General features: G+C 38.9%; 6 protein-coding genes and 2 long non-coding RNA genes across 9 annotated transcripts in view; 5 read left to right on the top strand and 3 right to left on the bottom strand.

Annotated features, from left to right (window-relative positions):
* Positions 1-160,902, top strand: part of LOC131683631 (cardioacceleratory peptide receptor-like) — a 200,631-nt gene extending 39,729 nt beyond the window's left edge. The window contains exons 2-9 of the mRNA XM_058965765.1: positions 53,091-53,734; positions 53,805-53,936; positions 136,742-136,877; positions 157,476-157,673; positions 157,778-157,873; positions 157,963-158,127; positions 158,207-158,498; positions 159,492-160,902. Coding sequence (XP_058821748.1) covers positions 53,174-53,734; positions 53,805-53,936; positions 136,742-136,877; positions 157,476-157,673; positions 157,778-157,873; positions 157,963-158,127; positions 158,207-158,498; positions 159,492-159,741 — 1,830 coding nt within the window. The 5' untranslated portion in view covers positions 53,091-53,173 and the 3' untranslated portion in view covers positions 159,742-160,902. The remainder of the gene's footprint in view (positions 1-53,090; positions 53,735-53,804; positions 53,937-136,741; positions 136,878-157,475; positions 157,674-157,777; positions 157,874-157,962; positions 158,128-158,206; positions 158,499-159,491) is intronic.
* On the bottom strand, positions 58,706-60,124 carry LOC131683633 (uncharacterized). Its single transcript, XR_009304542.1, has 3 exons — positions 59,888-60,124; positions 59,754-59,820; positions 58,706-59,696 (listed from the first exon to the last, which is right to left on the bottom strand). It is a non-coding gene; the product is annotated as an uncharacterized LOC131683633 (long non-coding RNA).
* LOC131683632 (uncharacterized) lies at positions 65,304-66,656 on the bottom strand. Its single transcript, XR_009304540.1, has 3 exons — positions 66,420-66,656; positions 66,286-66,352; positions 65,304-66,228 (listed from the first exon to the last, which is right to left on the bottom strand). It is a non-coding gene; the product is annotated as an uncharacterized LOC131683632 (long non-coding RNA).
* Positions 160,903-189,804: 28,902 nt separating the features above from the next.
* Positions 189,805-497,154, bottom strand: LOC131683627 (cardioacceleratory peptide receptor-like). 2 transcript variants are annotated; one of them, XM_058965761.1, is made up of 10 exons: positions 496,137-497,154; positions 442,983-443,009; positions 352,089-352,863; positions 338,338-338,424; positions 209,353-209,488; positions 199,290-199,487; positions 199,053-199,148; positions 198,777-198,950; positions 190,703-190,994; positions 189,805-190,618 (listed from the first exon to the last, which is right to left on the bottom strand). In XM_058965761.1, exons 3-10 carry the CDS (start codon positions 352,224-352,226, stop codon positions 190,405-190,407), a joined length of 1,335 nt encoding a protein of 444 aa, XP_058821744.1. In that variant the 5' UTR covers positions 352,227-352,863; positions 442,983-443,009; positions 496,137-497,154; the 3' UTR covers positions 189,805-190,404. The 2 variants fall into 2 exon arrangements, with proteins under 2 accessions (XP_058821744.1, XP_058821745.1); XM_058965762.1 differs by lacking the exon at positions 442,983-443,009.
* Positions 232,058-232,984, top strand: LOC131683630 (leucine-rich repeat-containing protein 15-like). Its single transcript, XM_058965764.1, has 2 exons — positions 232,058-232,135; positions 232,221-232,984. Exons 1-2 carry the CDS (start codon positions 232,113-232,115, stop codon positions 232,957-232,959), a joined length of 762 nt encoding a protein of 253 aa, XP_058821747.1. The 5' UTR covers positions 232,058-232,112; the 3' UTR covers positions 232,960-232,984.
* Positions 233,360-234,379, top strand: LOC131683628 (uncharacterized). Its single transcript, XM_058965763.1, has 2 exons — positions 233,360-234,230; positions 234,286-234,379. Exon 1 carries the CDS (start codon positions 233,399-233,401, stop codon positions 234,176-234,178), a length of 780 nt encoding a protein of 259 aa, XP_058821746.1. The 5' UTR covers positions 233,360-233,398; the 3' UTR covers positions 234,179-234,230; positions 234,286-234,379.
* LOC131683626 (leucine-rich repeat-containing protein let-4-like) lies at positions 261,216-263,722 on the top strand. The gene is made up of 2 exons (XM_058965760.1): positions 261,216-261,331; positions 261,396-263,722. Exons 1-2 carry the CDS (start codon positions 261,309-261,311, stop codon positions 263,464-263,466), a joined length of 2,094 nt encoding a protein of 697 aa, XP_058821743.1. The 5' UTR covers positions 261,216-261,308; the 3' UTR covers positions 263,467-263,722.
* A 40,861-nt stretch (positions 497,155-538,015) lies between the features above and the next one.
* Positions 538,016-538,582, top strand: LOC131680539 (uncharacterized). Its single transcript, XM_058961254.1, has one exon. The coding sequence runs from the start codon at positions 538,016-538,018 to the stop codon at positions 538,580-538,582; it is 567 nt and encodes a 188-aa protein (XP_058817237.1).
* Positions 538,583-576,716: the final 38,134 nt, after the last annotated feature.

Here is a 576,716-nt window from a genome sequence, read left to right as displayed (position 1 = left end):
GACTCGATGGCGAAATGGCAGCAAGATTGGTACTCGTTGGAAAAAAGGAAGGTTGATTTATAGACTCATACCGTTTCTATCAACCTGGGTAAATATAAGGCATAATGAAGTAAACTTCTATCCGATGCAGTTCCTGTCTGATCAGGGTTGTTTCAAACAGTACCTACATTGGTTCGGATAAGCGGTGTTACCCTTTTTGTATGGAGTGCATAAACGTCGAGGAAACACCGAAACATGTGATCTTTGAATGTCCGAGGTTCGAAGCGACTCGCAGCTAGATACTTTAATTAAGAGGACCGGATATTAACCCTAATAATGTCGTCTTCAGAATGACAACCAACGTAAACATGTGGAACGCGGCCAACAAAGTGGTAACGCAGATCATGACCACCTTACAGTGGAAATGGCGCGATGAACAGCAAGCAACTGTTTCGGGAGAGCAATCAACACCGGGAAGTTCTTCGCCGGAGAAGGCAAAATCCACCACCAGGGACTAATCGTGTAGAATGCAAAAGAGCACCGAGTGTGAGTTAACGGGGCCCCGGAAACCGGACGCCATACTTCACCCGGAATCGCCGAACCGACTACGGTACCCTACCGGTTGGCCCGAGAGGAACATAGCGAAAACCAAAGAAGAACCGATATCTGGAGAACTTCTTTTGCTGAGGAACTCTCCGTCGGCGTAAGCTAGATTCAACGCCGAGGACTAGACTGAGTAGACCGCGACGAGATACCACCACTCGTGAGCTGGTTGTCGGGCACCAGCGAACCGGACGCCCTGCTCTACCTCGGCAGCTGGCTGGTTGGCTCGTTCGCTGGAGAACTTCTCTCGCCTAGCTTACTCTCCGTCGAAGTAAGCTAGATCCATCGTCGGAGACTAAACTGAGTAGTTCGCGAACAAGACAAGAGCTCAACGAGAAAGTGATTTTAAATGGAACAATAAGGGAGCCAAAGAGCCTAAAGGAGTTTCGGTGTTGAATGACACTGGATAGAGAGTTAAAGGACTGAAAAAGTTGCAATGCTGAATGGCACATGGGAACAGAGTCGTAGTGTTGAATGTCACAAGGGAGCCGAGGGGTTCCGTAAATTAAACACTCTGGAGTTTGCCGCCCAGATTTTCCTCGCAGAGTACTATTTCTCAACTCACAGTTAGCTTACCTTCGGCCATACAGAAATTGTTACGTTGTGTGGATGGTCGAAAACTGATAGTTTGCCAAGGAGGGGTGCGGTAACCCCACTGAAGCAACTAATGATTAAGTAGTGGGATTAACGTGTGTGTTATGCACATAAAAACCGCTCCCTGAAGTAATGACGTCAGGAAGTGCCGAGGAGGATTCCTCGGTTTGGTGCAAAAGTAGTTTTTTAGTGGGTCACTGCCCGAATCCGTTCCCTGAATTGTTGGTTTATGTACATTTTTTTCTGCTCAGGGTGGAAACTTCTGCGTGTTTTATCTGAAAAATACCTTTCCAATTACTCCATTACGGGTAAGGAGAAAGCTCTAGCTAAAGTTTATTTTTCTCGTCAAAGGGCATTCGAAAAAGTTTAGTGTAGCAGTAGAGATTAAGGAAGGTGGCTACATTCTATTATCTTAAAAGTGTCGACGAAACCCTGTTTCAAGAGGGTAGACATAGAAGGTATTATTCGGGTGATGACCATGTCCAATCGTTATACGTTGGATCCTAGTATATTGAGCTTGTGCAGAACGATCTTTTAGCGAGTCGCGACGGATCATCACGGCATCGAACATGTTGTCTAGTCATGATACGATTAATTTGGAGCCAGGTCTCAACTAAAGGATTTATTTTGGGTTCTGGGTGTGCTGCCTATACATATCCAAATCTAGTTATTTCTTTTCTTTTTCCTATCATTATTTGATCTATGCTACGAGACTATCAGAAAATTTAATGCTGCGCAAATGAAAACCGAATACTGATAACGGCCTGGAAGTCTGTACCCTGATAAAAAAGGCCAGTCGAGTGATTTGCCGTGTTCCACAATGGTGCAAGTTTGTTCGTTCTTCTCTTCGTCATCAATGTCCGCTAACTCTTCTCTAATATGCTCTCCACTAATAGTGCTCCCTTGTGGGTGTCACTCTTTCGAATGCCTTTATTATGCATGACTCCGCTGTGAATGTATTTCCAAAGAATTGATTTTTTGCACGCTTGAAAAAGGCAAAAAAATGTCTTTTCGATTTAATAGTTAAATCAAAGAACATTTCTTGTTTTAAGTGTTAGAATATATTTCGTATCTTTTTTTGAAATACAAATAGTTTTATGAATAAAAGGTATATTATTAATATTTTCAGGAACTTGATCACGATTTTCGTAATTATTTCAGTTCACGAAATCGTGATTTTTACATTTCTTATAAAAGAAATGTATAGAATTCGCTCAAACTTTCAAGATTTTTTCCGAGGCCCGGAGGGCCGAGTCTTATATACCAATCGACTCAGCTCGACGATTTGGGACAATGTCTGTGTGTGTGTGTCTGTGTGTGTGTGTATGTAACGGACAAATTCTCATTCGTGTTTCTCAGAAATGGCTGAACCGATCTTATCCAAACCAATTTTAAATGAAAGAACTAAAAAACAGTATGAACGCTATTAATTTGTTTCTGATTCTGATGTTTAGTTTTCAAGATATGAATGTTTGAATGCGTAAAAATGGCGTTTTTTGCAGTTTTTTTGAATTATCTGCCGAAATTGACAATACAGATTAACAATTTATATGTTTTTAGACAGCTTTAATGAATACCTTCCGAACAAGCTATAGATTGTTCTAGTGTTTACATTCTTGTTTGTCTTCACATTCTCGTTTAAGTTTTTTTTCGTGGTTTAAAATTATCTGGTGTTGGTGGGCCTTCTTAATTAGTCGTCATGGAACTGGAATGTTAAATTTGTTTTGGAGTCCAAAGATGTCTTTTTGCTCACGGATTTCTGAAAAAAAGGTTGTTGGTAAAGAATAGAATTTTCAAGTCTATTATTTTCACGCGTGATTGGAAATAGTAAACTGAGGTAAGGTCAAATGTGCTTTCAAGACCCTTAAACGGAGAGCGATAAAGAGAATGCGATTCATGTAGGGGGGGGGGCATGACGACACTTGGCCAGGTTTTCAGTTAAACCTACGTAAATCTCTAAAAAAGTTTTCAAAACTCACTGAAATGTAATATACCAAGAGCCATTATTTCTTCGTTTACGAACCGTTTTCGGATAATTAAACGTACGTGAGTCAGTGGCAATACGCAAAAACAGCTAAATATGGCAATTGCAACAATATACGAAGGTGTGCTTGACGATAACACGGTAACTAGCTTAATTCCTTGAGAAAGGCGTAATACATGTAGCCGAAACGTCGGATGATAAGTAAATATTCCGTTTGTTAAATATTTCAAAGACTGGAAGCCGAACATAACCCCTATAAAAAGAACTCCACCAACAGTCGTTAGTTTTCTCGTAATATACAAAAGTATTGTGCATATTTATGTTTTTTGTAGTATTGTTAATTTACTTTTTCAAAAATTATGAAAGTTTTTCTGTGATATTTTTTTCTGGCCAAGTCTCCCCATAGCGGGAGACTTGACCAAGGCAAGACTTGAACCAAATATCAGAAAAAATAATGGCATAAAACATGCTGTAATCATTTTTCCCATATTGTCGAAGACCTTAGATACCAGTAGAAAATATAAAAGGGTTGTATTTCATAAATATTGATTTTTAAAATGTATTTCCATTTTGGGATTCGCTGTACTGATTGCATTTTTACACGTCACGAAATTAGCCACATACATAACTGCTAACGTTTTTAAATTTCTTATAAAAGAAATGTATAGAATTCGCTCAAACTTTCAAGATTTTTTCCGAGGCCCGGAGGGCCGAGTCTTATATACCAATCGACTCAGCTCGACGATTTGGGACAATGTCTGTGTGTGTGTGTGTGTGTGTGTATGTAACGGACAAATTCTCATTCGTGTTTCTCAGCAATGGCTGAACCGATCTTATCCAAACCAATTTTAAATGAAAGAACTAAAAAACAGTATGAACGCTATTAATTTGTTTTTGATTCTGATGTTTAGTTTTCAAGATATGAATGTTTGAATGCGTAAAAATGGCGTTTTTTGCAGTTTTTTTGAATTATCTGCCGAAATTGACAATACAGATTAACAATTTATATGTTTTTAGACAGCTTTAATGAATACCTTCCGAACAAGCTATAGATTGTTGAAATCGGACTATTATCAAAAGAGATATTTATAATTAAATGCGGACGAAAGATTTTTATCATTTCCCATTGCCAGAAATATGACCAAAAACATGTAATCTATTATTAACGCCAAAACGGCTTATTTTAGGTCAATAGTATCTTCGGAGAAATTAATGGAGGTAATATGCCCTTTCTTTTGGTATTGTGCTTTTGGTGATTAATCCCCCTATGAGTGAGATATTTTCACAAATTTTCTTGGAAGTTATTATATCGAAATGACGTTTTCAGCAAATTTGTAGCTCTTACTTTTGCGAATAACTTTACTGAAGACTTTAAATATCTATTTTGAATACTTTAAAAGTTATGGATTGTTGTTTGTGGATTACCTTTTGTCGCCTATTTATTGTTCAATATAGTAATAATCCATTGAAATAAGCCAAACATTATTACGATAAAACGAATTTTGTATTTCATTTTTCTATCTACAACCGCTAGAAATAATCACCGAACACTTCCAAGTTGTCTGGAAGGAACTTGATAACTTATCAGTGCAAAAATGTTCATTTGTGCGAACCTTCTGACTGCAATTTTTCTAACTTATGACCATCGGATCGATCTGAAACATATCAGAAAATGAAAAGCGAAATAAATAACTACAAGCAACGGCGTAGCCAAGAGAAGGTTTTGGGGTTTAACACCATACAAACCCCCCCCCCCCTCCACCACACCCAAAAAAAATATTGGATTGAAGTTGAAAATTTATTGATGCAGACTGATTTAATTCAATTTTACAATAACAATTATCTGATCCGTAGATTGATAACCTGTTGTTGTAAACATCAAGAGGACTTTTGATAAATTGTCGGAATGGGGTCCTGATATGTAACTGATCTATTGGTCTTGATTTCACAGTTGTCTAATAGCATCAATATCAAATTCCTGCCTGAAAACATTCCAATAGAAAATTCCAGAGTTCTGTAATCAATCATAATCCTCAGATTTATTTTCAAATTGAGTTCGTTTTTGTAGAGATGGTCTGTAATAAGGGTCTTTATTTAATAGGAAGCGAAGTTAAAATTGATTTAACGTCTATGAAACATAGAGCTGCTCACCAAAAAGATGCATAACTTTCAACATTTGCTAAAAATGTTTTTGCCTTTCTCATTCACTCTAAAATTCGCCAATCTAATCCCGTTCCGGAGGGCCGAGTGTCATATGCCAATCGACTGAGTTCGTCGAGATCGGAAAATGTCTGTGTGTGTATGTATGTGTGTATGTGGAAAAAATGTGACCTCTGTTTCTCAGAGATGGCTGGACCGATTTGCACAAAGTTAGTCTCAAATGAAAGCTACAACCTTCCCATCGGCAGCTATTGATGTTTTAATTGATGGGACTTCCGGTTCCGGAGTTACGAGTTGAAGAGTGCAATCACACAGCAAATTCCCATATAAACTGAAATGAAAAATTTTCAAAATCAAATTTGTATTTTTGATGCCAAATGACTTTAAAATGCATGAAACATTGAGCTGTTTGACAAAAATTGATTTTTTGGACTTTGGTACATTTTTGCCTTTCTCATATAGAAAGGTTATGCAATCACTCTAAAAATCGTCAATCATACCGGCCCGGAGGGAGTATGTAGTGAGGGGTTGCTACTTTAAAATTAAAACTAGTTTAGAATTTCTTAACAAGTTGAAAATTTTCGGCAGGATCTGGACCTCCCGGATCTTTCTCCATGATCCCCCGCTGGTTTTAAGCGATGTTTCAATATCACATAGTATCTCAAGATCGTGGCTGTTGATGCATTGTGTGTATGTGCAAATCGTACTGAACATGTAATATTCATTTCCACCATTGTATTGAACATAACCAGCCATGGAATCGTAGTCTGGACAAATGAGACAAGCACAATTGCACCACTAGGTGGATTAAAACAGGTTTTTATTTTGGGAATGCGTCGAGTTGAGACGAAAACGTAATATGATTAAAAACGAGGATAACACTTTCCGAATGTAGATAGAAATTTATGAAAAATGACGATTTCCATTCGACTCTAGCAGGTTCTGATCGATTTTGATGAGCATTTGATTTTTGTTGTATGACCAATTATATGTATAGGTCAAATGTTCAAAAACAGTAATTTAAGGTCAAGATAGCATCATTTTGAAACCGCCTAAACCTCCGAAGGTTTAGTATCTTCGATGAGTTTTACAAACATTAAACAGCGCATCATTTGATAAAATAATTTTGACGGTATATCGTCCAAGAAGTATTTATGGTGAATTTTCTCAGGTTAATATTCATGACTACAATAAAGTCTCAACAAATTCGCTAAAGGCACGAACTCTGTTACTATTGTCTGAAAAATTAATTCTGCATAATTTTCGGAATTATGCCGTTTGGACAGTAAGATCGATTTTCACCAAAGCCCACCAATTGTAAAGAAAAAGTGTTGATTTCTTAGTTCTCAGTCACGTTGGAAATTTGAGTAAAGTATAAACTTCAAGTCGATTGAAAAAAAATTCGATTTTTTTGGCTCAGTACAATATATAACCCCTTTAGGAAAATTCAGTTTTCCCACTACAATGCATTGATTGAAGAATTTAGATATTTTATTAACAGAGCATTAGCAATAATTCGTTTGTATGTCTAGTTTATGGGCCATTTTTTCGCTTTCCCATTGATTTGGTTTGAGATCTATCCCATGTAGTATGTGTTATCAAAAACCTTCGCGAAGCATCAAGTTCTAAATGTTCTCAAACGATGTAATATCCGAAGAGAGTGATAAGAGTTATAAGAAATGTCTCATCACACTGTTAGGTGGATTAAAAGCGTTTTTAATGAAGTGAACGGATTTTTTTCCGTGCACCAAATAGCTTTTGACGTGACTTGGCATCTGTGATTGTAGATGAGCTACAGAAAATCTTAATGTGTCGGTATTAACTAAATTAGATAATACACTTCACTAATAGAATTAGACCCCGAAGCTGGGTCTGAACTACCGACACTTTCCAAACAAATAAGTTGATTGAATCTTTATCATTTTAAAGCAAGTACTAGTCAGACAGCGCTCCATGCGATTATTTCAAAAAAATTGCAGCTGCAAACGGAAATTCAATTGCTTCATTCATCTGCGGCAGAGTCGCTGCAAAAGCAATGATGTTATTACGCGAAAACGTCGGGATCGCATCATCGCCGACGAAAATATGGCGACTTTCACAAATCCTCTTTAATAAAGCCTTTTAAAATTAATTAAAATTCATCATAAATTGTCATTAGCGCTTATCGGGCCCTTTTCCGTCGTGCAGTTCGGTATCGACGAGTTTCTCACAAGTCAATGAAATCTTCTGACCCTGTCCTGTGAACGGATTGCCATCGCCATCGTCTGTTGTGGAAATCAGCTTATCGTAATCGTCAGATTTACACATCCAAATGAAATCATTGTAATAAATAAAAACTTTAATTTCAATTAGCGTCACGATCGATCCGGTTGGGCTGTAGTACCCACACATATGGGTGCGTGAACTGAACAGTAGGGTAACTGATAGTTGATTTTTTCAGTAAATTGATCGTCACGTTTGAAGCTAGTCTGATAACTTTAGAAAAAAAATTGTGATTATTATCGACATTGTGCTATAATAACAACGTTATAATTTTTACGTTTAATTCAATTAAATTTTGAACCACCCTAACTATAAATGCTAAACAAACGAAAAAACGGTTAACCCAGAATTCACACTATCGACTAAAATGAAGGGGTCACATTTCACTCTTCATGGACAATCATGACAAAAACTTTGCCAAGGCCGTAAAGAGGACTCGGACTAAAGAATGCGATTAATCTTTACAGCTAACCGCGTGTCCAGATATTGTTTGTACAATTATATGTATAGTGAAAGCATGGCTTTAGAAGTGAAGGCGTGGAGATTGGAGTGGCCAAATATGCTGTCTTGCTTGTTTCCTACTCGACAGTCGACAGTACATTAGTGATGTCTGATTTTTGCAAATAATCGACTGTCCGTTAATCGAGTAATTTTCGAGAGCTTGAGCTTGGATTGAATCCCACAAATTCGACAACTAGCACGTGTAACGTAATTTCAGAATAATTATGTTGTGAAACCCAAGTTCTCTTTGCAGTAAGTTACGTAAGATCACAAGATGAAACCAGTAAGAAAATAATTTAATTACAAAATACCCTCTCTCTTTCCCACACGCATCCAATTTAATGGGCCGCATTGCTGAGTTAGCTAGAACAACATCAGTGCAGTGCAGTGTAGTAAAAATGCTAAATCGTCCACAGTCTTTCGGGTTGCTTCCGTTTCTAGTGTTTATGGATCTTGTAGATGCTGCAGGAACTGTTCACGCACGATTTGGTGTCTAATCACATATGTTATAGAGATTTGAACCGCATTTAGCTTTTACTGAGTCGGCAAACAAGTACCTCGATTGAGAATGGGAAAATTAATTCCATAAATCCCATATAAACAATGATGTTGGGTAATCTATGTTACTTAATATAGATTTGTACAAATTGCTATACTCCGGTGGTGAACATTTTAATTTTGCAGCTGATAAATGGTTAAAGGATCAAAATTTGGTTGACTTAAACTTGAGATTTATTTTAATTTTGTAATTAAAATATCTATACACCTTTTGATTGGGGTGGGCGTAGCGTAGTTCGTAAATCGATTGCCTTGTACGCAGCGCACCTGGGTTCGAGTCCCGACCCTGCACATAGGGTTAGAAGTTTTTCATAAGAGATTTTTCTAACCCGAAGAGGCCAATGACCTTTAGGTTAAAACCTCTATAATCGAAATAAAAAAAACCTTTTGATTTTCACATTTGCTCCGCTATTCAAATGACGTTCCAATAATACATTCCAAATATAGAGCATGATTGAAGACTGGCGAATAAGGTTTTTAGAGCCGACGCCGGCGAATATGATGATGAGTTATGTTCTCAATGACCATGCGGTAGACTTGGGTGCACGGCCAACTTCTACTTAGCAGAAAGTGTAACCCGTCAGGGTAACAACACTGAGAACTGACATACAAGTAAAGTTTTCAACTTGTGTAAGAAATTAAACTGTCGCTTTGAAATGACAACAGCAAGTAGGAACTTGCCACTGGTCGGCGCTTCGATCGGCAGCAATTGCTATACGGGACTTGTATGAAAACTTGGATACAATGCTGACTCATGCGAGCCTGTATGCGATGGTGATTTTCAACGTTTTTTTCATTTAAATTTTTACACAATTTTTTCGGGTAACTTATATGTCTGTTCTCTGTGGTAACAATTTAGCACTGGGTAGAAATATACCATTTATTGGGTATTCACTCCGTAGAGTGTATTTGTTTGCATATAAAATTATGCTCACCGCTTTTCGGTACCGTTCACTTTTTCTTGTAAATTTTGTTCATTTTCGCGTTTGTGAACGGTTTTGTTTCGTGCAGATAGGTTAGATAATTTTTGTTTTATGTTTGTGAATAAGTAACAAAGGGATTAAATAGACCATCGCTCTTCTCTTACTGGAAAATGTGTGCTGGTAATGGTGCGCATCGGCTATGACAGAAGTGATTAGGCTGGTATTGGTGGAGTGCAGAAGGTGGCCATCGTAAACTTTTTAATGAGTGACGAACCACGGCGATAAAGGGACGTCCGCCAGATTCCGTGTTTGGTTTTCGGGACAGTTTTCCACCACGATAGCTACCCTTACCCGTCGAGATTGCTGGCCCGTGGCTGTTTGGGTCGCCAAAACGGGACGTAAACGTAAAAGAGCCACTTGCTTCCCCGGTCAAACACAAAGGACCCAGTGATACCACACTGACCTCACTGTGGAGGATCAGCCGAACGAGCATAGCTCTCCTCCACAGTTAATCGCATAAGAAGACGAAACAGGTAGGACAACGGATCCACCTGAGGTAGTTTACTGCGGTATCTACTTGGGCCATTCACAGGGAGTGAGTGGACTCGGCGATTAGTCGCCCCGTCACTAGGGAGGTTCCAACAAAAGGGCCTTGCTCACCTCCCAGGCTAATTGAAAAGGACCGCTGCGATAGCAGCCAACGGTACCAGCAGGAGAACACGGCCGTCGGAGTCCCGGTTCGTCGGAAAAACTTTCGCCTTCCTGCCACCGTCAGAAGCAGCTGATCAGTTCCATCAGCAGAGTGCAGCAAGGAAAGGAGAGGGGAATAAAAGTCGGTAAATGGTAATTTATTTTGTTTGCTTTCCTTTTGTTTGTACACGAAAATCCGAAATTCTGGTAAAGGCACCTAGGCCGCCCTGATAAGGAGGATCCTCCGGGCAATCAGAACCCAAGTAGTGGGCAAACCGCTACTTACAAACGCAGAATTCTTCACATTTCCATGTCCATATGAGTCTGCCTAGTCCTAATTTTCCGTTCAAAGTTTATAACTGATTCGCTCTAGAATACCTATCCGTCTTTCCATTTCATTGCTTTCGTTTCTCTTAGTCTTAAATTTGCCGAAAAAGCTAATAAAATCGATACAGCAGAACCTTGCGGCAATTTAAACATAGTAACATAATGCATAATCAATTAGATTTTTAAATAGTGTACCATTGAAATACATCAACAAGATTGCCGTAAAACATAATTTTAGTTAATCCCGAATTGTTTGGTGGTAAAAAGGCGTGAATCCATTAATAAATAATTGATACAGTAGCGTCAAAACAGTGACGCACGTGACATCGTTTGATTTTAGATTTTAGAATGACGCGCAGCCCTAAATACATGCAGTAAGACATTTTCAAAGTCGAAAGTGGTCGTTTTTTAAAACAATACTATTCGTTTACTGTATAAAACTGTATAAATTGTATAAAACGATTTTAACAGATATTTGCGGCTTTCTTAGTACTTTGGGGCCGTTCATAAACCACGTAGACTCATAGGGGGGACGGGGGGGGGGGGTCTGGTAAAAGTCTACGTTTGTCTACGAGGGGGGAGGGGGGTCTTTGAAAAAGTTTACGTAGACTTTTATTTTTTGTTATTCTCGTATTACTAATTATGAATGGGATTTAAAGAGAGTTGTATTCAAAATATCGGTCTATTAAGTATTTATGCAGAAACTTCAAAGCTAGTACTATTGAGGTAACTACTCGTTAAGCGTCCACTCAACCCAGAACCCACGATTTTTTTTTGGAAAACCTCACACGTTGTTGTTTCTTGCGTATATTTGACAGTTCTAAAGACGATCGCCCAAAATTCCTCTCGACGGAAGATTTTGACTGTGAAATCATCTGAGACACGTCTAGTTAGCAGACATGCATGGACCTTCCGGCAGTCGCGCTAGTGCACTGAGTGCACGCTGCTCTGAAAATCTAGCGAAATCGTTTCAGGACACCAGCAGCTGCTCGTTCAATGGCCATAAGCGCGACTTCCGGAGGGTTAAATGCATGAACCATAAAAAGTTAAAAAATAGTCAAAGTTAAGCATTGTAACAACAAAACACCCGATTTTTAACAATAAGTAGATTAATTTTTTTTTATTTATTAATTTCGGTGGTTAAAGCAGTAGTGTAGTTAAACTTCTACAACAAAGTGTATACTCAAGTCAATCAGTTTCTCTTGCAATCATTTACACTGATTTCAAAATCTTTAAACACCCGTTAAATTTTACACCTTGACCCTATGCAACTCCGTGCAAACCGGCTCTACCATATTTATCGTCGAAAATATTCGGAGTTAAGCTTTGACACTTTTTTTTTTTTTTTTAATTCGTTTATTTGACACGGCTCATAGCGGTAGCTTTACGGAGCCGTGGATCTTTTATACGTTTACAATAAATGTAAAAATAAAAATAAACAATAAATTAATTAATTGGATCTCGTGCGCGCAACTTTTTATTGCGAGCGGAGACCTTTTTTCGCGAGGTCTGTTGGCAAACAGCGTCAGGGGGGTCATTTAATTCTCTCTTGTTTTTCACGTCCCGGTCGAAGCTGGCTTGGTGTCCGGGATCAGATGTTCTCCCTTGCTTCTTGCACTTATTGTTGATCAGTGTAAATCCGTCGTCATTGTTACTGCATTCGTTGCCGAAGTTGCTTACAGTTGCTTTTGGGGTGCTGGATGATTCTTTTGCGGTTGTCATTATGGTCTGTGCAACTGCTGCCACAAATTTGGCCACCGTTTGTGGTTCAGGCATTGGTATTGAAAACTCTGTTTTGGGTTGGTTTGCCGTAGATGAGTTGGCAATCGGCTGAGATGCGTCTTCCTCTGCATCTTCCGCGCAAGGTTGTCCATGATGAGCTGTCTGATTACAATACTTGCACGTAGGAGTTTGCCCCTCATGGGTGCATAGCGTAGTTTGCATAATTGTAGTTCCATGAGTATGGAGTTTTATTGCCAAGTAGGAGGGTATAGGCCTTTCAACCCGCATCCTCACTACAAAAACGCCGTTAGGAGTACCCGGGAAGAAGTTTCTCCAAGTATCAGGTGTAACGGATTCTACTTCTCCGTATTGCGACATGCATTTTGCAATTGGCTCAGGAGGGGTACGAGGTGATAGGTCATATAACCTTACATCTATATAATCATTCTCAATGTATACGGGAATCTTAATTCCAACGTTGTCACTTTCAACCACGTGTTTTAAGTTGTTCTTCAAAACGAAACGCTCGGCTTGTGCTAACGTGTTGAATGATATTAACACTACATTGCGAAGATGATGATACTGAAGGTACAAGACTTCCGCAAGTCTAAGTTGCATTTTTACCTTCAGAAGGTATTCCACTTCACTAAAACTCGGTCGTTTTAAACAAAATTTAAAGTCAGCGACCGCTGCGTTGGGTCGAAGTAGAGCTTTTTCGTCAACTTTACTCATGATGGCAAGAATAATCCGATATTTCCTTTGTTCTCGAGACAATGCACACTAGATCGAGAGGCCTGTTGTTCACTTGGCTCGATTGTACGTCTGACTGCGGCAGAAGTAGAAAGTAGACTTAAGCTTTGACACTTTGCGATAATACTCTAAGGTGATACGGCTATTAATTACATAAGAAATATAAATATTTTTGGGAAGATTTCAATAGCTTCGTTCCCCTAATCAAATAAGGCAATTTAGATTATCTTATTATCTTAGAAATATTGAAATTTGTTCATGAAAAGTGAAATTTGTGTGCATGTTTGGTTTATTATTTTAGTCTAGATGATAGTACACATTGACAGTATCAATTTGTAATTGTTTCTTATAATTTAACAATTTTGAATGCACCAGTAAGGCTCTAAAAGTGTTTAGCAATTCTGCATTGTTGGTGTAGGTCCAACTTCGGCCAAAATTTAAGCCTTTCCCTTTCTTTAATATTCAAAAAGCTTGAAATAAATCTGAACGCTAATTTTTAATTGAACATTATGATGTGCTTCTTGCTAAATTCACACTTCCTGCGAATAAAAAAAATTAAAAGTCTACGTAGACTTTTGACGTGGGGGGGGGGGGGTTGGTAAAAGTGTACTAGGGGGGAGGGAGGGTTAAAAATTCTCAAATTTCGGTCTACGTGGTTTATGAACGTTCCCTTTAGAGTAAACGATTTTTTTTAAATTGCCAGCAGTAGAACGGCTCGCGTCCAAAAGGGGCTAACCCCACATTGAGTCTAATGGAAATTAAAATTTTCTCGTTCGTTTCCCGAGGTTTTCAGAAAAAGTAGTCAATCGATTCGCAATAACAGTAAATTTTATTTGCATAACATATCATATATTCTAACACATCACATATCGTTGAACTCGATATAATACTGTTTTTAGTTCGATTGCATTGTAAGTTGACGTTTCGACCCAAACAGTCCTTCCTGAAGGTAAGGGCCGCTCACACACTTGCTATTTATGGCTATTTTCAATCTAATATATATTTCTTGCACACATGTATATTATTGAGCATATTTTTTCGAAAATTCCAGTGAAGGTAACATATCTCTACATTGAAAGTTCACTAAGCAATAAGGGATTAGGAGAAAAACGGTACATTGTGGTCAGAAAGTTAAAGAACGTTGAATCAATTATAATCTTTCTTTATAGAGTTATGGTGTCTTCGGAAAAGTTACTGTATGGCACTTAGCGCATTATTTGGTTGAATCAGACTAGTCTAGGAAAATTCAGTCGCTAGGGTGGCGCTGTTATCAACTTTTTAAAAAAGCTAGATAGAAATGTGGTGTCTTCGAGAAAGTTGTAGGTCCTATCATTTTAATCCTAGAACGTTGCAAATGTACCTCACGCCTTCTTTGGAACCATCTAGAGACGAGAATTCGGCATTTTCCGACCTGCGACCTTAACCATAATTCAATTTAGAGTTCCTAGTAAGAGTAGGAAAAGGTGGTATAGCCAGTTTGCCTAAGGCTTTCGTAGAAGCAGGTGTCAAAGTTGGTGTGGGGTACATTTGTACCCCAGTGTACGGTTGCCGTTAGTGTTTCGTCAGGTTTCGTACTCTCAGTGGAAATGTGATTCGCGACAATTCCAGTTTAAATACTGATTGTTTTACTACATAAGTAGCAATTAGTATTATATAATCGTTTATTCAAATAATTTAAATTAATTTTGAAGCGAAAAAAAATCGTTCTCATTTTTGCTGATTTTAATTTTAGCCCATTGTGGACGCTTGGTACCCCCGTGGTTAGCTCCCGTAATCGGGGGCCCAATTACGAAAATGCTCGTGAATTGAAAAGTAGTACATGCAATGATCTTATTTTTTCTAGACAACATGGGTCAATGAACTACTAATAAAATAATGTATTTTTACAATAACAACAACGTGAATTTGGAAATGCGGAAGTTTTTTTCCCTTTCCTGTAAAAAATGCAAAATGTGGGTTAGCCCCTTTTGGACGCCAACCATTCAGTTTTGGACCCCTAGAAAGGGTCATAAAACAACTGAAACGGAAAATTTAAAAAAAAACATTGGAATTGGAATGGTTAACAACCGGATGGTTAACAATAGAAATGCATGGTTTATGTATGATCTCTAAAATAAAGAATGAAATGAAAGCATTCAAAAAAAGATCATGATCTTGCATGTATTTTTTTATAATGGAGAATACATGTACGTAATAGCCCAGTACACGTGCTATTAGTAGATGCCAAGCTACCACACGGGGTGTACTGGGGGTGTTTTTTTACAATGGAGAAGACCTTTACATCCTAGCCCAGTACACGTGCTATTGGTAGGGTCCAATCTACCACACGGGGTGCACTGGGGGCGTGTCGGGCTCGAATGGTGACCAGCCATTAATACCGACTAAACTCCATTGGGCTCCGCCATCATTTCTCCCAGGAACTACCTCTCGGTATTACTTCTGGGGGGATGGCTGTACTAAATGTACTCATTCACTCTCACTCACGCGTTCATACGTCCTGTATGAGGCTTACTTGGGTGCTCTCTCAATCGCACTTTGATTCACTCTCAAACACTCCCACATGAGGCTGACTTTTGTGCTCACCTTTTTCGTTCCTTGCGAGGCTGACTTGTGTGCTCACCTTACTCATTCCTTGCTAGGCTTACTTTTGTGCTCGCCCCACCCATACCATGTGAGGCTGACTTGGGTGCTCACCCTATCACCTGATTCACTCTCAATCGTGCCACTCTATTGTACCTTTGTCACTCCCCCAGGCATCCCATGTGGGACATATTTCTTAGGCCCCACTTCTGACATACCATGCGAGGCTGACTTGTGTGCTCACCTTTTTCATTCCTTGCTAGGCTGACTTTTGTGCTAGCCTCTACCAGACCATGTGAGGCTGACTTTTGTGCTCACCCTTAACATGCCGTGTGAGACTGACTTGGATGCTCACCCTTTCACTCCTCTGCCACGCCATGAGGCATCGATAGCTAAGTCCCAACATACTACGCTACGACCCTCCCATCTTGGCATGAGGCAGTCCACTTATACGCCTATACACTCACTCTTCTGTCTTGCTTCGGGGTGGCTGGGTTTACCCCTTACGCGGTTGCCAGTCGCTGCACCAAACTTGGCATGAACAGACCATTCACTCCCTTTTTTGCGCTTGGCCTTTTTCGCTCCAGCTAACCAATCACTACACACCAAAAAAATCTGAGTTTTATCGTTGACGTAATTGCAAACGTGACACAATTCAACAAACCGTAATTTACGATATGACGGAACATTGCCGTGTTCCGTTTAATTTTACATGAAACGTATACTTTACATGCGCAATAACATAAAATTACACTTCCTACTATTCAGAACAAACGCTGCATGTGGAGTAAAATTACACGATTTACGAAATTAAACGTCATGTAAAATAAAAATCAAACGTAAAACTAAGTCATTTTTGATGCTCGTATATGTCAGGCTCAAGAGACGTAAATTTACACTATTTTTTCTAGGTGTGTAGTTAGCCGTGCCCGTCGTCTGTTGCTCGGTTCGCCAGATTACCTGTAGCCTACTGGCAATCTGGATGGTAGCAGACGAGACTGCGTTCCACTTCTCCACCGATTGACACATCCGCTCCGAATCCGAATAAGGGTATCAGGGGTTGTGTCCCAGCCACAGACGTTAAGCATTGCTCTTCTTTCGACGTCGAACCGAGGACATACGAACAGTATGTGTTCGGCAGTTTCGTCTACATCTGGGCAGTCAGGGCAGGCTGGGACCTCCGCGTGCCCGAACCTGTGGAGGTAATGTCGGAAACAGCCATGGCCTGACAGGAATTGTGTCAGGTGGAAGTGAACTTCCCCATGGGGTCTTCCCACCCAGCTCGATATGCTAGGTATCAGCCGGTGGGTCCACCTACCTTTCGAGGAGTTGTCCCACTCACGCTGCCATCTGGCGACCGAGGTCACCCTGGTGCGCTCGCGGGCTCCCCTATTTCCACGTAGCTCAAAGCACTCCTCATCTTCCCGAATGACCAGCCCGACTGGCATCATGCTCGCTATCACGCAGGATGCATCGTGTGATACCGTGCGGTAGGCAGATATCACTCTGAGGCACATCACGCGGTAGGTGCTCTCCAGTTTCTGTAGGTAACTGGTTACCCTCAGTGCTCTTGACCATGACGGGCCGCCGTACCTGAGGATAGATACGGCAACGCCTGCCAGTAACCTACGTCTACTGGCGCACACCTTTGAGCTGTTGGACATCATTCTCGATAGTGCCGCAACAGCAGTCGACGCTCTCTTGCACGTATAGTCGACATGGCTGCCGAAGGTCAGCTTGTCGTCTATAATGACTCCGAGAGACTTCAGACTTCGCTGTGAAGTGATCGTGACTTCTCCCACATGGATAACTGCATGTTGTGCCGACTTGCGGTTGTTGACGATAACTACCTCCGTCTTGTGATGAGCGAGTTCCAGGCCTCTCGCGCTCATCCATTCGTCCACCGTGTTGATCGCGTGTTCTGCGGTTAGTTCTACCTCAGGGATTGACTCCCCGTAGACCTCCAAAGTTACGTCGTCAGCAAAGCCGACGATCTTGACCCCAGGAGGGAACTTCAGTCTCAGAACCCCGTCATACATGAGGTTCCATAGCACCGGGGCTAGGATCGAGCCCTGTGGGACTCCGGTGGTAATCGGAACCCTTTTCTGACCGGCATCGGTCTCGTATAGCAGTACGCGGTTCTGGAAGTAACTTTCCAGGATCCGGTACAGACCCACCGGTAGGCTAAGCCGGTGTAACGAGAGTGCGATGGCATCCCAGCTTGCGCTGTTGAATGCGTTCTTCACGTCAAGTGTCACTAACGCACAGTATCGAATGCCTCGCCTTTTTCGTTGGATCGCTATCTCGGCATTATTTATCACTGAGTTGAGAGCGTCCACTGTGGACTTACCCTTCCGAAAGCCAAACTGGTTGCTTGACAGACCGTCCGTACCTTCCGCGTACGGGGTTAGCCTGTTGAGGATGATCCTCTCAAGCAGTTTGCCAGTCGTGTCGATCAGACAGATTGGTCTGTACGCCGATGGGTCGCCTGGCGGCTTTCCGGGCTTCGGCAACAGCACCAATTTCTGCCTTTTCCATCTATCGGGGAAACGGCACTCGTCAAGGCATCTCTGCATAGCTAGCCTGAACATGTTCGGGTTCGCTATGATCGCTGCCTTGAGAGCGTTGTTTGGAACTCCATCCGGCCCTGGAGCTTTGTTCATTGCTAGGAATTTAGCCACTGCGAGTAGTTCTTCATTCGTCACTGGAGCCACCATTTCGGCCGTGCCCGCACTGTCTCTTAGTGCAGGTGGCCAGGGGCTTGTGACGGGAAGAGTACTTCGATAATCGACGGGAAGAGTACTTCGAGAATCGTCGATAATCGTAGTATGGGTAGGAAAAATTGTTTTCAGCTTTGCCACCAGATTATCCATTTAAACCTTTCCAAAACTCTGTAAGAAGCTTAATATCAGCCGATTTATTAGATCACAACGATTCAAATTATACAAAATAGCTGCTGGAAAAACTATCGGTTTCGCTAAATGGTGCTTTTGAAAAAGTGGCTGTGATTTTTTGTCACACTACCACATCGTGCTGGGGTACGCAACACAACTGCGCAATGAAAAAATCACAGCCACTTTTTCAAAAGCACCATTCAGCTAAGCCGATGGTTTTTCCAGCAGGTATTTTGCATGAATTGAATCATAGCTGCAAGACGGTTAAGGCATACTTATATTTGTATCAAGGAAATCGCTCCAAACGCTGAATTTACAAGCAGCGTTCAGAAAAAGAAATCCACCGGTGCATAATAATGCAAAACTTCATGAAATCAAAAAATACCATGCGTCTCCATGAAAAAACTAATTTTACAAATGTCCAAATATCAACCTTCGGCGCAAAACGGCGCAAGATGACACTATGATTTTTGAAAACTAGATAAAATTCTACGTCAGTTGTACTAGATGAGATCCTTCAACACGCTTTTATCGTTAAAGAGATGACACTATGAATGTAAATAAGTCCGCGTTAAATAACATAGTTATATTGATTTTATTGGTAACTTTTTAAACACTCTTTGTTTCTCAAATCGAAATACACCATTGAATTCCTGAGATGATTTTCTATTAGAAATGCCTATATGCGTTGTTAAATTATTATTGTAGTACCTATTAAAGCGAGATGAATTAGAATGAACAAAAACTTTTTGTCACTCAAATTCTTGCAGATTTTCAAGACCTTGTACGGTTCAAAAAATATAGCACTTATATTTTTCAATCGATTGACTCAAAAATTTGGCAAATACAGCTTTAATGTACATTTAGAAAAAAAAATCGACAATAAATTTTGGAGGTTTTAACCGGACCGGCCCCACTGGCTAGGAGGATTTTGTTTATGGAAAAGGATATCAATAACATTTATCAAAAAACCTCTGATAGATCGTAGCGGTAGAACCTATTCCTGCCTTCCGATATTCAATCAGCACAATCGAACGAAACACAAATTGGCGAAACAAAAGACGGACTGTGATACGAAAGTCTCGACAAACATATGATTACGGCCTAAAAGCCAACTGTCAAAATCTACTTTGAATGGAAATTCCGGACAAACCGTTACTAGTCGAACACAGTTGACAACAGTTTATGAAAGAGAAAACTTTTCTCTTTCATTTACTACCAACATCTGTGATTAGCGTGTAACGGTTTGTCCGGAATTTCCATTCAAAGTGGATTTTGACAGTTGGCTTTTAGGCCGTAATCATATGTTTGTCGAGAAGTATAAAATAATACACAGTGCTGGACGATAATCAACCGACCGCCGCTGGCGGTGGCTGAACGGGACTGGGCTTTATTTCATTTGGCCCCCTTTATCACAGATAATATTTCGGCGGAGGCATGTGCACAGATTGCGCTCTGCCGCAACAACCTCTTTTTCACCGCAAGCTTCAGTAGTGTTTTAAAAGACTTCACCTTAATATGACCGCTTCAGATGCTCAGTGTTTTAAATGGTTCGAATCTTGCCCTTGTGAACCTTTTATTTTGTGTTGGACATTGCTGAAACACTTGCCAGGAAAATAATATGGAAACTTTGATAGGTGCCAAAAATTGCAATAAATTCTGAACGATAAAATGAATGGTAAATGTTGGTAAACAAACGGATTTCAAGAATTTTTTTTCTTTAATTATTAAAAATAATCTAAATAATCTTTGCTAAAGCCGATTAAGGTTACCAGAAATAATAATATCTTCTTTGTAATTTTTTTTATAATGCTTATATTTGGCATTTTTCCCATATACCCTTTTGCACAAAAATGCTGAATCTGCTTTAATTCTCGAATGTGCTTAGTGCGTGTGTGTGCTCGGCACATCAACAAATCATAGAAACAGTTCGCCAGTGGAGCGTTTAATCTTAAGGGACAAATCTTGTTCTTTCGAATGGATTTCCACTTCTTGTGTGTAGCTTCGTACCTACCATATCTGCAATCAAGGCGTAAACCACAATCGGAGATGGAACGCGACAGACACACAAAAGCAGAAGCTAAAGTGTTTCCGTAATTTATGGCATTTTGTCTGATTTCCACCGTTCTGAGGCAAGTGCGATTGCTTTTTTTTGCGCTAGATCAAGACTGTCCCCTAAGGGGTAAAATACTAACCGAATCGTACGTCAACATACCCGAGCAAAGTCAAGCGATAAAATTACAGCTGATTGAAATCGTTTTATACCAGACCAGCATCAAATGGAAGTCTTAATTCGATTTCAATTTATGACCATCAAATATAATATTAAATTTTAGTGTCCATTTATTTGAGGCTACATACTTTGGGTTTCATAGAAAATTTTTTGGCTTTAAACATAAAAGTAAATATTTATTTTGTTGTGGTCAAGACATTTTCACATCTGTTAATTTATCAATTTGCCCCCACTAAAAGTAAGTATAGTTTTCAGTTCGATGCGATCGAACCTTTTTCAATTAAATTTTTATTTAAATCCTATATCTAACAGGTATTATCTATGCGATGAGACTTCCGGAAATCATCAAAACAACTACAACCTATATAATTACTATCTGCTAATATATCAACAAATTAAGTTTTTAACTTTAAGTTGTTTGACGACTGTTGTTAATTATTCTGAGGATGTTATCGGCTGAATCAGTCAAAATAAAACGGCAAAAACGAAGTATTGCTTCTTAATCCATTAAGATTAAGAAGATTAATTAAGATATTAATTAATAAATTAATTAATAGATTAAGAAGCAATACTTCGTTTTTGCCGTTTTATTTTGACTGCTTCAGCCGATAACATCCTCAGAATAAGTTTTTAACGTAATACCCAACTCTCCTCGGGTAATCAGTCATCTCAGCAAATAGAATGAACCAGTAAAAAATGCAAGGAACACTGTTTTACGTCACGCGATGATAGAAATGGCATTGATCGAACATCGAACATTTCAGGATCCGAAAATCTACACAAATCGCAAACAGCGTTTCGCAAGAACGAAGAAGCTAACGGTCACAAATTAATATATTCTATAATCAATGCATTCGTTTCGCTTGGGAATTGTGAAAGCAAGCGGTTGAACCGTATCTACTCTCGATGGAAGACGCGTTTAACTCGAAGGCAGTTCCATATCACGACGGTGGTCGCGCCATCGCATCGCCTAACAGCGAACTCGTGCCTTACTAATAATTCCACGGAACGGCCTACCATCGTCGCTGACTGAGACGTTCACCAAAACGGGTAGGAGAAGAATGCGAAAGGAATGTAATTAAATAATGATCCGTAAAGTGCTAAAAGATGTGTGGTACCTTCGGCATTTCATAATTATGAGATTACACGTTCGTTATTGTCTACACGTAGACATTTGAAGGATTGGAGTTTAAAATCTGACAGTTGCGTGTCGCATCTCCGTGTAATTCATTGTATGGCAGGAGGAACGGATGGGTTTAGAAGTTGAGACGTTTTTATTCTTGATTTAAAGTAAATCTAAATCCGGTCAAAAAGCATTTGTTCCATGTTCGCACCCACGATCGTAGGGATACACAAATTTCGATCCACCCCACCTAACTGAGAGAAAATCCCACCCGAGTCCAAGAACATGATTCGGAAAACATGACTCAAGTCTGTCAGCGCCGGACACTTAATGATTCTCCGCTTCGATTTTACATAATATTAACATGGTGGAACGGTTTGATGTGAAATGGTACCTGTCCAAGTCCATCTACGTCTCCTTATTCGCACTTGCTTGTCATCTACAAGTCCACCCATCCACACGAATGAGTGATCCGAGGTTGAAGCGAGTTGCGGCATCAAATGACTCGTACCGTTGGTTGCGTTGCAGGGACCTGTCCCTAGAGCCCCTGGCGTATGTAGACTTGTTGAAGTTGGAGTACGGTTGCCTGGTGTTTGTAAGATTTATGGCGCACACGATGCCCAATGGGAGCTGTTTCAGCTTTGACTTTCCGTTACATCGTTACAGCACACCTCACACGACTGATCAGTCCGGGTTTGAGGGCTATGAATCTTTCCGCACCGAGCGGGACTTGTTGATAGAAAGTGTGCATCACACATTTACGGCGGAAAACCATGTATATTTGTTTGCTCTTCCAGTATTCATATCTAATTATAATAGTTTCATTGCGGCAATAATTTTTCTTCATTGACATTAATTTTTCACGATCGAAGGAGGTAACGAGGGCATGTTTTATTATACTTGCCGGAGCTAAATTAGATGCTTAACGAGATACTAGAACATTTATGTTTAACTATAAACTTAATTTATGATTTAAGATAATAAATAACCATTCCTTCTTTCGAATGGGATACTTTTGGCAATGCAACGATAGTTAACATGTTTTATGAGTCTGAAACTTGTTCAACTGCTACCGATTTACTTAACTGGCATTCTAATGAAAGTTTGAAAATTTCAAATGCAGTCTTTCGTAGTTTCAAAATGGTTAATAACATAATTATAAAAAATGTACCAAAGTCATATGAGAGCGCAGTTATAACAAAATCATACCTGTTTTAATTCACCTACCCCATATGTATATGAAACCACCATTATCTCGAATTAGTTATCATGCTGTTCAAATCTTGAGCTTCTATGTGACTGCACTCATCAACTCCTACCTCAGGAGCTGGGTGCCTGATCTGAAAGAATTTCCATAGCCCCCGTTAGAAATACTAAAAATACTTTCATTCATGCAAATCGATCAAACCACCTCTGGGAAACCAAATAAAATATGAGACCCTCCGTACATCAGTTGAAAATATTTACTGTGTCATTTGCAATATTTTGATACAAGAGCAATTTTTCAAAAGGGTGTAGGCGTTTCAACGTGCATTGATTTCATTTTTTTTTGGTCGATTACTCTATTTTATACAGCAAAACTCTCTGAGAACGAATTACAGGGAATGCATACTTTTGTACGAAAAAAAAAGTCACGACATTTTGGACTATGCCAAATTTTTTGTGCATAAGGACACAATACCTTACATAAAGTATGGTTTTTGTTTTAGTGTTTCGAATTCTCCTCGTCAGTAACTAGCACCAACTGGGTGTCTAGTTAGACGATGTATCTAAACTAGTACCCAAATTAGCACTAGTTAGACACTAAAATCCAAAATCGAGACATCACTCGGTATAAGCCAGTTGTTTAGTGTTCACGCAAGACGTGTGACTTTTTGGATTTTAGTGTCTGACGAGGAGAATCCGAAACACTAAAACAAAAACCATACTTTATGTAAGGTATTGTGTCCTTATAAACAAAAAATTGGCATAGTCCAAAATTTTCCCGTTTGGGAATTTGCATAACTTCATACATTTTTTTTTAAATTCATACTAATTGACACATAAAACTGTAATTTTTTTTTAGTATATAATTCTAAATATCATTTCAAATCGAAATGCATTTTACAAAAATCTTCCAATATGTGATAGTTCTCGAGATATTTGGAATTTTGCTCCAACTAAAACAATTATTTTGTGTAATTATGCCCTTTCAACAAGTTATTTCCGTTACATATCCCATCACATAATGTCAACAATTTAATATTTATCATTTTAAAGACGTAAAAGAAAGTTTTTCGGTGTATTTGGATCATATAAAAGCTTTCAATAAAAAGTTTTTTAACAACAATTTTTCTTTTGAATATGATTCCAAACGCCATTTTTAATCCAAATTTTTATGACAATACATTTCTGAAATTTAGTATTTTTCGAGATATGTAAAATTTTATTTTATCAGCACAATTATTTTGTTTTATTATAACCTTTTCATAAGTTATTCGCGTTTCTTCATCAACAACAACAGGTTTTTCAAAAGGCCCATAGCATTTCCTGTAGCTTTCCCTTTGACATCAAGGCGAGATTGTAAACCATTCGAAAGCTACACGAAAACAACCCCTCTTTGAACATTATTCAGTTCCTGTTTCTATGAACTCAGGAACTGTCGTGGCCAATGCCAAAGCGACTTTGGTTTGCCATTAGTGATCTGGACTGTCAAATCCAAGTAATTTTGCACCCTTTTCCAATAATTTTGCATCATTTTGATATCAAGGTGGTACCAGTTTATATGGAAAATTTCTGTGTGGCAGCACTCGTAAACCCGTTACTCTGAAACCGGAATTCAGATCGACACAAAATTCAATAGCATTTGATAGAAAGGTTGTACCTTTCATTTGAGAATTGGGCAAATCGGTTCAGCCATACCTCAGAAAAACTAGTGACATTTTTGACACATATACGCATACATACACACACATGCACACATACTCACAGTATGGACAAGAAGGACAGGTGTCTAGGGGCTTAACGAACCCCCCGCCCCTGGCCCAACTGCGAGTTTGGGAATCTTGGTAGTATATGGTGGGGTTCGGATGGGGCTCTGCTAAACCTTTAAAAAAATCATAACTCCGAAAGCAGCACCGACGAAGCGAGTCTGTGTCGCTTCTGATAAGATCCTAAGATTCCAGTAATCTAAGATCTTAGTAATAAAAGCCCAACTGGAGTACCGACCGGCACATCAGGATCGACGCCAGTAACATCCAGATTAAGACACACTGGTCATGGCGAACGTCAATGAACAGGAGATGGATCACGAACTAGGCGACGACTTTGGGCTGACAGGCGTGCTGTTCTACTCGTTGAGTAAGGAAAGATGATACCGGCATAAAATGGCGAATGGACTAACAGCACGGCTGTCTCTGTCTCAACAAAATCCTGGCAGGTCTCAGGGGAGGAATTCCACGAAGATCCGTCCGAAAATCATTAAAATCGTGACCGACCATCTTAGATTCCGATGAAACTTTGCACGTTTCACCGTCATGGAAGACTAAATATTTTCCACAGGTAATAAGATTATTTTGACTCATGAGCAACTTTTCAAAATGGCGTAAACGTTTCTACTTGTATGAATTTCAATTTTTTTTGTTCGATTACTATATTTTATACAGCAAAACTATCTAAGAACGAGTTACAGGGAATGAATTTTTTGACATTAAAAATGTCTTACTCCACTATCTGGGGCTAGGTGTCATTCTAAAATCTAAACTATCTCCCATGTAACGAAACTATGTAAGGTTTGCACGCTTATAACTCCAATATTACTAGATGGATTTTAATCATTCATACACCAACCGATTCAGAAACACCTAACTTAAATATTGGTAATAATTTAATATCTCCCCAATAAAAGTAGAATTTTGGAAATTGGTAAAATTAAAAAGTTCACAAAAAACGGGAAAAATACCATTCGTGAGGCAGATTTCTCAGACACAGCCGTCAAAAGAGGGCAGCTTAGTTGCTCAATGAAACACGAAAAGTCATAAATAGAAGCAACGCATGTCCGTTTAAATCAGTTGTTGCTCTTATCCCACACGAGCAACGTCGTCTCCGGGCGATGCAATAAGCGCTATCGATTTTCGGTAACGTTGGCATTTGCACACACTCGCACCTAAGTGACTAAACCATATACGGTTAGTTTATAAATAGAGGTGACGCGTACCCGTTTGAATCAGTTTTTGTTCTTATGTCGAACGGGTAAGATCATGGCTGCAGCGTCTTGGCACTACAATAAGCGGTAGACGCTATGCATTTTCGGCAGCGGTGGCCGTGTGCGGATTTGTCGGGTACTAGCATGGTGTCACAGAATGATTTGCAAAGTGGGTGGGCGGGGTGGTTTGGATTTAATTCAATACGGTGTGTGCTGCTTAATGTGGTTTTCGTTTGAAGCGAAACTGAGTCAGTTCCTAACCCCAACTGCTGTCAAAATGTATGAACTGACAGCAGTTGGGGTTAGAACCTGACTCAGTTTCAGGTTCAAGCGAAATCGCCATAAGAGTGTTGCGTTTGAAAAAAATATATTTATTTTTATGCATGCGTGTGCGTTGTAACTTGTTAATCCATGTTTACGGCGCTTTGTAGCTGCGTAGGGTAAAGAGCCAATTGGTTTTCATGTTTCATATTTCGGTTATATGTTTTTTATCAGTAATGCATCTGACAACGTGCTTCTGTAGTTATTGCACTGTTCAGCAGCGTTGTATTTTATATAGGAGAGTACACTCAGGTTTTTTACGCGGATTTTGAAATTTACGCGGTTTTCATTAACGCGTTTTTTTTAAATTTACGCGGTTTTCATTTACACGGCCTGTATCTCCTGCGTGAAAAATCTGAGTGTAATTGCATCGGAAACAATCACATTCCCAGCAGAACTTTTTGTTTTCTAATTTCAAACACTTTTGTTTCGTACTGCACACAACGGAAAATTTTAAAACAGAACTTACCGTCCCAGCAGCAGTTGAAGCGGGTGTTCTTTTTCGATTCAAATTCAAGCCATGTCTTAAGCGTTACTGGACTTAAAATTGTTTTCCCAGTTTAAGGTTCAAGTTACCGTTTTTAAGCATGTGTTAGAATTGAACGCTTGGTAGTGTGCGTAGGAAAATTTGTGTTCAGCTTTGCCACCGGATTATCCATATAAACCTTTTTAAAAACTCTAAAAGAAGAATATCAGTCGATTTATTAGATCATCACGATTCAATTCATGCAAAATACCTGTTGGAAAAACCATCGGCTTAGCTGGATGGTGCTTTTGAAAAAGTGGCTGTGGTTTTTTCATTGCGCAGTTGTGTTGCGTACCCCAGCACGATGTGGTAGTGTGACAAAAAATCACAGCCACTTTTTCAAAAGCACCATCCAGCTAAGCCGATGGTTTTTCCAGCAAGTATTTTGCATGAATTGAATCCTGATGATCTAATAAATCGACTGATATTCTTCTTTTAGAGTTTTGAAAAGGTTTAAATGGATAATCTGGTGGCAAAGCTGAACACAATTTTTCTTACGCATACTACCAAGCCTTGAGGTAACTTGAGCCTTAACCAGTCAGAATATCTGTCCTACCCTATGTATTTAAAACACAGTTCTAATTGCGTTTTAAGGTATACAACAAATACGGTTGGGTATACTAATTTAAATTTTAAAATAAATCTGTTTTAAATTATGAAACAAACCGCTGTACTGAAGATATAATTATGTCAGTCCTATTACCACATAAAACACCTATATAACATAAAACGCTGCAGAATTGGTTTAATAATACAATGTTTACACTACAGAGTTATAACACGTTTTAATAATGAGCAACAAGAAAAATGTCACCAAGATAGCATAAAAACCCGTTTTAACTGGTAGTGCGAACGTTGCATAACAATGTAATTTATCAAATAATTTCATTTTTCCACCACTAATCGATCAAGAAATACTTACACTTAAGATTGTTTATTTAAGTTCATTAGTACATTATTGAAAATTTAAATGGAAAATGAAATTTCATATTTTATGGAGAATCTGTATATTTCCGTTGGCGGGCGTGGGTTTCCTCATCACAGCTCTCAATATGGAACTTTTCTTTTGAATATATTTTCTGGACAGACCAGCCTATTTTTACTAGATGGATCAGCCAAATAATGCCAATCACCTAGTGAGATACTTGATTAATTAATAGATTACCGTTAAAAGACCTTCAATAAATTATGTTTTAATGGGGAGGGTATATAGCAAATTGTAACATATGAAAACAGGCGAGTGAACAAGAACGTGTGTCGATATGTGTGATAGATAAAAAAGCTATATTTTTAATGTCACCGTGGTCGTGTCCTGTACACAACCCTTTAATTTTTTTTTCTGACAATAACTTCGTACATGTTTTTAAATTTCATACTAATTGACACATAAAATTGTAATTTTATTACAGAATATAATTTTAAGCACCATATAAAATCAAAATGCATTTAGTAAAAATCTTCCAAAATGCGATAGATTTCGAGATATTTGAAATTTTGCTCCTTCAAAAACAATTAATTCGTGTAATTATGCTCTTTTTAAAAGTTATTCGCGTTATCCCATCATAAAATGTCAAAAATTTAATGTTTCTCGTTTTAAAGACGTAAAAGTAACTTTTTTAGTATCATACTATGTTGCGTTTCGGCTTCGCCTCATCATAAACCGACACTAACACATTGTCGGAATAGATTAGCGCCGGCTTGATGCAAATCCCTTAAAATTAAAACACACTATGTGTTTCAATCAAACGACTGATCAAACGTGATGTCCCGTTCGAGCAGAAGTTCTGTTTATGCCGATGAGACAAGTGAAGCCGAAACTTGTCTTGGCTTAGCAGGCCTATGCGAAAGCACTATGCTATATTTCACCCTAAGGAGGAAAATTTGGTAAAAACCAAAATTTCTCACTAGGGTGAAAATTTGTTGGTAAAAACCAGTCTCTATACTATATACAACTATATAGTTTAATCATCAGACCCTATGGTTGAAATATATTTTGGTTGCTTTCATGTAACTTTCAAATGTTGCACAATATCGCCTAGATGTCAAAGAGAAAGTTGCAGGAAAGTTTACGGACCTTTTGAAAAACCTATTATTGTTGATGGAGAAACGTGACTAACTTATGACAAGGTCGTAATAAAACAAAATAATTGTGTTGTTAAAACAAAAGTTAAAATATCTCGAGAACTACTACATTTTAGAAAATTTTTGTTAAGAGTATTTCGATTTAAAATGGCGTTTAGAATCATATTCAAAAAGAAAATTGTATTTGTGACTGCAAATACTAAGAATTATATAAATATGTCAAAAGTTGTTGTTAGGAAAACTTTCTTATTGAAAGCTTCTCCATGATCCAAATACACTAAAAAAGTTGCTTTTACGTCTTTAAAACGATTAACATTAAATTTTTCACATTTTATGATGGGTAACGCGAATAACTTTTAAAAAGAGCATAATTACACGAACTAATTGTTTTGAAGGAGCAAAATTTCAAATATCTCGAAAACTATCGCAATTTGGAAGATTTTTGTTAAATGCATTTTGATTTTAAATGGTGCTTAGAATTATATTCTGCAATAAAATTACAATTTTGTATGTCAATTAGTATGGAATTTAAAAACATGTAGGAAGCTATCGTTAGAAAAAAAATTTTTACCGATTTTTTCTCCATCATACAATCACATTCAAAATGTTTCTTTTCTCTTTAGGTTTTTGGTAACAAAACATAAAAAATTTAAAAAATGGGTTTTTTCGCCATTTAAATTTTTATCATAAATTTTTGTTTTTTTGAAAAATAACACATTTTTTTCAGTGTATATTTTTGACAGACAGAAGTATTCATTCCCTGTAACTTGTTCTCAGAGAGTTTTGCTGTATAAAATACAGTAATCGAACAAAAAAATTTGAAATTCATACACGTAGAAACGTTTACGCCCTTTTGAAAAATTGCTCTTGTATCAAAATATTCCAATTGCCAGAGAATATCATGGAGATTCATACAGTGAACACACTTGCAAAGTTTCGTTCGAATCGACGATTTTGCGGTCGGCCGGTTTCTCATGGAATCCCTCAGGGTACGTTCAAAACTCATCACCATTTAGTTGGTGCTACTAGGATCAGGAGGAGCATTCCCGATTTTACGCCGATCTAACTCTGAATACTACTCCCCGTGAAGATAGTCATGTACAACGAGTCGAGATAGCGGCCGGAGTTGGGACCCAATAAAATTGAGCAAAACAACGTATACGGAGTAGGTGCGGTGAATCCGTTCGCCAGAGGTGGGTTGGTTAGGTCACCACCACCAGTAGCAGCTGAAGTCATTCAGCATGAGCAGGAGGAGGGGAAGCAGCAGCAACAGCAACAGCAGCAACAACAGCCAGAGCAGAGCGGGATGAGTTAAACCCCTCAGAAGCCAAAAGTAGTGGCAGCGAAGTGCTTGTTGGAGGAGCTCCACAAATTGTGGACGCGAGAAATAGTATCCATAAGGCCACTAAGGAGATGGTCATCAGAATCCGAAGGGTGCTACCGTCTTCCGTAAAGGAATGTGATACGGCAACGCGAAGGGTGGATGTAACTGAGCAAGCATCGGCGTCGGCTATCTTCTTAGCCCCTCCGAAACATGGTAAAAAGAAGCAGATTGGAGTGGAGAACGCGCCAGTTGACTCCAAAAAGGACAGGATCCTCGCCAGAGGACGAAAGACCAGGCTGGCCAAAGAGGCAGACACTCGAGGACACTGTTGTTACCGAAGGAAAGGACGCCGCCCAATAGGCAGAGTACCGTTGTAGGTTGGAGAAAGAAACACAGGAAACAGCAAAAACAGGAGAAAGAGCGAAAAGGGGACCAGACGTGGAAAGGAAAACTGTCGGCTCTTCAGAAGGCGCCAAAGGGAGAAGCCGTGCTCGTCAAAACAAATGAAGCGATGACGTACACAGCGCTGCTCGCGGTAGTCATACGTGGTGACTTCAACGCCTGAGTGGGGCAGTAGAGTAACCAACACAAGAGTGTGTATCCTGCAGGAAGCTCTAGCGAAGTTAGACGTACGATTGTGCAATGAAGGTTCTGTTAGCACATTTCAGAGAGACGGTAGGAAGTCCATCATCGACGTCATATTCTGTAGTCTATCATTGACGGCGGACATGGATTGAAGACTATGTGAAACGTATTCGCATAGTGACCACCAGGCAATTCGCTACCGTATCGGTCAACGGAACTCTGCTGCAGTACGGAGAAGGATGACCGACGAGCGAAAATGGAATACGAAAGCCTTCAACAAAGACCTTTTCATTGAGGCACTTCAGCCGAACGGCGGGATCGAGAACATGGATGCGTTTGATCTAACATCTGTGACGTGGCAATGCCGCGAAAACTGGAACCACGTAATAATCGGGGTCCAGCTTACTGGTGGAACGGGACGCTTAGTACGCCACGCGCTGCTTGTCTCAGAGCCAGAAGGCGGGCTCACGGATCAATATCGGAGCGAGATAGAGAAGAGCGCAAGACACAGTTTCGGGAAGCTAGGGCCGTTTTTGAACGGGAGTTCAGACTTAGCAAGTCCGATTACTACAAGGAGCTGGGCCAAGAAGTAGACGCCAATCCCTGAGGTGACGCGTACCGAGTCGTGATGGTGAAAACGAAGGACTCGACGTAGCCAGCCGAAATGTACTTGAGTAAGCTGAAGATAATCTTTTGGAATATTCTCCCGAAGCACGATCCAACTATCTGGCCATCAACACCGTACGGCGAAGAAGAAGAAGAAGAAGGAAGTAGGAAAACCCCCGGTCCGAATGGAGTACTAAATATGGTGCTGAAAGCTGCGATCCTGGCATATCCAGACATGTTCAGGATGTTGTTGCAGAAGTGTCTAAATGAAGGCAACTTCCCCAAAATGTGAAAGGTCCAGAAGCTGGTGTTGCTGCCGAAGCCAGAGAAGCCACCGGGCGTACAGGCCCATATGTCTGCTAGATACACTCGAAAAACTCCTGGAAAGGATCATCCTTAACAGGTTGACGAAATTCATGGAAGGTAAGCGTGAACTGCCCAAGATGCAGTTCGGGTTCCGCAAAGGAGTATCGACAGTCGATGCAATTTGAACAGTGCATGAGAGTACTGAGAAGGCATTTGGTGGTTACGATAGACATGAAGAATGCATTCAACAGCTGGTAAGCCGTCGCTGCAGCGCTGCACAGAATGAGGGTTTCCGAATATCTATGCCAGATCCTGAAAAGCTATTTCTAGAGCAGAGTGTTGCTATACGAGACGAGCGAAGGGCAGAAGTCAATGCAAATCACAACGGGCGTTCCCCAGGGCTATATTCTAGATCCAGCAATTTGGAACGGGATGTACGATGGGGTCTTAACACTGCGGCTGCCTAGGAAAGTGAAAATCGTGGTTTTCGCGGACGATGTGTCAGTAACGGTGATGGATGAGACACTTTGAGTGGAGGTCCCTGTGAAGGAGACAATATACGCGATTGAGAGCTGGATGAACGGGGTCAAGCTGCAGATAGCTCACCCTAAAATGGAAGTGTTGTTGTTGACTACGCCTGCGAAAAGTCGGCGAAGGCAACAAACACTACAGCGAGAATCATGCCAAACGTCGGCGATCCAAGAAGCAGCACGAGACGTCTGCTATCTACTGTTTCATCATCTACACTCTGATATGGAGTTTCTGGCTGGAGTGCTGCGTTGAAAACCAAGCGGAACCGTGAAAAGCTGACCAGGATATTACGACTGATGGCAGTATGAGTCGCGAGTGCTTATTTAACAATATTGTCGTAGGCAGTATTTATCGCCGGGATGCTATCAGCGGAGAAATGCACGTAATGCAAGGAGACTGATCCGAGCGGACTCATCCAAAATGTGTCAGCATGGAGAAGTGAATTTCCATTTGACGCAGTTTTTTGTCCGGGAACAGATGCTTCCGGAAGTACTTGCATCAGTTCGTCACCCCTTTTCCCGGAGTGTGTGAAAATACAAGAGACACTGGAATACGTGGTCTTTGAATGCCCTAGGTTCGAAGAAGTTCGTAGGAATATGCCTGGTGTGAAAGTAGACATTGTCGTTGAAGAAATGTGCCACGACGATCATACCTGAGACGCAGAGCGGTTACGACTATACTCTCCGAGCTCCAGAGGAAGTGGTGAAGAGACCAACAACGTAGCGCTATTGGCTATAAATTCGCCGTGAAACCACAAATCGGAATTCGAGAGAAATTCCGCCGCCGGAGAACTCTCCGTCGGGGTAGACTAAGCCCACCGCTATGAATCAGTTGATTAGTACGCGTTGTAGCACCGGGTTCGGCTAGTCGGAGCGCCAGTTAACCGGACGACAGGCTTCACTGGAATCGCCAGACCGACCCCCACACCCTACCGGGTAGCGCGTGAGTAGGCTAGATCCACCACCGGGGAGCTAAGTGGTATCGGGAGGAATCTACCACTCGGTTTCGGGAGAACCTCTCTCGCTAGATCCATCGTTGGGGACTGGACCGAGTAGTTCGCGAATAGTATTTTAGTAAAGTCGGGTGCTGAATGGTTCATTGGGCAAGTGAAGCGAAATGGAACGAGAGGGGAACCAAAGGGCCTAAAGAGTTGCGGTGCTAAATGGCACCGGACAGGGATCCAAAGGACTCAAGAAGTTGTGATGATAAAACCAAAGAAGAATCGGTATCGGGAGAACTTCCGTCAACGGGGAACTCTCCGTCGGCGTAAGCTAGATTCACCGCCGGAGACTAGACTGAGTAGACTGCGACTAGACACCACCACTCGCGTGTCGTCGGAGCACCAGTGAACCGGTCGCCCTGCTCCGCCGGAATCGCCGAACTGACCTCGACACCTGTCTGGTTGGCTCGATTTCGGACAAATTTTTTTTTAAAAAAAGATCCGAAGTAAACAGTATCCAAATTGATTGTCTAATTTTACGGGATTGTTGAGTGTACATATGTAAATATTCGTCACGTAGAACCACATAACAAGTAAGGCTAAAAATTATATCCTTCCATTAGAGCACTCACAGTTTTTAGTATTAGCTATAGAACAGCAGTTATGCAATTGGTCTGATTGGATTCCGATGAAGCAGTGCTGTCAGGGACAGATTATGATGACGATGAAAAACAAAATGTTTATATATTTTCTTTATTTTGCAATATTATTGAGACCTGATAAAACCTATCAATTTAAACTGTCTTCCACTACATTTTTCAGGCAATTGGACTATCGTAAATATTCTAAATTGTATTGAGATTGGAAGGTAAAAATTGAGCAGCTTCTAGCACTGCGAGGGAAGCGCCTATCTTTATGGAATGAGGTTTTTCGTGTTTTTTTCCTACGATTTTCACGCGAAAATTGTTTTGGAACCCTATATGCACTAAAAAAATTGTTGGGCTTGAAATAGTCAATATTGTTTAGACGAAGTGTCAAATTAGCGTTGCTTTTTAAAGCTCGTGTTAACTATAAATTGCAATTTAGTAGAGATACGAATAAGTAAAATTTTCGAATTTTCTTTGGGCTTCGTTAAATTTAGTATCATCATTCAATTTCAAAATTTTAGTATAATTATTTAAAATTCCAGTGAACATTATGAGTCAGCAAAGATGCACTTTTAATAAGTTTCTCCTTGTATTCCCTTTTACTGCTTTTCACAATTTCTTCGCAATGTATAAATGATGATTAATCAATTAGCTGGTACTTGTTGACGGTGATAAACTATAAAAAAGTAATAAACTTTTTTTTCTCTTCGTTTGCTTCTCTCTATTCTTTACACCCGGTCAGTAACTCGCAATCGTCATCACATAAACCCAAGATCGGTCATCTGTTTCCAGAAGTTCACCCATTCATTCGCACTGTCTCTCCCCAACCCCCAAATGATGCGATTAATCAAAGCACGTTCATTTTCTCAGAAAAAAATAATCCCACCTTGTGCGCTCAAATCGTCTCTCGCCCATTCGTACGAAGTTGGTTCAGACAGCACTGCACGTCTCGCGCGCCAGCCTGGCCGTTTGCATGATTGATTTCGATAAACTCGAAATGGAACGGGAGCGGACCGTGCGACAGCAGTCTCTGTTTTGGGTCTGCTGCCGGCTGCCGAAGGATTAAATTTAATTTACAAGCTCAGTCACAGAGATGACTCAGGATGCGGATTGCATCATTGAAGAGACTATTCAAGTATGTTTCAAATCACACGACAACAGACTCCACAAACGATTAATGAAACGGGCGGTGTTTTTAAAAAATATTAGAGGACAAATTGGACTTTTAACTGGCATAGTCTGTTAGAGGCAGAGAATGTGTAAATTGTGCCTCATGCGTACTACTAATGGCTGTTCCGAGATCATAAAATCTTACCTAATTTGTAGAAATGTTTAATAAAATGAAATGAAATAATCTTGTGATCTTAAGTCTAATGGTTGGGGATCATGTCCACTATATGAACAAAACGTGTAGTGCTCTGGGTATCTATTCTGTAGGTTTGGTGTCTTTGACGAAGTATATTGGATAGAATTGTGTATTATTTTGATAACTTCAGTTTTTATCTTTACAAGTAGCACCTGATTTACATCATTTCCATCTTTTGGTTCACTAGTTCTAGCAACACAAAAATCTTTTTTCTGAGAAGTTGTTTGTTTTGATATTTTTGATATATTATTTTATAACCTGTATAGATGACAATATATGAAATTTTGAACACAATGCTCCCAAAATGGTATTTGACCATGTTTTCATGATCATAATAACTTTGGGAAATAATATTTTGTACTCAAATCTTTAAGATCAAACAATAACAAAGCTAGTCGCAAAAATTACTCAAAATATAAGAACCCTTTGTGATACATTTCAAGAAAATATATCGAAAACATTATGTTCTTATGGACTTATAGCTTATGGAGTAACGGTGGCAGTTGCAATAATGTTTGTAGTTATGACACTGATCACTGACATACAAGTAAAGTTTTCAATGTGTTTAAGAAATAAAACTGTCGTTTTGAAAAATCACCAGCTAGTAGCATTTTGCCACTACGATCGGCCAGCTATCGATATACGGGCCTTGCGTGCAAACTTGGATACAATGGTGATTCATGCTTGCGAGTCTGTATGCGATGGTGATTTTAAACGTATTTTCATTAAATGTTTACACAGGTTTTACAGGAAAGTTTGTTCTAGCTTATATGTCTGTTCTCTGTGGTTATGATTATGGCCTTTCTAAACACGAAGAAAGAGAAGTAGGAGAAGGGTGTATTGATGTTTGAAATAAATGAAATTCATGTCTTTTTACGTGAAATGTCATATTTCAACTAAATGATAATATGTGTTTCTCTTTGTTACTAGTTGATGATTTTGACATGGAAAAGTTCCATTCCTTCAAATTATTTTCGTGAAATATCAGTATATCGCCATACGTTTTGGACTATAAGTGTCTTTTTAGCATATGTAAAAATATGTAAAAAAATACTCACTAAAAAGCTTCTGTCGAACTATAGAAATCAAATCAGTTTGAGCTTAATTAGATGAAAATCGTAGCAATCAAAATAAAGCTCATTTTAATCCAAGACACTGCTGAAAACACTGCAATGATACATATTCATAGCATAAGAGACTTTCTTTGTTGAAAGTAGCTTCCTTTTCCAATGAGCACCATCTACACAGGTTACGAAATATAGATAATTCCACAGAATAACTAAAAAGTGCTATGACAAAGTATATTGTTGGCGAAAACGATAGAGTTATTATTTTTTACTGATTTATTAATGTTAAAATCATCAATATTTATTTTGCAACCTTTTTCAAATGTTCATATGCAGCGCAATTAACATACATTTTAGAATATAAGTGTCCTCAAAACATATATTTAAAATAGCAAACTGAATAGACTGAAAAAGTTTTTTCAGTGGTCAAAATATGGCTTAATTTAGCCCGACATATTTTACCGAAAACTATAAACTACCACATTGCATACTCAGAGAGGATCTGAGCTTGAGAGATGTGCGACCACCCCTGGCTGCTTGTCTGCTATCGATCGGGATTAGCTGAAGTTGCACAGGGAATCTGTAGATAATTATGCTTGGGAGTAGCGAAACATCCTTTCAATGTGCAACTCCTGGTAATCCTAAAGTGTTTTTTTTTATCAATACCGGCGCCGGCCAGGCCCGAACGTAGATCGCGGAAGGAAATGGAAGGAATGTTTAGTCCGATACTAGCTTTTGCTAGAGGCCGTATATACTACTGCGCACTCCACAAGTATCACGGGAGGAGGATATTTTTGTTAGTAAGAGTATAGAAGTTGGATCTACTTCTTCTTTACCGACATCAGCGAAGTGATTCCACTACCTGTATATCAATCCACCAATTTCATGGAACGGGGACCAACGGCTTTACTTCCCTTCCGAAGGAAGACGTGACCACAGATTTTTTCACCTCAGAAAAATCTCAACCGACCTCGGCTGGAGGCCAACTGGAACGAGTGGCGGTCACGCTTACCACTCAACCACCGGCGCCGTCAATAAACTGCCAGATTGCTTACTCAGAGAGGTTCTGATCGTCGAAAGTGACTTTCTGACTAGCTGTGTGACGGCAGCAGCGAAACAAAGAACGTGTATAATTTTCAATAACCATAAAACATGGACAATGAGCAAACGGAAATTTATTGTTTGTTTTGCTGTTTTTTTCATTTGCACATGACTTTCGAACTGACAAGATTGTTAACTATTTATAGACGTGTGCTCATCATTTTCACGTGAAAAAAGCGGATAGACAAAAAGCGTGGAAAGTAATGAGTGTATATTGTTTCGAAATTCGGCATCAAAATGTAATTAGCTTGGTGAATGGCAGACACAGAAATATAAAACAGTAGAGCAGTTTAGTAAAATGAGCAAATAAAGAATATCTAGGACTTTTTCGATAAATACTTTTATCACGTATTTCGATAAATAGTTGTTTCCGCGAAGAACAGTGATGATGACATTTTTTTGACATTCTTTTATCTTGATGAACAAACTAGAAAAGTATATGAGTTTCGTCTCTATGGGCGCCAGTTGGACAGCCATGGAAGTGATTGCGACTTTATCGACGTATCCAGCTGCGTTGCTAATGTGCCGTTTGGACGTTTCAATTTCCGTTTAAAGAAACTGTAATTTTCAATCCACGTGTAAAATTATAATAAAATTCGTTGAAGAAAGCACGACAAGTCATGTATATTTGTGGTGGAACTTGATTTTACATTCATATTCGTGCTCCAAATATGTGCATGAAAATAAACTTAAAATTACAAAATATTTTTATCTGTGTACTCTTATTTTGGGATTTGATTCTAATTCAAAGCAGATTTTTATTAGCGTACTAGTTTGACTGTTTTGAACAATAACAGTAATCGATAATTTGCAAGTTGAGTAATGTAGTTGCAATGGAGGCAAACATATAAAAACGCCATCTTTGCTAGAAGTATTTAAACTATGTGTATTGAAGCAATTTGTCGTGGAATGACAGAATAAGCAGCGGGAAATAGTTCTGCAGTGTAGGCGAATGAACTTATGCTTAAAACCTTACTAAACAAAAAGGTCATCAATATATTGGAAATTAATATCTCATTAAACATGGATGAACTGACCTGACTATTAAATATAACAGTACCATTCGCATTTCTGTTGGAAAAACCTTTGCATTCCGGAATAAAACTACTTTTAGAAAAATACTAAAACTATAACGATTGAAATGTACCGTCATCGGGGGTTACTTGACGCCAAAAATAGAACGTTTTGTACATTACACTCAAGAACTACGATCACGTTACTTCAAATTTGAAAATGTTTGATGTTTTCCATACACAGCAAAAAAATATGAAAATTAACTTAAGCGTATTTCATGATATCGCAGAAAAACTATTCGTGTAATTATGTTTCACGAATAAATTTACACTATATATCATGTACATAAAATGACCCCTGAAAATCGTGCAAATCTGTATGTTCCAATGTAAATTTACATTATTCTACTCAAGATCTGCGCGCTATTCATTCAACTTGCATGTAAAATATCTTATTTTTACACGATTTTGTACGAAACGGTGTTGAGCAGAGAGAAAAACTAACTGCGTCATACACATTCATGCACGAGCCGCAACTCAATGCGCTTGGATCGTTCATGCTCAAGCGAAGCTTATGTACGCCACTTTGCAGTCACGTTGTTATGTGTCGCTTTAGCCTAGTGCATAAGGGGTGGCTCTGGTGAGTCAATGGTTTGTCGGTTCAAGTCTTGGTAGTGTTATTGAACGGATTTTTTTATGTCGGTATCGTCACCAATACATACGTAAGCTATTTATAGTACGATTTGTGGCCAATGTAAAATTAATCACTCGCATAATTTTACACTATTAGTCGCGTTCCCTTTATGTGCAGTATATTTAGCATAATTTTACATGATTTTTTTTATCTCTGTGTGATGCAGTCAAACGATAACCATACAGACGGCTGGGATCCCCTAGGAGATTAATAACAGTTTATTATTATCTTTCTCCGTAACAAAATCAGCCAAGAGGCTGTGTGGCATCCGGCTGGTTGAAGTTTCTCAACCAAGAATTGATCCATTGGGTTTCTGCTACCATGTCGTATGAGGTGGCTTAAAACAAAAGTCCGGAAGCCAAGGTGTTTCTCCATGCCGAGGACTAAAATATGCCAGTCGCGCACGGAGTGTCGTGGGTCTTATCCTTACTGTCTTAAGCGAATCTCTGACACAGCGGACGTTATTTTTTTTTTAATCTTAAGATTTATTTGAAACGGCGCAATACGTTAGTACAACTGAGCCGTGGGTCTTTTAATTTTTTTCAATAAGTAAAAAAATACTAAGAATGTTAGTCTTCCAGATCTTGTTGACGCAGTTTGCTGCTGCGTGTTGAGATCCTTTCCTTGGCGGTGAAGCCGCTTGGGGGTCATTCAGTCTGCCTTCTCTCGCGTTATCGTTGCCGTCCATGTCATCATCGGTACTGCTTTCTTGCTGTTCACGATTTGATCGAAAATTACGTTAAAATCAATGCACTCAATTGGAGCATCAAAAAGCATACAATTTTACACTTTCATTCGTGTAATATTACATGTCATTCATTTTACAGCAATATTCGAGTAAAAATTCATTGAAGTGCATTGGTTTTCCGTTTAAAGAAACTGTAATTCTCAATCCACGTGTAAAATTGCAATAAAATTCGTTGAAGAAAGCACCACATGTCGTATTTGTTGTGGAACTTAATTTTACATCTATATTCATGCTCCAAATATGTGCATGAAAATAAACTTAAAATCACAAAATATTTTTTTCTGTGTAGCTGGCAGAGAAACGGTGTTAGATGCTCTGCTCTGACAGTATTTGGCATGGGTTTGCAAACTGGCTCGTATCGAACGAGCTCGAGCCGTCGTTATCTGATCATAAGTACCTCATCTTTGATCATTTAAACGTCTCGCTAGATATCTGGGATCTCTCCGATGAAAGCTTGGCAACTAGGTTTCAGGGTTTACTTCCGACGATTGAATCTCCACGTGCCTTGGATGAGGTCGTTGATAAAACAAACTCACTCATAATTGCAGCATACCAAGAGTCTTGTTCGCTTCGAGTTATGCGTGCTGCTAGAGGAAAACCTTTGCGGAGTACAGAACTTGATCGACTCAAAAGATTATGTAGAAGATCTTGGAATCACAGACGCAGGGACGGGTCGGAGGCATTTGAGTTGGCTCGCAAAGCATACAGAAATGCCTTTCGATCCTCTAAGCGAAGTTGTTGGAAAAACCTCTGCACAAATGTCTCAAGTCTCAACGAAACTAGCAGATTAAATAAGTTACTTTCGAAATCGAAAGACTTTCATGTCAGTTCGATTAGAACTGCTAATGGTGACTACTCGTCTTACGAAGATAGAGTACTCAACTGTCTTTTTCACGCACACTTTCCAGGCTGTACGGAGCGAACACTAACGACACCCCATTCTTTTCGTATAGTTCTGATTCTTGGGCATGTGCTTGTAGAATTGTGACAACCGATTCGATCAAATGGGCGATTGAAAGTATTACTATCTATAAGTCTCCAGGAAAAGATGGAATCATTCGAATTCTACTACAAAGAAGATAGGTGCACTTCAAGCATATTTTGAAGAAGGTTTTTACTTGTAGTCTTGCAACAGAATACATTCGATTAGCGTGGCGTGAAATAACTGTAAAATTCATTCCCAAAGGTTGCCGCGTCACTTATGAGGAGGCAAAAAGCTTTACACCGATCAGTCTGACCTCCTTCCTTCTCAAATTAGTGGAACGTTTAATCGACCACTACATTCGGGATGTTAGCTTGAGAGTGAACCTGCTGCATGGAATGCAACACGCATATCAGCGGGGAAAGTCTACTGTCACCCTTTAACACAATGTTGTCTACAATATTGAAAAAGCTTTTTCACAAAAGCAATCAAGTTTAGGAGTTTTTCTCGACATTGAAGGTGCTTTTGACAACATGTTTTTTGAATCCATCTTGGAAGCAGTACGAGGTCATGGAGTACCTTCATATATCACGAACTGAATACACGCAATGCTTAGCAACCGACATTTGTGCTCATCTTTAAGACAAGTAAAGATAAGGAAACTGAATGTCTGCGGATATCCCCAAGGTCGTCTGCTGTCACCAATTCTATGGAACCTTTTCGCCGTGTCGTTGAATTTGTCACGTGTTAGAGGAAGGAGGGGTAAAGAAATATGTGACAATTTGTTGCATTAAATGAGAATGGAATCAATTTTGCGTTATTTTTGCGTTAGGTTATTTATGAATGGTCCCTTTTCAGTATCACATGATGACGCCTTTAAAGTAATTTTCTTAGTTGTCATTTTCGTCGCTACTATCGTCACTGCTGCTATCGCGGAAATTGTTGAATGCATTGATTTATTTGTTTAGATAGTGTTTTATCTTCTCATTATCTTCATGAGACAGACTAAAGATTGAGGATATGGTTCAACAAAAAGTGTACTTTGTGGATGTGAAACATTTATTACTGGATTAATGTTTCAATAACTGAATTTATCATCAGAGAATATGTATACGAGATAATTAATAAAAGAGAAGTCGGTTGTCTTTATTGGATTAATTAGCAGTTCCGGAATTGAGGCGAGCATATCGCAGTTGGTAAGTCGATTTATTTGTACACAGCTCACTTGGTTTCGATTTCCAACCCTACACATAGGGTTAGAGAGTATTCGAACCCGAGCAAGAGACAAAAGACTCTTAGGTTAAAACATCTATAATCGAAACAAAAAAGTTATTGGGCTATCTTTCGGGGTTGTAAGATTATTTGAGATATTTCTGACAAATACGATGGATTTCACCCCCTCCCCCGATACACCAAATTTCTGGCTACGCCACTGGGATGGTTTATCATATAATTCGTGAATTTGTTTTATACTAAATGTGACTTTCACTTTTAATTTGAACAGACGGGCTTAAAATATGTACAAATGGTATTTCAAAAATCGCCCTTCTTTAAACTAGACTTCCAAGAAGTGATGCGCAGACAAGCAGTTCGCTTAGCATACCATTTCGCCTTTCCGTGGCATAAAACATTCCATCATCCATCTACTCACAGTCACGCAAATTAGTACCGATCGTAAATTCGCTGCCGACGTTTATGACACCCGGCTGACAAATTCAGAATATGTCAAGTGCTTAATCTTGGTTTCATTTACAAACTGCCTACTTACGACGCGTCGACGACGACGACGACTGCGACGCCACAACCGCCACCGTCGCCCATCGTCCGATTGACGCTATTTAGCGAATCGCGAAACAACACAACCGGCAAAACGCAAGTCATATCTGTCAGATGCGCGTTGATGATCGCGGGTTTCGGTTCGGGCCGGTGCGGTCGGTGCGCGGCCACACCAGAAAAACACACCGTGATTTACATTTTTCCATTACATTTCAATTAAAGCGGCACGCAAAATTCGCATTTTTCACTTTGAAGATTTTCTAATTGAACGACTCCGTACCGAACGCCTGTTTGACCAGCTTAAGCGTCTGGAGAGATACGAATCTGGATTAGTAACGCTGTATTCACGGGTCGGCCGAACGAAAGACGCATTTAGTATAGATCAAAAATGAAGATTGGATTTGGCACGATCATAAGTAATTGAGGATTATTTTCGTTGTAATGTCTGACGAAATGCAACATTACTCGGGGTGTGCTGGATGCTGTTATGATCTGATCCCGATGTCGTTACTTGAATAACACTTGTTCGTTGAGTGTAAGCATGTGATTTCTCACTCAACTTCCCTTTACCGGTCGGAGTTGTACTCCGTGAAATTAGATTTTTCTGAAAAGTTTATGCTAACCACGTTTGATATTCTGACGGTTTGAAATACGTTTGTTGTGTGCATCAAGACCAATGAAACCTCTTTTTAGGACGGTGTTGCATATTATAAGAGATAAATTTAGTCGCATTTGTTTACTGTTTGCTTCGTTTGTATACGCCGATGAAGTTTCCTAAATCAGCTTTTTCTGATTGAAAGCTAGGATTATTTAGTTAACCACCAGAAGCGATGTCAATAAACGGACTTTGATCTTAGAAATGTGACATTGAACACTACCGTTTCATTTTCATGCCAGCTTGTGTTTGATCCGAGAAACTATTACAATGTTGGTCATTTGTCAGCAGTCGGCCCGGTTGATGATAGCACAATAATTAATTAATTCCTTGAAACCACAGGACAATAGTGCACGCGACCGAGAGGCACTTATCACCAAAGGGCGTCGCTGTCCCCAATTTCTGGTCCATTTCCCTGTTCGTAATGAATACCCACCTTTCGCTACACTTGATGATAGCATCTGACAGTGATATTACTCTTCCCGCAGTGCGTCAACATTGGGCAAGTTTGCGGTTAGAGGCAAGGCACAATATGAACATTCCGCCACATTGTGTTGTTTTGGCGCAGTTGAAATCGCAGCTTGGGGGTTTGTGTCTAGATGTCAGCTTATATTTTGTTGTTGTAAATTTTTGCACTTCCTTTCGTTCATTCCGGGCCAAATGAGATTCATACGGCGAACATTTTGGATGCCAGCACAGTCGTAGCGCGAGAGGCAAACGTCGTCGAGATACAACTGCATATATGCGAAATATTTAGGTGACTTTCAACATCCAACACCTTGAGCCAGCTGTATTGTATTTCGCCAAGTCCACGACAACTCTTCACATGGCATGGTAACGCTGCAGAGGAATCGGTTAATGTCACAAAAAAGTGTCGCCATGGCATATTCGTCATACTTTTCATGTCGGTAGGGTCAGATAGTAGGTTACTTTTTGATTCTGTTGATAGTGGTGAAGATTTACGTGATAGTTATTTAGATATATTTTTAAAGATTTTTCAGTTATTTTTTATTAAATTTAATTTGCCACTCAATGAGGGGATCACTGTACGTTTTGGCTACACAATTAGGTTTTACACCAACCGACATAACCCCACAAAATGAGCCGGATGAACTTCGTTTGACAATTATAACCAAACATGCCAAATGGTCCTAAGTGCAAATGACAGTTTCTCTTTGTTTACTTTCTCTTTCGCTAATAACTCGGCAGTTTATACGCTTGTTACTCAACTCTTAGCAGACTAAGCTAGTCGAAATCAGAAATTTTTCGATATATCCTGAAACAATACTGAAAATTTTTAAGATTACGCCGTAATAATCGAAAGAGAAAGTAAACAAAGAGAGGCTCTTATTTGCACTTAGGACCATTTGACATGTTTGTCGAGAATTCTCTGAGGTTTGTTCACATGGAAGTGACGTGAGTTCGAATGTAACAAATGAACATCCGTTGCACTCGAACTCACGCAACTGACACAGTAAACAAACCAACGAGACTTGTCAAACATGAAATTCATTGATCATGAGCTCATTCGTGTCGTCACCTTGTAGAACTCAATAAAAAAATCCTTGAAGATCAAAATAGATTAACTTGCATTGATAAACTCTCAAAAAAAATTTATCAATTTTTTGCAATTTCTACAGTGCACCGTGGTCTAAATGTGCAGATTCATACCTTTAAATATTTTGCGGTTAAACTGTTTTGAATTTTGGTGACTTCAGACAAATTTTTGGAGTTGTAAGGACGGATTTTCAGAAGTGTAAAAGCATTTCTGAAATATTGCTTTTTACTGGAAGCAGATAGACCGTTTGAGTCTTCAGCGTAGATGTAGAGAATGTCATTTTAAGCAATTTAACTGAAGATACTAACTCTCTAACTACTGCTGTTTCGTTGTTATGAGCTGTTTTCGTAAGCACCCTATAAAAACCATTTTTTAGAATAACATAACTTTTGTCGTATTCATTTTTCTACAACAAAACAATCTGCAATGTTTTAGATATTAGAAAAACCTACAATTTTGTTGAACATTTTAAGTTCTTCTTCACACAGCTCTCAATGGAACTACGAGCGCTTTTTGTTTAATTATTTTATTACTTTAACAATAACTCATTAACCTATTTTTATAACTAAAATAACTTTTTGGATTCTAAACATATAAAATGGATGAATATAATTTGCATATGTAATTCCAAATCAGTTTCCTTTTTCTTGAAATCTTTTGTTTACTTATGTAACAGATAAAACTCGGGTCAGCAGAATGTTGCTTAACCCTTTCATGCCCAACTTTTTTCTAGTGTTTGCAGGATTACAAATTTGTTTTTCATTGAAAACGGTGGGATCAAGAAACACGAAAAGCCTTTTTTCATAAAGATAGGTGCTTCCTTCGCAGTGCTAGAAGCTGCTCAATTTTTATCTTCCAATGCTCAATACAATTCTCCTAGAATATTTACAATAGTCCAATTGCGTGGAAAATGTAGCTAAAACAGTCTAAATTGATAAGTTTTATCAATTTTCAATAATATTACAACATAACGAAGATATATGAAAAATTCATTTTCCGTCGTCAACGTAAACTGTTCCTGGCAGCACTGATCCGTCGGAATTCAATCAGACTAATTGCAATAATTTCAGTTGTAGTGCTGGTCCTTGAAACTATTAATACTCAAATGAAAGGTAATTGTCACATTTATTAGCCTTACTTATTTTTGTGAGCAAATTTTGCCTTAATCAAAAGTTATAGCTGTATAACAACGTTTTTGTTCACAAACAACATGGGCATGAATGGATAAACAAAAGAAACAAGCCACATTGAGCCGCAGAAAAAACTCCTCTCGCACTTTCATTCTTTCATAACATTCTTGGATACTAACGTATATAAACGATTCCTTCAGAATTTTGAGGTAGATTGTTAGTACTTCCGAGATAACACTATTTCATTATCAACTTTTCTAGAAAACCGGCCAAGAAATGAGACATTTTTAAGCGAAGAAACAGTTCTACCTTTTCTATGGACATTAGAGTGGCTCGACATAACATTTTTCAGAACAGCACTTTTTGAGTTCATTTTCTAGTCCCAAATGCATGTGAAAAATTTAGGAGCGGTCGGTTGCTTCCCGGGTTTTCGCATTGTGTTTAAAGTTTGTATGGGAATTTAGACGGGGAAATAAATTATTTTGCATTTACGGTAATAAAGATCACTATTTCACTCAATATGAAAATCCAGTTTTATAAAACTATAGTTCAAACCTTGTTTAACAACTTTGTCGAAGACGGTAACAAGCTACGAGTTTTCAAAAAATAGTTAAAACGATTTTAAAACTTATGGTTCAATCTAAATGCAAAAATTCATTTTTTCTTCCAGTACACCACCGACACTGATGCTTTAAACCTAAATAAATGAGAATAGTTTCATCGCAGGAACTTAGTACCTTTGAATGAAATGTTCAGAATGAACTGCTGAATAACATAGACGTAGTCAGAAAATGAAAAGACGAGGGTGGGAGAGTCTTGCGTAATCCCCAGTCCCCTTTTTCGATAGTTTAGTGAAATGCCGCGCCAAATTCCGTGCGAATTTAACGCCGCATATCCCGCGAAATTTCGAGCGAAAATTCACAAGGAATGTCGCCTGGTATTCCACACGGAATTTCGCCCAGAATTTTGCACCGAAATTCCACGTGAAAACCCACGTGAAATTCCACGCGAAATTCCGCTCGATATTTCGGGTGAAATTCCGCTCGAAATTCCTCCCAAAACTCCGTGCGAAATTATGTGGAAAATTCCACGTGAATTCGAACATGAAATTCCTCGCAAAATTCCGCCCAAAATTTATTTGCGAATTCCATTTTAAATTTCGCTCGAAATTCCGGACGAAATTCTGGACGAAATTCCGTGCGAAATTTCACGTGAAATCCCGTGCGAAAATCTGTGCGAAATTTTAAGTGATTTCCCGCTCGAAATTACGCACGAAATTCCGCGCGAAATTCCGAAAAAAAAATCGGCGCTAAACGCCGTGTGAAATTCGGCACGACATTTAGCACGGAATTTCGAGCGGAAATTCACACGAAATTTCAAGTGGAATTTCAAGTGGAAATTCTATCTGAAGTTCTCTGTGAAATGCCGCGTGAAATTCCGCGCGTAATTTCGAGCGAAATGCCGCGCAAAGTTTTGGGCGAAATTCCACGTTAAATTCCGCTCGAAATTCCACGTGAAATTCCGTTCGAAATTTCACTTCTGCTCGGAATTTCAAACAGAATTTCGCTCGAAATTCCGCGTGGAATTCTTTGCAAATTTCATGCGAGATTCCACATGGAATTTTGCACGTAACTTCTCTCGGATTTTCACAAGAAATTTAGCGCGAAGGTCGGCGCGAAATTTCGGTCAAAATTTTGAGCGAAATTCTGTGTTAAAATGCTCACGAAATTTCGTGCAAAATTCCATGTGAAATGTCGGATGAAATTCTCTCGGAATTTCACGCAGTATATCACACGGAATTTGGAATTTCATGTGGCATTTCGCCCGAAATTTCGCTCGGAATTTCACATGGCATTTCAAGCGGAATTTTGAATAGAAATTTCAAGTGGAGCTTTAAATGGAATATCGCGCGGAATTGCACGTAGAATTTCGCACGGAATTTCGCGCGGAATTTCAATTTGGAAATTTCATCTGAAGCTCCCCGTGAAATACCGTGTGAAAATCCAGGCGAAATTTCAGGCGAAGTTTCACACGAAATTCCTTGCGAAATGCCACCCGAAATTTTGGACAAAATTTCACGTGAGATTCCCCGTGAAATGCTGTGTGAAATTCCACACGAAATTTCGGTCGAAATTCCACTTCAAATTACACTTCTTATGCCACTTGAAATTTCGCGTGATATCCGCGCGAAATTTCACGCAGAATTTCGCTTGGAATTTCGCACGGCATTTCGCGCGGAATTTAACAAGGAATTTTACATGGAATTTCACGAGGAATTTAGCGCGGAATATCACGAGAAATTTCGCGTAGAATTTCACAAGGAATGTTCGTTTGCACGGAATTTCGCAAGGAATTTTACATGGAGTTTCAAATCGAATTCTGCGCGAAATCACACCCAAACTTCGTGCAGAATTTCGAACGAAATTTCGCGCAGAATGTCGCGCGGAATTTCGCACGGAATTTTGTTCTAAATTTCGCATTTCGTCACTTCATACGTGTTTAAAATTATAAAATTAAAGTTATCGCAAAGATCGTGAAGTAAAGAAGACCGGTTATCATCACAGAGGCAACCCCATGCCTGAAACTAGTCGCGGTGCAGATAGGGATTCTATGATGTCATGCATTCGTCGATGCCCAAAAGCGGCGTTGAAGGGAATGGAAGCTATGCAAAGGTGAGGTACCGTAAACCGGGTGACATTGATCACTTTTCGAAGTAATCATTACATATTTTTAGATACAACCACGACACGCGAGAATAGTCTTATCCGATGCCCATTTTTTCCCAGATAAGATGAGTCGCAATATTCTCCGTCTCCACAAATAGCGTGAGAATAAATTTTCCGGATAAAATTTATTTGATTTTTTCCTTCTCACCGGAGAAGGTGACAATATTTTAATTTCGTTGAAATCAATGAAAGCGTCAAAATATGAACTTAATTTCAAAGGAAAGCGGCAAAGAAGTACGACCAGGGTTGCCAATATTTTTCAAAGAATATCTGGCAGAAAAACTAAAAATGTCTGGTAAAATCTGTCACTTAACAGCGACCTCAAAGGCATCAAAATTTATCAATATATTTTTAATAAATTTGGGAAAATATGTCCAAATTTCCAAAATGTGAGTGCAAACACTTCTATAATTCAAAAATCTGGCAGAATGAGAGGTTTGTCTTTTTGTCTAGAAGCTGCAAAAAACTCTGGCTGTGCCAGATAAATCGTTTTTTCGTGTTTTGGAATTGCGACAGTAAGCCAGCGAGCACCAAAAGGATACCATGATAAACTCATTCGCTCATTCTCCGGCGGTTTTTTTATTCGGAGAAATAACACATCGTATTTATCCGGAGAAGTTGTGTGAGTGTCAATAACTTTTCGTGTGAAAATGTGAGTTTTTATTGTCGCAGTAGAAAATTATCCGGACTCGTTTACTCATATGAGCAATAAATGCAATGCCTGGACACAACACATTTTTTCAAGTTTAATATTTTTAAACCATGTACTTATGTATGGAAAACAAGATTGGATGGTTTTACCTAAAACTGCCCGCTTACAGTTATTTTTCCAAAAATGATTTCAAGTTGAAGTCTGTTTTCGTATTCCGGGGTGACTTTGATAACCTACATGTTCACCCACATTAAGTAATTGATGTCAATGTTTTTCATTCAAATGTTTGTTTAAACTAATTCTGGGAAGATACCCATTGTTAAATAGATGTTTATTGGTATTATACAAGTTATTGCAATGTACTGTAAAATTCGAGTAACCAAAATTCGTAAAATTTGTGTCCAATTAAAATAAAAGATTCTGAAAACCTTTCAAACTGCTAAAATTGTTGCATTTCAGCGCTTTATCAATGTACAAAAAGTTTCATCCATTTTAACACGTTGGAATATTGAACAATAATTTTTTTTTGCGAATTTTAGCTTAAAATAATTTAAAATAATTGCCAAATAGTTTCACAAAAAATTGTATTTAAAATAAATATACTCTTAAAAATAAATTTGGCACATCCCACTCTAAAGAAAAGTAAAAACTTGCTTGTAATTTATTACTCTTGCTCAAATCTGAGATTTATTTATTTTATAAAAAATAGACACTTTACGAAGCTTCTTGAAAGTAAGGTAAAGTCAAATTTCGGCGTTTGTAGTTTTTGTACCCAAAAACCGAACAATATAGTCAAAAAGTATAACAAATCAGTATTTTTTACATTTTAACGACATTCAATTAGCTAGAGATTACTGGGTAGGGAAAGTTATGAAAATTAGAGCCATAGTACTCAATTGAGGATGTGATGTCAACAGATCGGAGAACTAGAATTTGCAGGGTCATTAGAACAGGCTTAATATCGTACGGGCTTAATCTTTGCCTTCTGCTAATGAGGGTCGAGCTTAGGCAGCATAACCACAGACTAACAGACATAACACTATGAGGGAATTCCCTCAAAAAACATCGATCCGTCAATTTTCCCAGAACACTAGCTCCACCTTTTATTCACAGTCCCAAACACTCATTTACTGCTGGGTTACCCCTCAGGTTTAGGAACAATTTTTCACTAGTGGTCTATCCTCCATATGCTTGTTTATATGTCAGTGGCGCCATAATTTCAAATGTGGCCACAGTCCCAACTACAAATATATTTAAAATGACCGCTAAAGCGGACGAAGCTTTGTTTTTGAGTGTTATGTCTGTTAGTCTGTGGCATAACTACGAATCACCCGAGTTCATTAGCGTGTGTCCTGGTATAGATAGACGTGTTCATCTTTACCGTGACAACCGGCAAGTCTCGCGAAATTTTACGTTGAATTTCGGGCGCAAAATCGCTTGGAACATCGAAAGGGATCTCACTTGGATCACGCGAAATTCCGCGCGAAAAAATCCCTTTCGATATTCCGTGCTATTCGATATTCGTCTGAAATTTTGCACGGAATTCCGCGCGAAATTCCACGTGAAATCCCGCACGATATTTCGCACGGAATTTTGCTCGGAATTTGACAGGAATTTCGTACAGGGTTTCACGTTGAATTCTTCCGAATGGTACGCAGAGTTTCACGCGGCATTTCAAGCTGAATTTCACGTACGTGTCATCACGTGTGTACTTCTTAGAGAAGGTGGACTGAAATGGCACAGCAAAAACTCTTCCGCCGCAATACAGGAAATAACTATCATCAAGACTAGCTGAATTAGAACGTGCCCACGAGAGCAAGCATAGAGAATTACAATGACGAAAATGGGTTGAAATCGGGAATTTATATACGGTATTTAACAAACTATACTGAATTGACACCGTTTACGAAATTACCTGCAAAATTCCGTGCGAAATATCGTGCGGGATTTCACGTGGAATTTCGCGCGGAACTCCGTGCAAAATTTCGGACGAGTATCGAATAGCACGGAATATCGAAAGGGATTTTTTCGCGCGGAAATACCAGTGAAAACTTGTGCGGAATTTCACGCGGAAATTAGCGCGGGAGTTTTCCGAGCTGAATTGCGCGCGGGATTTGACATGGAAATTCTCACGGAATTACGGCAGGAATTTTGCGTGAAATTTCGCGTGGTTTTTCGCGTGTTCCAAGTAAGATCCCATTCGATGCTCCAAGCGAAATTTCGCGCGAAATTCAACGTGAAATCTCGCGAGAAATTTCGCGTGAAATTTCACGTGGTTTTTCGCGCGGAATTTCGCACGGAATTCGAGCGGAATTTCGCGCGAAATTCAACGTGAATTTTCATGAGGAATTTCAAGTGGAATTTCGCGCGGGATTTCACACGGCATTTCATGCAGAATTTCACGTTGAACTTCCCGCGAAATTTCACATGAAATCCACTGCGAAATTCCATTCGAAATTCAACTCTCATCATTGACCACGCCTTCCGTCTCTACCATTACCGCTGGAATATATACATTATAATCCCACTTAAAGTGCACACCGTAAGCAAAACAGTTTGCCTGCTTTAATTTGGCTAGTAAAACCTCTTATCTTGTCCAAGCGAACTTTCGAAAGCAATAAATGTGTTAAGAAAGATAAAAACCATTTATCTTTAAACTGGTTTCCAGTGGCGAACCGTTCCAACTTATACAGCTGGCTATTGTTTAATCCTCACGCGGCAACTGACTGAGAAATGTGGCCATGAGAAGAAGACACCAAGCTACACCAAGACAGAGTGTCGAATAGCACACCGCAAAACACACACGAACTGTCTGAGAGTTACGGTACGAACGAAATTAAACCACATCTTGAAGAGTGAGTGGCATAGCATGATTGACAAAAAATGCTTCTACAGGAAAAACGCGAGGCACTTTATATTAGTGAACTTAACAAATCTGTTGATCCCGATAGGCATAAAATTTTTAAATGAAAGCGATGTTATTTTGGCCCATGTTTCGAAGCATATATTTTACAATAAACGAATATTGGCACATTCTATGATAAACTTTTTATTGGATTCTCTATTACATTTTCAATTAGAACATTCTAGCCATGATCGCATATTTCTCCCATTTTATATGGAATTTCCTATCTTTGTGGGGCTGACTTGCGATAATAGGCAGTATATTTGTTATAATTTGGCCACAAAATTGATTCCTTTTTAGGCAGTTTTGAGGTCACAAACTTAAGCATATAATTTCAAAATATTTCATGAATATTTTTAGTAAAGGTTGCGCTCTTCCACTACAATTTTTTTTAAATCATCTCCCTACTATTATCTTATAGATGTTTATTTTTGAATGAACAAATGACCTTGTGCAAATTGTTATATTTTTGGTTTAAAGATATACTAAAAAATAATTTATAATATTGTAATTGGCCCTTCAAATTAAAGCTCTGAAATACCTTCATTATTTGTTCAGTTTTTTTGCAGTGCAATAAGCATTTAAAAACACATCATAACGAAAACGATTTACCCACTAAGGATACCAATAAAACGTTTACAGACGAAGGGTTACTATTAATTATACATTAACACTTGAGTAGCTGAAAGGTATCAAAAATTGGACAGCCTTTCGAGTGACTCTAAAAATAATTAAATGCCTATAAGCATAAATCATTCAGCTTCCGTGAGGCTGCCAAGCTAATTATATCAACACTAACCCGTCTACCACAATAACAACTTTCCTATTTCGATTTATTTCCAGATCATCAACTGTTCAGAAGCCGCCTCCGTTTGTCAACCCACGTCGCTCAGTGATGCAATGCCGGTGAGTGCTGTTATGGAACAATGTTGCCACTTCTCACCTGGGCATATTTACGCCAGTACGCCGCGTATCACCATCATCCGGAGCTGGAGCAGCTTACAAATCTGTCACAGCAACACGACCTCCTGGGGAATGTCAAGCAGGAATACGGCTTCCAATATGCTACCTCCGAACGAGACCACCAAAGCCATCAATGTCGAAATAATGACGCCCCCGATATTCGGAGAGTGAGACCTAGCGGATCGTCTCAATCCTGGGTTCTGGGTGTTGGGCAAGGTGCCAGACGACCCCTCGACAGGGGCGGGACTGAGATCGTAAATCTAAATCACTTCTACGCGAACGATAGTAGCACTTTTATTATGCGATTTAGTGATAACAGTAGCAGTTTGTTGATAACCGAGCAAAGTGCTATCATTGAGGTGAGTGGAAGTGACGTCAGCACTTCCTGTGGCCACGTGCCAATAGTAGTCGGTGGTGAATCCGGGGCTGGGTTGAACGGTAGCGTGGCGGGTGTTGTGCGACCTTCTGGTTCCGGTGGGGCAGGGGATGCGTTGAGTATGAACATCACTCCGGCACTTTCACAGGTAAGCAGCAGCAGCAGCTCACCGATCGCCACGATAGCTTCATTTTTTATTGGGTCGTAAAATTTTACAGGTCTTATTAGCGCCCACATCGGCGAGTGGCACCGGAGCTGTCATCTCGGCTGCTGTAGCCGCGGTCACCAAGGTCGGATCGGCAAACGACAACGTGACGAGCGAAGAGATAAATTCTTTTTATTTTTATGAGGTAAGTTTTGCTTTATTTTCAGAGATTTTCAACAGGAGAAATTGCTGCCTGTTTGCCAACAATGCCGTCGTTCTTCAGTCCGCTCATGTTCCACATATGAGGGTATAGTTTCGTAGCAGATCCTTCTTGAAGTAAAGTAAAATAAACTTGCTTTTATCTGCTTGAAGTATCTCATTAAATCGTTATTAAATGTGTAATCAATTTATGATGGCTGTTTCTTTGGAGTGCATTTCTCAACGAGCGTCTTGTGTTCAGATGATATAGGTCGTCTGACCGAGGTGGAGTAATTGAAATCATTTTGACGCGTATTTAGAAAGTAAAAATCGCTTTAAGTTATTATAAGGTACTCGCCAAATTTATAAGCTAAGAAGCTAAAAGAACCAATTTGTCTAGACTAATTTCTGCACCCCGCCGGTATCTAAATTACTTCCCTAAACGGCTCTCGAAAATCCAAAGGTTCGCAATGCACAACTATATACTAAATGGAACGGGAGTGGGTGTGATTCATGGGAAACGGCATTTATCGAAAAGTACAGTGGGAATATGAACATCACAAAAATGCGCAACCGAACAAACAAAGCAGCAAAAACAATGGACACTTTTCCGCTTTGCAGTATTACAATGAACAGAGAAACAAAGATAAACGAGAGACCGCTTCCATGAGTTTTCAATGCTTTCCTTTCCCGCATATGTAGACTGTGACAGTTCTACAGATCACTTTCGATTGAGCACACGAGATATGTGGAAAGTTTCCTCTACTTGTGCTGGTGAACTGGAGGTAAACTAATCTTTTCTTTTCATTCCTTATTCTTACTTGTTGGTAAACATTCACGAACTTTTATTGATAGTCGGTTCAAATTTGGAGTAGGTGTTGGTCGGAGACCGGAATTTCCTTTCGAAGAGTGTTGGACCCTGTTGTGTTGGTTTCTTAGGTCTGGCGATTTCCAGGTTCGTCATGCGACGGGTCGGCAAGCAAAAGTCAATTGAACGAATCTAAATAGCGGCTACCAGAGATTGCCGGAATAATTGAACGAAATGATCAGGTGCACAAGGATCCGGAAAATCAATTCAAATAAGTCGGGGAATCCGCACTACTATACTTTATTGAAATAATTCTAGCTCGAATAACTGGTTATATTTCAACTAAACGGTCCGTTCACGATGGCGATATATTTCAAACTAAAAACTTCCCTTTCAGTACAGCATTTGTTGGCTACCGTCTTATTAGTTTGTATGCATGTATGCGAAATTTCCCCTTTGAGGGTTCGGCACCCATGCTATAAAATAAACGAACTCAAACATCCACCCCACCTTGAAATACAATATTTCAAAATTATTTCTACAGGCTACCTTATTCTATAAGTGAACTATGCACAGATTGCTATAATAATAATTTCCCTTTTGCTATGATTGCTACCACCGCACTATCACTAACACTATGATTTACAATTCAATGACAGTTCATATAAAAAATCATTCTAAAACTACAAAGTTGTGTTCACATCATTCCACGTGCTACAATAAAATTATCTTCTGAGGTTGGTTCCTCCATGGCTCTTGCTGTCTCCTCTTCTTCGATGGACTGGTTGTGGGTTGACTGTCCTTCCTCCGTCGACTGCTCGGCATTTTCGACTGGAAGCAGGCATATTTTTGTTATTGGACGCCTGACGATACCTCTGCTGGTTCTGAGCGACACAACACGGCTGAGGGAATCTTCTCCTGGATGCAACGCGACGATTCTTGCAAGCGGGCACTTAACTGGAATTTGATGTTCGTCGACAATTACAACCATCTTCCCGGGTAGAAAATCGGTGTTCGGGTTACACATTTTCGTGGTGCTCTGTAGTTCTTGTAAGTATTCCGTTCTCCAATGATGTCTGTTGATTCAATTGTTGCAGATGCTGGTAGTGATCTAATCTCCTTAGAGCTATATGCCGTATATCGGGCTCTGGTAGAACTTGAAGACTTGCTCCTATTAGGAAATGCGCTGGCGTTAAGCATGATAGATCGCTTGGATCTTCCGTCATAGGGACCAGCGGACGTGAATTCATGCTGGCTTCAATTTGTGAAAGTAACGTCGTCATATCTTCGAAATTGAGTCGAGTATTTCCCAGTTGTCGATACATCTGCTTCTTGGCCACCTTTACCGCCGCCTCCCACAGACCACCGAAGTGGGGAGCTTTTGGTGGATTCATGTGCCAGGTAATGAATTCCCTCGTACAGGTTTGTTCGATTACACTTCGCTTGTCCCAAAGCATTCGTCGTATCTCATCGAGTTCATTTTTTGCTTCTTCAAAGTTTTTACCGTTGTCGGAGTATATGTCACTTGGCCGACCGCGACGGGCGATGATCCGACGAAGTGCACAAAGAAACATTTGAGTCGATAGATCGCTGACCAGCTCGATATGGACGGCCTTTGTACAAAAAAATTGAAGGGTTGTGTACAGGACGCGACCACGGTGACATTAAAAATATAGCTTTTTTATCTATCACACATATCGACACACGTTCTTGTTCACTCGCCTGTTTTCATATGTTACAATTTGCTATATACCCTCCCCATTAAAACATAATTTATTGAAGGTCTTTTAACGGTAATCTATTAATTAATCAAGTATCTCACTAGGTGATTGGCATTATTTGGCTAATCCATCTAGTAAAAATAGGCTGGTCTGTCCAGAAAATATATTCAAAAGAAAAGTTCCATATTGAGAGCTGTGATGAGGAAACCCACGCCCGCCAACGGAAATATACAGATTCTCCATAAAATATGAAATTTCATTTTCCATTTAAATTTTCAATAATGTACTAATGAACTTAAGTAAACAATCTTAAGTGTAAGTATTTCTTGATCGATTAGTGGTGGAAAAATGAAATTATTTGATAAATTACATTGTTGTGCAACGTTCGCACTTCCAGTTAAAACGGGTTTTTATGCTATCTTGGTGACATTTTTCTTGTTGCTAATTATTAAAACGTGTTATAACTCTGTAGTGTAAACATTGTATTATTAAACCAACTCTGCAGCGTTTTATGTTATATAGGTGTTTTATGTGGTAATAGGACTGACATAATTATATCTTCAGTACAGCGGTTTGTTTCATAATTTAAAACAGATTTATTTTAAAATTTAAATTAGTATACCCAACCGTATTTGTTGTATACCTTAAAACGCAATTAGAACTGTGTTTTAAATACATAGGGTAGGACAGATATTTTGACTGGTTAAACTGGGAAAACAATTTTAAGTCCAGTAACGCTTAAGACATGGCTTGAATTTGAATCGAAAAAGAACACCCGCTTCAACTGCTGCTGGGACGGTAAGTTCTGTTTTAAAATTTTCCGTTGTGTGCAGTACGAAACAAAAGTGTTTGAAATTAGAAAACAAAAAGTTCTGCTGGGAATGTGATTGTTTCCGATGCAATTACACTCAGATTTTTCACGCAGGGGATACAGGCCGTGTAAATGAAAACCGCGTAAATTTAAAAAAAAACGCGTTAATGAAAACCGCGTAAATTTCAAAATCCGCGTAAAAAACCTGAGTGTACTCTCCTATATAAAATACAACGCTGCTGAACAGTGCAATAACTACAGAAGCACGTTGTCAGATGCCTTACTGATAAAAAACATATAACCGAAATATGAAACATGAAAACCAATTGGCTCTTTACCCTACGCAGCTACAAAGCGCCGTAAACATGGATTAACAAGTTACAACGCACACGCATGCATAAAAATAAATATATTTTTTTCAAACGCAAAACTCTTAAGCAGCACACACCGTATTGAATTAAATCCAAACCACCCCGCCCACCCACTTTGCAAATCATTCTGTGACACCATGCTGGTACCCGACAAATCCGCACACGGCCACCGCTGCCGAAAATGCATAGCGTCTACCGCTTATTGTAGTGCCCAGACGCTGCAGCCATGATCTTCCCCGTTCGACATAAGAACAAAAACTGATTCAAACGGGTACGCAGGGTTGCCACTATTTTTCAAAGAAAATCTGGCAGTTCCAATAAAAAAATCTTGAAAAATCTGTTACTTGACAGCTAGCTCAAAGTCGTCAAAATTTGGCATACATTTTGGTCTTCATAGAACATTAAACGATTTTTGTTTTGGAAAATATGACCCAGATTTCCAAAAATTGTGTGTAACAATCTCGATAATTTATAAACCTGGTAGAATGAGAGGTTTACCTTTCTGCTAAAGGCTTAAAAAAACTCTAGCTGTGCCAGATAAATCTGCCATAATGGCATTCCTTCTGGGGTTTAACGTAGAATTCAGAATATCTGGAAAAATCTGGCAAAATTTAAAAAATCTGGAAAAATGTCTGGCTTGAACAAATGTCTGTTCAGTTAGGAAAAATCTGGAAGATTCCAGATAAATCTTGAATATTGGCAACGCTGCGGGTACGCGTCACCTCTATTTATAAACTAACCGTATATGGTTTAGTCACTTAGGTGCGAGTGTGCGCAAATGCCAACGTTACCGAAAATCGATAGCGCTTATTGCATCGCCCGGAGACGACGTTGCTCGTGTGGAATAAGAGCAACAACTGATTTAAACGGACATGCGTTGCTTCTATTTATGACTTTTCGTGTTTCATTGAGCAACTAAGCTGCCCTCTTTTGACGGCTGTGTCTGAGAAATCTGCCTCACTGTAGCGCTCTCCAAACGTACCTACCTAACTGTCTGCTATAGCGATTACCCCGGATCTCAGAACAAGTGATTTAAGCGCCACCTCTTACGAGGACCACTTGTCATGTTCTAGGTTGCCCGACAAGACACCCAACCCCAGGGCGGGTTAGTTTACTAAAATTTGGGGGAAAACGAAACGGCAGACGCAAAAGCCGAAGGGTACTCCGCCTCGCAGGACGATACCAACCAATAACCAAAGAGTTCGCAACTAATTTACCGAAAATTTACACCAACTCGTGGTTCTCATCACTGGCAGAATCCCTAATAAACTACCAAATAACAAGCCAGCTTCAGAAACCAGAGTGGGGACTGTTTTCCCGAGCAGTCCTACCCAGAGTACAAACGAAAAACTACCAGAAACGAACGCGAAACATGAGACCCTTTAATTCGACAAACCTACAAAAAATATCACTTCAAACACTAAAACATCTTGTAGGAAACGCAAACTAACTTTCAACATTTATTTTACAAACTAACATCCTACTCTTAATTTACTTATTCTACATTTCTAATGCCGGTTCAGGGCCCTAACAAGTGCGGGTGGGAAACTGTGTAAACACGCTATAATATTCTCGAGCTTTTGTCACCCTGCGCAGGGAATTTAGGCGTTTACTCACTCTACTTATTCGCTGACCATCTCCCACTGCTTTCGATGCGTACTCACACCATCAACGGCGACGACTGCTGGTGACCCGCTGCTTGTACCAAATTCGACGATGACGACTCAGCGACGGAACGGCTGTTTTGCGCTTTCTAGCGCCAAGGCTGTTGTTGAGGTCCTAGCACAGGTTTAAGTTAACTGCTGGTAGTGTCCGACCTCCGGACAGCGTACCAGCATCAAAATACGGATGTTAGGGATCCGGTTGACGGCGTTTAGTAATGCCGCATTACGCACGTGGCGGCGCTTTTTTGTCCGAGTTTTTGCTGCAACTGACGCAATTCCTCGATTGGAAACTTGAATCCAGAGTGTGGTGGCAGGAGGTGGGATGATCTTTGCTGGCGGTGCGGTGGTAGCTTCGCCAGGCGCAAAATCTGGAATTAAAAGCCGTCGCACGGCTAGCCGACGGTTCGAGCTTATTGTTTTCAACACCCAATGATTTAGCATTTTTTTACCTCTCTGTTTCCTCGCACTTGCCCGCAAAGTCTCCACACATTCACTGATCTCCTAATTGCGCTAACCCTATGAGAATGAAGCAGTACTTTTACAACTTTGAAGAATTAATTGAATCTCATGTACAGAGACAAACCTCAACGAAATCACGACACTACCAAGCACACTCTAACTTCTTCCACTGAGTAACTTGAAATGGTTGAACAGGGAGACTGTGAATCCTCAGATTAACGAGTTTTGGGTTTTTGAAACCGGAAATTACATTACGAACTCATTTGGTACCGATCGGGATCGAACCACATCTCGTTTCCCCTTTGGTATTTTGCATCTAACCATTTCATCCACCCAATTTTTAGTGATCTTCGGATCCAATAGTTGGGGAAACAAGAACATGACAAATAAGTCGGCACCTCGTATCGCCTGTAAGTTCAACGTCCGCGCTATAGCAAAGAGAAAACGACATGGAGAGAAACGTCGTTTGGCTTGCACGCAAGCAGAACATTTGTTCTAGCCGCCCGGTATTCATTCTTCATCATAGGAGATGGAAGAAGTGAACAACCTATCTTTACAGCAGGGCACGGGAGTTACTGAATAGGAAGCTATTTTAAAATCTGATACACGTGATCGCTACATAACACCCCAGCTTATTTTACGAAAATTTGGTTGAAGGAGTAAAACCAAATTTTCGTAACGGTAAACTGTACAGAAAAACAAGAAAAAGAAATTGAAGACTTACACATTACAAGCAATCACCTTATAGCAACTTAAGATTACTATATACAAATATTTACAAAATATTCGGTTCCGGTGGTACGAATTTACTGAATGAGTTTGATATTCCTTTCGTTTCCTTGTTGGCGGTTCAAACATCAAACGCTCAATCACATAGACATTCCCATAATAGCATTGCATCTAAAATTTCTCAATTCTAGATCAAGCTTATCCCCATACAACACAAACACTAAATCTCAATAACACACACAGGTTCATTCAACTTCGGGACTACTCCAATCTAATGGAAAGGTATCCCTACATTGAAATCACCGCACTGTTTCGCTTTTTGAGAGAACCCCAATATACTTATCGGTCAACACTCTCAATTGGACAAAACGCAAGTAATTCATAATGAATCGATTAACAACAAGAACAGGCTCATTAGACTTCAGGACTACTCCAATTCAATGGAAAGGTATCCTTCCATCTAATTTACCGCACAGTTTTGTCTTCCGAGAAACCCCCAATATACTTATCGGTCACAAATCTCCGAAAGACAAAACGCATTAACCCCATATCCGTACCCCTAGCAGTAACTCTAACGCCGAAATGCATCGGCCAGTGAGAAATCTGCCATAATATTTCCCAAAAACTTAATCAATTATTTCAGCTGCGTATGCAACGCCGGAACTTGTCCGACCATATGAATACACACACGCACACTGAAATAACATAAACATTACCCTACTCCCACTTTACATTATGTTTCTCACGCCGAAATATTTCGGCCACACAAAACTTAACGAAAGTGTAGGTAAAAAGTTGGCAACCCTATGAAAGCTCCAAAAAAAAAATTCACTCATATCACGCACACATTGAACCACCAACACGATCACGATGAGAAACGTCAAAACAAAAAAGTAAATAGTGGAACGAGATGGTGCAGTTTAGATTTCGTGTTCGTGTTTTTTTTTAATAGGTAAATTAACAAATTATTGGGCACTGCCACCCAACAAACGGTGGACGACGGAAAATGGTAAGCTAACATAAAGTTTATTTATATTTTCTAGGTAGCTGCTCTCGAGGATGGACGGGTGTCGACGATGTACCCACCCACAGGAATACTCCTACGATGCAACTGGTTTTGAAGAAACCAGCGGAAACCAAGAAGGGAAGTTGGATTCCGATTGAAGGTAAGTGTTTTGAACAGATTCTAATGTTGGAATGTTTTTTTTTAGGAGCAACCGAACTGGCCCCGGACCAGTTGTGAATGAAGGAGGTGACGTTATACGGTGTCATACACCCCTAAATGTTCCTCAATAACATAAAGAAACAAATAAAAACATGAAAATAATAAAGCACAATAAATAAATAAATAACACATAAATACTATTTAGGAAATCAATAAATATTACCTACATGCATAAATAAATAAATAATTTAACATTTAATAAACAAAAAAATGTAAATAAATAAATAAGATTACCATGCACGGAAATAACTAAACGATGCATCAATAAATAACTAACTATATACAAAAAAAAACAACTAACCCTTGTAGTTGTAAGTAGCAGGCAATTTCTTTAATAAATGCTAGGGTTAGGTATTAACATAACTTTAAGACTCGATGTAGTTGCAAAAAAACTAACATCATTTCATCCGAAAGGGAAAATTTTTCAAAAAAAAAAATATATTTTGGGGGAGGGTGGGTGATTGTGATCAGCACAACACCCTATTCGTCTTCTTCTATCGTTCTGGTCCTGAGAAAAGGTCCACGACTTCTCTCTCGACAGGTACGCCCACCTGTTCGAATGAAGTTTCCCTCAGGGAATTCTTTGAAAATTAAGAAACTTTCCTCCTTAGTTATTGCTATGCCAGCTCGATTGACTTTGGTTTGCTCTTCATCGACCTTGCAGGTGAAGGACATCCGAGTCTTATTGTGCGGTCATCGTCCAAGAATCCCGGATCTTGGACTCGCGCTAGGTTTCCCATTACTGGTACTCCTCTTCAACGCCACATTGGCTCGGAGTTTCTGGTTATGGAGATCATTGTTCTAGCTTGCGCCATGAACTCTCTCTGACTTCTGGTCGAGGGGATGGCTATACATGCACTAGCAACTACTACGGGAGAAACGCTTCTTATTTCCCGAATTCAAATTAACTTTCCAACCAGATTTGTAAGGTCTCAAAGAGCCCCCAGTAAATTCAAGTTATTGTGGGGGCGGCAGCTGTTCCAAGAACAGTGCGGAGCCTTACAAACGGTTGAACAGTATTTTCCGCTACCAGAGCTTTCGCATCATGGTGCAATTGTCTCTACTCAACAAATGAGAGATACATAGCTCGAATTTTTTTTTTAATTCTTTTAAGTGGGAGATAGGGACGAATTGGGTTAGTTGAGTTTTCTGCGGTATTTAAAGTTCAATATCGTAGGCCCACTCAAATCCCCAATGTCGTAGCAATGTGCTCCCTTAACCCACTTTGCATTTGTCAGCACGGATTTAAGTGCTAACGCAGAAACATACAATTTTCCCTTGCCCGATTGCTCCAAATTGTTCGCAGGAATCCCTTCTTTCACAGAGTAGGTATTATAGTTAACATAGCCAGATTTTTTGTAGAACCTTTTCTGGTTTCTCGACTGAACATCCTCAGTGACGAGTGAATCTCGAAGGCGGCAATATGCACGACCATCTGAAACCAAAACCCTTCGTCGTCGTATTGGACACGACTCGCTCTTGACTGACGACGGAATTCTGCCCTGTTTCTCAACATCTCGATCGATCTTCGCATTCTCCAGTAATGTGTTTTGCGATTCGGCAGTTTCACACTTCGAGGGTACAGACAACCCTTCGCCAGATTCTTTGCCGCTTTTCCCCGAATTTTTGCCGACGATCCCGCAAAAACCGTTTTCCTCTACTTTCGATCCTGAAGTAAGGATTAAGTGAGCAATACGGTTACTACCCTCACTTGGAACCGGACTAATTCCTAACACCATACCGTCCCATGTCTCCTTGATGTCTAAACTATCACTGAGCATAGGGTCTATCACGGGAATAGCTACATTGTTTAATATCTTATCGATACACGAGTAGATTTCCCGTCCTCCAAACTTCGTAGAACCACCAGTTAAACCAGTCTCCCATAGTTCATCAGTGGCACTATGCTCATCCGTACTGCCTGCTTCATTCGGCACTGTATCCAATCGAATCGGCTCGGTTATGTTCGTATTCAAAGGCTTATACGACTCCAAATCATCTTCGTACTGATTCCGAGTGCGATCTAATTCGTCGGTATCAAAATACGACGATCCCGAATATCCCACTTCATGATTCGTCTCTCTCGAGCGCTCGTAGAACGAACGAGAGGGACAATCTTGGTCATCGCCGACTTCTTCTGAACTCGATGAATAGCCAGACTGCAAACTATCATGTAAACAATCTCCTTCACTACGTTGAAACTTACGCTCTACTCTACCGCTTCGCCCTTGCCTGTTCTCCCTATCATTATGCCCAAACTCTTCAGGAAAGCGATACAATTGCTGCCTTCCCCTCGCAATCTCGTCCGCCCGGCAATCCCTACTATGATCTTCAACCCAACTATTCGTCAAACCATCCCGTACACAAGATTCGTGCCAATCGCTGTGCAGATAGTTCGACTCAATCATTCCGTGTCCTGAGTAGAAGGGCTGATCGAATCTGGTGTTGTCGGTATCATTCTCGATAGGAGCGTTCAATTTCCGCTGATTCGCCCTGTTCACCTTCGCGATTTCATGCTCTAATTCCGCTATTCGGGCTAGCAATTCATCACTTCGATTAATTTGTTGTGGACACTCTTCTACCGACCTGGGAAGCGATTGAGGATACAAAAGTTCTGACTGCGACTCCATAGCCTCCCAATCCTGGCTTTCTGGCCTGTCAAAATCAACCGCGTATGCATTGTGCACCGGTAGTTCGTGTTTTTCGGAGGCTAACTTTCTACTCTGTTTAACGGGACCCCCCTTTTCGTTAGACCTGATCAAAAGAGTGTGAATTTTATCTACAAGATCCCTTCGCATTATTTCTGAGAAAGGATCAGGAGTTTTGCACCTCGTCACCCTTAGCAGATAGTGCTTAAGGCGAGAAATTAGCCGGTCGTCGGGTCTATCCAACTTCCTCCCGAAAAAGTCCACTTTCGCCAATATATGGTTGTATTCCTGATAAATTGTATATTGTGAACGGTATTCACGATTCCTTCGGGCATCTGTTCGAAACAGTTTCCCGAGAAATTGACATTTGGCCTCCAGATCCCATCTCGTCTCCTCTAGTCTACCCCGAATTATCAATTCGTAATCCACCTCATCGTTTGTCAGATGATATGCGTTGGGAAATCTGTTCTCCATAATGAACGTTCGATCTTCCAATAAAGATAAAACACAAATATTCGAAACACTAAACACAAACTACAATTAAGACATTCACAACACTCCAGTATCCGATCTGTACCATAGATTAAGAAACTAGCTTTAAAAAACCTATGAAGAATAAACTATAATGTAGCCAGCAATATAGTCTATTATTTGAATTAGGACCAAAAGAAAAATCCGGAACCATATGATCAACCTCAGAGAAACCTACTCAAGAAAATACGATTAGCTTCCTAAGATTACCCAATAACGTGGCCCCACGTTGGGCGCCAAAATGTAGCGCGCACGACGTTGCTACGTAATCAGTCTGCCCAATCGTCCCACCTTTCCGAACAAATGGCTTAAGCGCCCCCTCTTACGAGGACCACTTGTCATGTTCTAGGTTGCCCGACAAGAAACCCAACCCCAGGGCGGGTTAGTTTACTAAAATTTGGGGGAAAACGAAACGGCAGACGCAAAAGCCGAAGGGTACTCCGCCTCGCAGGACGATACCAACCAATAACCAAAGAGTTCGCAACTAATTTACCGAAAATTTACACCAACTCGTGGTTCTCATCACTGGCAGAATCCCTAATAAACTACCAAATAACAAGCCAGCTTCAGAAACCAGAGTGGGGACTGTTTTCCCGAGCAGTCCTACCCAGAGTACAAACGAAAAACTACCAGAAACGAACGCGAAACATGAGACCCTTTAATTCGACAAACCTACAAAAAATATCACTTCAAACACTAAAACATCTTGTAGGAAACGCAAACTAACTTTCAACATTTATTTTACAAACTAACATCCTACTCTTAATTTACTTATTCTACATTTCTAATGCCGGTTCAGGGCCCTAACAAGTGCGGGTGGGAAACTGTGTAAACACGCTATAATATTCTCGAGCTTTTGTCACCCTGCGCAGGGAATTTAGGCGTTTACTCACTCTACTTATTCGCTGACCATCTCCCACTGCTTTCGATGCGTACTCACACCATCAACGGCGACGACTGCTGGTGACCCGCTGCTTGTACCAAATTCGACGATGACGACTCAGCGACGGAACGGCTGTTTTGCGCTTTCTAGCGCCAAGGCTGTTGTTGAGGTCCTAGCACAGGTTTAAGTTAACTGCTGGTAGTGTCCGACCTCCGGACAGCGTACCAGCATCAAAATACGGATGTTAGGGATCCGGTTGACGGCGTTTAGTAATGCCGCATTACGCACGTGGCGGCGCTTTTTTGTCCGAGTTTTTGCTGCAACTGACGCAATTCCTCGATTGGAAACTTGAATCCAGAGTGTGGTGGCAGGAGGTGGGATGATCTTTGCTGGCGGTGCGGTGGTAGCTTCGCCAGGCGCAAAATCTGGAATTAAAAGCCGTCGCACGGCTAGCCGACGGTTCGAGCTTATTGTTTTCAACACCCAATGATTTAGCATTTTTTTACCTCTCTGTTTCCTCGCACTTGCCCGCAAAGTCTCCACACATTCACTGATCTCCTAATTGCGCTAACCCTATGAGAATGAAGCAGTACTTTTACAACTTTGAAGAATTAATTGAATCTCATGTACAGAGACAAACCTCAACGAAATCACGACACTACCAAGCACACTCTAACTTCTTCCACTGAGTAACTTGAAATGGTTGAACAGGGAGACTGTGAATCCTCAGATTAACGAGTTTTGGGTTTTTGAAACCGGAAATTACATTACGAACTCATTTGGTACCGATCGGGATCGAACCACATCTCGTTTCCCCTTTGGTATTTTGCATCTAACCATTTCATCCACCCAATTTTTAGTGATCTTCGGATCCAATAGTTGGGGAAACAAGAACATGACAAATAAGTCGGCACCTCGTATCGCCTGTAAGTTCAACGTCCGCGCTATAGCAAAGAGAAAACGACATGGAGAGAAACGTCGTTTGGCTTGCACGCAAGCAGAACATTTGTTCTAGCCGCCCGGTATTCATTCTTCATCATAGGAGATGGAAGAAGTGAACAACCTATCTTTACAGCAGGGCACGGGAGTTACTGAATAGGAAGCTATTTTAAAATCTGATACACGTGATCGCTACATCACGAATGGTATTTTTCCCGTTTTTTGTGAACTTTTTAATTTTACCAATTTCCAAAAGTCTACTTTTATTGGGGAGATATTAAATTATTACCAATATGTAAGTTAGGTGTTTCTGAATCGGTTGGTGTATGAATGATTAAAATCCATCTAGTAATATCGGAGTTATAAGCGTGCAAACCTTACATAGTTTCGTTACATGGGAGATAGTTTAGATTTTAGAATGACACCTAGCCCCAGATAGTGGAGTAAGACATTTTTAATGTCAAAACAAATAAATATGCAGATGTACGTCTTAATCGCGGCTGCACGTTTGTGTGGAGGTTTCAGGTACACTGGACCCGCAAAGTCGACGCCGGTAATGGTAAATGGTCTGCTAGTGGTGACGCGATGAGCTGGCCCATCTGTTGAGCTGCTGGAACAGGACTGGCTCGAGTACAAAGTAAGCAGTTTCGCAGCACACTCCGGACTAATCTCCTTCCGTTGACGGGCCAGTAGGTTTGCCTTATCATAGCAAGCGTGGCCCGACCCCCACCGTGAATTAACATTAGGTGATAGGCCTTGGCAATCATGAGAGCATAGGTATGGAAGTTCGGTAGGAGGGTATGGATGCTTGGAAATGTATGGCTGTTCCGATAAACGTAGCCTCCCTCCCACTCGGATGGTACCTTCTGAGTCTAGAAATGGGCATAGTGAGCGTATGTTTGAATGTTTGGGAAGGGGTTTGCCGGATTTTAAATCGCGAATCTCTTCTTTAAAGGCATCTGCCTGGGCCAGTCGTACGAGGAGAGCATTTGCAGCTGCTGTTTGCTTTACGGTAAGTATGTGGCTGGGTGGGAGACTGACTATGGGACCTGGTTGAGTGCGTGCTTTAGATCTGACATTGTGCACGAACCTGAGGCAATATGCGATAATGTTAACCAAACAACTGTAGCTGGAACACAGTTCAAAAAAGAGATGGTGTGCTGGGTGTGACCTGACAACTGCTACCATATGATGCCTTCTGCGCTCGGATCCATGTTCGGGATAATCTGGAATTTGAGACTTTGGCCATCGATCCTCTGGTACAGATAGCCAATCTGATCCGTGTTTCCACAGTATACTGGTTATGAACTCTCTCACATCCATTCCCCTCGAAATCAAATCTGCAGGATCTTCTTTGCCAGCTACGTGGTTCCATTGTGCTCCCTGCGTCGTTGTCTGTATTTCCAAAACTCGATTAGCGACGAAAGTTTTCCATGTGTTTGGCGGTGCTCTAAGCCACTGAAGGGTAACCATGGAATCGGACCAGAAGTATGTTCCAAACACTTCGATGTTGAGGGCTTGACGTACACAACTGTAAAGCTTGGCATCTAAATCTGCTGCGCATAACTCAAGGCGAGGAAGCGTCACCCTTTTCATAGGGGCAACGCGGGATTTTGAGGCGAGTGGCTCCACACGAATGTTGCCAGTTGCATTGATGGACCGTGCGTAAATACAGCAACCGTAGGCCTTCTCTGAGGCATCGGAAAATATATGCAACTGTATACTGGCACCTGGTAGTAAGGCATAGCGGTCTACGCGAAACTGAAACAACTCTTGGAGCTGCTAAAAAATTTCATCCAATTTTTCTCTACAGTTTCAGGAATTTTATCATCCCATCCGCAAGGAAGTGACCATAACAGGTGAAACTAAGCCGAGTGGATCAAACAATCGAGAAATGGTGGAAAGTATCGACCGTTTTGTCTTGCTTTGGGCCAATTGCATTTCAGTATCAAAGCGCAGCGTATCCTTTTCTGGTTCCCAACATACTCCTAAAGTTTTCACTGTTTCGTCAACAACAAAACGATGTGAATCTCGCACGGCAGTCTGATCGGTGGCTAAATCTTTTAGTACTTGTAGCTTATTTGATGACCATTTTCGCAGGGGGAATCCTCCTTTCGCCAGTAACTCAATGAGCTCGTCTCGCATGTGTATCGCTTCTTGTATGGTTGATGCGCCTCCAATAAAATCATCAACATAAAAACCTTTACGCAATGCCGGCCCGCCCCTGGAGTAAGCGTTACCTTCATCACTGGCAAGCTGTTGAAGCGTACGTGTGGCTAAAAATGAAGAGGGGGCCATTCCGTACGTAACGGTTAATAGCTCATAAATCTGCACAGGCTGATCAGAACTGAAACGCCAAAGAATTCGTTGCGTAGGGGTATCCTCGGGGTGCATCATAACCTGGCGGTAAATTTTCTCTATATCCACGACGAGGGCGACAGGGTAGGTTCGAAAGCGCAATACAATCGAGAAAAGGTCATCTTGTACGACAGGGCCTACAAGCAGTGCATCATTTAGGCTAAACCCCGAGTTTGTCTTCACTGATGCATCAAACACAACGCGGACCTTGGTGGTTGTACTCGAGTCCTTGACGACAGGGTGATGTGGGAGGTAACATGCTATTGGAGCAGAATCTTTGTTTTGAACAGGTCGCATATGGCCCAAAGCAAGATATTCCGACATAAAACGATGGTATTCGCCCTTTAGCTCCGGAGATTTTTCTAGTCGTCTTTCCAGCAGTTCGAATCGTCTTCCAGAAATCGCTTCTGTCTCGCCTATCATAGTCTCAAAGTTTGTGTGACGTGGAAGGCGGACTATGTATCATCCATCGGGCATTCTCGAAACAGTTTTGAAATAAAACTCCTCACATTGTTTTCTCATGGGGCGATCGATCCGATCTGATAGGTAACTCTTCTATTTTTCAGAATTTTTCCAGGTTTTCGTGAAGCGAATTCAATGAGACCGACGTAATATTGCATGAGATGGCATTGCTCACTGCTGGCTCGACGTTTAGGGCACCGGACACGAGCCATCCAAAAACACTGTCAACAAGAAATGGTAATGATTTAGATAACTCAATTCTGGTGGAGGATGTGAAAAATGTGAAGAAGTGCTCATTGCTGATCAGCAAATCAACCTCACTGCTACGGTTGAATTCAGGGTCAGCCAAAAGGACGTCGTCGGGAATCTTCCAATTTTCAATGGAAAAGGTCTGCGCCGGCAGTTTCGGGGTAATTTTCTCGAGAATAATAAAGTCAATGTTGGTTGCGAATTGTTTCCTTCTGGAACGGATCTTTGTTTTGACAGACTCTGTTGCCAGTTTTGGATGTCCCCCAACTCCATTCACGAGCAGGTTTACTTTGCTACGTTTTAACCTGAGTAGTTGAGCCAGCCTTTCCGTCATCAGATTAGCCTGTGATGCGCTGTCCAAAATTGCGCGTGCAGAGTGTTCCTTTCCATAACAATCGACCACCGATACCACTGCGGTAGGCATACATACGTTCTTCTCTCTCGCTCTTAAATACATACAGCATAATGCATCGGGTTGACTGATAGCGGTCGTAGCGGATATAACAGTTTCAGCCTGGTCTTCTTCATACTGGGTTACGTTCGCAGAAGCATGTGTAGATGTTCTGGCTGATCTTGAATCAGTGTACGTTGACTCTCATCAAAACCAGGATGAATCATAGTGTGGTGGCGTTTACCACATACTCTGCAGCTGTCTTGGGACGGACAATCACGGATGAAATGGGTTGCACGAAAGCAGTTCAAGCATAAACGTTCGAGTTGATAACGTTCAACCGGTCGACAGGGGACATTTTAGAAAACTTGAAACATTTCAACAGCGGGTGTCGCTGCTCGCAGGCATGACATTTCAGAACACTGCTTGAAGCGTAGCTTGCCTCAGAATAGATGCGTGTACACAGCAAATGTTTCAAAATGGTGCTCCATTGATCAGTTGGCTCCCCCATTTGATTCAGCTGTTTCACATGCCTTTCGAAAACGTCGACGATCTTGTGGAGCGAAGTTGCGGTTTCTCATTCCATGCAAGGAATATCGAATAACGCTTGTAAACGTCTTTTTTTCATTAGATATTCGTTTGAATATCGGTTTACTAGCATATCCCAAGTGGATGCATAGTCTGTAGCACTAATATCAACCGACTCGATTAGCTGAGCTGCTTCACCCTTCACGGATGCCCTCAGATAGTAAAACTTTTGAATGTCGGGAAGGTCAGGGTTTGTGTGAATGAGCGCATGGAATGTGTCAAAAAACACACGCCAGTCCTGGTAGTCTCCTGAGAATTCTGGCAGAGAAATCGACGGCAATTTTAGACTCCTAATAGCAGAAAGACCCCGAGGAAGCATAGGTTGAGGTATCTGATCGTTAGAAATAACAGGAACAGGTAATTTGGAAATAAGACCAGCCTTTGTTCTATAGAAATGCATCTCGAACGAGGACCTGTGCTCTTGATTCGTGCCCATACCTTCTTCGCTAGTTTCCAGTTCCTCCAGCGTAGATTGAACTTCCTCAAGTGCACGTCGTATTTCAGTCAGATCCTCCAAACGCAGGGCTACCTCAAATTTATCTCGCTCCTCGTTGTATTCATCCAGAAACTCCAATGCTCGATCCAAGGATGTTAACAGTATATTACGGCGTACCGTAGCACGATGCGTCCTCGCATTGGCATCCATCGTAGTCTGCAGTGCGGACGAAACTCGATGGAATCAGAAAGTGTCTGAAAATTAAGACCCAGTAGATCCGGTGGATAGAAAAAATTATCTTGGTAAAAAATATCTTTGACGGTTGTGTGTAAATCGGTCAACCTCTTTGCCTTTCTCACATAAAGAAAGCCATGCAATCACTCTAATAATCTGAGACCCAGAGGGCCGAGTGTGTTATATACCATTCGATTCGTCGATATTGGATATTGAATCACGTTACTTTCTGTAAAAAATCGATTTTAACCACAAGTACCCGAGACTACGATCACGTACAAAGAAATTACGAAAATCTCGGCTAACTTCCTCGAATCATTAAATTCTCGGCTGTTTGACTTCGAAATTGTTAAATTATTGTCTGCGTCAGTCGATATATTCTATTTAAATTATTGAATCTCAAAATTATTATATGAATAAAATGAAACATGTTCAGGAAAGCTCACGAAACTTGAAACCTTCCTAAATATTGAGCCCATTTCTTGATGCATAATTAATTAATAATTAGTAATTAATTAATAAATAGTGATTAAAGTAATGCACGGAAAGCAATGATAACCATTAGTTCCTAATTATCCCAAAGTTTGATTGTACCGCTATATATTTGTTAGCGTGAACTAGTTTTGTAGAGACACAAATTGAATGACAAAACTATTGAGAGTGATAGATGATAGATGTAATATGACAACACTCGATATTATGCCTATTTAGTACATCACAGAAATAACCTAAAAGGCGTTAAAACGGCTGTCACATAGGACAACCGCCTTAAGATTCCTATGGATTGTGAAATATCTAGCATCTGAATTAGCCTAATCGTTTGATGTCATGCAATAATTGCTACCGCTAATATCAATATCAATAAGCACTAGGCAGTCACGCGACGCGCGGTCTCAAGCTTTAATATAATGGTTCCATTCAAGAAAAATGTTAAACCTATCCGGCACGCTATGGATCCAAACTAGCTTCACGAATCGTCCATTGAATATTGCCGGGTAAACGTCGCGGCTGTAGGTAGTCGCATGTTCCCTTCGTAACCGGTGGGTTTATTGGTTTTGATATTTCATACTCATTGAATTGAATCGCTGTCTGGCAGCCATCGGCATAAATTACGCTCATCTCGGAGCAACCTGCCGTGGCCTGATGGGTTATGCTTCTGCATGCAATAGTTCAGTAACATACCCTTGCACGAGGGAAACTGGTTGGCAGGCCACCTTACGATGCGATTCTGTCGCCTCTATGGCCTCATGGCTAGGACTTATTTTGCTTTGCACTTGCTCCTTCGCAATGCGGTAATTGTAGCTACGTTACGTTTTGCATATACTGTCCAACCGTAACCGAAGAGGTTTAATCAGGTTGGACAACGACGCGCGGTGTGAAAAGTTGGTCATGTGCAAACGGTGTGTAATATCTGATGCTCCCGGGAATTGACAGGAAAATCCGCCAAATTTGTCACATACTGATGAACAAACAATAGCGTCAGCTACATCGAAATAGAATTTAATAGAATGTTAACCCTCGATTTTCATATGTATAAGCATGGGGTCATATTGGACAATAATTTTATATACATACAACTGATATGACAAGGAAAGCTCTTGTTATAAATATATGATGTGCTTATCCCAACTTGAAAGAACTTATAAATATAATCGTCTGGTGTTGAACCTGTTGCTCGCAGAATAAATCATGTTCACATCTTCATCTTTATTCAGAAATCACAGCTGACATTGATGCTACTCAGTAAAATTTATGATTCTGCACTGTCCATTCTCACATATTCGTATCATATACATTTTCTTCCCTTTGAGTTTCATTTTCATCCTTTTTGAGTTCCGCGAAAAGACTTTCATAGTTTGCTTGTAGCTTAAGAACATTATTACCTTGGTGTTAAAAGATTAGTTCGAGGAAATTTTATTTTGGAAAATCTATTATGTTTAATGGAAAAGTGCGTATAATATATGAAAATATCGTGATTTCACGCCTTTTGTTGACTCAAATTTCGAAAATTTTGTTTATAAGTTTGATTTGAAATTTGGAATCATATTTTAATACAAAATAGAAATTTGTTTCTACAAACAGGTTTAATTTTGAAGCATATTGCTTTTAGAAAAAAAAAACTTGATTCGATTGCAGTAGTCCTACGAGTTGGATGTGAAAATTTTCAGCTCCTGTCAAAACTATGCGTACTAGTGTCGATTTCGAAAAATTCCCAATATATTTTTGCGTAGAAAAATTACAGCATGTTATTGAAATGATACACTATAATGTACAAAAGTTTTGATAAATTTGCTTCACGCAAAGTTTTAAAAAAACTCGCAGAAAAGTGTATTTTTTTCACACTGAACCCCCTCCCTTTAAGGAATGATATGAATAAAATGCACGAAAAAGAGTACACAGATCAGTGTGAATCAAAAGAATGAAACAAATAAAATAGATAAAATGATCCCAAATGAATAAAATGAATGCTGAATGAAATAAATAATTAAAATGCAGTGATCATATATTTGAAATTAGTCAAATATTTAAAATGAATAAAATAAAATGAAATGAAAAAAAAACTGAAAAATTACTATTTAGAAGGAAATTAAAAATCATTTTTGAATAAATCAAATTAATAAACCGGATGTACGAATTTGAGTACTGATGTATCAGAAAGCTATGAAGTGTTTTTGAAAAGCCAATTATCTGAAAAATTTGAAATAGTAAAATGAGACATGGTCACATGTGCTTTCAAGTACCTTAAACAGAGAGCGACAGAGGGAGAATGCGATTCTAGAATGTGACAGGTAGATATTTCAAAGTTTTCATTTGCGTTGAAATAAATAGTGTGAAGTTAAATATTTTTCTGAAATGGCTATAAATTTTCTTAATTATAGTGTGCATAAAAGCTCTGAATAGAACTGAATTAAATTGAAGTTAATGTAATTTTCGATTTTTGTTCACCTGCCTACCCATAGTGCAACGTTTCGAATGGATACTTCTTTCATTTTGAGGGTGTTAACATTTGAAAATAGTTATAGTTTTCTCATAATACAAACATTTTGCAATTTTTTTCAGAACTACGAATATTTTATTTGCAAAGTAGAATGTAACCGTAAGCTTATTTTCACGAGTAGCTCTCTTCTCCACTGGAATACAAAGAAATATTTACAGGGTAACGGCAGACAAAAATAGTTTTTCTTTTCAAACTTCCCCAATTACATCGCAAACATGATTGGACATAAAGAAATATTTCAGATTAGCTCAAGATCTTGTCACACAAATTATAAATGGGTAGAGAAAAAGTAATGAAAGATGTAAGCAGTACCGTCTTTACGCATGGACACACTGGGCCAGGGCCAGGGGCCCCGGGATTTTAGGGGCCCCCAACTTAGGATGAATATAGAATCTTTCTGAAGGTCATGTTCCAAAAAATTGTAGCACCAAATTGTTTATAACTCTTGAGCGTGTAGGTAACAATAGATTAGTAGCAGCTAGGAATCGCTTAATGCACCTTATCCTATGTGACATTTGAATAGCATCAAACAATCAAGCGGAGTGATGGTAGCAGTAGCAACCAAGAAGGTAAAAAAATTGCAAGGAAGTTGTACACAAAGTGGAAGAAGATGTTGAAATTCGGTACAAAAACCTTGTTTGGCAAGCGATCCACGGATATTGCAAATTTTCATCTCTTCATCAAATCAGGGATCTTAAACAAACACATATTCATGAAATTCTCCAAAAATGACGTCGTATTCTGGTACGGAACAAATTATGTTATTTTTGTACGACATTTCGCCTTATCAAAAATATCTTAGGCCGTCATGAAGGTTCATAAAATCCCAAAAACACCCCTGCCGTTGTGATAGCGTGATTGAAAGTGTCTACACAAATCTACCCTACTTTTACCCTAAATTTGATTTAAGGAGTTTAGGCAAATGTGCGTGCCCTTGAAGATATTTGAAGAATCTTGGGCATTCGGTGACTTACACTGTGTGTATACTTTTTTTCGATTGATCTTAATATTTTTTGCCACGATGCATGTTTTTATTAATATTCTTGAAATGTTGTCTTAAAATATGGTTAACACAAGCAGAAAATTCTTGTACTGCAGTTTTGCTTTGCTAATTTCAAAATCTCAGATTATGCTCAAATGGAAAATTATGCGTCACGGCGAAGTGCACGAATCAGAATCAGGAATCAAAATATACTGGCAAAAACGGAACGGATCTCGTAGGAATTCAAGGATTTGTGCCTCAAGGCAGCGTGCATTCCTATTCTGCCTGTTTTACATGACTGGCATTGAAATGGATTGTGCTACTCATATCAATAGGTTCGAGTAATTTCGATGTTTCGCTATGTTTATTTGTATACGAAATAATGAAGGTATTGAAACATTTGTACTTTCGAAAGGTGAAAGGGCTAATTATTGTTATTATTTATTTTTTTGCCTTCGGTCTCTTTCTGCACTGAATGTCTAGCACCGATACCAGGCGACTCTACGATCTAAACACACAGCCCCAATACCTACCAGTGGACCCATCTACCATAATGCCTCTTATAAGGCAATCGTTACCGCCCCTTCTCAGGCAGAACTCAATCGTTATCTATTTTTAGCTCCAGTAGATCAGGTTCACAGTTCCTCGATGGTGGAGTGGTTAACGCATCCAACTAGAGACTTGGAGATCGCAGGTTCGATGCCTGCTCGAGGACATATTTTTCTTAGTGTGTTCAATAAAAGTTGAATTGTCATCGTTTCGGTCATTCTTTCTGTCTAAAATTTAAATTGTACTTGTTCGCTATCGTCTCCTCTCCGAACCGTTACCATAAGGGACCATCCATGACGTAGCATTATATGGGGGAGGGGGAAGTTTTGTATTTTGTGATGATGTGTGACGACAGGGGGCAGTGGGTAATGTAGCTTTTTAAAGGGGAATAACTAACATCGTTTTTCATTAAAAAAAATATGGGAACAAGGGGGGAAGAGTTACCGTCAAGCTACGTAATTACCAGGGGGGGGTATTTAGAGGTTTGTGACGAAATACTGCGATAGGGGAGGGGGGTGTCAAAAATCATTCAAAAATGCAACGTCATTTATGGATGGTTCCCAAACGAAAGCACAAAACTTGTGGTGTATACTTCTAGAAAAAGGACCTTAATTAGCACCAGAGCCAAAAGACGAGTAATGAAATTTATTGAAAATACAAACGAAAAACAGTAGTCAGCTACGTGTCGATTAAAAGTGGTATTTCAGTAATAGTCTTCTAAAATAGCAATGTTGCATCTAAGCTGCCGATATAAAATGGCCTCATTCAGCATGACTATGAGCATGAGAATGATGACCGTAAAATTCGTAGTTGCTACTCCGTGATTGACCAGAACAAGCGAAATTGCACAAAGAATCAACGAAAGGGGCCTGGGAGTAGCTATCCATTCTCCATGTTCACGTTTCGAGAGTTCTTTACTTTGCAATGTCAATAACGGCGCCGGCCACGTCCTTACAGTCATCGGGGAGGAAAGGAATGTTATGTAGGTTTTCATTGAAAAACACCGGAGCAGTGGATTACACTAGTTTTGAACTTTCTGGCAGGAGTAGAAATGAAACGCATCTAGCGGCTTGCTCTTCTGCTAGAAAATGCAACACCAGTGCACTGGGGTTTTTCAATGAAAAACTTCATTAGTGTAACAAACGTTGTTATGGAGACCGTATATACCTCTGCATCTCCACGTTTACCACGGGAAGGACTTTTTGTTAGAAGGATGGGGTAAAGAGTCACACAAGTCTGGATTCAGCTTGATAAGAGATACAATCTATGCAACTCTCAGAAGTGTTATCATGTGTTTATTGCTCTGGGAAGCCGGCTGCCGAGAATTTATGATAGATTTATCTTTTGTTGAATTAATTTGGAAATGATCGGTTTGTAAAAAAGCAACGACAGTCGAGAGTGTTGCTCATGTTTAATTGAATCTAACAGTATGTTCACGATTTCATTATTCCTTGTTTATTATTATTCCAGCGTATCTGTCATTCTAAAAATAATACAATACCATGAAAAGCGATTACCTTTAGTGGTCGATATAGATATGGCAATACTTATGTAATTGAAGATTCAATAATACAAGTATTATTTATCGTGTATAAACTTTGATATTTATATAGGAAATAAAATGAGAATTATATATTGGTTGCTTTCTCCACGAACAATTGAATAAGCTGGCGATTTTTATGTTATCATTATTCGCGCGCGTTGTTAATCTAACTGAAGCGCATTTTAAACGGTATAAAATAATCACTACCGAAATACCTAAAACGACTAGCGTTGTATGTCGAATATACAACCGATGACGCTAATTTTTACACTAATTACTAGAACACGATTGGAGACAATAAGAACGAAAAGAAAGTAACCTGTCACCTTTTACGTGATAATCAAGCTAGAATATTTTTATACTCATGAAGAAATATAGGGTACCTGACAAGTTGAAAGCATTCGATACAATGAGAACAATTAATTAATTTGATTTCATCAAATTAATTAATGAGACTAAAAGTAAGTCAATGAATATTACAATAAAACATATGGTCTGTATTAAGTCAGACCAGACTAAGTGACATTGTATTGATTTCGAGAAAAACGAGTTAAAAGCTTGAATTGCAGCAATATTTACATTATAATTTGAAATTAATTTTAGCTATAATTCTTGCTTATTGTAGCATATTGCAAATCAGCTAAAAATCGAATATAGCTGAAGAAATTCTTTATCCAGTGCTGTGATTATCTCATTTGCTAAGGTTTTGTGACTTAGTTCGGTCTGACCCAACACCGACCATATATTTTTCGTGCTGATATAAATGCTGCAAATTGATAATTAGCTACTGATTCTTCTCACGAACTGTCAACTCTCAACCCCTAATATAAGAATTAAGAGTCATCATTTCACTCAGGCAAGACCATGCGTATTCCCCACGCACATTAAATGCCCTGTGGATTAGTTTCCCAGTTGGTCAAATAAACACTAAACAAACAAAGAAATTAGTATGATCAGTCCAAAGAAATGTTAGCTCGATGTTAATCAACCGGCGGATATGTGTTCCCTTACAATGCCATCAAATTAAGGAACATTTAAAATTACATACGAAAAATATGTGAAATTCTGAATATAATAAAAAACCCTCTTAATTATTTGCAATATAATAAGATCAGGGAAATTAGTAGCATAACAGTTGTGCCCAGGGGCCCCGAGTGTTCTTAAGACGGCCCTGGATGTGAGTCGTGAAAGTAGCCAAGAACACGAAGAAAGAAATAGACAGAGAGAAAGTGAGAGAGTGAGTGGGAAAGAGAGGGGAAGGGCGTTCGAGAAATGGCATATGATGGTTAGTGCCGTCACCTTATATTTCTAGGTATATTATGCGATATATATATATATATATATATATATATATATATATATATATATATATATATATATATATATATATATATATATATATATATATATATATATATATATATATATATATATATATATATATATATATATATATATATATATATATATATATATATATATATATATATATATATATATATATATATATATATATATATATATATATATATATATATATATATATATATATACCTTTACTGTAAATAACGCAACTATTAATTTTTTTTTTTGTGTGCCATGACTAGTATAACCTAAATCTTGCAAAAGATGCCAAATTTTCGCTAGAATTTTGGGATTAAAAACACAGTTGCTCTCGGTGATGCTTCGAATATAATTAAATGAGAAATCTTTAATCTCACTACTAGGTGGATTACTTGATGATCTGTGAATTAGTATACCCTCCAACATCTACCTCACGGTTGAACGCAACGCCTAATCCACAGATTAAATACCTGAACTCAAGAAAAATTTTACTCTCAAGTCAAATCACACATTATTTTGTCTTTGAAAAAAACTTGCATATAATTTTTTGAGAAATTTTTTATTTATTATAAAGGTAATTCACGAAATGTTTTCAGAATCGAATTCCTTGAATCACGTAGATGTGTTTTCATACCCCGACATACAAAATCGGTTTAGTTTAAGTCCTAAAACACCAGTAAAGCAATACTTTGTATGTAACGGTCTCTTTTTTAGTTAGTTGGAATTGGTAAGCGAAGAATAAAAATCCAAAATGTTCAATACCTCCGGGGCAGAATTTATTAAAATCGACATTTTCTGCGTGATCGTGCTCATCACCTTGTAATTCCGGAACCGGAAGTCGGATCCATTAGAAATTCAATAGCATTCTATTGGAACGTTGTACCTTTCATTTGAGACTAAGTTTGTCAAAATCGGTTCCGCCATCTCTGAGAAAAATGAGTGGCATTTGTGGTGACATACACACACAGACGCACATAAATACACACACATGCATACACACGCACAGACATTTGCCGAACTCGACGAACTGAATCGAATGGTATATGTCACTCGGCCCTCCGTTAAAAAGTCGGTTTTCAGAGTAAATGCAATACTATTGAGAAAGGCAAAACAAAAATAATAGTCTAAATTGTCCTGTTGGGCCTTTCATATGAAACTTCAAAAAAATCGGTTCAGCCATTGCTGAGATAATCACATGCCATTATTGTAAATACATACACACACATACATACAGACATTGTCCCAATTTGTCAAGCTGAGTCGATTGGTATATGAGAATCGGTCCTCCGTGCATCGGAATAAGTTTAATTCTATACATTTCTTTTGAAAGAAATATGAGAAATTTTTTTGTTGTAAAAAACCTTGGAACTGTCACATGATTGGACGACTTTTGGCCTACGCTAGCTTCTTGTTATTCAACTAGCTACATCCAAAAAAGGCAAACGAGATTTCAGCGTCACTGCTAATTATACAACTTGTCCAATACAACAAGCACCGTGGGATCGGGAATTTACACAGCATCGTTAAAATTTTCAAGAAAACAAACCTCAACCAATCCCCGTAACATAAAGCGAAACATTACTGTACTCCTCATCCATCCTAATAAATCCGCTCGAGACATCAATTAGTCACTGCTATTCGCGACAACATTTTTCTCACCAGCGAAACTCTCCTTGCTTAAGCTCACGTTTTCTTTTAAATTAATATACTCACTGATTCTGATTAACTCACGCACAATTAACGTTTTCCGGGAAATTTTCACACCATTTCCCATAGCTTTAATGGTCTGTACTGTTCTGCATTCACAGTCACGTTTCCCGGCTGCTGTAAGCTGATACCAGGTAATTAGCGATAGCAATCATTTGTACCCGTGGATTCCGCGAAAATATGCCGTCGAATCTGCTCAAATCGATAAGACTTCGTTCGGCAAAGAAAAGCTAAATATCTTCATTGCTGCCACAAATCGTACAAATATCGCGCATAGCTACCGAACGGTACGTGATTTCTACCAGGAATACTAATTAACACGTTTCACCGGTCCGTAGATGGACACTAAAGCTCATCTTTCAGAAATCCCCTGTACCAGTGTCACCGGTATCATTCCCGAGGTCCAGAGAGCAACAGTTTTTGCCATCTTCAGTCGAGTTCGCCATAAATGGTTTTAACCTGTTGCATCTATTCTGGTGCAATGATACGACGAAAGAATGCACTCAGTTACCTCTCCCGTATGCTGTGGCGCGAATGTCAGTTGCATTTTATTTTCCACATTCTCGATTTTTTCTGCCTCAATCAACGGCTGCTTCAGGTATGCTTCAGATGCTACCGGATCCTAGCCCAAAGCAGACGGCTTCCGCCGATGCGAGGATGGTTTCTAGGAGCACGAACACAGAACTTCGCCTGATCACTGCAGCAATGTTTATTTATTTTTCTTTTCACACCAAATCGTCAGCTACTCGTCATAGTTTGGTTTTTATGCTAGACTTGTGTCGATATAGGGTGAATGGCTGAAAAGCTGTTTGTTTATATGTTATGTTACGTGATGGTGGCGAAGCAGGTTAAAAATATCATATTTAGCCGGTAAAAGGAACATCTACACGCGGGAAAATATTGGATCGGTATCTTCAGGAACTTGTGTTTTTCTTACTTGGTCGTAATGAAGTGTTTCAGAGATTAGTTAATTATATCTGCGGATGATTAAATTTGTCGGTACGTGCGAGGCAGCAGCAGAAACTACAGAAAAACTGGTGCCGCAGGAATCAGTTTGCTCAGATATCGAAGATGGTAACAGTCCAGACCTGCTGCAGGGGAACGCGTTTGAGTCATTCAACTGTAGAACAGCATCAATCTCTCGGCTGGATATCTGATTGAATCTTCCCTGATTGGGTCCACATCCTGTATGGGCAGAAACAGAACCGAACAATTACCAATATGTACATTGATATGCAGTTAGAAAAAAAATGTATCCTCTAGTCCCACAGTGACATCTTCGACTAGTTGATATCGCGCCTAATCAGAAATGCTGATTCCTACCGGTATGTTGAAGCTACACAAAAATATTCAGATAACATCTCAATCTGCATACTGTGCCTTTGGTTAGTATTATCTAGCGAAAAAAAAAACAAAAGAAGAAAACAAGCCAATCATTTGCCGTATTTGGACGAGAAACCAAACATGCAACTTATGTTCCATTGCAGGGAAATTGCTGCGGTGTACCTTGTTTTCTTACACTTGGAACACATTCTGCGAAGCAAGGAGAACCTAACGTATCTACCCAACTAGCAAGATCAGTCGCAAGTTTCATGTTCATGTCACCAATAAGGTAAAGTTAGTTGCGCTCAGTGTTCAGCCGTTTGATGATAATGATGATAAATAGCGCTCCCGTCGAATCACTAGAGCTCACTGAAGACGTATGGACTTGGCCGAACAGCGCCTACAAAAACATTAGTATTGTCGGGTGGTTTGGTTAGGCAGCATAAATACATATTCAAAGAGTGACAAAAAATAAACATTCTTCGAAATCAATCTACAGTTTGCATACCAACGTCGCTGTTAGTGAGTAGATCTATCTACCGGGAGGTTCCGAGATAATACAATGGAAATTGAGACATGTGTTGATCGCCGTATTTGGAAAGTTCCTATCTGATCTTCGTTCATATTGTGCTTTGCGAACTCATGTTCTATATTAAAGCCCATATTCTTTTCTGTAGTGCCACAGGCAACCTAGAGACGCATGTTCTATAGCCTTTATCGTAATAATGGGTGTTGGAACAGCTATGGTTTTTGGACTTCCGTTTTGCACAACTCGAGTTTTCTTTTGAGCAAGAGTCAGCTTTTAAGCTGTAAATATTTTTAACCCATTCATGAACATGTTGTTTGTGGACAACAACATTTTTAAATAGCTATAACTTCTGATTGAGGCAAGATTTGCTCACAAAAACAAGTAAGGCTAATAAATGTGACTATTGCCTTTCATTTGGGTATTAACAGTTACAAAGATCAGCTATAGAACTGAAGTTAATGCAATTAGTCTGACTGGATTCCGACGGAGCAGTGCTGCCAGGGATGACGGAAAATAAATTTTTCATATATTTTTGTTATGTTGCAATGTTATTGAAAACTGATAAATTTTATCAATTTAGACTGTTTTCCGCTACGTTTTCCATAGTCTAATTATTGTAAATATTCTTGAAGAATTGTATTGAACATTGGAAATTGAGCAGCTTCTAACACTGCTAGGGAAGCAACTATCTTCATGAAAAAAGGCTTTTCGTGTTTCTTGACCTCACCGTTTTAAAGGTAAAATAGCTTTGAAACCCTACCTGAACTAGAAAAATCACCTCCTAATCCACCTAGCGGTGCAATTGTGCCTTTCTCAATCATGAACACGAAACGTTATTTATATTCATTAAAAGTTTTCAAATGCATATATTACATTTTATTATTATACATGACATGACAAATATACAGAAAAAGAAATCATTATTCGAGTTCTAAAATTTTGTAAAAGAAAAAAGAGCCACGGTAATATTGGACTGAAAAAAGATGCGAAATCGGCAGTCTCAAAAAGTCGATTTTTATAAAAAAAAATTTTTCGTGATAACATAAATTCTCAACGTTTCATGCATTTTAAGGATGTTTGGCATCAAAAATACGAATTCGATTTCTGAAATTTCATGGGGTCCCCCCTTTGAAAAAAAATTGAGTTGGGGCTTATATGGTAATTTCATATGTGACCGGACGGTTCAGTCTATATTTCCGGAACCATATAAGCGATCCGTGAGAAATTTTACAGACATCTGTGTGGATAATATAGCTATCATTTGGGACTAAGTTTGTGAAAATCGGCCTAACCATTTCCGAGAAACCGATATGAGTTTGCTAGTTTTGAAAGATGGCCGCTTTTCCCGGGTACTTCCGGAACCGTCTATGGTGGTCAATGTAGTAAACGAAAGTTTGGTTGGCCGTTGGTGACCTAGAAATGCAAATTTAAGTTGTTTGAGAGACATTTTAGCGAAATTTTTACCTTTTTTCCTTTCATCGGAGTATCGGTTTGAATCACATTTTGCTATGTGATCGCACGCCACAACCCGTAACTCCGGAACCGGAAGTCGGTTCGGGATAAAATTTAATAGCCATTTACGGGGGCGCAATACCTTTCATTTGAGACTAAGTTTGGTTGATTCGGTCTAGCCATCTCCGAGAAACCGATGTGACTGTTATTCTGAATTTGGATACTTCCGCCGGGGCTTCCGGAACCGATGATGGTGGCCAATGTGACCAAAAAGACTTTAAATGGCTGTTAGTGACCTAGTACTACAAATCGAAGCAGTTGTGGTCATATTTTGGAAAAATTTTCACCTTTATACATTCATTGCAGAATTGATTAAAATCGACATTTTCTACGTGATCGTACTCATCACCCTGTAATTCCGGAACCGGAACTCGGATCCATTAGAAATTCAATAGCTGCCTATGGAACGTTGCACCTTTCATTTGGGACTAAGTTTGTGAAAATCGGTTTAGCCATCTCTGAGAAAAGTGAGTAAGATTGTGTTCGCGTACACACACAGACGCACATACACACACCCGCATCTCGACCTGGGTAAATAGGAGGCATGGCGAAGTGACCTTCTATCTGACGCAGTTCCTGTCTGGTCATGGTTGTTTTAAACAGTACCTACATCAGTTCGAACACGCTGTGTCACCCTTTAATCCGGAGTGCATAAACGTCGAGGAAATACCGGAGCATGTGATCCTCGTTTGTTCTAGATTTGAAGCAGCGCAAAGGGAGATGTAGAGATGCTTAATGTAGAAAATATTGTAGCAGAGATGTGTCGAGATGAGGGCACATGGAATGCCGTCAGCAGTGTAGTGACACTAATACTGTCGGAACTCCAGAGAAAGTGGCGAATAGAAGTGGTCGTAAAGGGACGCGAGCCAGGTCTTATGGTTCCTCCAGATCGGTTTACGCCCCGACGGGTTCCAGCGCAGTGAAAAGGGAAGTGAATGGATGAAGTGATGCGAGTCCCGTTTCGGCATCTCCGGATCGGTTCACGTCTCGACGGGTTCCAACGTTGGTGATCGGTTACGCAGCGAGAGTTGGATAGCATGCTGACTCAACGTACGCAGGGGAGCCAACGGGCTCAATGACAGCTAAGAGCTAATGACAGTAGCATTAATTCTGTCGGAGCTCTAGCGCAGCGGAGATACGAGCTTTAAGTTGACAACACCAACAAGCAGTTTAACGTCGGTTAGAAAAGAAAAAAAATCCTCCAAGGGTGGGGGTGAAGGGATGCGAGTTACGTTTTAGGTATCCCTGGATCGGTTCACGTTTCGACGGGTTCCGATGTCGGCGACAACAATCGCCGGTGGACCGGTAACATTGCACGCTGTAAGCGGGTGCAAAAAAAGAAAAAAAAATTAAAAAAATAAAATAAAAATAAAAAAATTTAAAAAAAATAAAATAAATAAAATAAAAAAAATATATAAAAATTAAAACAAAAAAAACAATAAAGAAAAAAAATTTAAAAAAATGTAAAATAAAAAACACCCACACAGCGAACAGACGCTGTCGAGGAGCCAAGGGGCTCTAAAAAGGAAGGTTGCAAGAGCACAATCCCCTCCCGAAGTAATACTCTACGGTGGTCCCGGGAGGAAAAGGATACGGAGATACAGGAGGTTAAGGTTTAGTCGGTAGGCTTGCTGAAGAAAGAGCTGCAGCAAGAATCCGACAGTACCACGGTCAAGTCGGTAGGGGTCTCTTTTGAAGATTCTCCCTCGATAAAAAAAAACACACACACAGACATTTACCGAACTCGATGAGCTGAATCGAATGGTATATGTCACTCAGCCCTCCGGGCCTCCGTTAAAAAGTCGCTTTTCAGAGCAATTGCAATAACTTTCTATTGAGAAAGGCAAAAGTTGGGCATGAAAGGGTTAATCCATTAGGTGTTAGTTCAATTTATAATAATTCGATAAATCTTACATTTCTTACATTACATTGCACTTACATTACATTTCTTCCAAATTTTCTGTTTCCGAAAAGCCCATAATACACCCATGGACATGGTTCAATTTCACCCTCACTGCATGGTGTTTTTATAGTGTTTTAAATGGGGTCAACCTATGAAAACACCATCATTATGGTCCGGTAAATCCCATATAAAAACCATATTTTGGTGTATTTAGGGGTTATTGAGACCACTTGATGGTGTTTTGGTGGTTGTGAAACTTGGCATGGACCATATTCATAGTCTTTCAAGGGGTTGTATAGTGTCTGAACCCACGGGAATTCGCTCGGGTATCCAGTACTTCACCACTGGCCGTCGCAACTTCTGCACTATGCACTTGGTCTTCACGTCCCGGGAACACTCGCAGAACTCGTCTTCGTAACCAGCCATACCGAATTCGATCTTCCACCACCACTACCAGATCTCCAACTTGAATTGGTTTACTGTTAACAAACCACTTAGTGTGATTGGTGATCGTCGAGAGGTATTCCTTAATCCAGCGGCTCCGGAATTGATTCACCAACTGCTGACGCAGGAGGAAGGAGAAGGAGGAGAGGAACACGGGAAACAGTAAAAACAGGAAGAGCAATGAAAAGGGGAGCAGAAGAGGAATGGAAAACCCTCGGCTCGGCGGAAGACGCCAAAAAGAGAAGCCGTTCTCGTCAAAGCGTCAAACCTAGAGAAGGTGACTGTGTGCAAGGACCTTGATGAAATCACGACGGAATACGAGCTGAGAAGTGCACTGAAGCAGCAGTGTAACCTGGGAGAGGTGCACATGATGATCAGGTTAAAGAAGGGATACAAATCAGTCTACTTTCTACTTCAGCCGCAGCCAGACGTACAATCGAGCCAAGTGAACAACAGGCTTCTCGATCTAGTGTGCATTGTCTCGAGAACAAAGGAAACATCGGATTATTCTTGTCATCATGAGTAAAGTTGACGAAAAAGCTCTACTCCGACCCAACGCTGCGGTCGTTGACTTTAAATTTAGTGTAAAACGACCGAGTTTTAGTGAAGTGGAATACCTTCTGAAGGTAAAAATGCAACTTAGACTTACGGAAGTGTTGTACCTTCAGTATCATCATCTTCGCAGTGCAGTGTTAATATCATTCAACACGTTAGCACAAGCCGAGCGTTTCGTTTTCAAGAACAACTTAAAACACGTGGTTGAAAGTGACAACGTTGGAATTAAGATTCCCGTATATATTGAGAATGATTACATAGATGTAAGGTTATATGACCTATCACCTCGTACCCCTCCTGAGCCAATTGCAAAATGCATGTCGCAATACGGAGAAGTAGAATCCGTTACACCTGACACTTGGAGAAACTTCTTCCCGGGTACTCCTAACGGCGTTTTTGTAGTGAGGATGCGGGTTGAAAGGCCTATACCCTCCTACTTGACAATAAAACTCAAAACTCACGGAACCACAATTATGCAAACTACGCTATGCACCCATGAGGGGCAAATTCCTACGTGCAAGTATTGTAATCAGATAGCTCATCATGGACAACCTTGCGCGGAAGATGCAGAGGAAGACGCATCTCAACCGATTGCCAACTCATCTACGGCAAACCAACCCAAAACAGAGTTTTCAATACCAATGCCTGAACCACAAACGGTGGCCAAATATGTGGCAGCAGTTGCACAGACCATAATGACAACCACAAAAGAAGCATCCAGTACCGCAAAATCAACTGTAAGCAACATTGGCAAGGATAACAATAACAGTGATGGATTTACGCTGGTCCACAATAAGTGCAAGAAACAGGGAAAAACATCTGATCGCGAACACCAAGCCGGCTTCGACCTGGACGTAAAAAACAAAAAAGAATTAAACGACCCCCCAGATGCAGATTGCCAGCAAGCCCCGCGAAAGAAGGTCTCCGCTCGCAATAAAAAGTTGCGCGCACTAGATCCAATAGTATAATATTTGTTTATATTTTTATTTTTACATTTGTAAACATATAAAAGATCCACGGCTCCGTTAAGCTACCGCTATGAGCCGTGTCAAATAAACGAATTATAAAAAAAAAGGATACAAAGGAACTCAGACTGCGATGACTCGTTTACCGGCGAAATACTTCAAGTGCTTGAACATTTGGCAGGGGTATTTATAGGCACGTTTAGATTCGAGATGTGCTGCAAATGCGGGGTGACGAGCCATCTTGCAAGAGACTGCACGCAGAGGCCGAAGTGCGTGCTTTATACTCCAGCGGATGGAAACGAGACGAGTGACTTTAAATGCCCTGCCTACAAGATGGCGACTGCAGGTCAACTGTAATGGAGATAACCCAGATAGATCACTGTGACACCGCACAGCAACTGTTGTGGTAGTCTACGACAGAAACTATGTGTGATGTCGCTTTGAATGCAGAGCCTTATCAAGCCCCCCCCCCCCCTGATAACGGTAACTGGGTGGCGGATAGATAGGGAACGGCGGTGATACAAGTTATTGACAATAGATTCCTCATTCAAGAAGTAGTAGAATGCTCATATGAGACGTGTGCAGCTGTTACGCTTCTCCAAGGTTGACAGTGGAGCAGTTCAACCCAATGATGGAGCAGTTAACAGGATTGGTCGTAAGCCGGTAGTCATTGTTAGTGACGTCAGCGCCTGAACTGTGGAGTGGGACAGTAGAGTAACCATCCTATATATCCTAAAGGAAGCTCTAGAGTATATCCTAAAGGAAGCTCTAGCGAAGTTAGACGTGCGATTGAGCAATGATAATTCTGTTAGCACATTTCGGAGAGACGGGAGGGAGTCTATCATCGACGTCACATTCTGTAGTACTTCATTGACGGCGAACATGGATTGGAGAGCATGCGAAACATATACGCATAGCGACCACCAGGAGATTCGCTGCCGTATCGGTCAACGGAAGTGGAAGACGAAGACGAAAGCCTTCAACAAAAACTTCTTCGTTGACGGCTTGTGACGCTACACTGCCCCGAAAACTGGAACCGCGCAATAGATGACGTCCTGCTTAGTGGTGGAACGAGACGCCTGCTTGCCTCAGAGCCAGAAGGCGGGCTTAGAGAGCAATATCTGAGCTAGATGGAGAATAGCGCAAGGTAGCGTTTCGGGAAGGTAGGCCCGCTTTTTAATCAATCTTAGCAAATCATATTGCCACAAGGAGCTATGCCGAGAAGTAGCCCTGAGGCGACGCGTACCGAATCGTGATGGCGAAATTGAAGGGCTCGACGACGCCAACCGAAATGTGGGGGGTAAGCTGAAGATAATCTTTTAGGGCCTCTTCCCGAAGCACGATCCAATTATCTGGCCACGTATGACGTAGAAGAAGGAGAAAACACGGACGATCGGCAAGTGAATAACGATGAGGTTGTAGAAGCGTAGAAGTGCCTGAAATCAAAGAAAGCCCCCGCTCCGGTTGGAATACCCCACGTGGTGCTGAAAGCTGCGATCCTAGTATAACCGGACATGTTCAGGATGGTGCTGCAGAAGTTTTTAAATGAAGGCAACTTCCCAGGAATGTTGAAGGTACAGAAGTTGGTGTTGCTGCCGAAACCAGTGAAGCCACTGGGTGATTCGGCTTCGTATGGGCCCATAAGTCTGCTGGATACACTCGAAAAACTCCAGGAAAGAATCATCCTTAACAGCTTGACGAAATGCACGGAAGGTGAGCGCGGACTGTCCAAGATATAGTTCGGATTCCGCAAAGGAGCATCGACAGCGGATGCAATTCGAACAGTGCTCGAGAGTGCTGAGAAGGCATTTAAACAGAAGCGAAAAAAAGATCAATATTGCGCTGTGGTCACGATGGATCTGAAGAATGCATGTAACAGTGCCAGCTGGGAAGCCATCACAGCAGCACTGCACAGAATGAGGGTTCCCGAGTATCTATGCCAGATCCTGAAGAGCAGCAGAGCGCTGCTGTACGAGACGAGCGAAGGGCAGAAATCAATGCGAATCACAGCGGGCGTTCATCATTTTCGGTCCAACTCTTTGAAACGGGATGTACGATGGGCTCCTAACACTGCGGCTGCCCAGGAAAGTTACAGTCGTGGGTTTCGCGGGCGACGTGTCACTAACAGTAATGGGTGAGACACTTGAAGAAGTGGAGATGTCGGTGCCGGATACAATAGATGTAATCGCAGGCTGTGTGAACGGGTTCAATCTGTAAATAGCTCACCACAAGCAGGAAGTGATGTGAGTTAGCAGCTGCAAAGCAGAGGATGCTGATCAACGTCGGAGCGCAAGTGATTGCATCGAACCATACACTGAAGCAATTGGAAGTGGTAAACGACGACCGGTTGAGCTTCAACAACCACGTCGACTACGCCTGTGAAAAGTTGGCGAAGACAATGAACGCAATAGCAAGAATCATGCCAAACCTCGGCAGTCCAAGAAGCAGCACGAGATGTCTGCTATCTACTGTTTCGTCATGGATACTCCGACATGGGGTGCCGGGCGCGGCGCTGAAAATCAAGCGGAATCGTGAAATGCTAAAAAGGCATTCCGGCCGATGGCCGTGCGAGTAGCGGTGCGTACAGAACAATATCGTCGGAGGCAGCATGCGTTATCGCCGGGATGATCCCCATCTGCATCACTCTGGCTGAGGACGTGGAATGCTAGCAGCGAATAAATTCACGTAATGCAAGATGACTGGTCCGAGCGAACTCGTTGGCTTAGTGGCAGAAGGAGCTGGACAACGCGAAGAAAGTAAGGTGGACCCACCAACTCATCCCAAATTTGTCGGCTTGGTTACAAAGGAAGCATGGAAAGGTGAACTTCATTTAACGCAGTTTTTTTTCCAGGCACGGATGTTTCCGGAAATATTGTTTTGGACTTGCTTTGTCACACCTTTACCTGGAGTGTGTGAAATTGCAACAGACACCGGAATACGTGGTCTTCGAATGCCCTAGGTGCGAAAGAGTTCGATGTGATATGCCTGGTGTGACAGTCTAAGGGACGAGCACACCTGGGATGCTATCAAAAGAGTGGTTACGAATATGCTCTCCAAGTTCCAGAGGAATTGGCGAAGGGACCAACAATATAAGGCTCTTGGACAGCAAATCGTCGTAAAACCACAACTCGGGTATCGAGAGAAATTCCGCCGCCGGGGAACTCTCCGTCAGTGTAGATAAGGTCCACCGGAACCAGTTGAGTAGAACGCGATGGATGTTCGGGTTGTTGAGGCGCCAGCAAACCGGACGTCAGGCTTCACCGGAATCGCCGGATCGAACTTGATAGCCTACGGGGCTACTCGTGAGTAGGCTAGACCAAGGGTTAGACCGAGTAGACGCGTCGAATAAATGACGAACACGAAATTATTGCGACACCGAAAATGTCATGCCAATTTTCTTATAATGTTTAAAATCAAACCAAAATTTTAGGGTAGTTTTATACATATATTTACTTCAAAAATCAAAAGAAAAGTTAATCGATGGAGCCTTGAGTGTAAAATTGAACGCATTTTCGCTTGATGCCCTCCATCAAAGTCTTTACAGTGTCATCCGGTACCAGTTTCTCAGTTTTTTTCCATTTTCTTAACATGTCCTTCTCGTCTTTGACTGTCTTCTTGCTCTTCCGAAGTTCCCGCTTCATCATTGCCCAGTACTGCTCCACCAGGCGCAGCTCCGGACAGTTTGGCGGATTCATGTCCTTTGGAACAAAATGGACTGAATTGGCCTCATACCACTCCAGGACACTTTTAGAATAGTGGCATGATGCCAAATCAGGCCAAAATAGCGGAGCTTCGTCGTGCTGTTGCAAGAACGGCAAAAGGCGCTTCTCGAGGCACTCAGATTTGTAGATCTCGCCATTTACTGCGCCCTTTGTCACGAAAGGCTCACTCCTCAGTCCGCAAGAGCAGATGGCCTGCCAAATGAGATATTTGGAGGCGAACTTCGACATTTTCTTCTTCTTAAATTTGTCGTCCACATAGAACTTGCTCTTGCCGGTGAAAAACTCCAACCCCGGAATTTGCTGAAAATCGGCTTTTATATACGTTTCGTCGTCCATCACACAGCAGCCATATTTTGTCAGCATCTTCTCGTAGAGCTTCCGTGCCCGAGTTTTAGCCGTCGATTGTTGCCGCTCATCGCGGTTTGGGAAGTTCTGTACCTGCGACATGCCGATCTTTTTAGCCAAATCACGGCTTGAGACGTTGGGTCCGTGGTCCAGCGTCAACCGCTCCTGGAACCGCTTCAACACTCTGGAGACGGTTGAATGGTGAATGTTCAACATTTTTCCCAATTGCCGGTGCGACAGGTCAGGAATTCCAGGTGTTTGGAAAGAATTTGTTCTGTCGACTCGCGTTGGTTCACCTCCATTTTTGTTGAATCGAAAAACACGATTTCGAGTTTGACAGCACGTAAACAATACACATCAATGAGAAAGTGTGCAAAATTTGGTTGATATTTACCCAATGGTAAAAAAGTTATGCCCTGTTGAATATGTCGCAATAATTTCGTGTTCGCCCTTTAGCTAGCAGTGAATCGTTGGGGCCAGGCCCGATGAGAGGGGGGGTCAGGGGGGGCAACTACCCTGGGGCCCGGGTCTGTTTTGGGGGCCCGCATTTTAAACTGAATTGAATTTATTTTAATTTAATTGTTGAAGTTTGTTTCTGTTGATTCTGCAAATATATTACAATCAACTACGTTCCAATCGTTCCAATGGCTTTCTGAAGTACGTGAACGTAACCCAATTAGATTCATTTAACGGTGCAATTGAGCCATTCTGGTTTCATTTATCGCAAGTGTTTTTTAAAGAATTTAGTATGAAGTGGTATACAATTTATCATATTCTTAGCTAACTGTTACTAATAAAAGTTGGATATTTTCGGAATGGGGTTGACGAGTAGATGACGAAAATCAATGTATGAAGCCATTTTGAAAACCAAGATGGCGAATTCCAGTTAAGACATCATTATAACCTAAAATATTCACGTTTTCAAAATAAGATAATCATAGAATAGATATAGGTAGGGTAAGGTTGGGCAAATCCGACCTAGTAAATGGTTTTGGCTGTAAATTGCTCATTTTACATCGGATCAAGTCGTTTTATATACCAAATAAAAGGATAGATTCCTGGGCAACTTTCTGTATATAGCATTTTATTTGGATCTTCATGATATCTTGAGATACAAACGTTTTACAAAAATGCTCATTTTTGCTGGTTTTAAAAATGGTGGGGTAAACCCGACCCCCTATGTTTTTGGTTGATTTAGTGCAGATATTACTCAAATTTTATGGTTTTTCAATGATAAATCAATGAATGTGGTGTTATTGAATTGAAACATGAAGAAAATGGAGCTCAATATCAATCTTGGAATGCTAAAATCACGAGCACGTAATGATATTCCCATTTGCATTGGAGCAATTGCTCGACGAATACTATAATCATCACGTTTTTGTGTCTTTCGTTTGTAATTATGAACCCTTTTGCATAAAAATAATAAAGAATAACAATAAAAATATATTTCAATTTGATAAATGCAAATTTTCTTAGCAAAAAAGCGGTCGGATTTACCCCAATATTTAGATGTCGGATTTGCCCCACCGCGTCATTTTTCATTACGATGCAATTAAAAAATATATGAAAAAGGTTGAACTAAATTCATCTATGCACTTTGTAGGACTTAAATCAAAGAATTTAAATCCACTTACATTTATTATGCAATAACTTTAACAATCAGAAACATCCTGTAGTCAATAATGCACAAAAGTCAAATCAAAAGTTGTAAAAACACACTTTTTGTCGTATGAGCATCTCAATGTAGTCTAATAAAATGCTGTCATACCACCAGTATGATTATTTTCGATGCTCTACACGAAAACATTGATATTAGTTCGCGTAGTGCTTCTGATTTTTGGTAACTGAGGGGGGCAATATTGGCCTGCATCGCTCATCTACTCGTCAAACCCGCTTAAAAATACCCTCATAGTTTATACAGATATTGTTCGAAATAGCTCCAAGCTACCATTTTTTTATCATCTACTCGTCAAGCCCGTTTCAAAAATTCCCAAATTGTTAGGGTTATCGAGATTATTGTTCAATCGGAAGTCTCCATCCTGGATTTCAGAAAGGAACCAAATATCCATTTTCATCATGTACTTGTCAAGCCCGTTCCGGAAATATCCATTTTGTTAGGGTTATCGATAATGTTGCTCAACCAACGAATTTTAATAAGAATGTGAAGCGAACTTTTTTTACGATCTGAATCGCAAAAAACGAACTACGGCTTGGTTCGTAAATGGAGGTTGCAGTGTACACATTTGATGCAGAAAAATATGGGAATTTAACTAGATACTTATTCTACCCATTAGTTTCCACCACAAATTGAAACTCTTTCTCTCAGACTTCGCTGTTGCATTCCAGTCATCGCATTCGGAATGTTTTCTCTCTGAATGTCAGCGCAAATGTAACAATTGATTCCAAAACCGATTTTAGCATGTTCAGAAACCGATTAAGAAAATTCGTTCAGGTCGTAGTGACAACTGCAATAGCTGCATCCAGCACCTCAAAATCAACAACATGTACCAACAACAAGAAACAAGGCAGTATCAGTGGTGCGAGATTTTACATTCAGTTGCCTATTTCTGATTAATTTGCTGAAACCAATATTCAGTTTCAATGCTTCCCTCATTCATTCACTTTCAAACTGACTGAAATTTTATGCAGAATCGAATGGTTGAGTGCAGAGGAAATATAAATTCATTCACCAACCAAAACATTCATTTGTTATTATGTGGACAGTTTGAAGGCAGAAGTTCTTTTACATTTTCGAGCATAACTGACTTGCATAATCTATACCCGAGCAGAGTCTGACAACAAATTGAAAACTAAACTTGATGTTCGGCAAATGATTACTCAGATTGTTGCCGTTTTGGTCGTTTTAACGGTTAAAAGATCAAAATGGAGAGCAACAAAATTGTCCTATGACATCAAACGGAAAACCAATTCTGCTATTAGTGAGAGTAAATTGAAAGCTTATTGAGATGTTGAAAATGTTTTTGATAACAAAATATGCATTCACTTTGATGTTTCACCAAAGAAATATAAACATAGAAAATTCTCCTAAGAAACAAAGATAGCAAAAGGGGATCAAAATTTGATATCATATTTAAAAAATCTAAAACTGATAGCAAAACAAGATTTCAATTTGATGCTACTATCAAAATATGATTTCTACTTGTTGTAATTTTGATGTTCGACTTTGCTCGGGTATCTGGTGCACTTTTACTTGATAATCCCTCACAGAGCTAGCATAGAAACAAGATTCAGTTTGCTTCTGAAATCGAACATATGCGAACATGAATGCGTTGTACCAAAAAAGTGAAGGACGAGGGAAACAAACCAAACATTCGACTCATCGTGGTGGGCATAAATTGAATTTTGTTTCTCCTTCAAGCTCAAGAAGGGATGTCAATTTTTCTAAGCTCTGATTCTGGGCATCATTAACGATGGTAGCATTAACGTGCGTCAAGAGAGCATGAACGATGGCGATATAGACTGTATGGCAACGCCGCAAAAAGGGTTTCCTATTGCAATGGCAAGTCGGGCGCAAGTCATTCTAATGGTCAGCCACAAATATTCCTTTATTAATTTTTATTTTTTACATCTATTAAATGTTTAAAATACTGATGGCTCTGTTAAGCTAACGCATTGAATCGTGTCAAAAAAACAATTTTCATAAAAAAATAGTTTAATTGAAACGGTTGCATCCGTATAGTTTCTCTAATCGATATTGAAATAAGAAGTCATATATGGTAGGGCCCGTCAGTACTTCAAACCCCGGGGCCCGGCGCGGCTCTCGACGGCCCTGGTTGGGGCGCCAGTGCACCGGAAGTTACGCTCCATCCGGAACCGCTGGATAGACCACAGCACCTACTGGCTGGCCCGTTGAGTAGGCTAGGTTCACCGCCGGGGACTAGATCGAGTAGATCGGGACGAAGTGAGGAGCTAAATGGCTCACGGAAACGAATATCGGTTTGCAGGACAAATCTAGGGCCGGGGAATTCACAGTAGGGTAGATTCATCGCCGTGGACTATCCGACAATAATGTGACAAATAGAGAGCTAATTAACTGCCGGAACTTTCAGTAAGGTAAGTTAGGTTAGTTCACCGTATCATACCCGAGTAGATCACGATAAAGCTGGGAGCTAAATGGCTAAAGGAAGTGGGTATCGTTGTCAGGAGAACGGTTTGGTAGGGTGACTTCATCGTCGGCGACTATCCGAGTCGATCGTCATTAGACCGGAAGTTGAATGACTCATGGAAGCAGGAGCTAAATGGCTCATGGAATCAACGCACCCAACCAGAGACTGAGAGATCGCAGGTTCGATTCCTGCTTGAGAACATATCTGTTATGAGTGTGTCCAATAAAAGGTGAATTGTCACTGTTCCTGTCACATTTTCTCTATTTCCCATTGGACACGTTCCTAAAAACCTTGAAAAAAGGAAAAAAAAACACATGACGCGCGTCCAAACAAGGAATTTATGTCATGGAATCAGCCTCTGCACGGCTCACTGGGACGAGAGCTAAGAAGAGTAGAAAGTTAAATCAAAGCTCAAATGTCGAGCCCTTTCACGATCCAAGTGAGGCTCCGAGATATAACAGAAGAAAGAATTGCGACTAAATCACAACGAGCTGGTTTATCCATTTCTTCTTTTGGAAAAAATGTTGCAGAATCAATCATTTTGTTTCCGACAGCCTACATAACATATTCAAAAGAATCCTAAAAGACGCGAAAATTTTCCCCGCACCGTTTTTGTGACTTATTTTCCGACTATCCTCGTTGTCCTTAATGACTTGCTGGACTTATTCAAATGTTTCAATGTATGTTTCCGTATTCAGTAGAATAATTGCATATTCAATCGGAGTATTATGAAAAGACATCCAATGTAAATGATCAATTCATCTCCATGGTGGCGGAAGGGCCAACGTCGATGACCGGTGACTTGAAGCGGCAATTGAGTTCTACAAGATGACGACACGAATGAACTCATGATGAATGAAATTCATGTTTGACAATTCTCGGTGGTTTGTTTACTTTGTCAGTTGCGTGAGTTCGAGTGCAACGGGTGCTCATCTGTTGAATTTGCACTCACGTGACTCCCATGTAAACAAACCACCGAGAATTGTCAAACGAAGTTCATCCGGCTCATTTTGTTGGGTTATGTCGGTTGGTGTAAAACATAATAGCACGAGAACGGTGGTTGCGTGTAGAACGATGCTGGGGTGGTTAGAGGTGACGTAACTTTGTCACGACAGCCAGTGCAGTTACACAGAATTTATGTATTGTGGAAAAAGCTTGCAAACAGAGCACACATAAGTGATGACCGGCTCTGTCATTCTCCGATTCCACATGAGACTTCTAGCCAGTGGTCTTTCCAATGCAATGATGATGATTATTACCGGAGCAGACGCATTATAAATCGTCGTATGCGCTTCTGATGCAATGAGGGGAAGCCGGTTGACAAAGACAGCGTTTGGTTGTTGCTCTGCCATACGTCCGTGCTGGTCATAATTATGGATGTCAAATGACATCGTAGAAGATGTGCGTAGTTTATCACGTTGATAGATGAAAGTGGATGTGGTTAGTATGTTGAGGTTATGCTTTTCGTTGGCTCTGTTTGGCGAGCTATTGTCGAGCAAATTAAAATAAGCTTTTGTGAGACCAAATTAGCGGAGAGTCGCTTAAATTCGCCCAGAGGAGAAATTACCTTCATTTTTCTTTCTCGGACCTGTTCAGTTTATGCAAGAATATGGTGAGTTTATGGAAATATGAATTATTAATAAAGCTAGTTAATTATAGTCGCCAAATTATATTCATCACTACACATGTTTATTTTCTGATCTGAGGAAGGAATACTGAGCTTTTTTTCATTTCATGCCGCGGGTCGCTTACACTGCTGGATCTGTTCCAACTAATTAAAATCGGTTTCGCACTATTTCTACCACCAATCTATCAGTTGGGCGCCCCCGTTATGTGGTGATTATTCTTTTTATTCTTCTTATAACAAAGATACACGATCAATGAAAAAAGTAATGTTGCTTGGTCCACAGTCGAGCGTTTCGACAAACAAGATGATATGTCGACACAATTTAGGGACCATCCAGAAATGACGAAGCATTATATGAGGGAGGAGGGAGTTTTGTATTTTGTGTTGATGTGTGATGACAGGGGGTAGGGGGTCATGTCGTGCTACGTAGCTTATTTAAAGGGGAATAACTAACATCTTTTTCTATTTAAAAAAAAATACGTGGTCAAGGGGGCGGAGAGTTACCGTCAAGCTACGTATTTACCAGTATTTAGAGGTTTGTGACGAAATGCTACGATGGGGAGGGGGTGTTAAAAATAACTCAAAAAATGCTGCGTCATTTATGGATGATCCCTTAGGTTAGTGGTCGAATTGAACATTGGAAAGCACAATTTGTTTATTGTTAATTACAAATGAGAAACGGTGATAGAAAATGACTACAACCAACAACTTCGACGAAATCGCCACTCCAGGTGGTCGCATGAATTTATTAGTCAAAGCAAAACAAAATCATGATTTAAGGCCGTACTCAATCAACATGGAAAGAAAATTACTCCGGTAATGAATAATTGTTGCCGACGTGAAAAATGGCCATTTCTTAGAATGAACTACAGCCGGCGGCACGGAGTGCTCTCTTTAGTACAGCCGCACACGAGAAAAGCCAGAACTAGTCAATCTAATGTCTATTGCATCCCGTGTGCCATGATGCTGCTGTGGATTTATACGAATTACGACATGCAAATGTTTTCTCATTTAATTTAATTCTGTTGAAAAAAGCTAACGAGCTAGTAATGTCTTTTCTTCTCCATGGATGAAAACCTCTAAGAGTTTTGTTATATAGAGTAGAGTTGGGTCAAGTCGATGTTTTTAAAATCTGGGGGTATGATAGGTCAGTATATTCGAGGTTAAATAAAACAATGTACACACCTAGAAAATTAGCGACACAACTTTTATTTCAACAGTATGAATACTGCAGATTATTTTAAAATTAATAGCACAAATAATAAATGCAATCCATTGACGTCAATTCAGGTATGAAAACGAGGAAGTGGCAAATGATGTGAAAAATAATGAAAGCGCAGAAGGAAATGTTGACAAAACATGTTTTATCAGCAGCTGTGTCTGGGTCTATACTTGCGAATGACTCTTCGGTATTCTCGTCGTTGCCAGAGTGTAGAATTGAAGTTGTGCATTTCGGTTCACGTGGTTGCTTAGCTGCGCGACGCGCACGTTTGCGCTTCGCGGCATTTTTTGGAATGCTTTTCTGAAATATCTAACGCGCTTTCATTGATGACAAGCACTTTCCTTTCACACGAGCCCGTAATATATCGAATGGAACCTTGAACTATTTAGAGGCTAATCGAATACTGGCGCCATCTTAAATGGATGCAATTGCGTTCCTTATGTCCTTTTTACTTCGTTTTGGCGTTTTTCGCACGAAATTACGCACAATTTTACTGTGAAAATAATTCAAATTTTACATTATGGTAGTGGCCTATAGAGCCCTCTATCGTGCCCCAAAGCGTATGTTTTATTTTGATGTCCGTTCTATTAGGTAGTCAAAAAAGTTTTGAGGGTTTTTCTCATACAAGATGAACATAGATTTTTCAATGCTCTGAAAAACTTTATTCCACAAAGTATTCACCGTTTTGTTCGATAACTTTTTGCCATCTTTTTGGTAAGGAAAATATGCCACTACTGTAAAACTTACGGACTTTTGAGCAAAATATAAATTTAAGTGCTTTTTGCAGTCGTCTATTGACAGCAATTTTTTCCATTAAAATAGTTTTGTAATGAACGAAACAAATGGTAATCTGATGCTGCTAGATCCGGGCTATATGGAGGATGCATCAGTACTTCCCAACCAAAGTCCTTCAATTTCTTGCGAGTAGCCATTGACGTATGCGGACGAGCATTGTCGTGATGGAACACTACACCTTTCCTGTTGATGAATTCAGGATGTTTCTGTTCAAGTGCCTGCTTCAATCTCAATAGTTGCGAACAGTACACTTTAGAATCAATAGTTTTTCCTTGTGGCAACAGCTCATAGTACACTATTCCTTTCCAATCCCACCAAATGCACAGCAATATTTTTCGAGGGTGCAATCCTGGTTTTGCAATGGTCTGCGTCGGTGTCCCTTGTTGATACCATGACTTTTTCTGCACGACATTATCGTATGTTATCCATTTCTCATCGACAGTTATTATTCTCTTCAAAAATGGATCGATTTCATTTCCCTTTAGTAACATATCACAAATGGAAACACGATCCAACAAATTCTTTGGGGATAAAGAGTGAGGTACCCACACGTCAAGTTTTTTCTTGTATCCATTCTTTCTTAAATGATTCAATATTGTCTGATGAGTCATGTTTAGTTCTCGGGCAATGTCATAACAGCTTGCGTGTCGATTATTCTCTACAATTTGAAGTATTGAGTCCACTTTTTCCGTGATAGCACGACCGGAACGTGGTGCATCTTTGATGTCGAAATTCCCAGATCTAAAGCGACGAAACCAATACTCAGCTGTTTTAACAGAGATGACATCCTTCCCATATACACCACAAATCTTCTTCTGGGCGGCAGCCGCGCTCTTCTCCTTTTCAAAATAAAACAACAAAATGTATCGGATTTTTTCTTTTGGATGATCCATTTTCAAATATTTTTCCAAACTTTAAACTAGCACAAAACTTAGTTAGCACCAATCCTAAACAGCGCGCAGATATTCTTCTTTCAAGCGATACCAAAAGATGTCATGAAGTAAAAGCGCGCGCTGTCAAAACTGAGTTGGATGCACGCAACCGAAAAAAAATCCCTTAAAACTTTTTTGACTACCTAATATTTTTCTAGGCTTAAATGATATTTTCAAAACTACAAATTCACATTTGTTTAAATATCACCAACACCTTTAAAATTTATCTATGAATATATTAGCCTTTTGTATTTTCGACTATTTGTACCTTTTTGTATTTTCGACCATTTGTTTTTGAACCTTTTGTCTCTTCGATCTTTTGACTTTCGACCTTTTGTTATGGATTTATATCAACCAAGGAGGCTCCAAAAATTGGATTGACTATAAATTCTGACAAGGCAAAGTACACGGTAGCTAGTAAAGAGCAAGATAATCCGAACGGTGCTGATTCCGAGGTGGACATCGATGGGGTGCGGTGTGAGGTTGTCGAGATATCATATCTTTTGGAACACTACTGATGATGTTGGCCGTTAGGTAAAAAGGTGTGCTTCGAACAGGACTACATACGAACACAAAACTTTCTCTTTTCAAATCACTGATACACTTTGTTGCACTATCTAGTCATGAGGCATGTGTATTAAAGATGTGCTCGGTGTGTTTGAGAATAGAATTCTACGTTCAATACTTGGCGGCGCAGTAGAAAACGAAGTTTGGCGCAGACACATGAACTACGAGCAGTACCAAATATGTTTGTTCTGACATCGGAAGGCTGATAGAACACGGCAAACGATAGTGGGCAAGATATGTCGCACGAATGCCGAGAGAGAGAGAGAGAGAGAGAGAGAGAGAGAGTCCAGCTAAAGTTATGCTAAGCAGAGAATTTGGAAGAAATCGTCTATTTCGGGTCAGAGCCAGAAGTCGTGGTTTTCTAGACTTTATATCTTCGTTAAATTTCTAACAAAAGCCGCATAACGATTTATTTTTAAGAGGCAATGGGCGACTCCCCGGGGGAATTATTTTGCGGAAGTCAATTTTCCCATTCAAAATCCGATGTAAACTTTAAACAGTGGGCGCAAAAATATAGTTTCAGGGATCGTGCTAAAAATTTACAGTTTTTCTAGGACCCAAATGGTACCTAAAAAAATTCTCGGAGCACCACTCAGCATCACTTACTTAATTCAGCACCATTCAGCACCACTTACTCGTTGGGCTCCTGACTTCTTCGCGAACTACTCGGTCTAGTCACCGACGATGGACCTGGCCTACTAAAACAGTAAGTTCTTCCGCTACCGAGCCAATCAACCAGGTGTCGAGGTCAGTTCGATGATTCCGGTGGAGCAGGGCGTTCACTGGTGCTCCGACGATCCGCGACTGGTAGTGTTCTGTCGCGATCTATTAAGTTTAGTACCCGGCGGTGAATCTAGCTTACACCGACGGAGAGTTTCTCGGCGAAAAAAGTTCTCCCGACCCGATTCTTCTTGGCTTTCGCTATATTTCTCGAGGGTCTTCCGGTAGAGTGCCGTGGTCGCTCCGGTGAATCCCGGTGGAGCGTGGCGTCCGCTTCACTGGCGTCCCTGCGACCCGGTGCTTTATCGTGGTCTACTCGACTCTATCTTACTCTGGCGAAGAGATTCCCAGTGGTGATTGCTCTTCCGAAACCATAACTCTCTGTTCATCACGCCATTTCCGCTGTAAGGCAGTCATGATCTGCACCACCACTCTGTTGACAGCGTTCCACTTATTTACGTCGCTTGTCTGTAGACGACATTATTCGGGTTGATGTCCGGCCCTTCCGTTCCGTGCATCTCTTTGTGTGTCACTTCGAGCCTCGGACATTCAAAGACCACATGATCCGGTGTCTGCTCGACGTTCTTGCACTTTGGGCACAACGGCGACGTTGCATGCCCGAACCGATGAAGATACTTTCTGATGCAGCCGTGGCCCAACAGGAGTTATGTCGGCTGGAAGTTCACCCCTCCGTGCTATCGTGAACCGGTAGCCCCACTTTCCTTTTTCTGAATTGTCCCATTCCTGCTGCGTGCCACCTCGACATCGAATCGATTCTTACTATCTTTCACACGTTGTGGGCATCTGTCGCACTCGATATCCTCCGCCTGGGTGATGCAGATAAGGATCGCACCGGCGATAACGCATGCTGCCTCCTTTTCAGCGCCACACTTCAGGCAGTAATCCCATATCGCAGTATCGCTGACGAAACAGTCGATAGCAGACGACTCCTGCTTTGCAGTAGCTGACCAAAAACACCTCCGTTTTGTGGTGAGCTATTTGCAGCTTGACCCCGTTCATCCAGCTCTCGATCGCGTCTATTGTCTCCGTCACCCACACCTCCACTTCGTCAAGTGTCTCACCCCTAATCGTTAGTGACAGGTCGTCCGCCAAAGCTACGATTTTCCTGGACAGCCGCAGTGTCAAGACGACATCGTACATCCCGTTCCAAAGAGTTGAACCGGGAATGGAGCCCTGAGTCACGCCCACTGTTACTCGCAATGCCTTCTGCGTTTCGTTCGTTCGTACAGCAACACTCTGCTCTGGAAGTAGCTCTTCAGGATCTGGCATAGATTGTCGAGAACCATTCTGGGCAGCGCTGCTGCGATGGCTCCTTAGCTGGCACTGCTCAATTCACACCTATCGTGACCACAGCGCAGCATCGTTCTCCTCTTCGCATCTGTTTGGATTCCTTCTGAACTCTTTGATGCTCTTTTGCGAAATCCGTACTGCATCTTGGACAGTCCGCACTCACATATTAGCCTATTCAAAGACGGGACGTCCGGTAGGTTCTCTGGCTTCGGCAGTAACACCAATTTCTGTACGACCCACATTTCGGGGAAGTTACTTTCATTTAAACACTTCTGCAGCACCATCCTGAATATGTCCGGATATGCCAGGATCGCAGCTTTCAGCACCACGTTTTGAATTCCATTCGGACCATGGTATTTCTTTGATTTCAGGTGCTTCGATACTTCTGCGAGCTTATCGTTAGTCACTTGCCCATAGTTCGTGTGTGCTTCTTCTTCTTCGCCGTACGATGTTAGTGGACAGGTAGCTGGATCGTGCTTCGGAAGAGACCCTTATCGATTATCGTATTATATTATCGATGCATGTGTGTGTGGCAAAAAATGTCACCTCTGTTTATCCGAGATCCCCATGTAAACTGTTACCACCATGATGTCCAAATGATGCAATACATATAATGGTGTGCGCAACATTACTTGGATTTATGGGTCAAGATCACTAATGACCAATCGAAGTAGCTTTGCCCACATTGGCCACCTATGGCGGTTCTTGATGCCCCCGGGGGACTTGCAACTCGCATGTTAATGTCTCCCATATTACTCAGCGAATTCTTGACTGATTTTTACAAACTTGATTTCAAGTGAAACATACAGTAATCCCATTGACTGTTATTGAATTTTATTCGGTTCTGATTTTTTGTTTCGGAGTTACAGGTTGGTTGGTAAGGTCGCACTGGAATTTCCCATATAAACCGTTATAATCGTAATACATCAGAGGCAAAAAATCTATTGAAGTGGTCACCAAATTACTTCGAGTTCGTTGATCTTTCAATATATTGTCCACTATCGATCATTCCGGATCATTCCGCACATGCCATAATTAAACTCACATCGCACAGAGGAGTATTTGACCGAAAAAGCTGGCCGAAAGTCATATTTTCAAATACCATTATCAAGGACATTATATTATATCATGATATTCCCTAGTAATTTCTGTATTAGATGGCAACCACGTTGCGTGTTTTTACCAACGTTTGGCAACGCTATTCACTATCCAAGGTAGCGGTTTTTAGTACTCTAGGCTGATTTAAATCTGTGCGTGGAAACAAAATTTTTCAAGCATTAGTGATTCGAATTGTTTCGACTAAAATATCCTATATTTTTTAAAAACCAAGGTCAGAGTAATATTTTGGTGTAGATGGATCCATATACTCGAAAAAATATTAGTCTTATTAAACTTAAATACAAAGACAAAAAATTCGCCACTTTCTCACTTTTCAAAATTGAAAAAGTTCATGTTCCCAATCCGTCCCAGTGAAAACTCTTGTGCCCTGATTAAGTTTAACCCAAATACTACTAGATCGGTGAAAAAAAACTTGCACATAATTGCTCTTTTTTGAATGTGAGCTATTTGAAAAATTAGATATTTTTGACATTTTCCTCGTTTTATTACATTGTCCGTGCTAAGTTCAAATTTTTACAAGGATATTTCTTTTCGAAATAATGTGTAATTCTTGGCAAGATTTAGGTTTAGTTAGCTGGGAAACAAAATGATGGTTTTATTGAACCAGAGCGCTTCAAAGTGCTTCGAATCTATTTGTTTTCGTGCAGAATTGAACTACATATGTTGCTTGAACTGTGTTTCGAAATGTATCAGCTGGTGCCGAAGCACTTTGATGCGCTCTGATTCAATAAAACCATCATTTCGTTTCCCAGATAACCAAACCTACATCTTGCTAAGAATTACACATTATTTCGAAAAGAAATATCCTTGTAAATGTTTGAACTGCGCACGGACAATGTAATACAACGAGGAAAAATGTCAAAAATGTCAAATTTTTCAAATATCTCGCAAGTTTAAAAAGCAATTATGTGCAAGTTTTTTCACCGATCTAGTAGTATTTGGGTTAAACTTAATCAGGGAACAAGAGTTTTCACTGGGACGGATTGGGAACATGAACTTTTTCAATTTGAAAAGTAAGAAAATGGGAAATTTTTTTCTTTGTATTTAAGTCTAATAAGACTAATTTTTTTTTCGAGTCTAGGGATCCATCTACACCAAAATATGACCCTGACCTTGGTTTATTCAAAACATAGGATATTTGAGTGGAAACAGTTCGAATAAATATTATTTGGAAGATTTTGTTTCCACGCGCAACTTTAAATCAGCCTGGGGTAGTAAAAACCCCTACCTTTGACAGTTAACAGCGTTGCCAAACCTTAGTAAATACACGCAACGTGGTTGCCATCTAATGCAGAAATTACTAGGGAAAATCATTATATAATATAATGTCCTTGATGACGGTTTTTGAAAATTCGACTTTCGGCCAGCTTTTTCGGTCAAATACACCACTGCGCATCGGTTCTTCGATGATAACCGATTTTCTCAAACCAAATCTTTAATGGAAGATACGATATGCAGTTTGGTGTTGTACCACCCTCCCCTTCACTCGTACACCTCTCATGTTCATTGTTCATCAAACCATACCACTCCCGTGAACTACAATTACACCTGCACACATCTCAACCCCCCTGCAAATAACATAATGGATTTCTGACGTATCCTATACACTCACTCTACTAACACCCCACCCCTCCCCATCCAAATCCATTCACCCAGTATTTAAAATTATGCTCACATGAAGATAACATTGAACTCATGCTGATTAACCTTCTTTAGGTGTTGGGACCCCAAATGAACTTTCAAAATGCTATAACTTTTTATGTTTTGCACCTAGATGTTTGGAATTTCTTGACTTTTTCTCTTTCATGGAGAGTAACGATTTTCAGTAGAGTTCAAAATTTTCGGACATTCCTGAAAGGCTGTATAAAATTTTTTTCGAATAAGGTGTTATCGGATCATATTGACCCGGATTTCTAACTCAGGTTTAAGACACATATTCAGCCAATTCCATAATAAACTCAGTTTTAAGATACATATTCAGCCAAATCTATAATGAACTTGTACCCAAATGTTTTGTTACAGTTTCCATTTTTGGTTTCTGGTAAAAATTACCGTTTCTGACCAGGTTGGTCAGTGGGAATCGGTGCCGAATGGGGTCATGTTTGGTAGACTAAGATGTATGCATAACCGTCATCATAAATCACAGGTTTATTCAGAGCTTAAAATTCTCATACCTATTCAATGAACGATGAAATTCAGAGAATTCATCTTCGTCCATTCCCTGCCTCTTTCGTCGCTAAATGCATGAAAAAATAAAACAATAAAGGCGATGTCCCCTCCTCTCTCGATTCTACGAAAACGAGTAGCAGCAGCAGCGACTTTCATTTTTCCATGACAATCCGAAGTTGCAATTTCGTTTTGATGCATGTTCAGTAATTTGCGATTCTCATTCATTAAATGAAATTAATGCAATGTGCATCTAATAATGCAACTAGAGCATAGTTAAAATGAGAAATATGCACACCGATCAGGCTTCCGTCTTACAGTACCATCATTAGCTCGAAAATCTACAGAATCGACAAATAAATATCATTGCTAGTGTATTTTCGTTTCCCCAGCAGTAAGTTCAATATCGAAGTTACCAATATCATTCTGAATCTCAAAGCGAAAACGAGCATGCGGAGAGAATAATGATAACGCTCTGCTACATGCTTGATTTATACTAGCCCGCTGTCTCATTTTCGATTTCGCAAAGTGCTAGTGGTTCGTCAGTTTCGCCTGATTTTGGCAAATAAAAAAGACATTTTCCGATTCTGGGTTTAATGACAGAAAACCAATAATAAACGCAAATAAAACAAAAATAAGAATGTGTATATTCAAATTTGTATATGATACGTTGATATTTCAAAAGTTCATTTTAGATAATGGTCTTACATTCACTCGCCGGGCACAACAGCGGAAGTCCATAATGTTTGTAACTAGATGTTGTGAAACAGAATCGTTTCCGTTCGTGTTGCCCAAACCTTATTTGGAATCTAAACTCACAACGGTTAATTATGTTTTTCTCCTTTTAATGCAAGTGTGACGCATTTTACTCAGAATAATCTTGATTCGACCAAGAACATTTTCAATGCTTCCCATTACAACATACTTCACACGTTCATCGAGCCAAGTTCATGTCCACAATCAATTAAAAAGGAAGAGACAAGAAGCTGACCAGAATAACAAACCCGTGCCGGATAGGTTCATTATTCGCGAGTCCCTAGAAGAACCATCGCTGAGTGGCGAGGAACAAACGCGTGTAAAGTAGGAGCTCGGTGTACGTCTGGTATGCATAGTGTAAACACTTCCAGATTGGTATCGCTCATGCCAAGACAAGAACGATCATTGTAACATAGCTGTGCATTATACGCGAGTAGAATTCTAATCGCCGTTTGATATCTACAATCACCATACAAAGAACCGGCCCTATCGTATGCAATGATAAACATTTATTTTTGGTATTACTGTCATTCCCTGTTCAGTAGAGAAGTGCTATGATACAACTGGTGTCGAATGATAGTATTATTAAGTATCCCTTCAGCTTATTAGATTTTAAACACTCATCGATGGAAGCTAATCACAAGAAAGTTCGTGACACAAAAAATCAATTTCAAATGTCAATTTTCATGCAAGTTTATTCCATTCACCTCAAAACAAAATATTTTCAGTCACCGATCAACACGCACTCATTATTATACACGAGCAGATCGGCTACAGAAGTTTGGTATGTTTCACATTTCCGGCAACAAGAGAACTGTGCAATTTACATTCAATGAATTTTTACACAAACCCTCAACTCGAAAGCTAGCGTGAAGGATTCGATTTGTAATCGAAATTGAACGTTATTGTAACACGATAAAAACAGCTGTACAATAATTCTGAACACAGTAGGGTATAAATTGAGCCTGTTTCTCTTCCATGCTTATCCAAAGCTGTCAACATCTCGAAAGCTCGATGATGAAATGCGCTTGCATACATATGAATTAAATGCTGGTGACGCTAGAACAATGTTACCGTGCAGCCGCATTGAAATTAGTTCTCTGATGAGTTGAGGATTTTCGTTGTGTATGGGTTCTTATGGGCTTTATTTTCTATGGGCTGCAGATATTGAAATATGTAAAAATCCGAAATACGACATACACAAATCCAAGCGCGTAACCAGAAGGAGCATCCAAAGAGCACTCACTGGCGCCTTATGCACTGATAGAATATATTCGTAAATCGCTAGGAATTAGTATCGTACAGACAATTTTCATAAAATATACGAATTTTTCGTACATATTCTGAATCGTTCGTAGTTCTATTGAAACACTTTCATTTTAATTACGAGTTTTTCGTGAAAACAACGAAACGACTTACGTTGGCTTTTGACGAAACAGTTTCATTAGGCAAACGAATTGTGCGCTGCTATATACGAATATCTTTATAATATTTGCGAGTACCATTCGTCAAACCGTTAACGTCAAAAGAGCTTCAATAGAGGTAGAATATTGAGTCATTATTGCTATACGTCAGATAATTGTAGATCATCACGACGGTCTCGATCTAACTATTTAGTAACCGTATCCGGGTCAGCCGGTTTCAGGATTATTTCCTGAACCTCTTTCGCTTCAAGTTGATCCATTATCCGGAGCAGTACGGATTCTGTTGAGCCATCGCGAACTGCTCGTTGGTTTTGTATGAATAAGTTAGAGTTTTTCTCTGCCGGAGCAATGTTACAATAATATGCTATTAAATACGAAAACTTCTCTTAGATGCAAGAAATGAATTCGTGCAACCAACGAAGTCGTTCGTAATATACACAAACATTTATTGAAATAAACGAATCATTTCGCTTCATTCGCGAAAAATATTGTCGTTATCAACGATAACATTCGTGCCATGTACACAAGATAAGTAAAATTTACTAAAAGTTTTGTTCATCAAGTGTCCGTTTCTTCACACCACCATCTTTCTAGTCAATAGAGGTGAGCAGGTTGAAATAAAATCGATTTTGCCAGATCGATACTTTTAGTTAGTTAAAAAAATCGTTGTTGTCAAACATCGATCCTGAAATATCTATTGAAAAAATAATATTCTAATGAATGAGGGATTCCATGAGAAACCGGCCGACCGCAAAATATGACCATCGTCGATTCGAAAGAAACTTTGCAGGTATGTTCGGTGTATGAATCTCCATGATATTCTCTGGTAATTGGAATATTTTGATACAAGAACAATTTTTCAAAAGGGCGTAAACGTTTCTACGGGTATGAATTTCAAATTTTTTTGTTCGATTACTGTATTTTATACAGCAAAACTACCTGAGAACGAGTTACAGGGAATAGACACTTCTATCCGAAAAAAATATACACTGAAAAAACTGTTGTGTCATTTTTCAAAAACACAAAAATTTATGTTAAAAATTTAAATTGCGAAAAAACCCATTTTTTTTAAATTTTTTATATTTTATCAGTAAAAACCTAAAAAGAAAAGAAACATTTTGAATGTGATTGCATGATGGAGAACTTACCGGTACAAAAGTTTTTCTAACAATAACTTCATACATGTTTTTAAATTTCCTACTAATTGACATACAAAACTGTAATTTTATTACAGAATATTATTCTAAGCATCAATTAAAATAAAAATGCATTAAACAAAAATCTTCCAAAATGTGATAGTTTTCGAGATATTTGGAATTTTGCTCCATCAAAAACAATTAATCCATGTAATTACGCTCTTTTTAAAAGTTATTCGCATTACCCCATCATAAAATGTCATAAATCTAATGTTTATCGTTTTAAAGACGTAAAAGCAACTTTTTAGTATATTTGGAGCATGGAGAAGGTATCAATAAAAAAGTTTTCTTAACAACAACTTTTGACATATTTTTATAATTCATATTATTTGCAGTCAAAAATACAATTTTCTTTTTGAATATGATTCTAAACACCATTTTAAATCGAAATGGTCGTAACAAAAAATTTCTGAAATGTAATAGTTCTCGAGATATTTTAACTTTTGTTTTAACAACACAATTATTTTGTTTTATTACGACCTTTTCATAAGTTATTCGTGTTTCTCCATGAACAATAATAGGTTTTTCAAAAGGTCCATAAACTTTCCTGCAACTTTCTCTTTGACATCAAGGCGATATTGTAAACCATTTGAAAGTTACATGAAAGCAACCAAAATATTATTCAACCATAGGGTCTGATGATTAAACTATATAGTTGAATCATAATTTGGATGCTTTCATGTAACTTTCAAATGATTTACAATATCGCCTTGATGTTAAAGGAAAAGTTGCAGGAACGTTTATGGGACTTTTGAAAAGCCTACTATTGTTGATGGAGAAACACGAATAACTTATGAAAATGTCGCAATAAAACAAAATAATTGTATTGTTAAAACAAAAGTTAAAATATCTCGAGAGCTACTACATTTCAGAAAATTTGTGTTATGACCATTTCGATTTAAAATAGCGTATAGAACCAAATTCAAAAAGAAAATTGTATTTTTGACTGCAAATAGTATGAATTATAAAAATATGTCAAAAGTTGTTGTTAAGAAAACTTTTTTATTGAAAGCCTCTCCATGGTCCAAATACACTAAAAAAGTTGCTTTTACGTCTTTAAAACGATAAACATTAGATTTTTGACATTTTGTGATGGGGTAACGCGAATAACTTTTAAAAAGAGCATAATTACACGAATTAATTGATTTTGATGGAGCAAAATTCCAAATATCTCGAAAACTATCACATTTTTGTTAAGATTTTTGTTAAATGCATTTTTATTTTAAATGATGCTTAGAATTATATTCTGTAATAAAATTACAGTTTTGTATGTCAATTAGTATGAAATTTAAAAACGTGTATGAAGTTATCGTTAGAAAAACTTTTTTACCGATAAGTTCTCCATCATGCAATCACATTCAAAATGTTTCTTTCCTCTTTAGGTTTTTGGTAACAAAATATAATTTTTTTTAAAAAATGGGTTTTTTCGCAATTTAATTTTTTAACATTAATTTTTATTTTGTTGAAAAATGACACAACATTTTTTTCAGTGTATATTTTTTTCGGACAGAAGTATTCATTCCCTGTAACTCGTTCTCAGATAGTTTTGTTGTATAAAATACAGTAATCGAACAAAATAAAATTGAAATTCACACACGTGGAAACGTTTACGCCCATTTGAAAAGTTGCTCTTGAGTCAAAATAATCTTATTACCTGTTGAAAATATTTAGTCTTCCATGCCGGTGAAATGTGTAAAGTTTCATCGGAATCTAAGATGGTCGGTCACGATTTTAAAGATTTTCGGACGGATCTTCGTGGAATTCCTCGAATACGAAAACTTTCCTAAGATGAACGAATTAAATTCGTGTGAACAATGAAATCTTTTGTAATATACATTAACGTTTATTAAAATAAACGGAACATTTCGTTTCATTCACGAAAAATTATGTCGTTATCAACAATAACATTCGTGCAGTCTACTTTAAATATGTAAATTTAACCAAAGCTTTCGTTCACCAAGCGGCCATTCTTGATCATGAAATGAACGAAACCTACTATTTACAATGCACGAAAGTACTTCGTTGCAGACAACGACGAATGAATTCGTGCATTGTATGATCGATTTCATTATATTTACGAATTTATATTATCAGTGTGTCCTATATGCAGGACCGTGCGCAAGGGGTTTCATAACTATCTGTTCCAGAAAAAAATATTTATATATATATATATATATATATATATATATATATATATATATATATATATATATATATATATATATATATATATATATATATATATATATATATATATATATATATATATATATATATATATGTATATATATATATATATATATATATATATATATATATATATATATATATATATATATATATATATATATATATACTGCGAACCGGTTTGACACACAATGACATTTGAGTTGGTTCATTCTAGAAACAAGTCTTTGAAGAAACCCCGCGATGGGGGCTAGAAAAGAATGTAAGTCAAGTTGGTCAGCATCGCTGGTTCGGTTCCCGTCTCGACCTGTTTCGATATTAACAATAGTTGTGAGTAGATCAGTTACACAGCACAAGCCGGTCAGCGCGCTAGCCTCAGCAACTAAAGAGGAAAAATAACGTACGAACAACACGAATTCCGGGGAAAATCGGGCTATCATTGTCTAGAGAAATTTCACCGTAGGGGATCGCTGCGTCAAAGTGGCTGAGAACTAAATATCTGACGAAAACGGGCATCGGTATCGGGAGAAATTCCGCCGCAGGGAAACTCTCAGCCCGAGTAGATAATTAGGAACTAGTATTGTCAATAAGGATGAGAGAATGAGATGTAAACCGTAATTTTCAGCTTCTCTGAATCGGTTCGCCTCTCGGCAGGTGACGTTATTTGCAGCTGACTTGAGCAGGTAAGTTATACACCAAAGGTTGCCCAGCAAGTGAGAAACAGAATAAATGAAAAAAAACATGAACGTTTAATGCAAAATAAAATTAGCAAGAGCACAATACCTCCTGAAGTGATACCGGTGGCCGAGGCAGGATGAGGATTGGGAGGAACATGGGGTTTAGGTTTAGTCAGCACACGAAAAAAACCGTTCATAAATTCATGAATAAAAATCATGATTTCGTGAACTGAGCGATTACGAAAATCGTGACCAAGTTTTTGAAATTATGAATAATAATCCTAGTATTCATGAAACTATGTGTATTTTTAAAAAACTAGTTCACGCAAAAATGTACATGGCGTTACATTGCAATTTTTGGTTGGGTCGTTGGGTTTTTGTTATGATTCCTGTTCACACTTCAGGGATACATTGGTTTGCAGTATATCAACTAAAACGACGGTCATGCTTTCAGGAGCTTAGTCGTGATTTTCGTAATTTTTCTTCACATTACTGTGATATTTTATTTATGAGTTTAATATCGGATTTTTCTGGCAGAGTAGCAAATTTATAATCATGATTGCAGGGTTTAGTCACAATATTCGTAATTTATAATCACGTTTTCGTCATATTTTATTTACGAGTTTCGTGTTGAACTCTTCTGGCAGAGTAGTGCGACTTATGTTTATGATTTCAGGATTTCACTAACGATTTCCGTAACTTCTATTCACGTTATAGTGAGATTTTAGTCGCACGTAGAGTGATTTGTGTTCATGATTACAGGATCATCGTCACGATTTTTGAGGTTTTAATCACGAGTAGTGTAATTTATGTTTGTGATTTCAAGATCTTAATCACGTTTTTCGTAATTTATATCATGATATTTTATTCTTGAGCTCACGTTCGATTTGACACGTGCAGTAATGTGACTACTGTGCATGTTTAATTACTGTCGGATTTTTTACTCGGAGTAACGTGACAATATGATTTGGTTCATGAAACCGTAAATAGTTCGCCGCATCATGTTTTGTGAACTACATTACGAACAAGATTCGTGGCTCTATAATATAATTTTGATACTCAGTGCAGTATTCATTTTCTGTCCAGACATCACATTGAACCTTATCGAATGAATAATAATGTTCGAAGTCCTAATAGTTTTCTTATATCTGCTGCTTGCACCTATTACTAGTCGCTATAGGCTGTACATAAATATATGACATTTCACTACAAAAGCCAATTTTTGTGAAATAGTTCTCGTGAAAATTTCAAGACCATGTGCAGAGTTGTATGAAATAGAAAATGATTACGGATGTCTACAGATAGATCGTGAATCATGTACTACGAGTCATGAACTAGTTCACAAATCCATGAATAAAATTTTATGAATTTTGTGAACTATTTCACGAGCACGAATGGTCAGTCGTGAAAATCATACTAGAAAATATGAACTAGTTCACGTACACATGAACGATATTTTTGATTTTGTTAACTGTTTCACGGCCACACATGGTGAGGTGTGACTATTATATTAGGAATCACGAATCAGTTTACGTTTCTATGAATAATAATTCATGATTTTGTGAACTATTTCAAGAACACGAATGGTCAGTCGCTAGGAATCATAAATCAGTTCACGTATTTATGAATAATATTTTTCGATTTTGTGAATTATTGCTCGAGTTCGAATGGTAAATCGTGACTATTATACAAGGAATCGTGAACTAGTTCAAGAATATATAGAAAAATTCATGGCTTTGTGAACTAATTCATGAGCATGAATGGTGCGTTGTGACTAATTTACTTGAAATCGGGAATCCGTTCACGATGATATATGATAACATTGTGTGATTTTGTGAACTATTTTGGGAGCACGAATATTCAATCGTGACTATTATATTTGAAATCATGAACTAGTTCGCGATGATTGAATGGGTTCATGAATAATATTCCGGGTTTCGTGAAATAGTTCACGCGTAAATATGTTTTCCAAAATCTATGAATAAAATCACGATTCTACTTTTGGTTTTATGAATAATGTTCATAAAGTTGTGAACTAGTTCATATACAGAAAACCGATTTAGTAATGGTATGATGAAAACCGTCACTGAATTACACAAAACAAAAACAAATATCTTCACAAATAAAAGCGTTATGTAGGCGTTACTGACTGCGAATGGAACATAATTATAAAACACACGACTTTTGTTCATGGTCCTGATTTCGTAACGTAAAAACGTGATTGTTCCTGAATTCGCGTTTTTGGGAACATTTTTTTCCGTGTAGGCAGTAAGAATCCGACACTACCATGAGCCAGTAAGCGCTGGTGTTTGATAAAGATTCCTTCTTGATAACAGGCATTGTCCCAACTTGTTGAACCAAGTCGACAAAGAACTCAGTACTCCGGGACTATTGGATTTTACTGCCTATATGTTCCACTCAAGAATGTATACGCAAGCCGTCTGAAATATTGCTCCACGATGATGACCTGAAAATATTTGTTCCTTTACGTAGCATCTCGAATATGATGTGCTTCCACATGACATCATCAATATTCGTCCTTTAGTTTTATATTTCTTCTAAAACAAATGCCTACGATTCAATCAAACTTAAGAAACTTTTTTAAATGACATAGACGAGTAACATCGAAAAATATAAAACGATTTAGGACTACGTCTTTGTTTTCGATGTGACGGAACACTTTGTAAATTGAGCAAAATCTTAATGACTCTTTTGAACGCTTATGATTCATCCACATCAGGATTAATTTTTATGCTTCCGGTAGATAAAACTATTAAAGATTGAAAATAGCTGGCCCACGGAAACGAACATCAGAATAGGACGAAATTTAGCGTCGGAGAATTCACCGTAGGATAGATTCACCGCCGCCGTGGACTATCCGACTATATCGTGACAAAAATGTGATCTAATTAGCTCGTGAAACAGACATCGGTACCGAGAGGAATTAGGCTGCCGTGGAACTCTCAGTCGAAGTGGAGTGAGTTCACCGCCGGGGACTATCCGAGTATGTCGGGATAATGCTGGCAGCTGAATGAGTCACGGAAACAGGAGCTAAATGGCTCATGATACCAGCACAGACTAACAGCATAACACTCGAAAACAATGCTTCGCCCGCTTTAACGGTCATTTTAAATATATTTGTAGTTGGGACTGCGACCACATTTGAAATTATGGCGCCACTGACATATGAACAAGCATATGGGGGATAGATCACTAGTGAAAAATTGTTCCCAAACCTAAGGCGTAACCCATCAGCAAATGAGTGTTTGGGACTGTGAATAAAAGGTGGATCTTCTGAGAAAATTGCCGGATCGATGTTTTTGTAGGAATTCCCTCATAGTGTTATGTCTGTTAGTCTGTGGTATCAGCAGATAAACGGCTCACTGAAATGAGACCTAAATGGTGACGTAATATATGGAAACGAAAAGCAACAGAAGATGCGAGAGATGGTTGGCTCAAAATTCGAGCCATTTCATGGATCAAGTGTGGTTTCGAGATAGCTGGGGAAAACTCGTGAGCAAAAGAAAGGGATGCGACGAAAGGACAATGACCCTTCCCCCACGAAGTATTATATATTGATGTAGTTCCATGGAGAAGAAGGGTTAAAAAGAGTATGAACCCTCTAAGGACGGTTGGTTTCAAAATCGTCCAATGAAGGACGTTCGTTGGACCAATTTGGACAACGTCCAAATAACCGTTCAACGAACGTTCATCGTTGGACCCATGTTGAAGGATTTTGAAACAATTTTTTGGACGTCTCAGTGGGAAGTGTTTTTAGCAGGCATTGTAAGTCTCTCTCACTCACGCGAGAAGAAGCTTATCCAAGGTCCAACTTTTCCGAGATAAGATGAGTCGCAAAATTCTCCGTCTCCACAAATAGCGTGAGAATGATTTTCCGGATAAAATTTATTTGACTTTTTCCTTCTCACCGAAGAAGGTGATAAAATTTTAATTTCGTGGAAATCAATAAAAACTTTAAAAAATGCACTTAATTACAAAGAAAAGCGGCAAGAAAATATGATAGACTTGTTTTTTCGTGTTGTGGGTTAACGACAGGAGAGCAGCGAGCGAAAAAAGGATATCGTGATAAACTCATTCTCCGGCTGTTTTATTTATCCGGAGAAATAACACGTTGTATTTATCCGGAGAAGTGTGAGTGCCAATAACTTTTCGTGTGAATATGTGAGTTTTTATTGTCGCAGTAGCAAACTATCCGGGTGCATTTACTCATATGAGCGATAAATGCAATGCCTGGTTTTTAGTGGTTACCCGATCAGAAACACATAACAAAAAGATTTCTAAACTATATCTCGCTATGTAACTTGTTATAATTTTCTGTTAATTTAACTATTAATGAGACCAAATTTATAACACATTCTGTTCTGCAAAATGCATTCTGTTGTAATCTTGTTATTACAATCTGATCGGGTAGGCACGAAAGTGAGTCGTGAGTCCCAGACAGTGCCAATCACTACAGGTCGGGGTTTTGAACCATATTAAACCTTACTATAAAAAGTAGGGAATGATATTTTGATTTACTTAGTACCATTTAGTATTCTTCGTACTTGCTACTACATACTTGTGCATGTTGAATAATATTATAATATTTTAGCAATATTAGTTATACCGCTTTTAAATTGAAAAGTGTTGCAAGTTTGCCCGTTTGATGCTCTAGTTTGGTACTTCAGCAATGCCCCGAATATATTGATTAATTCACAGGTATTTAACGGCTTTCTCAGTCTTAATACTCTAGGCAAACGATTTGATTTTAGATTGCCCGACGTTTCGGCCGTTTTTGGTGGCCTTTTTCAAGGGAAAACTGTATTTTAGACATAGAGAGGTGAAAGTTACAATGGGATACAAAAACATGGACTTTTAACATTAATATACACATAAACGTTTAACTCACTCTAGTCTTGTCGTTTTTGTCGGAGTCGTTTATTGCCAACGGTGGGAGGTTCGGTGGTTTTGCGTGGTTCCATGTACTGGATATTGTGGGGATTTTTCGCGATAAACATTCGTTAGCACTTTTGGTCACGGAGCTCGAGGTTGTCATCAACCGGTTTTGCAACATCTGGTATAAAGATTGTAACCCGATGGTATCTATCCATCGTGACCCAAAAGTGTGCCATCACTTGTATCTGATGTGGTTGTATTATTGCGGTGAGTGTAGGTTGTTTTGAGTGAGTGCAAAATTCCTACGTAGGTTGCGTTGAGTCCATCCACATCGGTGCGATGATTTACGGTGTTAGCTTTGTTCGTGATATGGCACATTTCCAATATTGGAAGTGCCATCGACCGATAGGTTCTGTCAATGATTTCTACTTTGCTGAGATCGAACGTATGATTGTGTTGTACCACGTGCTCGATGAGAGCAGTTTTCTCTCTGAGACTCATCATCTGTTCATCGTTGTTGTTTACTCCATCTGCTTTAAATTTTTAGTATTGGTTTATGTTGGTTTTGTGACCATATAGTCGGGTTTTGAGCTGGTTGCGTGTCATGTCCAAATATTTCATTCTACAGTCCTCACATGTTAGGCTGTAAAATATGTTGGACTGTAGCAGCGGATCCACTGGATCTTTGATGTTGTTTAGTAGGTTGGCTGTTGTATTGATTGGCTTGGGTGTTATTTTTATGTTGGGGTAGTGTGTCTTAAGTATATTTGTTATGGATGTGCTGAGTATCGGCACATGAGGCAGAGACCTATATACCTGTTCGAGCAGTGAAGTTGCTGTGCTGCGATTGTTGGATGACGTATTTTCACTGTAGGTATTTATCGGGGATGGGTCTAATGTGGAAACAACAGTGTGCGAGGTTTTGGAACGTTGAATTAGCCTGTTTATAAGTGTTGCGGGGTAATTGTTTCTGCGAAGATGTTGGAAAATTGTTTGCTGTACATTTTTAGTTTTATCCGTAGTGAGACGAGACACCCTTTTTATAAAGTTTTCGGCTACGTTCATTTTCATCGAAAGTGGGTGGAATGAATGGTACACGGAAAACCGATTCATCACAATTTCAACTAAAAAATTAGTTGAGTTTTTGGTTTCGTCTAGTTAATATTTGGGCGAACTAAATTTTTGTTGAAAACAATAATCCAACGTTGTTGGTTTGATGCTGTCAGTTTCAGTCTAGACACGAACGTTTCATCCTAGCATAAAACTTAAAAAGCTAAAGCACAAAACTTGAAAAGCTACATGAGCTAAAGCTTGAAACGCTTGTCTCAGCTTCTAACGCTTGTTTTAGTCCAGACACAATTGCATATGCCGTTACACTACCTTTTCAGCCAAGACACAAACGACTAGAATTCAACTAATCTCATTGTTGAATTAAACTGCTTCATCGTAAAATACAACATAGGATATTTCAAACGTTTTGTTTCACCGACCGACGGATGAAAGGTATGGAATTAAATTGTTGAAAAATTCCGTATGTCAGTAATTCACACGTAAATATAATACAGAGTTATGTTTCTCATAATGTTATCTTTTTATAAACTGCAATCTTAAATGAGACGAAATAGCCAAAGGTATTTAAGGATTGTTGGAAATTGATTGATTTGAATTTTAGAATAAAGGTATATTTTTTTTCTATTTAGTCACAAACACTATCCAGCACTACAAAAAAAAACTTCATACTTATTCCACATCTAGTTTGGAATCTCAAACGATGAAAAATAATTATCATATTGCATATTACATTGGTTAATAATTGAAATGTTACTATATAATCGACTAAATCCGAAATAAAATGATTTTGACAATTTTCGACAATACTTTCAATTTTCAGTGCACATGTATTGAAAAAAATGTCAATAAAAATCATCCCTTTATTGAAATGTTTTTAAAGAAAAACTAGGTAAAACCAAAATGAGGTCAGTTGAATTTCTGTTTTTTTTTTGTACTGGTTCAGGTAGTTGCGTCCAGGATAAAACAAGCTTTCCAAGCTGAGACAACTACCTACGTGCTTAACCGTTATGCCCAGCGTGTATGAACATAATTGCTGTCGCTACCTTGATGTATTTCAGTAAGGTGTGCATCTTAGCTACTTGCTGTCATTTCGTATGATGTGCGTCTTGAATCAAAATCAATAATAATTTTCAATAACTATTATTTGAGAATCTCTCAAAATTAAGAGAAAATTTAGTTACGTTATTCATTTTTCTGTTGAAATCAACTAATTAGGAAAACAAAAATTTGTTTTGTTATTTTCTTCATCGAATGGCTTTCAGTGTAGTTTAGAAGCCTGCCTGATGCTATTGGTTTTGCGTACCATTGAGTAGAGAGTGTTTGGTCCGAATTGCGAATTACCATTGTATCCAGGAACGGTAGTTTGTTATCTGTTTCTTCTTCTTTTGTAAACTGTAGGTGTGGGTTGTATGCGTTGAAAATGTCGAGGGTTAGTCCTATTTTGTCTTTAGGAAGAGCCATGAATAGGTCATCCACGTATTTACGGATAACGGGGAACGGGAATGGTAGCAATTTGACAGATGTTTGTAATAAATTCTCAATGACGATATCAGCTATGACTCAATTTTTTGAGTCATGTAGTTATAAAACGAAAATTTTCTTTTCAACGAATTCAATATTTTTATTGAAACACGTCAATGAAGAATATTGGGCCCTGGTCACCCGTACGACGCTCACAAGAGCACTGGACGTGCACTGACGTCTATCTTCGCTCAGAGTATCGGAGGGCATTTTTGTATGCTTTGCAACCCAACTTAAATGCCTCCGACCCGTCCCTGCGTCTACGATTCCAAGCTCTTCTACATAACTTTTTGAGTCGAACTAGTTCGGTATTCCACCAAGGTGCATAAGTCTAAATTCAAGAAGCACGCATAACTCGAACCGGCATACCTTTTGGTAAGCTGCTGTTATGAGTGAGATTATTTTATCCACAGCCTCATTCAAGATACTTGGAGATTCAATCGTCGGAAGATACCCACGAAGCCTAGTCACTAAGCCCTCTTCGTAGAAGTCCCAGTCCGTAAGTTTTGGATTACTATATGTGATAATATCTAGCGAGACGTTTAAGTGATTAAAGACGATGTACTTATGGACAGATAACGACGGTTAGTGGTCGCTTGGTATGAGCCAGTTTGCCAACTCATGCGTAATACCGTCAGAGCAGTGAATTACATTAAACCACTCTTCTCTGACAGCTCGTGTAAATGTTGGGCCACAGTATGATACAACCCTTTTGAAATCATCAGAAGGTGATGGTTCATTACGTGCAAATATGCCGAACAATAGACTTATTTCTTGTTTATGTTGTCAACAGTCATATTGACTATGACAGCACCAATATCGCGAATTGGGAGCTTGGATATAAGACATGCGTCAATAGCGGTTCTTGAAACAAAGCTGTTGAAGCTTTTCCTTCCTGCACAAGACGGGATAAATTCATAGTTGCTGTACGTTCATGCTGAAAATTAATTTGTGCTACTCTAACCATACTCGATCACAGCACTACACATTTCATCGTCAGCACTTGTTGTGCAGCAGCTAGAAGATACCAAACACGTCGGAAAGGAATATTAGGGATATAACCTTTACTTGAACCCCACTATTTACGAAGAAAAAGAACGTCTACTGTGACAAAGATTCGCGATCAACGACACTCCGAACGCAACTGGCATAATTTAGTCCTGCAAGCCATTTAGTCACCAGCACGGAGAAACATCTTAACTTGAGGACTCCTGTTTTCAGTCACCTCTTAGGCCGCTTACAGAGTGGCCGCGAGAAGCTGAACTGGGGCTGAAACTGACATAAGGATGCGAGATGCGAGAAACCTGCTTGCTTCAAACCAAAGGGATGATGTCAGAGTGAAAGCCGAGCGGATCTGCACCAACTGCCTGCGTTTACTCTGACATGCTCCATTTGATATGCTGTAAGCAGGTTTCTCGCATCTCGCACTCTAATGTCAGTACCTGCCCCAACTCAGCTTCTCGCGGCCACTCTGTAAGCACCCTTACATGGGAGCAGGATCAATTATTGGTTGAGATACTTCAAACCGCTGGATGCCATTTATTTCACGGAGGTTTGGTAAATGATTGACCAATGCGTAATATAGACCCGGTGGTTCGCCACAGTGGTCCTTAGCCTCTTGTCCAGTAACTCCTATTCCTACCTCCCCGTGGTACCAGCTGGGGTACGAGTAGCCATAGGAAAGATCGGGTAACCAACTCCGGTGGGACCATGGCCATATGCTGACAGGGAAGGGGGGCTCCTCTTTTCGGAATTCATCCGAGCGTCTGTTCCCCATGTTAGGGGCGGCTCAAAACAGCGTCTGTTCTCCATGTTAGGGGCGGCTGATGTATCGTCCACGTGTCAGCGTGGGACTCTAAACAGAACTAACACGATGGACAGGGGGTCGGGGAAGGCTCAACAAGCCGCCCTGGAAAACTAACCGTTACGAACAATGAAGAAGGACAAAATTCGCCGCCGCACGAAGTGGATTATCTACAAGATGCTGATTAGACCGGTGGTCCTCTACGGCCACGAGACCTGGACTATGCTCGTGGAGGAGCAACGCGCCCTAGGAGTTTTCGAACAAAAAGTATTGTGTACCATCTATGAGGACGTGCAGATAGAAGACGGAACGTGGCGCAGGCGAATGAACCATGACTTGCATCAGCTGCTGGAAGAACCATCCATCGCACATACCGCAAAAATACGACGTTTTCGGTGAGCTGGACACGTCGTAAGAATGTCACACTACGACCCGGTGAAGATGGTTCTTGAGGGCGACCCTATAGGAACAAGAAGACGGAGCGCACAGCGAGCACGATGGATCGACCAAATAGAGGACAACCTGCGGACCCTTCGAAGACTGCGAGGCTGGCGACAAGAAGCAATGGAACGAGTTGAGGGGAGACGGCTTCTGCATGCAGTAAGAGACAACAAGGCTCTAGTCCGAACGCTAATACTACTTTTTTGTTCCCTTCCAAACAAATTGTTATAGTTAGGGGCCATTCATATACCACGTGAACAATTTAAGGGAGACTAGGGGGTACGAAAAAGTTCACGCTTGTCCATGGGTGGGCGTATAGAAATAGTCCTCTTCTATATGGTTTTTAACAACTATTTTTGAATTTTAAATCATGCTGTTGAATTTACATGAGCCAATTGAAGTTCATAGTTTACCTAAATTTTTGTGTTGTTATGATAAGTGCAAAAAAGAACACAAGTACAGGAATACAATTTTTATTGTTATTAATTTTCACAAATGTCTAAGAAACCTATTAAGTTTGAATTATGTTTTTATTCGATTCTTCAGGTTACAGCCAGTATCAAAACAGTCAAACACAATACATATACATGAAATTAGAAACCCTCTTTTTGATCTTACATGACAAAAACTTCGGGAAAAGTCCACGTGGACATTATGTGGAGAGGGGTAGGGGTACATGAATTGTCCAGGGATGTCCATGTAGGGCGAGGAGGGGGTCAAAAACGAAGATTTTTTGGTCCACGGGGTATATGAATTGCCGCTTACATCCTTTGTTATGTGGAGGAATCTCTTTTTTAACGAGTTTGAATCCCATGTCGTCATCCTCGGACTCGAATTCCTCCTATTTCTCCTCGGCCGGAAAAACAGCACCAGGACCAGCGGCGGCACCACCAGCAGCAGGAGCAGCTCCACCAGCTGGCATAGAGGACAGTTTCTCACGGCCGGAAACCATCAGTTCCTCAAGCTATTCACCCTTCAGCTCGCTAACCACCTTGGTGACGCGTCCGAATCCGCTTTGATACCGAGCGAGGTTTTCGCTGGGGAGGCATTTCATATATCTCAATGGTCCAAATACATTGAGCATTCATGTTACGGGTGCATTTGTTTCTTAATCCTCCGGAAGTCGCATTAATGGCCTAAACGAGCATCCGCTCAAGTTTGTGAGACGATGTCTGCAGTTTCTGGACGTGGCGCATTCAGTGTCCTAGATAAACTGTCGAAACAGGGGCACAACGATAGTGTGGTTGGGTGGCACTTCCATTGTTTGGACGTTAGAAGAAAATAATGACAGTGCATGACATATCCTGGGCTCTAGCAGCTGTATAATTTAAATTCACAACCGAAGTGAATTCGATTTTGTAAGTCAAATACTCTACGATGGAACCTCCTACCGGCGAGACGAACACAGTTCGTACAGTAGTTACGCTGACTCAATAAATAAAATCGAATCACCAAACAAGCCAGGAATAGCAATCATATGAAATTTCACATTATAATTACCTTTCATTTTACAAACAGAAAACGCCCCTTGGTTCAACTATGCTACGCTATACATATATCTTAACACGATCAGCAATTTGCACGATCACTTCTCATCCTGTTACTTCTGTCGCAGTCTTCCTGTTCCAGCAAAACCAGCCAGCCGATCGGGAAGGCCGCGAAGCTGAAAACGTGCAATGTATCACTCGTAACCTAGAATTATTCGCCGGTTATACATGTACTTTCATCGAGCATCGAATTTTTCCCCTCGGAGCGGCCGGAGATGACACTCGACGCCATCCCCGGGAGGAAAAATTGCTGCAATTGATCACGAGAACCTACTATTAAATCGCTCATAATTATACAGCAGATTGCCGTGGCAGACAAAATTAAATTACGACTTTGTAACGACCCTTTCCCGGTAATGAGGGATACTCCCAGTCAGTGTGTTACCGTTTAGCACAACAAGACGGATTGGAATGGAATGTAAACCAATGTAAAAATTTGGTTATGTACATACCATCAATCCAATCCTGCTAATAGAGAACTTTAGATTCATTAACTTTTTGGAGTTTATCCATGAATTAAACTTCATACACCAGTCGACACAGTTCACTTAATCGATAATCCAAATCTAGACTGTTATGTCTATATGATAACGCGTTGTCGCTGCGTTGTCATTAGTAGGTTCATTGAACCCGTCGCTATTGAATTTCATTTACATCAGCCCGAAATCAAGCGGTTCAGTGGACTTGTATCCATTAACCAGTTAGGCAAACCGGCCGGCACCCGCGACTAGACCAAATGGAAGCGACACGAATACCCCGATAGCGATATCACATTCCGGCCTCCGGCACACACAATAAAAGCCGTCGCCGCGTAGACGTCCTCGGATAAAAAGCAGTCATAAATCGTCGCAGCAAATGAAAACCGGAAGAAAAACTCTCCGCCCTTCAGTGTGCGAATTGGGCAGCTATTTGTATGGATGATGGTGTTCCGTTGCCAGCAGTAACAAAAGCCTCATCTGGCTGTGTGTCAAGCTAGCTAGCTAACCCAGCAGGAAGTGAAATATTTGCAAAGATTTTGTGGGTGTTCGGAAGGATGTTTCCCACGCGACTGGGTTAGCTTGACATCTGCGAGTCACTGAAGCTGTGCGGATTTTGTTCGTGGAACGAGAAAACTATCGAGTAACTGAACCAGATATTACAACCACTCTAAGGCGGAGAATCAAATCCTTTGTTTAGGTTCGCATTGACATCGAAATTGGCGAGGGCAGTTTCCGTGGGTGTCTCGCGGTCACTTGCATGGGTGTTGTTGCGAAGAGCTTTCGTGTATAATGAAAACACTCTCCAGATCGTATTTACCCAGTTAAGAGGTTTATGGTGAATAAAAACTGCTGGCCCAAATCGCTTTTATTTGATACGAGCCACACTTACGATGCCAGCTTGTGTTGTATGTGCATTACGGCCAGATTGAGCGGATTTGTGTAACCTTGAAAGGGTTTGTGTAAGACTACGTGATGATTTTATAATGATTCCATCAAATCACATACCGTTTTAATGGACCACTTTACTGCCGTTATAAGCTTAATTGTCCCATGTTCTATGGGATTCCCTATATACATGGGACAAGTATGCTTAGAACGACAGTTTATTCAGAGCAATAAAAAATTCGATCTTTTTTAAATCAGAGTATTATTACGAAGTTCTACAATTGAACTCCGAATGGAAGACAGGGAAAGAAGAATCGGTTTGCGCCGGGCTATGTTGGGCGAATTCGTAGAATTTCTGAAAAATAACATTTTTTAAATCCATGCGATGAATTACAAGTGAAGCATCCAATCTATCAACTTAAGTAACTTTGACAATTTATATAAGGTATGTCGTCATGGTTGGGTCACGGCCACTTCTCGTGCGGCTTTCTGAGCATCAGCGTGAAATTATTATTGTCAATGACAGAAAACTTTTCAGAGCATTGCTTGTTACGGAAGTTATCTGTAAAGAGCTCCCAAACTTTCGTTTTGTTTTAGGTAGTCCAAAAGTTTAGAAATAACCGTTTAAAACGACTCAAAACATGGACTAAAACGATGTCACCGTCAAAATAAAGATATATTTCTATTGTGGGGTTAATCATTAACAAGTTCCGAAAGGGAAAATTTTATTCTCTAACCTGTTCATAGGGTTCCTAGTACCGACCCGTCTTGGCGAGAATGATGTACTGAAGTCGTCAGTACTGGTAATGCTGATAAAATTCCAGTACTCGAACTTTGTTCTTCAAAAACACTACAGAGTGAAATAAAACAGTCGAGGTCATCAATTATGATCGTTCAAATTAACAAACTTAACAAGTATTCAGATCAACAAAACATGAAGGATTCATTCTTCTGCCGCCACTCGAGCACAATTCAACACTATTCTCTACACAGCGGCTTAAAGAAACACTATGGTATGATTGCTTGTTCGTTCTTTTATAGATAAAGAGTAACATAAACGCGACTACGTGGAACTAATCTGAGTTTCTCTTCCCAAAAATCATGTTTTTCGTTATTTTCTGCTCATCATAAATACTTTGAAAGTTAACACGAAATATTTGTATTTATTTTCGACAAAATAGAAATAATCTTTTCTGTTGAATGGAAGCCATTTACGTGTAAATTAAAATACTACCTTGCTAATCGATATTTTGAAATTGGCTCCTATATTAAGTAGAGTAAATTATACTATTATGTTAGTTTCTAGTCCGTTAAAACTCATACAGTGTCCCTAAGGCTACGCATTTATTACATTTTCCGTATGTGCGTTTTTTTATCGTTTCAAATTAGCGTTTTAAATAACAACGAACTTCACTGTCGCAACTTGTGTTATTTATAATACGTTACTCTACTAATAAGTCTGTCGTTTGACTCCATATATTATAGGATATACTGGACCTTATATTTTTTATTCATTTCGTTTATTTGATAGGCACAAATGCGTTAGCTTGGCGGTGCCAAATTCTTTTGTTTTTACATTTTGAATATCTTAAAACTAGGAGGTTACAATGTTGAAATATTTTTTTTATAAAAGAGAAAAATTTTACATCTATCTTAAGACTAGAAAAAAGATTCTATATACAAGAGAGATTTTTTTATGAAAAATTTTAAAACAAGGAAATCAATAGTAATAGTTTTTTAGGAAATATTTACAGTTATCTTTAAACTAACAATATAGTTTAGTACACAAAAGGGGGAACAAATATTTATGAAAAATTTCACAGGTGTTTCAAAACTAGGTATACAATTCTATTTACAAGATGGGGGACAATAGTTTTAACAAAGAGTAGAAATTACAACTATCTTAAAACTAGGAATACGGAATACAAATTTGTTTTTTTTATCGGAGACTTATGCTTGGTCATTTCCAAAATCGGTATAGAAGTAGTTGTATCAAGGACAGGGGAGAGAAGGCGTAGATGGTGACCGGGAGAGAAGAGCAAAACTTGCAACTTTCAGGCAAACGAGAGATTAGCGAAACAAACTAGCGCCTCAGTCTAGTAGGTCGGATTGGCGGATAGTATTCTTCGGACCTCGAGTCGCTCTCGCTTCAGTTTCCTTCAATGCAGGCGTAGTGGTAAGGGCGACGGCGGTTACATAGTGGCACTCTGGAGTTGATCGGTTCCACAAGGCAGGAGGAAATTTCTAAAAACGAGAAATAAAAGAGAGGGGCTAAATTGGGATATTTATCGTTTTTATGAAAGTATAAATAAGGGACATATAGGAGAAATCACGATTTGCCAGCATATCTCGGACTAGGACATTGGGTGGTCTACCTCGGGCCCGAAGGGAATCCTTTAACTGAGACCTGGCGTCCAAATACCCGGCGCATACCCAGACAACGTGCTCGATGTCGTGATAGCCCTCGTCACAAGCGCACATACCACTCTCCGCAAGCCCAATACGCCGCAAATGCGCATCTAAGGTGTAGTGGTTGGACATAAGTCGGGACATTACACGAATAAAATCCCGACCCACATCCATCCCCCTGAACCAAGGCTTCGTTGATACCTTTGGGATAATCGAATATAGCCATCGTCCAAGTTCACCATTGCTCCACGAGGTTTGCCAACTGTTGAGTGTCCTCTGACGACAAATACTAAAAAATTCGTTGAAGCAGATTGGTCTTTCATATATGTCACCATTTAATGCGCCCACCTTTGCTAATTAGTCGGCCTTTTCATTGCCCGGGATAGAGCAATGAGAGGGGACCCAAACAAAGGTTATCTGGTAAGATTTTTCAGATAACGTACACAAGGACTCCCGTATCTTCCCCAGGAAATATGGAAATTGCTTTTTGGGCGTCATCGAACGAAAAGCCTCGATAGAGCTGAGGCTGTCCGAAATGATGAAGTAGTGATCTGTGGGCAGAGTGACGATGATCCCAAGGGTGTACTGAATTGCAGCTAACTCTGCGACGTAAACTGAAGCGGGATCATTGAGCTTGAATGAAGCGGTGATAGAATTGTTGAAGATACCGAAGCCAGTGGACCCATCGAGATTTGATCCGTCCGTGTAAAACATTTTGTCACAGTCGACTTCTCGGAATTTATTATAAAATATATTGGGGATCACTTGCGGGCGTATATAGTCCGGGATTCCACGAATCTCTTCCTTCATGGATGTGTCAAAGAATACAGTAGAATCAGAAGTATCTAGGAAACGAACACGGTTGGGAGTATATGAAGAAGGATTAATGCTCTGTGCCATGTAGTCGAAGTACAAGGACATAAATCGGGTTTGAGAATTAAGCTCGACGAGCCTCTCGAAGTTTTCAATCACCAACGGGTTCAGAATGTCGCATCGGATGAGCAATCGATATGAGAGTTCCCAAAATCGATTTTTTAGCGGAAGAACGCCCGCCAGCACTTTGAGACTCATCGTATGGTTCGAGTGCATGCAACCCAAGGCAATGCACAAGCAACGGTACTGGGTTCTCTCCAGTTTGATGAAGTGTATGTTCGCAGCAGAGCGGAAACAGAAACACCCGTACTCCATCAGCGACAATATCGTTGTTTGGTACAACCTGATCAGGTCTCCTGGGTGGGCACCCCACCATGTTCCAGTTTTTGTCAGGAGAAAATTGATCCTTTGTTGGCATTTCTGTTTCAGATACCTAATGTGACATCCCCAGGTACCTTTAGAGTCGAACCAGACCCCGAGATATTTAAATGTGAAAACCTGATTGATTGTTGCACCCATTAATAGAAGCTGGAGTTGCGCTGGCTCACGCTTCCTAGAAAAAAACAACCAACTCAGTTTTCTCCGTGGAGAACTCAATACCCAGCTGAAGAGCCCAAGCAGACAAATTGTCCAAGGTATTTTGTAATGGTCCTGGCAAGTCGGCAGCTTTTGGCCCTGTAACAGAGACCACCCCGTCGTCTGCGAGTTGCCTTAGCGTACAAGAATTGGCAAGACAATCGTCAATTTCATTCACGTAAAAATTGTAGAGTAGGGGATTTAGACATGAGCCCTGGGGAAGACATTGTTAAATCGCCATGCGAAAAGTGCATGTGCTTTTCAGACAACAGGTTTAGCAAAAAGTTATTTAAAATTGGCGAAAGACCATGCTAATGCAGCTTCTTTGACAGAATGTTGATAGAAACTGAGTCAAAAGCCCCCTTAATATCCAAGAAGGCTGATGCCATCTGCTCTTTGTTAGCATAGGCCATTTGGATATCTGTAGAAATCAATCGTTCGTCCCTTTGCCTTTGCGGAAACCAAATTGTATATCTGAGAGTAAGCCATTTGCTTCAACCCAATTGTCGAGGCGAAAAAAGATCATTTTCTCGAACAACTTCCGAATACATGACAGCATTGCAATCGGCCGATACGAGTTGTAGTCAGAGGCTGGTTTTCCTGGTTTTTTGATGGCGATGACCTTCACTTGCCTCCAGTCATGAGGGACAATGTTACCCTCAAGACACTTGTTAAATAAATTCAACAAGCGCCTTTTTGCAGTGTCAGGCAGATTCTTCAGCAAGTTGAATTCGATTCTGTCTAACCCTGGGGCGTTATTGTTGCATGACAAGAGAGCAAGTGAGAACTCCACCATCGAAAACGGTGTTTCGTTCACGGTATCGGGAGGAGACGCGGCGCGGTACGTTTTCTGTACCGGGACAGAGTCCGGACCGATCTTCTTGGCGAAAGTGAATATCCAACGGTTTGAATATTCCACGTTCTCGTTGGTACTGTTTTGGTTACGCATACGTCGATCCGTACCCCAATGAGTGCTCATCGCTGTTTCTCTCGTTAACCCGTCGACGAACCGGCGCCAATAACTGCGTTTTTTGGCTTTCATTAGACTCTTCATTCGCTTTTCTAACGACGCGTACTGTTGATAGCTAGCGGGCAACCCGTCTTCCCGGAAGGCCTTATATGCAGTGGACTTTTCCGCGTACAGCTCTGAGCACTCTTTATCACACCACAGGGTGGGAGACCTTCCATGGGTATTCGCGCTGGGTACTAATTTAGTCTGAGCTTGATTCGCACTTTCGAGAATCAATCCAGCCAAATACCTGTACTCTTCTTCCGGAGGAAATTCTTGAGTGGATTCGATTTTAATGGATATTGCAATCGCGTAACTCTTCCAATCAATGTTCCGTGTGAGGTCATACGAGGCATTGATTGTTTCCGATGGTCTTGAACCGTTAGCAATTGAAATCACGATAGGCAAATTATCGCTACCGTGGGGATCAGGGATCACCTTCCACCAGCAATCTAACTGTAGCGATGTCGATGTCCCGTGTTTAAGAAGGTCATGTTGAAATTGTCGCAAAGATCTTGGATTAACGTTGATCTATTATCATCATGAAGCCAGCCCCATACCGTACCGTGCGAGTTAAAGTCTCTCAGAACTAGCCACGGTGCCGGTAAGGATTCCGTGATATTACAAAGCGTTCGGTACCCTACCGAGGCTCTAGGAGGAATGTAGATGGAAGCAATGCAAAGGTCTTTATCTTTGATTATAACTTGATAAGCGACAATTTCAATGCCTGGTGTCGAAGGGAGGTTTATTCGGTTGAAAGAATAGCACTTTTTAATCCCAAAAAAGTACTCCTCCATAGGGGTTTTCTCGATCCAGACGAATTATATTAAAGTCGTGGAAGTTGAGATTTATATCGGAAGTTAACCAAGTTTCACATAATGCGAAAGCATCACATTTTGAACTATTTAGTAAAAATTTAAACGAATCGATTTTCGGGAGGATACTTCTGCTGTTCTACTGTAGAACAGTGATCGAATCGGTGACCTCGTTCGATGACTTAGCCATCGAAGGATACGATCGCTGCAAGGAGGGGCCATTTAGCAGTCAACTGCTTTAAAAATGTTCGTACTATAGGGAGAAAACGTATCAGAAGGCTTTTAAGAGGATCAGTAACATTGAAAGCTGTGAAAATTAAGTCCACTATGTTAGAAAATTTCATTAGTTCATTACTGGATTGAGTGTCTGTTTGAAAAAAGGGGACACTTGGGGTTTTTGGTGTCCCTGGAAGTGGTGGATACTCCTTGTTAGAATTAAAATTTCCAAGTCCTGGAGCAACTTGCTTCGGCTTTTGGGCACCACTTCCATTGGATTTATTAAAGGTAGTTGGCACACTCTCTGAGGAGGACACCTTGGCACCCTTACGAGGCAGTCTAGGGGAGGCTAGCTTTCTCCTCTTTCTAGATTCCCCCGGGTTAACAAAAGATGTTCCCTCTTGTGGATCGTCAGATTCTTGCTCACCACGAGCCAAAAGAGCAAAGGAATTTTCGGAAGGGACAGATGGCGAAGCATTCTTTAGCATTTCCGCATAAGAGTGCCTCGAGCGATCCTTAAGGGAGCGCCTAATTTTATCCCCGCGCTGCTTGTACGCCGGGCTTGACTTAAGAGCATGCGGAGGGCCCCCGCAGTAAATACACTTTTCACCTTCTCCACCGCAAGCGTCGTCCTCGTGCTCTCCCTCGCATTCGCGGAACCGTTTTTTATTGCCACAATAAGTGGCTGTGTGGCCCAGTTGCTTGCAATTGCTGCAGTTCATCACCCGCGGTACAAACAGGCGAACAGGTAGGTGAACCTTATCCAGGAGGACATAGTTGGGAAGAGAAGACCCGGAGAAAGTCACCGGAATCGAGTACGACGGACAATAAGTTGTTTTATCATCTTCAGTTTTTGCAGAATACAATTGCTTGCATTCCAGAATCTTCACCTGTTGAAGTGAAGAGCCCTTAAAGCAGCCAACCCCGTACTTCAACAGGTCTTCGCACTTCAGACCCGGTTCGGCGACGACCCCATCGATCTCCACTGCCCTACAAAGCACATACACTCTGAATTGCTTCGTAAAACGTTCGCTGCGAGCAATCTGGTTTGCCTGGTCGAGGTCATTTACTATAACGCGTATCTTATTAGCTCGAACACGTGTTATCTGAGCTACGGACGGGTAGTTAGCAGTCAGCTCCCTTGAGATCTCTAGAATATTAGGCGATTTCGTGTTGGGCCTGAAATACACCACCCAGGGTCCATTTGAATTGGCTGGGTATGTTTTAATACGGGGAGGACTGGGGGAATCAGGGGAGGGAGTAATTTCGGGTTTATCCGGTAAATTCATGGGAATATCATTCCCATCCAATGTTCCTTCGCTCTCGGCCATTTAGGCACGAGGATAGCACGTGGTGTAAACGAGAGATGAAATTTTTATTCAGGGGAAAGGGAAAAAGTAGAGACCGATCGGGGAAAGGGAAATGAAAGAAAGAAAAAAAAAACTTAGCTTATATAGCGGCGTGTCCGACTATTCTGGTATTCACTTCACCAGCCTGGGCACCGGCGTACAAAGACTGCCTCAAACAATGGTTGACCTTCACTGAAATTTATATTCTTATTCACTTTATGCACAGCACCAGAAAACGAACTGCTTCGATCGAGAGCTCGAAGAGTTATTATTGACCTTATTTTTATTGCATACCGGTATTTCGGTACTAAAAATGGAATGGTAATCCTGTGATTGTCAGTACCGGTACTACCGGCATCACAATCCTACCTGCTCGCTTGTCGTCAAAGTGACTCGTGTAGTCAGGACAGTGGCGTAGTCAGAAATTTGATTTGGGTGGAAGGGTTGATGAAAATCGTTGATTTTTCGAAAATTAACGTAAGTTTAATAAATTAGTGAAAGTTCAAAAACGAGATTAATCTAACAGGTGCCTTTTATAAGTTCTTTTATAATATGCCAATGAAGTCATAGAATGCAAATACAAAGTTAACTTTTAAAGTGGAATAAATGTTCAAAAGCTTTTCTAACGGTCAAGATCATAAAATTTCGAAACCATCAACATTGAAGGTTTAACAACCTCGAAGAAGCTTTCCCATATAAAAGGTGTTTCATTTGATAAAATAATGTTGGTGATAAAATCTCCTAAAAGTAGTTATGGGGATAATAATTCTTTAAGGGACTTGGTGTCTTCAGAAAAGTTGTTATTAATGTCATTTTATACAACTTTGTTCCAAATACACAAATACAATATATCGAGATAAAAAACTATATTTAAGAAATTTTCTTAAACCAATTCTTTTTAAATAAATTTTTTTTGTAAGCTTCAGAGATTACCTTGAATTTTGATTTTAGAAGACTAAGGATTCCTAGAGTTTTTCGTTTCTTTTTTCAGATTAGAAAAAGGGGTTTTGGGAATCGAACCCAGGTGAGCTGCGTACACCCTGTCGACGTACCAATACGCGTTTCCCGTTTCCTTTAACATAGTTTTTTGAAATCGTATTTATGAATACTGCTGAAACCACTAAATCTCGACCTAAATTTGTTGAAGTATAAATACTTTATAAATTACTTCTAGGAGGTTTAACCATTAAAATTATTTCATTAGAAGTGGTGCAGCTTTACGTTGTAATATTCTTCAAAGATACTAAACGACAGTTTCAAAATAATGTGATAGTGACCAAAAAAAATGTTTTCGCGCATTATTTTACTTTTCTTCGCTATGAAAGCTCACAGCTCCAGAATAAGTCCTGTTATACAAAATATTATAACACCATTCAATTCATAATTCATAATTCAAATATACATCATCAATAGCCACTAACTTGATATATTTTGAAATCTTGATTATTTTCAATATTCTGCCTAGAGATTATTTATACACGCAGAAAAAAAATCAGTAAGCATAATCAAATTTTGGTTTTAATTAGCAACAAATTCATTTGTTGGCTTTTGAATAGTTTAAAAACATGTTTCGTTTAATTTCATAAGTTTAATAGAGCAAACAAGTTCGAAGAAACAAAAAAAACCTTAGGTGTTAACCAAAGGTGAGAACAACTCAAATCTAGTTGAAATCAAACAAAGATTCTGTTGGTTTTTAACAAAGGGATCAGTTCGATCTAGTAAATTTTATTTTATTTCAACAATGTTTCTATTTAAAATACAAGCAGAAGTATTTGTTGAACTAAAAACGCCCATTTCAGTTTGAAATACTCATTCGTCAAGTTTGAAATTGATCTAAACGTTTTGTTGTTTCAAAAAGGGTTGATTCTTCTTGCGTGTATAATTAATAATACAAAAAAATTATGATCAAGTGCTCAAAAAACCCATCCTTACCTGCCAGAGACAATTGGAAAACGTCATTTTTCATGATTTTCTGCTTTCCAAAATATTATTGTCGTTGTTAATAACATGGAGTTATTGTCTTAAATTTACGCATTCTCACAACAAAAAAAAACATTTTAGCAAATATTGAAATATATGCAATTTTTCGATGAGCAAGTTTATGTTTATGCTACATGCTACAATCAACTTAATTAATCTTCGCATTCCACTGTAGTCAGATTCATTTTTTCCAGTAAGCAAAATGAAATCTTGAGCCAGTTTTTAACACCGAAAAGCATTAAAATAATTCACTGCAACAATGAAAGTAATGTGTTTTCCATAAAATCAATCAATCAAATGCTGAACTTTGCGTCACAATACTTGTTTTCCACACTGCAGTCATCGCCAGCAACCCTTGGATGTCTTGGTTGATGATTCCTACTATAACTCCCAATGTAGTACGTGGTAGAAAATCCATGCCGGTAAAATTTCGGAAATTAGAAATATTTCAAGACTTTTTCGATCCACGTTGGACTAGGCGCTTTCACCTTGAAACGTGAATGCTAGACTTTTTGCCACTGGAATTTTCCCATACAATCCCGATATTCCAATCCAGCGGTTTTCACCCGTTTTCGTGCTACGGGCCTCTTGGAAATCACCCTGATTTGCAGCGGACCCCAAGGATAAACATCGATTTTGTATGCTATTAATATCTTGTTTGTTAGAAATTGTTACTAGGCCCACGTCGAACTTCGTCACAAAATCCGTATACCATTCCTCGCCCTTAAATGCTGCCATTTATGTATTACTCCAATCGTCATGTTGTAGGCAACATTCAATCGTTGAGAGGAAGAAATTACTACAACAGAGGATAAAGTAGTATAAAAAATTCCGCGCAAAATGCCGCCAAACCACTGCTGTGCACGCTGATGCGTAAACTTGCATCACGCCCGGAGTTTCGAAAAATTCCGCGTTAACGGTTCACGACGGGGTAGGAAGTGATGCATTACACGCAATAGCTCGGAGCAAACAACACTGTGAAACATTCAAGGGCAGTCGCAGGGAAATAATGCGAATTGCAAAGAATGAATATTAATTTTGGTTCACTTCCCCCTCCACTGCAATTGTTGTTGGTTGAAAGATAAACTGTTCGCTTGTGTATTTTGGATACACAATAATCTAAGCATCTCCGGTGTAAACGAAGAGCTTCAGTTAGTGGCGGATGCAGTCGGAGGATCCGGACCCATCCCGAAATTTTTCAACTTATTAAGAAATTTTCAATTAGTTTCAATTTTATACTAATTTCAAACTCAATACCATTGCAAGCCAATTTTGACCATCAAAACTAATTTTAATCAAATAAGACTATTGTTACGAATTGTTCAATGTTCATTTCAAAATCGAAATTTCAGATCCACCTGAATTTTTTTCTGGTTCCGCCTCTGACTTAACTGTTTAGATGTCTTATGACATACGCAATTTTGAAATAAACTGAGTTAGGGACCGTTCATATAGCATCTGGACAAAAATCTTCATTTTGGACCATCTCCTCTCCCCGTGTGAACTAATGTCGACCCTCTTTCAAAGATAACCAGATGAGCTAGACGATTTTTGTCGAATAATTTCCAATGTGCTAGACTACCATTATTCAGAAGAACTTAATCAAAATCGTTCAAACTTTGACCTTCGCACATGAACATGACCACAGTACATCATAAGTTTCGCTAGTATTTATTGAAACTTAGATCGGCATCGGTTTCGAGAGAAATTCCCTTTTCAACCTCACTATAAACATAACACCTACACATTATCTCAAATCTTCGAGCTGCGTCGAAAGATACACAATACTTAAACTTCCAAGCATCGGAAAATATCTTGAAAGATTTAGCTTATTGTATACATTTCATTGCAATTGTGTGAAATTTTGTGAATACCGGTAAAATGCTTGTTTCCGTTTGGAAGTATTTAAAAAGTATCAACAATAAATTACGAAAGCATTGTATTTGCGTAATATACGTATTGTCCTGAAGCACCATTCGAATAAATAGAAGACGGCACGCGAATAAATTATGATTTAATTCATAAATAGTATGGAAATGAATGAGTTAATCTCTCGAATTCCCCAGAAGGAACACAAAGCGGGTCGTAATAGAAAAATCATTAGCACTAATTACCGCTAACGTGTTTCACCCTCATTACTTTCACCTTTTTTTTTCTTTTTTTTTTCTCTCTCTCTATTTACAGACTGAACAATTTGCAGTATTATGGGCACTTTTTACTGTCATTGTCCTGGGAAACTCGGCCGTGCTGGTAACGATGCTGCTGAACAAGAACCGCAAGTCCCGAATGAACTTTTTCATCAAGCAGCTCGCAATAGCAGGTAGGTGGGTGGCGAATAGCAATACACAGTCTAGTGCTAAGTTCACATTGCACGATTGGATAGGGAAATTTGCAATTTGACCGTAATTACGATGGAAATTTTTTCATTACTGTATAAGTGAGTCTGTTTTCATATTGATTTGGCAGGTAATATAAATTGGCGTGCGATTAATAATTTAGTCAATGAAATTGATACTGTTTTTATCGGAGTTCTAATGCATTTAAAAATGTACGGTTATTCCGTAATTGACGCACTATCAAATTATGACTTTTGCCCTATTATTTTCTCTTGAATTTTTGGATATTAGTTAAATGTGTATAGTTTTTTTCACTAGAAATTGTCAACCGTTGCGAAAATGGAGTCTGAAGAACATTAGCGGTGTAAAAAAAATTTCTCACTCGTTTCTAGAAAATCCGGATCTCTCTTACCATGTCATTTGCAACAAGCTGGAAATGATCCAATCTATGGTAAGTTGTGTTGTCAGAGATGTGGCGACAAACCTAAACTTGAACAAAACTTTTATTTATAATTATTTATTTATAATTTATTTATTTATAATTAATTAATATCAACAGACACAGTATGGTCCTAATGATAATTTCTTAATCTATTTAAAAAGTCAACATGTAATCTGCTACGTGGAATGTGAAGATCGAACTCGGATGACACTCTGTTGAAGGTCCGCTGCAAACCAATGATGGCACCGTTTACTCCATAGTTAGTCCGGCGAAGAGGTAATCGGAGGAATAAATTATTGCGAAGGGCGCGAGGGCGAACGTTCAAATTTATCGCACTGAGAAGCTCGGGGCAGTCAATTCGATCTTGCAAAATATCCGAAATCGTCATAGCACGGAATAGATCCCGTCGCACTTGCAATGTATCGAGTCCAATAAGCAAACCCCGGCTTTCATAACTTGGCAGCTGGTGAGGGTTGCTCCAAGGCAATCGACGAAGGGCAAACCGAACAAATCTGCGCTGTAGTGTCTCAATTCGATGGACACCGTTGAGATAATGAGGGTTCCACACAACTGAACAATATTCCAGAGTTGATCGAACGAGTGAGCAGTAGAGAGATTTCAAGCAGTAAATATCTGAAAAGTGCTTAGATATTCTCATTATGAACCCCAAACAGCGTGACGCCTTTGCGACAATATAGCTGATATGCTGTTTAAACGTCAGTTGTTCATCGAGAAAAACTCCAAGATCTTTGACGCAATTCGCTCTGTCAATTGTGGATTCAGCTAGACAGTAATTGAATCGAATTGGCGTTTTTTTCCTCGAGAACGTAATGACCGTACATTTCTTGGGGTTTAGGGTCATTCGGTTGATCTCGCACCATTCCGCAAACGTTTCCAGTTGGCGTTGAAGGAAAGCTGCATCATCAGTATTCCGTATTCTATGGTATAACTTGAGGTCGTCGGCGAAAGACAACCGTGGTCCTTCTAAACAAAAGTTAACGTCGTTGAAATACAGAAGAAAAATCAATGGACCGAGATGGCTGCCTTGCGGAATACCAGATGAAGCAAAGAACTCTTCGGATACACAATCACCTATCTTGACTGCTAGACGACGATCACTGAGATACGATTGCATCCAACGGAGAATATTAGTACCAAAGCCAAGTCTATCCAATTTTGCCACTGCAATAGCGTGATTTATCTTGTCAAAAGCAGCGGAAAGATCCGTGTAGATAACGTCAGTTTGAAGGCCGTCCGACATAGCATCTGTAACATATGTTGTGAACGACAGAAGATTCGTAGATGTTGAACGTTTCGGCATAAATCCATGCTGAGTCTCGGAGATATACTGTTTGCAGTGGCTGGAGATGGGTTCCAACACAGCCATTTCAAACAGCTTAGGAACTGCGCTTAGCGTTGTAATACCACGGTAGTTGTCAACTACCTTTTTATCACCTTTTTTGTGAACTGGAAACATGAAGGAGGATTTCCAGAGTTCGGGAAATACTCCGGTTGTTAGCGACAATTGAAACAGATGACAAAGAGGTTCAATTAGACCGGCAGAGCATTTTTTTTAGAATAATAGTTGGTATACCATCTGGGCCTGCCGAGGTTGAAGCCTTCATTTTCCTAATCGCCAGTTGTACCATATTATTGTCGATATTGATAGAGTTCAAAGACTGGTATGATTGAGGTACATTGAGAGCCGCGCGTGAAGCCTGGGTCGATGTCAGTTTCTCGTTGGAGAAAACACTCGCGAACTTTTCAGAGAATAGTTGGCAGATCTCCTGTAAACTAGAGCTCATACGTCCTCCATAGCTCATCGTTGAAGGCAACCCGGATTCCTTTCTTTGCTCGTTTACATGCTTCCAGAATGTTTTAGGTTCGGACTTCAACTTACGTTGCACGTTTCGCAAGTAATCGGCATGGCAACGCTTCGATGTCTTTTTATAGACTTGGTTAACATGAACGTAGTGTTGTCGCAGCACGTAGCCCCCAAACTTGGAGTACTTCTTCAGAGCGGCTCTTTTAGTCGCTTTTAACCGTCTCAGCTCGGCAGTCTGCCACGCTGGGTGCTTAGATTGAAGGCCACTTCTTTTGGGTACATAGCGATCGATAGCATAGCTCATAACATTGGAGAAGGTCTGCACTGCAACGTTGACATCATCATTGTCGAGAATTTCAGTCCAGTGGATATTCGACAGGAAGTCAATAATGCTATTATAGTTGGCTTTTCTAAAATTATAGCTGACGGTGTCAGAAGCATAGCAGTCATGCTTCACTCGAATCGCTTCAAGCAATATATGCAGGGGAGGGTGATGTCTAACAGTCTTTACCAGGGGGAACGGTGCTGCGGTAACTTTTGGCGCGTAGTCAGATTTGCTCGAAAAACAGAGATCAAGGATTCTGTTGTTCTCGTTCACCACATTATTCGTTTGGCGCAGCAGATTTAGACTGTAGCAGTCAAGCAAACTGGTGATACCAGCATGAAAAGATGACAATTCGGGATCAGCGAACATAAATCCGTCAGAAGCAGAGCGCCATTTTAATCCGGAGAAATTGAAATCACCAACAATCAGGATCTCATCAACCGGGCTTGCTTGAGCGGAAATCCGTTCCAGTGACTCAGTATGTGAATCAATCAATGTCGAATCGCGAGTGCGGTCCGGTGGAAGATAAACCACGCAAAGAAAAAGTGCGTAGCCAGCCAGTTTGATTCGCACCCACACCTGCTCGACACAGACCCCCAAAGTATCGTCAATCAGTTGCGCTTTCAATCGACGATGGATAGCCACAAGTACCCCGCCGCCGGTAGCCTTGAGACTGTTACGTGAGCTGCGATCAGTTCGGAAAACATCGTAGTTGGCACCAAATGCTTGCACTGACAGAGTGCTATCGCTAAGCCACGTCTCTGTGAGGGCGATTATGTCGAAGCATTCATCCGAACTTGCTACCAAATAATCTTCGATTACTGAATTCATACCACCGGCATTCTGGTAATATATTTGTAGGTTTGAATGCCGCGATTGATTGCCGTTGGTATCGATTTGGAAGACCCCTTCACCACTCCTGCACACAGGACCGGGACGACTGGTGAACGCTGGCTGCAATGGCTCGACTATGGCAGGGGGATCTAGGGCTTCCATAGTGCTAGCTGCAGTGCGTCCCAGGGTGCGATGAGTCATACCAGCATAGCATAGAGTGCTTAGTCCTTCTGTGATCGTTGTAGAGCCGAATGTGCTATGAAGAGACGTGCTCGTTACGATGGGATCCAAATTTTGTTTTTGACATTGAAGATTCACAGCGGCGGTAGAGTTGTGTTCATCAGCAGACTGTAAGTGAAATTTACATTGAGGGCGTGCAGCATCTTGTATTGCTTCGGAAGGACATATACCCTTCTTGGCTTTACCTGACACAGAAGAAGTCGCCGATTCGCCAGGTAAACCTAAATCGCTCGCCGGGATACAAGAAGTTGGACAGATGAGTTTATCCGGAACAGCTTGGCGCTACTGTCCACCACCAGATGGATTCTTCTCCGCCGCAATCCTGATGATAGGTCGTTGGATTTTTGAATTGGTCACAAATTCACGAAAGTAGATGTTCTCCGGCCAAGAGTCTTTGGACAGAGCCTTATCCCTGTATGATTTGCTAACGCCAACTTTGAAAGTAATGAAGCTCAAAGTTGAGAGATCCTTGTCCTTAGGAACTAGACGAACTATTCTCGGTTGCAGATTCTCCCCCAGACAATCTTTCACAAGGGTAGAAACTTCATCATCCGTCGTGCTGGGATCGAATGCTGACAAGTAAACCCATAACAGCTCCTCAGGTGGTGAAATTGTTTTTATTGTTTCAAACGCAGCTTTGGATCCACGAATATTTGGAATTTTTGTTTTGAGCGAATCATCTTCCCGTTTGCGCTTAGGCGTGTTTGAAACTGGATTATATTCAGCAATTCGATTCCAAGGCGTTATAGTTGGGGATAGCGGTTTTGAGTCAACTTTAACCGAGAGAGCTTTGACGACATCTTTCAAATCAGCTATGTCGTTCTTTATAGATTTCAGAGAATTGTTGTCAGGCACTATGTCGCAACAACGCGAAGCCATTCTACGGAAATTATCATTCGAGAATAAGTCAGCACAGCCGTCGCACATCCAGAATAGATTCCGTGGGTGGGTTCCCAGGACGTCACGAACATCATAATCCATCTTGACGCATATCATGTGGAACGAATTTCCGCAGTATCCACGACATGTGATTCGATCAGAATCATTAACCACTTTCGAGCAGTTCTTACAAGCCATGCTGTTGATGTAGAAATAACGCCTAGCGGGTATGCAATATGCGCAGGAAAACGCTAACGGGTAACGTGCGTCAATGGAAGCGAACTTGCACGCAACGTGCGACAACTCAACTACCCACCAGCAGATGTCGCTTTTGGCGAAAAAATTGAGCGTAACGTCTGTGCAGTGATAATGTCAAGTGAAAACAAAAATCACAACCAAAAACAATCACTTTCACGAATCACACCGGTAGATATAATCGTGCTTGAAGTCACGAAATTTCAATGCACACGTACTACCGAATAAAACGATATACAGACAAAACGAGAATAAAAATAATCGCGAGTGTAAAACACTAAAAAATCAAAAAAAAAAAAACTATCAGCTCTACTGACGACCGGAATATAGCAAACAGTGATGCCAATTTTGGGCAAGATGCAAAACAACATGAAGAACTATACACGTACAAAGCCCAAGAGGGGCCGAATCGTGATGAACGACAGTAAGCAATGGGGAAATCACGTGCGCGGATGCTTTATACTCAGCTCTTGACGAAACCTTATTGTCTCATCAAAAATGACGAGACTTGTGTGAAAGCAGACTTCCGACAGCTTCCTGAGCTGCTTTTCTTCACGGCTCGCCATGCGTATAACGATCCTGAAGAAGTTGGAAAACAGAAGATGTGCAAGTTTGTTAAAAATACTTGATTTGGCAAGCAATTTGTTGGTTGGGAAGCGGAGTACTCCATTCGTAACAACTGCAACAGTCAATAGACAGGTGTACTTGAAATATCACCTGCAGGCATTGCATTAATCGCTCATATGAGTAAATGCGCCCGGATAGTTTGCTACTGCGACAATGAAAACTCACATTTTCACACGAAAAGTTATTGGCACTCACACAACTTCTCCGGATAGATACAACGTGTTATTTCTCCGGATAAATAAAACAATCGGAGAATGAGTGAATGAGTTTATCACGGTATCCTTTTTTCGCTCGCTGCTTTCCTGTCGTTATTCCAAAACACGAAAAAACAAATCTATCATATTTCTATGCCGTCAAATAAATTTTATCCGGAAAATCATTCTCACGCTATTTGTGGAGACGGAGAATTTTGCGACTCATCTTATCTCGGAAAAGTTGTACATCGGATAAGCTTCTTCTCGCGTGAGTGAGAGAGAATTACAATGCCTGATCACCTGGATTGCTGCCAATTGTGAAATACTGGGCCATCATCAAACACTCCTGAAGCATCCCAAGGAAGTGAAGTAGGAAACAGTAATGAGCAAAAATGGCTTTCACCATCAGTGGCGGCGCTAAGGGGGGGGGCGAAGGGGGCAACCGCCCCGAGCTGCAAAATCAGGGGGCGGCATTTCCTACTAAACAAATTTCTATTTCATTTTTTTTAATAATTCAAGTTTCAATAATCACGATCAAAATCAAGTGTGGGTAAAACGCTTGAATTTATATTATTTTGGCGATTGACTATTAAAAAGTAGGGGATCAAGACGACGGATGCAATCGAACAAAATTATATACATATTGCTCAGTCCAAAAAGATTCAACTGAGATTAGTTTCCGAACGAACGTACTTAAAGTAGTGGGAGTATGCAGACTAATTTGCTGGGATTAAACCAGGAAACTCTATCATATACAGAGTGTTTGGTTCATGGTTAAGAATCTTTCGAGCGGTGATAGAGAGTTGTATTTGGGGAAAAAAACGTTCTACACAAACTATCAAAACTCAACTACAAAGCTATTGAACTTTTTTTATAAACAACTTGTTTGTTTTGAAATGTCTATAACTCAAAAAGTATACTTTGTATTTACAATCTTTTAATTCCATTGGAAAGGTGTTTCCGTTCCTGTTAAAAATCAGGTGCGTTGGTCAGGTGCGAGAGCTTAACAACGATAAGGCCGCTGGGAAGGGCGGAATCCCGGATGAATTTCTAAAAGTCTAAGAGACCTGTGAGAAGCAATCCACTCCGTTATCGGGATGAACTGCGTGGAAGAAAAAATGCCGTTGGATTGGTTGAATGGTCTCATATGTCCTATCTTCAATAAGTGCTACAAACTCGAACATAATATCTTCTTAGGCATAACTCAATGCCGCCTACAAGGTAGTCTCTCGTGTTCTATTGATGACCCTGCGCCTGTTGGCTGAATGCTTTGTCGGTCGATCAATGATCAACGACGGACCATATGTTTACCCAGCGACAAATTCTGAATATATTCCGGGAATACAACTTGCGTACTCACCATCTGATTGAGCATGGTTTCCCGACAAAACTGATTAAACTGATTCGTATGACGCTGGGTAAGATAAAATCAAGCGATACAAAGATCTGGTGTGCAAAAGGAACATGACATCGACATCATTGGCGTTAATCGCAGAGCAGTGGAGGAGGCATTGTTGCCTTTCATAAGTAAAGCTGCAAGAATCGAACTGACTATAAACTCTCACAATACAAAGTACATGGTAGCTGGTAGAGAACGTAACAGCACGACGTTGGGTTCGAGGTGGAAATCGATAGGGTACGGTACGGTACAAACAAATTCATATATGTTAGAACACTACTGTCATATGATAACGATGTTAGCCGCGAAGGAACAATGCATGTAGCTTCTGCGAATGTGGTTTACGTAGTCAGCTAAAGCCCCACAGCCTAAAAATAGCACAGTCGCATGAACCCCTAACGGTGCCAAGTATACAACCATGGCCAGCATGGTTGGAAGGCTAATAAAACACGGCACACTACAGTGAGCTGAGCTTGTATGACAAGAGAGAACCAGCTAACGTTATGATCAGCAGAGAACCTGGAAGAGGTCGTGGACTGCGCGGTATACCCCGCTATCGCTGGCGGTGCATTGAGGAAGATGCGCTTGCTGTGGGCGTCCATGGAGGTTGAAAACCGGCGATTCAAGATCAAGTAACCTGGAACTCTAAAATACATTCAATTATAATTCGGTTATCCGGATTGTTCGGTCACTAGGTTACTAAGATAATGATGACGATTATTAATTTGTTTACGCAAATTTGGAATTATGGTAGAAGCTTTTTGGGCGCCCTTTCATCTGGGGTCGTTTGGGAGCATATATATAGGACTCAAATTGTGACAAACAATTACTTACAAAGCTGAGGCACGAGGTAGAAGCTGGCGAGCACATGGAAGTATACATAATTCGACGACCTTGTTATTAGTATACAAATACTACAAATACTACAAATATTACAAATACTACAAATACTATAAAAAAATTGTCGACTCTTGTACCATAATGAATAATTACAAGGGGGTGACAAAATAAAAAGAATGTACTTTTCAAGTGATTTAGTAAAGGTTAGGTTAGGTCAAATACAATACAAAGCCACATTTGATCAAATTAATATACCCTCAAAATCTTGATTTATGGCAAAAAAAAACTATTTTTCGAGTCTAAAATATTAGTTTCGCAGTCATTTTTCAACCGGATTTAATTTTTTTGAGAATTCTGTAACGAGGAAGAAATGGCCCTATCAACGGTATGCTATGATATATTATTTTGTTAAAAGTGTTATGCGGTATTTTCAATCACAATTGGTTGAAAAATGACAGCGTTTCCAAATTAGAAACTTGCTCGCATGATCTTTCAAGGGGTCCCCATAAAAAAAATTCGATTTTTTTGCTCGATTGCGTATACATTTGGAAGCATGTGTATAAACTTTAAAGTGAAAGTTTTAAGATTGTAGCCGAATTTGGAGATAAACAGGTCGTTAGATGCAGAATTAAATCTCTAAATTTTTTATAAAATTGTTGAGTAATTTTCCTAATTTTCATGAAAAAATCTCAAAATATTCGTTGTTTACGAGTTGCTGTCCTAAACCCCCAGAGTATTTTAAACAAAAGAACATAACATAGCATACCGTTGCGTTGGAGAGGTCTTTTCGTCTTCTTTGCAGAACACAGAAATTGAAAATCAGTTAAAAAATGACCGCTTAGACCGCTTCAGCGGCGAAGGTCCCGAAAAATACGAAAACTTTTGGCTATAAATCAAGATTTTGAGGGTATACAGCATTTCTCATACATTATTTTATGTTGCATTTGCATTTGATGAAATCCATAACCCAGGTCACTTGAAAAGTACAGAAGCACTATGGCACCGTGTTATTTGTAGTACTCCAAAGGCATTAAAAAAGTGAACATTGCGATACTTTAATATTAAAAGTTAATATTTAAAAAACATACATTAGCCCATTCATGTTCTACTTTTTCGCTGGTGCATATAGGGCTCCAAAACAATTTTTCATCAAAACTGTCGCGATCAAGAAGCATAAAAACCTGTTTTAATTAAGATAGGTTCTTCTTTCGCCGTGCTAAAAGCTGCTCAAAATTTAACATCCGATGCTCAATACAATACAATTGATTACTATAATCAAATAGTATGGAAAAGGTAGTCAAAGACGGTCTTAATTGAGTCTATCAGTTTTCAATAATAATTTGAGCCATCATAAAGATATCAAAAATTTATGTTATGCCCACTGTCCTTGGCAGCACTGTTTCACCGGGATCTATTCAGACAAATTGCAATTACATCAGTTCTATGAATATTACTTATATGTGCTAGTGCTCAAATGAAATTTAATAGTCTCAATAATTAGTTTTGTGAGCTAGTCTTTCCTTAGCAAAAAAATGATAAACGTTATTGTTTATAAATAAAATGGGTTTGATAGGGGTTAAAAGAAAATTATGTTTCTCTAAACGTTTAGCTAGAGAATTTTAAAAAAGGTTGATCGCCAGTATCTCACAAAAATAATATTTTAAAATGATTTGTCCAATTCCTTGATCAGTTTTTTTAATATGTAATATTTTATAGAAGGTGTACCAGTAGTCATAAACCAAATGAAGAATGCCCTCTCTTTGCTCAAACAAGGAAATTTTAGGCACCAATTATTGCCATAATTAAAGGACATGAGCGCGGAGCGAACATGTGAACGGAGTCGTAGCCACACCTTTCGCGAGGAAATTTATGCGCAACACTACCGCCAGGACAAAATATTGACAATAAAATGTGAAAAAGTTCATTTTTGTGTAGACACTTTCTAATACCTTTATCATATTCGTTTCATGTGAAAAGGTGGGACATAGTTGAACTTTTTTGAAAATTCGTTGTAAAAGGGGCGGTAAATTTAATGTTTGGCCCCGAGCGACAAAACACCTCGCGCCGCCACTGTTCACCATAACAATAAGTTGGCCCAAACGATGTACAAGACGCAGTGTTAAGGAGAAGTTATGTTCATTTGGATATAATTGTAAAGTTGAATAAAAGCAAGACGGAAAAAGTTATATGATGTTTTATTTTATTCTTTAAAAGTTTGAAAACAATCAGTTGAATGGATGATATTTGACAAACCTTTTCTTGTGATGCAATCTGATTCCATACATACACCCTTTATACTTGATACCTACCTTTACCTACCCTGAAATCCAGTAACCAAGCCAGGAGCGGATTCAGGAAAAAAAATTCGGGAGGGGTCTGAAATTTCGGGTTTTAAAATTTTTTGTACAGTTTGTTATAGGGTAAGGTGGGGCAAATCCGACCTAGTAAATGGTTTTGGCTGCAAAATGCCCATTTTACATCGGATCAAGTCGTTTAATATACCAAATTATAGGTTAGTCTTCTGAGCAACTTTCTAAGTATAGCATTTCATTCATATCTTGGGAAAATTTTGAGATTCAAGCGTTGTACGAAAACGTTCATTTTTGCTGTTTTCAAAAATGGCGGGGTAAACCCGACCGCCTATGTTTTTAGTTGATTTAGTACAGGTATTACCCAAATTTTATGGTTTTCCAATGATAAATCAATGAATGTTACGTTATTGAATGGAAAATGGAATTCAATGACAATCTTGGAATGTCAAAATCACGAGCAGTAGCACATAAAGATGTTCCCATTTGCTTCGGAGAAATTGCTCGACGAACACTATATTCATCACGTTTTTGTGTCTTTCGTTTGTAATTATGAACCATTGCGCAAAAAAAAATACTAAATAATAACAATAAAAATATATTTCAATTTGATAATTAAACATTTGCTTAGCAAAAAAAGCGGTCGGATTTTCCCCACTATTTAGAGGTCGGATTTGCCCCACCGCGTCATTTTTCATTACGATGCAATTTAAAAAAAAAATAAATATGAAAAAAGTTGGACTAAATTCATCTATGCACTTCGTAGGACCTTAATCAAAGAATTTCAATCTACTTACATTTTTATGCTATCACTTTAACAATTAGAAATTTCCTGTAGTCAATGATGCACAAAAATCAAATCAAAAGTTGTAAAAACACACTTATTGTCGTTTGAGCATCTCAATGTAGACTAATAAAATGCTACATACCACAATTATGATTATTTTCGTTGCTTTTCACGACACCATTGATATTAGTTCGCGTAGTGCTTCTGATTTTCGATAACAGAGGGAGGTCGGGTTTACCCAACGGTCGGATTTGCCCCACCTTACCCTACGTAATAACCATATTTAAAGAATATAAGTTTTGTTTGTAAAATTTGATTTGGGACTATTTTGAGTTTAAAACTAATATAAACTAGAAAACTAATTTAAAATTTCTCAACAAGTAAAAACATTTCGGAGGGGGTCCGCACCCCCAAGACCCTCCCCTTGGATCCGCCACTGAACCAAGCCGATATAATGCATTGAAGCTCTCATCTGATTTTTCCTCTTTAAGAAAATCACTCTTCACTATCAGAGCGCCATACCACGGCCAATAGAAACCAATATAGGTCAAACAGGGTTGATTGAAAAAGTTTATCATATTCTACCCATTCCATGTTTCTGTTTTTGTCAGATCAGTCTGAAAACAATAAAGGCCAACCCTCTGTATAGGCACGGACAATGCATACAAATGATCTCTCTAATGATTTTTCCTCCCCTTTTGCCGGGCCACTATCTCACAAAGCTGTGTAGCCGAAAATAATGGTCCAGTGTTTACTAGATGGAAAAAAATAGATAACAGGAGCGAGCCATTCCTGTAAAAGACGCATGTAGTAACTGGTAGCAGACTACTCCGGATGGATAGCATGATATACAAGTACACTCACTTCGCTAAATTTTCGTTTCGCGGAATTTTAACCCCGCGACAAATTTTTTATGCTACTACTTCCGAAAATGTATTTTGAACACACAACCATTTTAAATTGTCATATTAATTCAGTTGATTCTGGACGAAGAATTTTACTTTGACGGTACGATCTGATAGAATATATGTAATCCATTTATGAAAAAAGTGTATCCTGCTGCGATCCTGTTGTGGTTCCTAGGAATGCTATTATTTATTTTCGTTTAGCCTTTTCCATTTTGTAATGAATGCCTGAGAAGCCAACAATAGAACGAAAATAGTGAAAATTGTGAAGCCATCACACGTTTGTGTGTGTGTGTGTGTGCGCATCGAACCGTTTTCTCGACACAATGCATTGTGGTTCTCAGCACTGACCTGAAATGGAAGCAGAAAGGTGTGTTGGAAAACGTGCTTTTTTTACTGTCAATTGACTCGATTCTGATGAAACACAAGTTTCAACATACCTGGAAATAAAATGTGCACCGGAGGATTCAATTAATTTAACAACGTTTGCAAAGAAAATCTATGCGAAACAAATTGCAAAATTTAAGTACCATAAAATAATAATCGAATAAATCACAAGTTTTTGAACTGCATCGATAGAAAAATAAAGCATAATGAAGGCTTATTATTTTTTTGCCTTTGACTTATTGGATGCTCTCGTTATACGCATAATTGCACTTTGTCGAACAAGTTTTCCTATATGGGACAATTATGTGTGAAACAGCTGTGTATATCGATAAAATTGCAATGGAATCCCGTGGTAATTCGCTGATGCGACCAATTAAAAAACTTAAATGATTCCATCAGTCAATCATAAAACAATCGATTTTTTTCTTAGCTTCCACCGATAGAATTATTTTCTGAAAATATTCATCCAAAATTTCAGAGTGCAGCAGATTAAAATCTCTTAGTCTATCCTGTGCAGAAAAGCCATCCAAATAATTAAGTACCGTCATGCGGGGCTACTTTGGATATGTGGAGCTACTTTGCACACTTTAGTTTTTCAATATTTACTTACGCTTTTATTAGTTTTATTATGCCTTTGACACTTGTAGAGCCATGTCTTTTAACCATGTTGCATATGCCTTTTGTCATTTTTCTTAACACTGTTTACCGAAACAAAACACTTCAAGGGTCGATAAAAGTGATTAGAGGCTCTAGTACGCCAGGATCCGTTTTATGAGCATTTGAAGGTCTTTGTGTGAGGCAAAATGGCGTTTTTCGTTTGTTTCTAGTATATAATGGTCGGTTTTTATGAGCATTTGAAGATTTTTGTGTCTTTAAAAAAGTTTATAATTTCTTACAATATTCAAAACTTTTTGAGCGACTTAGTGGAATGTCACAATTAAACTTGTTGTGACAGATATCTTTCGTTTAATTCCATTATCGATGAAAAACTGTTGCTTTTCACTATAAATCAGATACTAGTATTTCAACTATTACTTATAGTCTTCTTCAGTGTTCAATATCAGTCTAAAGAAAATTGCTATTGCTACAACCTTTTATACAGAACAACAGGTAGAAAGGGGTGTAGGTAACTAGATGCGCGCTGTTTTTTTGTGTATGGATAGTAGTTTGAAAAGCCATGAAAATACGTTACCTTGATCTCGATTAAGTAAGGACGAAGGGGACTGTTTGAAAATTTCCAAGCTCTCAGCTACATCTAATTTCCAGGGATTGGAAATTTTTCGTTGAATTTTTATATCTTCGGTAGTTGGGTCGTGCTTTTTGAAAAACGGCGTGTTCCGCTACCTTAGATTTGAAGTGAAATGGTACATCTTTGTCCGATTCCCTAGAAGCTTTAATAATTTCTGCGATGTGATCCTTAAACCGGATTTCTAATGATCTCTTAGTTTGCCCAATATAAACATTATCACAATCTGAACATGATATTTTGTATATCCCAGATATGCTTAGAGTGTTTATTGGATCTTTTGTGGAGCCTAGTATTGATTTTTGTTGGTAATTTCTACTAATGAAAACAAGATCCATACCAAACTTTTTTAATTTTGTTCTGAGTGGATATGCCATATTTTTGCTGAAATCTACAGCTATCCTTTTTAAACTTTCAGTTGTTGGAGTTAAGGTTGTGAGAACTTGTTTGTTAAACATCTTGTTTTTTTGTGAATTATTGATTGGTTGGTTTGCTCTGGATACCCATTGAGCCTACATATTTAGAAAATAAATTTTGTTTCTTTAATTTTTGCTTTTCCCCAAAGGTAAACTAAGCATTCTACGAACCATATGATGAAAAGCGGCCATTTTATGCTGGTAAGAAAGGTTTGAAGTATTTGGTATAATTTTTTCAGTATTCGTAGGTTTCCTATATATTTCGAAAGTCAAGGACTCTCCCACTCTTTTCACCAGGACATCCAGAAAGGCCAATTTGTTATCTTCCTCTTCCTCGTGTGTAAATTTAATATTTTTATGGATTTTGTTAATGACTTCCAACATTTGGGGTAAATTTTTTCGTTTGATGATGCAGAAGATATCATCAACGTATCTCAACCAGCGTTCTGGTAACATACCTTTTTCTTTCAGACATTCCTCAAGATTTGCCATGAATAGTTCACAAAGAAAAGGAGAGAGCGGGTTACCCATTGGAGCACCCTTAGTTTGTTTATAGAAGACACCCCAGAATTTGAAATAATTTTCTTCCATGCAAAGGCGTGTAAGTTTCATACAAGCTTTTACTTTGCTTTTCCACAGATTATTACCGTTTTGTTGAAGGAACCAATCCTCGAGAAGGCTAATTGAATCTTTTACAGGGACACTTGGGAATAAGGCAGTTACATCAAAAGAAACCATTATTTCGTCCTCTTCGATTTTATAAGAATTCTGAAGTTGAAAAGCGAATTCTTGTGTACACTTGACAGATCGGCTGGGGATTTTTTGGGCATACTTTGAAATTCATCTACGCCATTTTGCAAGTTATTGGTTTGGAGCACCTACTGCTGAAATAATTTCCCTGATCTCATTACCAGGTTAATGAATTTTTGGAAGTCCTTTTATCCTGGGTAAGGAGGGGATTGAAATTTTAAGTCGAGTTAGATTAACTCCCAGAATTGGTCTTTCAGGGATTTGTATACTCTTTTGATCATTCCTGGATGAGGATTTTTTCTCTGTGCTCTATATGGGCCAGAGGTAATTTTTGTCTCATGTCAGCGTCATATTGTTCTCTGTCCATGATTACTACTTTGTTTCCCTTGTCAGCCTTTATATAAAAAACTGGCTTTTCCCTCAATTCTTTAATTGTTTTTTTTTGTGTATGTTGTTTGTCAGGTATATTTTCTTTGATAACTTGATAAAAAAGTTGTTTTTAATATCATTATCAACAACTTTACCGAATGTACCAAGCCTCCAAATAATGTTTTGAGTTTATTTTCCGTAATTATGTCCAGGGAATTAATTACCAAAATTGTTTTTTTTTCAAGAGATGCTCTGTATTATGTTGCATAATTTCTTTGAAGATATTGAATCTCCAAAGTTGGTGGTTGCGAAATAATGTGATCTTGGCCGTGAAAAAACTGGTTTCGAACCTTTATTTCAGAATTCTTGATATAAAAAGTGGATGACTTGAGAACGTTGCCTTGTGTACTAATTACACCAACAATTTTGCACTCAAATATACGTCATAAATAGCCCCTTATTCTTTTTTTTTATTTCGATTATAGAGGTTTTAACCTTAAGGTCATTCGCCTCTTCGGGTTAGAAAAATCTTTTATGAAAAATTTCTAACCCTATGTGCGGGGTCGGGACTCGAACCCAGGTGCGCTGCGTACAAGGCAATCGATTTACCAATACGCTACGCCCACCCCTAGCCCCCTATTTTTTTTTTTTTATTTTGTGAAATTTTGAATCCCGCCGCATAGCTATTTTTATAATCGATAATACAAAAAAATCTTTAAATGCTCTTAAAAACCTATTCTGACATACTAGCAATAAACTGATATTGCCATTTTTCATCATTTTCTTTTTTTCTCTCTACGAAAAAACAATATGCAGTCTCAACCCACTCAAGTTTTAAAAAAAATGCGATAAATGCGTGATGCTTTACTGTTGAAAAAGCCTCTTATATCAGTATAAATTAATGATATTTCAATGAAAGTAAATAAAGCTGGTTAATTTTATTTTATATAGAATTCAGCAATACATTGTATTTTGTGATGATGTGTGACGACAGGTGGGTAGGGAGTCATGTCATGCTACGTAGCTTTTTTAAACGGGAATAACTAACATCGTTCCATTTATAACATTCAATTGGCTTAACACCTTCATGCCCATGTTGTTTGTAGACAACAAAGTTTTTAAACGGATATAATTTTTGATTGAGGCAAGATTTGCTTACTAAAACAAGTAAGCCTAATAAATGTGACTATTGCGTTTCATTTGCGCATTGATAGTTACCTGAATCAACTCTAGAACTGAAGTTATTGCAATTAGTCTGGTTGGATTCCGATGGGGCAGTGCTGCCAGGGACAGTTTATATTGACGACGGAAAATGATTTTTTCATATACCTTCGTTATGGTGCAACGTTATTTAAAACTGCTAAAACTTATCAATTTAGATTGTGTTTGGCTACGTTTTCCAAGCAATTTGAGTATTATAAATATTCTAGGCGAATTGTATTGAGCATTAAAAATAAAAATTAAGCAGCTTCTAAAACTGCAAGGGAAGCACTTATTTTTATGAAAAAAGGCTTTTCGTGTTTGTTGATCCCACCGTTTTCAAGGAAAAATAATTTTGAAACCCTAGATGCACCAGAACAAAGTTGAATATGAAAAGGTTGGCTCTATTAGGGAGGGCACCATACTATTTTAAACAGCTAAAACTTTTTATTGAGGCGAGATTTGCTCACAAAAACAAGTAAGGCTCATTAATGTGATTATTGCCTTGAATTTGAGTATTAACAGTTACAAGTATCAGCTCTAGAACTGAAGTTGTTGCAATTAGTCTGATTGGATTCCGATGGAGCAGTGCTGCCAAGGACAGCTTACGTTGAATATTGTTGAAAACTGATAAAACTTATCAATTTAGGCTGTCGTTGGCTACGTTTTCCACATAATGGGACTATTGTAATTATTCTAGGAGAATTGTATTGAGCATTAGAAGGTAAAAATTGACCAGCTTCTAGCACTGCCATGGAAGCACCTATCTTTATGAAAATAGGCTTTTCGTGTTTCTTGATCCCACCGTTTTCAAGGAAAAATATTTTTGAAACCCTGCATGCACTAGAAAAAAGTTGGCCATGAAAGGGTTAATTTTATTAGTTCAGCGTATTTGCTTTGTTCCTAATAATCAATATAATATCTAAATTGGCTTGAGACTGCTGAAATTCTTCTGCTTGTGCGCAGCGATAATTGTAATCGAGAGCCCCAATTATCGCACTACTATTTGAGCTAATGCGTTGAGCAAAGATGGCAGACAAATGGGTAGTGTGACAATGGAAACAGGGCAAAAATAGGCTCATTACTCTATATACTTATTTAAATATATTTTCAAAGACGAATCAAGTGTGGTCAAATTATAGTTCGAGTCTCCACTAATTAAACAACTTCCCACCGTCCCGTAATCATTGACGGCCTCACTAGCTATTTCATCAACCTCCGTAACACCCCTCGCAAACGGTACCAACGTATTGTCTACCTTCTCTAAGAAAGCGATTCTAACCGTATGACCAAAATCATCCAAGCCGGATTGGTGGACCTTAAAAACAATGATTTCTCAAACAAAATCCGCACGCTCTCAGATTATGACAAACTATTCTGGAAGCTAACGAAATTTTTTAAAACCGCGCTATGGCCAATTCCGCCGCTGCTTCCCTTTGGTAACAATGATTCTATACATCGACTGATAATTCCTGGTGAGAAGGCTTCCGAGTAAGATCAGTACTTCGTCAGCTAACATAATCCGTGACAAAACAGAACTAGTCCGCCTTATGCTCAAGTTACGCACACCTGTATTAGCTGGATATGTTCCGGAATTCATAGCTGACGAACTGTCGTCAAAACCTCAAAGAACATGAATGTTCCCGGTTTCGTTAACTTTTTTCAGCTTAAAACATTTCAAACATTTTAGTACCAAGTTTTTAATAATTTTGGTTTAATCTTCAATCATTGCCTCCAACTTAACTACTTCCCCTCGTCCCATTAGGAAACCTGGGAAGACTAAAAATGTCGTCCCATCAGCCTCCTCTTAGGGTCTTCTAAACTACTCGAAAAAGCTATTTGCGACTCTCTTCTCGCATTTTGCGAGAAAAATTGCTTATGGAGCAGTTTGGCTTTCGAAGCAGTTGATCTATCATCCACCAACATACCTGAATTACCAATATCTCTTTCCAAAACCTCTGTCTTATCTTTGCTCGACGTTGAAAAGTTACTTTCGATAACATATGACACGATGGCCTTAAAATGGAAGTTCATCACTGTTCGCCGTTGATACCGCAATCATCTACAATGGTAAGGTCATTAGATCGCCTACGTCCAAGCTTTAACGAAGCGCGGATGTCCTGAGAGATTATTTCAACAGTTGGAGGATTGGTATCAACACAGCAAAGACCCAGGTCATCCTTATTCCTCATTCAAAAACTCCCAGACTTGTTTTGACAGAGGATTGCAGAATAAAACTGAACGGTGCAACGTGTCTAATCTGCCTGATTACTTTGAATTGGCCATAGAGGGTAAGATAATCTTCCGGGAACAGATTAACAAAACGGCTACACCGAGGGTCCGGATTCAGACACTTGTCAGAATCTAAGCGCCAAGTCTGGGCCAGATTCAGGTTCGGACCTGTAGGGAAAAAAGGATGAGCCAGATCCGGGGACTAGTCCGGATCGGGGAACTGGTCCAGATCCGGGATTTAGTCAGGATGCGGGAACTGGTCCGGATCTGGGAACTGGTCCGGTTCTGGAAACTGGTCCGGATCGGGAACTTGTAGGTAGCAATTGTCCACTACTCGGGTTCATGTTTCCCTGGCGTGTTACAAACTGGACCTGATCCGGGAACTGGTTCGGATCCGAAATCTGCCTAAAACTTTTATTACACCATACCATATACCCAGTAAAAAATCCGCGATCCGGGCTGATTTTTGACAATATTGGGGAAGATTTCAGTCTGAATTCCGGCAGAAATCCGCCAGCATTCCGGTTGCTTTGACTCGATACTATTACTATCGTAGAAAACGACAGAATTATCCTACACGCGAACAGAGCCGAGGTTGACACATACTGAAAAAGTGTTTGGTTATGTGATGCACATTCTTGTACAGTGGATTGCCCAAAAAAATATTTTTTTTCCTTTTTTATTAACGACTTATAGTGAGTCAATCTTTTTCCTTTTTTATATTGTAACGACATATAATTAGCAAGGGACTGGAAGGTGAAGTATTTTTCAAATATTAAGAGCCATAGTACTCAAGGGAGAGCAAGGATTGGAAGTAAGAAAGTTTAGAAAAGCGTGGAGTAGGGTCAATGAACAAGCTTAGAGTTTCCCGGTTACTTAGCTTTTTGTCTTCTGCAGCGCAGGAGTCAGGATCTTTTGGCATTAAATGCGAATCACCTGAGTCTGCGCTACTCCACGCTTTTCTAAACTTTCTTACTTCCAATTTTAGCTCTCCCTTGAGTACTATGGCTCTTAATATTTGAAAAATACTTCACCTTCCAGTCCCTTGCTAATTATATGTCAAAAAAATAATTAAATTTTGAAAACTCGAGGACTGATACACATCCTTGCACTGCTAGGCCCCATGCAAAACTGACTCAAACATCACGGCGTTAAAAGTATAAAAACTTCTTTCAACAAAGCCGGATTGACTAGCAGTATTTGACAAAATCCTACAAAATTAAATTATCCTTCTTATTTTCACTTACAGTGATAATATGATGCAAACAGTACCACCTAGCGGTGAAAATGCGAGCTATTAGGTTTTCTCCATGTAAATTGTCGAAAAATTCCATACAAACTCCAGGCAGCTTGGTCTGGTAGCTAGACTTGTCCGATTTGCTTCAAAGTTGGAGCAAGTACTCCTGGTGGAACTAGGAATCGACTCAGAGGTGGGCCGATAGGGGTCAGTTTTTTCTTGTCACTCTATTGTACAAGTACCGAAATTCATCATTCCACCGTTTATTACCTTTGCGGTAAGATGGGTTTAATACCGCAATGTGTGGTCTTTTCACCAAAAAGACAACAGAATCTTACCCAAAAGTAATAGAAACATACTCGTCGGGTTTTAAGTGTACCGAATTCAACAACTTAGTGGAATTTCTGGTTTGATTTCTCGCATTCCAATGTCAGTATCAGCTCCAACTTAATCGCCACTAATGAAAAATATGTATGCCAAATGAATTTTTTTGCGTTAACTTGTTATTGTTTCGGTTTAGGTTTTTCAATTATTTTTTCTTTGTGAAATCTACATGAATCTAATTAGAAATCTACAATAAATGAGTATTCTGCATCTGGTCTATATTTACGTCTGTATTGACCACTTTCACATGGAATGACTCAGTTGTTTCATTTCAAATTGACTGCAATATGGCGAATTTGCGATATTTGATTTAAAATCAATAAGAAATGGTGGGTAATGAGATCGACTCTCTCCTACATAGAGATGTAATACTGATAGTAATTAATGTAAGATTTTGTACGTTGCTTTAACACTCTTTTCTGGGAAACTCCATGAAAATAACACAACGGATTTAAAAAACAACACTCATCCGGCCATTTGTCGTTGTTTTCTGCTTTCAGATCTCTGCGTGGGGCTGCTAAGTGTGCTGACGGACATTATTTGGCGGATGACGGTCTCGTGGAGAGCCGGAAATGTAGCGTGCAAAGCGATTCGATTCGTCCAAGCTAGCGTGACCTACGCCTCCACCTACGTCCTGGTGGCCCTCAGCATTGACCGATACGATGCAATCACACATCCAATGAATTTTTCCGGATGCTGTAAGTTTTTTTGTTTGCCACCGCCTTTGATAGAGTCACCGAGCCAATAGTTCATTTTTAATTTACGATTTAATTGAACTGTATGCTTGAACGGTTATTTACAGGGAACCGGGCCCGCCGGTTAGTAGCTGCAGCGTGGAGTTTGAGTGCTCTTTTCTCGCTTCCAATATTCTATCTCTACGAGGAACGGTCAATACAGGGTAAGTTCATTCCGGGCTTCACTGAGCGGAAGCAATTGTGAATCTCTGCACACCATTTGCCTCCACCTACGCTGATTTACTTTTTACAGGACGCAAGCAGTGCTGGATCGACTTGGTAGAACCATGGCGGTGGCAGGTCTACATGTGCTGGGTGGCCAGTTCACTCTTTGTCCTGCCAGCGCTGATCATTTCAGCATGTTATGCAATCATCGTCAAGACGATTTGGGCCAAGGGAGCCATTATGGGACCAACCGGTACGAGGGGATTTCTGCTTCAAGTGCAATTACCACCAGATTGAGTGCTAATTTTGCTCTTCGTTCAATCTCGTTGCAGATCGAGTCCGAAATGGGATGGCAGATTTGGCGAGCAGAAGAGCCAGCTCCCGGGGCATTATTCCAAAGGCAAAAGTAAAAACTGTCAAGATGACCATTGTGATAGTGATAGTATTCGTGCTCTGCTGGTCGCCTTACATTGTTTTCGACCTGTTGCAAGTGTTCGGTCAGATCCCAGAGACGCAGACCAACATCGCGATAGCTACCTTCATCCAAAGCTTGGCGCCGCTCAATTCGGCCGCCAACCCACTGATTTACTGTCTGTTTTCGACGCAGGTCTGTCGAATGATAAAGTGAGTAGTGGGAACACAATAGAAGAAGCGGATAGAAACAAGGAAGAAGAACAAAAAACAGAAGAACAGAAGAACAGAAGAACGGAAGAACAGAAGAACAGAAGAACAGAAGAACAGAAGAACAGAAGAACAGAAGAACAGAAGAACAGAAGAACAGAAGAACAGAAGAACAGAAGAACAGAAGAACAGAAGAACAGAAGAACAGAAGAACAGAAGAACAGAAGAACAGAAGAACAGAAGAACAGAAGAACAGAAGAACAGAAGAACAGAAGAACAGAAGAACAGAAGAACAGAAGAACAGAAGAACAGAAGAACAGAAGAACAGAAGAACAGAAGAACAGAAGAACAGAAGAACAGAAGAACAGAAGAACAGAAGAACAGAAGAACAGAAGAACAGAAGAACAGAAGAACAGAAGAACAGAAGAACAGAAGAACAGAAGAACAGAAGAACAGAAGAACAGAAGAACAGAAGAACAGAAGAACAGAAGAACAGAAGAACAGAAGAACAGAAGAACAGAAGAACAGAAGAACAGAAGAACAGAAGAACAGAAGAACAGAAGAACAGAAGAACAGAAGAACAGAAGAACAGAAGAACAGAAGAACAGAAGAACAGAAGAACAGAAGAACAGAAGAACAGAAGAACAGAAGAACAGAAGAACAGAAGAACAGAAGAACAGAAGAACAGAAGAACAGAAGAACAGAAGAACAGAAGAACAGAAGAACAGAAGAACAGAAGAACAGAAGAACAGAAGAACAGAAGAACAGAAGAACAGAAGAACAGAAGAACAGAAGAACAGAAGAACAGAAGAACAGAAGAACAGAAGAACAGAAGAACAGAAGAACAGAAGAACAGAAGAACAGAAGAACAGAAGAAGAAAGGAACAAAGGAAAAGAATTAAAGAGCAAAAGGACAATACAACTAATGAACATCAAAGTAGTAGAACGAAAACTAATCTGAAAACGATTCTAATCCCATGCCTTATCTCGTTCCAGACGACTACCTCCGTTCCGTTGGTTGCTCGCTTCCAAATGGTGCTGTAGAGGGGCGGATGGTGGCGCACGGGGACAAATGCGTAACGGAATCATACTTAACGGTGGTCCGAGACTGCAAAATCACAACAGCAGCGACTCGATGAGAACGTTGACCACATCACTGACAATATCTCAACGTTCCTGCATTCGACCGTCACGGGTTGTCATCGTGGAGCGGCCAAAAGTAGTTGTGGCCATGTCCGAAGTTTAAGCTTATTTAATCTAGCATTTAAGAATATACTGATATTTCTGTTGAATGTCGGAACTGTCTGATAGGATATAAGTATTTATTGGCTTGTAAATAGATATGGTTGGCATAGGTGTAACCCAAGATAAAAATACAGGAACAACTGTTGTGTGTGTACAAGAGACTATTAAGTATAATTTATTCAACGAAAATAAATCAAATAAACGTGCTGTGACTAATACGAAATGGTTTCGTAAAATTAGCAGACAATGAGTTGGGAAGGAGTGTAACTCTCATAGAAGTGTACATTTGACTCGATTACAATGATAAATTATGTGAGCAGATAGATGGTATCATGAGTAGGAATCTCCTTTTCAGTAGAGAGGAAGTGCTGGGAAGTAAGCGTTGGCAAAAACCAACACTTGATGGAAGAAAAATACTACGAAAGGAGAAAAGAAACAATTATGTTTAATGTGCTCAAGCTTTGACCTGTTTTCAAGCAAAGCGGTACGAATTATGTATGTTGACATGACACGGAAAGCATCAATCTAGTATTTTATTTAGTTACATTTGCAAAAATCAAATTAAGATATGACTGAATAGATTTTTGTACATCTAAGGTTCTTAGCTGGGGTAAAATGGCTCACTAATTACATAGCATATGTAGCATTATGGTTAGTTTTCGATTTTACTGCATTACTATGGTCCTGGTCTAGTAAAACCGAGATTAAGCACTCATGAGACAGGTGTCGTAAGTTAGGTAAGTGGGATCCTGGAATGTCACCATATATTAAGCATCGGTTTCCAGCTGAGTTAATCGAAACATGTATTGCATTTCCGTCTAAAGAAATTGATTCAAACGAACATTCCTTGCATTCAAACAAATTCAGACTTTCCGTGTCGACAAGATATACGACGATGCGAGAGGACAGGTCAACAAGCGCAAGAAACAACAGCACTTAGCGAAGCTAAATGGAGGAGTACAAATTGTCGGCAACATGTTTTTACACACAATCCGGTGCATAATTGATGTTGGAGAGTCCCATGCCACAGAGCGTCAAACATATGTGTGTCTGAGTGTAAATACGTTCCGTTCGAGTTCCATTTGTAAACATGGAAACTCGATTGGAACTTCAAACTATGCAAAACCTGAAAACAGTGTACAATAAATATGCATTCTTTTAAGCTGTATTTTATTTCACGCATCTCTAACCATTAAAAGAATTAAATACTAGAAAGAAAACATTCAAGCTTTCCATTTTATTCGAATCGTACAAAGCCTCCCAATTATGTAACCTGTCCTTTTATACTGTCACAAAAATTTACATTTTTAGTACACCGCCCAACTGAATGGTAAACTGGCAAACTTTATGCCAAACAAACTCAGTCGGTTGCCTCGGGTTTACTCACATTAATTTTATGTTTATATGCGAAAATAAATGCAGAAACAAGCGAACCATAAATTCAGTACCAAAGCGAAGAGTAACCCAAAATCCTTAGAAATAATGAAAGTACAAATAGAAAACTTCTGTTTTCTTCACTGTTTACAGATGCTGTCACTGTAATCAGGAATCAGGTGTCAGACTATATTGGCTCAAATGGCACGTTCCCCGTATATATTCGAGGATTTATGCCTTGCCATGTCTTCTCATCGTTCCCTTGGTCGTAAGAAAAGGAAAATTAAGAGGGAGGAAGTTGAATTGGAAAGGTGAGAAAAATGACAGCACAGGTAAATTAAACTAAGAAGTAGATCAAATCACCTACGAGACAGTTTAAAGCTCTTTATCATAGTAGATTAAAAGTATTAGTATGTTTGTTACTAAGTTTCAATCGCCCATACACAGTTTCGTCTATGTAAGGACAGCCGAAAACTCGAAATCGCAATTGTGCTACTGCTCGGCAGTTGCATATCAGATGATATGAGGTCCGTAGTCGGATTCACAATGGTCCATTTGTGACCACGCTCCTGTATGATTGGTAGTGAGATCAATATGGTTACTGTTCCAAAGACCATTCGTATGGCAGTAGGGGAGACTTGATCCCCTTTTTTATTTTTCAATCCTACTCCGTGGAATGATAAAAAAAACCATGTATCTTTTGTAGTTTTATATTGTTTCTGGGGTTGACTGATAATCATAAAAAAATTACATGGAAATATTATACTGGACATGAGCTATGAGCATTTTTGGAAAACAACAAAAAAAATGGAAATGATTAGTGGAGACTCGATCCCTAATTTGGGGGCACTTGATAATTTTTTGAAAATGTGTTTAAAAGAGCATGTATGGTAATAATCCTATTTTTACCCTGTTTCTATTATCATCCTACCCATCTGAAGCCTTTGGTTAGAGCAGCGTCTGCCATCTTTGCTCAACGCATTGGCTCAAATGTTGTTGTGATAATTGGGTTACTCGATTAGAGTTTTTGCTGCACTCAAACAGAAGATTTTCACCATTCTCAAGACAATTTTGTTATTATATTGGCTTTTAATAAGAGGCGAATGACCTTAAGGCTAAAACCTATAAAATCGAAATAAAAAATGGCTTCTAATAAAAAAGCAAAGAAGCTGAAATAATAAAATTTATAATGAAATAATGTGGTACCTTCCCTAATAGGGCAAAAATAGGTACCTAACCTCATTCAATATGTATTGTGGTATTTATTAAATTGTTGTGATTAGATATTACTATTACATTTCTTATAAAAGAAATGTATAGAATTCGCTCAAACTTTCAAGATTTTTTCCGAGGCCCGGAGGGCCGAGTCTTATATTTTTGTTGCTACATATTACGCATCTCTCGCCTAATTTTTTTGCGAATTCCCCAATTCTCTGTGCAATTATTTGAAAGCTGTCGTTATTATGGTTGAGGAACGTTAAATGTGGGATGCATGGTTGCTACGTATACTGTAGTAAATAATTACAGTTAAGTTTTTGTACGATGAAGCGTTCATTTTTGACAGTTTTTTTGTTATTTTATGGCAACAATGACTTCAATTGTTCTGGTGTGAATTTGGTTATTTTCAGTGGTGTGTATGAAACACTGCGAAGGAGATCAAATCTCCACGAAATTGAAGGGATCAAGTGAACCCATAGCATCTATTTCAGCAAACTTTAGTACAAATATAGTTGAACAAAAAAAATCAGCTTAATAATAACGTATTCATATAATTGACATTCTCCTGTAATTCTGTATGCAAAAGTATAGTATGTAGTGGGTGACTTTATCAATTGTATAAAAGTTTGAAAATTTAGAAAATAAATCTTCTTCAGTTCATCTGAAATTTTTTTCTTTAAATCTGTTAAAAACCGGTAACACATGTCCAATTTATTTTTTTGTGTTAAAGAAATTTATGTTTAGATAAAACTACGCAACTTTCTAGTATATTCGATTAATGTATTCTGATCCGCCTTTGAGTTACAATGATGGGATCAAGTCTCCCCGGGGATCAAGTGTCCTCAGTCTCCCCTATTGGACGTACAATTGTCGTGTAAATCCAGTAGATGTATTTGGGTTTGACAACAGGTCATTCCAAAAGTTCGGCAGCACTGCCCGAGGACCATGCACACTTTCTTGACTCTGAACTCAATGTGAGCAGACCAATTCAGTTTGGAATCCAATATAACTCCAACGTATTTGACTTGATCTACACACAGTAGCTCAGAATCAAAGACCTACAAGGAACGGATACTGGTTATTATTCGCTTCTTCGTAAAAAGAACCATTGAAATTTTGTTTGGGTTAACTGATGATTTAACTTGTCGACACCACTGTTCGACAGCTCTTTATGTTCGTTGCATTAAGTCAAAGATTGTTCCGATGCAAAGTTCAGTAATTAGTATTTGGTAATCGTTAGCAAACCCGTAGGTTAAAAATCCAAGCTTATTGAGATTCCTCAACAAACCGTCGATACCATAGCAAAGGTGGCAGAACGTCACCCTGTAATCAGGAATCAGTAGTGTCTAGCTCAAATGGCACGTTCCTCATGTTGATCGGAGATTTGTGCCTTGCCAAGAATCGTCTTTTCATCATTTTCTGATGGAAGGATTGGGGAAGTGGTATGGTTAGGGGTAAGGAAATTAAAGACACAGAACAATTATTCATTTATTTTATTTTATTTCGATTATAGAGGTTTTAACCTTAAGGTCATTCGCCTCTTCGGGTTAGCCTATCTAAGTCTATGTGCGGGGTCGAGACTCGAACCCAGGTGCGCTGCGTACAAGGCAATCGATTTACCAACTACGCTACGCCCACCCCCTACAGAACAATTAAAACAGAGCATCCTGCACCCCCGGAGGGATGATGAACGATCTACAGGTGCTACAATAGCAATAATAAAATTTACAGCCCCCGGAGGGTTTTAGAATTTATATTTAAGCAGTGAGCGGATATATCAACACCCCCGATGGGATATTGAGATAACAGAACGATAACACCCCCGAAGAGATATTGTCATTCAAATACAGCTAAGCTCTTTACCACACTAGGTTAGGAACAATAGCATATCCTTCAGTTTCAGCTCTCTGTACATAGGCTCAACTATGTATGGAGAACCAAAAACTCGGATTCGTAATTGCATTACTACAGGGTAGTTGCATATCAAATGATATGATGTTCCGTAATCGGATTCACAAAGATCACATAAATAATACTCAGCGCGCTGAATAGTAGCCATGTGATAACTGAGTTTGCAGTGCCCTGACTAGAATATTGCAGTTGTACTTGGATAAATGCAACAAATCCTTTGACATTTTCGGGCTCACATCCAGCAGAAAAGTCTTTGTTTGAACGCGAGTTTGCAAGCCACGCCAATTGGTTGGTATGTTTGGATGCAGTCCAAGAGCGAATCTTGTGCTTTATCCAACTTATCGACAGTGGTAGAACTGGTTCTGGACCAACGAAGTCAGTCGCAGCGCCAGCTCTAGCCAATTCGTCCGCCTATTCATTTCCATTAATACCGGAATGACTGGGTACCCATAGAAAAAAGATAGAATTTGACATGCTAAGTTCTTCGATTTATAGCTCTACAAGCGATTACTAAGTGCTTTCAGGGCAGCATGACTGTCAGAGCAAAAATAAATGCTTTTACCGTAAATTCCCCGTTAAAGTGCCGATTGGACGCCACACAGAATCGCAAAGATTTCTGCTTGGAATGCGGTACAGTAACTACCAAGCGACAAATATTGGTTTAATCTCATTTCATGACAGTAGACACCAGCACCGGCTCGGCCCTTCAACAAAGAAACGTCATTATAACAAACTACGTATTCTTCAAGTTGTCGCTCCATCTAGCCAGACAGCCATTCCTCGCGAAGAAGAATTCCCACATTGAAAGTTTTAAAAGGCCTTTTAAAACTTTCAATGTGAGAATTCTTCTTCTTCTGAGTGTAAGATCACTATGAGCAAGTGTATACTCATCCCAAGTAACCATTTGGGGCCACAGTCTTGTGCGATCTATTGGGTTACTGTTCCTGAGCCCTGTAACCTTAAGACGGCTTGCACAAGAAAGTGTTTCTTGTTTCAGAAGTACATGTATTGGTTTCATGTTCAAGAGTGCCTCTAGAGCAAGTGTTGTCGATAACATGGATTGCCATGACTTCTTCCTTCTGCCACCAAACAAGGCACCCGTATGCCAGTATTGGTCTAACAATTGTTGTGTAGATCCACTGAATGTACTTGGGTTTGAGTCCCCAAGATTTGCCGAAAACCCGTCTACATTGGCCGAAGGCCATGCAAGCTTTCTTTATCCTGAAGTCGATGTGAGCTGTCTAATTAAGTTTTGAGTCAAGAATTACCCCAACGTACTTAACTTGATCTGCGATAATAATTTCAGAGTCAAAGAAATGCAATGGACGAGCTCCGGTTGTAATGCTTCGTTGCGTGAAAAGCACTATTGATGTTTTATTAGGATTAACTGATAGCCCAACATGAAGACACCATTGCTCACAACACATAAGGCTTGTTGCATCAAATCAAAAAGTGTGTTAATGCAAATACCGGTGATCATTATATGATAATCATCGGCGAAGCCATACGTCGGAAAAGCAAGCACATTAAGTTTCCTCAACAAGCCATCGGCGGGAAGTGGTGTAAGCACACCACCTTGAGGACCTTCGCAGACACTCAGTTTCCTTACCTCTACTTGTCTTAACGATGAGCACAGATGTCGGTTGCTAAGCATTGCGTGTATCCAGTTCGTGATATGTGAAAGTACTCCATGACCTCATGCTGCTTCCAAAGTGAATTCGAAAGACACGTTGTCGAAGGCACCTTCAATATCGAGAAAAACACCCAAATTTGATTGCTTTTGTGAAAAAGCTTTTTCAATGTTGTAGACAACATTGTGTAACAGTTGACTTCCCCCGCTGATATGAATGTTGCTTTGCATGCAGCGGGTGCTCGCTCAACCTAACATCCCGAATGTAGTGGCCGTTAAACGTTCCACTGATTTAAGAAGAAGAAATAAGAAGGTCAGACTGATCGGTCTAAAGCTCTTTGCCTCCTCATAAGCGACGCGGCCACCTTTGGGAATTAATTTGACAGTTATTTCCTGCCACGCTAATGGAATGTATCCTGTTGCAAGACTACAAGTAAGAACCTTTTCCAAATTATGCTTGAAGTGCTCATATCATTTTTGTAGTAGAACTGGAATAATTTCGTCCTTTCCCGGAGACTTATACGGAGCAAAACTTTCAATCGCCCATTTGATCGATTCGGTTGTCACAATTCTACGAGCAAATGCCGAAGAATCAGAACTATCTGAAAAGAACTCAGGGCCAGTTGTCAGTGAAGTCTCCGTAGAGTCTGGAAATAGTGTGGCAAATAGACAGTTGAGTACTACATCCTCGTCAGACGAGTATTTACCATTAGCAGTTCTAATGGAACTGACATAGAAGTCTTTCGATTTCCACCAAGGTGTTCCTCTAGAAGAACGCATAACTCGAATCGGACAAGCCTCTTGGTATGCTGCTACTATGAGAGAGCTTGTTTTATCCATGACCTCATCCAAGTAACTTGGAGATTCAATCGTCGGAAGATACCCATGAAACCTAGTCGCCAAGCCCACTTCGTAGAGGTCCCAGTTCGTAGATTTGGGATTACGATAGGGGACGATATCTAGCGAGACGTTTAAATGGTCAAAGACGATGATCTACTTATGATCTGATAACGACGGTTCGACCTCGTTTGGTACTAGCCAGTTTGCCAACTCATGCGCAATACTGTCAGAGCAGAGAGTTACATCTAACACCTCTTCTCTGTCAGCTTGTGCAAATGTTGGGCGGTTTCCTGCTTTAAGAATATGCAGATTTGCACTATTTAAGTATTCCATTAACTCGGTGCCTCTCAAATTGATATCTGAGCTGCCCCAAATTATGTGGTAGGCATTTGCATCACTGCCGATTATGAGAGGAAACCCATTTCTGCCACATTATGATACAACCCTTTTGAAATCATCAGATAGACGTATTTTTTGTTTATGTTGTCAACAGTCATATTTACCGTGACAGCACAAATATTGCGAGTTGTGAGGTCGGATATAAGACAAGCGTTAATAGCACTATTCACAAGTATACATGCACGAGGCATTTCACGTGGTTTTATCATGCCATTTTTGTTGAAAGCTACGATAACGGGGTTAAGTAGCTTTCCAACATAGAAGTTTCCTTCATGGAAATACGGTTCTTGAACGAAAAGTATGGAAGCTTTTCCTTCCTGACAAGGCGGGATAGATTCATAGTTGCAGCAACTAGAAGATACCAATCACGTTGGCTTATAATCGCCTATAGCGAACTCCGAAATGGGTATTAGGGACACGACCATCAGTTGTATCCCACGATTTGCGAAGAAACAAACGTCCACTGTGTCAGAGATGTGTCATAACACAGCAGGGGTAAGACCCACGACACTCCGTGCGCGACTGGCATATTTTAGTCCTGCCAACCATTACGTCTCCTCTTACGACATGGGAACAGGAACCCAGTGGATCAATTCTTGGTTGAGATACTTCAACCCGCAGGATGCCACACGGCCTCTAGGCTGGTTTTGTCCGGAGAAAATAATAGAGTTATCAACCTCCTAGTGGACCACTGTCATAAGAAATCACAGGTCACAAAGGAACCAGTCGAATATTTGGTGGCGTGGTCGACGATCTTCGTCAAATTTTGCCCGTTATCCCACACCTACCGATAAAATCATTTCTTGCTTAAGGGGGTGGGTATTCTTGCTGAAAAAAATATCGTGCTCAAAAAACATCGTACTCAAACAAATTTTTGGTGGCTGTACCGAGAGTTTTAGTCTATTCAGTCAATAATGCAACATTTGAGCAATATTTTATTAAATGTTCACTGCAAAATATTGTAAATTGAGTTACAGATAGTCTTCAGGAGAAACCTCGAAAAAGTGCGATGTACACCTTAACTCAAAATCTACTCAACCAAATTATTTGAAATTTTGCATATTTCCTCTCCACATCATTACATCAGCAATAATCAGTACTATTTTTACACTAATAAGATAGATGATTTTTTTTAAACGAAAATCGCATTTTTAGCTTGAGAATGCTACAAAAATTTAAATATCAAGAAAAAGATAAATGCTTCGATCAATACCTGAGGATGTGTAGAAGAATCGTACAAACCTTGAAAACGTTTGTTCCAATATATTTTGCGATATGATGCACACCACAAAACAAGTTTTGAGCGCGACGCCCCCGGGTATTCGCTGTCACTGGCTCAATATTCAGTATTTGCTACGATATTTGAAGAAATATAGTTCAATTGTGCAATGATTATATGGAAAGTGAATGAATATACTAATACTCTCTGTACCACCAAAGGAAATTTTTTTATATGTGCCATTTTTCCGAATTAATCTTACCCATGCCCCCACCAACACTCTTTTATGTCTTCGTATCATTGGGAATATGTTTCAAAAACAGAACTTTTCCACTAATATGTCCATTCCTTTATTGAATAATTCTTATAGTCATTATCGCAGGTCAATTCGCCAAGCAAATGTTGGATACATGAATTGGGAAAATGTTAATCGATGCAACAACAAATTGCACTACATTTCGACATGATTTTGTAAAATATTACAATCAGTTGAAGAATTAATCGATTGCGTATATTGACTTCAATTTCATACACTACTGCATCCAAAATAAAATCGATGGAGATCACCCATATAAATCTATGAATTATCCTGTTGAGTTGTTTAATTCAGTCGATTCACCAGGCTTTCCACCGCATGTGTTGCAATTGAAACTTTGTGTGCCTATTATTTTAGTTCCTGCGTATTCCACCATGACTGTGCGTTTGTTGAAAAATTTAATTTAAGCGACCATTATAACTAGATAATATAAAAAAGCAGATATACTGCTACCTCGAATTCAAATGATACCAATGGATTGCAAACGATTGTGTGTAGGAAAACCGACCAATTTAAATAATTGTGCTCCAGATGATTAAACCAAGACCATTACAATAAGTTTCTTCTTTGTAATAAAAATATTTTTTTAATTAGTTTATTTGGCACGGCTCAAGGCGTTAGCTTCACGGAACCGTGGGTCTTTTATATATTTACATGATGTAAACAATACAAATAATAATTAATGCTAAGATCGATCCCGTACGCGCGACTTGCCATTGCGCGCGGAGATCCGTTTTCGTATCGAGGAAATATTTGCATCCACGTCAAATATATCATAGGGGTCATTTGTATTTCTGTCGTCTTCGCACATGTCCGGGTCATCATCGGGGTTACTGCCTTGATGTTCGCGATCAGGTGTTGTTCCTAACTTCTTTCCCTTTCGGGTCACGAGCGTGAACCCTCCGTCATTGCTAGTAGCTCCCTCATTGCTGGAATTAGCTGTTGAGTTTGTGGTACTTGACGCGGCTTTCGCAGTTGTCATTATTGCTTGAACAGCAGCCACAAACTTGGCAACCGTTTGTGGCTCAGGGAATGATATTGGAGACTGAGTGTTGGTATTTCTTTCTGTAGAAGAGCTTTTCTTAGCGGTTTCTGGGTAGTGTTGTCCGTAATGTGCCCTTTGTTCACAGAACTGACATGTGTTAGTTTGTCCTTGATATGTACATAGAGTTCGCTGTATAATGGTGTCCCCCCTTTTGTTGTGTACTGCAGGGTAAGGTAGGAGGGAATGGGTTGTCTACCCGCATTCTCACTACAAAAACACCATTTGAAATACCTGGAAAGTAGTTCCTCCACGTTTCCTCCGTAATGGATTCCACTTCTCCGAAATACGACATGCGTCTTTTAATGGCCACTTTGCAAGTACCGTAAACCGGGGTGACATTGATCACTTTTCGAAGTAATCATTACATATTTTTAGACACAACACATTTTTTTCAAGTTTAATATTTTTAAAACATGTACTGATGTATGGAGAACAAGATTGGATGGTTTTACTTAAAATTGTCCGCTTACAGCTATTTTTTCAAAAATTATTTCAAGTTGAAGTCCGTTTTCGTGTTACGGGGTGATTTTGATAACCTGCACGTTCATCCACATTAAGTTATTGATGTCAATGTTTTTCATTCAAATGTTTGCTTAAATTAATTCTGGAAAGATACTCATTATTAAATAGATGATAATTGGTATTATACAAAGTATTTCAATGTACTTAAAATTCGAGTAACCAAAATTAGTATAATTTGTGTCCAACTAGAATAAAAGATTCTGAAAACCCTTAAAACTGCTAAAATTATTTTGTATAATGCTATAATGTACAAAAAGTTTCATCCATTTTAACACGTTGAAATATTGAACAATAAAAAAATGTTGTGAATTTTAGATTAAAATAATTTGAAATAATTGCCAACTAGTTTTACAAAAAAATGTATTTAAAATAAACAATCTCTTAAAACTAAATTTTATTACTTTTGCTCAAATCTGAGATTTATTTGTTTTATAAAAATAGACACTTTACGAAGCTTCGCAAAAATAAGGTAAAGTCAAATTTCGGTTTTTTGAAGTTTTTGTACCCCAAAACCGAACAATATAGTCAAAAAGTATAACAAAACAGTATTTTATATGTTTAGAGTAAAAATCATTCTAAATTAAAATGATTCGGTCGACTATTCTGGTTTAATAAGCGATCTACGAAAAAAGTTTCGAATGATCAAAGTCACACCGATGATCAAAGTCACCCCGCTTTACGGTACGTGGTGCCAAATCATGTAATTTAACTTCCACGTTTCCGTTATCCATACACACAGGGATCTTGATTTTTGCGGTGTCACAGTCCAGAACGTGTTTCAAGTTGTTTTGCGAAATGAATCTTTTTGCCTGGGCGAATTTGTTGAACGCTATCAGCACCGCGTGTCTGACGTGCTCCAACTGAATGAAACTGACGTTTGAAAACCGAAGCTGCATTTTCTCCTTCAGCAAATGTTCCACGTCACCAATACTTAGTCTTATGCGGAAAGACCGGGAGTCAATGGCCACCGTGTTGACCCGAAGAATCACATTTTGTTGTCGAGATTCAGTCATCTTGATAGAATAATAGTAACGGTTCCCTTTGTTCTTCAGACAAAGCACACAAGAAAAAAGCAACTGCTTGCGCTGGCTTGGGTAGCAGCAGAGAGCACACTGGTATTGTGACTGATGCCTTTGGTGGTTGAGAATAGACTGAATAAAAATATTTGTTATTTGTGATATATTTAAACTATTTCGTTTAGTTAGTCCTGATGGGTGTAGCAAAGCGCACCGGGCTACAGCTAGTAAATAATAAATTTGGAATTTAATTGACAATTTTTATTTCCGTGTCCAAATCCTTGACATCACGACACTGGGTCAGATTTTGACATCCATATTATTCCCCCTTTACCCGCACGTGGAATAGGAAAACTTATATTTTCCAACATTTCTCAATTATTATCCTTACTACGATTAAAAAGAATTTATTGAAGCTGTTAGTGTCATTAGCCTACACTATCCTAAGAATAATTTGTGAAGGAGTAAAACCAAGTAGATCTTTCAATTCATTGGATATTTCATCTTAACTTTGACCTTGCGGTAACTCTTTCAAGACATCCTTGAATGGGCATGATGAATGAAAACAGATTAATAGAATTTATGTATCTTCTCCATAAAATACAAGAGAAGTCGTTTGTGACCAACCAATCCATCCGCTGTAACTCGACATTCCCCTCTTCGTCCAATCTAAAAAGAGGCTTTCATGTCCACAAGGAACGTCGATAGCTCAGTTCGAAAGGCTCTGAGATCGGAGATCATCACTGTTTCCGGCGGAGGAGATTGAGATTTTTTTCTCAATGACATTACGCACATTCGGAGAAAACATCGAGTGAATTGCTGTAATCAATGGGATTTTCGGGTGTAGAGAAGCTTTTCGATTTTCGTTTCTGGTTGTTGGAAGAATTAAATATTTTTCTAAACTGAATTATTCTTAAAAACGAGTGAATCCTGAACAGAGCCGTAGCGTGCGGTTGGCCTCCGCCAAGGGCGCCAACCTTAGGCTAGAATCTTGATCTGCTTTATAAAATAAGTGAGGTTACGTCATAAAATAAGTCAGGATAGGAGTATCATTCCCAGGTACACACAAAATTATTGTTTGAGAGTCGAACTGAAAACAGAAATCCAAAGCAGACAGCAAAAAGGCACATAACTGAGACTCTACCAAAGGCGCCAGAAGACTACGCTATGGTTCTGTTAGTCCAGAATAAACAACGAACAAGACAAAGATTTCAAATTTCAACAAAAATACAGAAAATTATTGCAAACTTTTTCCGCTCGTTTTCTCATTTTCATAGGAACAAGTGGAACGGAAATGTGGTTAAGGGCAGTAAAGCAGGCCACCTTTATAAAGTTATTGAAAAGATCATGGGGTAAGCTAGATCACTTATCATCGAGAAGATAACAACCGATCATGCAGACGATCCTTGTCGAAGAAAACACAAAGCAGTCTTGCACGGTGCGATTGTCACTCAAAATCTTCGCTCACTGGAGCAAGGGGTTATTTAAACAGCCAATTCCGTCCTTAAGTAGATCCACGCATGCCAAGTTCAAATCGATAATTACACCATCGATCTCAACTTTGTTTACAGGCATGTAAACGCGTTAGTTCTTCATAAAGTATTGTCGCCAGTAACGTCATTTGTTTGCTTTAGGCAAAATATCACAATGGTGATAAGCTCAGGCGAACTTTTGAGATACAGTCTACTTTCTACTTCTGCTGCAGTCAGACGTACAATCGAGCCAAGTGAACAACAGGCCTCTCGATCTAGTGTGCATTGTCTCGATAATAAAGGAAATATCGGATTATTCTTGTCATCATGAGTAAAGTTGACGAAAAAGCTCTACTCCGACCCAACGCTGCGGTCGTTGACTTTAAATTTTGTTTAAAACGACCAAGTTTTAGTGAAGTGGAATACCTTCTGAAGGTAAAAATGCAACTTAGGCTTGCGGAAGTTTTGTACCTTCAGTATCATCATCTTCGCAATGTAGTGTTAATATCATTCAACACGTTAGCGCAAGCCGAGCGTTTTATTTTGAAGAACAACTTAAAACACGTGGTTGAAAGTGACAACGTTGGAATTAAGATTGACAACAACGTTGGAATTAAGATTAAGATTGAGAATGATTATGTAGATGTAAAGTTATATGACCTATCCCCTCGTACCCCTCCTGAGCCAATTGCAAAATGCATGTCGCAATAAGGAGAAGTAGAATCTGTTACACCTGATACTTGGAGAAACTTCTTTCCGGGTACTCCTAACGGCGTTTTTGTAGTGAGGATGCGGGTTGAAAGGCCTATACCCTCCTACTTGGCAATAAAACTCAAAACTCACGGAACTACAATTATGCAAACTACGCTATGCAGCGTAATCTCAAGTCGCATCCTAAACGTTTCTGGAAATATGTAAACGAGCAGCGCAAGGAATCTGGACTGCCGTCGTCTATGACTTTCAATGTTAACACAGCTTCCACATCACAAGATATATGTGCACTTTTTTCGGAAAAATTCGCGAACGTGTTCACAGATGAGGAATTAACTATTGAGCAAATCGAACTCGCTGCTAGCAGAGCTCCACTTGTTGGTCAAACTCTGAGTGCTATCGATGTCAACGCAACGATGATTACCAGAGCTTCCTCTCGACTTAAGTCATCCTTCAATCCGGGACCCGACGGGTTCCCCTCCGCTTTTCTGATAAGGCACATTGAAGTTTTGGTTAATCCGCTTCTTCACATCTTTCGAACATCTATTGACAGATGTATTTTTCCATCTTGCTGGAAATCAGCGAACATGTTCCCAGTACATAAAAAGGGAAATAAGCGAGACGTCAATAACTACCGTGGAATAACTTCATTGAGTGCTGTCTCGAAGTTGTTCGAGCTTGTGATTATGGAACCTCTTCGGACTCACTGTAAGCAGTACCTAAGTGACTATCAACTCGGCTTCACGTCTGGACGGTCAACTGCGTCTAACCTACTATGTTTAACATCCTTCATAACAGAGAGTACGGAACATCGCGCTCAAACCGACGTTGTTTACACTGACTTATCTGCCGCTTTTGACAAGATAAACCACGATATCTCAATAGCAAAAATGGAGAGATTTGGAATTAATGGTAGTATTTTGCAATGGTTTCGATCCTACCTCACTGACCGAGAGATAGCGGTTGTCATAGGAGAATGCCAGGCCCCTGCATTCTCTTCTACATCTGGAATATCTCAAGGAAGCCACTTGGGACCATTGATGTTTCTGATATACTTCAATGATGTACATCTAATTTTGAAGACTCCACGATTATCGTTCGCAGATGACCTAATTCGTTCAGAGTTCTCCAACAGCAGCTTCAAGTCCTTGCTGATTGGTTCAATATGAACCGCATGTATGTAAACCCGAAGAAGTTCTCGGTAATATCTTTTTCACGGAAGGATTCGATTTATTTTAACTACCGTCTACTAGAGACAGAAATCGAACGTGTCAGTCACGTGAAGGATCTGGGAGTGATTCTGGATTCTCAACTTACGTTTAAACAACACGTATCCTATGCAGTAGGTAAAGCGTCTCGAGCACTGGGATGCATATGCAGGATAGCCAAAAACTTTACGGATGTTTATTGTCTCAAATCGCTGTACTGCTCTTTATCCCGATCAATTCTAGAATATTGCCCTGAAGTGTGGAGCCCGAACTATAATAATGGCTTTATTTTTTGTGTTTCAAATTCATCTCGTCAGTAACTAGCACCATCTGGGTGTCTAGTTAGACGATGTACCTAAACTAGTACCCAAATTAGCACTAGTTAGACACAAAAAACTCCAAACAGTTCACACGACACATGTGAACGTTCAAAGCAACTGACTTGTCCCAAGTGATGTCCCGGGAAGCAAGCACAGAGGCTCAGATTTGCTGACGAGAAAGCGAAAACGAACTCTTGTCTTTTGGCTCGGGAGCCAAACGCCTGGCATTATGCAATCTTAAATTCCCATAAGGGAAAAATTGGACTGAACCACTTTGTGCATTAAGGGCACAAAACCTAACTTAAATTAAGTTTTATTTGTTGTGTTTCGAATTCATCTCGTCAGTAACTAGCACCATCTGGGTGTCTAGTTAGACGATGTATCTAAACTAGTACCCAAATTAGCACTAGTTAGACACAAAAAACTCCAAACAGTTCACACGACACATGTGAACGTTCAAAGCAACTGACTTGTCCCAAGTGATGTCCCGGGAAGCAAGCACAGAGGCTCAGATTTGCTGACGAGAAAGCGAAAACGAACTCTCGTCTAACTAGACACCCAGATGGTGCTAGTTACTGACGAGATGAATTCGAAACACAACAAATAAAACTTAATTTAAGTTAGGTTTTGTGCCCTTAATGCACAAAGTGGTTCAGTCCAATTTTTCCCTTATGGGAATTTAAGATTGTATAATAATGGCGTTGAAAGAATTGAAAGTGTGCAGCGACGTTTTTTACGTTTCGCGCTCCGTAGATTGCCGTGGAGAGATCCTATCCGACTACCTAGCTAAGAAAACCGATGTCAGCTGATTCAACTAGAGCCCCTACATGTTCGAAGGAATACCGCAAGAGCTTTGTTCATCGCTGACACTCTGCAAGGCCGTATAGATGCCCCAGCTATTTTGGAACAAATCAACATAAACGTCGCACCTCAAGCACTACGTAACAACGATATGTTCCGGTTGCCATTCCGACGCACAAATTATAGTATGTATGGAGCCATCACTGGTCTGCAACGAATTTTCAACCAGGTAGCTTCAGCATTTGATTTCAACGTTTCTCGACGTACTCTGCGTGTACGTTTCTCCAGATTGTTTAATCATTTCGTTAACAACACTTGACCTTTTTATTCTTTGTTTGTAATTATTGTATGATTATTGTTTTTATGTGCGACTTGAGTATTAGAAATAAGATTAGTTTTTAGGCTAACATCATTGGGGCTTTGATATGCCTGTTGATGTATTAAACAAAATAAACAAATAAACACCCATCCCGATCAGAAACACATAACAGAAATATTTCAAAACTATATCTCGTATTGTTACTTGTTATAAATTTCTGTTATTTTAACTACTAACGAGACCTAATTTATAACACAATATGTTACAAAAATTGTGTTCTGTTATAATCTTGTTATTTCATTCTGATCGGGATGAGGGGCAAACTCCTACGTGCAAGTATTGTAATCAGACAGCTCATCATGGACAACATTGCGCGGAAGATGCAGAGGAAAATGCATCTCAACCAATTGCCAACTCATCTACGGCAAACCAACCTAAAACAGAGTTTTCAATACCAATGCCTGAACCAAAAACGGTGGCCAAATTTGTGGCAGCTGTTCAGACCATAATGACAACCGCAAAAGAATCATCCATCACCCTAAAAGCTGTAAGCAACATCGGCAACGAATGCAATAACAATGACGACGGATTTACACTGATCAACAATAAGTGCAAGAAGCCAGGGAGAACATCTGATCCCGGACACCAAGCCAGCTTCGACCGGGACGTGAAAACCAAGAGAGAATTAAATGACCCCCCTGACGCTGTTTGCCAATAGACCTCGCGAAAGAAGGTCTCCGCTCGCAATAAAAAGTTTCGCGCACGAGATCCAATTAATTAATTCTTGTTTGTATTTTTATTTTTACATGTAAACGTATAAAAAATCCACGGCTCCGTTAAGCTACCGCTATGAGCCGTGTCAAATAAACGAATAAAAAACAACTTTTGATATATCTGGCATAGCTGAATATTTCTGCGTCTTGCGGAATATTAGAATACTACTCGGACTATCTGTGATCCAAAAGAAGATCGGATATGATCGAGCCCAGTTCAATGTGTTTGATTTAAAATGGAACTTTTTGGCGACGAATCTTGTTCGGCATACATTTTATGATCATTTGGGTCAATTCAGGAGAGTTTATTTATGCACGGCCCTAAAGCCAGACGCAAGGTGAAAACTGAAGAATTTGAAGAACAACCTGAATTTGACATTAAAGGAATAACGCGCTCATTTACACACCTAGAAAAAGTCGTGTAAATTTACGTCTCCTGACCCTGACATATACGAGCATCAAAAATGACTTAGTTTTACGTTTGGTTTTAATTTTACATGACGTTGATTTTTGTAAATCGTGTAATTTTACTCAACATATGGCGTTTGTTTTCAATGGCAGTAAGTGTAATTTTGTGTCAATTGTTTGCAATTACGTCAATGATAAAATTCATAATTTTTTGGTGTGTATCTTCACTCGATATATGGCTAGATGCAACCTATTTTATTGGAACCTGGAACGAAGAATATGCAAAAATGTTAATCGGAAATAGATCATAACAATATTTTTGTTTCATTTGCTTATGAGTGGGTGCAGTATGGAATATAACCGAAATGCTGTGGCGGCCCTTGGACTGGTAATTCAATTCTAATGATATGCTCCGTAATCATTAATCCATCAGTACCTAAAATTGTCTCATCAGTATACTTGATATAGGGTAGCGTGTCAATTTTTATAGTCTTCCTGAAATTTCAAACCAGACACACCAAGTTTTGGAAAAAGGAAGCCAAATTAATCACCAAAGAGGCTTAAAACTGAGACCCCGCCAAAGGCGCCATGAGACCACGCTACGGGTCTGGTCTTGAAAAAGTGGAAAATATGGGTAGTATTGAGAAAGACTGATCGAAGAAAAATTTATAGCTAAGAAGAGAAATACTGTTTCAGTTGTAAATCTCTAGGTAAACCAGGAGCGTTCAAGTTAAGTGTTTCTAAGCCTTTCGAATCCCAAATTAACACCCATTTACAGATCACATAGTTTGTACTCATGAGCAGAGTCGTAAAATGTTTTTTTCATTTGCCAAAATCAGGCGAAACTGACGAAAGAACGAAGCTTCTTTCCATACCACTAGCACAGGCATTGTAATTCTCACTCATATGAGTTAATGAGCTGGGATATTCTATCACTACGAAAAAGGAAAAACACAACATCACGTGAGAAACAAATTCCACTACCACTAGTTTTCATGAGAAATTGATTTCTCTCACTCCACTTTCCACGCTCTGTTGCGGAGATTTGCTTATCCATACCCAAACTTATCCGGATAAAAAAACTCAATATTTTTCACACCAACTGAGAGTGAGTGTGCCGAATGTTCCACCAGGAAAACACACAGAGAAAAACATATTCAACACTCACAGAGAAAAACATATTCAAGAGTGCGCATTTTTTGATATTCTCGATTTTATACATTATGCTAAATCGCACTACATATGATCATACAAAAAGAAATTGACAATTAAGCACTCACACGTCACCTAATTCTGGTAAACTCAGGAGAATTACTTGTCATGATATTAGAAAGTGTAATTTTCAATTCCATATAGAAAAAGCAAAACCAACAACATATTTCTTTGAGTAGCAACACAGTTCCACTATGGTGTACCCGGATGCAGGGTTACCATATTCACAGATTTTTTTGTAATGTCATGGATTTATTTTGGTTACAAATTCTTTTTTACGGATGACAAATTGTTAGTATTCTGATTAGAAATTCCACAGATTTTAAGGAATATTGCGATTTTTCACAGATTTGCCGGAAATTTTGCACAGATTTTCATAGATTTTATCCCTGTTTTAGGCATCAGAGATGGCAAAAAGATTTTTTTTAACTCAAACACAGATTTCAATGTGGTATGCCTGGCAGGATGATAAATGAAGGGTTGAAAAGAGAAACAAAAACACGACTAAAAATATAATGGTTTTGCGAATATGCTTTGTAATCATCGAAATTGAAGAATGCAGTCGATTTAAGAATATAAAAAAGGATTTGTTCTTGAAATTGCCAAAATATTCGAAACAATTACTGCATTTGACGATCAAGTAAATTTTATTCAACGATGAATGGCCAGTCTATCATAACCATCTTTTGTACATTATTTGGAATAATAATCTATTTTTTTCGCAAGAGGAAATTATTTCTTGAGAATGTGGAGTGACATCTTTTTGTCGGCCGTTCATTCGTCAACGCATTGTGTAAAGTTCGATTTAAATGATACATCAAGCTTCCGTCGTCGGTAAAGCACGTCAACGGAACGTCAAAATTAGTTATATGCAGTTAAATAGAGGCGTTCACACATCAACGGCACGAAACGTTTTGACGTACGGGAAACGCATTCAATTTATTCTAACGGAAAGGTGACGTCACGTTGAAGTTCTGTTCCGTTGACGGAAGCTGATGTACGTTTTTTATCGTCATGTCTTTATATGCAGTGGGCAGAGTTGTCAGATGATTTTGTATGATAACGATATAACCATAAAATAGAAATCGGTATTCATCGGAGTGACGTATATGTAAGCAACTTCGACATGCAAATGTTATTTTACATACATTTAAGTTTATCTTGTATTTTGTGTGATTCAACTTAAGTGCTCAGTCTTTCTGCTACTCATCTCTCATCTTCTTTGTTTTGTTGATTTTTTGCATTGTTTTACCTGTTGTCAATAAGTAAAAAAAATTCACTAAGTCTAATCAGTTTCGGAATCAGCACAATGCGGAAAGATTTGATAGGGGAAGATGAGGGCATTTTTTAAATAAGATCTAGCAATATGTGATCTATGTCATATAAGAAGTCTATTATTTTGAAATCGGTATTCATTGGCATTAAAAATAAAAAAGAACGGTATTTTAAAAAATTTCATCAGTATATCGGTATTGAGTACGAAAATAGGTATAAATACCGAAAAATCGGTATATCTGGCAACTCACTGCTCCATGCTTTGAAAGCGTTCATAACTCACGCCGCAAAATTAGTTTCTCTCTTCGCATGTGTATGTTTCGTCGCTCATGGTAGCTCTTTCGAGCATACTAGCGCTACCATCAAAACAGTGGTATACATATGAAACAGTGGGATAATTATCAGTTTATAACGGGTCGGTGAAATCAATGTTTTTATTATTGGAAGTTCGCTTTTCATAATAGTTGAGAAGCTTTTTAGCATTAACACAATTAAGTTTTTTATTGCTGAAACAATCATGTGAAGGATATTAAACAATATTGAGAGTTGATGTGATCGATTTCCCGGTAAGTTCAGCTATCTTATTGTCGGATAACGTTAGATATTTTTAATCCATTTCAGGTGATTAAGGAACTAGTAAAACAATGAAATTTCGGAATAATCGATACGTGAATATTGTTATGGTATAATGGAACAACATGAACGATTTTCTGTACATGTATGGTTACCGACGCAAGAAAATGAACAGAATAAAATATATGATTAAACCAAAACTTAGCTATATTGGCTCACTAAGTGCCAGCGGAATTGCCTTGTTGATTAAAGCATTGTTACATTTAATTTTCAGGATGCTTTGAAGGTTTTCAGTCTTAATTCTGCTTCTGGGTTTAGTAAGTATGTTGTTGAAATAACTGAAATCTCTCTCCACGGAGCATTGAGTTGCAGCAGCTGCTAGCACAACTCTGCCCACACGCCATATCTCTTCATCGTCGAAACGCTTACTGGCCCAATGTTTGATGATGTTAAAATCTAGCGAGTCAGCATCGACTCGCTCTTGATGTTGAATTCTTCGCAATCGTTGTTCCAAAGCGTCCGTTCTTGCTGAAAAAGCACCTGCGCTGATTCTGGTGGTAAGAAAATGGTTCAAACTGAATTCATCAGGGGACTTCGGTGGTATTGCTTCAGTTGATAGTATTTTACTTGTAGACGGGGTCGTGGGAGCCGGTGACACTTGTAGAACACGGTTTATTTTTGAGGACAATACCATCAAATAGTCCTACGAAAGAAAACATTAACTTGATATTATATATTTGGTTTGCAAGTAATAGTTTACCACATTGCGTTCGTTTTGTTGGGCTGAAAACAACATCGAGCCGCTGAATGAAAATCTTGGGTCGAAAAAAACAGCTGCTTGGAAGGCGTAATTATTGAACAATGCTGCCTCTCGTGTTTGCATAGCCGTTATTATTGTTGTTTGAAACATATTTCCTTCCAAGCAAGTTATGCGGCCAAATGCTGTCATCCAATGACGGAAAAAGTCGCTCAGAGTGCAATTTTCTCTTTGTATTGCTATTGTGCAATTGTACAATGGTTCAAAAGCAGAATCGTACGATTCTATGAAATCCCAGAGGTTATCTAAATCTGTAATTAAATAATCGTTTGAAAATGATTTCTAATAACAATGCAAACGTATACTCACTTAATTCCTCGAATTCTAATCCAAGCTTCGTGAAAAAATCTTTTTGGTCGGCAAGGCTTCTAATCATTAAGTAAGTGGAATTCCAACGTGTTGCTCCGGGTATCGGTGGATATTTTGCTGTGGATAACTCAAAGAAGTTCCTGTATCTAGCATTTGGATATGCAGCTACCACTTTTCCAATGGCTTTTAATGGCGATTGGTGTGCTTTGCAGGCATCAGAAACCACAAGTTGCGTAGTGTGGGCTCCACAACGAATTCCGGCAGTCTGGGGTCCTATAGCATCTTCTAGATCTTTGAGCAACCCTTCAATGTCATCTTTTTCAATCTCCTCGGCATGATAAGGAATCAGCAAATCATTGTCCTCCTCTTCATCATCAAGCTCAAGTGTGTCCTTTTCCACAAGTTTGGTCATTTTTACCATATTACGTCCATTGTCGATGGTAATGCTATAAATTTGTTTCAAATCTATACCGTACTCTGCGAGCACACCATACAGGTCGTCTCTCAAATTGACCGCGGTATTCCGGTCATGTAACTCGAGCATTGCTAGTTTATAATAAGCTATATAATATTTCAACTCGATATATACTGCCCATGATCGCATATCAGTCCCATAAAGATAGGAAATCCCATAGAAAACGGGACAACTATGCGATCATGGGTAGTATAGATTTACTTACCAAGGGTACGTTTGATGAACGTGCCATCGGGGCATTTTTTTGATAATTGATGCCCATTATACTACGGTGCATTTTTGTAGCAACGTCTGTTTTGATCGAGATTATGTCGTCTGCGTCTGCCCGAATAAACGTATCGATTGAAGATGACACTTTCGTCACGTATTTTACTAAGTTTCTGCTATTTATTGTCATGTGCAGTGCTTCGCAATAGGGATCCACCAACTCCTTCATACCTTCCCAGCAGTGGCGTAGTAAGAAAATTTTTCGGGGGGGGATATGAAATTTTTTTTTGTGTGTATATGAAAAAATGTTCAAAAACATTCTGAGCAGGAAAAAATGTTCAAAAACCAACAACTCAGGGAACAGGTTTGGGTAGTCAAGGTAGGAAAGCTAGCTGTTGGTATAGAATAAATGCTCTTCCCCTACGAGGACAATCTGGGCGGCAAACTTCAGACTGTCTAATTTACTGAGCCCTTCAGTTCCCTTGTGCCATTCAGTACCACTTCCTCGTTGAGCTTCCGACTGGTTCGCGAACTACTCGGTCTAGTCCCCGACGATAGATCTAGCCTACTCCGACGAAAAGTTCCCCGGCGAGAGAAGTTAGAGCCAACCAGCCAGGTGCTACGGTCAGTTCGGCGATTCCGGTAGAGTGGGGCATCCGGTTTGCTGGTGGTGTATCGTTGCGGTCTACGCGGTCTCGTTCGCGGCGGTGAATCTGACTGTAAGCTAAAGGAGAGGTCCCAGACGAAAGAAGTTCTCCTGATACCGATTCTTATTTGGTTTCAATACTACAACTTCTTGAGCCCGTTGGCTCCGTAACCGGTGCTATTTAGCACCGCAACTCCTTTAAGGACATTATACATGCGAGCCACAACATAACTCCTACGCCACCCACACCCCTCTCCCCTGCCTAACCATGTATCTGACATGAGCAAATATAAAAATACGTTTTTCAACACACTAACCTTGCTGGTGTGCCACGAAACTGCTACTTAAGGAAGCTAGAATATTTTCCTATACAATCAATCCGAGTTTTTGACGGAATGCCATCTGTAGCTCCTATTTTGTGCGAAAATATCACCCCTCTTCACTTGGGGTTTCTTTTCGAAACACTCTTCTTATCGTTTTCATTGCACTTTTTCAAATGCACTTTTTTCACACATCACTGCAAAAACACTCGCGAAACTTTAATCGTTTACTAACAAAACTTCAAATTTTCTGCCAATGTGCAGATGACCAAAGGAAAATGTTCGGAAACTCTCATTTGTGCGTTTGAATTTTCACTTCAGATTTCAGTTTTTCCTAATGTAAACAAGCGAGTCGGTGCCTAGCAACGTGGCTTCCACATATCTTCACCTTAAGCCATTTAGTTCTCTTCTTGGGCCATTTAGCACTACTTCCTTGATGGTCCATTCAGTCCTCAGTTGTTCGCGAACAACTCGGTCTAGTCCCCGACGATGGACCTGGCCTACTCCGACAGAGAATTCCCCGGCGAGAGAAGTTCTCCCGAGATCGAGCCAATCAGCTAGGTGCCGAGGTCAGTTCGGCGATTCTGGTGAAGCTGGGTATCCGGTGCACTGGTGCGCCGATGACCCGCGACTTGTGGTGTCTCATTGATGTCTAATCCGTCTAGTCCCCAGCGGTGAATCTAGCTTACACTAACGGAAAGTTCCCTGGCGAAAAAAGTTTTCCCAATATCGATTCTGGGGAGCCATGGTCGGTCCGGCGAATTCGCATGGAGCGTGACGTCCGGTTCGCTGGCGTTTCGACGACTCATACTCGCTGCTCTGTTGCGGTCTACTCGACTAGTCCTCGGCGGTGGATTTAGCTTATACCTGCGAGAGTTCCCTGGCGGTGATTGCTCTCCCGAAATCGTTGTTCGATGTCTATTCCGTTGTAAGACGGTCATGCCATCAGCGGTTCTCAACCTTTTTCGTACCATGGACCCCTTAGATATCACACTGGGTTGCTGCGGACCCCCACAGATAAACATCAATTTTGTATGCTATCAATATGTCATTTTCAATTTGTTAGGAAACAAGATTTGAAATTTCAATATGCACTCGGAAAATACTCTCACCGTTATTGACACATCGTCCACGAAACCAACGATTTTCACTTTCCTGGGCAGCCGCAGTGATAAGACCCCACACTGATAGAATATATCCGTAAATCTCTAGGAATTAATTTCGTACAAACAACTTTCATAAAATATACGAATTTTTCGTACATATGATGAATCGTTCGTAGTTCTATCGAAACACTTTTGTTTATTATTATGAGTTTTTCGTGAAAACCACGAAATGACTTTCGCTAGCTTATTACGAAACAGCTTCATTCAGCAAACGAGTCGTTCGCTGTTATATACGAATATCTTTATAATATTTACGAGCACCATTCGTCAAACCGTCCACGTCAAAGGAGCAATATGGAGCAATTGTTGCTATTCGTCAGATAATTGTTGTTGTCTGACTATTTAGTAGTCGTATCCGTGTCCGCCGGTTGCAGGAAGATTTCCTGGACCTCTTTCGCTTCCAGTTGATTCAGAATCTGGAGCAGTACAGAATCAGTTGAGCCGTCGCGAACTGCTCGTTGATTTTGAGTTTTTCTCTGGCTGAGCGATATCGGTGTTGTCAAACATCGATCCTAAAAGATCGAATGCGACCAACGAATTCGTTTGTAATATACATAAACGTTTATCAAAATAAACGAAACTTTCGTTCATCAAGCGGCCATTTCTTCGAATCACAATAAAATCGATTTGGCCAGATCGATTTTTTTAAATTAAAAAAAACATCGATCTTAAAAGATCGACTGAAAACAATAAGAGGCCAATAAATACGAAAACTTTTCTAAGATAAACGAAAAGATTTCGTGCGACCAACGAAGTCGTTCGAAATATACACAAACGTTTATTAAAATAAACAAAACATTTCATTTCATTCACGAAAAATAATGTCGTTATCAACGATATCATTCGTGAAGTGTACATTAAATGTGTAAAATTTACGAAAGCTTTCGTTCACCATACGGCCATTCTTGTTCATGAAATGAACGAAACTTACTATTTACAATGCACGAAAATACTTAGTTGCAAAAAAACGACGAATGAATTCGTGCATTGCATGATTTATTATATTCACGAATTTATGTTATCAGTGCATCTTACATCCCATTCCAAAGTGTTTGACAGAGAATGGAGCTCTGAGTAACGCCCGCTGCGACTCGCATTGCCTTCATTGGGTTTTCTTTGATTTTAGTCACATCGACGCGTCTTTGAGCTCGTCGTTGGTCACTTGCCACTCGACTGTGTTACCTCCTTCTTCTTCGCCGTACGGTGTCAGTGACCAGGTAGTTGAATCGTGATTCGGGAAGAGACCCTCAACGATTATCTTTAGCTTTCCCGGGCATATTTCAGCTGGTGTCGACGGACCCTCGTCTTCGTCATGACGACTCAGTACGCGTCCCCCAGGGACTGGCGTTTATTTCTCAGCACAGCTACTTATGGCAATTGGCTTGCTAAGCTTGATCTCCTGTTTCAAAGAGTCCCTACCTTCTAGATACGTCGCTTGCGCTCCTCTCTCACTCTCCGATCTTGCGCTCTGAGCCCGCCTTCTGGATTTAAGACAAGCAGCGTATAGCATACTGAGTTACTCATTTAACCAGTAAGCTGCACGCCGTCTACTACATGGCCCTAGTTTTCGTGACATTGTAACGTCACAAGCCGTCACAATCCTTCTTGTAAGCCGTCAGCCGTATCAATGTACTTGATTCCGTTGTTCGCCGAAGTAACTCAACAAAGAGGTTTTCGTTAAAGGCTTTCGTCTTCCACTTTAGCTTGCCGCCCGTCCTTCTTCGTGCTGCAGCAGGGTTCCATTTAGAGCTTCCATCCCGGGAAATTATTTCCCGGGAATCCCGGGATTTTTGGATTTCCCGGGATTCCCGATTCCCGGGAAATTGTGTTTTCCCATTCCCGAGATTCGGGAATCCCGGGAAAAAGATTTTTAATTTATTCCAAAAAGCTTAGGTTCTGCGAAAGAAATTCTGTAGGAAATATTTTTACCGGCAAGCATTTGAAGTGAGTAGTGAATGCAGATTGTAGCGTTAGTGACGCGCGATACTTTCTTAAAAAATCGGTGAGTGTATGTTACAAAACTTGGGATGGTTTTTAGTGATATCATTCTTAACGCAAACGCTATTTAAACAAGGAATGTTTCTAGAACGTCTGCAGAAATATTTGGTCGGTTCATCGAATGCATATTTCGTCTTATTTGTTATACTGTAACTATAATATCTGTAAATTTTTGGATGTATGAAAAGAAATACATAACGTTGTATCTGTCCAATATTATGCGCATCCAAACTCTTTGAATGCTGTCAAGGATGCAGGCAGGATTTTTAAAGGGATACGATCAAGCAATCCATATACTTGCTCGTAACAGGAAATCGATAATAGGCTCCATCCATCGCTGCACAGTTCGTCCATTATCTGCTTGATTTTGATTCACACTTAATTCGAAATGATGCTGATCTTACTGTGACGGAAATGGATTCCATATATCACGTTTTCTCATTTGATCGGAAATAACTGCACACTACCCTGAAGCAGCTCGATCTTTTCATTCAAGATTACTAAAGAAGGTGCTTTGCATTAAATTAATTACATTCCATCGTATCAGAACATCGAATTCGAATTTTGGAGTAACTCCAGCAGCTGTGTTTAGTCCCAATTGTAATCGTATTTACCAAAATTTAGGTTATACATATAGCCAAGAAAAATCATCAAAGGAGTTGATGTTGCGTAAACTTATTGACGAGTTATCGAATGATTGAATGATGTATAGGCCACCAAATCGCCATTTTCTGACAACTGCCTTTAGGACAAATATACTTGAAATCAAACGGGTTTCAAAACTTTTCGATTTGTTCTTTTGTTTTCAAGAAAATCATTCACCTTTTTATTTTTCTTCTGTATTCCCGGGATCCCGGGATTTCCCGGGAAATTTATTATTTATTTCCCGAATCCCGGGAAGCTGAAAACCGTCGGGAAATGGAAGCTCTAGTTCCATTGGCCGATGCGGTAGCGAATCGCCTGGTGGCCTCTATGGGTATACTTCTCTCACACTCTCCAGTCCATGTTCGCCGTCAGTCAAGGACTACAGAATGTGGCGAAATTTCTTTCGGTACCGATATCCGTTTCGTGAACCATTAAGCTCCTAGCTCCTCGCTTCGCCGCGATCTACTCGTTATAGTCCTCGGCGGTTGAGCTAGCCTCCACAACGTGCCGACAGGTAGGTGTCGAGTCTGCAGCTAATTTTCACTACAAGGGAATTTTTTTACAAGATAACTTTTGCAAATGAAACTTTGAGAATTTCATTTAAAATATTAGGCATATTTTTGTTTAACATATTCAATTTTTTCAAATCTCTCCAAAATATTTCGGGGGGGGTTTCGTCCCCAAAACCCCCCCCGCTACTACGCCACTGCTTCCCAGTTTGCTGCACTGAAAGGTAACCCATGGGAAGCTACCAACTTCACCATACTGCCTAGAAGCCGTTCCTTGGTCATACGGATGGATATGTGTTTTCCCCTTTTTTCGGGCGTTGCGCGAAGTTTCGTTTCACCAAGATTCAGGTAGTTGTACTCGGTTGGGTGCATCCGCTCAATATGCCGTTTAAAATTTCCAGCAACGAATTTAACCTGTGTATATGGACATTCTTCTACCACATTACACTTATGTTGGCCATTCGGTAATTGTATTACCACTTTGGATAATATATCAGCCACTCGACATTTTCTCTTCAGTGGAGGATTATTTTCCATAGCTATTCAACCCTGATTCCAACAATTTTTATAACTGTTCTGTAGCAATAACACTGTTCACAAGAAATTTGTAGTATATACGTTTAAGATATAATTAAGTTTTGAAAATATTTATGGCAAGTAACGAAACGAATGTATATATGTACAGAAAAGAGGCTTCAATTATAGTTTTGTGTTGCCAGCTGCATGAATGCAATCACTTTAATTCATTCTCCCGTGAGTGGTTTGAGACTTGCGAGAGAATCTCACATTTCTTGAGCGTTTTTTCAAAACGTCATATCTGCAATGAGTTACTCTCTGTTTATACTTTCTCTTTCGATTTTTACGGCGTCACTATAACACTTTTCACTTATTTTACAGTACAGATCGAAAGACGGTGGTTTTAGCTAGCATATTATGCAAAGAGCTGAATGATAAATGTTAAAGTGACCGAATTATTAACAGAAGAGAAAGTAAACAAAGAGAGTAACTCATTGCAGATATGACGTTTTGAAAAAACGCTCAAGATTTTTGTTTTCCTGGAGCGTTATTCTCATCATACTTGAAATGACAGAAAATTTTGCTGCCAATATTATCCGGATAAATTAAATTTGGTTGTATCATGTGTTGGCGTGAGTGTATGAGAAACAGGATGCGTGTGTCCATCTTATCCGGAAAAGTTGATGTTAGGCTCATCATCTGATCGCGTGAGTGAGTGAGAAATACAATGCCTGCACTAGCACTTTGCGAAATCGAAAATGAGACAACGGGCTAGGACAAAGCAAGCATGTAGCAGAGCGTTTTCATTATTCTCTCCGCACGCTCGTTTTCGCTTTGAGATTCAGAATGATATTGGTAACTTCGATATTGAGCTTACTGCTGGGCAGGCATTGCATTTATCGCTCATATGAGTAAATGCGCCCGGATAGTTTGCTACTGCGACAATAAAAACTCACATTTTCACACGAAAAGTTATTGGTACTCACACAACTTCTCCGGATAAATACAACGTGTTATTTCTCCGGATAAATAAAACAGCCGGAGAATGAGAGAATGAGTTTATCACGGTATCCTTCTTGTGTTCCCTGCTTTGCTGTCGTTATTCCAAAACACGATAAAACAAGTCTATCATACTTCTTTGCCGCTTTTCTTTGTAATTAAGTGTATTTTTTTGCAGTTTTGATTGATTTCCACGAAATTAAAATTTTATCACCTTCTCCGGTGAGAAGGAAAAAGTCAAATAAATTTTATCCGGAAAATCATTCTTACGCTATTTGTGGAGACGGAGAATTTTGCGACTCATCTTATCTCGGAAAAGTTGGACATCGGATAAGCTACTTCTCGCGTGAGTGAGAGAGAATTACAATGCCTGCTGCTGGGGAAACGAAATTACGCTAGTAATGATATTTATTTGTCGATGCTCGATTATGTAGATTTGCGATCTAATGATGATATTGTAAGACGGAAGCCTGATCGGTGTGCATATTCCTCATTTTAACTATGTTCTAGTTGCATTATTAGATGCACATTGCATTAATTTCATTTAATGAATAAGAATTGCAAACTATTGAGCATGCATCTAAACGAAATTGAAATTTCGGATTGTCATAGGAAAACGAAAGTCGCTGCTACTGCTACTCGTTTTCGTAGAATCGAAAGAGGAGGGAACATCGCCTTTATTGTTTTATTTTTTCATACATTTAGCGACGAAAGAGGCAAGGAAAGGACGAAGATGAATTCTCTGAATTTCGTCGTTCATTGAATAGGTATGAGAATTTTAGGCTCTGCTCATGAGTAATGTAAATTGTTAATATAAAATTGGAATGTGATATCTTCAAAATCCCGGTAGAGAATACAATTTTTAATCAAATCGAATATTTTTATTTTAGCAAACTAACATTTTTATCAAACAGATCCATAAACTTTTTATTATGCTATTTTCACAGGTGGTTAAGTTTTCAGCTTACAAAATACAATGAACCGTATCAGTCTAACGAATAATACAAAAAACTTATAATTCCCAAATTTGCCACTGGCTCTTGTTCTGATATTTGCTCGAATATAAATGCAATAACCCTTACAATCTCTTACTGATTATTTTCGGATTCCTATTTTTGGTATACACTGAGGATTGCCGCTACAGACAGTTAAAAGCACTTTCACATCGCCGCACAGAAGTATTATTCGTAGAAAGGCTAAAAGGCCTTTTCCGACTGGCACATAACACTTGATTTATAGTTACCTAAATCTTAATATTAAAATACTCTGACTATCAATCAACGAGAATGTTCGCAGCAAATTGTCGAATAGTACCGAATATGCCTCTAAAATTCTAATGGTAACTATAGAAACCGCACATTATAAAAAGGGTCACGATTGTAAGTTAACAATTTGACTAGATCTTTATGCGCTTCGATGTTGGAGCAAATTTTGTTCCAGGTAAACACTTTTCCCATGGCCCAACCGGACCAACGTTGGCACCCTGCTGCTACTGCTATACAATCACTCTCGACGTCCGGATGATGGTGGTCGGCCTTCGGGTGGAAACTGTCAACGACGTGGTGAGCGTTCTCATGGAATCACTGCTGTGCTGGTTCCGCAGACGATTCCCATTGGCCGTCTGCCCACACCCGCTGTGGCTGTTTGGATCATCCGGGCTGACGCAGCATAGGCCGGATGAAAAGAGCCATCGGAATGGTGGAAGTCTTCTGTGGATTAGAAATGGGAAATTAAGAAAATGGAAAAATCGAAACATTAGTAAGGACGTGAATGCTAGGAAGGGATTTGCATACTTTAGCGTTCTAACGAAATGCGTCGAAAATAAGCAGTAGATCAGCGGATTAGCCGCCGAATTGAGCGGTGCTAGGCTTTGGATGAACGTTGCGATGGCAATATTGGTTTGCGTTTTCGGAATCTGTTCAAACACCTGCAGCAGATCGAACACGATGTAGGGCGACCAGCAGAGCACGAATACTATCACTATCACGATGGTCATCTTGACGGTTTTCACCTTGGCCCGTGGAATGATACCCCTGGAACTGGCACGCCGGCTGGCCAGGTCGGTGCTGCCGTTTCGATATCGATCTGTTGAATAGAGTTAAATTTTTATTATTTTATCTCACTTTACTGTTTACCGAAGCATTATTATCAATTTGATGGTATAAAATTCGTTCCTATTTTTAAGACTTTTTGCGATGGTCGAGTTTCATGTACCGATTTATTTTATATTCTGCTGCCTGAGCTTATATTCAGCTATTTGATGATATGACATTACATGCCAATTCTCAAATCCAGTGAGTATTTTGGCGTTAATATTATTTTTAATCTTATATAATGGAATAGTAGGAAAGTAAAAAAGGGTATATTAACATGTCAATCAGGGAGTTGTCTTTTGCTCATTTGTTCAAACTTGAATTGCCTCATGGCCAGCCGTGGCTATGTATTTTTTTACTGTATTTCTCTTCAGTTTTTCATCAAAACTGGCACAAAAAACTACATCGGAATATTTAAAACATGAAACCATCGAATTGAAATGCCTTACATAGCATCAACGTATTCAGGACGAGCAACATCAAATGTATGATGAATACAGTTAACAGTATACAATAGGAGGAATCGAGGTGAGCTTAAATAGGGGACAGTTGAACCAGTGCCCATTAGTAACGAAACAATATAGTTAGGACTTCAACAATAATGCATTTGTTTTATTTATATCGTGCCGAAAACTTCTACAATAGTCATCGATGTTAAATGAATGATTGAGTATTGGCTTTTGTCGCACCTCTTTCTTCTTCTCTATCTCGAAGTCTCACTTGGTTCATGAAATGACTCGACCTTTGGGCTTTGATTTAACTGTCGACTCTTCTCTTGCTTCTTGTCACCATCTATAACATTACCATTTAGCTCTCGTCCCCGTGAGCCCCTTAGACGCTGATTTTATGAACCATTGGGCTCCTGGTTGCGTGTGTCATTTAGCTCTTGGCCTTATCGCGATCTACTCGGATAGTCCCCGACGGTGAACTCACCCTACTCCAATCAATAGTTCCCCGACGGAGAAATTTTCTACCGGTTCCCGCTTCCTTGAGCCATTTAGCTCCCAGCTATATCGAGATCGACTCGGATATTATCCTACGCCGACTGAGAATTCTCCGGCAGCGAAATTTCTCTCGGTACCGGTTTTTGTTTCGAGAGCCAATTAGCTCCTATTTTTGTTCCGTTTCAGTCGGATAGTCCACGGTGGAGAATCTACCCACAGTGAATGTCCCGGTGGTGGATTTCTCCGATACCGATTTTCGTTTCCGTGAGCCATTTAGCTGCCCGCTCTGTCTCGATCTAGTCCCTGGTGATGGACCTAGCCTACTCAATAGGCCAGCCAATAGGTGCTGAGGTCCATCCAGCGATTCCGGGTGGAACATAACTTCCCGTGCGCTGGTGCCCCATTGACCCACGGCTAGCTATTCGACGCGGTCTACTTGGTCTAATCCTAGGTGGCGGATCTAGCCTACTCAAGAGCTACCCGGTAGGGTGTCGAGGTAGGTTCGGCGATTCTGGTGAAGCTTGACGTCCGGTTCGCTGGCACCCGACAACCCGCACCCGGTGCTACGTCACGTACTACTCAAATGGTCCTCGACGGTAGACCTAATAATTCTTCCGAGAACCGATTTGTGAATTCACGGCGGCGTTCTAGCCAAAAGCGTTACTTTGTTGGTTCCCTTGCCACTTTCTCTGCATCTCATAACCACTCTGTTGACACCGTCCCAGATAAGCTCGTCGTGGAACGTCTCTTCGACGATACTGTCCACTGTCCTACCAGGCATGCCCCTCCGGGCGTCTTCGAACCTATGTCATGTTCCAGCGTCTCTTCCACATTCACACACTCCGGGCAAAGGGGTGACGAAGCGTGTCCAAACCGATGCAGGTACTATGTTCCCAAGCAGACATATTTGGAATGAGTCGGTGGGTCCACCTTCCTTTCTCCGCGTTGTCCCACTCCTGTTGCCACTTAACCAACGGGTCCGCTCGGACCAGTCTCCTTGCATTACGTGCATATCGGAATCATTCCGGCAATTACGCATACCGCCTCCGACGATATCATTCTGTACGCACTCGCGACACGAACAGCCATTAGGCGAAACGTGCTCATCACCTTCATCTGATTCCGCTTTGAGTTCAGCGCAGCAGCCCAGGCCGGTATGCCTTACCTCAGTATTGAGGATGACACACCCGCCAGGAGACGTTTCGTGCTGCCTCTTGCTCCTCCGTGATTCGACATGATCCTTGCCAATGCGTTAGTTGCCCTCGCAGCCTTCTCACATACATAGTCGACATGACTGTTGTAATTTAGCCGATCGTCGACCATCATAAACAGGTGCTTCAGCGCTCGCATTAATGGGATGGATTGTTCCCCGACGCTGATCTCGATACGTTGGATTTTTGCTGGTACGCTGGAGCCCTGACCGTGACCCCAATCGACCTCTGTCCCTTGTTCGTTTCGTAGACCAGTACTCGGTTATGAAAGTAACTTTTCAGAACCCTTACACAGATAGTCCGGAACCCGCATACTGTGCAGCGCTACGGCGATAGTCCCCCAGCTAGCACTGTTCAACACGTTCTTCATTTCTATCGTTACCACGGCGCAGTAGCGATTACGTCTTCTCTTTTGCTTCAATACTTTCTCCGCGCTCGCGTTGACTGTGCAGATGGCGTCCACCGTCGATATCCGTTTCCGAAATCCGAACTGCCTCTGCAATAGTCCGTTCTCATTGTCAGCGTAGGTTAACAGTCTGTTGAGGATGACCCTTTCCAGAAGCTTACCAAGAGTATCCAGCAGACATATAGGCCGATACGATGCTGGATCTCCTGGTGGTTTCCCTGGTTTTGGCAACAACACTAGCTTCTGGATCTTCCGGGAAGTAGCCACCGTCCAGGCATTTCTGTAGAACTATCATGAACATGTCTGGAAACGCCAGGATAGCAGTCTTCAGTGCCACGTTGGGGATACCATCCGGTTTGAGAGCTTTCTTCGCTATCAACTGTTTTGCCACCATAAGAAGCTCGTCGTTTGAGATTTGATTTTAACTAGCATTTCCACCGTCTGCATCAACGTTCGGTGTAGACGACCATGCGGTTGGGTCGTGCTTCGAGAAAAGACCCTCCACGATAATTTTTTTAGTTTGTCATCGCACATTTCGAATGGCGTCATTGGACCCTTGATCCTGGCCATAACGACACGGTAATCATTGCCCCAGGGGTTAGCATCTACTTCTCTGCACAACTCCTTGTAGCAGGTGGACTTGCTTAGCACTATCTCACTTTAAAAGCGACCCTGGCTGCCCGGAATGTTACCTTACACTCTTCTCTGACTGCCTCAGATCTTGTTCTCTGAACGCGTCTTCGTTCCACCAGTACGCGGAACGCTGATAGTTCCTTGGCTCCATTTTCCACGACATTGTTACATCAAATGCCCTCGCTACTATTTCCGACAGCTAATCGGCGCTCGGAATTGGAGTGACGCTGTCAGTACGAAGGTCTTTGTCAAAGTCCTTTATTTTCCACTTCAGCTCGCCAATCTTCACTCTCCGCGTTACAGTACAATTCCGCCGACCTATGGTGTAATGTATCGCCTGGTGGTCGCTATGTGTGTACTAACTAACCAATTCTTGTTATCTGACAGCGAAGGACTGCAGAATGTTATGCTGATGATGGATTTTCGACCATCTTTATGGAATGAGCTAGCGGAACCCTCGTTGCACAGTTTTTCATCCAGCTTCGCCAGGGCTTCCAACAAGCTGAAACCTCTTGCGTCTTGGTCAGTCTGCCCCACTCCACGGCCCAAGCGTTAAAATCTCCTCCTACAACAACTGGCGTTCGTCTGACTAACGAGTCGGTTACTGCGTACAGCATCCGATTGTACTGCTCTGGTGTTCATCTTGGAGGAGCATAGCAGCTACAGACGAAGATGCCGTTGATCCTGACGATCACGAAGTCTTCGAATGTTTTATTCACCACCTCTTGCACAAAGAAACCGCCCATTACTTGAATTGCCGCATTCCCTGCCGTATCCACCACCCAGTTACCGTTATCTGGAGGAACACGATACGGTTCTGCAATAATTGCAGCGTCGCACCTTGTTTCTGTTGTTCACTGCCACAACAGATGCTGTGCAATGTCGCAATGATTGAGATTAAGCTGGGTTACCTCCATCATTGCTGGCCTGACTTCGCCTTTTTGTATACAGGGCATTTGAAGCCGTCCGTCGTGTGGTCATTTCCGTCCTCCGGGTTGCAGATCATACACCTTGGTTGCTTCGTGCAGTCTCTAGCAACGCGCCTCTTTCCTCCGCATTTTCTACACAGTGCAGACCTGTCTGGAACCTTGCAGTTCCTCGTCTGCTGTCCGAGTTCCAAGCACCTGAAGCATCGCTCCATCTGCTTGAAAACTTGAGCGAATCTCCGACTTCCATCTTGCCGAAATCTCAACAGCTGAAATTCCAAATTCGGATAGTCGCCGGTACCTTTAGTTTGCGATCAGTGCAACATTAGATTACCCTTGCACTCGACCAAAGCATCCTGCGACAAGGCTCTCACGTTCGCTTCGCTGCCCAAGGATGTAGCAACGAGCTCGCGGTAGGTCGAGCTCTTGACAAAAGGATCCTTCTTCAGTTTGAAGATCATCTCGCTTTTCTTAGTGCGGCGTAGGACATCGCATCGTTTGTCTCCAGTGAAGGTTTCCGTTTCTCTTTCTTCTCTTGTTCCTTCTTCCTTTTGTTTTCGTTCCCTCCGCTTCGCCAGCTGGCTTCCCACGATGCACCAACCACGGTCTTTCCCAACGTTCCTGTAGTCACTGGAGCCCTCTAGCTCACTCTTCTGCTTTATTGAGACCTCTTGCTCCCCCGGTGTGTCCCTCATTCTTTTCTCCTAGCGAGTATTGTCGTGACTCTTCGGTGTCACCTCAGTTTCTGCCGTCGCGTGTTCTGCGGCTTCCATCACAGCTTTTTGGGCTGATTCAGCTTTCATCAAGAGCGCTTTCTGCTCGCAATCAGCAGTTGATACGGCCGATTTGATACTCGTCAATAGCTGTTTCACCTTGTTGTCCACATTATGCTTGTCCTTCACGAACTCATAGATTTTGTTGACCTTTTACCTTACCTTCATCAATTACAACTTCCCAAAATGTGAGTCTTTTTGGGTGGTTTCGCTACCTGATCTCGATGTGAACACTCAATTCGGTAACCCCATCTCACGTTGGTTTCCTCGTGGCTTACTCTGTGCCAAGCCGCTGCTGGTACTCGCTGTGGCTACCAGTGGCATAACCGGTGATGCAATCGCGCCCTCCTCATTTGACTTATTGGATGTTTTCATTTTGTTGGGTGCAAAACCGAAGCAAGCAGTCGCTGATCTTAGAAACCTGAGTTCAGAAAAATTCCAATTGATCCCATGTCAGAGCCCGAAAAAGAAAACAACGCTTGATCAATAAAATTCACTGACATTGTGGACTGTATTTTCACAGTTTTACTTATTACTGACCCTCTTAAAAGCATCCTAATAAGCTTTCTTCCCACAGTAAAAACATTCTTGACGCCGTTGACTGCAAAATGGCCCCTCCTTTCAGCGATTGTATCTACCGATGGCTAATTCATCGAAAGAGGTCACTGATCTGATCACTGTTCTACAGTGGAACGCAGAAGCATTATTCCGATAATCGATTCTATAAAAATTTTAATAAACAATTTAAAATGTGATGCATTTGTAATATGCGAAACATGGTTTATTTCAGAAATTGGCTTGAACTTTCACAAATTTTACATTTTTCGCTTGGATCGTGTCTAATTGTCTTCAATAAGGAACGGCTCTACCAAATATTATGAGTAGGGTTGCCACCTCTCCGGGTTTGACCCGGAGACTCCGGTTTTTGGGAGGATCTCCGGGTCTCCGGGTTTTACATCAATTTCTCCGGGTTTGGTGGGAAGAAGCATAGGTTCATTTTTTAAATTAATTGATTCTTTAAAAAATATTTAAAAAGTCTAAGTTAACTATTACTCTAGTTCAGATTTATTTTGCCCGACTAACCCTTCGTTTCAAGGTGGCGAAGATGAGTTCACCAAATATTGCTAATTTCATGCACAAATCAATGAAAATAAAAAAAACAAACAAAATTACTACAAATTAACCTTCCGGCAGTCGCGCTAGAGCACTGAGTGCACTCTGCTCTGAAAATCTAGCGAAATCGTCTTAGGGTACCAGCGGCTGCTCGTTCGGTAGGCCATATGCGCGACTTCCGGTGGGTCAAGGAAAGTAATATTTCGCCATGTGCTACAATTGAAATATTGCATTCTACTAAGTCGTTCAAAATGGGGTAAAAATAAATTTTGCTGCAATTTTATCAAATCATTTCACTCATAGTGGTGCTTATCACCAGCTGCACTAAGGTCTGGCAGATTTGTTCTAATCCAACTGACTAGGTCAACATCAAACGAGTTCTTCCGGTGTTGTTGCTACTCCGGCAGCGATCCTTAACTGGGCTAGGGAGGTGAGTTTTCCCCTTTGTTGTGAAATGAAAATTTATTGGTGATGAATAACCGACACCACATAGTGTGATGCCGCAGCTCTGCCTCCTTTGCTCTCCTTTCCCTGTTAGTTGTGGAGGAGAACAATGCTCGTTTGACTTATCCTCCACAGTGAGAGTAGCTGGTGCTTTTGTATTCTTGGCACTTAGACGGGGAAGTGAAATACTACACCACACTAAACAGATAAAGCCGTTCTCAAAAGTGAAAAATTTACAGCTTTACTTTAACGTAGTAATAAAAAGCGATTAAAGTGCTCTAAAATGCCAAGCAATCGCTTTGATTTTAATTTCTGTTTCGTTCCACTCAAAATCCACCACCCCCCAGATCAGTGAAAATCTCCGAGTCAAAGCCTATCCAGAGGTGGCAGCCCTAATTATGAAATTCTGAGAGATAGTATAAATTTTTCATGGAAATGCTGTATAAGTATAAGCACAGTCAATTCGGCTCGGCAATTTCCCAACAGCTGTATAGTCAGCAAATTCAAAAACTGATGTCTCAGTAAAGTGAGATTTGTTTGCTGATTTTCGGGGAAATATTTTCCGAGACTCAGCTATCAAACGTCACTTTTACTGAGATCTCAGCAAAAAAGTTTTTTGCTGAGATTTCAGCTGTTGAAATTTCGGCAAAAGATGCGAAAAAACTGAGATTCGGCAGAAAAAATTAAGTGTGAATAGGGTTACGAGCCCATTTTCGCCATGTTTCTATTATCACGCTATCCATTTGAAGCCGTTGGTTAGAGCAGAATCTGCCATCTTTGTTCAACGAATTGAGTTAAATAGGGGCACTCGATTCGAGTTTTCGTTGCGCTCAAACACGAGAATTTCACTGTTTTCACCGCATTTTTGCAATTATCTTGGTTCTTAACAACGAAGCAAAGCTGTTGATGTCAATTTTTATGCATTCCATTGATTGTAGGCCAAGAAATTAATGAATTAGTGAGACACCCTGCTTAGTATGGTGAAAATAGGCACTGTACCCCATATGTTTTTATATTGAAATAATTATTACTGTCATTAAGCGAACAGTGGTGGCGCGTGTTGAGTTGATTGAGCTAGTAGTGCTGAAATAGTTTGTCTCATTGTTAATTTGCAGGTTAGATACCAGAAAACAATATCAAGTGCTTTATTTTAGAATAATTTGAAGTTTGCATCGTCTATGTCGTCAGAACGTGTCAAATGCTTGCACAATGTGAAACTCTGACAAATTTTGCATTACTCTTATTTCTTTGAAATGACGATGCCATATAGAATAGAAAGGACGACATGAATTAGGGTGCGGCTTCCTAATATATTCATACTCACATTTGTCTCCAACCGGTCCCAGCATGGAGCCCTTCGACCAGATTGTTTTGATAATGATCACATAGCAAGCGGAGATAATGAAGGCCGGTATCACAAACAGCGAAGTGGCTACCCAGCACATGTAGAGCTGCCAGCGGAGTGCATCGCCCAGTTCTATCCAACACTGAAGCTGATCTGTCAGTGACGATACAGACAAATGTAATTAGTGTCATCAAATCAGATTTTTTTTCCGGAATAATCGCTCGCATGTATGGTTTTCGATATTCCATTACTTACCTTGAATGACACGTTCTTCGTAGAGATAGAACATAGGTGACGAAAATACAGCACTGAATCCCCAAGCGGCACCCACCAGTCGCCTTGCTCGCTTCCCTGAAACAAATCAACACAGAGCCGATAGCACATCAATCAATACCAATACCTCATATCGCTTTGAAGCTGGGAGACAATTTGTTTTCGACACCACACACCATGGGAGGTGGGAGGAAGGCAAATTTCCTCCTGACAACTTACAGCAGCCGGAAAAGTTCATCGGATGGGTTATCGCGTCGTAGCGGTCGATGCTGAGCGCCACCAGCACGTAGGTCGAAGCGTACGTGACCCACACCTGAATGAATCGAATTAACTTGCAGGCCACGTTTCCCGCCAGCCAGGAAATGGTGATCCTTTGCACGATATCCGTCAGAACACTCAACAGGCCGACGCTGAGATCTGTGATGGCCGGTGGGAAAATACAAAAAAAAATAGAAATACGTTTAACGGAAATAGAACAGACATTGAGATATATTGAAAGTAAATAAAATGTGTACGGGAAATAAAGCATTGTTTAGTCGTAAAGAGCGAAATTTAATCAAAGGCAGTTGAATTCTACTAATTCCTGTGAGCAAGATAATTTTTAGTAACATTGAGAAACAAATTTTCAAAAAATATTGCGCTTCAACACAAAACCAAAAATTACTCCGGACCCGAATGACAACAGTTAAAGGGTCCTAAATACATGTATACATTTAATACTATTTAAAGTTCATCGATACGAAATTGTAGATTTACAACATCTCTTCCCTTTGGATTTATTGAGGTATTAAATATTAAAATTTTGAACGTAGCATTCTTTTATGACGACCGATTGAGCTAAAAAATTGCCATTCAATGCAATAATCATTTTTATTCGATGTTTTTTGAGTTTTTAAATTGACCATTTTCATTGAAATCTTCCATATTGAACAATGAACATTCCTTGTGTTCCATACGAAATTTGTTTTTAAACTGTGAAGCTGCGTTCCAACTTTCTTCAAAAATGTCCTCCACACGGATTGTTTGAGATCTAAAGCTTCGGATAATTTTTGGTTCTATATTGAAGCATAATCCAGTGCAATCTTACCAAATAAGTAAAAATTAATGATTTATCACGAGTATAAAATGTATATCCAAATATGGTCAGTGTTAAGTCAAACCGAACTAAGTGACATGGTATTGATTTTGAAAAAAATAAGCTTAACCTTCCGGCAGTCGCGCTAGTGCACTTAGTGCAGGCTACTCTGAAAATTTAGCGAACTGGTATTAGCGCATCAGCGTCCATTTGGGCGACGTCCGGAGGGTTAAGAGGTTATATATGTTGAGATAAGGGGAAAAAGAGAAAAGTTTGAATTTTTATAAGGGTATGTAGTCATATTTTTATGAAATACACGTTATACGTCTAGCGTAGTACAATGTCCAATTTGAAAAATCCACTTGAGAACATGCAAAAGTATTAATAATTGTTGAATAGCATTTTCCGCAAAACTCGTTTTTTTTCAAAGAGGATTGCCGTGACTACGATTCCAGTCGCACAGCTCAACTGAAACCATCAAACTAAACAAAAAATCATTAGTATATGTACCTGTGGTGTCTTTGAACGATTGATTGAAAAAAAAATTCTTCTTTTTGAAAACGGGAGCAATTTTTCCAAAAAAATCAATATTTTCACCTGAAAAAAATTATTAAAAAATGTATAACATTAATATGAAAATTTCGACGAAAAAGTGGAATCGTTCAAGGACACGGCTGTTAAATTACGAACAAGCCACTAAAAAAAGTTTTCGGTTGAAAACTTTTTCGGCAATCGTAGTTACCGCAAAGACGTTTTTGGGAAACATGATTTCGAGATAATCGCGTTTAAAGTTTCAAGTATAATCCACACCTCCATAAGTAAGCAAGATGAAAAACGCTATAACTTTGCGTCTACTGCTCAAATCTCTATAAAAATTTGAGGTAAAATTCTTAAGAACTTTACGATAGAAGAATAAAAAAATCGATTTTTTTGGCCGACCTCAACATATGTAACCCCTAAAGAGACCACTTCAGTGGAAAAAAATCATGCTGACAGTGAAAGAAAACTAGGAACACTGATTCAGAGTCTCTGAAAGTTTTTGAAAAAAACACGCTAGGCTAAAAGTCGAGCGCTGCATTTGAAAGTGTTCGTAATTCTTGTCACGATACAATAATGTGTAATTACTCATAATATAATTTGTAATTATTCATATGGGTACCACGTCAGATTTGGAACCAAACTTTTAATTCCTTCCAAAAAATTTACTTGCATTGCTTAGCTAAAAATAATTGACACGTATTTTTTGATTTGGCTGAGCAGGACATTTTTCAAGTTATTAGTTTTTGAACTTTAAAGCCTATTAAATTGAACATTTTTAATCACTGATAACTCGAAAACGATTCGATATATGAAGAAAAAATTAAATAAAAAAGTTGCGTTTTAAAATGAGCTAACAGATAATATCACAATTTTTTTTCTTCAGTGACTTATGAAATCTGCTATTAATAAAAACAAATTGTATTCTTTTAAAGTTGAACCATTTTTTACTTATTTTTTTCTTTAAATATTGTTAAAAAGATTGTGTAAAATTTTGGAAATGGATATCAAAATACTTTGCGAGATGCTACAATTATAAACTTAAAACAAGACAATGTTACACTAGACGCCCATTGACGAACCTGCTACAATTGTAATATCTCGTAAGTATGAAATTTTTACCCAATCTTCTCAAAATAATGTTTTTGAACATTTATTTTAGAATGCATAAATTTCAATTACATTTGACAAACAAGCACTCTTTGGAGAGGTTTTACATTTTGGGATGTTTTAGCAATAATAGATTTATGCATGGCTAAATATTTCTCAAGCAATAAGGCAACGGTACTTTTTCCATGTTTGTAAAATCTGGGGGTACGATAGGTAAATAAAACAATGTGCACTCCTAGAAAATCAGCGGTTGAACTTTTATTTGAAGAGTATAACTAATGCAGATTATTTAAAAATAATAACACAAATAATAAATGCAATCCATTGACGTCATTCAAGTAAGACAAGGAAGTGACAAATGAAAATCGTGAAACCGTGGAAGGAAATATTGAAAAAAAAAAACATGTTTTTTCAGAAGCTACGTCTGGTTTTGTACTTGCAAATAACTTCTTCGGTGTCCTCGTCGTTGCCAGAGTGTGGAATTGAAGTTGTCCATTCCGGCTCACTTGGTTGTATAGCTGTGCAACGACAACGTTTGCGATTCGGAGCATTTTTTTATTCCTTTGCTTCTCTTTTCTGATCATGTTTTTCTCGATTATCTACTTCAACAATACCCTATATTATGATATTGTAAATTAACGCGGAATATCTGACGCGCTTTCATTGATGACGAGCACTATCCTTTCACACGAGCATGTAGTGTGTCAAACGGAATCTTGAATTGTTTAGAGGTTGATCAAAAACTGGTGCCATCTTGAACAGATGCAATTGTGTTCTTTATGTCATCTTCACTTTGTCTTGGCGTTCCTCACATGAAATTACGCACAATTTTCCTATCAAAATAAATCAAATTTGCATTATGACCTATCGTGCCCCCAGGAGTATGCTTCATGTTGATGTCCGTATTTGTTTCAAAAACATCGAAAAACCAACACAAAACTCGTGTTCAGCATTAATTTTTACGGAAGAAAAAAATCACTTTGCATTTTTTTTCATTGGTTGTACTGAGGAAGAAATCCAATGCGTTTTCGCAGAACAACGCTCGAAAATATAAAGAAGCACAGTGGCGGATCTTCAAACAAAAGTCGGACAAAACCTAAAATTTTACCTAATTTGACTGAAAATCACAAGTTAAGCTAATTTTGAGATGCTGGGCTCATTTTTTATGTCAAAAGTCATAAAATATTAAATTCATTCTTCCATACAGTGTCAATGAACCTTTCTTATGACTATTATCCCATTTTATGGTAAATTTTCCGTTATTATTCACCAATATAAACAATATCATAAAAAATGAAGAACACTACTTTAATTCCATTGTGTTTACTGCAGATTGTCTAATTATTTTACACAAAACACCATGCATCTCCATATCATAAAGAAAACTTCAAAATCTTCTTAAATCCGTTTGCGCACCTAGGCGCAGAACGGGACCTTGATACACCAAATTCTTTTTTTGCACGGGGGATGCGTTCCGTGCAAAAAAACCGTGTAAAACAAATCCGTGTTATTTCGAGAAACCGTGTAAAAAAAATCCGTGCTATTTCGAGAAACCGTGCAAAAAAAATCCGTGTTATTGCGAGAAACCGTGCAAAAAAAAATCCGTGCTATTTTGAGAAACCGTGCAAAAAAAATCCGTGTTATTTTGAGAAACCGTGTAAAAAAAATCCGTGTTATTTTGAGAAACCGTGCAAAAAAAATCCGTGTTATTTTGAGAAACCGTGTAAAAAAAATCCGTGCTATTTTGAGAAACCGTGTAAAAAAAATCTGAATTTTTTTTAATTAACAACTATTTTCTTATGGTATTTAACAATGAATACTGTTGGACATTTTAAATGCACAAGGGGGCTGTCAATGTGCCCAGTAGAAGTTTTTTAATTTTTCGAGGAGGTTTTTTTTAGAAAAATGTAAGTTTTTTTATTCGTTAAAAGAAGTTACTGTCCTTTGAAAAGCAATAGTTAAAATGGTAAAATGTTTGAACTATTTAGAGTTTGTTAACTTTTTGTAGATTACACTGTGCTACAGTGATTTTAAACTTTTAAAATGAACTAGTATAACAAATGCGATACAAAGTAATGTACACACGAAAATTTGAAGCAAACAAACATTTTTTGGGACCTTTGCCACAACAAAATTAGCTACGTTGTCATTTGCAGACGATTTTCGGTTTTGTAACATTTTTTGAACGAAGAAAACTAGACCTTTCGAACAGTATGCGGTCATATACAGTTTGGTAAGAAACATTGTTCGATTCTGGGACAACAATATCAAAATTGTATTTTTTTGCGATTTTTTCATGTGAATGGTTATCTTCTCATTAAAAGAATTTTCATGAAAAGTAAAAAAATCATTTTGATGCAAAGACTCTTGCGCAATTGAAATGTCATAAATTGTCAATTTTCAACGGCCTATTGATAGGCTTTTACTTAATTAAATAGTCTTTCCTGGAAAGAGGCAGCATTTGCCATTTTGCAATGTTGACATTTGCCATTTTGCAATGTTTGATTAAAAATTCTTCCCTGAAAAGTTGAAAAATTCGCTATTTTTCACTTAGCGAATCTAGTTTTTTTAACGACTGCAACCTATGCCTTGGTGGATATCGGTCCGTCCCGCGAGGCAAACTTTGCAAAATCGTACGAAATTGCGACTATCTGCCAATTAAACACCGATCTTCAGGAGGACGATAAAGTTTTGTGCATGTGTGTCTCAAAAAGTGTGATGTCCTCTAATTTGTCTACTTCTAAAAAATATTCTCCTGCCAGTGCGTTTGAGTCGTCTATATCTATACTAATCCAATTTAGAATTAGAAGCGCCTTTGTTTCTATTCTTTTCTTTCGTCTCCTAGGTCTGAAGCGGATCAATCGACTATTAATAAATATGATAAAAGATGCCAGCAGTACTGGCCCTTATTCGCAAATACTTTATTCACTACAACTGTGCTATATTTCTTCTCGATCTTATAACAGAATTTGAAAATCTCTGTTCTAAATAGTCGATATTGGTAGTTGTTATGATGTACAATACATTAGGAAAATATGCTAGAGTAGTGACAATATTTTTCAGTTCCACAGATACAATCTCCCTTTATTGGATACTTCAGAGTTATTCGCATCTGCTCTCGGAGACCACCAATCCTCCAAACACATTTCAACCACTGAGCATTCAACTCGAGCATATCACACCGAGGAAGCGATTTGTTATTTCCAAGAACCAAAGCTCGAGTGAAACAATCAACATTCTCGTAGGTGCCAGTCCTGCACATCTTCTTGGAACCAGCTAACATATCCAAGCTCGACAGCTAGCTGAAGTCACATATATCTCCACCCAAGCGAAGTGATCAATTCGCTTGTAAGTAGGACCACTCATCTACAAACCAGTCATGAACACATCCGTACCAACGAGAATGGATCATACCAGACGAAGGCCACAGGTCCAGCACCAACTTGTCCCATCTCAGTAAAAAAATAGACTTGTGCCTGTTCCTAACTCTTTGAAAGCTCTATTTAATCAGAGATCACTAATTGGTTGATAAAAAGAAACATCAGTCGTTATCTACTCAGACCAAACAATACGTTTTGCGTATCCCTGCATATTAAAATCTCCGCTATCAGATTCTAGCTTATCAAACTGAACAAGCAAAATTAATATACTTTGTGTAGTGGCACTACCCGGGGGAACTTGGCCAAATACCAATTGCTCCATTGCCAATGCGATGTGATATATGAACCGGAATATTATTTGATGATATCTAAAAAGCATACAATCCTATACAAACCATAGCCCAACATTATTGATTTTCAACTACCATAACTTGAATTTTGATTAACAACTCTTTTCCTAAAATTGAAAAAAACGCGATTTTTACACATTGGCAGATCATCCCCATTTGTATTGCAAATATCCAATGCCATTTATTTTCAGCTGCCGTTACTAAATGCCTATCAAAAAAAAATATTTTTTTTGCACGGTTTCTCGAAATAACACGGATTTTTTTTTGCACGGCTTCTCAAAATACCACGGATTTTTTTGCACGGTTTCTCGAAATAACACGGATTTTTTTTACACGGTTTCTCGAAATAACACGGATTTTTTTTACACGGTTTCTCGAAATAGCACGGATTTTTTTTGCACGGTTTTTTTTTCACGGGATGATCAAATCATTAAACTGGTATATCGAAATAGGTATTTTATACATAAAAATCGTGTTATTTTGCAAAACCGTACAAAAAAAGTCGTGCAAAAAAATCCGTGCAAAAAAAGTGCGTGCAAAAACAGAATCCGGTGTATTCGAAAATAATTGTACAGAATACATTAGTGAAAAAAGTATTTTTGACCTGACCACCTCAAACATAATCAAACGAAAAAGTCATAGTTCCAAGCAAATTTAGCGAACATATTTTAATCGCTAACGCTTCTTTCGTTCACCTACACAATGAAACTAGTTATGCTAAAATCGGACAAAAATCAAAAGAGCAACAAGCATTTGAAATAAACAGAGCAATTCTCGAAAAACATATGATTACGGCCTAAAAGCCAACTGTCAAAATCCACTTTGAATGGAAATTCCGGACAAACTGTTACACGCCAATCACATATGTTGGTAGTAAATGAAAAAGAAAAGTTTTCTCTTTCATAAACTGTTGTGAACTGTGCTTGACTAGTAACGGTTTGTCTGGAATTTCCATTTGAAGTGGATTTTGACAGTTGGCTTTTAGGCCGTAATCATATGTTTGGCGAGAATTGTGGTTTCGGAAAAGAAAATCATTAAAAAGTCCAGACATTGCTACGTTTAAACTGATGTTAAAAATCGTGTTCTTATCCAATAATCATAAAAATTTGAATATACATCATTCAATACATTGGAAATTTAGGAAAAATATAAAATATTAATATTTCAAACATAAATTTTTAAGGTTACGTCCAGCCTCCAGCCACTGTGCGACGCCATATTATATATCGTTTTAGTTTACTTCCTGTCCCCTATGTGTTACAACATGTCTCATTTTGTCATGCCCTATAGGCCCCTAAAAGTGTTGCGTAATTTATCAATGGCCCTTTAGCTACTCATATATTGGATAATGCACAAAAATTAACTGCACATAAACTTCTATTCTGACCTGCCAAATTCAAATGGAAAACACTATTGTTCATAATTTTCCTTCTAGGTTTCGAAAGTGTTTTTCTCGTTATCAGAAAAAACACACATTTTCAGCAAATGTTGAAATTTCATTTTTCGGTGAGTCTTTCTCTGTTTCAGAGACGTTCAACCTATTTCAACTTCGCTTCCCAGTCGATAATGCGTCGCTGTTGTGCTATCTTATGACAAACGCCATTTTGGGGTAAACTGAGTTAGATATGCCATATTACTCGTCTAACGAATCTCTACAAGATAGCGTTTTCAGAATTTTGAAATTTTGTTTGTTTACTGAATTATAGAGAGAAAAGTGATTAGAAATTGTGAACGTTTTGCTTCAAATCATTATATATTGGGATTGCCTCAAGTTATAATAAAGCTTTAGTTGCTTTTATGTGTAAAAATGTCGTAGAAACACAATGGCATAATAATTTTCAAAGATTGAAATAAAAAAAAATAATTTTCAAAAGAAAAATACATGTATTGGGAGAAAAACGCAGTTCTAGCTTTAAACTGGAAATATTGCCTATTTGGCAACACTGTAACTAAAAATAACTATTTTTTCTAGATTCCTTGACTCATTTCCTTCGAAATGCATTTAACCGATTGGTTATAGACCAAATCAAGCCAAATATATGAATAAAAGTTCATAATTGGCGATTTTTTTCTATGGAAAATTTTCCATGTACGATTATGACACGTCATACAAATTTTTTCATCAATACACACCTATGACACGTGTGAGTGCGACTTTTGTTTACATTTTTAGTGAAAACTCGCAACATAGTCAACCGATGTTCGTAATATTTGAGATATTAGTACAGAATAGGTAGAAGCAACAATTGTCTTCTCTAAATTGTTTCTACCATTTATAAGTTTCATGATATTCAATCTCAAACTTTAAAAATCGTTTTTCTCGAAATGTGCAAATTGGCGCTTGTCATAAGATAGCACAACAGCGACGAATGATCGCTAATCTACATTTCAAAATGCTGGAAAACTGAGGATTAAGGTTATTTCGAAACTCCGGAATCAGTTTCTATATTGAACTGTTGTCATGCAGGCATTTTACTTGACATTAATATGATTTGACAATTGTGATATCTCGAATAAGAGATCAATTACAGAATCCAACAATTTTCCCAAAGTACTCATCATGCTTAAAAGAATAGGTTCTTAACGTACTGACTATTGTTATTGTAATGTTAAATTAAATTTGTTAACATCAATATTTTATTTCTTAAATTTAATTCATTTTGGTTTTGGAGGTGGTTTTAACTTCCAACCCCCTCCACCCCCCCCCCCCCGTTGGCTACACCACTGCGTAGCACTCTAACAGAAGCTCCAAACCCCCAATATCATCGATAGTTTTGAAAGAAAAAATCAAAAATGAAGGAGTATTAATACGTACATTTTCTACACGTTATCCAAAACCATTGAAAATCGTATTTTACAACTCTTTGATATAAAAAACTTAAAAAGTGCAAAATAATTTTGGCCATGAATTTAGTCTAGTTACGCCACTGTGGGGTGCGAGAAGTTAATTTACCGCCCGTAAGCGAACAACGAGGGTCTCTTTGAAAATGCTTTGAAATTCAGTTTTACGAGCATACGGATGAACGTAGTGTTATAGAATGTTTGAGCATTTCAAATGCACAAAAAATAAAACATGAAATATCAGGAAGCCCTAAAACTAGAAACACTGCCCACATTTTCTACTTTGGGGATCAGTTTCCCCCAATGCATAGAGGCGTAACTACTACTAAATCCTGGCCAAAATAGAAAACATTTATTTTTCATGTTTTGCCAATACCAAAATGCCCAAAATTGCATCTTAAACCATACTCCATTCATTGGAAAAGAACAAGCTTTTCGATGGATAATATTTTAATGTAAGTATTTCGAAATTTTTTAATATATTTTTTAGCTTAATTCCACAATTTTCTCGTTTGATCACAAACTATTTATACAACGTCAATAGTTTGAACAAAATCGAATTTTTTTAACAAACGCCAACGACCATGACCAAAGAATGCCATTTATCTGTTATTTTTTGAAATACTCTATTTTTGAATTGTTGGCAGCACGGCCATTTTTCGGATACCAATTCAAACATCAAAATGCTTTAATGTGTGTTCAAAAAGTCTATACTTCTAATTGCAAAACCATCCAACTGACACCCGTCATCCCAAATATCATTATTATTTGAATAAAAAATATATTTCGGCATTATACTGTTAGGGTATGAAGATTAATACGATTATTATTTACACGTATATTGTCAAAAATCATAAAAAATCGCTTATATATAATTATTAATTATATAAGCTTTCCATCGTGCAAAATAATTTTGGATATAAAGTTGGTCTAGTTATGCCACTGTGCGATCGTGATAACTAATTTCATATGTTGATGCAGTAACTTACCCGCGATTGCCAGTTGTTTGATAAAAAAGTTCATTCTCGATTTGCGATTCTTATTCAGAAACAGCGTCACTAACACAGCCATGTTGCCTAGCACAATCACTACAAATAAAATCCATAATACTGCAAATTGCTCAGTCTGAAACGAAAAAGGAAGTCGAAAATGATGCAGATGATTAGTGGTGCGGTTTTGTTCAAGGTTCGGCTATAATTTTCAAACACAAATTTTATTATTATTCATTTGTTTGTATATTTATGCATTGCTATTGGGAAGATAATGAAAGACTCTTTCACTCTGAGCCGAAGATAACCTGGGAGCGATGGAATCACTACTCATTCGAAAATATCCGAGATGGTAATTACCCACTCGGAACATTATAAAAAACCTAAAATTTGAAGTGTGTTCAGCATGTGTGTGGCGTACACGATGCTCACGTCTGAAATCCTCGATGTATCGAGATCATTGACGAGTCATAGGAGACGGTGGGGAGTTATGAACATAGTTTTTTTATTGGGACATAAACATTGGTCGATTTTCGAGATTTGACCTGGTATTTGTACATCAGCAGGCTGAAGCAATTTAAAATGATCAGTATCTTCTTTGATATATGGTAGAATGCGTGAAATGCGTAGAATCGGCATTCTTTTTTTTTGGTGGGGAGTTGTAAACCATCGCAAAAAGTAGAAAAAATGGAATATATTTGAGGTTTGGTTTTGTTAGGGCTATAGATGATAAATTTTAAAATATTTCTTAATTAAAGATGAGATGGAAAAGTGATCTGATTCGCAATGAATAGTGGCAACATGATTCCTGAATTCGCGGTTGCGGCACGAGGAGATTAAAATTGTGTTAGAATCCTATTCTTCTCATAAAATTGAACCTTTTTATATTATAATATGTACGAGTCATCCCTCGGTTTTTGGAATTATGGTACTGTTTTTTTTTTAAAAAGAACTATAATCCATTGAAATGTATTTTTCACAACTCACGATGACGGCGCCGGTGGTTGAGTGGTAAGCGTGACCGCCACTCACTCCAGTTGTCCTGGGTTCAATTCCAGCCGAGGTCGTTGAGATTTTTCTGAGGTGAAAAAATCTGTGGTCACGTCTTCCTTTGGAAGGGAAGTAAAGCCGTTGGTCTCCGGTCCATGAGTTGATGGATCGACATCTAGTCCAGATAATGGAGCCACCTCTCTGGCGTCGGTAAAGAAGAAGTAGAATCCAACTTCTATACTTACTAACAAATATCCTCCTCCCGTGATACTTGTGGAGTGCGCAGTAGTATATACGGCCTCTAGCAAAAGCAAGTGTTGGACTAACCATTCCTTCCCTTTTTTCGGCGATCTACGTTCGGGCCTGGCCGGCGCCGGTATTGATCAATAAACACTTTAGGATTAGCAGGAGTTGCACATTGAAAGATGTTGCGCTACTCCCAAGCATAATCATCTGCTTATTCCCTGTGCAACTTCAGCTAGTCCAGATCGATCGGAGTAGCAGCCTGGGATGGTCGCACAAGCTCAAGCTGAAAAATACGTATCTCCATCGACACACTAAAGGTTCATCCAAAATTTTTTTATCAATGAATGCCAATTTCCCGAGGAATGTTTTGTACTAATTTACTTTGAAATCAGCTACATAACGGGACTCCACATACCAAAAATACGATTGAGTAAAAAAAACTTTTCGTTTGGTATATTTATTCGCCAGTTACCCAAACACGAAGAACATGAGTCAATGAAACATTTTCTAATGAGAAAGTGACGTCATGACAGTAGAAACATTTGAAAGTATTTACCACATTTTTATCATTTATAGCTTAGCGGGAACTGACGGTGTTCACAACTCCCCACCGTCCCCTACTACTTTGTCCCATAATCAAGTAAAAAGTTTGCTGTCTCAGAACTTAAGCAGAGGCAGGATTGCAACTGAATCCTTCAATTGTTATCACTATTCATGTAACTTAGTACCCACTTAAAACGTCTCGAGTATAGAGAGATTATCAGCAACATTGTATGTTCAGACGGGACAATGATAAACACTACAGAACAAAAATAGCTTCCGTTGCACATTTACATGAATCATTCCAAGAAGGCGATATCTGGAAGCCGTAAAACTGGGCAGCTTTGATCACTTTACAAAAGTTTTTCAACTTTTTTAAAAACAAGTTGATGGGATTTCTTATACTCACTGTTCAAATTATTAATCACCTAACATTAAATAAATATTGTATTAAATTTTAGTTACAGTAGAATTCCGATTTTGGCAACAATGTTTTTTCAGTTGCCAAAACTAGAACGTTTCTTTATTTTATTTTCAATTTGTGACATCAATAATGTTACAAGAACAATAATTATATAAGAATATGTGAAATGGAATGAAATGATAATAACAAATCAGCAAATTTAATTTTATTCGCTGTGCCCGCCCCCAGAAAATATAGTAAATATGACTCCCCGTTTCGGAAATAAAGTCAAAAGTGATATCAATTATTAAAATTAAAATGCGTATTGAGCATTTTTTAACATTTTTTTACTATGCACAACAGCGATGTTGCCAAAAACGGAACCCATTTGTTGCCAAAAATGGAACATTTTTGTTTGCAAAAATGGAGCACGCCAAAAACGGAATCTTACTCTACTTGTTTTTTTAGTAACTCAGCAAAATTATTGGATCAAACACAGAAACAACATATAAATCATTTTTATCCAACTGCGTTTGAAAAATTTTCGAGAATAGTTTATCATCTACAATAAATATCAATTTGAGTGATTCATTTTAAAAATAATAGTAAAACTAATCAGTTCAATTTAAGTAGATTGTTTTGTAATGATGGTTGTAAATTGTTAGGCATATATATCTATAAAGTGAAACAAATTTCATATAACCAAAGTAACCCCGTTTTCCGGTACATGTTTGCTTAGCATTCGCTCGACTTGATAAGAATTCTGTCAGCTAATATACAGATTTATGCTGCGGATATACTAGGGTGGTGAAAAAGTAGAAACTTATACTGCACATCTCATTTGAGAGCACCATGATTCCTCAGAAATCTAAGCGCAGGTCACTAAAAGCTGATACACCGAAATCATTTTCTACGGTAGTTTTTCACGGAATAACGACAATTGGTTTTTATTATCTCGTACTATGCCCAACATATTCGCGCAATAGGGTGTTTTTCATACTTGACAGCTACAATTGGAGGCGAAGAGTTAAATGGTGAAATAACTATTTTTTTTCAATTCGCTTATTTGTCACGGCTCACAGCGCTAGCTTAGCGAAGCCGTGGATCTTTGATAACGGATTCTTTTTTTCCGTAATGCGACATGCAATTTGAAAGTAGCTCAGGAAGGGTACGCGTTGATAAGTCAAATAGCCTTACCTCTACGGGAATCTTAATTCCATATAATCATTGTCTAAATACACGGGAATCTTAATTCCAACGTTGTCACTTTAAACCACGTGTTTTGGGTTGTTCTGCAGCCTTCGGCTTGGGCAAACGTGTCGAATGATATCAATACTGCATTACGGAGATGATGGTACTGTAGGTAAATAACTTCAATGAGCTTAAGCTCCATTTTCACCTTCAGAAGGTGTTCCACTTCACGAAAACTCAGTCGTATTGAACTAAATTTAAAGCCAACGACCGCATTTTATTTAAGACCCAAGATTTAAATGGTCATTCCTGTTTATCAAAAAATGCATATTGAAAAAAAATATTGAAAAATATGACAAATCATTTGTGTATTAGCGACTCACGATAATTGTAACAGAAATTAGATAGACTAGTATATTATCAATGCAATAAGCTGGCCAAATTATCATAAAAACCCGTTCGTAAAACTGATCCGACAGGACACATCATGGAAATTTGTGCTCTGAAAATATGAACATAATGAATTTTTATTGCATTTATCCAAGGTTCCAAGAGATTTCTAATGCAATCTGTTATGTGAATTCGGTACCACCCCACTGTACATGTTGCAATCGGAGGCAAATGTTACAAAGGGCGTATTTAATGGGAAATAAAACTTTCACCAGAAATAAAGCACAGCTAAGATTTGTTTCCAAAATTATTAAAAGGTTCTGAAAATAATCTAAATTTGTTACCAATTTCGAAACAATTATTGATCTAGTTCAAATGTTCAGTAATAGAAGTTTGATTCCGATTGGACCAAAATTTCCTATGGTACCTTTCCTCTTTTCCAGAAATGTTCCAAAGGTGTCTCTGATTTTATAACCTAAAAATATTTGCGCAAATATTTGGCGATCTGCGGAAAGTTATTAGAAGATTATTTTGACTTACTTAATAGAAAAGCTATGCAATCACTCTGAAAATTGACTGTCTAATCGAGGCCAAGTAGGCCGAATCTCCACGTGTTCCGTTCGACTCAGTTCGTCAGGATCCGTAAATGTCAGTATGTGTAGGTACGTGTTTATGATAAAAATGTGACTATATTTTCTCAGCGATGGCTGAACCGATTTGCGCATAGTTAGGCTCAAATGCAAACTTTAACATCGCTAAAAGCGACCATTAATTTTTGTTTTTTGAAAAAGTTGCATTCGGAGTTATGGGTTAAAGAATGTTAGCACCAGGTATTTTTTTTTTCGTTAGATGATGCCCCAACCGAATTCTGCAAATCTAAAAAAAACAGAAATTTACGCTTTGCGAACAAGCTCGGGTCCCTGATAGGCAGGTCAACATAACCAAACGATATTGCTTGCTGCGAGCTCTTTAGGCGAGTCTATCGTGTTTACATACCTGTTAGGAGGTCGAGATTAATGGTGTAATACGTTTGACGTGCGAGATTCAGTGGAGTACTGGGATGGACTCGCTATTTTAGAGATCCTTTACTCCAGTCAGTGGAACTTCTATATTGCATGCGTTTGCATTCAGCATTAGTTGCGAGGGAAGGAATGCTTCCACTCGATTTCTCCACATATAAATTCATAACTGTTTTCGAAGTGTTTGTTAGAGTCAGAGTTCGAACACATCATGAACGTTTTCAAACAGAAAGTCTTCGTATTCTTAAAAAAAACCGTCTTAAAAATATTGTTTTACAAAGATGCTCAGATTTCAAATTTTACTTTAATTTTTTTTTCTCATGTTCAGTTTTTCTTGAAACCTTTCATAGTGTGGTTGAACTCTATCACGTTTCAAAAGTATTCGATTACTTCGACTTTTCATATAAAACTTATGTAAAAATGCATGTAATTCCCATATAAAATTTTAATCGCTTTGGGACACGTGTTAAAAAGATCCAATTTCACTAAAATTTTGCCCAAGTTTCAAAAATCAAAAACGTTGACGGGTTGGACAAGCTTCCAACATCGCCAAAATAACCCTAATGTATATAGAAGAATAATACTGCATGATCCCTCCCCCATCCTTCTATTACAGGCACGTAGCCAGAGAGAGAGAGGGCTAGGGAACTAAAGCCCCTCCCGAAACCTTTCTGAAAAAAAATTTTTTTTTGTGAAATTTCCACTAGTCCTTATCAATTTGTAATACAGTTTAGTCAAGTGGATACTTAAGAACTGGTTCGAACATCTTACCGTGAAAATGTTGTAGAAGATATCATATAGAAGACTTAGTGATAAAATTTCCAAAATCAATTCTAGTTAAACGGTTTGTGAATCTAGTCATGGGAGCCTATGGTGTTTTCATGTTAGCAAGAATTGAGTACGTATACAATAGTGCAGAAGAAAATGTTTAAGGGGAGCTTCTTAATCAAAATTTGCAAACATTTAGTTGTTCATTCTTTGCATTTTTGAAAGGCATAAGTGTCTACTATATTATGTTAAACGGGTTTTTCGATGCGCGCATCAAAAAAAATCTATAGGTCATTGTTTGAAGTGGCGTCCTGGTCGCTATGGAACGCTCTCAGATCGAGACGCGCTCCTCAGGTAGAAACCTTTTCATGGCATTATGCACGTTTGCAGAACGCTTCGCACTGCACCGTACACGTGTGCAGGTCTAGAGAATGTATATCACGGCAAATAACTGTAGAGGCATCGCAGACTAATCGTGAGTTATCAAACCACCACAGAAAACGGTAAAAAACGAATAATGTTGGGCAAAATTGTTAAAGTCAAATTTTAGCCATATTGGAATAGCAATTTTTAAATTTTTGTGATGCATATTAACTTTAAGTAAAGAGCGTAATTTTTTGACATTGAAAATGTCTTACTGCACTATCTGGGGCAGGGTGTCATTCTAAAATCTAAAATCAAACGATTTGCGTCACTATTTTGAACGCTAATAGCTTTATTATTTATGAACGAATTTCCGTCTGGTTATCACCAAACAATTCGGAATTGACTGAAATTGTTTTATTGCTATAGTGTTTTTGTATTTCAATAGTACACTATTGAAAAACAAGCAAAAATGAAAACGTGAAAACTCCCATACAAAACTCGAAAACGTGAAAACTCCCATACATCAGTCAATCTATCCCCGGCAGCGCCGTCAAAAGGGAGCAGCTTAGTGATTCAAACGAACACGAAAAGTTATAAATAAATGTGCCGTGTGCCTATTTGAATCAGTTGTTGCTCTATTGCCAGACAAATAACATCGTGCCTATAGCGTCTCGTACGACAGGTTTGAGCACCCAACACACTACGCTTCTATGAATGACGTCATCACTATTTAAAGAATATCATTTCTCGAGCGACTTCATTCTCCCGTCGAACGTCGGGCCGTAAAGAACAGCAGTAGCAATCATACATGTTGACAATGCGCTGCGATGAGTGCTGCATTTGATCACTTCTACCGCTGTGGGTGATCCGATGTAAATAGCGCGCGGCTGGAAGAGTTGGCAAACCTCAGTTGAAGCTGACTAATTGTTCCATTCTGCATGTTATTGTTAAATTAAAAGCCCTTTTAAGGGCTATAACAAACAATGAAGAACAAATTTGAATATTTCCAATCATTGACAGCGATAATCCAATTGCGCAGTTTATATTCGTTATTTGTTGCTTGCATACGCGCTAGCAATCTGAAATTTTTACAATCTGTTATTGACCAACACGGTTTCATGCCTAAACGATCGACAACGACAAACCTGCTCTCGTTCACAACATATGTAATGGATGGATTCGCTGACGGATTGCAAACCGATGCTATTTATATGGATCTATCTGCGGCCTTCGACAAAATCAACCATGATATCGCAATAGCGAAGCTGGACAAACTCGGCATTCATGGACAACTTCTGCGCTGGTTTCGTTCCTACCTCGATGGAAGGCAACTCCAAATCAGCATTAAGGACTGTCTATCTGCACCATTCTTCGCTACATCCGGCATACCACAAGGAAGCCATCTCGGTCCAGTAATATTCCTCCTCTACTTTAATGACGTCAATTTCACATTACAAGGACCCCGCCTTTCTTTCGCCGACGACATGAAAATTTTTCAACAAATACGGGATAAAACCGACGCCGAGCTTCTTCAGAGGGATCTGGACAGCTTTAGCACGTGGTGTGATCAAAACAGAATGGTTTTAAACCCGAGCAAATGCTCAATCGTTACGTTCACGCGGAAACGCCAACCGACTCAGTTTAACTACCATTTCTTCGGCTCGAGCATTCCAAGACACTCTCACATCAAAGATCTCGGAGTCATCATGGATTCGGCATTAACATTCAAACCACATACGTCATACATCGTGGATAAGGCATCACGACAGCTTGGGTTCATCTTCCGAATAGCGAAAAACTTCAGGGACGTATATTGTCTTAAATCGCTTTACTGCGCGTTGGTCCGCTCAACGTTAGAATATTGTTCAGCTGTTTGGAACCCGTACTACCAGAACGGGATTGACAGAATCGAGGCTGTCCAACGCAGGTTCATACGTTTCGCCCTTCGTCATCTCCCATGGCGAAACAGATTTCAGCTGCCGAGCTATGAAAACCGTTGCCAGCTTATACACCTCGATACACTCAGCATTCGGAGGGACTGCTCTCGAGCCCTGTTCGTCTCGGACTTACTCTCTGCCAGAGTGGATTGCCCTACAATCCTCGGACGTCTGGATCTTCAAGCCCGCGTTCGAGCTCTACGTAATAACTCCCTTCTGCGAGTTCCGTTCAGGAGAACCAACTATGGTTGCCAGAGCGCTGTAACCGGACTCCAACGAATTTTTAACAGTGTGGCGACGGCCTTCGACTTCGACCGGACGCGGAATGCTATAAAAGCGAAAATGTTGTCAATTTTAAAATGTAATTAGTTTAAGCAACCACCATTGGGGCCAAGGGGCTTGTTGGTGAAGGTAATAAACATAAACATAAACATTTGTTTAAATTTATCCTTCTGAAACAATACAAAAAGTGCAGCTACTTAAAGTACATTTCCAGGCTGAAATTGGTAAAAACCTGTGATTTATTAAAAATAATCTTTCGGAAACATTATCCAAAATTCTGCAATGTTTCAGAAAATTGGAGGATGTGGCAACACTGCCAACTAGCGAAAGCCGTACCAAAAAGAATCCGCAAATTTTTGTTCGTTATTCTGCATGAAGGCAGTCCTTCAATCAACAATGCGAAAGTGATAAAATCCGATGTCACGTTTCAAACTATCAGTATCTCAAATTATCTGTTAAAGGGGAAGATTGTTTCTTTCCAATTTTAATTATTTATCCGATGTAAGTAGCGCGCGGCTGGAAGAGACGGCAAACCGTTGTTGCGGCTGACTCCATTTCCATTTCGCATGTTATTTTTGTAAATTAAAAGCCCTTTTCAGGGCTATAACCAACAATGAAGAACAATTTGAAAAATTCTTGACAATGACAACGATAACCTAATTCTGCCGATTATATTCGTTACTTGTTGCTTGCGCGTACATTGACAATCTGAAATTTACAACAAATATTTATCTGATGTAAGTAGCGTGAGAAGGCAGACCTTGTTTTGCAGCTGACTAATTGCTCCATTCTGCATGTTATTTTTGTTAAACCAAAAGCCCTTAGTTAGTTTAGTACTTTTCATTCCATAGCACGCGTGTTTGTGGATTCCACAAATTGTCCTTTTCAGGATTCTACCAATAGACTCCAAATATAGAACATTTCAGAGTTAATGTTAATTAAACCACCGAATATATAAAGATACATATGTTAAACTTTCTTCGTTTACGAATAGTTTGAGTTATGACCAGTTATTTTTCTATTGTGCTTGCTAACATTTAATTTGATAGCAGGTTTTTAAAGATAGATGTAAGATTTTGTTTGTGAGCTTCATTAATTTATGTTCCCATTTCGTGGATTTGAATAAAACTTTATTAAAACTTGAATTTGTCACACTACAGGTTATCGATTTTAATTTAAAAAATCAACAATTATTTCTAGTGAAGAATAGCATGCCTGTGTGTAGTTCTGAAACAGTCGATGGCATTAAGGGGTTTTAATTTGGCCACGGATAATATTGCTTGCTCATAAAACTGGCTGCATTTTTAATGTCATCGTGGTCGTGTCTTGTACACAACCCTTAATTTTTTCTCTCCAAGAGAATTTCTCTCTGGACTCCCTAGAAATGGGTAGCATGTTTCTTTTCGCTCGGGTGCTGTCAGTTTAATCAAAGATGGCATCGAAACAGCAAGCACTCCGCGAGCGTGTTATAAGGTTTTACGAAACGCATGGTCATCGTAGAAAAAATTTTACGGTAGACCGCTTTCGAGACGAAAATGTACCCGTGAGTCCAACAGATTATTGATGGCGTCACCGCTTCTCATCACTGGCTCGTTCAACTTCAACTTTATCAAGGGCACAGGACGATCGATGCCGTATTGTTTCTGACTGTCTAGACGGTTAAAGCGATCCCACAGCGGAACAATACACTGTATTCAAACTGTTTGCACAAGGGCTGTAGTTGAAGACAGGTCACAGACAACGGTGAAAGGATTAATCGATCACCATATTCGGGCTGTTAGCTTGGGCGACCATCTGCTTCATGATATGCAACATGTATATCAGCGGAGGAAGTCTACTGCCACCCTGTTACACAATGCTGTCTACAACATCGAAAAAGATTTTTCGCAAAAGCAATCAAGTTTAGGAGTTTTTATTAATATTAAAGGTGCTTTTGACAACGTGTCTTTCAAATCCATGTTGGAAGCAGCACGAGATCATGGAGGACTTTCATATATCACGAACTGGATACACCTAATGCTTAGCAACCGACGTCTGTGCTCATTGTTAAGACAAGTAGAGGTAAGGAAACTGAGTGTCTGCTTATGTCTTCAAGGACTTCTATGGAACCTTGTCGCCGATAGTTTGTTGAGGAAACTTCATGAGCTTGAGTTTTCGACATATGATATCGCCTATGGTTATCATGTAATGATCACCGGTATTTGCCTTAACACACTTTTTGTTTTGATGCAACAAGCCGTTTGTGTAGTTGAGCAATGATGTCTTCGTGTTGGACTATTACTTAATCCAAATAAAACATAAATGGTGCTGTTCACGCAACGAAGAATTACAAACGGAGCTCGTCCGTTGCAATTCTTTATCATTGAAATTATTGTCGCAGATTAAGTTAACCGTTATGTGTCCAACAAAAAAAAACACCCTTAACAGGCCAACGAGTGTACCCGGGTACCCACAAATTGAAATGCGCATAATTATGGCGTCCTTTAACCGATTTAGACACTTTTAGATGTCGTAGATTCAGGAACTCCACTATTTGATTCGATAAAATTGAACCGGATGAATGCATCTGATTGTTGGTAATCCGGATTTTCCGGAGTAATGTTCCAGTATTAGGGTATGATTTGTAAATTTTAATAATCAATAACAATTTCCAGCTATGGATAAAACATGGCGATAAACCGCGTCGGATACATAACGGTTAAGTATGTTGGGGTAATTCTTGAATCAAAAATCAGTTGGACAGCTCATATCGGTTTCACAATCAAGAAAACTTGCATGGCCTTCGGACTATGTACACGAGCATTCGGCAAATCTTGGGGACTTAAACCCAAGCACATTCAGTGGATCTACACAACAATTATTAGCCCAATATGGGCAGACGGGTGCCTTGTTTGGTGGCAGAAGGGAAAAGTCATGACCATCAAAGTTAACCCATCTTTAGAGGATGGTCTTGATGATAGAGGTGTGCGCCGATGCATTTTTAATCGGCGGCGGCGTAAGCGACATTTTTTGCCGGCGGCGGCGGCGTTGGCGGCGTCACGCCGTTGGACCCTAACGGCGGCGGCGCGCCGGCGTGTGTCGGCGTGACGAATATTGACGCCAAGGTAACTAAAAAAAATTCTTAACAGTACAATTCCTTTCTCAAATTTTCGGTTGCTATTGTAACAGACTTCACAGCACATACAAACAAACGTTACAGTTTGAAGAAAATCTAAAAAATCATCGCCCACGATGTACTAGCGACATCTGTTGAACACATTGCACAAAATGTAATTCTCGCAACCATATCAATTTTTTTTCAACTGATGCTCCAATAGTGACCACCCTGCTTGCCAAATGCAAGATAATAAATGAAAGGTGGAACTATTTTTACAGTTGTAAAATTTGAAGAACGAAATAGAAAAATTGGCGATGTCGCATACTACGACTTCGCATGAAATAATGATTGCAATGGACAAATTTGAAGAATGCAGAGTAACGACTGTATTTCAATGACCCATAATAATTATTTATTGTTCTATATTTGGGAAATTAAGTAACGGTAAAACAGTTTTTGTTTTGTTTGAGGAAATTAATTGTCGTTGTCGTTTCATTGTTTTTTGTTTCTATTTAGTCATCTTTACCGTAAGCCCGGGGACAATTGACAGCTCCCATATATTGAATTCATAAGCAAATTTTGGGGTGATTTGGTGATGTCATGGCGGCTCGAATGGAGCAAAATTTGAAAAAGGCGCATCCCATTTATTATTTTCCATATCTGTGGAAAATAATTAATTTAAGCATTTCTACCATTTCTTTTTGCTGCTAGAATTCTAATAAAACATAAATTCTATTCAAAACGAATGGTTAAGCTTGGTGGTGATGTACTTTCATTGGCCAAAATGTTTTTCATTTACATGTCTCGAGATAAAAAGCACCAATGATTTAACGGTTTCAAACTTCACACAACAAGAAAACCAAAACATGTTTAGGAGGGAAGAGAGTCGGTTGTTAAAAACAACGACTTCCAGCTAAATATATAATAAGATTTATGTAACTTTGGTGACGGTTTTCAGTTAGGGATAAATTTATTCTCTAATAATAGTTTTCTTTATTCACATTTTGGAATAAGCTTTTTCTAAATGTTGTTCTAGCTGCATTGACGGCGTTCATAACACACGTAACGAAACACGCTTTTCTCTTGAAACTTTTTCGTTTCGTTGTTCGTGGTACTCATACAGAGAAGGCATACAAGCGCCACCATCAAATCGGTGGTGCATATATGAAACAAGAACTATCTGTCAAGTTGTCCCTGGGTTGTTTACCGTCGCTCTTTTAGAATCCCGCAGATATCAGGAACCCTAACACGAGGCGTTATTATTGGCATTACTGCGCAGAAATGTAACTTTTAATGATCGTGTAAGGACACCTTTCAAGGTAGACACATTACTTCATTTTCCAGGCTGGTGTTTACTTTTACTTCTTGTAAGTACAAAATCGCCAATGATAAGGAATACGATTCCCTGGCACTACATTTTCTTACAACGTACGGTCTGCTTCTATCTTGAGTGCAAAGTATGCTCGATTTGCTGAAATAATACAGATCTACACCCTGACGAAACCTAAAAATAGTTACTATCAATCATAATCATTCCACGACTTGACGTGTTAGCTCCTGTTAGGTTGAAACTGATCACTAAACAAGTCTGATTGAAAATGGTCTGAGCGTTCTCTAGTTTTTGTAGCACCCGCACCCATCCAATTTCTCCAGCAGTTCCGGGGACCAACAAATTCTAATCCATTGCATACATTCGATACACCGAATCAATTAAATTACTAACGTTCTGTTATGTGCTTACTTATCGATCGCCATCGTGTTGTAACTTAAGAAATGGTTGTGAACAACTCCCACCTTGGGCACTTCGACAAGAATGAATTTCACATTTCCGGCCCATATTGTTTGTTTTGGTTTGTATGAGATTAAAAAGACAGTAACGTTTTCGGATGGGTGCGGAAACTAAGTAACGCAATTAGCTCTGTGTCAAAATCTCACTAACGCCACCGATTTGTAATTGAAATCGACCGTTTTTTCTACGAGTGATGAAAATTCATCTCGTGTTACGTCTTATTTGTCTGTGATACCGGGCTGGTACAACTGACACTGAAAATCTTTCTTGAGTGGGGCTAGATCACACGATGAATAATTTATGAGACTAGAAATCTTACCCTCTGCATCGCCACATCTGTGCACCAGCGTCGCGAAAAGTCAAGATCACTTTGCTCAACTATTCTTCGGGAAAAAAAAAATTTAAAATAGGTGACGATTCAATCAATTATAAATAAACCTCGCATTGAAAATAAATTTTGTGTTTTCACAAAAATAGTTCACGTAAAAAAAGACATTATACTGAAATGTTTACTAGGTGGTTGTGTCTGAATATGTTTAATATTTTTATGATTCTAATTCATAACTCGATGAAACATTGATTCGTATTAACTTTATTGACTAAAACAGTCAAGAATTGAACGACGTGCAACGATTTTCGTAAATTCTCGTCGTGTTATCGTGATATTTTAGTCTTGAGCTTACCGTTGGATTTTTTACACAGAGTCACGTATAGTTTTCTAAATTATTTCACGGACATGAGTTGTGGCTAGGTAATGTATTTTGCTCAGCGCAGTTTCATTTAATTCCGAACATTTCTCTGAATTTTAACAAAGGAATAACAGGGTTACAGGTCCTAGTAATGTCTTTGTATCTAATGCTCGTGCCTATGAGACTGGTTGCTAGCAGTTGTACACAATAGCTCACATAGAAATTTCAAAACCAAAAAGCAGAGCGAATAATCCATGAATGATAGTCTGCGTTCCTTGTAATTGTTTACGTAAGTATAATAAGATTATGTCGTCGCTGTTGTGCTATCTTATGACAAGCGCCATTTAGCACATTTCGAGAAAAACGATTTTTAAAGTTTGAGATTGAATATCTTGAAACTTATAAATGGTATAAACAATCCAAAGAAGACAATTGATGCTTCTATCTGTTCTGCATTAATCTCTCAAATATTACGAAGATCGGTTGACTATGTTGCGAGTTTTTACTATGAATGTAAACAAAAGTCGCACTCACACGTGTCATAGGCGTGTATTGATGACAAAATTTGTATGACGTGTCATAATCGTGCATGGAAAATTTTCCATAGAAAAAAATCATCACTTTTTAACTTTTATTCATATCTTTGGGTTCATATGGTCTATAAACATCCGGTGAAATGCATTTTAAAGGAAATGAGTCAGGGAATCTAGAAAAAATAGTTATTCTTGATTACAGTGTTGCCAAATATAGTTTATTTCCAGTTCAAAACTAAAACTGTGTTTTTCTCACAACTCGTATAATTTTCTTTCGAAAATGTTTATGCCATTGTGTTCCTCAGACATTTTCACACATAAAACCGTCTAAAACTTCAATATAACTTGAGCCAATCCCTAGACATAGTGATTTGAAGCAAAAAACTCACAATTTCTTATCATGTTTCTAGCTATATCTAAGTAACCAAGTAGAATTTCAAAATTCTGAAAATGCCACTTTGTAGAGATTTTTCAAACAAGTAATGTGGCATATCTAACTCAGTTTACCCCAAAATGGCGTTTGTCATAAGATAGCACAACAGCGACGATGTGGAAAATTAATTACTTCATGAATTACATCATGAACAGTTTCACAAACTCGACTGGTGAATCGTGTGTAGCATATTAGGAATTAAGAATCGGTTAAAAAATCAATGAATAATACACTGCTTTCCAGTGAAATTGATTACGTGCAAAGATTAGGATCAGGCACATAATCGTAAATTTCAGGCACATATATCCTTAAAGTGGAAGTTTTTTTTAATTTGTGGACCATTTCACGCACACGAATGGTGAATTGAAACTTATATGCTCACAATCATAACCAGTTGACGAAGCAATGTATAACGAGTTTCGTGTAATGGTTTTCGAGAAAATATCAAGATTATTTTAATTTTGTAATCCAATTGACGACCACTAGTACCAAATAATGATCAAGATGTGATAAATCATCAATCGGTTAACGTCGTATATTCGGCCCATGGACAATGTTCCTAGATTTGTGGATAAAATTATGAGTCAACAATTTTAGAGTTCGCGAATTGTCGGCGCGGGAAAAATGCATCGGCGGCGCGCCGCCGATCTACCGTTTGGCGTCGGCGTACGTTAAAAATTACCGGCGGCGGCGGCGTGACGCGGCGGCGCACAGGTCTTGATGACGATATTTAGTTCGTTCTCGACAACACCTAATGCTTCAAGAGGAACTCTTGAACATACTTTTTTTTATTATTAAGCTTTATTTGACACGGCTCAATACGTTAGTACAATAAAAAAGAATTAAGAATGTCTATTTGCCAGATCTTGTTGACGCAGTTTGCTGCTGCGTATTGAGATCCTTTTCCTTGGCGGTCATTCAATCTGCCTTCTCTCGCGTTATCGTTCCCGTCCATGTCATCATCGGTACTGCTTTCTTGCTGTTCACGATCAGATGTTCTTATTTGTTTCTTGTTCTTACGGGTCGCTGTTGTAAATCCGCCTGGATCGGAATTTACTTCTTTGTTGGCGATGCTAGTTGTTGGTTTAGGAGCGGTTGTCGTGGTCATTGTACCTGTATTATTCGTTAATTGGATCGTTGTTTTTGCTTTATCTGTAAGCGTCGGTGGCAGCTTGTTAGAGTTGGCAGCAGTAGATGAGTTTTAACTAGTTGCATCGGCGCATGTTTTCCCGCAGTGGGCTGCATGGTTACAGAATTGGCATGTTGGGGTCGGCCCGGGATATGTGATTAGCGTTGTTTGCTTATAGGTCACGCCTTCCTTCGGTGATTTGCATTCGATAGTCATGTAAGAAGGTATTGGTTTAGTCACTCGCATTCGCACAATACGAACGCCGTTGGGAATGCCGGTGAAAAAAATTCTCTCTAAACGTGATCAAAACACAGTTTTATACGTGATGTAGCTGAATGTACGTAACTTCAGCGAGATTATGCTCCATTTTATCTAACTAATTTTTCCACTTCCAGAACTGTGTATCTAACACGAGTTTTATTAAAGTTGATCGAAATCGTGTTATCCCGTTGCACGGGCACTTTTGTTTGATTTGGCTAACTCATTTCACTCCGCAGCCGGGGCAACGATACAATATTGTTTATGCACTGATAACTGCAACCCAATAGATCGTGCAACTAGCTTCATAAACCTGTGGCCCCAAATGATTACTTGGGATGAGTACATTCGTGCTCGCAGTGAACTTGCACTCACATGTAGTTTTACTTTTGAAACTTTCTATGTGAGAATTCCTCCTCCCGAGGAAGGGCTGTCTGGCTGTTTGACGCGACAACTTGAAAAATACGTATTATGTTGACAAACTTTTCTCGTGTCAAAGAATATGCTGCATTTTTTCAAACATAATTGCAGTATTCTAGTAGAGGCACTAAATGAACATTGCAAACTCAATTATCACATGGCGACTCTTAAGCAGGGTTGTTAATGCGATGACTTCAACGTTATCGTTTCAACGCGATATCGTTGAATCGATAATTTTTCCGTTTAATTCAACGGCGTTGATTTTGGCGTTAATTTCATCGTTCATCGTCAACGCACTTCGATGAATGTAACGTTACCGTTAACGAAAATTTTGCGTTGATTTCTGTTTTGATCACTTATAGAATGATGCTTATGCTATCTAGTAGATAAATATTTTTATATAACATGTTGTCTTCAAATAAAAAAATTTTCGCACAGACTATGCCAACTTAAACCTATTTTTAATTTGCACATTTTTCAACCTGTATTAAAGCCGAAAGGGTGAACCGCCTTAATGCATGGACACACCGGGTCGGAATTATGTTAGATATAAAAAAATAAGGAGGCGGTAATTAGATTTTGTTTGGACTACCAGACTACCAAAAGGATCCAAATATGAGTACAACTAAAAGATTTCTAATGTTTAGAAATGGTTTAGAAATCAACATTTTAACAGCAATCAACCAGGCTTGTGTACACTCCTGAAGCAGTAGCTTCGTTGCATTTAAAAAGATTGTTGAGAATTTTGGTACCGGAAAATATTTAATAAACTTAATAATCAACTTCATATTAACAGCTTTTCCCAAGACAGGCTCTTTGTGAGAATTTTTGAATTATAGGAAATATACCATGAATAAAGTTTTTATTTTGTGAAAAAAATAAAAATAGTAATAAATTCACCCAAATTCAATTCTTACCCTCAAAAAAGACTTGAAAATAATATTCAATTCACCGATAGTCAATTCATAACCTCAATTTACGGATAAACGACAATCGCGAAGGCAAATTATGGGCCACAGTATTTTATATTCGATTCTCTTTCATAAACGATTGGTCTTAAAATGAGCTGTGCCGTTTATATTTATAGATTCGCAAAATATTCGTGTTTCACTTTGAAAGCAATTTTAAACAAACTTTAACAAGATAAAGCATTGAAAGTTCTGCCTGCGAATTATGGAAATGTAAAATTATTATTATTCTTTAAGTGTACATAGCTCAGTTCGCTTTATACATCTTCCTTGACTACATTGAACGTCATTCGAAATATGTAACAAACTCAATTCGTTCAAAAGGATACAATGTTTGTGGATACCCGGGTACCCACGTTGGCCTGTTAAAGGTGTTTTTTTTTGTTGGACATATTATATTATATATAATAATATATTATTATAATAACAGTTAAATAAAATAAAAAGTATACCTTCTTACAAAAATATTTCTAAATATAAATTTAAATTTCATGTGAATAAATTATACTATTTCTCTGACGAAAAAACTGTAATTCGTTCTTCATGATCTGGTTGGGAAATATGCTGAATAGGGATACACAATTAGATAAAAAAAACGAGCAAACTTTGGGCAAAAATTACGATAAACTTCATTTCTCACACGACAGTACACTAGGGCATTGCAAAAAATTTTTTTTTGAATTCTCAAAGGCCCCCCCTCTCATGTTGTGACAAATGTCAAAGTAAGCTCAGATGCCAAATTTCACATCATTTGGACAATTCTAGACCCCCACCCACTTCGCTTGAAATTTTTGAAATTGGTGCTATGGAAAAATGTGGAGGAAAAATATTAAATGAAATAACTTTTGAAGCAACAATCAGAAAATTACAATTTATACCTCTTTTTAAAGCAAATAACCTTAGTATTTGAATGAAGATATTCCTGTTTCTATAAAAATACGGGAAAATGGAGTACTGGGTCATTTTGACCCCAAAATCCCCTATTTTTTTAATTTTTCTGCGACGTTGTGCAAACCATACATATTTTCCAGTTTTTCTAATGTAAAAAAATCTCAGAAATCGAACGGAACCTTTTAGACCTTTTTCCGAATACGAGAAGTTGGGGCTATAGGGCCTTTTGTCATTTATATTAAATTTTATCATTTTCTTGTGCATATATTTCTATTATTCTTTATTCAATTTCAATAAATTGTACCTTGTAAAACGTCGAAAATTCCTAGAAATACAACAAAAATAGATTCGCTTGCGTTAAAATGCAAAAACATCCAATTTTTTGACATTAACTCTATAAACCACATTAAATGTCCTAATACCTCAACTTCCCCTATTTTCCCAGGTATGAAACTTTTCTCATGTGATTCCTAAGCGCATTTTTTACTATAAATAGTAAATTAAATAAGAATTTTGTTGTTAAATGGAGTTAATATGTACGATTTTATGATAAAAATGTGAAATCGAGACTATATGTCAGATAATTTGATGTTTCTGAATTTTACCGGTAACCAATCTATTTTTATTTTGTTCCTAAGGATTTTCCGCGTTGAACAAGGTACAATTTATGAAAATTTAATGAAGAATAATAAAGATATATGCATGAGAAAATGATAAAATTCAATATAAATGAAAAAGGCCCTATAACCCCAACTTCTCGTATTCAGAAAAAAGGTCTAAAAGGTTCCGTTCGATTTCTGAGATTTTCTCACATTACAAAAACTGCAAAATATGTATGGTTTGCACAACGGAGCAGAAAAATTCAAAAAATAGGGGATCTTGGGGTCAAAATGACCCAGTACCTGACTTTCCCGTATTTTTATAGAAACAGGAATATCTCCATTCCAATACTAAGGTTATTTCCTTTAAAAAGAAGTATAAATTGTAATTTTCTGATTGTTACTTCAAAAGTTATTGCATTTAATATACTTTTCCTCCACATTTTCTCATAGCACCGATTATAAAAATTTCAAGCAAAGTGGGCGGGGGTCTAAAATTGTCCAAATGATGTGAAATTTGGCATCTGAGCTTACTTTGACATTTGTCACAACATGAGAGGGGGGGGGGGCCTTTGAGAACTCAAAAAAAAATTTTTTGCAATGCCTTACAGTACACGTAGATTACTTAGAACTATTAAAAAATGCAAAAAAGTAAATTTCGGAAAAATAAGTGGTCATTCAGGCACGTAGCCAAAGCGGAGGCTAGAAGGCTAAAGCCCCTCCCGAGATTTTTGAAAATAAAAAAAAAATTAAAACCGGCGACTTTTAACAAAATTTGTTGCTCATTTGGTTTGAACAAATTATTGAGAAAAGTTGAAGACGGCTATTTCTAACCACCAAAGACATTGGTCACGAAATTCACTGTGCTTTATGCTTTTGCTCGAGCCAGTGCGAAGCGAACGACAAAAATAGTAACTTTTATATTGTGTGCCTTGTCTGAAAAATAAAAGAACCTGTTACTATAATTGTTGCTGTAGTAATCTGTCGAGATCAGTGAGTAGCAGAGTGTCGCTCCAGCCAAATACGGTGATTATAAAATTATTGATGATTCGCATAGGACCGAGCATTCATAATGTGGAGCATTTCCTGAAGGTGTAAATGGAGGTTAGACTTTCGGAAGCCGTTTTCATCGAGTTCTACCAAGTCAGGCAATTTCGAATTTCACACCGTGCACTATGTACTCTGTACTGTGCTACACAAAAAGTATTTCAATTTGTCTCAGAACGATTCAGCCGAAAATACAGTTTTTGTTTCGTGTCATTTTAAAGCAATACAATTTTTATTGACACTTCATTTGATTTTTACGAGAAATTCATTCCGTACACTGTTAATTCGTAAATCCATAATATCTACAACAAACGTGTAAAAGAAAATTCTTTTAAAAGTGGTCAAAAAGTACTAAAACAGTAGCAATCACGAAGAGCGACTATAATGTTGGGACTGATTGAATCTATAATTCAATAAGTTAAGATAAGTGTTTCGATTTCATGTCTTCAGTGTGTGATAGTCTTTCGTTCTGTTTTTGCTCGTCATGGAATAAAATGAGAGAAATAATCTTAAATAAGAGAGAAAATAGAGGAAAAAAATCAACCAATCGAAGTCGACACAAGATTATTCTTCTATCTTTTCTATATACTCACTACGAGTGCTTTCGGAATTGCGCTCTGATCTTCTCATTTCGTCTTCGTTATCCGTACAACTTTGATGCGTTAGGTGCAACAACTTTAATTGAAACTTTTTCATAAATAGTGGTAAAACAAACCTGTAATTAGACAACTTTCTTCAAGAAGTCATGCATCTCTTCCAATCTTGATGATGATCGTAAAAAAATTATTTTTATTCAAAAACAAACAAATTACTACGCAGATTAGAGTCTACATATTTGTTAAACGAATTGGCAAAAAGTTTTGCAAAAGTTTCACAGGAAACGGATAATTTGCTGCAATTTAAAAACAGACAACTCTAGAAGAAAGCCTCTTCGGCAAATTAGATGTAAGTGCGATGTGTTCTCTTCCATGTGTCGGAGGCAAGTGATGCTGAAATTATTAAGCTCACCTATGTTTATAATTTGTAGTTATTTTGGTGGTGTCATCAATGTTATATACACTAAATTGTACGTAAATTAGAAGCATTCATTAATCAGTGCTAAGTAATTTTCTTTCAATTAGTGAACAAGTTCAGAGTAGTTTCGCTCAGTAGATTAAATTCTGTGTAGTTCCTATTAGTAGATTAAATCATTGAAATATATATTTTGCATTGTCCAAAAACCCATGAATTCCGAAATAAAACCTTCAAATGTTCAAATATAATATTACCTTAATCTAGGTAGTCTTCTCAAGTCCCAAATGTTTTGCAAGATTGCTGAAAGTCAATAGAGCTAAAGCTCTTATTCTTGCTACGATATTTTTAATTCCTAAGTCCAACGATACAAAAAGTATCTAAAAAGAATCTACTTAACTAGATAAATAGGTAGTTATTCTTAGTTTCCTGATAATACTGTCGAAGATAGTCTTTAACCCATTCCCCACGAGAGTCAAATGAAAAAAACATGTGTTTTTCTCAGGATTGTTATGATTACGACATGATCAATATCATTTAAATTGAAAATTTCATAGAGTTGAGTTAACGCAAACTTCGGATGAAGTCACAGAACGAGTAGTAGCAGCAAGACGCCTGATCATGAAAATAGGAGTTGAACCTATTTTTCGCATCTACAAATCGCCTGCCTTATCAGAAGATTTAAAGCTTCACTTTAATCGGACATTCTTTGCAACGGTAAATATGGAGACAACCTTGACGTTGGTTTCGTTCTCCTGATTAGCAAATGCGTGTAAAATTTCGTGAGACGTGTTTTTGGATATTTTTCCACTCATTCCAATTTAGCGCCTTCTACACAGGGCGGGCGGAAAGCGTGGGTAGTATTGGTAGTAGTGCCCACTCAAAAATAACCGAGTGGGTAAATACCCACTCGAAATTTTGAACCATTTCAAAAAATTTAGATGCGCAACGCATGTATCTCGCACTACACACATTTGAAAACATCGATGTACCACAACTTCATTTGCATAAACGAACGTGATTTAATGTGAATGTAATGTAGGCGTGTGCATTGCGAAAAGGGAAAAAATCCTCACCCTATGCTTTATACCCACTCGGGCGTAAAGTGTTTCGCCGCCCCTGTCTACAGCTTGTTGTAGTCTAGAATGCGTAGTATTTTCAAGCAGCCCTAAATACTTTGAACTCTTGAATATTCATTTTTGTAACTAGAGAAATTTCTAACTTGTAAATTAATAATAATCAAATTTAATTCGTCGATGCACTATAGCCTTTCTTGTAGCAGACAACATATTCTTAATGTTTTTAGTGCCTATTGTCTTAGTTGTGGAATAGTTTTCACTAAGAACTTTTCATAATTACGTTCAGTTTATAGTGACTACCTCAAGTCATAAGAATTAATACATTTATGCAATAATTTTTAAGCCCCTCCCGAAACAAAATCCTGGCTGCAGACCTGGGGTTACTCCCTTTTGTCCACCAGTTATTCAACTGTATACTATGATAAGAAATGTAATGCTTCTGAATCGCATTAGCGATTGAAATGGTGATCAATCTCAATATATCCTATGAAGTGTATAAAAAATGTAATAGAAATGGCATAATATTTAGTTGAACGGAGACTCCTCAAAATCATCACCCACTAGGCCCTTTTTAATCTTATTCTCGCCTCAGGGACACATAGTACCGATATGTGCTCAGTTTCAGTTACACAACACTAGAAAGCACTAGCACAAAAGTTTACTCAGAACAGCTGCTCATATCGAAATGAAGTTCAAAGTTTGGTTCGGGTTCGTAAATGACATACTATTTCACTTTTTTTTTTGATTAACTGGTACAGCTGCATGTACGATTTTTATCTTCTATCTTTTCCAGTAATATCACATTAATGAATATAAACGCGAACTTGGCATTTGAAATATGTCAGGAGTATTATGGCGTCAAAAAGTGCGGCTTCAACAATGTGAACATTGATGATCTAACCGAAAGCATAAGTTTTTGCAGAAATTATAACAATTATTGCCACACCGTTCAATTCCTCAACTCCAAAACTATTGAAATTCCTATGAAGATATTTAGTATGTATAGTAATTTACAGTCCTTGGATATATCGTTCAGTGGCGTTCAAAGCGCCAATCCGAACACATTCGAAGATGCCAATAAATTGATACTGCTGAACATGTCCACCAATAGTCTGAAGGAACTTCAAAATTATGCTTTCTCTGGCGCCAACAGTTTAAAAATTTTGGATTTAGGCAACAACCAGATTTCAAGTATCGACGAAAAAACGTTCTTCAACTTGACTATACTCCAATCGCTTTTCCTATCGAATAACCAGCTAAAGGTTTTGAAGAAGAATGTGTTTGATACATTGGAGACACTGTCGAAACTTGATTTGCAAAACAATCAGCTAATTTCTCTGGAACAGGACTTGTTCAACAGTGTGAATTTTCTTGATTATCTTTGGCTGAAAAATAACAGCCTAACGAGTCTTGAATTTACCAAATTAAACGTGAATATGTTGAATGCAATGAACAACCAGTTGAAGACAATACAAGTTATCACGGGAATGCAAGAGCTATACCTCAGTCACAATAACATATATGGTGGATGAATTATTACTTCCACAACCAACAACTCTGGATTTATCGTGGAATAATATCTCATCATTAAGTGTTATTAGCAAAATCGCATCGCTACAGGTTCTTGATCTGTCTCATAACAAAATTGGCCCTCTGAATCTAACTACTTTTGCCAAATTATCAGGACTGGTAGGTTTGAACTTGGAAGACACACAGATCTCTAATCTGCAACACGGGACATTTTCGCAACTCACCTCGCTTCAGCGCCTCGACATTTCTTACAACAATTTAAACCGCATTGATTTCGATATTTTCACCTCATCAACTCTCATGAATGAAATTTACATCGAAGGAAATCATCTCAAGGATATCAACTATGAAGAAATCCAAAACATTTTTCCCTCGCTTCAAGGAATTAGCATTGCAGATAACAACTGGAACTGTTCTTACCTCACCAAACTGATCCGAACCATGAACGTTATCAAGATCGTAGTTGGCGGTTTCAAGACTGAAAGTTTGGTCGCCGATAAGACAAATATTAAGGGAATTTATTGTACGGATATTAAAAACCCTGTCCCCAGTTGGAATGTCACGGTCAAACACTCGGACAAGTATCTAAATGATTCTATCCCTGACACTAAGAAGATCATGAAGAATACAGACGTCGGTCAGTTCAACGCATACAAAGTGTCCCTGATCAATGAATCTGATCATCTAGAGGGCAAAATTTTCGATCTGTCCAAAAAACTAGTCTCACTCGAGAATAATATTTACGACGTGGGTAATTCTGTTCTGGATATAAAAATGACTCTTCTAGCAAATGCGACTAATGAAACGTTCGCATCCAACGATTTGAAGAAGACTATGCAGGAATTGAATGAGTTCACAAAAATAAAACAATCGGATATCAGTCTGAAGATCAAAAACTGCCAGCAGTCGTTCAAGCTCGACAAACTAAAGGAATCAATCGAGGAAACTGCTAGAAAGCTTCAAGTTTTAAGCAAACAGTTGACATCCAGTCCTGGTTATATGAATCACGATTCAAAGCAACAAGAGCTGAAGTCCGCATCAGCGGGATCCGAATCCAGCACAATGACTTCAATTTTGCTACTTTTTCTGTTGGTTTTGATTGCATCGCTTGTGATTGTGCTGCTAGTGATATATCGTAACAAACTTGCCATTGGGTCAAGAAAACCATCACACTATGGAACGTCGAACACTCTAACCACAATCGAGGATAATGAAATCTGAAATGAGCAGTTAGATGAAACGGCGATAGTACGGAACTGTATTTATATCACAGGTAATTTCAATTTTCATGTTTGATTCGTGTTTCTAATTTTTACACTTTTTTAAAGTAAAGTGAAAAATTACCTAAACTACGGTTAAAATGACGGTGTTCTTAACGTCTACATCTCCAAAAACAATAAATGAAATTTAACGGAATCGGTGAATATGTTAAATACAGTAATGTTTCGATTCACTATGCGTTTATATAAATACTCGTTTATATCACACTCGATTATATCACGGTTTTGTTTCGATTATATCACGCTTTTTGAAAAACAGATAAGGCAACCTACGTCTTGATCCAAATAAGCCCCATATTGTGTTAAAAGTGCGAGAATTTGTTTTTTACACTGTAAAAAATTGTCCCGTCTAATCCAAATGTTTAAGCACTTGAATCAGTTTCCATGCCTCACTACGAAATGAAGTGATTTAGTATTGATTTTCTAGTGATTTACGATTCGTACAAAAGTGATATATCTTTGAAAATTATTCAATAGAAATTACCTTGAAACTAAAATTTGTATCTGTTGCATTAGCACTACTGTCCATATCTATTAGATTTTAATGTTCCAGCCTTTGCTCACAAATGTCAAAATAACTCAAGCACATAAAAGATGAACACTTGGAGCAAAAGTTGTTTAAGCAGAAGTCCTACGCTTCAAACTTATACGTTTTAGTATTTATGTTGGTATAGAATGTGAGTATTTTTAACATTTTGCATGGGCAAATTAAAAATGCAATTCTGTTGGTTTCAGGTCGCGAACTGGAGAACCTGGGCGGGACGTTTCATGAATGAACCGTACGCACCGGGCTCTCAATATATTCGAATTGAGGATCACGACGTTTACAGGTTTATTTATATTGAAATAAGTTAACTAAAAATAATTTAAATTTAATATAGCGCATATTTAATCAATAGACAATTCAAGAGTAAATAATTTAAACTTGATGTGATGAATCGTTAATATCAATATGGTAAACAATCAAAATTTAAAGTCTGGCACATCCAAAGCGGTGTGCAAGGCAATGCAATTTTAAGTGATTTGCTGTTGATTCGATTGTGATTCGATACGAAGGTCCCCAATAGACTTACACTTCGTTTTGAACTGTTTGGCAAGTAGTGCAAATTCAACAGCAAATCACTTTATATCAACGTGATGATTTTTTACCGTGTACAATTGACTTGCTTATTTACATGTAAGCTAAAGAGCCTATTTGTGGGTTTCGGACTATTTCGTTAAGGTACATATACATGATGAGGTCGGTCAAAAAGTAGCACTTTTTTATTCTTTTATATTAAAGAACAGATTCTTAAGAAGGAATCTTAAATTTTTTATAGAGGGCTAAGCAGTAGAAGCAAAGTTATAGCGCTGTTCATCTTGTTTCTTTACGGGGGCGGAACGCGTGGCGAGAAACTATAAACGTGAATGATCTCGAAATCATGTTTTACCAAAAACATTGTTGCAATGACTAGGATTAATGAAATATATTTCGGCCGATTCCAATTCTTGTTTTAAATTCTTCGTAATTTATTTGCCGTATCTGGTGTAGCGGTGAATATGGAGCTAAACAAATCTTATAAACTAACTTATAAACTATAAAGATAGCTAATCGTTGCAATTTAAGATTTCAACGATTTTTATCGGAAGTTGCTTATAATACTGTTCGTCATAATTTCTAATGCTTCTATGTTTGCGAGTCTGTGCAACTCATTTGTGCCAAACCAGGGAGGACGCTTCAAAATCATTTTCAGAATTTTATTCTGAATCCTTTGAAGCGTTTTCTTCCTAGTAGCACAACAACTTGCCCAGATTGGCACTGCATATAGCATTGCCGGTCTAAATATTTGTTTATAAATTAATAGTTTGTTCTTTAGACAGAGCCTAGAATTCCTATTTATAAGAGGATATAAACATTTTATATATTTGTTGCATTTTCTTTGGATTCCTTCAATGTGATCCTTAAAAGTGAGTTTTTTATCGTAAATCAAACCCAAGTATCTAACTTTATCTGACGACGTTAAATTCAAACCATTAAATTTAATAATATGGTTATTATTTGGTTTCAGAGAAGAAGCTCTTGGCTTATGCAGAAACACAATCAATTGTGTTTTTGCCGCATTAGTGAAAATTTTCCATTTTTTCAGGTAATCATTGAAAATATTCAAGCTTCGTTGCAGTCGACTGCAGATAATACGAAGACCCCTACCAGTGGCTGAGATGCTAGTATCATCACAGAAAAATGACTTTTTACAGCCTGTAGGTAGATTTGGAAGATCAGAGGTAAAAATATTGTATGGGATTGGTGCGACGCTTGATCCTTGAGGGACGCCTGCTTTAACGGGTAGCTTATTAGATTTACAATTCTGATAAGAAACCTGTAGGGTACGGTTAGTAAGATAATTTTTAATTATCTTTATTATGTAAATTGGAAAAATGAAATCCCATATTTTTGGAAATTAATCCTTTGTGCCAAACACTGTCGAAAGCTTTTTCGATTTCTAGAAGAGCAACTCCAGTGGAATAGCCCTCTGAGATATTTGCCTTTATCATGTTAGTTACTCTCACAAGTTGATGAGTAGTTGAATGTCCAATACGAAATCCAAACTGCTCAGGAAGAAAAATAGAATTCTTATTGATATGTGACATCATTCTACTTAGGATGATTTTTTCAAATAATTTACTAAAAGAAGAGAGTAAGCTAATTGGTCGATAGCTAGATGCTTCTGCTGGGTTTTTATCTGGGTTCAAAATAGGAATAATCTTGACATTTTTTCATCTTTCAGGGAAGTATGCTAATTGAAAACATTTGTTGAATATTTTGACCAAGTATCTCCTGGTGATTTCGGGAAGGTTTTTAAGAAGAATTTTGAAAATTCCATCATAACCTGGAGCTTTAATATTTTTTCACTTTTTCATGATGGATTTGATCTCATCATAGTTTGTTTCAACAATATCGTCTAGAGACAATACTTGATTTGAAACGTTTTCATATTTTTGTAAGACTTCGGTTTCAATAAGACTCACAACGTTGAGATTAAAATTATAGACGCTTTCAAACTGCTGAGCAAGTTTTTGAGCTTTTTCTTCGTTTGTAAGAAGTTTGTGGTCACCTTCCTTCAAAGCTTGAATTGGTTTTTGAGGTTTCTTAAGAACCTTAGAAAGTTTCCAGAAAGGTTTAGAACTTGGTTTGATTTGTTCAACCTCTTTCGCTAATTTTTCATTTCTTAAGAGTGTGAATCTATGCATAATTTCTTTTTGTAGACCCTGATAGATAGATTTCATAGTAGGATCACGAGAACGTTGATATTGACGTCTTCGAACATTCTTCAAGCGAATCAGGAGTTGAAGATAGTCGTCAATAAGGAGTATTAATTTTTTTCTGTGTTGTTGGTACTGAAAAATTTCTAGCATCAACTATAGAATTACTTAAATTTTGTAATGCCGTATCAATGTCAGCTTTATTTTGTATATCAAGGTCATGATTGAAATTATTCTCAATATAAGTTTTGTATCTTTCCCAATTCGCTTTATGATAATTGAGCTAATGGGATTGGAAACAGCTTCTTGAGAAAGTGACAAAGTTACTGGAAGATGATCAGAATCAAAATCAAAGAAATCAGCATGTGTAATCAATTCGCTACAAAGGTGACTTTGATCTGTCAAAACCAAATCAATTGTTGATGGATTCCTTACAGACGAATAGCACGTAGGACTATTCGGGAACAAAATTGAATAATAACCAGCAGAGCAATCATTAAAAAGTAGTTTACCGTTGGAATTGCTTTCAACATTATTCCAGGCTCGGTATTTGGCGTTAAAATCACCGATTATGAAGATTTCTTGTAAGTTTTTGTAAGTCTCCTTTCAAAAAATTAATTTGCTCGCCAGTGCACTGAAAAGGCAAATAGGCTGCAGCAATAAAAATGATACCAAGATCAGTTTCAACTTCGATACTCAAGCTTTCGATCACCTTGGTGTCAAGAGACGACGTAACGGAATGTTTGATCCTGCGATTAACCGCTATTGCGATTCCTCCGCCGAATCCAACAATTCGATCAAATCGATGAATAACAAAATTAGAGATACTCTTCAATTTAATATTTGGTTTTAAAAAAGTTTCGGTCACAACGGCTATATGCACATTATGTATCCTCAAGAAGTTGAAAAATTTAAATGATTATTTAAAGTCATTGTTAACATTAATTTCATTACAATTTTGTTAGCAATTTCCCACCCCGCTTGAAAAGCTTCAACCACGGAGGTAGAATTTAACATGGCAATCATCATAGGTAACATAGAGTCCTGCAAGTATTTTAATTTTTCTTCTGTTACGCTACCTAGATCCATTGGACTAAAGGAAGCGTTGGGCGCAAACGAGTTTGTAGGCGTGGTAACGGTAGCCGTTATATTGGCCTTGTTACCTGCCACTGAAGCATAAGATGACACACCATTGTAGGATGGTGCGACGGAGGTAGAAGAAGTTGTTAATCTATTTTGAATCGGATTAACACGTTTGGACGTGTTTTCTTGGAGTGTACCTGAAGAAGTAGATACATTTTTAATTTGCTGTTTTTGTTGTCTAGAACGAGAAATTATAATTGTTTCTCGAACAGAACAACCCCAGAAATTCGATTTATGATTTTCGCTACAATTAGCGCATTTGAAACTTTTTGTGGTTTTTTTTCACCGGACAAATATCTTTCGCGTGCGATTTATCACCACAGATCATACATTTGGAATTCAAATGACAATTTTTGTGCCGTGCCCAAAGCCTTCGCATCTATGACACTGGGTCATTTTTTGAATTCTGCCCCCATATCGTCTATAATGTTCCCACTTTACTCGCACGTAGAACATAAAACGTGCTTTTTCAAATACTTTCAAATTATTTACCTCATTACGGTTAAAATGAATTAAATAAAGCTCCTGGATATTTCCAGAGCGTACTGGCGTGTTATCGCCGCCAGCCTATTTTCTTCATACGAATAACTTGTGAAAGTGAAATGCCAAGTAAATTTTTCAATTCGTTCGCCAATCTGAAAAGAGACTTTCACGTCCGGAAGGAACGTCGAAAGCTCAGTTCGAAAGGCTTTGAAGTCGGAGATCATCACTGTTATAGGCGGAGATGATTGCGTTTTCTTCTCATTGGCATTATGCGCAATGCGAGGAAATTTAGAAATTTCATCAGCTTCACATTCGGATAAAACATCGAATGAGTTGCTGCAGTCAATTGAATTTTCGGGTGGAGAAGATAACCTTTTCCGTTTAGCTTTAATTTTTGGCGCTCGGCCTTTCTGGGAGGACCCAGGCATGTTGGAAGAATTAAATATTTCTTTAGGCTGAATTGTTCTTGAAAAATGTTTTAGTCTTGAAAAAGACTGATTGAGTAGAAAAAAGTAGGTAGTCTTGAGAAAGACTAATTGTCGAAAAAATATAGGTAGTCTTGAGAAAGACTGTTACTGTTGAAAAACTCTAGGTAAACCAGGAGCTATCAAGATTTGAGACCGGTTCGAACGAAGGTTCAAGCCGGTATGATATCACGGTTTTATTTCGATTATATCACGCTTTTTGAAAAATAGATAAGGCAAACTATGTTATGATCCAAACAGGGGCGGATCCAGAAAAAAATTTCGGGAGGGGGTCTGAAATTTAGATTTTCAAATGTTCAGTGTACAATACGTAATATATCATAACCACAAGTAAGCTTTGGTGGTTAAATTTGATTTAAAAGTATTTTGAGCTTAGAACGAATTTAAAATATAAATTATTTTAAAATTTCTTAACAAGTTAAAAAATTTCGGAGGGGGTCGCCTCCCCCTGGATCCGCCACTGGATCCAAATAAGCCCCATATTGTGTTAAAAGTGCCAGAATTAGTTTTTACAATTGATTTGCTTATTTACATGTAGGGTAAAGAGCCTATTTGTGGATTTCGGACTATTTCGTTAAGGTACATACATGATGAGGTCGGCCAAAAAGTAGCACGTTTTTATTCTTTTATCTTAAAGTACAGATTCTTAGGGGTCATGCATAAATGACGTAGCATTTTAGGGGGTAGGTGGGGTAAACCAAATTTGTGACGAAGTGTGACGAGGGGGAGGGTAGGGTCAGAAGTTGTGCGACGTAGCATTAAGTTTAAATTTTTTTGGCGGGCATCAAACCCATTAATTAGAGATAATTTAATGTTCCTCCATTCCCAAGTTGCTTTTCACGCGGTTTTTCATTTTGTAAATTTTACTGTTCGCGGAATAGCAGGCTCGCAAAGAAATGGAAAGATTTTTCATGCGGATTTAAATTTCCACATTAGTTAGCTAATATTGCTAACTAGTAGACTTATTTTGGTAGCTGAATTAAATTTTCTTTCGGATTCAATCAAAGAAAATTTAGTAATTTAGTTGAGCTTATGCTTCCTAAAATCGTTGGCCGCTGCAGGATTGTGAACTTCTCTTCATGCTTTATGACATGTAAAATTCTAAACAAAAAATATTTGTCATGAAATGGGCTTGTTTTGTAGGAAATTTGCCATTATAATGAAAATTTTGATAAAAGTCGTCAAACATTTTGTAAGGACATATATTTAAAAGAATTGAAAAACATGTAATTTTTTCATCTCCCGGTCGCGTTGCGTGGGGGGGGGGGGGGGGTTAGGCAAATGCTACGTCATTTACAAGGAGGAGGTTAGAAATTTGTGACCAAATGCTACGAGGGGGAGGGAGGGGTCGAAAATCGTCAGAAAAAATTTGTGTACGGCCCCTTAAGAAAGAATCTCAAATTTTTACAGAGGTCTATGCAGTAGAAGCAAAGTTATAGCACTGTTCATTTTGTTCCTTTACGGGGGCGGAACGAGTGGCGAGAAACTACAAACGAGAATGATCTCGAAATCATGTTTTACCAAAAACATTGTTGCAATGACTAGGATTGATGAAGTATATTCATCAATCCTAGTCATTGGCCGATTTCAATTTTTGTTTTAAATTATTCGTAATTTATTTGCCGTATCAGGTGTGGTGGGTAAAAAAAACGGCTTCTATTTTATTCGCTTAATTGTTCATTCAAAGCGACATATCTACAATGAGCGACTCTCTTTGATTACTTTCTCTTTCGATTTTTACGGCGTCAGTATGACACTTTCCACTTATTTTACAGTACAGATCGAATGACGGTGGTTTTGACTAGCATAGTATGCAAAGAGTTGAGGGATTAATGTTAAAGCGACCAAACTATTAACAGAAGAGAAAGTAAACAAAGAGAGTCGCTCATTGTGTATAGGGCGTTGAGCCCATTTTCGCCTTGTTTCTATTATCACCCTACCCATTTGAAGCTGTTGGTTAGAGCAGCGTCTGCCATCTTTGTTCAACGCGTTGGGTCAAACGATATGGAATAAGCGGATAATTTTTCCCCATACAGCTTCACTTTACCGTTTCATAAAGTTGTTGAACCGCCCAAAGCTAAACTTGAAGAAATCTGGCACGTTAAGGTTTTGGACAAATATCATAAAATTGGAATCGGCCGAAAGATATTTCGGCACTCCTAGACATTGCAACAACGTTTTTGGTAAAACATGATTTCAAGATAATTCACGTTTAACGTTTCGCGCCACGCCCTTCGTTCATGTAAAGGGACAAGATGAACGGCGCTATAACTTTGCTTCTACTGCTTAGACCTGTATAAAAACTTCAGATACTTTCTTAAAAATCTATACATTAAGATAAAAAAATAAAAAAGATGGGTGGGTAATGTCTAGGACATAACCGGAGTGTCGTGACTACTCGTTTGACTTGTAATTCAAATCGAATGATGCTCAATGAAATATGTGGGAATGTTTCAAGTTATTCTTTATAATAATTATGGTGGTTCTGAAAAGAACCTTTGTTGTTGGCGTCTGCGTTGATAGGGGATGCGCTGGATTCTAAGCTCGTTGAGACATTCATTCATGAAATGAACAAATTTCATATTTTCTTGCTTTGAAATATCAATGTTAAAATCTCTCGAAACAACCATCGGAATCTTTTTCCTAGCGTACAGAAATGAACACACTTAGCGAAAAACTAGGGGCGGGTAATGTCCGGGACATAACCGCGATGATCATATTCTTAAAATTCAAATGGCTAAATTTTACGCATTAAGTTCGATTCACTGGGCTCAGCGAAATTTTCCTGGAAATCCCGTTCGTTAGTATATTCAGTAAAACAATTTTATTACCGAGTTCTCCGCATTGAATACAGGTCAATAATTTCATATAATGATTTCAACAAGCAGACAATGGACATGTATGACAGGTGGGAGTGTTCTGGAGTGGTTTTAGTGGAGGTAACAACATAAAATCATGTATTGGACATTTTACAATGATTCTCCTTAACCTTGCAAAACCACGGGGTTGGCAGCAGAGGGTTAAGTTGTTTGGAAGAGATGACAGTTAATATATGATAACTAAAATATAAAATTGTTCTATAAATTGCAAAGTTATTGCCGCGTTGACCTGCAAATTTGTCATTTCATTCATATAGGAACAATCATTGAAATTATGTCAATTTATGCTTTGCAAGATTTGAAATAACTTCGAAGCGTGGTCACGACACCCCTGTTATGTCATATACATTACCAACCCATCTTTTCATCATTCGTTTTGGTGTAGCTTTCGCTTAGTGGCAGAGTTGCGACATTCACTGATTTTCTTGGAAGGATTTGCAAAAACCTTCGGGTTTGTAGATTAGAAAAACATTTTCATATGATTCACTGGTAAAAGTACAGAATTAACAAGCGCAAACTTAGTACTAGTTAATAAAAGAAACTTTCTAATTAAATTCTTTTTCCATTTTGCATTCGTCCTAATAAGGACGGTTTGTAGATAACTATGTTGATACAAGACGAGAATCTTTTGAAACAATTCAAACCATGCCGACGATTGTTTTTACTGCGTACATACATCTTTCCCCTTTCGCAGCTCACTCCGAATGAGTACGCTTTGCAGCCTTCGATGTTTTGGTGGCATTTTTAATGGCAGTTACTACCGCCTTTTCAGTGACTGCGTTTCTTAGCCTTTGGCTTTTTGGCCTTCTCACCGCCACCAACGTTTTTCTTCTCTCCGGTGGTAGCCGATTTGATTGGTCGTCCGATGCAGCTTCTCACGACCACGCACGTCTGTTATGCACTGCGTCTTACACACGTCTGGCTTTGAGAAAAGCTGCGACACCTCTATTTATAGGTTTTATCATTAATGTTGATTCTCATTTAAAGTAGTTTTTGAACTATCTAAACTAATTTTATATAGCAAACAACGTATCGGTAGCGAGCATTGAACGTTTTCCTTCCGATTTATGAAACAAGATTGGCAATCCGTTTAGTAGAAAAAAAGTTATTAAGGTTCAAAATGTACGTAACGCTTTCGCTAATATGCACTACTATCGCTTTCTCGCTCGTTCTCGTGGCGTGCATGAGCCTTTCCTTTCCGTCCGGCTTCTAATGGCATAACCAAAACTAATATGCCGGCTTTCCGACACCAACTGCTCTCGTCAAGCAACCCAATACGAATAATCATAGGAACAAACATGTAGGGGACCTATATATAAACTTTTCATTATCTTATTGTTCGGTTACTGCACCGTATTGACGGCTCTGTGCGGGATGGGCTGAAAATTTTCACTTTTCCGTGTCGTTTTCGAAAGATTTTTCAAAACACTATTTTTCCGTTGATAATAAATGTCCTACATATTTCAAAATTTAATACAACATTGGTACAAATATTTTCGACAAAATGCCGAAAAAATTGATTAAATCCATTCAGTACAACAAAAGATATAAGCGTTCAAAATCTTACATCATTTTTCTTCCGAAATTTTGAAAAGGGGCCCCTATATTGAAAGGTAAGTCGTTAATCACGACAAAAGCTCGACTTTTTGACCGATCTCATCATATATAAATCCTTAACGAAATAATCCGAAACCCAATAATAGGCTCATTAACCTACATGTAAATAAGCAAATAAATTGTAAAAAAGTCCTAAAAGTGCCAGGACACAACATGTGGCTTAATTGGATCAAAACGTAGTGTGCCTTGTCTGTTTTTCAAAAAGCGTGATATAATCGAGACCAAACCATGATATAATCGAGGGTGATATAAACGAGTATTGATATAAACGCATAGTGATATAATCGAAACTTTACTGTATGTGTTTTATACAACATAGATACAAAACTTTTAAACTATCTGTATGATTATTATTCACTCTGTACTATTATTATTCAATTGCTGCCCGATGCACATATTTTTCAAAAAAAAACAAAAAATGGTATTTTTCTAAATTATAGAAAATAAGCTGATTTTGCGATGAAATGCATGGAGACAACAAGTTTATATGCAAATTGCAGTAACTAAAAAATTCAAATTGTTAGACCGAGGATTTCTCCAAGTCTATTATTACGATGAAGCGTCCATTTAGATGCATGGGTTATACTTGGTCTAAACATGCTTGTACTGCTCCCTGGTATAGTTTTGAGCAACCACGTTTTGTTGTCATGCTTGCTGACATACTACGACTGACAACCTTCTCGCAAACAAATTCGCCAAGCTGGAGTATACGCCAAAGTGAGCTTTTTGGTCAAATCACGGCCGGAGATTCCAGTGTTCTTTTGCACTATTCTACTGATTTTCGCACGTAGTATCCTGTCATATATTTCACCTCTAGATTTGTTTTGCTTTGCATGATCAAACGTCATAGTTTCCTGGTAACGTTTAAGCATGGTATTCAAAATCGATTTTTTGAAATTTATATCCTTTGGTGATCACTTCTGTTGACCTCGTTGGTTTTCAATATGAACGACCAGAATTATTTACGTCTTTTGCATTCCACTTTTGATAACTTCTGAATATGTTTATGAATCTTGATTAAATTTTCACCACAAAATTCTTCCTTCCTTCCGATTCGCAATGATAACCAGAGGTGCAGCAGTAATTAAAAGTACGGGTCCAGATTTTAAACTGAATATCTTTTAATCCGTCTCCACTTAATCAAAGATTACTCAAAAACGAGCAAATTCGGGCAAGAATTCCATAATATTCTAAGGGGAGAATCGTTCAAGTTGCCTTGAAATATAGTGGACATATGTGGACAAAAAAAAGTATTTGAATAATTTAACAAAAATGTATGTTGAAACCGTCTGCTACAAAAGTGTGAAAGTTATTGACATTTTCTATAAACAAATAAAATAATATCTTTTGACATCAATACATATAAATAAAGTACATGCTGTCAGCATAACTTTCCATTATTCCACATTTGAAACCGGCACTTTTATCAAAATCCAGCTGCACTTTAATAATATTGATATTTCGAGCGCTCGATAAAAATATGGGCAAAACACGATGGTTTAAACTGTTTGGATGTGGCAACACCTCAAATATGGAAATTTTTGGGCGTTTCACTTAAAATAGCATGCACCATCTAAAGGACAACATATGCACTAGAATCCAAAGTACTACCACGCAATTTTCGACTTTTGGCCAGGTTTTTAGGCAAATCCGCCACTGTGCAATGTCATGAAGCGTCGAGATCTGGTATAATGTTAGAAAAATGTCTTTGTGATACAAGCAATATTTTTAAATTGAGATGGAACTTGAGTTTGGAAATGCAGCTGACACATTTTTTCGTGACACTACAACGATTTGACGATTCTTCATTCGACAAATATGTTATAACTTTATCAAATGACCGATAATGTAGCGTAACGTTACAACGCGTCACAAATTAGAACTTTCAACATATTTCAATAAAAGTTAAATCAAATTCTAGTATATTCAGTTTATGTTGATTGAATCTTTCGTGAAATTTTGTTTACTTTCCGAATCTGTAATAAGTTTTGATGTAGGCATTCATTTGATAAAGTTATAACATATTTCTAGCCAAACATGTCAAATGGTTCTAAGTGTAAATGACAGTTTCTCTTTGATTGCTTTCACTTTCGCGAATAAGTCGGCAGTTTATGCGTTTGTTCCTTAACTCTTAGCATAATATGGTAGTGGAAATGAAAGTTTTTCGATATATCCTGAAACAATATTGACAAGTTTTATGGAGACGCCGTAATAATCGAAAGAGAAAGAGAGGCTCTCATTTGCACGTAGGACCATTTGACATGTTTGTCGAGATTTGTCGAATGAAGAAAGAATGTGTCAGTTTTTATTTTATTTGTATGCACGATGAATCAATGAAATGTCGAAATCTTGTGTCAATTCGAATAGAAACTAGTTTTTTGAATTTTATTTGAAAATCTCCGTTTAAAAATTAAAAGTACCAGAGAGGCAACTTTTGCCAAAACAATTTGTTTATGAGAAGATCAGGGCATTGCATTTATCGCTCATATGAGTAACTGCGCCCGGATAGTTTGCTACTGCGACAATAAAAACTAACATTTTCACACGAAAAGTTATTGGCACTCACAAAACTTCTCCGGATAAATACGTGTTATTTCTTCGGATAAATAAAACAGCCGGAGAATGAGTGAATGAGTTTATCACGGTATCCTTTTTGCGTTCGCTGGTTTGCTGTCGTTATTCCAAAACACGAAAAAACAAGTCTGTCATACTTCTTTGCCGCTTTTCTTTGTAATTAAATGTATTTTTTGAAGTTTTAATTGATTTCCACGAAATTAAAATTTCATCACCTTCTCCGGTGAGAAGGAAAAAGTCAAATAAATTTTATCCGGAAAATCATTATCACGCTATTTGTGGAGACGGAGAATTTTGCGACTCATCTTATTTCGGAAAAGTTGGACATCGGATAAGCTTCTTCTCGCGTGAATGAGAGAGAATTACAATGCCTGGAGAAGATACAAGATTCGTTGTTTCATGCAGTTCTAAGACATTTGGCATAGAAATTAAATTAAAAGCAGCCTTTTTCAACTCAAATCCAGAATTTTCCAAGCTTCATAAAGGCTATCTGGCAGTAGATCTCGACGTTTCATTACATCCTAAGCCATTTAGCATAAAAAATTCGAACTCAATTTTTGAATATGCTAAGGTTCCTTTTGTGTTTTTTCACGGGTGGAAATTTTCGCACTTTGGCAGTTTTGCGCAACCCCTTAATCGCGGCCGATTGAGCTAAACTTTTTTTGTTGAGATGCATCCGGTTAATAAATTCGATGATTACTTGTTGTCCATACATACCATTGGCTTTCTAATATACAGCCATCTGAATAGATGCTCCTTCCGTCACCTTCAAACAACTAGCGTCAACTGATTTCATAAATATAGGTGCAGTAAAAGATTTGTTGCTGGAATTTACATGACATGAACGACAGTCAAACATGAATTAAGTAGGGAGTAGGTGGGCCATTTCCATGTACACAAATTATTATTTGAAGGTCAAAGAGAAAAAGAAAGCCAAAGTAAATACCGAAAGGGGCGCAAAACTGAGACTCCGCCAAGGGTGCCAGAAGACCACGCTACGGCTTTGTTTGCGTGTGCGAGCACCAAATATGGGAATTCTGGAGCGTTTCACTTAAAACAGCATGCAAAAGCGCCATCTGAAGGACAATATCTGTACTACGGCAGAAAGTACCACCCTGTAATTTACGATATTATTTTTAACTTCCATTCTATCGTAATACGTGTAACATAAGCAATCTAGTATAATAGTTAAATAGAATATTAAACGCTAAAGAATAAATCGGGTGCAAGTATTTAGGCGGTACTAGACCTTGAATTATAGTAGCATTTTGTGAAATATTGATATTATTTTTTTTTCATCAAGCAAATTGGGTACCGCGCCTAATTAGAACATTCCTGGCCCTTTACAATTTTGTTTTCGCTTTAAAAGTACATAGCTCCGATACGTATTCAGTTTCAGATGTACACAGTACTAGAAAGCGCCAGAACAAGAGTTTACGCGGAGTAGAACAGTCGCTTATATCAAAATGAAGTGCAAAGTTTGTTTCAGGTCCGTCAACTGCAAAGTGTTTCATATCTCGATGGATTACATTAAAGCAAGAACGATTTGTGTCTTTAATTTTGTTCTAGGATCATCATATTTGTGGTTATAAACACAAATTTCGCATGTGGAATGTACATATGTGAGGACTATTACGGATCTCAGGAGTGCGGTTTCGACAGTGTGTATATTTATGATCTGACCGATAGTATTGAATTTTGCAGAAATTATGATTGCTCCACCGTTAAATTCTCCAACTCTTACATTATTGAAATCCCTAGGAAGATGTTTAGTATGTACAGTTACATACAGTCTTTGAATGTGTCGAACAGCGGCGTTCAAAACATCAATTGGTATACATTCGAAGCTGCCAATAACCTAAAACACCTGAACATGTCCAGCAATAACCTGAAGGAACTTCAAAATTATGCTTTCTCTATGGCCAATAGTTTAGAAATTTTGGATTTAGGCAACAACCAGATTTCAAGTATCGACGAAAAAGCTTTCTCCAACTTGAATGCACTGCAATCGCTTTTTCTGGCGGGGAATGAGTTAAAAGTTTTGAAGGAGAACGTGTTTGATGCGTTGAAAAATCTGTCGAAACTTGATTTGCAGAACAATAAGCTGATTTCTCTGGAACATAACTTATTCAAGAACGTGAAAAAACTTGATTATCTTTGGCTGAAAAACAACAGCCTAACGAGTCTTGAATTTACCAAATTAAACGTTAAGATATTGAATGCAATGGACAACCAACTGAGAACAATAAAAGTTACCAGGGGATTGCAAGAGTTGTACCTCAGCAATAATAACATATCTGAAGTTTTTGTGGATTATTTTTTAGATCTCCAACTGAGATCTCTGGATTTGTCATGGAATAATATCTCATTATTGGGTGTTATTAGCGAAATATCATCGTTACAGGTTCTTGATCTGTCACATAACAAAATTGGTCCTCTGAATTTAACTACTTTTGCCAAATTATCAGGGCTGATAGATTTGAATCTGGAAGAGACACAAATCTCCAATCTACAGCATGGAACGTTTTCGCAACTTACCTCACTCAAGCGCCTCGACATTTCCTACAACAATTTCAACCGCATTGATTTCGACATTTTCATCTCTTCAACTCTCATGGAAGAAATCTACATCGAAGGAAATCATCTCAAGGATATCAACTATGAGGAAATCCACAAAATTTTTCCATCTCTTAAAAAAATTAGCATTGCTGATAACAACTGGAACTGCTCTTACCTCACTAAAATGATCCAAACCATGAACGTATTCAAGATCGTGGTTGGCGGTTTCAATACTGAAACTTTGATCGCCGATAAGACAAATGTCAAGGGGATTTACTGTTCGGATGATAAAAACCCTGTTCGCAGCTGGAATGTCACGGCCAAACATTTGGACAAGAATCTTAATGATTCTGTCCCTATTGTGGACACCAGCGAGATCAAGGAGATCATGCAGAATGTCATCGATGACGTCGGTCGGTTCAACGAACACAAAGAGTCCCTGATCAATAAATCTGATCATCTAGAGGGCGAAATTTTCGATCTCACCAAGAAACTAATCTCACTCGAGAATAATATTTACGACGTGAGTAAATCTGTTCTGGATATAAAAATGACTCTTCTAGCAAATGCGACTAATGAAACGTTCGCATCCAACGATTTGAAGAAGACTATGCAGGAGTTAAATGAGTTAACGCTGGCCAAAGTGAAACAGTCGGATGACAACTTGGAGTTTAAAATCTACCAACAATCGTTCAAATTTGACAAACTAAAGGAATCAATCGAAGAAACTGCCGGAAAGCTGCAAGTTTTGAGCAAACAGTTGACCTCCAGTTCTGGGTTTATGAATCACTATTCAACACAACAAGAGTTGAAATCCGTCGCAGCGGCATCCGGATCGAGCTCGTTGGAAATAATTATGGTTCTTATATTGTTGCTTTTAGTTACATTGCTTGTAATTGTGTTGGTAGTGATGTATCGGAACAACCTTACCTTTGGGTCAAGAAAACGATCTCGCTATGGAACGGCGAACACTTTAGCCACTATCGTTGATAATGACATCTAAATCGTGCACGCTGATAGGACAGCGACATTACGCCGAAATAAACCATGAAGAGAACTCAATCCATTTTTGGTTTAACATATGTTTGCAACAACACCATACACAAAAATAAACATTCGCTGTAACTGACTATTGCTTGATCACTCGCGTTTCACAAGATATCACCATTTCATTTATGGAGGGGTGTGTTCTCGGTTATGGGTCGTCCGCCATATTTGTCGTTCGCGTTTTTCTAGCACTATATTTTCAAAGATACTGGACAGTTATTGAAAAGCAATAGTTTTATCAAATTTTCTATAACTTAACTGGGGAGAATGAGAGACAAACAAAATTGAGTTTTAAGGTATTTCTATAACGCTTCTAATTGCTTGAACTGGCTACTCTTTTTGCCCGTTTTAACGTGATCACTTTTCAAGTTTTTGCCAATTTTATCAAGAAATACCCATTAAAATTCTAGGTCACAAGATACAGATCTATGATCTTTCCTGGAAAGATGTGTATCTTGGCAAGAAGAACGACGTTTTGGAACATGCTGAAACTTTAGGTACGATATTTAAAAAATTGTGTCAAAAAATTCATGCGGTCAATAACAAATAACGGTCTGCAATTTCGAGTATAATACAAATTGAGGTTTTGGGTCTTCAGTCAAAGAGTTCGCAAAAAAGCCGTTCAACACTTCTGTGCACTTTATATTTATCTTCATACTTTAAAAAGACTTCAAGCAAATATCATATCAGTTCAAGGGGGTTAATCATCAAAATGAAGATCTTGGACATTAATAAATCAATCAATCAGACTTTGCCGTTTTCGTGTAAATGAATTATCACACGGTTTTGCATTTCTTATAAAAGAAATGTATAGAATTCGGTTTCACTGTCGAGATCAACTCAGTTTAATAATTTGAGACAATTTCTGTATGTGTGCGTTTTTTCTTTGGTTATATTGTAGTAAGGTTTAAAAAGTTTCAAAATCCTCGCCTGTAGTACAGTGGCACTGCTAGGGACACACGACTCGCGTTCGTGCCTAACCACTAAAAACATTCCTTACTCTTTTTTCGCCCTTCTTTCCCACAGAACTACATCAAGGTATTATTTTGAGGGTGGGGTCTTCGTGCTTTCGTCGCACCTCTTTCTTCTGTACTACCTCGAAGCCTCACTTGGGTCATGAAATTACCCTCTTTTGTTTATTGTCCCCATCTATTACTTCACCATTTTAGCTCTCGTCCCCGTGAGCCGCATAGATGCCGAATCAATGAGCCATTTAGCTCCTTTTTTCGTAATTCATTCGGCTTCCGGCCTTATCACTATCTACTTCCCCGACGGAGGAATTTCTGCCGACAGCGATATCCGCTTCCTTGAGCCATTTAGCCCCCAGCTTTATCGAGATCAACTCGGACATTATCTTACTCCGACTGAGAGTTCCCCGGCAACGGAATTTTTCTCGGTACAGTTGTTTGTTTCGAGAGCCAATTTCGTCACGATTGTTTCGGGTAGTCCACGGTGGTGAATCTACCGTACCGTGAATTCCCCGGCGGTAGAACCATTTAGCTCCAACTTTGTCCCGATCTACTCGATCTAGTCCCCGGCGGTGGACCAAACCTACTAAACCGACCAACCAGTAGTTGCTGAGGTCCATGCAGCAATTCCGGCTGGAGTGTAGCTTCTGGTTTACAAGCGTCTCAACGACCCACTGCTAGCTATTCGACGCGGTCTACTCGATCTAATCCCCGGCGGTGGATCTCGCCTACTCATGAGCTACCCGGTAGAGTGTCGAGGTCAGTCCGGCGATTCCGTTGACCCCTGACGTCTGGTTCACTGGCGCCCCGACGACCCGAACCCGGTGCTATGCCGCATACCAATCAACTGGTCCCCGATGGTGAACCCAGCCTACACCGTCAGAGAGTTCCCCGACGGTGGAATTTCTCCCAAAACCAGGTTTGTGATTTCACGGCGGCGTTCTAGCCCATAGCGCTACTTTGTTGGTCCCTTCGCCACTTTCTCTGCAGTTCGAACTCGTTACCACTCTGTCACAGATATGCTCGTCGTGGAACATCTCTTCGATGATGTTGTCCTTTGTTATGCCTTCGGGCTTCTTCGAACCTAGGACGTTCGAAGACCACGTGTTCCGATGTCTCTTGCACGTTCACATACGCCGGGCAAAGGGGTGACGAAGCTATCTAAATCGATGCAAGTACTTCCGGAAGCATCCATGCACGGACTAAAACTGCATCAAATGAAAGTTCGCCTCTCCCTGCTCCCTATGTATCCAAGCAGACACATTTGGGATGAGTCGGTGTGTTTATTTTTCTTTCACCGCATTGTCCCACTCATGCTGCTAATTAACCAACGAGTCCGCTCGGACCAGTCTCCTTGCATCACGCGAATTTCTCCGATGGTAGCACTCCACGTTCTCAATCAGAGGGAATCATCCCAGCAATTAGGCATACCGCCATCGCCAACACGAACAGCCATTAGGCGAAACGTGCCTGTCAGCTTCGTCCGATTCCGCTTTGAGTTGAACGCAGCAGCCCAGGCGGGTACACCATACATCTGTAATGAGTATGATACACCCGCCAGGAGACTTCTTGTGCTACCTTTTGTTCCTCCGTGATCCGGCATGGTCCTTGATAATGCGTTAGTTTCCCTCGCAGCCTTCTCACATACATAGTCGACGTGGCTGTTGTAATTTAACCGATCGTCGTCCATCATACCCAGGTGCTTCAGCGCACGCATCGATGTCCCCCAACGCTGATTTCGACACACTAGATTTTTTTACGGTTGCTGACCAGCACTATCTCAGTCTGTTAGTGAGCCAGCTGCAACTTGACGTCATCCATACAGGTTTGATTGCCTCAGATCTTTCTCTATGAACGCATCTACTGTATTTTAGGCAGGCAGCACGAAATATGCTGAGCCTTTCGTTCCACCAACGGAACGAACGTCGGCAGCTCCTTGACTGTATTTTCGCACCATTGTTAGATGACTCGCTCTCGCCAATGTTCCGGTCAGCTCATCGGCATTCGGAATTGGAGTGAGGCTATCCGCACGAAGTGCTTCCGCAAAGAGATTCTTATTGAAGTGTTTTATTTTTCACTTCCACTCGCCAGTCCTCACTCACCGCGTTACAGTGCAGTTCCGCCGACCAATGGTGTAGTAGATCGCCTGGTGGTCGCTATGTATGTACTGCTCACTAAGTTGCAAATTCATGTTATCTATCAGCGACGGAATGCAGAATGTTACGTCGACGTTGGATTCCCGACAATGTATACCGAATGCGCTGATGAAACTTTCTTTGCACATCCTTACATCCTGCTTCGCCAGAACTTCCGTTGGCCAGCATGCTAACCCACTCCACGGCGCAAGCGTTAAAGTCTCCTCCGATAATAACTGGAGTTCTTTCGACTAATGAGCCAGTTAGTGCGTCCAGCATCCGATTGTACTGCTCTGGTGTCCATCGTGGGAGAGCATAACAGCTACAAACGAGCACGCTGTTTATCCTGGCGATCATGAAGCCTTCGTGTGTGCTATCCACCACACCTTGGACAGGGAAACCGCCCATTATGTGGATTGTCGCCATCCCTGCAATATGCCACACCCAGTTACCGTTATCAGGAGGAACACTATATGGCTCTGCAACGGTGCACTTCGTTTCTGTTGTTGACTACCACAACACTTTTATCTTGACGGTCGCCACGAGCTTGTTGTCGACGACCACAGGTAGTCGAATAATCGCCGTTTCGTCTAGACCCGTGCACTCGGTTACGGCTTCCTCCGACAGGGCTCTCACGTTCGCTTCGCTGTCCAGGGATTTAGCAACGAGCTCGCGGTTGGTCAAGCTTTTCACGGAAGGATCAATCTTCAGCTCGTACATCATCTCGTCTTTCTGAGTGCGCCTCGTTTTAACAACGTTTTCTCCCAATTCCTTCAGCTCTGGATACTCTCTCACATTCTTTAGAAGAGTTGCGTGGGTCTTCTTATCGTTCGCTTCGATGATCACTGCATCGCCCTTGTACCTCTCCCGAGGAGGATTACGTTTCTCTTCCTTCTCTTGTTCCTTCTACTTTTCTTCTTTTTGATTCCATTCCCTCCGCTTCGCCTGCTGGCTTCCCACGATGCTCCAGTCACGGTCTTTCCCAACGTTTCTCTGGACGCTGGTGCCCTCTAGCGCATTATTCTCCTTTTTCGGGTCCTCTTACCAACCCGGTGCACAGTGGTCGGAAACGCCAAAAATGTGAACTTAATTCACTAGAGGCCAAACCATCGAATATATTCACAGGATGTCTTTGGAGGAATTGTTCGTATTAATATTCCCCACAATCTGATAACAATTGAAATAAGGCATGGCTTACTATGATCGAAATAAAAAAAAACTTTTTATATTGACGAGTTAGAAAGTTGGTGTCTTCGACAAAATTTTAGAAATGGTCATAGTGAAGAATTTTGTTGCAGAACTTGAGCTTGTAGGACTAAAGGTTATCGATTTATAAGGCATTTTCTATGGCTACCCCCTTAAATCTAGTTTTAGATATCAATGTAGATATCAAAAGTACATAATTTTGCGAAGACTGTATGTAATTCGTTTCAAAGTTATTGAAATTTTTAACATTTTTTTGCACCAACTTCAACTACGTATAAAAAAGAAAGGTGCAAACCAAAATGCACGAACAGGCGTTTTTTTAACTTTCTAAACTATGCACAATAAAGCTAAGAAGGTTTGGTGCGTAGCACTCTAGAACCCTATGAATAGGGTAAGTTTACTTTATCATGTTTTTTGACTTTTTTCACACAAAAATCAGCAAAAAAAAAAAATTTCGATTTTTTCCGTAAAATTTTGTAATCAATGGTATGACATCCTTTTGTAAGCATTGAATTCATTATGACATGTCCATTTGAGTATATATTAGTTTGGGATCTCCAATGATATTAAAAACTTCACATTTTTACTCCCACGTTTATAAAATCTGAAATATTCAGGTATAAGTGAAAATAATACTTGTAATTGAATATCAAACCAAGAACTTCAAAAATTGGGGCAAAAAAATTTAATTTTTTTTTCTGACTTTGTATGGAAAAGGTCAAAAACATGATAAAGTAAGCTTACCCTATTAATAGGGTTCTAGAGAGCTACGCACCAAACCTTCTTAACTTGATTGTGCACAGTTTAGACAGTTAAAAAAGTGCCTGCTCGTGCATTTTGGTTTGCACCTTTCTTTCTTATACGTAGTTGAAGTTGGTATAAAGGAATGTAAAAATCTTCAATAACTTTGAAACGAATGAGTATTTTCACATGCAGTCTTTGACAATATTATGTAGTTTTGACATCTACATATTTGTCTTGAACATAGTTTGCACGAAAAGTAACAATGAAAAAAGTTATATTAAAAAATAGATTTAAGGGAGTTTCCATAGAAAACGCCTTATAAATCGATAAACTTTAGTACTACAAGCTCGAGTTCTTCAACAAAATTCTTCACTATGAGCATTTCTAAAACATTGTCGAAGACACCAACTTTCTACCTCGTGAATATAAAAAGTTAATTTTTTAGCTCGATCACAGTAAGCCATGCCTTATTTCAATTGTTATCAGATTGTGAGGAATATTAATACGAACAATTCCTCCAAAGAAACCCTAGGAATATATTCGATGGTTTGGCCTCTAGTGAATTAAGTTCACGTTTTTGGCGTTTCCGACCACTGTGCGGTGTGTCCCTCACTCTTTTCTCCGATCGAGTATTGTGGTGGCTCTTCGGCGTCACCTCAGTTTCTGTCGTAGCGAGTTCTGTGGCTTTTTCGGCTGATTTAACTCCCATCAAGAGCGCATTCTACATGCGCTCTTCTCTACGTTGACCAGTTGGATGGCGTGGTCGATCCAGCGATTCCGGTTGGATGGTGGCTTCCAGTTCACTGGTGCCTCAACGACCCTATACTGCTGGTTTATCGCGTTCGGTGATACTCGGCGTAGTCCCCGACGGTGGAGCAAGCCTACCTCGTCGGAGAGTTTCCCGATGAAAGAATGTCTCCCGCAACCGTTGACGGACGCGTTATTCTTGCTTCGATGCAGTCCGGCAGAGTGCCGAGGTCAGTCCACTGGTGCCCCGACGATTTAAGCCGGCGATTCGCTACGGACTACTCGGAATAGTCCCCGACGGTGGATCTTTCCAACTCCGACTAAGAGTTTCCCGGCAGTGGAAGATCTTCCGGAACCGATTTTACCCGCGCAGAGGCTGAAGTTGGTCCTGCAATTCTGGGTAGAGGGTGACTTCCTGTTCACAGGCGCATAGACGACCATTTGCCGGTGCTACTTCCCGATCTACTCGAACTAGTCCCCGGCGGTGGGCCTAACCTACTCCGACGGAGAAATTTCCCGACGCTGGTTAGTTAGGTGCCGAGGTCAGTCCTGCGATTCCGGGGGGAGGATAACTTCCGGTTCACAGGTGCTTCGACGACCTACCGTCGACAATGCGTACGCTCAGTCTAATTCCCGACGATGGATCTAGCCTACTCCGGTCGCGGCCGGTGGTCTACTTTATGTACTGTGTTTTTTAGAGAGCAGTAAAAAAATTTCAAGAAAACCCTGAGACAGGGAAAATGTACAAAAATCCCAAATGTCTCAGGGAACGGGTTTGGGCTGCCGTCACCCGACCAGCTAAAAAACCACTGCTCTTGCCCAGGACCTGATACCTCCTCGGCACTACCTTACGGCATTACTTCAGGGAAGGGTTTTTATATGCATAACACACACTCTAATTCAACTACTTACTAGTTCGTTTCTTCCGCAGGGTTACTGCGCCGCTCCTCGACACACCACCAATTATCCACCATCCACACAGACTGGCAATTTCTGCATGGCAGTAGGAAAGCTGGCTGTGAGTCGAGACTTAGTGCTCCTCCTCTACGAAGACAATCTGGGCGGCAAACTTCAGATTGTCTAGTTCATCGAGCCCTTGGACTCCCTTATGCCATTCAGCACCACGACTCGGCTCCCTTGTACCAGTTAGCACCGCAACTCCCTTCTCGTACAATTCCGCGCCATTTACTCGTTGAGCTCCCGACTTGTTCGCGAACTACTCGGTCTAGTCTCCGGCGGTGGACTTAGCCTACTCCGACGGAGAGTTTCCCGGCGAGAGAAGTTCTCCCGAAACCGAGCCAGCCAGCTAGGTGTCGAGGTCAGTTCGGCGATTCCGGTGGAGCAGGGCGTTCGCTGGTGCCCCGACGACCCGCGACTGGTGGTGTCTCTTCGCGGTCTACTCCGTCTAGTCCCCGGCGGTGAATCTAGCTTACGCCGACAAAGAGTTTCCCGGCGAAGGAAGTTCTCCCGATACCGATTCTTCTTTGGTTTTAGCACCACAATTTCTTGAGCCCTTTGGCTTCCTCTCGTTCCGTTTCGCTCTACTTTCCCGTTGAGCCATTCAGCTCCCGCTCTTACTTGTTCGCGAACTACTCGGTCTAGTCCCCAACAATGGATCTAGCCTGTTCTCCTGAAACTGAGTGGTAGATTTCTCCTGATACCGATGTTCGTTTCTGTGAGCCATTTAGCTCTCCGCGTCGTCCCAATCTACTCGATCTAGTCCCCGGCGGTGGATCTAGCCTACTCAACGGGCCATCCAGCAGGTGCTGAGGTCTATCCGGCGATTCCGGGTGAAGCGTAACGTCCGGTTCATCAGCGCCCCAACGACCCACTGCTAGCTGTCCTACGCGGTCTACTCGGTCTATACTTTATCTACTGTGTGTGCGTGTGTTTTTTGTAGTAAGATTAAAAAAGCTTCAAAAGCCTGGCCTGTAGTGTATTGGCACTGTGTGGGACTCACGACTCACGTTCGTGCCTAACCACTAAAAACATTCCTTACTTGTAACGCCCTTATTCCCCACGGAACTACGTCATCGTATTACTACTGCTCTATCTAGGAGCCTCGCTTGGTTCATCATGGAGTGGCACAACCTATGAGCTTTGATTTAACTGTCGACTTTTCTCTTGCTTATTGTCTCCATCTGTTACGTCGTCGTTTATTTCTCGTCCCCATGGTGAGCCATTTCAGTGCTGATTCCCTGAGCCATTTAGCTCATGTTTCCGTGAGTCATTCAGCTCCTAGCCTTATCACGATCTGCTTGGATAGTGCTCAACGGTGAATTCATCCTCCTCCGACCGATCGTTCCTCGACGGAGGAATTTCGCCCGACACCGATACCCGCTTTCTTGAACCATTTAGCTCCCAGCATTACCGCTTATCCTACTCCAATTGAGAGTTCCCCGACTACGGAATGTCTTTCTTTACCGGCGTTTGTTTCGTGAGCCAATTAGTTCCCCTTTTCGTCACGATTCTGTCGGGTAGTCCACGGCGCCGAATCTACCCTATCGTGAATTCCCCGACGGTAGATTGCTCCCGATACCGATGTACGTTTCTGTGAGCCATTAAGCTCCCCGCTTCGTCTACTCCAGTGGGTTTCAACCTTTTTCGTTCCATGTACCCCTTCCCGAATATTGATCCCAATAATGTACCCCTTTCTGAAAATTGTTTACCATCATTACCCTATCAGAAAAAAATGATTTTCAATTGTATGAAAACCATAATTTTACAATTAGAAACCTGTTCTTGAGCACTCTAAGTAAGTATTTCAATTCTTGAAACACTGAAACAATATATAAAGATAAATCTTCTTCGGGAACGTAAGGATAACAAGCTAAAATTTGTCCTGCATAATTCACTCCCTACAATTATCTAATTTACCCCTGGGGGTGAATTCACCCCCGGTTGAAAACCATTGGTCTACTCGGTCCAGTCCCCGGTGGTGGACCTACATAGCCTACTCAACGGGCCAGCCAGTAGGTGCTGAGGTCCATTCAGCGATTCCTGGTGGAGCGTAGCTTCCGGTTCACTGGCGCCCCAACGATCCACTTCTGGCTATTTGACGCGGTCTACTCGGTCTTATCCCCGGCGGTGGATCTAGCCTACTCACGAGCTACCCGGTAGAGTTTCGAGGTCGGTCCGGCGATTCCGGTGAAGCCTGACGTCCGGTCCGCTGGCGCCCCGACGACCTGAGCCCGGTGTTACATTGCGTACTACTCAACTGGTCCCCGGCGGTGGACCCAGTTTACACCGCCGGTGAGTTTCCTGGCGGGGAATTTCTCCCGAAACCCTATTTGTAGTTTCACTGCGGCGTTCTAACCAATGTCATTACTTTGTTGGTCCCTTCACCACTTCCTTTGCAGCTCGGAGAGTATACTCGTAACCACTCTGTTGACAGCGTCCCAGATATGTTCTTCGCGGCACATCTCTTCGACGATATTGTCCACTGTTATATCAGGCATACCCCTTCGGACTTCTTCGAATCTGGGGCATTCGAAGACCACGTGTTCCGGTGTCTCTTGCACGTTCACACACTCCGGGCAAAGGGGTGACGAAGCGTGTCCAAACCGATGTAGGTATTTCCGGAAGCATCCATTGCCGGACAAAAACTGCGTCAGATGGAAGTTCACCTCTCCATGCTCCCTATGTACCCAATTAGACACATTTGGGATGAGTCGGTGAGTCCACCTTCCTTTCTCCGCGTTATACCACTCTTGCTGCCACTTAGCCAACGGGTCCACTCGAACTAGTCTCCTTGCATTACGTTCGTTTCTCCGCTGGTAGCGTTCTACGTCCTCAGCCAGAGTGATGCAGATGGGAATCATCCCGGCAATTACGCATACCGCCTCCGACGATATCGTTCTGTACGCACTCGCGACACGAACAGCCATTAGGCGAAAAGTGCTTGTCAACTTCGTCCGGCTCCGCTTTGAGTTCAGCGTATCAGCCCAGGCCGGTACGCTATACCTCAGTATTGAGGATGAGACACCCGCCAGGGGACGTCTCGTGCTGCCTCTTGCTCCTCCGTGATTCGGCATGATCCTTGCCAATACGCTAGTTGTCCTCGCATCCTTCTCACATACATAGTCGACATGGCTGTTGTAATTCAACCGTGTGTGTGTGTGAATGTATGTGTGTTTATGTGCAGGTACGTTAGCGAAATGTCCCCATCGGTTTCTCGGAGGTGACTGAACTGAGGTACCAAATGAAAGGAACAATATTTCTATCAATTTCAATCGAATTTCATTATGTTCGGACTTCCGGTTCCACAGTTATGATGTTAAGTTTACAGCCACATAGAAAATCTGGATATAAGTTGTCCTCATCACCTTGTCAGAGTTTCTTGGACCAATTTTTCATACTTAGGCTCAAATGAAAGATACAAAATTCCCCAAAATAACTGCTATTGAATTTCAATTTGATCCGGAGATACGAGTTGATTAGTGCGATCACATTGAAAATCATTACATAATCAAATATCACCAATACATTTAAAACGTAAAAATGTTTTCGAAATGTGTAAAAATTGGTTAAATTTGTAGATCTATGTCGCTTCTTGCCTATTGAAATATGTACAAATGATACCTCGCATTTTGCACTACCCAAGCATGAAGCCCAAACTTATTCTGAAACAGCACTTACCAATGCCAACGGTTCTCGAATTTCATGATATTTGCACAATCAAACCGTGCTAAGTGCTCTAAATTCATTATTAAATTACTTTTGTTAGGTTTGCTATTAAACTTTTGTACCGTTCACCGTTGAATACACAATATTTCGACAAACACCTACAAATTCTACTTTATGATTTGACCTAGTGCTACGATTCGATTATGTTACAATAAAATATTTTATTTATATTAAACAACCAAGGAATCCTAATGTTAATGAATGAGAAAGGCACAATTACACCACTAAATGAATTAGAACATGTTTTTATAGACAAAAATTCAATTATATAAATATATGAATTTATTATAACGAAGCCGCAGCAGTTCTAACTGATGAAGACTGAAATTTATTTGCGTACAATAATGAATGAAATTGAAAACTCGGTTGAGCCACATTTTTAGATTGTCTCGTACAAACATTGCAATCATTTTGCACGGAGCCCGAACGACACTGGGTTCTTTCATAAAGTCTTATCGTGCATAGGAAAAGCAGAGCTCTGGGGCGCATTTTAGTTTCAGTTATCCAACACAGAAGAACGCAAGCATAAAAGCATACAGCCGTTGATTGAAAAAAAAAATGAAGTCTATAATTTGGTTGAGGTTCGTTTTGAGTATGATCTTGTTGGAATACGCAATTTAATGTTGTGTAATAATATTTTTTCAGGATCATCACATCCGCTGTCATGAGTATGACAGCGGCCATGGGAATCACACTCAAGTGCTTGGAACAAGACTACTACTCACGTAACTGCACCTACGATGGGGTCAAAATGGTTGATCTAGTGCCAAACGTTGAATTTTCCAATAACTATTATACACCCAACTACTTCAAATTCGTACACTCCGAACTTATCGAAATTCCGAAAAGAATATTCGAACGATATCCGTCAATGACATCTTTGAATGTGGCGAATAGCAGTGTAAAGAGCGTCAGTCGATACACATTCGAAAGAGCTAGTGCACTGGTGTTGCTGAACATGTCAACTAATAACCTACAGGAAATACAAAGTTATGTTTTTTCCGGTGCTATTCAACTGACCGTTTTGGACTTAAGCAAAAACAACATTTCAAGTATCGACGAAAAAGCGTTTTCTGGTTTGAATACTTTACATACGCTTCTCCTATCAAGCAATAGATTGAAAATTTTAAAGGACAATGTGTTTAGTCCTTTGGGAAATCTTCAAAAGCTCAGTATGGCAAGAAACAATTTGGAAGTACTGGAAAAGGATCTATTCGCAACGAATTCTCGTATGACAATGCTTTTTCTACACAACAATCAGCTGGTTGTGATAGAACAGGACCTGTTCAAAAATGTGAACGAGCTGGAGTATCTGTGGCTTAAAAATAACAACCTTACAAGTTTAGAAATCAGTATATCAAATGTCAAAAGAGTGAATGTTATGAACAACCAGCTCATTAAAATAAAAATAAACACGGCAGTACAGGAGTTGTACCTCAGCAACAATAGTATATCTGAAATTGTGGTGGATGATTTCTCCGATCTACAACTGAAAACTCTGGATTTGTCTTGGAATAAGATCTCCTCGTTGGATGTTATTAGCAAAATAGCGTCATTGCAGAATCTGGATCTATCGCACAATAAAATTGGTCCCCTGAATTTGACCAGTTTTGCCAAACTGTCCACGTTGGTGGATTTGAACCTGGAAGATTCACAAATCTCCAATCTCCAATACGGGACATTTTCGCAACTCACTTCGCTTCAGCGCCTAGACATTTCGTATAATAATTTGAACCGCATTAATTTCGACATTTTCACCTCATCACATCTCATGGATGAAATCTACATCGAAGGAAATCGTCTCAAGGATATCAACTATGAGGAAATCCAGAAAATTTTTCCATCTCTTAAAAAAATTAGCATTGCCGATAACAACTGGAACTGTTCTTACCTCACGAAAATGATTCGAACCATGAACGGATTCAAGATCGTGGTTGGTGGTTTCAAAACGGAAACTTTGATCGCCGATAAGACTAATGTCAAAGGGATTTACTGTTCGGACGATAAAAACCCCGTTGCTAGTTGGAACGTCACGGCTAAACATCTGGACAAGTATTTGAATGATTCTGTTCCCATCGTGGACACCAGTGAGATTAAACAAATTATGCAGAATGCCATCGACGACGTCGGTCGGTTCAACGAGTACAAAGTGTCCTTGATTAACAGAACGGATCAGCTGGAAGGTGAAATTTTCGACCTTACGAAAAAGTTTATCTCACTCGAAAGTGAAAATTATGAACTGAAGAAAACCATTTTGGACGTCAGGTTGTCTATGCTAGTAAATGCATCAAATGAAACAGTTGCATCCAGTGACCTGAAGAAGGCAATGCAGGAATTGAATGAACTAACACTGGCCAAAATGAAACAATTGGAGAACAATCTAGAATTCAAAATATACCAGCAATCGTTCAAATTTGACAAAATGAAGGAATCAATCGAAGAAACTGCCGGAAAGCTGCTTGTTTTAAGCAAACAGATGGCACCAAATGCGGGTTTCTACAATCATTTGAATCCAACTCAGCAGGAACTGAAGGCAGCCTCTGCTGGTTCCGGATCAAGCCAAACAGTAATAATTATTATGTTGGTGATTTTGGTGGCCATGCTTACGATTGTGCTGGTCGTGATTTATCGCAACCGATTCAGCGTGGGCCCGAGCAGGGGATCTCGCTTCGGAACGTCGAACACTTTAGCCACGATAGTGGATAATGACATCTAGGGCAAACATGAAATGTACGTATTTCCTTCTCAACTGCAGATAAGAACGTCAGCTTGTTGCTATCCATTACAGCAGGCATTTTTAAATATAACCGACTATCGTTTCTTATCAGTGAGACTGAACGGAGAACTAAAGCATAACGAGAGTGATAATCTGAATATTTTATGTGTTTACAATTTGATTGCAAATAAAATATGCAAGAAGCGATGATTTATAAATAAATCGATTGCTCTGTGTTGTACATGAAAGTAGCAGCTTTGGGTGGCCTCTTCGAGGATGATGTACTGCCATAGTACTGTGCTTTTACTCCTCCAAGAATTTATAACTGAGATTTCTAATATGGCACTCTTCAAAAATTTAAATAAAGCTTCAAATAAACTCGAGAAGGAAAAGTTTCGGCTACACAGTCAATACTAAAGCGTCGATACGTTTTAACCTACACCAACGTTTCGAGCCAAGATTTGGATCTTTTTCAGGGCTGGATTAACATCGACAAAGTTAAGCTGCGTATTGCATACGGAGAAAGTCGGTACTGAAAGGGTGCAATTTCGTCTGTTGTCGGGAATCTATTCATAGAGCTCGTCACAGTTTGTTTTTTCTGCGGGGTCATCAGTTTTAAGTAAACTTCCAGTATTGTGGCGTTTTTTTACTGATACTTATTTTTGAAATTTCTTGATATATATTTTATTCTGGCTAGCGTTACCTAATGAAAGAAGTGAAAGCCACCATGTTATGTATCATACGACTCGGTTCATCGCGATCGAAAAATATCTGTGTGTATCGATTAAGTTGGTTATTTTTGGAAATTTAAGACTAAGAGAAACGCTCATTGCTTTCGTTTCTATTAGTCTTAAATTTGCCAAAAATAGCCAACAAAAGCGATACAGCAGAACCTTGAGGCAATTGAAACATAGTAACAAAATATTTGTGTGTGTATGTATGTGTGACTGATATTGAATTTCATTCATATCTGATTTTCAATTTTGGAGTAATAGGTTGGATACTGTGGTCACATAGGGATTTCCCGTATAAACCAGTGCAATTGTAATAATTCAAAAGGGAAAAATCTATTGAAATGGACATCAAATTACTTCGATAGATGGATGCAGATCTAGATCACTGATGGTCACTTAAATTTTTTTTAATTATATTGTCCACTATCGACGATTCGGGAAGTCCCCGGTTTTGGGAATATTCCAGAATTACAGTCACACCGGGTCTTCTGCAATGATTGAACCGATTTTCACAAACTAATTTTAAATAGAAGATAAAATATGTGGTTAGATGTTCCATGCCCCCATCCCCATCCCCTTCAATATTGTGGTAGCAGCAACCGCATCATAAGGGAGCAACGATGGACAATGATGACAGAGAGAAAAAAGATATAAACTCGCAACTTCATTACAAACTCGGATAGCCATTGCTATGAGACATCATGAACTGAGACGCCGGGGTATACTCCTCCGACCAGTGTCCTTTGGACGATTTCGTAGTACGCCTCAGATGCGGAACGGCAACACACCCAGTTGCGCGTATTCGTGATTTAGGTCCTGTGTTTGTTGACTTATTCGATTGAGATGCAATGTGTCGCCTTGAGTCAGTTGTTAGTCGACCGTTACTGGTAGTAGACGTAGTCGAAAGGCGCTTTAAGTATTTATTTTATTGATTTACGCTGCGCGTGATATTCGATAGGTCAAGTCAGCATAATCAAGTGATAATCGATGAATGGCGCACAGGTGGTTTTCTTACTGAACAGATTGTGACTAACGTAAACAGCGTCGTATTCAACAACAAAAAGAGAAAGAAAAGAAAATAGGGTACAAGATACAGCAACATCAACAAAAATAACAACTAAAACAACAACAAAAGCAATAAGAACAGGAACCACAATAAGCACAACAACAGTAATAATAATCACAACTACAACAAAAATAATAAAAACAACAATGGCAACAAAAATAACAAAAACAACGACAACAGCAAGAAGTACAATAACGCCACCAACAACTTCAATGAAAACAGCTACAACAGAAACTACCACAACGAAAACAGAAACAACAACCACAACAATAACATTTCCACACGTAGGCAATGGACTCAACAACAATCACGAAAAAACGTATTCCCTAAATCGTGATCAAAGTTCCATGAATTCTGGAACAATCACGTTTTACGTTACGAAATCAGGGCCATGAACGAAAATCATGTGTTTCATAATTACGTTCAATTTCCCTTCCGTAACGCCCACGAAACGTTTATTTAGTGGAAATATTTGTTTCTGTTTTGTGAACTTTAGTCATGGTTATGTCATTACTAAATCGATTTTCTGTACGTGAACTAGTTTATATCTTTATGAACATTATTCATAAAACCTATAGTTGATTCATGATGTTTTTCATAAATTAGTTCACAAAATCAAAATAGTCTGGTTATTTTCTCGTGAACTATTTCACGATCCTCAGAATTTTATTCATAAATCCATTCAATCCTTGTGAACTAATTCATGATTTCTAATATATTGGTCATGATCCAATATCCATGCTGGTAAAGTAGTTCACCAAATCATCACATATTATTCACGTATTCAGGAACTGGTTCATGATAATAGTCACGACTTACCATTTGTGCTAGTGAAATAGTTCACAAATTCGTGATATTTTATTCTTGTATCCGTGAACTGGTTCATGATTCATAGTACATGATTAACGAGATACTTTGTGTGCTAGTGATATTTAGAAGATATCCTTAATCATTTTCAATTTCATGCAACATGGTAATGAAATTTTCACGTGAACTTTTTCACAATACTTGAAGTATTTTTGTTCTATGCACTTTTTCGGGAAATGTCCAGGTGCTAGCGACCAATAATAGGTACAAGCAGTAGATAAAAGAAAACTATTAAGGCTTCGAACATCGTTATTCATTGGGTAAGGTTCAGTGTGATGTCTAGACAGAAAACGAAAATTTTGCTGAGCAGCACAATACGTATTCGTGATATAGTTCACAGAACAAGATATCACGTATCAGTCACACTTTTGTGATTCAGTTTATATTGTCAGGTTGCTCCGAGTAAAAAAACCGAGTGTAACCAAAAAATAACAGATCGCGATGAAGCGAAGAGAATTTACGAATACCGTGATAAAACTGCTGATATCATAAACAAGAGCCACGTTACCCTATGTGCCAAATTCGAAAGTAGGCTTTAGAATAAAATATCACGAGTATGTGAACAGAAATTACGAAAATCGTGACTGAGATCCTGAAATCATGAACACAAATCACATGACTCGTGATAAAAATATCAAAAATCGTAGCGAAGATCCAGAAATCATTAACATAAATAAAAATAAATCTCTACTCGTGACTAAAATATCTCGACAACGTGAATATAAATTATGAGAATCATGGCATAGTTCAAAAAATCATGAACATAAATTACATTACTCGTTATTAAAATATCAAAAATCGTGACTAAGATCGTGAAATCATAAACATGTATTACTTTACTCATGACAAAATATTACGATACGAAAACCAAAACCTACTTCTTCCAAAGCTACTGTCAATAGAATGAAGAGCGCAGTAGAGACGAACGAAATCTATAAAAATATGCTAGGCTCCTCATTTTCGATAATTCTAGGTACCGAAACAAGTTGTAATGAGGACATAATCACTAATGAAATCCACATTTTTTCTCACTGCATTTTCCACCGGATCCCGCTTGCAAATCAAAATATTGAATTTTCTTTCAAGCAGGTAGGGTAGGTTAGGTAAACTACACTTCGTGATTGACCGAATGAGTGAAACGACGCCATATTGAATGTTCATTCAAACAGCCGAAGAAATAATCTCTAATTTTTCTCCAGAATTTAAAGCTCTTATATATGGTAATTTTAATCAGAGCAACTTAGATTTATTCCAGACTCTGAAAATGAGAGTATTCTACTTAGGGTAATTTCGGGAGAGATGCCGCGTCAGGAGAGATGCCGCACTGCACACCAAAAAATAATGAAATTTAAACGACATGTAAATCAATGCGAATGTAAACATACAAAGATTGAATCAAAAATTTAATTGAAAATTACGTTAAAAGCAATTGGAGCATCAAACAGCATACAATTTTACACTTCCATTCGTGTAATTTTACATGTCATTCATTTTACAGCAGTATTCGAGTAAAAATACATTGAAGTGCATTGGTTTTCCGTTTAAAGAAACTGTAATTTTCAATCCACGTGTAAAATTATAATAAAATTCGTTGAAGAAAGCACTACAAGTTGTGTGTATTTGTGGTGGAACTTAATTTTACATTTATATTCATGCTCCAAATATGTGCATGAAAATAAACTTAAAATTACAAAATATTTTTTTCTGTGTGTCTATATCTCGTATATAGGGTCACTTTTATACGGTAATATGATATCGTGAGTTTTTCTTTTGAAGAATTACAACACTGGAGATGTAAAATAATCCTTATTATTAACCTACAAATTTTTTATTAATGATTATGTGCGTCCAGTTGCTTTACGGAGTGTCGAAAGTTTTTCACTACCACATTAAAATTTCGTTTTTTTTTAATTGTTCGATTTTTTTTGGTAAATCGTGTATAGGTTGAGTAGCTGGGACCTTTTAGAAACCATTCTGATCATGAGCACGGTCATCCATAATTCCAGAGGAAAACGTCGTCGTGCGGCATCTCTCCCATACAATTGGGAGAGATGCCGAATCAGAATTGCGGGTGAAATGCCGCACTTGATGGCGGAGGATACGTAGCTAAAATGTATTTTTTTTCACCTCGAAATGTCATTAACTGATCATTTGCGCCAGGTATAGATTATTAAAAAGGTATATCCACAAACTAACGGACCTAAAACAGTGGCATATAGGAATATGAGTCTATTTATTTATATCTTTGAGCGGGCGATATGTATCTAAGTATTAGTTACTTCGGTTTATTCTTTAAAGTTTCAGACACTAATTTTAGTAAACGGAATTGATTTGTAGTGATGTCAATCTTGGCATAAAAATGAAAATTTCGACGAATTGATGCCTTTTAAAATGAATCTTTCAAGAACAAACCAAAGTTATATAAATAAAATACAACCAAAAACTGCTTTTAAGGGACCCCTACCAATATATCGCTCGTATAAACATATACATAAACAGTACCCTTGATTAATTTACTCCAACTAAACCGTTACACAAAACTGCAAACAATAAAATATTTTTAAAATGTTGAATAAAAAAAAGGTTTCTAGAAACGGTACTACCCCCTTAAGAAAAATGAAGGTGTTGGCCGATTGATAGGTGTAATCAAACTTCATGAAACTCAGCTGAAGACCTCTAATCACAAAAACATCAATGATAGGTAAAATATTTTTGTTCACCATTTTTCAGTTTGTGACCATGGTGTGGCATCTCACCCGCAATCACCTTTTTTTTAAAAATGTTCATGGAAATTTGATGAATTTTTTTTTCAACAAAAAAAACCATTTCACAGTATTTTCGAAACTTGTCGCAATTGATAAAAATGATTTTATCAAATATTGAAAGGTTAACTTCGATGCAGGATCGATTTTAAGAAATGTGCGGCATATCTCCCCAAATTACCCTACCTACACTGTCATTGCACAGTGGTCCAGATCGCTAATTTAGAAGGAATTTTTACTTTCTGACAAACCTGTATAATTTAGCCGTATCATGTCTTAGGATGAATTTGTGTACATCAGAAGATGCTTCTTTTTATTGGAATTGTTATTAGGGTGGTTCTAATTTGTCTAAAATACGAAAATAAACTTTTTACTGATGAAAGATAGAGCTCCATAGTCTTCCACAAAGTTGTAAAGTAACTTATTTTGAATAAATTTGTTGAATATTAAAGCTCTATCTCTTTTCGTTTTTGTTATACAAGAAATTAAAAAAAAGATTAGGGTGTTCCTGAAAAAAACGTTTTTTAGTATAACTTTCGTATCTTTTACTTTTTGTTAACACAACCTTTGAACAGCTTATTGAAAACTTCAAGCCGAGTATTTTTCTCCAAGACACCGAAGGTCTAACTTTTTTCTTTAAAAAGTTATGGACCCTTTCCGTTAAAAAATAGCCTATTTCAATTCTCAATATCGCTGATGCGGGCACCTAAAATTGAATACTGTTTCAACCACATGAAAGACCATACTTTTTAGTATATTTGAGCAAAAATTGGCGAATACATTATTTTTTAAAATTTGCAATTTAGATTTAAAGTTTGTAGTTTTGCAGGTTCAACGCATTAACGCATCTACACACATATCGTTGTATTATGAAAAAAAGCCACTTTCAAATGTCATTCTCTCATCGCAGCAAGCTTTGCATAAGTGAAACGACTGTCAAAAAAAGGCTTCTGATTTTATTCGTTTTAAATAAAACTAGTAAATATGGATATTAGTCGAAGAGAGTTGGCGAATTTGCTTATCACTGGTAAAAAGACAGATGAACTGCTTAAGTTCATTACAAGTAGCAATCCAAATGTAAAATTGAGACTTGTTAATGTTCGAAAGAAATTTTATATTTTGTTAAAACAACCTTTGAACAGCTTTTAGAAAACTTCAATCCACGTTTTTTTCATAACTCTGAAAGTCTAACTTTATTCTTTCAAAAGTTATGGAAACTTTTCGTTCATAAATAGCCCTTTTTCAAATGTCATTATCTCTGATTAGGGCAAATAAAAGTAAGTTCGGATTGAACCATAGAAAAGAACTTTCTTTTAAGTATATTTGAGCAAAAATTGGAAAATATTATTTTTTTAAACATGTAATTTTAAATTAATTAACCAAAGTTTTAAATTTTGTCGCATAGCGACATAAAAGAAATTGCCTAAAGCCTTTGTATTTCCTTTTCTGTTTTGCTTACATATCAACAATACAGAATGTGTACATTAAAAATAATTTGGCTATAAAAACAATTTATGATTTATATAAGGAGAATTTATTCAATGCCAATTAATTCAAAAGTAGATGCATTGCATTTTCAGGTATATCCAGCGGTGCTCGATGAATTCGACGTTTTTCTCCCTTATGGAAAAATGAAACCTTCCAGAGCAATAGAGCTCTCTGTTTATGTGTGCAAGAATCCAATTACATAAATAATTCCATTGACTGTGATTTCGAGGATGTTTTATAATGATAATTATAATGGTTATGGAAAAGCTAATTATGAAAATATTAAATATTAATTAAACAGCGCAAATTGGCAGTCCCTTTAAAGAATCAAGAGAACATTTAATGTGCAGTGAAATTCTTTTATAGTAAATAATACAGGAGGAAGTGACTCACAAAAAAACGACAAAATCATGCAACCAAAAATCCAGTTTAGTTCAACAAGGAAATCAATAATTTGAAAAATCGGAAGCGAACGGCTCAAAAAAATTTACAGGAAACACAATAATCAGGATAATTTAGAGAAAAAAAACCTCAACATTCATGACCAACTAACTTTTCACGACACTACCTGTGGAAATCGATCGCATTTTTTTGCTTTCTTTTTTATTTTGATTAATAGAGGAATTAAAGTTAAACTTATTCGTCTCTTTTACGGAGTAAGAAAAATCTTTTTTGAATAATCTCTAACCCAATGTACGGGGATGGGAACCGAGCCCAGGTGCGAGGTCAAGGCAATCGATTCACCAACTATGCATTGCCTGCCCCCAAACCCAATTATTGTACTCTACCTGCTTGAAACTGTTGTTTAGAAAGGAGACTGCTATTTATGTTCACTATTATGGAATCCGTTGGAAAATGGAAGCTCAATTCACATTGCTTTATTGTTTTACCATCTACAGCAAACCGACAAAAAATCATCATAAGTTGCCAATTTGTGGAAATTGATTTGCACACAAAGTTAATTACCACTCTATTTACATTAATTATTTTAACCGCCATTTTGAAAATATGATTGCATTCCATTTAAAAAAATTAAAATCACCAATCGTTTCCAACGACTCACAACAAAAACAACGTGATTAAACACACAATAAAACGACGTCATTTCAATATTCATTGATGCATTGATAATGAATAACTCAATTAAAATTAATTGATTCGTATAAGCCGTGCTTTGCCATTATTAAACAAAACTAAAATTGCAGGCACGTTTCACAGTCACTTCCCAAACGGTTTAAATTATGGGTCCCGGCCGCTATTCGCACTTTGGTGCAATAAAATAAGCGAAATGTATGTCCCAATTGCTCACTGATTACAGCTAACCGTTTGTAGGTAGGTACAAGAACAGCATAAGTGCGAAATAATGATTTCCACTCAACACACTATTCTGCCATCCACCTAGGTCAAGCAGTCAAAATCCTAGGATAAACCATATGTACCAAACATTCTAGCTCTTCACTGCTTGGCAACCAGATCCCTCTTTCACATGTTGAAGATTTATCTTTTTTTGAAAACCACAAATATTAAAGTTTGACTCTTTTTATTTCCTCTTATCGTTGATCGTCCTCTATCCCTTGCCTCAGATACTATGCTATTCCTTCGTTGAAATAAATTCTTTAGCAAAAAGCCAATACATTCCAAAGTTCAACGAAACTTAAATTTTCTCCCTAGTTTTACGTAAATTTTATCCACTCTCCCAAGCATAATAAGAATAATTCTTTCAAGTATAATAAGAATAATCAATTTATATATCCAGTTTAAGACATTCTCAAATTGTCTATTTTATTTTATTAAATATTAACTCCCATAGTTTGAAGAGAAATTGAAACGCAAATTCCTCGGCACCTGAACGCTAATGCACGTGTTGTGTCAAAGATACTAACTAAATAAAAAAAAGTACCGAACTGTGGCGTAATGTGCACCTCGGCAGACCCTTAATCAATTGGCACTTATGAATAATATTAAACATATCAAAATTCCTATGCGTTTATGTGCGACATCGACAGTATCGAATATGGTGTTTAACGCTAATCAGATAAACCCCCAAATGCGGCAAATATCAGTCACTACTGTACTGCCGCGCCGCCGCACACTGTTGGCACGCGCCATGTTCCGCCGCACCACCTGGCATCCGCCATTAAAACGCCTAGGGATGCCCAACCAGAAAACAGTTCCCCGAACCGAGCCCGGCCGGGCAAACTTTCTGCCCAACCCACGGTCCATCAATTAATTGGCAATAAATATACAATTTAGAGCTCCATGTTTGCTTGGAGCGAAAATCAATGTTTGTGTCACGAGGCTTCAAATGGCCACCGGAGTGATTAAATTTAGTAATGCGTTTCGCTTTCCAACGTTGGTAATAAACCGCACTAAAGCACTTGTTGCCATTTATTTCTTCCAAGTGCAGACACAATTTTCTGCTGCGTTTTACACCCAAAACGGGAAGCGAGAAAAACATGCTTTTATATTTCATGGAAGTTCATACTTACTCAATGAAGCAACATGTGGGTATGAGTGGAGCGATTACAGTGGCGATATTTGGTCTGCACGAGTGCACTGAAATGAAATAAATCACTTTGGGAAAGATATACTCCGGAGCAGTGACAAACTACGATAGATGTTAAATTTTTTGTGGCCATGATAGTTACAAAGTTGAAAGGAAATTTTTGAACGATTGCTATGAGGAAAGCGTGCTGAAGTTGGGTTGCATTTATCAGTATCAAGAAAACTTTCTCGGAACTGTTCCTAAATCTTTTTGGATGACATAAAAGCATATTCGTATAGGAGACATTCATCACTCTGTGTTTAATTAAATGATGTAGTACACGAACTACATTAAATTACTTTAATGTCAAGATTTCAAAGAGCATGTGTACAGTTTTACAGTTATTTGAATTGTGCATTTTATATGCGTTTCAGTTATTTTTTGAGTTTTTTTTTGTTTCTTTCTGATTATAATCTGGCGTGCTTCGTCCAGCCTTATCAAGAATTAGGAATAAAAATAAATTGACAGTCCCCACGTCATTCCTTGTTATGTCATCTCATCATTTTGCCGATTGGAAAGGAAAGGGAGGCGAAGAACCTGCATTATTCACTTTTTAAGAAATACCGAAACCCTCCTGATAAACCAATAGCTCTCCACCAAACTTACACAAGCATTTGGATCAACCGAATAGAAGCAGTGCAGGCAAGATTCCCCCGTTTTGCTCTTAGAACTCTGCTGTGGCGTAACCCAACAGAGTTACCACCGTACATCGATCGCTGTCGTCTGCTCGATATGGAAACCCTAGCCAAAAGGCGGAACACATTTAGAGCAGTATTTGTTGGGAAGATATTAACTGGCCAAATAGATGCTCCAGATATTCTCTCACAAATAAATGTCAATGTGCCCCCGAGAAGTCTCAGATCGCATAACTTTTTAAGACTCGAGTTTCAACGCACCGAGTACGGTCAAAACGAACCCATTAGGGCGATGTGTAATGTTTTTAATAGTTTTTATGGCCATTTTGACTTTTCTGTATCTTGTGATGTTTTCAAAAATAGACTAAGAAGGTTGACTTAGATTTTAACCCTCAAAAAGGCAAGCGGGTCTCAGAGGCCCGGCAAGTTACAATTTTTTAGTTACAAAGAAATGTGTATGTAGTATAAGCTTGGGCATGGAAATTTTGATAAGTAGCTTTGAAATCTAAAACAAAAATAAATGTGAAATTTTCATCTATGGAGTGATGCGCAGCTATGTTTGAATTTTTTATATGCACAAAAAGGTAAGCCGGGCCTGACAGGCCCGGTGTGCATGCAATATTTACTAGGAATACCACGGGTTTTATACATTAATATTTATCTGAAAAAAACATTTGGATGAGCTCTTTTTTCATGTTTTGATTGATTTTATCTTTTCTTATAGAAAAAAATCTTGAAAGTTTGGGCGAATTCTATGCATTTCTTTTATAAGAAATGTAAAAATAGCCTACGATAATGACGTGTGTCATATTTTTTTGGGTAAATACTTTTATTTCAGCCACTGTGGTCTACTTGACAATTATTTGGATACAACGTAACCTAACTCTGTAGTTATTGTCTATTTTTGTTGTCTATTTTTTGTGTTATAGTTGTCGTAATTACTCAAATTGTAGGATCAAAAAGCAACAAAAAATTTAAATGGCTATAATACGATATGCCCATGTTTTCAATCGTCTTAAAGAATCTGAAATAATGGAAGAAATTCGAGCAAATTCAACAGCAGACGATTCCGAAACTGATTTGCAAAGCGAGGAAGAAGATGTGAATGATATTGCTTCCGACGATGAATCTGATGCAGACTCGGAAGAAAAATCTGAATATGTACTCCGGTTATCAGAAGAAATTAATAGCAACCCAGAAACATTTATTGGTCGTGTTCAAACGAAATGGAGTTCAGAACCAATCGACAGTCGACGTGATCTTCCGAGTACTCACATTTTAAAAAAAAAATTGACTTTTTTACATCTATCGCCTTATACGCTGAAATCGGGATTTGCTGCGTGTTCGTACTCATCATCCTGTAATTCCGGAACCGAAAGTCGGATCAATTAGAAATTCACTAGCAACCATTGGGAATGCTGTACCTTTCATTTGAAATCAAGTTTGTAAAAATCGGTAAAGAATTCGCTGAGAAATAGGTATGACATTATCTTAGGAACTTGGTAAGTTCGCTCGGGGCATCAAGAACCGCCATAGCTGGCCAATGTGGTCGAAGTACCTTCGGTGGGTCATCAATGATCTAGACATGCAAAGCCAAGTAATGTTGCACATATTTTAATATATATTGCATCATTTGGACATCATGGTGGTATCAGTTTCTATGGAAATTTGCGGTGTGATTGTACTCTTCAACTCGTAACTCCAGAACCGAAAGTTGGATAAATAAAAAAAATCAATAGCAACCGATGGGAAGGCTGTACCTTTCATTTGAGACTAAATTTGTACAAATCGGTCCAGCCACAGAAAAATCGGTGAGATTGTTAGCCACATGCATACATCCATACATACATACACACATACACACACATACAGACATTTTACGATCTCGACGAACTGAGTCGAATGGTATAAGAGATTTGGCCCTGCGAGTCTCGGTTAAAAGTCGAAATTTCGACCGATTGCATAACCTTTCTATATGAGAAAGGCAAAAAGGAGCTTGAATTTAGACGGGCCTGAGAGGGCCGGCTTGCCTTTTAATGTTAGGATTTTAGCTTGCCTTCACAAGGGTTAAGATTCATTTTTTGTAATATTTGTATTTTTGCCTTTCTCATATAAAGAAAGGCTATGCAATCACTGTAAAAATTGACTTTTTAACCGAGGCCCGGAGGGCCGAGTGTCATACACCATTCGATTCAGTTCGTCGAGATCGGCAAATGTCTGTGTGTGTATGTATGTGTGTGTATGTGTGCGTGTCATTCAAACTCACACAATTTTCTCAGAGATGGTTGAACCGATTTTCGCAAACTTAGTTTCATCTGAAAAGTATAACGCTCCCATAAGCTGCTATTGAATTTTTAGTTGATCCGACTTCCGGTTCGGGAGATACGGGTTGAAGAGTGCAGTCACACAGCAAATTCCCATATAAACTGGTACCATCATGTTGTTCAAATGATGTAAAACATATTAAAATTGATGTAACATTACTCTAGTTTGCGGGTCTGGATCACTAATGATCAATCAAAGCAGCTTTGACCACATTGGCCACCTATGACGGTTCACGACGCCCCCGGGGAACCCGCCAAGGTCCTAAGCTAATATCACACCCATTCCCCAACGAATTCTCTACCGATTTTTACAAACTTGATTTCAAATGAAAGATACAGTAATACCATTGCTGCTGAATTTCATTCGGTTCTGACGCTTGCTTCCGGAGTTACAGGGGTGTTAGTAAGGATGCATTGGAATTTCCCATATAAATCGGTACAATCGTAATACCTCAGAGGCTAAAAACTATTGAAATGGTCACCAAATTACTTCTAATCGCAGATCTAGATCACTGATTGACAATCAAACATTCTTTGAATATATTGTCCACTATCGACGATTCCGAATGTCCGGAATTCCGGGCATATTCCACAATTAAAGTCACATCGGTTCTTCGGTGATGACTGAACCGATTTTCTCAAACCAAGTCTCAAATGGAAGGCAAAATATGCAGTTGAGCATTGCGTCGCCAACCCCCCCCCCCCCGCCTTGCCCTTACAACTCACTCCTTCATCACTCCTCTCCCCTTGGACCACCTTCACGCCAGCATTTCCTTCATCCACCCCGTATACCGAAATAAGATGAAGGATTTCTGACGCATCCATCCACTCCCACTCTACTAACCCCCCATTCCCTCCACTTTCATACCCATCCCACCAATATTTCAAAATATAATCACATGAAGATAACATTGAACTCATGCTGATTAAGCTAATTAAATATTATTCTTTTGCCTTTCTCATATAGAACGGTTATGCAATTGCTCCAAAAACCGACTTTCTAACCGAGGCCCGGAGGGCCGAGTCTCTACTACTCAGTTCGCCGAGATCGCAAAATATCTGTGTGTATGTATGTGTGTATGTATGTGTATGTGTGTGTATGTATGTATGTATGTATGTATGTATGTATGTATGTATGTGTGTGTATGTGCGGATTTGTTTACAAAATGTCCACATCGGTTTCTCGGAGATGGCTGAACCGATTTTTACAAACTAAGATTCAAATGAAAGGTATAATATTCCCATAGGTTGCTATTGAATTTCATTTTCAACCGACATCTTGTTCCGGATTACGAGTTGAAGAGTATGGTTACAAAACAAAATTTGTTGATTTGTCCACATCGGTTTCTCGGAATTTTCTGAACCGATTTTGACAAACTTGATTTTAAATGAAAGGTCCATCAGCTGCTGTTGAATTTTGTGTGGATCCGAGTTCTGGTTCCTGAATTACAGGGTGATACGTACGATCACGCAGCAAATCCCGATTCTAACGAATTCTGCGATTAATGTAAAACGGTAAATTTTTTTTCCAAAATGTAAATACAACTGTTGAATTTGTAGATCTACGTCACCAACAGTCATTCAAAGTCTTTTTGGCCACCATCGACGGATCCGGAAGCATCCAAATTCAGAATAACGGTTATATTGGTTTCTCGAAAATGGCTATACCGATTTGATCAACTTAGTCTCAAATGAAAGGTGTTGCGTCCCCGGAAACTGATATTAAATTCCATCTCCATCCGACTTCCGGCTCCGGAGTTACGGGTGGCGGAGTTCGATCACATAGAAAATTCCGATTCATACCGATATCGCGATGAATGCAAAAAGGTGCTCTTATATATGTATACTTACCAAGTGTAAGACATTTCTATAATGTTATATTGTACGAACCAGGTATTAAATCATAGTTTGGAGAAATTAGAAAGGCACAATTGCACCTCTAGGTGGATTAAAACAGGTTTTTTATTTATGTAATGCTGTGTACTATGTGATTATATTTTATTGTAGTGTGAATCAATTGTAATCAGGTGCGAATATATGAAATGATAATGGGTTTTTACGCCCATTTGAGGATTGCTTCTGAATTATATCCTGAAATGGGCTTTTCCCATTCAACTACATTTCATGTAGACCAGCATAGGTCAGATGAAAAATAAGAATAAATAAATAGACTGTCCCAAAAAATCGACGTGCGAAAAGTTATGGTGCGCAACTGTAGAATGAAAGATATGGATATTTGAAACACTTTAGTAGAACAAATAAATATTCTAGTAAATCATCCAAGGGTTATGTATGAAAAATGGTAATTTTTATGCAAAATTGTCGCTGTTTTCGTAATTTTTTCAAGGCCCAGTTAGTTTTTAAAGATTTGTGTTTTTTTCTGTAGATCTTAGAAGACAAAATTAAATTAAAGAGTATTTAAGAAAAGGATTTATATTATTCTTAGAATCTCTTAATTATAGCCAAAAACAGTAGCTTTTGCCATTTTTAAAGAACACCCGCACGAAACAAATGTCAATAATTTATCCCTGTCACTTCAGATATAGGTACATTCCGGAGGAAGATAAATTCAAACATCGGGGCAACAGCAACCGTATCAGAGACAGGGGGCATTGATGACAGGAAGAAAGAAAATATTAACCTGCAGCTTTAGGCAAACAAGAGATCAATGAAATCGAAAACATATGTAGACGGCCTTCATCAGGAGACATCGTGAACTGAGACACCGTTCGGTTTTACTCTAACGAGTAGTGAATTCTATCAGACAGTACGGCTCAGATACTTATCGGAAACACAGCATTGCCCGTATGATGTTTGTGCTGTACGTGCCTTGTTTGTTAACTTTTACGACAGAGATGGATTGTGTCACATCAAATCATCGATTGTACGGTACAGATGGAAAATGGCCTTTCAGGGGTTCATCGATATTTCTCTCGATTGCTTGCCGACGATCTTGAGCCAATAATCGCTTTTTTCGGCTGCCATCAAGCTCTTTATTGTCTTTTCTAACGTCGCATACTTCTTGAATTTGTCACCTTTACGACCACCAGGGATTCTTTGTGTGTGAAGGCCTTTCCCGCGTACACGTCTGAGTACTTTTTGTCCCACCATGGGTTGGGAGACCATCCGTAGAAGTACGCGTCAGGAACGTAGTGTCGCGAATCAAGCCAGCCAAATGTGACCTTTCGTTCACTTTTCGCAGGTTCACTGTACTTTAGCATGATCCTACGGATTAATTTAAATATATACGGGGAAAATCATTTGATATTATTTAGCTAGATAGGATTAAAATAAATATTATAACGAACTATTAGATTTAAAAGTCAAATATAAAATCAATGATAATAAAATAAATTAAAAATAATCATACATAAAATATAAATATTAAAATAACCTCCAGCTAGTTAGACGGCACAACGATCAAATTGAAAAACTCTACACAAACTAGGATTTATATTCAGCTCATACAACACAACACACCACAAACACCCCTCAACACCCATACTCCAGAGAACTAAAGTTGAGTTCGGTAACCACGGCTGAACAATTGGAAATCGGAGGTAGGGTTCCGGGAAACTTGGGAACCGACCGATCGTGACTTGGACTTGGAACAGCAAACCATTCACACGGCATTTGGAGAAACTTATTAATGTAATCAATGCGAAGTTTAAAAAAATTATAAAAAGTTTAAATTACAAATATTAACCTTGAAATCGTGGAAACCATATTCTTGAACAAGCGTTTGCCGTAACAACCGTAGCACCAACAATTACGGGTCTCATTTCGGATTGCGGTTTTCCGGGGGTAAAGCAACCGATCCGCGTGCTTCAGAGTTTCAGCGAGACAACAAGATCGAGGGAGAAGCGCACGAGTTCCCGATCCAGCCTGTTCCCACCAAAAAGGCCATCAGGGCTCCGGAAGAGGATCGCCTTGGTCTGAGTTGGAGTCATCGGAACCAGAACCAAAGTAGGACGACGGTAACAGCAGGTGCGCAACGGGCCCACTCCTACACAATTCCTGTAAGTAATCATTTGTACCAAAGTAGGGCATTAGGGAGGTTAGGGACCTTGAGGATAGAGTGCCAAATAAAACGACGGTTAGGATCAAAAAAGTGATTTTCCCCCTTTGCACATTGAGAAACCACACGGCGAGGGTTGTGCCGACCCTGGGGTTAGGGTAGAGTTTCCGTGCTACTGAGCGGGCGGTAACGAAGGAAGTTACACAAGAACACATGCTCTTCCTCCGGAAGAAGCTCTTGTGTGGACTCGATTTTATCGGATATCACGAGAACGTAACGTAAATATTGATTGTAATCGGTGACCATAAATTGTTAGCAATACTAATTACGAATGACAGATGATCGCTGCCGTGGGGATTACCTTGCACATGCAATCTAATCGCAGCGATGCCGAGCTGAGAGCTCAAGGCGTTCGGGCGCGTTGGAGGAGTAGGTCGTTTCACCCGTGATCAAGAAGTTGTCACAAAGCTCAAGGAGTGAGGTAGATCGATTAACATCACGAAGACAGCTCCATGCTGTACAGTGGAAGTTAAAATCTCCTGAAACTAGCCTCGGTATTAAAAGCAGTTTCGCCATACCGCAAAGCCGTCGTCTAGCTGAAAACAATGCCAATTTCTAATTTGACAAGCGACTACTTCAATGTCCCGTTCGATTGAAAGAATACTACTTTCTAATTAGTCTTCTCAATCCAAGTGAATAATATTAAAATCGTGAAGTTGAGGTATATTTCTGAAGTAAACATGTTACGCCGAATGCAAATGCATCGCCTTTTTAAATTATTTATTAAAATTTTAAAGAAATAGTTTTTCGGGATAATACTTCGGCAATTCCACTGTAATACAGTGATCATATCCTTGACCTCGTCAATAAATTAGCCATCGAAAGATACAATTACTGTAACGAGAGGCCATTTCGCAGATAACTGTATCAATCACGTTTTAATGCGGGGAGAAAGGTCATCAGGAGGCATTTAAGAAATACGAAAGTACAGTCCATAATGTCAGAGAATTTGCTTAATTCAGCGTTGGTTTCTTTCTGTGGCTGAGACAGTTATTTTTAAAGGAACTCCTTTTCTGAAGTCAGACCGGGAGCTACATGTTTCGACTTTGCACCAGCACTCCCTAGATCTGCTAAATTGAAAGACCTTGCGGGGACATCTGCTGGTATTCACAACGAAGCTTGGGAGAGGAAATGATCCTCCTCCTCCTTTTAAGCACAGCAGAAGATGTTCCCTTCTGGGAGTCATCAGAGATGCATTCGTCAGTGGACAAGTTGGTATAGATAATAGTGATGACTGGTGTCGTAGCTATCTTTAGCATTTCTTAAAGCATCCCTGAAGGAAACGTTTCAGCTTCTCCTCGCGCTGTTTGTACGTGGGATATATCGGGAGACATGAGCATTTGAATTTATATTTGTTCGCAGAGCCGTCTTAAGACCACTCGGGGGCCCTGGGCACAACTGAGTTGAGGGGCCCCTATAATTGAACAGGCATATACTGCTGTAGAGTATGATGATCAAAAATGATACCCATCATCAGGGAGCCATCTATGCCACCTTGAGATATATTTTATATTTTTCAAATTTAAGCCAAATCATTCAACCATGTGAAAGTATTAAAAATACTGTAGGTATCAAAACATATCGAGAAAAAAAATTAGATTTCCATCACTATAGATGGCCTTGTAAATGTCCAGGTACCGTCGAAAAACAGAAGATGATTTTGATAGATCTTAAAAAGATATAGCATTTCTGACCAATCCTACCGAAAGTGACAAAGAGCATAACATACTATATGCGGTTATGGGAGTGCGAACTCAGGTGAGTAAGGAGAGTTAAACGTCAATCATTGTCCTGAGCCAATAAAATTCAACTTGTTAAAAGATGACGACTACGTGATTTACAAAAGTTACATTGATTCGTACAAAGTTGTTCTCAATTAAAAAAAGTCAATTTCCAATTTAAAAAAAAAATCACTCTTTTTTCAACTACATTTACAGATGATAATATTGAAATCAATCGATATAATGTCGAATCTAAGTGCGCGATACGAGGTTCATTCTTTTTAGATATTCGTATTTTTCGCTGCAGGATTCTTTGAAATGTCTCTTCATACATACGGTGAGGTAGATTTTTATTATATATTTTAACAGAAGTTTTGTGCTTTCTTTTATAGTGAACGGTTCGGAGAAACGAAGATAGCGAACAAATACGTATTTTCATATTCAACGAATTAGTATCTCATAGACGGTGCCGCGGTAGTTAAATGGCAAGTCTAGGGTTTTGATGGTAGAGTCGCCTCTCTGATGTCGGTGATAAGCACTCAGTGCAGAAGGAGACAGAAAGAAAAAAAAATAACAATAATTAGCCTTTTCAACTTTCGAAATTACTCGAACCTATTAATATGAACAACACAATTCATTTCAACAATTCACTACCACAACTATTAGCAGTTCATTCATAATCAGCCACAAACAGAAATGCAACCATCTACCAACGAAGCTCATCAAATACGAAAAGCAAATGCTATATCACTTTGATTACAAAATTATACAAACCCAAACATAATTGAATAAAAATTTTAGTTGCAAAAAATACATTTCAATACCAGTAATGTAAAACACTCGAAATAAAAAACACAACGAATGCACGTGGCCGTGAGGCACACATTTTCGACTACTGATTCCTGATTCTGACGGCCTAAAATATTTTTGATAAGGCGGGGTGTCGTACAAGAATAACATAATTGATTTTGTACCAGAATACGACGGCATAGTGGAAAATACCTGATCTGGCCGCGAAAGTATCGTGCAATCTCAAGAAGTCCCGGAGGAGAATTAAACTGGATTCCTAGTTTTAATATAGCTGCAAAAAAAATTTAAACAGGCTATTGTAACCCACTGTTGTATATAGCATTGAATGTCTAGTTTTAAGATAGCTGTAAAAATTTTCCTCTTTTATAAAAAAATATTTCAACATTGTAACCTCCAAGTTTTAAGATATCTAAAATCTAAAAACAAACGAGTTTGGCACCGCCAAGCTAACGCATTTGTGCCTATCAAATAAACGAACTGAAAACAAATGAAAAGTCCAGGAGTCATTTTTAGAGGTTTTCATGAAGATTTGTCCATTCACAATCCCTGATGTGATAAAGAAATTAAAATTTTCCACATGCGCGGATCGCTTGCCAAACAAGGACTGTGTAACGAATTTCGACATCTATTCTTCCACTTTCTGTACAGCTTCCTTGTGCAAATTTTGCCACCTTGTTGCCGCTCCTGGTGCCTTTCGAACTTTATATACCGTAAACCGGGGTGACTTTGACCACTCGAAACTTTTCTCGTAGATTGCTTATTTGGCCAGAATAGTCTACCGAATCCTTAAAATTTGAAATGAGTTTTGCTCTAAAACTTATAAAATACTGATTTGTTAAATTTTTTGAGTATATTGTTCGGTTTTTTGGGTACAAAAACCACAAAAACCCGAAGTTTTACTTTACCTTATTTTACGAAGCTTTGTATACTGTCTATTTTTTATAAAACAAATAAAGTTTAGATTTTAACAAGAGTAATAAATTCTAAGTGAGTTTTAATTTTTCTTTAGAGTGGGGTGCGCCAAATTTATTTTTAATAGTTCGCTTATTTTGAAAACAATTTTTTGTAAATCTACTTGGAAATAATTTCAGATGATCTCCAGCTAAAATTCGCAATATTTTCGTATATTCAATACTCCATAGCGTTAAGATGGATGAAACTCTTTGTACATTGATAAACTACTGAAGTAAAACAAGTGGAGCAGATGAAAATGTTTTCAGATTTTATTTTATTCTAGTTGGGTTCAAATTTTACGAATTTTGGTAACTCTAATTTCACAGTAGATTGGAATACTTTATACCATACCAATTAACATCTATTTTTAATATTTAGTAATTGAATATCTTTTCAGAATTAGTCTAAGCAAACATTTGAATGAAAAATATTGACAGCAAGAATTTAATGTGGGTAAATATGCAGGTTATCAAAGTCACCCCGGAATACGAAAGCGGACTTGAAATTTAAATCAGCGAACAAACAATTGGAGGTAAAACCATCAAATCTTATTCACCATATATCAGTACATGCACACTTAAAAATATTTACATCAAGCAAAATGCACATAAAAGGAGCGTCACAATTCGCTTGAATTTACATTCAAGAACATGCAAAAATGCGTTTTGTTAACAATTCTCCATCTCCATTCAACCGAGTTCTACATAAAAAGACACACAATATTTTATTTCACATGTCGAAACATGTAAAATTACAGTATTAGACAGCAAAATACGTCGCAATGTTGTTTACGTCAAATGTATTTTTTTTTTTATTTCTAAGTGTGTGGTTTGAAAATATTAAACTTGAAAAAAATTTGTAGCGTCGAAAAATATGTAATGATCACTTCAAAAAGTGATCAATATCACCCCGGTTTACGGTACGTATTGTAGAAAACATTTCTTTGGAGCGAATAAAGGCGCTATAATCTAGGTTCATTAGTCAGGGCAGGACTAAATACCTCTGTCCCATCCCATGAGCTAAGGACCAAAGGAGTGACATTAACCTTTTTGATTTGGCACTCCCAACGATTTCCCAAATCCCCATCAAATTGAAACGGTCGGTATGGCTGTCCACCTTTCTTCCTTATTCAAGGTTCAAAATGATTCGATGATTGAATTCTTCATTAAATGAATAATTTGATTGCCGTATAATTTTGAATTATCTTCATTCTGTACGCTGCACAGTTGGCCTGGCCGTTTTAATGATTGTGTCACATACCATATGTACCACAAACATTAAAACTGACAAGAAAAATTGTACGTGAACGTCTGCAATTTTCCAAGATTCCCACATGTATTGGCTGTGTATGTGTAGACTAGACTAAACCAGCATTGTAGAAGATAATTCAAAAATGTTTTTGCTCAACATGATTTGAAGCTTGAATCAAAATGCTGGATTGACGTTTGAATTGGTCCAATACCATCCTGATAATGTAGTGCCTCGTTCCCCATCGCTACCATCAATCCGGTTGATTGTCTGATGCTCTCTAAAATCACATGGGATAAGGTGCAATGTGTGAATTCGAGCAACTGATCCATTGTTTCCCCGCAAGCTAAAGAGTTATAAACAATTAAGTGCTACTATTTTTTGGAACTATGATTCTATATTCATCCTAAGTTGGGGGCCCCTAAAAGCCCGGGGCCCCTGGCCCTGGCCCAGTGTGCCCATGCGTAAAAACGGTACTGTTTGTTCGAGGACGAATGACACGGGTTGGTACGTACAGGTTAACCCTCAAAACGCCAAGGGGTTTCATAGGCCCGACTAGTTACAGTTCACTAGTTTCAATGAACTTGCAAATTGAAATACAAATGATCAAACGTTTTCAGGCTTACGATTCTCTCACAGATAAAATGACAAGAGACTTTTGACTTCAATGGGTCTTAGGAGCGATCTTTCTTGAAGTCACAATTTTAGCTTGCCTTCTTGAGGGTTAAGGGTTGTGATAGGAGATTGGGAAATTCAGCCAGAAAAAGCTTAGACACGCGTCTATGATCTTCTAAGGTGTGTAGTCCTAATAATCGACAACGTTCTTGGTATGGTGATGGTGGCAGTTTCAGCGGATAAATCCAAAGCAATTGACGTAACGCATATCGTATGCATCTGCGCTGGACGGCTTCAATTCTTCACTCCAAGTTGCATGGTAGGGGCACCAAATGACGTTTGCGAATTCCAACTGTGAGTGCACCAGTGAACAATATAACGCTTTGAAACATAAAGGATCCCGAAATTCGTTGGATATTTTGAACATAAAACCTAGTAGACGATTTGCTTTGTCAATGATCGCTAAGAAGTTATGGGTGTACGTTAGCCTTTCATCTAAGATGACACCCAAATCTTTTACATGGTCAACGCGTTGTAGCTGAGTTCCAGCAATGTTGTAGTTGCAGGCCCGTGCGCAAGGGAAGGGTTTTAGGGGTTCAAACCCCTCCCATGAGGGTTTTGAATTACTTTTAAAAATTTATTAGCTTCCTGTTCAGGGATGAAATTATATAGTGAGCCGTGTCATTTGAGTTCGATCCCTCTTGAAACAAGTCGTTGAAAAAACCAAGGAGGAAACTCCACGAAGGTGGCTGGAAAGGGATGTAAGTTATGTTGGTCGGCATATCTGGGCCGGTTCACATTTCGGCTTGTTTCGATATTAGCACTAGTTGTGAGTAGATCAGCTACACAGCAAAGGTCGGTCAGCGGGCTAGCAACGGGATCTAAGGATAAAGTATGATGTCAAAGAAAATCGAGATATCGTTATCTGCAGAAATTTTACAGCCGATGATCTCTCCGTCGGAGTAACTGACAGCTAAATGACTCGCGAATATGGTTGTCGGTATCTGGAGAAATACCGCCGCCGAGAAATTCTCAGCAGCAGCTATCAATTGAATAGGAAAAGAAGGATAAGAAACTCTGGGAAGGTGGTTGTAAAGAGATGTAAATCATTACGGTCGACACCTCCGGATCAGTTCGTGTCTCAACAGGTGACGATATAAATAAAATATAAATATAAATAAAAAGAGCTAGAGTACAATCCCCACTGAAGTTGTGCCTACACGGAAAAAATTTGTTCATAAATTCATGAAAAAATTATCGCTATTTCGTGAACGGTTCACGAAAACCGTGACAGTTTCTAAAATAATGAATACTAGACCTTGTATCTATGAAACTATCTGTGTTTCTACAAAACTAGTTCACTTCGACTATATACATGGCGTTACACTTGAATTTTTGGTTGGGTTACTGTTGTTCGCTGGATATGTTTAGTTTTTGTTATGAGTCTTGTTCATAATTTGGGAATACATAGCCGATTTTGATGATATCAGGATTCTTATGTCAGAGTAGCGGGATCTATGTTAATGATTTCAAGGTCTTCGTCGGTCACGATTTTCGTAATTTCTATTCACTTTATCGTGATATTTCAGACATAAGTAAAGTGAATCATGTTCATAATCTCAGGATCCTAGTCACGATTATGAATATTTCAATCACGAGTAATGTGATTTATGTCCATGATTGCAGGAACTTTGGTTTTCATATTTGCTGTTCATGTTGTGATATTTGAGTCACGAGTTGGGATTCATGTTTATTTATGTTCTTGATTTCAGGATCTTAGTGACGATTTTTGATATTTTTGTCACGAGTTGTGTGATTTATGTTCATGATTTCAGGACCTCAGTCACGAATTTTGTAATTTCTGTCCATCTTGATATTTTATTATAGTACTTTCGAATTTGACACGTGAAGTAATGTGACATAATTTCAGTTTCATCGTGGTATTCGTAATTTCGTCTTATCGCGATCTGGTATTTTTCGGTTACTATTGGTTTATTACTCGGAGTAACGCGACAAGGTGAACTGGACCATAAAAGTATTCGCGGGATCTTATTCTGTAAACTATATTACGAACACGATTTGAGGCGCTCAGCACAGTTTTCGTTTTCTATCCAGACATCACACTGAACCACATCGAATGAATAACAATAATGGTCCCAATAATTTTTTATATCTACAGCTCGTACCTATTCTTGGTAGCTGAAAGCTGGATATTTTATGAAAAAGTGCACGGAATAAGAATAATTCCACGACTACTACTCCACATTTTGAGAAATTAGCTCACATGAAAATTTCATTACCATGTTCCATGAAATTGTATATGATTAGGGCTATCTTCACGCAAAATAGATCGTGAATCATGTACTAGAAATCATGAACCAGTTCATGAATATATGAATAATATGTAATGAACTTGGGAACTATTTCACGAGCACGGATAGTGGATCGTGACTAATATATTAGGAATCATGAACCTGTTTACGATTACATGAATAATGTTTGATGGCTTCGTGAACTATTTCACAAGCACGAATGGTAACTTGTGACTACTATACTAAATAAAATGAACCAGTTCACGACATGAATAACATTTTATAATTTTGGGTTTTTTTTCACGGGTACGCATGTGACCATGCGTGTCTATTATACTAGAAATCATGAACGAGTTCACGAGTACATGAATAATATTTCATGATTTTGGGAACTATTTCAGAAGCACGAATGGTAAGTTGTGTTTAATATATAATCATGAATTATTTCACGAGGATCAAATGGATTCATGAATAAAATTCCGAGTATCGTGAAATAGAGCACGAGAAAATATCCACAATGTTTTGATTTTGCGAACTATCTATGAATAACATCATGAGTCAACTGAGAGTAATGATCATAAAGTTGTGAAATATTTCACGTACAGAAAATCATGTTGGTAATGACAAGGAAACCGTGATTTAAGTTCACAACACAAAAACTAATATTTCCACTAATAAAAGCGTTATGAGGGCGTTACTGAAGCGAAATTGAACACATGATTTTTGTTCATAGTCCTGTTTTCGTAACGAAAAAATGTGGATATTCTAGAATTCACGGTACTCTATGCAAGATTTTAGGAACAATGTTTTTCAGTGTAACAGTGGCCCCGGATGGATGAGGATGGCAAGATACAAGAGGTTTAAGTTTAGTCAGTAAGATTAACTACTTCAAACCAATCCGACACTACCACCAACCAATTCCATTCCTTCTTGATATTAAACATTTACCCAATTTGTTGAGCTGAGTCGATTGGTACACAATACTCGGCCTTCCAGGTCTCATAAAAATCTTCAAAGTTTAACCTTTCTTTTATGAGAAACTTAGAAAAATCAAAACCCTCCCCATGAGCATTTTCTGCGCACGGGCCTGTGTAGTTGAAAATAAACATGTTTCTCGTTCGCTAAAAGCTTATAACAAAGCATATAGCAACACTAAGAACCATCATATTACTTTTACACCAACTGTAAAAGGTATCAACGTAGCTCACGGCAGTCGGCTTCTTTCCTTGTAACTAGAAATATTTTCAAATCGTCGGCGAAGAACAGTTTTCCTTCACGTATTAAGATGAAAACCACATCATTCGCGAAAAGTGAAAGCATTAGCGGACCAAACATACTACCTTGAGAAATTCCAGAATGGTTGGAAAAGGGTTCATATACATTGTCACTAATTTGAACAACGACTTCAAGGTGAACAAGGTATGATCGAAGCCAACAGCAGAATCGGACAGTGCATCCAAGTTTATCAAGCTTTGTTAACAGTATCTTATGGTTAACAGAGTCAAAGGCAGCCTTAAGATCTGTGTAGATCGTGTCCACCTGCAGTTGTTTGGACTTTTGTTCTGTGTAGAAGGACGTGAAAGGTCGACTCAACCGATCTACCGGGGAAGAAACAATGCTTCTATAGAGTCTAGATGGAGCTGCATAATATTGCAGTCATTTACGTGGCATTCTTCGTCCACTTCGATGCATGATGAACTATCCACGTTAAATGCACAGGAGACAAGTCCGGAAGAAACAGCTATCAAAACTCCTCCGCCGCGACCATGAATGCTGCTGCAATCGCATCGATCCGCACGATAAATTGTGTAAGCATTCCCGAAGAGCTGCACAGATGTAATACGATCATCAAGCCAAGTCAGAACATAAATAATGTAGCCGCCGTCAGCTGCAGCCAAGTACACGTTCTCGATTTTCGTCCTTAGCCCTCTGACGTTTCGGTAGTACAACCGCCAACGCCAGTCAGGTGTCCCTGCATATTGTCCAAACGTAATGTACTCGATCGCAAGCTAGAAACCAAAAGGTTTTCAGGAAGTGGATCGTCATATACAGCAAAATACTTGCCTGAAAAGGGAGTTCGGAAGACCCCTTCACTACCTCCGAACGCAGGGCCGAGACGACTGAGCTGGTCGCTGGCTGGTAGCACGACTGCGTTGGAGCGCTCGGGAACTTCCGTAGTACGGTATAACAGGCGTCCCAGGGATGGCAGCGCAGCGTAAATTTGTTTGTACAGGTTTATGGGTTTCCTCCGAACAATTCACTTTATCTAAAACCCAGTAAAGACAGAATGCCGGTGTCTTTTGCAATGTTTCTTGTGAAAGTATTCTCCAAAACTATTCCGAAGATACCATCACTTTATCTCTCCAGCTTCACCGAATATAAATATAAAGATTTTAAACTAGAAAAACATCTTCGACTCTAGCTACCAGAGCCATGGATACAACCGGATACAAATGATTCGTACAAATGCTGATAGCACTTTTGAAGTGGAATATCTACAACTTTTCTTACGGTCAACATCGCATAATTTCGAAACCGTCAACTTCGAAGTTTGGTAGTCAAATGTTAAATACTTCCCAGTGTTCACAAGCTCCTATTTCATGCTTCCCTGTGCGTTTATTGATGACGTTTAATCACTGTAGGCCGGCATCGCCTTGGTTTTACCGTCTTTTGCAGTAGAAGCGAAATGGTAAGGTGTGAGTAGGCATTAGGGTGTCCCAAAATGACATCATGTTAAAAAAGTCATCGGGCTCACTTCTTAAATGAAAGGTTAGGGTATTAGGACCACTTTCTTCTTCGGAGTGAGTTTACTAAAACGCTTCCTACTGGTGGCGACTTTTGATTTTTTGAAAAATTGGCCGATTTTGAATAAAATTTCAAATTTATGCCTGTTGAAGTGGTCCTGAACTGTCTTAGATTTTTTTCAGCATTTTTTTATTTTTCTGAAGATCCAAACGGAGAAGTTTGGTTAGTTAGTTTGTACAAATTTGGAATTATAAGAGCGGCAGGGCCATTAAAACTTAGTGAAAAGTGAAATTTTTGGTGTTTTTCAGTATTTTTTCTTCAAAACTGGGTATATACAAAATTTTAAAAGTACAGAAAACACTTTATATAGTTGAACTGAATTCAGGGGCGTAATTTTGCTGAAGAAAGTGTATAGCTATGGCTAATGGGGTATGAGTTATTTAAGTTTTTGTTAGATAACCTTTGACATTTTTAGCAATTAATCAAAAATAATTCTGTTCCAAAAAGTAAATCAGTTCAAATGTGCTTTGACCACACATTGTTTTTCGAAAAATAGAAGGAAAATTATGAAAAATTACGTTTTCTGTACGTCTTTAGTATGTCAGGACGAGGTTTAATGAGCATCTGATGATTTTTTTTGTAACTTAAATTATAAAAATAATAACTTTGCTAATGACGCCAAGTCTCTAATTATTTTTTGAAGAGTTAATTCTCCATAATTACTTTTAGGAGGCATCTTCAACAAAACGATTGTGTCAGAAGATTCTGTATTCTGTTGTAAAACTTTTTCGAGGATATTTGCTCCAAATTTGACTATATCGGAATTATGTGATCTAAACAGTAAATATCAGTTTTTCAACACTCACCTCACTCTTCTGCATTTTTCTCCACTTCAAAGTTCATAACATGAAAACAAGACTTTATATACAAAATGTAAGTACGTTAATCAATTCAGCCTTCAAATATACGCCATAACTTGCCGTTAACTCGACATATTTGTTTAATTTTAGTGATTTTCCAGCCCGCTAAGAGGCTATTAATATAGAAAAAAAATTTTAAAAAAAATCGTCAAATGCTAATAAAAATCGATTCTGATGTACTAGAGACAAGCGAAAAACGCCATTTTTCATCATTTTCCTTCTATTTTCCGAAAAATAATATGCGGACTAAGCCTTAAGTTGTTTTATTTTGTAGAACAGTGTTATTTTTTATGAATATCCTAAAATGTCAAAAGGTTATTTAACAAAAACGTAAATAACTTATACCCCATTGGCCGTAGCTATACACTTTCTTCAGCAAAATTACGCCCCTGAATTCGGCTCAACTATATAAAGTGTTTTCTGTACTTTTAAAATTTTGTAGATACCCAGTTTTGAAGAAAAAATACTGAAAAGCACCAAAAATTTCACTTTTTACTAAGTTTTAATGGCTCTGCCGCTCTTATAATTCAAAATTTGCACAAACTAACTAACCGTTTGGATCTCCAAAAAAAATAAAAAAATTCTGAAAAATATCTAAGACAGTTCAGGACCACTTCAACAGGCATAAATTTGAAATTTTATCTAAAATCGGCCCATTTTTCAAAAAATCAAGGGTCGCCACCAGTAGGAAGCGTTTTAGCAAACTCACTCCGAAGAAGAAAGTGGTCCTAATACCCTAACCTTTCATTTAAGAAGTGAGCCCGATGACTTTTTTAACATGGTGTCATTTTGGGACACCCTAGTGGACCCTACCGCAGACAGAATTGAATACGTAAAGTGGCAAATAAACTCCGCACGGCTGTCCTTCGACGAGACAGGAGGTTGGGTCAAACCCAACAAGCCGCCCAGAAAACACCACGTTACGAAGAATCAGGAAGGAAAGCCGGATTGGAATAATCGGTCAAAACCCACGTAACGGAAAAGGACTACGATTGGAAACTTGGCACATCGAACTGCAAGTCACTTTGCTTCCCTGGGTTAGAACGAATCCTACACGATGAATTGAAAACTCGCAACTTCAAAGCCGTAGCATTGTAGGAACTTTGTTTGGCGGGACATAATATGTGGAAAAGTGAGCATCGAGCAGTTACATTCTGCTAGAGCGACGGCACAACAAACAAGTTGGGAATCAGCTTTGTAGTGCTGGACAAGATGCTCCAACGCATAATCAAGTAGCAGACGATCAGCGAAAGGATGCGTGTGGATCAAAGGCCATTTCTACAACTACAGCATCGTCAACGTGCACTGTCCTCACGAAGCGAGACCCGAGAACGAGAAAGATGCATTTTACGCGTATTTGGAACCAGCGGAATGTGAAGCGACAAGAACGCCACCCTTGAGATCACCTGATTAACAAACTGAGAGCCAAATCGACCACGTTCTAATGAACGGTATCACAAGAATCAGCCTGGGGACATACGCAGCCGACGACAGATTCTCAGCGACAGATCTACTCCATGAGGAGATTGGACGGTTTTGAAGATCTGGATTGTGTTAATCGGTTTTACTACAACTAGTTACCGAGCAATCACATTTCTAAAGGTGTTCTCCCAAATTCTTTGTCGTCGCCAATCACCGTTAGCAAGCGAGTTCGTTGAGAAAATTGGCATATGATGCCCAAATGCGGATTTCCGGACAAACGACAATAGATCGAGAAATATGTGACGAGTATTAGAGATACTTTCGAGTCCTTTTGAAACTCGGAGAGGGCTACGGCAAGGTGTGATAATAAGAGCGAGGATTGACATGAGTGGTACGGTTTTCCGGAAGTCTATTCAGCTTTTTAGCTTCGCCGCTAACGTAAATATTGTGGCACAAAATCTTGAGAAGATATGAAAGCCCTATGTATGTAGCATATCGAGATATAAAACGCAAAGAATCGGTTAAAACGGTCTTTATGCATGAAGAGTACAAAATTCAACTATAATTAGTTCAGGTGTTTGCGTTTCGACTTCGTCTCTTCAAAACCACGGCGGAAGTCGTTTAGTGTGTTCACAAGTAGTGTTTCCAATTTTGGACTAGCGTCAGCTCGGTGCATTGGTGAAGTGCTGTGGTTCTGAAAAAGACGAAGTCGAAACGCAAACACCTGGACTAATTATAGTTAAATTTTGTGCCCTTCACGCATAAAGACGGTTTTAAACCAATTTTCTCCTTAGCGAATAATATAGCACAGAAATTTTGTTTTCAAAAATTAATGGTTTAAATAAGACATTATATCTATTATACATTATCTGTAGAATACATTGAAAAGCCGCGTTATACTTTGACAGGAAAAAAAACATTTCCAACCACATTGGTCAAATATGGCCTGCCCTTATAAGCACTGTGAAGCAAACTCCAAATTTGCAAGATCAAGCAAAGCTCAACTTGACATGTTTACACAATCTGATAAAATCTATCAATTTGTCGTTAGAGGCTTCTATAGCAACAGCAGCATTCAGTCAGTGACATCGGAAAAATGATCGATCATCATAAATCCACACTTGCCATATCGGATATAGAGATGGAAAAACAACTTACAGTTCCAATCGGTGAAAACTAAATAGAGACTTGAACTATCCCTAGGTTACCCCCAGTTACCACTTACATAAATTCCCATGATATTGCAAAGCTAGACAATTTCTAGGAGTAGTCTTCGCATCTCTTGGCGATGCCTGATCCCGTGTCGTTTCACGTCACGAACTATAACAGCTGGTAGCGATGGCCGATATCGATATCAAATCACGAACAAAACCAGATCAATCATGCAGTAGCGGTGTTCTCGAGCCGTCCACGACGCGCACGGCGACCACCACATTTACAGTGAATAAGCTGTTGGATGTCTGGAAATTTGTAATAAAATTCCTTATTGAGCTTATCTTTCACATGCGATCAGCGGGTGCATTGCAAAACAAGAAATAAAATTTTATTTCCCAAGCATGGGGGTTCGCGATGCACAGGCGGCCCTGTGCTTTGCTGAGACTTATGTGAGAGATGCTGTAACGATGGAGGATGATGTGGGACGGTTCGAGCTGTCCATAAAGACGAGATCGTTTCATACGCAATTTTTGCATTGCGGAGTGGTCCCTTGGATTCAATTATAAATCGGAGAGAATTTTTCAATAAACAATTTCAAGGGGGAAGTATTTGATTTTTTACTTTTGTTATAAACCAAATATATGGAAACCACTGGGCCTACACTAGTGTTATCCACCGTCCATTTCACATGTGTCAACCCGCACTAGGCTTTCTCTGGGACCACCATTCTCTCATCTGAGAGAAAACTTTAGTTTCCTTTTGTAATCCATCACTGCGTACTTTATTCATTGTGCCATTTATCTACCAGCTTTCCTACACAGAAAAAAATATTTTGTAATTTTAAGTTTATTTTCATGCACATATTTGGAGCATGAATATAAAAGTAAAATTAAGTTCCACCACAAATACACACGACTTGTCGTGCTTTCTTCAACGAATTTTATTAGAATTTTACACGTGGATTGAAAATTACAGTTTCTTTAAACGGAAAACCAATGCACTTCAATGTATTTTTACTCGAAAACTGCTGTAAAATGAATGACATGTAATATTACACGAATGAAAGTGTAAAATTGTATGCTCTTTGATGCTCCAATTGATTTTAACGTAATTTTCAATCAAATTTTTGATTCGATCGTTGTATGTTTACATTCGTATTGACTTACATGTCGTTTAAATTTCATTATTTTTTGGTGTGTACTATGGACGGTTAATCTCCTCTATATACGTTGAACCACTTAGCTCCCAACTTTGTCGTTGTCTACTCGTACAATACTCGGCGAATCTACTCTATTCCGATGAAGAGTTCTACGTTGCTGAAATTTTTTTCTGCCGAAAGCATTGACAGTTTTCGTGAGATGTTTTTGATTTGATGCAACAAGTCTTATGTGTTGTAAAGCAATGGTGTCTTCGTGTTGGACTGTCGGTTAATCTAAATAAAACATCAATGGAACTTTTCACGCAACGAAGCATTACAGCATAAGCTCGTCTCTTGCAGTTCTTTGACTCTAAATTATTGTCGCAAATCAAGTTAAGAACGTTGGGGTGATTCTAGATTCAAAACTTAATTGAACAGCTCACATTGGTTTCAGAATCAAGAAAGCTGGCATGGCCTTCGGGCTTTCAGAAAATCTTGGGAACTCAAACCCAAGTACATTCAGTGGATCTACACAACAATTGTTAGACCAATAGTGGCATACGAGTGCCTTGTGTGAAAGCAGAAGTCACGACAATCCAATCAAAGCTAAACCATCTTCATAGGATGATCTTGATGGCGAAGACTGATTCGTTCACGCTGCTCTAGATGCACTCTTGAACTATGTGTGAAACAAGAAGCACTTTCTGGTGCATAAGGTCTTAGGGTTACTGGGCTCTGGAACAGGAACCTAATAGATCGTACAATTATCCACACAAGATTGTGCCTCAAATGATTACTTGGGATGAGTATGCATTTGCTTCCAGTGACATTACACTCACATGTAGTTTTCCTATTGAAACTTTCAATGTGAAAATTCCTCCTTGCGAGGAATGGCTGTCTGGCTGCATGGAGCGACAATTTGAAGAATACGTATTATGTTATACTGACGGTTCTTTGTTGGAAGGCCGAACCGATGCTGGTGTGTATTGTCGTGCAATGAGATTAAACCAATTTCATTCGCTTGGTAGATATTTTACCGTGTTCCAAACAGGAATCTTTGTGATACTGTGTTGCGTACAATCGGTACTTCAATAGGGAATTTACAGCAAAAGAATCCAGAATTTTCTCTGACAATTTGGCAGATCCGAAATTGAAATTGGTAATCGCATGTCGAACTCAAATCGAAAAACTTAGCCTTTCAAATCCTATCTACCTTCTATGGGTATCCGGTCATTCCGGTATTACTGTAAATGAATGGGCGGATGAATTGGCTAGAGCTGGCGCTGCGACTGACTTCGTTGGCCCAGAAACAGTTCTACCACTGTTGGATAAAGCACAAGATTTGCTCTTGGGCTGTATCCGAGCATTCCAATCACTGGCGTAGCTTGCAAACTTCTAACACAAACTTTTCTACCGGATGTTAGACTGAAAATGTCAAAGAATTTATTACATTTTTCCAAGCACAATTGCGGAATTGTAGTAGAGTACTGACTAGATATTGCAAACCCAATTATCAAATTGCTACTATTGAGCGTGCTGAGTATGATTCGCGTGATCTTTGTGAGTCTTCTTATGGAACTGCATATGTAACTGCCCTGCAGTAATGCAATTGCGAGTCCGAACTTTTGGTTCTCCGTATATAGCTGAACCTATGTACAGGAAGCTGAAACACAAGGATATGCTATGGTTTCTAAGCCAGTGTGGTGAAGAGCTATTAAGTTTGCTGGGAAGTTCTGACCACCAAGTCGATTACAGGGAAATACATCAGTAGTGTTGCAGGATCGACGACCGATCTTTGGAATTCGGCTTCCAACAAGTCACGGCGAAAGTTTATAAACCTAAATCGGTTAAAGCCGTGTCTGAATGACAGGGGTGCTGTCGTTCTGTTATCAATATCCCCTCGGAGGGTGTTGATATATCCGCTCATCGGGAAGTGTCTTTTATTCTTGTGGGAGTGAGGAATACTTCGGTATTGTCTATGTTCTCTGTGTCGTTATTTTCTTTATCCCTAACCTTACCACTTCCCCAATCCTTCCCATCAGGAAAATGATGAAAAGACAAATCATGGCAAGGCACAACTCCGATCAACATAGAGAACGTGCCATTTGAGCCAATCGCTGCTGATTCCTGATTCCTGAACGTAAGAGAATCCCAGGATTTTCATACCCTGAATACATGTTATTTACCATAACTACAGCAACCTTCCCTTTTCCTTACGAACACACAAAAGCAAACGCCATCTAATTAAGTTTTCTTTTGCTTACTAACTAATTATTTTACAATGAAATGTGTATAAATATTTTACACCGGTTCAAAAACTTAAATACACTAAGTATTTTGTTAATATATTTGGATGTATAATAATAACTAAAATATTGTGCGTTTTTTCCTTGAAGCCCTCCGTCGGGTCCTCAAAAACCAATTGAGTTGGATGGAATGAGGATGTATGCGTACAGAAAGTTATATCCAACGTAAAAGACACGTAAACCTAAACCTCAACGGTCACCCTAACACAACTACACATGGTTCAGACTATATGAAATGAATAAAATATTTTTTGGAAACACTTGACACAAATTTTGACATTGTTTGTCAATATTTTGAATTTACTGGTTTTTCGTTAGACATATATTAAAATAGAAAAAAACCTATGCAGTGAGCAACCGTGTATACGCTTCGCGTATCGGCCGTACTTGAGCGATAACTATAAGGGCCAACAGAAGTAGTCGTTAAAAACCGATACTATTTGACTGGAAGCGATGATCATAAATAGCGCACACCGTTTCAAACAACGGCTTCAAATGGATATGGTTACGATAAGAATCAAGCTTCTAGTTATTTCTACACTTTCGAAATGTACCACCGAAACAGCCGTGATTCAATTCTACTTCACACGCAGCAAACGAGAGTAGAATCAGTCGCTAGGGCACGTGCGCAAGTTTCAAGGTGTTCCTCAAAGCTGGAAACACTCCACTGAGATGCTTTCCACATTTGAAAACAGTCGGCTCCCGTGTTTGCTGATCAACTAGCTGACCGAGCCGTTTTCAATACATTCTTACGGGGGCGGTGTTCAAATACTGAGAACAGTGCAGTATTTAACCGTTGTGTGTCCAACAAACAAACACCTTTAACAGACCGACCCGGGTACCCACAAATTGAAATGCTCGTAACTACCCGATCAGAATGAAATACCAAAATTATAACAGAACACAATTTTTGTAACATATTTTGTTATAAATTAGGTCTCGTTAGTAGTTAAAATTACAGAAATTTATAACAAGTAACAATGCGAGATATAGTTCTGAAATATTTTTGTTATGTGTTTCTGATCGGGTATGGCTTTCTTTACCCGCTTTGGACACTTTGAGATGTTTTAGATTCGCCCACTATTAAATACTGTACAACTGAACCGGATTAATGAATCTGGTTCTTGGTAATCCGAATTTTCCAGAGTAATGTTCCAGTACTAGGTACACTGGTTTTTATTGCCAAAATCGTGCGATCTATTAATTACGCCTAATTCATTAAATTTGGGTCAATGACGTCTTCGGATGAATTTATCAACACTATAAGCCCTTTAATATGGTGTTATTTTTTTAATGATTGATCTCCCTAAAGGTGAGATATATTTACTATTTTTCTTGCAAGCGCATATATTAAAATTATGTCTTCAGAAAAGTTGTTAAACAAGCTTTTCCCAATAACTTGGCTGAAGACACAAAGTCTATATCTTTAATATCTTCGACATTAGTGCTGGTTGTTTGTGGATGAGCCAATACATCCATATAGCTTTTGAAATATCATTCTGACAAGTTCGAAATGTTCAGCAAAAAGCTTTGAGTCAACATTGAAAACTTTCTGTATTACAGCAATGGCTTATCTCGTTTATTTTCAAAGTAATTTTTGAAAAAAAAGTGAATGGTGATTTGCTGTTAACAGGGAAACGGCTAAATTTATGTCAATAGTGTTTTCGGACTACTTATTAAAAATAGCAAGGTTTATCATTTGCTGCTATGATTTTCGTGATTAATTTTCCTATAAGTGAGATTTCTCAACTATTTTTTTATTGGTAAAGGAAATTATTCAAAGTCGTTAAAAAGTTGTGTAGATTGCTTTCACAAATATCTTGCTGAATACACGAAATCTCTTCTTTGAATGTTTAAGAAGTTATAGCTCGTTATTTTTGGAAGAGCCCCAAAAATATTTTTAATATAGGGATCATCCATAAATAACGTAGCATTGTATTGTGATGATGTGTGACGACAGGGGGTAAGGGGTCATGTCATGCTACGTAGCTTTTTTAAAGGGGAAAAAAAAGAAGTAAAGTAAAGAATTTTTTAAAAAAAATTGCGGTGACAAGGGGGGGGGGGCGGCAGGGTTACCGTCAAACCTCGTAATTACCAGGGGGGTATTTAGAGGTTTGTGACGAAATACAACGATGGGGGAGGGGGGTGTGTAAAATCACTCAAAAAATGCTACGTCATTTATGGATGGTCCCATATATATTTACTCATATACCATTCTTACGGATTTCATATATTCTACGAAGTTATTTCAATTGTCAAAATAATTTTATAAACGTGTAGTTTTTCTTACCTCGATTATTTTCGAAGATATATGACATTTTTTGAAAAACAATACTTTTTTCGAATTATGTGTAACTCAACTGGAGACAACCAGAGGCAAATGAACTCCATTGAGTTGCCCGATTTTGCCCGTTCAAAAGTAATTGCTTTTCAAACTTTTGCTAAATTTACAAGTAATTACCCAATAACTTCTAAGTCGCAAGAGATTGACGAATGATCTCTTCTAGAAAGATATGTATCTTGATAAGACAAACAACTTTTTTGAACATACTGAAGCTTTATCTACGATATTTAAGAAGTTATGCTGAATAAAAGCTTTTAAGGGGTCATTCACAAACAACGGTCAATTACTTCGAGTGTACTATAAACAGAGATTTTTGGTCTTCAGCAAAGATGTTCGAAATAACAAGTTCTTTGCCATTTCTGAATACTTTATCTTATATTTCATACTTTGACAAAAATTGTAGCAAGTATCTCACTTCAAGGGGGATTAATCACTTTAACTATATCATCAAAACAAAGATCTCAGATCATCAGAAACCTTCCCAGAAGACGTCATTGCTGTACGCTTTACCACGTGAATAATATTTCGCACGTTTTTGGCGAAAAAAACCACAGTGCTAGGGTATGATTTGTAAATGTTAATAATATCCTAGCAATATGAGTATTAAAACTCTTCAAATTGTTTCGGAAGTTTGTTATTTTTTAATTACGGAACCATACAGCAATTTGATCTCGGAATGGCTACTCACGGTTCCACGCAAACCTGCTCCGGAATGTCTGGTCCGGTGTCAAATCACCACATGGTTCCAAAATCACGAGATACAGCCCGCTGATGCAATTCCAAGAATTTTACTACCTATATTGCCAGAATTCCTTTGAAATTCACAAATTGTATCCCAACACTGGAACATGCTTTCGGAAATCCGGGTTTCCGGGAACCGAAATAATTAACCGGATTCATTTTTACCTAGTCTAAAAGAGAATGAGCTTCTGAAACCAAAACACACAAAAGTGTCGAAATCGGTTGGAAATTGTTCCTTACTATATCAACAATATTATTAACCCAAAAGCTCGATTTAGTGTAGATGTCACAAAGTCTCAATTTCCAGCTATGGACAAAACATTGGAATTTTATTAATTTAAAATTTAAATGGTATCCCGTCGGACACATAACGGTTAAATATGCCTACCTGTTGCTACTTATGTTTCCGACCTGACGTCCGATAGAAGAATGAGTTCGCCCGAACAATGATGTCATTTAAATAGTCGAGGATGCCGTATTACTTACAATATTCATGCTTTCAATGTGATACTATCAAAAGCAATAGTTTTACCTATAGATCTGCGATCTGCGCAAAACATCGAACATTTATCTTGAAATGGTTGATTTATAAACGTTCAAAACCTAACCACTTTTCTTTATATATCTTGTCTGTTGAATTACCAAGATACCCCCATACCGAAAACAAAAACGTAGCTCTACGCTCAAACTATAAACTATGTTCCAATACATAAAGCATTTTATTATTCCAATTCCTACATAAAGCATTTTATTATTCATCTAGTCACTTCTCAACAGTACGAGGTTGGGACTACAAATTTGCGGAATCAACGTATTCGATTAACGCTTCATAGAAAGTAATAAGTGGTTCAGTATGATTAATAACTTATGTTGCTTAGATTGTTTGCTAATCTCATTAATTAACAGCAGTCAGTTGACTAGGGACCAACTCGCATGTGCTCAGTCTGGCATCCGATACCTACCAGCAGACTGTAAATAACTGCAGTCGTTAGCAAATCTCACCCATAGGAACCCTTCCACAACTGTTATTGCTCGACTCCTAGCAAGCAAGTGGGAACCGTGAGCATATCTTAAAATCTAGCAATTCAAGACATAATTTAGCGATCATAATTATACCGATGTTGAATAATACGACCTCTCCAGCAGACAGCTCATCACCATCCGTTCGCAACTTTTAGCTCAACTAGAAAACTAGCCTTGTGGCCCCTAACCTGACCGCGTCGTGTCGATGCCACAGCATCCAAGTAGTCACTACCCTAGACACAGGGACACATACACATATATGAGAGTGCGGGTGAGGTCACAGATCGCAATATGATGATTTTGTGCTAATTAATAAAAGGCAATAAATAAATCTGACGCAACTGCTACTCTGTTCTGTACGTCGTCGTTGTCGTTGTCGTTGCCTGGTCAATGACCGATGCCATAAAACCCTACGAGATGCGACTACTTGCTAGTTAAATCTGTGCCGAAGGCGGCGATGGAACGTGTCACGGTTTCTTTACACCAGCCAGCGCTGCTGCTGCACTCACGATGATGGGATACTGCGGTACACAATTTGATTACTCGATGCTAAATTATAGCCGTTTAAAAGCAAATCGATTTATAGCTGGTGGAATTCATATGCCGCCAATTAACACATTTTCGACCGACGCCGGATGGCGGCACTAAGCTTCACAGAAGGATTGTTTGGGTGTCTCGATGGCAGGCAATATGTCAAAAAGGGTACAATCACACTGTTTTCCATGTTGGGTAAAATCTGCCGCTTCGACCGGCATCTAAAATCATTACTTTTACGGAAGAGATTTATCATTTTCCGTTTTCTTTTTTCTTTTCTCGATTATTTATTGGATATCTCATCATGAAAGGTTAGGTGAATAAGTGCCTATTGAAATATTAGCAGTTTTATTACATTACAGATTTCATTTTCATAGACGAGGAGAATTGCAGTGAATTTCATGATTGGCTTCTTTCGAAAATTGCTTAACAATTTAAGTTGTCCTACTTCCAGTTGCACGCGTTTTGCTCTTTCTTATAATAAGCAAGATTTTTTTTTAAATTGATCAAGATGATCTGGGTCGACGGATAACGTGTGTAGTATCGGTAGTACTACCCACTCGGAAATATTCGAGTGGATAATTACCCACTCGTACTTTTGGATTAAACCCTTAAATTTGAAATCTGCTAAGCATATGTCTCGCGCATATGTACATGTACGATGTACATCGATTACATGTACACAAACGCACCGCGAGTGATTTTATGTGATTGTAATACAAGCGTATGTATTGAGAAAATGTGTGAAATCTTTGATAATAGTCCCCTCGTCCTATTCTTATCGTACTACGCACTCGGGCCAAAAGTTCACACGTCGGGACTGTATTGAATTGTATTCCAGAATGAAATGTCTTTGATCCAGTTACCTGTCAAAAATTGTATTGTTTAATATACTTATACTTGCCTCTAAATTGTTGATGAAACCAACTTTTTGTCGTCGTTTTTTCCGAATACCGATGAAAAGTTGTGCAAATTTAGAGTTCCAACATCATCATTCTGCAACCTGATATTGCTTGGAAATATAGTTTGAGCACGTTTAATTTCCCAAATCATTAATGAATCATTGTTGTATGAAATCTTCTGCACAGCAAACAAAATTGTTCCCAAAATCGTGAATAAAGTGCCATGAATTCAGGTACAATCACGTTCTTACGTTACGAAAACAGGACCATGAACAAAACCCATGTGTTTTAAAATTATGTTCTACTTCCCTTCAGTAACGACAAGAAAAAGTAGAAATGTGACGGCAACGAACGTGCCATGGTGATTGAACGAGTGTAAATAAACGAGTGAGTGTGGGAGTGTGCCTAAGTATCTCGCGTGTTTTTTGTGAACGGCCGATAGGCGTGCTGTCGGAGTTCCCTTTGGGGGGGAATTCCAGACAGGCGCTTGGTATTTTCGGAGACGTCTGCCCGCTGGGTTTCGCGATGTTCGCGAGGTTGGGGTGTGGGGTTTCGTGTCAGTTAACGGATGTCAGCTAGTTGTTTTCCTCGATTTTCCCAAGGCTAATAATCGATTATTGATTTTCGAGTATTTTAATGATTAATCGATTATCTGCGTTAATTGAGTACAGAACGCATGACTACTTGTGTTGCCTTATGTATTTTCTTTGGAATGGTTTCTGCGGATATGATCTTCTATACATGCTCTTTGCGGCCGGAGGGAGTTTGGTGCGCTTTGACGGTATTTTTGTCTGCTGTTTTTAGCGCTTCGCTAGCCTGTGTGTAACGAATCGAAATGGATCATTACCGGAATGTGAACTTGTCGTTTTCGGGACAGTGTGGTGTTTGGTATCATGTGTGCTAGTTGACTTTGTTGCCAAGCCGAGGTGCGCGAAATAAAACTTTATGAATGCTAAAAGATCAATAGAGATTAAGTATACAGTAGTTAAATCAATCGCGCGCGGAATTGATTGCTCCGAATCGACATTGTATTATTTACTTAGAATCGGTATTTTATTGAACTATTGTCTTAGAAATAACACAGTTTTTCATACTACGTTTTTGAAGTTCAATATTAGTAAAAGTCACTTTTGCTACGAAACCATTATACATGTGCAATTCCAACTATCTATAAGAATACTACAATAAAGTAACTCACGCACAAATACCTGTTGCATATGGTTTCGAATTTATTTCAAACGATCGGCAGGTAAAGTTAGCACCGATACAGCAGAAACCACCAAAAATTCGTCGCGTGATAAAAAAGGGGATGAAACCGATTTATTAAAATATCCATAGTCGGCTATCAGGAGTTCAAGTTGCTTATTCGGCCTACCGTACTAATACAACAAATGATAAATTCCCCAAATTCTCGGCAGCCGGCTGACCAGAGCAATTATTGCATGATAACGCTATTAGCACACTTACTAACAAATCTTCCCTTCCCGTGATACATGTGGAGATGCAGAGGATTCCTCGGTCTCTGGTAGCAACATGTATCGGACTAACATTCCTTCCTTCCCCGGAAGATCTGCATACGGACGTGGCCGGTGTCGGTATTGATTAGCATGCAGGGATTAATATCGATTGCACAATGTGATTCATAATGTTATTCCCCAGTATGTTGTTCCAATGAACATTTTGCAATCTAAATTGGTTCTGGTCAATCACGGAGTAGCAACCACGGGCGATCTTATGCTTATGCTTTAAATTGGCTGACAGTTTTAGATATCACAGCCGGAGGAAAACAAACCTCCAATTAGTGTGTGTGAAATGACTTGCATAGAACTCTATTGTTTATACCCTACCATTTCGGTACGGTACCGTGTCTCCTTAGTTAACCGGATCGTCATGTGCAACTCGCCCAGGTAAAAATGCAGCTTCAGTGCACCTTTTAGCCCGTTCACAGTCCTGATATCATCCTGGTCTATACACATAATCACTGTCTAAGGGCTTAAGGCTTTAACTTCTGCCTTTTCACCCAGTGATGTGGTAAAAATCTCTTGTATAATTGAGCTGTTAATCGTGGGGTCCTCCTTCAACTCGAGTATATGTATGTAATTGTGTATATGTGTGTATGTATGTATACATGTATTACAATGCGTATATGTATGTAGGTATTTGTATATGTATGTGTATATTTTTTATGTATACATGTGTGTATCTATGTATGTTTACATTCGTATTGATTTACATGTCGTTTAAATTTCATTATTTTTTTGGTTTGTGTGTGTGTGTATGTGTATATGTGTGTATATGTACATATAAATGTTCAAAAAATGGTTGCATTATACACGGGATTGTTTTGTAGTGCACATATATAATCTATTAATGTGAAAAACTGATACTTCTGGATAGAAGTCAGATCTTCCTCCAATTACAGCCCCTTGGAGATCTCCAATGGAACAACTTACACAAGTTCAACAGGCAGTGACACCAGACTAAGAGAAACAAAAGGCTGAGGAAAACACGGAGTCTATCGGTTCTTTTTTATTATTTCCCCTTTTCTTTCTTAAATAAGCAGGAATTCAAGACATGTGGATGAGAGTCAAAGGAGACATAAATGGGAGATAGAAATGAAGGTAGAAAACTACAAAAATGGTAAGTTTTTTAGTACACATGTTTTATGTTATATATACAAATTGAACCAATATACTAAATACGCGTCGATTTCCTGCTTAAATGGAATCGAAAGTCTTACTGTAATGTTACAATCCAATTGATACAAACATTACAGTAAGGCGGGGCTAGTTGATGGAACGATGACCTCGGAACATGTCTGGCACTGTACACGAAATGGGTCATCGGAAAGTCAATTGAGCTAACACCTTTCTAAATCCGTGAACCAAGTTATTTGCATGAATGTTTAAATACATGCAAACATCTTTTTTCTGTAAATCACTACCAGCTAGTGGGAGATAGGATGGTTAACACACACACACACACACACTTCCCTTCAGTAACGACAATATAACGCTTTTATTAGTGTAGATATTTGTTTTCATTTTGTGAATTTCAGTCACGGATTCCGCCATACCATTGCTAAATCGATTTGAAGTGCGTGAACTAGTTCACAGCTTTATGAACATTATTCATAAAACTAAGGTTGAATCGTGGTTTTTTCATGGCTTCAGAAACATTGTTCAGAGTCATACTTCGCGCCGTGAGCTAATTCATGATTTGTTGGATGTCAGGTTTTCGTGGTTGTGAAATAGTTCACAAAATCAAAACATTTTCTCGTGAACTATTTCAACTATAATAGACACGATGTTCTATTCGAGCTCGTGCAATAGTTCACAAAATCGAAAAATTTGATTCATGTGGTCGGTGTTAAGTCAGACCGAACTAAGTGACATTGTATTGATTTCGAGAAAAACGAGTTTAAAGTTTGAATCGCAGCATCCTTCAAATTATAATTTGAAATTAATTTTTGCTATAGTTTTAGCTTATTGGGACATATTTCAAATCAGCTAAAAGTCGAATTTAACTGAAGAAATTCTTTATCGAGGCTATGATTCTCTCACTTTACAAGGTTTTGCGACTTAGTCCGGTCTGACTTAACACCGACCATGTATACGCGAAATGTTTCATGATTCTTGGCGACTGACCATTCACGTTCGTATAATAGATCTCAAAATGATAAAATCTTATTCATGGAATCTTGAACTGATTCATGATTCCTAGTATAATAGCTATACCTGACTATGTGTGCCCGTGAAATAGTTCAAAAATCATTAAATATTATTCGTGAACTGGTCAGGATTCGTTGTGCATGATCCACGGTCTATCTTGAGTGCTTGTGATATTTAGAAGGCATCCCTAATCATTTTCAATTTCATGCAACTGTTTCACAAATTTTGGGTTTTTTCATGAAATATCATATAGTTATGTCCAGCTTATAGCGCACAATGGCCAGAGGCAGGACAAAACCCAAATAATTTGTGGTTCAGATATAGCCATTTTCTATTTTTCTTAGATTTCTTATATATTGAATAAGATTTTTACAAACACTTGAAACGGAGCTGTTCAGGCAATTCCATTCATTTTCATTTTCGAAATCGCAGTATGTAAGCTTATTTCAAAAACATGTAACTCTTTCAATTTTGATCCAATTCGAGCACCACAAGTTTCATTTCAAAGGGAATATAAAGGATTTGGTTAATCATTTCAACATGGTCACCACAATGGATTCGAACTACTATTTATATTTACAAGTATATTTAAGAGGTCTGATAACAAGTTCCTATTTTACAAATGTGTTCTGTACAATCAGGTGAAATAGTCCGGAACGATTACTTGTTACACATTATATAGGAAATCATCGTTACTTTTCAAATTTCATGATCTTCAGGAATCAGAATATATTGGCTTGGCTACGTTCCCCGTATGTAGGGGAGTTGTGCCTTGTCGTGTGTTTTCATCATTTCCTGAGCGGAAGGAAAGGACAAGGAGGTGTGGGGAAGTAGAATTGGAAGGGTGGGAAAAATAACAGCACAAAACAAAAATATACAACAGGTAAGTTAAACTCACAAGTAGTTCAACTTGCCTGCGAATAAGCCTAAAGCTCTTAACCACATTGGATAAGAAACTTTAGTGTGTCTCTGGGTTTCAGTTGTCCAAACATGGTTTCGTCTATATAAGGACGGCTGAAGACTCGAAATCGCAATTGCGCTACTGCTGGACAGTTGCATATCAGATGATATGAGGTTCCGTAGTCGGATTCACAAAGATCACATGAAAAAGACTCAGCGCGCTGAATAGTTGCCATGTGATGCATTTGCAGTGGCCGGTTAAAGCCCTGGTCAGCATGCCGCAGTGGAGCTTCCAAAAATGTAGAAGATTTTTCGAAACCACTGGGCATGGTTGTTCTAGAAACGCCTTTGTTTGGCGACACGTTTGTAGATTTCTCCAATAATTGCGTTGCTCGGACGAAGCCCAGGACCGTATTTTTCCCATATCCAACTTGTCGAAATTGGCAGCGCGGGCTCAGAACCAACGAAGTCAATCGCTGAACCTGCCCTGGCCAATTCGTCAGCCCATTCATTTCCAGTAATACCGCAATGTCCGGGCACCCAGACAGGGTAGATAGTGTTGACAATGCTTAGTTCTTCGGTTTGGGTTCGGCACGCGATCACTAGCTTGGACCGGGATTTGCCTGAGCTAAGGGCCTTGATTGCAGCCTGACTATCGGATCAGCAGTTTATAACTCTGCCGGACAAACTCAGTTGAATAATAGTCGCACATAATCGCAATGATTTCTGCTTGGAATACAGTTCAGTATCTACCTAATGAGTGAGATTGTTCCAATCTCATTTCACGACAGTAGACACCAGCACGTCCCTCCATCAGAGAACCGTCAGTGTAACAGACCACTTGCGTTTGTTGTTGTCTTTCCGTAAAGCCAGACAACCACTCTTCTCGAGAGGGAATCTTCACATGGAATGTCCTGTAAGGAAAACTACAAGTGAGTGTAATATCGCTGGGAGCAAGAATATCTTCACCCCATGTAACCATTTGTGACCACAATCGTGTATGACTGGTAGCAAGATCAACATGATTACTGTTCCAAAGCCCTTAACCTGCAGTCTGTATGCACATGATAGTGCTTCTTGTTTGAGGTGTATGTGTAATGGTTTGATATTTAGAAGTGCCTCAAGAGCAGCAGTCGGAGTCATGGTGAACGTGTCAACGTGGTCAACGCAATGAGCGCCATTCTTTGCAGATGGTTTAGCTTTGACTGGATTGTCATCACCTCTCCTAACTGCCACCACACAAGGCATCCGTATGACAGTATTGGACGTACAATTGTCGTGTAAATCCAATAGATGTATTTAGGTTTGAGACCCCAGGTCTTTCCAAAAGTTCATCTGCACTGCCCGAAAGCCATGCACGCTTTCTTGACTCTGAACTCAATGTGAGCAGACTAATTCAGTTTGGAATCCAATATGACTTCAACGTATTTGACTTGATCTGCACACAGTAGCTCAGAATCAAAAAACTGCAAGGGACGAACCCCGGTTGTTATTCGCTTCTTCGTGAAAAGAACCATTGTTTTGCTTGGGTTAACTGATAGTTTAACTTGACACCACTGTTCGACAGCTCTTAATGCCTGTTGCATTAAGTCAAAGATTGTTCCGATGCAAAATCCAGTAATTAGTATTTGGTAATCGTCAGCAAACCCGTAGGTTGGAAATCCAAGCTCATTGAGTTTCTTCAACAAGCCGTCAGCTACCAAGTTCCATAACAAAGGTGACAGAACGCCGCCCTGAGGGAAACCGCAAATACTCAACTTCCGTATCTCAGCCTGTCACAGTGACGAGCAAAGTATGCGGTTACTAAGCATTGCGTTTATCCAACCTGAGATACATGCAGGTATCCCATGACCGCGCGTCGCTTCCAAAATAGACTGGAAGGACACATTGTCAAAAGCACCCTCAATATCTAAGAATACACCCAAGCTAGATTGCTTGAGCGAGAAGGCTTTCTCAATGTTGTAAACAACATCGTGAAGCAGAGTGATCGTGGATTTCCCACCCTGATATGCATGTTGCATTTTGTGCAGTGGATATTCAACTAAACTAACATTCCTGATGTGATGATCGATTATCCGTTCCAAAGCTTTCAGAAGAAAAAAACTTAAGCTGATAGGCCTAAAACTCTTGGCTTCTTCATAGCTTGAGCGCCCCCCTTTGGGAATAAATCTAAAAGTTATTTCTCGCCATGCTGTCGGGATATACCCGGTAGCAAGACTGGAAAGCAAAATCTTTTTCAAGACATGTTTAAGAATATCAAATCCCTTTTGCAGTAGCACGGGAAGTATTCCATCTTTTACGGGTGATTTGTATGGAGCAAAGCTGTCAACTGCCCACTTGACCGATTCAGTGAAAACCAATGCTAACGCCCACGAGTCCGAATCACCAGAATGAGATCTGTGAACATTGTTCAACTCCGGATCGTTACAACCTGAAGAGTGTGTGTGGAAGAGACGATTAAGAACATCTTTTTCATCCGTCACATAAACACCATCTCTGGTTTTTAAGGAGTTCATCTGAAAATCGTTCGATTTGGAGAGAATTTTTTTTAACCTGCTAGCATCGTTCAGACTAGAGACATTAGTGCATAGGTTTTGCCAGCCAGCCCGTTCTGTAGATCTAAGACATTTCTTATATGCACTACGAGCTAACCTGAAAGCCCTGGAGTCATCACGCTGACGTCGGTTCCAAGCTCTTCTCATGACTTTCTTCATTCTTTCAAGCTCAGCCCTCCACCAAGGGGTTCCCCTAGTCGATTTAACAGTACGAAGTGGACAAGCTTCTTCGTAGGATGCTAATATGAATGAGTTTGTCGCATCAACGACGTCATCTAAGTCTCGTTGACTAATTGTTGGAAAATATCCATGAAATTTAGTCGCCAAGTTTTCCAAAAAGAGGTCCCAGTTTGTAGATTTAGGATTACGGTATGTTACCACATTGACGGTGACATCAAAATTATCGAAAAATATATATTTATGATCGGATAGAGACGGTTCAGTTTCATTTATGTTCTGAGAGAATTGCGTTGATCATCGTAAGGTGGAAAGTGAGCAGTTTATAATACTGCTAGAGAAGCACCAACCTTGATCCACAAAGATTTTTCTTGTTTGTGGACTTAAAGTTTAAACGAAAATTAAAGCTTCAGCTCTATATACACTAGAAACAAATCGGGGAATGAAATGGTTAAATCGCCTGTAGTATCCATTGTTAAAGTATTTTATAAAGATCACCACCACACATTCTAAGAGCTGCCCGATCTCCTAAATAGGTTCCTTTTTTAATTATTCGAGTACTATAATCCTGAATATATGTATTTAAAAAAAAACAAGATTATGCAAGGTTGAATTTAAAACAATGCATTGTAATAAAAATAAACATGACTGAACGTTTTCTCTTGGTCAGATGATGAGTCGCATTTCAGTAAGCTCCGACTCAGTCAAGTCTGCCCTTGCCATAGAAATACCTACGGAGGCATGCTGTTTTTACTAAGTGCTACACCGGTGCAGTGTTAAAAATAGTTGGACTGATTACACTCAAGTTTGAATATTGGTGTCATATTTCGCGAGTTTCAAGACACCCCAAAAGTTATTAGCACAAGCTTATCCTAACTGCACTCTAAAATTTATCCATGCAAACCTACCCTCGATTAGATTGTTGCAAATGCTCTTAGCATTTTTAAAGTATTCATTATTCCAAGGTTAAATATTCATCCTTTTCATGCATCGATTACAAATTGTAAAGATATATCGATTTTCCTACCCTTCCTAAAGCCTTCTTCAGAAAAGCTAAACGGACTTAGATTTCATTAAGTTAAACCAGAGTTGGAGGTTTTAGAAGTTGGACCTATTTCTTCGGACTAATTTTCAATGCTTATTTTGCCCCGCTCCCCCTTAAAGTGGGAATCTAATATTTGACCGAAGTCCATTCCACATGTGTACAAATAAACGATAAATTTTCATTAAAATCGCAGTACATTAATACGATCTCTCGAACAAAAGAGTACCCAGTAGGGTGGTACAAGAATGCATGAAAAAAATTAATACCGCAGAACTAAGTTAGAAAAAAATTGTATTTTTTCAACGAACTCCTACGTTAAATCTGAATCAAATCTGTTGGAGCACGTTTTAGCACAAACAGTACAGATCGAAAGACGGTGATTTTAACTAGCATATTATGCAAAGAGTTGAGGGAAAAATGTTAAAGCGACCGAATTATTAACAGAAGAGAAAGTAAACAAAGAGAGTAATTCATTGCAGATGTCTTTTTGAAAAAACGCTCAAGAAATATGCCGTCTGATGCTCTAGAAAAATATGTCGTGTGCTACATTCTATAAATTCAGTCAAGTAGAACAGTTTCTGAAGACAGTTCCTAGCTATGACTGCTGGTTCTAGATTTATTGCAAAATTAAACTTTCGTTGCCCTGAAAGTTATGAAAATAGCGCTGTCTTTGGCTACCCGGCGAGTTGAGCCTTCAATCAAGAGAACCTTGACGTATTTGTTGTGGTCACCAGTTATACCATTAATGTAAAGCGGAAACATAGTTCAGATAGTATGATCAGAAGCATGTGATCTAAATAACTTGGGATCGAGTTGTAACAGAATTCATTTTATGTATTTTCTTTTGCGCTGAACAAATTAAAATAGAAACGAGACTGAAGCGGGTAGGGTTCGTCGCGGTTGCCGTAATTACCGCGAAAGCGCGGTATTTACCGCAACCGCACCGCAAAATCTGCGGTGCGGTGAGGCACTTTTCCCGCAGATGCGGTGCGGGAAAGAGCTTTTACCGCGCGGTTTTACCGCAACCGCACCGCAAAAAAAATTGATAAAGTGATAATTTTGATTATTCTAAATTGATGAACAGACTGCTGTAACGAAATAAATCATACATTTTTTGCAGTTTTCCTAATGTTCAATTCTGTACCGGTTGAGACCGGACTCCTGATTAGATGCAATGTATAGAGCAATAAGAGTAAGAAAAGCGACCGGAAGATGGTTTTACGGATGTTCGGCTTTTTCGGTCTATAATATAAGAACGGCTGTTTTGTACTGCCCAACGTTTCGGCCACGGTTTTGGCCTTTTTCAAGGGTAATGTAGTCTATCGTTCTTCGTCAATGTGTCGTTTGCCAACGATCGGATGGTCTATGTTCTGTTCTTCATATACATGGGTGTGGTGAAAATTTAGCTTGTACATCACACTTTTGCGCTACTGTGCACTATTCAACTATTGTTTGCAAAGAGTAAAATGCACGGAATTTTATTATTAGGAGTCCCTTAAAGTTAAATTTCGTGTGAATAAGAATAACATTTTATTATATTTGGTTACACAAATGTACAATTTTTCAACACTATTTTTAAAAATATAAAAATTTTACCGCATTACCGAGCGGCGCGGTGCGGTAAATAAAGTGCGGTCGCGGTAAGCGGTGCGGTTTTATTATTTTCTTGCGGTTGCGGTGCGGACAATCCATTTACCGCCCACATCCGCACCGCGACGAACCCTAGAAGCGGGAAAGATTACCATTATTTTGAAACTCAACTAATGTTTATCATCATCCCTGTGGAGCTGGAACTTGTACTGCTATAGAGTGCCTCGTGAACTGAAGGTAGGTGAATTGAGTAAGCTGGGCGATATCTGTCACTATACGCCAGCAAGAGAGTGTCTCCGGCCATGAAGCACGATTTGATTTTAGGCAAAACTTTTGAACGAAGCGTCCAGGGATTAGGATTGGAGTAGCATCGTGAATATAATGTTAGAACATAACTTTGCTAAAATTTAACATACAATAAAAGATGAACATAACGCAGTATTTGGCCGCAAGTTAAAAACACGCCGTTCCCGTTTTACAGACAGCAAAAAAATATAAATTAAGAACCGAACACATGTCCTTCAGATTGTGTTTATGACTAGCATATCACGGTTAACTTGATTGAAGTATCAACCAGAGTATCCAGATAATTTCAATTTTTACCAACGATGTGGACACTTAAGCATTGCATAAAGAATAACTTTTGAACCAGAAGTCATAGCCTATTACTCTCGTTGGGGAAATTGTTTACTGTACTCGTATCTACCGGAATTAGCATTGCATATATTTTTAAAAAACATAGAAACGTGTCTACGAAATACTAAATAATGTGGATCGTTTATCCATGTTGAATCACATACAAACTTTTAAAAAATTGTGCTAAAATATTGTGCAACCTATTAAATCAAAATTTACATCGGTTCCACTGAATTCTAAAATTTGTACCATCCTAATGCCCAGGTTTGAAAAATTATAACACTCCCGCGGTGTAAAATTTGGATTGCTCAGTTGTACCTGTTAAAGTTTTCCGATTGAGTAAAAGTTCATTTATGGAAATCATAAATAAAATCCTGTCTATAAATAGCAAATAAATGAAGAACGTTGCTAATTAGTACACATAATCTTCATTGACCCATTATACTGATCAATATACAAACTATTCCGTTCGTCGGAGGCAACGGTACTGAAACGAACGATAGTTGCACAACTGTGCCTTGCATGTCGTATTGCTAATTGAAACAATTTGTAATCCGACTGACCTAACAGCAAGAATCTTGGCATAATTTCCATTAAATACAAATGCTACGTTGTGTAACTAATTGAAACCATGGGCAGTTCATCTAACCCTTTTAGTGACACAATTCGCTGATCTGTTTATTCACACACAGTTTACTTTTATCAAATTCGTCATCATGCACCCGTTTTTATATTGTTTTGAAATGGTTTTCTATAATTGTCATATTCCGAATAGAGCAAATCAATACACAATCGAACACCACAAAATTAGCATTTCCAAGCATGAAAGGGTTAATTCTGTTCTTCTTACGAACAGCCACAGTCTGGGAACAAAACAAATTGGTCATCATTGCGGGAGCAGCTGCCGTACCTGGACTACTAATTGAACTATTCTTCTTCGATTTGTCTCCAATGAGCTGTGCTAGTCTTTTCATCGCTTCGGGCAGCTGAACACATTGCAGAAAAGCACACGAAGCAGTCAAGTTTTCTACAACCCCATGGTTTCGATTGACAGACACAAATCCAATCGCGTCCTTTCTCTGTCTTGGCTATACCAAACTGGGAAAGCTTCATCTCAATGGCTGAAAATAGAGCCAGCAGCAAGTATTGGAAAGGTTACGTCTCATTTCAAAGATATAATGTTTCTACATTACTAACGATTATGAGTGGAAAACCAACTGTCACAGTATGATGCCACCTATTTGAAAACATAAATTCTTGGTATACATAGATCAATCACTGGATAGTTCAATTAATCGAATTCTATACTTCGATTATCCTGGAAAAATAAAAGATGTCGATATTGTAAAAAATTGAAGCTATTTTTTGACTGCCGAGAATGATGCCAATCGAACTAAATGAAATAAATATAAAAATATTGATTCAAAAATCCGTGCAACTCATTCAATTTAATAGCGCGCAATTTTATTCATCTCTTTAAAAGGATAGAAACATGTTTTTTACTTCGTCAAATAATATAATAGAATGTGAAAATCAGACTGGGAACCATGAGCATAAGCTTAACTTAAAAGTTCACATCAGAAAAAGTCGGCATTGATGAACCTTAAACATTAAACCAAAATATAAAAAATTGTGTTTAGCGTTTCGGATTCTCCTCATTAGTAACTAGCACCAGTCTTTGGGCTAGTTAGATGGTAAATCTAAACTAGCACCAAAGGTGGCACTAGTTATGACAACTAGTTAGTGAGGAGAATCCGAAACGCTAAAAACTAATTTAAAGTTAGGTATTGTTCCCTCCTGCTCGAAAAAAAAAACAATTTTTTTTGCATAATAAAAAAAATCATTCACAGGGAAGTCGTATATTGTTATATGCGAGACTAAAACTCGGTTACACAGAACTACTTTGTAATAACAGGAGTTAAGCAAATATATCCGGTTATTACAAAGTACGACGTATTTTATACAGAAGGTTTAATTAAACCACTCTTTCATCAAAGAGCTCCAGTTCGATTTTTACATTATAAAATATTTAAATGGGTTCTACGAAGCCTGTTTTTGTCTCTTTTCTTCTTCTTATTTACAGTCACTTAAACTTTATCATTTTAAATGTGCCAGGTTCTACTTTAATTCTATGTTTCAAGTTCGTTTCGTGTAATAATCGGAAACAAATGATTTTTTTTGTATTAAGAGCACACCAAAAATAATGAAATTTAAACGACATGTAAATCAATACGAATGTAAACATACAAAGGTTGAATCAAAAATTTGATTGAAAATTACGTTAAAATCAATTGGAGCATCAAACAGCACACAATTCAAATCTCACCTCAAATTCATGTTCAGCAACTCCAAATATCCTTATATTCAAAGTTTCATTGATATTAATAAATATTTAATTCTTTTAATTCGATGTTGGATCCGCCATTTTGAATTTGTCAAATTTAACCTTTATAAATATTTTACTTTTTTATTTTATTCCAAATCTAACCTCTAACCTATAAATTCACTTATTCTTAGACAAATAGATCGAGTAACTTAAATTGTACACGAAAAACTCTTTTTTTTCTAATCTGCGGCCATTCTCGTTTTTGAACTATTCAACCAATTAACTTCGCATTTTGCCCACCTAAAAGAAGACAACATTTTCCTGTGCTGTAACTTACAAAATGGCAATATTTTGATCATTACGATTTTTTACAGCCGGTCAACGTGGAAAAATGATGCGAAAAAACAATACTTTATTTTCAAGCGACATTTTGATTCTATAACGATTTTTTTGATGTTTGTAGGTTGGGGCGCCTCTATGGAAAGTAATCTTCAAGACTTGCTGTAGACGACGAATTGCAACCTGTATCGTGCCCGCAGATTAGGTCGATTTTCAAAACACCTTTGCTGGACCCGCCATTTTGGACGCCATTTTTGATACTTTACGCTCGAAAATTTTGATTTTATAGATGAAACCCTAATAAACATTTTGCAGAATAGCGCACATGTCTAAGTCATTTTACTTCTTCAAAAAAAATTATTAAACATTAGGTACTTTTTGCACAAAAGAACCCCCTTAAAGCTCGGTTGCTTCGTTCGACGTTTTCGGTAGTCTCACTGAATATTAAAGTCGAGTGAAGGCTGTTGCTCGGCCATCAATTCTTGCTGCCTGGAATATTACACTCACATAGAATTTTCCATACAGGACATTCCGTGAAAAGATTCCTTCTCGCTAGTGTCCTATTACATCGATGACTCTCGGGTGGAGGGACGTGTTGGTGCTGATGCCTACTGTCGTGAAACAAGATGGGAACAGTACTACTCGCTAGGTAGATACTGTGCTACATTCCAAGCAGAAATTTTCGCGGCTTTTTAACAGCGTTTGTCCGGCAAAACTATAAACTTCTGCTCCGTTAGTAAGGCTACATTCTAGTTCCTTAGCTCGGACAAACTACGGTGCAAGCTAGTGTTTGGATGTCGAATTCAAATAGAAGTACACAGTATTGACAATACTATCAACCTCGTTTAGGTGCACGGACATTCCGAAATTACTGGTTATAAAATGGGCCGACGAATTGGCCAGTCAAACACAGGTGGACTTTGTTGGTCATGAGCCAATTTTAACAAGTTCAACAACAGTTTTCTTTCTAGTAGTTTAAAGTACGCCCGCGGACAATTGTCAGTATGTCTGTCATACAAAGTAAGCTGTTCAATAAAATTAATATTTATTTTGGGTCGATCAATAATAATATAATATTATCTTCGTGAAAACAATCGATAGTTTTTAGTAGTATCGTTTGTCTGCTAATATTAATTTTTTTTTGTGCTTTTTCTATTACTGTTTTGTTTCTGTATAAGTAATATTTGAAACAGTGGTTTTCAACTTTTTGCCTTTCTCATATAGAAAGGATGGAGACACGCACCACGCAAAAAAAAACATGTTAATTTAAAAATCCGCGTAAAAACCGCGCAAATTGCATAATTCGCGTAAAAAAACCGCGTAAGGTCGAAAATCCGCGTAAAACCGTGTTATTTGGATAATCTGCGTAAAAAAGCCGAAGCAAAAGAATATTTTTGGAATTTTTTTTGCAGGGATTTCACAACTAACGCGTGTTTGCAAAAATAAGTCCTTTTGAATCCAAAAGACCTTGAAAAAAGTCCTATTAAATGCAAAGAATTTTGGCACTTTTTTTGAACGTATTTTGCATTTAACCCATTCATGCCCATGTTGTTTGTGGACAACAACGTTTTTAAACATCTATAACTTTTGATTGAGGCAAGATTTGCTCACGAAAACAAGTAAGGCTCATTAATGTGATTATTGCCTTTAATTTGAGTATTAACAGTTACAAGAATCAGCTCTAGAACTGTAGTTATTGCAATTAGTCTGATTGGATTCCAATGGAGCAGTGCTGCCAGGGACAGTTTACGTTGACGACGGAAAAGGATTTTTTCATATATCTTCGTTATGGTGCAATATTATTGAAAACTGATAAAACTTGGCTACGTTTTCCACGTAATTGGACTATTGTAATTATTCTAGGAGAATTGTATTGAGCATTAGAAGGTAAAAATTGACCGGCTTCTAACACTACCATGGAAGCACCTATCATTATGAAAATAGGCTTTTCGCGTTTCTTGACCCAACCGTTTTCAAGGAAAAATAGTTTTGAAACCCTACATGAACTAGAAAAAAGTTGGGCATGAAAGGGTTAACAAGCTTTTTGCCAAAAAATATTCTAAGTTCGGTAAGATGGAAGAGACGGGTCTGGAAGACTTCTTATGATCCACATCTCTGTTGCACCCAAAAAAAATATTTTTGCAAAACCGCTTTAATTAGAAAATCCGCGTAAAAAAATACCTCGTAAAAAACAAGTAAAAAACCTAGTGTATCTAGTCACGTAAAAAGAATTTCAGAAATGTCATTTTGGAACACGGCTGACTACTTCTAAAAATCCACCACGACTCCAACAACTTTTCTAAGTTACCAAAATTCAAAACCTTTTATGATTTAGCCGCAATACAATTAAAGGCATGTATTTACACATTTTGACCACTATGCAATGATTACTAATCCCGAGCAGCTTAGACTGTAAGCATCTCGATAATTTCTTAACGCCTTTGTTTAGGCAGAAACCCGTGAATCCTCTAATAAATCTGCTAAATATTGTTTTATTTGTATAAAAGTTAGTTCAGATCAGTCAATAACTTTGTCTACATTAAAAGGTCATACCACAATATGATTTTTTTCTGAGATTTATATTCAAGAAATGATATACCAAGTTTAGAGCTCGAATTCGTCTACTTCGTCTCTTCACTTCGATGCTTGCTAAACCACACTGAGCCCAATTTTATCCACCTTAAAGCACACGGATGAATTTCACCAATTGAGCTCCTTAGCTGGCATTAAAACCTCATAGTGTTCACCTTAATCGCGTCACATTTCGTAGCAATTTATGAAACCTGTCTAGACATAATGTGATTTTTATCGACTGTTACTACCACGGTCAATGGACGTGTGCGACAGCCGGAGAACTCCAGACAACTCTTTCGCCTCGGGAAACTACACAAAATTGCACACACGTGTGCGAAAGGATTAGTGTCACTATTATCCCGAAAATAAATTTCTCCTGAAAGGAACACTTTTCCCACGCTTGAACCATATACCTACATATATTGTATAATAGTAGCATCCCGTTCGGCATAGTAGCGCGAACGTGCTTTCGCCTCATTCACCAACCAGCGCCAAGAAAGTCACGACATTTAAGTCCTTTTTCTAGTTCATTTCCGACGACGCGGCTCTCACGGCTCAATAAAACATCGCTCCAACAGGACTCAGCTAGCTTTTGCCATCGTCGTCATCGTCGCCGTCGTCTTCATCGTCAGTCAGTTGAAAGCGGTTAGATATGTTGTAGTATCAGCACATTACATAAATTTTACTTTTGGGATTTCGAGCTTCATTTTTCGCGGTATTATATATTATGTTAGTAAACCATTCTGTTGATGGGAGTTGAACAAGGTCCGCAGGATTCAATTTGCTTGGACAGTTTGATTAATGAAAAAGATTGGTTTTTGGAGAAGGAGCTAGTTGCAACCCATTATCTACTGGCAGCATAAAACTGAGCTGTAGATAGCGAATTCAATTTACGAATCAGTCGAACAGTTTAAGCCACGAAAGCAGTTAATTCATCTCAAGCAATGGACAGACAGGAGCAAAGGCTGCCTCAACAGACAATCCCCTGAGAATCACAAAATAATTATGTACCAAAAACCTTCGTTTGTGACGCCCTCCTTCCACTCCATGGACAAGTGTGGACAATTCCTGAACCCCGGCCCTCCTCCCCACAATGCCAACGTAAACTTTTTCAATTTTTTCTGGTCGAATAATATTAAAATGATGCCCAATTTCAAGTAGAATATGAATATTGCCAATGCTGACTAATTTAATCAAATATTCAATAATATTAATTTTGGATGTATATCGTCTGATTACATAATTGCGAACCTATAGTTTTAGGCAACATGAGTACTTTTGGAAAATTGTGGGATTTGGGTCTAATAACTTACATATAACTTATTGATCTCTAGCTAAGGTCCCATAGTTGTCGAATTATTCTGAGTTCTTTTCTGCAGAGATGTTCCGAAACATGGATTAGGGACAATATTTCAAATGGGAGGCAAAGTTCGATTAAGATGATGCCTATAAACAAAAACTTGCTCATCGAAAAATTGCATACATGTCAATGTTTGCTAAAATGTTTTTGCCTTTTTCAATAGAAAGGTATTGCAATTGCTCTGAAAACCGACTTTTTAGCGGAGGCCCGGAGGGCCGAGTGACATATACCATTCGATTCAGTTCGTCGAGTTCGGCAAATGTCTGTGCGTGTGTATGTATGTGTGTATGTATGCATGTGTGTGTATGTGCATCTGTGTGTGTATGTCACTCATTTTTCTCAGAGATGGCTGAACCGATTTTGACAAACTCAAATGAAAGGTGCAACGTTCCCATAGGCTGCTATCGAATATCTAATAGATTCGACTTCCGGTTCCGGAATTACATAATGATGCGTACGATCACGTAGAAAATGTCGATTTTAATAAATTCTGCAATGAATGTATAATGGTGAAAATTTTTCCAAAATGTGACCACAACTGCTTCGATTTGTAGTACTAGGTCATTAACAGCCATTTAAAGTCTCTTTGGCCACATTAGCCACCATCATCGGTTCTGGAAGCCACGGCGGAAGTATCCAAATTCAGAATAACATTCACATCGGTTTCTCGGAGATGGCTAGACCGAATCAACCAAACTTAGTCTCAATTGAAAGATGTTGCGTCCCCGTAAATGACGATTAAATTTTATAACGAACCGACTTCCGGTTCCGGAGTTACGGGTTGTGGCGTGCGATCACAGAGCAAATTGTGATTCAAACCGATACTCCGATGAAAGCAAAAAGAGGTAAAAATTTCGCTAAAATGTCTCTCAAACAACTTAAATTTGCAGTTCTAGATCGCCGACGGCCAACCAAACTTTCGTTGGCTACATTGACCACCATAGACGGTTCCGGAAGTGCCCGAGAAAAGCGGCCATCTTTCAAAATTAACAAACTCACATCAATTTTCCGGAAATTAGTCCCGATGTCTATAAAATTTAGCACGGATCGCTTATAAGGTTCCTGAAATATACACTGAACCGTCCGGTCACATATGAAATTCCCATATAATCCACAACTCAAATTTTTTTCAAAGGGGGGACCCCATGAAATTTCAGAAATCGAATTCGTATTTTTGATGCCAAACATCTTTAAAATGCATGAAACGTCGAGATTTTATTTTATCTCGAAATTTTTTTTATAAAGATCGACTTTTTGGGACTTAACCGATTTCGCTCCTTTTTGCCTTTCTCCTATAAAGAAAGGCTATGCAATCACTGTAAAAATCAACTTTTTAACCGAGACCCGGAGGGCCGAGTGTCATATACCATTCGATTCAGTTCGTCGAGATCGGCAAATGTCTGTGTGTGTATTTATGTGTGTGTATGTGAATATGTGTGTGTAATTTAAACTCACACAATTTTCTCAGAGATTTCACAAACTTAATTTCAAATTTAAACTCACACAATTTTCTCAGAGATTTCACAAACTTAATTTCAAATGGAAGGTATAATGCTCCGATAAGCTGCTATTGAATTTTTAGTTGATCCGACTTCCGATTGCGGAGTTACGGATTGAAGAGTGCGGTCACACAGAAAATTCCCATATAAACTGGTATCACTTTGATGTACAAATGGTGTAATACGTATTAAAATGGGTCCAACATTACTTGAATTTGCTGGTCTAGATCACTAATGATCATTCAAAGCAGCTTCGACCACATTGGCCACCTATGACGGATCTTGAGGCCCCCGGGGAACTAGTCAAGTTCCTACCTAAACTAGTATCACACCTATTTCCCAGCGAATTCTTGATCGATTTTTACAAATTTAAAATACAGTAATCCCATTAACAGCTATTAAATTTCATTCGGCTCTGACTTTTGGTTCCGAAGTTTCAGGTTGGTTGGTAAGTTTACACTGGAATTTCCTATATAAACCGTTACAATCGTAATACCTCAGAGGCCAAAAACTATTGAAATCGTCACCAAATTACATCCATTCGCAGGTCTAGATCACTGAATGGAAATCAAACATTCTTTGAATATATTGTCCACTATCGACAATTCCGGAAATCCCTGTATCCGGGCGTATTCCACAATTTAAGTCACATCTATTCTTAGGTGATGACTGAACCAATTTTCTCAAACTATGTCTCAAATGGATGGTATAATATACAGCTGGGTGTTGCATCGTTCGCCCCTCTCCACCTTACAATTGCACCTCACCCCTTCATCACCCCCTCGGACCACCCTCACACTCGTATTCTCTTCATTGACCCCGCATACCGGAAGGAATTTAAACTTACACAATTTTCTCAGAAATGGCTGAACCAATTTACACAAACTTAGTTTGAAATGAAAGGTATAGCGCTCCCATAAGCTGTTATTGAATTTTTAGTTCATCCGACTTTCAGTTCCAGAGTTACGGATTGGAGAGTGCGGTCACACAGCAAGTTCTCATATAAACTGGTAACACCATGATGTCTAAATTATTAAAATGGGTACAACATTGTTTGGATTTGCAGGTCTAGATCACTTATGACCAATCAAAGTTGATTTGACTACATTGGCCACCTATGACGGTTCTTAATGCCTCCGGGGAACTCGCCTAGTCTTTAAATTATTAGCACCTAGATCCCTGGTGGCTAATCAAGAATTTTTTAAATATATTGTCGACTATCGACGGTTCCAGGTATATACCAGAATCAGTTCTTCGGTGATGACAGAACCAATTTTCACTACCTTAGTCACAAATGCAAGATATAATAAAGGGTTTGATGTTTCTCCTACCCTTGATCCTCTCCCCATACCCATCCACTCCCCCGGCCCTCTCGACAAAACGATTCGAGCCAATACACGGTGTTCCTAAAACCGTTATTAACAAAAAATGACCATAACTTTGTCATACGGCATTCGAAAGATACAGTATCCAAGCATCTTCTCAGTGAATTTCAAAATGGTCCATCGAGAACATTCGACATTCGAAAGATATAACAATCAAGTACATCCCCTGCAAGTTTGAAAATATTTCATTGACGGAATCGATATTTATAACGGTTTGGATGTAGTATGCGGTCATAGATGGGTTTTCTACCAGACTTCAAGCGTGAATCCATGTTTGTCCATCGACTATTTAGATCGTTTATACATGTCGCGGGTTTTAAAGGAAAACCTTACCATTTAATTACATAAATATAATGTACAAAAGGTGTTATTTATATTGTGCACTGAAAAAATATGAAAATAGGGTTGACTGCCAAATAAATATAATGTGTAAATTAAAATCCTATTTTAATCCACCTAGCGGTGCAATTGTGCCTTTCTCAATCATGAATCACGAGATTGTGTGCGTTGTTTATATTCATTAAAAGCTTTTAAATGCATATATTACATTTTATTATTATACATCATATAACAACTATATACAGGAAAAGAAATCATTATTCGAGTTCTAAAATTTTGAAAAAGAACAAACAGCCACGGTAATATTGAACTGAAAAAAACGATTTAATCCATCTAGCAGTGAAATGAGACATTTCTTACACATATCACTGTTGGATCATTCAAGAGTTTGCAGAACTCATGTTGTTACGCCCTTTGGCGAGCTCCTCCTAGGTAAACGCGTATCACACACTGCACCAGCGACGAGATTGTCACCACCAGTTAGCTGTCCATTAAATGACTTTTCCGAAGATGGATAAGAGAGAATAGGAGAACTGGAAACCATCGTGAAATACTGTACACGTTTATCATCCAGTCGAATAAGTTCACCCATTGCATTACTTAAAATTATCCAATTGTATTAATTAAAATTATCTACTGCTTAGGCTATAACTAATAGTAATGATAGTAACTAGTGTTCCTAAAGGTAATTGTAATGAATTCTATTAGTTCTTAACGAAATATTAATAATTACTTATTCTAAGATTACTGATTGAAGATTGCTCACTAAAATTACAATTAAAACTACTGAACTTAAATCATCCACATCAAAGGTAACTAGGCTAATATTTACAAATACAAAATTTACTTTCGAAGTTCTATTACGAAATTCTATATACGGAAATCTACCAAAGTGTAGATTCTGATGAATATACTACGCAAACGTGATATGTTATTATGTATAATGAATAATAAAAAAACCTATTTTAATCCACCTAGCGGTGCAATCGTGCCTTTCTCAATCATGAATCACGAGAATTTGTGCGTTGTTTATATTCATTAAAAGCTTTTAAATGCATATATTACATTTTATTATTATACATCACATGACAACTATATACAGGAAAATAAACCATTATTCGAGTTCCAAAATTTTGTAAAAGAAAAAACAGCCACGGTAATATTGAACTGAAATGTCGGTTTGAATCGGAGTTTTCTATGTGATCGCACTCCACAACCTGTAACTCCGGAGCCGGAAGTCGGATGGAGATGGAATTTAATATCAGTTTCCGGGGACGCAACACCTTTCATTTGAGACTAAGTTGATCAAATCGGTGTAGCCATTTTCGAGAAACCAATATAACCGTTATTCTGAATTTGGATGCTTCTGGATACGTCGATGGTGGCCAGTGTGGCCAAAGAGACCTTGAATGACTGTTGGTGACCTAGATCTACAAATTCAACAGTTGTGTTTACATTTTGGAAAAAATTTCACCTTTTTACATTCATCGCAGAATTCGTTAGAATCGGGATTTGCTGCGGGATCGTATGTATCACCCTGTAACCTGTAACCAGAACTCGGATCCACACAAAATTCAACAGCAGCTGATGGACCTTTCATTTAAAATCAAGTTTGTCAAAATCGGTTCAGAAAATTCCGAGAAACCGATGTGGACAAATCAACAATTTTTGTTTTGTAACCATACTCTTCAACTCGTAATCCGGAACAAGATGTCGGTTGAAAATGAAATTCAATAGCAACCTACGGGAATATTATACCTTTCATTTGAATCTTAGTTTGTAAAAATCGGTTCAGCCATCTCCAAGAAACCGATGTGTACATTTTGTTAACAAATCCGCACATACACACACATACACACATATATACATACATACATACATACATACATACATACATACACACAGATATTTTGCGATCTCGGCGAACTGAGTCGAATGTTATGAGACTCGGCCCTCCGGGCCTCGGTTAGAAAATCGGTTTTTGGAGCAATTGCATAACCTTTCTATATGAAAAAGGCAAAAGAATAATATTTAATTAGCTTAATCAGCATAAGTACATTGTTATCTTCGTCTGATTATAATTTGGAAAGGTTGGGTTTGAGCGTGTAGGGAATGGGGGTTAGTAGAGTGGGAGTGGAGGATGCGTCAGAAATCCTTCATCTTATTTCGGTATACGGGGTGCATGAAGGAAATGCGTGAGGGTAGTCCAAGAGGAGGGGTGATGAAGGAGGGAGGTGTAAGGGCAAGGCGGGGGGAGGGGCGTCGACGCAATACTCAACTGCATATTTTGCCTTCCATTTGAGACTTGGTTTGAGAAAGTCGGTTCAGTCATCACCGAAGAACCGATGTGACTTTAATTGTGGAATATGCCCGGAATTCCGGACTCCCGTAATCGTCGATAGTGGACAATATATTCAAAGAATGTTTGATTGGCAATCAGTGATCTAGATCTGCGATTAGAAGTAATTTGGTGACCATTTCAATAGTTTCTAGCCTCTGAGGTATTACGATTGTACCGATTTATATGGGAAATTCCAGTGTATCCTTACTAACACCCCTGTAACACCGGAAGCAAGAGTCAGAACCGAATGAAATTCAGCAGCAGTCAATGGCATTACTGTATCTTTCATTTGAAATCAAGTTTGTAAAAATCGGTAAAGAATTCGTTGTCGAATGGGTGTTATGTTAGCTTAGGAACATGGCGGGTACCCCGGGGGCATCATGAACCGTCATAGGTGGCCAATGTGGTCAAATCTGCTTTGAGTGATCATTAGTGATCCAGACTCGCAAACTAGAGTAATATTACATCAATTTTAATATGTTTTGCATCATTTGAACATCATGGTGGTACCAGTTTATATGGGAATTTGCTGTGTGACCGCACTCTTCAACCCGTAACTCCGGAACCAGAAGTCGGATCAACTAAAAATTCAATAGCAGCTTATGGGAGCGTTATACCTTTCAGATGAAACTAAGTTTGCGAAAATCGGTTCAGCCATCTCTGAGAAAATTGTGTGAGTTTAAATGACACACACACATACACACACACACCTACACACACATACATACACTCACACAGACATTTGCCGATCTCGACGAACTGAATCGAATGGTGTATGAGACTCGGCCCTCCGGGCCTCGGTTAAAAAGTCGATTTTTACAGTGATTGCATAGCCTAGAGAAAGGCAAAAAATGGATAAAAGTTGGAATGTTTACTTCAAAAGGCCATATCTTAATGGTTTGATGACCGATTCTAATTATTTTTTCATTATTGAACAGGTAGACGTTATAAAATAGAGTCATCTACATCAATTAATAGACAATATAATTGATCTTAACTATATGTATTATCATCATTTAGTGAAAATTTTTGTTTTAAAAATAGCGGCCTATCCATTTTTATGTACTAGTTGATTGCAATTGCTGTATAAACATCTGAATATTAAATTCTCATGATAAGTTCAATTCGACAATCAAACGGACAATAGTTAGAAATATGAGCAGATGAACTTGTACTAATAACAACCCTCTTTGACCAGTTTTAACATCTGTCAACCCAACCAGCGAATCACGATTGTACAAAATTTCCAACAAAAACCGTATCATAACATAAATTGATCTGAATCAGCAAATACCTCCATATTTTTTAAATTCATGGTTTTATTTTTCCATGATTTGTAGTTTGCGTTTGTTGCATTCAACTAATGTATAGAAATTGATAGGTCGTCGTTTTGAATATAAAGATATTCACTAAATAGTGATTGTTGTATGTCAGAGCAATATTGGTAGCGAGTTGAGTCGACATGAGAGATGAGATCAATAATCGTTAGTGAGGCAGCTCATCTCACCATTACTGCTATACATGACATTGCTCTCGCTCATCACAGATTCAAGACGAAGGTTCATGATTCTCTCTCCGCCTTTCACATCTACTTAGTTCATAAGAGCCCGTTAGTTACAACCAAGTCATCGAAGAAGTAGCATCAATAAATTGTTATTCGATTTTGTATTCTCGGCTTAAATAAAGGTGCAAGTTTTTTCCTGTTCGCAAACCGCGACAAGTTGGTCATTATTTGACACGGTAGCCTACCCGATTCAAATTCCTCAGCTGCAGCTCACTGTTTTGCGCTGTGTAATTGACTTGGTATCTGTCGTTCAGTGAGTGGCATTTCGGCCTATGATAGCGAGAAGCAGGAAAGGGTGAGCAACTTTGGCGATTCTGGCTCCCTACGCAACATACTGGTGCCGTGACCAGGATCTTCGACCTGCATGCTGCATGAGTTCCACCTTTCCTATTAAACGCTATTGCGTAATTGTTCGAACCAACAAAGGAAGTCACCGCCATTACTGGACGCCAACCGGAAACAAAGGGCTCGATTGTTCGTGTACTGATGTACTAGCTGCCTTTGAACCCAGCTGGAGAAAATCGCTTGCTCTCCAATTCACGGCCTAATCAAATTAGGCAGCAGGTAATTAGCTGTCCAACGTTTCCTACTTCATAAATTGGTGCGTTTAGATTTTGTTTTTCTTTCTTACGTGATCGGTGACTTTCTTAAACTGGAGTCTAAACTTGGAGCTGCTGTGCTGCCATTTTGATCGGAGGTATTGTGCAACGAACAAGAACACCTTCGTACGTTGATTTCGGATCTACAACATTTGGCTGAATTTTTCAAACATACAAGGTAAATTTCTGCCTTGGATAAGACGAGCTTCGTTTTTTCTATTTCCTGTTGACCCCGTGGATTGGGGATATTGAACATTGTTGCAATGAGTGAAATGAGAAGCAAGCAGCAGCTCAACACAAGGCGCATGACACTGCTCGCTTCACTGAATCGAGCGGAACAATTCCTGCAGGGGTACGTGGCTGACCGGGACGTGCTGCAAGTGGCAATACGGTTGGAAAATCTTGAGTTACTCTGGCATGGGCTGGAAGAGACACAAGCGGCTCTTGAGGATCTGGAAACCGAGAATGAAGGTATGGTGAGGAACCTACAATATCGCTCTGATTTTGAGCCTAAACTTTTTTCAATAAAAGCTGGCCTTATTGCAAAGCTACCTCCTGCAATCAATCCAAGATCTGAGCCCTTACAAACCCCTACCCCCCTGTCCCATTCTAGTCTAGCCGGTTTGAAGTTGCCAACAATTTCGCTCCCTGAATTCAACGGGGACTACCAAGAGTGGTTGGGATTTCACGACACCTTTTTTGCGCTTATCCATGCAAATCCGGAAGTGGCGGCCATTCAGAAATTCCACTATTTGCGTGCTGCTGTTAAGGGCGAGGTAGCTCAAGTGATCGAATCCATTTCGATAAGTGCTGCCAATTATCCCCTTGCCTGGGATGCGCTAGTAGCCCGTTACTCGAACGAATACCTGCTGAAGAAACGCCATCTTCAAGCTCTGCTCGAAACGCCACGAATGAAGGAAGAATCAGCTGCTGCGCTACATGGACTAGTGGATGAGTTTGAGAGGCATACGAAAGTATTGAAGCAGCTAGGCGAACCTACTGAAGCATGGAGCACGATATTAGAACATTTACTTTGTACGAGACTGCACAGCGAGACACTAAAGATGTGGGAAGAACATGCTTCCAACTTGGAGGAGCCATCCTACTCTAATTTGGTGGAGTTCTTACAACGGCGTATGCGGGTTCTGGAGTCTATATTAGTGAATCAGGATCATAAGAGTTTTGTTTCGTCTTCGAACAGTGGTGCCGAATCATACTCTCGAAGTGGACATACTGGAGGTAATCAACAGCACACACATACGAATGAAATGAGGTTGTCTACGCATGCGGTAACGGAGGAAGCTAGCAGTTCTTTTGAGCGCCCCGGAATTTCTATGACTCAGCTGAAAAAATTATCTTTGCGCGAGAGGTTCAGTCTAGTTAACAATAAGCGACTCTGTTTCAACTGTCTTCATAGCGATCATTTCGTCAGCAATTGCCCGTGTCAAACTAATTGTCATAGGTGTCGTAAACGTCACCACACACTCCTGCATCCGGGTTTTGTAAATGATTGGTCGGCGATCAGCAGTCAGTATGTTGGTAGCACCGAAGATCGTCATCAGTACTCTGCACAAACGAACGTCGCAACATCAAGTACTGAGCCTGCAACATCATTGTCCATCGCTGCGGTCAATGTTCAAGCGTCATCCCTTTCAAGGGTTCGAAATAACAGCGTGTTTATGCTCACCGTAGTACTGGCTGTTAAAGATGCGTACGGTCAAGACCATTTCGCAAGGGCATTGTTAGATTGTGCTTCCCAGCCAAACCTCATCAGCGATCGAATGGCACAAATACTCAGGCTCAAGAGAAGAAAGGTCAATGTGCAGCTTCAGGGCCCAGCAGGCATTGCTGTGCGTTCTTCTGACTCAGTATTTACGCAGATTCGATCCAGGAAAGAAGACTTTTCCCGCGACGTAGAATTTCTGGTACTTCCCCGCGTGACGGCTGACCTGCCCGAGAAAGATATTTGTATCCAGGATTGGAACATGCCTAAAGATGTATTTCTCGCGGACCCAAATTTCCATAAACGAGCGGGAATCGACATGATCATTGGCTTGCATCACTTCTTCGCTTGTTTTAAGTCTGCCGCACGCCTGCGTCTTGCGAAAGATCTTCCCGAATTGATTGATAGCGTTTTCGGTTGGATTGTTGCTGGGTCTGGTGACCTCATACCCTCCTCACCAGAATCTGTGCAATGTCATGTGACAGCTATATGTCTTACTACCCTGGAAGAAAGCCTTGAGCGTTTCTGGAAAATAGAAGAAGTGTCAGCACGCTCTAATTATTCCGTCGAGGAAAGGAAATGTGAGGAACATTATTCATCAACCATTACGAGAGACTGCACAGGCCGGTACACTGCCTCACTACCCCGTCATCCGGATTTCGAGGTCATGGTCGGGGATTCAAAAATGGCAGCTCTACGCAGATTCAAGCTACTGGAGGGAAGACTCGAGCGGAATCACTCCCTAAAAGATGAATATCATAAGTTTATGAGTGAATACATCTCTCTTGGCCACATGCGAGTAGCATCACAGCTTGAACAACAAAAAATAAAAGGCTATTATCTACCCCATCATCCCGTTGTGAAAGAGTCCAGCACGACAACGAAAGTCCGTGTTGTCTTCGACGCCTCTTCCAAGACAACTTCCGGATTCTCCTTAAATGATGCTTTACAAGTTGGACCTGTGGTACAGGACGACCTTCTTTCAATAGTTTTGAGGTTTCGTACGTACTTGATCGCGGTAGTGGCGGACATTGAAAAAATGTATCGCCAAATAAAAGTAGCACCAGCTGACGTCCCATATCAGCGGATATTTTGGCGGTTTAACCAATCAGATCCCATTCAAGTTTACGAATTGCTCACGGTAACGTATGGTCTTGCTCCGTCCTCGTTTTTGGCTACACGAACGCTTCAACAGTTAGCCGACGACGAAGGTGCCGCGTACCCACTAGCGGAGCCAATCCTCCGCAAAGGTTTTTATGTCGACGATTGTCTTGGTGGTGAGCAATCCATCGAAAGGGCAGTGCAGATGCGCGATGAACTAATCGAATTGCTTCGGAAAGGTGGATTTAGTCTGCGAAAATTTACTTCGAACAAACCGGAGGTCCTTCACGGCTTATCTCCAGAGCAAATCGGGACGGAACCATCACTAATGTTCACCGCACAAGGATCAGTTAAGGCGCTAGGAATTGGGTGGGAACCCGGGCTGGATATGCTCCGTTTTGATTCCACGGTGCAACACCCCGATGGCATACCTACAAAAAGGTTAATATTATCGTCTATTTCACAACTTTTCGACCCACTTGGACTTATCGCTCCAGTTGTGATACGTGGAAAATTACTCCTGCAGGACCTATGGCTTACGCATTGTGAATGGGATCAGCCGGTTCCAGCGAGTGTCGCTGAAAAGTGGGGTACATACTTTGTCGAGCTCTCCAAAATTTCCGAATATCGGACAGAGCGCTATGCCTTTCTTCCAAACTCTACAATTCAACTGCACACATTTTGCGATGCTTCGGAAATAGCCTTTGGGGCTTGTATCTACGCTCGATCTATCGATCCTGAAGGAAACGTCCGAATACAGTTGCTCGCTTCTAAATCGCGCGTCGCTCCGTTAAAGCGCATTACTTTGCCAAGGCTCGAGCTTTGTGCTGCTGTTATTGGTGTACAGCTGCACGCACACGTAGTGAAAGCTTTACAACTGGAAATTAGCGAATCACGGTTCTGGTCTGACTCTACGGTGGTTCTTCAGTGGTTGCAGTCCCCACCGAATACCTGGAAAACATTTGTGGCTAACCGGATGTCTGAAATACAGACCGCCACACACGGTTCTCATTGGAATCATATTGCTAGTAAAGAAAACCCTGCCGACCTGGTTTCTAGAGGGATGAAAATAGAGGACTTCCTGGTAAGCGAACTGTGGCGAGTTGGTCCCGATTGGTTTCGTCAACCAGAAAACCGATGGCCCATGCCCTCCACCATACCACCGCTTCTTGAAAACGTGGAATTACGAAAGCTTACCGTTGCCGTTCTTCACGTAAAACCAAGCACCAGTCAAGTTTTTACCCGATATTCTTCATTACATAAACTGGTCCGAGTAACAGCTCACTGTTTACGATTCATAAACAATACCCGTTCAAAATCACGAACCCAGCCACTCGTATCTACTACTTCGCATCACAGTAAATCCTTGTCAGCAGCGCAATTGGCAGAAGCCCTAACGCATTTAACCCAGCTTGCACAGAAAGAGGCATTCAAAGAAGAACTGAAAAATTTGCAACATGCGAACGCTGTGCCAAAGCACTCATCAATTCGCTTGCTGAGCCCGTTTATTGACGAAAAAGGGACACTCAGAGTGGGGGGTAGGTTACGATGGTCCGATCAACCGTTCCAAACAAAGCATCCCGCCCTGTTACCTAGCTTCCATCCCTTTACCCGTTTAATTCTCAAATCTTATCATATAAAATTACTTCATGGTGGTGGCCAGCTTACGTTAGCTAGTGTGCGTGAGGAATATTGGCCTATACATGGAAGGCGAATGTTGAGAAGCGTAATACGCAGTTGCTTCCAATGCTCTAGAGCAAATCCCGTCCCGGTCCAACAACGAACAGGACAATTGCCCGTACCCCGAGTAACTCCAAGCAGGCCGTTCACAGTCACTGGCGTTGATTACGCGGGGCCGATATATCTTCGAGCACCACACAAACGAGCCGTTCCACAAAAGGCCTACATTAGCATATTTGTCTGCTTCTCAACAAAAGCTGTTCATATTGAGCTCGTTTCGGACCTTACCACATCCGCCTTTATAGCAGCCTTTCGCAGATTTATGTCTCGTCGCGGACGTCCAGCGCACGTACACTCTGACAACGGAAAAAACTTTCAGGGTGCACGTAACGAGTTGCAGGAGTTGTATCGTTTGCTACATGACGAGAAGGAGACGGAGCAAATTCAATCCAATCTTGCCAGTGATGGTGTCACCTGGCATATGATTCCACCGAAAGCTCCTCACTTCGGAGGTTTATGGGAGGCGGCGGTAAAGGTAGCAAAGGGTCACTTGCATCGTGTACTAGGGAATGCACGCTTATCTTTCGAGGACATGTCCACTGTGCTGGCACAAGTTGAAGCCAGTATGAACTCTCGCCCTCTAATTCCCCTCAGCGAAGACCCCAACGATCTAAATGCATTAACACCGGCCCATTTTCTTATTGGCACTACGATGCATGCAATCCCGAATCCAGACGTTCAATGCATCCCAAAGAATCGACTGGACCATTATCAAAGGATGCAATCATTGCATCAACAATTCTGGCATCGATGGCAAACCGAATATTTGCAGGAACTTCAGCGCGAGTCTGTCATCTACTCTGCTAACAACGACTTCAAACCTGGACAACTGGTGGTTGTTCTTGATGAGTTCCAATCTCCATTAAAATGGCCATTGGCCCGTATAATCAACCTACACCCTGGGAAGGACGACCTCACCCGTGTTGTTACATTGCAAACAAGCAAAGGCATCATAAAGCGACCCGTGGTAAAAATTTGTTTGCTGCCTACTGAACCAGAGGTAAACACCACGACACCGGAGCACGAAGATGCCAGTCCATAAACACTTCTCGCATCCAGCACTGGACCTAGAAAGCAGATTTTAGTAAATAAGGTGTTTTTCAATGTTGTATACAAGCACTTCCAAAATGTAAAATTGATTATGATAGGATAAGTAAGAATTTTAGTAGCAGGCTTATGTTCCACATGTTAATATGAAGATTGAAAGTGACGTTTCAAGGTGGTGGCGATGTTGTATGTCAGAGCAATATTGGTAGCGAGTTGAGTCGACATGAGAGATGAGATCAATAATCGTTAGTGAGGCAGCTCATCTCACCATTACTGCTATACATGACATTGCTCTCGCTCATCACAGATTCAAGACGAAGGTTCATGATTCTCTCTCCGCCTTTCACATCTACTTAGTTCATAAGAGCCCGTTAGTTACAACCAAGTCATCGAAGAAGTAGCATCAATAAATTGTTATTCGATTTTGTATTCTCGGCTTAAATGAAGGTGCAAGTTTTTTCCTGTTCGCAAACCGCGACAAGTTGGTCATTATTTGACACGGTAGCCTACCCGATTCAAATTCCTCAGCTGCAGCTCACTGTTTTGCGCTGTGTAATTGACTTGGTATCTGTCGTTCAGTGAGTGGCATTTCGGCCTATGATAGCGAGAAGCAGGAAAGGGTGAGCAACTTTGGCGATTCTGGTTCCCTACGCAACAGTGATAATACATATAGTTGAGGATAACTAGGTTGTCTATTGTTTGAAGTAGGCAACTCCATTTTATATTTTTCTTAATGAAAATTAACGATGAAACGTCTACTTGTTCAATAATGAAAAAAATAATTAGAATCGGTCAACAAACCATTGAGATATGGCCTTTTGAAGTAAACATTCCAACTTTTATCCTTTTTTAAATTTACACATTATATCTAGATATAGAATATATTCTATATATATATATATATATATATATATATATATATATATATATATATATATATATATATATATATATATATATATATATATATATATATATATATATATATATATATATATATATATATATATATAAAAGTCAAAGTTTGTATGTATATGATTTATAGACTCCCACACCCAAAACGTACCCGGTAAGATTCGCTTACATTAATGCAATAAATACGAGCGAAAATTGCAAGCGTTCTGGTAATGTGCGAAAATTGCAAGAAGCTTCCTTGCATGTAATGCAAGAAACCGAAAAAAACGAATTTTGCCTATGTATTAGCGATGTATGTGTATTGGTGACCAATATGCGTTAGAAAAAAAGACTGTTGGAATTGAAAAATGAACCCCGCACAAACAGATCGCTAAGCAATTCTTTATCCACCCAACCATACTACCAGATAGTAATAAGTGGATAAAAGCCATATATAAACACTTGGATGATTTCACGATTAATGAAAAAAGTAAAACACGCAGCCAGATTTGAACTCAGGCCCTTGCGCATCATAGCACTAACTAGTAGTACTATACTGATCTGCCCTTACATATAAGAACTGATACTGCCCTTACATATAAGAACAGGACGTTAAAACTCGTACAATCGTCACATCCGCAATTTGATGCCGTCTCGTGTGCAATGAATAAACCACAATACTGCGTTTGATGATGTTGGAATGAATAAAAAGTAGATGGAAAATAAAAACTCGTCGTGCGTTGCTATACCAACCAGCATAGGCACGTGAATGTGGTGGTAATCCTTTGACAGTGTGTTGAAGAATCGTATGTACATATAGCGAGAGATGATGTGATTTTATATGCTTGCAACAATTGCAAGCGACTTTAACTGCAAAATTGCAAGCGATGCTAACATTATTTGCAAGTGATTGTCGCTTGCAATTATTGCAAGAGATTTTTGTTTTGGGTGCAAACGGCTTAACCGATTTCCGTAAAAATTTATACACAGTAGGTATTTGTTACGGGGCGTGTTTGTGTGCTATTAGTTGGAGATTATCTGCCGGCCAGATGGCGCTTTGGAACAAATTGTGGTTTCCTCCTATTTCGTTGAAAATCGCAGCAACGCGCGATGGGTATTAGCTAGTTTATTATATTCGTTAGACAGCCCTATTATCATATTTTTTCAGTGCACCATATAAATAACACCTTTTGTACATTATATTTATGTAATTAAATGGTAAGGTTTTCCTTTAAAAACCGCGACACGTATAAACGATCTAAATAGTCAATGGACAAACATGGATTCACGCTTGAAGTCTGGTAAAAAACCGATCTATGACCGCATACTACATCCAAACCGTTATAAATTTCGATTCCGTCAATGAAATATTTTCAAACTTGCAGGGGATATACTTATTTACTATATTTTTCGAATGCCATGTACTAAATAAGTAGACAAATATTTTTTTGTTTATAGAGATAGGACCAAACCCGTGGGTGTTTGCTGGTAGCCTTATGAAACGTGTCATAAAACTTCAAATCGCAATTTCTCTCGAATCTCTCGATGGATCATTTTGAAATTCACTGAGAAGATGCTTGGATACTGTATCTTTCGAATGCCGTATGACAAATTTATGGTCATTTTTTTTTGTTAATAACGGTTTTAGGAACACCGTGTACATGTTATGATATGTAAAATTGAATATCTACTCTTTTGATGTAAAACTTAGACTGAATGACGTAGGAAAAACCAATGACTCACATTTTTACATGTAATTAAATGTAAATTTATGTGAATTGGGACGCTCCTTTTATGTGCATCTGGCAAAACGTAAAGTTTCAAATATTTTTTTTTTGCTGTGTGACATTATCTCTACAAACCACATTTTTTCATTAAAGGTCCAAATATCCCAACTTCTCGTATTTTCCAGAAATGAAACTTGTTTCGTGTGATCCCTAGGCGTATTTTGCACTAGAAGTAGAAAATTAAATAATAATTAGATTAGTCATCTTGGGCCTTTCATATTCTTGCTCTACCTGAACGACTTGAATCTCTCAATAAAATTTATGAAATTATTATTTGCCGACGACTTTAAGCTATTCCACCTTATTAAAACATCAACCGATGCTAAGTTCTTAGTCTCAATTGAATATATTCATAAATTGGTGTCATGTCAAAGGTATGCAACTGAATGCTTCTAAATGTTCAGTCATCTCTTTCACCCGCAAACATTCCATAACCAAATTCGACTACAATATTTCTGAGAGTGTTCTTCAACGTGAATCGTCCGTGAAGGTCTTGGGAGTTCTGCTAGATTCAAAACTGAATTTTAAAGAACATGCTTGCTTCATATTGTTTTACGCTGAAGAAAAAGTACTGTCCTAGGGTGAAGCAATTTTACGCGCAAAGTAGAATATCGTATGGGAAAAACTCTCAGCTTTCTCATGCTATTTATTTTGATTCGATCGGTAAAAGCAAACCCTACAAAATATCAATTCTTAACATAACATTCAAAATGCCGGCGATATTCCATATGGCCGCTCCAATAATCAGTTTACAAAAAATAGTCCAACTTTTTCCCTTCCCAGCGATATGGTTATACGAAGCAATTTCCGCATTACTTTTTGAGAGATTGGTGAGCCCCCTCGGCCTTACCCACCAAATCTTGGCGCCAGAATTATTTTATGGATCCACGCCCAAAACAGATTGAGCATCTTGAATTTTTTGATTTTCATGTTTTTCGGCGCACTCTAGTGAACAGTAGTATATACGGCATATAACACGAACAAGTGTCATCCTAACATCCCTTCCATTTCCTTCAGCGATATGCACTTGGGCCAGGACTGCGCTCGAGATTAACAGGATTTATACAATCATCACAAGCAATTCATTGTTTAACAGTGAAATTGGAACTAAACGTGGCAGCACAAACACAAGCTTAAACCATAGAATTAGTAGATTGTACTAAAATCAAACCCAAAATGCTTTATAATGCGGAAGATATTTCTTGTACATTTGGTCATATCGATAGATTTTTATTTGATGACTGTTTATAGTTCAAGCTAATAGCAGCATGCGTCCAGAATCAATCAATATGAGAGTAGTCCAGGAGATTATATAAAGGAAAGGCAATAATCCAAGATTATTAAAGCTGCAGCAGCATGAAGCAAATACGCGATGCCGTAATAACAAATTTAAAATTAAAACTCCTGTTCGATTATTAATTTGAAATTCAAGTATCGTTCAAATAGGGTAATGGTTCATATTATACATTTTTATTTACAAAAGAAACATAAAAGTTTCCGTTACCATTACGAACAACACACGTACCAATATCAGTTAGAGTGCCATTCAATTAATACATTTATGTACCAACAATAGTGGTTGTCAAAAATTAATTAAACCATCTGGGACCATCGGTTACCACGATGCAGCTTCAATCGCTTTGCGTCACATCCAATTAACTTATACTTGAAAAGGCAATGACAAATTTCAATGAAAAATCCATTATCCTCTTGGTTCAGAGCCACCCACTAGTCTTTGATAATGCATCCAGGCTAGGGTAGGGAGATAAAATACTCACCCTTTATTCATAAAATGCATTTACCACACTTTATGCATGAAATTACTTTTTTATCATTTTTATCCGCGCAACTACACTTGAATTATTACCGCAAATTCTCTCGTGAGGGGTCAAATAGATTATTTTCCTGAAGTACACTTGTGTCTGCCGACAGCAAGCTACTCAAATGTTGGAGTACAATTTCGCGTAGCTCCTCCGAGCATATCATGCATCGTATGGGTGGTATAGTGTTCTGAATGGAACGATTATACTGTGATGGAAACTGTTTCGAGATGTTAGATGTTCCAATCTTAACCATAACAACTATGGGGTATGGTTAGGGGGATTTCTCTGATTACACGACTTTATGTTTGTTTATCATTTTAAACAAGACGCATGAGAACAACGGACAATGCATCACCTGAAAATCAGATCCTACGGTTGATGTAATAAACAAATGCACAGTGTCACGTTGAGGACGCAATCAATTCAGAGCATGAACGTCGTGAAATATGCTCTCAGTCAAGACTTACCTCGTAAAAGTAGAAGCTATCAATCACTTGTTCGGTACCGTTAGTCGTATCGTTTGCCTTCATAACGCCAGCCTGAGTTGTCAGTAGCTGAAAATATGATAAATAGTTTTTTGTTAATAAAACAGACATTGTTAGACACTTTTTAAGATGTACATTACAAACATCACATGCAAGCCAAATTGTTGTATAAAAGATTTGGAGATTATGATTGAGCGCATGTATAACCCTAGAACGTTGCACTGGGGTACAAATGTACCCCACGCCATCTTTGGAGCCGCGTGAAGACGAGAATTCGGCATTTACCGACCTGGGACTCTAACCATAATTCAATTTTGAGTGCATAGTATGAGTAGGAAAAGGTGGTAGAGCCAGTGTGCTGTTGGCCTTCGTGTAATTAGGAGTCAAAGTTAGCGTGGGGTACATTTGTACCACAGTGTACGGTTGCCGTTAGTGTTTTGTTCTGTCAGTGTAAATGTGACTCGTGACAATACCAGTTTAAATACTGGTTGTTTTACTACTTAAGTAAAAATAAGTATTATGTAATCGTTTTAAATCATTTATTCAATACAACTTTGAAAAAAAAATCGTTCTCATTTACGCTGAATTTAACTTCTTTATTTTTTATTTTTTTTATTTTTTATAGTTTTTAAAGATAATAGCTTGCAAGTAAAATCAGCGTGCAGTAACAGCTGTAACAGTAGCGCTGCGTATTACCAGTGTATTACTGGCCTGAAATATTTTTTTTATTTGAATTCCGCCGTATTTCGTGTTATTTTCTAGTACCCGATTTTTCGATTTTCACTCTTCTAAATAATTGCACTTTAAAAAAAACACAATTCCATTTTATTCCGTTATTAGACCATTCTTTCAACTTTTAGAATCATTTAGTAATAGTTTTAGTTTTAGTAATTTTTGTGTAAAAAGTAAAAACAGTGATTTTCTCGCTTCTTTTTTTGCTCAAGTCAATTAATGTACCATTGTTTCAATAAAGTCCGTACTTACAACTACACAGCTGCTTTCGCAATCAAATACAAAAAATGATATATTATTCATTTGTTTTGTTTGCATTTTTAGCTGCGAAAATTGCGATCAAACGCGTGAGGTAGGTTTGTATCCCAGTAGGGTGGATGTACCAATAGTCGCATACTTAAGGAAAACTTTAGTTAAAAAATCGATGAATAGACATATGGACAATGTTAATACATTAAACGAAACCTTTCAATCCCTTCTTCATAGGAAAAATATGAAGATGGTTCAATAATCAATTTATGTATTCTAAACCGCTTGTACTACTATAGGAACACATGTACCAATACTGGTGCAATCGCTAATTTCTATTTCTATTGTTGCAAATCCCGTTGATTTCTTATGGGATTTGCAACAATAGGTACATTAGATCAACTATAGGTGCAAGGGAACTCAAAATTCGAAGAAAATTATTTTTTTCAATAGTTATTTGACCAAATTTCAAGTACACCTCAACTATAGGAGCACCCACCCTACTGTACGGTAGGGTGGGTGCTCTAGGTAGAAAAGTAAGTGTAACGTTCTAGGGACCGGCCGCGGTTTACAGAAAAAAGTTATTTCCATGTGTTCTGAAGTAATCGTTGGTAAGAAATCGACACGTAATTATTATTTTTAATTGAATCTAATATAATTGGTTTATAAATTAGAATATGTTTATTGAAAAATATACCAGTTTTTCTATCCACCCCTCGTCCGCCGCGCTGCTAACCGTATTTATTGGACATATTTGGTCCACACACTCGCCGAAAACTCACCAGAGGTACACTCCAGAGAATGCATAAAAATCACAACAGAACAAAAGAGACGGAAATAGGAAACATGCAAGCTCATAGCTCAATCCCGTCGCTCATACTTCGCTATGATTCTCATGCACACCCTACAATGCACCTCCATTAAGCACTCAATGAGTGAACAGGCCAAATACATTCCACAGCAGAAAACGAGAGACAGGCAGAAAAAACATGCCATCGATGAAGTTCTCCGTGTAGTGTGCATACGCAATGTTCAGTGGGTTTGTCCGTCTCACTTTCGCAACAGCTTGATTCTTCTGGCAACTTCAAAACAACTCGGAATCGTGTAGTGAACGGTGAGTCGTGTCACTACCAAGCTCTGAACATCGAGTGGAAGAAGAAATTCGGTCAGAATGGATGTTCAATTAGTGACCAGGATCACAAGCGTGTAGTAAAAGCGTTTAAGCGAAATCCAAATGCTTCTGTCAAGGATGTGGCCAAAAAGTTGGATCTGTTAAGTCTTTAAGCCAACGACCGGGAAGAACTGCATATGTACAAAGTGCACAAGGCTCAAAATCGCGACGAACGGCAAAATACGGTGGGAAGTCACGGGCCCAGCAACTGTACATCCAGATGCAGACGAAGCCACATTGTTTCATCATGGATGATGAGACTTACATCAAGGTGAACTGCCGGTAGCTTCCGGGGCTACTGTACTTCACTGCCCAGCACAAGTTTGATGTCCAGATGAAGTAAGACAGCAGAAATTATCAAAGTTTGCCAATAAATACACAATTTACAAGCGATCTGCTTGTGTGGTAAACGAAGTGCGCCGTGACTACCGGGACTGTGAACGAAGAAATCTATATCAACGAGTGTATACAGAAGCATCTGTTTCCTTTGTTGAAGCAATACAATGGCCCTATGATCTTCTGGTCGGACTTAGCTTCGTGCTACTATTCAAATGTTATCCTCGAGTAGTACGAAGCCAACGGGGTCGCTTTCGTATCCAAGGATATAAACTCCCTCCCCCCAACGCACCGGAACTAAGGCCCATCAAAAATTACTGGGCAATTTGAAGCAGGCACTACGGCAGCATCCCAAGGTCAAATCTGAGGGAGGCATGAAGAAAAAGTAGGTTTCCTTACAGAAGGAGATGTAGCCAGATGTTGTACAGTACCCATAGAGTAGAGTTAAGCGTAAGGTGTGAGCGTACGGTTATGGTATTGAAATTGAATGAAATCAATATGCCAAAAGCTTCTTTATAGATTATATTTTAATGTCTGAAAGTTTGAAAAGGGTTGGTCCACTAGGTAATTTTCTACAGTATTTATCCGTAATGCAATTTAATGTGGCACACCCTTTATAATGTTGTCGTAGCGTTTCTAATTGCAACTAGAGCTTGCTGCCCGGTATTGGCCGTTCAAAAGTTATTACTTCTAAAACTTTTGCTAATTTTACCAAAAATTACCCAATAACTTTTAAGTCACATGAAATAGACCGATAGTCTCTTCTGGAAAGATATGCAACTTGGTAAGACGAACAACTTTTTGAAACATGCTGAAGCTTTATCTACGATATTTAAGATGTTATGACGAGAAAAAGTTTTTAGGAGTCAATGACTGCGAGTGTACTATAAATAGAGATTTTTGGTCTTCAGTGAAGATGTTCGCAAAAACAAGTTCTTTAACATTTCTGAAGATTTCATCTTATTTTTCATACTTTGACAAAAGAACTATAGCAAATATCTGACTTCAAGGGGGATTAATCACTATAACTATTTCATCAAAATAAAGGCCTTGGATCACCATAAAACATTGTAGAATGCATCATTACGGTACGCTTTACCGTTTTCGCGTGAATAATTTTTCTCATTTATGCCGAAAAAACCATGTGGCTTGGCGTGGATAGACTTGAATCCTTGAATAAACCAACCAGGTAGGCGCTGGCTTCTTGGAAGGCCATTACGGCTGAGCTCTGGAAGCGTAGATTGATTTTGAAATTCTGTGCATACTTATGGACCAAATGCTGGAAGCGCAGCTTGTGGATTTGTAGCTCCATTGACTACTGATGGTAGCAAATTTTTCACAGGGCGACAGTTCCTGGTTGGTAGCGATTGGGCTTCTTACCGCTATCAGTAACTGAGGCAATTTCGCGGTCGACGTTGTTAACTGCTTGCGGGGAGGTTTCCGGTGGACTTGCGGACGGTCCATTTAGTACAGACTGTGTCGCAGGTGCTGAGTACCACCAACTTTTGGATAGCAGCCTGCTCCTTCAGCGCACCCGGTAGCATTCTCGGAACGACTCCAGTCGTCAAAAGCACGACAGAAGCATTTCTCGCAACCCCATGCAACCTCCACATTTCTCTCAACTCTACGGCCAGTGGGCGCTATCTGGCAATATTTCTACTGTGGGTATCTACCAATTTGTGGTCCAGTGGAACGGTGACGTCGATTATGGCGACTTGTCATTGACCAGTATATCTGGGCGGTTGGGCTATAGAAATTGGTCCGATGATGCAGTGCGATCCAAGTACAGCTTGAAAAAGCATTTTCCAGACAGGTCTCCCCCAAAAGAGGACGTTGCAGTGCCAATTGCTAATGCAAAATCTTAGTAACGCTGTTGTGGCGTTCGGTGTAGGCTGCGGTGCGGCGAATGACATATTCGGCACATATCCTCTACGTCTTGGTGCCAAATATAGCTTTTGCAATTACTCGTTAGCATTACCCTGTCCTGGATGGCTATCATGTCGACCTCAAACGCTAAAAAGAGTTAACCTCACAAAAGCAATAGGTTCGAAGCAGCTTTGTCGACATACGGCTGTTCCAACTGAACCGTGAACGGATTTCATCCTCCACTCTACACAGTCTGCAGATTACAGTTAAGATAGTAGCTGGCTTGCGCCTATAGTCGCGGTCCGCAGCATAAACTGCATGATATACTTCATGTCGTTTTGCACTTTCCACAAAGTATTCTCAAATTCGTCGCACCCGCACCACGCATAGTACCTGGATATCGATTATTCCTTGTCTTCCTTCATCCCACGGTACTGTGAATCTCTCCAGCGCCGACTGAGATTTGCACATTCCTGCTTGTCTAAACACCAGCCTCAATTTTCTCTCAAGCTTTTTCAGATCAGTTCAGCACCATTTGATGACGCCGAAACTGTAGGTCATCACGGGGACAGCAAACGTGTTGATTGCTGTGACTTATTTCCTACGTTCTGGAAAGACTTCAGAGTTCACTAGACTCAAAACCTTATCTCGAACTTCAAGCTTGATGTCGCCACTAATCTTTTCGACTAGTTCGATGACTACACCCAGTCATTCCGTCGAGTCAGCAAAGATCTTGAGATCGTCCATGTAGAATGCATGGGTCACCTCTTCCGGTGAGCTTTATCCATACTTTATCTGTTGGCCATGCCCGTTTCGATTGAGTGTCCCATATACGGGTTCATTGCTAAACAAAACCAAAGCGAGCTGTAGGAATCGCCTTGATCTAGACCATACTATAGTTTTGTTGGTTAGATTATCTCGCATCCCATTTGTTCCTCTGTTAGGATGCTATTCTGCCCACATCATTGGTGTCGACGGTGACGACTGAAATCTCGTTAATTTCTTCGCTTGTCCATTTCTCCTTGGTTGCCACGGTTGCCCCTCGCGATGCTGTACGGGGTCTCCGAATTCAGGTCCGAAAGCTAGAAATCGCCGATATCAGGTAGACTTTTGCTGAAATCGGTCTACTCGTCATAGAACGCTCGCTCGTTATCACTGAACATCTGATTTTGTTATCGTTGCTTCACAGAGTCAGTTTAGCACCTTACCTTGTTGATAAGACACTCAATTTCTTTACTAGTGTGTCGTGTTTCTCCGTGAGCTGATGACCTCCTAGTGTGTGAAGCTCAGTAGCAGCAATGATCGCAGCTAAATGAGAACATAATTTCGCCGCTCCTTTGCCATCCTGTGCGTTCCAAAAGCAGAATGTTTGTTCGAGATCCGACCGTCCAATCTCCACTGCAATGGAGGTGCTCACCTTTCCCGGTGATATTAGGGCAGGTCACCTCTAGGTGTAAGTCGGTATCCTGAACATCCAACGGTTGCCTGCACAGTATACTATTAGCCGCAGATCTTCTAGGTTCTGCTCAAATTCCAGGTGCATTGGGAGAACGTTACCGTTCATGACGTGAAGTGCACAGGCCAACTTTAAAGAATAGCAGTTTCGGCATCCGACATTGTGTCCGTATCGCGATATCGCGCAACAGCTTTGTCCATATTGAAGATCAAATCGCGTAGTAGCTGTCGATCAAGAGTTGGGTCTTCTGGCAATGATTGGACGTCAGCTGCAGATGCCTTCACCAGTGCTACAGATTCCTGTATACCTGCGGAATCACGGGAAGAAGAACTCTGCCAAATATCAATATGATTGGTCCAATAGATTTTGAGTTATGCTGTCCTCTACATTCTTTCGAGGTGCCTTCGGGGATTCACTGTTGTTGGTACAATTTTCAATATATGGCATCGAAAATAATTCGCAAACGTTGCATTGTAGTACGGAAATTTACTAAATAAGCTTTTTTCACCGAAGATTTCTTCCCTCTTCCGCTTGTATGAATCTGAAAGAAGGCCCGTAGAGTGCGGTTGGCCAGGTTTACTGCCACCAAGGGTGCCCGCTGCAGGGAGGCGCTGAAATCATGATATGCTTTTCAAAATAAGTGAGTATAAATCATGTAATAGGTCAGGATAATCTTCCATTTCCAGGTACACACTAAATTGTTTGATAGTCGAACTGAAAAAAATTGGTGCTTCAGCAGATCCACGAAGGACAAACTGGAATCGGCGATCCCACCGTTGATCTCAACGGTGGGATCGCCGGATATGTAGACGCAGTAGTCCTCCATATGAACCTTGTCGAAAATATCGTCATTTTCTTGCTTTAGACAGAATATCACAATTCTGAGCTTAACTGGGCGAACTTTCGGGATATTTTTCAATGTTGAATGTATCTGCGTCAGTTCTTTCAAAATCATAACAAAACACTTAGCGGATTATTTTTGATCCGAAAGAAGTTTAGATATGGTCTGACTGAGCTCAATGTATTTATTTTTAAACGGGAACTTTGAGTTTCTTTTGACATTTACGACGTCCATTTTACCATTAGCTGGGTCTTTTCGTGAGAGTTTATTTATGCACGGGCCGGCGCAGAATGAATTCATAAAGAATACGAAGGCAATTATTATTATTATTACATCTTCGGTATATATATATATATATATATATATATATATATATATATATATATATATATATATATATATATATATATATATATATATATATATATATATATATATATATATATATATATATATATATATATATATATATATATATATATATATATATATATATATATATATATATATATATATATATATATATATATATATATATATATATATATATATATATATATATATATATATATATATATATATATATATATATATCGTACAGATTACACTTAATTCTATTGCTAGTGTCAATGTTAAAAATTTCTGATTGCTAACTTATAATTAAATTTAGTGGTATGGAAGTCATAAACTAAAACAGTTTCGTTGAATCTGCTACAACATCTGTCTAGCGGATTGTTCTGGCAATATGCTGTGCGGTGCCTGGGAATCCACAGAAGCGGACGATTCCTTATATCACGAGGGAGAACAAATAAATGAATCCTTGAGAAAATGTCGGGACAGTCAATATTGTTCGACAACATATCAAAAATGAACATTCTTTGCAAGAACGTGCGGCGAGACTCCAGCGTTGGCAAATCTAGCAACATGCATCTATTATTATACAGCGGAAGACGGATAGGGTCGTTCCAAGGCAACTTTCTGATAGAAAATCGTACAAAACTTCTCTGAACGCGCTCCAGTCGGCTACTTTGAACGGCGTTGTATGGCGCCCATACTTGTACAGCATACTCCAAAGTGCTCCGGACCAGTGCGCAGTATAAAGATTTCAGTGCGTAGAAATCCACAAAATCGACAGCGTTACGTTTTAGAAAACCCAATGTTGCAAAAGCCTTCGCCGTTGTTGCAGTGATGTGGTCGGCGAAACGTAGTTTTCTGTCGAATAACACTCCCAGGTCACGGATAGAATCCACCCGCTCGATGACAAAGGCTTGAAGAGTATATTCGCAACGCCTTATATTTGCCGAGTGTCCGAAACTTATCATCTTACATTTATCAATGTTGATCTGCATACCGTTCAGCAAACACCATTCCTCTATATTGGCTATATCGTATTGGAGCACAGCAGAATCGAGTGCTGAAGCAATTGAACGAAAGATTTCCAGATCATCAGCATAGAGCAGTTTTTCAGAGTTGATGCGGGTACAGAGGTCGTTCATGAATAAGAGAAAGATCAGTGGCCCTAGGTGACTTCCTTGAGGCACACCGGTTGGCGTTACGAATGCGCTTGAGCATGTAGTGCCAATTCTAACGAAGACAGAACGTTGTGAGAGGTAAGAATGCAGCCATCTGGTAACCCACTCAGGAAAGCCTAGTCGCTCCAGCTTCAAAACAGCAATGTGGTGGGGCACCTTGTCGAATGCTTTTGCGAAATCAAAATATATAGCGTCCACTTGTTGACGCTTCTCTACAGCTGAAACTAGAAGGCTCGTGTACGTGGCGGAGCGTTTTTTCATAAATCCGTGTTGTCGTTCGTCGATTATGTTGGAAGAAGCAGCGTACATCGCATTGTACACAAACTTTTCCAGAACTTTAGCTAGACAGTTCAGCAGCGAGATTCCTCTGTAGTTTTCAACATTGTGCCTATCTCCAGCCTTATGAATAGGAACTATAGCAGCTTCTTTCCATGCCATTGGGAAAATATTTTCCGAGATTGAACGCTGAAAAATAATACTTATTGGTGCAGAAAGTGCTCGGGCACAATGCTTTATAAACACAGGAGGCAAGCAATCCGGACCAGGCCCTTTCAAAGGATCAACGCTGGACAGAGCGCTCGCTACATCAGAATCATTTACGTTAGGAAGAGGAAGGTTGATATTATGCGTTGGCAATGTTTCAAGGTACTGTTGCGATGGATAGACAGGAGGGCTGGAAAATACATCTCGGAAGTGATCTGAAAAAAGGTTCGCCGACTCGGCAGCGGACTGTGAAATTGTGTCTCGAAGATAGACATTTTCTGGTACACCCACGGAACACTTTCTGGTGTTTATAAATGTCCAGAATGTCGAAGGATTATTTCGAAGGCTGCGCTAAACTTGGTTCAGATATTCACCGAATGCACTGTTCCGGGCTGTTTCATATTGCAGTTCAGTTTGACGAAGAATAGTTTTATTGTCGTCAGTCCTATGTTCTAAATATTGCTTTCGGTGTTTCCGGAGTACGTTGTGTAGGCGACCAAGCTCAGCGTTCCACCACGGAAATTTATATTCTACTTTTCTGCTGAGACGTTTTTTAGGAACATTACGGCGAAGAATCTCATATATGGCATAATAGAACGCCACAACTGCTTGATCTAAGTCATTTCAAACCAGCATCTCACGCCAATTGAGTGCATCAATGGCCATTGAGACTTCATCGAAGTTGTATCGAGTAAAGTCAAAGTTGAAGTCGTCGTTAATTGTATCAAAAGCTTCACCGTCATCAGAACGCACATCAAGTCTTAAAACGAAGGGTTTATGGTGAGGGTCAACCTTCAGTATAGATGTGGGAGGCTCAATCAGTTCGAACACGTCCGTGTCATTGACGAAAGCTAAATCGAGGGTTCGTCCATTCACGTTGCTAACAGAGCAGATTTCATACAAGCCACCAGCGACCAAAGTTTCTGTGATGGCCGTCTCTTGTTCCGTGGTTGCATTTTCAGGAATGTAGCACTTATAATCGTCATCAAAAATCCACCGAAGATTAGGAAGATTATAATCACCTACAACAAGTACATTGTCGCGCCTATTACATTTGTCCAGGATGCTTTGGACTGCAGAAGAGTGAACATTGTACAAGTCAGGATCACTGTTCGGCCTTAGATAAATGCCACAAATATATAACGATCGACCTGGCAATGAAACGCGTACGACAACTTGCTCCAAACATTCACATCCAGGCATTTTTAATGTAGTCCCAGTTAGATGCTTCTTTATCGCTATGAGAACACCACCTCCGCGACGTAGATGACAGGTAGAAGAGTTGCGATCGCATCGGTGTGATTGTGTAGTTCGTCGTTAGCTCGGTGTTTAATATATCATCACGTAACCAGGTTTCGGTGAGAATGATAATGTCATAGTCGCAGGAAGTAAGCGCAAGCAAGAAAGCCTGCGTTTTGGTTCTCATTCCACGAACGTTCTGGTAGTAGACGGATAGGAAATCTGATGTTGTACGCAACGGCATGCTATGAACCAAGAGGTTTTCAGAAAGCGAACTGTCATGTAAAGCAAAATACTCGCCTGAGAAGGGAGTTCGGAAGACCCCCTCACGACCTCCAAACGCAGGGCCGGGACGGGTAAGCGGGTCGCTGGCTGGTAGCGCGACTGCGTCGGAGCGCTTGGGGGCTTCCGTAGTGCTGTATAACGGGCGTCCCGGCGATGGCAGCGACAAACAAAGTGCACCTTCATTTAGTTGGTTCAAATCGTTAGAGAGCACGATCGGGTCAGAAGGGTGAAATTCTAGTCGACTGCTGTGCAGATAATCTTCGGTAACGGCGTCTAAACTGTTGTGTTCAGCAGCAGTCTGTAGTGGGAGGCGTTCTGAGCGAGCAGAAGCGATGCGGTCTTTCTAAGAATAGAAATACAAAAATGTGTTCATCAAACGTCATTCGATCAAAGATAAACTCAAGATAGAGTGGTCGGATGATTCCCATGTACCATCAAAATGCGACCCCTCGATGAATTTGGTTCACCGTCAGTGTGACAGCTCAATAATAAATTGAAGCGAAGCTTTGCGAAATAGAACCAACGTCGATATTTGCGTCGTATCTATGACAATGCGTTATTTCCAAAATAACAAGCAAGCTTTCGTTTGGAAAATAAACAAACTTTGAGGTTTTTAACGTTCGGTAATTAATTGATGTGACTAATGCCGATTTCGTTTTTAGATTAGTGTCACTCTAGGTTAAAGTGACCAGGCGTCCCGGATTAAGCGGAACAGTCCCGGATTAGGCGGAACAGTCCCGGATTTAAGGATGCCTCATGGTAAAATGGACCGGAAAGTTTACCAAAATTCTGCTTTTTACACCAAAATACCCATTCATATTGTTATGCGTTATTTCGAAAATAACAAGCAAGCTTTCGTCTGGAAAATAAACAAACTTTGGGGTTTTTAAAGTTCGGTAATTAATTGATGTGACTAATGCCGATTTCGATTGTACTAGTTTGGTTGAATATTTGAGAAGCATACATTTTAAGGGTTTTCTTGAGGCCTTTAGAAGTCAGTATGACTATAATAATAATTTTACACGCCAATATAGACAACGTGTTTCTTTTATAAAAAAAAATTGTTTACTACATTGATTTGCTTCGTAACCATAGCATTTTTTCGACGCATTCTGAATAATATCGACGCCTATTAACGAGGGGGCAGCAAAAGCATACTATTATTCAGTTCTCCGGTTCACGGTTACTGTACCATCATTTGCTAATGGTTGGTATAGGACCTAGTAATCTTGAGTTTATCTTTGATTCGATGTATAACTGAAAATCGGATGTTATTGATTTTTTAGCTGCCGTCATAAAGAATGCGTGAAAGTTTCCTAAGAAATAGATCGTAACAGCACTCGTTTCACTCGCATGTATAAAAAATGAGTGGGAAATGTCTGGAACATAACCGGAATATTGGTACGGCACGAGGACTGGAAACTTGAATCTAATGATATGCACCTTAATCTACAATCCACCTACCAGGTTTCAGCTCTTTAAATTGTTTCTTCAGTATACTGGTTTTGATACACGGTCTCCTGAATAGATGCTCCTTCTGTCGTTTTCAAGTACCTAGCGTCAACTGATTTTATGAATATACAGCTCAAGATTTGCAGAGAAATTTACGTGAAATGAGTGACAATCAAACACAAATGAAGGTTGGTCGATTTTTTGGATATCGGCTTTTTTGTATTTTTACAAATTTACAACCGTCAGAAAAAATGTAACGATTGGTGTAGGAACATATATTCAATAAATTTTTCGGATTGTTTTATGATAAAGGCGGATTGAATTCACTCATAAATCGGCTCAGTAAACCGATCTGCATGTAAATTATCCTGGAACACTCCTGCGTTTCGTCGTTTTCAAATACTCAACTGATTTCACAAACTACAGGTGAACAGGTAGACGAACTTTTTTAAAGAGGACACTTTGGAAGAAAAGTTCCGCCAAAGGTCACCCGAAGCGAGTCTAAAGAGTGTAATTCCTCTAGATTTTTTCCTGAATCCAAGTGTTTGCAATCCAAAATCTTAACCTGTTGAAGGGAGGTGTTCTTGAAGCATCCAACTCCGTGCTTCAACAGGTCTTCACACTTCCCGGTTCGGACCCTTACCATCAATTCCCACGACCATTGCAGGTACATAGACACGAAAAACCCACGTGTTATCTGAGTCACGGTACTGAGCATTCAGTTCAGTGACATTTATCTCTGTATATAAAAATGAAATGGTTTTAGCGTGTCATCGCATAACTCAAGAACGACATTACGGATTTCTTTGATTTTTGCGTTATTTTCTGTGAAAGTTTCTTAAGCAGGAACACAAAATATTAACATTTTCTTAATCCACGTATTTGTGCAATTGGGATATTTTAAGTTTAGGATCGTTTGCATAGTTTGTCATTATATGGAATTACTTAATAAAATGTCATTAATGTGTTACTGGGTTCAAGCTTGAAAAGCTTCGGAATAAATTCGAAGTACCGTCGATTTTCCCATGGTCCTATGCAGATATTGGTCAATTATCAGCATTGTTACTGTATATAGAGAGAGGTACAAATAAAAGCATTGTTGATCATAACGTATTATTTAGGACTTTCCGTCATACGTTTTACAAGCATTGCTATTTTTGCTTTCGTTGTATTTTCAGTGAATAATTAGAGGCAGGACAACGTCTGCCGGAATTTAATGGGTACAGTAATTTAATTTAATTTAATTGGGCATTTATTCGGAAAGTAATAAAGGGACTTCCTTCTTGATATGAAGTGGTGGAAATTTTTGATTCACGTGTAATAAAAATGGAAAGATAAAGGAGGAAAGAAAAACACACATTTGTAAATAAGTAGTATTAGTAACAATAAGTATTCACTAACAGCGATTATTCTGCTCCAGCGAGAACCATGTATTGGATTTACTACCGGCTCTAGCAGAACGAGAGCGAATATGTAAAACGAACAAAGGCTGTCCTTCGCTGAAGCACAGAGCAGAATCTTTAAAGTTTCGATTATAGTATACAGTATCTACCAATCGAATGAGATTGGTCTGATCTCATTCACGACTGTAGACACCAGTTATTAAGTGATACTATCAACGACTCCAATTATGTTCAAAATATGTCCAGCATGTACCTTATGATATGATATTATATTAATCAGTTTATGAAAAATAAATAGGCTGTCGTCTTTATTTTACAACTAACTTCCCTATTAATTATTCAATGAAAACTCAAGACCCCCAACACCTCTGTTATAACAATGCTGAGCAACTCTTACCAAAAAAAAATCCGGACATCTTTCAGCAATGAACCGTAATCGTTCACCACACTCAGGTAGGCGGTTCGCATAGTATACGGATTTTTAGACAGAGTTGGTCAACTTAGCTTTGACTAACAAAAGAGTCGTTCGAAATTGACCAAACATCTCTCGTCAATACTGCATGATCAGTGTTGTATACAACGTCAACTCTAACACCTTTTCTTATGTAGTTAGTAAGTTTTTCGATAAAACTCTATCCTAATTTCCGCAATTTTGTATATACTCTACAGAATAAATTCCATTACTCACCTGTGCGCTGTTGTTCAGCTCTAGCTGTTCAATACCAAAACCGGCTCCCTGTGTCCCTGTCAGTTCGTCACTCCTGCCTCCAGACACCGGAGGCACCTTCGCGTCGCCTATCACCAAACTTTCCTCCACTAGATTCATATTTTATAATGTTCGCATGCTTTCATACAGTTCAAGTAACGTTATTCACTTTCCACGGGCTGCATGCCTCGCAGTCAAAAACGTAGAATGTCTCAATACGCGGGTGGAGGAAGTAAAAGCATTGGCATTCGGTATCTTAACATTTTCATCACCTTCACCAGTAGTAACGAGCGGAACATCATCATCATCATCATCGTCACCACCACTATCGGTATCAGCTTTGTTGGAAAAACTGGCACAGAACCAGAACCAAGGTCTCAATCGATTGTGGTCCAGCTGCTGGTAGCAACAGATTTCTCCACAGTAGCTGTGACAACAGCAGCCACACCATCGACAGTGCAAGAAAAATTGATGCGGTCGTAAAAATATTACAGCTTGGACCATCATCCTGCTACGGAACTGGCCAGGGCCAGCCGGGTGGAAATGTTCTTCCGAGCGTGGTGTTCCGCCAGTCGCGTTTGATGGCTTTCTCAAGTTCTATTTGTGTGCGCGGGTGATTTTCAGGTTAAAGAAAGTTCTTCCTTTTGCCGTGCGATTCAAGTTCCAGTAAAATAACGGTTTGCTGATAGCGACAATGCGTTGTTGCTCACATTGCCCGTGATGCTTCCTTCAAATCGATGTTGGTGAACTGAAGAATCTGGAAAGAAAACACGTACAGAATTACATTAACGTTTGTGATGAATTTAATATTTTACTACTCTAACCAATAAAAATATTACCATACGGTTTCTTATGTCTTCTGATAACAATTCGAGAAAACTATTAAATTACTTTCAGTAGATCCGGAACGTATATAATAATTCTTACACAAACGATTCAAAATACCAAATAACACCAATTCAAAAGAGCCAAAAGAATCTAAAAACTGATTCTTCACTTTTTCCTGTTCATTTTTATCTTCTTTAGAACAACCAAATTTATATGAACGTAAAAAAGACTCGATTGTTTGCAGTTTCATTCGTTCATAGCATGCTAGGATACAACCAGATTATGTACAAGGAGATACAAAGCATTTCTGGGCCATTGCAGCAAAAAGACTCGGTGCGGCAAGTGTGTAGAAAATCATGAGGACGAAATCCCTTAGATGCCTTTCTAAGCACTCGTTTGCGTAGAAATACTGCAGCGAGTTACGCCACTCACCACGTCACATCTTTACGTACTCTTGGCTCAAGGGGAGCGCGACTCTGACGGTTCTCATGTGGGCAAATTTGTGACTACTCATAAAAACTATTGGCAAATGAGATTCCGTATAAAGGTTAAACAAATTCTATTGAGAGGCCGCCAAATATAACAGCTCGAGAAAGCGCTGCCACAAACTCGAAGCAAACAGCTCCTGTAGGGTTCGTCGCGGTTGCGGTAATTACCGCAACCGCGCGGTATTTACCGCACCCGCACCGCAAGAACAGCGGTGCGGTGAGACACTTTTTCCCGCGGATGCGGTGCGGGAAATGAGCTTTTACCGCGCGGTATTACCGCAACCGCGCTTCAAAAAATAATTGATAGTCTGCAGTCTGCATTAAAAAGTGAATTAAAACTATGACTTTTACTATTTGAGAAGAACGCAACTAGATTTATTTTCTGAACGAATGCTTAGCAATGTCATTATTAGGAAAATCCCTCTGTCAGAACTTTCGAATTTTACTTATTACCCTACAATAGAGAAACATGATAAACATTTAAGGTTGCACAGAGAATGCGCAAAATTCGCAAACGAAAAAAGCAGTTTTTTTCCACACCGTATGTCAGATCTTCATAAAAATCAAGCAGCATTCTACATACGCTGATTGATTTTTATGAAGATCTGACATACGGTGTGGAAAAAAAACTGCTTTTTTCGTTTGCGAATTTTGCGCATTCTCTGTGCAACCTTAATTGCTCTAAATTCCATAGACTTGACAATGATTTGAAAAGAAATCCGAGTATAATCTGTATTCGACCTATCGCTACTTGATTTTTACATTTTGGTCATTATAATATGATAAAACATACTGTTACTAAGAAATAAAATCTATAAGCTTTGTCCAATATAATTTGGCACCATTATTTCACGACATATTTTGAAAACTATTTCTTTCTTACTTCAAAGAAAAAATTTACAAACGAATCTTTTCAAATATATAAAACGCAAAATTCAATCATTGAAAAACACTTGAATTTTACTGTCAAATCCAATGACAAAATGCATCATTTCTCCCGATTCCTCTTGGCAATCGTGGAATTATGAATTGTTTTCGATGACATTTTCTCAACTGTGAATTTCGATTAATTTGGAGAATATGAACTACTAATACTAAGACTTAAAAACAATCCAAAGAATGTTATTATCATCATCAAACCAAACGAATTTGGAGGAATTTTTTTCGCGTGCATCTATTGTTCGTCCAACTGGGAATATTTTCTACCAAATTAACAAATAATATTTTTCAGTTAGGAGTATTTTTTAACTTTTTGAAAGTAAAGCTTTCTAAGTTAGTGTAGGGCAGTGCGATTCTTTTTGTGTTTCTCAAAGTCTCCCTCAAGGCCTCCTTTCATATTGTGACAAGTGTCAAATTTAGCCCAGATGCCAAATTTTGTATAGTTTGGACAGTTTTTGCCTTAAATGAAAATTTATCTCGAAATCTTAACGTAGGGGTTAGGTATCTTTTACATAGAATCTGTATACAAAGTTTGAAAGAAATCGGTTAAGTAGTTTTTAAATGGCAGGTAACATCGCAAATCATGTTTTTCCAGAGACGTTCTACAGAAAGCTTCGTCACCGAGTCGTTTGTCGATATTTTTGCATGGAAAAATTATAGCATGTTATGGAAATGATACACTATAAAGCACAAAGGTTTTGATCAATTCATTTTACGCAAAGTTTAAAAATCGAGAAAAAGTGTTTTTTTACGCTAAAACCCTTACCCCCTTAATAAAACTTGCAAAGTTGAATATTTTCATAAATGTTACATTCTTAGGATTCCGTTAAAGTTAATTTTCGTGTAAATAAGCATAACATTTTATTATATATGGCTATACAAAACAAATGAATAATTTTTCAGCACAATATTTAAAATACATGATTTTTACCGCATTTACCGCATTACCGCGCGGTGCGGTGCGGTAAATGCACCACTTTTTAGATCCCTTTCCCCTGAATATAAGTTTCATTTCTCGTTTACACCACGTGCTATCTTCGTGCCTGAATGGCTGAGGACAAAGTAGCATTTGATGGGAATGATATTCCCATGGATATACCGGATAATCCCAAAATTACTCCCTCCCCTGATTCCCCCAATCGTCCTCGCATTAAAACATACCTAGCCAGTTCAAATGGACCCTGGGCGGTCCATTTCCAGCCCAACACGAAATCACTTAATATTTTAAAAATCTCACGGGAGCTGACTGCTAACTACCCGACCGTAGCTCAGATAACACACGTTAGAGCTAATAAGATACGCATTTTAGTGAATGACCTCGACCAGGCAAACCAGATGGCTCGCTGCGAGCGTTTTACAGAGCAATTTAAGGTATATGTACCTTGTAGGGTAGTGGAGATCGATGGGGTTGTCGCTGAATCGGGTTTGAAGTGCAAAGACGTGTTGAAGTACGGGGTTGGTTGCTTTAAGGACCCCTCACTTCAACATGTGAAGATTCTGGAATGTAAGCAATTGTATTCAGCATAAAACTGAGAATAATCAGACGACTTATTTACTGTCAGACTCGCTTCGGGTGACTTTCTCCGGGTCTGCCCTGCCCAACTCTGTCCTGCTGGATAAGGTTCGCCTTCCTTTTCGTCTGTTTGTACCGCGGGTAATGGACTGCAGCGATTGCAAGCAGCTGGGCCACACAGCCACCTATTGTGGCAATAAGAAACGGTGCGGCAAATGCGAGGGAGAGCATGAGGATGACGCTTGCGGTAGAGAAACTGGAAAGTGTATCTACTCCGGGGGCCCTCCGCAGGATCTTAAATCATGCCCTGCGTATAAGTAGCACGGGGATAAAATTAACCGCTCCCGTAAGGAACGCTTCCAGGGACATCAAAAACCCCAAGTGTCCCCTTTTTCCAAACAGACACTCAGTCAAGTAACGGCCCAATGAAATTTTCTGACACAGTGGACCTAGTTTTCACAGCTTTCAATGTTACTGATCATTTTAAAAGCATTCTGATTCATTTTCTCCCTATAGTGCAAACTGTATCACGGCATCCTTATCGGGACCACGGCTAGTTCTAGGAAACTAACTCGCACGGTACGATATGACTGTCTCTTCATGATGATAATAAATCAACATTAATCCAAGATCTTTGTAACAATTTCAACATGACCATCTCACACACGGGAGACTTGACGTGGATTCCTACACAACCAACACGCGCAAGCACGTTGGATTTATCGCTATGCTCGACATCTCTACAGTTAGATTGCATATGGAAGGTGATCCATGATCCCCACAGTAGCGATCATTTGCTTATCGTAATTTCAATTGCTAACGGCTCAAGACCATCAGAAACAATCAATGTCTCGTATGACCTCATACGGAACATTACTTGGAAGAGTTACGCGACCGCGATATCCGTTAAAATCGAATCCACTCAAGAACTTCCTCCGGAGGAAGAGTACAGGTTTTCGGCTCATCAAGCTCAAGCTCAGACTAAACCAGTACCCAGCGCGAATACCCATGGCGCGTCGTTAGAAAGGAAAATGAAGAGTCTGATGAAAGCCATAAAACATAGTTATTGGTGCTGGTTCGTCGACGGGTTACCGAAAGAAACAGCGATGGGCACTCTTTGGGGTACGGCTCGACATATGCGTAACCGAAACGGTACCAACGACAACATGGAATATTCAAACCGCTGGATATTCGCTTTCACCAAGAAGATCTGTCCGGACTCTGTCCCGGTACAGAAAACGTACCGCGCCGCGTCTCCTCACGATACGGCGAAAGAAACAACGCTTTTGATGGTGGTGATCTCACTTGCTCTCTCATCATGCAACAATAACGCCTCAGGGTTAGACAGAATTACTGCCTGACACTGCAAAAGGCGCTTGTTGAACTTATTTAACAAGTTTATTGAGGGTAACATTGTCCCTCATGGCTGGAGGCAAGTGAAGGTCATCGCCATCCAAAAACCAAGAAAACCAGCCTCCGACCACAACTCGTATCGACCGATTGCAATGCTGTCCTGTATTCGGAAGTTGTTCGAGAAAATGATCTTGTTTCGCCTTGACAATTGGGTTGAAGCAAATGGCTTACTCTCAGATACAGATTTTAAATAACTTTTTGCTGAACCTGTTGTCTGAAAAGCACATGCACTTTTGGCATGACGATTTAACAACATTGCGATTTAGCTACATGTGTCTTCCCCAGGGCTCATGTCTAAATCCCCTACTCTACAATTTTTACGTGAATGACATTGACGATTGTCTTGCCAGTTCATGTACGCTAAGGCAACTTGCAGACGACGGGGTGGTCTCTGTTACAGGGTCCAATGCTGCCGATTTTCAAGGACCATTGCAAGATACTTTGGACAATTTGTCTGCTTGGACTCTTCAGCTATGTGACGAGTTATCCACAGAGAAAAATGAGTTGGTTGTCTTTTTAGTAAGCGTGAGCCGACGCAACTCCAGCTTCTATTATTGGGTGTAACGACCAATCAGGTCTTAACATTTCAATATCTCGGGGTCTGCACAGTGGTCCCAAAGAGCAAAAAAGGGGGTTTTTTAGATTGCGTCAAAACGGTTGACTTTAGCAATATGGTGTTTTTGAGAAAGTTTCTTGAAGTAGAACTCCCCTTCTTTCTGTCTTATCAGATTAATGGTTAATCCCCCTAATAGTGAGTTACGAAATATATTTTCTCCAATAATTCAGATAGACAAATACTTACTTCAGCAAAGTTGTAGAGAAACTCGTTACAAATATTTTACCCGAAGACTTCAACTCTCTATCTTTTAATGTTTTTGAGATATGGGACATTATTTGTAAAAGGCCCCTTCAAAACAGTTTTTTCATCATAAGTTTTCTTCTAGATTTTTTCCGTTATATAAATGTTCTAGAACATTATTTGGACTATTAAACTGCATTACTTTGCCGAAGACGGAAACTTGCTATCGCTAGTATGTGTGGAGATATTTACGTTTTTTGATTGAAAATAGCTCTTTTTCCAATGCCGATAACTTTTAAACGGGCAAAAACGGGCAAACCACTTTGTAAACAAATTAAAGTGCAAGAAAAGCACAACAAATGCTGGAAAAATCAGATCTCCCCAAGGCGGCCCTCTATGGAAATACTTGAGCTGAAGTTTGTCTCATCCCGTCATCAAATGCAATTGATTACTCGCCGTTTGGTTGCACTTGCGCCATTGTTATGAAGTAGGCGCAAGGGAATTGTCAGTTTCCGGTGTCAGGCGTATGCATTGAGTTTTTGAACAACTGTAACTTTTGACCCAAGTTTTTAAGGGGCCTTTTGCAAATAATGTCCCATATCTCAAAAACCTTAAAAGATAGAGAGTTGAAGTCTTCGGGTAAAATATTTGTAACGAGTTTCTCTACAACTTTGCTGAAGTAAGTATTTGTCTATCTGAATTATTGGAGAAAATATATTTCGTAACTCACTATTAGGAGGATTAATCATTAATCTGATAAGACAAAAAGAAGGGGAGTTCTACTCCAAGAAACTTTCTCAAAGACACCATATTGCTAAAGTCAACCTTTTTGACGCAATCTAAAAAAAAACCCCTTTTTTGCTCTTTGGGACCACTGTGGTCTGGTTCGACTATAAAGGTACCTGGGGATGTCACATTAGGTATCTGAAACAGAAATGCCAACAAAGGATCAATTTTATTCGGACAATAACTGGAACATGGTGGGGTACCCACACATGAGACCTGATCAGGTTATACCAAACAATGATATTGTCGGTAATGGAGTACAGATGTTTCTGTTTCCACTCCGCTACGTACATACACTTCATCAAATTGGAGAGAATACAGTATCGTTGCTTCCATATTGCCTTGGGTTGCGTGCACTCGACCCATACGATGAGTCTCGAAGTACTGGCGAGCATTCTCCCGCTAAAAATCGATTTTGGGAACTCTCATATCGGTTGCTCATCCGATGCGACATTCTGAACCCGTTGGTGATTGAAAACTTCGAGAGGCTCGTCGAGCTTAATTCTCAAACCCGATTTATGTCCTTGTACTTCGACTACATGGCACAGAGCATCAATCTTTCTTCGAATCATCCCAACCGCGTCCGTCTCCTAGATACTTCTGATTCTACTGTATTCTTCGACACATCCACGAAGAAAGATATTCGTGGAATCCCGGACCATATACGCCCGCAAGTGATCCCCAATATATTTTACAATAAATTCCGAGAAATCGACTGCGACAAAATGTTCTTCACTGATGGATCAAATCTCGATGGGTCCGCTGGCTTCGGTATCTTCAATAATACAATCACTGCTTCATTCAAGCTCAATGATCCTGCTTCAGTTAACGTCGCAGAGTTAACTGCAATTCAGTACACCCTTGAGATCATCGACGCTTTACCCACAGATCACTACTTCATCAGTTCGGATAGCCTCAGCTCTATCGAGGCTCTTCGTGCGATGAAGCTCAAAAAACAATTCCCATATTTCCTGGTGAAGATACAGAAGTCCTGTGTACGTTATCTGAAAAATCTTATCAGATTACCTTTGTTTGGGTCCCCTCTCATTGCTCTATCCCGGGCAATGAAAAGGCCGACTCATTAGCAAAGGTGGGCGCATTAGACGGTGACATACACGAAAGACCAATCTGCTTCAACGAATTTTTAAGTATTTGTCGTCTGAAGACACTCAAGAGTTGGCAAACCTCGTGGAGCAATGGTGAACTTGGACGATGGCTATATTCCATTATCCCAAAGGTATCAACAAAGCTTTGGCTCAGGGGGATGGATGTGGGTCGGGATTTCATTCGTGTAATGTCCTAGCTTATGTCCAACCACTACACCTTGGATGCGCATTTGCGGCGTATTGGGCTTGGGGAGAGTGGTCTGTGCGCTTGTAACGAAGGCTATCACGACATCGAGCACGCTGTCTTGGAATGCGCAGGGTATTGTGACGCCATGTCTCAGTTAAAAGATTCCCATCGAGCCCGAGGTACATCACCCAATGTCCCAGTTCGGGATATGCTGGCATATCGCGATCTCCCCTAGTCCCTTAGTTATGTTTTCATAAAAACGATGAATATCCCAAATTAGTCCCTCTCTTTTATTGCTTGTTTTTAGAAGTTTTAGAAGAGCCGATCAGCACCAGAGTGCCATTATGTGACCGCCGTCGCCTTTACCACGCAATTTGAAGCGAGAGCGACCCGATTCTCCGCAAGTCCGATGAATCCCACCCATCAACCCGGGTCTTGACGTCTGGGTAGCCTGAGGCTCTAAGTCATGTCGCCGATCTCCTGTTTTCCTGAAAGTGGCAAGGTTGGTCTTTTTAACTGTCCCACCTACTCTCTTCTGTCTCTGATATAACTACTACAACATTCTGAATTCCTAGTTTTAAGATGTATTTTTGTCATGAAAAATTACTCTTAATCACCTTGTATATCGAACTACATTCCTAGTTTTAAGATAGCTGTTAAATTTCTCATGAAAATTTATTCCCCTTTCAAACTGTATTCTTAGTTTTAAGATAGTTGTAAATTTTTTCGTAAAAAAACTTATGTTCCCCCTTTTGTATATCAAACTCGATTCCTAGTTTTAAGATAGTAACAAAAAAAATTCTAAATGACTATTGTATCCTACTGTTGTAAAGAGCATTGCATTTCTAGTTTTAAGATAGCTGTAAAAAATCCGTCTTGTCGCAAAAAAAATATTTCGAAACTGTAACCTCCTAGTTTTAAGGTATCCAAAATGTAAAAAAAATAATTTGGCACCGCTAAGCTAACGCATTTGTGCCTATCAAATAAACGAATTGAATAAAAAATAGCATAGTACCATTTACTTGATTTTGGCAGAGTTTATAGTCAGTCCAATGTTGGCAGCTTCTCTTTTAAAAGGTACAAAAGCCTCTTCAACTGCTTTTCAAACGACTTCAATGGTTTTCGAGCCGTTCGGAAGCCAAGAAGCATTTGAGATGATGATAGTACCGTTTATTTGATATTTTATGTCGGAGTTAAGGAATGCCATGAAATGTGAAGCAACCTTGAGTGCAAGGAAGTGCAACAATTGTTGGGCGTACAAAATAGAATTCGAATACTCAGTTTTACTGAATTCTGATGAAGTTATGAAAATTCCGTAGATTCCGATCCGTAGAAAAAACAGTAATCCGTAGATCTACGGGAAAGTCTGTATGTTTGGGCATCAGGCATGCTAAACTTGGGAAGCGCTGCCTTCCCGCTGCATAATTGAGTTCTACAAGATTACGACACGAATGAACTCATGATGAATGAAGTTCATGTTTGACAATTCTCGGTGGTTTGTTTACTATGTCAGTTGCGTGAGTGCGAGTGCAACGGGTGCTCATCTGATGCATTCGAACTCACGTAACTTCTATGTAAACAAACCACCGAGAATTGTCAAAGGAAGTTCATCCGTCTCAGATTGTGGGGTTATGTCGGTCAGTGTAAAACCAAATATTTATAATTTATATTTTAATTATCATGCAAGACCTACGAAAATACCTTACATTCGACGGATTGTATAAATAATTGTTTTATTTTTAGTATAGAGTCAAGACATCCAGTGTACAAAGCGACCCTATTGTATTTCCTTCATTTACCAAGAGTTTACGCAGTTATTATGTTTACATTTGACCCTCTTCTGGGCAATAAACCAATCGTAAACGAGTTGCTGTTGAAAATCAGTCTGTCCGGAAAGCTTCCTTCTACGGCCATCAGGATGTTGCATATTATTAGTGTACGTACATTGAATTAATTCTATGTCTTTTTATGTCTCATGTAGGTTAATAGAATTAAGATTTACGACCCTTTTTCGAAGAAGCGCAGAAGGACACTAGTTCTCAATCCTGGCAAAAGCGATGTCATGCGGTGATGAGAGTCAGTTCAAATCTATTCGACAAGACAGCCAGTATTATTTAATGCTATGAATCATTTTCATTCTGTTCGGGTTCATTTATTTCCCGCTGGGGAGTCACTCTGTTAATGAACTTGGTATGAGGGACTTGTGAATTGTTAGTTTGATTCAATAAAGTAGTTGTACTTCCTTCAAGGATGGAAAAGAGCCTCAAATCACGAGGGGAAGAACACTGATTTATTTCCAATCAACTATAAAACTTTAAGTAAGGTTTAGTTAAGTTAACACTAATAATCTCACGTTCAACATATTTTAAAATTAGCCAAACTTTTTCGCATAATTGCAACCATCCAACTAATAAATCAATTTAAAATTTTCCGAACGAATGCTGTGTGACCTACTATCCATAAGTAGCCGGAATGGCTTCACGTCTTTTCTGACCATCGATTGGGGACATATAAATTAATATTACCCAAAAATAAAACCATCCTCACATATGAGGAATTTATTGACCTTGCTCTTCGGTTCTCGATTTCGCTTCGCGTATTTTGACCATTTACGGTATATGACGGACGGGCAGCAATAACTAACATTCACGAAAAAAAACATCCGTCAACGCCGAATCGGTTGTTCACGGATATACCGGGGATTTTACAGTAACATTTCTTCGGCCTACGTTCGCTTTTAATGACGCCTATCATGACAAATTGTCGGCTGCTTGATAAGGGCATCGCGACGCTTCGGAGCGAGTGGTTCGTCTTCCTGCGGCGAGCTGGGCGCAATACTTGCACGTGACGAAAGGGCAATTTGTACAACCTGCAATCAACCGGGGATCGTGTCGGGTCGCAAGCTAATGGGAAGCGGCTCCGTTGCGGGAATGGCTAATTCGCTTGAAATGTGTACTTTGTGACAGACGCCGGTGCATTGTTGAAGTGCAATCGGTAATTGATTGTGACGGGAATGAAAGATGAATCGTTTTGGGTGTAGAAATAAAGAAATTTTTGCTCGTTTCGCTGATTTCGTGTGCGCGATAATGTCGATAATAATGAAATGTAAAAAAGGATGATAAATCGAATTTAGCGTTGAATGATAAATAATGAACATCGTGTACAAGTAAACTGGACAGCTTTGAGTTGTAAGTTGGTCACCATGTGTGTGTGTCTAGTTTACGAGAAATGGCATGTTTTTTTTCGTTACTCGAATGATCTATAGTTAACACTAATGATCTTATGCATCATTCAGTGCTATAAAGTGAAAACAAAGTAATGTATTTGCGATTTCTGAAACAAATAAAGAAATCCATGGAGTCAAGCATATAATACATATAACGAACCGAGCAAATCAAATGCAATGTGTAAGATTTTTTACATGAACTGGTTTCAAGTTTAAACACCAAATTGTTTTCGATTAGTTGAACCTTTGGAAAAATCATCATCATCTCCTCCCTCTACGTCCACACAAGGTATCTATATGACCGTATTGTGCAATTGTCATGTTAATCTAATAGACGTATTTGGGTTTAAGAGCTCAGGTCTTTCCATAAGTTCGTCTACACTGCCCGAATCAGGAATCAGAATATATTGGCTCAAATGGCACGTTCCCTGCCATGCCGTGTGTTTTCATCATTTTCTTAGCGGAAGGAAAGGAGAAGGAGGTGTGGGGAAGTAGAATTTAAATGGCGGGAAAAATAACAGCACAAAAACAAAAACAAACAACAGGTAAATTAATCTCACAAGTAGGTCAACTCGACAGCGAGTAGGCCTAAAGCTCTTCACCACATTGGATAAGAAACTTTAGTGTGTCTCTGAGTTTCAGTCGTCCAAACATGGTTTCGTCTATATAAGGACGGCCGAAGACTCGAAATCGCAATTGCGCTACCGCTGGACAGTTGCATATCAGATGATATGAGGTTCCGTAGTCGGATTCACAAAGATCACATGAAAAAGACTCAGAGCGCTGAATAGTTGCCATGTGATAATTGAGTTTGCAGTGGCCAGTTAAAGCACAGTGGAGCTTCGAGAAATGTAGGAGATCTTTCGAAATCACTGGGCACGGTTATTCTAGAAACACCTTTGTTTGGCGACACGTTTGTAGATTTCTCCAATAATTACGGTACTCGGACGAAGCCCAGGACCGTATTTTTTCCTTTATCCGACTTGTCGAAATAGACAGGGCCGGCTCAGGACCAACGAAGTCAATCGCTGAACCTACCTTGGTCAATTCGTCAGCCCATTCATTTCCAGTAATATCGGAATGTCCGGGCACCCAGACAAGGTAGATAGTGTTGACAATGCTTAGTTCTTCGATTTGGGTTCGGCACGCGATCACTAGCTTGGACCGTGATTTGTCTAAGCTAAGGGCCTTGATTGCTGCCTGACTATCAGAGCAGAAGTTTATAACAGCTGGACAAACTCAGTTGAAGGGCCGATTGAACCCCACACATAATCGCCATGATTTATGCTTGGAATCCATCAGAGAACCGTCAGTGTAACAGACCCACTTGCGTTTGTTGTTGTCTTTCCATATAGCCAGACAACCACTCCTCTCGAGAGGGAATCTTCACATGGAATGTCCTGTAAGTAAAACTACATGTGAGTGTACTATCGCTAGGAGCAAGAATATCTTCACCCCTTGTGACTTGTGACCACAATCCTGTATGACTTGTAACAAAATCAACATGATTACTGTTCCAGAGCCCAGTAACCTGCAGTCTGTATGCACATGATAGTGCTTCTTATTTGAGGTGTATGTGTAATGGTTTGATATTTAAAAGTGCCTCAAGAGCAGCAGTCGGAGTCATGGTGAAAGCACCAATCAACGCCATGAGCGCCATTCTTTGCAGATGGTTTAGCTTTGCCTGGACTGTCATCACCCCTCCCCTCTGCCACCACACAAGGCATACAATTGGTACAATTGTCGTGTAAATCCAATAGATGTGTTTAGGTTTGGGGCCCCAAAAGTTCGCCTGCACTGCCCAAAGGCCATGCACGCTTTCTTGACTCTGAACTCAATGTGAGCAGACCAATTCAGTTTGGAATCCAATATAACTCCAACGTATTTGACTTGATCTACACACAGTAGCTCAGAATTAAATAACTGCAAGGGACGAACTCCGGTTGTTATTCGTTATTATAATTTAAGTTGTCGACACCACTGCTCTACAGCTCTTAATGCCTGTTGCATTAAGTCAAAGATTGTTCCGATGCAGAATCCAATAATTAGTATCGTCAGCAAACCGGTAGGTTGGAAACCCAAGCTCATTGAGTTTCTTCAACAAGCTGTCGGCTACAATGTTCCAGAACGCCACCCTGAACACAACCGCAAATACTCAACTTCCGCATCTCAGCCTGTCGCAGTGACCAGCAAATAATGCGGTTACTAAGCATTGCGTTTATCCAACCCGAGACACACGCAGGTAGCCCTTGACCGCGCGACGCTTCCAGAATAGACTGGAAGGACACATTGTCAAAAACACCCTCAATATCTAAGAATACACCCAAGCTAGATTGCTTGAGCGAGAAGGCTTTCTCAATGTTGTAAACAACATCTTGAAGCAGAGTGATCGTGGATTTCCCACACTGATATGCATGTTGCATTTTGTGCAGTGGATATTCAACTAAACTAACGTTTCTGATGTGATTATCGTTTACCCGTTCCAAAGCTTTCAGAAGAAAAGAACTTAAACTGATAGTCCTACAACTCTTGGCTTCTCCATAGCCCCCCTTTGGGAATAAATCTAACAGTTATTTCTCGCCATGCATTCGGGATATACCCGGTAGCAAAACTGGAAAGCATAATCTTTTTCAAGACATGTTTGAGAATATCAAATCCCTTTTGCAGTAGCACGGGAAGTATTCCATCTTTTCCGGGTGATTTGTATGGAGCAAAGCTGTCAACTGCCCACTTGACCAATTCAGTGGTAACCAATGTGCGTGCTAAAGCTCACGAGTCCGTATCACCAGAATGAGATCTGTGAACATTGTTCAGCTCCGGATCGATACAACCTGGAAAGTGTGCGTCGAGGAGACAATTAAGAACATCTTTTTCGTCGGTCACATAAGTACCATCTCTTATTTTTAAGAAGTTCATCTGAAAATCTTTCGATTTCGAGAGAATTTTATTTAACCTACTAGCCTCGTTTAGACTAGAGACATTAGTGCATAGTTTTTGCCAGCCAGCTCGCTTTGCAGATCTAAGACATTTCTTATATGCACTACGAGCTGACCTGAAAGCTCTGGAATCATCACGCTGACGTCGGTTCTAAGCTCTTCTCATATCTTTCTTCGTTCTTTCAAGCTCAGCCCTCCACCACGGGGTTCCCCTAGTCGTTTTAACCGTACGAAGTGGACAAGCTTCTTCGTAAGATGCTACTATGAATAAGTTTGTCGTATCCACGACGTCATCTAAGTCGTCTAGTTGACTAATTGTTGAGAAATATCTATGAAATTTAGTCGCCAGTTTTCCAAAAAGAGGTCCCAGTATGTAGATTTAGGATTACGATATGTTACCACATTGAAGGTGACATCAAAGTGATCGAAAAATATATATTTATGATCGGATAGAGACGGTTCAGTTTCATTTGGAACCTGCCAATTTCCCAGCTCGTTCGAAATTCTATTAGAGCAAAGCGTTATATCTAACACTTCCTCCCTCCCAGACCTCGCAAAAGTTGGTCGGTTTCCCAGATTCAGAATAGGGAGATTTGTACTACTTATGTATTCCATCAGTTCAGAGCCTCTCAGATTGATGTCTGCTACAATATTATACAACGCTTTAGAAACCATCAGAAGAATATGACTCGTTATGCGGTAGATATGCCAAACAATAAATATAATATATATATATATATATATATATATATATATATATATATATATATATATATATATATATATATATATATATATATATATATATATATATATATATATATATATATATATATATATATATATATATATATATATATATATATATATATATATATATATATATATATATATATATATATATATATATATATATATATATATATATATATATATATATATATATATATATATATATATATATATATATATATATATATATATATATATATATATATATATATATATATATATATATATATATATATATATATATATATATATATATATACATATATATATATATATATATATATATATATATATATATATATATATATATATATATATATATATATATATATATATATATATATATATATATATATATATATATATATATATATATATATATATATATATATATATATATATATATATATATATATATATATATTCTACGTTTCCGACAGTCAGTGTAACTGTAACAACACAGATATCGCGAGTTGTGAGCTCCGATATGAGACACGCGTCAATAGCCTTATTTGCAAGAATGCAAGCGCGAGGCATTTCACGTGGGTTAGTCATGCCTGTCTTGTTGTAAGCAATGAGGGCAGTGTTGAGTAACTTTCCAAAATAGAAGTTTCCTTTATGAACCAATGCTATGGAAGCTTGACCTTCCTGTATGAGTCGAGATAAATTCATAATTGATGTACGTTTATGCTGGAGATTGATTTGTGCTATTCTAACCATTGTTGATTAGAGAACTGTACATTTCATTGCCAACATAAATTGCACAACACGATCATTTGATTCGATCTGCGAAGAAAATAATGGACCACTGTGTCAGAAATTCGCATAACACAGTAAGGGCCAAAATGTTCCGTGCGCGACTGGCATATTTTAAACCCTCCAGTCATTCAGTCCTCCGCACGGAACTACACCTTGACTTAGGGACTCCTATTTTCAGTCGCCTCTTACGACATGGGAGCAGGAACCCAGTGGCTCAATTCTTGGCCGGATACCACACGGCCTCTGGACAGGTTCGTCTGTACACATCGAAAATTGATAATCGAAACCCAGCAAAACTTCATCGAATTACCATCAGCCGAGAGTCTCAGCAAACCCCCAGCCAACAAAAATTCGGCAAAATTAAGCGAATCTTCGGCGAAAACACTTCGGTGCGTAGAGTGAACGTTCCGCTGCGTAATGCTGCATACTGGGGAGTTCGCCCAGCTCTTCCCAGGCTCCGTTCGCCATTGAGAATATTTTAAACCCCCTCAACAATTTTACCCGTAGCACGGGTCGCATGACACTATGGAATTGAGGTTCGCTGTAGATAGATTTGAACGATTTAATTCAAATTTGGTGCAAGTCCTCCTCGTGGGACTAGGAATTGACTCATGGGTGGGCCGATAAGGTATTCAAAAATTCATTATTTTTCTGGGCAATCTTAATGTATACTTTAAGAAAGCAACAATAATGGCAAAATAAAACTGAAAAGCTTGTTCTATACATGAAATGGTATTTTTTATTTTGATTATAGAGGTTTTAACCTTAAACCTCAAACCCAGGTGAACTGCGTACAAGGAAATCGATTTACCAACTACGCTATGTCCGCTCCACACAAAATGGTATATAGCCTAAAAAATTATTTTTCAGCATCCTACCGGGTTTTTCACTGTAAACAATCGATTTTTTATAATTTTCAAGTTTAAGATTGCCCCATACACTCTTAAAACAGTTCCATATATTAGTTTCAGTTTTGGTCGCAGTAAAAAAATATCGAAAAAAATCTGCAAAATCAACTAACAGGTAAACCTGAATTACCTGCGAGTTTCAGAGTACTTTAAAAATATATTGACGCATAACGTACAAAGAATTCGTCTAACGTAGATTTGAAACATAAACATTATTGATCCATATTCTTCAACTCTTATGCATAATTCGTGCTTTGTGAAGTGAGTTTATACAATACCCAAAATAATACGATTTCAACATTTTTTACGACAGCAATTTGCCAAACTCAAATAATGTTACTTGCCGATGCTGCAGCTAATTTTCGTTTCTTTTCCAGCGAAACCGCAACACAGATGGAGATGGCTGAGCCGAACATGAATAATTCATCATCATATCCGAGCTTATACTGCATTCCAGCGTACATCACAGCAGATTCGATCGTTACCAGCATCCGTAAGTTGTAAAATGTTACACGCAATGCATCAAACCATCTCGACGTGATCGGCAACAGATCCGATAACCTCTTTCAGCCGGGCACGCAGAAATAATCAAAAAGAAGGTAGCTCAGTAGCTGAGACCGAGGCCAAAGCCGAGGTCGGTGAAGAAGACGTCTTGGTTGAGCCACCCCAATGTAGCCGTCCGAGCCTTGAATATCACATGGTTTGACATCTCAAAAGCCATCAGTTGATGAATGGAGCAAACCGCGATGTAGCGCAAAGAATACGAAAACTTATCTCACGATGTGCAGCCCAGATCGAGCGGTTGCTTGTTAAGATATGTTGAATGGTTACCACGTTTACAAGACTTTTCACTTAACGGGCGATACACTTTGAGTTACAGCTCAGTCTTGCCAGATCAACAGCTTCCAACTGGTGGTTTTATTGAGAACCAAACTTGGCTTTCAGTATCACTTGCTTATAATCTGGAAACACAACTGTAATATCGTTGGTTATAAAAAGACAAACAGCACTGTTAGGACTTGCGTTTGATTACCATTTCAGTGTTTGGACATATAGCTGTTGTTAATAGAATGTATAATATATTAGACAAGTAGATTTGCCTGAGAAAGCTGGGATGCTTCGTGTTATACTGTTCAAAACATTTTGTTTTGATTGAGTTACTTGATTTCAGTATACACTATACTTTTTCTGCATAGTTAAAAGGATCTTTCCGATTGCCTTGAACTTCGTTCTATAGAATATCATCTAAGCATAATTCGGAATGAATGATAAATTGGAAAACTTTTTTGCTCTACTATATAGCTCTATACCATAATTACGCTCACAGATTTGCAAATATTTGTTTCATGCTGTCAAAAAGAACTATTTTTACAGCCAATTGATCATGATGGATTAGATAAAAAGGAAAATGAGAAGCTCATCCAGTTCGTAATTAAGATTTTGCTTCGGGATGGACTTAAACATTGTATGTATAGGGTAGTGTCCCCAATGACGCGTCGGCCCGATCAGAAGGACATAACTGATTTATAACACCTGGAGTTATTTATTTCAAAAATATGTTTAAACAGAACCTGTTATAAATCCGGCTGGTTAATTGTTAAAATAACATATAAAACAAAAAAAAACTGACTAATGATAACAAAATTTTAACAAAATTTGATATGATTTTAGCAAAGCTGTAACTAAATGAGATATAATTTTTTTCCAAAATTGGAAACGTCCTCTGTAAGAGAACTATATTAGATATAATCATCTAATGACAGTGACCTAGTAACAAACGATCAATTCATAAATTAGTTGTTTCATAATAGATTATGTTATAATATTGATAGTATAGAAAAATTTCCACAATCCATTTTCCATTCCGTTATCTGAATATAACTCCAGTTGTTATATTATATATGTTATATATAAGTGTTTTGTTATGCTCTTCTGATCGAGGGGTTTCGTTTTTTAACCATAAGAGTACATTCGAATTCTATCAAGTACAAATTTGAATTTGGTTCTATTTACCGTTTGGAAGGTGTTACAAATACCCAACTTTCCGCCGAGAAAAGTATACTGATCTAGTTTGAAATTATTAAATCATGGGCAATTTTCTGGGGAGATGTGTTTTGGCTAGACAAATTTTTGTCCGTGGTTGTGAGTCACCTAGGAATATCGACTATAAATGCAAAACTATTAAGTAAATTTGCAGTAAATCTACATCAGAATCATAATTGGCACATGTTGCACATATTGGCATATTTTAAATGCACTAATTTCTTATATTTGTTACAGGCAATATAATTGTTTTAGTCAATTTAAGCGTTTCTTTCGTTTTCGTCATATGTTTTAAGCATATGATAATTAACCTTATTCAGATAAGAAATATATCTAACCACATGTGTTAGTAACCGCTCTCCCGAAGCTGAAAGGAACATGAACTTCTTAGTAATGACTTATTGTTTACTCGTTCGTCTGCGTTGTTGTTTGCGTTTTCTTCTACATTATCTCTCTGTCAAATCAGCACTATCTATAGAAGAAGTCAAATTCTGCTTTTTTGTTGCTTGACAATACCAAAACAAATGATAAAATCATAAAATATTTGAAATGTGATCAAGTACACTTGAATGCACCATGACCGTATATAGACAAAACATTTACACAATGTCCTACGCATAATAGTAACGATGAAATAAAACATACTGTATCCCTATTATGCGTAGGACATTGTGTAGATGTCTTGAAATAATTCATCTGAACATTCCAACTCAACAATATTTCAGTACGAATTTCTACATATTTAAGCCCCCCCCCCCCACAGCTATCACTTCGCTCTATTGCTCAACTACCTACGCTCATGAAATTGAGCTAAGGCTTTTGAGGTAAATATAAAAAATATGATGTTATTTTGGAATGCTATATTAAATATCATTGGTACACCCGCAGTGTTGGCAATAAAAATGAATTTTGGCATTTAATTCGATGTATCGAACTTTGAACAGCTATAACTTGGTTTAGAGACATTCTAACACCATACATCCTACGGCAAAGTTATTCAGCATATCTTGGACTATACTTCTATCTATTTGTTGGCATACTGCAGGAAAAATTGTAGTCTCTAGGATTAAAAATGCAAAAAAGTAGGTTTTCCCATACAAATTTCAAACGCAATGCGCTACGCTGGATCAAACCTAATCGACCCCAAATTTTGCACAGTTATTTGGGACCCCAAATGGAACCAAAAAGTGCTGTACTCGGTTGATGTCATACCTCAAAGTGACAACAGGGAATGATGACAGCTTGCTAACAACATCAATGATTTTACCAAAATCTTTATTGCTTTGCGTAGCGTTACGTAGTGACGATTATTTTGGCAGAGGGCACATTGGCTTTGTCTTGTATAAGATGTTTAAGGGTGAGATAAGGGTTTCAGCGAATTTGCTTTAAAAATTTAAGTAAAGCGAATTGATCAAATAGATCAAATGGGTTTAAATAAATAAAAGGAATTATAAAATAAAGAATCTGAAAAAGTGCATGAGCTGGTAAAAAAATCATAAAATCAATAAAATGAATAAATTAATTGAAATGAAAGAATTGCATAAAATGAATAAAATGAAAAAAATGTACGAAACGAATAAAATAAATGCAACAAATAACATTAATAAAACAAAATAAAAAAGGGGGACGGGCATAGCGTAGTCAATCGATTGCCTTGCACGCAGCTCACCTGGGTTCGATTCCCAACCCGGCGCATAGGATTATAGATTTTTCCAAAACAGATTAAGGTTAAACCTCTATAATCAAAAATAATAAAAATATAATTAAATAAAAGTAAACGAATGAAATCTCTATATATAAAAGTCAATGTTTGTATGTATATGATTTATGGATTCCCAAACGCTGTAAAAATTTATACATAGTAGGCATTTGTTATGGAGCGTGTTTGTGTGCTATTGATTGGGGATTATCTGCCCGCCAGATGGCGCTTCGGAACAAATTGCGTTTTTCTCCTATTTCGCTGAAAATCGCAGCAACGCGCGATGGGTATTAGCTAGTGAAATATATGACTAAAATTAACAAAATCAATAAATTGAATAGAATGCATAAACAAACAAAATAAATTTAATGAATAAAAAGAATAAAAAAATGAACAGAAATAAAAGATTACAATGAAAAATTTGCGATATATATATGTTATGAAAATATAAAGTAAAAAAAATTGTATCAAATTAATTACATAAGAGTGTGGCTACATTCCATTATCCCGGATGTATCGGCAAATGCTTGGTTTGCTGGGAGTAATCATTGCGTTTGTGAGAATGACGGCCGAGCGCTTTAGACTTGTCCCACTGCCGTTAGATTGCATGTGGAAGGTAATCCCTAATCCCCACGGTAGCCACAATCTGCTAATCGTAATTACTATTGCTAATAATTCGGGGCAATTGAATACAATCAATGGTTCGTATGACCTTACACGAAAACTTGACTGGAAGAGCTACACGTGCGCGATATCCGATAAAATTGAGACCACACAAGAAATTCCTATGGAGGAAGAATATGGGTTTCAGGCTGGCTTGATTCTCGACACCGCGATTCAATCTCTGGCTAAGCGCATACCAGACGCGGAAGCTCTCCCAACCTATGGTGCGACGAAGAGTATTCAGACTTATGCGCAGGGAAGACCGCCGCGTACAAGACATTCCGGAACGATGTGCTATCTTTTAGCTATAGATAATACGAGTTTGATGAAAGCCAAAAAACTTAGTTACTGGCGCTGGTTTGTTTTGCGTTGCATTGCGTTGGGACGATGATTTTGGCGGATTGCATACTGTCTTCATCATGTTTGACTACTGATTATCTAATAAAAGTTGCTTAGGAAGTGGTAAGTTTCAAAACATATTTTCATTTGTGAAAAATGGTTTACTTTAATTGAACAGAGTATTCAGAGGAATCTGAGTGCTGACAAAGTGTCGCCTGAAAGCAGATAAAAACATAATTCCAGATTCCACTCGTTCTTACGCGCAAATGACATCTTATGACCAAGAAGGTATATAGAAGAGCACACGAAATTTGTATTAAATTAAGATTCTTTCCAAAATACTAGGTGATGTAGTGTAAAGGAACAGTTTTTTCTGTCAAAACAATATTCGTTTCTTCTTTTTCATTTCTTTTCTCGTTCTGGAGGATGGCTGGTATAACTTTGAACCAACCTCTTTTCCATCAATATCCTGTAAGATACAATTGGATTCAATTTAACATTTATATTTCAACAAACTCGATTAGATATTTAGTCATTTGAAAATCCTGATTGGCCGTTTCAAAATTAGTATAAAAATGATGGTAAGAAATATTACAAATTTTAAGGATTTAAAGGAAAGAAAGGAAAAAAAACAAAGACACACGTCCAAACAAGGAATATATAAAATTCCATCAACGGCTGGATTTGTCATTAGCTTCTGCCGATAGGCTTTGAGGGCAGACATCAACATACCCCTCCATCTCTTTCACTGCCAACTATCTGGTGGCGACTGAGTTAGGAAATGGGGCAAACAGTGATAATAAATATCTCAAGCCTTGAGCGCAGTCCACTGGACCTAAAAATAGATAACGAGAGAGATTTGGCCCGATCGGTGAAGAGGGAGAGGTGACGATCTGCTTATAGGAGACATTGGGAGTCGAGTAGCAATTGGAGGCTGCAATAGTGATCAGCCACAGTTCCTCGATGGCGGAGTGGTTAACGCACCCAACTAGAGACTGGGAGATCGCAGGTTCGATTCCTACTTGAGGACATATCTTTTCTCAGTGTTTCCAATAAAGGTGAGTTTTCACCGTTTCTTCATTCTCGGAACGGTCATTCTTTTTCTGTCTGTTTTCCAGTGGACACGTTCATAAAAAATCCTTAAAAAAGAAAAAAACAAAGACACGCGTCCAAAGCAGAAAGATGTGTAAAAAGTATTTTACAAAAATCTTGTTACAGACCACAATACTGCTTACATTTTATTATAATGGGAAACTTTTGATTTTCTTCGAAGAGTGCTGATTCACTCGTGGCAGAGCTGTTCTATCAAAACAAGAAGCATGCGAATGACGGATATGGTAAGAGGTCAATTAGCTTGCCATGAAAGTGAACACTGTTTGGAGTTGTACGGAGGTGTTTTCTTCGGTCAGCCACCTTCGAGCACTCATACTCGCAATTATCCCCGCGGGAGTAGATTAACATCGACCGTTTAAAATTTTGACATCCTTTGTCTCATTTACCGAATGCGCGAAATAAGCTATCACAGCTGCCAATCTTGTTTACAGAATAAGATCTACATCCACTCACTTCGTTAACTACATTTTGCCGAGAATCGTTCATTTTTGCGAAGCAATTTCGTGTTGGCGCTGCCTGGCTGGCTGGCATTTTTTTCCTGTTGTGCTGTTGTTGTTTCTCTTCGAAGTCGCATCCACATGTCAATCATTCTTCATCGGTTCGCGTGCGCGGTTTGGCACATGTGGGAGAGTGATGCGTTGTCCCATCATCAGCACGCCACAATCGACGGCCGGCTATTTGTTTCGGTTCTAGCTGGGAGATTGATGCTAATGGTCCACGGTTGAAAAGTGTCCGAAAAACACCAGAAAATAAAAACAATTTTCACGGCTGATGGATAGACTGAAATCAACAAACGAGAGTGGCAAAGAGGTTACAGTGTTTATCGCAACTGTGTCGTTTGAATTACTGTTAAACGGGTAATTTACACGTTTATTAAGTGTATTGAATCGAGCGGTACTTTTGCACCTCATTCGTCTCCCATTGTGCTTGGAACGCGTCGTGGGCTTCATAAATAAGTAATGAAGCCTCTTCGGTCTCGTACATAGTTTTTCATACCAGCATGATATACCTATGTTCATGCTGGCGCGGATCAAGTGATGATGGTGGAAGACTGAATCTCAGAATACTGTCACGTTCGGCAGCCATCTCGCACGAATCATGGCAGGAAAACAATTAAACCTGCTCGTGACGAGCATTTTAAGCACCGAGCGAGTGCAAATAAATCACATTTCTCCGGAATGTTGTCCGTTGGCACTTCATCAATTGAGCGTTGCGAAGTTCCGTTTTGACACTTCTTTTGGCTTGTTGTGTGTTGAGGCAATCAGAGGGAAAGCTTTGTGTAAAGGGGTTTCGAGTTATTTCATAGATCATCATTTACGACGCGAATCACGAGAAAAATATCCTCTCCATATCCATCCAAACATTTAAGGAGGGAACCTTTTTTATTGTTCATTAAAGAATGGATGTTACTGCGTTGATATATTTATATACGATTTGTAGCAATGATTTTTTACACACTTTATTTTTGTGTTAAGTGCCGCTTTCTTTAAATTACTCGGTCTAGAATCAATGAATACCGAATTAACTACAAAGAAAAATTATAATTTCAAAATAGGCATGAAAAAAATTGTTATAGCGAAGCGTGTAATTTAATTTATACTCCTATATTTGGGAAAAATACGTTAAAAAGAAATATTGTGATGAATTTTAAACCCAAAGAGATTAGTGATAAAATTTAACTAAGTGTCTGAACGTTGTTTAAAAGTTTCATCGCAATAGTATTTTCTAATACCTTTGAACTCCCACTCACTCTTAATTATAAACTCATTTAGCAGAGCTCCATCTCCTGTCCATGCATGATTTAACACTACATTAAATCTGATCGCCAAAGTAATTAAATGCATGTGCATCACGTCGCATCCCATAACAATTATGCAATTGAAATGCGTGTCCTGAATGTGACTATAATTGGTTTCAATTTCAATATATGTATATGCATCAAGCGAGCACATGCTACATCAGCGCTGCTATCACGATGTATCACAACTGGCAAGTCTGTCTGCCAATTAAAAGAAACGATACAAAGAAATCTATACTGGCTGTCAGCAGAAATAGCAGTCTATTTAAGTAAGAAAAGATGTCTTGTCTACTGGAAATGCACAGAACCTGATAAAATAAAATAACAATCACAGACTCGAGTAGAATTGAATTAAGGGAAAGAAGAAAAAAGAAAACGGAGACGCACTGCCATATTCAAGATGATATATATGTTTTCATTCTACCCAGCAACTCTATAAATACAGCATAAATACGGAAATGGTGAGTAACTCCCATCTAGCCCCGGTTGGGCATGGCTGTCGCGAAAGATTATATTTATAAAAGCATTCCACCGTTCGACGTAGGTACTAAATCATAAATTTACGAAACGGTGCAGAAGAAAAGTGCAACATCGCCGAAAGTCGACCTCAGCACAATCGAAGAGGCAACAAAATACTGTATTTAGAGGAATGGTACCACGAAGCTCCGCGGTTTCTCAGCTAGATGCGACGACTTCAGTTCCGCTGGGGTCAGCCGAGTCAATACTATTTGGTTGGAAATATGAGAATGATGGATCGGTCGCCAGTACGGCGGATCAATTTATGAAAACCTATTTCGATCCACGTGCCGGTGGTCTGAGTAGTCCTGTGAATTTGATTTATTAATTATGGGAGGTTAAGAGATTATAAATAAAATAGGCGGTGGCGTTGTCGAATGTGGTGAAAAGTTTTGCGAAAGTTACGCATTTATTACAGTTTCGTGTCTTAAATACATATCCGGTGTTAAACTGAGAACTATAAAAACATATCCGATGTAAAACTGTAGGGGACGGTGGGGAGTTGTGAACAAAGTTTTGTTTCGAGGGCATAGCTACCATAAGCATTGATCGATTTTCTATATTTGAACTGGTATTTGTAAAGGACATCCTAATACATCCACAGGCTGAAGTAATTTAAGATAATCGTTATCTTGTTTGAGATATGGCAGATTGCGTGAAAAACGTGGAATCGACATTTTTTAGTTTGGTGGAGAGTTCTGAGCCATCGCAAAAAGTAGAAGAAATGGAATATTTTTGTGCTTTATTTTTATTAGGGCTGTAGAAGATAAATTTTAAGCTTTTCAACATTAATGGTGTGATGAAAAAGTCATCTGTTTCGCACAAAGTCACCTGAATTCGCGATTAAGACCATGATTTAACCTTCCGTCACTTGCGCTAGTGCACTGAGTGCACGTCGCTCGGAAAATCAAACGGATTCGTTTTAGAGTACAAGCGGCTGCTCACGCTGAAAGGCACGTCATGACAGTAGACACATTTAACAGAAGTTAAATGTCTCCTACTTTGAACTCATTTGCATTTATTAGCGTTATCAAAAACAGAATGTGAGATCCGACACAGTCCAACTCATCCGATAGAGTACCGTAAAACGGGGGAACATTGATCACATTTTCAGTACTGGTACTCATAGATTGAAAATATTCAAATATTTGGGTGTTTTATTTTGTTTTACAAAAAAAATAAAATTATTTTGTTGTAAATTTTCATTCGTTGCTTTTGGGGTAAATTTGATCACAGGATTGATCATTTGAAATGGATGGGGGGCATGATGGGAGAGAGGGTTTAGAGAAGGGTCATATTGAAGGTGGAGTGAGGAGGGGAGGGCAACCTTTCACTGCATATCCCTAGCTACGCCCAGTTAAAATACAGAAAACCTATATTAGTCTAAAAAGAACATTAGGTTGGCCATATTCAGAGTGATTGTAACCTTTCTATATGAGAAAGGCAAAAATGTACCAAGGTACAAAAAGTCAATCTCTCCAAAAAAAAAATTCGACATTACATCAAATCTTTTGAAGACATTTGGCATCAAAATACAAATTGGATTCGTAAATTTTGCTATATTTCCTCCTTTGATCATTTTTCAGTCCTGCTTATATATAATCAAGAACTGTCGAAGGTGGACCAATTCACAGTGGTCCAGAATGGAAATTTAGCAGAAATTTTGACATTTTACTAAAACTAAACAACATAGCCTTATAAAGTCCTTGGAGAAGTTTTCGTAGTTTGTGAGCCCCTTCTTTTTGTTAAAACAAGAGTAAGGGCGGTTCTAATTTTACCAAGATCAAAAAATTAACTTTTTTGATCATTCTAGCTAGAACCAAACGACCTTCAGCGAAGTTGTAGAACGATAAATTTTGGAAAAGTTTTCTGATGACATGTAAGCTCTATCTGTCATATTTTTCATGTCACAACAATTTTAAAATCGAAAATTAGAGTGTTCCTCAGTGTTTCTTAGAAAAAAAAACTAATTTATTCAAATAACATTTATGGTATTGATTTAAAACTGAAGCAGTCTTTGGGCAAATTTAAGATTTCTTTAAGCCGAATAATTCGTTTCATTGCACCACGTATCTAACTACTTTCCCTTGAAAGTTATGAGCACTTTTTTGCCACAAAGGGGATTCTTTGGAATAAAAATTGGGGCAAACAAAAGATAAATATTTTTTTCAACTATGAATAAAGCCATGATTAGAGTTATAATTGAGCAAAAATTCGCGAAAACGATATTCTTTTATGCTATATTTCACCCTAAGGAGGAAAATTAGGTAAAAACCAAAATTTCTCACTAGGGTGAAAATTTGTTGGTAAAAACCAGCCTTTGTACAGGAGGGCACAAATCCTTATTTCAAACTATGTTGCGTTTCGGCTTCGCCTCATCAGAAACCGACACTAACTTAGTATGACATAGTATGAAATAAGGATTTGTGCCCTCCTGTTGTTTTTTACCAACAAATTTTCACACTAGTGAGAAATTTTGGTTTTTACCAAATTTTCCTCCTTAGGGTGAAATATAGCATAATGCTTTCGCATAGGCCTGCTAAGCCAACACAAGTTTCGGCTTCACTGTGTCTCATCGGCATAAACAGAACTTCTGCTCGAACGGGACATCACGTTTGATCAGTCGCTCGATTGAAACACATAGTGTGTTTTAGTTTTAAGGGATTTGCGTCAAGCCGGCGCTAATCTATTCCGGCAATAAGTTAGTGTCGGTTTCTGATGAGGCGAAGCCGAAACGCAACATAGTATGATACTCTTTTATATAGTATGATACTTTTTTTATGATATTCTATGTATGACCACACAAAATAGTCCAAGGGATTAAGATCCGGAGAGCTGGGAGGCCATTCGTCCTTCGCCAAAAAGTCGTTCAAATTGTTCCGACACCAGCTCTGAACGACATTCGCTGTGTGGGAAGGCGCTCCGTCCTGCTGAAACACATAATGGTCATTTCCAAACATTGTTTGCACATTTGGCTTTACGACTTTCTCTAAAACTTCAGTTTTATAATACACAGCGTTAATTTTAACGCCTCTGTCGATGAAAACAAGCGGAAATTTGCCACGCTTGCAAATTGCTCCCCAAACCATCACTGCACCGGCGCTTTGGAATCGAGGAATGTTCCTGTCACTATCTGACACATTCCTGGAAGTGACAGCCCACAATCGGTCATTTTGGACATTGTGAGATTGCTGCAGGACAAATAATTTTTCATCAGAAAATATAAATTCTTCCCCAGCGTGCCGTGATAGGATAGCACTTGCTCTTTCAAGTCTTTTTTCCTTGGAAGCTTCCGAAACTCCGTGTACTTTACGTTTCTTGAAAGCTTGCAGTCCCAGGTCGAGTTTTAAAATATTGTGCATCGATGATTTCGACATATTCAGATCAGCAGCCATTTTACGAACAGAGCGCTGAGATTTTCGCCTAATCCGTTCCTTCACGACTTTAACCACTTGTCCAGTCCTTACCGAACGAGGGCGGCCGGATCTTTTTCTGTCATCCAATGAGCAAGTGTCACGGTACCTTTGGATGGTCCGGTAAACATAATCGCGCTTTACTCCAACACTCTTTAAACTTTTGAAAATAGCGCCCGGGCGCTCACCAGCCAAAAATTTTTTTATCACCACGGCACGGAATTCCTTCATCGTCGGTAGAAAATGTAAACTGAATGAAAGAGTGTATGTTATCATGTCAGTAATAGTACAAACATAGTACAACATGTCACCAATACATTGCTAATATATGTGTTGTGCGTACACGACAACAATGCCTTTGAAGAAGTGTATGAGAATTTATTGGACACGGTGTATAAAAATATACTTTTGTTTCTACGATAAAATATTGCGCATTACAATACTTTTCTATTATTTTAAATAGTGGCTACCCAAGTAACAATTGAAGTTTTATAGCATGCTACAAGTTTACAAAGTTTTATGAGTGGCTATAAAACTACCATAAAACCTCAATTGTTGCTAGGATAGCGTTCTATTTTTTTTAAATCAGAGCATTAACATTTGGTTCAATATGGAGTTTTGCTGTCTTCCAAAAAATTGAAGAATTTTTTTTTTAAATACATCGACAAAGATGCTGGAACTATAGGTTGTACAATAATGTTTTCATTTTACAATAATTTTATCAACAAAATTGTGGTGTTTCTTAAAATATAAATTAGGGGTTTCTTTACATAACTTTTGCAATTTTGATTTTCATTAATATCGCTTTACAAATACAAATATTTTGAAGAAGAACAATTTGTCTCAATATACCGAGCCTCTGACTTCTCTCGTTAAAAAGTTTTATATACTTTTTGCTAAAAATAAACTTTTTTTAGTAAATATTGTAAGATATAAAAAATATCATATTTGCCATTTTTTGGACATATCGGCGCTGTTGTGCTATCTTATGACAAACGCCATTTTGGGGTGAACTGAGTTAGATATGCCACATTACTTGTCTAAAAAATCTCTACAAAGTGGCGTTTACAGAATTTTGACATTCTGCTTGGTTACTGAGATATAGCGAGAAACGTGCTGACAAATTTTTATTTTTTTGCTTCAAATGACTGTGTCTGAGAATTGGCTCAAATTATCTTGATGTATAAGATGTTTTTATATGTGAAACTATGTGAGAAACACAATGGCATAATCATTTTCGAAACAAAAAATGCAAGAATTGTGAGAAAAATGCAATTTAAGTTTTAAACTGAAAATATAGCATACTTGGCAACACTGTATGCAAAAATAATTATTTTTTCTAGATTCCCTGACTCATTTCCTTCAAAATGCATCTCACCGATTGTGTATAGTCCAAATGAAGCCAAAGATATGAATAACAGTTTATAATTGATGATTTTTTCTATGGAAAATTTTCCATGCACGATTATGACACACCATACAAATTTTGTCATCAATACACACCTATGACACGTGTGAGTGCGACTTTTGTTTACATTTATAGTAAAAACTCGCAACATAGCCAACTGATCTACGTAATATTTAAGAGATTAATACAGGACAGATAGCAGCATCTATTGTATTCTTTGAATTGTTTACACCATTTATAAGTTTCAGGATATTCAATCTCAAACTTTAAAAATCGTTTTTCTCGAAATGTGCAAAATGGCGCTTGTCATAAGATAGCACAACAGCGACGATATATACTACAAAGCATTCTATTTCATATGACAGTAACGGTATTTAATGCATGTGTGTATGTATGTGTGTATGTGTGTGTGTGTATGTGCAGACATGTTAACAAAATGTTCTCATCGGTTTCTCGGAGATAGCTGCTATTGAATTTCGTTTTGATCCGATATCTGGTTCCGAAGATACGAGTTGAAGAGTACGGTTACCCAGAAAATCTTGTTATAATTTGTCCACATCAGTTTCTCGGAATTTTCTTAAGCGATTACCACAAACTTAGTCTTAGATGAAAGATACAACGTTGCTATCGGCTGCTATTGAATTTTGTGTGGGTTGGACCTCTAATTCCCGAATTACAGGATGATAAGTACGATCACGCAAAAAATCCCGATTTAAACGGATACTGCGATGAATGTATAAAGTTGATTTTTTTTTCAAAAATGTGACCACAACTGTTTGGATTTGTAGTTCTATGTCACTAACAGTCGTTCAAAGTCTCTTTGGCCACATTGGCCACCATCGACGAATCCGGAAGCCCAGGCGGAAGTATTCAAGCTTAAAATAATAATTACATCGGTTTCTCGGAGATAGCTAGACCGATTGCACCAAACTTTTTTTATTTTGATTATAGAGGTTTTAACCTTAAGGTGATTCGGCTCTTTTCGGGGTGGAGAAATCTCTTTTTGAAAAAAATCCTTACCCTTTGTGCGGGGGTTGGGAATCGAGCCCAGGTGAGCTGCGTACAAGGCAATAGATTTACCAACTACGCTAGCCCCCATGGACCAAACTTACATGAAAGGTACAAACTTCCAATCGGTTGCTATTAAATATTTTATTCATTGGACTTCTGGTTCCGGAGTGACGGGATGAGGAGCACTCAGCAAATTCCCATATAAACTGAACTAAAAAATGTTCAAAGGGGGAGGACTAAAGGAAAAAATTTAAATCGAATTTGTATTTTTGATGCCAAATGTCTTTAAAATGCATGAAACGTCGAGATTTGATGCAACCCAAAAAAAAAAATTTTTGACAAAAGTTTACTTTTTGGACTTTACCATTCGACTCAGTTCGTCGAGGGGGTATGTGTGTATGTGTGTTTGTGGAAAAAAATGTCACCTCTGTTTCTCAGATCCCCCGGACCCTCCTCCTGGATCCGCCTCTGGTTTTAAGTGTTTCAGCGTTGACACATAGCATCTCAATTTCGTGACTATCGATCCATTGTATGTATGTGCAAATCGTACTGAATATGTAATATACATGTCCAACATTATATTGAACATAACCAGCCATGGAATCATAGTTTGGACAAATGAGAAAGGCACAATTGCATCACTAAGTGCATTAAAACAGGTTTTTATATAAATGTTATCATAACTTTGAAATGAAAAAAGTTTAGTAGTTGGTGTTTTATAATAAATTATGAGCCCTATAGTAATCTTCAAGTTGTGCAAAAGGGTAGTTTAGTGTGAAATAAAACCTACAAACGTTATGGAAATAAAATCGTTTTTTCAAGGAACACCCCAAACCTTACATTTGGATTTCTCGTGCAATGGAAACTGTAAAAGCTAGAGCTTGCATATCTTCAGCACATTTGTCTAGTATGTGTTGCTCTACAGCTTCATCGAAGACAGTCATGCTCTATCTTGAACTTTTTAGTTCAATTTAAAGAATTGCTAAAATTAGAACCATCCTAGTTTCTGTTTAAACAAAAAGAAGTGACTTGCTAAGTACAACAACTTTGCCAAACATATTGTAAGACTGAGTCATTTAATTTCAGCAAAAAGTTAAAATCCTGCTAAATTCTTGACCACTGTGCAAAGTAGTCAAAGCGGCTTTGGTTAGTCATTATTCATCTAGATTGTCGAATCAAAGTAATTTTGCCCCCATTTTAATAAGTTTTGCATCATGTTGATATCATGGTGGCACCAGTTTATATGGGAATATGCTGCGCACTCTTCAACCAGTAACTCCGGAACCGGAAGTCCAATCAATAAAAAAAATATTTTTTCATTTGAGACTAATTTTGTGCAAATTGGTCCGGCCATCTCTGAGAAACAGGGGTGATATTGCTTTCCACATACACCCATACACACATTCTCACACAAACATACTCACAGACATTTTGCAATCTCGACGAACTGAGTGGAATAGTATATGACACTCGGCATTGCATTGCATAACTTTTATACAGAGTACTTGGTTCATGATTAAGAACCTCTCGAGGGGTGATTGACTGTCATATTTGGAGAAAAAAATCGTTGTACACATACCATCTAATCACAACCGTTACAGAGTTATTGAACTTTTTGTGGAAAAAACTTATTTATCTTAAAATACCTCTAACTCAAAAAGTATACTTTTTATTTTAAATCTTTTAGCGCCATTGCAAAGGTGAGAAAATTTTCTATTGAATAGTGTACTCATATCTTTCAGTAAATTAGTTTTAACTACCTTTTAGCTGTGAAGTAGGTAAAAGTTGGTGTTTTTGATGAGGTTTTTGTTAATTTTCCCAAAATAATCAATTATGATTATAGCAATATCTAATCATCAAACGTTGAATTTTAGGACGATTCACAGTTTGTTCTTCGACATCATATTCCTATCTCCTCTCGTTTCTTTGCAATTCCATTACTAAAGTTTTCCTGTAATCGACTTGCGAGTGCTTAAAAGACTCTAATCTCAAAAATATGCTTTATATCGTTATTTCCAAGACTTCATTGGAAAGCTGATAAAATTTTCTTTCGAGTTATGTACAAATATCTTTCAGTTAAGTGTGCTAAATGACTTTTTACTAGAAAATTAACTCAAAATTAGCGGTTTGAGAGTTTTGTAATTATTCCAATTATTAATCAAATAAATTTGTCGTTACTATTGTTTATTTGGTGCCCCTTAACATTCTCTACAACTTGTTGTTTGACACTTTATCCCTATCGCTTTTCATTTCGCTGCAATTTAATAGTTAACACAAATTTAGTGGGTTCGAAATCATTGTTTTTGCATATGAAACGAGGTGATCAAAATGATTTTGCTTTGAAACTAAAAGAGATAATTGAATGGCGTCAAAGACAAAGTTGTAGAATTTGCTGAGATGCATTTATTCCTTGATAGTAATGGAGATGTTTATTATTTACAATTTTAAGAAAATAACGAAAATGCTAATAATAACATTTACTTTAAACTAATTAACTTCTTAAAGAATACTAAATTCACTTAACTGAAATGTATTAATACATTTTTTCTCTGCAAAATTATCCTGTCTTTCGAGTAAAAATAAGAAAAGGTACAATAAGTGCCTTACTTTTTCAATAAGAGCTAGTATTAGTGAAAATGGGATAAAAATATCCAAGTTCAATAACCCAAACACATGAAAACAAGAAAAGATAAGTGTATCTTGTCAAAGAATAAATTATGCAGCTCTTCAAGCCTAACAATCTGAATTATTAAAATGGTGATGCTAACTGTTAAAATTTTCGCGAAATTAACGAAAAATCGATCAAAATTGATAAATTTTAAATAAATTACTGTTAAAAGGTTACTTATCCTCATTAGCTGAAACATGTGAGGACATCATTCAATGGGAAATTTTCTCATCAATCTAATGGATCTAGAAGATTTCAAATACAAAGTATACTTTTTGAGTTAGAGCTATTTTAAGACAACTAAGTTTTTAACACAAAAAGTTCAATAACTTAGTAACGGTTGAGATTTGATGGTATCTGTAGAGCGATTTTTTTCTCCAAATATGACAGTCAATCATCCCTCGGGAGGTGCTTAACCATGAACCAAACACCCTGTATATGTGAAAGGCAAAAAGATGTGTTTAACAAGCAATTTGTCTATAAAACTCTGATTTTGATCGTTTTCATATTACTGAAATCATAATCAAAATTAAAGAGAACGGCTTCCTTCGGAATAGAAGTACAGCCATAGGCCATTAGAATAGAATACGTTAGAAAAAGAAAATATACAATAAGTGAGCCATGATTGGGAAATACTTCACAAAAACTTTCAACTGAGGTACAATACTTTTGATAAGCACCTCAACTGGAGTTTCGCATTTGCAGCAAATAATAACCAACCAAGGCGACCAATGCCTTGTGGATAAGAAACCAAAATTTTGAAACTAAATGGGAACTGCGGCCATAAATGATCTACACCAGTGATTCTCAACCTGGGGTCCGCGGACCCCTAGGGGGCCATGAAGTCGTTGCTGGGGGTCTGCGCAGAAAAAAATATTTTCCGAGTGCATATTGAAATTTCAAACTGAACATATGATTGCATACAAAATCGATGTTTATCCGTGGGGGTCCGCAACAACCTAGGGTGATTTCCAAGGGATCCGTGGTACGTAAAAAAGTTGAGAATCGCTGATCTACTCGATTTACATGGTTATCGTGTGACCCCGACCACCAAACGATGAGATAACATAGTAGGGGAGAGTGGGTACACTTGATCCCACTTTTGTTCTTTTCTCACAACTTTTCAATTTAATAAACATTTTAATGCAAAATATGCCATTGTGTAGTCAATTCGAGCTGTAAGAGCGATGAATAATGTACAAATCCGAGTACCATGTCCTATCAGTAATATTTTTTGAAAATCATTCCAAAACGAGGTTTTTGTGAAAACGTGTGGTAACTTGATCCCCCGCCTACTAGTGCTAAAGGAACAAAGCATACTATGACTAATAGACACGAAAGTTCAGCTAATCACCTAACTAAAAACATATTTTAAATTCATAAAATTCTCAGTTTATTTTCAAAACATCCGTAAAATTACGGCATGCTATTACAATCATTCACATTACTAAAATTAGTCGATCTAAACGATCATAGCGCAGTTAAATTTTATGTTGAGCAACATATGCAACAAGTAACATTTTTCACAGCCACGCGCTTCTGCTGTTTGTTTTATTTTCTAGGAATTGCTTTTCTCAACGATTCTAAACAAATTAATTCATCTTATGTAAATTTAGAGAACCAATGTATTTTCGAATCAGGTCAGTTTATCTACAAGGTAAATTTTTGTACCTCGTGCAACAACCAAACTGTCAAGTTCTGTCAAACATTGTATTGCCAGAGTAGTTTCGTGAGGGTTCTTTTTTCAACAACCATTTCGAACCGGATTCGAATCACCCACTCATGTCCGATGACAGCTCGGTTGGATTTGGACGACATAAATATTTTTCATGCACTGCTAGCTCGATGCACGGTTATTCGCAAATAAATCTCCACTAATGACCTATTCATCAGCAATTGGGGCAGACTCGCGTGTATTTATGGGGTGGCTTCACGAGAAATGTACACCCCGACAAGAAGCGAATATAAGCGAGAGAAAGTGCCTTAAAAACTAGTAGCTAGAATCCGAAAAAGGCGAATAACTCAACTGCCAGCTCAGTTTGGAAGATTTACCGATTCCGTCTGATTCAGTGCTAATTGAATTAAATTTACGGCGAATGTTACTTCACATTTAAACAAAAAAAAATGAAGCGACTGTTATTGGATGGGTGGTGAAGACAGGAGAAAATCATGCATGCTGCACTTTACGTGGGATTTCATATTTATTATGCCATCAATCATCGGGCAGAGTGCTACTGTCGGTCCGTCTGAACACATATGGGTTGCCATGTTTGTGTATTTATACTCACAGTTGGAAATATTTGCATTTCAAAAGGTTGTGATACATGTTTCAAACTGGATGTGAAGAGCGCCGGGATTCTCGGCACATTTTGATTTAGATACAGACATATCTAATTCGCTGTCTAGTGTTCTACATATGCAAACAAATCTAACTTTTAGTGTTGATTAATTTTATTGGAGCATAGATAATTTATGTTACAATTTTAACATTAGTTGCGGATTAACTGCTCAGTTTAGCTCATTTTTGTTGCGGCTGTCGTAAAGAGTTTCATCATTATTTATTTGTATCTTGTTTTCGGATTTATCCGGATGAAATATACAAACATCATTAAACATAAAAACCATGTTGAGTCGAAGTACAGTTCGTAGAATTTTCTGAGCGGCACATTTCTCTTCTCTGCTTGGGCCATAACCATAAAAAATGAGGTTAATGAGGGAAGATGTCAGCAGCCGCCGTTGATCTGCACCTACGCCGCTAAGAACCCGCCAAACCCACCAGTGAAAAAGTAGTAGGCACCATTGTCACCAGTTCCCGAAGTCCATCGTCGTCAGAAGCAGCCACACGAGCGCTCGCAGGACAGCAACTTCCAGCAGCGGTAGCAGATCTGGCACTAGAACACTAGGCACACAGCCTGACAACATGTTTAATGTCGTGATAACCGTCACCACAAGCGCAAAAACTACTCTCCACGACCCCAATACACCGGAGATGCGCATTCAACGTATGATGATTGAACAACACTCGAGATATCACCCGAATGAAGTCACGACCTTCATCCACTCCCTCGAACCAAGGTTTGTTGATACCTTTGAGATTCCTAAACTTCCATTGTTCCACGAAATTGGCTAATTTCCGAGCGTCTTTTGATAACAAATACTTAAAAACTTGTTGAAGCTACGTGATCTTTCATAAAAATCAACTTCTAATGCGTAAGTATCCGCCTTTTCATTACGCGGAATGAAGCAATGCGAAAGTAATCTGGTATAATTTTTCAGACAAAGCTCTCAGGAACTCTCATGTTTTCTCCGGGAAGTACAAGGAATGCTTACCATGTCCCATATAAAGAAGAACCGTTAACGATGTGGGCATGGTCATTGATTGGTGACTATAAAACCATCACTTTTGTGGGGAGAAAATTTAAAACACAACCTCTTTTACCATCACCCTCACCACTACCGTCATAATAATAGAAGCGATGCATAGCTGTCATAATTTGACGTACGTTACGATGATATGCGCACTACAATGCGTAGCGCGAGCAACTTTGCTATCAGATAAATTTGTAGGTTTAAAAAACAATCATTTCGTTTATATACAGTATTATCATTTCATCGCGAAACGTTCATTGTGGTGGTGGATTGTTGGAATGTGAAATGGTTCTACATGGAATTCTGCTGTCACTGGAGAAAAAATTCTTGGATCCATGTATTCCGCTCAAGGGTTAAATAAAATTCACACCGTAGGGCCTAGCCACCAGACGAAACATTGCATTTCTTGTTAATCCGTCGACGAACCGGTGTCAATAACTGCGTTTTCAGCTTTCATTAAGTTTTTCAATTGCGTTTTTAACGTCGCGTATATTCGGAAAAATTCGAACGGATCGACGTTCAAAAAGTTCTTATAATACACATTCTTTCGTGACGTAACAACGATTTGACGAATCTTCATTCGACAAATATGTTATAACTTTATCAAATGAACGCCTACATCAAAACTTATTACAGATTCAGGAAGTAGACAACATTTCAAGAAAGATTCAATCAACATAAACTGAATATACTGGAAGAGGATTGTTTTATGACCGAAAATGTAACGTGACGTTACAACGCGTCACAAATTAAAACTTTCAACGTATTTCAACAAAAGTCAAATCGTCAACTTATAGTATATTCAGTTTATGATTGAATTTTTTATGAAATATTGTCTACTTTCCAAATCCGTAATAAGTTTTGATGTAGGCGTTCATTTAATAAAGTTATGACATATTTGTCTAATGAAGATTCGTCAAATCGTTGTAAACGTCACGAAAGAATGTGTCATAAGACCTTTTCGCGTACAATTCTGAGGAATCTCTGCCCACCACAGAGTGTCTACGGATACCGTCCACGGTTCTTCGCGCCGGTACATTTTTCTCTAACCTTATTTCTTATTTTGATTAGATTGTTATGGATGCAGTGGATGTGTAGCTCTTTCAACCAATTGGGTCATTAAGCTATACGTAGTTTTCCGTTCCATTCGATAAATTTTAGGTCCAACATTAATAATATAACATTATTTCAAAAAAAATTCATTGTAATACATAAAAATGATTTTTTTTGTTTTATAAAATAAATCTTATGTAAACATAGACAACCATACGTAGGAAAACTGCGGTTGTTTACATCTGGCCTATCAAGACAACACCCAAAATGAAAAAAAACTATTTACATTGAATGGAGTTTATCAATGTACTGGATACTAAGGTGTGGCAATGCTGTATTGCTCTCTCGCTCAATTTCTGTAAATTTATTACGTAATAATGTTCAACTCCATATATTTTCCATATATCTGCTGTCCACGTGCTTTACAGAGATCGAGAGAGAGAGCAATAGCATTGCCACACCTTAGTATCAACCACATTGGGAGTTTATGTCAAATAAAAATAACCCTGGGGGAAAACATGTATTCTTTTTTTTCTGACAGGGCATAATTTGTCGTAAAATTCGATATGTCAAATGCTTCTGATAGTGTCAAATTAAGATTTAAATTTAAATTTAAATTTTATTTTCACGTTTCCTGAGTTGGAAAAAAAACATTGTTGTAATCACGAAAATCAGCTTTATCCATGTATGTAATAAAAACCTGTTTTAATCCACCTAATGGTGATATTGTGCCTTTCTCATTTATCCAAACTATGATTTAATGGCTGGTTATGTTCAATATAACATTGTGGAAATGTCTATTTCATTCTTATTACACTTGATGAGCATATACAGGGTGTTTGGTTCATGGTTAAGAATCTCTCGAGGGATGAGTTACTGTCATATTTGGAGAAAAAAATCGTTCTACACATACCATCAAATCTCAACCGTTACAGAGTTATTGAACTTTTTGTGTAAAAAACTTGTTTATCTTAAAACACCTCTGACTCAAAAAGTTTAACTCGTATTTTAAATCTTTTAGTGCCATTGGAAACGTGAGAAAATTTTCTATTAAATAATGTTCTCATATCTTTCGGATAATTAGTTTTAATTACCTTTTAGTTGTAAAGTAGTTCAAAGTTAGTGTTTTTGAGGAGGTTTTTGTTCATTTTCTCAAAATACTGAATTATGATTATAGCAATATCTATTATCCTAAAGTTGGGTTTGAGGACGATTCATAATTTGTTCTTCAACATAATATTCCTATCTCCTCTCGTTTCCTTGTAATTTCACTTCTAAACTTTTCCTGTAATTGACTTGCAAGTTCTTAAAATACTCTAATCTAAAAAAAATATGCTTTATATCGCTATTACCAGGGCTTCATTAGAAAGCTGAGAAAATTTCCTTTCGATGTATGTACAGATATCTTTTAGTTAAGTGTACTACATGACTTTTTACTAGTAAAATAACTCAAAATTTGCGTTTTTTTGGAGATTTTTGTAATTATTCTAATTATTAATCAACTAAATTTATCGTCACTATTGTTCATTTGGTGCCTCTTAATATTCTCTACAACTTGTTATTTGACACTTTATCCCTACCGCTTTTCATTTCGCTTCAATTTAATAGTTAACGCAGCATGACCTCATCACGAATGCAGTGGGTTTGAAATCATTGTTTTTGCATATAAAACGAGAAGTTAAAAATGATTTTGCTTCGAAACTAAAAGAGATAATTGAATAGAGTTAAAGGAAGAATCGTAGAACTAGCTGAGATGCATTAATTCAATGATAATAATGGTGCTCTTTATTATTTACTATTTTAAGAAAATAACGAGAATGCTAATAATAACACTAACTTTAAACAAATTAACTTCTAAAAGAATACTAAATTCACTTAACTGAAAGGTATTAATACATTTTTCTCTGCAAAATTTTTCCTGGCTTTCGAATATAAATAAGAAAAGGTACAATAAGTGCCATACTTTTTCAGTAAGAGCTAGTATTAATGAATATGAAATGAAAATATCCAAGTTCAATAACCCAAACACATGAAAACAAGACAAGATAAGTGTGAGTAAAGCCATGTCAAGTGATCCTCGAATTTTTCGCAAAATCACCGATTTTCATGAGATATATTTTATTGTATAGGGATTATGGTAAATAGCTTTTGGTATAAATATTTCGTTAAAACTCCTTTTTTCCTTTGAGATATTAACCCTTAAACTTTATTGCACGATAAAATTGTAAATTTCATATCTCAAAAACTACTGAAGATAATTGAATGAATTTTTGTACACTTATGGAATGAAATTTATACTATCTCATAAAAATATTTTTTCTGTATTATTGTGTGAATAACGGTACTTTACATCTACTTAAAATTTTCAATTGTATTTTTTCGTGCGTTCTTCACGCTAAAAACTTTCAAAAAGTATGACAAATTACGCGTCAATCTTTCATCTTCAATAGTCTGTATTGATAATTTTTCATTTTTGTTTCTATCGAGAGTTATGGATGATTTTGTAACGGTGCGTTCCCTCAACGCACTGCCCATTTTGATGCAGCCTGCGAGAACTTACATATTGGCAACGCCGCATGTCGCAACGTCCTACTGCGCATCGCTTTGGAAGAGCGTATCTTATGTCCAAAATTGCTATCCCTGATATTAGAGCAAAAAGATAAGCTTTTCTGTACGGATTATTAAAGGTGAATGTATTCCGAGTAGGTTGCATGGTTTTTAGCGTTATATTTTTCAGGAGTTATTTAATTTTCTGTCATTCAATCACTCAAACCGGCGCGCTCGGATGATGACAGTTGCTGTGCAAACTTGAGCAGTGGACATGTTTGAATCTGCATGTATATGACTTTTTGCAAATTGACATATTTTACCACTATTTATCGTCAGTTGGTTCTGTCTGTTTTTTGTTATAAGTATGGTTCGACCAAACGGATACTGTATTGCGCTAAAACAGTAACGATGAGTTTTGAATTAAAAATCGTTGATGATTCACTGAAATTTGATGAAGTAAACAATATCTTACTAGAACTTGGAGAACCACTAATTAACAGAATTAACAGAAGCAATATCGATAAAGAAAACACGCCAATGCAATTGAAAAACGGATTCAAAATAAACTTTTTTCGCAAGACTCTTCGTTGTTTATAAGTAAAATCACTCAGTGGACATAAACATGCGAAGTAAAATGCTGTTTTCATAAAATGATCCATTTTCCTGTATAATGTAGGCTAATAATGAATGTTTCATACCATTGACTAATAACGTTTTCGTTTGTACCTGACACTACAACAGTTTAGTGCAAAAAATGAGACAGACTGATTTCACCCAAGTTTGAATGAGTATAGCCCCGACTACACTGGTGTAGTGCACTGTCGAAAACGAAAATACCACAACAAAAGTGTCTTTGAAGATGGCAATAACATAAGTGTATTATATAAGTTATGTTTCGGTTCTTTGATATACAGTTTAATTTACTAGTGAGGTTAAATTATAATTAAAAAGTATTCATTAAACAACTATTGTTTTTGTTGTGTCAAAAAAATTCGGCCTTCGGTCAAAAAAAAATCTAAAAGTATCTCAAAATATCCGGAAAATATTAACCTTTGATAATCCGTATAGAAAAGCTTATTCTTTTTCACCAATCTAGAGATGTGGTTTCATTTAGTCATGCGATGCACACTTCCTACGCGATGCGCATTCTGACGTTGAGACGTGCGGCGTTGCCAATATGTAAGTTCTCGCAGGCTGCATCAAAGTGAGCCGTGCGTTGAAAGAGCACACCGTTACAAAATCATCCATAACTCTCGATAGAAACAAAAATGAAAAATTATCAATACAGATTATTAAAGGTGAAAGATTGACGCGTAATTTGACATACTTTTTGAAATTTTTTAGCGTGAAGAACAAAAGAAAAAATACAATTGAAATTTTTAAGTAGATGCAAAGTACCGTTATTCATACAATAATAGAGAAGAAATATTTTTATAAGATAGTATAAATACCATTCCACAAGTGTACAAAAATTTATTCAATTATCTTCAGTAGTTTTTGAGATATGAAATTTACAATTTTATCATGCAATAAAGTTTAAGGGTTAATATCTCAAAGTAAAAAAGGAGTTTTAACGAAATATTTATACCAAAAGCTATTTATCATAATCCCTATACAATAAAATATATTTCATGAAAATCGGTGATTTTGCGAAAAATATGAGGATCACTTGACGTGGCTTTACTCGTGTATCATGTCAAAGAACAAATTATACATCTCTTCAAGACTCACAATTTGAGCTATTAAAATAGTTATGTTAACAATTACGATTTTCGCGAAGAGAACGAAAAATCGATCAAAATTGTAAAATTATTACTGAACTGATTACTGAACCTCATTAGCTGAAACATTTGAGGACATTTTTCAGTGGAAAATTTTCTCACCTATCCAATAGATCTAAAAGATTTGAAATACAAAGTATATTTTTTGAATCAGAGCTATTTTAAGAGAGACAATTTTTTGAGATTTCATGGTATGTGTAGATCAATTTTTTTCTCCAAATATGACAGTCATCCCTCGAGAGGTTCTTAACCATGAACCAAACACCATGTATAAGTGACTGTCACGAACCTGATAAGCAACATGTCGACACTGCCACACTTGAAACAAACAAAAATATAATATTTATATAGCTTAATCAGCGTGAGTTCAATGTTGTCTTCATGTTAACTTCATGGTGGAGAAGGGACGGGATATAATTAGTAGGAGGAGGGGGTTGTGTCGGGAATCATCTAACTAATTGTAGTATACGGGGTGGATGAAGGGGATGCATGTGGGAGGTTGGTCTGAGAGGGTAAGGGGTGAGACAGGGGGAGTTGAGAGGTAAGAGGTGGAGGGGTAGTGTGGACAATACATTCCAATAATTTCTGATTCGCCATCAGTAATCTAGGCCTGCGAATCGAAGTGATTTGATGTTCGTTTCAATAGATTCTAAACCTATGAGGTATTACGATTGTACCGGTTTGTATGAGAAATTCCTATGAGACCGCAATAACCAACCTGGAACTCCGAAACCAAAAGTCAAAACTGAATGAAATTCAATAGCAGTCAATGGGAGTATTATGTCTTTCATTTGAAATCATGCTTGAAAACATCGGTTAGGGATTTGCTGGAAAATAGGTGTGGCATTAGCTCGGGAACTTGGCGAGTTCCCAAGGGCATCAAGATCCGTCATAGGTGACCAATGTGATCAAAAGTACTTTAATTGGTCATTAGTGATCTAGACCCGCAAATCCAAGTAATGTTGAACGTATTTGAATATGTGTTACATCATTCGGACACCATAGGGTGACCAGTTTGTATGGGAGTTTGCTGTGTGACCACACTCTTCAACCCGTTACTCTGGAACCGGAATCCCGATCAACTGAAAGTTTAATATCGTCTTATGGGAGCGTTATACCGTCAATCTGAAACTGAGTTTGTGCAAATTGATTCAGACATCTCTGAGAAAATTGAGTGACTTCATTTTGACACACATACATACACACAGACATTTTGCGATCCCGACGAACTGAATCGAATGAGTTATGACACTCGGCCCTCCGGGTCTCGGTTGAAAAATCGATTTTTGGAGTGATTGCATAGCCTTTCTTTATATGAGAAATTTAATTTAATGACCCAATTGGGGTACTAATTGTAGCGAGATCGAGTACAATGATAAATCTGGTGGAGTAGGAGTTCTTGTCATTTCTACCACATTCAAGAATTTTGAAATTGTCGAAAACATCATGCAGTAAATAGATCGGTTATCATCGTGAAGACAACCCCATGGCGTACCGTGGGAGTTGAAAATTTCTAGAGCCAGCTGAGGTGCGATGTCTATGGAAACGATGCCAATAAGTATTTGCCTTTGACTCGGAATTGACAAGCGTTAGTTTCAATACCCGGTACCGAGCATAGTGATTCTCTATAGTGATTCCTCGGTCCTGACAAGTAATGTTAAAATTGTGGAAGATCTACGTGGAATGTTAACCAGATTGCAGAACAATGCAAATGAATTGTGGAAAACCTGGGATAAATATATTGACTGAAAAATAGGGACAGCAAATTCACTCCGAAAAAAGAAAGTGGTCCTAATTCCCTAAACTTTCATTTAAGAAGTGAGCCCGATGACTTTTTTTAACATGATATCATTTTGGGACACCCTAATCGACCGTGTTGAACATTGATAGTAGACGCTGCTCTAACTAATTAATCCATATCCAATTAACTGGAAAACAGGTACCAATGTCAAAAATTGTTATCATTTAAAAATGCACAAAATGTAGCACGACGCACAGTGGCGGGTCTTCAAACAAAAGTCGGACGAAACCTCAAATGTTACCTAAATTGGCTGAAAATCACAATGTATGCTAATTTTGAGGTTCTGAGCTCATTTTTGATGTCAAAAGTCGTAAAATATTAAATGCATTTTTCCATACAGTGTCCTAGGCGCAGAACGAGACCATGATATTCGAAAAGTAGAGATTATTTCCCATAGAATGTATACTATGTGACCGTTCCGAAATGATTCCGAAATTTGTACAGAATACATTAGTGAAACAAGTATTTTTGGTCTGACCATCTCAAACATATTTAAACTAAAAAGTCATAGCTCCAAGCAAATTTACCAGATGTATTTTTTCACTAACCAACTTCTTTCGTTCCTCTACACAATGATACTAGTTGTGCTAAAATCGGACCAAAATCAAAAGAGCAACATGCATATGAAGTGAACAGAGCAATGGTGGTTTCGGAAATGAAAATCATTAAAAAGTCCGGACTTTGCTATGTTTAAACTCATGTTAAAAATCTTGTTCTTATCCAATGCTCATAAAATTTTGAATATACATCATTCAATACATGAGAAATTTAGGAAAAATATAAAATATCAATATTTCAAAAATAAATGTTTGAGGTTTTGGCCAGCCTCAAGCCACTGTGCGACGTCAAGTTCCATTACGGTACATAAAATATTGTATCAGTCTCTCGTTACCGCTAGTTTTGGTCTAGGCCAAAACAGCTAATTCATTAGCAGCAGGGAATGCTTATCTTCTAAAACGTGTTACCCTCGAAATTCTCTACAATTAGCATACCTATGCTGACAGTTTAATTGACGTAGCATCGTTCACCATACCTAAAATTACCAACAAGACACCGCGCGACATTTTCAACACGTAAATAACAGTTCATGTTAACCTGTTGTTTATTGCCTTTACCCACGTAAACACTCATTAAAAGCTTTATAAATCTACAGCACTTCCGTCGAGGCGATGGTTTTGCCTAAGTTTAACCGTTGTCACGCTTGAAAAGAGCAAATATGTGTCAGACCAACCACCAGCGCCCGTTCAGCATAATCAGTGGCGTAAATTTTGCGTCCATTTCGTACTTCGTAACTCCCATATCCACAACAATACAAAAGCAAATAAGCGACCCTCGAGAAGCAAGTTTTCACTTACTTCAATCCGCAATAGCTGTACTTTCCGATTGTGACAGAAACGAACAAAACTATTCCAGCTTGGCAAACGAACTGCAGATTGTACAAATCTAAACTAAGTAGAGCGCAAGGACCGGAGAAAAGTGGTGTCATTTCTTTAATGTAATGGCGCAAAGAATTCTCGCTTCGTATTTCAATTACCGCAGTCGTTCACTGGAATACCATTAGGGGAACTTCGTCGTAGAGTGAGTGATTGACCGAAGAGCATTGCAATAAGCTTCACGAGAAAATATGGGTAAGCAAAATTGAGTGTCGTTGCGGATGAACCTAGTGGTTCCTTGGTTGGCCAAGTCGTTAAATGGAAAATGTTGTCTTTAGTGGAATGACACTGTTCCAAATTACAAACATCATTTACGGTTAGTTTTCGTGGTAACTGCGAACATAAAAATATGTTGCAAAAATGTGTAAGTAATCTTAACTGTCTGAATATATGCAGTTGAAGTTGAAATAAAATTTCTCGAGTTCGACGGCGTTGGTTCACATCGTCCGTAATTAGTTCATCATACCGTAGCATAACAATCGAACGGAATTTAGCACTGTATGGATTCTTAAAAAATGAGATGGGAACGTTAATAAAGAACCCAAAGAGACTATAAGGCGTCATTCAAAATGGGAGGCTCGCCCGTTCACCATAGTTCTCTATTATTAGTACAGGGTTCAGCACTCGAAGTGCAACCAAACCAATATAACAGGTACTAAATTCGGTTGGAATATTAATTTTATATACTTCACAGTGTGAAAATAATCAAAAATTCAAAATCAATTCATTTTTGCTCGATATGACCACCTTTTACCTTGACTATGGCCTTGCGACCGTCAAACACGAATCGCAAGCTGCTTGAATGTCACTCAGGGACCATTCATAAATTACGTAACGCAAAAATTGCCCAAAATTGACTCCCCCCTCCCCCCATGTAACAAATTGTCACAAATGTCTTCATCCCCCCCTCCCCTGTTACGTAACAAATTCCTGGAAAAAAATTTTTTCTTCGGTGAAAACATGTTACGTAACGATCTAGCTAACTCCCCCTTCCCCCTAAAAGCGTTACGTAATTTATGAATGGTCCGTTACCGGTATTTTGGCCCACTCTCGGACAATGTTTTTTTTCAGCGTCTCGAGGCTGGCGAATTTTTTACTTCGGACCGTGCTCACTAAAATGGCCCAGAGGGAATAATTCATTGGTTTCACCCCTGGTGAGTATGAGAGTTCTTTTTAATATATGATTGATGTAAAAATGTAGAATCTATTCGAAAATCTGAGAACATGATGACGTCAGAGTGGTTTGCATTTGCATCAGCCTACGATACGAGTCGATTGAAGTTAGGAATAGAAGAGTAAAAGACTTTTAGTATGTAGAATCTGCAGTGCCCAGCAAGGTTAAGCACATACTTTAATTTTACCTGCACAAACATATATTGCGCTGCCGCTTCCGATTCAACCAGAGGGGGAACAACATGACAGCTCCTATACAAATCGTTGAAACCGAGGGATTGCCCTTCCTATGATCATTCTCAGGGATAGACCGTTCCAACATCAAATTATGGTCTTGTCAAATTTTGGTCTTTTTTTTTATTTCGTTTATTTGATAGGCACAAATGCGTTAGCTTGGCGGTGCCGAATTCTTTTGTTTTTACATTTTGAATATCTTAAAACTAGGAGGTTACAATGTTGAAATATTTTTTTTATAAAAGAGAAAAAATTTACAGCTATCTTAAGACTAGAGAAAAAAAAATATATATATAAGAGAGGGGGCAAAAGATTTTTTTTATGAAAAATTTTAAAACAAGGAATTCAATAGTAATAGTTTTTTAGGAAATATTTACAGTTATCTTAAAACTAACAATATAGTTTGGTACACAAAAGGGGGAACAAATATTTATGAAAAATTTCACAGATGTTTTAAAACTAGGGATACAATTCTATTTACAAGATGGGGGACAATAGTTTTAACAAAGAGTAGAAATTACAACTATCTTAAAACTAGGAATAAGGAATACAAATTTGATTTTTTATCGGATACTTATGCTTGGTCATTTCCAAAATCGGTGTAGAAGTAGTTGTATCAAGGACAGGGGAGAGAAGGCGTAGATGGTGACCGGTAGAGAAGAGCAAAACTTGCAACTTTCGGGCAAACGGGAGATCAGCGAAACAAATTTGCGCCTCAGTCTAGTAGGTCGGATTGGCGGATGGTATTCTTCGGACCCGCGGGGAATCCTTCAAAGGGAATCCTTCGGACCTCGAGTCGCTCTCGCTTCAGATTCCGTAGTGATAAGGGCGACGGCGGTTACATAGTGGCAGTCTGAAGCTTATCGGTTCCACACGGCAAGAGGAAACTTCTAAAAACGAGAAATAAAAAGAGAGGGGCTAAATTGGGATATTTATCGCTTTGATGAAAGTATAAATAAGGGACATATAGGGGAAATCACGATTTGTCAGCATATCTCGGACTGGGACATTGGGTGGTCTACCTCGGGCCCGAAGGGAATCCTTTAACTGAGACCTGGCGTCCAAATACCCGGCGCATACCCAGACAACGTGCTCGATGTCATGATAGCCCTCGTCACAAGCGCACAGACTACTCTCCGCAAGCCCAATACGCCGCAAATGTGCATCTAAGGTGTAGTGGTTGGACATAAGTCGGGACATTACACGAATAAAATCCCGACCCACATCCATCCCCCTGAACCAAGGTTTCGTTGATACCTTTGGGATAATCGAATGTAGCCATCGTCCAAGTTCACCATTGCTCCACGAGGTTTGCCAACTCTTGAGTGTCCTCTGACGACAAATACTAAAAAATTCGTTGAAGCAGATTGGTCTTTCGTATATGTCACCATTTAATGCGCCCACCTTTGCTAATCAGTCGGCCTTTTCATTGCCCGGGATAGAACAATGAGAGGGGACCCAAACAAAGGTAATCTGATAAGATTTTTCAGATAACGTACACAAGGACTCCTGTATCTTCCCCAGAAAATACGGGAATTGCTTTTTAGGCTTCACCGCACGAAGAGCCTCGATAGAGCTGAGGCTGTCCGAAATGATGAAGTAGTGATCTGTGGGCAGAGTGTCGATGATCCCAAAGGTGTACTGAATTGCAGCTAACTCTGCGACGTAAACTGAAGCAGGATCATTGAGCTTGAATGAAGCGGTGATAGTATTGTTGAAGATACCGAAGCCAGTGGACCCATCGAGATTTGATCCGTCAGTGTAGAACATTTTGTCACAGTCGACTTCTCGGAATTTATTATAAAATATATTGGGGATCACTTGAGGGCGTATATGGTCCGGGATTCCACGAATCTCTTCCTTCATGGATCTGTCGAAGAATACAGTAGAATCAGAAGTATCTAGGAAACGGACACGGTTGGGATTGTACGAAGAAGGATTAATGCTCTGTGCCATGTAGTCGAAGTACAAGGACATAAAACGGGTTTGAGAATTAAGCTCGACGAGCCTCTCGAAGTTTTTAATCACCAACGGGTTCAGAATTTCGCATCGGATGACCAATCGATATGAGAGTTCCCAAAATCGATTTTTTAGCGGAAGAACGCCCGCCAGCACTTCGAGACTCATCGTATGGGTCGAATGCATGCAACCCAAGGCAATGCGCAAGCAACGATACTGGATTCTCTCCAGTTTGATGAAGTGTATGTTCCAAATTTTGGTCTTGTCAAACTGCAAATGACGTGAACACCCAAGATGGTACCAGATAAGGTATAGGCATACGTAAAGCGAGAGTTTTGGTTGTACGATTGGCAAGATCGACATTGCATAAATACTGATTCACTTCCCAAAAAAGGTTAATAAAAACGAAATTAATTAAAACAATGTTTTGAATATAGAAACTAGTGCTTTCAGCCTCTCAAAGCGTTTGCCGCCAAAAATATTATTGTACACACATGCATACACCTTATGCAGATTATCTTGAATCTGTTTTGCGTTTGTCAAATCTGTCACTCTTCTTATTCTTATCCGGACACGCTCTTTTCCCGTTGGGGCAGACCCTCGGTTGAAACCACTTTATTTGGGTCTGTGGGTCTAAAATGGCGGATCAATTTGAATTCAAGAACAATTTCTAAAAAAAGCGTAAACTTGTTCACAGTGAAAATTTTCTTGTTCAATTTTTTTACTTTCGATAATTCTTTTTTGAAGATAATAATTTTTGAAGACTTTTTGGACGTTTGGTGTTGTTTTGTTATAAAAATGCATCTTTATTCCGATGCATTATTTTTAAATGATTCATGATTTTTTGGAATCATCAGCATACAAACAAGCGGCGCTTATACTAGTTAGTGAGCACCTTTATTTTGTCTTAAGATATTAGGTAGTAATATTTGTATTGCAATGTAAAAAACACACACAATGATACTGGACTGTTTTGCTCCCTCTCCGATAAAAAATGAACTGTCATCACTTTTGAATTTCGTGGAAACCTTCGCACCGTACATGTCGCAGCACCTATCAGTTAGATGCTATACTGTCAGAAATAAACAGTCGAAATCAATCCTGCCTTTATTATGAGAAGTGAAAAATGATAATCACAAAGCTAAATGTATTTAAAGATTAACGACAAACTTTTGAGAATAGTCATATGCGAAAGATATTTCAAGGGCAATGGGAGAGGAAAAAGTTCACACTAGAAGCGCACTCAAATCAAATCATGCATTTTATATTTTATATTTTACATTCGGCACAATGTATAATCCTTAACTTGTTTGTATTTATCTTAAATTATTACGCTGTTTTGAAATGATCATCTTGATTATCTCTTCCAAATGTAAAAAAGAAAACAAGTTCGTAAAAGACGTCACGAAATTATTTTCTCGTATAGAAATTTACAGTATCGCAATTAGTGGACGGCGTTCTATGGTGGCGACATCATTCGAAAAACGGTGGTTTCAAGCAACTTAGGCTAAACGTCAAGTTGCGGGAGGGTTGGATTCAACACACAGCATTAGTAGGACTGTCTCACTATCTGTAAGCTCACCTGGACGAACCAAAATTGTTGCAGCCTCTTCATGTTCATGAAGCAGTCAAACTATGATGCATTGGTTCATTCTTGAACCACCGTACTAGTAACTCGCTCGATCGTATCCTTGAGTTGAGCATCACTTGTTTGATGCAGTTTGCAGCAATACGTGGTGCTTGCCAAAGCATCGTGAATCTTGTCCACAGTTCTCTGCCTGATGATCCTTTGCAAAGCAGTTGCAGCAAACACCTTCTTTCTCGACGAATTCCTTTCTTCGGCCGATGCAAATGTTTGAAATCCATGCAGCCGAACAACGGTAAAAACAAACAAGTGTCCTCCAGCATACTATCGGCACCATAAACAGTCCTTTTTTCCTGCACCACCGCTCGACCAGCTCCGTTGATACCCGTGGCTAAACTGCCTCACGAGTAGCTGTGCCGTGCAGCAAATGCCGATCAGATGTGATACAGCCACTATTTGTTTCGCCATTGCACGGTGCGATGCGATACCGGTCTTATCCGATGAAGATTTGTTCATTTCCAATCAACAAATAAACGATTCTGCAAAAAAACGCAGCCTGAACGTATCGTCGGATGATTGTTCACATTTAATTATTCGATTTGACATTTTCTTTGCGCTGACGTTAAGCGAATAGTGCATGGATTGTGCACAGGTTGGCGCGCTTCGGGTTTCGCTCGTATTGAAATACACATTGTAGAACCGTATGTGTGCATTTTAGTTGCAGGGATACAATGTTCATTCATGATTAAAAATGTCATTTAGTGATGACGTGGAGTGAAGTCAAGTAATCTATACATAATGGCGAGCTGACACTCCTATTAACCTTAAAAATGGCTCTGCACTAATTGATCGATTTCACTGTATTCGAGTAGAAAGTTATTCGCACAATATAATACATATGAAAGCACACACACATTGTGATGCGTATCGTCACGCTATCTGGCTTCTTCTCATCAATCGATTTGTGATTGAGTTATTTTTGGAGGACCTTGAACACCTTCTCGCCCTCACAACGGTAGAGGAAATGTTCCTCCATTTTCTATTGCTTTAAGGCACCGCAGAAGATGTTCCCTCCTGGGGTTCTTCAGAGTAGCATTCGTCAGGAGACAAGTTAGTATAGGTATGCGTAGAGACCGGTGGCATAGTCAACTTTAGTCTTTCTGCAAAACGTCGCTCAGAGCATCCCAGTAGGGAACAATTAAGTTTCTCTTCGCAGGACATATTGGAACATCATGTAGATTTCTCCCATAATAGAGAAACTTTTTGACATTTTTTCCACAAAAATAATCCACCTGATTCCAACCGCATTGTCTACAAAGAACCTTATTGCTACAATGTGTCTCAGTTGTTTGCAATAAGTGCAATTCATGACCCGCGGCACAAAAGGGTAAACGAAGTTTGTCAAACTGGAGGTAGTTGGTAGAGCAGACCCAGCGAAGGTCACCCGACAGGAATTTGAGATGACATATGTCCTATTCCCGCAACTGATGCTGAATGCAAACGTTTGCAGACCAGTATTTTCACTGGTTGGAACAGGAGCTCTAAAAACAGCCATCCCCGTGGGTCACTATATCCACAGACTCTAATCGGAAACATCCCCACTTATTTCAACGTGATTAGATGGTACATATACTCTGTATTCCTTCGTAAAAGTCCCATAGCCAACAATATCATTTGTCTGCTTCAAACTATTCACCACTACCCGAAGCTAATCAGGGTGAATTTTCGATATGGCTGTCACAGCCGAATATCGTTTCATCAGAACTCGAGAATTCTGCAATAGATTTGAAAACTACATGTCTTTGGCCCGGTTATGGAGTATGGATATAACTTAAGCCGAGGAGTCGGATTTGACCTTGAGGTAAATCATTGTCAAAGGAAGTCATTTTTGCTAGAGCCTATGACCCAAAGCAGGACAACGGAATAGACAAAAATGTGAAATGTAATATAATAGCGGTACTTTACTTTAGTCAAATGTGCCTAATGTCCTCTTCACATTAACCAAAACCGAATTAAATCAATCGTAGCAATGTTGTTAAAATTCTTGCATGCTGGCCTATCCTCTTTTGTGAGTTTCAAAAGAAACTGTTCCGGTAATTCCTTGGGGCTCACGTATCAAGTAAAATTAAATTCGGAACTTGCGAAACATTAGATTAAGTTTATGTATTGCTGAATATATGGCATCTTCAACAATCTTGGGATTTTCGGATCTTTTAATTTGTGGATAATCTTTTTTTTTTTTAATTATTTGAAATTTCCGACTTATTCGTATCTGTCAAATATTAAAATGTTTGGATCTTTGGAACATTGATTTGAATTTTTGATCTTCAACTTATTTTACTGGTTATTCGAATCTTAGGATTACTGGGAAGAATTTTTGGATATTGCATGAAGTTTTCGATTGTTCAATCTTTGCATTTCTGGAATGTTTATAGGGTGCGATATTTGAATTTTGCAATTTTTATATCTTTGAACCTGGGGATTTTCTTTTATTATTGAAGTTTTAAATTCTTGAAACGCCAAACCGTTTGAGCCTTACATTTTTGTATGGTTTGGATTTTGCTTCTTACGAATCATTTAATCATTGGGTCTTTGAATCTTTTGGTTTTTGGATTATGAGATCTATGGTAAGTTCGGAAGATTTTTTTTTTGATTTCTGCATCTTTGGATTTAAAATATTAGAACCTTTTGATATTTTCGTATTTGTATCTTTCACTGGCAGTTCCAGGTGGGAAGGTGTAAGTTTAGGCTGGAAAATGATAAAGAGCTTCACAAAGCGATAAAATCTTACTTCATGCTGGATAGCATGGGAGTCATCGACCCAACCAAGTTGCTTCTCTCTCAGAACGATCAACGGGCTGTCATTGTTAGAATCCCTGACCCGTCCACTACTTAACCGCTTCGAATCCGGCAAATGCCAACACGATCACGTTCGACTTCTGGACAGTGAAGCGGTGGCTTTCAATCGATGGAAATGTCTCAAAACCCGTTTGAACAAGGATTCTGCTCTTGAGCAGAATATCCAAGAACATGTCAAAAGCTGATTTGGGAAGAACTTCAAGAAAAATGTGCGCTTATTTGGTACCTACGCTGAAGTGAACCCAAATAAGCCGAGCAAGTCTGACCTAGCGTGGAACGCAGCTGCCACCGTCTATGGAGTTTCTTTAAATTAAGTGCTCCTGAAAGATCCAAATCAGCTATCACCTGATCCGGTTCCGTGAGTTCCGAGTGGCAGTACGCGGGGACATCAGGGAGATGTTTCACCGAGTGTCAGCGCTTCTTCTGAAAAGGTACTAACGAATCGATTCACAGTATTTACGTTGTTCAGGTGATGATCTTCGGTGCATGCTGTTCACCAAGTACTGCACAACACGTCAAACCCCTGAACGCAAAACGATTCGAGCAGGACCATGAAGAGGCGTCCGATGCAATCATCAAGCAACACTACGTTATTGATGTGCTCGTTAGCACTGATACAGAGGAATACGCAGTGAAGCTCGCACAGGAAGTCAAAAAGATGCACGAGCAAGCTGGGCTTGAAGTTCGAAACTGGATATCAAAATCCGCTACGGTCATGGCAAATTTGAAACAGACAACGCTTGAAGAGAAGAACTTAAACATCGATGACGAAGTTACCACAGAATAGGTGCTCGGAATGTGGTGGAATACGACGACAGTCCGATTCACTTTCATAATATCCTTCCGTTACGATGAAAATCTGCTCTACGGCGGCCACTGTCGACCAAACGCGAAGTTCTGCACATTGATGATGGTGTACGATACATTGGGTTTCATTACGCACCTGTTGATGTTTGTGAGGGTACTTCTGCAAGAAATATGGAGTACATCAGTGGGCTGGAATGCTCCTATAGAAGAAGCGCAGTTCGAGAAATCGTTGACGTGGCTGCAATTTTTCGGAAGGTATGATCTGTGTAAGCAACGTGATGTTACCGAACGTCAACAACCGTTGAGGTGGACCAGCGGTCACCTATCTTCGATTTCGCGAGGGGCTCACGATTGAGTGCTAGTTGGTAGGAGCGAAAACGAGAGTAGAGCCTTTGGAATTCCTGTCCATCCCGAAGTCCGTACTGAAAGCGGCATTACTATGATTGGCGGATACGATAATGCCATCGCTGTCCGTCACCGTTAGCAAGCGGTACATCTGAACCGATTCCAAAGACGTGTTATGCTGGCTGAGATTCGACTACTGGCAATATAGCCCATTCGTTGCGTTTCTCGGCAGTGAAATTTTAGAGTCGATGGAAGCTGGCCAGTGGCATTGAATTCCGACGAAGCAGAACGTTGCCGATGAAGAGACGTAGTGGGCACGTATTCCCAATCTATCGCCGGACAGTCGCTGGCTTCCAATTCCTATCTTCAAGAAACCGAAAACAAACCGAGAAGTCCACATCTACTTATTCATTCCAGAATTATGGATCCTGTTATAAGGCCGCAAGAATACTTTAGATGGACCACTCTTCTGAGTAGCACGGCTTTCGTTTTCCGGTACGTTGACAACTTGCAGGACTCTACGAGACAAGAACATTGTGTCTCGTGTCTTTGGACAGATGGAGCAACAAGAGTTAACTAAAGCGGAGGACTACTTGTTCCGTTAAGCGCAGTCGGAAGTCTATATCGATGACATCACCGTGCTAGCCGCTAATCACTCTGCGAGAGATAAGTGGACGAAGATGATTAAAAACAATCCAATGTCCCATTGCGCCTTCCTAGACAAGAATGGAGTTGCTCGTGTCCGTGATCGAACAAAAGTCTTTACATTTGCCGACCGCGATTTTGTTGAGTTCGTCATTCTCACTCGTAACCTTCGCATCAAACAGCTTATCATTGTCGACATTAACAAACATTTCAACCACCAACACCATTCCACAATCAGGAACGAAGTTCTACAACGTTATTGTATTCCACGTTTGAAAGCCATCTACCATACGATCCGAAGAGAGTGTCAGTGGTGCAAAAACGATCGAATAAAACCGCAACTTCCATTCTACCACAGAATAACTTCCGGATTATTTCGAGCCGATTCTGGTTTTACTTGGGCGACACTTGGAAAAAATGTGATAACCGATTCTTGCGTAATGGCAATTCGAAACATCATGGCTACTAGGGGAGTACTAATTGTCATCTATAGCGATCGCGGAACTAGCTTCCAAGCTACAAGCAAGGTGATCAAGCAGCTCGATTTCGGAAAACTGGCTAGCGAATTTACCTTAAATCGCACCCAGTAGTGGTCCTTCAATTTGTCGTGCTCGCTCCACTTAGGAACGTCTGACCCGCAGTGTTAAGATGAATTTAAGCAAGCTACAACCCAGTAGACTACCTACTGCCAAAGTGCATAGGAACGCGTTGATCGCGGTAGAAAACGTTGTCAACTTGTGACTGCTGGCCGACATTTCCCTGAATAACGACGAATCACCTGTTCTAACACCTAACCATTTTCTGTTGGGATCCGTGAACGGTTTGAGGTTGTGGACTCACCTCGATGACAGTCCTACACAATGTACAGTATGTGTAGTACACATAGAAGGAACCTTCGAACTCAATCACAGATTATGGCGAACTTATTCTGAAAGCAGTGGATCCGTGATTTTTTACCCACGATCACACACAGAACCAAGTGGTTTACTCCAGCAAAACCAATTGCTGTCGGCGGCAATGTAGTAATCGTCGACCCAAAGATTGGCCGAAACTGTTGGCCTACGGGTACGGTTATTGCAACGCAACAGGCACTCAACGTAGGGGAATTGTGGGTAAAATGAACAGGGGGTAAAATGAACAGGTAGCCAAATCAAGTCAATGTTAGTTAAATTTAGAACAAACTTCACAGAAACCTGACCTGCCAAGTATTCAAAGGATATTGAAATCATTTATTTTGATAAAAATCTGTCGAATGTGAAATAAATATGATGAAAACCAAAATCAGCATTCATGTTTGTCGCTGATGTTAAATTCGGCATGTAGAGTATAAGGTCTTATGTGGTGAAATTTGAATTTTATTATGAAAATAGTGTTGCATGACAGTAATTGAACCTCTTGCAGATATTTCACAGCAATAAGTAGGGATCAGGATAAAAATCTGTCGAATGTGAAATAAATATGATGAAAACCAAAATCAGCATTCATATTTGTCGCTGATGTTAAATTCGGCATGTAGAGTATAAGGTCTTATGTGGTGAAATTTGAATTTTATTATGAAAATAGTGTTGCATGACAGTAATTGAACCTCTTGCAGATATTTCACAGCAATAAGTAGGGATCAATCGGAACGGCTGTTTGAAAATAAAATGTCTTAGGGGGTAAAATGAACAGGTTGTAGTGGGAGTAATATGAACCATCTTGCTGCTCCAAGTACCAAGCCTCAAAATTAATCGCTAAGTTCAAGTTGCTATATCTTCACTGTTCTCCAACAGATCCTTAAAGTTTAAACACCTATGGATAACCCCAAGTTTGTAGATGTGTTTCGATGTCACATAATTGTAAATTGGTTAGTATTACATGAATATTTAATTTTTCCGTGACAAGTTTTTTTGCCTGCAAAATGCCCTGCAAATGCGTATGCAATGCTCATGAGCCGCTGGAACATCAGCATTGCTCGGAAAATGCTTTTCAACGCTAAGCATTGCACATACAGAACATTTTGCAGGTCACTAGAAGGTGTTCATTTTACCACCAGCACATGTTCATTTTACCCACACGCTATAAACATGTCTCTTTTTTGGACATGTTTTGAAATCAAGAATAAACTTCGAAAACTTGTGTTTATGTCGAAGTATTTTCATCAAATAAATACAAAACATGTTTAACAAGAAACATATAAGGTGATGGTAGTATCTCAATCACTTATTAGTTAGAAAGTAATGACTTTGCTTAACGTGTTCATTTTACCGCCAGTTCCCCTACGTGTACGGAGCGCCACACAGACAGTAACCGGTGGAGTCAACGAGCGGCCTGCAGTATATTTAGCTGTGCTCGACGTATGCGCTGTCGACAATACGCTGACGGATAACCCATCGCGCATTCTGGAGGGGAGTTTTGACTAAGACCCCTTCATCAACCATGCCTAATCAGGTACATACGAACTCGCGTGGACTAAATTAAAGCGAACCCATCAAAATTATTAAAATTGCCTTCTACTTTTCTAACTCCTACAATTATAATTAGAGCTTAACCTAGTAGACTTAAAACTAGTAAGTTTGAGCTTAGTAATTGGATACAAAGTGAGGTGTTATTGGTTAGTGTACTCAACTCTTATATTTTGGATAGTCCGCCATTAGTTCGTGTTATGCTAACTATAAACCCTGAGAACTGACATACATGTAAAGTTTTCAATATGAATAAGAAATCAAACTGTCGTTTTGAAATACCACTGGGAAGTAACAACTTGCCACTAGCCGGCGCTACGATCGGCCAGCAAACGCTATAAGCGCGTTGCGTGCAAACTCTGATGCAATGGTGATGTGCCAAAATCTCCCAAGTGTGCAAACAATTCTTCGTCGGTCGATTTTTTTCTGCCGAAAATTCTTTATAGGTCACAACGATAAATAAACATACAATTTGAACAGTTTTTAAAATTCTAATTATTTTCAAAGTTATGACTATTTACTTTTTTAACATGAGTTTGCATTTTATTTAATTTCTCATGATTAGTAGCATCGATCCTGCTAATTTTTCCCACCAGTTAAAAGCGATGAGTTGTTCTTCCAATTAAAAATTTGTATTGCGGAAAAAAGTTTTCCGCAAAAGTTATTACCATTTTTTATAAATAAGTTGACATAACGGTGACTTCTCAGTCGATTTTCAATGTTAATTCGGCCTAATATTGCTGTATAGTTCATAATAAATTACATGCAAAAATAAAAACATGAAAATTGCCAACACGACAATCGCTATTCGCGTTCTATTGACTCGCAACGAGCGTCGTGCGCCGCACAGTGGAGGAGTTTCAAACAAAAGTAGGACAAAACCAATAATGTTACCTAATTTGGCTGAAAATCACAAGTTAAGCAAATTTTGAGGTGCTGAGCTCATTTTTGTTGTCAAAAGTCATAAAATATTATATGCATTTTTCCATACAGTCCCATCAAACCTTTCTTATGACTATGATTCCATTTTTTGATAGATTTTCCGTTACTGTGCACCAACATCAACAATATCATAAAAATGAAGAACACTGATTTTCAACGTTATTTCATTCAAATGTGTACACACGTTTTTTCAAGAAAGTTTGTTCTAACTTCTTATCTTGTATATCAAGTTGACGCGATTTATACAGACCTTACTGCAGCTTTCGACAAGATCAACCACCGTATAGCTGTTGCCAAACTCGAACAGCTGGGTTTTAATGGACCTTTTCTTAGTTGATTACGTTCTTACCTATTTGGCCGTCAAATGAGCGTTAAAATTGGAGATACTGTTTCCCTACCATTTGATGCTACCTCCGGAGTTCCACAGGGAGGCCACCTGGGACCCATAATCTTCCTGTTATACATGAACGATGTCCACCTTTCACTAAGCTTTCCTATGCCGATGACTTCAAGCTATTCTCCATCGTAAAATGTCGATGATGCGATTCTTCAATGCGATCTAGAAATCTTCGCTAATTGGTGCAGCAACGATCAGATGGTCTTGAATGCATCTAAGTGCTCCGTAATATCCTTTACTCGTAAGCATTCATTAATTATTTTCAATTATGAACTTTATGGCAATAATCTTCTGAGAGATACTTCTGTTAAAGATCTAGGTGTAATTGGTGTTTTTCAGTATTTTTTCTTTAAAACTGGGTATCTACAAAATTTTAAAAGCACAGAAAACACTTTATATAGTTGAGCCGAATTCAGGGGCGTAATTTTGCTGAAGAAAGAGTATAGCTACGGCCAATGGGGTATAAGTTATTTACGTTTTTGTTAAATAACCTTTTGACATTTTATGATATTCATAAAAAATAACACTGTTCTACAAAATAAAACAACTTAAGTGGGCTTAGTCCGCATATTATTTTTCGGGAAATAGAAGGAAAATGATGAAAAATGGCGTTTTTCGCTTGTCTCTAGTACATCAGAATCGGTTTTTATGAACATTTGAGTATTTTTTTCAAAAATATTTTCTATACTAATAGCCACCTAGCGGGTTTGAAAATCACTAAAATTAAACAAATATGTCGAGTTAATGGCAAGTTATGGCGTATATTTGAAGGCTGAATTGATTAACGTACTTATATTTTGTATATAAAGTCTTATTTTCATGTCAGGAACTTTGAAGTGGAGAAAAATGCAGAAGAGTGAGGTGAGTGTTGAAAAACTGATATTTACTGTTTAGATCACAGAATTCCGAAATAGTCAAATTTGGGGCAAATATCCTCGAAAAAGTTTTACAGCAGAATACAGCGCATCTTCTGACACAATCGTTTTGTTGAAGATGCCTCCTAGAAGTAATTATGGAGAATTAACTCTTCAAAAAATAATTAGAGGCTTGGTGTCATTAGCAAAGTTATTATTTTTATAATTTAAGTTACAAAAAAAATCATCAGATGCTCATTAAACCTCGTCCTAACATACTAAAGACGTACAGAAAACGTCATTTTTCATGATTTTCCTTCTATTTTTCGAAAAACAATGTGGGGTCAAAGCACATTTGAACTGATTTACTTTTTGGAACATCATTATTTTTGATAAATTGTTAAAAATGTCAAAGGTTATTTAACAAAAACTTAAATAACTCATACCCCATTAGCCATAGCTATACACTTTCTTCAGCAAAATTACGCCCCTGAATTCGGCTCAACTATATAAAGTGTTTTCTGTACTTTTAAAATTTTGTAGATACCCAATTTTGAAGAAAAAAAAAACTGAAAAACACCAAAAATTTCACTTTTTACTAAGTTTTAATGGTCCTGCCGCTCTTATAATTCCAAATTTGTACAAACTAACTAACCAAACTTCTCCCACGGTGTTCCTAAAACCGTTATTAACTAAAAAAAATGACCATAAATTTGGCATACGGCATTCGAAAGATACAGTATCCAAGCATCTTCTCAGGCAACATACCATTGAGATATGGCCTTTTGAAGTAAACATTCCAACTTTCATCTATTTTTTTTTAATTTACACATTATATTTAACGTTTGGTAGACAACCCTATTTCCATATTTTTTCAGTGCACCATATAAATAACACCTTTCGTGCATTATATTTATGTAATTAAATGGTAGGAGGATATACTTGATTACTATATCTTTCGAATTCCATGTACTAAATAAGTAGACAAATAGTTTTTTGTTCATAGAGATTGGACCAAACCCGTGGGTGTTTGCTGGTAGCCTTATGAAACGTATCATAAAACTTCAAATCGCCATATCTCTCGAATCCCTCGATGGATCATTTTGAAATTCACTGAGAAGATGCTTGGATACTGTATCTGTCGAATGCTGTATGCCAAATTTATGGTCATTTTTTTAAGTTAATAACGGTTTTAGGAACACCGTGCTCCGTTTGGATCTCCAGAAAAATAAAAAATGTTGAAAAAAAATCTAAGACAGTTCAGGACCACTTCAACAGGCATAAATTTGAATTTTTATCCAAAATCGGCCCATTTTTCAAAAAATCAAAAGTCGCCACCAGTAGGAAGCGTTTTAGCAAACTCACTCCGAAGAAGAAAGTGGTCCCAATACCCTAACCTTTCATTTAAGAAGTGAGCCCGATGACTTTTTTAACATGAGGTCATATTGGGACACCCTAATGTTTAATCAACTCTCTGATGCCTTCGACTTTAATTTGTCCCGAGCCACGATCAAAAAAAAGTTTTTTGAAGTCATATCCACTGTTTAGTTGCTTTCGTTTATAAAATTTTTGTATTATGTTGTAAGTAGTACTTAAGCAAGTTTCACTTTTCGAGTTTGTGTTAGACATAGTTAATAGGTACTGAACTTACTTGTATGTTCTATCATTGTATATTATTTATATTCTGTGTTTATTTATTTATTAACAGATTAAGGCCGAAGTGGCCTGTGCCGCATACAAAAGATTCCTCCATTCCACTCGGTCCATGGCCGCGCGTCGCCAGCCACGCAGTCTGCGAAGGGTCCGCAAATCGTCTTCCACCTGGTCGATCCATCGTGCTCGCTGCGCGCCACGTCTTCTTGTACCGGTCGGATTACAATTGAGAACCGTTTTCACCGGGCTATTGCCCGACATTCTGGCTACGTGCCCGGCCCACCGTAGTCGTCCGATTTTCGCGGTATGACAGATGGGCGGCTCCCCCAACAGCTGATGCAACTCATGGTTCATTCGCCGTCTCCATGTGCCGTCTTCCATCTGCACTCCACCGTAGATGGTACGTTTCCGTTCGAAGACACCAAGTGCGCGTTGGTCCTCCACGAGCATGGTCCAGGTCTCGTGCCCGTAGAGAACTACCGGTCTAATCAGCATCTTGTAGATGGTCAACTTCGTACGACGGCGAACTCTGTTCGACCGAAGTGTCTTGCGGAGGCCAAAGTAAGCACGATTTCCTGCCACGATGCGTCTACGAATCTCTCTGCTGGTATCATTGTCGGCGGTCACCAGTGAGCCCAAGTACACGAACTCTTCAACCACCTCGATTGCGTCGCCACCGTTGCAAACTTCTCATTTTCTTCTCGTGAACCTCTTCCTATCATGTACTTTGTCTTCGACGTGTTGATGGCAAGTCCGACGCGCTTGGCTTCTCTTTTCAGTCTTATGTAGGCTTCCTCCATCTTCTCAAAGTTTCGTGCAATAATATCAACGTCATCGGCGAAGCCAAGTAGCTGAACGGACTTTGTGAAAATCGTACCACTCGTGTCGATCCCTGCTCTTCTTATTACACCTTCCAGCGCGATGTTGAATAACAGACACGAGAGACCATCACCTTGCCGTAACCCTCTGCGTGATTCGAAGGGACTCGAGAGCGTCCCTGAGACACGTACTACGCACATCACCCGATCCATCGTCGCCTTCACTAATCGCGTCAGTTTGTCCGGAAATCCGTACTCGTGCATAATCTGCCATAGCTGGTCTCGATCGATAGTGTCGTATGCGGTTTTGAAGTCGATGAACAAATGATGTGTGGGCACATTGTACTCGCGGCATTTCTGCAGTACTTGACGAAGAGCGAACACCTGGTCCGTGGTAGATCGTTCTCTCATGAAACCCGCCTGGTACTGCCCCACGAACTCTCTTGCAATTGGTGATAATCGACGGCATAGTATTTGGGAGAGTACCTTGTAGGCGGCGTTCAGCAGGGTGATTGCTCGGTAATTACAGCAATCCAGCTTGTCGCCCTTTTTGTAGATAGGACACACGACACCTTCCATCCACTCCTCCGGTAAAATCTCCTCCTCCCAAATCTTGGTAATCACCCAGTGCAGCGCTTTATCCAGTGGCTCGCCACCGTGTTTTAGTAGCTCGCTTGGTATTTGGTCAACCCCAGCGGCTTTATTATTTTTGAGCCGGCTAATCTCCTCCTGGATTTCTTGGAGATCCGGAGCCGGTAGAGTAATGTCTTCCGCGCGTGCTCCCAGGTGCGTTACCGTGCCATCCTCGTCGTCTGCTGCATCGCCGTTCAGGTGTTCTTCGTAGTGCTGCCGCCACCTCTGGATCACCTCACACTGGTCCGTGAGAGGATTCCCGTTTGTATTTCTGCACATGTCGGCCTGTGGTACGTGGCCCCTGCGCGATCGGTTCAACTTCTCGTAGAATTTCCGTGTGTCTTTAGCGCGGTACAGCTGCTCCATCGCTTCGCGATCTCGGTCTTCCTGCTGGCGCTTTTTGGTCCGGAAAACCGAGTTCTACCTGTTCCGTGCCTGTTTATATCGCGCCTCGTTCGCCCTCGTGCGGTGTTGCAGCATTCTCGCCCATGCTGCATTCTTCTCTTCGACTAACTGCTCGCATTCGCCGTCGTACCAGTCGCTTCTTCGGTCCGGGCCCACCGTACCTAGTGCAGTGGCTGCGGTACTACCTATGGCGGATCGGATATCTCTCCAGCCATCTTCAAGGGCAACTGCGCCTAGCTGCTCTTCCGTTGGTAGTGCCACTTCCAACTGCTGCGCGTATTCTTGAGCCACTCTGCCATCTTGTAGCCGCTCGATGTTTAGCCGCGGCGTTCGGCTTCGACGAGAGCTATGCACTGTCGAAAGATTTGAGCGCAAGCATACTGCAACCAGGTGGTGGTCCGAATCTATATTCGCACTGCGATAAGTGCAGACGTTTGTGATGTCCGAGAAGAATCTACCGTCGATTAGAACGTGGTCGATTTGATTTTTTGTTACTTGGTCCGGTGATCTCCAGGTGACTTTGTGGATATCTTTGCGAGGGAAGAAGGTGCTTCGGACTACCATTCCACGGGAGGCTGCGAAGTTCACACATCGTTGGCCGTTGTCATTTGATACGGAATGCAGGCTGTTAGGCCCGATCACTGGTCTGTACATTGCCTCCCTTCCTACCTGTGCGTTCATGTCGTCGATGACAATTTTCACGTCTCGCAGAGGGCAACCGTCGTATGTCTGCTCCAGCTGCATGTAGAACGCTTCTTTCTCGTCGTCGGGTCTCCCTTCGTGTGGGCAGTGCACGTTGATGATGCTGTAGTTGAAGAAATGGCCTTTGATCCTCAACTTGCACATCCTTGCGTTGATCGGCTGCCACCCGATCACACGATGGCGCATCTTGCCCAGCACTATGAAGCCGGTTCCCAGTTCGTTGGTTGTACCACAGCTCTGGTAGAAGGTAGCCGCCCGATGCCCGCTTTTCCACACCTTCTGTCCCGTCCAGCAAAGTTCCTACAGCGCCACGATATCGAAGTTGTAGCTCGTCGTAGATTATCCTGTCACATCCTGCGAAGCCGAGCGATCTGCAGTTCCATGTTCCGAGTTTCCAATCGTGATCCTTTATTCGTCGCCTGGGTCGTTGCCGATTGTTCTGGGTCGTATTCTCTTCTGTATTGTTCGTTATGTGGGTTTTTTAAGGGGCGGCTTATAGGGCCTACGCCAACCACCTGTCTCGCCGGTGGGCCATCGTGCCAGGACTGCTTAAGGTCCCACCTGGGCACCAGGACAGGTTTACACCTTCCGAAGAAGGGTAACCCCCCCGTTCCCTGCCAGCATACGACCAAAGTTCCCACCGGGGTTGGTTACCCGATCTTCACTAAGGTTACTCGTATCCCAGTCGACGCCACGAAGAGGCCAGGGCTAGGAGTTACTGGGCAGGAAACTAAGGACCGCAAGTGGGGTCTATTTTATGCCTTCAGGTACAAGAGGCTTACGCACTGCCCAGTCATTGTCGACCTTATATTCTGTGTATTATATAGTAATTAGCTTTTTTGTCATTAGGGTTAGCATATTGCCTGTTGACAATGAAAAGATGAGAAGGTTTTATGCCTACTGGAGAAGAGGCGAAAATGAGCTTCACTCCAGCGGGCTTTTCCCTGCTCCACAAATAAACAAATAAACAAATCTGTTCTCTTTGCTATAAGCGATTGAAACATACAGTGTTGCTAGAGAATTTTATATGAAGCAGGATTACTAAAAGTAGGTAGTACCCTTGAAATTATTGAACCTAAGTCTAAATTTTCACTCTATTGTAGAGATTTCATAATTTACATTCTACCACAGAATAAATTATTTCAATTGGATCCAGTCTCGTTGTCTGCGTCAAATGTATCCTTGAGAAACAGCTTAAATCAGTGATTTTCAATCTGGGGTCCGCGGACCACTAGGGGGCCGTGTAGTGGTTGCTGGGGGTCCGCGAAGAAAAGTATTTTTTTCAAGTGCATCTTGAAATTTCAAGTCTTCTTTCCTAACAAGCTGACAATAACATATTGATAGCATACAAAATCGATGTGTATCCGTCGGGGTCCGCAGCAACCCAGGGTGATTTCTAGGGTGGTGGGCATGGTACGAAAAAGGTTGAGAACCGCTGGCTTAAATAATTTCTGTGCATAATTTATAAATCCATTTTCCAAGCCGTGCATCAGATATATTTTACCAAGAAGGCGTACCCTCTTCACCATCTAGCTGGAGCCGCCTATGGTATCTATTGATCCTCGAATTGGTTTTACCATAAAGTGACGCGGTCGGTCAATAGACAAGAGCATAGTTTAAGAATATAACTTGAAACCCAACGTATCATTGGTATTATTTTGAAGTGTTTAAGATATTTTCCACAATGGATGTGCAAACATCTCTCCCGAAATTACTATATCTTATTTTATATGATTTAACCGAAATTAATCAATTATTTTTTAATGGCCAAATCTCTCTAGTTTTCCTGTGGAAGTCTAATTTTGAAATTCGCCTTAATCTTCGCAAAACAAACTATAATAAAACTAAATAGCTGCCCTTAAATAACTCACATTCCAAATCCAACGCAATAGAGGAAATTTACGGGGTACTGATCCAACAGATTAGGGGGAAATCTTGAGTTTTCCTCTTTCAAATATTCCACCAGCGAATCTGTACAAACAAACCGCGGATACGGAGACAGTCTGGAAACCCATCTTCTTTCGGGCAAATAGGTTAAATGCTGCGATTGGGGTTGGATTATCCACACCAGAATGAATCGACTATCGTGGCATTATGCGGATGTACGTTTTAGGGGGGTTACTTCGTTGACTGTTGTTGACATCAAAAATTTTCATTCTGTTTAGGTTTGAGTGTGCGTGTGCGCCTGCTGGCGACGAAAAAACAACAACAGCGTTTGAGATGGAAGTCCTGCAGGATATCGCCAAGAAATGGTTAAATGGCGAAAGATTATTGCTTCTATTATGAATACAAACATACTGGCAGCTTATGTTTAGCTGTAAAACTTGTTTTTCTTCTTTTCGCTTAAGGTAAGTTAAATATAAAAAGGTTTGTGTGCAAAAATAAAATCAACATATTAGCGGTATTTTGTTAAGTCAAAAATCAAGAAAAACATATAAACACTGACCTGAATAAATTGAACATCTGCTTCTAAAAAACCTAAATCCGTGTTTCAGAGATGAAATGTTTTATTCGAATATACAGACGATCGAGTATTTGAATAGTAACGGTTTTAATTGCGGACCGTGAACTGTGTTCTGGAATTGCCAAAACGATTTTCTTAATCTTAATTATGTTATCGTGAGTTTAAATTATGAAAACAAATTAGATTTTTAAATGTTGTAATATTTCGACTAATGAAAGACTGTGGGGAATGATTCCACTATTTTCACAAAGTTCATCTGAATATAAAATTGAAAATAGTACTTCGTCAATTACAAATGATTGATTACAAATTTACTTTTATTGCAGTTTCAACTTCTTCAGCCCCGTAATCGTGTAAATTCATAAATCAAAGACGACCTATTTTACAAACCACGCTGTCCGCATTTAAATCTTAGATAGAATCCTCGTTGATAAATAAATTAAATCATCAACACCACGAACAGCATCCAGAGTCGACCGAACAGTTAGGTCATTGCTGTCTGGGAAGGCAAAGAACACACCGATAGACCATAAATTTTCGCGGCCGCAACCGCTGCAGTCGATTGCAAAAACGGCAATAAATTTATAATTTCAAGAAAAAGAAAGAAATATTACTTTTTATTTTCCAACCGGGAGCATATTTGCGCTACTCTCAAATGTCATATCCGGGGCTGGGAGAAATCAGTGTGCACAAGATATGCTGCAGTGAGAAGCTACCACTTTCAACCATATGTAAAAGACCTATCTAGGCTGACGGAAAAAAACCTCAAACCTACCTACTTTTTGTATCACTGTGTGAAAATATGCCACCGCGACTGCAGTTCCGGAAAGCTGCCAAACGAACTGGAGCGAGGAAAAACCTCGGCTTCGAGAGATTTATTAGGATCATTCTAAGCGGGAATGGCTATCATTCATTACTGCCGCACTAAATGATATGTGAAAAAATGAAGCTTTCCTCGACGAGAGTTTCCCTTCTGTTTCGAAAGCCGCGATACTCAAGGACGACGTGGAAACCATAAAACTCATCTGAAACGACGAAGCGATCCTGATGGGCTTGTTGGAAGTGTATGCTGGCTAAATTACACGCCCACATGATATTTATGAGCTGCGGCAACGGTAAACAAAACATTAATAATAAAACCTAATGGCTACATATGGTTGTGCTTTTTTTTGGCTATGGGCATTCCACTGATAAGAGCAACTAACTTTTTGAGAAACCATAAAGTTTTAATTTCACATAGCACTACATAGTTTCAACAAATAATACATCGTTAGTGAGTTGTATTTTCGTTTCTATTGAAAATCGCCGGCGTCGGTGGAATATTACAATTATGAATTGTGTTGCTGAGAAACTTCGTAGTTGGACTCGGATTTAGGGTTACCAAAAATACTGTAGTTATACAGATTTTTTAGAACAAAGTTGTGTTCGTTTTATGAATCTTCAGGCTTTTCTCTGGAAATTGGAGCTTTTTGACCCAAGAGCAATTTTTCAAAAAAGTGTAGTAGTTTTTGCACGCATTTTTCGATCACTGTACAAAACAGCAAAACTTTCCGAGAGTAAGTTGAAGGGAACAAATAATTCTGTGCAAAAAAATATTACCTAAAAAATGTAACAATTTTTATAAAAATAAAAATTTATGTTGAAAGAGTGAATTACAAAAAGAAATCCTTTTTTCATTTTTTTACTCAACAAAGTCCTTAAAAGAAATGAAACATTTTAAAAGTTATTAAATTATGAAGAATAAATCAGTAAAAAAGTTTTTCTTACAGACGGATTTCGCGCGAACCCGAACAAATGTTGGCAGCACCCTCTCAGATTTTAATAAAACTTTCTGCACATAAAGATTTTGTCACAAAAAGCCACTTTGCATAAATTGTTTTTTCCAAAAATGGTCTAGACTGTCTTTTGAAAAGAAAGAAACATTTTTTTACCAATTTTTTTTCAAATGGCTATAGTTTAAAAATGACAAATCCTACAAAAAATGTTGTAAGAGTGATTTTTACAAAATTAGTCAAATTTTTAATAAAAATATTGAAAAAAATTTCTCATGAACTCCTATACTGAAAAAAATCGATTTAAAAAATTTAAAGTGCATTTACAAAAAAAAACATCTTTGATTTGGAGGAAATTTCGTTCCAAGATAGGTAGTCATGTTCGCTACCTACCGTAAAAAATACAAGTTGGGCAGGCAAAAAAGTTATTTAAAAAAAACTTTTCTTTATCCAAACGGATTTTTTTTTTGATTTATCGAAAACTAAACCAATGAAAGTCATAATCATCTCAGAACCCAATTTCCCAACTGCTAGTTGCCTGATACATGCGAAAAGTATGAGTAACGAATTTGGTATATATTTATAACAAACTTGAATGAAGACTGGAAGACTGGAAGACTAGAAGACTGGAAGACTGGAATACTGGAATACTGGAAGACTGGAAGACTGGAAGACTGGAAGATTGGAAGACTGGAAGACTGGAAGACTGGAAGACTTGAAGACTGGAAGACTGGAAGACTGGAAGACTGGAAGACTGGAAGACTGGAAGACTGGAAGACTGGAAGACTGGAAGACTGGAAGACTGGAAGACTGGAAGACTGGAAGACTGGAAGACTGGAAGACTGGAAGACTGGAAGACTGGAAGACTGGAAGACTGGAAGACTGGAAGACTGGAAGACTGGAAGACTGGAAGACTGGAAGACTGGAAGACTGGAAGACTGGAAGACTGGAAGACTGGAAGACTGGAAGACTGGAAGACTGGAAGACTGGAAGACTGGAAGACTGGAAGACTGGAAGACTGGAAGACTGGAAGACTGGAAGACTGGAAGACTGGAAGACTGGAAGACTGGAAGACTGGAAGACTGGAAGACTGGAAGACTGGAAGACTGGAAGACTGGAAGACTGGAAGACTGGAAGACTGGAAGACTGGAAGACTGGAAGACTGGAAGACTGGAAGACTGGAAGACTGGAAGACTGAAAGACTGGAAGACTGAAAGACTGGAAGACTGGAAGACTGGTAGACTGGAACACTGGAACACTGGAACACTGGAACACTGGAACACTGGAGGACTGGAAGACTGGAAGACTGGAAGACTGGAAGACTAGAAGACTGGAAGACTGGAAGACCAGAAGACTGAAAGACTGGAAGACTGGAAGACTAGAAAACTGGAAGACTGGAAGACTGTAAGACTGGAAGTCTAGAAGACGGGAGGACCCAGCAAATGGTTGTGAGTGAGTGGTACTCGGCCTCGATAGTCTGAAAGAAGGGGTGGCGAGATTTCCTCGAATCAAGGGCAGAGATGACTGTCAGAGAATCCGATAACAAACCGACTGGTGTATCTTCCGGTTTCTGGACCATGGCGAATGCGATAGCTGATGCCTTGTCCGAGAAAATCGAGCAAGGTGCCGTTAGGTGGATGAAGAACCCTTAATCCGCTTACTTCTATTCCGATCTCATCGCCGATCTTGGACCCGTCGGTGAAAATCCGCAGGTCATTTGATATACCTAGTGGTCATCAGTCGGTTGTATTCCCTCTGGCTTCACTACCGGCAGCTCAGGCCAGTTCTGCAGATAGACTTGTGTCCAAGTTGGGTCCGCGGTTGTGCCAGGCCGAATCACTAACGCGGTATAAGCGAGCGATTAGTGGCACATTCATGTCTGTACATTCCCGTTGGATCTCACTGATTATCTGTAGCAGGAAGCAGTCCACTCCTACTGTACGTTCTAAATATCCCAGTGTTCTGCTAGCGGTGGAGCGTGCAGCCCCCTAACGAAGGTTGAGAATCCTGGCTTCCATATAGGTCGCCTCAGCGTACGTTCTAGGAAGCAGGTCTGAAGCAGTGCTAATTGTTCCGTGGTATAGGTGGCTTCGAATGTTAATGAGCCTTTCCATATTACAGGACGTCAGCTCTACTCCGTAGAATATCATGCTGTGGACTTTTTCGTGGTGAATGTTCAGTACAGTGTGGCGATTGCAGCGCTTGTGCTGGGAGCTGACTGTTTTGATTAGCTACAAACGACTCTGGCAATCGACCTTGATCCATCGGGAGTAGGTACGACGGTGAAGATTCCCAGGATTGTCGTTTCCTTGTGGAAGGGAACGACCGCTCCGTCCAACAGGATTGGCCTCCCTGGTTTGTGTTAGAGCAGTGTCTTATCACACTTTTAGAAGGTGACATGTTAAAACCGACCGATACCGCCTATCGCCTCACCGCACTTACGGCGGCTTGTAGTATACGACGAGGTCATCCGATGGTCCTTTCTATGACGACCAGCGCTATGTGATCGGCGTAGATGAGAACATATATCCCGCCGGCAGGCTGGCGCACAAAGAGTTTGTGGCTACCAGGAACAATGTTCCTCCGGATCGGTGTCGTATTGGAAACCCCCGATTCCTACGCGAAAAGCACGATCGGTCGGTATGAAGGCCATCAGCTATAGATTGGCGTACCATCGCTCTAAACCTGGCGATGTAGGCACCGATTCCTCCCTCACGTCAAAATGCTAACGTTGATCCAGGAGTTTACATTCCTCCAGTAGGTCCTTTGGCCGTCTGTTGGTTATTCATCCGGCGTTGTTTCTCTGGCATCGCTTTGGAATAGGGATTACTAGGGCTTCCACCCATGAAGCGGGCATTGGTTCACCACTCCAAATGCGGTTGATACAGTCCGCTTAGCTACCGGCGGGAAATGTCCTACTAGAGGCTAGCCTAAGTCATCCAATTCGGCGGACTTGTCGTGTACCGATTCTAGTGTCGCAAATAATTCGTAGTATCGTCCACGGCGGATTCCGTCTGTCCACGGATAAATGCTGAACGATGTCGTTGTTTTTGACTACTTCGGCGATTTTATTTCCTCTCCTACTGCTCATGGTGATGATTAATAAGGTATCAATTTTGTTAATGGGCTGCTGAAGTTTGCAACCTACATTCCGAATACCACTGTGAATATATAGGGACATGATGGTACACTGGACTGGATATTCGATCCTCCGGTAGGTGGCTACTAGTTCAGTATCCAAAGGTATCGGTCGGGATGCACATCGACCCGGATAGCCAGACCCACCGTCCGGTAGGTGTTATCCCCGCTGGCGACGTCCCACGAATACCAAACCATGATGTTGGGTTCCTCTGATTCCGGATGTGTTTATCCAACAAAGCCGAACAGATAGGCTGAGTCTTAGCAATGATCCTTTGCAGGTCACCCAAGCATTTTCTCCAACCATTTGTGTTCAATAAGCTGGCCAGTGTCGTTGATTGGATGCTAGATGCGCTGGACTGGGTGCAAGACGTCCAATGCACTCCGTTCTTTTCTAACCTCTATTCCAATTAAGGTTTGTTGATGGGTCGGGGGACTGTTCCCATAACCCCCGACGACATTGTTTTAGTACCTGCGTGGTATATAAAAACAGCAGACATTTTCGGACTGATTGAATCGTACGAGATTACCCGGGAAGAGGCCAGATCACCGATCTTCATGAGGTATATTTTATTGTATAGGGATTATGGTGAATAGCTTTTGGTATAAATATTTCGTTACAATTTCTTTTTCTCTTTAAGATATTAACCCTTAAACTTTATTGCATGATAAAATTGAAAATTTTATATCTCAAAAACTACTGAAGATAAATCACTGAATTTTTGCACACTTATGCAATGATATTTGCACTATCTTCTAAAAATATTTTTGCTTTATAATTATGTGAATAACGGTACTTTGCATCTATTTAAAATTTTCAATTGTATTTTTTCTTGTGTTCTTCACGCTAAAAAATTTCAAAACGTATGTCAAATTATGCGAAAATCTTTCACCTTCAATAATCTGTATTGATAATTTAACATTTTTGTTTCTATCGAGAGTTATAGGGGATTTTGTAACAGTGCGCTCTTTCAACGCACGGCCCACTTTGATGCAACCCGCGAGAACGTACATATTGGCAACGCCGCACGTTGCAATGTCCTAATGCGCATCGCTGTGAAGGAGCGTATCTCATGTTCAAAATTGGCATCTCTGAAATTAAAGCAAAACAACAAGCTTTTCTTTATGGATAATTGAAAGTGATGTTTTCTGTGTAATTTGCTTGCTCTTTAGCGTTATTATATTGCTCAGGAGTTATTTAATTTTCTGTCACTGAAGACCTCGGACAAGCGCGCTCGGATGTTGCCAGCCGATGAGCAAAGTTGAGCAGTGGGCATGATTTAACCTGCGTTGACATATTTTTCGCGAATTGACATACTTCACCACGTTTTATTTCTAGTTGGTTCTGTCTGAGAGGTAGCACGGTATATTGCGAATCTTTTCTTAAATCCACATAGCGACTTTTCAGCCATGCGCCATAGGGTCGTGCGTTAAATTACGCGCTCATTTAATTTGCACCAGTGCGAGTGAGAAAACGTTTTGACGAACGCACTTGGGTGTTTCCTATATAGAGATAACTCACGAAATGCTATATTATCTCAAGATAGACAATATTTGCTCTTAAAATCATTCGATTGTTTTATGTTATAAATATGGGTCGATCACACGAATGATGCATTCCGTAAAAAAAAATTCATAAATATGTTCGTCGTATCTTGTTTTTGTGGCACCCATGTGGAGTGATAAATTTAAAAATTATATTGGTCAACACAAGTGTAGCATATGTCGTAATGGGCTCAAAAAAATACAACGAAAATATATGTGGACATGAATAAAACACAATTTTCGTTAAATTTTCAATTTTAAATCCCATGTTTATAGTAATGGGTTAACGCGTTTAAAATATAGGAAAATTTAACGTTTAATTTTTCTGCTTATGATGATTGCCAAAGTAATGGAACTGGAATATTCGATGACTCAACAGGTACATGCGGAAAACTGTAACGATGATTTTAAAATAAAGATCGGTAATGATTAATTGAAATTCGACAAAAATAAATAATATCTTACCAGAACTTGGAAAACCACTAATTAACAGAATTAACAGAAGCAATTGTGATGAAAAACCCCAACATCGATGCGGTTGAACAACAGATTTTATGTAAACTTTTTTCAAAAGACACATCGTTGTTTAATGGTAATATCACTCGCAAAAATAAAAACGTGAAATAAAATGCTGTTGGCATAAAATTTTCCATTTCCATATATTAATATTGCAGACTAAAAATGAATTTGGATATAACGTAGATGTATTTTGACAAACAAATGTGTTTTTAAAGATGCTAATTGTTAGTAACGTTAAATTATAATAATAAAAAATATATTAAACAACTATAATTTTTGTTGTGCACTTCGGTCAAAAAAATTTATCGCATCTCAAAATATCCAGAAAAAAATCACCTTCGATAATCCGTATTGAAAAGTTTGCCCTTTTGCGCTAATCGAGATATGTGGTTTCTAATAGTCATGCGATGCGCACTTCCCACGCGATGCGCATTCTGACGTAGCGACGTGCGACGTTGCCAATATAAACGAACTCGCGTGCTGCATCAAAGTGGGCCGTGCGTTGCAAGAGCGCACTGTTACAAAATCCTCCATAACTCTCGATAGGAACAAAAATGAAAAATTATCAATACGGATTATTGAAGGTGAAAGATTGCCGCATAATTTGACATATGTTTTGAAATTTTTTAGCATGAAGAACACAAGAAAAAATACAATTGAAAATTTTAAATAGATGCAAAGTACCGTTATTCACACAATTATAATGTAAAAACATTAGAGATAGTGCAAATATCATTCCATAAGTGTACAAAAATTCAAATTAACAAATTAACAAATTAACAATTTTATCATGCAATAAAGTTTAAGGGTTAATATCTTAAAGAAAAAAAGGAATTTTAACGAAATATTTATACCAAAAGCTATTCACCATAATCCCTATACAATAAAATATACCTCATGAAGATCGGTGATTTTGCGAAAAATTCGAGGAACACTTGACATGGCTTTACTGCTGTTTGGTGATGGTCTGTTTGCTGGGTGCTTTTGTGTGGTAAACCTTTCTGATAGTGGTACAGGCGGGCGAAAATTTTCCATCGGGTGAACTTCGATCATGGTAAAATTGGGGCATCGCTACAAGGCGGAACGTCTCTGATCAGGGCTAGCACGGGGGAGTGGGCGTCACGATTAGTGACTACGGGATCGCTGGAGGATTTGAAAAGTACCGGGTGCCAAAAGCAATCGGAAACCAGGCGAAGGTTTCATCATAATCGTTACTGTTGGTAAGTATAAGTTTCCCTGCTAATAGTTCTTCCCGGTGGTCCCACCGGATACAGGGGTATCGGGAGACCTGAATCGATTCTCGTTATGGTATAGCTGTTTGTTTGCCTTTTATATTTTTATTGTCGCTTTTGAGGTTAAGCGGAGAGATCGCCTACTCTAGGACCCAGATGGATGCGAAGCGCTGGTGGTGATCGTAGTTCCCGTCATTTGGGATTCCTGTGATGGTGGATTGTCTGGATTCCTGTCTGTTTGGCCTGTGGTGGATGTTTGTGAATGAATAAGAGTGATACTAATGGGGTTGGGTGTGATGCTAGCTGGGACGCTCGTTATACCGTACTAAAATCGAGTACAATACGTTTGTGCAATCTGCCGCTACTTGAACGAAGCATAATTTCCATGTCATCGCCGAGACTACATTCACAAATTCACCCTCCACTGCCAACACCGGGACGCCCGCTATACATTACTACGGAAGTCCCTGAGCGCTCCAACGCAATCGCGCTACCATCCAGCACGTTACCGAGTACAACACAAGATTTCCTGTACGTCTACTACCAGAACGTCCATGAAATGAGAACAAAAACTCAGACCTTCTTGCTTGCCCTCACATCCTACGACTACGACATTATTGTTCTCACCGAAACTTGGCTACGCGATGATATATTAAACTCTGAGCTTACGACGAACTACACAATTTATAGAATAATAAAGAAACATCTAATTGGGGCTGTACTAAAAATGCCTGCATGTGAATATTTGAAACAAGTTGTCGTACGCGTTTCACTGCCAGGTTCATCTTTATATGCATACTGCATTTATGTGAGGCCGAACAGTGATTCTGACTTGTATAACACTAACTCCTCTGCGGTCCAGAGCATTCTTAGTAAAGTCAGGCGTACACTACTTGTTGTGATTACAATCTTGCTCATCTCTGGTGGTCTTGCTATGATGATCTTAAGTGTTCATCCCTGAAAATGCGACATCGGAGCAAGAGAAACGCTGATGGTTTATATCAAATCTGCTCTCTTAGCAACGTGAATGGACGAACACTTGATCTAGTCTTCGTCAATAATACGAACGTGTTTGAGCTAATTCAGCCTCTTACATCTATATTCAAAGCAGACTTTCACCATAAGCCCTTCGTTTTAAGATTTGACACGTGTTCTGGCAACGACAACGTTTCTGATACAAATAAACGAGGAAACGAGGACCTTCCGGCTCATCCCAAACCTGCCGACGTGTCGAAGCAGCTTACACAGCTCCTGACGGGCCACGGCTGCTACAGTATCTTCATCGGTTCGGGCACGCAACATTACTATTGTGCTTGGAGTGGTAGAACGTCGAGGACACAGCGCAGTATGTGAACTTCGAATGTCCGAGGTTCGAAGTGATGCGCAGGGAAATACTTGAAACGGGAGGACCACACATCGACCCAGATAATGTCATCTACGGAATGACAAGCACAGTAAACACGTGAAACGCGGTCTACAGAGTGGTGACGCACATCATGACCAGCTACAGCGGAAATAGCATGAACAGCGAGCAACGGTTTCAAGAGGGCCTTCACCGCTCGGAAAACTCCGCCAGAACAGGTTAGATCCACCACCGGGGGCTAGTCGAGTGGACTGCGACCGAGTGATGTGGACTGTCGGAGTTCCAGTTAACCAGATGCCAGCGAAGCAGACACCACGCGCTACCCGGAATTGCCTAACCAACCACGGCACCCTATTGGTTGGCTCGAGAGAAATCTAAACTGAGTACTGGTTCTGAGTAGGCAGCGACGAAACACCATCAGTCGCGGGTCGTCGGGGCACCAGTGAACCGGACGCGCTGCTCTACAGAAATCGCCGAATTGACCTAGGCATTTGGCTGGTTGGCTGGTCCATCGTCGGGGACTAGACCGTGTAGTTCACGAACAACTCGGGAGTTTTACGAAGAAGAGGGTACTAAATGGCACAAGAGAATCGAAGAGCTCAGTAAAGAGACGGCGCCGGTGGTTGAGTGGTAAGCGTGACCGTCACTTATTCCAGTTGGCCTGGATTCAATTCCAGCCGAGGTCATTGAGAGTTTTCTGAGGTGAAACAATCTGTTGTCACGTCTTCCTTCGGAAGGGAAGTAAAGCCGTTGGTCCCCGGTCCATGAGTTGATGGATCGATATCTCGTCCAGATAGTCACCTCTCTGGCGTTGGTAAAGAAGAAGTAGAATCCAACTTCTATACTTACTAACAAATATCCTCCTCCCGTGATACTTGTGGAGTGCGCAGTAGTATATACGGCCTCTAGTAAAAGCAAGCATCGGACTAACAATTCCTTCACTTTCCTTCCGCGATCTGCGTTCGGGCCTGGGCGGCGCCGGTATTGATCAATGAACACTTTAGGATTACCAGGAGTTGCACATTGAAAGATGTTGCGCTACTCCCAAGCATAATTATCTACTTATTCCCTGTGCAACTTCAGCTAGTCCAGATCGATAACGGAGTAGCAGCCAGGGGTGGTCGCACAAGATCAAGCTCAAGCTTAAGCTCAATCTCAAGAAAACCGAAGAGCTCAGTAAATTAGACAGTCTAAAGTTTGCCGCCCAGATTGTCGTCGTAGGGGAAGAACACTAATTCTCAACCCACAGCCAGTTTTCCTACTACCATATAGAATTTGCCACGTTGTGTAGAGGAAACAAAGAACTAACTACTGAGCAGTTGGATTGAAGTATGTGCTGTACGCATAAAAAAAACCTCTCCCCGAAATAATGCCGTAAGGTATGCCCGGGGAGGAATCAGGTTTCAGGCAAGAGTAGTTGTTTTAGCGGGTCGGGTGGCTTCCTAAACCCGTTCCCTGAGTTGTTCTTTGTTGTACATTTTTTCCTGCTTAGGATGTTTTTGAACATTTTTTCTGCTCTCCAAAAACACACAGACAATTTTCTATCTCGACAAACGAAGTTGACTCGGCCCACCGGACATTGGTTAAAAAGTCGAAATTCCGAGCGGTTGTATAACCTTTCTATATGAGTACTCATAACTCCGGAATCAGAATTTCGATCCAAATGAAATTCGGGGTACAATAAATCGCATTTATATTATCCATTTGATATTTGGTTTGAGAAGATTGGTTCGGCCATCAGCAAATAACTGATATGAGTTTAATTCTGGAGTATACCCGAAGCCCGGGACTTCTAGAATTGTCGATAGTGGACAATAAATTCAAAAAATCTTTGATTAACCATCAGTGATGTAGATCTGCAGTCCGAATAAATTTAATATCCATTTCAACAGATTTTTAACCTCTGGGTGTAAGGTGGGCCATTCCAGCAAAAAAATCGCTTCTTCTGCTAACCGCGAAGAACCCATAAGGAATAAACCATTTTCGATTTGGAAAGTAAAATAACTCTATTTCATATAAAACAGCCAAAAACTCGAAGTATACATGACAACGGCATCGCCTGGGAAGCAAACTGTGGTGAATTTGCACCCAAGTAGTAATAAAAACTCTGCTGAAAATATAAAGCAAGGGGAAAAATTAACTTCAGTGCATAAAATTTCTTTTAACGACTTTGTCAGTCTTTTTAGAAATATTTATATTTTACGTTCCGATACTTTCTGGAATCATCTTCAGGGGAAACTAGTTTATAATGTATGATTCCCCTGAAGATGATGCCAAAAAGCATCGAAACGTCAGACAAACATTACAATCTGTTCTATTATTTCTTAAAAGACTGACAAAGCCGTTAAAAGAAATTTTATGCACACCATACCAGTCGATAACTTCAGTACTATAAAAGCAGGGTTGTTACGGTCGCGCGGATTTCGCGATTTTCGCGGATTCTAGTGGTCGGTTATAGAAGCTTTTGACAACAATCCGTTCACAAAGTTGAAATCATATGTAAAACTTTTTGACAAAGTTAGTGTTTACTCGAATTGCCACGCGATGTAAAAAGGAACAAATTAGTTCTGCCCAGAAGTAATGAAATCACAACAGGGTCGGGTACGAGGATCACACGAGAATTGAAAATAGCAAAATACCACCGTCTGTGCAATTCTGAAACATTTTAAGGAACACCTGTTTCCCGGGAGGTGTAATCAAGGCATCGGACGTTGTGTTCAACAAACTCTGTACTGCACAGTTCGAAATATGCGCGTTCGGAAAAGTTTCAGAACCGGATCGTAAAGCAAAGCAGTACGGCAAAAATGCGGGTTCGAAAGCTGTATGCTCAAGTGCTGACCAAATCAAACGGATGCATCCTTATTGACGATGAAACGTGTATCTAATTGGATTTCGAATAGAAACAGAAGTTTTATACTGCCAGGGGTCACTAAGATGTTCCCAAGAAATACAAGTTTGTTTTTGTGGATAATGTTACTGGTAAATTGTTGATCTGACCGGGAATCTGCAACGGTAGCTGAAAGACTTCTATTTTCATGGCAGCCTACCAGACTATGAAGACTAGATTCTTAGGAATGTTGCATTTTCAAATGCATGTATTAGTTTAACCTTTCTTTCAATCGAATACTTTTCTAAGGATGGAGCAAAGGTAATAATTTATTTCGCAAAAATAACTGAAACAAAACCATTGTCGTTATTTCGAACAAATGTACGTACTTTTCTGTTGCTGTCGCTCTTCATTCGGCGCTCATCTACTGCAGTCATGGTCTTGGCCTGCGGATTCCACCAATTCTTCATTCGACTAATGTCGCTGGAGATTGCGCTTCATTATCATCCAATACTTAGTATTGGACGGAGCTGCAGACAATTTGGTGAATTCTGCTCTTTTGGGGTGGACTCCATTGTTGTATCATTGTAGTTTGCTGTAATGGCAGCTGGGTAAGTTTGTCCAAACATATCGATCCATAATGAAGGTTAACATCCGTTTGTTGAGGAGCTTCCTTTACTTCCGAACTTGTAGTATTAATGTTTACTTGCCACAGGAACAGATCCCTTGCCAAATCATATTTTTTTCGTGCCGCAATTGACGATATACGGTTCCATTCCGAGACTTGGTATTCACTATACTGCGTACATACTATAAAAAAAATCTCAAAATTCAATTAAGATCAGAGCACAACAATTTGAGTTACAACCTCTAAACCACTCATAGATGGAAGTTTGTTAATGTTGACTATGTGTTTGAACTGTACGGATTCCTGCGCAATCAAAACAGCTGCAGTCAACTGAGTTCACAAGAACCATGCATTTATTAAAAAGAATGCAATAGTTACTAGTAACTTTAGGGGACTCTGATCCAAGCTTTTTTCATATTCTTTTGCGGTGACTAAAATAAGTCGTTCTTTCAATATATAGACCCCTTTTAAAAATTATGAAAATCGAAGGAATAGTTTTTGAACGTTAGTAACTTTCGTTGTACTGAACGTAATCACATTATATTTGCACCAATCACTTGGAAAAATAGTCATCAATTTTGTATTAAATTTCGAAGTATGTATGACTTCTATGGGTAGCGCAAAAAATTCCCAGACACGAAAAAACCGATATGCGTAATTTCTGACAGAGCCCACTCGAAACATTCTGGTAATTACCCACTCGAAACGTTTAAAATACTCGATGTACCACGATCCCATTTGCACAAACACCCCTCACACTAAGCTTGTCTTACTACCCACCCGGACTAAAAGTGTAATGCCGGCCCTGAATATGGTGCACCTAAGAGACCTAATCGAAAATTGGGAAGTTATATAACTCTCATGCATGCATTTTTGTGCTAAGTGCTTAATTCATCGTTCGCTAGTCGAATGAGAAGCATGTGGATGCACGGTTAGATGGTGCGATATGAAGAAGGTAATCATTATCTTCATCGCCCATATATTGTTGTGCATATTATCTTTGTTAATCAGCCTTATTCTGTATTATGACGAATCGCTGTGATTTGCATTCTCAATAACGACATATCAAAATCAAACGTGTGTCAGATTCTATCCAAATTACATTCGTTAATAAAACAATTATAATATTGTGTCGAAAATATTTTGCGTTGTAATATTTCAAAATAACTCTGAAAGCTAGGAATATTACCACGATATGTTTAGCCTATTAATAAAAGACGGTGGACAATACATTTTCAAATAAAAACCATTGCGAGTTTTGAAGATTTATAGGAATTTAAATCTATTTGTTTTGAGAACCGCGCAAAATCTCGCGCGGATTTGGCGTGTTTTTGTTTTGTCGTCTTCCGTAACAACCCTGTAAAAGTAATTGTAAAAGAAACCCGGAGACCCAGAGTTCCTAAAAACCGGAGTCTCCAGGTCAAACCCGGAAAGGTGGCAACCCTATGCCACTAAAATTACGACAAATCTAAACCATCACCAGAAACGTCTGCAAAATTTGTGTTTCAGTGATGAAAATTAACAAAAATGATTGTTAATTAATAAGTAGCTTAAGCAAGTAATTTTTTCTACAGAACAAACACATCTGTATACAATTAAGTGTCGATGGTTGGATCAAAACATATAAAATGAATGACGGGGTAAAACTCAGATGTTATATAAATATAAATATAAAAAGTAAAATGAGGAGATCCGGATATATCAAACACTACACAATTTTCTGAAATTGAATGCTATACAGAAACCCACACTTCCGAGCGACTTTCGTTTTACACCTACACACCACTCTGCAAGTTCACTGCTGTTTTGGCAACGTGTACAGCATTTATCGGATCGTTTGACTTTTAATAACGCAATTACGCGCGAATAATGATCTGCCAGTCGGTAATAAAGTAATTGGTTTCATAAGACGAAGCCGGAAAGGTGCTGCATGTATTGATTGACAGTGCGAAAAGGACGGACCAAGCCGGTGCCATTCAAGCTACCAGCGCGAAGAAAGGTTCTGAATGCCAAGCGAAATTTCATAATTTGTCTAAAATTAAATTTTCCAGACGTGGGTACACGCAATTTAATAATTGTCGCTTTCACTTTGCAATCACTTAGGAATTTTGGGAGGTCTAATCATTTATCGACGACGGTAAACCGGTTGTAGGCTTACTTGTCTGGGTCAGCTTGCTTTTCAGCTGCCAATCAACTAGAGATTCTGATCAAAATTAAATGGCGGAATTATGAAAGAATGCAACGTAATGATTTGTGTTATAATGTTGTAACAAATTATAACAAGTATTACCGGGAGATAGCACTGTGATAGCTTGCAGCTTAGTTGAAATATTGAAATAGTTTCCAACCCAATAAAACAATACCCTGTATTATCATCTAAACTATAAATAACGCTTTTCGATTCATATATATATAGCCGAGCCAATTGTTACCGGTTTTGTCATGTGAACAATGTCTCTAACATGCACCAAACCCGTTTCGAGTTAATGAACCGAATTGCTCCGGATGCCCAAAATGCCGCAAATCGTTCGGAGGTCTCTTGAGAATACCAGATGTCGAATAGAACACTTTCTTCCAAGCAAATATTTCCACCAGTCAGTGGGTGAGGATTTCAATTTACCAGCAGACCGCTGCGCTTTCCTATGTCCAATGGCTTGTGACCAAAAACGTTCCAATGTTGAAATCTTGCGAAGGAAAAATACGATTTGCCTTTCAGCTGAACCTACTAGGGTTGGTACGAAACACAAGTTCGATTAAACGTAAAACAAAATCGACCTGAAACTTCCTGCCGAACGAAAAGATACGCAAGAGGAAATGACTGTCTATTCCGCTGCGTACCGATGCATGCTGGATGAAGATTATTTTTCGAACATAGTGTGGGAGAATATTCACAGTAGATCTGTCCCACTTCACTGTCAGCAATGCCGTCTCTTGTCTCTGCACGAATGTGGGACACGTGCAGAAATCCAACCATTTTCTCAGCGCAAAATAGTGACACCGATCGACGACGACGACGACGACGACGACTGATTCCGGCACGAAGAGCTCCCGGCAAGCGGAAACACAACAATTTGGAAGCGGTCGTGACAGAATAAATCTATTTACCGGAATTTGTTTCTAACGCTCCGTTACCCAATTCGGATGGTACGTGCGATGACAGGAAAATTCCACCGAGAGAGCACTTGTTGCTGCTGTGCGCGGGTCGAATGATGGATTAAAAGTGCGAATACATTCGTTCAGCCTCTCTGTATGTGAGTGCAAGTCCCGTGGCGAAAAATCACCGAATCAACACAGTTGTTTTATGGAGATAGATATTAAAGTAACAGGAAAAATCGGGGCAACTTCTGAGTCGAACCCTAATCTCTTCAGTAGTCGGCTGAAAATTTGATCCAAAACAAACTAGTCCGATAGGTAGAGAAAAATGCAATTTATTTAAAGAATTTTAACTTGCTCGCATTTTCGCTGCTTGGTGTCACTGTACACACTATGCAATTGGCAGGGCTTTTGTCTGTCACGTTCATTAGTACGCATATTTCTTATGATAAGTTTGCCAAAATTTTATAAAACAACAATTACGCGTTATTGAGGACCCCGAGTCTTACATTTGTTATACAGAAAGTTTTTTGCCAGCTTGGATGGTTTGCAATTTATTGAAATTTTAATGCGTCTGTCTCGTTGTGCAATTTTCGCAGTTAGTTTAAAGTTTGTCCTACGACTTTAAAAATCTGTTCCATTAGTCACCCAAACTACGTGAAAACAGTTCTAATCAAAATTTAGAAAAGAATGGTGTAAATGTAGTCTAAGGATTTTTTTCAAGTAGAATACTTTCAACCTTTCAATACTGGGGTCCAGTTTCAAAAACTTCTTATGATTTTTTTCCCGAATAATTATTGAACCGAATCGTAATACCTTTGCACTATCTATTCGAAAATATATGTACGTGTTTTTATTCAATTTCGCAAAATGTGCTACTATAAATTGAGCCAAAACGGATTTTCAGAAAATATGTCGAAAATGACGAGGAAATGCTAAATTTTTAAGTCTATTTCAGGCAAAGCCGTCAAAAGGAAGCATCTAAACATTTCATCACATAAACGACCCACGTGTTGATTTTATATCAGTCGTCGCTCACATGCCAAACGAGTAACATGTTGGCTGTATTTTCCGAACGGTACAATAAGCGGTAGACGCTATACACAGATAAATAATTCATGTAAAATTATGCTAACTATACTGCACATAAAGGGAACGCGACCAATAGTATAAAATTATGCGAGTGATTAATTTTACATTGGCCACAAATCGTACTATAAATAACTTACGTATGTATTGGTGACGATACCGACATAAAAAAATCCGTTAAAAAATACCAAGACTTGAACCGACAATCATTGACTCACCAGAGACACCCCCTTCTGGACTAGACTAAAGCAACACATAACAACGTGACGGCAAAGTGGCGTACATAAGCTTCGCTTGAGCGTGGACAATCCAAGCGCATTGAGTTGAGGCTCGTGCATGTATGTGTATGACGCAGTTAGTTTTTCTCTCCGCTCAACACCGTTTCGTATAAAATCGTGTAAAAATAAGATATTTTACCTGACAGTTAAATGAATAGCGCGCAGGTCTCCAGCAGAATCATGTAAATTTCCATAGGAACATACAGATTTGCATGATTTTCAGGGGTCGTTTTATGTGCATGATATATAGCGTAAATTTATTCGTGAAACATAATTACACGAATAGTTTTTCTGCGATATCAGGAAATACGCTGAAGTTAATTTTCATATTTTTTTTTTGCTGTGTAGATTTTCGGCAACATTGGCATTCGCATATACTGGCTCCTAAGTGACTCAATCAAATACGGGTGGTATACAAATAGAGGTGCTGCGTGTTCGTTTCAATCATCCGTCGCTCGAACGCTAAACGAGCAACTTCATGGCTATATCGTTCGGGAAGTATAATCGTTCGTGTACATGCCAATTTTCAGATCGCACAGCGTCATGAGGAGCGCACGATGGACTTTGTATACAGCTGATTTACACAGTTTAGCTGTGTGTGAGTCTACTATGGATTTTCGGCAGTGGTGACATTGACTTGCGCACAGTGGTACCATATAGAGATGGGCGAACCGATTCCGTTTAGTGAGCGATTGGTGTCCGATTCACTTGTAAAGAAGAATCGACTCACAATCGATTCAGTGATTCGTTTGGAAAGATCTGGGAAATATCAATGGAATTTTGATCTTGAGTAGAGATTTAAATTTCATACACTAAAAAATGCATGCGTGTGTTCATTACGCGTACATATATTTTTATGTGATTCATGTCCACAACTAACTTACTACATTTACTAGCATCTTTTTAGGATCGTCAACCTTCATTAGTTCGGTGCAGCGCATTCATCCAATTATTTTCGGTTCAAATTCAATTTCAGTTTAAAACTGAATTTTGTTTTTGTACTGGCTCTGAGTGGGAATATAGAAAAACAAAAATGCATCAGACATATATTACGCTGTTTACCTATGCTCTAAAATTTAAGAGGCCACTGAAACCATCCGATTCTTCGTGAAACTGTATTAAGCTTGGAAGTTAATGAATGGGAGAGGCGTTGAAATAAATTCTGGTTTCGGTAAATACACGCAGAAACAGGCAACTTTTACCAAAAGTAAATAGTTATAACAAGCGTTGTAATTTTAGATTTCTCTAAGTCGCTCAACCGCAGGATTTTTTAAAGAATGACAAAATTTTAAAAAAAGAATTGTGTCAGTCATCTTCAAGAGTCGATTCTTTTGATCGATTCACGATTCACTAGCCCTAGTATCGTGTGAGGTTTTCCCCCGTTTCCTTGCTGTGCGCAGAGTTTGTCTTGCGCTCTTCATGACGCTGTGCTATTTGAAACTTTCAACACTGCAGGGTGCGAAGCATGTGTGAGTTGTGTTGGAATAAATTTAATTATTTTCTGCTTGTGTATGCGTTGGGTTGATACGGGTGAAATTCTCATTACAATATGTTTTCTCCACTTAGTAGGTACGTGAGAGGATGAACCTACTGACACACACGTTTTATATTACGAAAGTGAGCGAAGCGGTTTTTCACAAAGGTGTCTAACAACTGAATTTACATACTGAAAGGTGGATGTTAGTTGTATATTTTGGTGGGCGAGAATATTGACCTATGTTAGAGCAGTTTCAGTTTGTTTCAAAAAGTTGCGAATGCCATCTGATCAAGTTAAAGTACTGATTGGTTTTTATTAATATCACAGCTTTGCAGGCATTAGTACCCAACAAACATTAGGAGCTGAACTATAAGATTACTTGCTGATTAAAAGCAGACTTAAAGCTATTTAAGCTGAATAATACTTTCGCTGAAACGCTATTTAAATATTAACAGTTTATTCAGCCTATTTAAACTCCAGTAGTCGCCAGTTCAAACTAGGTTGAACTATACTACTAACAAATGTAATATTAATGCTTTTATTCAACCATCTTAATTAGACTGAATTACGAGTTGAATAAATGATGCCGTTATCAATACTATTACCTTTAATCATTAAGCTGTACTACATGTCTTCAAACGGTTGTTTCTACCTATACCTATTGGAGTATCCCTATGACTATTAGCTGAATTATGTGTTTAACAAACTCCAAAAATTGACACGATTAGCGAACCATGAAAAATGGTAACCGACCTGGGTTCGAGTCCCAATACACGCACATTATTTTTGCCTTTCTCAATAGAAAGGTATTGCAATTGCTCTGAAAACCGACTTGGTAACGGAGGCCCGGAGGGCCGAGTGACATATACCATTCGATTCAGTTCGTCGAGTTCGGCAAATGTCTGTGCGTGTGTATGTATGTATGTGTGTATATGTGCGTCTGTGTGTATGTGACCAAAAATGTCACTTCTTTTTCTCAGAGATGGCTGAACCGATTTTCACAAACTTAGTCTCAAATGAAAGGTGCAACGTTCCCATAGGCTGCTATTGAATTTCTAATGGATCCGACTTCCGGTTCTGGAATTACAGGGTGGTGAGCACGATCACGCAGAAAATGTCGATTTTAATAATTTCTGCAATGAATGTATAAAGGAAGCACGTCGTTTGGCATAAGTTCGTTTGGCATAAGTTCATTTGGCATAAGTTCAAACAAGTGGATCACAGATTTGCTTGCAAGGGGCTGCCGTTCCGACGGGGGTATACAGATTCAAATAACTGCTCATGTTTGAAAGAAGGAGTCAACTCCTAAGTTTAAGTAATCCGGGCAAACGAGTGGATCACAGATTCGCTTGCAAGGGGCTGCCGTTCCGACGGGGGTATACAGATTCAAAGAACTGCTCATGTTTGAAAGAAGGAGTCAACTCCTAAGTTTAAGTAATCCGTCGGAACGGCAGCCCCTTGCAAGCAAATCTGTGATCCACTCGTTTGCCCGGATTACTTAAACATAGGGGCTATCAGCTAGTTTAAGTCCGACGGAGCGGAGCGATGTCGGACAGCACCACGTTTAAAGCGATGTAGCGTAGCCACATTAGGCATCGTCAACGCCTAATATAACGGAGATTTCAATGTATATTTCAAATTATGCCAAACGACCATTATGCCAAATGACCATTATGCCAAACGACCATTATGCCAAATGACCATTATGCCAAATGACCATTATGCCAAATGAACATTATGCCAAACGACCGTATGTGTCACCTACGGTTATGCCAAATGAACATTATGCCAAATGAACTTATGCCAAATGAACTTATGCCAAACGAACTTATGCCAAACGACGTGCTCCCATGTATAAAGGTGAAAAAATTTCCAAAATACTGCCACAACTGCTTCGATTTGTAGTATTAGGTCACTAACATCCATTCAAAGTCTCTTTGGCCACATTGGCCACCATCATCGGTTCCGGAAGCCCCGGCGGAAGTATCTAAATTCAGAATAACAGTCACATCGGTTTCTCGGAGATGGCTAGACCGATTCAACCAAACTTAGTCTCAAATGAAAGGTATTGCGCCCCCGTAAATGGCTATTAAACTCATTCCGATCCGACTTCCGGTTCTGGAGTTACGGGTTGTGGCGTGCGATCACATAGCAAATTGCGATTCAAACCGATGAAAACAAAAAAGGTAAAAATTTAGCTAAAATGTCTCTCAAACAACTTAAATTTGCAGTTCTAGGTCACCGACGGCCAACCAAACTTTCGTTGACTACATTGACCACCATAGACGATTCCGGAAGTGCCCGGGAAAAACCGCGATCTTTCAAAATTAACGAACTCACATCAGTTTCCCGGAAATGGTTGGGCCGATTTTCACAAGCTTAGTCCCAAACGATAGCTATAATATCCCCACAGATGTCTATAAAATTTTGTACGGATCGGTTATATGGTTCCGGAAATATAGACTAAACCGTCCGGTCACATATGAAATTCCCATGTAAGCCGGATCTCAAATTTTTTTTCAACGGGGGGAGTGACCCCATGAAATTTCAGAAATCGAATTCGTATTTTTGATGCCAAACATCTTTAAAATGCATGAAACGTCGAAATTTTATGTTACCTCGAAAAAAATTCTATGAAAATCGACTTTTTGGGACTTAACCGATTTCGCTCATTTTTTTCAATTCAATATTACCGTGGCTGGTTTTTCTTTTGTAAAATTTTAGAACTCGAATAATGACTTCTTTTCTTGTATATAGTTGTCAAGTCATGTATAATAAAATTGTGATGCATACATTTGAAAGCTTTTGATAAATGAAAGCAACTAAAAAATTCTCGTGTTCATGATTGAGAAAGGCACAATTGCACCGCTAGGTGGATTAAAACAGTTTTTTTTTTTTAATTTCGTTTATAGATATTTTAAGCTTAAGGTCATTCGCCTCTTCGGGTTATAAAAATCTCTAATGAAACATTTCTAACCAGTGCTTTGCAATCTCACGATGGTCTTTGAATTGTGATAGTAAATATGAAGTGACCGTATCACCACAAAAATGACCGTTATTTCATTTCCATTTTCCTCGGATAGTGTTTCAGTTAACTATCTCTCACAGAAGCCGTGCGAGAGAGAACGCATTGAAATGATAGACAGATTGAGTACCATTTATTTTGTATTCGTACGGTAAACGAAATATTATCAGTGTATTGTATTCAGGCAGCATGCGTTGTTTTGTTGATTTTTTCTTCACCTTTCTGTTCCTTTTATGTATAGCAATTTATGTGAAACCGCCTGTTTGTTAACTCTAGCTTGTTGTTTGTAATAAGATGACCGTCATAACCGTATTCATATTGTTTATAAAATGACGGTCAGTTTCCCTTACTCTCAATAATGATATCAATGAGTGAGAGATTCAGAAGAGAACCGTCTGACTGTTTTCAATTCATTGGAATGAGAACCGTAACTCAATAAGCATCGCTTACTGTTTTAACTGCTAACCGTTTCATTCTCTAGCAGGTTTGCCATCAGTACCGTGATGGAGGTCAGCACTGTTTCTAACCCTATATGCGGGGTCGGGACTCGAACCCAGGCGCGCTGCGTACAAGGCAATCGATGTACCGACTACGCTACGCCCACCGATACATTTCATAAGGAGCACTGGTATAATCGAATTTCCATTTGATTGCTTATTATCTGGCATTTCGTTAACTTACCCCATACATTCCGCCAACTTACCCCGGGGCTGGGGTAAGTTGGCGGCTTATTCGCGTCACATATGTTTGTCTCCAAAAATAAAGACAACATATCAAACATTTTAATAAAATTCAGAGACCTTGCCAACAATCTGCCCTTTCATGCAACGTGTTCTATTTTGCAAGATCTACCAAAATCAAAGCGGTAAAAATTTAAAACTGAAAACACCGCCAACTAGCCCTGGTCTCCCCTACAACATTCTACATAAGCTGATTGATCTTTTTGAAAATCTAACACACGGTGTGAATAAAAACTGCTTTTTTCGTTTTCGATTTTTGCCTATTCTCTGTCCAACCTTAATGAATAGCAAAGCCATGGCACTACAATACCTATGCGAAATATTTGCCTTCTGTTTCAACACACTTCGCGGCTGATTCTTAGTGTACAGGGATATCTTGTAGCTAGTGTTACGATCCTACTGACATCTGAACCAGCTTTTCATATTGTACCAAGAGCACACGGCAGCACATTTCTCCGAACAACATAAGTAACATACCATTGAAACCATTGTGTTCTGATTCCCGGTAGTTCTAAATTTCCTTCACCAGAAGACTAACTGCTTTAACTACAACCACTATTATTTTTCAATAAACATATTAAAACACCGCAATTTCCCTCTACCAACCATTTTCAGTTGATCTACTTTAATTCTAAGCTCTAGTATAAACTCATTTCAAACCAGTTGTCTCTCTTAACGATGCATTTTCCAACCGTTTATATGTGCAATTTGCTTCGTTTAATTTGCCACGTGTAGAGATATTCGTACACCGACTGTGCTGCTCGGATGTCACAATGAACGGATGCCAAGTTAGCATCCTCCTCTGCACCCGCACAGAAATGTTTATACGTTGCTATAATATGCTGCTGCCAATTAGATAAATATCCCTTGCTCTTTAATATCTTCATGCTCAATAAAATGCTTTCGTGAATACTTTGTTTAATCAACCTAGTAGTGCGATGAAATCTGTCTTAATTTTTTAATAATTCAATTAGGTAAATATTTCTGTGCAACCCGGGAACTCTTCCAGGAATCTATCTATACAACTTCAGTCGAACCACTCCCAAATAAATAATTTTCTGGCGCACTTTCTAACTACTTCGTTACCGCAGACGGTTGACGAATTTGTGGTCCACATTTTTTTGTAAATGACCTCGCTGTCAGGTGGATCGTTAGGCACGAAAACAAGGCCTTCGACTAGTGTAACCAATGATTTAAAGTTCACACGCCAAACCGTATCGAAAGGATGTTACTCTAACCTGAATTATTGCGCCGAGTTGGATGTAAGTCAACATTTAGCCGCCTGTCGCCGGTAAAAATAAACAACTCTTCGACAGTACTTCAAAGCGCACGAACGCACATCTCATAAATAATCCGTTCACCGAATCGATTGAAACTAGTACGACTAATTGACTAAGCACTAAATCTCGGCCGGTTTAGCGAGACATCATAATGCTTCATTGAAAACAAACAAGTTCGCGTGTACGCATGAGAATTACAAAAACAATCTGTAAAACGTTTTCCCCTTTCTTTTCCTTCGAAAGAGGCGTAGGTATTTTCCGTGGTGATCGGAAACATTTTAAGAGCGGTTAAAATTTAAGTCACTCCGGCGGTTCAAATAATACTGTTTTGTGAGTTGAAGATTTATTAGCATAACATTTTGACAGACAGAAAGTTAATTATAATAACAAATGGTTTTTAGTGAGAAATATTCTCAATGGACTTAGAAGTGGGTCAAAACCACATCGAATCGTTTAGGACAGTGTTTTGGTAGCAGGCCAGAAGTGCTGGTACAAAGGTGTCAGCAATTCTCAATGCTTGTTTTAGTGTGGTACTGTGTCTTTTCTCCCAATAATTTGGTAAATAAATAAAAAATAATTTATTTTCAGAATAAACAATATATGGAATACTTACCACTTTTTACAGCTAGGATTAGGAAATCTGAAACCAAAAATAATTATATCATTAAAAATAAACGACATACATCCATCTATTAGTGTCATGCCTTTGAATATTTCGCAAACAAAAAATCATCCCTCAACCACTCAAGGCCTTAGAGCCTTCTCGGCACCATCCCGACATAACAGCAATATATCACAGTAAATCCCCCCACAAAGTCCGGCAACAGTAGGAAAATTAATTTTTATTGGTTCTACGCATTATTTCCATAATGCCGGCCGGAATTAGCTCTGACCGGCCGGCGGTGGCGTATGATAAAACCCGAGTGGCTTTCTTTTAGGAAGAGCGAAAATCCACAGCGACATTAGGAGGCCGTTTAATCCCTGGGAATGCTCTTTCGCACGCACTATGGCAGTAAATTTATCACGAATCCTGAAATCTGAAGATTATTTGTTACATTCTGAACCTTGATCTGCCTTCTTTGCGTACGATGAATTGGGCCTTTTGTCACAACCACAAGTTGCTCCGCTTTGTTTGTTGACGTGGATAATCGAGCTCTATAAATATGGATAACTGACCGGTCAATGACCCATCAAGTGGAGATGGGATTTTCACTTGCTTCCACACGCATGAATTTGTGGAAGAATGATGTTGAATATGTTTGACGTGGGGGTGGCTTTCGTAAATGGATCATCGATTTACATGTTCAGGACGATGATTACGTAGCTGAGTATAGCTGGAAAATCTTTCCTAGGGCGGTTTGACTAGGATTATACGAGTTTTGGAGAAACTTAAAAACAGGAAACCTGATAATCTTTTCCGGTCGTACTCAGACATAAAACCAGCTCCTTCTTTAAATAATCATCATCAGAGACGCAAAAGTCCACGTGGAAGGTAAGCTAGACAAACGAGTTTAAAGATGTTCAACTGAAAATAACTTATATGAAGCGTAACAATATTTTTGCGAGACCACACCCAAAATCCGACGGGTATGTTTCTATTACTTTTGGGTAAGATTGTCTTTTCGGTATCAGACCGCGCATTGCGGTATGTGACCTTTCGTTGACTTTTCGCAGGTTCACTGTGCTTTATCATGACCCTACGGATTAATTTAAATATATGGAGAAAAGTCACTTATCAATATATAGCTAGATAGAGTTAAAATAAACATTAAAACGAACTACTAGATATAAAGGTCAATTTTAAAATCATTATAAAATAAATAACATGCATAAAATTCAAAAATTAAAATTTAAATATTAAAATTGCTTTAGCTAGATAGACGGCACAACGATCAAATTGAAAAACTCTACACAAACTAGGGTTTATATTCAGCTCATACAACACTACACGCCACAGAACACCCACTAACACCCATACTCCAGAGAACTGAAGTTGATTCAGTAACCACGGCTGAACAAGTGGGAAATCGGAGGCAAGGTTCCGGGAAACTCGGCAACCGACTCGATCGTCACTTGGAGTTGGAACAGCTTGGACTCTTGGAAAAAAGTTTATAAGTAAAACCCGGTATCATCGATTGATGGCAATAAAGTGAAAATCCACTAAACCGTTGAAGTCAATGCAACTGAAATCAATCAGATTTCGTAACGTTCGCAGTATCACCAACTACGGGTCATATTTCGGATCGAGACCAGTGACGACGTTCTCCGAAGGCCAGGAAGCCTACCCGCACGTTCTTTTCCGGGCCAACGAGTCGACAACCGGCCATCCGATTCAACGCGGTTGAGCGTCCGGGTTCCAGAACGTACAACTTCCATTAGACCAGCAGGGATCCGGAAGGAAATCGCCTTGGCTCGAGTTACAGTCACCGGTAGAGGACACCGGCAGTGGCAGGTGCGCAACGGGCCCTACACTTTACACACCTACAAGCGTAAGTCAATTTTATTGTGATTTTTAGTAGGGTATTAGGGACGTTAGGGACCTTGAGGCTAGAGTGCCAAATAAAACGGCGGTTAGGCTGGTAAATGGCGGGTAACGCGATTACAGACCTCTCTTATGCTCCTTAGCCTGTGCCCTGCAACTCCTATCCCTACCTCCTCGCGGAGCCGGCTGAGGTATGAGCAACCTAAGGGAAGATCGGGTAGCCAACCCCGGTGGGGACTTTGGTCTTACGTTGACAGGGAAGGGGGGCGGGGGGTTGAACCTGAACGAGCGTCTGTTCTCCAGGCTAGGAGCGGGCCACAGCAGCGTCTGTTCCTCATGTTATAGACGGCTGATCATCGTCCGAGTGCCAGCGAGGGACTCTAAGCAAAACTGTGCACAAACAGCGTCTGTTCTGGTATCCAGCAGCTGAACATAAAATGCTCTCCCCGGAGCTACACCCAAGATGGCAGCCTCATCACGGTGTGATAGGGAACCATATGCTAACCACCTACTGTTCCCGAAATTCAAAAACCGTTCTAGAAACCGAAAAAGAATGATTTCAAACTGATTTAACGGCCACGAATTTTAGCTTAGGATTAAAAGTTATTTTTTCCTTTGCAATTTGGGAAACCACAAGGCGAGGAATGTGCCGACCCTGGGGTTAGGGTAGAGTTCCGGCCGGTAACGAAAGTAGTTACAGGGACACCAAAAAATAATTAAATTTAAACGACATGCAAATCAATACGAATGTAAACATACAAAGCTTGAATCAAAAAAATTGATTGAAAATTAAGTTGAATTCGATGCACTCATAGGGAGCATCGAAAGCATACACTTTCGCTCGTGTGATTTTACATGTCATTTATTTTACAGCAATATTGCATTAAAAATACATTAAAGTGCATTGGTATCCCGTTTAATGAAACTGTAATTTTCAATCAACGTTTAAAATATTAATAAAATTCGTTGAAGAAAGCACAACAAGTTGTGTGTATTTATGGTGGAACTTAATTTTACATTTATATTCATGCTCCAAATATGTGCATGAAAGTAAATTTAAAATTACCAAATATTTTTTCTTTGGGTGTTAAACTCATATTCCCGCTAAGGTACACACTTAGAAAAAATGAAAATTGCATTTGACGTAAATAACACTGCGACGTATTTTGCTGTCTAATAAAGGAATTTTACATGTTTTGACATGTGAAATAAAATATTATGTCTCTTTTGATGTAGAACTCGGTAGAATGGAGATGAAGAATTGGAAACATACATGTTCTTGAATGTAAATTCAAGTGAATTGTGACGCTCCTATTGTAACTCGTTCTCAGATAATTTTGTTGTATAAAATATGGTAATCGATTTTTTTTTCGAATATACTACATGTAGAAAATTTTACGCCCTTTCGAAAAACTGATTGACTGATGTGTGGGAGTTTTCACGTTTTCGAGATCTGTTCATTTTTGCTTGTTTTTCAATAGTGTGCTATTGAAATACAAAAACACTAAAGCAATAAAACACAATTTTAGTTAATTCCGAATTGTTTGGTGATAACCAGACGGAAATCCGTTCATAAACAACAAAGCTATTAGCGTTCAAAATAGTGACGCAAAAACGTGACATCGCACAGAGGAGTAACTGGGGTCGAATCCTGGCCAAAACTATTTAATGCAGCTATTGCTGTTATTATGCCTTAATATGAACTACAAATAGAAAATAACTGGTTTTTGGGACTATTTGGCATTTATCCACTTACCAGTGCAGGGGTCAATTTTCTAGATCCTTCCGAATACTAGTGAATACATTTGTTTTTCCCGCTGCATGAACAGTTGGTCAGTGGAAAAGATATCACCATTTTGCATCCATACAAAAATTCTCTAGCAACTTTTGGCATACTCTTTATTTTGCCACAATATGCAGTATGCTTTTAGGTATCTAAAAAAAATATAACTAAATAAAAAATCGAAAAAAAAATTTTTTGGTTATTGGCCAAGAATTTGTTCTAGTTACTCCTCTGTGCATCGTTTGATTTTAGATTTTAGAATGACACCCTGCATTCCCCAGATAGTGCAGTAAGACATTTTCAATGTCAAAACTGTTTTGAAAATTTACTGATACCGCCCGTTAGAAAACGTCAGTCTTTGTAATCTTTGATGTATTTCCAACGAGATAGGTGCAAATATAAAGACATATCGAGCTGGATCAGAAATTCAAATAGAAATTAAGATGGGTTACTGGTTTTTACCTGATTGAGATAAGTTGAAAAATGAGACCACAGATTACAGACGTTCATTTATTCATGTTATTTTCTTCTTTGCAATTTTTACCACTCATAAACCAAATTTTCGGATTAAAAACAGTTGTTTTTACAAATTTGCATCACCAACTTATAGGGTCTAGAAATGTTTTTGTCCTAAAGGAAATCGTATTTTAAAAAAAAAAAAAAAACGTTTGACCAATCTGACACTTTTCACTGTATCTCAATAAAAAGTAATAAGAAGCCAGACTCCTAACAAGTAGATTTCATAAGATTTTTCTCATTGTTCTAAGTGTTCTCACTTCATATTCCAGGTCCTAATTGTTAATTTGAAACCTCAGCTACATTTTTGTGCCAAAGGTTCATTAGCACCACTAAATGACGCGCTAGGCGACGATTTGCAAACGTCTACGATTTTCCATCCTTTTACAATGTAGGAGTAAGTGGTGAGCGTTTCGAAAATATCTGTGTTTTCACCCAAACAAAAATCATTCCATAAAATATGAGCCTCAAGCTTTCCAAAACATTTATTTTTTTCATTTTTATTTGTTGATTTAATCACGGGTTTTCCATTATAATGATTTTTGTTTTGAGAATGGCAAAAAACGAAACAAGTTGTATTTGTCTACAAACAACAAAGAATCAAATTTAGCTCTCAAAATTAATGCTTCAGAATAGCGGTTCCACAAATATGTACGATAGTCAGAAAGTCATGCTATTTTCTGAGAAATCGAGGGGGTCCGAATTACCCCCACTGTCTTAATAGCCCCGGGTTCCCCTATGTTTCCTCATATCAGCAAAGTTGAATAATACACGAGTGTATTTAATTTGTTGGTAAATGAATTCGCATCTCTGTAAAATCAATATTTTACCACTTTTTGCCCTGCTTACTTTTACACGAATGTTTTCTTTTACGCGTCTTTATTGTTTATTGTAGGGTTTTTAAAAAAATATCAAGGTTTACCGGATCTTCTCGGCAATATCGTTGTCAGCAGATTGAAATATATTTTGGCCGAGCATGCTTGAGTGTGATGCCTGGTATTTATACTATGAGTACATGCACTGATATAATGCAGAAATCCAAACTGTGTACAATTTAAAAACTTACTATTCGATGAACAAACTTTATTCTCACCAATGTCTGGCATTATACCCGAGCTTTGTTAAACGTAGCAATCACTAAAGATAAAGTGCTCATTTTCGAGAAGTTCTAGTGTTCAGGCTTCTATAAAATTTTACATGTACATAGTGTAAACAACAAAAACGATAACACGAGGTTGTCCGGCAGATCTTGTGCGAGCAACTAGCCATTGCACGTAGAGACCTGCATGCGAGGTGGGGAAATATTTTTTTCTTCACCAATTGCGTCTTGGTGATCGTTTATTTCTATCTCGCTATTGTACACTTCTATGTCATCTTCGCAACTGCAGCCTTCCTATTCGCTATAAAATGTTCTTCCTTGCTTCTAGCCCTTACGATTTTGAGGTACCTATTGCCAAATTTTGCAACTGTTTGTAGTTCAGATAATGATTGGAGACTGTGAATTGGAATTCTCTGTATATTGGTACCATCATATTTTGCACTGGATGGTCAGGTAAGATAGATTGGGTCGATCCACCACAAAAATATCACATAAAATACCGTGTGTCCTTCGCAGTGGAAATAGCAATTTATTTCTACATATTCTCATCAATTTGTTCATACTAGGTACAAATTTGTTAAGGGTTTGGAACTATATATTTTTTCTATAATCTGGCTATGTGGCTGAGTTGCAGGTTTTAAGAGTTGTCTCGTTCGTGAAACAGGTTTAAGCTGACCGGACCTCAGAGGCGTATTTTATCGTCACAGTTTAAGTTTGCCTTTACGAGCGTTTAATTTTACAAGTTCAAAAGAATCTCCAACATAATAAGACTGCTGATCTAGCAATTTACATGATGCGAACAGTGGGAAAGCTTTGCTGTAGAATGGCGAGGCAAAGGAGAAATTCGGTAGTTTGGCAAACACATTTGGCTACCATAAATGTGGGAGACGATTCATAAAAATATACCATTTACTTGCCTCCGTTACTATAAACATTTAAATTCAATTGTTTGACTGCACAGAACATTCAACAAGTCTCGAAAGAATAATTTTATACACAAAATTCGTTTTATTATTTGCCTGGCACCGAGAGCATGTTGGTGTCAATGATCATCTTGTTTGCAGCATACACTCCTGTACCGAATCAGCAGTTCACACGCCTAGCTCAACAAAATCTGACGAAATGCTAAACTATAAGGCAATAAATAAAATAATTAAGAAGCGTCGGTAATTTCCACCGTTTTGCCATGGTCCGATCCGGGCGATATCTTCCGACTGCTCTTGCAGAACGGTTTTCGCCTTCGCACCAACAAAACAGAAGCAGGCACAAATTTATGTTCCAAAAATACTCCGAACACACCTTTGGCACGCGTATGTCTAGCGCAGCAAGAAAATTCTATCCGACAACCTCTTCGCCAGTTCTGTCCGATAATAGTCGTCGTCGGAATATAGGGCATAGTTGGAATCGGTTTTTAATATGGTTTATGTAAATATATAATTTACATGACGATTGTTATTGTGTAACGAACATACAAATAAAATAATGTTATTTTGTAATAGTTTTTTGATTCGAAACATTTTGTTTTCAAAAGTAATCGTACATAGATAAATAAAAATCAGATCAGTTAAATAATATAAAAATATGCTTAAGGAATTACAGATGAATATTCCAAGTTGACTCATAAGACAAAATTGCACTTGATTTTTCCTCCATCATAGTCCACTACAAAAACTGCCAAGAAACGACCACTCCAAGCAAGTTGGATAATATTCCCGTTTCAGATAGGCGACTGCGAATGACACATCCAATTATAAGTCGATCCCACCTCAGACCAGAGTTGAAATGCGAACAAACAAAATATATCCGTTTAATTAGTTCAATAGTGTCATATTTTATGCTGTCTGCTCGCTGGTTCGATCTAATTATAAAAAAAACTCTGCAAGAAGCCGCGGACGTTTTTCTTGTCGAATGACAATAACTGTGTCCGCTTAGTTTGGGTCATTTAACCGGAGAATAAATTAAAGCAATTAATGGATCTTTATGAGTTTTCACGATTTTCAAGACAAGAAAACACTAGTTTCGTTTCTGTAATATTTTCTTTTTTCTTTGCTCAAGGGTAAACAAAAACAAAACAAACGTTCTTGGTTTCGGAGGCAGCTAAGAGTGAAGGACCTGAAGGAACAGATTTCTCAGAATATGCTCAGAATTACTTCCGATTTCACCAGGTATCGTAAAAAATATGTAGTTAAACGTTCAAAGAAACCTAATTAAGGTAAATGTGTAAACAAGGTCGTGTACAACAAACAAATATTAAGTTAAAATTTGAATTCGCCAAATGTATACGCTACAATCCATCAACAATGTTGAGCACACACGTACGAGTAACACATTCCAAATATTCTATCACCAATGCGACCGCCCAAGTGAGAAAAAACAAACGATAAAAATGTTGCTTGCCACCGACCAAATCGAGCTTAACCTACTAAACTTGCAACGTTGAATCTGATTTTCTCGACCGGTGTGGGAGAAAACTGAAGATAGACCATCACCCGGTGTATCAGTGAGTCAACAGATTTATGGCATAGCCGTTCTACTATAAATCAACCTTTTGCTTGTGTTTTCTCCGAATTATACGCACATTTTTGCAAGCGTTATCTGATTGTTGTTCAACACCCCAATTAACGCGGTACGCGAACATCAACACTCATTGTGACCCCAATACGCTTTAGCTACAATAGACGAAGGTGAGTTCCTAGGCATTTGTAAGATATTTTTCGGGCCACCGGAGAAATTGGTCTTTTGAATTTCACAGACACTTTAATGTCTTTAAAATGTATGTAAAGAAAGTCAGGACAATTATTCATTTTGATCACGGGGTCTTTTTTGTGAATTTAATTTAAAAAATAACTTGACTTTCCCCTTTTTCTTTTGCGACTAACAGTAAAATAATCGGTCGGGAGGTCCAGAATTTTTTTTTATAATACTTGAGCACCCCAAAGCTCCGTTCGAGAATGCCGCCAGCAGATTATTTTCATACATCTCGAGAAGTTCTGGCAACTCTAGTTTAAATATTTACTATCAGAACGTTGGTGGCATGAATAGTACCATCTCTGAGTATCTCCTGGCTTGCTCAGACTGTGAGTACAATATGTACGTATTAAAAACTTGGCTGAACAGTAACACGTTATCCAAACAGATTTTCAGAAGTTCTTATTCTGTGTTTAGGCAGGATAGAAACGAACAAAACAGCAGTAATAAGAGTGGTGGTGGAGTGCTCATAGCATTGCGTTCAAAATACAAAGCACGTTTGGTGTCTATTTCTAACTGCGCCAGCGTTGAGGAACTATGGATCGCTCTCACGCTCAATCATTTTACGCTTTATATTTGTGGGTTTTACACTCCACCCGACCGCGTCAATGATTTTGATCTCATTGATAAACACTTGCGCTAGCTTTCATCGATCACTAGTCAAATGGCTTTGAATGACAAGATCATCATACTAGGCGATTTCAATTTATCCGGTATTAAATGGAACCTCCGTTCTTCTGATTATTTGTACCCGGATGCGAAATGTTCTACTGTAACTTCATCGATCTTGCAGCTTCTGGACGATTATAACATCGCAGGTCTTGTTCAACTAAACGATAACTGTAACAGTAACAATCGTCTGCTTGATCTGTGCTTTGCTAGTCAAGAACTTACGAATTCGTGTTCAACAACCGTTGCACCTTCTTCGCTTGTCAAAATTTGTCGTCATCACTCTCCGCTTCAAGTTACCATTCATGAATGCACACCTGTCTTTTTTCGAGAACATCGCTGAAATAACTTACTATGACTTTAAAAATGGAAAGTACGTTTTGATGAATCAATTTTTGTCATCATTAGATTGGGGCTTTCTATTATCCAACCGCGATTGTAACTCGGCTGCTATGTTATGGACGCACATCATATTATATGCAATCGATCAGTTCGTACCAAAGCAAACCAGACGTGAGCCTATCCATCCACCATGGTCTAATGCAACCTTGAAAGACTGTAAACGTGTGAAACGGTGCGCCCTAAAGAAACTTACGAAGCGGCCCTCTCTCCAATTAAGAGCGCATTATTTACGCCTTAACAGCCGCTATAAACGTCTGAACAGAACACTCCATTCTGCCTACCTACGTCGTGTCCAAAATAATCTTAAAACCGACCCCAAAAGCTTCTGGAACCATGTCAATGAACACAGAAAGGAAACTGGACTGCCAATTCTCATGTCACTCGAAGGAGTTGAAGCATCATCCTTGCCCAATATATGCAACTTGTTCCGAACACACTTCAGCAGTGTTCTGTCCGATAAAACCTTAACCAATGAACAGGTTTCCGAGGCCGCCAACAACGTCCCTCTTCGTTCTCCTATTGGCTCTCATCCTCCAATTACAACCACCATGGTGAACACTGCAGGTTCTAGACTGAAATCATCGTCGAACGCTGAACCTGATGGTATCCCATCCGTAGTACTGAAAAACTGCTCAAATAGTATTCTCGTACCATTAGCAATACTCTTCAATACCTCTCTTCAGTCGGGAACTTTCCCCGTTTCATGGAAAAAATCGTATATCTTCCCAGTCTTCAAAAAGGGGATTAAATCCGATATTTCGAATTACCGCGGAATTGCTGCATTATGTGCTGTGTCTAAGCTGTTCGAGTTAATAGTTCTGGATTTTATCGCCCATAATTGCTCAAACTACATATCAGAAACTCAACACAGCTTTATGCCTAATCCATCAACTTCCACGAATCTAGTATCATACACATCTTTCATTTTAAAATCATTACAAGTACGTCATCAGGTCGACTCTATCTATACCGATTTCACCGCTGCCTTCGATAAAATTAACCGTCAAATAACAGTAGCAAAACTGAATAGGCTCGGTTTCAGTGGTTCTTTCCTGAATTGGCTTCAGCCATATTTGATTGGTCGCGAAACGACAGTAAAAAATGGAGACTATACTACATCTCCTTTTGCAGTCAGCTATGGTGTTCCTCAGGGCAGTCATCTAGGACCCTTCAAATTTCTGCTCTATCTTAACGATTTAAACTTCGCAATAGACTGTTTGAAATTATCTTTCGCCGATGACTTCAAACTATACCACCTAGTTAGAAACCTTGAAGAATTCCTACAGAAGCAGTTAGATTTGTTTTCAAACTGGTGTAAGATAAATAGGATGGTATTAAATGCTTCAAAGTGTTCAGTCATCTCCTTCACCCGCAAACGCTCATTAATTACTTATGACTACAACATTTCGCAAACTGTTCTCAAGCGAGAAACTTCTGTGAAGGACTTAGGAATTATTTTGGATTCCAAACTCAGCTTTAAGGATCATATAGAATATGTTATTTCCAAGGCCTCAAAGCTTCTAGGATTCATTTTTCGCGTTACTAAACATTTTGTCGATGTTCACTGCTTAAAGGCGCTGTATTGTGCCTTAGTTCGCTCTACTCTCGAATACGCTGATGTTGTTTGGTCACCTTATTACCAGATTGACACCCATCGCATAGAAGCTATTCAGTTGTTTTTTGGGGCTGTGCCAACGTAAGGACTCGATTCACACTCACAAAAACGCGACGCGAGACAGGACACAACACTTACTGTCCTTACTAACTTTAAAAAAGGATTAAAAATTACCTTTTTGTCGACCGGTTTCGGGCTCGATGTTACCCATCTACAGGACGATGTCCGCTATTCAGCGTAAATTTGTTCGCTTTGCCCTTCGTCATTTACCTTGGAGGGACCCGCTAAATCTCCTAAGCTATCAGGGCCGCTGTCTACTTATCGACCTCGATCTGCTATCAGCTCGTCAAGATGTTTCTAAAGCACTTTTCATTGCTGATCTAATTCAATCAAGAATTGACTGCTCAGCCCTCCACACCAAAAAATAATGAAATTTAAAGGACATGTAAATCAACACGAATGTAAACATACAACGATAGAATCAAAAATTTGATTGAAAATTACGTTAAAATCAATTGGAGCATCAAACAGCATACAATTTTACACTTTCATTCGTGTAATATTACATATCATTCATTTTACAGCAGTATTCGAGTAAAAATACATTGAAGTGCATTGGTTTTCCGTTTAAAGAAACTGTAATTTTCAATCCAGGTGTAAAATTATAATAAAATTCGTTTAAGAAAGCACGACAAGTCGTGTATGTTTGTGGTGGAACTTAATTTTACATTTATATTAATGCTCCAAATATGTGCATGAAAATAAACTTAAAATTACAAAATATTTTTTTCTGTGTCGTTCAGCTTGTAGATTTTGATATCCGCCGTCGTAGTCTTAGGTCTCATCAATTTTTGCGAGTCCCTCGTGCCAGAACCAATTACACCTACAATGAACCATTCACCAGTATGTGTCGCCTATTTAATCGTTGTTCTGACGTTTTCGATTATCACCTGTCTCGCGATGTTATAAAACGATTGATTCGACGATCCCTATCTTAATAGCAATAGTTTAAACATTAGTTCCTAGTGATTTATTATGTCTATGTTAATGATAGTTTGTTTAGTTATAAGTTATTTAATGAAATGTATCATTTGGATATTTGTCATCTGTTGGTACAAAAGATGAGGAGGTTTTATGCCTTCTGGAGAGCGAGTTTGAAAGAAGCTCAGCTGCAGGAGGCTTTTCCCTGCTCCTAAAATAAACAAAAATAAATAAATAAACACAATGAAACTGGCTCACGATTTTCCACTAGCTGAAAACATTATTGACCTTCTTTAGGTGTTGGGGTGAATATGACCCAAAATGAACTTTCAAAACTTTTTAAGTTTTGCACTTAGAAGTTTGGAATTTCTTGACATTTCCTCTTTCATAGAGAGCAACGATTTTCAATAGAGTTCAAAATTTTCGGGCATTCCTGAAGGGCTGTACAAAAAAAAGTTACGAATAAGGTGATAGCGGGTCACTGAAATTCTGACAGGACCGTCTTAAGACCACTCGAGGCCTCTGGGCACTATTGAATTAAGGGGCCCTTTATCGTTAAACAGGTGTAAACAGATGTATAGTAATATGGCTCCCCATTCCACTCTAAGACTGTTCCGAATTTGAGCCAAATTGGCTAACAATAATGTTTGTATGGAAAAAAGATCAAAATATGTCTAGAAAATGCATGGTTAGAGACTCCGTCGCCAGATGTCATTAGATGATTGAAGGCATCTAAAAATTAACTGACAAGTGACTTTACCATGCGCAGGTTTCCCAAAAAAAAACAAAATCATGGGCACTAGCGATCAAAATGAAATAAAACAAAAATAAAGCATAACGCATCATATCACAAAGAAGATGATGATACACATGGCAGTTCGCGGGTGTGATTTCGACCGCTTATTACCGTACACATCTGCAGCATGCTCAGAAGGGACATCCCGTCCAGTAGAGAAATACTAGATCTCGATAAGGTTCAGTCAGAGGGGTGGGCATAAGCATATAGCCGAACGAAGTGCTTTTCCACACTATACCAGGCTGATTGTAATCTCCGAATAGTAAGTGATAAGCATTGGGATCAAGTGAATTTGCAATATGCAGCGTTGCATTGATATGCTTCTGAATAATGTTCACATCATTTGCGGAATCTAAGGGAAGATATACAACACCTACACAAATACTTGTTCCATGGCTACTGATGTTCACCCAGAGTTTTGCAAGACCATTTGAAACAGCGATCAGAGCACCACCACCCCTTGTTTTGCCGGAAGTAATTTTATCACGATCGTTGCGATAAACCGTGTACCTAGGATCGAATAACTGTAGCGAGTTTATATCATCATTCTGTCATGTTTCTGTTAGCACAATAACATCTCGACCCACATCAAATGTAGCCACAAACAGCTCGTCGATCTTCGTGAGCAGTCCTTTCACATTCTGGTAGTATATTTCCAGCTGTTGAGATAAGTCACCATCGGACTGTCAGGCAGCCCGAAAAAGTCATGAAGTTTGAGTTGCTGATCGCTAAACGAGTGGCGGTAGCGGAACTACAGCTGTTTTGTCCATCGGTTAACTGGAAGCGGAGATTTCTTTGAGCGGGAGCAGTATCGAGTGTAGCTTCGAGGGAACATGTACCGTCCTTGGCATTACCTAAAGAAATGATCGCGGTATCATCAGGGTCTGGATTTCTGATTGCTAGACAAACAACGGCAGCGGAACTGGAACTGTGTTGTCTATCGATTGGCTGGAAGCGGAAATTTCTTTGAGGGGGAGCAGTATCGAGTGTAGCTTCGGGGTCATATACCCTCTTTAACAATACCTGGAGAAGTTTTCGTGTTGACAACAGGGTCTAGGCAGCTGATCGCTAAACGAATGAAGGCAGCGGAGCTGGAGCTCTGTTGTCCATCGATTGGCTGAAAGCGGAAATTTTTTTGAAGGAGAGCAGTATCGAGTATAGCCTCTGAGGGATATATACCGTCCTTGGTATTACCAAATAGAAACAGTCGTGGTGTTATCAAAATTTGGGTTGCTGATCGCTAGACTTATGAAGATAGTGAAATGCAGTTTTGTCCATCAATTGATTGCACGAAATTCGCAGTTAATCCACCACAACTGAAGGAGATTGTATCAAGGTCTAACCCACGAGTCTTGTTCATTATATCGCAGTTGATACAGCACATAACGACAACATCATATTCATATGCTCTGTGATATCCTGTACATTTGGAACATGTCTGGTCTCCATTACATTCAGCGCTTTTGTGATCATAATTACAGCACTTGAAAAAGCGTATAATACCGAAGCATTCCACGATCCTACATCTTTCCCAATCAATATTTACCCAACCATCTTCCAGCAAGGTATCATATGCGTTTTGGTCAGCCTCCTCAATGAAGTTGTGTGAGGTAAATTCAGTGCGCTTATTTATAAACTAGGTAGTCATTTTGAATTCATTTACTTTCACACTATTTTGTTTTACTAGACGCTCTAAAAGCTCTTTCCTTTACTGTTTTTCAGCTACACCCAGAATTTTCAATCACGGTCGTTTCAATTTCGAAACTGCAACTTCATACCCCTCACCACACTTTTCCTTCACTAACTCCATCGCAGATTGAACTGCTTGCACATTCTTAAGATCTAGAATCACCGAACATCCGTTTCCGTTTCGCTCGCAACGCGGTCTAGATTTACCTTTAGAATGTCTTTAATTTCCCCTGTAAATTTGCCACTTTCCTTTGGACGAACAATTATAACTGACTTCGTTTCCTCTCTCGGCTTCAGAAAGTCGCATTTCTTCCTCTTCTTCAGTATATACGCAAATGTTGCACGCTTTGTAGCAGGAGCCTCGAAGCTCTTTACGATTTCTTCAGTTTCACATTCTTCACCTATAATATCAATACTTTACAACCTCCGTTTTTTCCGCGATCGTGTATTAGGACCATCAGTGTACGGTACTGGATTACATTTCTTGCTAGGTAAACACTGCTTGGTGTACAACTCTACTTTTTCCTCTATCGTTTTTCTTCCTTGGTTGGTCGTGGCTTCCATGTCACTGCAATGGTGCCCCGACGTCCCTATACTGGTAGTTTGTCGCGACGGTGGAGCTAGACTACCTCGGAGCGAAGAGTTCCCCGACAAAAGATTGTTGACGCTCGCGTTATGCTTGCTTCGATGCACTACGGCAGAGTACGGTCCGGTTCACTGTTGCCCCCACTATTCATGCTAACGATCTGCTATAGAATACTTGGATTAGTCCCCGATGGTAGATCTTTCCTACACCGACGGAGAATTCTCCGGCAGTGGAAGATCTTCCGAAAACGATGCTACCCGGGCAGATTCCGAGGTCGGTCCTGCGATTCTGGGTGGAGGGTGACTTCCAATTCACAGGCACCTTGACGAACTAGTTCAAATACATCGTAGCACCGGCAACGATGTACTCGAACGGTGGTGGGCCTACCCTAATCCGACAGGGAAATTTCCGGACGTTGAAAGTTCTCGAAAGTGCCCGCGAACCAGTAATATGGAAATCTAGCCTCATCAAAACATCAGCACTCATCAAGCATTCCTTGGTATTCCACCGAATGTAAAGGAATAGCTTATTCTGGTGAAGGCTATATAGCTTAACAATAAAACTGAAGTCCCCTGCCTTCCCACTTATTTCCTCCAATTTTTATTTCAGCCAGGTACAGCTTTGTTCGTTATCCGGAGAGAATCAAACAATACCATACCCTAAGCCAAACCAACTGAAACTGGAATGAGGGATTGAAAAGAGACACCCGTGAAGAATGCAGCACTAAATGAGACAGAATGTGGAGCGATACAAACAAGAACGGAACAAGCAAACCTCGGTCCTCCGGAGAAAGAAGCGCCAACAGAAGGAAGGAGATCACGAAGCGATGGAACAACTGTACCACGCAAACGACACACGGAAGTTCTACGAGAAGCTGAACAGTTCGCGCAAAGGCTACGTTCCGCAAGCCGATATGTGCAGGGACTTAGACGGCAACGAGTGTGAGGTGATTGAGAGGTGGAAGCAGTACTATGATGAGCACCTCAACGGTGAAGCAGCAGAGGACAAAGGCGGTATGGCAACGGATCTTGGAGCACGCACAGAAGATGATAGGCTGCCGGTCCCTGATCTCCAAGAAGTCAAGGAGGAGATCGGTCGGCTGAAAAACAACAAAGCTGCCAGTGTAGATCAACTACCCAGCGAGCTATTAAAATACGCTGGTGAAACACTGTCAAAATTTGGGAGGAGGAGATTCTTCCGAAGGAGTGGATGGAGGGTGTCGTTTGCCCAATATACAAAAAGGGTGACAAGTTGGATTGCTGAAACTACCGCGCGATCACACTGCTTAGCGCCGCCTACAAGGTGCTCTCCCCAATTCTCTGCCGCCGATTGTCACCATTTGGAAGGGAGTTCGTGGAGCACTACCAAGCGGGATTCATGGGTTTCCGTGCCACCACGGACCAATTATTCGCGATTCGGCAGGATCTGCGGAAGTGCCGCGAATACAACGTGCACACACATCATTTGTTCATCGATTTCAAATCGGCATATGATACAATCGATCGAGATCAGCTATGGCAGATAATGCACGAGTACGGTTTTCCGGATAAGATAACACGATTAGTCAAAGCGACGATGGATCGGGTGGCGTGCGTTGTTCGAGTATCAGGGACATTCTCGAGTTCCTTTGAATCTGGAAGAAAGTTACGGTAATGGTCTATCGTGCCTGCTGTTCAACGTTGCGTTAGAAGGTGTAATAAGGAGAGCGGATATAGACACGAGGGGCACGATATTCAGGAAGTCCGTCCAGCTTCTTGGCTTCGCCGACGACATTGACATAATGGCACGGAACTTGGAGGCGATGTCGGAAACGTACATCAGACTGAAAGCTGAAGCCAGCAGGATTGGACTTGCCATCAACGTTTCAAAACTTGCCATCGACGACAAAATACATGAGAGGAAGAGGTTCTAGAGACGACAATGTGAACCTCTCATCCCGAGTTCGGATTGACGGTGACGAAATCGAGATGGTCGACGAATTCGTGTATTTGGGTTCACTGGTAATCGTCGACAATGGTACCAGCAGAGAAATTCAGAGACTAATCGTGCCACTTTGGACTCCGGAAGACGCTCCGGTCGAACAAAATTGGCCGCCGCACGAAGATTATCTACAAGACGCTGATTAGACCGGTGGTCCTCACCGGCCACGAGACCTGGACTATGCTCGTGGAGGACCAACGCGCCCTTGGAGTTTTCGAATGAAAAGTGTTGCGTACATAGATGTGGCGTGCAGATGGAAGACGGCACGCGGCTCAGGCAAATGAACCATGAGGTGCATCACCTGCTGGAAGAACCATCCATCGCGCACACCGCAAAAATATGACGTTTGCGGTAGGCTGGCGACCAGATAGAAGACGACCTTCGGACCCTTCGAAGACTGCAAGGCTGGCGACAAGCAGCAATGGACCGAGTGGAGTGGAAACGGATTCTGCATACAGCAAGAGACAACAAGGCTCTAGCTTGAACGGCAAGGTAAGTACCCGCGAAGATCTTGTAACAGATCATCCTTCGGAACAATCGAATAGGGACCTCTCTACAACCTAGCTTGCACTCGATAAGTATTGAGACTTGAAGACTCTTTACCATGAGCCGAAACATTCTTGATGAGGTGCTAGCTCTGCGATTGGACTTCTTTTCTTTGATTTTGATCGATTTTTTTCCTATTTTTAAGAAATTAGAAGAAGCACACCTGATGTTGTGGGAAGTGATTCAATTTTCGATTAAACGAAAATCCTAAAAGGATCAACGGCTTAATCAAAAAGTGCAATCTAGCAAAGTCCACGCAATTAAATCAAATTTTTTACTTAAATATTGTATTGTCATACACTAGAGCCGCAAGAGGTTGCTACATCTAGACGTTTAAATGGTCATGATCAAAGACCATGTACTTATGATCAGATAACGATGATTCGAGCTCGTTGGGTACGAGTCAGTTAGCCAGCTCATGCGCAATATCGTTAGAGCAGAGAGTTAAACCTAACACCTGTTCATGTTGTCAGCAGTCATATTGACCGTGACAGCACAAATATCACGAGTTGTGAGGCCAGATATAAAACATGTGCCAAAAGCACTATTCAGAAGTTTGTATGCACGAGGCATTTCATGTGGATTTGTGATGCCATTTTGTTGTAAGCTACGAAGACCGGATTAAATAGCTTTCCAGCATAGAATTATCCTTCATGGAAATGTGGTTCTTGAACATATGGAAGCTTTTCCTTTCTGCAAAGGGCGTGAAAGATTTATAGTTGCTGTACGTTTATGCTGTCAGTCCGATGGTTCCGGTGATGTCTGACATCCTATTCGCTTGCGCACCAACAACCCGCAATGCAATGTCGCGCAACACTCAACTGGTCTACGGCGGTGGACCAAATCTACACCGGCGTAGTGTTCCCCGGCCGGCAGAATTTCTTCCGAAACCCGATTTGTAGTTTCACGGCGGCTTTCTAGCCGGTGACGCTACTCTATTGACCTCTTCGTCACTTTCTCTACAGCTCGGAGAGTATACTCGTAACTACTCTGTAGACAGCATCCCAGATATGCTCGTCGTGGTACATCTCTTCGAGGATATTGTCAACTGTTACACCAGACATACCTCTTCGTACTTTTTCGAACCTAGAGCATTCGAAGACCACATGTTCCGAGGTCTCTTGTACGTTCACACACTCCGGGTAAAGGGGTGACGAAGCATTCCAAACCGATGCAGGTACTTCCGAAAGTGTACGTACCCAAACGAAAATTGCGGTAAATGGAAGTTCACCACACATTTAGGATGAGTCGGTGGGTTTACCTTCCTTTCTTGCGTTGTCCTACTCTTGCAGCCACTTAGCCAACGAGTCCGCTCTGACTACCCGAGCAAACTAAAAGTCCATAATACCCCCATGCTCATGAGGTTTGACATGGGTGTTTGAAATGGGTTCAACCATTGAAAACACCATCACCATGGTCCGGTAGATCCCATATAAAATACCATTTGTTGGTGTATTTATGGGTTATTGAGACCATTTACTGGTGTCTTGATGATTGTGAATTTTGGCACGGTCTTTTCAAGGGGCTATGTGGTGTTTGAACCCATGAGTATTTGCTCGGGTAGTGTCCTAACATTTATTGCATTCCTTTGTTAGTAGCATTCCACGTCCTCGGCCAAAATGATGCAGATGGGGATCATCCCGGCAATTAAGCCTACCGCCTCTTACGAAATTGTTCTGTACGCGCTCACGACACGAACAAGCATTAGAGGAAACGTGCTTGTCAACTCAAATCCGGTTCCGCCTTGAGTTCGGCGCAGTAGCCCAGGTCAGTACACCATACCTCAGTAATGACACCTGCCGAGAGACGTCTCGGGCTGTATCGTACTCCTCCAACGTTCGGCATGATCCTTGCCAATGCATTAGTTATCCTCGAAGCCTTCTCACATACACACAACGTCATCCGCAAGGCCAACGATCTCAACTCCCCTGGGCAGTTCCAGTGTTAACACTCCGTTGTACTTATTTATAGTTTGCAAGTAGGTAGCGAAATACGCGAATTAAAGATAAAAGGGGCTTTCGGAGATGAGATGGATTTTTTTAGAATCGTGTGCAAGTACCCAAGATTTTTTATCTCGCCCAATAATTTCGAGCAAATAAGGCAAAACACACAAGAAATACTTGCTAATATTGCCAATTTTGCTCTAGTATAATCATGACAGTCGCTCAAATAGAAAATATTTCAATAGAATTTTTTTTCTTTTCCTTTTTTATTTCGACTGTGTAACATTTTCTTTTTGACCCTGCCACTTCTCGTTTTCCGATCTGGTTACTTTACATCCTTACTCTCACTTGAGTACTATGGCCCTAATTTTCATAGCTTTCCCTACCCAGTAATCTCTTTCAATAGAATATATTTCTCTACGCACGTAATGAATTAAAGACTTAACCTTCGAAGAAAGTGCAAGTAGTAACCTTTAGTTCACTAATCCCAAATCCCTCCTTTAAAATGGAAACAATTAAAACAAAACTGCTTTTCCGAATAGTGCGGTTTCCCACCCACTCAGAGTTGCAATAAAACTGAATTGCAACGAATTTTATCGTAAACCGTCGTTTCAAAGTCGTGAGTAACTTTTGCTCATAAACATCCGGAGTGCAAAATTGTAGCCAAAACGGAACAGTCTACATATCCACTCCGATCCTCTGTTTACTTTCCTATATTTTACATCGTGCTTTTCTCAGTATGTGCAGGCACCCGTGCAAGTTCTCTATTTCAAACTACGCGCAACAAGTCTCTTGAAAATAACTTCCGTGCTGAAAGTTCCGGTACAATTCTTCATCGGTTGTGGTTTAGTGATGCAATGCCTTCGCCTCGCTCTCGTTAGAGCTAGCTCCGACCACATAACAACGACCGCCGGGTACTAAAACAGTAAGCGGAGTAGGAGAAACGTACCTTGCTGAGAGGCAATAAGAAGAATCGGTGTAATGCGTTTCCAGACAAGTGAAAGAGGAGAAAGTCTAGATAGTGGGGAGCTAGCTCTAATTGAATGTGAACAACCCGAGAAGTACGAGATCCGACAAAGTGCCGAATAAGATCTATTTGCATAAAGAATGTTTTTTTTTCCTTTGCGGCACCTCAGCGTTTATTTCAGAAAAAAATCATAGATCGTTCGTTACCTGCTATAACTAGATATAGGATATCAATAATAGTTGCACAAATATAAAATAAAGTGCTGCTATGGTATTGCACTATATTGACTTTTTTACGACAGCAATCAATACAACGCATCTCCACTGATGCTCAAGCGTGATGGAGAATCTTGGTTATTTATTGTTGTTATCTAGCAACACGAACAAATCTCACAATGCCATGAATAGGTAGGTACTTGGGGGCTGAACGCAATAACGACCTCACTAAAGAAAGCAGGTCGCAAGCTAAAACAGAAAAAGTGAATTGACGATAAACGATCTTTTTAAAAAATATATTGTTACACTCTCCTGTTTTCTGGGAAAAGTTATTGTATATCAAGAATTTGTGGTTTTAGCCTCCTTTTGAAATTTACGGATGTCTCCTTTGAATGCGAATTCGTTTATTAAAATTCTAAAATAAAACATTTTTAATTGAAAGTGTTTTTTCGTTTAACTTTCAACAGAAAAATGTGTCATAAACGCACAAGAATTTTGTGAGTTGAGCCCTTCTTTCACTGATCACTCTCTTAAAGAGGTAAGTCTTATACATAGAGTCGAAGGTTGGTCGAATATGCACTACAATCAACTTGAATGGGCTCCACTGAATATAGTGAGTGAAGCAGTTCCAGCAAGTTTCGCTCGTTAGTCAACGTTTGGGGCAAGCAAAGAAAATATAAAACCCTCCCACTCCCTGCCTATGTGTGTGATGATGCTTCTGTCAGACAAGATTCAGCTGGTTGATTGTGATCGATTGGAATTTTGGTGTAAATACACATCCAGTCGTATAAAAATAGGGGGAGCAATGTGTACATTTTTATGACCTGACATGCAGGCGCCGCGCCGGGCAAGAGAAAGAAATATCTCGTGTCATAAAAATGGTCGTCTAATAGAAAGATTGTTCCTGGGTGTAATAAAACTGTAAGAGGTTTGTCATATTCAGCCCTACTTATTTGCTCTATTTAGTCCTTTTCCAATATTGATTTGAGCTAGATTCAACACCCGTATTGTGTTGCTCGTTATTATTGTGTGGTCATTTAAGTGTTTATCAACATGTGGCCAGGCAAGTTATCATATTGTAATCTAATATTGGTCCCCCCTGGTTGTTAATACGGATGCGGTAGCAGCGTTCGTACGCAGGGTTTTTAATGCGATAAATTCAACGTTATCGTTTCAACGCAATATCGTTGAATCGATATTTTTTCCAATGAATATAACAACGTTGATTAATTTGATTAATGAACCGTCAACGTTATCGAAAAAAAATTATGTTAATTTCTCTTTTCACTTTTCAAGTGGTGCCTACACTATCTAATAGAAGTATTTTTATGGTATATTTGTTTTTTTATAACAATACATAAATAAATATCTGTAACCATAATGAAATAAGCCAAGCAAACTAAATTTAGTGGCCGAAACCTTGAAGAATGAGTTTGGCGTTATATTAGTAACTCCAGTGAAAGCTAGGTTGAATTCCGAATTTATAGGGAAAATAAATTTTTAAATTCGCGAGACATTTGTGATGTGCGCCGCGCCGCCGCCGCCGCGCCACGCTGGCGCGTATGCTATCGTCTGCAATCGTCGGCGTGGCGCACAGCTCTAGTTCACACCCATCTAAATTACTTCAGATATGTCAACTTTAAATATTAAAGATTCGGAAAATTTCCGCTTTGACTTGCTAATGCAGGGCCCCTCAAGCTATTACCATCGCAGATACGATACTTGAAAAGATATAACCGGATTACTCCACTTCTATTGTGTGAAAACCCGTTTTAATCCACCTAGTGGTGCAATTGTGCCTTTCTCATTTATCCAAACTGCGATTACATGGTTGGATATGTTTAATATAATGGTGGAAACGTCCATCACATATTCAGTGTGATTTACACATACGTACAATAAATCGACAGCTACGAACTTGAGTAGCTATGTGTCGACGCTGAAACACTTGAAACCAGCGGCGGACCCAGGAGGAGGGTTCGGGGGATTGGACCCCACCAAGAATTTTCAACTTGTTAAGAAATTTTAAATTAGTTTCTCAACTCGAAATCATTTCAAACTAAATTTTTTACTGGTTTTTCAGACCCACTACGAAAATTTATTCTGCAGGAACTAGAATTTTTTTTTTCGGGTAGAGGTACATGATGAGGGAATGACGGTTAAGGGAAGGGTGGTGAGTGATGTTAGGGGGTAACACAGAAAACCTGTGTAAGTAAAAAAAAATTGGCCGGGATTAAGTTGACGATGTTCAGAAGAAAGGCTATGCAATCACTCTGAACTTCGTCAAGTTAATCCCGGCCCGGAGGGACGTCTTTTTTTACAATGGAGAATACATTTACGTACTAGCCCAGTACACGTGCTATTAGTAGATGTCAAGCTACCACACGGGGCGTACTAGGAGTGTGTCGGGCTCGAATGGTGACGCAGCCAGAGGCTTACTTGTGGGCTCGCCTTTTTCATTCCTTGCTAGGCTTACTTTTGTGCTAGCCTCTAACATACCATGTGAGGCTGACTTGGATGCTCACCCTTAACATACCGTGTAAGACTGACTTGGATGCTCACCCTTTCACTCTTCTGTCACGCCACGAGGCATCGATAGCTAAGTCCCAACATACTACGCTACGACCCTCCCATCTTGGCATGAGGCAGTCCACATATACGCCTATACACTCGCTCTTCTGTCTTGCTTCGGGGTGGCTGGGTTTACCCCTTACGCGGTTGCCAGTCGCTGCGCCAAAACTGCCCCACCATGAACAGACCATGCACTCACTTTTCTGCCTTCGGCCTTTTTCGCTCCAACTAACCAATCACTAGTTAGTCGTGCCCGTCGTCTGTTGCTCGGTGCGCCAAATTCCCTGTAGCCTACAGGCAATCTGGGTGGTTGCTGTCGAGACTGCGTTCCATTTCTCCACCGATTGACACATCCGCTGAATAAGGGTGTCAGGGGTTGTGTCCCAGCCACAGACGTCAAGCATTGCTCTTCTTTCGACGTCGAAACGAGGACATACGAACAGTATGTGTTCGGCAGTTTCGTCTACACCTAGGCAGTCAGCGCAGGCAGGGACCTCCGCGTGCCCGAACCTGTGAAGGTACTGTCAGAAGCAGCCATGGCTTGACAGGAATTGTGTCAGATGGAAGTGAACTTCCCCATGGGGTCTGCCCACCTAGCTCGATATGTTAGGTATCAGCCGGTGGGTCCACCTACCTTTCGAGGAGTTATCCCACTCACGCTGCCATTTGGCGACCGAAGCCACCCTGGTGCGCTCGCGGGCTCCTCTATTTCCACGTAGCTCGAAGCACTCCTCATCCTCCCGGATGACCAGCCCGACTGGCATCATGCTCGTTACCACGCCGGATGAATCGTGTGATACCGTGCGGTAGGCAGATATCACTCTGAGGCACATCAGGCGGTAGGTGCTCTTCAATTTCCGTAGGTAACTGGTTACCCTCAGTGCTCTTGACCATGACGGGTCGCCGTACCTAAGGATAGATACGGCAACGCCTGCCAGTAGCCTACGTCTACTGGCGCACACCTTTGAGCTGTTGGACATCATCCTCGATAGTGCCGCAACAGCAGTCGACGCTCTCTTGCATGTATAGTCGACGTGGCTGCCGAAGGTCAGCTTGTCGTCTATAATGACTCCGAGAGATATCAAACTCCGCTATGAGGTGATCACGACTTCTCCCATATAGATAACTGCATGTTGTGCCGACTTGCGGTTGTTGACGATAACTACCTCCGTCTTATGCTGAGCGAGCTCCAGGCCTCTCGCGCTCATCCATTCCTCCACCGTGTTGATCGCGCGTTCTCCTGTTAGTTCTACCTCAGGGATTGACTCCCCATAGACCTCCAAGGCTACGACGATCTCGACCCCAGAAGGGAACTTCAGTCACAGAACACCGTCATACATGAGGTTCCATAGCACCGGACCAAGGATCGAGCCCTGCGGACTCCGGCGGTAATCGGAACACACGGCATTTCGCGCGGAATTTCACGTGGAATTTCGCACGAAATTTCAAGTGAAATTCAACGCGGATTTTATATATACATATACTGGCTATTGAGATTACGCGAATTAGATTTGTTCCATTATGTCTATGTTTACGTTAAGAATGCTCCAACAACTAACCTTAGAATCTATACTTTAAATAAAATTAAAAATACATCTCTTTACAGAAATATTACTAAACATAAAATTAAACTTCATGTGAAAATACTAAATAATTTCCCTGGCGAAAAAAGCACCTCAAATAGAATTCAACGCGAAAATTTCCGATAACGCTAACGTTAAATTTAACGAAGTTCGTTGACAGTGACGATGAAATTGAAATGTAATGGCGCTGAATTCAGCGTTATCGGTGGTAAAATTGAATTCAACGTTAACAACTCTGTTCCTACGCTATATGTATAAATAAGATGGAACAAAACATACAGCTGACGTAAAATAATAAGGACTTCAATTGAACTACATTCTTATTCATCTACATTGGCATGGATTGACAAAAAATAGGTCCTTTTCTTTACAATTTTCTTTTTACATGATTATATGTGTTAGATTGATGGAGCCGTGGTTCCTATAAGTAAACTACATTGCATGAAACTATAAAAATATGCGACCCTTAAATCATGCACACTCAATTTACTAGGATATATTTAACTTGTCTTATAAAAGGAATGGATAGAATTCACTCAAACTATCAAGATTTTTTCCGAAGCCTGGAGGGATTTTTTCGATAGCCTTGATGTCACCCTCAATGTGATATATATATATATATATATATATATATATATATATATATATATATATATATATATATATATATATATATATATATATATATATATATATATATATATATATATATATATATATATATATATATATATATATATATATATATATATATATATATATATATATATATATATATATATATATATATAAATATATATATATATAAATATATATATATATATATATATATATATATATATATATATATATATATATATATATATATATATATATATATATAGCGATCCTACTAACTCAAAATTTCGATATGTTTTCGGTTAGATATTACCAAACATCTTAATCAGGATAGTCTACTGTTTACACATACATCTTAGAATAGATAGATACTTTGATATGTTAATTTAAGACATAATATCCGCTAGAGGGAGCAACCACTACCACTAAAATTATTATTTTCATTATATGATCCGATTATCATATAATCCGATTCATACAGTGCCCCCCAGCAGTGAAAATTTTGGCTAGAGAGTTTACTCCGTTTCCTTAATGAATGGCAAAAGCGTGATTTTGAATTTTTATTTACTACCAATGCACAGTGGTCCGAATCCAGAATTTAGGATGACAAAAACATTTGTGACTAAACTACTGGTTCTAGAGATTTCATGTCTTCGGAACAAATAATCTGTGTCAAATGGAGCATATTTTGAGATGGGTGCCATTAGCGTGGTCCTTAGTGTTTGTACGATCTGAAAATTATTTTCGAAATAAGAAGAGATTGAACAATGAAGTGTTCCGCAAAATTGTAGTACAACCTTTTTCAAGCAACTTTGCTGAGGACGTCATATTTGTAACTTTAATGGTTTTAATTTTACAGCTATTAAAATGTTGTGTGATAGGGTATCCCTAACAAAATCAGTTTTTTCGTTATAACTTTTTAAATATTTTTTTCCATCAATAGCGCCTTCACAAAAGTTTTAGAGCTTATTGAGGCGAATATTATTTATATAGACATATTTGAGATAGCTCATTTAGTTCAAAAGTTATGAGCATTTTTAGCAAAAAAACACAACCTTTTCAAATGTTGATATCTTAAAATGGAGCCAGTGAAATTGATCTCTTCTTTTTGCATTCGAAAGATCACAATTGATAGTATATTTTATGAAAAAATCTCAGAGGTCATTTTTGTTTAACTCATTTTATTTTAGTTTGAATATTGAGAATATTACTACTATTTGTGGCATTAAAAGTAAAACGGTCAGTGTAACCTAGCAACTATTTTGAAAATAAGATCAGATAGATAAACAAAATCTCAAATAAAACTGTCCAAGTGTAGCAAAGGGCCCACTGAGTTGTTATTTCTAATGTAGTCGTGTATCAATCCATCTGAACAGCAGAGAACGTAGTGTGATGTTTGGCTAGCCATCCTAGTCACACATATTTTAATTTACAGTATCAACTTTGTTAGTTATTTTCGGAAAATTTATGAATAAGAGAAACGAAAGATGTTAAAATCGAAAAACAGATAGGTATTCTAAAGTTAATCATTCGTAAACTTAGAACGGAAAGCTAGAGCTAGGCAGGATCATATGGGCATGATCGAAAGGAAATGTTAAGAATCGGTGGTCGATGACGACGTTTTGAGAAGGAAACACAAAAGTGGCGTGTTGGAAAGACGACAAATCGTTAAAGAAAAGATCGAGCCTTCGAATTAATGAGCCATTACCCAGTGGAGACAATTCCAATGATGGCAACGCGACAAGAAAGTTTTTGATGAATGGAGTTTGTGAGATCACGGGTTTGAATGCAGAGTTAATGGAACGATTAGGTATCATTCTCGCCGTTATCAAAGCAAAGCAAAAATAAACTCCCAAGTTTTTGCAGGCTATTTGGAAGCAACGAGAATGATTTACGATCACGAGTACGGTTGGTTCCTCTATCTCCAACCCTTCATAAACTTTTGGTACTTGGTTCGTCTATCGTCAAGCATGCTTTTCTTTCTGTTGGTAGCGTAAATATTTTCCATGTTGATGTCCGAATCTTTTTCAAAAACGAAAATATCAAAAAACCAACACAATACTCTTGTTCAACATTAATTTTTACGTAAGAAACAACTCACTTGATGTTTTTACGTTGATTAAATGTAATGTACTGAGGACGAAAGACAATTTGTTTCCGCAGAACAACACGCGAAAACATAAACGACGTCGTAACTAATACAGCTGCTTCACGGCAACAGCCGAAATGATAGTCGTCACCGATGCTCTCTACCGTGTATCTAATTCACGCAACACGAGCTACCTCTGCAATAACATTGCAAGGATACTGCCCTATACTTATTGTACACCCGTACCTGTTTGACCCCATTCTACTCTATGTATTTCTATGGTTTTCTCGAAACTTGCGGATAGACTTTTTCCTCGTTTCTAAAGCCTTTTCACTGAGGCATTAGAAACGAGGAATAAGTCTATCGGTAAGTTTCGAGAAAACCATTCAAGAAAATTTGGCATCGTTGCCAATATTAAAGATGTATTAAAAAAAATTGCTGCCTACTTCGGACCCTATGATCTTGTTGAAAAATAGGTCAAATAATGTTCCAGATTTCTAGATCTTCCGGATGCTACCCGGATCTTGATTACTCGTGACAAATTAACAGCATACATGGGCTTTTCGCCGCACTTAAGCAGGGTGCTGGGAAGGTTTTCCGATTCCCAAATGGATTCTACCAAGGCTGTGACTAAAATAATAATTCAGCGGACTCTTCGCCACATTATGACGTAGTGCTGGAAAGATTTTCCGCGGCTCAGGCGGAACGATATACATTGGAAACAACTCAGCGGGCCCTTCGCCACACTCGAGAGGTTTTATTTGAGATGTTGTTTATCTATCTGATCTTATTTTCAAAATAGTTGCTAGGTTACACTGACCGTTTTACTTTAATGCTACAAATAGTAGTAATATTCTCAATATTCAAACTAAAATAAAATGAGTTAAACAAAAATGACCTCTGAGATTTTTTCATAAAATATACTATCAATTGTGATCTTTCGAATGCAAAAAGAAGAGATCAATTTTACTTGCTCCATTTTAAGATATCAACATTTGAAAAGGTTGTATTTTTTTTGCTAAAAATGCTCATAACTTTTGAACTAAATGAGCTACTTCAAATATGTCTATATAAATAATATTCGCCTCAATAAGCTCTAAAACTTTTGTGAAGGCGCTATTGATGAAAAAAAAATATTTAAAAAGTTATAACGAAAAAACTGATTTTGTTAGGGATACCCTATCACACAACATTTTAATAGCTGTAAAATTAAAACCATTAAAGTTACAAATATGACGTCCTCAGCAAAGTTGCTTGAAAAAGGTTGTACTACAATTTTGCGGAACACTTCATTGTTCTATCTCTTCTTATTTCGAAAATAATTTTCAGATCGTACAAACACTAAGGACCACCCTAATGGCACCCATCTCAAAATATGCTCCATTTGACACAGATTATTTGTTCCGAAGACATGAAATCTCTAGAACCAGTAGTTTAGTCACAAATGTTTTTGTCATCCTAAGTTCTGGATTCGGACCACTGTGCAATGATCTACAGGTGAAAATCAGTGATTGGAGTGTGGGAAGCAAATATAGCTCTGGTTTGCTGACGAGAAAGCGAAGACGAACTCTTGTCTATTGGTTCAAGAAACCAAACGCCTGTTATTATGCAATAAAATTGGACTAAATCGTCGTCGTCAGCAAACCAGAGCTATATTTGCTTCCCGGGACAACATTCGGGACATGTGGTTTTAGGCGTTCACATATGTCGTGTGAACTGATTGGAATTTTTTGTGTCTAACTAGTGCTAATTTGGGAACTAGTTTAGATACATCGTCTAACTAGACACCCAGATGGTGCTAGTTACTGACGAGATGAATTCGAAACACAAAAAAGCAAAACTTTATTTATATTAGGTCTTGTGCCCTTAACGCGTAAAACGGTTTAGTCCAATTTTATTGCATAATGTATTTTGCGTTGCGTGTAATGTATTTTACTTTGCGTGTATGACGTCAAAACCCTACAAAAAACTTGCCCTACTTTCAGCAAAACGTCGAACAAAGTGGATCAGCGTAGGACGTTTGTTAAACAAGCTTTTCTGTGAGGGAGTGTAAAGTTGTTGCAAAAATGGAAATTAAATGCATTTTTTTGTAATGCGATGCAAATTTGTTTTACAGACTTAGAGTGCATATATTTTCTGTAAACATCGGTAAAAAATTACTTTTAAACACCAAATCACCAGTTTGACATTGGTACTGATTGGGTCTCGGTTTCGAGTTGGAATGGTTTTTTATAACCACAATAATATCCCGCTTACATTTCGAAAAACTTTATAAGCCAAATAGTTGCATATGGCTGTAATTTCAGAATAATTGCAAAAAAAACTAAATTTCTTACTCGTTACATTCATATTTTGGCAGTGGTAAGCTTTTTCCGAGAAGAAAATGAAAATGAATGTTGTAAACTACGACCAGGGATGCCACATTGAAATTTGTGTTTCGGCCAAAAAAATCTTTTTACCATCTGTGATGCCTAAAACGGGAAAAAATCTGTGAAAATCTGTGATATATTTCCAAAAAATCTGTAAAAATCACAATATTTCCAAAAATCTGCGAAAATCTGTGAAATTTTTATCAAAATGCCAAAAATCTGTCATCTGAGAAAAAGAATCTGTGATCAAAAATTGTGAAAAAAATCTGTGTCATTACAGAAAAATCTGTGAATATGGTAACCCTGGTTACGACTCACTTGCGGATGAAAAAAGCAAACTGTATCGCTTGGCCAGTTCATGAGCTGAATCATAGGTGTCGCATGACTAATTTTGGTTTTGCCGCAAATCGCCAATAGTTGCGCCTGAAAAATAAATTGTACTTTGGTGAGTATAACCTCCAGTACACGCTTCGCGATTTTTAAATCACATGAAAAATTGAGTAGCGTTTCAGATCCTTTTTAAATAACACATTCATGAGTTGACATCCAATTGTTGACGGGAATCACAGTAAATGACAGAAACAATAATTCGTCTTCATCGTGCTCTATGTATGTATAATATCCGCTTCAGCAAAGTGGAATATGTCAAACTATTTTCAGAGAAATCCTGTTAATTTCCGATCCATCATCTGGTATTGGAACATTGCACTCTGGATCACAAATGCATTCGAGTTGGACAGAATTAATAGAATTTTTGAAGGTAATTAGTAACTTTATAACAAATATAGCAGTCGAAAACATCTGTTTAACTGTAAATCTTCGACATACCCGGAGAAATAGCATTACCAATCAACGTGTAATCTACATTATTGCATTTTTCTTTCTACACATTTACATTGATAATGATTAATTTGTCTTCGCTTACCGTTACTTAAATCCAAACGTAACGTGGTCTGTCGATCTGCCATCAGTGTCATCATAGGATACTATTTAAATTTGGACCAGCTCTTTTTATATTCAAAAATTACATAATTCAAAATCCTTTAAAGCACTTTTTTCTCACATTTTTATAACACATATTTTTTAACTAATACTGAGAATTCTTCCTAGATGGGAATCGAACATACAATGGCTGAATATTCAAACTAGAGCCACCAAATGATGCACCAACACACAACAGTGTAAAATTGGATAGATTTGGATTAAAACGCCTTCTGGCTCAGTGTAGTGTTTTAATTTTTTCGGCCAATGCAGATTTTTGCGGCAGCAAACGTCTATAATTAAATTTGAACTGTATTTATTACATGATGAAACTGGATGAAGGTGACCGCGGAACTAAGTTTTTTGGATTATATATCAGACAATACTCTGGAAAGCAATTATTAGGCACACTGTAACCTCCTTTTACGAACCATACAGAGGGTTCGTAAATCGAATTAGTTCGTAATAAAAGTGTTCGTCATTCGGGATTTAGTTCGTAAAAAACAAATGCATGTCTTGAGCCATTTTGTAATCCAAGATGGCGACTTCCGGTTTTGATAATTTCTCTATAACCTTAACAATATGGGTGTTTTCGGAATGGGGTTGAAGAGTGCATGACGGAAATCGATGTCTTGAGCCATTTTGTAATCCAAGATGGCGACTTCCGGCTTTGATAAATTTTCTAAACCCTCAACAATATGGATATTTTGGCACGAGGTTGACTAGAACATGACGAAAATCGATATTTGAAGCTATTTTGTAACCCAAGATGGCGAATTCCAGTTTAAATTTAAATATTGTGAGGGATATGGTGAATATTGCTCAACCGGAAGTCGCTATCTTGGATTTCAAAAAGGTTCCAGTTGTCAACTATCACCATCTACTTGTCCAGCTCGTTTCAAAAATAACCATACAGTGAAGACCCGATTTTAACAGCCTCTTAATGAATTTTGGACTGATAAAACGGGGACATTGACAAAATTAGGATATATATTTTACTTTCCTTTTAATAAACCGAAGCTTTTAAAATATGCTTATTTAGTTTCTTTTTGATTTTTAATTCAAATGTTTCCTAAGGGGGTTTGACAGTGCAAAATTTAGGGTTATCGAGAATATTGCTCAACTGGAAGTCTCCATCTTGAATTTCAAAAAGGTTCCAATTATTCGTTTTCATCATCTAGTTGTCATGCTCCTCTCAAAAATACCCATATTGTTAGGATTATCGAGAATATTGCTCAACCGGAAGACGCCATCTTGGATTTCAAAAAGTTTCCAATTGTCCATTTTCATCACCTACTTGTCAAGCCCGTCCCCAAAATACCCATTTTGTTAGCGTTATCATGAATATTGCCAAAACAACGTATTTTAATAAGATTGTGAAGCAATTTTTTTTTACGAGCTAAATCCCAAATGACGAACACTTTTATTACGAACTAATTCGATTTACGAACCCCCTGTATGGTTCGTAAAAGGAGGTTACAGTGTACCTAATAATTGCTTTCCAGAGTATTGTCTGATATATAATCCGAAAAACTTAGTTCCGCGGTCACCTTCATCCAGTTTCATCATGTAATAAATACAGTTCAAATTTCCGTCATGCACTCTTCAACCCCATTCCGAAAACACCCATATTGTTGAAGTTATAGAAAATTTATCAAAACCGGAAGTCGCCATCTTGGATTACAAAATGCCTCAAGACATCTATTCCCGTCATGTACTCATCAATCCCATTCCAAAAATACCCATATTATTGAAGTTATAGAGAATTTATCGGAAGCGGAAGACGCCATCTTGGATTACAAAATGGATCAAGACATCAATTCCCGTCATGCACTCATCAACCCCATTCCGAAAATACGCATATTGTTGAGGTTATAGAGAATTTATCGAAACCGCAAGTCGCCATCTTGGATTAAAAAATGGCTCAAGATATCGATTTCCGTCATGCACTCGTCAAGCCCATTCCAAAAATACCCATATTATTGAGGCTATAGAGAATTTAACGAAACCGGAAGTCGCCATCTTGGATTACAAAATGGATAAAGACATCAATTCCCGTCATGTACTCCCCAAGACCATTCCGAAAATACCCATATTGTTGAGGTTATATAGGTTCTATAAACCGGAAGTCGCCATCTTGGATTTCAAAATGACTGCAGACATCGATTTCCGTCACTAACTCGTTAACCCCATTCCGAAAATACCCACTTTTATTAGAAAAAGTTAGCTAAGAATATGTAAAATTTTCATACAAGTTCTTACTCAAACTTTTTTTTTACGAACTTGGTTCGTAAAAAAAGGTTCGTTATTTCGAATTTAGTTCGTAAAAAGAGTTACGTAAATCGAATATTACGTAATAAAAGAGTTCGTAAATGGAGGTTTCAGTGTATAGTTTTTTATTTTATGTCCGACCTTTTTATTTTTTTAAAATAATTTTTGGTTTGAGAGGGGGTTTAAAGCCCAACACCCCTGACCTGGATTTTATATAGTTCACTTGGTTTGTCCGTTATGAACTTTATTACAAAGAGAACTTGATCTTTTGCATATCCCATTGGATCGTTGATGATCAGAGGCTCGAGAAAACCTGAACCTGGTAGCTTTACTGCGTAGTGTATGTCACATCTTAGATAATGAATCTTTATAGAAAATCGGCAAATCGTGCAAATCGGCTCTTACCAAAAAATTTTTTTTGGGAGCATCCATGCCACGAAATATACCTAGCTATAGCATACAATACTTAATCGACCTCTCTGGAAGGAATATTGATAAGAAAATCTAAAATTCCAAAACCGTAAAAATATACGAATGTATGAACTTCGACCGGTATATTTTTATATTTTACCTGCATATCAACACAATTATATCCAAAAAATTAAGCGATGACATTCAATCGAACCATAACCACTGTGAAACCACTGTGACAGACTTTCTTCCATTCTATTTCCGAGGACAAGACAAAATAATCATTCGATTACAGCATCGACTCGTCCGAAGTTGTGTATGACCTGTACCGTCATAATTCCTGCCGTAGCTAATTCAATACTGCTGAGGTTACAAATCGCATAATCGTATTCGTTCGCCTTGAGCGGAGTAAGAGGATGCGGCTTTGTCATTCGTTTTCTATCTATGCAATACTTCCTTGCGCTGCTGCAAGAGTAAGGTCAGCTTGTTACGGAATGGAATGACAAAACTTGCCCTTGAGCATCACATTGGTACATTGTGATTGACACTGAAATCACAAACTGTGAAGAGCAACTGATCGAAGGCGCACCCGACCTAGATGCGGCTTAGACAAGGGAAAATGATTTCTATTAATCCCGGAGCGTAAATAAATTAAGTGGCAAACTATGGATTGATCGTGTTGATTATCCGGTATGCGAATTACCGCAAATCTGATGCTCATGTAGTTAATTGAGTTCACCGTCACATAATGATCCGAAATTTTGTTTCGTCAAAAAGGTTTCAGGACATAAAAAAGCTTTTGACATGAACATAACACTGATTAATCCGGCTATTAGCGAGATCTGATAGTTTATTTTCAGAATAAGTGTCTTCGGCAATGTTTAAGAAAATATGATACCAAGTAATTTTGCTGAAGACACTAGTTCTTCTTCTTCATCTAATTCGAATGCGGAACACTTTAGTTTAGTAAAACAACCCATTTTTTTATCCAAAATATAACTTTTTTTTCATTATTGCGTATATGTTTTGTAAATACTGTGATAAGCTGTGAAATATGTAAGTCAACATTAAATCAGTCAAGAACTTTTTTAGGAAGATTACTCTAAGTTAAGCGATATTTGCTGTGAATTAGACAATTTGCAGTGGCTTAGAGTCGAACCTGAACTTAGATGTCAATTTGACTCTATGTTACGGAATTCAATGCGGGCTTAACATAGTAGATAGTAGCAGATCTCGCCAACGTAAATATACCTAAACTATGTTTCCAGCAAAGCTGCTCCAAATGTATTATTGTATAAGATAGCAAGAATAAAAAAAAGATTTATTTAAAAAATAATAATGAAAAAGGTATTCCAATTACTACGCACACTCTCATTTCTATTTCTATTCTCATAATTATTCCTATTCCTATTCCTATTCCTATTCCTATTCCTATTCCTATTCCTATTCCTATTCCTATTCCTATTCCTATTCCTATTCCTATTCCTATTCCTATTCCTATTCCTATTCCTATTCCTATTCCTATTCCTATTCCTATTCCTATTCCTATTCCTATTCCTATTCCTATTCCTATTCCTATTCCTATTCCTATTCCTATTCCTATTCCTATTCCTATTCCTATTCCTATTCCTATTCCTATTCCTATTCCTATTCCTATTCCTATTCCTATTCCTATTCCTATTCCTATTCCTATTCCTATTCCTATTCCTATTCCTATTCCTATTCCTATTCCTATTCCTATTCCTATTCCTATTCCTATTCCTATTCCTATTCCTATTCCTATTCCTATTCCTATTCCTATTCCTATTCCTATTCCTATTCCTATTCCTATTCCTATTCCTATTCCTATTCCTATTCCTATTCCTATTCCTATTCCTATTCCTATTCCTATTCCTATTCCTATTCCTATTCCTATTCCTATTCCTATTCCTATTCCTATTCCTATTCCTATTCCTATTCCTATTCCTATTCCTATTCCTATTCCTATTCCTATTCCTATTCCTATTCCTATTCCTATTCCTATTCCTATTCCTATTCCTATTCCTATTCCTATTCCTATTCCTATTCCTATTCCTATTCCTATTCCTATTCCTATTCCTATTCCTATTCCTATTCCTATTCCTATTCCTATTCCTATTCCTATTCCTATTCCTATTCCTATTCCTATTCCTATTCCTATTCCTATTCCTATTCCTATTCCTATTCCTATTCCTATTCCTATTCCTATTCCTATTCCTATTCCTATTCCTATTCCTATTCCTATTCCTATTCCTATTCCTATTCCTATTCCTATTCCTATTCCTATTCCTATTCCTATTCCTATTCCTATTCCTATTCCTATTCCTATTCCTATTCCTATTCCTATTCCTATTCCTATTCCTATTCCTATTCCTATTCCTATTCCTATTCCTATTCCTATTCCTATTCCTATTCCTATTCCTATTCCTATTCCTATTCCTATTCCTATTCCTATTCCTATTCCTATTCCTATTCCTATTCCTATTCCTATTCCTATTCCTATTCCTATTCCTATTCCTATTCCTATTCCTATTCCTATTCCTATTCCTATTCCTATTCCTATTCCTATTCCTATTCCTATTCCTATTCCTATTCCTATTCCTATTCCTATTCCTATTCCTATTCCTATTCCTATTCCTATTCCTATTCCTATTCCTATTCCTATTCCTATTCCTATTCCTATTCCTATTCCTATTCCTATTCCTATTCCTATTCCTATTCCTATTCCTATTCCTATTCCTATTCCTATTCCTATTCCTATTCCTATTCCTATTCCTATTCCTATTCCTATTCCTATTCCTATTCCTATTCCTATTCCTATTCCTATTCCTATTCCTATTCCTATTCCTATTCCTATTCCTATTCCTATTCCTATTCCTATTCCTATTCCTATTCCTATTCCTATTCCTATTCCTATTCCTATTCCTATTCCTATTCCTATTCCTATTCCTATTCCTATTCCTATTCCTATTCCTATTCCTATTCCTATTCCTATTCCTATTCCTATTCCTATTCCTATTCCTATTCCTATTCCTATTCCTATTCCTATTCCTATTCCTATTCCTATTCCTATTCCTATTCCTATTCCTATTCCTATTCCTATTCCTATTCCTATTCCTATTCCTATTCCTATTCCTATTCCTATTCCTATTCCTATTCCTATTCCTATTCCTATTCCTATTCCTATTCCTATTCCTATTCCTATTCCTATTCCTATTCCTATTCCTATTCCTATTCCTATTCCTATTCCTATTCCTATTCCTATTCCTATTCCTATTCCTATTCCTATTCCTATTCCTATTCCTATTCCTATTCCTATTCCTATTCCTATTCCTATTCCTATTCCTATTCCTATTCCTATTCCTATTCCTATTCCTATTCCTATTCCTATTCCTATTCCTATTCCTATTCCTATTCCTATTCCTATTCCTATTCCTATTCCTATTCCTATTCCTATTCCTATTCCTATTCCTATTCCTATTCCTATTCCTATTCCTATTCCTATTCCTATTCCTATTCCTATTCCTATTCCTATTCCTATTCCTATTCCTATTCCTATTCCTATTCCTATTCCTATTCCTATTCCTATTCCTATTCCTATTCCTATTCCTATTCCTATTCCTATTCCTATTCCTATTCCTATTCCTATTCCTATTCCTATTCCTATTCCTATTCCTATTCCTATTCCTATTCCTATTCCTATTCCTATTCCTATTCCTATTCCTATTCCTATTCCTATTCCTATTCCTATTCCTATTCCTATTCCTATTCCTATTCCTATTCCTATTCCTATTCCTATTCCTATTCCTATTCCTATTCCTATTCCTATTCCTATTCCTATTCCTATTCCTATTCCTATTCCTATTCCTATTCCTATTCCTATTCCTATTCCTATTCCTATTCCTATTCCTATTCCTATTCCTATTCCTATTCCTATTCCTATTCCTATTCCTATTCCTATTCCTATTCCTATTCCTATTCCTATTCCTATTCCTATTCCTATTCCTATTCCTATTCCTATTCCTATTCCTATTCCTATTCCTATTCCTATTCCTATTCCTATTCCTATTCCTATTCCTATTCCTATTCCTATTCCTATTCCTATTCCTATTCCTATTCCTATTCCTATTCCTATTCCTATTCCTATTCCTATTCCTATTCCTATTCCTATTCCTATTCCTATTCCTATTCCTATTCCTATTCCTATTCCTATTCCTATTCCTATTCCTATTCCTATTCCTATTCCTATTCCTATTCCTATTCCTATTCCTATTCCTATTCCTATTCCTATTCCTATTCCTATTCCTATTCCTATTCCTATTCCTATTCCTATTCCTATTCCTATTCCTATTCCTATTCCTATTCCTATTCCTATTCCTATTCCTATTCCTATTCCTATTCCTATTCCTATTCCTATTCCTATTCCTATTCCTATTCCTATTCCTATTCCTATTCCTATTCCTATTCCTATTCCTATTCCTATTCCTATTCCTATTCCTATTCCTATTCCTATTCCTATTCCTATTCCTATTCCTATTCCTATTCCTATTCCTATTCCTATTCCTATTCCTATTCCTATTCCTATTCCTATTCCTATTCCTATTCCTATTCCTATTCCTATTCCTATTCCTATTCCTATTCCTATTCCTATTCCTATTCCTATTCCTATTCCTATTCCTATTCCTATTCCTATTCCTATTCCTATTCCTATTCCTATTCCTATTCCTATTCCTATTCCTATTCCTATTCCTATTCCTATTCCTATTCCTATTCCTATTCCTATTCCTATTCCTATTCCTATTCCTATTCCTATTCCTATTCCTATTCCTATTCCTATTCCTATTCCTATTCCTATTCCTATTCCTATTCCTATTCCTATTCCTATTCCTATTCCTATTCCTATTCCTATTCCTATTCCTATTCCTATTCCTATTCCTATTCCTATTCCTATTCCTATTCCTATTCCTATTCCTATTCCTATTCCTATTCCTATTCCTATTCCTATTCCTATTCCTATTCCTATTCCTATTCCTATTCCTATTCCTATTCCTATTCCTATTCCTATTCCTATTCCTATTCCTATTCCTATTCCTATTCCTATTCCTATTCCTATTCCTATTCCTATTCCTATTCCTATTCCTATTCCTATTCCTATTCCTATTCCTATTCCTATTCCTATTCCTATTCCTATTCCTATTCCTATTCCTATTCCTATTCCTATTCCTATTCCTATTCCTATTCCTATTCCTATTCCTATTCCTATTCCTATTCCTATTCCTATTCCTATTCCTATTCCTATTCCTATTCCTATTCCTATTCCTATTCCTATTCCTATTCCTATTCCTATTCCTATTCCTATTCCTATTCCTATTCCTATTCCTATTCCTATTCCTATTCCTATTCCTATTCCTATTCCTATTCCTATTCCTATTCCTATTCCTATTCCTATTCCTATTCCTATTCCTATTCCTATTCCTATTCCTATTCCTATTCCTATTCCTATTCCTATTCCTATTCCTATTCCTATTCCTATTCCTATTCCTATTCCTACTCCTATTCCTATTCCTATTCCTATTCCTATTCCTGTTCCTATTCATATTCCTAATCCTATTCCTATTGCTAATTCATAGGCAAATTAATACTTTTTCTATTCTCGCCGTACTCCAATTTCATTTCTAATTACCATTCTTATTGCTATTCCTATTCACATACCTATTACTGCTTCTATTTCTGTTTCACTACACGTATTTTTAGCTCAGCTTCAAAAGTTGTTCATCGTGGGACCGCCATAATTCGACATAAATAGACAACAACCAATAATTGTCCTATTTAAACTCAGCAAACGGGCAGCAAGCATAATTCCGCAGTCGGCATGCCGCACGTACCTATGTTTGAACGGCTTGAATTCCCATTGGCTAACGTTGCTACACTGCAGGTCCCCTTTCCGAATGACTGTCTCTCTGTGTCTGCACCTTCAGTTGATGACAGCGAGGTCGCACTCTTGTCTTGCTTGTTTGTGCACCATATTTACATAGGAATAAATACATACAATCACTGCTCTTCTTTCTCCACCGTGTGATATAAATAAAATGCCATTTCTGTAACAGCAAATAAACCAGTGGCGAAACGAAGTCGCTTTCATGTCATGTTACATTTCTGCTGTTGCTTATTAAAGATTGCTATTTAGCTCTTTTGAGAATGTGCAACAAACAAACGAAGCGGTGATAATGACTTTTAACTTTCAACTCGTGCGTCTAGTGTGAATGTGGTCACTGGTCAGCAGAAACTGGCGCCCGAGAAGGATTAAATATGCGTGAAATCAGCGGCGTAGCCAGAAATCTGGATTAAGGGGGGATTTGAAGAAAATCGTAGATTTTTGGAAAATGCTTTAATTTAATGTAAGTATGATAAAGTATTGAAAATTCAAAAACAAAATAATGTAACAGATGCCTTTTATAATTTCTTTTATAGCATGTCAATTAATCCAAAGTATGAAAATACAAAGTGCACTTTTAAAGTAGAATAAATCTTCGAAAACTTTTCTTACGGTCAAGATTACATAATTTCAAAAGCATCAACCTGGAAGAAGCTTTCCAACATAAAAATGCGCATCTTTTGATGTAAAAATATCGGCGATTAAATCTCCTAGAAGTAATAATGGAGAAATAACTCTTCAAAAATAGTAGGAGACTTGGTGTCGTCAGCAAAGTTGTTGATAATGTCATTTTAAATAACTTTGTGGAAAATATGATGGCTACATGCATGCAGTATATGGAGATATTAAGGGATATTTATGAAATTCTCTTAAAAACAACAGATTATTTTATTGTAGGGTTCAGAGACTACCTTGAAAAGAATGTGAGTTATATTGTTTATACACAACAGATTAGATTTATCCATTACAGGAATATCAGAATAAGTTGTTTTAAAGGTTTTCTTTTACATAAAGTTTTTTTCCTCTTTTATTTAACGACATTTAATTAGCAAGGGACTGGAAGGTAAAATATTTTTCAAATATTAAGAGCCATAGTACTAAAGGAAGAGCAAGGATTGAAGTAAGAAAGTTTAGAAAAGCGTGAAGTAGGGTCAATAAGCAAGCTTAGAGTTTCCCGGCTACTTAACTCTTTGTCTTCTGCAACGCATGATCATTTGGCATTAAATGCGAATCACCTGAGTCTGCGGCATGCCCGGAAAGGCGTTAAGTCACTTTAATGACTTATGCTGTCGGAACTTACAAAAAGTTAGGTCACGGAAAACGCAAAATGCTTAGGGTGGAAGTTCGTTGTGACTTAACTTTTTGTCGGTTCCGACAGTACAAGTCATTAAAGTGACTTAACGCTTGTCCGGACATGCCGCAGACTCAGGTGATTAACACCATCATTTTTTGGTGCGTTGTTAACATTCTGAGGTATGGGTGATTTATTCAAAACACGACATATTTTAATCACATAACTCGCAAACAGAGCACTTTGGTTCCACTATGTGCATATAATTAGGAAACTTATAAAAATACCTTTTTAACAAGCTGTAGATTGTCAAAATCCGTTCGCAAGCGGCGATATTAAACATTTCATATTTTTATTGCTCACTTACCAATTTTACATAGCGAAAAATAAAACCGTTACATAAAGAATATTGCTTTACTGGTGTTTTATGGGCCAAACGAAACCGATTTAAAATATCGAATTATGAAAACACATCTACGGCGAATTCGTTTCCGAAAATATTTTGTGAATTTACTCAATAATTAGCTATTAGTCAAAAATCGATATGTAAGTTCATTTCAGAGACAAAACAATATGTAAGTTCACTTCAAAGTATAAATTTGTAGAGTTGATGTACTTATCCGTTGGATTAAGCATTGCGTAAGGTCGGGGGATATATTAATACACAGATCACAAGGTAATCCACCTAGTAGTGAGAAAATTAATTCATATTTATATTATAATCGTGGCATCACCAAGAGCAGCTGTATATCTTGTAATTCTAGTAATAATTTGGCTTTCTTTTGCAAAATTTAGGTTAAACTGGTTTTGGCGCAAAAATTAACGGTTGCAATATTTATAATAAGAAATAGTAAAGAATCAAAATATCGCATATCATACAAAAATAAGGTCACCGCACTAACAATCATTTGCCATTCATAACACGTCCTCCCACCCCCCTCTCTCTTTTTCTCTCTCTATCGATCTTTCTTCGTTTTTTGAGATAAGATCTTCTGCTAATCTGAAATATTTATTAATGTCCAGCTTGACTGGCTGTGGTCCACTAGGAGGTTGATAACTCTATTATCTTTCTCCGGACAAAACTAACCTAGAGGCCGCGTGGCATCCGGCGGGTTGAAGTATGTCAGTTATGGAAATAACTGTCAAATTCATTCCCAAAGGTGGCCGCGTCACTTATGAGAGGCAAAGAGCTTTAGACCGATCAGTCTGACCTCCTTCCTTCTCAAATCAGTGGAACGTTTAATCGACCACTACATTCGGGATGGTAGCTTGGGCGAGCACCCGCTGTATGCAATGCAACATGGATATCAGCGGGGGAAGTCTACTACCACCCTGTTACACAATGTTGTCTACAACATTGAAAAAGCTTTTTCACTAAAGCAATCAAGTTTAGGAGTTTTTCTCGATATTGAAGGTGCTTTTGACAACGTGTCTTTCGAATCCATTTTGGAAGCAGCACGAGATCATGGAGTACCTTCATTTATCACGAACTGGATACACGCAATGCTTAGCAACCGACATCTGTGCTCATCTTTAAGACAAGTAGAGATGAGGAAACTGAGTGTCTGCGGATGTCCTCAAGGTGGTGTGCTTTCACCACTTCTATGGAACCTTGTCGCCGATAGCTTGTTGAGAAAACTAAATGAGCTTGGGTTTCCGACGTATGGTTTCGCCGATGATTATCATATAATGATCACCGGTATTTGCATTAACACACTTTTTGATTTGATGCAACAAGCCTTATGTGTTGTTGAGCGGTGGTGTCTTCATGTTGGACTATCAGTTAATCCAAATAAAACCTCAATGGTGCTTTTCACGCAACGAAGGATTACAATCGGAGCTCGTCCATTGCAGTTTTTTGACTCTGAAATTATTGTCGAAGATCCAGTTAAGTACGTTGGGGTAATTCTCGACTCAAAACTTAATTGGACAGCTCACATCGATTTCAGGATCAAGAAAGCTTGCATGGCCTTTGGCCAATGTAGACGGGCTTTCGGCAAATCCTGGGGACTCAAACCCAAGTACATTCAGTGGATCTACACAACAATTGTTAGACCAATACTGCCATACGGGTGCCTTGTTTGGTGGCAGAAGGGAGGAGTCACGACAATCCAATCAAAGTTAAACCATCTTCAGAGGATGGTCTTGATGGCGATGACTGGTGCGTTCTCGACAACACCTACTGCTGCTCTCGAGGCACTCTTGAACATAAAACCACTACATGTGTTTCTGAAACAAGAAGCACTTTCTTGTGCATACCATCTAAAGGTTACTGGGCTCTGGAACAGTAATCCAATAGATCGTGTAACTAGCCACACAAGACTGTGGCCCCAAATGGTTACTTGGGATGAATATACACTTGCTCCCAGTGACCTTACACTCACATGTAGTTTTCCTACTAAAACTTTCAATGTGAGAATTCCTCTTCGTGAGGAATGGCTGTCTGGCTGGATGGAGCGACAACTTGAAGAATACGTAGTTTGTTATACGGATGGTTCTTTGTTGGAGGGCCGAGCCGGTGCTGGTGTCTATTGTCATGAGATGAGATTAAACCAATCTCATTCGCTTGATAGATACTGTACCGTATTCCAAGCAGAAATCTTTGCGATTCTGTGTGGCGTACAATCCGCACTTCAACAGGGAATTTGCGGTAAAAGAAACTATTTTTGCTCGGACAGTCAGGCTGCCCTGAAAGCACTTAGTTCGGCAGATTCGAGATCGAAATTAGTAATCGCATGTCGAACTCAAATCGAAGAACTTAGCATTTCAAATGCTATCTACCTTCTATGGGTACCCGGTCATTCCGGTATTACTGGAAATGAATGGGCGGACGAATTGGCTAGAGCTGGCGCTGCGACTGATTTCGTTGGTCCAGAACCAGTTCTACCACTGTCAATAAGTTGGATAAAGCACAAGATTCGCTCTTGGGCTACATTCGAACATGCCAACCATTGGCGTAGCTTGCAAACTTGCGTTCAAACAAAGGCTTTTCTGCCGGATGTGAGTCCGAAAATGTCAAGAAATTTGTTGCATTTTTCCAAGCACAACTGCAGTATTCTGGTCAGGGCACTGACTGGACATTGCAAACTCAATTATCACATGGCTACTATTCAGCGCGCTGAGTATTATTCATGTGATCTTTTGTGAATCCGATTACGGAACATAATATCATTTGATATGCAATTTCCCTGTATTAATGCAATTGCGCATCCGGATTTTTGGTTCTCTATACATAGATGAACCTATGTACAGAGAGCTGAAATTTAAGGATATGCTTTTGTTCCTAACCCAGTGTGGTAAAGAGCTATAGTTTTTTAGCCGTATTTGAATGACAATATCTCTTCGGGGGTCTTGTCGTTCTGTTATCTCAATATCCCCTCGAGGGTGTTGATATATCCGCTCACTGTTTGAGTAGAGGTTCTAAATCCCTCCGGGGGTTGGAAGTTTTATTCCTGCTGTTGTAGCACCTGCAGATCGTTCAGCATCACTCCGGGGGTGCAGAATGCTCTGTTTTAATTGTTATGTGTCGTTGTTTTCCTTACCCCTAACCTTACCACTTCCCCAATCCTTCCCATCAGGAAAATGATGAAAAGACGATTCTTGGCAAGGCACAAATCTCCGATCAACATGGGGAACGTGCCATTTGAGCCAGACGCTACTGATTCCTGATTCCTGAACAATCATTTGCCATTCATAACACGTCCTCCCACCCCCTCTCTCTTTTTCTCTCTCTATCGATCTTTCTTCGTTTTTTGAGATAAGATCTTCTGCTAATCTAAAATATTTATTAATGTACAAGCTAATTTTATGTGCGCGATGTTATTCTGTACGTTTAAGAAGACAAATATATTTTTTGTCTGCTGTTACCCTTTCCATAGTTTAATTAAATTTAACATTACATATTCACAACATCGCCTTGATGTCAAAAGAAAGGTTACAGCAAATTTTATGGGCCTTTTAAAAAACCAATTGTTATTGATGGAGAAACGCGAATAACTTATGAAAAGGTCGTAATAAAATAAAATTATTCTGTTGTTAAAACAAAATTCAAAATATCTCCAGAACAACTACATTTCAGAAAAATTTTGTAGCATGAATTATAAAAATACGTCAAAAGTTGTTTCTAGGAAAACTATTTTATTGAAATCTTCTCGAAAATCCAAATACACCGAAAAAGTTTCTTTTACTTTTGTAAAATGATAAACATTAGATTATTGACATTTTATGATGAGGTAACGCGAATAACTTTAAAAAGGGCATAAATTCCAAACATCTGGACAACTATCGCATTTTGGAGGATTTTGGATAAATGCATTTGATTTAAGGTGATACTTAGAATTCTATTCTGTAATAAAATTACAGTTTTGGTATGACATAAAATTACAGTTTTGGTATGACATTTAAAAACATGTGTAAAGTTATTGTTAGAAAAACCTTTTACCGATAAGTTTTCCATTATGCAATCACATTCAAAATATTTCTTTTCTCTTTAGGTTATTTTTGACAAATTATAAAAAAATAAAAAATGGGCTTTAAAACTTTTTACATATTCTTTCGAGAAAAATGGCACAACATTTTTCTCAGCGCATATTTTTTTTCGTACGGAAATATTCATTCCCTGTATCTCGTTCTCAGATAGTTTTGCTGTATAAAATACAGTAATCGAACAAAAAATATTTTAAGGTAATGCACCTAGAAACGCCTACCCCCTTGTGAAAAATTGTTCTTGCATCAAAATATTTCGATTGGCAGACAAAATCATGCAGATACATAAACCGAACCCAACTACAAAGTTTTGTTCGAATCGGCGATGGCCATATTTTGCGGTCGACCGGTTTCTCACGGAATCCCTCAGGTGACAAAAATTAAAAACTACATCAACTCCAATTAACTTGGTGGTGCTAATTTCATATATCTTACATTTGAAACATCTTAAAACTAGGAGACTACAATTTTGAGATTTTTTTAAAAGATTCAAGCGGAAAAATTTTACAGCCTGTTACTGGGAATGCAGTTCGATATACAAGAAAGGGACCATTGTTTTTTTAAGAGTACACTTAAAACCATTCGATAAAGAAAATAACAAAACAAATTCTTGTTTTCCTAATTAGTTGATTTCAACAGAAAAATGAAACACGTAACTAAATTTTCTCTTAATTTTGCGAGATTCTCAAATAATAGTTATTGAAAATTATTATTGATTTTTATTCAAGACGCACATCATACGAAATGACAGCAAAGTAGCCAAGATGCACACCTTACTGAAATACATCAAGGTAGCGACAGCAACTATGTTCATACACGCAAGCGTTACAAGCTGAAACAAGCGTTTCAAGTTTTAGTTCAGGTAGGCTTTTTAAGTTTCGTGCTAGGCTGAAACGTTCGTTTCCAGACTGAAACTGACAGCATCAAACCAACAACGTTGGATTATTGTTTTAAACAAAAAATTAGTTCGCCCAAATATTAACTAGACGAAACCAAAAACTCAACTAATTTTTTAGTTGAAATTGTGATGAATCGGTTTTCCGTGTAAGTGGGGGAGGGGTTCTGTAAGGTAAATATTTATTAGGACTGGTGATTCAGTTTTTTAGGCAAAGATATTATCGAACTAAATTTAGAAAAGGACATTCAAAATTAATTTTTGTTTCAACGACTTATGCTTGGAAATTTAAAAATAGAGGTGTGAGTAGACACGACGACAGGGAGAAAGAGCAAAACTTGCAACTTTCAGGTAAGCGGAAGATCAGTACCATCGATTAAGAGCCTCAGGCTACCATAACGTAAGAACCGGGCCGACGGGTGGTGTTCTTCGGACCCGCAGAAAATCTCTCAAAGGGTGTCGGTCCATCAGGTCGATTACGTTTCAAATTTATTTTGAACGGGCGTAGTGGTAAGAGCGAAGACGTTCACTAACACTTTGATACTGATCGGCTCCACAAGGCAGGACAGGGCATTTCTAAAAACGAAAAATAAACAGAGAGGGGTTATAAAGAGATATTTACCGTTTTTGTAAAGTTATAAATAAGGGACATATAGAGGAGATCGCCGTTGCCAGGATATCCCGAATCGGGATATAAGGTGGTCTACTTCAGGTCCGAAGGGAATCCTTAAGTTGAGACCTGACGCCACAATATCCGGCGCACAGCCAGACAACGTGCCCGATGTCGTGATAGCTATCGGCAGAAGCACGCAGACTACTCTCTGCATTCCCAGTTCGTCACAAACGCGCAACCAACGTGTAATGGTTGGACATAAGCCGGGACATCGCATGAATGAAATTCCCGACACACATCTAAACCCTTATGAACCCCCCAAGTAGAAACTTTTAGGGTGAAAAAAATTGTTGAAATAAATTTATAAAATAAACCAGAAGTGCGTTCTTTCAATCAAAAGAAAAGCCAGTTTAAAAGCTTGATTAAAAGAAAGGGAACAGCAGTGTGAAAATCAATCCAATCTAAAACCAATGATGTTAATGCAATGAATTAATCCTCGCACATAAAAAACAATCTAAAGAGTAGGTTCTTCACCACGGTTATCTAAATTTATCTGATTCAAACGTTACCCAAAAATTGCGTAAAAAATAAATTTTATCTAGTTTTTCGTAGTTGATGATTTTCCACATTTGTTGGTTTAATGCGTTGCGTGTAATTTGCGGCAACCGTGTGCGGAATTCTAATCGGCGCAACAAATGATTCTGCTTACATTCTACTGTTATTATAGTTTATTATTGTGACATGATAAAATTGCTAGCTAGTAGAGCTATTTGTAAAATCCTATAAATTTTGATTGATTTTTAATAACAAATTGGAGTTAACGTATGCCTTAGATACGCGGAATTATGGGCCTGTACGGTATTATAATTATTATTTTTCGTATGGGACCAACACAATTTTCTATTTTTTCACAACTCTTCGGAACAAACATCTACAATGTTACACTGAATTTTGAAAGTATGTGTATAAATTAGACGATTGGTAGACTTTTCTGGAAATCGATGAAAAGTCATATGGACTGATATACTTTTATGGACAGTGCACGAGTGGCCCAACCTTGACGTCACGCATTTTTAATAGTTTAACCCATTCATGCCCATGTTTTTTGTGGACAACAACGTTTTTAAACAGCTATTACTTTTTATTGATGCAAGATTTGTGCAAAAAAAAACAAGTAAGGCTAATAAATGTGACTATTGCCTTTAATTTGAGCATTACCAATTACAAGAATCAGCTCTAGAACTGAAGTTATTGCAATTAATCTGATTGGATTCCGATGGAGCAGTGCTGCCAGGGACAGTTTACGTTGACGACGGATAATGAATTTTTCATATATCTTCGTTATGTTGCAATAATTTTGAAAACTGATAAAACTTGTTAATTTAGACTGTGTATGGCTACGTTTTCCAGGCAATTGGACTATTGTAAATATTCTAGGAGCATTGTATTGAGCATTGGAAGGTAAAAATTAAGCAACTTCTAGCACTGCAAGGGAAACACCTATCTTTATGAAAAAAGGCTTTTCGTGTTTCTTTATCTCACCGTTCTCAAGAAAAACTAGTTTTGAAACCCTATATGCACTAGAAAAAAGTTGGGCATGAAAGAGTTAATACTACAGACGAACTAGTTAGGGAACAACATTTTCCCTTGCGGAACTTAACCGCATAATAGAAACATCGTTTTAGTCCAAGTTTTGAGTAGTTTTTACGATTATTGCAAAACTTTTCGGCCAACCAAAAACAAAACGAAAACTCGAAGTTTTTTACAGAGAGACATACAAGCAATGTTCGGAAAAGTTCCCTGTCATTGATAATTATAATTCCACGCTGAAATACAAATGGCAGCACATGCCATATACGAGAATTTGCCGTGCCCTAATCTTGACAGTGGCCCAACTCAGACGACATACCCCTACAAAATACACATCGTTGAGCTCGAACTATGGCACTTTGTTTCGAGCGTTGTTGCAGGATGCCAGATCAAGCTATAACTACTGCAGAGTTCCAGATCAAGGTATTACTCTATCTTTTATCGATCACAATTCATTGCTTCAATCATAAGTGTTAAAAATTGTACTAATTTCCCCACATCTACAAACCACCTGCTGAGGAACTACATTGCTCACTGGTGTTTCCAGATCCGAACAGTTCCGCGAGTTGATCATCCGTCGATAGCCCATCTTTTTCCCTCCGACAAACGCCAATGACAAAGCGTTACCAAGAAACCTCGGGAGTAGTAATTCTCCACACCCGTGCAATCACACCAAAACTGATAGGCATCCCCATACATTGATGAGCACTGATTCACAAAACACATACGTGGTGCAGCTTCTTCACTTAAAACTCCAGAGAAGATTCCAAAACCCGTTGACCAACTTTTCAAGCCCTAATTTCACTTTGTTACTTCATTTCACAATTAACACTAGATAATTTCGAAAAAAAATCAGACTAGCTTAGAGTTGTAGCAATACTCCAACGGCCGGCTGTTTTGGAGTTCAAATTGCAGCAGTTTAGGGACAACAACTCTCAATGGCCGGCCATCCAGAGTTTAAACACAAGAAAAACATAACTAAATATCTCTTTCCTCTGAGTATACGTGCACTCCGAGACTAACCATCCCACCGCATAAAAATATATTAATTTCATGGTCGCATTGCCTGCTTGTGGCGAATCCTAGACCTATACCTGTCCTTTAATCCAACTCCGTAATACCTATGGAAGCGTCGCTGAGTCGGTGGCCTTCCTTAAGTAGGTGTTACATCAACATTTCCTACCCTATCCTAAGTATCGGTGAAGATGGTCGTGGCCAGCAATAACGATTTTCATGTTATTGGTTTACGTAACTCAAAAGAGATAAAGTTCATTCCCGATCATTTATCTTACAAGCAAGATGAGTTGAACTACCTATAGGCAACATGATAATCGTTAGTATGCAATCTACGAATAGCACCGTGCTTCGCAACGCAACGCAACGCAACAAACCACCTGCAAAATCAGGTTTTTTTGGGAAATTTCGATAATTTGTTCTTTCAAACAATTTCTACAGTGGTGATATATTCCTCTTTTGGGGGTAAACTGAGGTCGATTTCGACGCAAGTTCTACCATCAATTACGAATAGTTTTTGCGGTGACACTTCGGTTTCTGGTCTCTTGAACCTTATAAACATGAGTCCAGAATGTTGACAATAGTGACAGACATATATTAATTGCTTTGTTTATCGTTGTTTTGGGATTGTTTCTGTTTGGAGAATTTTCAAAAATATTATTCAATTTTCAGTGACCATTTTATCAGTCATCTCACGTCTTCAAAATTATTCAAATTACATATTACATTTTAAACAAACGGATTTCACCTTATTCAAACATAATTTTCCTTTATTAGGAACATAGAGATAGATTCCTACGTAACACTATTATGTCTCTACTGAAGAATTTGCCGTAATTAATTTATGATGAGGCTACACCGTTTTCCTAGTATTTATCAACTTGTGAAAGTGATGCAATTTACTGCTGTGGTCTACATAGGAAACCGCACAATGTCAAAAATTGAAATTATTTCTTTTGCTTCCAAGAACTATCATATAACGGCACAGCACTCTTAACGCTTGTACGCGTAAGCTCATTAGGTGCTTCGAGTCTTTATTTGAACCGTGACAATCTAATGGTCTGAATTTATCGATGCACACCTTACCGGTTAAGTGGCAATAAAAAATTCTATGTCTATATCTGGAACCCCGGTAGCTTCGGGAGAAGTCGTTAGCTACACCATACACCATATTAAATGATGGCATTTAAAAGTTTTGATTTGCTAATCCAAATTTGATGATAAAAACACTGGCCACGATTGTTGCTTTTGGCTACCCCATCCTATCAATATATATAATATATATCCTATCAATAGCTTCAAATATTTAGGACTTCACTTAGACCCCACACTCTCCTGGATTGAGCATATAACATCTATAGAGAGAAAAGTTGCATTGTTATGTGGGGCTATCCATAAAGTATGCTCTTTTGTTCCCCAGCATGTACTTCTAAAATTTTATTATGCGCGCATCCACTCATTGCTGAACTACCTTGTATCTGTGTGGGGCCGTGCCAGTATTTCGAATCTGAAAAAGCTACAAACGCTTCAAAACAGATGTCTTAAAATTATTTATAAAAAACCATTTATGTACCCTACTATTTTGTTATACAATAATAATGCCCATAACATTTTACCTTTGCTTGGGTTGACTAACTACCAAACAATAATGTACATCCACAATGCTTTGCATAATACTATTGCTCATAATAATCTAGAATTTACAACAGGCATTCGAGCTCACAGCACCAGACAAGCCAATCATTTATTATACTCCAGAGTATCCACGAACCTTGGTCAAAGACGCATTTCTTTCATCGGACCTAAGCTATTCAACCAGCTTCCTACGGATTTAAAGCAAATAACATGTCGCACTCGTTTCCAAGCAAAATTGAAACTAATTTTAAAAAATAAAATAGGAGAATTTTTAATATAAACTTCGTTCACCACCAATCGAGCTTATTCCTTTAGATATAATTGGTTAACATTTTTTAAATAAAAACAATTGATAAATGCATTTTTTATAGCAATAAGTAATAAATAAATTTAAATTATTATGAGCTTCCTGCAAAGCTACGATGGGACCCTTAAAAGGATTCTTTTCCGCTGGGTACTCGCCGTAGCTTCTTGTCAAATTTTGTGTTTTGTCGGTCTCGTATTGTTTTTTTTTGTTCTCAGCGTTTCCGCGATTCGTAACTTTGTTTTGTTGTGCTGACCTTTTTTTTGTACGCTGAGAACTGATGTGTCCACTACCAGGGGGCTCCGTTTGTGAGCTTTTTGGTGTGGGGGTAAGAGGCGGGCTATTAAAAAAAAAAATATATTAAACAACATCATTGATATTGCGAATTAAGATAACTGCTGGTCATAAAAATGAGCTACGGTCACATTCACCATTTCTGATTGTTTCCTATTTCTTAGAATAGATCAAAATATAATATTCATCAAACCCAATAGATAAGCCAAACAAATTCTTGAAACCGGTCAATAAAATTGCATTCTATTGTATTATCCAAAACCTGTTATTCCTAGTGGCGATATATTATATAACGTTTTGTTTATTCCTTTTTTGCTCTATGATTGAAACGTCGGAAAAAGGTTCATGTCGAGTAATTTATAAGCAATGTAATGTAAACTTAACAGTATAATAGATTAAATTAGTTATGGAATTCACGTATCGACTTCGTCCCATAAGAATCCGACACTAACTTAGTGACAGGACTAAGCTAGAGCAGGATTGTCGCTAGTTGCACAATCTAAAACACTATTCGTGTTTCTGAACAAACTCCTAGCCCTACGTGATGTCTAGCAGGAAAAAGAATTAGTATCGGCTTCTGATGAGACGAAGTCGCAAATTCCATAACTAATTTAGGTGCTATTCACGCGCAAAGATGGGTTTAAAAAAATTCTTCTTAAGGGGCGTCTGGTGTTGAGGGCAAAAATAATCGACTTTTTTATCCGCTTAATTGTTAGTATTGAACCTCTAGAAAGGTCTCTCGAAATCTCGGTGGCCACACGGAACTTCTTTTGTTTTAAACAGCCATGCATTCTACGCGCGTATTTTCTATAACACACGCAGATTTTCATCTATCGGCAAGAATTTTCGAAAAACTGACAGCGATAAAAATTCAGTGTAAACGAAACACTCTAAACTACTTTTACCCAATTTTTTATACCCAATGGGTAAGATTCTACAGTGTTTTTTCCGTGATGCAATTTGATGTGGGGCACCCTTTAATAGCGTTTTTCTCGAATCAGCTTTTTCAATTTTTTTCCAAATTGGCGAACACGATAACTCAAAAACTAATCAACGAATTGACTTTTTTATGAGGATTCCCAATATGTGTAGCGGCTACACTGTAGCCTGTCGATGAACCATAGAAAACTGAATTAAAAAAAAATTCTCTGAAAATGAGCGAATTTTAAAATATGAGATTTTTCTGTTTTCATGAAGCCATTTTCCAAAACTCCGTGGCGCTCCTCGACTTGGAAATGATTAGACGTCTACTCTTGGAACGCTCGTTTGTGTGGCTCTGTGTGACTGAAAATAGTTTAACATTACACAAACGATCTGTTGTTAGCTTGCCTTCAAAACCGTTAAATAAAATCACTTTCTTTTTAAGCACTTTACACCAGACACTCCCCTTAATGGAGAAATTCGATTGCACTCAACTTTTAAAAGTTATCTATATAATAAAAATATAAACTTTTAAATTGTGTACTGGGAATAATTCAAAATTTTCATCGCTTTACAGATGGCAATGGCTTTCGCGTAAAATAAATATGTTTAGTTTTGTTTAATTTTCGACTGTATTGATTGCAGCCAAATGAATACACTGTCTTGTCTTTAGCAAGAGAAGAAATGACAACGAATCATAAACATTTTCAAACTGTTCTTCTGGCGAATGTTTCCGAATAAGATCAGGCATGTAGACTAATTTTTTCTCACGCTTGAAGACCAAAACATTCCAGAAATGCTCGTGAATATCATGCCTAGTTGAATAAAATATTTACACAACAATCACTAAATATAAACTAACCTTTGAAACAATCACAGCTGCACCGACCAGATAGTTTCACAGAAAAGGAGCTTCTTCATTCTTTTACCCGAGCATTTTCCCGCAACCGCTGTAATGCATATTTCTGTACACTTCTGTTTGTGGACTATTCTTTTCGCATACATTTTCACACTTTCAGCACAGTTTGAGTGGCATACAATGTCTTGCCCCTGTCATATTTCTTTTTGCTTCACTACGCAGAATAATGCCATGCACTACAGAACCACCATCTATCGCACTTTCTCACTAATGCCACCCGCGCCGAACTGTTACTGCTATTATTTTCCATTTTTATCATTCCAACACGAAGTGGCTTTAATCACCAGTGCAACCGGTAGGCACATCGCCGTGAACCTAACACTCTGCCTTTTTCCGCTCAGCGGGAATGCACGCATCCAATAAATTGAGTCGTGGTAAATTACGCTTAGCGCCGCTGTCCCAGTCACGCCACGAGCTCACGCTGTGCCTGTTTGTTGTGACGCTTACTGTGACACTAAGCGTTCGCCAAAATACACAACAATAAATTTCCCTCCCCAAACGACTCTCACTTTCATCTCCGCCTGATTGACGCTGATTCACACAATCATACTGCCAAGAATTTCAAATTTCCTCCCCCTCAAACAGCAGCAGCAGCAGCACAAAGTAATTTTTCCCACCCTCATATTGCCACTACACCGTGGTTTCTTGGTTTTTTGTTTTTCTTCTTTTCAATTTTTCCGACCACAATATATTAAACCGCAACCGATAGCAGCAAGATAAAGATACGCCAAAAGGTTCACTGTTAATAGGAAAACTGGATGGCAATTTAGGGTACGAATTTTCCTCCCAACGTTAACCGGGACGGACAAAGTGTTTACTTGGCCCGACGCAATCCAGCACGCAAAGTCGTCGTCCTTTTCATTCGGGACTGTCCCCGCAAGTCGAAGAATATACCCGTTCGCAAGACCGAACCGTTGCTTCCGAGTGGCGGAGTCCAACTGACTGTACCGTGTGGCTCGCCGAAAATGAGCAAAAAAATGTACGTAAGGCAGAAAGCAAAGCATGTGAGCTTTACGACGCGGCATCGCAGCGAGACCAACTTTTGAGAGATTCCCCCGCCTAACAAAACCTTCTCGCTTCTGTCCAGTGTACGTCTTGGAACCGAACTGCTTGCAATGAAAAACGTGAAAATATGCTCGTAGAAAGAAAATGTATGAATGAACCGCCGGCGAGTATACGACGCAAGACCCTTGAGGCCAAACTCCCAACAATTTGTTCAAGATACAAACACGCGGACAGTGCAACATCACCCGCGCCACTGAGTTTCCCCGGACCACGTGTCGCCATCGGCAAATTGTCGTTGTCATCAAAGCAACGAATGCAAGGAAAATTGGATTCCTAGTAAAAGCAATGCTTTTGGTCGACAAGCTGAGATGCTGTGCACGACTGGTCGACTCGGACTCTGGCAAATTTTACGCGTTCTCCATGTAGGCACTTTGCATTTATGGCGACACATTCTTTGGAAACGTTTTGATGGTCGGTCATTTCAAATATCAAAGTACTAAATCATCCTGTACTTCTATCTTAGTACTAACTTGAAACTTACAGATAAAATAGTAACCGTACCTCAAGGGAAATCATAACAATTTTCACGATTCTGTTTGTCATCAATCACGGAATTGCTATTTGTGAAATTTATTTTCCATGAAACATTTTCAAAGCATATTAACAAATAGCGGAACGTTCTCCAAAGACGATGTTATGCTCATAGATGAGAAATACTTCCTCAGCGTCACCGATTTCCAAACCTCCCCGGGGACGGGCAGTCACCTCTAAAGTTGTTGATGCATCGCGTCAGACCGCATAACCGCTGTATCGACGTGAAACTGAGAATAATTGGAAAATAACTGCAAGTAAGCACGATAAAAACAAAAAGTAAGGGTAAATTATTGACAGCATGTTGTGTTGTAAAATCTATGCTAGGGTGGCAGTCGGGAGGATCGCGTGGGTTTATTCTATGCCCTCGACCTGCTGGTCAAGCCACGGCAGGTCACGTGAGGCTGGGTCCTACAACGACCTAATAACTACCGTAGCTCGTACTGGAGACTCTTACGGCTCAAGGTCAGCTTTGCTCACTGGGCTTCGCTAATCAGTCCAGTTAAAGAGTCCGTTGGATCGATGGGAGGGTATTGGGTTACGCTGAACAAAGTTCACGCGTTCGAGTGTGCGGTCTGACCGCTCTCCGATGCAAATTTTTTCTAAACGGTAAGACCTCCAACGATAATAAAACTAAGGATCACGGGTCTTGATATTAAGGAATTTGAGAATGGAGAGTTTAATTTTTCGATCATCATAGCGAACTGTGGCATAGAAAACGTGCATACTCCCATACATGAGTCAGTCTATTTCGGGACTATGAGATTATAAATAGAGGTTCCACATGTCTGCTTGAGTTAGTCGGTGCTCGCATGCCAAACGAGCAACATGATGGCTATATCGTCCGGACGCTACAATAAGCTATGAATTTTCCGCAGCGGTAGCATTAATTCGCACACAGTTAAACCGTGTACGTTCCTCAACAACACATAAGGCTTGTTGCATCAAATCAAAAAGTGTTCATGCAAATACCGGTGATCATTATATGATAATCATCGGCAAAACCATACGTCGGAAACCCAAGCTCATTAGGTTTCCTCAACAAGCCATCCAACATCCTCAACAAGCCATCGGCGACAAGGTTTCATAGAAATGGCGACAGCACACCACCTTGAGGACATCCGCAGACACTCAGTTTCCTTATCTATACTTGCCTTAACGATGAGCACAGATGTCGGTTGCTAAGCATTGCGTGTATTCCGTTCGTGATATACGAAGGTACTCCATGACCTCGTGTTGCTTTCAAAATGGATTCGAAAGACATATTGCCAAAAGCACCTTCAATATCGAGAAAAACTGCTAAACTTGATTGCTTTTGGGAAACAGCTTTTTCAATTTTGTAGACAACATTGTGAAACAGGGTGGTAGTAGACTACCCCCACTGATATGCATGTTGCATTGCATGCAGCGGGTGCTCGCCCAACCTAACATCCCGAATATAGTGGTCGATTAAACGTTCCACTGATTTGAGAAGGAAAAAGGTCAAACTGATCAATCTGAAGCTATTTGCCTCCTCATAAGTGACGGGGCCACCTTTGAGAATGAATTTTACAGTTATTTTCCGCCACGCTAATGGAATGTATCCTGTTGCAAGACTACAAGTTAGAACCTTTTTTAAAATATGCTTGAAATGTTCATATCCTCTTTGTAGTAGAACTAGAATGATTCCTCCTTTTCCCGCTGACTTAAATGGAGCAAAACTTTCAATCGCCCATTTGATCGATTCGGTTGTCACGAAAAGAACTCAGTCGTCAGTGATGGCTCGGTACAGCCTGGAAAGTATGTGTGTCAAAAAGACAGTTGAGTACTATATCTTCGTCAGACGAGTATTTACCATTAACAGTTCTAATCAAACTGACATGAAAGTCTTTCTTTTTCGAAAGGAACTTATTTAATCTACTAACCTCGTTGAGAATTGAGACATTGTGCAGAGGCTTTCCAACCACGTCGCTCAGAGGGTCGAAGGGCATTTCTGTATGCTTTGCGAACCAACTTAAGTGCTTTCGACCCGCCCCTGCGTCTGCGATTCCAATCTCTTCCACATAACTTTTTTAGTCGAATAAGTTCGGTATTCCACCAAGGTGTTCCTTTACAAGCACGCATAACTCAAATCGGACAATCATCATGGTATGCTGCTACTATGAGTGAGCTTGCTTTATCCAAACCCTCATCCAAGTCACTTTAAGATTCAATCGTTGGAAGATACCCAGATTACGATATGTGACGATATCTAGCGAGACATTTAGATGATCAAAGACAATGTACTTATGATCAGATAACGATGGTTCGAGCTCGTTTGGTACGAACCAATTTGCCAACTCATGCGTAATACCACCAGAGCAGAGACTTACATCTAACACCTCTTCTCTGCCAGCTCGTGCAAATATTGGGCGGTTTCCTACATTAAGAATGTGCAGATTTGCACTACTTAGGTATTCCATTAATTCGGTGCCTCTCAAATTGATATCTGAGCTCCCATTCTGTACCATTTCTGTCACCCACATATGATACAACCCTTTTAAAATCATCAGAAGGTAATGGTTCATTATGCAGCAAACATGTCGAACAATAGACAACATCAACAGTCATATTTACAGTGACAACCAGGGATGCCAACGGTACCGATAAACTACATTTTTTTCGGTATATTTACATTTGTACAAGCCGTACAGCCCGCTACAGCGACGCATCACTACAGCTCTTGTCAGAACGGTAGCCACACCGAGTACATTTCCCGTACAGCAGCAGAATACATTTTTGTTTTGCTGCTGTACTCCGACTGCTCGGTGAAAGTGTGGCATAGTAAAGTTTGTTCTCTCGCTTTGTGCATTTTTCTCTCCATAGTCAAAGGGAGAGGCCCGCACACGAAAGCGTTGATGCCGGCCGTGGCGTAAATAAGCCGCATTCATTGTCGTAATTTTTGAATAAAAATATTAAAAAGATTGAAAATATTAAAAAATGTAAAATAAGGAAAGAGAAGCTGTACCGCTCGCGTCTGGTGGCTGTACCGGGGACAGTAGTTTTTTGCCATGTTACTGCTTTGCACACAGGCAGCCGTACAGCGCTGGGCGTCCTGCACTAGCGAATGACAGCAGCATCGAGAGAGAAATGAGAATGTAGGCAGAAAAATTACAGCCGCAGAAAAGGTAGGCATTTTGCATCCTTGGTGACAACACAAATATCGCGAGTTGTGAGGTTGGATATAAGACATGCGTCAATAGCACTATTTGCAATTTTACATGCACGAGGTATTTCACGTGGATTTGTCATGCCATTTTTGATGAAAGCTACGATCACGGAGTTAAGTAGCTTTCCAACAAAACAAAACTATGTAAGCTTTTCCTTCCTGCACAAGGTGGGATAGATTCATAGTTGCTGTACGTTTATGCTGAAGTTTAATTTGTCCTACTCTAACCACACTCGATTACACATTTCACCATCCGCACTTGTTGTACAGCAACTAGAAGATACCAAGCACGTTGGAGTATGGCGAGCCCCGAAATGGGTATTAGGGACATGACCATCATTTCAATCCCACGATTTGCGAAGAAACAAACGTCCACTGTGTCAGAGATTCGCGTAACGCAGCAAGGGTAAAACCAACGATACTCCGTACGCGACTGGCATATTTTAGTCCTGCCAGTCATTCAGACCTCGGCACGGATAAACACCTTGCTTGAGGACTCCTGTTTTCAGTCGCCTCTTACGACATGGAAGCTGAACCCAGTGGATCAATTCTTGGTTGAGATATTTCAATCCGCCGGTTGCCACACGGCGTCTAAGCTGGCTTTGTTCATAGAAAGATAGTAGACTGTTTTCTATCTCCTAGTGGATACCAGCCTCAGCGTCATTTTTGTTTAATGCGATCTGACCAATAGACAACATGGTAATGCAATCCGACCAAGAGACAACATCGATTTTTTTTATAATCACATATTTGCAAGCATTAGTATTTTCTATCGCTCAAATTTCTTAGGGTATATTGAGCAGAGTAGAATTTTATATAGGAGTTTCAAAGTAAAATTGAAACGGAAACAATTACATATCCATCTGATTTATTTTATTATTTCGATTTATTTTATTATTTCGAACTGATATATGCCGCTGTTTTCTTTGTTGCTTAATTTGAAACACGTTTATAACTTCTATGGTTAAGTTTTTGATCCATAATTGTAACCGTAAAATATAAAACTGAAAATTTCCTAACTAGAACTTGCTATCTTCGGCAGAAAATTTTGCGGGTGTTCTATTGGGAATGTGCGAAGCCGACCAACTATTGCGAGGTATTAAGAAGAAGAGGTGTTAGACATAACGCTTTGTTCTGAAAGAGTTTCGCACATCCTAGAAATTGACAGGTTCCAACTGAAACTTAACCGTCTCTACCCGATTATAAATATATATTTTTCGATCATTTTGATGTCACCTTCAGTGTCTACAGTGTCAGTCTACAAACTGGGACCTTTTAAGCATAAGCATAAGCATAAGAGATAGCCCGTAGTTGCTACTCCGTTATTGACCAGAACCAGATTAGGTTGCAAAATGTTCATTGGAACAACATGTTTGGGAATAACATGATGAGCCACATTGTACAATCTATTCTGATCCCTGCATGCTGATCAATACCGACGCCGGCCACGTCCGAATGCAGATCTTCTGGGAAAGGAAGGAATGTTAGTCCGATACATGTTGCTACTAGAGACCGAGGAATCCTCTGCATCTCCACATGTATCACGGGAATGGGAGAGTAGTTAGTAGCGTTATCATGTAATAATTGCTCTGGGCAGCCGGCTGCCGAGAATTTGGGAAATTTATCATTTGTTGTATTAATACGATTAGCAAAATAAGCAACTTGAACTCCGGAAAACCGGCCATAAAGAGCACTGCTTATATTTCTTAATAATATTCAATAACGCGACGAATTTTTTCGTGGTTTCTATCGTGTCGGTGCTGATTTTATCGTTCGAATAAAATGAGGAATCTTATACAGAAGGTTCATCAGACTCTTCCATAGGTGTCGCGAAGTTGGTGTTCTAGTATTCGCTCCATGCAAGCGATGCGACCAGTACATAGTTTATTAGGTAGTAGTTTAGTAAGTTTTCGAGAACACGATCGCTCGAAAAATAAGATCTTGTTTAGTTTTTGGTTCTTTTTAAACTCTGGGTAGCCGGCTACCGAGAGTATCCTGTTTTCTAAACAAAAGCATTTGCAACTCCACACAACCGATCGTGGGAGTGTTGCCTAGAAAAGCTAATCTTATCTGCATAATAGGCCGGATCACTATTTATTGCGACATTATTTAGACTAATTTCGCTATACCTTCTCCACAATATATTTTTTGGGTTGCAAACTACCGAGTGATAACACGTTATACACACAAAGAGTTATGATAGCTCGAAATGTTATAAATCAACGAAAGTATTTCCTATTTCTAATATCGGATTGTTTGCGAAATACACGTATACGAACGATTATATCGAACATTAAAGGGAAATACAGAGGATCGTTAACCTGATGCACGGGTTTGGCACCAATAACGGAACTTGAAATTAGATTCATTAAAACAGACGCGGCGAATATTCGGTGCGTATTGACCCGCGATCATCGATACTAGTCAAATTAAAGTCTTATTGGAGCTGATTTCCAAACAACTATTCATTTTTACGGTATTGTTTTCTCCGCTAGATCTGTTCGCACCCTCTCATTCTGCTACTATTGGCAGAAGGCTGATAGCACTCCGTCGTCGCCGGTCTAAGGACCAAATACCATTAATAAACTTAGACTCGCGTGCAGGCATGAGATAGAAATGAAAGCTAACCAATGAACATGACAGCAAAACACTTATTCTTCGTGCTGACATAACTGAAGGTAATTGCTTACCGGTCCCCGATTCCTCTCGCGAATTGTCAATTCTCAAACCTCATACATGATTCAAGTCATCATTCCACTCAAACAAGGCCATGTGTTTTCCCTAAGCACATTGAATGCTCTTTGGATCAGTTCCCCCGTTGGTAAAACAAACCCTAAAGAAACATAGAACTTAGTTTGCTCAGTCCAAAGAAAAGTTTGCCGACCGGCAGATACGTGTTCCCTTACAGTGCCATCACATCAACGAACACCCAAAATTTACATGCGACAAAATATCTGCAATCCCGAATATTAAAGAATCAAAACCTCTACTCATTCGCAAAAAATAAGAAAGTAAAAAAAAAAACAGTTGAATATCCAAGGCTGCTCCAAAGATGAATGACGCCTATGAAAAACCCAATAAAAATAGGTGACAAGGGACGCGGACGAAATTAGAAAAGGTTTGTCACCTATTTTGCGGGCGAAGAATTTTGGGGCGACACTTGGTAGTCGCTAGTCGCGGGTGAAACGCCAATTATTTGAATATGCTAATTTTTCTTATTGCCGTATCTTTTTTCACTTTTCGGATTGAATTTTTTTCTCTGAAAAACCATTTTTCACTATTTTTAGAATATACACTGTGTTTCTAGATGTTTTCTGTGCACTTTTATTGTCCTTGCATCGGGAATCGACGGCCCGTAATGCGAGGAAAAGATATTTTTTCATTTGCCGGAATTCGATTTTCACAAACTGTCACCACTCGCGTCGCTCAAAAATATGCCGAAAATGCTTTTATAAGCCACTTCACCTTGTGTAATCGTTAAATTGCACCCTTATTGACACTTTCGATAACCGGGAGGCAGTAAACTGCGCCGAAAATAATGAAAATTAACCGACTCGAAAGGAGCTCTGCAAGAGTCAACCGCTCGCGACGAAGATACACACTCGAATCCTCAGTCTACACACTGGGACCTTTTTTCTGAAAACTTGGCAACTAAATTTCTAGGATATTTTCCAACAATTAGTCAACTAAACGGCTTAGATGACGTCGTTACGACAAACTCATTCATAGTAGCATCCTACGAAGAAGCTTGTCCACTTCGTACTGTTAAAACGACTAGAGGGCTCCCCTTGATGGAGAGCTGTGATTGAAAGAATGAAGAAGGATATGGAACCGGTGTCAGCGTAATGACTCCAGGGCTTTCAGGTCAGCTCGTAGTGCATATAAGGAATATCTTAGATCTGCAGAGCGGGCTGGCTGGAAAAACCTATGCCCTAATGTCTCTAGTGTGAAGGATGCTAGCAGGTTAAATAAAATTCTCTCAGCATTGAAAGATTTTCAGATGAACTCCTTAAAAACCGGAGATTATGTTTATGTGACAGACGAAAAAGATGTTCTTAGTTGTCTCTTCGACGCACAAGTTCCAGGCTGTATCGATCCGGAGCTGAACAATGTTAACAGATCACCAGATTTATGGGCATTTGCACGCACATTGATTACCACTATATCGGTCAAGTGGGCAGTTAACAGATTTGCTCCACACAAATCGCCTGGAATAGATGGATTTTTTTCCGGTGCTGCTGCAATAGGGATTTGATAGCCTCAAACATGTCTTGAAAAAGATTATGCTTTCCAGTCTTGCTACGCGGTATATCCCGAAAGCTTGGCGAAAAATAACTGTTCGATTTATTCTCAAATGAGAGCGCTCAAGCTATGTAGAATCCAAAAGTTTCAGACCTATCAGCTTAAGCTTTTTTCTTCTAAATGGGTTATCGATCATCACAAGAGGAACGTTAGTTTAGTTGAATATCCACTGCACAAAATGCAACATGCATATCAGTGCGGGGAGTCCACTATCACTCTGCTTCAAGATGTCGTTTACAACACTGAAAAAAATTTCTCGCTCAAGCAATCTAGCTTGGCTGTATTCCTAGATATTGAAGAAGCGTTTGACAAAGTGTCCTTCCAGTCTATTCCGGAAGCGACGCGTGGTCATGGGGTATCTGTATGTATCTCGGGTTGGATAAACTCAATGCTTAGTAACCGCATTCTTTGGTTTGAGACAATAGAAATAAAGCAACTGAGTATTTGCGGCTGTCCTCGGGTGGGGTTCTGCCACCACAACATTGTGTTCATAGTCAAGAAAGTGAGCATGACCTTAGGGCAGGTGAGACGAACTTTTGGAAGGACCAGGGGTCTCAAACCAAAATACATCTATTGGGTTTACACGACAACTGTACGTCCAATACTGTCATATGGATGCCTTGTGTGGTGGCAGAGGGGAGAGATGATGGCAGCCCAGGCAAAGCTAAACCATCTACGAAGAATGGCACTCATGGCGTTGACTGGTGCTTTCACAACAACTTCGACTATCTAAATATCAAACAATTACACATACACCTCAACCAAGAAGCACTATCATGTGCATACAGACTGCTGGTTACTGGCTTTGGAACAGTAACCATGTTGATCTTATTACCAGCCATACACGAAATCAATGTTCACTTTTGCGATGCACGGATAAATTTGATTACTTGCCCTGCTATAGCAGCGGAGCGATTACTAGCTTCTGAACTGAGCAAAGTGAGAAACCGGACTGAAATCAGACGTTTTAAAAATTTGAAAGAATCCAATATGATTTTTCTATAAGAAATAAAAAGAACTATTTCATAATAAACTTGATAAATTCATTAAAATAGCTATAAAAGTCCATTCATGCTTTCAAAATGAAATTTGTTTTGTTGAAATATTGTACCGAAAACCCGATTTATTCAGCTCCCGATTTCGTCACCATTTTGACTCGGTAGTGTCAGCCTCGTATGAAATTTGATGGGCTCTGCCAGAGGAACCAAGTCAAATTCTAGTAAATCTTTTCTTGAGCATATTTTGCTTGCATTAGAATTAAGCTAAACATGCAAAAATTTAAAAAAAATCTTTTGCGCTATAAGATTTATTAAATAATCGGAAAGTGTTATGAGGCAATGTCTAGAGACGAAAGATGAATATTTTAATAGCTTCGGTTAAATAAAAAGAAAGAAAAAACATGTCCAGGTATTGTCAATGTCTCCGTTTTGGTTAGCCTAATAAACACCAACGGACTAATAAGAACGAGTCTTGAATGTGCTTCAATGATTTTACTTACCGTATTATGCTCTCTGGCATGATTAATAAAACGAACTGAAATGGACTTTAAGTCGTAGTAGGGGAGAGTGGGTACACTTGATCCCACTTTTGTTTTTTTTCTCATAACTTTTCAATTAAATAAAAATTTAAAATGCAAAATTCGCCCTTTTGTAGTCAATTTGAATTGTAAGAGTTATGAATAATATGTAAATCCGAATACTATGCACTGTCAGAAATATGAACAACTTTGAAAATCATATAAAACGAGGTTTTTGTAAAAACGTGTGGTAACTTGATCCCTTGCCTACTAGGGCTAAAGGAACAAGGCACACTAGGACTAATAGAAACGAATGTTCAGCTAATCACCTGTCCTGACAAATTAATTAATTAGACTACCTTTTTAGATGCACTACAAACTTTAAACACAGTAGAAGGTCAAGACAAGTATTTGCGGTAAATCAGTAAGGTTGGACAGACAAAGGGTAAAATTCGCAAACGAAAAAAGCAGTTTTTTTCCACACCGTATGTCAGATTTTTATAAAAATCAATCAGCAGTACTGTAACAACATTCTACATACGCTGATTGATTTTTATGAAGATCTGACATACGGTGTGGAAAAAAACTGCAACCTTAACTGACTTTTCCAACCAGCGGTAACTTATATCACAATTTGATCAGCGAAAAAACATTTTAGACCAATCAATAGTGCCAGGCACTTTATGAAAATGATTTTTTTCTTTCTATTTCTATACTTTTCGAAAGTGTTTGAGAGAGCTAATGAAAGGGTTCAAGTGTACCCAGTGTTACAGGGATCGAAAATACCTATTGTATGAGGTGAACAAAATTTATGTTTTTGTATGTGTTGTGCAACTTTTTATTCGAAAAACGTTTTTTTTTTCCTAAACAAAAGCCGTTAGATCGCAATCGTACTTGAAAATATTCGTATATACTTCGTTCACCGATCTCATACAACCGTTTAAAAATTGTCAAAAGATCTTCGAGATGTATATCAACACATATTTTCTAAAATATTGTTCGACTTTTCCAAACCAAATCTTATACATTTGATTTGTTTTTGAAACATCATAAACGACAAAATATTTCATTTTCTTTTTATATTGTGGTAACTTTTGATGTATAGATTATGAGATATGGCCTTGGAATCAAATATCCCCAAGGATCAAGTGTCCTCATTTTATTGTTATATACGTAGCGGAATTAAAAGAAAGACATTTATCTTAAGTCACGGTGTGTTTGGTAGAACAATTTTATTCGAAAAAAAATCGGCATCGCTAAAACTTCAGCATGTGATAGAATCGGCTTTTCCCTTTCATTTGAAAGTGAAATTAAAATATTCTGTCGGGGGCCCCAGAACAACGTTTTATTTTAAAGTTTTTTGTTTGAAAAACTAGGTTTTTCAATGAAACTGGTTCACATTTTTGCACGTAGGTAGTTCTTTAGACATTCAAATATTACTAAAAGTGAAAATCTGATGGAAATCAAAGTTTCTGGATTCGCACGGGGCCTATTGGTTAAGAAGCTTTATTCCAAAAAAAATATTTATTTGTGCAAAAAAGGATTGCCTTATTTTAACAGTGTGCTCAGAAGAACCTGTATGCTAGCAAAATCCCACCGTAAAAACATAATTCAAGATTCCACCGTTTTATGCGCGCTATTGAAATTTTAGGAGCATGGAGATATAATGAAAAAGTAGATAAAATTTGAACGAAATTAAGACTCTTTTGAAAGATGCTGGGTAATGCGGCAAAATGAAACAGTTTTTTTCTGTCACAGATATATTTGTTTCTTCTTTTTTTCTTCACTCATTCTGGAGTATGATTGATGTAATCTTGAATCAACCTTTTTGCTCGTTAGCATCTTGTGGGATATATTTGGCCTAAATTTTACCTTTATATTTGATCAAACTCGATTAGATATTTAGTCATTTGATTTAATTTCGATTGAGAATCCTGATTGTCAGTTTCATGAAGGATAGAAAAATAATTCGATGAGATTTATGTTCAAGTTTGTTAACTTTTGGGAACATTTACATTGAACAGAAATCGCAATAGTAAATGTTTGTATATTGTACGAAGATAGCGATCTCAATATAAAAGTAGATACAGAAAGTATTACCTTTACCCGAAAGACGTGTTGCTGTTAATGTCTTCAGATTCTGAACTGAACTGGCAACTCTGTCTTCTTGATATGTTGTCTTTGCTCTTAACCCATATTATGAGATATACAGACAATAAACAGACTTGTATTACTTTGAGAATTTACTGAATGCATGGTCCAGCCTGATATTTTCTTGTTCGTTTTCTGTTGTGATCCGTGTACAACGAGTAACGACTCCGGAATTTCTTCTTAAAGGAAATTATGAAACATGGTTTTGTTCTTTTTTCTAAGATTATGTGAAGTGTGTTCGATTTGGAAATAAAATTTGAGGACAAGCAAAAATCTGCATCCATATATACTGATGAAATGAATCTACTCCAAAAGATAACAAACATGGATCCAAAACTCGAGGAGCTTTTTTTCTTTTTCAATCACCTTTCTTTTAATGTTGATAAAGATAAACAGGATTCTCAACCCAAAATTGCAATAAAATCCGTCGTTTATTACAATGGCTTGAACAGTATACTTTAGTTCATTCAAATTTTGAATTTAACCTAATTGTATTTTACCAGGCAGAATAGGATCAGGAAGAATGGTCTTTTTAGTTTACATTAGCTATCCCCTAGAGCGAGAAAAGTAATGAAAAAGGGTTGATAAAATCCGTTACTACATTAATCAATATCTTGAAAAGGTATAAGATTGTCGAATAAATTTGGTCAACACCTCCTTGTTCATAAAGTGTAATTTTCGCCCAAGAACCCGAGAAATCTGAAAATATATTGTTTATGTTGAGAATGGGACTTCATATACATTGAAATTTATCTGAATTTACTGTTCATTTAAACCCAACATTTTTTGTAAGTCCTTGTTAATCGACATCTTAATCCATAGGCCCCGCTCACACCTAAAAACTGATAAACTTTAAATAACTTTCTCGGGTGATTTTATATCGATTCAGAGCATTCTACGAAGTTGTAGACAATGGAATTGTTCATCAGATTCTCACTTTTAGTATTTTTTGAATGTCTTTGGTATCAATTAGTAGCAAAAATTCGAATTAATTTCATTAAAAAACTTAAGTTTTCAATCAAAAAACTTTAAAATGAAAAGTTGTTCTAGACCCCCCGACAGAATATTTTAATTTTACTTTCAAATGAAAGGGAAAAGTCCATTCTATCATATCCCGAAGTTTCACAGATGCCGAATTTTTTTGAATAAAGTTGTTCGACAAAGACACCGTGAAGTGTTTATTATAATTTAATATCTCCAAACAATAAATTTTGTAATCGAAAATTTGTAAAATTTTGATTATAGCTTAGGTATTATAATAACTTATTTCAATAACAACTAGGTTTTCATAGATGTCTGAGTTAATATATATGGTATTATACGTCTTACGTAGGGTTTATTTGTGCCATTATATGGTATTCAATTCTAACGCGGGCAAACATTTAATGGGCAAATGTGGAATAAATCATATTATTTGTCCGAACTCAAATCCAATGTATGAAAATGGAGTTGCTTGGTGCATTATTGAAATGTCTATTGTGGCAAACTATTCGTCGAACTCGTAATCTATTAACAACCATTACACCACGCATGCTGATCGCTGCAAAGCGTCAGATTCCCGCCAATTTTTATGAATGAAAACTTGCCACACGAGAGAAAACTCTCCATCAAAAACAACTGCACTCTCCCTCTCAGACAAATTTGTCGAATACTCAGTGAGATGCAACGCGACGATTTTCCAAGCAACAAAAACAGTCTACGTTGTTTATGTCACGTACTGAAAGGCCCACCTGTTGCAGATGGCACGTGTTTCAATGCGGCCGCAACCACGGATCAGAACGCTTGCGAAAACTCTCGCCTTTTGATCTTCTCTTAATTTGATTCGATACACAATCCATGGAATCAAGAAAAGGACTAAATGCGGTTATTTGCATGCAGGGCCCATATGGTTGAATAGACGTAAACAGATTAAGAGTAGGTATCATTCGTACATTATGATGCGTTTAAGAATATTTTTGAAAACAATGCGGTCGGCTATGTATAATTACATAAATATTACATAATGATATATGATATTACATTCAATAGATTCCAATCTGCATTGATAGATGGGAACATTACTAGTTTAGAAGACTATCGCTGAAGAATCAACCTTTTTGATACATTAAATGCGGACGCAATTCGGGAACAATTCATAATTGTTCGTTTTAATTAGGGGGTGGGCGTAGCGTAGTTGGTAAATCGATTGCCTTGTACGCAGCGCACCTGGGTTCGAGTCACGACCCCGCATATAGGGTTAGAAATTTTTCATAAGAGATTTTTCTAACCCGAAGAGGCGAATGACGTTAAGGTTAAAACCTCTACAATCGAAATAAAAAAAATCAGTTTGATTTTTGTTAGTTCATATTATCATCAGATATTTTGAGTTTCTCACTCTTAATGCTATCCATGAAAAAAAATCAGCGCAATCCCCCTTCGAATGACACAGAATAATCAGATTTCGTTTGCAATGTTTATTCTGTAAATTTGGTGAAATTACTTTTTACAGTAGAAAAACATGGGGAGACTTGACTAAGCGCAAAATTAGGTTGATATATTTTTTTCAAAAATAATTTTATACTTGTTTCGATCCCTTAACGTAATTTTAAAAGATTGGAATGAAATATACTTTCCTTATAGAAAATATTCCAGTATTAATAAATTAGCGTTAAATCATGTAATTTTTCATCAAACTTTGTATGGGTATATCTACTCGACTAATAATTGCCTTTTAAGTACTCATTTATCATCTTATTCCTTATGAAGTGGTGAAGTTATTTTACATAAATCGGAACATTAGAACAATTATTACAAAAATTTGAGCGACATTTCCCGCAGTAACTACCCAGGTAACCAACAAGCATTAATGTATGCAGTAAAATAGCATATAATTTGCATTTTAGATGCTAGATATATTAGCATTATTTATGCATAGTTGTTGTTAATCAGCATTCGAAAAACTGCTTAAAAACTTCTTGCCAGTAAGCAGCATTCTGAATGCACAACACCAGTTAAGTAGCATTTTTATGACAGAGCTGTAATGCAGCCGTATATTTTGCCAAAAGCGACTTTTAAATAGCATTTAAAACGACTTAAATGTTTATCAGGTAGCCGTTAAGACGCATTCTGCGTGCTTATTGGTTACCTGGGTAATATTGGGGAGACTTGACCAAGATTTTATGGGGAGACTTTACCAAGTGGAAATAAGCTGAGGAAAGATTTAAAGTTTCTGATATTTACTATGCAGTGGTACCTACTGTTAATGTTAATCACGTCACAAAAAAAATCTCACCTCAAACATCAGTCTATATCTTGTAGCTCTAGTAAACAAACTCTGCAGTTATATGGCTGATTTCATGACGTGTGAACATGCAATGTAAACAGTACAATTAAACCTTAAAAGGAAAAGCATGTTTTATCTCATAATTTTTTGTTTTGATTGTGTTTTTCAAAACTCGGTGCACGATTACAAAAAAAAACTATAAACACAGTAAAACATTTTTATAGATGATTTAAATATGCACAGACTGAGCTTAAAATGTATTTAAAAATCGCATTTTACAATGTTATTAACGAACTTTATGCTAAACAAGGCCGCGTACTTTATTAAAAAACGATTCTAATCCACCTAGCAGTATGATGAGAAATTTCTTATAACTCTTATTACTCTCAGCGAATATTTTACCAATTGTGAACATTTAAAACACGATGATCCGCGATGTTTTAATAACACATAATAAATGGGACTGTGGCAAGAATCAGAGAAACGCTCAAATCATCAAAGTGCGAGAAATCTCGAAGTCTAAACCAAACCAAAGGTAAAGCGAAACAAAATGGTCTATAAAATAGACGGACAACTGAATTACTTGCTTTGTGAATTAAATATCTTAGTACAGGTATACCTCGATAGTACGTACACCTTCGCTTCGTTTAGTGTACGAACTATCGAAACGTACGTACTATCGAATCACAACGTACGTACTATCGAATCACAAAAATAAATTTCAAAATATTACTTTTTATTTTTAATATTGAGTGAGAACTTATAAAAATAAGAATTATCACTAAATTAATCCCCATATTAGTTATAAACTGTTCAATCATTGTGTACTTGGTTTTAGAAGAACGGTTTGCTACAACCAGAATGGTTGAAAATGGCATGTAAAAACATTTCCTCGGACTAATTCAGTACCTTGACTACGAACGATTTTTCCGAATTTAGCATAAATTATTCTGAATTTGTAATAAAAAACCGAAAGGAATAAGATGTCTCTGAATATCGTAGGATATTCGAGAGTTATTGATAAATTCTTTGAATTTGGTAGCATTTCCGCGAGCGCGATGCCATTAACAACATATTGTTTTTCTATACCTTAATTTTTTTGGTCGCAAAATATTTAAATATATTTGCAATGCTCAGTGGTCCGAATTTATAATTTAGGAAGACAAAAATGTTTGTGGCTAAATCTTATGTTTTAGAGCTATTATGTCTTCAGGACAAATAATCAGTATTGATTAGGCCATCTCCTGATGTAGATGGTATTAGGGTGGCTCTTATTGTTAGGGAGCTTCAAAAATTATTTTCTGATTGTGAGGAGATAGAATATTGCAGTCTTCAGCAACATTGTAGAGGAACTAAAACCAAGCAACTTTGCCGAAAACGTCATAGCTGTATCTCTAAAGGTTTTTATTTTATAGCTATTTTAATTGAGCAACTTAGGGTGTTCCTAACAAAAACAGTTTTTTTGCTCTAACTTTTTTATTTTTTATTTTTTATAAACGGTGTCTTCAGACAACTTGTAAAGCTTATCGAGACAATTTTTTTCATAATGGAAGAATTCAGATATCACTTTTAGAACCGAAGTTATGAGTAATATTGAATAAAAAATAGGTCCTTTTAAAATATTTATATCTAAAATTGGGGCAAATAAAAATAATTTCTTCTTCTTGCATTTCAAAGAGAATACTTTCAGGCATGTTTAGAAAAAAATTGCGAAGGTGATATTTCTGAAAAAAAATTAAATGGAGTTTGAAAATTGTAATTTTACTATCGAAAATTCCTCATATAGAGTCAAAATTTGTCGAATGAGTCACCCAAATTGTCACAGTTTCGATGGAGGATCCAATTTTTGATAGTATGTGGCATTGCAAAACCAAATCAAGATGGGCATCTAGAAAAATTTTGTTTTTACCATAATATCATAGGTTAACAGACATAACACATTGAGGAAATTCGTTAAAAAATATCGATCCGCGGATTTTACTAGAACACTAGCTCCACCTTTTATACACAGTCCCAACCATTAATTTACAAAAGGGTTATCCCTCCGGCTCAGGCACAATTTTTCACTAGTGGTCTATCCCCCGTATACTTGCGCATATCGTCGCTGTTGTCCTATCTTATGACAAAAGCCATTTAGCACATTTCGAGCAAAATGATTTTTAATGTTTAAGATTGAATATCTTGAAACTTATAAATGGTAAAAACAATGCAAAGATGACAATTGATACATCTATCTACTCTGTATTAACATCTCAAATATTACGAAGACCGGTTGACTATGTTGCGAGTTTTTACTATAAATGCAAACAAAAGTCGCACTCACACGTGTCATAGGTGTGTATTGATGACAAAATTTGTATGGCGTGTCATAATCGTGCATGGAAAATTTTCCATAGAAATTTTTTTTTTACAATTTTAGATATAAATATTTCAAAAGGACCCACATTTTATTCAATATTACTCATAACTTCGGTTCTAAAAATGATATCTGAATTCTTCTATTATGAAAAAAATTGTCTCAATAAGCTTTACAAGTTCTCTGAAGACACCGTTTATGAGAAATAAAAAATAAAAAAGTTAGAGCAAAAAAACTGTTTTTGTTAGGAACACCCTAAGTTGCTCAATTAAAATAGCTATAAAATAAAAACCTTTAGAGATACAGCTATGACGTCCTCGGCAAAGTTGCTTGGTGTAAGTTCCTCTACAATGTTGCTGAAGACTGTAATATTCTATCACCTCATAATCAGAAAATAATGTTTGAAGCACCCTAACAATAAGAGCCACCCTAATACCATCTACATCAGGTGATGGCCTAATCAATACTAATTATTTGTCCTGAAGACATTATAGCTCTAAAACATAAGGTTCAGCCATAAACATTTTTGTCTTCCTAAATTGTGAATTCGGACCACGGTGCAATGGCGATTAAATTTTAAATATATTTTATGAAAACATATGAACTTAAAGATAAATAAAGCATAGTTCCCTGTCATACCTTAATCCTTGAACCACGCCAATATGTTGAATACTTCCTTTAATTGCTCGCACAAGTGCCACAAAAGATGTATAGAGGAAAAAGGCTCGTTTAGCTGCGTTTGTCCAGTTCTGTATGTCATATGAGTCTCCATCAAATTCGCTAGGCATACTTGATTCGAATCTCACCCATTCCATTCAAAACTTAGTATCTCCTAGAATGTAATGAATTCAGCGCTCACATTTTATGTGCATAATGTTTGAAAATCAATTAGCAAAAATCGTAATATCATTGCTCTAGATAGTATACCTTAAAAGTTACTAAAATTATTTTTGGTCTTCAAACAAATTTCTTTGAATTTTACCGGTTACTTCGAAGTTAGTAATACTTCTCTGATACTTGTGAGACATACCGTATGCAAAAGTTTTTGGTCAAACTTTCCTAATTTTGTGAAGTTAACTGTGAGTTTCAGAAATTTACTTGAGGTTCGTTATAATTTATTTGTATGAAGTAATATTGTAAAACTTGAAGACACCCCTTGACGTTTGAATTTTTTCATAAATCCTTTAAATGTTCTTGAAATTTCATAAACTTTACAGATGTTCTAAAGATTTCGATGAAGATCGTAGAATTTTTTCGAAGTTCGCAGAATTACCCCGAGTTTGGTAAAAGATGAGTGAATATCGTGAACATTCTGCTGTTTATGTAAAATGTTTGAGTGCATGAAAATTCTCTGATGTTTGAAGTAATTTCCTAAATTTTATACAACCGGTAAATTGTCATCCTTAAAGCTCATTGAGATTCTCTGATGTTTGACAAAAAACTATGAATGATAGGAATATCGTACAAATTGTCTGAAGTTCTAAGGATTTCCTTGTAAGTTAGCAAGCTCCCACAAATTAATAAGACTTTCAAGATACTTGTAGGAAGTCCATAAAGCTCGTAGGAATCTTTTCATACTAGGTAGAATTTCATGATGCATTTATGGTTTACTTAAACTTTGGAATACTTTGCTGGAGTTTGCAGAACTACTTTGAGTAGCACAGAACCCTTGACATAACCTCTCTAAAGTGTGCAGAAGTAACATGGAACCCGCGAAACTTCTATAAAATGTGTCGCATTTTGTTGAAGTTTACAAAATCAAACGAAAAAAAATGTTGGTAGGTGTACGTACTATCGAGGCAAAATGTACGTACTATCGAGGGTACGTACTATCGAGGTATATCTGTACCGTAAACCGGGGTGACTTTGATCATCGGGGTGACTTTGATCACTCGAAACTTTTTTCGTAGATCATTTATTAAACCAGAATAGTCTACCGAATCATTTTAATTTGAACTGATTTTTACTCTAAACTTATGAAATACTGATTTGTTATACTTTTTGAGTGAATTGTTCGGTTTTTGGATACAAAAACTACGAAAAACCGAAATTTGGCTTAAGCTTATTTTTACGAAGCCTCGTAAAGTGCCTGTTTTTTATAAAACAAATAAATCTCAGATTTGAGCAAGAGTAATAAATTACAAGCGAGTTTTTATTTTCCTTTAGATTGGGGTATGCTAAATTTAGTTTTAAGAGTTTGTTTATTTTTAATACATTTTTTGTGAAACTAGTTGGCAATTATTTCAAATTATTTTAAGCTAAAATTCGCAACATTTTTTATTGTTCAATATTCCAACGTGTTAAAATGGATGAAACTTTTTGTACATTGATAAAACACTGAAACAAAACAATTTTGGCCGTTTCAAAGGTTTTTGGAATCTTTTATACTAGTTGGACACAAATTATACGAATTTTGGTTACTCGAATTTTACAGTTCATTGAAATCTTTGTATAATACCAATTAACATCTATTTAACAATGAGTATCTTTCCAGAATTAGTGTAAACAAACATTTGAATGAAAAATATTGACATCAATAACTTAATGTGGGTGAACATGCAGGTTATCAAAGTCACCCCGGAACACGAAAACGGACTTCAACTTGAAATTATTTTTGAAAAAATAGCTGTAAGCGGACAATTTTAGGTAAAACCATCCAATCTTGTTCTCCATACATCAGTACATGGTTTAAAAATAAAATTTTTTTAACCATCCTGGAAAATAGGATTTAAGTATTACACATGTTAATGTTACCAAAGTTTACTCAGAGCGCAGCCAAATCTCAAAATTGCAAAAAGTGTATCTTCCAACAGAAATTCATCATCGTGCTTGATCTCAACAAGTATCCACCGCCCAACCAAATCGTTACAAACAGCTGACGTCGTGTACAGTATATCTTTTCCCATATCTCGAGCAAATAGATGTGATCTAAATAAACAAATCATCAGATTAAACTTGTTCGAAGTGCGCCTTGTCCGTTTTGCGCACTTTCGATATTATTTTCTTTTTTAATGCCCGTTTAAGGGGCAGGAATCCACCATGCATTCATATGTGGTGAGCAAACATACCCCCGTTCCGCAAACGCACCCTACAACTTTCAACACCCGTCGCAGTCGGACCGACCGACCGAGATACTGCAGGCTGTCCAGCTTGCGGTCTGTCTGTATTCATATTTCTCATTGGTCCGAGATTCGTCTCAAATCGACCGAATGTCACGGAAGGCGGCAGCCAACAGTCGCTGAATCAGCAGCGACGCCATAAATTAGATAATCCGGATTACGGTAGTATATTTACCTTCGTTTTCTGGTACAATTTGTCTCAACTTGTTCCGTTGCCCAGCGCTCTAATTGGCGCAGGATGCCAATTGCGACCGTTACCTTACGACGGGTGATATCAAAGCGTTCGCCCGGAAGAAGTGGTTCTTGTTTGCCGAAGCATTTGTGGTGTTTGTGTTGCGTTAATCGCTCTAATATTATCGGACAAATAGCATATATCAAGCAGTGCAAATTTACCCAAATTGTTGCACGGTTTGTGTTAAATACTTGCTAATGATAATTACCTCGCCATGCAACACACTTGACCTACATTTTCGGTAGTAATATTTTGCGATTTACATAATACTGAGAACTTGGTCTTATCAAACAGTTCGAGGAACTCTTGAAATTTGTTTGTACACGAGAAGCATAGTGCTTTCTACTTGGGACAGACATTCTAAAAAAATGTCAGATAATTGAATTGATAATCCGATCGTAAATTGATCAAACGGCTTAGTGAACTTAATCGATTACCAAAACCGATTAATCATTCTACTTGTTTTTTTAACTATATAAGTTAAAATCAATTTCAACCGTCAGAGAATTCTAGGGAACGGTGAGAGTTGTGAACCATGGGGAGTTGTGAACATCATCATTACCCGCTGTGCTAAAAATGTGGTAACTACTGTTAAATGTTTCTACTGTCATAACGTCACATTCTCATTAGCATTTTTTTTTTTTGCGAGGATCAGTATTCTACCATTATTTTAATCGCTATGTGCCGCTACCGCGAATTCAGGTGGTTTGGCGCGAGTCATATTCTCATCTACTCATTGCGAATTAGATCATATTCTAACTCATCTATAGTTTAGAAATATCTTAAAATTTATCGTCTATAACCCTATTAAAAATAAATCATAACAATATTCCATTTCTCTTACTTTTTGTCAGGGTTCACAACTCCCCACCAAACTAAAGAAAACCGATTCCGCGCATTTCACGCAATCTGTCATATCTTAAACAAGAAATTGATTTTTTTTAAATTGCTCCAGCCTGTGGATGTATTAAGGAGTCCTTTGCAAATACCAGTGCAAATCGACCAATGCTTATGGTAGTTAGGCCCCGAAGATAAAACTATGTTAACAACTCCCCACCGTCCCCTACTTTTAAAATTAGTTTTGCTTTTAGTCTGTTTGTTCAGGAAAACAACATAAATGTAGTATCGCGCATCAAACCAGATAAGAATAAATATTGGAGAAGTGGCCCTGGTCAGCCGTTCGACGCTACTTAGTCGCGGTGCGCTAACTACAGCGCTTCCGGATCCTGGTGGTCAACTGCTTCGTATGCTTTGCCCGCCAATTATTTTTGTACACTAGGGCTCAATGGCGTAATGGGACGACGCCTTGTGCGGCCATAAGACGCACTTCCCATCCGCATGATGCTGCTTTAAGGTTGCACAGAGAATGCGTAAAATTCGCGAACGAAAAAAGCAGTTTTTTTCCACACCGTATGTCAGATCTTCATAAAAATCAATCAGCGTATGTAGAATGTTGTTACTGTAATGCTGATTAATTTTTATGCAGATCTGACATACGGTGTGGAAAAAAACTGCTTTTTTCGTTTGCGAATTTTATGCATTCTCTGTACAACCTTAAGAACGGCAGAAGAGAGAAAAGAAAACTCAAGACACTCCTCCTGGTACACTTGTTGATTGATGGCAAGACCGCTCGGCTTTAACCACGGCTTCTAAATTCCTCTGTCCAATATGACGATGTACAACATAACTTTTTTTCAAATTTATGTTTAAACTTATATTTTACTTCGGGGTGTGTGGTCCACTTGTCGCTGGAATAGTAGCTTCCATTTTCTGGAATGTGGGTATTCGAGAGCGGAAAGTAACTTTCGTCGTCCAGCACGAACGACGTCCCGCGGTAGTTCTACGTCATCCACCGGTACTGGGAATTCACGATCGCTATCTGATCGTCCGTGTAGTCGGAGGACCGAGTATTCTTCCGATAGATAATGTCCTCCATCTTGAGGGTTCGGTGAATCAAGGTAAGGGAACAGTGATATTTCCGGCCAGCGTCACGCAAATTCGTTCCGTCCTTGTTGTCGGATAGTTTTTTCAACGCTTCCTTCTTCTTCTCTGACACTATCTTCGCTGGATGGCCGCTACCGGTCTTCCGCTCCACGCTCAGGGATGCCAGGATCCGGTAAACTGTACTCACGGGCACGTTTTCGTCTCGGAAGTTGTCTACCGTAAACTTTTTTCCACGATGAACATGCGTTTCGTAAAACCGTACTACACACTCGCGGAGTGCTTGCTGTTTCGACGCCATCTTCGATTGAACTGGCAGCACCCGAGCAAAAAGAAACATACCGTGAACCGGGTTGACATTGATCACTTTTCCTGAATTTATTTATTTATTTATAATTAATTAATATCAACAGACACAGTATGGTCCTAATGATAATTTCTTAATCTATTTAAAAAGTCAACATGTAATCTGCTACGTGGAATGTGAAGATCGAACTCGGATGACACTCTGTTGAAGGTCCGCTGTAAACCAATGATGGCACCGTTTACTCCATAGTTAGTCCGGCGAAGAGGTAATCGGAGGAATAAATTATTGCGAAGGGCGCGAGGGCGAACATTCATATTTATCGCACTGAGAAGCTCGGGGCAGTCAATTCGATCTTGCAAAATATCCGAAATCGTCATAGCACGGAATAGATCCCGTCGCACTTGCAATGTATCGAGTCCAATAAGCAAACCCCGGCTTTCATAACTTGGCAGCTGGTGAGGGTTGCTCCAAGGCAATCGACGAAGGGCAAACCGAACAAATCTGCGCTGTACTGTCTCAATTCGATGGACACCGTTGAGATAATGAGGGTTCCACACAACTGAACAATATTCCAGAGTTGATCGAACGAGTGAGCAGTAGAGAGATTTCAAGCAGTAAATATCTGAAAAGTGCTTAGATATTCTCATTATGAACCCCAAACAGCGTGATGCCTTTGCGACAATATAGCTGATATGCTGTTTAAACGTCAGTTGTTCATCGAGAAAAACTCCGAGATCTTTGACGCAATTCGCTCTGTCAATTGTGGATTCAGCTAGACAGTAATTGAATCGAATTGGCGTTTTTTTCCTCGAGAACGTAATGACCGTACATTTCTTGGGGTTTAGGGTCATTCGGTTGATCTCGCACCATTCCGCAAACGTTTCCAGTTGGCGTTGAAGGAAAGCTGCATCATCAGTATTCCGTATTCTATGGTATAACTTGAGGTCGTCGGCGAAAGACAACCGTGGTCCTTCTAAACAAAAGTTAACGTCGTTGAAATACAGAAGAAAAATCAATGGACCGAGATGGCTGCCTTGCGGAATACCAGATGAAGCAAAGAACTCTTCGGATACACAATCACCTATCTTGACTGCTAGACGACGATCACTGAGATACGATTGCATCCAACGGAGAATATTAGTACCAAAGCCAAGTCTATCCAATTTTGCCACTGCAATAGCGTGATTTATCTTGTCAAAAGCAGCGGAAAGATCCGTGTAGATAACGTCAGTTTGAAGGCCGTCCGACATAGCATCTGTAACATATGTTGTGAACGACAGAAGATTCGTAGATGTTGAACGTTTCGGCATAAATCCATGCTGAGTCACGGAGATATACTGTTTGCAGTGGCTGGAGATGGGTTCCAACACAGCCATTTCAAACAGCTTAGGAACTGCGCTTAGCGTTGTAATACCACGGTAATTGTCAACTACCTTTTTATCACCTTTTTTGTGAACTGGAAACATGAAGGAGGATTTCCAGAGTTCGGGAAATACTCCGGTTGATAGCGACAATTGAAACAGATGACAAAGAGGTTCAATTAGACCGGCAGAGCATTTTTTTAGAATAATAGTTGGTATACCATCTGGGCCTGCCGAGGTTGAAGCCTTAATTTTGCTAATCGCCAGTTGTACCATATTATTGTCGATATTGATAGAGTTCAAAGACTGGTATGATTGAGGTACATTGAGAGCCGCGCGTGAAGCCTGGGTCGATGTCAGTTTCTCGTTGGAGAAAACACTCGCGAACTTTTCAGAGAATAGTTGGCAGATCTCCTGTAAACTAGAGCTCATACGTCCTCCATAGCTCATCGTTGAAGGCAACCCGGATTCCTTTCTTTGCTCGTTTACATGCTTCCAGAATATTTTAGGTTCGGACTTCAACTTACGTTGCACGTTTCGCAAGTAATCGGCATGGCAACGCTTCGATGTCTTTTTATAGACTTGGTTAACATGAACGTAGTGTTGTCGCAGCACGTAGCCCCCAAACTTGGAGTACTTCTTCAGAGCGGCTCTTTTAGTCGCTTTTAACCGTCTCAGCTCGGCAGTCTGCCACGCTGGGTGCTTAGATTGAAGGCCACTTCTTTTGGGTACATAGCGATCGATAGCATAGCTCATAACATTGGAGAAGGTCTGCACTGCAACGTTGACATCATCATTGTCGAGAATTTCAGTCCAGTGGATATTCGACAGGAAGTCAATAATGCTATTATAGTTGGCTTTTCTAAAATTATAGCTGACGGTGTCAGAAGCATTGCAGTCATGCTTCACTCGAATCGCTTCAAGCAATATATGCAGGGGAGGGTGATGTCTAACAGTCTTTACCAGGGGGAACGGTGCTGCGGTAACTTTTGGCGCGTAGTCAGATTTGCTCGAAAAACAGAGATCAAGGATTCTGTTGTTCTCGTTCACCACATTATTCGTTTGGCGCAGCAGATTTAGACTGTAGCAGTCAAGCAAACTGGTGATACCAGCATGAAAAGATGACAATTCGGGATCAGCGAACATAAATCCGTCAGAAGCAGAGCGCCATTTTAATCCGGAGAAATTGAAATCACCAACAATCAGGATCTCATCAACCGGGCTTGCTTGAGCGGAAATCCGTTCCAGTGACTCAGTATGTGAATCAATCAATGTCGAATCGCGAGTGCGGTCCGGTGGAAGATAAACCACGCAAAGAAAAAGTGCGTAGCCAGCCAGTTTGATTCGCACCCACACCTGCTCGACACAGACCCCCAAAGTATCGTCAATCAGTTGCGCTTTCAATCGACGATGGATAGCCACAAGTACCCCGCCGCCGGTAGCCTTGAGACTGTTACGTGAGCTGCGATCAGTTCGGAAAACATCGTAGTTGGCACCAAATGCTTGCACTGACAGAGTGCTATCGCTAAGCCACGTCTCTGTGAGGGCGATTATGTCGAAGCATTCATCCGAACTTGCTACCAAATAATCTTCGATTACTGAATTCATACCACCGGCATTCTGGTAATATATTTGTAGGTTTGAATGCCGCGATTGATTGCCGTTGGTATCGATTTGGAAGACCCCTTCACCACTCCTGCACACAGGACCGGGACGACTGGTGAACGCTGGCTGCAATGGCTCGACTATGGCAGGGGGATCTAGGGCTTCCATAGTGCTAGCTGCAGTGCGTCCCAGGGTGCGATGAGTCATACCAGCATAGCATCGAGTGCTTAGTCCTTCTGTGATCGTTGTAGAGCCGAATGTGCTATGAAGAGACGTGCTCGTTACGATGGGATCCAAATTTTGTTTTTGACATTGAAGATTCACAGCGGCGGTAGAGTTGTGTTCATCAGCAGACTGTAAGTGAAATTTACATTGAGGGCGTGCAGCATCTTGTATTGCTTCGGAAGGACATATACCCTTCTTGGCTTTACCTGACACAGAAGAAGTCGCCGATTCGCCAGGTAAACCTAAATCGCTCGCCGGGATACAAGAAGTTGGACAGATGAGTTTATCCGGAACAGCTTGGCGCTACTGTCCACCACCAGATGGATTCTTCTCCGCCGCAATCCTGATGATAGGTCGTTGGATTTTTGAATTGGTCACAAATTCACGAAAGTAGATGTTCTCCGGCCAAGAGTCTTTGGACAGAGCCTTATCCCTGTATGATTTGCTAACTCCAACTTTGAAAGTAATGAAGCTCAAAGTTGAGAGATCCTTGTCCTTAGGAACTAGACGAACTATTCTCGGTTGCAGATTCTCCCCCAGACAATCTTTCACAAGGGTAGAAACTTCATCATCCGTCGTGCTGGGATCGAATGCTGACAAGTAAACCCATAACAGCTCCTCAGGTGGTGAAATTGTTTTTATTGTTTCAAACGCAGCTTTGGATCCACGAATATTTGGAATTTTTGTTTTGAGCGAATCATCTTCCCGTTTGCGCTTAGGCGTGTTTGAAACTGGATTATATTCAGCAATTCGATTCCAAGGCGTTATAGTTGGGGATAGCGGTTTTGAGTCAACTTTAACCGAGAGAGCTTTGACGACATCTTTCAAATCAGCTATGTCGTTCTTTATAGATTTCAGAGAATTGTTGTCAGGCACTATGTCGCAACAACGCGAAGCCATTCTACGGAAATTATCATTCGAGAATAAGTCAGCACAGCCGTCGCACATCCAGAATAGATTCCGTGGGTGGGTTCCCAGGACGTCACGAACATCATAATCCATCTTGACGCATATCATGTGGAACGAATTTCCGCAGTATCCACGACATGTGATTCGATCAGAATCATTAACCACTTTCGAGCAGTTCTTACAAGCCATGCTGTTGATGTAGAAATAACGCCTAGCGGGTATGCAATATGCGCAGGAAAACGCTAACGGGTAACGTGCGTCAATGGAAGCGAACTTGCACGCAACGTGCGACAACTCAACTACCCACCAGCAGATGTCGCTTTTGGCGAAAAAATTGAGCGTAACGTCTGTGCAGTGATAATGTCAAGTGAAAACAAAAATCACAACCAAAAACAATCACTTTCACGAATCACACCGGTAGATATAATCGTGCTTGAAGTCACGAAATTTCAATGCACACGTACTACCGAATAAAACGATATACAGATAAAACGAGAATAAAAATAATCGCGAGTGTAAAACACTAAAAAATCAAAAAAAAAACTATCAGCTCTACTGACGACCGGAATATAGCAAACAGTGATGCCAATAAAAAATTTCGAAGTAATCATTACATATTTTTAGACGCAATACATTTTTTTCAAGTTTAGCATTTTTAAACCATGTACTGATGTATGGAGAACAATATTGGATGGTTTTACCTAAAATTCTTCGCTTCCAGCTATTTTCTCAAAAATGATTTCAAATTGAAGTCCGTTTTCGTATTCCGGGGTGACTTTGATAACCTGCATGTTCACTCACATAAAGTTATTGATGTCAATGTTTTTCATTCAAATGTTTGTTTAAACTAATTCTGGAAGATACTCATTGTTAAATAGATGTTAATTAGTATTATACAAAGTATTTCAATGTGTGTGTGTGTGTGTGTGTGTGTGTGTGTTAACCTTCCTATCTCCCACTAGCTGGTAGTGATTTACAGAAAAAAGATGTTTGCATGTATTTAAACATTCATGCAAATAACTTGGTTCACGGATTTAGGAAGGTGTTAGCTCAATTGACTTTCCGATGACCCATTTCGTGTACAGTGCCAGACATGTTCCGAGGTCATCGTTCCATCAACTAGCCCCGCCTTACTGTAATGTTTGTATCAATTGGATTGTAACATTACAGTAAAACTTTCGATTCCATTTAAGCAGGAAATCGACGCGTATTTATTATAATGGTTCAATTTGTATATATAACATAACACATGTGTACTAGAACTTACCATTTTTTTCAGTTTTCTACCTTCATTCATATCTTCCATTTATGTCTCCTTTAACTCTCATCCACATTTCTTGAATTCCTGCTTATTTAAGAAAGAAAAGGGGAAATAATAAAAAAAGAACCGATAGACTCCGTGTTTTCCTCAGCGCTTCCGTTTCTCCTAGTCTGGTGTCACTGCCTGTTGAACTTGTGTAAGTTGTTCCATTGGAGATCTCCAAGGAGCTGTAATTGGAGAAAGATCTGACTTCTATCCAGAAGTATCAGTTTTTCACATTAATAGATTATATATGTACACTACAAAACAATCCCGTGTATAATGCAACCATTTTTTGAACATTTATATGTACATATACACACATACACATATATACACACATGTATACATAAAACCGATTTAATCCACCCATCAGTGGGATGAGACATATAACTGTTGTATTATTCATTAATTTGCCAAACGCACGCAAAGCTGGCAAGCAACTATATGTGAGACAAGCACAGCCTCGAGTCCTGAACGTATAACACGTATAATAAACTGAATAAATTAAAAAACAATAACAAAACAAACCAAAAATCAAAACAATTATGAAACAAAAAAAAGTTATTCATAAAATGGATAGAATGATCCATATAAACCAAATTAATAAAACAAATCAAATTAACTCAAATGAAAATCAGACAATATTAAAAAATGTTATGAAATTAAGAGAGTAAACTAAATTGTTTCAAGCTAACTGTCATCCAATAACTAAAAGAACTGACTAAACCGAATTAATAAAATGAAGAAACTGAACAATATATGAACTGGGAAAAACTAATAATTTAATAAAATGATTAAAACAAATGAAACAATTAACATGAATAAAACAATAAAAAAAATTATTGAATTAATAAGATAAATAATATGAATAATGTGGATAACACTAACCGCCATGTTTGAAAAATGCAAAAACAACCAAGTCCATTGCAGCCGCCAGAAAATTTGTCGTCTAAGTATTGAAATTGCCTTTAAATCGCATTCGCAAATAGCATTTGTTCCTAGGGGCAATTAGCGCAGGCGAGTTGAGTCAAACTATTAAAATCGCCTGATGATCTTAGTCCGCATTTTTTTTGACCGGGTACTGACTCCATTCAGATATCCGAACCGGTTCCGGAATGAGTTTAACTGGGAATCAGTGAAATCGTTGCATCAACTAGTCAAGTTCAGATGGCGCTGTCGATGCTAAGTGGGAACATTTTTTGGTAGCTCGCGCACATACATAGTAAAATAATTGTGATGTGACGATAAAATCACTACGTCAAATTACACTATTCCAATGATATTTTTGCCTACCAACACATAACACAACAGGAGAAACGACCTACCGAGCGATTAACTTCGATTTCCTATCAAATATATTACATTTCACTGCAAAATTTTGCAAACTATGGGAGGAACACAAAATCACTTCCGAGAGATTCGGCAGTGCTGCCACTTCCATTATACAAAGTATTTCAATGTACTGTAAAATTCGAGTAACCAAAATTCGTATAATTTGTGTCCAACTAGAATAAAAGATTCTGAAAACCTTTAAAACTGCTTAAATTGTTTTATTTCAGTGCTGTACAAAAAGTTTCATCCATTTTAACACGTTGGACTGTTAGACAATAAAAAATATTGCGAATTTTAGCTTGAAATAATTGCCGACTAGTTTCACAAAAAATTGTATTTAAAATAAGCAAACTCTTAAAAATATATTTGACACATCCCACTCTAAAGAAAAATAAAAACTCGCTTGTAATTCATTACTCTTGCTCAAATCTGAGATTTATTTGTTTTATAAAAAATAGACACTTTACGAAGCTTCGTAAAAATAAGGTAAAGTCAAATTTCGGTTTTTTGTAGTTTTTGTACCCAAAAACCGAACAATATACTCAAAAAGTATAACAAATCAGTATTTTATAAGTTTAGAGTAAAAATCATTTTAAATGAAAATGTTTCGGTAGACTATTCTGGTTTAATAAGCGATCTACGAAAAAAGTTTCGAGTGATCAAAGTCACCCCGATGGTCAAAGTCACCCCGGTTTACGGTACCCATTTCTAGGGAGTCCAGAGAACAATTTTCTTGGAGAGAAAAAATTACGCTATTTACTTTAATTACAGAAAGATATTGAAATCACTCTCCTTTTTATTGAACACCCGATATTTTGAATGAATTAAATGTGTAATCTTCCAATAAATATCACTTCTAGGTTTCATAGTAAATTTCCGCTCAGCATGCAATGCAAAGCTCGCCATATTATTGGCTGGAACGAACATGTCAGTTGCTCGATATTTCCTAAATATCTTAGAGCTACCAAAAATGATTTGAAATTATGATTGATGTATCAGTTGTATTTAAGGTTAGGAAAACCGAGGCATTTAAAAAATTTGAACTGAATAGAATGTATAAGCTGGATACAATGTATAAAATTCATAAAATGAAAAGTGTGAATAAAATAAGTTAAATGAATGCATCTTAAATATATTTAAGAGCCGCTTCTTCGAAAGGTGGCACCTTTTTGTTCGAGAAATCGTATTGATGTGCTCCAATATTGATGAAAATTTCAATGTTTGTGCATGTGTGTGGGGTGGACTTCGATCAAATATTAGAATCCTACTTTGAGGGGAAGTAGGGCAAAACGGGCATTGGAAATGGGTGTAAATAAATTGGTCGGTATTTTAAAATGTCTCTAACTCGAATTTAACTAGATGAAATCTAATTCTGTTTAGTTTTTCTGGAAGGACTTCGGGAGGGGTTGAAAAAAGTAGGGGAACCGGGGACTATTCGGACCTACTTAAGCAAATCGCTCTTTTAGGTGGATAGATGTGAAAAAATTACCGGTCAAAGGTGCTAATTGTTAGTTTGAAACCTCAGCTACATTTTGGTACCATAAAAGGTTCATTTGCACCACTCAATGGCAGCGTTAGACGACGATTTGCAAACCTCTACGTTTTTCCATCCTTTTACAATGTAGGGGTAATTTGGACCTCCCTACGGAGCAATTCAGACCATTTCAGTCATTTTTCTTTTATTTTTTTACAATGGAATTATGTTTACCTATGAAATATTTATAAGAGACGGTCCTTAAGAAGCAAAAAAAATTAAATTGCTTTACAAAACCTTAATCTGGTATGTCACAGCTGTCGATTGGCGGCCCATGTATTTTCTTTGCTGTGGCGTGTGCAATGGGGGGCTGCGCACCCGCACCCGCAAGCCACTGAACGGTGGTTGACGGAATAGGGGGTCCGAATAGATCCGTACGCTCATTTTACACAAAAGTGGTAAGCGTCTCAAAAATAACTGTGTTTTCACCCAAACAAAAATCATTCCATTATAATGATTTTTGTTTTGAGAATGGCAAAAAAACCAAACACGTAGTATCTTCTTTCTACAAAGAACAAAGAATCAAAATCAGCTCTCAAAATTAATGGTTCAGAATAGCGGTTCCACGAATATGTACAATAGTCAGAAAGTCTTGCTATTTTCTGAGAAATCGAGGGGGTCCGAATTACTCCCACTGTCTTAATAGCCCCGGGTTCCCCTATATATCTTTTTTGGTTTATAATCGAAGCATTTAAAATTCATATTTAACCTTGAAAAAATGACAATTTTTAAAACGTTATAGCTCTTTGCAACAATCGTATTGAGGGTAGGTTTATATGGATGAACTTGTAGTAACAACTTTTTAAGGTGTCTTGAAATTCGCAAAATATTACATTTTTCAGATACTTCGTATTTTTTAAATATATTTACAATCGGGGTTCCTGTCCAACAAATTTTTTATTCAAAATACTATCTTTTTCAGATGATTCTACCCCAAGTTATATATTTTGTCGAAAAATCTGGGATTTTTCTTTCTTTGTTCATGCGTGTTAACCATCATTCGACCAGCAGAGCAGTGGCAGTGTATCTTATCTTGTAAGCTATTTGAATACCTTTATAAATAAAAATTAAGTACAGCTATTATATTACGTTCCTCTTTCTAAGTATTCCTACTACTTTGCAATAGATCCGTGCAAAAATGAGTTCTCCTGACAGTGATTTATCTGAAGGTGAGAGGGATGTCGAAACAAAATCAGCTCCCCGGCCGTGATCTTCTTCGGGGCAAAAGACAAAAAGTGTTTGAATTGATTTCTCGAGTTCTGGCGGAACGATAATCGGCCGTGACAGACATAAACAAAATTCGCCCTGATAAGCTTCGGGTGGCGGTAAAAAGCTTGTTGCAGGCAAATGATATTGCTGGCTACAGGCCCTTCAAGAATGAGTACAAAGTCTTCGTATCAGCTAACCAGGTTGAAATAGATCGGTGTTGGCTGTTTTAATGACCCCAGGCTTTAGCCAGTGAAGAAACTGGATCGCAAAGGTCTGCATTCAGCTTCAGTCGCAGCTGACGAAAAGATAACATACGTCAACTCAAACTCTTATCGGGTGACCTTCACCGGGTCTACCCTATCTAATTACTTCCTCTTTGACAAGGTTCGTCTACCTTTTCGCCGTTTGTGCCGTGGGTCATGAACTGTACACTATTTTCAAATAGTGGGCAACACAGTCTACCATTGTAGCAATAACGTTCGCTGTGAGAAATGCGATGGGAATCACGTGAATGACTCTTGTGGAAGGGATGTTGAAAAGTGTCTCTACTGTGGGGGAAGTCCACATGATCTCCTGACATGTCCCGCGTACAAACAACACAAGGTGAAACTGAAGCGTTTTCTTCAGGGACGCTCTAAGCGATCTTTTGCAGAAATGTTTAAGATAGCTACGCTAGCGGTGGCTACGAACTATACTAACTTTTCTACTGACGAAGGCAACTGTCATGAACCCCAGGAGAGAACATCCTCTGATGTGCATAGAAGCAATAATTATAAAAAAGAGGAACATTTTCTCACCAAAGCTTCGCTGTAAAGGCCAGCAGGTGTCCCTTAAACGCCCCCTGACAATAACAGCTCGAGGATGAACTGGTGCAACACCGAAGCAAGCTGCTCCTGATCTCAGGAAAGGAGTTCCCAGCACTTCCTGGGACATCAAAAACCTTAAGTGTCCCCATATACCAACCAGAGAAAGAAACCAGCGCTGACTTAATAAATTTATCTGATATTGTTGACCATATTTTCACAGCTTTAAATATTTCTGACCCTCTCAAAAGCCTCTTGATAAGCTTTCTCCCCGCAGTAAAAAGATTCTTCATACAGTTGACTGCAAAATGGCCCCTCCTTTCAGCGATTGTATCCTTCGATGGCTAATTTATCGAACGAGGTCACGGATCTGATTATTGTGCTACAGTGGAATTGCAGAAACATTATCCCGAAAATCCATTCTTTAAAATTTTAATAAATAATTTGACATGCGATGCTTTATGCTGTAAGTTGGGGTTTGCCCACTATTCGGGTTCTTATTTGCCCGGCGTACCCATCTTTTCAGGGCGGCCTAGGTGCTCCTACCGGAATTTCGGATTTTCGTATAATAACAAACAAAAAGAGAAAAAAACAAATAAATTCTAAATTTACCGACTTTTATTCTCCTCTCCTCTGTGCTGCACTCTGCCGGTGAAACTAATCAGCTTTCGACGATGGCGGAAGGCGAAGGTTTATCCGACCGGCCGGGACTCCGACGGCCGTGTTCTCCCGCAGGTACCGTTGTCTGCTATTGCAGCGGTCCTTTACAATTAGCCAGGGAGGTGAGCAAGGCTCTTTTGTTGGAACCTCCCTAGCGACGGGGCGATTAATCGCCGGGTCCACTCACTCCCCGTGAATGGCCCAGGTAGATACCGCTGTAAACTACCTCAGGTGGATCCGTTGTCCTACCTGCTTCGCCCTCCTTTGCGATTAACTGTGGAGGAGAGCTATGCTCGTTCGGCGGATCCTCCACAGTGAGGGCGGCGTGGTGTCACTGGGTCCTTTGTAATTAGCCGGGGGAAGCGAGTGGCTCCTTTGCGATTAGCTTCCCGTTCCCGGCGACCCAACACCGCACTATACACTGTGCCCGAACCACGGGCCGACACTTTCCGACGGTCTTAGTTTGCCGTCGCACGCGCGCACTGAAACTTTTCTGTAGTGGCGGAAACTGTCCCACAAAAACTTATTACGGACGTCTGTTATTCGCCGTGGTTCGTCACTTTCTGGCTTTTTCACGATGGCCGCCTTTTCCACTCCACCAAAACAAACATCATCACCACAAAACCGCACCGCCGCATAACTGTCATCTCCTTTGCAGCATAAACAGCAACCAATATAACAGCAAGAGGAGCGCGGTAACCTACCTAAGCCCTATGTTAATTATTGACAAATGTTTAACAAAAATTATCTAACCTAGCTGCACCAACAAAACCGTTCACATACGCGTAAATGAACAAAATTCACAAGAAAAAGTGAACGGTACCGAACAGCGGTGAGCATAATTACACATGTAAACAAATACACTCTACGGAGTGTATACCCAATAAATGGTATCAGAAAGTGACATTCTTTCAATCAAATCGACCTCCCCTCGATACCAGGTATTGCAGTTTTTCCAAACAAGAATTAAAGGTAAATTGCTTCCACCTACATCCTACCTCGAGGCTCGGTTGGTCACCGACGGATTTGCGATCTTGCAAAACTCTTCGAACGCGTTAGACTTGTCCCTCTGCTCGACATCGCTGCCATTAGATTGCATGTGGAAGGCAATCCCTGATCTCCACGGCAGCGACCCTTTGTCACTCGTAATTACTAATACCAACGATTCAGGGTCACTGAATACAATCAATGTCTCATATGACCTTACACGAAATATTGATTAGAAGAGTTACGCGTCCGTGATCCCCAGCAAAATGAAGTCCACACAAGAGCCTCCTCCAAAGGAAGAGTACGGGTTCCTGACTGGCTTGATTCTCGATACCATGGTTCAAGTTCAGAATAAAACTTGTACCAGACGCGATTTCTCGCGTACGGTCTCCCAACCCATGGTGTAATAAAGAGCGCTCAGACGTGTTCGCGGAGAAGGCCGCCGCATATAAAACCTTCCGGGACGACGAGTTGTCCATTAGCTATCGAAAGTACCCCGCGTTAGAAACGCGATGACAGCCAAGAAACGTAGCTACTGGCACCAGTTCGTTAACGGGTTAACTACAAAAACAGCGATGAGGACTCTTTGAGGAGTGGCCCGAAATAATACTAATGAGAGCGTGGAATATTCAAACCATTGGATATTCGATTTCGCCAAGAAGGTTTGTCCGAATTCCGCCCCGGCACAGAAGGTCTACCGCGCCCCCTCACGATACCACGATGTTTCCTTTTTTCCTTTTTTGATGGTGGAGTTCCCACTTGCTCTCTTATCATGAGTTCTCACTCGCTCTCTAACTCTCATGTAACAATAAATCTCCAGGGTCTGAACAAATCCAATTCAATTTAAATCTGCCAGACTCTCCCAAAAGACGCTTATTTAATTTATTTTATTAGTTTCCTGGGGGTGATATTGTCCCTCTTGACTGGAGGCAGGTGAAGGTCATCGCTATCCAAAAACTAGGAAAACCAGCCTCCGGCCACAATTCGTATCGACCGATCGCAATGCTGCCCTGTGTCCGAAAGTTGTTCGAGAAAATGATCCTATTCCGCCACAACAATTGGGTCGAAACAAATGGCTTACTGTCAGATATACAATTTGGCTTTCGCAAAGGCAAGGAGGCCAACGATTGTCTTGGGTTGCTCTCAACAGAAATTAAAATGGCCTATGCTAACAAAGAGCAGATGGCATCAGTTTTCTTGGATGTTAGGGCAGCTTTTGACCCAGTTTCCATCAAAATTCTTACTGAGAAGATGCACCAGCATGGTCTTTAACCAACTTAAAACAACTTTTTGCTAAACGTATTGTCTGAAAAACACATGCACTTTTCGCAAAAAAAACTTTCCGTGAATCGATCTACAAGACCTACTGCACTTTCCTAAACGTTGTCATTATCTTTTCGATATCAGATATTAAATCAGATATCAGATATTCGAAAGAGCCTGTGACCTTATCTCTACATACACTGAGGACAGTGTTTGAAAATCTGGCTTGTTCCAAGTTGAAAATATCTGTTTAAATATACCGAGCTTAATTCAAACTCCAACCTGTCGATCGTCGGTCTAAAGTTATATATCTAAACGAAAGTGCTACCGACCTCCTCCTATCATGGCCCATTGTATACCGCGAAAAAAACGAAGATTGATTAAACAACGAAACATTAAAATGCTAATTCCTGCAAGTAATTTGCATAAAATAAAATACTTTACGATAATGGCATTGCAAGCTCATATCCATCCGCCGAAAGTAACTGCCGTCAGAGCGGTAGGCAGGAAACAGGACAGGCACACATATGGCATGGCGCTGTTCCACCATACTGATTGGGGGAGTGTGGATTGTGCACAAGCTACTCATCCAGTGCGAGGTGCCAGTGCAGTGCGAGGTGCCAAGTTAACACAGGTCTTCATGACAAAAGTAACTCATTTCCGATGCATCATTTCGGTCGTAACGAGGGATTCTCGCGCCGTGGCCAGGGCAGCGGTAATCACGCGCGAATTCTCTTTTGGTTGACGGAGACAAGAGCCTAATTTATGCTCCACATTTACATATGCGTCGTGAGACGGCAGTCGTTAAATATTTTACTGCCATTTAATTGCTGGTTGATTGAAAAATGCGTATTTCTCACCTCTTTGAGATACGGAGGATGGCCGCTTTCATCGAAGAAGAGTCGTATTGTGGCGAATGAAATGTCTTAAGAATTTTCTTCTAAATGGAAAGTTGTATATTAACGTTTTTTCTCATGTACTTTAAAATATTCTTAGGCTAATCAAAATAATTTCACTACTTTTAAAAACATTTGAACAAGCGGACCGTTGCACTTTCATCCTTGATGTAGAAACCAACAACGTCGATAGTAACGAAATTCGATCATAAATGGAAATTCATGACAAAAAAGCAAAGCGAAATAAATCCTTCCTCAAGTGCGTGGGAGGCAACTGATGACGATAAGCAAAACCCGAAAAATTACCACTGACGCACTAAAACGAATTTCAATTCCAAAGAATACAAGAGACAAAAAACTACTTTACGCTGAACGTGATACAGAACATAAATGTTGTTTTATTGAATTCTGTAGGACTGCATTCCTGACTTGTCTCGGTTGGCACTTATTTCACGCTTTCGAAAACAATATATCTACAGCAACTGGGTCAATTCGAAAAACGCATTACATGGTCGGCAGAAAAAAATAAACCATCCACCATTGAAAACCACACAATTTGGAACATTTGTCTTCCTGAAGGTCTCTGATTAATCGATTTCGTTCAGAATTTACCCGCAATTCATGTGGATGCACTGCGCTGCCTGACGTGTTGGCTGTGTGCCCTTCGTAGTGAGTAACTTATAGTTTTTTTTCTGTTCGTTGACAAACTGACAAGTTTGACAAGACGTTAACAACTTGGATGACCAGTACAAAGGTGTGTGAAAATGTTGTGGCCTTGCGCTGCGGTTTTCTTGAGTTTTATTATGCCATCGCTTGCTCCAAAATAGCTTCAACACAAATGTCTCACACGATCGTATCACCGCAACGTGAAAAGGAGTTGCTCTACTGGGCCGTTCTTATACCATTCGGGGCCGCTGGGTTCTATTGAGGACAAGTGCCCCAAGAATCGAAAGCATTCAATTGAGATTTTTAATAGAACACGTCACGGTTATGGTTACTTTAACGCCTGTAAGTGCCATTTTACGTCGGCACCATTGTTGATGATTCTTGTATTAATTACGAGAGAAAATCATTGAAATGAAAATTAATCCAACATCGAATCGAACTATTGCAATATATTGGTATGTTTTAAAGGTTATTTCAATAAATGAAATGATACCTTATGAACAATAAATATACACAACACATGGCTTGAGTATATCTGTAGTAAAACGACCCGAACATACGAAATTTTCAGGTGCGACGTCTCACCCGGAAAGATCAACTTTTTTAAATGTTTGTATAAATTTGGTGAATATTTTTTTACTACAAAGACTATTACGTATCGATTTTAGGGAAGAGAAGGGGTACGACAAATTGTGATATATTGTGACATAGGGGAGAAGGGGAGTAAGCTAGAACGTTACGTAACATGTTTTAACTGATTTTTTTCAGAGAATATGTTGCGTAATAGAAGCGGAAGGGGGGATAGAGAAATTTATGACAATTTGTTACATGGGGACAGCGGGCCAAATTTGGGCAATTTCTGCGTTACATGATTCATGACCTTTTGGTGTGATGTGTGTCTTGACTCAAAATCTCGCAAAATTTATAGAAAACTTAATATTTTAACAAGAATCGGTATTGTTGTTTTTCTCAACAAATGGTGTTTAAAGCCACAACGAGAAAGATCGCATATGTCTAAACAAACGAAGAAAACAGGATTCCGCCAACTTACCTCCACCGCCAACTAACGCCGGGATTCCCTACCAGTAATCCGTTGACCTCATTCAACATATTTGGCCCGAACAAATCTTACCTGCCAGTAGCACATTAGCTATTGTAAATACACATCATTAGCTGATAATAACCGCCCTCATAAAAAATCTCAAAATATCAAATTAAGTTTGGCAGTAGAAATTTATTGCTTCTACTAAATACAAGCAGACATGCTGACGGTTCCACGAACTAATATCCATACTGGAGAAGCCAAAATTGATCGTTAAAATTCACATTATTCGCGTTACCACACGCGTCGGGTCGTATGTATATGAACTCATGGCGGCACGAAAAATGATGAGCGAGCAAAATTTATGAATTATCACTTTTTAGCCACACCGACAAACCAACCACTTATGAAAAGCAATTTGTTAACGTCATTGAAAATCTAGGTTTGCGAAAATCGAAAACAGATATTAGTTCTTGCACAGGGATCAATTCTGAAGTTTGTATTTAATTACAAGTTGTCTTTTTTCTAATATTTTGGAAGCTGGTTTCTTTATTCACGTAAGTATGGTCAATCTCATATAACATTAACGAAAGTTGATTTCAAACATAATTTAATCTACAAAGAGAAACGTCTTAATTAAAGTGAAGGCGGCTCCATCCGGCTGGCAAACGGGGGGGGGGGGCACACCTTTCTGACCAAATAGTGTCGAACTTTGGACACTTATTTCTTAACACGGTTTCAATTTATAGATTGGCAAAATCACATCGTCCTTGAATGTAATCACTATTCTTTTTTCCCCTACTGATCGTCAGGAAGTCCATTTCGCTATTAATTTTGTTATCATAAATAAGACTTGGTGAATGTTTTTGTTTTTCATATATAATCATATATCATATATAAATTCTTCATCGTTGAAGAACAGCGTTTACAGTAATGTACCTATATTGCTTCCTTGTGTGACTCGTGAGTTGTCGCGAAAATCTATGTACCATTTTTTCAAACAAATAAAGTCCTGTCAGTAAGTTAACGTCTACTCAGACGAAGTCATCCTTCAAATTGGCATCCTTTGCATTTTACTGATTCAGGCGAATTCCTCGTTCCACGAAAAGCATATTTCCGTAAAACCAACCAGAGACCAACTAACACAAATATACAAGTGGTGATTCAATCACATTCAATAAAGGTCAGTCTGTTGAGAAGCGCCTTTTCTCACTCCTTGACCATAGTTGATTAATATCCAATATCTTAATGCAGCCTTTGATGGGTTGGTTCCTCGGGCTCAATCTTAGTTGAAATGCCAGTAGGTTTGACACCAGAAAGTCACTTAGGACAACTGATTTTTGGTTTATTCGTTAAAAATCTATGCCATTATGGCGAAAAAACTGAACACTGAACTGTAGGGTATTGCAAAAAACATTTTTGACATTAAAAATGTCTTACTCCACTATCTGGGGCTAGGTGTCATTCTAAAATCTAAACTATCTCCCATGTAACGAAACTATGTAAGGTTTGCACGCTTATAGCTCCGATATTACTAGATGGATTTTAATCATTCATACACCAACCGATTCAGAAACACCTAACTTAAATATTGGTAATAATTTAATATCTCCCTAATAAAAGTAGATTTTTGGAAATTGGTAAAATTAAAAAGTTCACGAAAAACGTGAAAATTATCATTCGTGAGGCAGATTTCTCAGACACAGCCGTCGTTAGAGGGCAACTTAGTCGCTTAATCAAACACGAAAAGTCATAAATAGAAGCGACGCATGTCCGTTTAAATCAGTTGTTGCTAGTATCCCACACGAGCAACATCGTCTCCGGGCGATGCAATAAGCGCTATCGATTTTCGGCAACGTTGGCATTTACACACACTCGCACCTAAGTGACTAAACCATATACGGTTAGTTTATAAATAGAGGTGACGCGTACACGTTTGAATCTCGATTCGGTTTACGTTCGTCGTGTGGCGCAGACGTCAAGCGCAGTAGTTTAGTTTTCGTTTTAGTTTGCAGTTCCGCGTATTTTTTCTATCGCGTTATCTTTCCCTCTCCGCAAATGGGTAAGCGGAAAAAACCGGGCCGTAGCCCGAAAATTTACCGTAGGCGATCGGCCAACGCTACCGTCAGCACTGTTAAGTCTGCTAATGTATCTGCTAGCACGCCGGGGCAACCGTCGAAAAAAGCTCGCGAGGATGACGAATCATCATTATTATCGGCCAACCAGTACAGTGTATTAAGTGAACATACAGCTGTCAACGTTAGTGATCTACAAGGATTCGGTCAGGAACAGGATAATTGCCAGGATGGTCCACCAACCAATGTCACTGTCAAATTGCCCCCGCTGATCGTGAAGTCTATCCCGCTGGAGCAGCTGCAGAAGGTCCTGCATGCGAAGGGCATCAGTGCTCAATTTAAGCTTACCAGAATTGGCATCAAGGTGATGCTACAGACAATGGACGAGTTCATTAAAGCCAAAACATATCTGAACCAGCATAAAGCGCAGTTTTTCACCCACGACATGCCTTCAGAGAAACCTTTCAAGGCTGTCGTTAGAGGTCTACCAGTGATGCAACCTGAAGACATCAAATCCGAGCTGGAGGAGCGGTACAAACTACAACCCTAACAGTGTATGTAATCGCTAGGAAGAAGAAAGAAAATTACGAGTACAGGGATTGTCTCTACCTCGTACATTTTCGAAAAGGCACAGTGACTCTTGGTGCCCTGAAAGCAGCGAAATTTATCGGCAATGTCGTTGTCTCGTGGGAACCGTACCGTGGCATTTACAAAGATGTCACGCAGTGTATGCGGTGTCTCCACTTCGGACATGGAACACGAAATTGTCACCTGGCAGCTAGGTGCAACTATTGTGCCGGGAAGCACGAATCATCCAGCTGTCCTATTGAAGGAGCGGTGCGGTATAAATGTGCTAACTGTGGAAAGCATCATTGTGCAACGGATCGAATTTGTAAATCACGTGAAGACTATAAGAAAATCTGGAAGGAAGCGTCAACGAAAAATCAACCTGGTCGTCACCCAAACAAGGTTCCAGCGTATACAGCAGCGAACTTTCCAAATCTTCCAACGATCGGAAAAGATCGTGAAGAAGTTCCAGGAGTCGGAACACCCCCAGGATTCCAAAGAAATAGCAACGTTGCAGCCCCAGCTTGGAATCAATCTTCCCATCAACCAAATACTCTTCAGCAGAACTTTTGCCGATTTTCACCACCATGTGGACCCAGCTTCAGCAGTGCAACACACGTGCTGACCAAATACGCGTACTAGGTGAGTTTATTATCCAGTATGGGTAGCTACGAGCTAAAAGTCATGCTCTGGAATGCCCATGCTGTCAAGCCAAAACACATGGAATTCATCGATCTGGCATCAAGGGAGGAAGCCGATATACTAGTGGTCACCGAAACCTTTTTAAAACCGCAAACAAACTTCAGTATACCAGGATACAGCTTAGTACGACTCGACCGCACGCACTCCAATGGGGGAGGAGTGGCTATCGCTATCAAAAAGCCCATCAAGTTCAACATACAACCTCACTACCAAACCTCTGTCATCGAAGCGATAGGAGTTGAGATAACAACCAGCAGCGGACCACTTCTAATCATAGCAGCCTACTGTCCTCGACAATGCTACGACGGCAACGGGATGGCCAGAAAATATAAAAATGACTTAGTCAAATTAACACGGCATCGCAAAAAATTCATCATTGCTTGCGATCTCAATGCTCGTCACGAGCTGTGGGGAAACTACCGGCGCAACAAAAATTGGACTATGCTGTTCGACGAAGCACAACTCGGATACTTTGTTATCAACGCTCCTGATCAACCAACATATCTGTCTGCAGCTGGTGTGACCTCTACAATAGACCTCTTTTTGACGAATCTGAATTTGTCGAAACCCATCACCATCACCGAGCTGAGCTCCGACCACTACCCGGTGGTGCAGCGCATCGATGAAACTGCTGTTCGTGGTACCAGACAACTACGAAAAGATTACCATCACGTCAACTGGATTGAATTCCGTCGCAGAGTGGACCATCGACTCAACTTCGAAGCTCCGATTGTGACAACCGAAGATATCGACTATTGCATTGAGCAGCTTCAGCGTGCCATCCTCGCTGCCGAAGACGAGTGCGTCCGCAAGGTACCAGTAGTATGTAAGGTTATCAATCTCGATCCCACCATACAAAGCATCATTCGTGCAAGGAACGTCTTTCGGAGACAATTCCAACGAACCGGTGACCTGACTAAAAAAAGTGCAGCACAGTATCTCACCAAACTTATAGCTCTTCATGTTACCCAGTTAAAAAATGACAGATTCAGCAATGATATTCAAAATTTAGATCCATACTCTAGACCCTTTTGGAAAGTGGCAAAAATTCTAAAATCTAAACCCCAGCAAATACCCCCACTAAAAACAGACAACACAATTCTAGTTATTCCAGAGGAAAAAGCTAATGCCATAGGAAACCATATCTTGAATTCCCATAATCTTGGTATCTCTATAACTAGCCCTATGGAGGGAGCAGTCCGAGAAGCACTAGTCACCTTGAACAATACCTCTTGTTACGTCCCAGCCAACAAAAAAATTACAACCGAGCAAATAACATCTGCCGTCAAACGCTGTAAAAATATGAAGGCTCCGGGGTTCGATTACATCTTCAACCTCGTGCTAAAAAAGCTGAGCACGGAAGCCTATACTTTCATTGCAAAAGTGTTTAACAAATGTCTTGATCTTTTGTATTTCCCGTCTTGCTGGAAAATGGCAAAAGTTATTCCGCTGATTAAACCAGGAAAAGATCCCACCAGCCCCACTAGCTACCGTCCAATAAGCCTGTTGTCGGCGATAAGCAAACTCTTCGAGAGAATGCTGTTGGACAGAATTCTCGAACATGTGAACAACAACAATATCCTTCCTCCTGAGCAGTTCGGATTCCGAGCTGGCCATTCGACAACTCAGCAGCTATATAGAGTCATGCAAATTATTCGAAGAAATAAAGCAGTATCCAAATCCACGGCGATAGCCTTACTGGGCATTGAAAAGGCCTTTGATAGCGTCTGGCATGATGGCCTCGTCTATAAGCTCTACCGGTATAATTTCCCAAACTACTTGATCAATATCATTCAAAGCTACCTCTCAAACCGTACCTTTAAAATCTCGCTGAACGGTGTTCTCTCCGAAGATTTTCGCATTCCTGCAGGAGTTCCGCAGGGCAGCTTGCTGGGCCCAGTGCTATATAATATATACACGGCGGACATCCCACAACTCCCAAACGACTGTTTCCTCTCAGTCTTTGCAGACGACACAGCCATCTTATGCAAGGGAAGATTAACCAGACACATCACCAAAAAACTCCAAAGTTGCCTTGACAATTTCTGTAACTATCTGAACATATGGAAAATCAAAGCTAACTGCAGCAAAACGCAGGTAATACTATTTCCCTACCGTAAATCCCCAAAATTAGCTCCACCAAATGACTGCAAGATTGTGCTGAATGGTACTACCATTGAATGGTCTACCGAAGCGGTATATCTAGGGTTGACTGCCGACTCTAAGTTATTATTCAGAAGCCACATACAAAAAACTTATAATAAATGCTCCATGTTGATAAAACGATTATACCCACTAATTAATAGAAGATCGAAAATGATCACGAAAAACAAAATAGCAATTCACAAGCAAATAATCGCACCAGTAATATGCTATGCAATGCCTGTCTGGGCTACATGTGCAAACACCCATAAAAAGAAACTCCAAGTATTACAAAACAAGTGCTTGAGAATGATTCTTAACCTACCTTGGCGAACACGGATAGCGGATATACACAGATTAGCGAATGTGGAAACGATCGAAGAAACAATAAGAAAATCTTATGAAAATTTTACCACCAAATGTGAAAACTCAGAGTATCGAATGATACAAGACTCAGTATTGTAGTTAGAATAGTAGTTAGATTAGTAGTTAGTTTAGTATAAGGCACTCTATCATTCAACATAAGTTGAAAATAACCGATTAGGCTAATGCTAATAACGAAACCAAATGTAAATAACCAAAAACAAAGATGAAAAAAATAGTTATATTTTGAATCACTTGAAATGTAAAATATTCAGATATGTAAAAAGGAATTGAAATAATAAATGATTGAACGTGAAAAAAAACACGTTTGAATCAGTTTTTGTTCTTATGTCGAACAGGTAAGATCATGGCTGCAGCGTCTGGACGCTACACTAATGCCCGGTTTACATTAGTGCTGGTTGCCATCTGCTGGTGCCAGCATGCTGGCAACCAGCACGCTACCAGCATAATGTAAACGCTTGCCAGCAGCTGGCACCAGCAGATGGCATGCGTTTACATTATTCTGGTAGCATGCTGGTTGCCAGCATGCTGGCATCAGCAGATGGCAACCAGCACTAATGTCAACGCTACATAAGCGGTAGACGCTACGCATTTTCGGCAGCGGTGGCCGTGTGCGGATTTTTCGGGTACCAGCACGGTGTAACAGAATGATTTACAAAGTGGGTGGGTGGGGTGGTTTGGATTTAATTCAATACGGCAGGATGCGACTTAGGTGTGCTGCTTGAGAGTGTTGCGTTGAAAAAAAAATATTTATTTTTATGCATGCGTGTGCGTTATAACTTGTTAATCCATGTTTACGGCGCTTTGTAGCTGCATAGGGTAAAGAGTATTGGCTTTCATATGTTTCATATTTCTGTTATATATATATATATATATATATATATATATATATATATATATATATATATATATATATATATATATATATATATATATATATATATATATATATATATATATATATATATATATATATATATATATATATATATATATATATATATATATATATATATATATATATATATATATATATATATATATATATATATATATATATATATATATATATATATATATATATATATATATATATATATATATATATATATATATATATATATATATATATATATATATATATATTTCGGTTATGTTTTTTTTTATCAGTAAGGCATCTGATAACGTGCTTCTGTAGTTATTGCACTGTTCAGCAGCGTAGTATTTTATATAGGAGAGCACACTCAGGTTTTTTTACGCGGTTTTTTTCGTGCGGTATTTTTTTACGCGGATTTTGAAATTACTCGGTTTTCATTTACGCGTTTTTTGTAATTTACGCGGTTTTCATTTACGCGGCCTGTATCCCCCGCGTAAAAAACCTGAGTGTTATTGCATCGGAAACAATCACATTCCTAGCAGAACTTTTTGTTTTCTAATTTCAAACACTTTTGTTTCGTACTGCACAAAACGGAAAATTTTAAAACAAAACTTACCGTCCCAGCAGCAGTTTAAGCGGGTCTTCTTTTTCGATTAAAATTCAAGCCTTGTCTTAAGCGTTACTGGACTTAAAATTGTTTTCCCAGTTTATGCAGTCAGAGCATCTGTCCTGCCCTATGTATTTAAAACACAGTTCTTATCGCGTTTTAAAGTATACAACAAATAGAACGGTTGGATATACAATTTAAATTTTAAAATAAATCTGTTTTAAATTATGAAACAAACCGCTGTACTGAAGATATAATTATGTCAGTCCTATTATCACATAAAACACCTATATAACATAAAACGCTGCAGAGTTGGTTCAATAATACAATGTATACACTACAGAGTTATAACACGTTATAATAATTAGCAACAAGAAAAATGTCACCAAGATAGCATAAAAACCCGTTTTAACTGGTAGTGCGAACGTTGTATAACAATGTAATTTATCAAATAATTTAATTTGTTCAACCACTAATCGATTAATAAATACTTAACCTTAAGATTGTTTACTTAAGTTCATTAGTACATTATTGAAAATTTAAATGGAAAATGAAATTTCTAAATTCATGGAGAATCTGTATATTTCCGTTGGCGGGCGTGGGCTTGCTCATCACAGTTCTCAATATGGAACTTTTCTTTTGAATATATTTTCTGGACAGACCAGCCTATTTTTACTAGATGGATCAGCCAAATAATGCTAATCACCTAGTGAGATACTTGATTAATTGTAATAATAGATTACCGTTAAATGACCTTCAATAAATTATGTTTTCATGGGGAGGGTATATAGCAAATTGTAACATATGAAAACAGGCGAGTGAGCAAGAACGTGAGTCGATATGTGTGATAGATAAAATTCATTTGCACGCTCTTGAAAAAAGCTACATTTTTAATGTCACCGTGGTCGTGTCCTGTACACAACCCTTTAATTTTTTTCCTTTTTTTGCTTCTTCTTGCATGCTGTCCACCTTTGTCGGTTTATCTGACCTGCTCAGGTCAACTGCAAATATCGTCACCTGTTCAAACACGAACCGACCTGGAACATATTTATCTGCTAGCTGGGGCTGACAATTTCTCAGCAGTGGTATTTCTCCCAATACATGTGCCCATCTTTGCGACCCATTTAGTTGTCAGTTACTCCGACGGAGAGATCATTGACTCATGTTTTTCTTCATTAGCTCTCAGTGCTAGCCCGCTGACCGACCTTTGCTGTGTAGCTGGTCTACTCACAACTAAAGGGTGTTCTACATCAAATTGCATCATGAAAAAACCACTGTAGAAAATAACCCATTGGGTATTTTTTAATGGAAATTTTGTTAGAAGTAGTTTAGAGTGTATTGTCAGTTTTTCGAAAATTGGAAAAATGGCATCACCCGAAAAGCAAATTCACAAATTGATTTTGCGCAAGCCACTGGAAAATCCTCAACCATTTGCTTCGACCCAATTGTCGAGGCGGGATAGCTTAATTTTCTCGAACAACTTCTTCTCTTCTGTTCCGGGCCGGAATACGTACAAACTTTCTTGGCTAAATCGAATATTCAACGGTTTGAATATTCTTCGCTCTCGTTAGTACTGTTTCGGTTTCGCATACGCCGGGCCGTTCCCCTAAGGGCACATTGATGTTTCTCTCGTTAGTCCATCAACGAATCGGCGCCAGTAACTCCGTTTCTTATCTTTCATCAAACTCTGCTCGTCTAACGTCGCGTACTGTCAATAACTAGCGGGTAACCCGTTATCCCGGAAGGTCTTATACGCGGGGCAGCCTTCTCCGTCTGAGCACTCTTTGTCCCACCATGGGTTGGGAGAATGCCCGCGGGAGTTCGCGTCTGGTACGCTTATAATCTGAGCTGAATCGCGATGTCCAGAATCAAGCCAATCAGGAACCCGTACTTTTCCTCCGGAGGAGGCTCTTGTGCGGACTCAATTTTGCCGAATAGCGCAGATGCGTAGCTCTTCCAATCAATATTTCGTTTCATACGAAACATTTATTGTATTCGGTGGCCCTGAACCGCCAGCAATAGTAATTACGATTGGCAGGTGGTCGCTGCCGTGGGGATCAAAGACTACCTTCCACTTGTCCACAGGGACAAGTCTAATTTGTAATCACCTTAATTCCGGGGGGAATGTAGGTGGAAGCAACGCAAAGGTCTTTGCCTTCAGTCCTAGTTTTGCAAGCGACAACGCCAATGTCTGGTGTCGAGAGAAAGTTGATTCGATTGAAAGAATAGCACTTTTTGATCCCCAGAAGTAGGGGAGACCGGGGCTAGTTGGCGGTGTTTTTAGTTTTCAGTTTTTACCGCTTTGATGTAGGTAGATCTTGCAAAATAGAACACGCGGCATGAAAGAGCAGACTGTTGGCAACATCTCTGATTTTTTTTAAAGTGTTTGATGCATTGTCTCCATTTTTAGAGACAAAAATATGTGACGCGGGAAACGTGTGGATACTCCATATACTAAGCAATTAAATGGAGATTCAATTACTTCAAGGGTCGTTTTGGAACGTGCTGATGTTTTTTCAAGAAAACTGTATATTAACCGACATTTGCTATTATATTTCAATTTCAATACCCTGGTATTTTGACTTTGACGCGTACTCTCTATTCAAAAGCAAATTTTCGAAATTCTTTATGCGAGGGGCCTGAATAAATGTCTCCTGCATTGACGAAATACACAAGCAAAAGCTTTTCTTACTTTGGAGTGAATTCCAGAAATAAAAATTTTTGATGACTTTTTTACACTGTAAATAGTACCGCCAACTTGCCCCGCGTGCAGCACCACCAACTTACCCCAACCGCATATTTTATCAAAAATTAGTTAAAAAATAACTTTTGTTTGTTGATAGATGTAAAATCTATACGGATACTGAAAGCTCTTTTCACACGCTATCGAAAAATATAATCATTCGGGAAATAGATTGAAAATCACCCTAAATAACGCAAAGTATTTAAAATTTGGAAAATTTACTTGGTATGCTCGAAAACACAATATCACCCACAACTTCCACCAAACAAATCGTTTTGAAACAAAAACACATTGGATAATGGGTTTCACATAACTTGAGCTACACAAGAAGAGGCACCGCTATATGTCTAATAGAAACAGAGAAAAGGGATTCCGCCAACTAACCCCAACCGCCAACTAGCCCCGGGCTCCCCTATTCACCGTAAGGGTCTTCTCGATCCAAGCGAATAATATTGAAAGAGTGAAAGTTGATGTCTATTCCTGAAGTAATTTTCGATAATGCCATTGCACTGTAGAATTAATATGAATTAAATCCGTGACCTCGTTCAATGAATTAGCCATCGAAGGATACAATCGCTGGAAGCCATTTTGCAGTCAACTGCATCAAGAATGTTCTTGCTGTGGGCAGATAGCTCATCAGGATGCTTTCAAGAAGGTCAGAAATATCAGAGTAATTTATTAGGCTAGTGCTGGTTTCTTTCATTGACTGAGATAATGGAACACTTGGGGTTTTTAATGTCCCAAGAAGTGCTGAGAGCTCCTTTTCTGAGCTCAGGTTTTTGAAACTGGGAGCTACCTGATTTGGTATTGCACCAGTACTTCCTCGAGTAGTTGTTTTTGGAGAACCTTGAAAAGACACCTTCTGGTCTTTACAATGAAAGCGGAGATGCTCCTACCTTTTCTATTGCTTCTAATCACAGCAGAAGATGTTCCCTGCTGGGGTTCATCACAGCCTCCTCAGTAGACAAGTAAGTATAGATGTTTCTATATTTAGCATTTCAAAAGATCACATAGAACACCTCTGAAGGAAACGCTTAAGCTTCTCCTCGTGCTGTTTGCACGCAGGATATGTCGGGAAATCATTTGAGTTTCCCCCACAGTAGAGACCCTTTTCAACATCTTTTCCACATGAATTCACATGATTCCCGGCGAGGATCGCCCGATAAGAGTCTGACGTATGGTTTCATCCCGTCAGCTGCGACTGATGCTGAATGCCAACCTGTGCACTCCAGTACCTTACTTGGCTAGAGCATGTGTCAGCAGATCCGCGCAATTCAAATTCGGATCAGAGACTACTCCGCTACATTCAACCCTATTTGATGGTACATATACCCTATACTCCTTCATAAAAGCCTCGTAACCAGCAACATAATTTGCCTGGTTTAAGCTATTTACCACCACCCGAAGCTTATCAGAGCATATTATCAATATGCCGAATATCGTTCCATCAGAACTCGAGAAATCTACAATAAATTCGAACATTTTATGTTTTGGCCCGGAAGAAAATCACGTAAGACCCGGTGACCGAGCATGAATAAACCTTGAACCGGAGTGCCGATTTTGTTTCGACATCACATTGAGATGAACCACTGTCAGGAGAAGTCATTTTTGCGCGGGACTGTTACCCAGTGCAAGCGGGTATTACAGGCAAGAATGGGAAGAATGGTATTATTGCGATACTTTACTTGTGTATATAACTTGTAAACTTGCAGAAGCACAAAAGAAGGAGTAAAATACTAAAACCTCGACGAGGCTGAGAATGCACAAAATAACAGTGGCAGTGAATTCTCTACGATTACTTCTAGGAGGATTTAATGCCAAAATTATTTGAGCCGATGGTGTGCTGTTTTACGTTGTAAAATTCTTCGAAGATACTATTGATTTTTGATGGTTTCGAAATGATGCGATATTTACCTTAAATAACTTAATAATTGATAATACATCAAAACTCAAATGCTTATAAAAATCGATTAAGGCCTGCTAGACTAAACTCAGGCTTAAAGTCAAGGATAATACCATGTAGCGGTATCAACTAGATCAGAGCTTACCCCTTTAAAAGTACTAATGTCCTACAACTTTCTTCCTACAGCCCTGAACTATTTGTATTACAAGCCAATGACCCCACAGGCACATATTTTTTGCGAGCCGAGCAACTGATTTAAAACATTCCGAATTTTCCATTCAAAAAATCTGCATTTTTCATATTCCACAAAAGGTTAAATTTATTTCACACCAACCACAGCCAATCTAAGGAAACAACGCGGGCGGGCGGCATTTGGAGTAACGCCGACTAAAAATAGTTTCCCTACTTGCGCGCGAAATGAGCTCGCCAGCCAACAACGGTGCACGCTACATTGGTAAATTTATATCATTTTAACGCGTTAGTTATTAACAGGCATGTTAACACGAAGAAAGTATGTATGCGGTTTAAAATAAACTAAATCGTGGGAAAACTATACGGAAACTCGATCGCTGTACCTACGTAGTATCTGTCGGTTTCTTTTAACGAATGCGCGAGGGCGTGAGAGCAGAATCGCATTCTCTAGACATTTTTGAAATATTTGACTCGCACCGCTTCGAGCTGCTACACAGACAAAAGTCCAGCGTTGAACAATTCACACTTTATTGTAAAAGGCAACTTTCAAGGTGTGGTAAAGACATTCAACTTTAATATTTGGAGTGCAATTTTTTTCTTTGACGTTCCTCTCATTTTCTCACCAAATATCAAATATCCAATCGCCACAATTGAGCTCGTAAATTTCGCAACCCATTCCCAGTTCTTGCATAAATAAAATACACTAATAACCCAAATTCGATTTGATTAAGCAATCAGTGTCGCTTTTACGAAATTTTATGTTATTTAAATTGTAAGCCAACGCTGAACAGTTTTAATCCTTGACGTTCTGGCCTTCTCATTTGCTGGGGAGCTTTGAAATCCAACTCGCTTCAGGTTGCAGTCGGTGATATCAATGATCCTGCTTGATGGAAAAAGAGAGAAAGAGATGGCGAAAAGCTGTGATCAGACCAACGAAGAAAGAGACGGCTAAGTAATTTAGTCGAAGGTGTTTAATTTTACAACAGTCAAAATCATTTAACTTTACGATCGGGACATTGCAATCAATGCTACGGGGACCGAATATTTTGTTCGATTAAGGACGAATAAAGAGAAATGCAGACAATGAAGCGGCAACATTTGTTTACCAACAAGCTTGAAATTAAGTATGCGGTCGTGATGTGTGAATTTAACCGGAAAGTTTTTCTACAGCAGACTATATCTGAAGTCTGTGCCAGTTGTTTTGTGTAGCCCACATTCAACAGCAATGTTAAACAGTATAGAGTGAAAGAAACAGAACATGCCCGAGACTAGCTTATAAAAGGGTGGAACGGCAAATTACATAATTAGGTGCACGCTGCAAATTTTGTTATATAAATGGACAAACTATATGTCTTGGTGAGGGTCAATCACTATAAAATACAAATAAAATCATGATATTAGATTTCTGACGTTTCTATTACTAATTGTCGAGCTATACGTTCTTCCATAAGCATTAATACCTGCTGTGGTGTTCACTTGATTTAAGGTTGGACAGAGATAGGGTCAAATTCGCAAACGAAAAAAGCAGTTTTTTTCCACACCGTATGTCAGATCTTCATAAAAATTAATCAGCAGTACCGTAACAACATTCTACATACGCTGATTGATTTTTATGAAGATCTGACATACGGTGTGGAAAAAAACTGCTTTTTTCGTTTGCGAATTCTGCGCATTAATGCCGAACACCAATTTCCTTTGAATTGTTTCTCAATCTCAATTGTGTTCTGAGTTGAAGTTAACGATTACCCCAATATTTTTCAAATGTGCGCAACTCTGTTGAGTGTGGAAGGTTTTTGTCCTCACACTGATAATATAAATTCGTGAATATAATGAATTTGATCATGCAATGCACGAATTCATTCGTCGTTTTCTGCAACGAAGTATATTCGTGCATTGTAAATATTAGGTTTCGTTCATTTCATGAACAAGAATGGCCGATTAGTGAACGAAAGCTTTCGTAAATTTTACATCTTTAGTATACACTGCACGAATATTATTGTTGATAACGACATTATTTTTCGTGAATGAAACGAAATGTTTCGTTTATTTTAATAAACGGTTGTGTATATTACAGACGATTTCGTTGGTCGCACGAATTCATTTCGTTCGTCTTAGAAAAGTTTTCGTATTTAATAGCATATTATTTTGACATTGCTCCGGCAGAGAAAAACTCAAACTTCTTCATACAAAACCAGTTCGCGATGGCTCAACTGGATCTGTACTGCTCCGGATTATGGATCAACTGGAAGCGAAAGAGGTTCAGGAAATCTTCCTAAAATCGGAGGACATAGATGCGGTTACTAAATAGTCAGACCGAGATCGTCCTGATGATCAACAATTATTGCCTCCATATTCTACCTCTACCGAAGCTCTTTTGACGTTGACGGTTTGACGAACGGTGCTTGTAAATATTATTAAAACCTTCGTATATAGCAGTGAACAATTGATTTGCCTAATGAAGCCGTTTCGTAACAAGCCAACGAAAAAAAAAGTGTTTCAATAGAATTACGAATGATTCATCATATGTACGAAAAATTCGTATATTTTATGAAAATTATCTGTACAAATTTAATTTGCAGCGATTTACGAAAATATTCTATCAGTGCGGGTGCGACTTGAACGTTGTTGGAAGTATGCCATTCCTGGGCCCTTGCCCTGTTGTGACAGGAAGGAAATTTCGCCATTTTCGAATTTTTAATTCTTCCAACATGTACAAAAAGGCTGTTTGCCAAATATTAAAAATAAACGAAAAAGGGTAACTTTGGCGATGATTTCCGGCTTTCGAACTAAGTTTTCGGTGTTCCTTCCGGACGTAAAAATCTCTTTTCAAATTGGTCAAAAAAAGAATTACATCGTGGCTTGATTGGCCACAAACGACTTCTCGTGTGTCTTACGGAGCAGTTATATAATTTTGATTCACATGATTTCAAAACAGATAGGACAATTTTAAGAGGGATGCCACATCCGTCCTCATAGAGTCTCGTATATAGAGTCATTTTAGTACGGATATAATATTTCGAGTTTGCCTTCCGAAGAATTACAACACTGGAGATGTAAAATAATCCTTATTATTAACTTACAAAAATATAAATAATGATTATGTGTGTCCAGTTGCATCAGAAAAAAATCTCTCCTCTACAATTGGTATAGGTGGCGCATCAAAATTGCGGGTGAGATGCCGCACTCAATGGCTAACTAACTAACGGATTTAACATCGAATTGTTGGATTCGGCGGAGGAATCGCAATAGCAGTTAATCGCAAGATCAAACATTGCGTCATACCGTCTCTTGACACCAAGGTGATCGAGAGTTTGGGTATTGAAGTTAAAACCGATCTTGGTATTATTTTATTGCTGCAGAGCAGTGGCGGCGCTAAGGGGGGGGGGGCGAAGGGGGCAACCGCACCGAGCGGCAAAATCAGGGGGCGGCATTTCCTACTCAATAAATTTCTATAGTATTTTTTAGTAATTGTTCAAGTTTCATTAATCACGATAAAAATCAATTTATTTCATTTTGGCAACTATTGACGATTAAAAATGTTGGGGATCGGGATAATGGATGCGATAGAACAAAACTATATACATATTGCAAGGTAGTAGTGGGAGTATGCAGACCAATTTGTTGGGATTAAACCAGGAAGCATTATCATATACAGGTGGCTTGGTCCATGGTTAAGGATCTCTCTAGGGGTGATTGAGGATCATATTTGGAGAAAAAATCATTCTACACGAATAATCAAATTTCAACTGTTACGGAGTTATTGAACTTTTCTGTGAACTATTTGTTTTTCTTTTAATGCCTTTAACTCAAAAAGAATATATTGTATTTTCAATCTTTTAATTCCATTGGAGAGGTGTTTTCTTTCCTATTAAATTGCGGGTACGGTACCAGCATAGTAGATAAAAGAAACGGTCTAATAAGTGCTCTATAGAAGTTTAGCTTGGTACGGTAGCGAACGTTGTTCGACCGAAGATTTTTTTTGAGTATGTAGACCCGGCGAAGCGAGGGGTAAACAAACCTTCAATTTCTTTTTGTTCAGTGATTTCTAGACGGGAGGTTATGCGAAAGCTTAAAAACGACAAGGCTGTGCGAACCAATCTACTGCGTTTTGGGATAATCTGCGTGGAAGAAATAATGCCTTCGGATTGGTTGAATGGCCTCATATGCCTAATCTTGGAGAAGGGCTGTAAACTTCCGAGGCATTATCAATGCTGCCTACAAGGTAGTTTCTCGTGTTCTGTTGGGTAGACTGCGCCCATTGGCTGAATGCTTTGTCGGCGAAGTTCAAAGCGGGTTTCGAGAAGGACAGTTAACGACGGACCAAACGTTTACCCAGCGACAAATTCTGGATATATTTCGGGAAAACAATTTGCGGACTCACCATCTGTGTATTCAAGGTGGCATACGATACAGTAAAACAAAGGAACTGTGGCAAATAATGCTTGAGCGTGGTTTCCCGACAAACCTGATTTAGCTGATTCGTATGATGCTTGATAGGATAAAATCAAGCGTTACGAAGATCTGATGTGCATAGGAACGGAACCGTCATCACGAGATCTCACATGCTTCTTGACTTCGCGAACGATTTCGACATCATTGGTATTGATCGCAGAGCATTGAAAGAAACATTGTTACCTTTTAAAAGGGCAGCTGCAAGCATCGGACTGACTATAAACTCTGACAAGACAATGTACATGGTAGCTGGTAGAGAACGTAGCAGTCGTGTTGGTTTCGAGGTGGAAATCGATGGGGTACGGTACAACGAATTCATATACATATCTTGAAATACTTACCTTACCGTTCAGGCCTTGTTGTCTGTTGCTGCATGCAGAAGCCGTCTCCACTTCACTCGGTCCATTGCTGCTTGTCGCCAGCCTCGCAGTCTTCGAAGGGTCCGCAGGTCGTCCTCTATCTGGTCGATCCACCGTGCTCGCTGTGCGCCCCGTCTTCTTGTTCTTGGAGGGTCGCCTCCAAGAACCATCTTCACCGGGTCGTCGTCCGACATTCTTGTTCAGCCCACCGCAAACGTCCTATTTTTTGCGGTATGAGCGATGGATGGTTCTTCCAGCAGCTGATGGTTACGCCTGCGTTACGTTCCGTCTTCCATCTGCACGCCACCATAGATGGTACGCAACACCTTTCGTTCGAAAAATTCCAAGGGCGCGTTGGTCCTTCACGAACATAGTTCAGGTCTCGTGGCCGTAGAGGACCACCGGTCTAATCAGTGTCTTGTAGATAATCAACTTCGTGCGGCGGCAAATTTTGTTCGATCGGAGCGTCCTCCGGAGTCCAAAGTAGGCACGATTTCCCGCCAAGATCTGTCTCTGAATTTCTCTGCTGGTATCATTGTCGGTGGTTACCAGTTAGCCCAAATACACGAATTCGTCGACCATCTCGAATCCGTCACCGTCAACCGAACTCGGGATTGGAGGTTCACAGTGTCGTCTCTAGAACCTCTTCCTCTCATGTATTTTGTCTTCGAAACGTTGATGGCAAGTCCAATCCTGCTGGCTTCAGCTTTCAGTCTGATGTACGTTTCTGACATCGCCTCAAATTTGCCACTATGTCAATGTCCTCGGCGAAGCCAAGAAGCTGGGCGGATTTCCTAAATATCGTGCCACTCGTATCTATCCCCGCTCTCCTTATTACACCTTCTAACACAACGTTGAATAGCAGACACGATAGATCATCACCTTGGCTTAACCCTCTTCGAGATTCAAAGGGACTCGAGAGTGTCCCTGATACTGAAACAACGCACATCACCCGATCCATCGTCGGTTTGACTAATCCTGTTAGCTTATCCGGAAAACCGTACTCGTGCATTATCTGCCATAGCTGATCTCGATCGATTGTATCATATGCCGATTTGAAATCCATGAACAAATGATGTGTGGGCACGTTGTATTCGCGGCACTTGTGCAGAACCTGCCGAATTGCGAATATTTGGTCCGTGGTGGCACGGGAACCCCGCTTGGTAGTGCCCCACGAACTCCCTTGCAAATTGTGACAATCGGCGGCAAAGAATTTGGAAGAGGATCTTGTAGGTGGCGCTAAGTAGTGTGATCGCGCGGTAGTTGCAGCAATCCAACTTGTCACCCTTTTTGTAGATTTGGCAAACAACACCCTGCATCCACTCCTCCGGAAGAATCTCTTCCTCCCGAATATTGGCGATTACCCAGTTCAGCGCTCTAGCCAGTGTTTCACCACCGTATTTTAATAGCTCGCTGGGTAGTTGATCTATACCGGCAGGTTTGTTGTTTTTCAGCCGACCGATCTCCTCTTTGATTTCTTGGAGATCAGGGCCGGCAGCCTATCGTCTTCTGGACATTCTCCAAGATCCGTTGCCATACCGCCTTTGTCCTCCGCTGCTTCTTCAAATACTAGTTAAATATGATAACGATGTTAGCCACAAAGGAAAAAGGCACGTTGCTGCTGCGAGCATGGTTTACGTAGTCAGCTAAAAACCAATAGCCTAAGAATGCGCGCAAAACTTGATTTATTCAAATCACTAATACTCCCTGTTGCTCCATACGGCCATGAAGCTAGGATTTTGAAGGAAGCAGGCTATCGATTACTCGGTTTGTAGCGAAGAATTCTGTGTTCAATACGCGGCAGCACAGTAGAAAATGGAGAATGGCGCCAGTTAAAGTTAAGATCAGAGTATTTTAAACAAAAGAACATAACACATACTGTTGGGAAGGTCATTTATCGTTCTTTCCAGATCACAGAAATTGAAAATCGGTTAAAAAATGACCGGGCAGAAAAGTTTTTAGCGCTGAAGGTCCCGAAAAACACGATTTTTTTTGCTATGAATCAAAAATGGAAAAGGTAGTCGAAGACAGTCTAAATCCCTGACTACATACGATGAACGTGCCATTTAAGTCAATATATTCTGATTCCTGATACGTTCCCGTCGGATGTTTGCCTTTGTATATCGTTTCAGTGTGTCATAAATTGAAATACTTACTGAGAGTGCTCAGGAACAGGTTTCTGATTGTAAAGTTAATGTTTTCATTCAATTGAAAATCATTTTTTCTGACAGGGTTATGATGGCAAAAAATTTCAGAAAGAGGTACGTTGAACAAAAAAGATTGAAAACCACTGTTCTAAGACATCAATTTCAGGTAAATTTAATAGATTATCACCAAAATGCATTTGAGATGTAAAACGATAAGCCGGAAATATTTATACAATGCAGCTTCCAAACTTAATTTTTGTTTCCAGGTTTTAGTCACCGTTCATGAATGTTACTGTTTTCAGTTGATATTTTTCGGTGATAATCAAAACCACAGGTTACCGTTTACGTTTCAGCTTACTTCCCTATTTAATTTCAGCCATCCTCAGAATTATTCACTCAAGTGCGTCTTGCCGTCGCTGGGGGGAAATCGAAACGTATACGGTAAACTGTGGTTTTGATTAATGATCACCGAAAAATATCAACAGAAAAACGGTAACAAACTCAATTTTTCAACAATCATAGACAAAAAGGGTAAAACTTTTGCATGAAGCGAAAGTAAGAAAGATATGATGTAAAAATTTAATAACATATAAACAAGTGACGGCTTTACAATGAATATTAATAACAAAATATTGACAATAAAATGTGAAGAAGTGTGAAGATTTTTATGCAGACATTTTCTAACACTTTTATCATATTTGTTTCATATGAATAGGTGGGAAATATTTAGTCGAACTCTTAAAAATTTATTATTGAAGGGGCGGCAAATTTAATTTTTGGCCTCGAGCGGCAATACACCTCGCGCCGCCACTGCTGCAGAGGATTTGTCTTTTCAATGAACTGGCGAGCAAACTAATTTCTTGAAAGGAGACTTACAAAAACTCACAAGAAATCGGTCGAAGTTCTTCATAATCGGCGATTTTAACACTAAACACCGATCCTGGAATAATGCTTAAAGCAATTCCAACGGTAAACTACTTTTTAATGATTGTTCTGCTGGTTATTACTCAATTTTTTTCCAAATGAACCCACATCCTACTCGTCCGTAAGGAATCCATCAACAATCGGTGGGTTTTGTCAGATCAATGTCACATTTGTATCGATTTGATTACCTATCAATGTCACATTTGTATCGATTTGATTACGATCTGATCACCTTCCAGTAACTTTTTTACTTTCTCAAGAAGCTGTTTCCAATCCTTTTAGCTCAGCGTTTAATTATCACAAGGCGAATTGGGAAAGCTGTGAAACTTATATTGAGAATAATTTTAATCATGATCATGATTTACAAAATAAAGCTGACATTTTCTGCATCTAAAAAAGCTTTTAATATACTAGACCACTCTATTTTGTTAGGAAAGTTGGAATGTTATGGTATAAGTGTTAGCCACTGATCTAATTCACAGCAATTTATCGAACAGGGTTCAATGTATCTAGCTCATATAGAGGCATCGAAATAAGAGTTCCGTACACAGAAAAAAATATTTTGTAATTTTAATTTTACTTTCATGCACATATTTGGAGCATGAATATAAACGTAAAATTAAGTTCCACAACAAATACACACGACTTGTAGTGCTTTCTTCAACGAATTTTATTATAATATTACACGTGGATTGAAAATTACAGTTTCTTTAAACGGAAAACCAATGCACTTCAATGTATTTTTACTCGAATACTGCTGTAAAATGAATGACATGTAATATTACACGAATGAAAGCGTAAAATTGCATGCTGTTTGATGCTCCAATTGATATTGCAATTGATACTTCTTTGTTTTATCCAAACACCAGCTGTAATGGTATTGTACTAGATATGGAAGATGATTTAAAATCACTTATAAAATATTTCAATGATAACCTGCTCTCCTCAAATTAATCCAGAAACATAAATATGATTTACCATTAATCCAGAAGATCCATAGCCCAACACCCTGACCCATGTGCTGAAACCTACAGGATCGAAGAAACAAAAATGTTTAAATATCTGGGTCTATGCCTTGATTTCACACTTTCTTGGCAACGACCATGTACTTCAAATATACGCAATATTCTTTCCATTTTTTGGTCCAGCACATATATTTATTGAATTTATTGAATTAAGAATATACTTGTAGAGTAAGGACTTTTCCTTCTTTGTTTCTACAATCGGAATTCATTTGGCCACATACTAACAATTAGCACAATTAAAAGTTATCTATAAAGAAAATCAGCTTATTTTAAATTAAACATAAATTACTTCTAATTCTAATTCTAATTCCTTTCCCTTAACCAATCTAAGCACTCACGATGGAACCGCTTACGAGAATTAATATTTTTAGTTTCAACTGGAAGCTGATTCCACAATATGATTGCTCGCACAAAGAACGAGTCTCTGTAATGTGTAGAATTGAGTCGTGGCACAATAAGATTCCTGGTACGTGTACTAGTAACCGAATTGAGTTTTACTGATAGATAATCTGGGCCTTGATGCATTATTTTGTAGAGCATAAGACAATATCTCATCTTGAGAAAAACATGGAACGGACATCCGAGCAATTGGTTGTGGAGATGAGAGACACTTAAAAATCTAGATATATTGAATACCCAACGAATGCATCCATTGAGCGCAATTTTTAATCTGTTCAGCGCGGCGACGGAAGCATTCGACGTTAGCTCTATACCATTAGTTAGATGCGGAAGTAGAAGGGATTTGAAAAGCCTTATTTTGACCGCTGTAGGCACCATGCTTGCTGTAAGCCTAAGATTACGTAAGCCGGCATAGATTTTTGCACACTGCCCATTAATATGATTATCCCATTCTAGGTTTTGTTGAAAAATAATACCCAAATTTGAAACCTTCTCAACGTAAACAAGAGATTCATTATTGAAAGCGATATCTGGTAATGGTAGACGTTGCTGACGTCTCGTTATAAACATGATTTTAGATTTATTAGTATTGATGGGAAGTAAGTTTTGTTCTGACCACCGATATATATTATCTAGATCAAAATTTATTAGTCTAGCCATTTCAACTATCGTTGTATCGTGGGAACACAGATACAGTTGTACGTCGTCGGCAAAAATGTGAATCGAACAGTATTTGAGTACGGATGGCAAATCATTGATGTACATGGAGAATATCAGAGGGCCCAGAACCGACCCCTGTGGTATACCAGACACAATTTCAATTGGTCTCGAAAGTGAATGGTGCATTTCAACCATTTGAGCTCGATCACTAAGGTATGATTGTATCAAGTGTACTGCATCTCTCGAAAAACTAAACTTATCAGATAGTTTCCGCATCAATTTTGTATGCGATACTCGATCGAAAGGTTTGAAAAGTCTAGGAGAAGCAGGAATGCAACTCCTTTTCTGTCCGCGTGGCGATGGATATCATCGTTTATTTTCAACAACGCAGTAGTTGTACTATGGCCGGTTCTAAAACCAGATTGATGGGGCGTTAGTAAGTTGAAAGCGTGGATATGGTCTTGTATTTGTTGTTTGGCTATTTTTTCAAAAACTTTTGACAAGGAACATAGTATGCTTATCGGTCGCAGATTATTTAAATCGTTGTTCCTAGCTTTCTTTGGAATGGGGATAACTTTTGAGGCTTTCCAAGAACGTGGAAATTTGGAGGTCAAAATAATTGTATTAATACAATGGGTAATAGGAGTTTAAAAAACAAACGGTAAAAGCAGTTTTACGAATTTTAGGGGAATGCCGTCCAAACCCACAGCATTCGATTTGATTGCTTGTATTGCTGTTCCAACATCCAATTCATTACACGGAATAAATTTAAAACCATGTGGGTTGGCTGGAGGTATTGGCGGTAATTCAAGATCAGATATGAATTTCCCACTGAAATAAGCATTAATTTCGTCACCTGTATTCGACGTTTGTACTTGTTTAACTTGAGACTTAGAGATATTGAGCTCTTTTAATTTCTTCCACAATCGCTTACTTGTATCACATGAATTTAGCACAGCAGACATATAATCAGACTTTGCCTTAGAAATTAAATGATTAACCCGATTTCGTAAACGTTTATATTGCGCATGATTCGATTCACTTCTACTACTAATCCATTGTTTATACGCCACATCTCTCGTTATCATAGCGCTGCGTATTTCATCGTTAAAATGAAATTTATTTTGTGAAGGTTTAGACACACGAACTGGTACAAATGTATCGTCAAGTTCAACCAGACATAGATTAAGGAAATCGACTGCCAAATCAGAATCGTTTATATCATAAAGCAAGCACCAGTTAATCTCATCCAATGCCATCTTCAATGCATCGTAATTGATACGATTGTAGTCTCTGTAATAATTTTGATGACTCGAGTCAGTACGTGAGATGTCTATTGCACAGAAAATCAAATCATGTTTTGAAAATCCCGGTACAGCAACTTGATTAAAATTAAGGACGAAATTGTCATTATTGACTAGCAACAGATCAATAAGAGAGCAACCTCCTGCGTGGAAATGTGTAGGTTCATGATTGACGTAATTAAAACCAAAATTCTCGACCACATTGCGAAATCGTATTGTTTTTGTGGTTCTCTGGTTCAAATCCGTGTTAAAATCACCAATTAGTATAACGTTGGAGTAACTCAGCGAAAACTCATAAAGCTGCTGTTCTAGCACTTCTGAACAATCCACCCTCGGAGGGCAATAAAAGACACCGAGCAAAAACTTTTCATTAGACAATTGGACTTCAATGAACAAATATTCAGTACGATTGTTCTCCTCGATACTTACATTCGATTTGGAGCCCGATAACACCCTACATTTAATGTTCGGTTTAAAGTAAACACAGATGCCGCCGCCGCGGCTGTAAGTTCTATCGTGCCTAAGTAAATCATAACCCGCAACACTAACAGCATCATCAGAGATTGATGTATTGAGCCAAGTTTCTGTCACACATATTAAATCAACTTTACTATCTATAAAACATTGCTTGAATTCTTCAAACTTGCTCATATCGCGCGCACATATGCTTTGGATGTTCAAATGACACAAAATAATTTCATCATTGCTCAGGGCTGCATTCATAACGGCTCGTGGAATATCTGAGAACCCATTATTTGTGCGCACAACACTAACTAAATTATCAACCGACATCGATATAGGAAATTGAACAGGACAATCGCGAATAGGTTAGATCTGCTAAAGGAAAGGAATAGAAAACTAAAACTAATAAATACATATCATTTACATTCATTCTTTCTTGTAATTCAATTGTGGCCATGTACCTGGAGGTTCATTGGATTCATTAAGTATCATCAGATCAAAGATAGGATAATATAACACAGCGCCAAAACAACAGCAACAGGTTCGGCCTTTGCCGACACAGCAAGCAGCAGCAAACAACACCAACAGCAGATTCGGCCTTTGCCGACACACGCATGAAGATCGTTTTGGCCTTTGCCAACCGTTTTCGAACCGATAAATTAGGTAGATTACTTTTAGGAATGGAAGAACGCAAGGAAAACTAGGGAAGGGATGGATGGATGATCGAGTTAGGAAAGAATAGTTACAAGGAAGGGTTATTTTGATTTCACTGTTAATTTCTCCAACTGATCCTGGCTGTAGATTGGCAGCGCTTCCATACTGACGTCAGTACGTTTCACGTGAACTATTCCGTTTCTTGTGAAGACGGCTTGAAGGCGACCCGCTTGTTTCAGGCGAGGCCCTTTAGCTCACGGGCTGATTCAGTTAGATTTTCATTTAGATAAACGCGCTTGTCGACGTCGAATCCGCGTTGCTTCAGATTGATATTTCTTTTTTGAAGATATCGGTGAAAGAAATCGTCTCTTGCCGCTTTGAGAGCAAACTGCATTAGAATTGGAGGCGAAGAACCAACAGCAACGGGGACTCGGGCCAATCGCTTCGAAAAGACGACGGGAACATCCGAGTCACGGTGACCGAGGACTGTGGCGATTTTGACGAAGAAGGCACCAGTTTTCTCCGATGAAATGTACGGTACACCGGTCAGTAGCAGTTCGCTTGATTTTTCCAGCCTGGCAATAGCATCTGTATTCCAGTTGACGTCTTTATTAGTTTTCACTAGGCTTTCCGTTAGCTGACTAATATCACGAGCACAAACTTCCCGCACCTGTTGAACGTCGTTTCTAAGAGTGGCAATTTCTTCCAACACAGTATTGTTGGTAGTTTCAATTTTCTGTTCAATTCGAGCATTCCCATCGTAAATCAATTTTTTCATATGCACTAGCAGATCCTCGAGTGTTTCCATCCGATCATCTATCTGATTTAGCTCATCATTGGATCGTTTGATATTTTTGTTTATATTTAACGCACTGGACAATGCTTGCGTCGCTATTTTCCCCTTATCCATTTTTGCTGACATCGAACGAGTAGTAGAGCTAGTTGTGTTCATCCGAGTAACGGGAAGCAAAAGTCGAGCAGATAAACACTAGCAATGATGGCAGGATCCGAAAACAGCTATAGAATCGCACAATAATATCAAAATTGTAGCAAAACTATCGACGGTCCGAGCTGTATTCCGTGTTACACTGAAGCACCAACGAATAATAATTGTTTTCACTATCACGGCGCTGCGCTCAACGATAAGAAACGAATTTATACCTCGGTAAATCGCGACCACTTAACTTACTCGCCTCCTCCGTACATTGCTCGAATCTCGAATTTTATGCGAAATCCATAGTCTCTGAAATTCAGTTTTTCCATACATAATGCATTGAATGAAGAACTTAAATATTTTATTCACAAAGCATTAGTATTAAGTGGATTGTCGGCCTCTTTTAAAGGGCATTTTTTCGTTTAACTTTTATTTTGATTTGACTTTCGACATTTCTCTAATTTGATCGATATAATATCCGAAGATGTTGATTTGAGCGTTTCTCTGAGGCCTACCACTGTCCCATGTAGTATGTGCTATCAAAAACATCGCGAAACATCATGTTGTAAATGTTCTCAATCGTTTAAATATCCGAAGAGAGTGATAAGTGTTATAAGAAATGTCTCATCACACTGTTAGGTGGATTAAACACGTTTTTCGTTTGTATTTTCTTTACTTGTCCTGACATTACACTATGAAAATTTGCGAAAAATATGTAGCAATAAAATTCAGCTTATTAATATAAGTTGATGCCATGAAACGTGTGTACTTCAGAGCTAAGACTAAGAGACTTACTAGAATTACATTGTTTCGTTCAACGGTGTTCTCAACTTCTTGCTGTTCCTGATTTTTAATTGATGAAACTGGAAGAAGTCTATTTCAAGATTTGGAAAAAAAATCCACATTTTTTCTTTTTATCTAAAGTCCACTTCGTTTACAGAGGGTAATATTGAACACTGCAGCCTTTGAATTCAATCGATATTACATTGAATCTAAATGTGTGAGGTGCCTTGAGGTGCATTCATTTTCGATGTTCACATTTTTTTGCTCAGGAATAGAACTAATTGTTCTTTGTAGTATTATATTTTTGCACGAATTATTGGTGAGTTAGATTTCTGTTATATGTACTGACAAACGTTTTGTGCATTCGTTTATTGTGACCGGTACGGGGAGGCGAAGAAAGCGAACATGTACATTTAAGGTAATAATAACAGTCTTCATATTGAACAAATTTATTTTTCAAAGACGGCGCAGGTTGTTAAGTGGCAAACCTATGGTTCAGAGGAAGGATCCTGGTGTTGCTGGAAGGCACTCAGTAGGGAAAGAGACCAACAAAAAATAAGTTTGAATAATAACAATAATTAGAATTTTCACCATTCCAATGCTTTCATAACGAAACATCGAAATTACTCGACTCTATTAATATGAGTGGTACAATTCCTTTCATTACCAGTAAAGCAGTCAAAATAAAAAACAAATCGAGTGCACATTACCATAAGGTACAAATTCCCCGTATGTGGGGGCAACGTTTCATTTGAGCCAATATCCACTGATTCCTGATTCTGATTCTTGCCCGTCGTAGTGGTGCATAATATGCCTCTGCGCTTATCATTTGACCGTAAACTGAGATTTTTAATTAAGCAAAGCAAAACTAAATATCAAATTTAAAATAATTTCATTTCTGCAGCACAAGAATATGGTGGCGAAAAATTACACACAATATAGGTCACCAAATTCTCGTTCTTCAAATATCTTGAAAGGCAGGCACATTTTCCATTAGTCATAAAATCACATTTAGGGTAAAGGTAGGGTCGATTCGTGTAGACTATTTCGATCACACTTTCACAAAGGCATTTTTAACCTTTTTGCGGTTTTACGAACATTTGCCTTCATGATGGCCTATTGTTTTTTGATAGGGCGAAAAAAATTAACATTATTGTTTATGCACCAGTCTAAGACGGCATACTGAAAGATGCCAAATCCGGCCGAGAAAGTATCATGTCTTCGTGAGACCTCAAGAAGTAAAAAAGTCACTTTTGGAGGCTCCATGTAGATTTGTCCGTTTATATTCCTAGACGTAAAGAAGAACATAATGTTCGCCATATCCGCGAATCGCTAGCCAAACAAGAATTTTGTAGCTGGTTTCAACATCATCTTCTTCCACATTCTATATCTCCTTGTGCATGTCTTGCCATCGTGATCTGGTTGTCGCTCCTGCTCGGTGCCTTTCAAGCTTTTCATATGCGTTGTGCAAAACGCTACTATAACTCCTCTTGATTATCTGGGGGGATTGTCTGAGGTATTTTGGGTAAAAAATATCGAGTTTAAAACATTTTTAGCGATACAAAGAGTGTTAATCTATTCAGTCAATTTACATATAATAATGAAACCTTTGAACAATATTTTTCCATTTTTTTTTTAAATGTTGAAAATTGGGCGAGTAAGAGGGAATTTTCAGGAATCGAAAAAATGCCGTGTACACTATAACTCAAAGTCTTTTAGACCCATCGTTTTAAAATTTGTACAGTTCTTCTTCATTGTTTTTTATTTTTACAATTATTGTTTTATTATTTTCACTATAACTTGGTAACCCTTATTTGCGAAAATCGAAGTTTTGGCTTAAAAGTATTACGAAAAATTTAAAATTCGAGAAAAAAACAAAAGCTCACAGGAATAATGTGAAGAACGGTACAAAAGTTCAAAACGATTGGTTCAGTACATTTTGATATATGATGTATTCTACACCGCAAAACAAGTTTTCGATGAGGCACCTCCGAAGATTCACTGTCACTCGCTTAATTTCCGAAAAAATGTTGTTCAATTATGGTATTATTATATGTAAATTTAATAAATATACTAACATTCTTCGTATGGCCACAATTTAAAAAATGGCTTTTTCTACCGAATTAACCTAATCACATGGGATAACGTGCAATGTTCAATACCAAGCGGCTATTGATTAGAGCTTCCATCCCGGGAATTTATTTCCCGGGAATCCCGGGATTTTTGGATTTCCCGGGATTCCCGATTCCCGGGAAATTGTGTTGTCTCATTCCCGGGATTCGGGAATCCCGGGAAAAAGATTTTTAATTTATTTAGGTTCTGCGAAAGAAATTCTGTAGGAAATATCGGGAAACATTTGGAGTGAGCAGTGAATGCAGATTGTGCTTTTTCAACTGATTTGCAGATCTTTGGACTATATATCTTTAGGCTCGCTGATATGTTTTCATGATTTTTTAGGTATATAGTCCAAGCCTTACTCAAAATACTACTAAAATGTTGATATTTTCATGCAAAAATGGATTAATTTGCCGCTTAGTCATGCGCACGATATCTCTGCAACCGATGAGCCGATTGATCAGATTTTTCAACAGTTCTTTTAATAGTTTATTTTAATAGTTAGATCTTGAATGAAAGATCTTGAATGAATGCAATCAAAGTAGTAATTGAAATGGCGGCAATTTCTTAAAAAAAATCGATGAGTGTTTGTTTCAAAACTTGGGATGGTTTGTAGTGATATCATGCTTAACGCAAACGCTATTCAAAATAAGGAATGTTTCTAGAACGTCTGTAGAAATATTTGATCGGTTCATCAAATGCATATTTCGTCTAATTTGTTATACCGCCGAATGTCGCTTTCAACGATGCAGGCAGGATTTTTGAAGGGATAAGATCAAGCAATCCAAATACTCGCCCGTAACAGGAAATCGATGGTAGACTTCATCCATCGCTGCACAGTTCGTCCATCATCTGCTTGATTTTGATTCACACTTAATTCGGAATGATGCTGATCCTACTGTGACAGAAGTAGATTCCATATATCACATTTTCTCATTTGATCGGAAATAACTGCACAATACCCTGAAGCAGCTTAATCTTTTCATTCAAGATTACCAAAGAAGGTGCTTTGCATTAAATTGACCCATCGTATCAGAACAACGAATTCCAATTTTGGACAGTAACTCCAGCAGCCGCGTTTAGTATATCGTCCCAATCGTATCCGTGATTACCAAAATTTAGATTATACATATAACCAAGAAAAATCAAAAGAAGTTGATGTTGTGTAAACTTATTGACGAGTTATCAAATGATTGAATGATGTGTAGGACGCTAAATCGCCTTTTTCTGACAAGTGCTTTTAGGACAGATATAGATATATATATATATATATATATATATATATATATATATATATATATATATATATATATATATATATATATATATATATATATATATATATATATATATATATATATATATATATATATATATATATATATATATATATATATATATATATATATATATATATATATATATATATATATATATATATATATATATATACATATATATATATATATATATATATATATATATATATATATATATATATATATATATATATATATATATATATATATATATGCAATCAAACGGGTTTGAAAACTTTTCAATTTATTCTTTTTTTTAAGAAAATCATTCACGTTTTTATATTTCTTCTGTATTCCCGGGATTTCCCGGGAAATTTATTATTTATTTCCCGAATCCCGGGAAGCTGAAAACCGTCGGTAAATGGAAGCTCTACTATTGATCCATTGTTACCCAAACGCTAAAGAGCTTTAAACAGTTGAGAGCATCTATTTTTTGAAACATAGCCTTTACAATGATTTTAATTCATCTTAAGTTGAGGTCCTCCAACACCATGGGCCCCCTGGCTCGGGCCCAGTGTGTCCAATGTCCATGCTTAAAGACGGTACATGTTACCGCAAGTTTAAGAATAATTTATTTACTGATTTTCATTTACATAGAATCATATTTAAAAAAAAATCGTGTAAAGTGCATCTTTGCAGACGAAAACACTAACATCATGAACGGTGGCATCCTAAAACTCGGAACGTGTTGAGAAAAAAGATGAAGTTGTTTATCGCATTCGAGCTAGATAGCAAGTCTCTACCGTCTGGACCATGCTGTTGAATGTGATAAAATATTCTTTCGAACAATTCACCAGGCAGGGTGGTAAACCGAGAGATGGTAGAATCATTTGTCCCGACGGACGACTATCGAGTGGAGGTTTGGGAAGGATCCGTTAGAATTTTGGCTGACTGTAGAATATGCCAATTCGACCCAATACGGATAGATCGACAAGGGAGAGCAAGAAGTAGAATATGTCCGAAACAGTAAATATATAACCTGTGCACCATAAGTTAGTCTAGACATTAGTCATTTGAATTTTATGGATTCTTGCTTCATCCCAGCATTCTTCGGTTGAAAATAGTGAGATCTTTGATACGAACGATATGCAACAATTTACTGCTGGAGTTTCGTCCGTTGGTCGTCTTGACGGAACCAAGCATTGGTCCCGGCTTCTAAATAACTTGACAAATGACAGCACCTTGACTACACGGTTTGCTGTTGACGTTGGAACACATCGGTATCGCACACTATGGTCCTCATTTGCTCGATAAACTCGTGGGAAAATCTCAGACGCAAAGCTAGGTGTTATGTATGAAAAATGCAAGAGCAAAATAATATAACCAGGGCTGTATTGCTCTTGCAATGTGATGTTTGCAAAATTGTATAGAATTTAGAATACAAGTCGTTTATTTCACAATAAACATTCCATGAACAAACACGTTAGAAGGTTGAACAAGGAACAAACAAAAGGTTTAAGCCTGAAAATGCAATTGCATGCAGTAACACATTAAGTTTCTAATCGTATGTTAAGCTGTTTCTTCCACTTTCAAGAAGTCTATTATCAGATTGATGGTAAGAGAATATTGAGTTCTATATCCCTTCGAAGCTACATGAATTGTTTTATTATGATAAAAAAGTATAACGGACCGTTACAGGTTGTCTTGAAAAAGTTAACAATGATCAAACCTTGGACAAACTCGAGCAACAAATTGAAAACATTACTTGGCTTGGTCCATTCTTACGTCATATTTAAATATAAAGGGCGTTTCATCATTTTTTGTCATTTGGGATTTTTTTAATGAATGAGTTGGCATATCAAGTCAATTTTTCTTTAATATTGTTCTATTTTCTCTACAACTTTATCATGCTGAAATGTACGCTTGAACAACGTCTACATATTTTGAAATTTTCAATCAAAAATGACCTTTCGGTGAAGCAATTTTTTTACAATTAGGTGCCAAAAATTATTCTTTTCAAACTCATTTCTGGTGTATGGGGTATTAAATAAACTATACTACCGATTCGTTGTGTTGAGGAATCAGGGAAGAACCTAAAGACCCCATTTCATACCAATAAAGTGACTGTACGGTGCAGTTTGTATATGAATGGCTTGCTGGGTCCATTTTCTTCAAAAATTATGCTAGAGACAATGCCAACATAACTTGCGAGTAATATCGAGACATGGTTGAGAACTTTGTTACACAATATTTTAAAGACCTTTTATTCTTCCCCTAGGTTGATAGGTTTGACGGAGTCCGTGTGGTGTCCGGCGGGCTAAAAATTTTTTGCACTATTTCAGCCAAGAATAGCACCACTGTGAACCTGCTCCCATGTCGTAAGAGGCGACTAACAATATGCTAGGAGGTCCTAGGTGTTGCTCCGTACCTGCGCGGACCTTAAAATTTTGCATCTTAGCCTTTATCCATTCTGTATTGAGTGTATCACAATATTTTAGGTCTCTTCTCGCTGTTGTTTTTTATTTATTAACAGATTAAGACCGAAGTGGCCTGTGCCGTATACAAAAGATTCCTCCATTCCACTCGGTCCATGGCCGCGCGTCGCCAGCCACGCAGTCTGCGAAGGGTCCGCAAATCGTCTTCCACCTGGTCGATCCATCGTGCTCGCTGCGCGCCACGTCTTCTTGTACCGGTTGGATTGCAATTGAGAACCGTTTTCACCGGGCTATTGTCCGACATTCTGGCTACGTGCCCGGCCCACCGTAGTCGTCCGATTTTTGCGGTATGACAGATGGGCGGCTCCCCCAACAGCTGATGCAACTCATGGTTTATTCGCCGTCTTCCATCAGCCCTCCACCGTATATGGTACGCAGCACTTTCCGTTCGAAAACACCAAGTGCGCGTTGGTCCTCCACGAGCATGGTCCAGGTCTCGTGCCCGTAGAGAACTACCGGTCTAATCAGCGTCTTGTAGATGGTCAACTTCGTACGACGACGAACTCTGTTCGACCGAAGTGTCTTGCGGAGGCCAAAGTAAGCACGATTTCCTGCCACGATGCGTCTACGAATCTCTCTGCTGGTATCATTGTCGGCGGTCACCAGTGAGCCCAAGTACACGAGCTCTTCAACCACCTCGATTTCGTCGCCACCGATGCAAACTCGAAGCGGGCGGTTCTCATTTTCTTCTCGTGAACCTCTTCCTACCATGTACTTTGTCTTCGACGTGTTGATGGCAAGTCCGACGCGCTTGGCTTCTCTTTTCAGTCTGATGTAGGCTTCCTCCATCTTCTCAAAGTTTCGTGCAATAATATCAACGTCATCGGCGAAGCCAAGTAGCTGAACGGACTTTGTGAAAATCGTACCACTCGTGTCGATCCCTGCTCTTCTTATTACACCTTCCAGCGCGATGTTGAATAACAGACACGAGAGACCATCACCTTGCCGTAACCCTCTGCGTGATTCGAAGGGACTCGAGAGCGTCCCTGAGACACGTACTACGCACATCACCCGATCCATCGTCGCCTTCACTAATCGCGTCAGTTTGTCCGGGAATCCGTACTCGTGCATAATCTGCCATAGCTGGTCTCGATCGATAGTGTCGTATGCGGCTTTGAAGTCGATGAACAAATGATGTGTGGGCACATTGTACTCGCGGCATTTCTGCAGTACTTGACGAAGAGCGAACACCTGGTCCGTGGTAGATCGTTCGCTCATGAAACCCGCCTGGTACTGCCCCACGAACTCTCTTGCAATTGGTGATAGTCGACGGCATAGTATTTGGGAGAGTACCTTGTAGGCGGCGTTCAGCAGGGTGATTGCTCGGTAATTACAGCAATCCAGCTTGTCGCCCTTTTTGTAGATAGGACACACGACACCTTCCATCCACTCCTCCGGTAAAATCTCCTCCTCCCAAATCTTGGTAATCACCCAGTGCAGCGCTTTAGCCAGTGGCTCGCCACCGTGTTTTAGTAGCTCGCTTGGTATTTGGTCAACCCCAGCGGCTTTATTATTTTTGAGCCGGCTAATCTCCTCCTGGATTTCTTGGAGATCCGGAGCCGGTACAATAGCTGTTGTACAATAGCCGTAAAGGATAAAGTCTAATTCTACACTAAGTAACAGCATATATTAATATACCGGCTATTCCACGCCAAAGTGTAACTTTCAAAGCTTTGGTCTAAAAATCGTATTTAAAAAACAAACTTTCATGTAGGAAACTTATTGAATTGGCCTAAGATGAAGCTGTCGAATTTCAAAAAAAAAAATTCGTGGCAAGCGAGCTGCTGATGAGTCAGTTTTTATTAAATCTGGAACCGTCTACCGACAAATCTACATTGATGACCCCTCCAAAAATGACTTCTTGTGGTCTCAAAAAGATCTGACACTAGTTTTGTACTACTTTTGCTTCCCAGAACAGTAGTAAACATTTCAACACTCCAGAGCTTCACTCTGTCAGAACATGTAGGGACATCAGAAGCTAAAACTTCGTAAAATTGCACTCCTGGTCCTTTCTTCAAAATTATCCTGTGCAGCGCAGTGTCACACTTTCGAGTTTGAACCGCTCATATGGTAGTCGGCCTTTGCCAGTATTGCTCTTCTCCCATCCATTCTTCTTCTAGACCGCCGATGGACCAAGAGCCCATGTCGTTGTGTTTATTATATTTATTACGCATAATAAACATGTCGTTTGCAATTTGGCATTTAACCCAATTTTGGAAACGCGTCTGTTAGGGAGAATGGAGCTGCAAACTTGTCCTTAAACATTTCGCAGTGATTTTTTCACATTCATTTGAGATATCTTTTATACTTTTTGTACGTTTGCATTGTACTGCAAACTTTGGAAATGATCATTGAAGTGTTAATAAGAAGCAATACTCCCGATGGTCGGTTGTTTAGAGTTCAAATTGTTCAAACTTTCGTACATATTACTAAGATCATATTGCCTATAAATGAATAGATTCCTCTATTATATCCAACGCGGTTTTATCCGTTTATGTAACGCCCCGCCGAAGAATAATCATTAAAATACCTATTCGAACGATATTCATATTTTTACTGGAGGTCGCTCGCTTGAAAATTTTAATCTAAAATGAAAAGACAAAACACGTAAGTACTTAGCTAAATCATAATATCTGCCAAGCTATATCCTGATTCATTTCCCTACCTACTAGCATCAATCCAATCCTGCGAAACTTGTGGATGATGCAGAGAATTCCTCGGTTATAATAGTCACAAGTGTTAAACTAACATTCCTTCCCATCCCAAAATTGATCTGCACGGGCTTGGCCATCTACGTTATTGATCATACGATAATATTGGTCTCTTTAGATTGCACGCTGAGTATGATGTACTACTCCCGAGTATCATACAATTGGTTCAATATGCAATTTCAATGGGCTTTGATCAATCACGGGTAACTCACGGGCAGTGATGTAACTGTATCAAATCTATGGCCAAAATTATTTCACATGTTTTTAAGCTTTTTCATACGATAACAAGGGATGAAAAATGGTTTTTCATGGTTTTAGATAATTTATAACCAAAATATGAAAATAATAAACCTCCTTGCAGTGTGATGCAAAACCGAAAATAACCGAATTCCAAGAGCGTTATTATTTGTCAATGTAAACGTGTTTTTAGAGTAATCTATAAGTTTGAGGAAACCTCGCATTCAGATTTAGTCTGTTTCAACTATTTTCATGAATTAAAATATTTTGTTTCAAGTTCATGTTTATTTGCTTTTCTGGTTTTCTTATAGTAGAAAAAAATATTCATTTTTTTTTGTAAATTCGGTAATAGAAATCTATACAAGTGATTATCGTATTCAATCTGGATTATTCACGTTAACACTTGCGATCCGGAGAAAAGGAACTGGAATAAGAAGATTGCATAATTTGTTTGATGCTTCGCTTACGTTTCCAAGGCAACTTGTGTACGTTACGTTTCATATAGCAAGGTTAGTGGAAACTCAATTTGGTTTATGAACGCAATCTAACAAAAAATAATATGGGGAATATTAGTCTACTTTTCCACTACTCAGGCATATCAAAAATAATATCGGTCAATTTATACATTTTTCAGTAAACTCTATACCCTTTTATCTTTATTCCGCAAGTCATGTTTCCTTCTATTAGTACATCCCAAATTAGATTCATACTAACACTCACTAACACAATTAATTGCGTATTCTCTCATATACACTCACAATCTTTCCCATTCCAAACGTACAATCACTCGTGGCCTTCACGATAACACAAACCTGGCCACAAATGTGAACATGCAATTGCAATCATCCACACGTACTTACACCCACGATCTCGCCAACATTAAAATAACTTAGTAGTTAAGTGAATGTTTGAGCACCTATAAATTTACAAACGCGGTTTCAATCATTAACCCTCCGCTCGCACGATCATGAATCGGTTACGTCCGGAAGTCTCTATCCTCGATTCTAGCAGCCTAGGCTCATGCCTTCAGTTGGACCAACCAAAAGAATTACGCTCATATTCACTAGACAACACGTTCCATGATCTTCTAGTATCTGAACCGTATAGTGAACATTAAGCATTAGATTCGCGGTCCGCGTGCGATCATTCAAGAATACAAGCGAATATGCGAATGGCCACATGATTTTAAGATCGAATTTATGCACGCTAGCGATAGCGACAAACACGTTGACATACAAACGCTTGAGCTTCGCCCACGTCTGCGATCTCACAAACATGAAAGCATTCAGCTTGAGCATCGTCAGCTTCAAAGAAGGCGGTGGTAGTAGTTGGTTAAGTTTTTTAATAAATGCAATAAGTCTTTGAAGTGATATGAACTCGATTTGAAAATCCTGGTAGAAGTATATTTTCTAGTGGTTCTGGTGAAGGTTCTCTCGCGCTATTCGAATCGCTAGTTTTTCTTTTCGTGGGTTGACCCTGGTGTTTCAGCCTCATCTCCCCCTCTGAAGCGAACAGCGCGAAGGATACTCATAGAATTGTGCCAGTGACGATACTTTAGCGGAATGCTCTTCTTGCCGACCTAAGCTATCTAGCAATTTTGGGTATGAAGTTTCTGGCGATCCTTTGAATTTATTGGTGGCCTTCTGAGGTTGTTTGGGGAAAGTCGGATTGTTTTGGAACCGTTTCAGAAACAACTAAAACGCGCCTTTGGATAGGGTCTCTAACTGGGCAATAAAGTGTATGGGAAAACTTCAAAATTATTTAAACTAGTGGGCACATCACTTTTTAAGTTCCTTTTGTGGTCCCAAATGCATGTGCAAAATTTGGTAGCGGTTGGTTGCTTGCCGGGTTTGTGCATTGCGTTGAAAGTGTATATGGGATTTTATACGGGGAAATCAAGTCACATTTATAAAGATCGCTATTTCACTCAATATGAAAAACCTTACAAAACTATAGTTCAAACCCTGGTTAACAACATTGTCGAAGACGGTAAATAGCTACGACTTTTCAAAAAATAGTTATAACGATTTTAATACTCATGGTTCAATCCAAATACAGAAATTTATTATTTTTCCAACACTGTCAGTACACCATCGACATCGACATTTAAAACTTAAAAATAAATGGGAATATAATCATCGCAGAGACTTGGTGCCTTTGAAGGAAATGTTCAGAATGAATTGCTGAATAGAGTGTGTGTCAGATGTCCTAATAGTTTAAATTAAAATACGTTGCTACACTAGTGGCATCTCTATAATGGCTCGAGTGGTATTCTTTGTCGATAATACAACAGTACGCAAAATTCAAAGAGTGTCGATGTTGTACTCTGGTTGGTGCTAGAACAAACCAATTTTTGTTTTATATATTGTTAAGGGGGGAAGGGGGTGGTTAAGAAATTCAGCATGAAAAAAACTGTTTGCGATTTTTTAGAATTTTGCGTGAAGCGAATTGATCAAATCTTTTGTTATTTCAATAAAATGCTGTAATTTTTCTATGCAAGAATATCGACAAACGACTCAGTGACGAAGATTTTTGTAGAACGTTTATGGAAAAACATGATTTGCGGTGTTACCTGCCATTAAAAAAATACTTAACCGATTTCTTTCAAATTTTGCATGCACATTCTATGTAAAAAATACCTAACCCCTACTTTGAGTTTTCGAGATAATTTTTCGATTAAGGGTTTTTTAGTCATTTTAAATAAAAAATTCTTTTTTTTCGCGAAAAATCCCGCCATTTTATATTTAGCAAGTTTTATAACAAAAAGCAAAAAAAAAATGTTTTGCTGATTAATCCCTCTGGAAGAAATTATTGATCATTAACTACTTTAAAAATATGAAAATTATCGAACAAAATCAATGGAGAATTTAAGGTATCTTTCTTTTCTTGTGTACTGACAATTTACTCTATCCACATAACATGTGATCATTTTTTAAAGTCTTCACAGATCACAACCCTGAACACAGGCATCGGTGGAGTGCTATACTTTGTTAGTTTTTACATCACACTACATCTGGCAAGTTAAACGAGCAGAGCTAATCTAATATGCATGCACCATTGTGTTCTGTGCAAGTACGATGTGCCATTATGCTACAAAGCCACCGCTCAATCAGTGGCAGACTGCTGACAGGGCCGCTGCATTATGATTCCGTTGGAAGTCGTCATCAATGTAAATTGCCTATTAGTCAACGATGATTTGGAAGGAACTTCTAAGGGAAGAGATATGGAGGTGATTGTGGTTACAATGTTTAGAATTGTGTGCTTTTTATAGAGTGAGCCAATTAGTCACTTGTGTTCCCACGCTGCCTGAATACCGTAAGGGAAATTTCTTTTTAGTTCAAATACTTATTTCAAGCCTATTTTTTGTGTACACGGTTTATTTGTAAATAAGTCTTTTGGCTTCATTTTTTCTTGCAATACAAAGTGCACCTTTAACCTGCAGCCACCTCAGTGCTCTCCCCGTTAGTCGGATGTATTGAAGCGTAACTGATTCAGGTATTTCACTTGCTTATAGCGATTGATTATACAGTATGTAAAAAAGTTTATCCGCCTCCGTCACACAATCAATAGTTTTTCAACATTCTTGATAAAATCGTTCAAAGGCATGTTTCTATTTGTCTGTTTTATTGTTTATGCACTAGATCATCAAATTTCGAAACGGGATTTTTCCAAATTAATAGTTAGGTTTGCTCTTGCTACACACTCAATTTGAATTACTGGGTACAGTAAAATTTTACTGGGGTTTTGAACAGCAAACCGTTCGGTAATCAATTCAGTAAAACAATTCGGTTACCGAACTCTCCGCAATCCGTTCTATCCAAACGTCAAAAAATACTGGTCAATCAGCAGTTTCCTCTGAAAATGGCGACTTGACAGATGATTTGCTGTACCTGTTTTGTAAGTTTTTGACGAGGCTCGATAATGCTGGTATATTTTTGCCGAACAATCAGTCAGTATTTTACTGGATAATGTTTATGTACCGAAAAAACAGAAGTGCTTATAAATTCAGTGAAAAATATTACGGGTTTCAGCAAATTATTCGCAAAATCGCTAAAAATGAAAACTTTGCCGCAATTTTTAAACAATTTGCTGACAGCTCCGTAAAATATCACTTCACTGAGTAAGTCGTCAAAAGAAATTACTGAACAACGTTTGGCTAGCTTAGTATGTAGACAATCGGCTACGGCTTTGAGCAGCTGTATGTGATGCTATAGACCAGTTTTATAGACAAATTTCACCTTTTTTCTTTAACGTCTATAAACTGTTTTTTTATCAAACTTTATTGAAATTAGCTATAGAAAATCTTATCTATTTTAATAAGTTATATCCATTTCTCATTTCAGTTAACTACGAGAGACCCATACACTTGACAAAGTATGACGATTACCTGGAAACAATTCTTCACCTCTTCTACTTGCGATAACTGTTCCTAAGTGAATATCGACTCACACGGTGCTTCATCGTCGTCGTCCTCTTCCGCTTCCTGACCTGAGTTCAACAGAGCACAAAAGTTCATTCCTAGAATGGAATTGATGGTCAGATGCTCTACTACAACATTGCATAGGACCACGTCTAATTGGAGCCGTGGGAAAGCCTTCCCAGTACCCAGTCTGGGTGTGGCGAGGGGCCCACTGATAGATGGTGGTGGGTTAGCAAATTGCAGTTTGTATAGGGGCCACGGAAGAACTTCCCCAAGCACCCGGTTCGGATGTGGCGGAGGGCCCACCAAGTGACGGTGGTAAATGGACAGGCGGATTGTGGCAGTCGAAGAGCTGTCGGAGGACCTTCTCAGCACCCGGCTCGGTCGTAGTGGAAGGCCCGCTGGCGGTAGTGGTAAGTGGATGGTGTAAGGTCAACCCATTCGCGATCTGCCTTCGATGGATTCGAGAAGATTAGCATCTTTTAACAAAGTGAGAAGCTCCTCTTCTTGCACTGGGTCGTTCGCTAGTGTGTCCCAGGCAGGTTGTGGTGTCGTTTCGAGCTGCCGGAAGAGCTGCCGGCAGCTGCAACTCCGTACAACTCTTGCTGTACACCGACGATGTCATACTTCTAGTATGGGGCAAGAAAGACCAGTCGCTTCATCGAAAACATCCAGCTGCAGTCAAAGCCGTCGATAAATGGTCCAACTGTTCAGTCGTCCAACTGTTCAGTCACTCGACAGTCGTCTATAGCAATGACTCCAAAGACGACAATACAGTATGCGCGGGAGTATTTATAAAACACTATTAATAATCGATTGACCTTCCCCCGCAATGCGGTGTCTTTTCGGCCGAGGCATTCGCAATAAAAACAGTGCCAACTGCATACCGCACCTCCAAAGTCCTGCTAATAATGTGTGATTAGGCTAGCTGTCTATCAGCAATCGAAGCTGGCACATCCATGCACCCATGGATTTAGGAGATTGAGAAAATGCTACCGTCGTGAGAAAATGCTGAAACCATCCCATCAAGCTGTGCTGGATTCCGGGTCACTTTAACCTTCGCGGTAACGAAAAAGCAGACCTACTCACAGGAGAAACCAGGGGCAATGCTTCGTTGGGAATCAAGAAAGTAATCCGAAAGCAATGGTACCGTCAATGGTCAATGGTCCACTGCGTGAAATCAAATTCGACATTGTGAAGAGGACTGACCGCGAGAGCTCGGGTGAT

Source organism: Topomyia yanbarensis, chromosome 2 (genome assembly GCF_030247195.1).
Source record: "Topomyia yanbarensis strain Yona2022 chromosome 2, ASM3024719v1, whole genome shotgun sequence".
In the NCBI taxonomy this organism is placed as follows: Eukaryota; Metazoa; Arthropoda; class Insecta; order Diptera; family Culicidae; genus Topomyia; species Topomyia yanbarensis.
The sequence above is the reverse complement of the archived record's forward strand: the minus strand, read 5'-3'. Positions and strand labels throughout refer to the sequence as shown.

Coding starts and splice junctions, on each gene's coding strand:
- LOC131683628 (XM_058965763.1), top strand. CDS start 233,399: ATGAACGTTATCAAGATCGTAGTTGGCGGTTTCAAGACTGAAAGTTTG.
- LOC131683627 (XM_058965761.1), bottom strand. CDS start 352,226: ATGAATCTAGTGGAGGAAAGTTTGGTGATAGGCGACGCGAAGGTGCCT. Junction 338,425..352,088: donor AGCTGAACAACAGCGCACAG/GTGAGTAATGGA, acceptor TCATATTTTCAG/CTACTGACAACTCAGGCTGG. Junction 190,619..190,702: donor CATTTCGTTAGAACGCTAAA/GTATGCAAATCC, acceptor TCTAATCCACAG/AAGACTTCCACCATTCCGAT.
- LOC131683626 (XM_058965760.1), top strand. CDS start 261,309: ATGAAGTCTATAATTTGGTTGAG. Junction 261,332..261,395: donor AAGTCTATAATTTGGTTGAG/GTTCGTTTTGAG, acceptor ATATTTTTTCAG/GATCATCACATCCGCTGTCA.
- LOC131683630 (XM_058965764.1), top strand. CDS start 232,113: ATGAAGTTCAAAGTTTGGTTCGG. Junction 232,136..232,220: donor AAGTTCAAAGTTTGGTTCGG/GTTCGTAAATGA, acceptor TATCTTTTCCAG/TAATATCACATTAATGAATA.
- LOC131680539 (XM_058961254.1), top strand. CDS start 538,016: ATGGGTAAGCGGAAAAAACCGGGCCGTAGCCCGAAAATTTACCGTAGG.